Source organism: Cuculus canorus, chromosome 8 (assembly GCF_017976375.1).
Source record: "Cuculus canorus isolate bCucCan1 chromosome 8, bCucCan1.pri, whole genome shotgun sequence".
NCBI classification, from domain to species: Eukaryota; Metazoa; Chordata; class Aves; order Cuculiformes; family Cuculidae; genus Cuculus; species Cuculus canorus.
In genome coordinates this window covers 31,800,634-32,368,933 of record NC_071408.1, presented here as the reverse complement: position 1 = coordinate 32,368,933, position 568,300 = coordinate 31,800,634, and the positions used below count along the sequence as shown (strand labels likewise).

General features: G+C 44.5%; 19 protein-coding genes and 3 long non-coding RNA genes across 43 annotated transcripts in view; 16 read left to right on the top strand and 6 right to left on the bottom strand.

Annotated features, from left to right (window-relative positions):
* Window positions 1–31,681, top strand: part of DDAH1 (dimethylarginine dimethylaminohydrolase 1) — a 62,078-nt gene extending 30,397 nt beyond the window's left edge. Inside the window, exons 2-6 of the mRNA XM_054072450.1 lie at window positions 13,887–13,986; window positions 15,477–15,550; window positions 15,971–16,090; window positions 28,011–28,154; window positions 28,884–31,681. Of these exons, the coding sequence (XP_053928425.1) occupies window positions 13,887–13,986; window positions 15,477–15,550; window positions 15,971–16,090; window positions 28,011–28,154; window positions 28,884–29,000 (555 nt within the window). The 3' untranslated portion in view covers window positions 29,001–31,681. The remainder of the gene's footprint in view (window positions 1–13,886; window positions 13,987–15,476; window positions 15,551–15,970; window positions 16,091–28,010; window positions 28,155–28,883) is intronic.
* Window positions 31,682–37,921: 6,240 nt separating this feature from the next.
* Window positions 37,922–45,564, top strand: BCL10 (BCL10 immune signaling adaptor). Its single transcript, XM_054072451.1, has 3 exons — window positions 37,922–38,050; window positions 41,028–41,316; window positions 43,048–45,564. Exons 1-3 carry the CDS (start codon window positions 37,973–37,975, stop codon window positions 43,413–43,415), a joined length of 735 nt encoding a protein of 244 aa, XP_053928426.1. The 5' UTR covers window positions 37,922–37,972; the 3' UTR covers window positions 43,416–45,564.
* Window positions 45,565–47,193: 1,629 nt separating this feature from the next.
* Window positions 47,194–50,406, top strand: C8H1orf52 (chromosome 8 C1orf52 homolog). Its single transcript, XM_054072452.1, has 3 exons — window positions 47,194–47,492; window positions 48,656–48,863; window positions 49,591–50,406. The coding sequence occupies exons 1-3, from the start codon at window positions 47,214–47,216 to the stop codon at window positions 49,671–49,673; spliced, it is 570 nt and encodes a 189-aa protein (XP_053928427.1). The 5' UTR covers window positions 47,194–47,213; the 3' UTR covers window positions 49,674–50,406.
* Window positions 50,407–64,528: 14,122 nt separating this feature from the next.
* SYDE2 (synapse defective Rho GTPase homolog 2) lies at window positions 64,529–87,219 on the top strand. 2 transcript variants are annotated; one of them, XM_054072447.1, is made up of 8 exons: window positions 64,529–64,813; window positions 68,603–69,328; window positions 74,465–75,564; window positions 77,327–77,453; window positions 80,689–80,870; window positions 81,665–81,896; window positions 84,004–84,062; window positions 84,646–84,775. In XM_054072447.1, exons 1-7 carry the CDS (start codon window positions 64,699–64,701, stop codon window positions 84,012–84,014), a joined length of 2,493 nt encoding a protein of 830 aa, XP_053928422.1. In that variant the 5' UTR covers window positions 64,529–64,698; the 3' UTR covers window positions 84,015–84,062; window positions 84,646–84,775. The 2 variants fall into 2 exon arrangements, with proteins under 2 accessions (XP_053928422.1, XP_053928421.1); XM_054072446.1 differs by lacking the exon at window positions 84,004–84,062 and having other exon boundaries at window positions 64,530–64,813; window positions 84,646–87,219.
* Window positions 87,220–89,548: 2,329 nt separating this feature from the next.
* Window positions 89,549–102,757, top strand: LOC128852895 (uncharacterized). The gene is made up of 7 exons (XR_008451010.1): window positions 89,549–89,903; window positions 90,680–90,832; window positions 97,880–98,026; window positions 100,127–100,231; window positions 100,352–100,410; window positions 101,139–101,758; window positions 102,601–102,757. It is a non-coding gene; the product is annotated as an uncharacterized LOC128852895 (long non-coding RNA).
* On the bottom strand, window positions 93,976–116,091 carry DNAI3 (dynein axonemal intermediate chain 3). The gene is made up of 21 exons (XM_054073151.1): window positions 115,840–116,091; window positions 114,522–114,560; window positions 110,252–110,433; window positions 109,664–109,768; window positions 108,423–108,566; window positions 106,560–106,759; window positions 105,473–105,589; window positions 104,634–104,824; window positions 103,533–103,657; window positions 103,338–103,427; window positions 102,821–102,907; window positions 102,361–102,489; window positions 101,967–102,040; window positions 100,476–100,620; window positions 99,282–99,369; window positions 98,675–98,790; window positions 97,109–97,172; window positions 96,559–96,689; window positions 95,089–95,293; window positions 94,541–94,632; window positions 93,976–94,110 (listed from the first exon to the last, which is right to left on the bottom strand). Exons 1-21 carry the CDS (start codon window positions 116,024–116,026, stop codon window positions 93,976–93,978), a joined length of 2,646 nt encoding a protein of 881 aa, XP_053929126.1. The 5' UTR covers window positions 116,027–116,091.
* LOC128852894 (uncharacterized) lies at window positions 103,520–111,016 on the top strand. Of its 2 annotated transcripts, XR_008451009.1 has the most exons (5): window positions 103,520–104,409; window positions 105,804–106,170; window positions 108,557–108,620; window positions 109,951–110,056; window positions 110,933–111,016. It is a non-coding gene; the product is annotated as an uncharacterized LOC128852894 (long non-coding RNA). The 2 variants fall into 2 exon arrangements; XR_008451008.1 differs by lacking the exon at window positions 105,804–106,170.
* Window positions 114,828–142,251, top strand: MCOLN3 (mucolipin TRP cation channel 3). Of its 6 annotated transcripts, none has more exons than XM_054073147.1 (18): window positions 114,828–114,970; window positions 117,027–117,204; window positions 120,167–120,231; window positions 122,148–122,282; window positions 127,406–127,540; window positions 128,156–128,394; window positions 129,835–130,002; window positions 131,003–131,156; window positions 132,034–132,118; window positions 132,198–132,294; window positions 132,933–133,032; window positions 134,822–134,934; window positions 135,006–135,155; window positions 137,243–137,344; window positions 137,456–137,578; window positions 138,156–138,362; window positions 138,727–138,856; window positions 140,328–142,251. In XM_054073147.1, exons 4-18 carry the CDS (start codon window positions 122,201–122,203, stop codon window positions 140,345–140,347), a joined length of 1,905 nt encoding a protein of 634 aa, XP_053929122.1. In that variant the 5' UTR covers window positions 114,828–114,970; window positions 117,027–117,204; window positions 120,167–120,231; window positions 122,148–122,200; the 3' UTR covers window positions 140,348–142,251. The 6 variants fall into 6 exon arrangements, with proteins under 6 accessions (XP_053929122.1, XP_053929123.1, XP_053929121.1 ...); XM_054073148.1 differs by lacking the exon at window positions 114,828–114,970 and adding an exon at window positions 116,293–116,734; XM_054073146.1 differs by lacking the exons at window positions 114,828–114,970; window positions 117,027–117,204 and having other exon boundaries at window positions 120,172–120,311.
* A 3,513-nt stretch (window positions 142,252–145,764) lies between these two features.
* Window positions 145,765–170,720, top strand: MCOLN2 (mucolipin TRP cation channel 2). Its single transcript, XM_054073613.1, has 14 exons — window positions 145,765–145,861; window positions 149,501–149,660; window positions 153,810–153,983; window positions 157,690–157,834; window positions 158,773–158,860; window positions 159,011–159,107; window positions 159,745–159,844; window positions 160,420–160,535; window positions 161,862–162,011; window positions 163,581–163,682; window positions 163,795–163,917; window positions 166,322–166,528; window positions 167,985–168,100; window positions 169,495–170,720. The coding sequence occupies exons 1-14, from the start codon at window positions 145,800–145,802 to the stop codon at window positions 169,529–169,531; spliced, it is 1,677 nt and encodes a 558-aa protein (XP_053929588.1). The 5' UTR covers window positions 145,765–145,799; the 3' UTR covers window positions 169,532–170,720.
* A 1,654-nt stretch (window positions 170,721–172,374) lies between these two features.
* On the top strand, window positions 172,375–189,910 carry LPAR3 (lysophosphatidic acid receptor 3). Its single transcript, XM_054073792.1, has 4 exons — window positions 172,375–172,610; window positions 178,880–179,412; window positions 182,232–182,989; window positions 187,509–189,910. The coding sequence occupies exons 3-4, from the start codon at window positions 182,254–182,256 to the stop codon at window positions 187,856–187,858; spliced, it is 1,086 nt and encodes a 361-aa protein (XP_053929767.1). The 5' UTR covers window positions 172,375–172,610; window positions 178,880–179,412; window positions 182,232–182,253; the 3' UTR covers window positions 187,859–189,910.
* A 30,094-nt stretch (window positions 189,911–220,004) lies between these two features.
* Window positions 220,005–245,933, top strand: SSX2IP (SSX family member 2 interacting protein). Of its 3 annotated transcripts, none has more exons than XM_054073627.1 (17): window positions 220,005–220,096; window positions 220,204–220,309; window positions 227,088–227,130; window positions 228,150–228,186; window positions 229,181–229,314; window positions 230,164–230,330; window positions 230,561–230,761; window positions 232,453–232,563; window positions 233,509–233,644; window positions 235,330–235,405; window positions 235,483–235,654; window positions 238,669–238,819; window positions 240,652–240,788; window positions 242,006–242,179; window positions 243,577–243,628; window positions 244,543–244,663; window positions 245,077–245,933. In XM_054073627.1, the coding sequence occupies exons 5-17, from the start codon at window positions 229,272–229,274 to the stop codon at window positions 245,150–245,152; spliced, it is 1,617 nt and encodes a 538-aa protein (XP_053929602.1). In that variant the 5' UTR covers window positions 220,005–220,096; window positions 220,204–220,309; window positions 227,088–227,130; window positions 228,150–228,186; window positions 229,181–229,271; the 3' UTR covers window positions 245,153–245,933. The 3 variants fall into 3 exon arrangements, with proteins under 3 accessions (XP_053929602.1, XP_053929601.1, XP_009554600.2); XM_054073626.1 differs by having other exon boundaries at window positions 220,007–220,096; window positions 243,577–243,688; XM_009556305.2 differs by lacking the exon at window positions 220,005–220,096 and having other exon boundaries at window positions 220,105–220,309; window positions 243,577–243,688.
* A 4,052-nt stretch (window positions 245,934–249,985) lies between these two features.
* LOC104055205 (vitellogenin-2) lies at window positions 249,986–273,820 on the top strand. Its single transcript, XM_054073176.1, has 36 exons — window positions 249,986–250,055; window positions 250,170–250,190; window positions 250,296–250,447; window positions 251,761–252,012; window positions 252,540–252,701; window positions 252,823–252,971; window positions 253,842–253,992; window positions 254,115–254,272; window positions 254,365–254,530; window positions 255,401–255,526; window positions 256,226–256,444; window positions 257,370–257,587; window positions 257,722–257,819; window positions 258,101–258,225; window positions 258,336–258,437; window positions 259,405–259,524; window positions 259,605–259,791; window positions 260,741–260,834; window positions 260,945–261,130; window positions 261,633–261,777; window positions 261,899–262,121; window positions 262,212–262,387; window positions 262,759–262,990; window positions 263,111–263,571; window positions 264,049–264,099; window positions 265,096–265,185; window positions 266,201–266,413; window positions 266,779–266,921; window positions 267,304–267,442; window positions 267,971–268,106; window positions 268,553–268,739; window positions 269,601–269,692; window positions 270,437–270,534; window positions 271,039–271,198; window positions 272,496–272,657; window positions 273,603–273,820. Exons 1-36 carry the CDS (start codon window positions 249,986–249,988, stop codon window positions 273,719–273,721), a joined length of 5,583 nt encoding a protein of 1,860 aa, XP_053929151.1. The 3' UTR covers window positions 273,722–273,820.
* Window positions 273,821–277,439: 3,619 nt separating this feature from the next.
* On the top strand, window positions 277,440–302,161 carry LOC104055206 (vitellogenin-2). The gene is made up of 36 exons (XM_054073178.1): window positions 277,440–277,461; window positions 278,167–278,217; window positions 278,559–278,579; window positions 278,767–278,918; window positions 279,834–280,085; window positions 280,230–280,391; window positions 280,528–280,676; window positions 281,011–281,161; window positions 281,832–281,989; window positions 282,072–282,237; window positions 283,055–283,180; window positions 283,886–284,104; window positions 284,502–284,719; window positions 284,826–284,923; window positions 285,472–285,596; window positions 286,235–286,336; window positions 286,890–287,009; window positions 287,109–287,298; window positions 287,632–287,725; window positions 288,326–288,511; window positions 289,212–289,356; window positions 290,113–290,341; window positions 290,421–290,596; window positions 290,853–291,155; window positions 292,104–292,151; window positions 292,312–292,398; window positions 292,894–293,106; window positions 293,713–293,855; window positions 295,239–295,377; window positions 296,664–296,799; window positions 298,003–298,189; window positions 300,402–300,512; window positions 300,973–301,063; window positions 301,144–301,303; window positions 301,578–301,739; window positions 301,890–302,161. The coding sequence occupies exons 1-36, from the start codon at window positions 277,440–277,442 to the stop codon at window positions 302,003–302,005; spliced, it is 5,208 nt and encodes a 1,735-aa protein (XP_053929153.1). The 3' UTR covers window positions 302,006–302,161.
* Window positions 302,162–303,080: 919 nt separating this feature from the next.
* CTBS (chitobiase) lies at window positions 303,081–310,551 on the top strand. The gene is made up of 7 exons (XM_054073016.1): window positions 303,081–303,243; window positions 304,475–304,613; window positions 305,703–305,911; window positions 306,706–306,877; window positions 307,409–307,506; window positions 308,547–308,708; window positions 309,191–310,551. The coding sequence occupies exons 1-7, from the start codon at window positions 303,124–303,126 to the stop codon at window positions 309,374–309,376; spliced, it is 1,086 nt and encodes a 361-aa protein (XP_053928991.1). The 5' UTR covers window positions 303,081–303,123; the 3' UTR covers window positions 309,377–310,551.
* A 2,894-nt stretch (window positions 310,552–313,445) lies between these two features.
* On the top strand, window positions 313,446–317,880 carry GNG5 (G protein subunit gamma 5). 2 transcript variants are annotated; one of them, XM_054073020.1, is made up of 3 exons: window positions 313,446–313,582; window positions 315,357–315,512; window positions 317,642–317,880. In XM_054073020.1, the coding sequence occupies exons 1-2, from the start codon at window positions 313,505–313,507 to the stop codon at window positions 315,480–315,482; spliced, it is 204 nt and encodes a 67-aa protein (XP_053928995.1). In that variant the 5' UTR covers window positions 313,446–313,504; the 3' UTR covers window positions 315,483–315,512; window positions 317,642–317,880. The 2 variants fall into 2 exon arrangements, with proteins under 2 accessions (XP_053928995.1, XP_053928996.1); XM_054073021.1 differs by lacking the exon at window positions 317,642–317,880 and adding an exon at window positions 317,204–317,635.
* A 138-nt stretch (window positions 317,881–318,018) lies between these two features.
* Window positions 318,019–326,051, bottom strand: RPF1 (ribosome production factor 1 homolog). Of its 2 annotated transcripts, XM_054073018.1 has the most exons (9): window positions 325,809–326,051; window positions 324,690–324,746; window positions 322,840–322,920; window positions 322,328–322,423; window positions 321,449–321,602; window positions 320,794–320,876; window positions 320,363–320,544; window positions 320,115–320,241; window positions 318,019–319,272 (listed from the first exon to the last, which is right to left on the bottom strand). In XM_054073018.1, the coding sequence occupies exons 1-9, from the start codon at window positions 325,965–325,967 to the stop codon at window positions 319,231–319,233; spliced, it is 981 nt and encodes a 326-aa protein (XP_053928993.1). In that variant the 5' UTR covers window positions 325,968–326,051; the 3' UTR covers window positions 318,019–319,230. The 2 variants fall into 2 exon arrangements, with proteins under 2 accessions (XP_053928993.1, XP_053928994.1); XM_054073019.1 differs by lacking the exons at window positions 324,690–324,746; window positions 325,809–326,051 and adding an exon at window positions 323,081–324,239.
* Window positions 326,052–331,428: 5,377 nt separating this feature from the next.
* LOC128852845 (uncharacterized) lies at window positions 331,429–344,522 on the bottom strand. 4 transcript variants are annotated; one of them, XR_008450925.1, is made up of 4 exons: window positions 339,753–344,522; window positions 337,952–338,254; window positions 336,620–336,729; window positions 331,429–336,532 (listed from the first exon to the last, which is right to left on the bottom strand). It is a non-coding gene; the product is annotated as an uncharacterized LOC128852845 (long non-coding RNA). The 4 variants fall into 4 exon arrangements; XR_008450926.1 differs by lacking the exon at window positions 339,753–344,522 and having other exon boundaries at window positions 331,429–336,173; window positions 336,468–336,532; window positions 337,952–338,620; XR_008450923.1 differs by lacking the exon at window positions 339,753–344,522 and having other exon boundaries at window positions 337,952–338,620.
* On the top strand, window positions 338,752–367,950 carry LOC104055208 (uricase). The gene is made up of 8 exons (XM_009556309.2): window positions 338,752–338,879; window positions 359,000–359,218; window positions 360,284–360,400; window positions 360,530–360,608; window positions 364,081–364,267; window positions 364,746–364,869; window positions 365,236–365,319; window positions 366,329–367,950. Exons 1-8 carry the CDS (start codon window positions 338,865–338,867, stop codon window positions 366,464–366,466), a joined length of 963 nt encoding a protein of 320 aa, XP_009554604.2. The 5' UTR covers window positions 338,752–338,864; the 3' UTR covers window positions 366,467–367,950.
* On the bottom strand, window positions 346,477–364,060 carry DNASE2B (deoxyribonuclease 2 beta). 4 transcript variants are annotated; one of them, XM_009556308.2, is made up of 7 exons: window positions 362,406–364,060; window positions 357,644–357,796; window positions 353,504–353,681; window positions 350,912–350,993; window positions 349,171–349,332; window positions 347,138–347,335; window positions 346,477–346,911 (listed from the first exon to the last, which is right to left on the bottom strand). In XM_009556308.2, the coding sequence occupies exons 2-7, from the start codon at window positions 357,754–357,756 to the stop codon at window positions 346,559–346,561; spliced, it is 1,086 nt and encodes a 361-aa protein (XP_009554603.2). In that variant the 5' UTR covers window positions 357,757–357,796; window positions 362,406–364,060; the 3' UTR covers window positions 346,477–346,558. The 4 variants fall into 4 exon arrangements, with proteins under 4 accessions (XP_009554603.2, XP_053928545.1, XP_053928544.1 ...); XM_054072570.1 differs by lacking the exon at window positions 362,406–364,060 and adding an exon at window positions 358,156–358,291; XM_054072569.1 differs by lacking the exon at window positions 362,406–364,060 and adding an exon at window positions 358,018–358,279 and having other exon boundaries at window positions 350,912–351,013; window positions 353,581–353,681.
* A 4,570-nt stretch (window positions 367,951–372,520) lies between the features above and the next one.
* On the bottom strand, window positions 372,521–387,755 carry SAMD13 (sterile alpha motif domain containing 13). Of its 3 annotated transcripts, none has more exons than XM_054072573.1 (4): window positions 387,738–387,755; window positions 383,527–383,611; window positions 379,489–379,600; window positions 372,521–373,906 (listed from the first exon to the last, which is right to left on the bottom strand). In XM_054072573.1, the coding sequence occupies exons 2-4, from the start codon at window positions 383,577–383,579 to the stop codon at window positions 373,763–373,765; spliced, it is 309 nt and encodes a 102-aa protein (XP_053928548.1). In that variant the 5' UTR covers window positions 383,580–383,611; window positions 387,738–387,755; the 3' UTR covers window positions 372,521–373,762. The 3 variants fall into 3 exon arrangements, with proteins under 3 accessions (XP_053928548.1, XP_009554605.1, XP_053928546.1); XM_009556310.2 differs by lacking the exon at window positions 387,738–387,755 and adding an exon at window positions 385,423–385,526; XM_054072571.1 differs by lacking the exon at window positions 387,738–387,755 and adding an exon at window positions 385,423–385,466 and having other exon boundaries at window positions 383,527–383,635.
* A 7,751-nt stretch (window positions 387,756–395,506) lies between these two features.
* Window positions 395,507–463,944, bottom strand: PRKACB (protein kinase cAMP-activated catalytic subunit beta). Of its 3 annotated transcripts, none has more exons than XM_054072565.1 (10): window positions 463,719–463,944; window positions 413,840–413,901; window positions 412,790–412,918; window positions 410,014–410,112; window positions 409,029–409,111; window positions 408,381–408,507; window positions 405,625–405,720; window positions 404,592–404,714; window positions 402,400–402,564; window positions 395,507–398,416 (listed from the first exon to the last, which is right to left on the bottom strand). In XM_054072565.1, exons 1-10 carry the CDS (start codon window positions 463,762–463,764, stop codon window positions 398,291–398,293), a joined length of 1,056 nt encoding a protein of 351 aa, XP_053928540.1. In that variant the 5' UTR covers window positions 463,765–463,944; the 3' UTR covers window positions 395,507–398,290. The 3 variants fall into 3 exon arrangements, with proteins under 3 accessions (XP_053928540.1, XP_009554607.1, XP_053928542.1); XM_009556312.2 differs by lacking the exon at window positions 463,719–463,944 and adding an exon at window positions 432,557–432,759; XM_054072567.1 differs by lacking the exon at window positions 463,719–463,944 and adding an exon at window positions 427,734–428,058.
* Window positions 463,945–482,648: 18,704 nt separating this feature from the next.
* TTLL7 (tubulin tyrosine ligase like 7) lies at window positions 482,649–554,431 on the top strand. Its single transcript, XM_054072574.1, has 21 exons — window positions 482,649–482,781; window positions 506,283–506,455; window positions 506,609–506,743; window positions 507,825–507,946; window positions 508,696–508,763; window positions 512,259–512,417; window positions 513,883–514,099; window positions 517,065–517,229; window positions 518,063–518,221; window positions 522,862–522,956; window positions 523,673–523,820; window positions 523,902–523,975; window positions 527,429–527,564; window positions 528,358–528,444; window positions 533,068–533,263; window positions 534,286–534,566; window positions 538,382–538,516; window positions 540,488–540,568; window positions 546,116–546,276; window positions 548,066–548,239; window positions 551,639–554,431. The coding sequence occupies exons 2-21, from the start codon at window positions 506,431–506,433 to the stop codon at window positions 551,757–551,759; spliced, it is 2,739 nt and encodes a 912-aa protein (XP_053928549.1). The 5' UTR covers window positions 482,649–482,781; window positions 506,283–506,430; the 3' UTR covers window positions 551,760–554,431.
* Window positions 554,432–568,300: the final 13,869 nt, after the last annotated feature.

The following is a 568,300-nucleotide window of genomic DNA, read 5'->3' as shown; positions in this document are numbered from 1 at the left end:
TATCCCCCCCATCACCCATAACTCCTGATTTGGATATTTTGTCAGAGCTTCTTACTGAAGTTCTGTTCCTTTTGCAGTTCTTTGCAGACATGATTGAAGGCCTTTATAAACCTTTCTTTTATTAGCGAAACAGATTGAGCTCCATGCCTCCTGCTTTGATGGAGGTTTTGGAAATTATTCCTTGCTCCTGGCGGCTCCTCTCTGAGCCCTTTGTGACTGTTGGACATTCTCCATGTGGAGGATGCGGTACTAGATAGCAGCTGTGGCAATCGCTTGTGCCAGGATGGCGAATCTCTCTGCCCCTGTGTGGAGTCCCCCAGTTTGTCTGTCCGAGGCTCTCTGTGGTTGCAGGGTCGCGATCAGAGTCCATGTGCAGACGAGGATCGTCTGTGGTGCCTCGGTTTATGAAACTAAACAGATGGCCCATCCTCTGGCTGTGACTCGAGGTCCTCATGCCAGCCAAGCAGCCTTTGTGGTGGCCATATGGCAATGTGGGTTGGTCACTTGTACCTCCTGTGCCGTCCTCCCCGCCCGTGACCTGGTTTGCTCTGAGCAGTGATGATCGTCAGGCTCCGTGTGTGGAACCTGAGTGACTCTGCACGGATGGGTTTCTGTTTGAAGCACATCTATCCCGCAATGATTTCCATTCTTCTCAGCTCTAGAGATACGTGAGAGCATTCTGTTTGCTCACCAGCAGCAGTATCTGCGGGTGTATGTCTTAACCTGGTCCATCAGGGCCATCGCTGCTAGCGGCCGGAGTTACCATAGAATCATGGGATGGTTTGGGTTAGAAGGGTCTTAAAGCTCATCAAGCGCCACCCTCTGCCATGGGCAGGGACACCTCCCACTGGATCAGGGGCTCCAAGCCCCATCCAACCTGGCCTGGAACCCCTCCAGGGATGGGGCAGCCACCGCTGCTCTGGGCACCCTCGGCCAGGGCCTCCCCACCCTCGCAGCAAAACATTTCTTCCCAAGATCTCATCTCAATCTCCCCTCTTTCAGCTGAAAACCATTTCCCCTCATCCTCTCCCTGCACGCCCTGATCCAGAGCCCCTCCCCAGCTTTCCTGGAGCCCCTTTCAGCACTGGAAGCTGCTCTAAGGTCTCCCTGGAGCCTTCTCTTCTCCAGGCTGAACAACCCCAACTCTCTCAGCCAGCCCGTCCACACAGCAGAGGTGCTCCAGCCCTCGGATCTTCTCCGTGCCCTCTCATCCAAAGCCATGTCAAACCAGACAAGATTGACTTTTTGCAAACACATGCTGATTGGTATTAATTATTTTATCCTTTAATTCCTTATTACTCCCCCGTCAATCATTTTGCACGTGTCTGGCATCCCCGTGAGGCTGTGAAAGATTATGGACACCACAGAATTCCTCTTGGGTGGAAATCATCCTGACCTGCTGTTTTAAAGTGCTTTTTAATAGCTGCTGTTTAACGTCCTCCTGTGTTACAGTAGGGATGCAGTCGGAATATTTAACTGGCTTTTTTTCCCCATGAGGAGCAAAAATCTTTATTCGGTTCTTTTGCCTTTTTGGTGTTAATGATGAAGATTTCACCCTTTCCAGGTAGGAATGAATCAGCACTGCTGCTGCTATTCCTGTTGTTCCGAAGTAGGGGAGCAAAGGAGAGAAAAATAAGGCCCTCATGGATTCTGCTATCTAGAGATTTCCACAGCGTCCTTTTGCTTTGATAAGTTCTCTTAATTTCTGATACACTGCCCTCAAACTCACTTGTTTTGGCTTTTATATCTGATTTATTTTCTCCTCTACACCAATTAATGTAGCCATTATCTTTGATCCTTAATCTAGCGCCGCGTTCTTTCTCACGTGAGAGCTTTCTGGACACTTAATGACGTTTTCTTAAAACTGCTTGTGGGCATCACTTCATTTTAGGATGTGCAAAACAGCTCAACTATTTCAGTTTTGTGAACATAAGGCTTTTGCAAATTATTAATTCTTTGTGTTTATTGTGTGACTGCTTTTACTTACCAGGGCCATCCATTCTGTCTGTGAAATCTGTCACTTGCTTGGTGCATTTTAGCTTCACCACTTGCTCTGTAACTGGAAGAGCACGGAGTGTTGTCTGTACTCTGAACAAATTGTGCCTTTATAAATTGATGTCTGTGAACTGCGCGTTAGGTTTTTCAGGAAGATCATCTTTTTGGTTGTTTTAAGAAGTGGTCTTTGAAGGAGAAGCTGTGTTTCTGCCTTTAGAGCCAAGTATTGAAAAGAGATGGTGTGAGCAGTGGCTCAGGTGGCCAAGAAGGCCAATGGCATCCTGGCTTGGATCAGGAATGGTGTGGCCAGCAGGAGCAGGGAAGGGATTGTCCTTCTGTACTTGGTGCTGGTGAAGCTGCACCTCGAATCCTGGCTTCAGTTTTGGGTCCCTCACTATAAGAAAGACCTTGAGAGGCTGAAGCGTGGGAAAGATTTTGAGGGGCACGGAACTCCTCTGGACTCGCTCCAACAGCTCCATGTCCTTCCTGTGCTGAGCACTCCAGAACTGCACACAGGGCTCCAGGTGGGGTCTCACCAGAGCGGAGCAGAGGGGCAGAATCCCCTCCCTCTCTGCTGCTCCCACTTTGGATGCAGCCCAGGACACGGTTGGTTTCTGGGCTGCGAGCGCACGTTGCCGGCTCCTGTGGAGCTTCTCATCCCCATCACCCCAAGACCATCTCCTTAATCCATCAGTAACGTGCTCTCCTGTGGGGCAGGAGTCCCCAGCAGCCAAAACCTAAAACAGCTGCCAAGGAAACACACAGTTTAGCTCCTCAGTGGCAGGAGTGCATTCGGTGATTTCCATTTAACCTTTTCATGCCCGAGTGCCGCTCCAGCCCCAGGCTCACCTTTTGTTTGCAGCACATCTTGCAGGTACCCGCGGGCTCTGGCATCGCCTGTGTCTGGGAGCTCTGCAGTTACAAGCTGTCAGGTTCCTTCCACAGCTCTAAGGGTGTTGATAGCATCTCGTGAGGTAATAGTTTCCATTTAGTTATAATTTTATAAATGTCAGTGTTTCCCTTTGTTTCTGTATGGCAGTGAAGTTATGGAGTGGTGTGCAGAGAAAGGAAAAGCCATTAAGCTGCCTATAAAGGAATACCGGAGTCTGCTGTATCATCAGCCCTTGGCTGTTATTCCAGCAGACGTGCTCCCTATTCCCACGTGAGTCTGGGAATGGGCTGCTCTTGCTTTGTGTCCGTCACTTGTGCCGCAGCTGTTTGCTCTGTGCAGTGGTGGGTTTGGGCCAGGCTTCTGCGAGGAGGCATTGCACCAACCATGGGACCTGTTGGGACAATCGTGGAATCGCTTGGTTGGAAAAGACTTTTGAGATCATCGAGTCCAAACATACCTGTCCACTACTAAACCAGATCCCTGAGCACCTCATCCACCCATCTTTTAAATCCCTCCAGGGATGGGGACTCCACCGCCTCCCTGGGCAGCCATTCCGGTGCCTGAGAACCTTATCAGTGAAGACATTTTTCCTGATATTGAATCTAAACCTCTGCGGGCACAACTTGAGGCCATTTCCTCTCATCACCTATCGTTTGGGAGAAGAGACCAACACCCACCTCACTACAACCTCCTTTCAGGCAATGGTAGACAGTGATAAGATCTGTCCTCAATCTCCTTTTCCCCAGGTCCCTCAGCCACTCATTACCCTTGTTCTCCAGCCCCTTCACCAGCTTCATTGCCCTTCTCTGGATGTGCTCCACCCCCTCAATGTCTTTCTTGTAGTGAGGGACCCAGAAGTGAACCCAAATTCGAGTTGTGACCTGACTGATGCCAAGTCCAGGGGTAAAATCATTTCTCTGGTCCTGCTGGCCACACTGCTTCTGAAACAGGTCAAGATGCCATTGGTCTTCTTGGCCACTTGGGCTGCTGTTGGCTCACATTCATGGTTTCACTGTGTCCCTCAAAACCAGTGCCTGGTGCGAGTGGGGCTGGCGGTGTAGGCAGGAGAGCAGAGCTCGGGTGCTTCGGTGCGTAACCCCTTGGGAGCATCGCTGCTGCTCTGCAAAGAGCATCTGCTACCTCAGATACATGAGGCGTAATTAGGAAATGTAGGTCATCAAATTCAATTAGCCCAGTGGAGTGCAGCTGGGAAAAGTTCTTACTGAATTTACTCCCTCTTCAGAATAGTTCTTATTTAATAATACCTTAAGTGAAACCATGATATCTAAGATGTATTTAAAAGCCTTCAGAGAGGTATTTCTCTTCCCAAAGTAACTGTTTGCAAACCGAAGCAGTCAGATACTGAAGAAGCTGTGTCTCCACAGCAGTGCCCGGTGAGTGAAGTTGGTGAAGGGGAGGTGGCTCAGATTGCACAGGCACCCATCGCTGAAGGAGCACGATTCAGTTAGGAGCCTCACATCTACAGTGTCTTTCTGCAAGAAGAGCTTTCATTAAGGAGAATCTTTGACCGGTTCCTTTTTACATAGCTGATATGTTGCTTTTCTTCATTTGTCCCCCTAACCCTGTGCATTATTAGATCTTAGGAAGAAATCTTTTGCTGTGAGGGTGGGGAGCCCCTGGCCCAGGGTGCCCAGAGCAGTGGTGCTGCCCCATCCCTGGAGGGGTTCCAGGCCAGGTTGGATGGGGCTTGGAGCCCCTGATCCAGCAGGAGGTGTCCCTGCCCATGGCAGGAGGTGGAACTGGATGGGCTTGGAGGTCCCTTCCAACCCAAACCAGTCCATGATTCTATGTATTTTTGACTACTTAAAACTGTTGATGTGTCTTCAAGGATTTAATCCCATTTCATATATACCAGCAAACTTCCATGATCATAACTGGAATGCTACTTTTCTTACCCAGCAGTGGAAACCTTACTGGAACTAACTGGGAGACAGAAAATGGTCAGAATTTACATTTTCTGCGATGATTGTTGTTGTATGTGTCTAGACACCTCAGGGCGCTCTTGCAGGATGTGTTAGCGTAGCTAAAATAGGGCAGACAAGTCAACTTTTCTGAAAGCATGAATGAAACCTATTGTTAGAGGGGGAGAAAATGCTGGGTTAGTATAACCTCTGCCCGTGGGGCCCTTGTTATAAAATAACATGGGAGCAACCGGATGCTCCTCAGAGAAAGGCCAGTTATGGAGGGAATTCAATGCGAAGAAAAATATTCTCTGTGCTGCCTGTGATGATAGTTCTGGGCCCCTCGCTACAAGAAGGATGTTGAGGCTCTGGAGCGTGTCCAGAGAAGAGCAACGAAGCTGGTGAGGGGCTGGAGAACAAATCTTATGAGGAGCGGCTGAGAGAGCTGGGGTTGTTTAGCCTGGAGAAGAGGAGGCTGAGGGGAGACCTTATTGCTCTCTACAACTGCCTGAAAGGAGGTTGTGGAGAGGAGGGAGCTGGGCTCTTCTCCCAAGTGACAGAGGACAGGACAAGGGGGAATGGCCTCAAGCTGCGCCAGGGGAGAGGTCAGGCTGGACATCAGAAAAAAAATTTTCGCGGAAAAGGTCATGGGGCACTGTCAGAGGCTGCCCAGGGAGGTGGTGGAGTCCCCATCCTTGGAGGGATTTAAAAGACGGGTGGATGAGATGCTCAGGGGCATGGTTTAGTGGTTGGTAGGAATGGTTGGACTCGATGATCCTGGAGGTCTTTTCCAACCTTGTAATTCTGTGATGGTCGTTGCTCCTTGAGCTGGGCTGGCTCCAGGGGACTCTGGGCAGGTGCCTGCTGGAGAAATGGCTTCTCCTCCATGCCTGTCCACAGAATGTGGCGATGGAGACCTAGAGGTGATCTACTGGGTCTTGTCTGTGGTTTTCCAGCAGTTGGACTAGATGGGACCAGATCTTTCCAATTAAATGATCAAAAGGCTGGAGAACCCCTGTTCTGAGGACAGGCTAAGAGAGTTGGGGTTGTTCATCCTGGAGAAGTGAAGGCTCCAAGGAGACCTTAAAGCAAATTTCAGTACTGGAAGGGGCTTCAGGAAAGCTGGGGAGGAGCTTTTTACAAGGGCCTGGAGTGATAGGACAGGAGGGAATGGCTTTAAATTGGAAAGAGGAAGATTTAGACTAGACATTAGGAAGAAATTCTTCATGATGAGGGTGGGGAGACTCTGGCTCAAGGTGCCCAGAGAAGCTGTGGCTGCCCCATCCCTGGAGATGTTCAGGGCCAGGTTGGATGGGGCTTGGATGGGGCTTCCCTGATCCAGTGGGAGGTGTCCCTGCCCGTGCCAGGGGGCTTAACTGCAAGGAATCAAACAAAATCCATTTTAAGCCAAACTAACAGTCTCAAAGGGGTTTTACTCAGAGTTTTTAAATTTGTTTTGGTTGATAAACCTTAGATTTGCTGGAAGGAGGAGGAAATCACTTGGTCCAACTGCAAACTCAAAATGAAATTTCAGAGCAGGCCAAGGTTGACTGGACGGTGGGGAAACCCGGATGCGCACCGTGACGTTCAGGTTGCGAGCGCCCCATTCAAGAAGTTACAAAACCCCGAATATCCCTGTGAGTTGTAATTATTTTTCACTGCTTTAGCATAGATTTTCCTTTGAAAAGAGTTGCCTACCTTAAACTGAGCAGAGTATTATCCCTTGCCAAAGATCTTTCAGCCTCTTTAGAATAGGGCATTTAGACGAGCGGGGACAAAGTGAGCGTCTTGAATGCTCCGTGTCAAGGCACGAACAAACGGCACAGAAACAGGAGTACAGTACAGAGTGAAACCTGACAACTCGGCGTTAAAGGAAAGGAATGTTACTGTATGGCTTGATTGTGATCAACTTATCTTCAAGTGGGTTTATTAGCAATTTAATGGAATATTGGTTATTCAAGAGCCATAATAGCCCTGGTTGAAATGTCCCTTCGGCGCGGTTTTCCCATACCCCGTGGAATGAGCAGAATGTGACAGTCGAGCTTTCAACAGGCTTCATGAATTTTAAAGACTTTTCAGCTGTGAAATGGGGCACATGGCGTGTGGTCAAGGGGGGGACAAGGAGCTGGCAGCCGCTGGGGGTATTATGGGATATTGAGTGTCTGGGAGATAATAAATGCTTGGCTTATCCAGGTGCATTCTTGGCCCGCTGTGCATGTCCAAGCAGAATGGAATCCATTTCTCTGTCCAACGCTTAACAATTGATCATTTTGTGATTGTAAGCAGAAAGTATTTAGAACGTTACTTTCTCAGCATGCCTGCGCACCACTTAAATTTCACGTTGTCATCTTTATCCGGCAAAATCTTCACTGTTTTTCTGTAACAATGCATTCATGCTGCTAAAACTTTTCCACTAACCTGATTTTATGCTTCGTGGTTCTTGGTGAGCCTTTTCTTCCCAGTCTGTCTGTTTAAACATCCTTCTCTTAGGTGACTTTTTTTAATACCTCTTTTTCTGTGACTTTTTTTTTTATACTCAGTTGAAATTATTTCCACTTGCAGTGGATTCAGGTTTCAGCCCGACTTCTTTGTAGCCAGCGAGCAGGGTGCTGGATCCTGTTTTCTGGGAAGTGGCGTCCCTGCATTTAAAAGTGGTGGAGGAGAGGAATCTCAGGTGTGTTTGAGTGCTGGCGAGCCCTGTAGAATTGTTCTCATGTTCTTCGGTTCTTGCTTAGCAATTAAAACACAACATGCTCCAAGGACATCCAGATTAATTGTGTTTGTAACTACATGGACCTGGAAGAGGAGGTTGCTGCTTGACCTCCCAAGACCTACCAGGCTGGAGCTCCTCTCCTTCACAGCCAGGAAGCTTTTCTGGGACAGGAACCCCCTGTGGCCACCTGCTGCTTTCTGCTCCTCCTCTGTGTGCGAGTCCTTCTCTGGTCCAGCTCTTTCCATACTTCCCCTTTCCCATTAATCCCTGCTGGTGCTCTACTCACTCACCCTGATCTCAGATCTCTTTCTAGGGGTGATGGGCATTCGGCACCGGTTACATGAGCAGCTGAGGGAACTGGCGTTGTTTAGCCTGGAGGAGGCTGAGGGTAGACCTCATCGCTCCCTGCAGCTCCCTGAAAGGAGGTTGTGGTGAGGTGGGTGCTGAGCTCTTCTCCCAAGAAGCAAGTCCCCTGAGGAGGGACTTTTTACAAAGACATGGAGAAACAGGACAAGGGGCAATGGCTTTAAATTGGAGAGGGTCAGATTTAGACAAGACATAAGGAGGAATTTCTTCACACTGAGGGTGGGGAGGCCCTGGCCCAGGCTGCCCAGAGCAGTGGTGGCTGCCCCATCCCTGGAGGGGTTCCAGGCCAGGTTGGATGGGGCTTGGAGCCCCTGAGCCAGTGGGAGGTGTCCCTGCCCATGGCAGGGAGGCTGGAATTCTATGATCTTTGGGTCCCTTGCAACCCAAACCATTCTCTGATTCTCTGGCAAGGGCAGGAGTGGCAGGTACAGGGTGTCCTTACCAGGCTGTGCTGGCAGCTCTTCGTGAGGCAGAGCTGGCCTTCCTTGTTGTGCCCTTAACACACTCTTACATTGTCATCTGTGTCAGATAGCAGTGCTGGAGCATCTTGCTCTTTCACCACTTTCCTACTGGCTTCTCAAGAGCCAGGGCCCTTCCTGGTATCAACACTGGGAGAAAGAGTTGGAAGCTTTGCCACAACCAACACGCCATGAATTTCAGAGATCGCCACACAGAAGGGCACATATCGTTCTTCAAGAAAGAATCATAGAATGCTTTGGGTTGGAAGGGACCTTTACAGGTCATCCAGTCCAGCTCCCTCCCTGCAGGACCAGGGACACCTTCAACTTGATCGGGTTGCTCAGAGCCTCCTCCAACCTGACCTTGGGGATGAGGCCTCCACTACGTCCCTGGGCAACCTGGGCCAGTGCCTCACCACCCTCATTGTAGAAAAGTTCTTCCTTCTATCCAGGCTAAGAAAATAACCAGTAGTGGAATTTTCTTCTCAAAGCTGTTAGAGTGCTGCTTTATTTTCTTCGAAGCCCCTGCAAGCCCAGAAGGGCAATGCTTATCATCAAAAGATGACAGGCTTTCCTCTTCTCCGAACAGAGCAGATTCAGACAGGCAAGAACCTGGATCGTGACCAGCGCTGGTATCTGCTTTTGCAAAACTGGAGTCTACCCTTTCCTGGCCTCGGATTTGTCCATCTCTATTTATAGCCTGCACTGGAGCCTTGCTGAAAAATGCATTCTATATTGACAGTGGCACTTAGTGAGCCGAGAGCTAATGGCTCCAGAAATAGTCACCTCGGAGATATCATAGCTGAGCTTCTGCACACATTAAGTCTGACATTTGCTTCACACGGCCATAAATGTCTGTTTAAAACACAACGAAGTGGAGGCTGATCCTCAGTCACTGTGATTCACCGCGCTGGAGAAATCGGTGGTGGATGTAAAATTTCAGGATGCAGAGCAGTCGTGTGTCTGGGGCTGAGGGTCTGTAGGGCTGGGGTGCGCTCTCTGGAGAATCCTGGAAGGGTTTGGAATGGAAGGAGTCTCAAAGCCCATCCAGTTCCACCCCCTGCCATGGGCAGGGACACCTCCCACTGGATCAGGGGCTCCAAGCCCCATCCAACCTGGTCTGGAACCCCTCCAGGGATGGGGCAGCCACCACTGCTCTGGGCAACCTGGGCCAGGGCCTCCCCACCCTCACAGCAAAACATTTCTGCCTAAGACCTCATCTCAATCTCCCCTCTTTCAACTGAAAACCATTCCCTCTTGTCCTGTCCCTGCACTCCCTGATCCAGAGGCTCTCCCCAGCTTTCCTGGAGCCCCTTTCAGTCCTGGAAGCTGCTCAGAGCCTTCTCTTCTCCAGGCTGAACAAACCAACTCTCTCAGCCTGTCCTTATACAGGAGGTGCTCCAACCCTCACATCATCTCTGTGGCCTCGGGACTCGCTCCAACAGCTCCATGTCCTTCCTGTGCTGAGGATTCCAGAACTGGATCCAGGTGGAGTCTCACCAGAGCAGAGGGCAGAACCCCCTCCCTCGCCCTGCTGGTCCCACTGCTTTGGATGCAGCACAGGACACAGTTGGTTCCTGGGCTGTGAGCACACATCGCCGGCTCTTGTGGAGCTTCTCATCCCCCAGCACTCCAAGTCCAAATACCGAGCTGTTAGCACGTAGAGCTCTGCTGGTTTAGAAGCCTGATTTAACCTGGCTCATTGGATGGTCTTCTGCTCTCCGGATCTCTCTGTATCCTTCTTTCAAATCACGCATCTTCACCTTTTCACAGAGAGCTCAGAAGTGAAGGTGGTTGAGTAATTGCAGTCATTAGGAGATGCCTAGTTTGGTACCAGCCACCACTTCTGCTGAGCCCCAGCTGTGCCCCTGCATTGGGGCATTTGGGAGCCGTGGGGGCACCTTGCCCATGGCCCCACTGCCCAGCCCTTGCGCCAGGGGCGGGGGAGAAAGCTGCCCTCCTCTTGCGTGCTTCACAGGATCATTGCCTTGTTTACACTTATTTTTTGAGAAGATAATTCCCTTCTTACTGTCAATACCATAACTCCTGTAACATGGTTAGCACACAGAAGACCAGTAAGTAATTCAGGAAGCAGCCTTCCGTTTAGAATGTATCAAATACAGAAGGAAAAATCCCTGCACATCAGTTACAGTAATTGGTGGAAGGCACCAGTCCAGAGGGTAATGAGCTCCATTTTTAAAGCACGACGAAATTAGATTCTTATAAATGTCAAACGCAGTTATTGTCCTCCTTGCTTGAAACGGAGCTGAGCTGGCTGGAGCCCGTTGTCTCTCAATCAGCTTTGCTCTGGATTAGACACATCCCGCCTCACACCAGGAATGTGCTTATTGGAAAAAATATCCCTGCACAAAGCATACAAGCTTAACACTCAACCGATGTTCTAATGGGTACATGTACAATAAACCCCAAGATCGTGTTACAAACCTTACGCTGACCTGAGATAATTTGATACAGCAATCTTAAAGGACACAGATGAGTGGTTTCTTTGTGTGCTCCCATTCTGACTACCTGGGATTTTAGTTTTCACACAGAGGGAAGGTGACTTTTCCTCTTTGCTACTTATGAAAACAGCAAGCAGTAAGCTGTCTTTATAACGAATACCATAGAATCGCTTGGTTGGAAAAGACCTTTGAGATCACTGAGTCCAACTGTACCTGTCTACTGCTAAACCATCCTTGAGCACCTCGTCTACCCATCTTTTAAACCTCTCCAGGGATGGGGACTCCACCACCTCCCTGGGCAGCTGTTCGGTGCCCGAGAGCCCTTTTGGTGAAGGTTGACGTGCTGTGTTGGAGACCCAACTCAGCACTGCTGCAGGATGGGCTGTAAAGATGATGTGGTGGGGTTAATGCGGGTCTGTGCTATCCCCCATGCAGGAAACTCAGCTATAGGCAAACACAGATGGGCTACTCATTTTTGGGTTGTTTTTTCCTGTATTTACAAGTTCTTTATTTTATTTTTTAATAATGTCAAGCCTTCCCTTGTCAATCTTCTCCATCTCAGTTCATGCTCCTATTTTCATTTCTGCCTCTACTGAACGGAGTTCCTGGTGCTGCCCATAGAAGACAAACAGTAACGTGAGATTTCTCTTTTACACAAGCGATGGATATTGAAAGATATTCCCAGTGCATGTCACCAGACGTGTGAACAGCACTTTCCAATTAAAGCTCTAGGAATTTCTACCGGTTGCTTAAAACCCCTGCAAAACATTGAACCGTAGACTCGAGTGCATTAACACCCATCATGAAAACAGATCCAGCTATTTATATGGCAGTCATTTATTTATTTAAGTCTGGTTTCATAACCTAAAATGAGCTCAACTCTTGAGGGAGAACATCTTGAGCATCTTATAAATATCTTCAAAGCCTGGAACAATCGCGAAGCAAATTAAACTGGTTTTATTTGATTTAGGACAACTTTTACTTCTGTTAACTTTCCTTAATGTCTGTGCTACAGCTGCATCAACCCTTGTAAATTAAATAAAGGAACAATTCGAGGCATCTCTGCTATAGCCTGGTGGTTAAATGGTAATCAGCAGCTGGTGATTAAAACATACGTGTGACTCAAAGCACAAACTCAAAGTCAGCATTTACTTTCCGCTATTCTCATTAGCAAGGCAATTTACTTAATTGGTTCTCCAGTGCAAGTGTTATTAATTGGCCATCCTGGGGTAAAAGTGTGAAGTGCTGCTGCCTCCCTGCCTGCGTCTCCTCAGGAAGGTCTGTGGCACCTTTGCTGATGATGTTGGAGTTGCTTCTCAGCATTTTGCATGGGTGCAATGCTCCGATAAAATGTAGAGGGAACCCATGTCCAGCTTGGTGGTGGTTGCTGGGTTGTTCTGGTCATGGGCACAGCTTCTTGCGGGCAGGTTCTCTTTGGGTTCCTGTACCCCTACAACCTCCTGTATGTAGCCAAGATGCACGTAGCTTTTCTTCTCCCCTCAATAAGCTGCCTCCTGGCCGTTAACTTTATTAAGCCATTAATAGCCACCAGTTTTGCAGCCAGCATGCCTGGCTTGCTTGCGATGCTCATTGCATGGTTCCTGGCCCTGTTGACTCTGCAGGCTGCTCATTCTTTTCATAGAATGGTTTGGGTTGGAAGGGACCTCGAGGCCCATCCAGTTCTACCCCTCCTGCCACAGGCAGGGACACCTCCCATTAGACCAGGCTGCTCAAAGCCCCATCCAACCGTGAACACCTCCCGGAATGGGGAAGCCACACTTTCTCTTCTTTCACACCTCTTTACTCTCTCGGGAGTTCCTCTGTGGCCCAGAGAAGTTTTTTTCCTCTTCCCACAGAAACCAGCTAGGGTGGTCTTCTGCCACAGGAACATCTGATGTTCCATACTGGTGGGGACATGGTATCAGCGAGGAGGTTGGGTGTGAAACATGGAGCGAGTGCTCGGTGAGGGCAGCAGCTGCATTGGCTTCTCCTGCAAGCCCAGACAGCTCCTGCTGGGACCACCTGATAAGCAGCAGATTCCCCTGAAAGAGCTGTCTCTTCTTGGTGTTTTGGTTTTGGTGGTGGATTAACTGGAGATAGGTGGCCACGCAACAGAATGGATGATCCTGTTTTTCCCTGCGGTTTGGCCTTCTGCCTTAAATAACCCCGTCTGATGGGTATATTTATTTATTCCAGCTGCCTGCCGGTGGTGTGCTCGGGTGTCTCGGTTGTGAGTTTCCTTGTCTGCTTCATGTCAGCACAAATCAGTGAGTCTACGTGCTCTTGGATTTGGAACCTCCTTGTATAAACTGGAGCTCTAGAACTCCACATTGAGCAATTGTTTTCTCCTTTGGGGTTTTACACGCGTAGCGCCTGCACCGTAAAAACCACCGGGCTTTGCAGGCAAAAGAAATAGTTTGAATGTTACAAAATGTGACTGTATTTGTATGACGGTTTTCCGACATTAACTCAGTTGTTTCCCATTTATTTTTAAAATGTCACACGAGTTCAGTCTTCCTTATAAACCTAATTTTAAAGATCACTGGAGATGGAGCAGCATCCTAAAGAGGATGAAGCCTTACTGCTAAGCCTGGAGACCCTTGATTGCCGGCTTTCCGCCTGAAGTCATTTTTGCATCAAGTGAAAGGCAGAGGAGCACAAGGAAGTGTTAAGGATTGTGTGTGGTGTGCTGTGGGCTCCTCCAGTCCCTGTGCCAGAGCCTTAGATGGGATTGGCCTCCCTCCTTGGGCAGGGAGAACCCTCTTGGTCTCAGGTCTGCAAGAGAGGATATTGTTGTGCAGAGGGCCCAGAATTAACACATGTTTTGGACCCTTCATCTCTCCCTGGGATGCTGCGTGGTTCCTGGGCAAAGACAAAAGCCTCATCACTGCCCCCTGACACCTCATCCCCTCCAGACCACAAAGGCCTCTGGAGTGAGTTGGGGAGCTACAATGAGCAAGGGCGTAATGGACCCTACCATCCATCTTGCTAAAGGACTTTAAACTCTTATTAATGATAGGTAGCGTTTTAGAGTTTTTCAATGATAAAACATAGTCTAAACAACTTTCTTTTAAACAGGTTGAAGCCATGAAGAAAGTACTAGAAAGCCTCAACCTCAACATAGTAGAGATGGTAGATGAAAATGCAACCTTGGATGGTGGAGACGTCTTATTTACAGGTACAGTGGTAGTGAATTTGCTCTTTATGTATTCTGGCTGCCTCAAAGACCGCATTATCTATCCTCAGCATGCTAAAATGTCTGTGCCTTGTGTTAAAGCAGTTGTTCACTAAATGTCGTGAAGGTAGCTGAGATGAATTTTCAGTGCAGCCTTCGCTGTCCTGTCTAATACCTGAGTCAATGAAGTAGCGGCACGTGCTGTACAACGAGCAGCTCTGCGCATGCAAATGTTATTTTAGCTTGTGAAATGCCAAGAAGAAAAACTTTTTCAGTAGTCAACTGCCTGTGGTTATCCCATGTTCCTAATTACGAGCAGCTACGGTCACCAGGGTAATTGTCAAGGCTTGTGTGAAAGCTTGATGCACGTAATTGTCACTGGCTCAATGAAAGAGTTCAAACAGTTATGAAGGGAAACGGTTTCAAGCTGAAAAAGAGGAGATTTAGATGAGATATCGGGAAGAAATGTTTTCCTGTGAGGGTGGGGAGGCCCTGGCCCAGGGTGCCCAGAGCAGCGGTGGCTGCCCCATCCCTGGAGGGGTTCCAGGCCAGGTTGGATGGGGCTTGGAGCCCCTGATCCAATGGGAGGTGTCCCTGCCCATGGCAGGGGGTGGAACTGAATGGACTTAGAGGTGTTTTCCAACCCAAACCGTTCCATGCTTGTATGAGCATCTCATCCACGACTGACCTGCTCTCTGGTGGTTTCTCTTTCTCTACAGCACATCTTCCCTCTTCAGTCACTACAGATTCCATGAATCAAATGCAAAAAGTGTGTTTCTATTTTACGGAGAAAGCAGTGGAGTTGCCAGCCGGCTGTCTTGTGCCAGACAACTTATATGCGTGGTTGACTTCAAAGATGAAGACACTGGCTGTGTTTTTTATGTCATTAAACCCATTAGGCATTTTCTCACATCACCTGCACACACGCTTGCCTCCCTGCCTGTGCTGAATGAGCCTGTTTGTTTGGATCAGCGTCACAGCTGCTTTCCTTAGCTCGCTAAGGAGAAAGAGGGGTCTCAAAAGAGGCAAACAGGGAAGGAAAGCAGTGCAGATCCAGCCCTGATTTCCTCTGGAGCTGGAGGATGCCGGCAGCTGCCTTAAAGACCAGAGGAAATCTCAGAGGGAGGGAGAAATGGTCAATCAGCGGTACTAATGCAGCCCAGCTGTTCTTTTTCCTGACTCAATGACCATCGCAGAGCTTTAGAAGAGGAAGCTATTTATGATTCTGGTGAAACGTGTCTTCTGGAAAAAGATAATTGCTCGAAATTATCAGCTGACAATTGCAGGTTGCATTCTTGTAAGCTGAATTTCAGCTTTTACTATTCAACTTGAGCAAAGAAAGACAGAAAATGATATCCATAAAAGATTGCTGCAGCTAAAGCTTGCCTGATTTCAATCTGTACCCTGATGGAGAAGCTGATGTGTGGGGTTTGGGGATGGTTTAGATAAAAAAGAAGCTGTAACTGTTTTGCCCTTTGTTTTTTTCATTCCAGGCAGAGAATTTTTTGTGGGTCTTTCCAGACGGACAAATCAACGCGGTGCAGAAATTCTGGCTGACACGTTTAAGGTTTGTAGGTTCACTTGTGTCATGGGAAATACAAGCTATCATAGAATGGTTTAGGTTGGAAAGGACCTCAAAGCCCATCCAGACCCACACCATGCCATGGGCAGGGACACCTCCCACTGGATCAGGGGCTCCAAGCCCCATCCAACCTGGCCTTCAACATCGAGGTGAATGGGGCAGCCACCACTGCTCTGGGCACCCTGGTGTAAAGAATCTCTTCCTAATGTCTAACCTAAATCTTCCCCCTTCCAATTTAAAGCCATTCCCCTCGTCCTATCGTGTCATCTCATACTTAACGAGTTGACACAGTGCCCTGAGATACGTTGCTATTGTTAATTTGCACAGTAAAACAAATTATGGAATGTCTCAATATAATTACGGAACTAGGACAATTTATAGCAACCATTCCTTGCTCCCATACAGGATTACGCTGTCTCCACAGTTCCTGTTCATGATGCTTTGCATCTGAAGAGCTTTTGCAGCATGGCTGGACCAAACTTGATTGCCATCGGATCAAGTGAAGCTGCACAGAAAGCCCTCAAGGTAAAGCACACAAGAACATTATCTAAACTACAAACTTAGGGTTGGGGTTTTTTTTGTTTTAATCTCTGCTCAAGGTTGCTGGGATTTTAAAATAGATATAGATCAATGAAAGAGGCAATCAGGACATCTCAGGATCTCCTGTATGTGAAAACCATAAAGAATGTTTATATCAGGCGAAAGAACAGAGATGTTAATTTAGCTTTAGCTGTCTTCAGGGAATAAATCGATTATACAGGTTAAAATGGATTATGGAGGTTATTACTTACAGCTTTGTTGACTAAAAAGGTGGTAATTTGGTGATAAGAGGAAGGAGATATCAGAGGAGGAGGAGATGTTTACATCAACTGTTGCCATGAGGGAATGGGGCTTTTCAGATTGCCAGAAGGGAAGTAAAAGTTTTGGTGTGAAGGAGGAGGGAGGGGGGGATCTGGTCCCTGTTGCAAAGGTGACTTGTGTACGTGTTTTGATGTGTAGATTTTCTGGACAAAATCGGCACGTCCGGTTGCAGAGCGCAGGGCTCCCCATCCCTCCTGCCTCCACCACCTGGCTGTAAAGTCAAGTTCCTTCCTGGTCACACTTTTTCCTCTCTGGTCCCGTGAGGGTCTCGTAACAGTGTGGGTTCAGCACAAAGGAGGGAGAACACTCTCACTCCAGCCTTGCTGATGATTTCAGTCTCGGGACGTTTGCCTTTAAAGTAGGAGGTGTGGGTTTGAACCCTTGGGCTTAGGGGCCTCAAGAGTCTGTCTGCTTGCTGGCAGACCTAGAATGATGGAATCATAGAATGATTTGGGTTGGAAGAGACCTCAAAGCCCATCCAGTTCCACCCCTGCCATGGGCAGGGACACCTCCCACTGGATCAGGGGCTCCAAGCTCCATCCAACCTGGCCTGGAACCCCTCCAGGGATGGGGCAGCCACCGCTGCTCTGGGCACCCTGGGCCAGGGCCTCCCCACCCTCACAGCAAAACATTTCTTCCCAAGATCTCATCTCATTCTCCCCTCTTCCAGCTTCAAATCATTCCCTCTTGTCCTCTCCCTGCCCTCCCTGAGCCCCTCCCCAGCTTTCCTGGAGCCCCTTTCAGTCCTGGAAGCTGCTCTAAGGTCTCCCCACAGCCTTCTCTTCTTTAGGCCGAAGCCCAACTCTCTTCTGTGAAGCAGTAACCCATCACATAGCAGGTCAATGCTGGGCTACCACCGTCCTCCTCAATGGGTAATGTTTATTGCTTATGTGGTTTGCACTGGGCTCAGTGGCTTTCCTGCCCGCTGGGTGTGCTCAGAGCAAATCTACCAAATTACATTTTTTCGGAGATGTGGGCACAGAGACACCTGAGGCCATGAATTTCATTACAGACAGAGGCAAAGAGCCAGCTCACCTGGAAGATCAGCATCTCGGCTCTGGCACGGTAGCACAGCTGGAGGCATTGATACTTTGCAGCAGAAACTTTGGCCAGGGGAGGTCTAGATTGGATATCAGTAAAAATATCTTTTCTGACAGTGGTGGAGCTCTGGCGGAGGCTGCCCAGGGTAGTGGGGGAGTCTCCTTCCCTGGAGGGGTTCAAAAAACGTGTGGCTGTGGTGCTTCAGGACATGGTTTAGCAGGCATGGTGGGGCTGGGCTGACGGCTGGACTGGATGAGCTTGGAGGTCTTTTCCAACCTTAATGATTCCATGAAAGTATTACAGCTAAGTGTCTTGCGCGTTTTCCTCAGGACTTGCCTTCAAAGGTGAAACCAAAATCTGCTTTTCAGTGATGGCAACAAATCCTAAATCTTCAGGTTAGGATTATACCATTTCTTTTGCCGATAAATAAAAACCTGAGTGCAGGCTTTGCTCTTTGGCTTCGCAGAAGCCTCCTTGGTGCGGTGTGATCACTAATGCATGGAGGAAGCCGACTGTGCATCCCTTATAGTGAAGAAGCAGGGGTGGAGATGGCTCTGCTTTATGAGACAGCGCGATGAAATCCTCTCAATTTAAATGCAACGTGTGCAACCTGACTTGTATCTCTTGCCTTGATTCTGAAACATGAATTATTTTCAAGAACAGCACTGCCAGCAATGCCCAAGGCTGCTGATGTGAACCAGCGCCAGGCACAACGTTTACAGCAGAAATAGTGTCTAACTCTGAGATCAACATCCCTATCCCCCCAAGACCTTGGGAACCCATCCCGCATGTCTTGTACATCTTGGCTTCTCTAAGGTGGTGGTATTTATCATCTTAAAACATCCTTAAGTATTGGCAGGATGAAGACCTGAGAGACTTCTTGTGCTTTATGCCATGCTGTGATATATATCATTGCACGTTTGCTTTCCAAATCTTATACATTTTCCTCCTGGGCATAATTTTAAGACTTTTCGTTTCTCAGCAGCCTCGTTTTTATTCTCTGAGCTCAGCAGAGATTTGGTGGGGTATTTTTTTTCCCCTTTTTTATCTCGTGACAGTTAAAGATTTAAAATGTCTCAGTCCCTAGCTAAGATAAAACCAATATTTGAAACCTCGCAATCTCCCCTGCTGGACGTGGTTTGAGGTAAGGAGGCCAGGAACGTGCAGTTTTGGCTGGCTTAGGCTTGGAGCTTGGCAGCAATTAAGGGAATAGGAGAGCAGCCTAATTGCTCCGTGTGAGCTTAGAGGAGCTCTGAAACAAGAGGACGGTCCCTTGGCTTCCCACGTCGTTTGCCCATTCATTTGAACAAGTGACTCTTATTAGAAACCACTACGTGAAGCTCTGGGAGCACATTCCCGTGTCGTCTCCCCTGAGAAACTTATGACAAATGGCCTTGGTTGTAAAGGCCTGACGTCCTGACGCTGCCAGATTGATTTGGTCTGGGATGGAAAGAGCCCTGCCTCGTTCCCTGCGAATATGCACTATCCCAAATATTCCGGTTCAAACTCAAAATGCATCATGAGCAGCAGCCTGATGAAGTTTGCAGATATCCAGACAGCTCTGCACTTGGATAGAGTGTTTATAAACATGAGCAGAATTCATGTACAATAGTCATTGCTCGGAGCTGCAATTTGAACTTGAGCCAGGCCTAATCTGAGAACTCATCAGTTTGATTAAAGCCTTTTGCACAGCTCGGCTCATCACGTTGCAGGGCATCAATTTGGCTATTGTAGCCAAAAATGTTTCTTGGATAAGCTGATTAAATGTTGCTGATAACTATCAGTCAGGTAAATACCAGCGTTACCCAAGGTAGAGTAAAAAGCTGCGACGTTGAATCGCAGAATGGTTTGGGTTGGAAGGGACACTGAAGCCCATCCAGTCCCACCCCTGCCATGGGCAGGGACACCTCCCACTGGATCAGGGGCTCCAAGCCCCATCCAACCTGGCCTTGAACCCTTCCAGGGATGGGGCACCACCGCTGCTCTGGGCACCCTGGGCCAGGGCCTCCCCACCCTCACAGCAAAACATTTCTGCCCAAGATCTCACCTCAATCTCCCTTCTTTCAGTTTAAAACCATTCCCCTCGCTCTATCCCTGCAATCCCTGATCCAGAGCCCCTCCTCAGCTTTCTCATAGACTCCCTTTCAGTAGTGGAAGCTGCTGTTGGGTCTCCCTGGAGAGTGTTTTTTGCTCAGCATGTTGGATCCAAATCTACTCACATCCTGGGGGAACCTCAAGCTTCCCCTTCAGGATTCTAAATCTCTTCAGAGGAATAACTGGAAAACAAATGAGTAAAGCATCTGTCTTGGAAAGGAGGGAGCTGGCAGTGCCACTTTCTCTAGCGTTTGAGTTCTTGCTTTTTGACCTCAGTGATTTCTTTGTATTTGTTCCTTTGCCTCTGAAGACAAAAGTGCTCAGTGGTTAATCGTCTTGTAGTCGTGGAAATGCAGTTGCAGCAGGATCTCTGAGCCACTGGCTCGGAACGAAAGCTGCTCCCTGGACGTCACCAGCTGGGCTGAGCTGTAGCGGTGCCATCATCTGCTCCTCTTGTCACCCATCGCAGCGCCGTCCCCCGCGCTCCTGGCAGAGCCCCGCGTGCCGTGCCGCTCCTTTATTGTGCTGGCTCATTGTTTTCAACCTCTCCTTTGTTGTTGCCATTTTTCATGTCTGCTTTGCAAACACAATTAGGATGATGAAGCTGTCTTTAAGCATCTCTGGTAGCTGAGTTGTTTTCATTCTGCAGCGCCTCTTGTTAGGCAACAAGTGAACTGCGAGGCTGTGCTATGTTAACGTATGTTTAAAATAGGATTTATCTTCCTGCTAACAATCTTGTTTGACAGAGAGGTTTTTCTTGATTGTTCTTACTGCTGCAGCTCGCGGATCCCTACGATGCTTTAAAAATGGAAATAGAAACTGCGTCTGGTGCTCACGTATGGCAGAGCATGATCGATCCTGGGTTCAGTGTGTGTCACGTAAAACGCTGCACGTGAGCTGGGGAGCGAGTGTGCAGGGCTCAGGATTATGGGGCACGTGGTAGGAGCAGATAATAAATCCGAAGTGACGTTTTAACCATGCAATCCTGTTCAGGCTCTGGCAACTAAAGAATATTTGAGCTGCAGCTGGAAAGTGGCACTCGAGGAAATGGGGTGAAAGAGAGAGACAGATGAACTGCATCAGCTCCCAGTGCCTGTAGTGCCTCTCACATCTGAAACTTTTAAGTTCCCTCTGCTGTTTCGAGGATGTGTTTAATTCCTTCTTGTAGTTAAACCCATTCATAATTCCATACATGTTGTTAACTCCATAGTTGAATATTGGCTGTGACTGTTAAACCAGTAAAGCCTGGGATTATTTTGCTGTTCCCTCGGTGAAGCCAGGATTTCCTCCAAACCTGTCCCCTTTGGGCTCCGATCCTGCACCGTTTGAGTCGCTGACCTCTTCTGTGAACGAGGACTAATTCAGGCTGTGAATGGTGCAGGGAGGGGACAGGGCAGCACTCTGGGAGACGCTCTGCACCACTTATTCCACAAGGAATGGAATTTTGGATTCTGCTGGGACAGCAGAGGTGTTCAAGGCCGGATTGGATGAGGCTTGGAGCAACCTGATCCAGTGGGAGGTGTCCCTGCCCATGGCAGGGGGTTGGAACTGGATGGGCTTTGAGTTTCCTTCCAACTCAGACCATTCTGAGATTCTATGATTCCATGAAATGCAGCCCCATACACTCTTCTGACAGAAGCCAAGGCTTATCAAAACCACATCTTAAGGATGAAATAGAAAGGAGTCTCTTTTGGGCAATGAAGCCGTTGGTCTGTATCCAAAGCTGTGATCAGAGCAGTGCTTTTAAAGACTTGGGCATTGTTCTAGCTTTAGCGGTTGCCCCCATTCCTGAGATTAAATGCCTTTTGTTCTTTCTCCATTTGGTGTAACTGAAGGCTCTGGAGTGTGCCAGCTGGAAAAAGTACTGTTCTCCTGCAGGGGAGCAGGATTATACCTGCATAACAGCTAAGGGGTTCCCAGCTCTGCCACCGCAGCACCTCCAGAACAGGCACCTAAGGGAAAGCTTCATCTCTCCGGTGTTCTTAGAAAGCAGCCGGTGCTCCCAGGCAGCGTGAAAAAAGCTCAGCTAAATCAGCTCTTCCTATTGTCTGTGTAGTGTCTGGCTTTCCTAGCAATGCACAAACATTTATCTCTTCCTCCTTAAGAATTCATCATTTGTACCTCTGCGTATTCCCCGCATGAAGTCATAATCTTCTATTTACGATATCATAATGGGTTGCTGTGGAAATGATTGCTAATATTAATAACCCAGAGAGGATGACATCAGATGGGGAATTAGCGGAAAGCGCAGATGAATGCTGACTTCTCTGTCATGCAGCAGCAAAGAAAGGTTAGGGAAACCCAGAGAACAACTGACAACTTACCCCTAAAAATGAACAAAGGCGACTTTGCTGCTCTCTGAGTTATAGATAGGAAAATTAGTCAGTTCTGCGCACTTTAACTCCTATTTTCCATGGTTTTATGAATGAAAAGTGTACAGCATAGCAGAGGGGACAGATCTTGACTGAGCAGCAGGTGCCCCACTGCATTAAAAAGGCAATGGGCTGTGTTTTAATTTGAATTAACATTAGATGGTGTGATAAACTTACTGTGCTTAACTCAGCGTTAGTGCTGTTTATCATGGAACCATGGAACAGTTTGGATTGGAAGGGACCTCAAAGCCTATCCAGTTCCACCCCTGCCATGGGCAGGGACACCTCCCACTGGATCAGGGGCTCCAAGCCCCATCCAACCTGGCCTGGAACCCCTCCAGGGATGGGGCAGCCACCACTGCTCTGGGCACCCTGGGCCAGGGCCTCCCCACCCTCACAGCAAAACATTTCTTCCCGAGATCTCATCTCAATCTCCCCTCTTTCAACTGAAAACCATTCCCTTCGTCCTATCCCTGCACTCCCCGATCAAGAGCTTAGTTTGCATACATGCAGAAGGATCCGGTCCTTTGGAAGATACAGACTCAAAAGTATGTATTTATAGAACAGCGACTGTTGTATTAGGCTATTTAATTGAGTTTTTTTTATGGGGCGAGGAAAGCTTCACTTTCAATATGTATTTGTCATCACCAGCGAGGCCGTCAGCCACAGGAGCTGGGTCAGAGGCTGCTTGAGAAGATGTCATTTGACTTGCGTAAATGGGGACTCGTTCCTTTGTTTCTTTGTTTTCCTTTGACTATTCTCTCCCTGGGTTCCTGTTCCAGAAGACAGGATGTTCATTCTCTCCCTTTCTTGGATGAAAGCAGTAACACACGTAAGCTGCTTCCTTTTCCCCTCCTCAGGTGGTGGTTTCCCTTTGGGCAGAGCTGGCAGGCAGGTGACAACGTGACCATGAAGCGAGGTGGTTCAAGAGGAGCAGAGCGGCAGTGGTGGGCACGTGGTACCCATCGCATCTCCGGGGATGCAAAAGGTGTCCTCCACCAGGAAAAGCCAAGGAGCAAAGAGGGAGAGGTTGCTTAAAGAACTCTGTCTGCTGGAAAACATGACTGAGAGGGTGCAGCAGGGAGGAAGAGCCCAAAGCCCAGCTGCTGAGAGCGTAGGTGGAAATTAAAGTAACACTCTGGCTCTGTGTGGGCTGAGAAATCTGACATATGGACCAGAGCATTGCTGGTTTCCAGTAGATCTTGAATGCGGTTTGCATCCGTGAGGTCTACACTATGCTATCCTGTATCTCTAGCAGGATTTTTGGTAGCTGCCAAGAAGCTTTAGATCATTCTCCTTTGATTTACACTGCTCGAAGTGGCTGTTTTGTCCCCTTCCCACTGAGGCTGCCCTGTTGTTGTCTCTCTCGCCTGTCTGCATTTCAGCGGCGATGCTCCTGATAGAGCTTGACATTCAAGCAAGATCGCTGTCCCCTCCGGTCAGCTTGGCTGACTGTTCATGGATTCACAGAATCATTGAGGGTGGAAAAGACCTCCAAGCTCATCCAGTCCAACCATCAGCCCAACACCTCTGTGCATACTAAACCATGTCCCAAAGTGCCACATCTACTTGTGCCCAGGAGGGGTTCAAGAAACAAGTAGATGTGGCGTTTTGGGTTGACTTCATCACTTCTTGCTTGGGAGAAGAGACCAACACCCACCTCACCACAACCTCCTTTCAGGGGGCCATGATCACATGGTTGCTGTTGGCACTCCTGCGTTCCAAGGAGGCTCTGAGAAGCTGTTGAGCAGCGTGGTTTGTACAGCAGGCTGAGGCCCAGCACCTGCGCACGTAGCACCGTGGTGTAGCTCTCCAGCCCCATTCTGACCTGCATTTCCTTGTCTTGAGCCCTACGGCTGTTGCTTTTCTTCTCCAATGCCAATTGTTTCTCCAAATATGAAGAAGGCAAGGAAGGAGCTTAATAGACAGAGACAAGGCAATAAAACAATGCATGGAATTTGGTGTAGATAAGTGTGAAGCAGGGACAGAGAGAGTGACAGTGTGAATCATGGTAAGAAATGTTTTGCTGTGAGGGTGGGGAGGCCCTGGCCCAGGCTGCCCCGAGCAGCGGTGGCTGCCCCATCCCTGGAGGGGTTCCAGGCCAGGTTGGATGGGGCTTGGAGCCCCTGATCCAGTGGGAGGTGTCCCTGCCCATGGCAGTGGGACTGGATGGGCTTCGGTGTCCCTTCCAACCCAAACCATTCCATGATTCTGTGGTAAACCTGCTGTTGTTCCCAGACCAAGCGGTCCTTCCTCCAAGCAGAGGAGAAGCCGACTGTCCTCCACACTCCCAGCCAACATGAGGAGGTGTGACTGTGTGTTACTGAGTTGTTCTTCTCAGCAGTGATAGCTGCCCTGCACCACAGAAGACTTTATTGTCATCGTCACAGGGGAAGTCTTGATCTGGCTTAACCTTTCCTCAGAACTTTCAGTCTCTTGGATTCAAATCTTCCAGTTTTCTCCATGCTCCAGGATAAATGTCTGTAAAGCAGACCAGGCTGTAATGTGCTTGGAAAGAAAGAAAGAGATGGGATGGAAAAATATCTTACGTAGCTTTAAGTAAATAGTTGACTTTTAATGACACTGAGATTTGAAGGATTTAGGACAAGGTAGGTGAAATCAGTTGAGGGGATGATCCTGCCAGTGAAGGGTTTCCATGCATTTGATTTGGGCTTAAGTTTGGGTTTTCTTCTAAATATTATGGTCTGGAGGAGCAGGGACTGATTGTGCAGAAATCAGTCCCTGCAAATCTGCACGTTGGCGCCTCGGTTGACGTGACGCAGGCATTTTTCAGTGCGATGTTCATTGCCACGTCAGCGAGAGGAACATTCAGTTCGTGTTTGGTTTGCTCGTAGGGCGTTGGAGGCACGAAGGCGCAGTGCAGGTGCGGTGGGTTTGGTCGCTGTCTCTCCTATATGGGATATGAGGAGGTCCCAGATGCCGGCAGAGCTCACGGAGGGGAAAAATTCCTCACTAGGCTTGGCCTGTTTTAGAAGCGCTTGCAGTCATCTTGACCCTGTCAGCGATAACAGACCCTAAACACAGGCATTTTTCCCTCATGCATCATTCTGCTTCATTTTTAGGATTATTGAGCTTATCCATTACCTCAGTTGTCTGAGGACACACTATAGAAAAGGCATTTTAGGCTACGCGAATGACTTCAACGTAAGGAAAGCATGACTAAGGGCTGAGAGAATGCGCAATGAAAATTACCCTTTTCAGGACGAAGAAAATTCCCAGAAAAAAAACTAGGCATGTGGGAAATGCCTGGCTCTTAACGTAGCGGGTTGTACAGCGTTTGTGGGCAGGGAGCCAGCCCTCTGCAAACGCCTTGTGCAACCGCTATAGTCTTTGCAAACCCATTGCCAAAAAACATGTATTTCTGGGGTATATCTGGTAGAAAATACAATCAAATGAGCCTGCTTCCATCTTCCTCTGCCCTGGAGCCCTGTCTGGGTGGGAGGTCAATCTGCTCCTGGGTAGGCTCTACAGAGGGATCTGGACAGGCTGGATCCATGGGCCAAGGTCAGTTGTATGGGGTTCAACAAGGCCAAGCCTTGGGTTCTGCACTTGGGTCACAAAAACCTCGTGCAGCTTCAGGCTTGGGGAAGAGCGTCTGGGAAGCTGCCTGGTGGAAAAGGACCCGGGGGCTGCTGGGCGACAGCGGCTGAATGTGAGCCAGCAGTGGCCCAGGTGGCCAAGAAGGCCAACAGCATCCTGGCTTCTATCAGGAATGGGGCGGCCAGCAGGAGCAGGAAGGGATTGTCCCCCTGGACTCAGTGCTGGTGAGGCTGCAGCTCGAATCCTGGGTTCAGTTTTGGGTCCCTCGCTACAAGAAGGACATTGAGGGGCTGGGGCGCATCCAGAGGAAAGGAATGGAGCTGGGAAGGGGCTGGAGGACAGGGGTTCTGGGAATGGCTGAGGGAGCTGGGGCTGCACAGCCTGGAGAAGAGGAGGCTGAAGAGAGACCTCATCACTCTCTGTGGCTCCCTGAAAGGAGGTTGAAGCGAAGTGGGTGCTGGTCTCTTCTCCCAAGTGAAAAGGGATAGGATGAAAGGAAGAGGCCTCAAGTTGTGCCAGGGGAGGTTTAGAGTGGGTATTAGGAAAAATGTCTTTCCTGATAGAGTGGCGAAGCACGGGCAGAGGCTGCCCCGGGGCAGTGGGGGAGCCTCCACCCCTGGAGGGGGGCAGAAAGCATGTGGGTATGGCACATGGGCACGGTGGTGGTGTTGGGCTGATGGATGGATTGGATGAGCTTAAGAGATCTTTTCCAGCTTTAATGATTCTGTGTTTCTATGAGTGGAGAAAGCAAAACTGAGAACTGAGCAGATCCGGGCGTGGTGGCTTTTCCTCTCCTTACACGTGTATTTCAGTGCAGATTTAATCAATGTGTTGCCTTAATCCAGACGATGAAGATGATGTAGGGAAGAAAAGAGAAGCTGCCGGTAGAAGGACGAGTCTGCTGGCTCTCCTGAGCAGAGGTGCATTGGGTGCAAGCACGTCACCTGCTGCTCAGTGTCCGCAAGAGCAAGGAGAGCGTAATAAAATACATCCTTGCAACATTACGGAAACAAAACCATAAGTAGGAAAGTCGACAGTGGTGAGCACAGCAATAAAAATACATCCAGTGAAGTAAAGGTCTGAGGATTTTTCCCCAGAAAAACATATTGGCCTTTTAGGGAGGTGGAGGTGACCTTGGGAGCTCAGGAGGGTTTCATGGCTTCATAAGAAATCAGAAATGACAATCTGATAACGCTTCCTCAGGAATGCATGGAATTCTTCATTGTGAGCTCCGTGTCCTCCACGGGATGTGGGTGACTCAGGCGACAGCAGCAGAAACGTATCCAGACCTCTGAAGGGATTGTTTGGTGTAGGTGTGTGCGAGCGTGAGCTGCTTTGTTACTTCCCAGTGTGTTGTAGCTCCTTGTTATAATTCAGGTTTATAGAATAATTTTTTTTAATGAATGAGAAGTAATTACAAACGAATGACCTGGAAAATAACTTAATGATAAATTTAACTGTGCCTCAAATCAGCCTCTGCTCTCTGCGACACAATGTAACTCTGGGCTTTCCCTGAGAAGGGAATTGAGTCAAAAAACACTGTTAACGGAATATCAGTTTGCTGCATTGAAAGGGCCTGCCTTTTCTTTCTATTTACATCTTTCCAATCCACATGAGAGAAGGGGACTTGGAAAGAAGCTGAAACACTTGCTTAGGCTTTCAGTAGTCTTTGACTTTGAGCTTTGTTTGCTTCCGCGTTCTTCTCGGTCTCTGTCAGGGTGAAGCTGATGTAGAGCTGGAACGGCACAATTGGGAGCCGGGTGTGTTGTCTCCAGGCTTTTCCCGTCTTTATTAAAGGGCTGAGCCTGATCCAAAACTCAGGAGGTTCTGTCTGATGTGCTGAGAGGCTCTGTCTCTGAAATTCGAGCCAGGATCCAAATTTGTGTATGAGCCCAATATTTACATCCCAAACCTCTAAAACCCACCATCTCTGCTGTTCCAAGGAGGTTATTGTGTTGTCCCTTTGGGAATGCGGATTAGCGCAGACGTGCCTTCTTGCTCCCCAGCACAGGTGCTCAGTGAAAGAAGAACTGCTTGGAAAGCAGAAAGGTCCTTGAAAGGAATCAGGATTGGGCTGATATCCAGGCTGGGAACTGTTCCTGTCCTGTTTGTGTTAATCCACGCTGGGTTTAGAAATATTGAGTGATGGCTGCTTTTTCTGAAGGTGTTGAGCACCTCTAGTTCCCATCAATCAACGCAAGTGGGAGTTTTGCTTACTCAATGTGCGTTCCTTGAAGAAAAGACCTCATGGACAATGCTTACTGAGTACCCTGCTTAATCCTGCTGCTTGTAGGGAACTGTTTTACAAAGGTTTTCTGCTGCTCATTTCATTTAGGGTTGGTTGAGCCTTCCTTGAAGGGCAGAGATGAAAGATCTCCTTACTTGCTGCACAGCAAAATGTCTCTTGGCTGACTTGGCAATCGCAATGAGCTAATTTTTGAAGCTTCTGTTCTCCCATTTGTTTGGGGCTGCTGATGTCTTGGATCTCAATAGCTGCGCTTTGTGTCTCCCGGCAGACCATGCAACAGATGAGTGACCACCGCTACGACAAGCTGACGGTGCCAGACGATGCCGCCGCAAACTGCATCTACTTAAACATTCCCAGCAAAGGCCATGTCCTGCTGCACCGAGCACCCGAGGAGTACCCGGAGAGTGCGAAGGTGAGAGTCACGCTGAGGGCGCCTGGGAGACTCCCAGCATCCCAGTCTTGCCGGGACATGGGTGGAAATGGAAATTGGGTGCTTTCCAGAATGGGTTTTATTTACCAGAAGAGGGGTGAAGCATTGGAAGAGGCTGCCCAGGGAAGTGATGGACTCTCCGCCCCTGAAGGCGTTTCCAACCAAACGATTTTATGGTTCCGCTCACTGCAGAATTAATGTGTGTGAATCCCACAGCCAGAAGGCCAACGTAGACTGTAGATGTTAGTGTTGATTCCAAGTCATAGAGCGGTTTGGGTTGGAAGCCACCTTAAAGCCCAGCCAGTTCCAACCCCTCTGCCATGGGCAGGGACACCTCCCACTGGATCAGGTGGATCAAAGCTGCATCCAACCTGGCCTGGAACCCCTCCAGGGATGGGGCAGCCACCACTGCTCTGGGCAGCCTGGGCCAGAGCTTCACCACCCTCATCATGAAGATTTTCTTCCTAAGGTCTAATCTAAATCTTCTCCCTTCCAATTTAAAGCCATTCCCCCTCATCCTATCACTCCATGCCCCTGTAAAAGGTCTTGTAAAAGCTTTCTTGTAGCCCCTTTCAGGTACTGGAAGGCTGCTCTAAGGATGAGATGACCCAGCACTCACTGATAAATCCATGTCTGCTCATTCTAGAGAAAAGGGAAAATAAAGAGGCATGAAGTGTAGTCATTTCTGTTCCATTTTTCTTTCCTAAACAGGTATTTGAAAAACTGAAGGACCACATGCTGATCCCAATAGCCAACACAGAACTGGAGAAGGTGGACGGGTCGCTCACCTGCTGCTCTGTGCTCATTAACAAGAGTTCAGAATTATGAGTTTACAGAGTCCCTCCCTTGTACCTGGCAATAATGTTACACACAAGGTAGACGAGTCTGTATCCACACTTTTATTGGTTTGATTGACAATCTACTGTACCACTGTGCTACTAACCCTTGTTTACAGATTTTTTGCTTTCATGTATTTTTATGATGTCCTTGACGATGGTACTTAAGGTAGACGTGTGGTTTGTCGGGGGGCACATAATCCTGAAGTACGTTAGTCCCGTGGGCTAGCGGAAGACAATGATAATGGCTAACCCCTAGCTTTAGTGATTTAACATATCTGTGTGAAAATTTAATGAAAATTTAATGAAAACCAACTAATTCTCAGCATCTCAAGCACCTCTGTTGTCTTTACGCTGTTCCCTTCTCCTGAATTTTTTTATCTTGCTTCCTTGCTCTGCATCTTTTTCACCTTCCTCCATCTTTCATCTCTGTTTCTCTTTACTTTCAGCGATGCGAGGTATCAGGGGGGACTGATGAAAATCCAGTGGGCTCATGAACTTGGTGTTTTGTGTGGTGAGGAACCTTTCTGGAACAGTGGGCAATGCTCACTCTCTCAGCCATATCCTGTTGCTGTTGTGTCCGGAATCAATTTCCGACACCAAGTAGCAACTTTGGACAAAGCTTCCTCCTATGGAAGCATCCAAGGGAAGCATGAATGACAGCAAACGAGGTAGTAGCAGCGCAGCCACACGAAGTATATCCTGCAAGTTCAGGTCCCGGTTTGCTGCTAATGCCATGACTTCCAATTTTGTCAGAATGGAAGAGATCTTGAAAGGCCAGATCCCAGGGAGCACCCGGACCACAAAAATGAAAGGCCAAGATGCTTGTGGAAAGGTTAAACCTACAAAAGTAATCTAAAATGTGTATGTGGGATTAATTCCATTTATTTTTTTCTTATTTATTTCAGCCTCTCCTGTTTTTTTCCTCTTTTGGAGGTCACTTACTAGCAAAACTCAAAAGAATTTGGGTGATAGGAGTTGAAGGACAGCTATTCCTGGAGTCTGTGCATGAATAAGGGAAACGATTCTTTCCTGAAAGACTGGCATTTATACTTTATCTGCCCTTGGGGCGATTTTCCTTGGAACAATAACCATCTTATTTTTTTTAATTGCATGAATATTTACTGTGGCATTCGGTTAAAACAAATATATTTGTTGTAGCACATTCCACAACGCGCTTACCCACTGAGTCACGCTTTTTATTTCACCGCAGTAAGGCAAAGTGGACCCAATTGTATTCACATGCTTCTTGTTTAAACCATTTGTAAACTCCGGATGGAGAAACTCCCAAACAGAGGCAGTAGTGGGAACTCTCCAGAGACTGACGAATAGTCTGAACATGTTAGGAGCTTCCTAGACATCTCCTCTACCTTTCCTGGACAGCTTGTGGCATGTTGCTACGATGCAGAAGGAAGCGAGCAGGGGGGCTCAGGCAGTGTGGTCTGCAGGAAAGCAAACAGTGTTTTCTGAACACACACTTGGATATTGTTTGGAAACCCGCATGCTTTTTTTGTGCAGTTGTAAGGGAGGAAGCGTGAGTACTCCGTAGGTATTCCTCAGCGTAATTCTTCCCTCATCTCAGTGGCTAATGAGGAGGAAACCTCTTGGAAGAGACCAGAATCCAGCTGATGCTTTGTAGGCGCACGGTACACTGTGATGACACAAGGGAGAGAGCAGTGATGAGCAAAAATGTACGTGAAAAGAGAGTGTGTCCCAAAGAAGGTCTCGTTTCAAGTGCTGTTTTCTATGGCCGTGTGCTGTCCCGAAGGGATCTCTCCTTTGTCTCCTCCATCCCCAGGCACCATCGTTTCAGCCTGACCCTGGCTTGAAGGATGTAACCATTGCAGTGGGGCATTTTCCTACCTTCCTTTGGTGCTTTTATATGAGCTGATAAAGCATCTTGCATTTTAAAATGATATTAAACAAAAGGTTTGTGCCAAAAAAGTGGCCCTGTAGTATATAACTATGGCCTCCTGGAGGCAAGCTGTACTCTGTTAAAAACCTGTACAGCTGCAGGAGCTGTCGTACAAAGGCAGAACAGACACCTCCTGACCGCTCTGTGCATTCCCTGGGGTCTGGCCACCATCCATGGCCTTCAGTCCCTCTTCCAGAGCATCCAGCTACACTGGGGCAGCGTTATGCTGTGAGATTCCTATTCAGTTTATCTCTGAAACCTCTTGACGTGGTTTTTCCTTCCACTCTTTCTCACCTTTCTCCTGTCTTTCTCTTCCTCAGAATCTCATTTCTCGTTTAGACACGCTTTTCTCTTTCACCCCCGAGTGATTTTTCCTTCTGTTGCCTCAGTTCTCCTACTTCAGTCATCTTTTTCTGCACTCCTCCCTCTTTGGTGTTCACTCCAGAGCATCCCAACCCCCAGCTGACTGCCCTAAACCCCCTCCCTCCTTGAGTTAGGAACCGGGAGGGAGGAGAAATCGAGGGGTCTGCTTGGCTCCGAGCAACGTCTCTTGAGCTGGAAGGGTGACTGTCAGCAGGAGCTGTAGATCCAGAGTGACAGGAGTGACTCCTCCTCTTTAGGGTTACTCCAGAAGAGAGAAACATTCACAGTGGATATTGTTGGTATCTTGTGTCCCTGTGAACAATGGAATAGGTGACAAGGAATTCCCCTGTCTCCCCAAGGGAAGGAGCAGGGCAGTTGGGATCACAGAGCTGAGAAACGTCAACAGAGGTCTCTGTTGACGGCGAGGCCGGTCTTTCCCCTGTTGCCGTTTGCATTTCCTTCCTTCCAAGGCTGCATTTTGGGATAAGGACTGGCTGAAGGACTTGAATTCCTTCACGTGAGGATTCCGAGCTGTACTCAGACTAACTTCAGGCACAGAATTTAGGTGCTCGAAATCACACTTGCGCTCTCTCTGTTGATCCTCTGTAGGTGTCATAGTCTCCTAAAGCAGATGCTCTAAGTTACATCTTAGCCTGAATCCAAAAGTCACCCACACTCGTTAGCGCGATTGCCCTCGCTCCTCTGCTTTTAACGTTATTCTTTATTCCGGCATTTGAAAGCAAAAAACCACTAAGAGCACTTCAGTTTGTGCATTTGCAGTATGGTACTGAGAACTAAAATCATGCCAAACGCTTCTCATTCTTGGTGTTTGCTGGTTTTTTCTGTTGCCCAAAGGAAGAATTCAGTTGTGAGGACGTTTCTGCTGTGATACATGGGCATCTAACAGGCATCCTGTAGGTCTTGTCACCAGAACATTTCTCAGATGCCTGCTTTAAATCATCATCCTTACTTAATGCAAATAATAAAACAAAATCCCAAACCAAAAAAGGAGATGAGATACTGAACGCTAATAGCTGCCCACACGACACACTTGATAGCAACTGTTAGGCTGTAGGACATGGCAGGACCGTGCAGAAGATCTTGTGGTTAACAGCAATGGAGCTTGAATGACTCCTCAAAGGGTTTTTTTTCCCTTTCAGCAATCACTTTAGTTCAGTTTCAATGAAAGAGCTACACTGTGTGTTAGAGATCTGTCACAGACGTTACCTTTGCCAAGGGTTTAGGAAGAGCTGTGATCCGTGGCTTTCTTTCCTCACCAGAATGTGAATAACAGTGTCTCTCTCCGCAATGAAAATGTGAATGCGTACTGTACCTTATAAGATAAACTTGAATTCTTCCATTTCTGCATTTATTTTTTATCTTTTTCTATGCTAATACCTTCCTTTTCTGTCTTAAATAGATGCCACTGTATGAAGCTGCTCTCTGATGTTTTGGTGATTGCCGTGTGATAGGTACAGAACTCACAGGCAACACCGTGTCCACTTTGAAACACAGAAAGTCAGTGCACAGAATTTGCTGTTTGTTCACAGCAAATTGAGAGTGAAATCGGAATAAAAACCAAGCTATTGATTTCATTCTTATACATTACATCAATGAAGTCTGAGTCAAAATGCTTTGACAGAAAACATCAGTATTCGCATGGAACCATTTGGGGGAAAATAAGTTACTATTTAGGAGCCTATTTTTGGTTTTATCAATAAGGAAGCTGAAAAGATAAGAGTGCTTAAAGAATGGCATTCGTTAAGAGGTTGAGAGCAAAGTATCACTGGACCTCATGTGTTTTCAGAAGAGTTTTAACTGGATGGATGATGTAACTGGTACAGAGCTGTATGTGAATGTGTTAGTCACTGGTTTACATTGAATTGTTCTGCAGTGCACAAATACGACTACTGAACACAGAAGCGTCGCGTTTCATTACACTGAAAACCTCGTTGCAGTATATAGTTCCCCACTTTTTGTGCCAAAATCATCAATACATTCCATAATCTGTTCTAACAGGGGTTTGCACTTTGATTTTTATTTTTTTTTTTGTGATTCTTGCGGTTTCAATGCTATGTATCCCCATTGCGAAGGAATAAATTGTCAGTTGTACTGTGCACTGTGTAGTTTCTGCCTCTTGCTTGGAAACTGAAAGCGTATGCGTTTAATATTGTTCCATGCCATCTTTTTATTCAGAAGCTGGTTACGTGCCTAGAAATAAAGCAAATTATAGACACTGGTGCTCAAACTTTTAAGCCTTTTAGAAGAAATGTGGACTCCTTAAAAATAAGTCCTGATTTTAGACGCTGCATTTAAAAATAATGTATAGAGAGGAGATAAAGAAGCGTGACCAGCAGGGTGAGGGAGGGGATTCTGCCCCTCTGCTCTGCGCTGGTGAGACCTCACCTGGAGCCCTGTGTCCAGTTCTGGAGTCTCAGCACAGGAAGGACATGGAGCTGGTGGAGTGAGTCCAGAGGAGGCCACGGAGATGATCCAAAGGCTGGAGCACCTCTGTTGTGAGGACAGGCTTGGAGAGTTGGGGTTGTTCAACCTGGAGAAGAGAAGGTTCTGTCGAGACCTTAGAGCAGCTTCCAGTGCTGAGGGGGGCTCCAGGAAAGCTGGGGAGGGGCTCTGGATCAGGGAGTGCAGGGATTGGGTGAGGGGAATGGTTTTAAGCTGAAAGAGGGAAGATTTAGTTCAGATCTTAGGAAGAAATTGAGATGAGATCTTTTAGAGAAATGTTTTCCTGAATTTGTGGCTGCCCCATCCCTGGAAGGGTTCCAGGCCAGGTTGGATGGGGCTTGGAGCCCCTGATCCAGTGGGAGGTGTCCCTGCTCGTGGCAGGGGTGGGACTGGATGGGCTTTAAGGTCCCTTCCAACCCGAAGCACCATATGATTCTATGATATTGTCTCTGTGTTCTGGACACAATAGTTGTGACTAAATTTTATTACTCTCCAAGATAACTAAACAGATGTCACCGTAGTACAGTGTTTCCTCTGCAGCTCCTGTATCTACTGCAAGTTACAAAAGGTGAAACTACAAAGGCCTCGTGGCATTTTGTTCAATTATTCATGTGTCTTTTCTCCCCCAGGATGTCGAGAGAGGTGATGACATTTCAGGCATTGCTTTGTGGTAACATGACAGATGAGTGCATGTTTTATATCTAAATGCCATGTTTTATATATAATTATGGTGTTTTATATCTCAATACCACTTGTGTGCTCCAAACAGTGCATGTGAAGTTACTCCACTCATCCTCTTGTGCTCTAATATCATTTAGGTTATGATGTTGGGATTAAGGAACTCTCAGCAGACAATGCAGTTACTCCAAGCTCCATGGACTTGGAGGTAAGTGCTTGTGAGCCTTCAGTGCCACCTTGTGGGAATCCGAGATTCAGTTGTTCAAGGCCTCAATATTGTTGCTTCAACTTTTTAAGAAGCCCAACATAAATTAACAGTCCTGTAGCAAAAGAACTGCATCCTTTCCAAACTGTAGAGTTTTGGTAGTGATAGGACTTGGAATAAACCATAATCTAAATACTCTTCTTGTTGGAGAAACAGGTCATATTCCATGGGGCTGATGTAAAAAGAGCCTTCGTACTAATTTAACGACACTGGTTAAAAGTAGGATTTTTATACTACATACTATACAGTATTTAAATCAGTACTGCGTCTGATGTGGATATACTGAACTTGGTGCAATTAATAGATTAAACTGCATTGATGGGCATCTTTGTGTACCCAAATCATAGAATGGGTTGGGTTGGAAGAGGCCTCAAAGCCCATCCAATTTCACCCCCCTGCCATGGGCAGGGACACCTCCCACTGGATGAGGGGCTCCAAGCCCCATCCAACCTGGCCTGGAACCCCTCCAGGGATGGGGCAGCCACCACTGCTCTGGGCACCCTGGGCCAGGGCCTCCCGACCCTCACAGCAAAACATTTCTTCCCAAGATCTCCCCTCTTCCAGCAGAAAACAGTTTCCTCTCATCCCATCCTTGCACTCCCTGACAAAGAGCCCCTCCTCAGCTTTCCTGGAGGCCCTCTTATCTACAGGAGAGAGTTGATATCAATTTAGTCAAGTTTGTTTCCAAATGGCAATAGCTAAACCCAACAAAAGCTGCTACCGCTTGTCATATGAAGGAATTTCTCATAAAACATCAAGGCCTTCAAAATCAAAAGCATAATAATCATTTAAAAAGAAGTGCCCTTTGTAAAACCGAGCTGTAGAATATTTCTTCAGCGAGACCTCAGCACTTGGATGTGCAAATTCCCTCTCTGCTGTCAGGACATCCTGCCGAAAAAAGCAGGAGTCACAGCCCTCTGCATCGTAAACTCCAGAGATTCTGATGCTCTCAACAACATCACCCCCAAAAATTCACAAGCTCTTTGTTGATTGCTGTGGGTTCGGGCTTGAAAAGTTGCCATTGGTAGCTCCAGATATCCATTTGGTTTTGGCGAGGCTCTGGATCCGTACCAACCAAACTTTCTTTCCCTTCTCTCTGTCTAGCAGCTTTTCTCCTCCTCCTCCCTAGGGAGGTGTGGGTGTAGAGCCCTGCTGCTCTCACAGAGGTGCTGCCAGCTCCGTAAAGGGGGTGTCCTGGGGCAGGACCAGACTCCTGAGTAAGAACCAGGAGGCAGAATGATATGGGAGCACCCGAAGGTCCTTCCAGGGAAGCCCCTGCTGCTTGGAGAGGAGTCGATCAATGAGGACAGAGCGGGGAGAAAACCTGGAGCCAACGGACCTCTTCTGAGAAACTGCGACGGTGTTACATTTTCCGGGACCAATATTGTGAAAGATTTGAACAGTGCTGGGTTGTAAGAGGTTTCCAGAAATTCTTTGGCTCAGGAATTTTTTTTATGGATGTTTCAAATGTACATCCTCACACAACTGAAGCAGCATCCAAAACCTCCGCAGCTCCCTTGAAAGAAATGATCTCGACATCATTCCTCATTGAGGCTCATTTCTTACTATTGAACTGCTGCTAACCTCCTGCAGTGGATTTCATGCTGAGAATAGTCTTCTTCCAGCTGCCTGGACCATTAAATCCTGTTAGGGTTTATCGGCATTAAGTCTGCTAAAATATCTTCTATTCTTGTATTCTCATTTTTCCTGATTGCCGAAGTCAATTCATTTCAGTTTGTCTCATACACGGCTTGGGAATCCAGACATCACGTAGCTTTGAACTATGCCTCTCGCTGAGCAAGGTTATTAATGAGTTCTTTAAATCCAGAATGCATGGTAGCAATTTTTATCAGCAGTATTGGACAGAAGCAAAGCCTACGCTATAATTCACCTTGGAGAGGAGGAGCTGGGGACACCACTTGGGACCAGCAGCCAATGGAATCGGGCTCTGTCCACCACATCGCTCCGGGCTCAGCCATCCAGGCAGTTTTTCACCTTGGGAGGGTGTTGGGAGGTTGAAGAAGGTCGTGGCAGCTGCAGACACTGCCACTGCCTGGTGATGGAACCAGGGAAGGATAGGGACACCCTGAGTTTCAGATCCTCCTAAGGACACACCTGGAACAAAAGGCAAGAGAAAGATGCCTCGTGAATACATTTCCGCAACATGAGGACAGGCTGAGAGAGTTGGGGTTGTTCAGCCTGGAGAAGAGAAGGCTCCAGGGAGACCTTAGAGCAGCTTCCAGTGCTGAAAGGGGCTCCAGGAAAGCTGGGGAGGGGCTCTGGATCAGGGAGTGCAGGGACAGGATAAGGGGTAATGGTTTTCAGCTGAAAGAGGGGAGATTGAGATGAGATCTTGGGAAGAAATGTTTTGCTGTGAGGGTGGGGAGGCCCTGGCCCAGGGTGCCCAGAGCAGTGGTGGCTGCCCCATCCCTGGAGGGGTTCCAGGCCAGGTTGGATGGGGCTTGGAGCCCCTGATCCAGTGGGAGGTGTCCCTGCCCATGGCAGGGGTGGTGCTTGATGGGCTTTAAGATCCCTTCCAACCCAAACCATCCCATGATTCTGTGGTAACTCCAGCCGCTAGCAGCGATGGCCCTGATGGACCAGGTTAAGACATACACCAGCAGATACTGCTGCTGGTGAGCAAACAGAATGCTCTCACGTATCTCTAGAGCTGAGAAGAATGGAAATCATTGCTGGATAGATGTGCTTCAAACAGAAACCCATCCATGCAGAGTCACTCAGGTTCCACACACGGAGCCTGACGATCACCACTGCTCAGAGCAAACCACAACTGAAACGAAAGGCAAGAGAAAGGCGCCTCCTGGATACGTTTCCACAGCACGAGGACAGGCTGAGAGTTGGGGTGGTTCAGCCTGGAGAAGGTTCCAGCACTGAAAGGGGCTCCAGGGAAGCTGGGGAGGGGCCTTGGATCAGGGAGTGCAGGGATGGGACAGGGGAACAGCTTTAAGCTGAAAGAGGGCACATTGAGGTGAGACCTTGGGGAAAAACGTCCTCCTATGAGGGGCGGGGCGCTGGGGCGGTCCGCCCTTGTTAAAAGCCCGTAGGTGGGCGGGGCGACATCTTTGAAAGTCCATTGGTCGACGAGGGGGAGTGGGCGGAGCGTAGAGCGCGGGGGCGGGGTCTCCCTTGAGGGCAGCGCCTTAGTGGGCGGGGCACGCTTCCTGAAAGCCCATTGGTGGCGGGCCTGCGTGGGCGGTGCCTAGACCGGAAGCGTTTCTCCGAGCGGCTTCCGGTGGCGGCGGGTGGGTCGGTTCGGGCCATGGAAGGGCCGGGCCCGGGTTCGGGGTCTGTGGGGCGGCTGCTGACGGAGGACGAGATGGCCGAAGTGAAGAAGGACGTAAGTGGAGGGGACGGGACGAGGCGAGGCGAGAGACGGAGGGGGCGGAGCGGGGCCCGAGTGGGGAAGCGGAAGGCCGGTCAGAGCGGGCGGCGGGGGCGGGAGGGGCGCGGGCCGGGGCCTCACGGGGTGCCCCGCCTCCTCCCCGCGGCCCTGGGGCTCCCTCCTTCGTGGCACCGAAAATGCATCACATGGGATCATAGAATCATGGGATGGTTTGGGTTGGAAGAGTCCTTAAAGCCCATCCAGTCCCACCCCTGCCATGGGCAGGGACACCTCCCACTGGATCAGGGGCTCCAAGCCCCATCCAACCTGGCCTGGAACCCCTCCAGGGATGGGGCAGCCACCACTGCTCTGGGCACCCTGGGCCAGGGCCTCCCCACTCTCATTGTGAAGAATTTCTTCCTAATATCTAATCTAAATCTAACCCCTTTCAATTTAAAGCCATTCCCCTTGTCCTGTCACTCCATAGCCTTGTAAAAAGTCTCTCCCGGCTTTCCCGTAGCCCCTTTCAGCACTGGAAGCTGCTCTAAGGTCTCTGTGGAGCCTTCTCCTCTCCAGGGTGAAAAACCCCAACTCTCTCAGCCTGTCCTTATAGCAGAGTTGCTCCAGCCCTTGGATCATCTTTGTAACCCTTGTCCGGACCTGTTGGAACAGTTCCGTATCCTCCTTATGTTGGGGATTCTAGAAGAATGTTGGGGTCTTATGAGGGCAGAGTAGACAGGAAGAATCACGTCCCGTGACGTTGGGCTTTTATGTACTTTAAAGTGCAATAAAGAACATTTCGAGTTCAATTTTGGTTTCTTTCTAGCTTTATGGATACGTAATCTTCTTTAAATGCTTTGTCATAGTTTTACAAGGTGTGTTTTTGAAGTTATTACTTGTTTCTGTGGAGCCACAGGGTAGTACTGCAGTGGTTAGCGTCTGGTAGTCACACTAGAAGAAATAAGAACTGCTTAAATCAGACTGTATAGGTGATGTGTTCTGTTTCAGGGACTGAATTCTCCCGTGGTACAGCATCTCCCGTGGTAGTCAGAGGGCGTGATGGAAACTTCATCTGTAGAAAGAAATAATAGGAGTTTTATCATTGAAATACAATCCGCTAACTCTGACCTTGGAGCTCCTCTTAGGTTTTAAATGTAGTGGCTTCAGTGTAAACTCGCTTTACTCTTTCAAAGTTGGTTGAGTGACTTTGCTATAGGATCACTGCCAACAGAAGTGCCGCGTTCCCCAATGTCCTGACTAGAAGATGTGATGGGGTCACACAGAGAGCTGTCTCGCAGGGGTGACTCGGTATGGGTAAACTTGTCCCAAGGAAGAATTATACCATTTGGAATCTTAACATTCGAGAGATGGGAAGAATGCAGCGAGTCACAGAAAACCATCACTGTAGAGCAAAGTGTGTTTAAAGCTCCTCTTCTCCTGTGTTTACTCTTTCTGTCCCTCATAAACCATTAACCTGTGAGGAGGGGAATTCAGAAACGATACACTTCATACAGGGAAAGACTCATTACAGGAAGACGTTAGTCAGAGCACAATAATCTTTCTTTTCAATAACAACTGTCTTCTTCTGAGGTTGAAACTTCAGCTGACTGACGTTTCAGAGTTCGTTGATTGATCCTCCAGGTGGCAGGATGAGATTTCCATGAGAACTGAAGAAATTTGTATTGCCCACTCCATTTATCACCATTCAGGCATGGACTGGTTGCAGTTGGACACTGGAGATGTGTTCCAGAGCTGCCTAAACTGATAGAAGTGGTGCTGTTGCACTTCTCTGTTCTTGTAGTTGTTATGCCACCACCAATTAAACTGGATAAGGTAATTAATCTGGCTGGGGGAGGGTGGAAAAAAAGTCACCAAATCAGTTTCTTAACTGGATCTTCTCATCCACCAGTGCAAGGGTAAGGGTAGGAACACAGCTGCACCCTTACAGTTTTGGTTTTATGTTGTATTCTATCTCCTGGCAATAGTTCACTGCCAAAAGCCTCCCATGCATGCTCATCTGATGTGTTCTTTAACAGCTGTGTAACCACAGGCTGTTTATTGACAGTTGAGTGTTTGTTGGATCCTAAAGAGCAACGAGAAGAAGGCATTTATCTCTGCTGTCCCTCGTGCAGCAGTGCAGGGAGCTTTATCTTCAAGAGTTCTTGGTACTTTCCCTAGTGCCAGTGTGCCAGCCAGTATTTTGCTGTTTGAAATCATCTTAAAGTGCATCTTGATAGCCAGCTTTTCTTCTGCTTCTCTTTGCTGAGCCGGTAAATGGCTACAAGGCAAATTTCCAATCTTTATTTTTAAATGCTGCTGTTGTGAAATCCAATCTCTGCAAGCAGGAGGGTGTTTGAAAATGTTTTTCAGGAGTTTTTGTCATTTCCGTCTCTTTATATGTCTGGTATGTAAAGGTGATTTTCCTCCTGGGTCTCAAATCTTTTTTGTTTTTAATTATTATTTTGTATCCAGTGAGGCTGGGAGGGGTGTTAATTTTTTCATATCAGTAACATTCAGCTAGCAGGTATCTGACTCCTTGTGCAGTTCTGCAGAGTGAAAACACCGGTGGGGGAAACTGATTTTATAGTATTATATAAAACAAGAACTTGTTTTTCAAACACAGGGATGTCATTTGTGATTCTCATCTTACAAAGTAGTAGATACTGAAACCAGAGAGTCGTGAACACATGCATTAACTCTACTTTGATGTTGAGATCAAGCAGACTTGTTAATGTACAGATTGAAATAAGATGAGTATCATTTCCATACTGGTGCTTTTTGTGCTTATATGTGCCCTCTGAACAAGGTCGAGGAGTGCGGTTTGTCTTAATAAGTGTAGAAATAAACTACTCAGTAAGGGAGAGGATGCTTGATCTTCCAAGGAAATTAGAGTGGTGACATGGCAGTATTTAGTTCTGATGTTGCACCTCATGGGGTTCACACATAAATAAACGGAAAGATTGGCTACTGCTTGTTTGTTTTGTTTTTTCAGGCTTTAGAAAGGATGCGTCCTTACCTCTGTGATAAAATCATAGCTGAGAGACACTTCGATTACCTGCGCTCAAAGAAAATACTCACTAGAGAGGACACAGAAGAAATTTCTTCTCGATCTTCCAGCAGGAAAAAAACTGGGAAGCTATTGGACTACTTGGCAGAAAACCCGAAGGGACTGGATGCTTTGGTTGAATCCATCAGACGGGAGAGAACACAAAATTTCCTCTTACAAAAGATAACTGACGTAGTGCTGAAAGTCAAAAACGAGAAACTGGAAGCTCTCAAAGGTGAGAAGTTTATAATAATATTTTGTAAGACTTGTTTTATGTTGAGAGCCTGCAAAATTAAACTCCATCAATTCTTTAAGTCACGTTTCTTTGTACAGATTATTTTTTTATTCTTGCTTCCTCTGTGTTTGGGACAAAGTTCTTGGAATATCACCAGTTTGGGGTTAACATCTGAGTGCGTGTGTCCTGGCTTTGCCTTTTTACTATCTGGACACATCATAGAATCATTAAAGTTGGAAAAGACCTCTGAGATCATAACAATCATAAATAAAACATTGCAAAAAAACCTTATTGTTACGATGGATAACTCTGTCTTCCCATTCAGTTTTGCTTTCTATGCAGTTCTAACCCAAAACTCAGAATAGGTGGTTATCTTCCCTCTTGCAGTTCTCTTGAAGCTCTTTGCTGCGCAGCAGGATGCTCTGGTTTTGTTAAGCTTTGCACCTCAGCAGGAGATCAGCCAGCGAATGCAGTCCAAGAGGAATTCTGCCGTGTGCCTGCAATGCCAAAACTTCACATTAGGCACTGTAAATCTCTGCTCTGTGAGGCAACACAGACAGAGAGGTTTTGTTGGCACACAAAGCTTGAGGTGACTCTGTGCATTCATATTTTAAGGCAGGTAAAGGAAGTACAAGCCTTCTAAACCAGAAACCTTACTTCCCCTTCCACACCCATCAAAAGGGAAATAGAGGAGGAAGTAGAGCTTATTAACCCTAGGGGTGAAAAAAAGCCTGAAGTTTGCTCTGGCTTGAGGTAAAACAGCCTTCAAGTGCAGTCTGCTTTGGTGTAGAACTATGGAGCTCAAGTGTTTAAATGTTTCAAGAACACAGTGAGGAAAAGCTGTGAAGAAATAGGTCACAGGGCTGTAACAACTTCATAAAATGAAGCTTAAATTATGGTGCATCTTTGTCAAATAGCAGCTGACCAGAGAGAAATGATTCGCGTCAGCCTAGGTATCCTACCTGTATCCTTGAATTTGTCATGAATATTGGGATGTCACGGGTGAGATGAAGAGGTTTGTCTTCTGGGCTGCATCCAAAGCAGCGTGGCCAGCAGGGTGAGGGAGGGGTTTCTGCCCCTCTACTCTGCTCTCATGAGACCCCACTTGGAGTCCTGTGCCCAGTTCTGGAATCCCCAACATAGGAAGGAGATGGAACTGTTGGAACGGCTCCAGAGAAGAGCATGATCGGAGGGCTGAAGTGCCTCTGCTCTGAGGACAGGCTGAGGGAGTTGGGGTTGTTCAGCCTGGAGAAGAGAAGGCTCCGGGGTGACCTTAGAGCAGCTTCCAGGACTGAAAGGCCCTCCAGGAAAGTTGGGGAGGGGCTTTTTCCAAGGGCCTGGAGTGGCAGGACGAGGGGCAATGGCTTTAAATTGGAAGGGGGAAGATTTAGTTTAGACATTAGGAAGAAATTCTTCATGAGGAGGGTGGGGAGGCCCTGGCCCAGGTTGCCCAGAGCAGTGGTGGCTGCCCCATCCCTGGAGGGGTTCCAGGCCAGGTTGGATGGGTTTTGGAGCCCCTGATCCAGTGGGAATTGTCCTTGCCCATGGCGGGGGTGGAACTGGATGAGCTTTAAAGTTCCTTCCAACCTGAACCATTCCATGAGTCTGCAATTTGTCTGTTAAAAATACAGACAGCTGATCTGTGACAATCTTACTGATATTAAACCACAGCGGAGTTTAAAGAATACACCAGATTGGAATTAAATCCCGTCTCTGCTTTTTTTCTCCTAGGTCTGAGCTGCAGCGCCTGCATGACCTCACTGTATGTGGGAATGAACGATCTTTCCAGATCGTATTCTGATGAATCGAATTTTTTTGACAAAACCAAAGACACACAACCTACACAGATACACCACCCAGAAGAGGATTATAGCACCGCCCCCTTTGTGTCCGCTGTCTCTCTCCATTCCATGAATTTCCCAATTGCAGAGATGGGAAATGCTGAGAGTGCTGTTTTCTCAGGCACCCTCCCAGGTCCGGGAGACCCCGGCGCACCCCCTCTGCCCCCAGAGCTCCAGTCTGAGCAGCAGGAACCATGTTCGAGTTCGAGTGACAATTGCTTTTTGCCTTTAAGGTCACGTTCTCTTCAACTACAGTGAACACAGGGACTCATATCTGTTCATCCAACTGGTACTGAAACGTCGTGCGATGTCTTATAAAGGTTAAAACCAATGTTTTCAAAGTGCTAGCCAGCAAAATCGGAGGAAACAATCTGTGCTATTTACTGTTTTTAAGGAGCGGGTCTTTTTGTAATCGAATGACTCTGGACCTGCTTGATTTTATCTTCTTTAGGGAGCATTTTTTCACATGATCGTGGTATTAAACCAGCAGAGGTTTAGATTTTATACTATATTTAAGATTTCACATTTAGGAACAGGTACTTAAGTTGCGATTATGGAACAAGTAGTTTCTATAGGAAGAAAAAACTAACAAATCTTTTTCTTAATGTTTCTGTTATGAGTGAATTAGGAAAGATGGAGAGGAAAAGGATTGAGCATTGAAAACTGACTTCCTGAACTAAAAGCTTAAGCTCACCAAATTGAGCAGTTCTCTACAGGATAAATTCTACTTTCTGTATTTGTGCTCCATTTGCATAAGGAAAGAGAATCTATCCCAAACTGTTGCTATGCTTTTTTTTTTTTGCCAGAAGTGGCCTTACTGTCTGAACTTTGTTCTGTGTCCTACCAGGAAATCAAAAGGCACTTGGTGTGATGGTGATTTGAGCTAGCAAATAGACTTCCACAAGTCTTAGCATATTATTCTTGTATTAGCTCTTATTTAGTTATTATGTAGTTAGAAATTTCCAATTTGAGATGCACTTTAAATGTAAAGTCTCGTTAGTGCTGGAAACAGAATGTAAACTGCTGTAATGGCATCACGTGGGCTGTAAGAAAATGTTCTTGCGTGATGCTATTAAGGAGCAAAGTTTGCCTGTGTGGTCCCAGAAGATAAGCAGAGGAGGAGTCCTGTGGCAAGGAGGTATCTGGAACTGAAGGGCTCTTGGCAGTGTTGCACTCAGAACTCTTCAAAGCGGACAGGTTTACATTTCAAATCGTCTAGAGTCAAATGCATTTAAACTATTTCAGCATGGGAAGGTTCTCATTTCATGACACAACATAATGTGCGATATCCCGCTCATACTTTCAGTTGTAATCTACTTTTTTTAATGAAATTGGCCTATAATCCTTTTAAAATCAACAGGCAAAGACAAACTCTTACTTGGGAATGTGCTCTACACTGGAAAGCGATGGGATGCTTTTAGTATATCAAAGGGTAGGTTTGTATTTATGGTTTTCGATTATTTGGGCTCTCATACAGCACTATAACTGCAATTCCATTCAAATCCAAACCCAGGTTAGCACCCCTATGCTGCATTCTCTGTTTGTGGAGGCAGCCCATCTGTGGGACCTCAATATCATCTCTATTTTTTGTTTTTGTAATGTTTACTCTGGTTTTGGTAGGAGGTTAGAATAAATGGTGATGTTCCCCTGCATGCCGTAATGAACAGCTTACAGTCAACGGAGATGTGGGCTTCTGTTTAGTGGTTGTAAAGATCCTTGGTTTTCTTAGTCTGTGACCTTAGATGTAGATGTCAGGCCAGTGAAAATGGTTTTCAACAAAACCACTTAGTTCAGAAGCTGCTCTGGAAGTCACGTGCCTAAATCTGCAAGCAAAATTGTGCTCTCTAACATGAAATTAAGGGTAGGCTTAAACTCTCTCTTCCATTAACTTGAACGGTAGTTGCACATAGTCTAATGTCTCAAACTTGATGTCTAAGTGCCCACTTAAAGAGCTGTGCTCAGGTTTGGATTCTTGTAAATGGGGGAGAGCGAGGAAGCGTGGCGTTAACTGGAAAACAGCATCAGCTCAGGGCAAAGGCAGTCTTGCAGCTTGAAATCCAAACACGCGAGGGATGCTGCCTGCAGGAAACCTGCCTGTGCGGCACAGCCTGTTAACCTGAGACTTCAAATGAATGTATTCTCTTACCAAATGGTAATAACATGCCTTTTATTTTTAAATTTACAATGTTTTTATCACCTTTTGGAATAAATTCTTTTGTACGATTGCCTCTCTTCCTGTCTGCCTCTCTTTAGTCAATTGTATGGGTTGGAAGAGAAGTTCATGCCAATGTGTGGGTTTGGTTTTGTGTGTGTGGGAGGCTTTTGTTCTTATTCTCTTCTTAAAGAGAGATTTGGGTGGTGGAAAGACTGAGTGCACGTGAAACACTTGTGCCTGCAGGACTGCATTCGAGAGCTGTGTGTGGGGACAAGGTGCCAGTTCATGACTGGTATCGCTAACCTAACTCTTGCTTTTTACAAGACTCGGTTTCTGAAAGATGTGAGGAGTGTTCCTTCTAGCCACACAGGACTTGATTATTAAACTGAGTGTTGCTTCTAGCCATGCGTATATTGACTTAATTCTTAATTTAAGGCTTTTATTTTTATTAATAGCAGGGGAGAAATCAAACCTTTGAGTGCCCAAGAGCCTGACTCAAAATAGGGTTTGCAGATGTTGCAGGACCATGGAGGCTCACTTCCGTGGTTGTTTTCATACTTAGTGTAGGATTTCTTTTGGAACAATAATTATGAGAGATCAGCTGGACATGGTTTGGTATCATTAGATTAAAGGAAATCACCATGTTGTAGCCCAAACTCCTTCCCTAGCCCTTAGCCTGTCTCTATAGCAGTGTGACTAACTTAACAGGGCCAGCGCATATTTTAGCTGATGAGTAACAGAGATAAGGACCTGGTTGACAGTGGAAGTCTGGAACATGCTTCTTCCATCAGATTTAGGAAATTTTTAGGTGAAGACGACGCCCAGGCCTGCTGAGGCTGGACCTTGTATGGCAATGGTCACAGCTTTGTCTGCTCTGGCTTTGCCTCTAAGGTGAATGGCTCAGGTTGGGAGAAAACTCAGAACCCATCCAGGCCCACCCCTGCCATGGGCAGGGACACCTCCCACTGGCTCAGGGGCTCCAAGCCCCATCCAACCTGGCCTGGAACCCCTCCAGGGATGGGGCAGCCACCACTGCTCTGGGCAGCCTGGGCCAGGGCCTCACTGCCCTCACAGGAAAACATTTCTTCCTGAGATCTCATCTCAATCTCCACTCCTTCACCTTAAAACCATCCCCCCTCATCCTGTCCCTGCACTCCCTGATCCAGAGCCCCTCCCCAGCTTTCCTGCAGCCCCTTTCAGCACTGGAAGCTGCTCTAAGTTCTCCCAGAGCCTTCTCTTCTCCAGGTTGAACAACTCCAACTCTTTCAGCCTGTCCTCGTACAGGAGGTGCTCCAGCTCTCGCACCACCTCCATCTCCAGGCGGTTGCTCCTTCCCTCAGCCCCCCCATCCTGAGGCTCTTCCGTTCCCATCCCCGGCTCCCCTGTCCCCATCCCCCGTCCCTGTCCCCATCGCCGGCCTCTCCCATCCCTTGTCCCCATCCCCGGTCTCCCCCGTCCCCATTCCCACCCCCCTCTGTTCTCATCCCTGTCCCCACCCCTGGGCTCCCGTCTCCGTCCTTCCCTGTCCCCATCCCTGGCCTCCTCCTCCATCCCTGGACACTTCTGTCCCCATTCCCGTCCCCTCGCCCTCACCCCTGTCCCTGTCCCTATCCCTGGGCTCCCCTGTCCCCATCCTTGTCCCCATCCCCGTCCTTCCCTGTCCCCATCCCCGGGCTCCCCTGTCCCCGTCCCCATCCCCCCCGTCGGCATCCTCGTTCCCATCCCCATCCCCGTCCCACCCTGTCCTCACCCCCGTCCCCATCCCCGGGCTCCCCCTGTCCCCATCCCCCGGGCTCCCCCCGTCCCCATCCCCGGGTTCCCCCGTCCCCCCCCTCCCCGCCCATCGCCGGTCCCGCCCCGTCCCGCCCCGTTCCCGCGCGGGCGGTGCCGGCAGCGCCGCGATGGCCGCCGAGGGGCAGGACCCGCTGGGTTATTTCGCCGCTTACGGCAGCTCCAGCTCGGATTCGGAACCCGAGGAGGAGGAGGAGGAGGCGGCGGCGGCGGCGGCGGCGGCGGGGGAGGGCTCGGGGCAGCCCCGGGGGGGCGGCGCGGCCCCGGCGGTTCGGCTGCCGCCGCCCGAGGAGCTGTTCCGGCGCGTGTCGCAGCCGCCAGCCTTCCTGCACAGCCCGCTGCTGCGCCGCATCGACTGGGACAGCCGCGTGCTGCGCCCGCCCGACGAGGTGCGGCCCCGCTCCGCCCCACCGCGAGGGGTCCCCGCCAGCCCCCGTGCAGCCGGGATGGGTCCCCGCGCTCTTCTGCCCGGAGGGATGGGTCCCTGCTCTCTTCTGCCCGGAGGGATGGGTCCCTGCTCTCTTCTGCCCGGAGGAATGGGTCCCCGCTCTCTTCTGCCCGGAGGGATGGGTCTGTGCTCTCTTCTGCCCGGAGGGATGGGTCTCTGCTCTCTTCTGCTCGGAGGGATGGGTCCCTGCTCTCTTCTGCTCGGAGGGATGGGTCTCTGCTCTCTTCTGCTCGGAGGGATGGGTCCCTGCTCTCTTCTGCTCGGAGGGATGGGTCTCTGCTCTCTTCTGCCTGGAGGGATGGGTCCCTGCTCTCCCCTGTGCAGTCGTGATGGATCTCTGCTCTCTTCTGCTTGGTGGGACCATCCCTGCTCTGTACTGTTGGGTTGGAATGGGTCCCTGCTCCCATTGTCCAGTCATGATGGGTCCCTGCTTTCTTCTGCTTGGAGGGATGGGTCCCTGATTCCTTCTGCCAGTTGTGATGGGTCCCCACTGTCTCCCTGCTCAGTGGGACCGGTCCCTGCTTTCTTCTGATGGGCGTGATGGGTCCCTGCTCTCTCCTGCCCAGTTGGGATGGGTCCCTGCTTTCTTCTGTCCTGCGGGACCGGTCCCTCCTCCATCCCACCCGCTTGTGATAAGTCTCTCTGCTTTCTTCTGCCAGCTGAGATGGGTCCCCACTCTCCCCTGTCCAGTTATGATGGGTCCCCTCTGTCTCTTGCCCAGTGTGACCGGTCCCTGCTCTGTGGTAGCCGGTTGGGATGGGTCCCTGCACTCTCCGTCCCGATGGGACTGGTCCCTGCTTTCTTCTGCTGGTTTTGATGGGTCCCTCTTCTCCCCTGCCTGGTGGGGTTGGATCCTCGCTCTCTCGTGCCGGTTATGATTGGTCCCCGCTCTCTTCTTCTGGTTGCGATGGGTCCTTGCTCTCTTCTGCCTGGTGTGACCGGTCCCAGCTCCCTCCGGTGCGGTTGTGATGGGTCCCTGCTTGGTGGGATCGGTCCCTGCTCCATGGTATCCGGTTGGGATGAGTCCCTGCTTTCTTCTGCCTGGTGGGACTGATCCCCGTTCTGTCTCTGCCCAGTGGGACAAGTCTCTGCTCTCCCCCACAGCCCCCGAAGGAGTTCAAAGTGTGGAAAACCAACGCCGTGCCCCCGCCGGAGACCTACACCCAGCCCGAGAAGCCACCCCCGCAGCCTCCAGGCCTTGACATGGCCATAAAGTGGTCCAACATCTACGAGGACAATGGTGATGATGCGCCCCGACAGCCTAGCAAAGCCAAGTTCCTGCCGGATGAGGAAGAAGAACCTGTGGAATCAGGTGAGGGCCTGGTGTGGGGCCGCCGTGCTCCACATAGGCATGTGTGGTTCACAAGCGTGTGCATGGGGAGGTGAACTGGGTGGGTGGTTTGTGGCTGGAGACCGCCTTGCCCGGAACTCAAAGAAAGCTGCTAAGGAATAGCCAGTGATGACCAAGAGAACAAAGCCAGAAGAAGAAATTCTGGGCTTTCAGAACACACGATGATGTTTTGGTTCACCGGTATAGTTGTGGGCAAACCTCAAAAGGATGGATTTTTTGCTGTCTTTGTCCTTTTTTTGTTATGGATATTCCTTCCCTAGTGGCAGTTTTCCTGTCTCTGTCTTACTTCAGTTGTCCTGGAGGCTTATTCCTTCCCGTTCTCTTAGCCTTCATCCAAAGACCGAGAAGAGAAACTCTCCATTGACCAATGTCAATGTCCGAGATGTCATTTTCTCACTTTTTGTCTTACCTATTTAAGTAATGCTTTTTTTTAGAACAGGCACAGTAGCTTAACAAGCCCTCTTTTTAGTTATCCCCAATGGTCTTTGGTAGGAACACCAATTCATCATTCCTGTTCTGTCCACATGCTGTCCATAGTCCAAAAATGAGGATGTTGTCAGTCAATACGACTGCCTTTCTTCCAGGCATCTCAAATGTGCATCAGTCAGTTGTCCTGAGATAAAGATGGTGTTTTAAGACAAAGCTGCGAGCTTTGCTGATGTTGCTTAACTCTGTCTTTTATTTAAAGATGACGAAAAAGATGATGAACCAGGTTCTGCCAAGAAACGTAAACTGGACTCTGGGGAGCAGATGAAGAAGAAGAAGTTATAAGGATTCATCCTGGATTGAGCCACTTCAATGAACTTGCATTCCTCTGCCGGAATGGGAAACAACTACGTGTTCACTGAATTTCTCTCTCCTGTCGGGTAGGGAATTTTATTTCTGTAGTACACTTGCCTTTTGGAAAGCACAAAACGAAACGGACGTTGTCGTGATAGGAACTCATCTACTGAACAAAACCTGTTTATTTAAAAGAGGGATTTAGAAGCAGGATCCATCCTGATGGATGCTTGTGCTCATGGAGGTTACGGGGCTTCGTGATATTTTGTTTATCAAGAAACCTGGTGACGTGAGTTTTTCTGGACCGATTTCTCCATTGTGTCAAACCCTTTTATAAAGGAATATAAAGTCCTGTCCTGTGCTGTGTTTGCCTAACGGTGTTTTGAAATGTGTAAAGAGTGAAAATAGGTCACTGGAATAAAACTACGTTTGAAAGCCTCTGTGGTATAAACATTGCATTACGTGCTTGGTGAAGAGGAGGGATGAACCTGGTGCTGTATGCGTTTCTGTGATGTATTTGTTATGACACAACAGATTCCTCAGGGTTTTGTTTGTAATAAATAGAAAAATGCAAACAGTAAAACATGTGGACGTGGTAATGGAGTTTGATATGTGATATTTAGTTTTGATGTTATGTGGTCTGCATCAGCAAAATGTGAGATAAGCTGATGCCGGGACAATCGAATCTTCCTAAAACTGAAGATATTGTCTAGGTATTTATATGAAAAACAATTATGACAGAGCTGTGATAAGAGTCTTTACTGCCAAATTGTATTTAGCTCAGTACAAAGTGCTGGTAATTTTAAAGTGCCACTCAGTGTATGGTGCATTTGTGATCATAGAATGGTTTGAGTTGGAAGGGACCTTAAAGCCCACCCAGTCCCACCCTCTGCCATGGGCAGGGACACCTCCCACTGGATCAAGGGCTCCAAGCCCCATCCAGCCTGGCCTGGAACCCCTCCAGGGATGGGGCAGCCACCACTGCTCTGGGCAACCTGGGCCAGGGCCTCCCCACCCTCACAGCAAAACATTTCTTCCAAGATCTCATCTCAATCTCATCTCACCTCTTTCAGCTGAAAACCATTTCCCTTTGTCCTATCCCTGCACTCCCTGATCCAGAGCCCCTCCCCAGCTTCCCTGGAGCCCCTTTCAGTACTAGCAGCTGCTCTAAAGTCTCCCTGGAGTCTTCTCTTCTCCAGGCTGAACCACTCTAATTCTCTCAGCCTGTCCTTGTATGGGAGGTTCTCCAGCCCTGGGATCATCTCCATGGCCTCCTCTGGACTCGCTCCAACAGCTCCATGTCTTTCCTGTGCTGAGGACTCCAGAACTGAAGGCAGGACTCAGGTGAGGTCACGTCAGAGCAGAGCAGAGGGGCAAAATCCCCTCCCTCCATGTTACTGTCGGGGGAGGTTGTTCTTGCGGGAGGTTGTTCTCCTCCTTTGATCCAGTTCCATTACTGCCAAAGGCATTTTCTGGATGTGCTGACTAAGGTGAAGTTGAAAGAAGGATACAACCAGAGGCAGCGATGAGCTAGGCAGTCTGCAGCTCTCTCAAAATGCAAAGACTGAAACAAAACCAGGATTTCTGTAGTTTAAAACATCATCCAAGTATATAAAATTGCTGAAGCCCAGTGTTTTCATTGCACAGGACCCTTCCCATGGGACGTGCAAATCTCAGAATGATTCTGTTCTGAGAAAAACCCGTTGTTAGCAGTGGACTGCCTTCTCAAAGCTTGTAAGTCATACAATTAAGAACCAAGAAACGGTGAGAATGACAGTGGGACAGAGATCACAGTGAGCCAGTTCTTCCTGCGTAGAGTACCAGAGTGAAGGGAGCAATGTTGTTGTCTTCAGAAGAGTCCACAGAACTCGCGTCACTGACAGAAAAGTACAAAGATGTGGAAGGCAGAGTCACACCAGAGATTGGAATGGGTTTGTGCTGCTGGCTCCTTTGAACTATTTTCTTCAGGGCACTTCTGAAAAAAGCAGGAATTTTCAGGGCAGCCAGGACCTGTGGAGCTGGATTGACAGAAGAATGCAATGAATTCAATGAATGGAGATAAGCAGTTTGGGTCCTTATCAAATAATTTTATCAGTGCTCTTCATTTAGAAGATGAAGTGCTCTTCATCTTTCAAATACTTTTGTCTTGGTAGCTTCAAAAGACAAATCTCATCTTTGTTTTGCTGTAGGGTATGAGCAGCTACGCAAGGACTCTGTGTGCTGTCTTCTAACAAAGCAAGCTCACTCTATGGAGCACACATTGATTTCCCATGCCTTTGCTTAACTTCTCCCACCGTCTGTTTCTTGCTGTAGGTGGGACTGATGTGAAAACAAAAACAGGGTTAAAAATGAGGTAACCCCACTAAGGTGGAATGGGGAGTTAAACCCAAACCAGAGGACTTATCAGGAGAGGATTAATATGCTCTGTTCAACCCAGCACAAACAAACAAACAAACAAACAAAACACCCCCTGCAGCAGCAGGCTGTCAGCAAAAGTGATGGGGGAACCTTCCCGTTGGGAAGCAGAACATTAACAGTTTTGTTAAACAAGTATTTTCTCTGACCCAGGGTGGGAAGGGATGTCTTGAGAAACCAGACCGGGTAATGCGAGAGAATGATTTTACTTCTTTTTGCAGGAAGGATCGCAACTACTTGATAAAGACCCCCTAAAGACAAGTTTGACAAAACATCTCGAGGCTGAACAACCCCAGCTCTCAGCCTGCCCTCAGATGGGAGGTGCTCCAGCCCTCGGATCATCTCTGTAGCTTCCTCTGGACTCACTCTAACCAATCCATGTCCTTCCTGTGCTGAGGACTTCAGAACTGGATACAAGACTCTAGGTGAGGTCTTACGAGAGCAGAGTAGGGGGGCAGAATCTTCTCCCTCCCCCTGTTGGTCCCACTGCTTTGGATGCAGCCCAGGACATGGTTGGTTTCTGGGCTGCAAGAACACATTGCTGGCTCATGTTGAGCTTCTCATCCTCCAGCACCCCAAGCCCTTCTCCTCAGGGCTGCTCTCAACCTGTTCTCCACCCAGCCTGTATTTGTGCTTGGGATCACCCCAAGCCCAGTGCAGGACCTTGCACTTGGCCTTGGTGAACTCCATGGGGTTTGCACAGCCCCAACTCTCCAGCCTGTCCAGGTCCCTCTGGATGGCATCCCTTCCCTCCTGCTTGCTGACCGGTGAGTGGCCACACGTACTTCAGCAAGTCATTTGGCACAGTAAGAGAGCGCCTGTAATGCGAAGCAGTCCAAGTGTATTAAAGGCATTCCTGGAGTGCATCCTCTGGTCTGAGTCTCATCTGAAAGGAATCCAGCTGGTGCGCTCTGCAAACCCAAGCAGAGTCTGCCGGGCTGATAGGGAGAGTCCCTTCAAAAGCAGCCTCCTGATCCAAACCGCAATACCTCTGCAGGCACACCCTGCTGCGTGCGCAGAGCCTGAGCGGCTCTGGGACACGCCTGTGCGCCCAAATACACCCTGCTGGGAAGAACAACACCATTCAAGGTTTGTGCTATTGGTAGCGCGCCAATATCACCTTCTAGACTCAGCTTTATCCTCACCTTTGGTGTTTTTGCTATTAATGGATTCACTGGTTTTTATATTTAGTGCAAGAGGTGGTGGAGAATGAGAGTGGGAGCAAGTTGCAACGCTGATCATTGCTTTTCCATTCGCAGATGGGTAATATTTCTCGTTAGAGATGCTGCATTAATTGCTGCAAAAGTCATACGTGTGTATGGAGCTCAGCTGTGGTTGAATCCCCCTACAGACAGTGGAAAGTCTTGTGTTTGAAGCTAATCACACACATAAATTTCTGCTTCTAGAAGCCACAGCATGTGGCTCCTCATATGTGACAAGGGGTGAAGGCAACGCTCCAGGCTCGGGGAAGAGCAGCTGGAGAGCTGCCCAACAGAAAAGGACCTGGAGCTGCTGGGTCAATAGTGCCTGAACGTGAACCCAGTGGCCCAGGTGGCTAAGAAGGCCAACAGTGTCCTGGCTTGGGTCAGTCATGGTGAGGCCAGCAGGACCAGGGAAGGGATCATCCGCCTGGACTCAGCACTGGGGGCTGCGCCTCGAATCCTGGGTTCCATTTTAGGTCCCTCAGAACAAGGACATTGAGGGGCTGGAGTGCATCCAAGGGAGGGGAAAGGAGCTGAGGAAGGGGCTGGAGCCCAGGGGTTCTGGGAGCGGCTGAGGGACCTGGGGCTGTTTAGTGTGGAGACGAGGAGGCTGAGAGGAGACCTTGTCGCTCTCTGCAGCTCCCTGAAAGGAGGTTGTGGTGATGTGGGTGCTGGTCTCTTCTCCGAAGTAACAAGTGACAGGACAAGAGGAGATGGCCTCAAGTAGCACCAAGGGAGGTTTGGATTGGAGATTAGGAAAAGCATCTTTACTGAAAGAGTGCTGAAGCTCTGGCAGAGGCTGTCCGGGGCAGTGGTGGAGCCTCCGTGCCTGCAAGGGTTCAAAAAGTGTGTAGACACGACGCTTGGTGGCATGGTTTAGTTGGCACGGTGGGGCTGGGCTGATGGTGGGACTGGAAGAGCTTAGGCATCTCTTCCAACCTCAGTGATTCTGTGATTCTTGTCGTGCACCTAGCATAAGAATAAGGAAAGTGAGTTGTGTTTTTTTCAGTCCTAGAAAGAATGGATCCTATTCCCCTCCTTATGCTTTTTTCTCAGGGAGACTTAATGAGCATATGAATTCAGCATGCTTACAAAAGCATTTTTTCATTTCAATTCTTAGAAGATTGATTTGATTTCTCCCTGAGGACATTAGGGCAAGGGGGGGAGAGAGACTGATCATTTCCAGATGTTCTTTACTCAGAGGCAAAGGAAAATTCTGCTTAAGGGTAACATTTGTGATTATATTTAAATACAAATATATATTTTTATATGCAAATCTGACAGGGAGAGCGCAAGCCAGGGTAAGAGCCATCTTTAAAAGCACCTGAGATGCATAGATGTGCATTGTCATGACTGCATTAATAGTCAGGAATCACCCCTATTGACTTTGGAGCTTTCCTCTCTCTGTCTCCTGTGGACAAGCAGAGGAGATGGATGTGTTTTTGAGACAGATGCAGAGGCCATGTTGAGCGTGCTTCGCAGCAGACAACTGACTCACCAGTGCTTGCTGAATCAGACGTATAAAAATACATCATTCACCTTTTCTTCGATGCTTTGGGTTTGTTTCCTAATGGAATCCTAAACATTGCACAGGGACTGCTGGTAAGACATGGCACAGGGAATGACAAGTAGTTTGACTTCAGCACGGGAAGGACACAGATCTATTGGAGCAAGTCCAGAGGAGGCCACGGAGATGATCCCAGGGCGGGAGCACCTCCCACACAAAGGATGGGCTGAGAGGGTTGGGGTTGATCAGCCTGGAGAGAAGAAGGCTCCAGGGAGACCTTAGAGCAGCTTCCAGCACTGAAAGGGGCTCCAGAAAAGCTGGGAAGGGGCTCTGGATCAGGGAATGCAGAGATAGGTTGAAGGGGAATGGTTTTAAGCTGAGAACTAGGCACACAATCAGAACATGTTATTTGGGGATACATCATCCAAAGGGGTGCTATGCGGTTTAAAGCTGCTTCATTGTGTTTGGTTGGTTAAGCTTTATTTTGAGAAGGCTTTGGGATAATTTTAGTTCTTCAGAACTAAAAATTCAATCAAAATACTGGCAACTGTTCAAGGTAAATGAGCAACCTCGCAATAAAGGGGTTTCTGTCACCTTGGAAACACAGCTTCAAAAAACCAGTTGGAGTAATTTTAGTTTCAGACTTCCCTCAGCTCTTGTCCCTCCCATGCAAATTCTGTTTTTACAGTCAGCATATCCTGTTTAGCTGTGTTTCTTTTCTATAGAAACAACAAGGGAATTTGCTGGTCAAAAGTGGAAGAATGATAAAAATGACCTCACAGATGATGTTTCAGAGCAGAAACCGGTGTTTGGCAACACACAAAGTTAAACTCATCCAAAAATAGATCTAAAAAAACCTCAGCAATTTTAGATCTTAGAGCTCAATGTAATAAAATAGACATTTAACTATAAATCACAGGATGGTTTGGGTTGGAAGGGAACTCGAAGCCCATCCAGTTTGAAACCCCTGCCATGGGCAGGGACACGTCCCACTGGATCAGGTTGGTCAAAGCCCCATCCAACCTGGCTTTGAACACCTCCAGGGAGGGGGCAACCATGACTTCTTGGGCAACCTGGGCCAGGGCCTCTCCACCCTCGCTGGAGAACGTTCTTCCTCAGATCTCATCTCAATCTCCCCTCTTTCAGCTGTATTAAAGCGCTGAGGGCCATTGTTGTGGGTGTGACACAGATTATGCCATGGCACAACTGGAAACTCAAGTAATTTGAGATGAGATTAAGATAGAGAAGTGCTTCTGTCCACTAAAGAATGTAAATATTTTGAATGTTTTCAATAGCTCACACTTCTCAATAACATCTCACCTGAAGGGTGCCCTTATTGTGAGGGCCACTTTGTAGCCTTTCCCATCTACTTGAAGTCACTGAGATACATGGGCTTCCCAGTCCAACTCAGAAAATATTTCCAAGCATCAGAAACAAATGCTGTTTCTAATGGTAGACGTGGTGGAAAGGAAGTTTAAGAATGTGTATTCCCCTAAGAACACATTGATGAAATTCATCTGGAGCCCCGTGCTCAGCTCTGGAGTCCTCAGCCCAGGAAGGATGTGGATCTGTTGGAGCAAGTCTAGAAGCCACAGAGATGATGCTGGAGCACCACCCGTACAAGGACAGGCTGAGAAAGTTGAGGTTGTTCAGCCTGGAAAAGAGAAGGCTCCAGAGAGACCTTAGAGCAGTTTCCAGGACTGAAAGGGGCTCCAGGAAAGCTGGGGAGAGGCTCTGGATCAGGGAGTGCAGGGATGGGACGAGGGGGAACAGTTTTAAGCTGAAAGAGAAGAGATTGAGATGAGATCTTAGGAAGTTTAGATTAGATATTAGGAAAAATGTCTTCACTGAAAGAGTGGTGAAGCACTGGAACAGGCTGCTCAGGGCAGTGGTGGAGTTTCCTTCCCTGGAGGTTCTCAAAAAGTGTGTAGACTTGACACTTTGGGACATGGTTTAGTAGGCATGGTGGTGTTGGGCTGATTGCTGGCCTGGATGAGCTTAGAGATCTTTTTCCTTAATTATTCTGTAATTGATTGTATCATTTAATCTAAGTTTGAATTAGTAGCCAAGTACTGTAAGAGACTGAAGAACAGTGGAGACTTTGAAAGACTTGAGGCCAAGGAGAAAGACAGACTACGGGTAGACAAGGGTGAGAGCTCTGCTTCTGCCCTGCCCTCCTGGGACCACAAATGTGGTCCTGACCTAAAGAGATAGGACAAAATTGTCAGAGAAATGCTCATTCAGTGATTCCAGTTCCTTCACAGAGGACCTCCTAATGTTTTGAGCATAAACTTGTATCTGTTTTTCTTTTGCTTGAACTTACTGCACTCTTCAGTGGTGTTTACTTTCACTTCAACCAAGGTGGAATGTCACCAGTCTGCTGGGTTTGTCTCCATGTTAGGAGAAGATGATGGTGATGATGATCATGACACCGACTATTTTTACTGCATGGGTAATGCTCTGGCTTCTTCATATCCCAAGTACTTTGGTATTTTTAGCATCTCTTCAGTGAGACTGGCATCCTCCCGTAGCGCTGGCACGCTGCGAGATCGCAGCCCTGAGGTTCAATGAGATGTTTGAAAAAGCTCATGTTAGTTTGCATTCTTTAAAAAGCCAAATACCAACTTAAAAAAAATAAATGTGAGATACTAAAAAGCATGGATTACCATCTTCTTTCTGGTTAAACAAAGCACAGATGGCAGAGCCATGAAAGTTCCTGCTGCTTAACCTAGCTGATAGCTATGATGAGAAGTATTTCCATCACATTGCTTATCTGAAACTGGGCTAACCATACATGGTTATTAAAATCCTCTCCTGTTTAACCTTAATTACAGTTCAAGAGGACACGTAGACCATACCACAGGGCTCGGCATGTCACAGCCAGGGTAGCATCCATCCTGATGCTACATGTCAGATTGCCAGAGCCCAGGAGGCCCTTGCCACAGGAGACAGAGAGAAACTGGTGGTGGCAGTGGCTTCTCAGATGGCCATCACCTCTTTATGAGAAGGCATGAAGTTAGGACAGCCATGGCCAAGCAACAGCAATGCAAGTGTCATGCACTGGGTGTAAGCTCTCAACAACAATCTCTCTCTTAAGTGCCTCTTAAAGCCGTTTTGGATGAAGGAGATTTCTGGCAAGGATGCACTCTAGATGGGAGTCAGTGAATCGTAGAATCCTTAGGTTGGAAAAGACTTTGGAGATCATCAAGTCCAACCGTACCTGTCCACTACTAAATCATAACCCTAAGCACTTCATCTATTGGTCTTTTAAATCCCTCCAGTGGTCTGAGCCAAACACTTGGCTGCTCTTGGAGTCTCTAAAATTTGCTTTTAAAAAATACAACCCCAACTGCCGGTGGTTCCAGAGACCAGGGAGCAGATGGTGGAACATGAACACCTTCAGCTTTGTCCAGTCTAGCAACCTCCTCAGGTTTAGAATATAAATGGTTTATTCTCCCACTGGTTTGTCTTTCTCCGAAGATAACCATGATGACCATCTGGGATAATAATCTGGGGTGCTAAGGCTGGCCAGTTCAAAATGGGGTCTGGGCCGAACAAAGGTACGGATGACTGTGGTGGTGTCTGCATCTGAGAGAGATCAGGTGTTTGGCAGGCTGGGGATAATGCCCATTAACTGCCCGATAGGGTTTCACAGGACTCTTATTTCAGGCCATTTCCATGTCAGGAAGGCAGACACTTTCAATAAAAAGAGTTCTCATAGATTTTATTGGGGCATTCAAACGCTTCCAGTTCCCAGCTGTCAGCAGCTCCGCTTTAGTCGTGTAGTTGTCACTTTATCTCCCTGTCTGTGACAGGTCCTGAGAGAAGAGAGAGACTGATTTGCTGAGCTTTGATGAAAAGGAGACTTTCAGACACTTCCAGTTTTACTCATGCGAATGAATCCCACTGGAGTCAAATAATGTGTATCTTTACACAGTCACATCCTAAATTAATAAATTTAAATATTAAATATTGAACTAAGTGAGGGGAAGATACAGACTGGATATAAGGAAGAAGCTTTTATACTGAGGGTGATAAAACACTGGCCCAGGCTGCCCAGGGAGGTGGTGGAGGCGCCATCCCTAGAGGTGTTCAAGGCCAGGTTGGATGGAGCTCGGAGTGACCTGATTGAGTTAAAGATGTCCCTGCTCCTGCAGGGGGGGGGTTTGGACTGGATGATCTGTAAACGTCCCTTCCAGCCCAAACCATTCTATCATTCTATGAATATATAACTTCTATTTCAGGTAGAGGAGCAGCTCTTAGATGCTACGACGGATGGAATCTTCCAAAATCAGACCAGAGCCATTCAAAACCAGTCCCTAAGTTTGTACAGAAATGCAAGCCTGCTGACTTAGGAAAGCACAGATCCCTCTTAATATCTGCTGAGGCAGAGCTGACCTCTGGAACCGTCAGCAAGGCTGTAAAGATTATTTGTTAGTCATTCGTTCATTAGGAGCTATTAGGATTAGTTCATTAGGAACTATTTATCTGCATAATTCATCACTCAGGGCCCAAATTCATCAATTCACCAGGGCCCAAACGTTGCCACCCATGCATCAGCTTCTTCACTAGGGATATAGTCCTCATCAAGGCATTTTGTTTTCCAACTTAAGTTTGACTTTTTTGTTTGTGTAGTCATTTACAAACCTCACATCAAAAATATTCCAGAAGCTTTTGGCCAACACCCTCAGGCACATGGTACGGATGGTGGGGTTGTACTATGCAGGGACAGGAGTTGGACTCGATGATCCTTGTTGAGTCCCTTCCAACTCAGGACATTCCATGATTCTAAACCCAAAATGATTGGTCATATCTCTGTCTGCTAATGAAAAGAACTTCTAAATCATTTCTCTGTGTACCTTCAGAAGAATACTGCTCTCTATTTATTTAAACAGGTCCTAAACTTCTGTCCATCTCCTAGTAAGAAGCCTCTTCAGCCAATCCAAGCTCTGCTCCCGTTGTCTTGAAGTAGTTTTTACTCTATATTGAAGGCTGAGCGAAAGGACTCACGTTCAGGGCTTTGCAGCTCCTGCACAAACCAGGCTGAGCCGGAAACAAAAGCTCAGCTTTGACTCTTACCCCACTGGCTCAAGTGAGTTCCAGACGGGTCCTTAATGTTTTATCTGCAGATGTGGTTTTTTTGTGTGATCAATGCCAACTCTGTTGGGCAAATAGGGGATGCATAGGGATTTAAAATAAAAATCCAGCTGCCAAAAAGAAAAAGTGCTTTGTAACCAGGGTTTGGAATGGAAACAATTTTCTAAGATACAGATCAAACTGTGTTTATAGACCCAGCTATTGGCAGCTTTTCCCCGAGTTATTTCCTGTGTGCCTGTTACACGGAGCAATAATCTCAGTGCTTAAACTAACATAGAAAACCATACAGAACATGAAGAAAATACTGTGGGAAGTAGCACAGAAAACACAACGATGGCAAATTTGCTTTTGTTTCCATAGCTAATGCTCATGGGAGAAGGCAGGGCTATACAGCAAACGTCACTACTCCAGTTCTAGGCAGGATTTGCTCCTTACTCTGGCTGGTAGCTGCTTTCTACTGAAGTTTTAATTGCTAAAAAGAAATACCCAAATAACAAATACTTCCCTAAATGCCACCTAAATAAAAGGAACTGGCCAAAAGTTCCATGTAGTGACTTTAAGTACAATTTTTTTACGCTGACGGTGGTGAAACACTGGCCTAGGTTGCCCAGAGAGGTGGTGGAGGCTCCATCCCTGGAGACATTCAAGGCCAGGTTGGGGCTCTGAGTAATCTGATTAAGTTGAAGATGTTCCTACTTACTGCAGGAGGTTTGGATCTGGATGACCTTCATGGTCCCTTCCAACGCAAACCATTCTGTGATTAAGATCAGGTAGAGGAGGTGAGGTGGCAGTGGGCTTTTCCTTTACTTGGGCCCATAGGTCATGAAGAAAATGGAATTGTGAGATAATCTGCTAGAGATTCGTGCATTTGTTGTGCACAGCGAGTGTGCTCTCAGATACTTTTGTGTTTCTGCATTCCTTGTGTGTTACTTTGCCTGAGATGCTATTTCTAGTCCAGTTCAGGAGCGCTGTGGCTGTCCGAGGGGGCAGGATCTGACCCCTGTAGGGACAGAGGCCGGGCAGACACCTCAGGACACACAGCTCTTGAACCTTGGGACATCCAGCCACCCCCGGCCTCGTCTGGGATTTCTCCCAGACAGAGGCATTGTGGAACGGTTTTACATCTCACTCTGAAACTCGTAGACAGATATTTCCCAATACGTATATTTAAAGGAATGCAAATGGTTTCAAAAGACAGGATGGCAAAACCATATTTCGAGGTGTTGCAATGTGACACGTGATAACTATTTTTTACAATGAGGGTGGGGAGGCACTGGCACAGGTTGTCCAGAAAAGTCATGGATGCCCCATCCCTGAGGGTTTTCAAGGCCAGGTTTGATGAGGCTTTGAGCAACCTGGAAAACATTTCTTCCTACTATCTCATATAAATCTCCCCTTTCAGCTTAAAACTGTTGCTTCTCTTCTCCAGGCTGAACAACCCCAACTCTCTCAGTCTGTCCTTGCGTGGGAGCGGCTCCAGCTCTCCGATCATCTTTGTGGCCTCCTCTGGACTCGCTCCAACAGCTCCATGTCCTTCCTGTGCGGAGGACTCCAGAACTGCATCCAGGGCTCCAGGTGAGGTCTCACCAGAGAGGAGCAGAGGGCAGAATCCTCTCCCTCGCCCTGCTGGTCCCGCTGCTTTGGATGCATCCCAGGACACGGTTGGCTTTCTGGGCTGCAAGCGCACATTGCCAGCTCATGTTGAGCTTCTTACCCACCAACACCCTCAAGTCCTTTTCTTCAGGGCTACTCTCAATGCTGCCTTCTGCAGGGAAGCAATGTCCAACCTACCGCCAACAGGTAGGAGATGGTGATGGCTCCTCTGCTGTAACGCACCCCAAAACAAGTTTGTCACAGATAGTTTGTGAGATATGTCATATAAAGAACTCCAAAGCACATTCCTGAAGCTGTTTTTAATGAAACGAAGTGCAGGAGAATTAGAGCCACGTAGGTGTTAACCAATGAAACCTGTCTCAGTGCTTTATCTTGGCGAATAATCAATCGCATCCCATTTCCTAGGACAGAATTTGCTAATGGAACAAATGCATGATGTCGCTGAGCAACATGTACAATAAATCTAAATTTTTGCCTGCTTCAGCAGCCTCAGTTCATTATTTGCTCTGTCCTAATGCCGTTTGTCTTCTACCTATGCGGCATTTTGGCTGGAATAGTAAAGGCTACTGACACCAAGGTCAACTGCATCCCCACTTTGCTGGCGTTACCCCAGTGTGGAGCATGCACAGGCTTTTGAAGTGAGTGCGTTGCTGTTCCTACACAGCCAGAGCTGTCTAAAAACCTGCAAGAATTGCCACACTCACAGCCTGAGCCCAGAGGGGAAGAATAAGTGTGCAGCCTACGGATTCGTTTCTTTGGGAGGAAAACAAAGAACATCAAGGGGAAAGAAGAATTTAAAATATGCTATGAATCCTTTGGTCTTTGGCAAGGAACACTATGCACACGGCTGATGGAGAAGATGATACTGGGAGAAACATCAGGTACAGCTCGAGGTGGTGATTGGGTGCCTGCACCCGTGCAGGTCGGACCCTGGGGCCGAGCCGGGCCCTGTTACCTTAAGTCAATAACATAAACCCTCCTGGAACAAAGTATTTTGTTTAGACAGGAGACACTTAAGGTCCCTTCCAACCCAAAGTATACTATGATTCTACAAACTACTGAGTTCATCATTTTCTGAGGACTCAGTGTCTGCATCCCTGAGCAAAGGCCAAGATATTCATAGAAGATAGTAGTGGTTTTAAGCTAAAAGAGGAGAGATTGAGATGAGATCTGAGGAAGAAATGTTTTCCTGTTAGGGTGGGGATCTGCGCTGAACAGAGGTGTCTTTTTCTATGATCACCTCTGTTTGGAGCCTTTCCCTGTCTCAAAGGCAAGGTCAGACAGAGTGCTGGCTCCAAAGCTCCAAAGTAGCAAGTTTTGACTGTTCCGTTGCAAAGCTCATAATAACATTAAAATTAGACCTTGGAAAGTAATAGAATATGCATAAGATTTCTGGGAAAATATATACGCATGCATGTAAAAGGGAAATACATTTGGTAACCAGCTCTTGTCTGGCCGCACATGATTGATGGAGATCTATTCCCCCATGTTGCCCAGCCCTGATAAAGGCTGCTTGCTTTCTACAACTCCAAAACGAGTCTTAGAGAGTTTTATTTGCCAGCATTTTCAGCGTCAGCTGCACATGATCGATGGACATCACTCCCTCATGTTGTCCAGTCCTCAAGTTAAAGGAGGCTTGCTTTCCAAAGCTCCAAAAGGAGTCTTAGAGAGTTTTATTTGCTGGTATTTTTGTGATCAGTTGCACATGATTGGTGGAGATCTATCGCCTATGTTGCTGAGTCCTAAAATCAAAGGCTGCTTGCTTTCTAAAGCTCCAAAATGAGTCTTAGAAGTTTTATTTGCCCGCATTTTCAGTGTCAGTTGCGCATGAGTGATGGAGATCACTCCCTCATTTTGCCCAGTCCTGAAATGAAAGGCTGCTTGCTTTCCAAACCTCCAAAATGAGTCTTAAGAGAGTCTTATTTTCTGGCATTTTGGGGATCAGTTGCACATGAGTAATGGAGATCACTCCCTCACATTGCCCAGCCCTGAAATTAAATGCTGCTTGCTTTTTAAAACTTCAGAAACGCGTCTTGCAGAGTTTTATTTGCTGCCATTTTCAGTATCAGTTGTACATCAGTGATGGAGATCACTCCCTCACGTTGCCCAGTCCTAAAATTAAAGGCTGCTTGCTTTCCAAAGCTCCAAAAGGAGTCTTGGGGTGTTTTATTTGCTGGCATTTTGGGAACTAGTTGCCCATGAGTGATGGAGATCACCCCCTCACATTGCCCAGCGCTGAAATTAAAGGCTGCTTCCTTCCGAAACCTCCAAAACGACCCTTAGAGAGTTTTATTTTCTGGCATTTTGGGGATCAGTTGCACATGAGTGATGGGAGATCACTCCCTCACGTTGCCCAGCGCTGAAATTAAAGGCTGCTTGCTTTTTAAAACCTCCAAAACGAGCCTTAGGGAGTTTTATTTGCTGGTAATTTGGGGATCAGTCGCCCATGACTGAGAGACATCAGTCTCTTGTGTTGCCTATTTCTGCAATTAAAAGCCGCTTCCTTTCTAAAAGTCCAAAAACGAGCCTTAAGAGAGGCAAAACCCTCTTCCAGAGGTCTCTGCCGGCATTTTGGGGATCAGCCGCACACAACTGACGGAAATCAGTCCTGTGTGTTGCCCAGCCCTGGAATTACAGGCTGATGGCTTTCTAGAAGTCCAAACCCGACCCTTGAGGGGGTTTTCTTTGCTGGGTTTTTCACTATCCGTGGCACAGGATTGATGCACATCACTCGCCCACGTTGCCCGGCCCTGAGCTTAAAGCCTTCTTGCTTCCTAAACCTCCAAAACAATCCTTAGAGAGTTTTATTTGCGAGCATTTTCACCATCGCTGTAACACCACCCCTCAGCTATTCTCCCCCAGCGCCGTCTGACGAGGATTCGGGGTTGAGGCGAGGGGGGGAAGGCGCGTTCCCGCGCTCAGGCGGGGGCGGGGTCGAAGCGCGCGTTCCCGCGTTCTGAGGGGGGGGGGCGGGGGCGGCGGTGGTGTGCCGGCGCATGCGCAGTGCCCGCGCCCCTCTCGCCCCGCCGAGCTATGCGCGGTATGCGCGCGGCGGCGCGGGGCGCGCGGGGCCGCTCGGCCATGGGGCAGCGCGCCCCCCCCCCCGCCGCCGCCGCCGAGCACGGGAGCCGACGGGACCCCGCGGGGCAGCGCCCGCTGAGAGCCGAGCGGGACGGCAGGCATGGCTGAGCCGCTGCGCAGGACGCTCTCCAAGCTGCGGGGCAGGAGGTCCCAGCGAGGGGCGGCGGCGGCGGCGGGCGGCGGGCATCGCCACGGAGCGGGGTCCGCCTCGCACGGTGAGACGGGGACGGGCGGCTGCGGGCGGGGGGGGGGACCCGGGGCACGGGGGCTCCGTCTGTCCCGGGGGCTCCGGGGTGAGGGTTCTTCGGTGTCCGGGGGCTGCATCCTCCCGGGGGCTCCGTGTGCCCGGGGCTCCATCGCCCTCCCGGGGGCTCCGTATGCTCTGGAACTCTGGGGTATAGGGTCTTCGGTACCCGGGGTCTCGGTGTGCCCGGGGGCTCCATCGTCCTCCCGGGGTCTCGGTGTGCCCGGGGGCTCCATCACCCTCCTGGGGTCTCGGTGTGCCCGGGGGGGCTCCATCACCCTCCCGGGGTCTCGGTGTGCCCGGGGGCTCCATCACCCTCCCGGGGTCTCGGTGTGCCCGGGGGCTCCATCACCCTCCCGGGGTCTCGGTGTGCCCGGGGGCTCCATCACCCTCCCGGTATCTCGGTGTGCCCGGGGGCTGCATCTGCTCGGGCTCCGTCTGCACTGAGTCTTCGTTGCGCAGCGGCGGCGGGGTCTTGGGTACCCGGGGGCTCCGTGTGCACGGAGGGCTCCGGTGCGCAGGGTCTCGGTGTGCCCTGGGGGCTTCGAGGAGGGGGTCTCTATGTGCACGGGTTTCTCCACTGCCCTGAGGCTCCGGTGTGCACGGGTTTCTCCACTGCCCTGAGGCTCCGGTGTGCACGGGGAGCTCCGTCTGCACGGAGTCTCCGGTGTGCACGGGGGGCTCGGGGGTGCAGTGGCTCCGGTGTGCACGGGGAGGCTCCGGTGCACGGGTTTCTCGGTTGCACGGGGGGCTGCTTCTTCCCCAGGGGTCTCGGTGTGCGCGGGGACTCCAGGTACGTCTCGCTCTCCCTCTGTGCGGGGGTCCCCGGGCTCCCCGGCTCTGGTTGCCCACCCACCCATCCGTGTCTGCCCTACTGGGAGCACTGGTTTGGGCCGCTGGTTCCCTGCAGGGTGTTGGGTCCGAGAGAGCCATGGCCAGGGTGTAACAGGGACCTAGTGCTTTTCCCGTCCCTTTACTGCGCTTTTCCCATCGCTTTCCCGTGCCAAAACACCCGTTCCAATTCCAGATGGAAGCTCACCGACTCTCCTAAAGTCGGCAGAAGAGGCTGCGCGAGTCTGTGTGATGGTGCTTTGGAAGGCAGTTTTTCCTATTTCTGAAAGATCTGATCTCTGCAGGGTTGTTGGTTGCCCTTTATTATTATGTTTTAGTGGATGGAACGGAGTGGGTTGGGTTGGAATGCCGAAGGGAAAAGCGGCTGCTTCCCCACGTCTCACAGCATCCTCCAGCATCCCATCGCTGTGCTCACTCCTGCCTTCCCAGCTGGGGCAGGGAAAAGGCTCACTTTGCCTTGGGGTGTTTTAAGCCCGTCGTCCGTGTATAAAAGTTGTCTTTATTTTCCTTCTCATCTATTTTGTATCATTTATTTCATTTATATAAGTGCCAGCTTCTATGAAGTGTAAGTAAATGCAAACCAAGCCCTCGAAGTGATGGGGTTTGATGGAGCTGCCGGTCTGCAGCAGAATTAAACAGCGATTTAGTCCCATTAGGAAAAGTTTTGGTCTTTTTTCCAGCTCTTTTGTAACCTTCATGTTTGTTGTGAACAGCAATCGTGCACTTCGGCACATCTAAATTTAGGTCCTGGATCAATCATCAGCGGTAACATCCCCCGCATCCGTTCTTACTCTTCTTGATGTTAAATATTCCTCATTATAATAAGAGATTCTTGAATTTAGACCCCTACTTTGTGTGAATCCCTGCATTTTTTCTTATTGTTTGACTGTTTATCGTTCTTTGGCTTCCATTTGCTGCTTATTTTTGTAAATGGTGCACTTTAAAGCTTACGCATTTATTTTTAGTCTTGCCGTTGTTCTGTTTGAATACAGAATTATTATATTTTTTAGGAAATATGCGTTTCCTAGGAATATTTTCTTCTTATTAGGGAACTTAATGGGGAAAAAAAAATGTGTTTAAATAGTTACTACAGCCAGAAGAGACATGAATTGTTTTGATCCATATATGGAGAGACTGGAAAAAGTCGTTCCCCTCTTCTTTGCTATCTGAAAAGCGAGGCACGATATCATACTGAGATATTTTCTATGCCGACGTAATAAGCAGAATATAAAGTTTGACCTCAGCTGAGCTGAAACATTGAGGCTCTGATTTCTGAGCATACACGTATTGTTACCATAACATATTATATTTAAATAGTGATTTATTTAATTTCTATTTAAATCGAGTGGAAGGTGAAGTGGCCTTTTTTTTAACCAACATATTTATACCTGACTCTTCAATTCAAACCTTTTAGGAAGGAACCATTGTCTTGTTCTGTGTTGACGTGGCGGTTTAGTATATATTTTTAGACTATATGCGATATAGTTGGGTGCCAGTTGAGAGTAGATGACGTTCTTCTGTATGAACCATGCTCTAAACCCAAAAATATGTGCCTGACCTGTGTTTATCTCAAAAAGTTTTGTATTTATTTAAAAATGCCGTGTTTCTATAACAGCTACAACGTTGAAAACTCGCTCTGGGATAGTGAACCGTTGGCTGGGCAGATACTTGCATGTGAAACAGTTTGTTGCTAAAATAAACAGAGGCATAAGGGCTTTCAGGATTAGGGCCAAGTTCAAATAAAAGGGAAGCAGCAGTGCTTGCGAACGCCGCTGTCGCTTGCAAAAGCTGCACTTGGAAGCTTTACGTGGAAGCGTATCATTTGGATGAGATTCAGCGAACGTTCGCAATCCATGACCTCTGGCTGGTTTGGAGAGAGGAGAAGGGGTGGGATTGAATCTGGGTGATGGGTTGGTATGTCTCTGCAAGCAGCGGGGGCGTTCGAGGGTGCCGGAGGTACTCGGTTATTAACGTTTCTTCCATGAGCTTTCGCAGCTGGTTTGTTGTTGAGATAACAGGATGGATGCCAAAAACAAAGTTGGGTTTGCTCTGCATGTTTGCTGCCACTGGGGCTGGAGGCTGATTCCAGATGTGTCACTGGAGGTATATTTAGGCACACTGTACTCCTTCGGAGCCCGCTGTTCTGGGAATTGTAGGCTGTCCTAACCAGTCTTGTGTTTCTGCGGTGATGCAGGAAGCAGCAGATATTTTTGTTTGTGGAAATACAGTTCTCGGATGCTCCATCTATTTATGGCACCAGAGCTGGGACCGCTCCTTGGGCTGTCCATGCAGAAATGCACCGGGGAGGTTTAGATTAGATGTTAGAAAACCTTTCTTCACTGAAAGAGTGGGGAAGTGTTGGAACAAGCTGTCCAGGGAAGTGGTGGAGTGTCCATTCCTGGAGGTGTTCAGAAAGCACGTAGGTATGGCACTTGAGGACATGGTTTGGTAGGCACGGTGGAGTTGGGCTGAGGGTTGGACTGGATGAGCTTAGAGGTCTTTTCCAATTTGAGCTATAGGTTATACTAAAATCAGGGACTGTTTCTTCATTGGTGGAATTACTCCTTGGCAACTTTCCAAACCAGTTGTACCTGGACTCAGCTGAACAAAAAGCAGCCGTTTCTGTCTCAGTGTGCGTGCCCTTTCGGCAGGGCTATCTCACTGCCATTTATCTAAATTACATGGTGTTAAAAATACAGCCTAACAAGCCTGACTCTTTTTTAATTACGTCTGCACTCCGCTTTGACAGACCGAAATCTCATTTTATGATCACACCGACTTATCTTTTGCCCTTTTGGATGAGGTCCAGTGCAAATGACATATGACAGCTTGTGTGTTCATCTGTCAAAAGCAAAATGATATTCTAAATATTTTGTCTTTCTCTTTTTGCCCTTCTGTCTGGAAACAGATTTGATAGAAAATGTTTACATCGCTTCGAGAAGCAGGAAGGAGCCCAGGTCCCCCCAGGCCAGCGACATCCCTGAGCGCAGGCCGCAGATGACCAGCATCACCGTGTCGAAGAAACGCAGCTGGCTGCAGCAGAGCACGCACCGATGTCCTCCTCGTCCTCCAGAAGATGAAAACTCCTGTAAGGAAACGCAGGCGGCTGTTATCCCGGTACCCAAATCTCCCATCCCGCTGCCTGAACCCGCTGTGCCGTGGGCTCCTTCCACATCACCGGTGGAGTGGGAGCGCCCGCCGCGAAGCTGCGCTCCTGTAGGTGCCCTGCCAAGTCCTGCCACACCGAGGAGCGTTGCTTTGGACTTCGGTGAGGACAATGATGCAGATGATGAAGGAGAAATATGGTACAACCCGATCCCTGAAGATGACGAGCCCGACTTGCCTAGGGTCCGTCTTTGTGCTGTGAATAGCCTTGGTGCTGCAGGCCCCGCAGCAGTTCGGTACAAACCCCCTCCTGGGGGTGACTCAACGATGGTCACGAGTCCCCACAAGGGTCCTCCACGCTCCATGGATAGCGCAGGGGACGGTTGGACTGCTCAGCCCAGCGAAGGGAGTCAGGCCGATGCCGTGCATCCTGGGGAGCACGTGCAGCAGCACCGGCAGAGATTTGCCTGCAAGGCTCCCGCTGTGCCAGCAGCAGAGGACAGTCCTGCCTTGAAGTGCCCTTCAACAGGTAAGAGGATTTGGGAACGTAAGTGTCCTCTGTTCCTTTTTAGAGGAATAGTAAACTGTTCTTATAGAATCATAGAGTGGTTTGGGTTGAAAGGGACCAAAGAAAGTGCACCAACAGCAGAAGAAAAAACAGTTTTCTCTTCTGGGAGCTCACAGTTTGTTCTTTTTGTAGAAATGCTGCAGATATAAAGCATATTTTCAGTATCAAAGTGTATTAAAGTTATTCATAGGCTCACAGAATGGTTTGGGTTGGAAGGGACACTGAAGCCCATCCAGTTCCACCCCCTGCCGTGGGCAGGGACACCCTCCCTAGGTCACCTTGCTCAAAGCCCCATCCCGTTATTGGGCATTTGTGTAGAAATGACTCTCTTTATAGCTGCATTAAATACTTAGACCAGTTGTATTTGTCTGCAAGGTTGATGAAATACTGTGTTCTTAGGTGGGGTTTTGTCATCATCTGAGTTATTTGTGCTTTGGAGAGGTCAGTAAGTGTGGTTGTTATAGAAAGTCATGCGTGTGTGTCCCGCAAGCAGTTTGACCCCAGTTTAGGTGGTTAATCTCTAAATATTTAGGTGACTGCTCTTTTTACAAAAATAATCCCTTTATGTAAGAAGGAGAAAGTCCAAATGGAATCATAGAATCCCTCGGTTGGAAAAGACGTTTAAGATCATCAATTCCAACCGTACCTGTCCACTACTAAATCGTATCCCTGAGCACCTCATCTACCTGTCTTCTAAACACCTTGTTTTCATATTGAAGAAATATTTACTTCTGAAAGCAAAATTGCCCATTGAAAGTGTCTGCTGGAACCAGGAGAGAAGTGTTGTGGGTTTTCCCTCATTGGTTTGTTAAGTGTTGAGTTCGTTAAGGTACATCGAATGCAGCTCTCCCTTTGCATGTATTGAATAGTGATCACATTGAACAGATGAATTGATGATGAAGTGGCTCCCTGCTGCCCAGTAACTGGGTTTACTGTGGAGAAATAGCTTAGTTGTTCTTCTTAATCCAGTTAAAGTATTTACAGTTATTTTCAGTCAAACTTAAATTGACAGCTCATCCATGCAAAATTACTGCGTGAAGGGCAACATGGCCAATTTAACTTTATTTGTGTTAGGAATTTGAGTTATACAGCTGCAAGGAAATAGATGTCTGTGTTCCTAGAGGGCTAGGGACATGAAGCAGTAACTCCTGACAAATCAGCGATTACAGCTTTGGAGACAAGGCTGCTCACCTTTCTTATCGATATGATTTATACATGTCAGTATTGGTTAGTGTCACATTTTAAGAAGCAATGTGTCACATTTTAAGAAGCAATGACAGAAAAAAGTGGAGCACTATAAAAGCCAACGAAATAGGTAGTAGATCATTTTGTCATTTGCTGTTTTCTTCTATGGATAACAGGATCAATTTTACCTTTAAAACTTCAAACATTGCTGCCTGATTTGGATTTCCAACTTGGCAGAGAGAAAATGCTCATGGATTCTTTTATTTGTCGTATTTTTTTTTGAGAGAGTCTGTAGCCAAAAGACTAAGAAAAAATAAACGATAGAATTGAGTTATTGTGAGTCTTCCCAAACATAGCAGCATGTAGATATTGCCTGTAAATATTTTCCTGAGGGGGTGGGGGGGCCCTGGCCCAGGCTGCCCAGAGAAGTTGTGGATGCCCCATCCCTGGAGGTGTTCAAGGTTCAGCTTTGACGTGGATTCCGTTGTCCCTCTCAAGCTATTTTGGGTTTGTTTTTTTATTTGGTTTTTTTTTGTTGTTTTACTCATACTGCTAAAGCTTACGGAAAGCATAAGGTAAATGTAGGAAAGGTGTATAAGAGCTTAGGTTGGGAAGCACCTCAGAAGATCGTTTGGTCCATCCTTTGATGGGAAGTGGAGCCTAGATGAGATTACGTAGCACCCTGGCCAGTTGCATCTTGAAAACCTTCAGTGATGGGTACTCTACCATGTCCCTGGGGGTGTTGTTCCAGTGATTGGTTGATTGTTCTCACTGTAAAAAACCCAAATAAATCATATATATATTCATATATTTTTATATATATAGTCAAGTGCATCACATAGAATCATAGAATGGTTTGGGTTGGAAGGGACCTTAAAGCCCATCCAATTCCAACCGACCTTGTCATAGGCAGGGACACCTCCCGCTGGATCAGGGGCTCAAAGCCGCATCCAGTCTGGCCTTGAACCCCTCCAGGGATGGGGCAGCCACCACTGCTCTGGGCACCCTGGGCCAGGGCCTCCCCACCCTCATGGTGAAGCATTCCTCCACATCCCTTGCTGCTGTGGTAATGAGAGGTGCCTCTTGTGTTTCATGTTTCACTCCTACCATCCTTCCATGATGATATTTTTAAAGTCTAAGTGCTTGGATGGGATGTGCAGTGGCAGAGCGAGTGGGCACAGGGACGGCGAGGAATCTGTTTGCAGCACAGCCGTGTAACTTGGTCGAAGGAACAAGACACAACTCCGTTCCTCTAGCACCCTTGTGAGAAGGCTCTGTGGGATGGGTAGAATCACAGAATCACAGAATCACCAGGTTGGAAGGGACCCACTGGATCATCAAGTCCAACCATTCCTAACACTCCCTAAACCATGTCCAAGTAGGCTGCGAGGTGAGATGTTACCAGGCTGAGCTACGGCTCAGCTTGTACAGAGCTGTCGTGTCCGCTGTTTAAAATTGCGTGCATAGCTCGGCACATTGCTGGCTTTAGTGGGACAACATGTGGCTGGGTGCTGGTGGGAATTCCATCCTGCATAATACTCCGCTGTTAGGTTCCTCCCAGCCACATATTTCATTTTAACTCTTTGGGGCTGAACGCAGCAGAAGTTGGACTTAAAAATCAAAGGGTTGGGCTGACTCTTAGGTTTTAACGAGCTGAGGGGAAGTTTAATTGGCTGGCCTGCTTTTCCAAGCCCGTGCCAGAGGCTCTGGACAGGAAGGAAAGATGGATGTTAGCGAGCTGACGGCACAGCTCACTGCAGCACGCTCTGGGCCAGCCCAGCAGTTGGGACCGTGCGGCGATTTGCAGCACAAGGGAAGGCTTTGTCCATGTTTATCAAACACCACATTTCTAACTAGCTGCTTGCCAGAAAAGCACAGCGGGCGTGCTAGAAATAGCCCTTGCCCTGCAAGAGAACCACTGCCGTGGGATGCAGGGCTGCATGAATTTTCCTCTGTTGCTCTGGAAAACAGATTCTGTGCTTTTATTCTTCATAACTGGAACTTGCTTTTATAAAGATCTTCTTGAACAGCTGCAGAAGTTATTAAAGCCAAACTTCTGTTGGGGCTGGAGGGAATCTTCGTAGGGTTTTTTGGGGAGGGAGAAACCAAAACCACACAGACCAGATTGTCTGGTTTAACCATTTAAGCTAAGTAAAGAATCATGGAATGGTTTGGGTTGGAAGGGACCTCAAAGCCCATACAGTTCCACCCCTGCCATGAGCAGGGACACCTCCCACTGTAAAGTATAAAAGGTAAGATTATAGTTGAGTGGTGAAAATTAATTTGGGTGAACAGGGGACTCATAAAAATCACTTGCTGTATGGTAGTCGGGACTGGAGATGATGAGTTTAGAATTAAATCCTTTGAGAAATAGGTAAAAGAAAGCTCTATGAAGTATAACTTGCTGAGTATCTTGTGAAAACAATGCTGCTTGATCTCTTTTTACATGGTGTGAACCTGGGTTTGTGGCTTAGCAAGGAGTGGTGATGGATGGATGGATAAAGATGTTTGAGTCTCTCTGAGCTGCTCGGGGTAATCGTACCATGCAGGGTGCTTAGACGCTCCGTGGTACCCGAGCCTGTGCAGGCGAGGCTGCAGCCGTCCTCTTGGGAGCTGCTAAAATTTACACGGAGCCGGCAACGTGCGTGCGCTCTCAGCCCAGAAACCAGCCATGTCCTGGGCTGCATCCAAAGCAGCACGGCCAGCAGGGCGGGGATTCTGCCTCTATTCTGCTCTCATGAGACCTCACTGAAGTCTTGCATTCAGTTCTGGAGTCCTCAGCACAGGAAGAACATGGAACAGTTGGAGCAAGTCCAGAGGAGCCTACGGAGACGATTTGAGGGCTGTAGCTATGAGGACAGGCTGAAAGAGTTGGGGTTGTTCAGGCACTGGCCCGGGTTGCCCAGAGGAGTTGTGGCTGCCCCATCCCTGGAGGGGTTCAAGGCCAGGCTGGATAAGGCTTGGAACAACCTGATCCATTGGGAGGTGTCCCTGCCCATGGCAGGGGGATTGGAACTGGGTGATCGTTAAGGTCCCTTCCAACTCAAACCATTCTATGATTCATTGACAAAGGTGCATTTGTTGTATTCCAGTATTTTCCCATTTAAGACTGGTTTTGCAGCACCTGTGCCCCGGGAATGCAGCTGCTGGGAGGGGGGGTTACAGCACAAATAGATGGAGCTGAATGCAGTGAGTGAGATCGCTCGTTTGTGTATATGCAGTTTCTGGCCTTTTCATCTCCAGAAAGCAGAACAAATCTGGCTTTTGACTCTGAACTGCTAAATTTGGCTGAGCAAGTCAGCAGAGCCCAGCTTTGAGTGCTCCTGAACAGCTGACTGATGAATGAACGATGCTTGTCTGAATGGATTATGTTTATCGAGTTAGGACAAATCAACGTGGTTACCTCTTAGCTCAAGATTTATTTCTCCTTTGCTGCAAACTGCTGTTACTAAATGGTTTAAAAATGATTATTCCTTCGCTTTGCTCCTGAAGAAATGAGCACCATAATCTAGTGGGAGGTGTCCCTTCCCATGGCAGGGGTGGAACTGGATGGGCTTTAAGGTCCCTTCCAACCCAGACCATTCCATGATTTTATGATTGATCCTATGATGATAACCTCTCCTTTGCCTAAAACTTGTCATGCTGGCACCTGTCAGCTGGCATCTTATCTTTAAAACAGCATCTTATAGCTGGAATAATGGCGTATTCGTAACTATCTTGAAACCCTGGTTGCTGGTATCAAATATAATGTAAATTTTGTTTCTTCTCTAACTTGTTCTGTATTTGTTTCCTAAGCTTGCATAAAAAATAAGCACTAAATGATTCTGATTTAAACACGTTTCTGTCAATAAAACACTGCTCTGCACATTCACTGTTACGGAAAATGATTATTCCTTCTCTTTTCTCCTAAAGGGTCTGGAGTTGCACTTGCACACAAGGCTGATGTCCCCTCAACAGAGGTTTCTCCTCCGAGTCCCAGCCCTCTGAAGAAAAGTGGATCAATCAATTGGCCTTTCCCTGATAGGATCAAATCTCCCAGGACTGTGAGGAAGCTTTCCATGAAAATGAAGAAGCTGCCAGAGCTGAGCAGGAAGCTGAGTGTCAAGGGAACTTCTAGCCATACTAGTTCAGATAACCCTCCTTCCCTGCTGAAAGGCAGCTGCCGGGATACAAACCATATGGTTTCTTTGGCGTCCTCTGGAAGCTCAGCCACCACTGCTAGCAGGAATGTGATCAGTCGTTACCATCTGGACAGCAGCGTGTCGTCGCAACACACCTACAAAAAGAAAAGCTCGAGGAGCTCCAAATCCTTCAACAAAGGTGGTTACCTCAGTGACGGCGACTCTCCTGAACTTATAACAAAATCAGGTAAACTTGGGCAGGAAGGCAAGTGTGGGAAAGGAAAGGAGAGCCTGCCAAGTAACAGTGGTAAAACCGAAATAGATATTGATGCTTTCAGACACTATAACTTCTCTGACCAACCCAAGTGCTCTCAGTACATCTCTGGACTCATGAGCATTCACTTTTATGGCGCTGAAGACTTAAAACCACCAAGGATAGACTCAAAAGATGTCTTTTGTGCAATACAGGTTGACTCGGTAAACAAAGCAAGAACAGCCTTGCTTACGTGTAGGACAGCGTTCCTGGATATGGACCACACGTTCAACATCGAGATTGAAAATGCTCAGCACTTAAAGCTGGTGGTGTTCAGCTGGGAGCCCACCCCACGGAAAAATCGTGTGTGCTGTCACGGAACTGTGGCCCTTCCCACTCTCTTCCGAGTGACAAAAACACATCAGCTGGCTGTCAAGCTGGAACCGAGGGGACTTATTTATGTCAAGCTGTCGCTCATGGAGCAGTGGGAGAACTCTCTGGATGGTCTCAATGCAGATCGCGAGCCTGTCGTGTTCGGCGTAGAGGCTCGGAAAGTTGTGGAGAAGGAAAATGCTGGCTTGATGGTGCCACTTTTGATGCAGAAATGCATTCTGGAGATCGAAAAGAGAGGCTGTCAGGTACTGTGCATCTTTTAATCGGTTTTGTTCATGTTTCTGTGTTGGGACAGCTGTTGTTGCAGAGCGTGAGCAGAGAGGACGGGAAAAGGGAAATTAAAAGCACTTTTGTTGTCATATTTTGCTTTGCTGCTGCTGCTGCTTAGTGGGAACCATAACGGGACCATGTGAAGTCAGTGCTTCCAACTCGGCCTTTATGAAAAAGATTGTGTGCTTGCTTACAGTCATGCTTTAGGACTAGGGATGGTGAAAGGAACCCGCTGCCCCCAGCGTGCAGTCACCCTCCAAAGCAGAGCTGAGCTGAGAATCTGAAAATGCCTGAGTCCCAAGGCATGGATCCTCTGTAAGGGCGTATTGTGTCTGCCTCCAAAATCAGGGTATAATGTCCCCTACTACCCAAAGCCAGCTCATAGAATCATAGAATGCCCTGACTTGGAAGGGATCCACAAGGATCATCCGGTCCAACTCCTGTCCCAGTACAGGACACCCCAGCATGAGAAATGAGGTATGAAAACAAATCCCCAGTTATGGATGCGAGACAAGAAGTCTGTTGGGAAGAAGGATGCACAGCTGTAAGGTTAGATGTTCTCCTGGGCGATTAATTTGAACCTGGTGGGAGGACTCCTGCGTGCTGTTCCGCCTCGGTTTCCTTTATGCCTGTTGTTGCTCTGGTGAAATCGAGAAGTCATTTTACATCCCACTGTTGCTGCTTTAAGTTGCTGGCAGATTGGATGTCGTTCCAGGTGCTATGGGGTGAACTCCGCTGTTTATAACGTAGGTGGCAAAATACAGACAGAAATGGTATTTCTGTGCAATTGCTTTGCTAGAAGTCACTCCTGATCAAAACTGTGTGATTCTTATCGTGGGTGTTTCTGCTAACTTAGAATCATAAAATGGTTTGGGTGGGAAGGGACCTTAAAGCTCATCCAGTTCCACCCCCTGCCGTGGGCAGGGACACCTCCCACTGGATCAGGGGCTCCAAGTCCCATCCAACCTGGCCTTGAACACACACGATGGAAATCAGTGAAAAAGAGAAAATTTCTTCTTTCCATGGTTTCAGCATTTTAATTTGGGCTTATTAGCACCAAGTCATGCAAATGATAATGGGTAATCGAGGCAACAGTGGTAATGAAGCGAATGAGATCTGAATTGTCTGGATGTACCTGATGCTTTTGAGCATGAAATCTAATTTGCCTATTGGCACAGGGAGAGCCAAACCCCCAAAATATACTGTTAACTTCTTGGTTTGACCTTGTGCTTGTCTGACATCTTTGGCTTTCGTATAGTCTGTTGACTTCTGGTGTGGTACAGCATCTCCACCTGAACTTCAGACACGGTGTTAGACAACTTCAGAGTGAAAAGAAACTGGCTTAGGCAAATACTACATCATTTTTGGTCCTGGGAAAGAGGGAGTACAAATTCCATTGGGTAACATTCCATTTATTTAAATAGGAATTAATAAATGGCCAACAAGATACTCTCATTTGCAGTCTTAGTTTTGCATTGGCTAAGTCAGTACAGCCTGTGTTATGGCTTATTTGGGTATATTTTATGTCTTTTGAGTGAGTTTTGGACTCCCTGCTCAGTGCACCTGCCTGTAGAGTTCATTGAAATAAAGTAAAATTAATGTGGTGTTCACGGTTTGCACTCTTTGAGTTTCCTTAACATGCGTTTCCAAACGGTTGTTCTCTTTTTGCTTCCTGGATGAAACAAAGCATGCTGTCAGGTATTGGCACTGATGCGTGACCGTTGTTTCTGCTCCTAGGTGGTGGGTCTGTACCGGTTATGTGGCTCAGCGGCGGTTAAGAAGGAGCTTCGAGAGGCATTTGAGAGGGATAGCAAGGCTGTGACACTCTGTGAAAGCCAGTACCCAGACATTAATGTCATAACAGGTAACACATTCACTTGCTTTGCTTTTAGTACAGAATTGTGCTGCGTTCTTAACCTTCTAAAAGGTGAAGTTGTGCTCTGAGCTGGTTTCTGTTGTCATTTAACCTCCTGCTTTGTGTTGCTGAAGGTAAGGTAGGAATGAGTGCAGTAACCCTGTGGGGTGTAAATATGAAACAGGTTTGGAGGCAGGAGGGCATGGAAGGAGCCGCTTTCAGGATCTGCTTCGCCAGCCTCAAAGGGAACTGGACGTCTGAAAGGAGCCGAGGTCCCTGGGTTAAACCTCTGCTGTCGGTTTGAATTGGAGCCAATCTTGAAAGACTTCAGTTGTGACCGGACGCATCCACTGTGCTGGTGTTGCTGTACAACATGTGATCCAAGAGCCATCTCAGAGCAACCCCTTGTCCTCCCTTTACGTTAGCGAATGTGGGATTTTGGAAGCGGCCGTCCCATCATCTTGTGCAGACTGGTTAGAGCTGCAGGAAGATGCTGTCGTTGGATCATTTGCTTCGTTTAAACCATAACTAAGTAGCAGCTTTCTCCTGCTCACTGGAGTGGCCCTCCAGAAGCTGCTGGTGAAGGTGGGAAGGACTGGGACTGCAGGACTGGGAATTCTTAGGAAGCGCGTCTCTATCAGCTCCTTACATGAGCATTTACACAGGAGTTGCATGCACAACTGGAGCAAGTTGTTGTTGGGGGGGGGTTGTTTACTTAAAAGTGGAACAGTTTTATAACTATTGATACGTGTTATGTAAACCAAAGTGGAGCTCATTTCAGGCGTCACTGAGCAAACCAATTGCTCCAGGAAATTGGCAGGAGCATTCATTTCCTCCATATCCAGGGGTGGAAAATGCAATAAGGGTAGGCAGGGTTTGAATGTTCTTTGCCAAAGCCTTCTCTGTACCATCCGGCGTCCAGTACAGTACCGTTGCACGCTGTTTGGGGTTTATTTCATTTCAGCGTATTTTGTTAATTACACTTCATAATTACACAAAGTGGTAATAGACGATATTACGGGGTTGTTCATCCTGGAGAAGAGAAGGCTCCAGGGAGACCTTAGAGCAGCTTCCAGGACTGAAAGAGGCTCCAGGAACGCTGGGGAGGGGCTCTGGATCAGGGAATGCAGGGATGGGATGAGTAGAATGGTGTTAAGCTGAAAGAGGAGAGATTTAGATGAGATATCAGGAAGAAATGTTGTCCTGTGAGGATGGTGAGGCACAGGTTGCCCAGAGAAGTTGTGGCTGCTCCATCCCTGGAGGTGTTCGAGGCCGGGTTGGATGGGGCTTGGAGCAACCTGTTCCAGAGGGAGGTGTCCCTGCCCAATGGGAGGAGATTGGAACTGGATGGGCTTTGAGGTCCCTTCCAATCCGAACTGTTCCATGAGTCCATGGTCTGCACTGACAGACCTGAGGTACCCACCATGCTCAGTGCTAGCAAGTAAAGAGCCCACAGAACCTCACTCGCATGTGCTTGGGGAGAGGGAATGTCTTTCCTGATGTGTTACTGCTGTGTTTGCAGTGCTGAGGCTGATGTGCATGATTCATGCTTTTAGGAGCCAAAACATGTGTTCCATAAAATATGAATCCTCAGCATAAATCTTGGCTGATTTGAAGTGCTGCCTCGTGTCCTGTTTGAAATTTGAGTAGTGCTGCTTTTCCAAGAGATTAAAAAGATATTTTTTTTGACAGCTCTCCAGAGGCTAAAGAAGGAACATTTAATGATTAAACCTTGCCTGAGAAATGCTCTTGGGACTGGCACAGCCTTACACACAATTTAGTGTGCTCGTGGCCCAAAGTGAAGCATGCAGCCAGTTTTCGGATCTGACCTGTGGTCAGTGTTGTTGCCTCGTGTCTGTTCGCATCCACGTGAATTCATCTCTCTGTGTAAAGCATGCGATGCTTTTAACAGATCACTGGGTGCAGAAAATGAGGAATTAATGAAGTGGACAGGAGTTTCTGCTTGCTGCCTACATTTGCTGCGTGTGGTTTGGTCAAGGGGAATGTGTTTGTGGGCTGGCAGCAGCGGGAAGCGTAGATCTGTGGAGAAGAAAAATAACAGCAGCCTCTTGGAGGGCTAATTTAGCTGAGTGAGTAGCAAAAGGGTTTAGAAAGGTCAAGGGGCATTTGTGGCTCCCAAACTCTCCTGTTGTTCAGGGCTACAGAGGAGAAAGCTCTTTGGCAGGTGGTCGTCCTGTGACTGTGGATGCTATTACAGGAATTCTTCCTAAATGGTTATTAATAGACATTTGTGAGTGTTTTGGCTGGATAAGCTTGATGTGATTATGGAGCTGTGTTTCCTACTTGAAGGCGATTCCGATTTCAGCCTCCCCCTCCAAAAGAAAAAGCACAGCTGAAACAAAGGCCCTGGCCCAGGTTGCCCAGAGAAGTCATGAGTGCCTCATCCCTGGAGGTGTTGGAGGCCAGGTTGAGCAACCTGATCCGGTGGGAGGTGTTAAGATAAAAGTCAGCATCTCTTGCTAATATTTCGCTTAAGGAAAAAAGAAAATATCTCAATGTTCAATCGAAGCATGGTTTGGATTGGAAGGGGCATCAAAGCCCATCCAGTCCCACCCCCTGCCATGGGCAGGGACACCTCCCACTGGCTCAGGGGCTCCAAGCCCCATCCAACCTGGCCTGGAACCCCTCCAGGGATGGGGCAGCCCCCACTGCTCTGGGCACCCTGGGCCAGGGCCTCCCCACCCTCACAGCAAAATATTTCTTCCTCAGATCTCATTTCCATCTCTCCTGTTTCAGCCATTCTCTCTCATCCTATCCCTGCACCCCCTGATCCAGAGTCCCTCCTCAGCTTTCCTGGAGCCCCTTTCAGTCTTGGAAGTACTTCTCATCACAGTGTTTGAATTCAGTTGTGATTTAGCTAAAATGGGTGGATATTTGTGGCACGGAGTGCATGTTTTAAGGAAAATGAAAGCTACGGGGAGGTGGTCTTGTTTCCTTCAAAGATTTCTGTGTCAGTTGTACTGGCTATGACAGGGGTGCTGATGTCTCTCAGCCTTGTGGGGATGTTGCATAGATACCTCCTGCCTCTTAGCTGACTGTCTGGGGACTCCTCACGTACCCATGGTTTGCTGTGCCCCTTTGCTGTCATCCTCTCATCCCTTGCTCCCGAGTATACATTTTGTCACTGACACGGAGGGATTTCTCATGGGATGGGTGAAGATGTGCCTTCATGCTTCTAAAAACCACTGGAATTCAAGTCATCTGTTCTGTGTCTCTTGTGAAGGTGTCCTCAAGGACTATCTGCGAGAGCTCCCCTCTCCTTTGATAACCAAGCAGCTCTACGAAGCTGTTCTGGATGCCATGGTGAAGAATCCCTTGAAAATGACAGCAAATGGTTGTGAGAATGACCTGAGTGACTCTGAGCACACAGCAGCCCTTCTGGATTGCCTGCCGGATGTCGAGAAGGTGAGTGGTGATGGCAGGTCCAAAGTGATCGCATGCTTCAGAAGATAAAAGAACCTTCTCATACTGGGTATAAAATGTGTCAAATCTCTACACCTGTGTCCTGATTCAATGGTCCACTGCTCTGTGTGTCGTAATTCCATGGGGAAATGCATTCCTCTTTCCTAAGGATGTGCGGTAAAGCCTTAACTTAGAATCATGAAGGTTGGAAAAGACCTCTAGGTTCATTGAGTCCAACCATCAGCTCAACACTGCTGGGCTCATGTGCCACATCTACATGCTTTTTGAACCCCTCCAGGGATGGAGATTCAACTACCACCCTGGGCAGCCTCTGCCAGTGCTTCGACACTCTTGCCATAAAGAATTTTTTCCCTAATGTCTAGTCTAAACCTCCCCTGGTGCAACTTGAGTTCATTTCCTCTTGTCCTGTCACTCGTTACTTGGGAGAAGAGCCCAGCACCCACCTCCCTACAACCTCCTTTCAGGCAGTGGTAGACAGTGATGAGGTCTTCTCAGCCTCCTCTTCCTCAGGCTAAACAACCCCAGTTCCCTCAGCTGCTCCTCAAAAGACCTCTGCTCCAGACTCTTCCCCAGCTCTGTTCCCCTCCTCTGGACACACTCCAGCAGCTCAGTGTCTTTCTTCTAGTGAGAGGCCCAAAACTGCACCCAGGAGTTGAGGTGCAGCTTCACCAGCGCAGGAGAACAATCCCTTCCCTATTCCTGCTGACCAGGTGTTGAGGTGTCAGCACCACCTTCATCTTGTGTTCTGTTTCCTGAGCTGTATTTTGTTCTTTTAGGCTACCCTGAAGATGCTCTTGGATCACCTGAAGCTGGTGGCTTCTTACCACGAAGTGAATAAGATGACGTGCCAGAATTTGGCCGTGTGCTTTGGGCCTGTGTTACTGAGCCAGAGGCAGGAGACCACCAACCACAACAACAGAGTCTTCACAGACTCAGAAGAGCTTGCAAGTGCCCTGGACTTCAAAAAACACATAGAAGTCCTTCACTATTTACTCCAGCTGTGGCCAGGTACCTTTTCATTAATCTGATCAAGGGAAAATGCCAAACCTGGGTGTTTTGACTGTGTGACAGTTAATTCACAGGGGTGAATGAGCAGCATTAGAATTCCCAAAACACGAGGTGCTATGGCATCACCTCTTAAACCTGAAGAAATGATGCTGATTTTATAATCTACTCTTTGTGTCCAGTTGTTTCGTTTGATGAGAAGTTTGTTGTTCTAGTTGCTTCCATACCAGATGGCAGACTTTGGTGTAATGTGAGAGGGAGACCATTCGGTACAAGGAGAGATCGTTAGGCACAATGAAAAGGGAGACCAGGAGCTGTTTGGGCAGCTCATGCTATTCGTGAAACCTTGGGGGTGACTGCTGGCATGGCTGCTGTGGAGAGGAGAAGCAGGTGGGTGTAGCTCTGCCCTCAGGAGGCAGGAGAAGGGTAAGGAATCATAGAATGGGTTGGCTTAGAAGGGACTTTAAAGATCATCCAGTCCCACCCCTGCCATGGGCAGGGACACCTCCCACTGGCTCAGGGGCTCCAAGCCCCATCCAACCTGGCCTGGAACGCCTCCAGGGATGGGGCAGCCACCACTGCTCTGGGCAACCTGGGCCAGGGCCTCCCCACCTCATTGTGAAGAATTTCCTCCTAATGTGTAATCTAAATCTACCCCCTTCCAATTTTAAGCCATCCCCTCTCATCCTGTCACTCCAGGCCTTTGTGAAAAGCTCCTCCTCAGCTTTCCTGGAGCCCCTTTCAGCACTGGAAGCTGCTCTAAGGACTCCTTGGAGCCTTTTCTCAAGACTGAACAACCCCCACTCTCTCAGCCTGTCCTCCTATGGGAGTTGCTCCAGCCCTCGGATTATCCTTGTAGCCTCCTCTGGACCCATTCCAACATCTCCATATCCTCCTTATATTGAGTATTCCAGAACTGGGCATAATAATCCAGGTGGGGTCTTACGAGAGCAGAATAGAGGGGCAGAATCCCCTCCCTCGCCCTGCTGGCCACGCTGCTTTGGATGCAGCCCAGGACACAGTTGGTTTCTGGGCAGCAAGCTTGTATGGCCCATTCCTGTCGAGCTTCTTGTCAGTCAGCATCCCCAGTCCTTCTCCACAGGGCTGTGCTCAATCACATCATCCCCCACCTGGTTTGAAATGTGGATTGCCCTGAATAAGGTGTAGAACCTTGCACTTGGCCTTTTTGAGCCTCATAAGATTCACACAGGCCCACTCCTCCAGCTTATCCAGGAGAGTTTTCCTTCAGCTTGAAGGGAGAACTGAACGCTATCCCTCGCCTTGCAAGAATGTGGTGTTAAAAGGGAGGTAAAACACAAATGTAAGTAGGTGAACGCTGTGTGTGTTAGGCAGAGTGGCTGGACCCAGTGGAGTGATCGCTGGCTGGTCTGTTACTTCTAATCTCCTGTAGATTGAGACAGCTTGATAATCAACACGTTGTGCAATACTTTGATTTCCGTATTTTCCCAACCGGCAACAAATAGTCCTTGTTCAATTAAACCGGGTAATACTGGCAAGTTATTGTTAACCCATGCCCTTCATCTTAAGGGAGCAGAGTTGGAACAGAAGGGCTTTTGTTAGAGTGAGGAAGGGAAATAAAGCAGTGATGGTTCTTTGCAGTGAGGGTGGGGAGGCCCTGGCCCAGGTTGCCCAGGGAAGTTGTGGCTGCCCCATCCCTGGAGGTGTTCAAGGCCAGGTTGGATGGTCCTTGGAGCCCCTGATCCAGTGGGAGGTGTTGCTGCCCATGGCAGGGGGTGGATCTGAATGACCTTTAAGGTCCCTTCTAACCCAAACCATTCTATGGTTATTGCCTGTTACTGTGCAAGATGTAAATTAAGGCTAAAACCCCTGGAGAGAGCTGTAATGCAGCTCCAGGAGAAGCGTTGGGTTCAGGACTGAACCGTTGTGCTTGTGTGTGAGGAGTCTGAGAAGGAGAGGGTGAGATTCTGGGCTGCACAGGTTTGTGCGCGCCGTGTTTTCAACAGCAAACAGGAAGAGAAAGTCTCTGTTTTGAATCACAAGAGGTAACGGTCTGCATGAAACGAAAGTTTTGTAGCTCAGACGTTTAATAGGCACAGGTAAGTAAAAATATCTGTGCTGTTCACCGCAGGAAGCCAGTAGCGGTGGAGGAGGATGTTAGTAACTTGTGCGGGGTAATCGTGAGCTCAGGTAACGCTGCCATCAAACCTGTTTGAGTATGGCTGACATGGGGTTGTGGCTGCTTAGAAAATCCATGCAAATGAGCTTCTTTCGATAGCGCAGAGGGCGAAAAGAGAAGCTCAAAAGTTCAACGCTTGGTGCGTCTTCAGCTTCTTGAGGTGGTTCTCCGCAGTGGTATTTTTGTTCTGTTTTAACCTCCTTTGCCGTGCTTGCTTTCTGTTACCCCTTCAGCCTGGACAAAGTGTTGTGAGCTGAGCTGTTTGCTTTGCTTTGACCCAGAGCTGGATGGTGATGAATTCACACAGTGACTTGAAGCTGTGCTCTGGGAGGTTCTGCTACTGTGAAATGGGCTTTTCCGTTGCAATTTGAATCTGGCATGAATGCTCAAAACTGAGCTTTTACAGTGTTTTTTCTGATTATTTTATATCAAACAGTGGCAGAAAACGCAACGGTGGAATGTGTTGGCTGAAAGCTTGCATGTATTCATGCATGCTGTTAGCGTGTGACACCGAGAGAGGGTGGTGGGCATCTATGGTAGACTTGTCTTCTTGCGGCATGGGTTTAGTCCTGACTGGTTTAGCTTCTTTTCTAGTACATCCCTTGCCTGCCAAAGAACTGGCACATCTGAATGCATCTCCTGAGCACCCATCGTCCCTGAATTACCTGAGACCCAAGCGGCAGAGACCTCAGATGCTGAATCTGAGCTGTACCGAGATGTCTGGGGTGCTTAGACCAAAGCCAGCCGGTCTGGACAGCCCGTCGAGCAACCGCTACGCCGGAGACTGGAGCAGCTGTGGGGAAAACTACTTCTTGAACCCAAAAGACTCCCTGAGCGAAGCAGACTACGATGACGTCCCTTTGGAAGATACGGAGAGCGAGGATGACAGCAGCAAAGCCGAGGAGTCGGATGCCCCAGTGAGACACCCCCAGCCCGTCCCCAAGGAGCACACGTTTCGAAGCTATTTGACCATGCAAGCCATAGACTCAGCGGTGGATCACAGGGCAAACCTCAAGGACCTGCAGGAAAGCATTGATACTCTGATAGGAAACCTGGAAAGGGAGCTCAACAAAAACAAGCTAAATATGAGTTATTAAACCCTGTCCTGCATGACACCTCCTCCTACTGCCTTTGTGCCCATCACCGGGCTTCCCACAGCCATGTGAGGTGTGACGATGCCCTTAGATGCCTGTGGTAAGGACACGGGCCACCTTGCGTTGACAAATTAAGCCATTCTTATTCCATTTCTGCCTTTTTTTTGTTAGAAGAAGGTGTTGGCCTGGTTCTGGTGGTGGAGACAAGCTTAGAAAGCCTGAGGTGGTTCCACATAGTGGCGTTTCTCCCTACAAATTCTCTGCACTTAGGCAGTCTGGGCAATACCTGGCAGAAGATAAAGCAACATCACTGCTGTCAGCAGCAGCAGAAATCCTCATTCCTTAAATCCTGGCTACGGTACAGATGTTCCTCTTGGAAGACGATGAACGCTGCTTGGCCTGACTTTTGCAGCACAGACTTCAGATAGACTCATTTTACTATATATGCAATGGCTGCTATGAAAAATGCTTTATATATATATATAAAATATTTATATATAAAGTTTTAATTGTACAAATATTAATGTATTCCTTTATTAACACTTTTCAATAATTATTTAAACAAGCAAAAATTAAATATTTTTCTAACCTAGTTTGTATATATCTGTGTATAAATGTGCATGTGGCTGTAGCTGCCTTTGCAAAGGAGAAAGATCTCAGATTTACGAAACGTCCCTCTTCGTGGGAAGATGTGTCCAGTGAGGCCGCGATGGAGCTACCCCATGGGTAACGTGGCACTGGATTTATGCATGGAAACGTGGCCGGAGAGAAGGCAGGGTGAATGATTAATGTGAATGACCTTGTGTTGCAGGGCATCGGTTCGCAGGTGCTGTTATTTCTCTGTCTCACCCCCACCGTTCTTTCTCTCCTTTTTTTTCGTCTCTTTGGTTTTTTTCCTCCACGTTTTTTCATATATAAAGAAGGTCTGGAAGGTATTTACTTTTCAAAAACTTGTTTTCTTCTTGTAACCTGTTAAGTCACTCTTGATATTTCAATACTCTGTTTCTCCCTCCAGAGCTGGAGGTACCTTTGGGTGGCCTCTGGGAGGTGGATATGTCTGAGCCCTCTCTGGAGACGCAAGACTCAAAGTTCTGCTCAAAGGCAGTTAGATTTTTCCCCGAGTCTTTTAAATTCATCTCCCCAAATGGAAACCGGAGTTGTTCCACGAGGCTGAAGGGGTTGAGTGATGTCACTCTTGGGGAGTTTGGGTAGGATTGCAGCTCATCTGACCTTACGAGATGCAGCTGTCACCACTTTCTCTAATCATCTTTTATCTTTAGTCGTTTATGGTGAGGAATTAACATTTCATGTTAAGGAAACACGTTCTTGGTTTAATTGAAAATAGTTACCACACTGCATACAGATCATGGAATGATTTGGGTGGGAAGGGACCTCAAAGCCCATCCAGTCCCACCCCCTGCCATGGGCAGGGACACCTCCCACCGGATCAGGGGCTCCAAGCCCCATCCAACCTGGCCTGGAACCCCTCCAGGGATGGGGCAGCCACCACTGCTCTGGGCACCCTGGGCCAGGGCCTCCCCACCCTCACAGCAAAACATTTCTTCCTAAAGGAGACACGGTCACTCCTTGTCCTTCCCAGGTCTCCCCCGGTGAGGAAGGGGGGGATTCGGGCAGGAGAGGGTGATATGTTTTGAGAGGTCAAACACAGACTCACTGTTGGTCAGCAGGGTAGGACTTCATTGTCTTCATCTTTTGGCATGATGGTGGCATCTCACCATGGTTTCCGTTCACCCCATGGGTAAGTGCTGCTCTGCCAACTTGTACGTCCTCGTATTGCTTAATTGAAGAGTTATTTATTTACAGTAGTGAGGAATAAAGAATCGCTCTGGCCAACTTCGCCCCTGTTCTCTAAGGAATTCTCTTAGCATGATTCCAAATGGTTTATTCAATCCCATTAATTTATTTTTTAAGTGTTAAAAGATGCAAAACGATTATTGCGATATAATGATAATGTATGAAAATGTAAATTTAACCCGAGGCATTTATCAATAAATCAATGTATTTTTTTAAACTTTTATACCTACAGAATGTGCATCCTTTTTAAACTATAAATTTAAATTCTAAATAAAATTTGAATTAAAATCCAAGTTTGACCGAGCTGAGTTAGTGATCGTTTAAGCCTGTCTGAGCTGGTGCCGTACGTTTGTACCGGCTGCACGTGGGAGTTAATTCTATGAAGCCATTTAAATTCTCAGAAGATGATCTGTTCTATTGTCTTTTCTAGGTTTAACCCAGTGTTTCAGTTATATCATTGAAAAAAAGGACCCAAACGCTACTAAATATAAAGGAATAATACCGCAAGGAAGCTCGAACCAGTGTTGTGGCAGCGTTTTATTGCAGGATGCTGATGCTTTTGAACGCTGCACTGCGTGTGAGATGTCTACATTTAAAGTTATTTGATAAATGGAATATTAAGTTTTCATTGTTTATAACAACATAAATGATGCAAATTAGCACCTTTTGAGTACTTTTCTTCAGGCAAGTTCTGTCTCTTGGTGCAGCAGTGCCCTGCTCTGCCAGCTCTAATGTGTTAACAGGAAATCAATGACTTGATAAATGATATTAATGTGAATATTAGTTATTATCATAAAATCATAGAATAGTTTGGGTTGGAAGGGACCTTGAAGCGCATCCAGTTCCAGCCCCCATGCCATGGGCAGGGACACCTCCCACTGGATCAGGCTGCCCAAGGCCCATCCAGCCTGACCTTATTAATGTTAATATGTTAATTTGTTTTATGTTAATATGGTAATTTGTTAAGATATAGCAAAGTATTGGTATTATTCGAGTGAAACGTTTGCTGTTAATCATAGAGTCATAGGATGTTCTGAGTTGGAAGGGACCCATGAGGATGGTTGAGTTATAACTATTTGTGGAACACATTTTGTATCTTAGAAATCCTCCTTTAATGAGACATTTTTGTTACATGTTGTCCCTTATCTAAATTTTTAAAGATGTTATTATATTTTGTATAATTAATGATATAATCTGGTCAAGGTGCATCCTTCTTATGATTGTTTCAGGTTCTTAAGGAGCAGGATTAATGTGGGAAACACTACATGGGGAGACTAAACCAACCTGCTTCTACCCAACCAGTAATGAAGATTTTCTTGTATACAAGGGCATTGTTGGGCAGAGTTCCTGTTGAACCCTGTGGGCGCAGTCTGAAGCTTCTCTTGCTGCGCTACCCCACGTGTTGGGCTCCTGGGTGTCACTTTTTTGCCATCAGGAGCAGCTCCTGCCCTGCAGAAGCTTTTACGCTGCTACAAGAGGTTAAACGCAGAGGGCAGAGCCTGCTGGTGAAGACCTTGGAGGGTATGGGCTTCCTTCAGGTGTGACCTCCGTGCTCCCAGAAAGAAAACGGATGCTTTTACAGAAGCAGTTTCACAACTTGTACCAGAATCGTGTGTAAACAAACCCAAGGATAGGCTGGTTCGGTATTTTTAGGTCTGGTCAGTGATGTCCCATGCGCTGGGCTGGGTGGCAGCCAAGCGTCTTGGTTTGTTGTCCTTAGGGAAGAGAAGAAGTGCTTTGTAGGTTGGCGCAACTCTTGGCTGCAGAAGGATACCGTAGGTAGATGGGTTTGGGAATGGACTAAAGCCCATCTGTAGAGTTTTAACCTATTGCTGTGTGTTTAAACAGGATTGTGCCGATGCTGCTTGGGCTGCGTGGCCGATCCAGCTGACACTGAACTGCTTCTCCTCCCTTTTCAGCTTCCCAAAGTGGCTTTTTACAGGAGGGTGCAGGAGAAGGGGTAGAGATTGGCGTAGAGGAGGTGGCAGCACGACCTGGGGCCGCCTTAAACTGCTGGGGTCCTACATCAGAAACCAGATCTCTAGATGCATCGTTCCTAAATGTGTAACGGGTGTAGGTGGTTATTAACTCACCAGGCAAGAAATGCAGCTGCAGTTATTCGGATGTGCTCTAAAAATAGAGAGAAACATCCCCAGCAAAAGTAGATATTCAGGGTTTTTACGGAATAAATCTATAAATCTGATAAGCCAGAGGCACATCTGGTATCACTGCTGATCTTAACCCCTTCACCTTCCTCCCGAGGAACAGGGGGTTCTTCACAGTAAAAATGTCTTTGGAAATGAATCTTTATCTGGAGTTCTGGAGCTACCAACAGCTGGAGGATGGTTCTTTGGAGTGGGGGGAGGCCTTTGTGTTGTTGTGATGCCTTCATTTTAAAATGTCATCCTACACAAGGAGTTAATGTTTTCCACTATTTGATTTTTCAGAGACGTGTGGGAAACCTTCTAAGTTTGTAGGCAGAATTACCCTGTGGAGCAGCATGCCGGGAGGTAACGTAGAGCTGACCCTGCGGGTAGCTGAACATCCAGGGCTGGGTTAGAGAGGATAAAAGGCCCTGTTGGGGTGTGTAATCTCATGCCTCTGGTGTTACGTGGGAACCGAGATGAGGAGGAAAATGGGTCTCTGAAGGTTACTCCATTTCCACCAGGGGGTTCTTGCAGCTCCCCAGCCCGCTTTGCTCTGGGGAGGGAGCAGGGATGATCTGCAGAGGGCTGATCTGGTGCCTCATTGTCCTCACTGCTAGGAAAACCCAACTGAAATCTGGGAATCCTTTCTTAATCCAGTACTCCTCTGGAATACCTTCTGAATCAAGACTCTCAAAGGTGCATCTGCAGCAGGGAGTGAGGCTCACGTTGAGGCTGCTGCCTCTTCTAGGCTGTCTTTGGAGACCTTCAGTGGAGGGGGGACAGTTGGGCTTTCCAGGTAAGTCATGACCATGTGGTTGACTTGACTGTAAGCACAGTTTGCAGCCCTGTTTATCAAAACGCTGCGGAAGGTGATCTGAGGTGATGTTCTAACGAAATCCAGGCCTGATAACAGCGCCGAACGTTTTAAGTAGACGGCTGGGAGGTGTTTACACATCCGCATGGAGCAGGTTGTTGGTTAAATATTGATTTAGCAGAGGAGCTGTGTCCTCTTCCTGTTGAGCTCTGAGTGCAAACACCGTGCTAGAGGGGAGAGGGACATGCTTATTGGGTTTTCCTTGGGTTTAATTTAGAGATCATTTAATAGGAGGAACAGGGAACATTACTATGATATTTAAACTTAAAAAGACTTTTGCAAACCACGTCCTATCCAGTGGCACCAAACCTGTTTTAAATCTCACTAAAGTTCAGTCAAAGTGGTAAAACTCAACGCTGCGGAGATCTTGGCCCTAGAAGATGGAAAGGACGTGTTTTTAACGCTACCTAAACCTGATTTGCAATGTTTATTTTGGGACAGGGGAGGCTCACGCCGCTCCTGTTTCGTATTTGGTTACGCTTTGCTCTGACGAAGCAGGGCGCTGGGGCTGGCTATCGCTTGTCAGCAAAGATCCTCTTTGCAAATCCCCCGTGTGTGGGTCATCTTTTGTGCTTCCGTATCTGCTGTGCCCATACGGACATTGTGTTTGACAGGAGGCTGTGACCCTCCAACAGTTTGGTGAGTCATGGAAAGAGTGAACTCACCCGTATAGAGTTTAATCTGTCCTCCCCTGATAGGTTTAATTTCCGCTTGAGAGGCTCCGCTCGCTTACACGGGGTCTGACCCGGCTATTGAAACTGAGCAACCAGAAGAACACCTCTCTCCAAAGTGTCGTCTCTCTGGATGGAGGAGGAACGTGAATATTTATGAGCTGTTACTCATTTACACTGGTAAATATTAAAACTCCAGTATAACGCCATTCTATCTTGCTCATGAATAAGTGTCTTTGATAGAAAATGCAAAAGCTGTTTGTCTTAAATAATACCGATTTCTTGGAGGGAACAATATCTTTAGGTGACTTTGTGGTGGTGGTTTGTGAGCGTCTGCCGAGCTTAAATAAGAATTGTTTTCTAATCTGATGATGGCAGATAGGAGTGGTTCAGCCTGCAGAGACAGAAGGGTTTGTGGATAACTGTGCTCAGCCCCACGCTTCTGGGTCAGCAGCCCCCGGAATGTGTTTAGGGACGCAAAGGTGATCTGAGGGTTGGAGCACCTCCCGTAGGAGGACAGGCTGAGGGAGTTGGGGCTGTTCAGCCTGGAGAAGAGAAGGCTGTGGGAGACCTTAGAGCAGCTTCCAGTGCTGAAAGAGGCTCCAGGGAAGCTGGGGAGGGGCTCTGGATCAGGGAGGGCAGTGACAGGATAAGGGGGAATGTTTTTCAGCTGAAAGAGGGGAGATTAAGATGAGATTTTAGGCAGAAATGTTTTGCTGTGAGGGTGGTGAGGCCCTGGCCCAGGGTGCCCAGAGCAGTGGTGGCTGCCCCATCCCTGGAGGGGTTCCAGGCCAGGTTGGATGGGGCTTGGAGCCCCTGATCCAGTGGGAGGTGTCCCTGCCCATGGCAGGGGGTGGGACTGGATGGGCTTTGAGACCCCTTCCAACACAACCCAACCTTTTCCGTGACTGTATGATCATTTCTCTGGTTGTCCCGTAGTGTCCCAATGTTTGGATTCAGAGATGCAATGGGCTCCCTTCTCATTTAGGTGTAGTGAGTAATAAATAGGAGATTTTATAGCATGGTGAATACTTGTGGCTGTGTTTAAGGGACCAGAACCAGGTCACTGTTGTCGAGGAAGCACTGACTGTTCCCTGCATACGCAGCAGCATTATGTGATGCCTTCTGAGCGTTGCGGCAATCCGCTTGGGACAGATCCTCTCGTAGCAGTGTTGGCCACCTCTTTCCCTGCTGTAATCCAAATGACTGCATATGCGATTTGAGGAAACAACTGCTTGTGGAAATGGCCATGGGCAGAGTGAAGCCAGCGAGTGAGGAAATCATCTTTAGTGTAGGAAATACCTTTGTTCCTGTGCTTCATGAGCCGCAATCGCTCATTGATTTATAAAAGCCATTCACAGTCTGGTTTTGATCTTTAAATCCCTTAGGTGAGAGTGAAGCCTTTGCATAAAGAATTGTTCTTTCTGTGTCTGGTGTTACTGTGATTGTTGTGATCATCTGAAGTTGTGGAGAGGTGGGTGTTGGTGTCTTTTCCCAACTGGTAGGTAATAGGATGACAGAAAATGGCTTCAAGTTGCACCAGGGCAGGTTCAGTTTAGACATCAGGAAAAATTTTGGTAAACAGCTCTCGGGCCCTGGCAGAGGCTGCCCAGGGAGGTGGTGGACTCCCAATCCCTGGAGGGATTTAAAACACAAGTAGATGAGGTGCTCGGGGATCTGGTTGGACAGGTACAGTTGGACTTGATGATCTCAGGGGTCTTTTCCAGCCAAGCGATTCTATGTAGACTGGAAGGATCGCGTGTTGGTTTGACCTGTTAAGTTGTGTTCAAGATTTTTTACAGTCTGTTCCCGACAGACACAAAACTTTGAAAACTATTGTGTGAACAGAATATTCATTATAACTGTATTAATGAAAGATAGTGGAGAAAATGTGCCCAAAACAGCCGTGAGTAACCACATGGTGAGTAAACAAATGGATACGGTCAATGAAACAATAATCTCTAACTGCAAGATGATTTATTTCTGAAGCTAAACATGTTAGGCTGAAATAAAGAGGTCCTGAAATAAAAAGCTCTGATGGGCTTTAGGTGTTTGATAAAGAAAGTATTTCTTGTTTCTTTACTACTCCTAAATTTGTTGGTATCTGCTTCTGCAGGTCAAGAAACAGTGTAGTCTGCATTTTCTTGCTTCTCCATCTTTTCTTGTGTTCTGCAGAGCAGTCACACCCTGAAGGAAAAACACATACCAGGCAATAAGTCACCATTAAACTTTGAAACCTGTATTGCGCCCCTGTTGCTTTGCAGAGGACGCTATTGGTGCTATCACAAACTAATGAAAATAGGCATCACTTTGGGCTACGTTAACCGAGTTGTTGTTTCCTTGGCTGGTTAGTTGGTATTATTAAACCATTTAGCAAAGAATGGATAAGCAAAATCCCTATGTGAATAAAGCATAGAAGGCTGGAGTCTGTCCTTGCTTGAAGGAGCAACGTTCTTAGGGAAGCTGCCCAAAAGAAGAGCAACAAAGCTGGTGAAGGGGCTGGAGAACAAGTCTTATGAGCAGTGGCTGAGGGATCTGGGGTTGTTTGGCCTGGAGAAAAGGAGGCTGAGAGGAGACCTTATCACTGTCTACAACTGCCTGAAAGGAGGTTGTAGAGAGGTGGGTATTGGTCTCTTCGCCCAGGTTGCAGGTGATATGATGAGAGGGAATGGACTTAAACTCTGCCAGGGCAGGTTCAGACTGGACATCAGGAAAAACTTCACTGAAAGGGTTCTCAAGAACTGGCAGAGGCTGCCCAGGGAGGTGGTGGAGTCACCATCCCTGAAGGTGTTTAAAAGATGGATAGCTGAATTGCTTAGGGATATGATGGTGGACAGGTGTGGTAGGACTTCATGATGTCAAAGGTCTTTTCTAACCTAGGGATTCTATGATTCTATGAAAATATACCTTTTTGAAAGAGCGACTGCTGTAAAAAGAAAAGCAAATTCATAATTGTTAAATGTCCACAGGCTCTAATGCTCATGGTCAAGTGAAACTCCTACAAGAACTGAACTTGTGTGAACTCGGACCATCTGTTCCACTCCTCCAAGTTGTAAATATGAAATAAGGAGCTGCTAAGGCATTCTCATTATATCCATCCTGATATTTGAAAATACTGTGTGAAATTCTGCCGAGCAAAGCAGGAGCCTCGTAAAGATCCAAAGAAACAAAGCGAGTTTTCTTAGAATCATAGAATGTTTTGGGTTGGAAGGGACCTTATAGATCATCCATTTCCAACCCCCTGCCATGGGCAGGGACACCTCCCACTGGATCAGGCAGCTCAACGCCCATCCAACCTGGCCTTGAAATTCAAGTGTAACTTACTATTTTCTGTCTTTGTGCTTCCAGCTCCATTTCAGTTCTGTTTTGGCTTGCAAGTCTTGATATTCTTGAAACTCTTGTTCCCAGTTTTTCAGATATTTGGCTTCTCTTTCAAAATACTCCAGGACGTCAGCTTCCTGTTAACACAATCACAAAAAAGGTGCACTACAAGAATTATTGCTGGTGGCCTGGACGGTATTATTAGTTTATCTGTATTTGGACTATAAATATTTGCAGTAAAGCAATATAAAGATTAAATGAGTTGATTTTTGGATCCAAATATGCATGCAGTTATATAATTTTAATTACACTGCAGCAAAAAATGCTGAACTTTTTACTGTGTTTTCATGTAGCCACAGTGGAATTTTGGCAACTGTCACCCAGGTTTCCTTTCGGGGCCCCCTGTCGGAGCGAAGCCAGCTTTGCTACAGGTGCTTTTAGGAGAACATGGCCATACAGAGCTCCAATCAATTCCATTTAAAAGCAAGTTTTTCCAGGCAAGTCTCTTTCTTCATTGGAGTTTTCAGGATGAAGTGTCACAGGGATAAATAAAAATCCTTTACCAACCTCATTCTGCAAAGGCTCCCTTAGAGTTTGACCGATTTCCAGAACATGCAGTACTCCTAAATCGTCAGATACGGCTAAAAAGTGCTGCTTTGCTGAAAGATATTTGACAAAAACCATATAAACAATCTAAAGTCCAACAGTAACACGTGCCTCCACCCAAACACGAGCTACAGAGGGTTCAGTTTTGTTAAGGCCTTGGTTTAACTGCAGTGAAAAGGCAGCCTTTTTGCTCTCTCATGTTCTTTAAAAATGAAATTACCTTTAAATATATAACGTTTAATACCGTATAAAAATCTTAATTAATACATATCAATGCTTTGTCAGGCTCTTTTTAAACATTACGTGTTTTCAGTTGTTTTATGCCACGCTATCACACTTGGAATCTGATGTATGTGGCGTTGTGTATACGGTGTAGTATTAAATTAGTAGAAGTATGTACTTATCTGTTATATAAGATAATAGATAAGCAACAGGATTAGGGTGCCTTGGAGTCATGGGCCATGTTACAAACAGGTTGGCACAGTAAAGTGTGACTACAATTAACGTACGTGAGGCAATGGAGAGGCTGATGAATGTGAGCATTGCTTCAGAGATGTTCTGGAACTTAGATGGCTCATAAGTTTTCTTGAGTAAGTCCCAAATATCGATATTTCCATCATCTCTGCCAATGAAGAAAACTCCTGGTCTGGTTAAGGACCACTGTCCCGCAGTGTATCTTCCAGCAGAGCAGCTTGACTGAAGGATCGGTCCATTCTTCATGAGATTTTGAAAACAAATGAAAGATAGAGCCAATAAATAAACAGAACTATCCATTCGCTACTTCAACTCCTGTCATTTGAGAACAGTTACTATTTAAACAATCCTATTACAAAAATTTTATCAATGGCAAAACTGATATCACCTTCTGCAGATAAAGAGAGTTATGGAGAAGTAAAAACCCTGATATCTCACTTCCAGTAGAGTGATGTGTGTGTCTGCTATTAAAGTCTCTGGTCTTGAGGTTTCGCCGGGTCCCGCTAACTTGGATTCCGAGGTGAGAGGAACTGTAAAACCCCCCAAGTATCTTTATCTTCAGATGATGAAAACACAGCACCATAAGTAGTTCTTGAGACTTGGTTATCCCACGTTGCCTTTAACTACTCAGTTTTCCCAGCAGCAGAAATAACTTTTTGAGAAGGTTTTACAAGCTTAGAATTAAAGGAGGTCATTTCATTTCATAGAATCATGAAATGATTGGGTTGGGTTAGAAGGGACCTCAAAGCCCATCCAGTTCCACCCTCTGCCACAGGCAGGGACACCTCCCACTGGATGAGGGGCTCCAAGCCCCATCCAACCTGGCCTGGAACCCCTCCAGGGATGGGGCAGCCACCACTGCTCTGGGCATCCCGCACAGGAAAACATTCATTCCTAAGATCTCATCTAAATTTCCCCCCTTCCAATTTAAAGCCATTCCCCCTCATCCTCTCCCTGCACTCCCTGATCCAGAGCTCCTCCCCAGCTTTCCTGGAGCCCCTTTCAGCACTGGAAGCTGCTCTAAGGTCTCCATAGAGCCTTCTCCTCTCCAGACTGAACAACCCCACCTCTCTCAGCCTGTCCTCATAGCAGAGGTTCTCCAGCCCTCAGAAAATCTCCGTGGCCTCCTCTGGACCCATTCCAACAGTTCCATCTCCTTCTTATGTTGGGAATTCCAGAACTGGAAACAGGACTTCAGGTGGGGGTCTCACGAGAGAGGAGCAGAGGGGGACAATGCCCTCCCTTGCTCTGCTGATGTGAAGAAAAAGGAAAAGCTTTTTTTTATACCAAATTTATTTCTAAACTGTGAAGCTTCCCATCCCTGGAGGTGTTTAAGGGATGGGTGGATGAGGTGCTGAGGGGCATGGTCTAGGGATTGTTAGGAATGGTTGGAGTCAATGATCCAGTGGGTCCTTTCCAACCTAGTGATTCGATGACCCTGACGCTATCATAGTTATCTCCTATAAAACTACCCATTCTGTGAGAGCTGCGTTAAAACAACTTACTGTAACGTCTTCCTTCCAAATGGCAAAATTCCGGCCTCCAATGCTTAGAATGACGTCTTTAAAAAACGGAGATCTCTGGAGCGTGTGGACGCTTTTATTGTGGATGGTGTATTTCTGAGCATGCTTCTTGCCTAAGGGAACGAAAAAGGCAGTTGCTTGTAACGAGTGCTTTAGCGATCATCTTCACAATGAGAGTTGCGCAGGGAGAAACAGGAGTGCAGGATCCGGCACAGCCTTCAAAGATAGTAGCCTCAATTTTTTTTTGGTTCACAAGGCACAGGAATTGGAATTCCTGCAAATCCAGTTACTGTGAGGCATGACTTGAATGATTTGTGCCAATAGGTATATAGCAACGCGCCAGTGATACTGGAGAGAGCTTTCCATAGCCAAGCCGTTACGCTTTTGAGGCTGCCCTGCTGGATCCTGGTGCCATCAGTGAGACAGACTGTTAGGGCAGGTGAACAAGAGCCTTAAAAAGACGGAGTATAGGTGCCGATAGTTTAAAGTTAGGGATATATGTTTAAACAGGTATTGAGAAACTTGTACTCACTAACTGGTTTTGCCAAGTCACCATCAATTTCCATTTTCAAGTCAGAATAAATAATCTTGCCATCCTGTGATGCCAGAAAAATCAAGGAAATGCATTTAACATTAAATATATTCTCAGTAAAATGAAAATTTGCAGCCAATGACTGTTCCAGTATTTCAGGAAAAGGTGACCAGAAGCAGAAAGAGGCCAAATTTTCATTTCCATGTGAACTCAAAACAGGGAAAGATTTCGGATGTAGGGTAGATACTGGGACTTCCTAGAGTAGAAATAACTTGCGGGAGAAATTGTGGTGTAAATATTGTTACCTGATACTCAACAGCAAAAATGTATTACTAATCTTATGTATTCTGGAATAAGGAAATATTGTTTGGTTCCCTAAAGCAGGTAGTTAAGTTTAACGTGTCTTCAGAGAATCATGGCAGGGTTTGTGTGGGAAGGGACCTCAAAGCCCACCCAGTCCCACCCCTGCCATGGGCAGGGACACCTCCCACTGGATCAGGGGCTCCAAGCCCCATCCAACCTGGCCTGGAACCCCTCCAGGGATGGGGCAGCCACCACTGCTCTGGGCAACCTGGGCCAGGGCCTCCCCACCCGCACAGCAAAACATTTCTTCCTCACATCTCATGTCAATCTCCTCTCTTTCAGCTGAAAACCGTTTCCCCTCATCCTCTCCCTGCCCTCCCTGATCCAGAGCCCCTCCCCAGCTTTCCTGGAGCCCCTTCAGGTCCTGGAAGCTGCTCTAAGGTCTCCTCACAGCTGTCTCTTCTCCAGGCTGAACAACCCCATCTCTCTCAGCCTGTCCTGGGATGGGAGGTTCTCCAGCCCTTGCATTGTCTCCATGGCCTCCTCTGGAGTCGCTCCAACAGCTCCATGTCCTTCCTGTGCTGAGGACTCCAGAACTGGACGCAGGACTTACAGGTGGGATTCTACGATTCTTTGTTCTCACGAGAGCAGAGCAGAGGGGCAGAATCCCCTCCCTCGCCCTGCTGGTCCCACTGCTTTGGATGCAGCTCCGGTTGGTTTTCTGAGCTGCAACTGCACGTTGCATTTTGGAAATATCTTCTAATTCTGCTCTTTGAGTAACGGTTCATATTCTACCAAATATTGGGGGGTTACTATTATTTTAAGTACGTTCTAAATGCATTAAAGTGGGAATACAGAATCACAGAATCCCCAGGTTGGAAAGGACCCACTGGATCATCGAGTCCAACCATTCCGAACACTCCCTAAACCATGTCCCTCAGCACTTCATCCACCCGTTCCTTAAACCCCTCCAGGGAAGGTGACTCGACCACCTCCCTGGGCAGCTGTTCCAGTGCCCCATGACTTTCTGTGAAGAATTTTTTTCTGATATCCAACCTGACCCTCCCCTGGCGGAGCTTCAGGCCATTCCCTCTTGTCCTGTCCCCTGTAATACAGTGTGGCACATCCAGAAAGATCTGTTTAGTTAACACCAGAATAAAACAGGCAAGTCCATATATTTGTGAAAACCCTACTATTTAATTGTTCTGTCTTTAAGATAGCTTGGAATAACCTTTTAATTAGTAATCTATTATTTTAACTTACTTCAGTTCCAATAAAAAGGCTGGTGGAGATATTCTCCAGTGTTTTCTGGTTTTTGCTTCGAGTATAGAGGCTGTCTTTGGCGAGTGCTTCTGGGATGTTTCGAGCTCGTCTCCTGTCTGGGAAACATTTATCTGACGTTTATTAGACCAAGCACATGTTTTGTCTTATAAAGGTAGTTAATGGATAAAGGGGAATTTCAAGAGGAGAGATGAAGAAAGACTGTAAAGGAGCAGTTTTGCAGGTTAAATGTTTCCAACTGGAATCTCCCCATTAGTGCAGTTGCTCTCAAGTGTTTCCCACAGTGGGGTAGGACCGTTCTGTTCATGTTTTACTCGGCATCAGTGTCTGTAGGAACTACCTTTATGCAACCCCTCTTGGCTGCTGCAGCCTGGCAGAGTTACTGTGGATATGGAACTGCTCTTTTTGTATTCAGTACATGTACACATCCTGCACATGTCATGCTTTGAATAACTGTATATTTAAGAAACCATTTCCCCCCGATGCATTAGGCTCTACAACGTTTTCTTGCTCAGTTTTCATTATGTATACGCTGGAATATAAGCTTGATAAAAACATTCTCCTCAATAAGGTGTAATAAAAAAATTACCTGAAGTTTTGTAACGATAACGTAGTTCTCTTAAACTAATTCTGATGGGAATGCAGTCTGTGTCGGTATCGCTTTCGCATAGGTTTATCTGTTCAGAAAAAAATGCATTTGCTAACTTATTTGGTCAGAACTTTGAGGTATGAGACAAAACGACTTTCTACTGTAATCATAGAATCACTTGGCTGGAAAAGACCTTTGAGATCATGAGGTCCAATTGGACCTGTCCACTACTAAACCAGATCCCTGAGCACCTCATCTCCCCATCTTTTAAACCCCTCCAGGGATGGGGACTCCGCCACCTCCCTGGGCAGCCGTTCCAGGGCCTGAGAACCCTTTTGGGGAAGAAATTTTTCCTGATGTCCAATCTGACCCTCCCCTGGTGCAACTTGAGGCCATTCCCTCTTGTCCCATTGCCTGTCACTTGGGAGAAAAGACCAACCCCCACCTCACTTCAACCTCTTTTCAGGGAGCTGTAGAGAGTGAGAAGGTCTCCCCTCAGCCTCCTTTTCTCCAGGTCTTCTCAGTTTGTAATGTTGTCACGGGTTAGCCCCAGCCCGGCCAATTTTAGCAGCTAAAACCAAGCAGTTAATGTTCAGAAAATAAAGTTACTTAGACGAGATTTAGCTAAAATCAGAAAACTGGTTTTACAAAATACAAACGTGTGGCTTCTCCGGTTTTATCCTTTCCCTGTAAGGATTTTGCCATGTTTCAAGAAAAAACCCAGCTCCATTGGTCATGCTTGTTCAGCAACTGTACCAGCTGCAGCACAGATCAACGGGTTTTTTACCTAATAGATTATTTTCATCCTCATTTTTTTCCCCAAACTGCTATGACCATTTCATCAGACTGACTGCTGGGGTGCCAGAAATTACGGTTCTGTTGAGCGCGACCACGTTTCACGGTTTGGAACCCACCGAGATGGACAACACAGCACTTGAAAAGGCTCACAGGTACTTAACTTAAACTATAGTTTCTAAGATGCAATCGTACTATTTCTTGTGAGCTCCCTTTTCAAAATGCATTTTAGGGAAATTTCAGAGGAACATTGAAGCGTCTCTTTTAATAATCAGGAGGAAAATCACAAGGAAGTCACAAATTGCTGGAAAAATTGGAGTTGGAAAGCAAAAGGGTACGTTCCTATGGAGTTCTGGCCATATCTACTTGATCCTTCTGTTCTATATTTGTGGGCAGTACCTTTACGACAGGTTTCCAGCAGAAATCGAGATGTTTAGAAGTATCTGAAACGTCAGGGCGTTTAGAAAAAATGTCCTCTGCTACCTTCTCAGATAAAGGTTGTTCGGTTAGGTTGGTGGCTGGAATATCCCAAAATAGTATTGAGCTGCAAAATGATTGTATAATATTATTACCTATTTTTTTTGTTTCAAAGTCAGATGCAGTTTTCCATGCATTTTAAAGTTGCTTTTTCAGCCTTTTATCTTTAAACCCGGATAGCAATAGACTTTGAGAAGCAAATTTCAAACACTTAATTGCTTCTTTTGTAAATGAGGGTATGTATTCCTTTATTCACTGTTTCATCAGTTGTGATCTATACCAGAACAGCCCGATAACATTGGTACATTTTGCTTATGGGAATTACCTCCTGGAGACTCATAGAACTGGAGAAGAATTCAGCAGGTAATCAAGTAATCCAAATCAAACCTCATTCCCAGCTCTCACGTGTACCAATTTATTTGCTGACATTCAAGACGAATGGTCCCACTCCCTCGAATCTGTCATCTCACTGGAGTTTTCAGCCCTCTGATAGTTCCTGTTGCTTTGCTCTGGACACTGTCGCAGATTTGATACAGACAATGATCATTTTCCTCCTTGCTGACACCTTTTTCCCTTTTCTAACAGGATTTCCTTGGAGCCCGCGCTGGATGACATTATAGAGAATCCCCTGCTCTTATTTTGGGTGAATACTTGTAAATTGGAGCCCAGGTGTGTGTGAGTACTTTAAATTGTTTCTTCCATGTGCCTTCCTTGCGTTACACTGCAAAGATATTAACAATGGTATTTGCAATCTTTCTTCTAACTTAATTCTTCAAAGTCTTCTCTGTTTCTGATTAGGAAAAATACCTTTATATCATTAACAAACTTTGCTGCCTCAGACCCGCCTTTTGATGTAATTGGAAATAAGTGATGGAGCTCAGCCACGCAGCCGTGAGGCCTTAAGCCTTTTGCTGTCAAGAAAGCTACACATTTATTTCCACTCCTTGCATTGTGCCTCCTCGCCAACCTTTCACACTGGATCCCATTTACTCAGAAGCATCAGGACTATTTGGTCCCCAAAAGAGAAGATTCACGCAGAATAATTTTGCCAGCTAAGCCTCCAAGTTTAAATACAGTTTAGAGTATTTCTTTGGCCTCAAAATCATTAATAGCTTTTTATGCAATCAATCAAAGTGTGGTGATAGAGCTCTTCAGGCCGATGCACGTGTGACTAAAGTGCTGCTTAAGAATATAAACATATACAGGTGAGGTTTTTCAGTTAATGAACCCTTAATGCCATTACTGTAAAGGGCTTAAATGGTGAAGAACTTGATGTGCTTGTCTTCTGCATACAGAATTTCTGCTATGCAGGATAGGCTGATAGGAGTCCAGAAGCGTGCTGGTTAAATCACGTTCTATAAAGCTTTCCAAAGGAAACTCAAAGGCATCTCCTTGGGTATGTGTTGTACATACCAGTCAGGGGAGCAGGTGACAAGCTGCACACAGGTTTCAGCTCTGTTTTCAGAAGTAGCACCCATTTGTTTGTCCTAAAAATACAATAATAATGATTATGGGGGAGAAGAGGATGACAGACAACAATTCCACTTTTCTAAGTCAGGTTTTCAACACAGAAAATGGGCTTCTAGAAATGAAACCATGGTTTCTGCTTGGGTAATGCTTGAGAATCAGGACTTACTAACCTGTAAGTTATAAAGTCGAGACGTTGTACAAATGTACTTCAGGTGAACCAGTGTCAGTTTTGCCTGCTAAAAACCCTAAATGAAGTTATCTGGATAAATCCTGGCTGGTACCATTGCAAGTCAGGCTCTTCTTAGGTTGAAGAAGAAAAGTGGGTTTTGAAACTTACCTCAAAATAAGCTGGCAGCCAATGTAGATCTGTTACTTGTTTTTTATGACTATCCTCTAAGGAAGAGACTATGCAGTGCCTCACGAGAGGTGGCTCTGTGCTACTCTGCTGGGCTTCAAGAAGTGAAGGCTAGAAATGTTTTAAAGAGGGAGATTTTTAGTACATTTCCAAAATACAATAGACCTGTCAAAGAAAACCGGGGTTATTTACACACTGTTAATGCTTCTTTATGTATTTCAGATCAGTTTCTAGAACTTCCCAGGGGTCTAATAACTTCCCTTCGGGGAAAAAAAGCATCAAAACAGGCCTTCGGACCTGAAGCTCCAAAAGACTTCCAACAGGCCCACACACATCTATTCATGTGTATTCTCTGCTCTTAGGTCTCTAGTTTGTTCATCCCACCCTTTCTTCACCCCAGACATAGGGTGTACTGCAATATATTTAGAAGGGAACCATTCACCGTGTTAACGTCTGTCATCTTGTCATCATCAACAGGTTTTTCATTTTGCAGCTTTTCTTCATGTTGAGAAATATCCCACAGTACAACCTATAAGAAAAAACAAGTCTATTACGAATTATTTAATCCCTTACGTTAATATGCTTTGTTTTCAAATAGAGTTCATGGGGATTTGGGGCAAAAGAAGCAATTCACTTCTGAAATCTTGAAAGTATTTCCTCTTCAGTCTGATGCAATCAATTGAAAGACTGCACTTGTCTCAACCAAAGAAAAGAGTTTTTACAGCTTGACCTATTTATCAGGACTGCTGCTGCGAAGAAGCATCGTACAGTGATGCCTCAACCATGGAATAACCAGGTGCGACGTCAGTACAGAATCTGAGAATTCCTGAGACTGATATCTGCCTTGTGACACAATGTGTTATTATGGATGTTGAGTACATTTCTTCACCCTTATTTTTATACCATAAGAAAATACAGAAATATCTGATTTCTGTTATTTTATAACAGAAAATTCACACCTGTCCATTGATGCAGCCACCAGCGATGAGATTTGGATCACTTGGACTAAACTGAAAACAGTCAATGTCTTCAGGGCACTCCAAAATTAACTAAAAAGAAGGAAGGAAACAAAATAGTTGAGAACACAATCACACGGATTGTTTGTTCTCTTGTTATTTAAACACTTGGCATATTTAAAAGTCCAGATTAAATACCTGAGGGTGGGTAGGGTCAAAAAAACTCCAGAAAAGTATTACTGATTTCTGCAGCAAAGATTTATCACAGAGGTTAACTTCTTCTTCATCAGAAAGGCGCCGTCTTGCTGATACTGCTATCATCCCTGATTGAGGGAGAAAATGAATGGTGTCTGAAGAGACAATCCAAGTTTCGACATGCTGTTAATTATTCTAAGTGACTTATAATTATACTTTCTGATTACAGTGCAAGAAACACTGCAAAATGTACAGATGTTTTCCTTTTTAGAGATCAACTTTGAAGACATTATTTTTGTTACTTCACCTTAATTAACAATGAGTCGTGGCACCTAAACATCAGGATAAAATTCCACTTTTTTGCTAATGCCTCCTTAAAGCTGTGATACCTGAAATGATGTGACACATCTACGCCACCCATCATGAAATCAAGACTTTTGTAGCTGAATTAATTCTCTACGCAGACTGCAGTGTTGGCTGTGGGTTAGTGGTGGGCAGATACAGTTGGACTCAAGGAGCTCAAAGATCTTTTCCAACCAAGCGATTCTATGATTCCATGATTCTATTCATATGCTGTGCAGCTGGATGTTGATATAGAACTTAATTGTGCCTTTAAGCCTGGCTGTGTAGAGCAATAATCCATCGCACAGAGCACGAGGAGATATTTGAGTGCCTCGTGATGCTCTCCGGTACTCAGCAGAGTCGCGTCCTGTTGCGGCTCTAACATTCCTCCACAAGTATTAGGCATGCGACAAGAACCAGGCGTGGGGAGAACAACGATGGTATCCAGAGCCACCAGAAGGACCTGGCACAGTTGCAGCCCCGCTTAAACGAGCCGCGTAAGGGAGAAATCTCCCTTTCCTGTGATCTCTGCTTATAGGTCAGTGTGATGGACTTTGCATGGCTGCTCTGAACTCTACAAAGAATTTGTCTGTCTGATTTTCCCCTTCGTCTCAAATCAGCAATTCAGACGTTCTAAATTATTTGGGTTTGTGTATTTTTTTTGTAATGTAAAGGCTGATAATTTTATGAAAGATGGCTATTTTACAGCTGTCATATAATATGTGTCATTCAAGTCTCCAACGGGTACTTTAACGGCGTTACCATCAATGGTTGGATGCCAGCAAACGCAGCGAATCGTGCTGTCCTTGAGGTAGCGCAGATCTCTAAACGATTGGTACGCTTCGAGCAAAACAGCTGGCTTGCCACCAGCACTGCTTTCATCTTCTCCTAAGGCCTTCCAGTCATCAAAAAAAGCATTCATGATTTCATTTTGCTGCAACGCAATTTCCACTCTGTTTTGTGAAAAGAAGAGTTACCACTTTGAAGAATCCGGGTCAAACTACTCAGTAGTCAAACCACAACTAATTCTGTAGAGAAACAGCTGCGGTTCTACATAGCAGTATGACCACAGGAGTAAAAAAAATTCTTAATTCCTTAACGACGCATCGCTGTAAGGAAACCCTCTTCCATTTAAATCTAAATAACTAATTGTACAAAGAATTTAACTCTAGTTTTGTGTAATTGTCTTGAGTCTTATGCAAAGAGCACCAGCAGGTGGGACTTGTGGAGCGACTGAGGGCTGTAAGACAGCGCCTTTGCTCTTCTGCAGGAGCTTCTGCCGGAATGAGCAGCGTTTGAAAGATCAGTTTTGCAGCTTGTTTGAAAAGATGCGTCACTATCAACTTTAACAGCTCTAATATCGATTTAAACCAACGTTTATCTATGGCATAGGATTGGTGTTAATTTCCAGAAACAAATAGTAAGTAAATATTTGTTAATATTAAAATAACAAGCAAGAGAAAAACAAAACCAAAACCATATATACAAACAAAAAAAAAGCAGTATTTGACCAGAGCAGTGGTTCAATCGGACGAGAGTTCTTGCTTGTATTCTGTACTATTTCAGGTAGCTTTTAATGTGTGTTGCTGCAATGATTTTACCTTAAACGTGCTGATGTAAGAAAGTTTTTCAGTTTCTCGGATGACAGAATCTCTTCTTTCTCTTCGTCTGACAACCGTCTGGGGAAATACTGCGTAGCTGTATTTTTCGGATAGGTCCTAAGCAATTGGAATAAATTTGAACGTGAGTAAGCACAGAAACAATTTCAAAGACAGAAACCCAGGTAATTTGTAAAACTAGAAGCTAAGGCTATTCAGTTTTTCTAGAAGATCGTAGTGGTTTGGGCTAAAGTAGAATCAGTCTTCTCCCTTCAGCTCAGTCTCATCTGAGTAATTCCATTTTCTGAAAGTGAACTGCGTGTTTTTCCGACAGGGTTTCTGTCTAGCAGTGATCACACAGGGCACTGGGATGCAGAAAGGCCACTGCTTGCACTGATTCCTAGAGGAACCTAAGGCCAACCTGGAGCTGGTGGAGCCCTAAGTCAAAGAGGCAACAAAGCCCTCTCCTGCAGGAGGGGCAGACAGGAGAGGTGACCCCAAACTGACCAACAGAGCATTCCATCGCACGGATGTCATACGTGGTATAAAATAGAGAGGTCACGAGAGTCTCATGGTCATCTTTGATGGGCAGTGTCCAGGGAGGACCTCATCTGTCTGGTTGCTCCTGATCCTAGACTCATGCGTTCCTGAATTTGGTTTCTGAGCCCAGCTCCCTTCCAGCCTCCAGCACTCATAGAGAGGTGGGGGCGCAATTTCATGTATTTGTATACATTTTACTTTTTTTCTATTATTATTATTATTATTATTATTGTTATTATCATCATCATTATTATTATTATTTAAAGCTGTAGTTTTAGTTTCCAACCTGCAAGACTTTTCCTCTCATTTCCCTTTCCCTGGAGCTAAGGGAAAGGGAACTGGGAGCCCAGCTGCTCAATTTTAGCTGCCAAAATTGTGACAAAGATCTTTGGGAAAGAGTGAAAGAAGAAAGATGCAAATGGGGCATCCAGCTCTGTTCTCTTAATCAGTTTGTACCCAAGTAACTCCAGAAGAGTTGAGCTAATTGACATAACTTTAGTTGAGATCAGAAGCATAATAAATAAGCTGATAAATATTTTCTCACGCTTACCAGTTTGTCTGAGTACCAGCTTCTCTGACTTTTGGAACCATCTGTATGCCCACATCTTTTTCAAGCACTTTAATACTGAAAGCATTGTCTTGATAGGATGTGCATTCAATGTAACTGTCTTTTACCTCTGAAGCGTTCTTATCAGTAAATGTAATCGGTGCACCAAACATCCTGCGTACTCGAGAAACCATATATTTAACCTGGAAAAGAGATATTTCTGTAGTTAGCAGAGGAGACAAGTTTTTGGCAAGTTTGTTCTGTGAAATGGCAGCATTCGTATAATTGTAGAACTAATTTTGTCTGTGATTTCTGTGCTGCCTTTACTCATTTATCTGTATTTTGAAAGTCTGAAGCGCTCTTGTAAATAGCCTACATAAATAGTAGAAGAACATGTTTGTATTTCTAAAACAAGAAGTAATATTTTAGGTTGCTGCCTGCAAGATAAGAGAATTACATTTTCTAATACATGCGATATCAAAACCGCACCTTTTAATTAAAGGATTGCTTCGCAGGAGGTCTTACGTAACACCGCATTGGGCTTCCAAGACCCAACTTTTCATCCCTTCCCTCCTAGTGCAATTCTCAATCTCGGGTGAGGTATTTCAGCTTCGCTTGCAGGGATTATGGAGAGAAAAGTACCCTGAAGCGGATCCACAGAAATTTGAGTGAGGATGTTTCTTACAGTGAGAACTAGGAAGGAAGAAGGGATCTGGCTTGGCATCTACCCACAAAGAGAGGCGGGCACTTGATTTTAGGCAGTGGAGAGGTATTCCTTGTCAGCTACTTTTTACCAGCAGAACTGGAGAGGAATATCACAGAATCACAAGGTTGGAAAGGACCCACTGGATCATCGAGTCCAACCATTCCTAACACTCCCTAAACCATGTCCCTCAGCACTTCATCCACCCGTTCCTTAAACCCCTCCAGGGCAGGCAACTCGACCCCCTCCCTGGGCAGCTGTTCCAGTGCCCAATGACTCTTACTGTGAAGAATTTTTTTCTGATATCCAACCTGAACCTCCCCTGACGGAGCTTCAGGCCATTCCCTCTTGTCCTGTCCCCTGTCAATATGGGCTGAGAATACTTCAAGCAAGGCGGAATAACAGCTACTTAAAATGTGAACATGGGTTAAATTTAGTGACGGTGAATTAGCTTTAGAATAATCAGACATCTTTTGAATTATAAGCAAAACGTCCAGTTGCTGAGACCTATCAATAGTTACCCAATCACCCCTGAACAGGGACTTAGGTATTGACTATAGACAGTTAAACGCCCTCCACGTCACAAGTTAGGTGACAGCTGTTAGTGGAGCTACTTTTCTCGGTACAATCTGTAGGTGTAATTAATGAAATCGGTCCTTCTGTGCAGTCAGCTTGTAATAACTGTAGTTGGTAACATCTATTCTGAGGTGAGAGCCCTTACAAGTCTTAAATGCCATCCATACAATGAAGCAGAGTTTGTGGGGCTCTGTGGAAACACAACTGGGTTCTTAGAATATGATTACAATGAGTCAACTTGTAATCTGGCCAGATAGTAAACAGAGCAAGAAGTGGCAGAGATGCTAATGACCAGACGATCAGGACTTTTGAAGTTCCAGTTTAAGTTGTCAGTACATCCAACGCCGCCTTATGTCCCTTATTTGCAGCATTTAAAGAGAACAGAGTTGATAACCAGAAAAAAACCAACTTTCTGCAGCACTTGTAGTTTGTGAAATGTTGAGCTAATTCCCTCGCTTTTCTTATTGAAAGATGCCAAGAAAAACCAGAATTGCAATTTTCAATTTTCTGACTATTTTTAAAGAAACTTAAACTAAATTTGGGGTTTATGATATTTATTTGATTGAGTAATGTGTGTTGATTCTGACCTTTGTAACGGTCTCTTTAACGGATTCTTCTTCAACTTCCTTTTCGCTGCCAAGAGAAACCCAGGGTTTAGACACAGGAGGTTTATAAGGTTGGATGTCCAGAGTTCCATCTTCTTCTTCTTTTTCTTCTGCAGTTTCTGGAGGCTGTGCCATCAAACAGAGCAAAATAGTGCTTCTGCAAAACTTCAGTGCTGAAATGTAAGTACGAACTAGAAACCCAGTTTTCAGTCTTTATTCACGCATTTTTTACTGTCGTCTCAATGCAGGAAGCCTGGCTATGCCGCGCCCCTTCATTCCTTTGGATGTTAGTATTTTCCAATAAACCTTACGTATTTAATATTTAACTACTAAAGAGAAACCGCTGTCTTGAAAGAATTGATAATGATTTTCTATATTACGCCCTCCTGCCTGGAATTGCACTTTGCTTCTCAATTAATTGTTACTCCTGATTATTATTATATAATATTATTATTATATAATATATAAGCTGCCCGTAAACCTTCTTTGGTGATGCAATGCACAAGGGGAAATCTATGTATCTTGATTTGGAATTTAAGAACATTTTAGAGTACGATTTGAATAATATATACATATGTATCGTGACAAATAAGTGTAATATTTCTTTAAAGATGCCCGATATATTTTAGGCTTTTAATTTTGAGTCTGGGTTCTAGAATCATAGGATTGCTAGGTTGGAGAAGACCTTTGAGATCATCGAGTCCAACCGTACCTGTTCACTACTAAATCATATCCGTGAGCACTTCATCTACCTGCCTTTTAAATCCTACGAGGTATGGGGACTCCATCACCTCCCTGGGTCTTGGTAGAGGAAATTAAAGCTTACGATAAAAATCATGGAATCATAGAATGGGTTGCGTTGGAAGGGACTTTAAAGCATATGCAGTTCCACCCCCTCTCATGGGGAGGGACACCTCCCACTGGATCAGGGGCTCCAAGCCCCATCCAACCTGGCCTGGAACCCCTCCATGAAGCCATGGTGGTTATACTGGCCCTCAGAAGTAAAATACAAACATGTAGTTCAGTCTTTCTCAGTATAAATGATGTTTTTACAGTGATACACATATTTTTCCATTATCAGATTAACGTTTAAAGAAACATTCTAGCATGCCAGGCACGTCAGATGCTTATGAATACAATACCATTCCTGACGTATATGTTTGAGACAAGATTCTGAAATATTCATAGGTAGAAAATGGTGTAGTACATTTGGATTTTCTCACCTTCAGAAGGTTTTCCTTGGCTTCCTCTGAAGCAACAAGGTAAAAGTTCTGGCCGTACTGGAACTCTGCATCAAAAACTACCAAAAGTTCTTCCCCCGGGTATTCCTATTTTAATTAAAACAATTAGTAGAAAACTGAAAGCAAATAACATCCCAAACTGATAGAAGCCTGTGACTGGCAAAGCTACCATCAGCGTAAATTCAGTTTCTTTGGTTAATCTTGTGGTTTTAAGAGGGCATTTTGTGCACTAACTGAAAAGAACAGATGGATTTTATCTTTTCGTACAGAGAATTAAACAGAAAAGAAACTGTTTTAATGATTCTCAATAAGGAGGCCATGAATTAGAAGAAGCCAAAATACATGAAGCTCTGCCAGTTCACAGAATCAAAGCCGGTAACTTTTATGTTACTTTTCACATAGTTTTCAGTAAAAAAAAGGTGGATGATGAGCCATGAGAAACTTTGAGCTGACAGTGGTCCATGGATATTACAGCAGTTGTGTATTTGCACAGTCAAACAAGGACAGACCTTATCATTAAAAGAATATCTACTGTGAGACCCTGAAGTGAGAATGAAATGTGCTACATACGAGGACAGTTTTTTTGACAGGGTGGAAGTCAGAAATGGCAGCTCTTGTTTTCAGGTCCTGAATGATGTCCTCCTTTTTAATAAGTTTGAAACGGTTTTGTTCTGTGACCTCTTCATTAACTCGGCAATTAAAAATTTCTTGGGTCTGCGTAGTCAAAACTAAAGGGAAGATTTCTGGGTGACCTATGAAAGAAAGCAAAATTGCATGATAGAAATGGGATTTTTATGTACGGAAACGAGCTGGCTTTTGTGATAACAGCTGATACCTTCCATCTGCTTTGTTTCATTCTATTTTCTTAGTTTGAGTTATTTAATATTTTATGTTAATTCCCAGAACCTGTGGTACTTTTCTCCTTGCGCGTGGCTTAAATTGAAGTTCATCGAATCAGGGAATGGATTGAGTTGGAAGGGACCTTAAAGCCCACCCAGTTCCAAGCCCTGCCCTAGGCAGGGACACTCCCCACTGGGTCTGGTTGCTGAGTTGATATATCTAAAATGATGGTGTCGACCAGCTGACTCAGCATATTTCGAGGAGCCGTCTCTAACCTAAGCCAACGAGGACTGACAAAACAATAAATCCTTCTTAATCTCTTATCATCCGGGAAGCTAAATCTCTACGTAAGCCTATCGCATAATACATAATGTTCGATGCATCTGACATTTATCCTTTAAAATCTCTCAGTGCTGCTCCTCCGCTGCACCCGCTCTGCTGCAGTCATCACTAAAACTAATGACAGCTACGATGCTTCTGGCAACCAGGTATGGGTTAGGATTTACTTGGCATTCACCACTTATTTTGCAGCACACACTTGTAGCGTGCACAGCCCATTAGTTCACTTTCTTTACAGATTGTAGTCAATACTGCACGACTTTCTCTTGCGACGCCTCAGAGGTTTTAGGGATATCTGTGTGGAGGTTTCAAAAAACTACAAAATTAGATGGATGTTGATTGGGAAAGACCTCTGGAAGTCATTTGGTCCAAACTCACAGCTGGTAACACCAGTCCAAGCCAGGACTTATCTTCTGGAGTCCCCGTGCTTGCCTTTTGACATCTACTCCCTGTATCTAATGAGGCCAAGACCTAGAGCCTTCGTTTGCTTTGAGACCTGGCTCAGAAAAAGTGTGTATGCCAGGGTGATTTGAAACATTTAATCCTTTTAAGGCACTGCAAAAGTTGATCTGAAGGGCTTCCAGGTCACTCTAGCCAAGGGCGTGAGGCCTCATTAGGGATGTCCTTCAGAAGCAAGACTCCGACCGCAGTTCCAATTGCAGGACAGATAGAATTTACGTGTTGATATATTTAAGCAAAAAAAATTATTGCACGTCCTTTTGCAAATTAAACTTTGTAGGATAGAAACCTAGAGCTGCGCACCGAACCAGAACGCAATTTCTAACCTCTCGTCATGCACGGCTGCCTTGCAGGGCAGCATGGACAGGAGAGCAAAGGAACAAAAACTGTCTGCATCTCACAGTCCGCAGAGCTGGTTTGTGGCTGGGACAACTGAGAGGGCTAGAACCTAAAGACAAGTTATAAACGTGATTTCCTTGTTCTTATGGGATTTTTTTCAGAAGATTATCCCCGTGGCTCAAAGAAATTTAATTAAAACCTAACAATTAGGTGACTTTTTGCTATATTAAAACCCCTATACAAGAATAACTGTTGTTGATTGAAGAAGCTCATATGATGTTATTTTTTAAACACCGAATCATGCGAATCACGCACCTTGAATACTGTGTTCAGTTCTGGACCCTTCACCACAAGAAGGATGTTGAGGCTCTGGAGCGTGTCCAGAGAAGAGCAACGAAGCTGGTGAGGGGCTGGAGAACAAGTCTGACGAGGAGCGGCTGAGAGAGCTGGGGTTGTTTAGCCTGGAGAAGAGGAGGCTGAGGGGAGACCTTATTGCTCTCTACAACTACCTGAAAGGAGGTTGTGGAGAGGAGGGAGCTGGGCTCTTCTCCCAAGTGACAGGGGACAGGACAAGAGGGAATGGCCTGAAGCTCCGCCAGGGGAGGTTCAGGTTGGATATCAGAAAAAAATTCTTCACAGTAAGAGTCATCGGGCACTGGAACAGCTGCCCAGGGAGGGGGTCGAGTCGCCTTCCCTGGAGGTGTTTAAGGAACGGGTGGATGAAGTGCTGAGGGACATGGTTTAGGGAGTGCTAGGAATGGTTGGACTCGATGATCCAATGGGTCCTTTCCAACCTGGTGATTCTGTGATTCTGTATGGCCTTGTCCACAAATGCTAAAGAAAAGTTTTCAGAGAGATGTAGGCTTCCATGTCAAATGAAACCACCCAAGCATACATTAAAGTTAGCCAAAATACAATAGACTTCACTAAGAGAGGGAGCAGAGTAGGACAGTTTGTCTGTTTTCTTCATGTCTCTACTGCTCTAAGTCCAAGTTAAAAACAAAGCAATGATGAGAACTAAATGACTTACATCTTTTAGCCTAAAGGAATAATATTTGATATTATAAAATCCTATGTTATAACAGATTCTCTACTATAGGATCTATATTATAGATTCAATATTGTAATTTAAAGAGCCTGTTTTGGAATTCTTACTATTATGAACAATTTTATTGCCTGCTTTCCAATAGAATCATAGAATTAATATGTTGGAAAAGACTTTGAGATCATAAATTCCAACTGTACGTGTCCGCTGCTCAATCATGTCCCCAAGCACCTGAGCTACCTGCCTTTTGCACCCCTCCAGGCATGGGGACTCCACCACCTCCCGGGGCAGCTGTTCCAGTGCTTGAGAACCCTTTCTGTGAACAAATTTTTCCTAAAGTCCGATCTAAATTTCTTCTGTTGCAGCTTAAGGCCATTCCCTCTTGTCCTATCGCCTGTCACTTGGGGGAAGAGACCAACACCCACCTCCCTACAACCTCCTTTCAGGTAGTTGTAGACAGCGATAAAGTCTCCCCTCAACCTCCTCTTCTCCAGGCTAAGAAGTAGGTAGCATCTAATTAGAGGCTATTGCATTTTGTTTAGTAAATTGGTTTTTTAATAGCAAATTGTACCCACATCATTTCTAACAGTCCATAGCTCCTAACGTAAAAAAGAACTTCACAAAGGACCAAAAAGCACTAAGAGGAGTAAAGAACCCCTGCAGGTCGTATGCTAAGGATATCCCATGTGTACAGTTTAGATCCTGCACAGGATCTGCACGTAGTAGCATTTTTTCCAGCTTCTAGCGATAGTTTGGCTATTATGGTTTCTAACCTTGTTTGCCTCTAGGTGGAGGTAAAATTCTCTCAAAACTAAGTATCTCCAGGAAGACTATAATACAATTTTAAAAGGAACACTTTCACCATCCGAGGGATCACTTAGTGCCCATTTTCATTAATTGCAGTTTACCCATTTCAGTGCAGTTAATCCAAGTGCAATTTTTGCTTCCTCCCATGTGCTCGCAGGATTATGTAACAAGACAAGTGATTTATGATTTCTTTAAAAATTACCTGGTTTGCATATTTGTCACATTATGTTTTAGCTTTTATCACTAAAAGCTGTACTGTTAAAAGCTAATTAAGAAGGTGACCTTTTGGACTGTTCCTGTAAACGCTAGATAAAAGTTTACACTGACAGCAATTTAAATTATATCCAAATATATAACCTGCACAAATCAGGTCAGAAGGAAAACCTAACTAGAAATGTGGAAAAAAACCCCCCACACTTAAATTATTTGATGGTTATGATACAAGATTATATTTAAACTCACATAATTACATCTTTTAGCTCATAACCATGGTCACACTTAAAACCGCAGAAAACTTCATTTTTCTTGCTCATAAGTAGAAGTGCTTCATATCTTGTGACGTTTAAATGGCATTTTTTCTACTACAAAGCAAATGACATCTATCAAGGTCTGTTGATGTCTATGATTAAAACCACAAGAGATCTGCTAAAATCATCTTACCAGATTCAGTGATTTGGCAAAGATCAAAGCTTTCTTTAAAAGAATAAAAAGTTTTCCTTTCAATGGCTTAACTATTACTAAATGCAAACATTTTGCACCCTATAATTCTGTTGCAATGATCTTTATTTCCTCTGATCTCAGTTCTTCTCAACCCGAGATAAAAACATCACCTACAAACCCATACCCATTCCTGCCTGCTGCTCACAGTGGTACCATAACCCCTACTGGAATAGCTCCATTTCTTCATAGTTTCTACTCTTTCCTTCTCATTCCCTGGCATTAGCGACATTAAAGCTGCAAAATGTTTAAAATCTTCCAAAACAATTAATTTAAAGCCATCATAGCACTTACCTATAGCAGCCATAGAAAGATCGACTTCATCTTTTTCACCTGAAATATGATGATATGATGTTATCAGTGATTTTTCTTCCTAACAAAGTAACTATAAATATGCAGTCCTGTCCTTCTTAGGGCAATGCTTAAAATCTCTAAATTTAAAACTAAACTGTGAACAGGAAACAATAAATCATTTCTACTCCGTTCAAATTTAACGCCAGAAATGAGTGAAGCCTTCTGAAACAGGTCTGTATCTTAAGGAGATGTTGGCATGTTTTGAAACTATGGGGATTTAAGACGCATTTTCTTTTTGAGCAGGTGGTCTGCGTAAGAGACAAGCCAGGAGAAATCTGTCCTCTTGTGGCGCGCCCTGCAGCTTCCATGGTTAAAACTGTGCTGACTGCTACCTGATAGCACCCGCCTGGGGCATTTCCCATGGAAATCAGGTCATGCAGAAATAAAAGGTGAGACTCTGTCAAAGACTGTTCTTGTACCTTTGCAGTGTGACCCTGAGCACCTGAACTCCTCCTTCTGGGAGCACCTCTCTCTGTCTGTTGCTCTCTCCCTGGGCTGTTAGCTTTTGTCAATCTGCCCACTTAATAGCGAATCATGAAATGGGTTGGGTTGGAAGGGATCTCAAAGCCCATCCAGTTCCACCCCCTGCCATGGGCAGGGACACCTCCCACTGGATCAGGGGCTCCAAGCCCCATCCAACCTGGCCTGGAACCCCTCCAGGGATGGGGCAGCCACCACTGCTCTGGGCACCCTGGGCCAGGGCCTCCCCACCCTCATCACGAAGATTTTCTTCCTAAATCTTCCCCTTTCCAATTTAAAGCCATTCCCCCTCATCCTATCACTCCAGGCCCTTGTTAAAAGTCCCTCCCCAGCTTTCTTGTAGCCTCTTTCAAGTACTGGAATGTCCCTATAAGATCCAAATTTCCATTCAATACTGTTATTGTAACACCACAAACTATTAAATCTAAACTACCAAGATGGAGCGTAAGTATCGCCATGTAGCTTTGTTACGTTCCATATATTGGTTACGAAACTGTAATCATTATTTGTAGATCTCTTATTTATATAAAACAACATATTCTAACATATCTCATGCTTAAATGCGTGAGCCCAAAATTGTTAAGGTAGCTGTCATAGAATCACAGAATGCCAGGTTGGAAGAGACCTCAGGAATCGTCTGGTGCAATGTTCTAGGTGATCGAGAGTTTAAATGAGATGGCCCAGAGCACTCTGTCAAGCTGAGCCTTAAAAGCATCTGGTGTAGAGGACATGCGAGACCAGATGACTGTTCGTTTCATTGCTTCTGTACCTTACGTACCAGACTGCATTCGTTTTCCTTTTGAGGATCCCTTCGCTTTGTTTCGAGCTTTCTGTTGCTTTGCCGAGGTTTTTGAGCCTTTCGAGGAGGTCTTGCCAGATGCGACATTTCTTGACATGTTTTGAGATTTCTCTAGATAAAGATACGTACCATCAATAAACTTTAAGCAGACAACGGAACGCACCATCTAGGAGTGAAAATTTGATCCATGACTTAATGTAGTTTATTGTTACAGAAATATTTTCATACGCACCCAAAGGTACGTTACATATTTTTAAATAATAGACTGTATTATGATATGATATAGACTCATGGAATGGTTTGGGTTGGAAGGGACCTCAAAGCCCACCCAGCTCCATTCCCCCTGCTATGGGCAGGGACACACTGGCTCAGGGGCTCCATCCAACCTGGCCTTGAACCCCTCCAGGGATGGGGCAGCCACAACTCCCCTGGGCAACCTGGGCCAGGGCCTCCCCACCCTCCTTGTGAAGAATTTCCTCCTAATGTCCAGTCTAAATCTTCCCCTTTCCAATTTAAAGCCACTCCCCCTTGTCTTATCCCTCCATGCCATTGTAAAAAGTCCTTCCCCAGCTTGTCCTCATAGCAGAGGTGCTCCAGCCCTCGAATCATCTTTGTGGCCTCCTCCAGACCTATTCCAATAGTTCCATATCCTTCTTATTTTGAGGACTCCAGAACTGCACACAGGACTTCAGGTGAGAGCGCTACGATATGAGATTATGATGATGTGATGTGATATGTAGTATATGGAATTATGTCTTCTGTTCAGGTTGATTAAGTTTGGAAACTGATTATCCCGAACAGTGACCGGGTCAATGAAGATGAGGGTTTCCCTTACAGAAAGCTGAGGACCTGAGATACAGTGGGAAGAGCACAGGTGAAAATGACCCAGTTTTAAATATTTCATGGGATCATAGAATCGCTAGGCTGGAAGACCTTTGAGATCATCAGGTCCAACCATACCTGTCCACTACTAAATCATATCCCTAAGCATTTGTCCCACTGTCCTTCAGTGTAAATCATTGCTCAGCTGCACAAAGCATCACTCCGCTTTTCTATTTTCAGTTCCTTTTTCAGTGTAGCTCTGTGGATGTTGTATGTATAATTACATATAGGAGATGACACTGTATAGAAGCTACTCTTGTTTCCTTTACTCTCCTTCTTCCCAGAATCCAGAACAAGGATGGGAGCAGCAGCTCAGGAAAGGCTCCTTTCCATGAGAAAGCAGGAATGCAGTACAGCCTGAGCACTGTACAGCCCGGCCAGCGTGCCACCACGAACCAGCAGCCCCATCGTGTGGAAGGCACACACAGTGGAAGAGCTGCACAGGGATGGTCCACACGCTGGTAAGAGAGGTGGTGAAAATGGTTTGATGTTGTTATTGAACACCTAGAGGCATTCAGCCAGGATAAGGGCAAGGGGACTCTCCATTTGTTTGTGTCCCCCTCTTCCACATTCCCACTCTTTTAAGACTGGAAACTGGCTGGGGGAGGAACCAGTCAACAAGGCACCTACAGTAGAATCATAGAGTAGTTTGGGTTGGAAGGGGCTTTAAAGATCATCTGGTTTCACCCCCCTGCCATGGGCAGGGACACCTCCCACTGAATCAGTCTGCTCAAGCCCCATCCAACCTGGCCTGGAACCCCTCCAGGGATGGGGCAGCCACCACTGCTCTGGGCAACCTGGGCCAGTGTCTCACCACTCTCATCGTGAAGAAATTCCTTCTTATGTCTAATCTAAATCTGCCCCTCTCCAGTTTATAGCCATTGCCCCTCGTGCTATCACTACAAGGCTTTGTAAAATATTTGGATGCTACTATGATTTTAACACTAACAAGAGGAACGCAGATGCACTTCTAGGAAAGAAAGAGCTGGCACCTTCCAGTGCCACGAGACAGCTATTTCTGATGAGCATTTCCAGGAGCCACAGCCCCTCTGCCTGCGCATGTGAGCAGCCCAGTTACTGTCGTGATGCTCAAGGTGAAATAGGGAGTTAGAAAGTAAGTGTTCTAGCTTGAGGCTTTCCCACTGGAAGGTCTAAAACAGTGTGAACCTTAAAGCAAACATACTGTGGCTTCTGTGTTTGCAATGTTAGTGGCCAACCTGGCTTTGGGATGGCCTTTCATTCCCAGACTGAGGAACAGTGTGTTTCTGTTTGGTAACGCAGTTCTGGAATGCTCCAGGAGCCAGCAATATTTCAGCTTCCAAGCTGAAGTTTAGGTTGGAGATGGCCGTTAATGGCAAGATAGAGGTCATGGATTACAGCCTGGCTTTTGGGATCTATGTTAACTTCCCATGAATGCAAGGTAAATTTTGCTGTTGACTTTAATGGGAGCAGAGTCTGACACTCCTATTACAGTTACGCATTTTTCTCATTCACTGCAACCAAAACAGAAAAATACGATCTAAGTCCTCAAGCTCTTTTCTCTGTCACCCTGGATCTTGCAGATCACAGGTGATGAGCTCCATCCGTGGGCTATCAGTGCATTTCTCTGACTCTTATGGCAAAACCCAGCCCCCATTAGTAATCCACCTGAAGAATTGTAGCAATTTAATCTGCTTTTTCCAAAAAGACTTGGGAATACCAATGCAAAACAGGTTAATGCTTCAGAATTCTGAAACTTCTGCCTTGCAAGAGATGTTTTCTGAAGAGTAAAAAACCCTTCAAGTCAGGTATAATGAAAGTAAGGAGAAAGGAGTGTTTTCTGGCCTCATTCTTACAGTCCTTTGGTCAAATACAGGACTACAATCATAGACAATATGTTTGTGTCTAACATCCAATATATTTTCCCAGCTGTAATCTTTCAAAGAAGCCTCTACACTGAACAATATCCTTTATTTATAGTTCTGAAACACTTAGGGCTAAATAACTTCAAGTACGGGTCAATTCAGATGGTTAAAAGAGGCTAATCGTCCCTTATTTAAAAAAAGGGAAAGGCACAAAGCTATTTCTTATCCATTTCTTTGTATATTTTACAGCAAAAATAAAATTGTGACCTGTTTTATAATTGGATTCTGTGACTACTCTAATTTGAAGCCAACCTGGATAAAAGAGAAAGCCCTCCAGGACAGGAGGAGAGGCCAGCTGGTTTAGAAATGAGTTGAAGGACAATACAAACCTTCTCATATATGTTACAGTCACGTTGCCTTACTTCACCATTTGCTAATTTTAAGCTGAAACAAAGCCAACTTGGAAATTTTGAGTGCTTTCTCCTAAGTCACCTAAACTCTAAGTCACATGAATAGAGGAAACACTGACAGGGCTGAGATAATCACATGCCTATGTTTAGTACAATAACTTGCCAGTAAAAACATCCCTTTTCCTTCAGCTGACTTCCAGTATATCATGCCTACAAAAACAGCTAAAGCTTTTGAAAATTGTATCCCAGTAACACAGTTCCTCCTCCTTTATGGAAAGAATCGAGTGCAGAGGAACACACAGCACTGTACCGATGCAGGTGAAGGCAGTGTTGGTGAGTGAGTGTATCTCTATGCGTGATTCATAGAATCATAGAATGGTTTGGGTTGGAAGGGACCTTCAAGACCACAGGCAGGGACACCTCCCACTGGATCAGGGGCTCCAAGCCCCATCCAACCTGGCCTGGAACCCCTCCAGGGATGGGGCAGCCACCACAGCTCTGGGCACCCTGGGCCAGGGCCTCCCCACCCTCATCCTGAAGAATTTCTTCTTTAGGTCTAATCTAAATATTCCTCCTTCCAATTTAAAGCCATTGTCCCTTGTCCTGTCACTCCAGGCCTTTTGAAAAAGCCCCTCTTCAGCTTTCCTGGAGCCCCTTTCCAGAATGGAAGCTGCTCCAAGTTCTCCACGGAGCCTTCTCTTCTCCAGGCTGAACAACCCCAACTCTCTCAGCCTGTGCTCATAGCAGAGGTTCTCCAGCCCTCGCATCATCTTTGTAGCCTCCTCTGGACTCGTTCCAAAAGTTCAATCTCCTTCTTATGTTGGAGATTCCAGAACTGGACACAAGACTCCAAGTTAATAATACAAAAAGTTTCCCTGCTGAAGGGTTGCAGATGAATACAGCAACCAGTAGGACTGTTCATGGTTCCACCTGGCATGCACAGAACCTCCCCAGCTGGAGAGCAGACAGGAAAGTACAAATTAATTATCTCCTTTTACCATACCCATAACACCCTATCACCTCTGCCCATTTGTCATCCTGTGGGCACATGGCTGTCAGCGGTACGAGAACGTAGAAGGCCTCCAAAGGCAGAACTTAACGACTTTTCTGGAAGCAGAATTAAGCCCACGGCTATTTACAAAGCATGCAAATTTGGATTTTTTCCACACGATGATGTTACCAACCCTTAGATGCTCCCTGCAGGAAAACAACGTGCTCCGAGAACTTTCTAACAGGTACTGAAGGGCACCCCTCCTTTTCCAAAAAAGAAATAAGAATCAAAAATCCTAATGGTTCTTCATGTGGAAGAGAAAAGGTAATATTTTCAGAAGTTGTCTCTTTCTTCAGGGATCTGGGGTTTGGTTTTTTTTTTAGTCTCTAGTTTTTTAAACAAATTACCATATCCTTTCGAGAAAAGCATGAAAAAAAAGGTGTCTGTTTTAGAGGATTGTCTGAAAATATGACAACTAAAGATAATTCCTTTGATTTGTTGGTAGTTCCTACCATCTTAAGGATATTTCTATATTGCTTGTTTAGAATTGACTTCAATGTGCTTATTCATCCAGAAATATCCAATCATAGAATGGTTTGGGTTGGAAGGGACCTCAAAGCCCATCCAGTCCCACCAGTGCCATGGGCAGGGACACCTCCCACTGGATCAGGGGCTCCAAGCCCCATCCAACCTGGCCTGGAACCCCTCCAGGGATGGGGCAGCCCCCACTGCTCTGGACAACCTGTTCCAGGGTCTCACCACTCTCATGGTGAAGAAATTCTTCCTAATGTCCGGTCTAAATCTGCCCCTCTCCAGTTTATACCCTTCCCCCTCGTCCTGTCACTGCAATCCTTTGTGAACAGCCCCTCCCCAGCTTTCCTGGAGCCCCTTTCAGCCCTGGAAGCTGCTCTAAGGTCTCCCCAGAGCCTTCTCTTCTCCAGGCTGAAGGACCCCAACTCTCTCTGCCGGTCAATGCAATGTATTATGCCTTTCCATTAATGCTTATCTAAATTAATGATTCTATACTTGAGGTTGGAAACAACATTTAAATCAACCTAAATTAAAAGATTTCAGAGCACAAAACCTACAAAAAGGAACAGCTCTGGGAAATCAATTGTTATAAACATTGCCATGCGTTTTATTTTTAAAAACCAGGCGATGCATTTCATTAAAACTTCATCACAAATGCTCAGTCTCGTTTTTCAGCAGTTTTCCAGCAGAACACAGTTTTACATTGGTTAATTGGCGGAGCCTAAGTAAATATTTGACAACTCTGCCGTTTTGGAGCCTGGATTATTGGTAATATTTTGAACATTAGGCTTGGGAGAGAAAATAAGATCTGAGTGTTCTCCTAATTATTTAATGTACTGAAACATTTACAGTTATCAAGCAAATCCGTGGAGTTTCCAGGTACTGCAAAAGGAGAAAGGTAACGAGCTATCAGTACTACAAACGATGCTGTCTGAATTGAGGACACAGAATGATTTATTGGTTGCCCAATTGAATGATTTAAGGTCAAGCTTGTGTGCATTACTAATTTAGCACAGTAATTTACTATGGTGTGGAATGACAGAAGAATTGAGTGCACTCCCAGTTAAGAAAAGCGCTACCAGGAAATTATAAACAACGTGTTGCTTTTTTTGTTGTTGCCACTATCAAACTAAAAAAATCACATTTCTGTCTGTATAATATTTAGGAACCTGTTAAAAATACCATCTTGAGAAGGACCTCATCGCTCAAAAAAATTCATATATCATTCCCTTTAATTAAATTTATTCTACTTTACAGAGAATAATATAAACTCCTAAAATTTGTATTATTGATAATGCTTGTGCATATCTGGACACAACTTCATTGTCTAAGTTGTAGGGAGTAAAGCTGATATTTTAGCAACTGCCAAATGATTTTTGCAAATGATTGGTTCTAATATATATCTAATATATATCTAATAAATACCTGATTTCAGACGTACTTTTCATTAAATTAACTTGAACCAGACGTAGGTTTTGATATTTGATAGAAATCAGCAGAGGTAGACACAGGCTCTGGGATGAGAATGGAAAATTAGGTTAAAAATTAATAAAAGGCATAGAGATCAAAATAGAAAACTCCATTAAAACACTAGAAATCATTGTATTTTGTTTCTCCTTTTTCTTCCAGTCAGAGAAATACAATGGGAAAAGGGATAACATGGACGGCTGAAGATATGGAACATGTTTTGTACCAGGAATAAACAACAATTCTTTTTAGCCCAGACTGAAGAGGATATGATGGAAGGCAATGAAATCATGAGAGGTATGGAGAAAGTGATTGTTCCTGGTCTTTCGTAATACAAGGTCTGGCTGGCATCGTGTGAGCTCGCCAAAGGACAGACTGGAGACAAAAAGGAGCAGAGACTTTTTTCGTTGTGCAATAGGCTGAATTCCGGAGCGTGCTGCCTCGGGGCTGCTGAAGGGGCACCATCTCAAACAGTAACAGGGCAAACCGACAGGCAAAAAATTGATACCTCTGGCTACGGAGTGCTCAGCAGCACGCTCCAGGGATGGGGACTCCACCACCTCCCTGGGCAGCAGTTCCAGTGCCTGAGAACCCTTTTGGTGAAAAAATTTATCCTGATATCCCGTCTAAACCTCCCCTGGTGCAACTTGAGGACATTTCCTCTCATCCTATCACTTGTTACCTGGGAAAAGAGACCAACACCCACCTCGCTACAACCTCCTTTTGGCAGTTGCAGACAGTGATGAGGTCTCCCCTCACCCTCCTCCAGACCAAACAGCTCCATCTCCCTCAGCTGCTCTGAGTACCCCTGTTCTCCAGCCCCTTCCCAGCTCCATTCCCCTTCTCCAGATGCGCTCCATCCCCTCAATGTCCTTCTTGTAGTGAAGGGCCCAAAACTGAACCCAGGATTTGAGGTGCAGCTTCACCAGCACCGAGCACAGAGGGACAATCCCTTCCCTGCTCCTGCTGGCCACCCCATGGCTGATCCAAGCCAAGATGCCATTGGCCTTCTTGGCCACCTGGGCCACTGCTGGCTCACGTTCAGCTGCTGTTGCCCAGCACCCCCAGGTCCCTTTCTGCTGGGCAGCTTTCCACCCCAAGCCTGGAGCTGCACAGGGTTGTTGTGACCAAAGTGCAGGACCTGGCACTTGGCCTTGTTGAAGGGACCTGGACACATTGGTCCCATTGGTCACAGCCCATGGATCCAGGTCCCTCCGCAGAGCATCCCTGCCCTCCAGCCCATGGATCCAGGTCCCTCCGCAGGGCATCCCTGCCCTCCAGCTCATGGATCCAGGTCCCTCCGCAGGGCATCCCTGCCCTCCAGCCCATGGATCCAGGTCCCTCCGCAGAGCATCCCTGCCCTCCAGCCCATGGATCCAGGTCCCTCTGCAGAGCATCCCTGCCCTCCAGCCCATGGATCCAGGTCCCTCTGCAGGGCATCCCTGCCCTCCAGCCCATGGATCCAGGTCCCTCTGCAGAGCATCCCTGCCCTCCAGCCCATGGATCCAGGTCCCTCCGCAGGGCATCCCTGCCCTCCAGCTCATGGATCCAGGTCCCTCCGCAGGGCATCCCTGCCCTCCAGCCTATGGATCCCCCCGTACCTGCCTGGCGTCCGGTTGTCAGGGCAACGACGTGCCGGGATTGACGCTGCCGGCAGCCAATCAGCGCCCGCTTTTCCCACCCGCCCCCGCGCCATTGGTGGGTTCCCCTCAGGCGGGCGGCAGTGCTGATTGGAAACTACAAATCCCAGCATGCTGTGCGCGGGAGGGCGCCAGGCACCCCTGCACGTGTGGAGCAAAGCATGCTGGGGGCTGTAGGCGGCGGCAGGCGAGAGCCACCCCTCGTGCCCTCCCACCCCGGCACCTCCTCGCCATGAGCTGCCAGGCGGCGCTGGGGGCTGTGGCAGCGGGGCAGGAGGGTTGTGTGATTCCATGCGATTTGGCAATAGGAAGATCTGTATTCCACATCTGTCATGTTTTTGGCTGCGTCCAAAGCAGTGGGACCAGAAGGTCGAGCGAGGGTTGCTGCCGCTCTGCTCAGCTCTCCCCTGGAGCCCCGTGTCCAGCATGGAGTGCTCAGCACAGGGGGGACGTGGAGCTGTGGGGCGAGTCCAGAGGAGGCTGCAAAGATGGTCTGAGGGCTGGAGCACCTCTGCTGTGAGGACAGGCTGAGAGAGTTGGGGTTGTTCAGCCTGGAGAAGAGAAGGCTCCAGGGAGACCTTAGAGCAGCTTCCAGGACTGAGAGGGGCACCAGGAAAGCGGCTCTGGATCAGGGAGAGGACAAAGGGAATGGTTTTCAGCTGAAAGAGGGGAGATTGAGATGAGCTCTTAAGAAGAAACATTTCCCTGTGAGGGTGGGGAGGCCCTGGCCCAGATTGCCCAGAGCAGTGGTGGCTGCCCCATCCCTGGAGGGGTTCCAGGCCACATTGGATGGGGCTTGGAGCAACCTCATCCAGTGGAATCATCTAAATATTCAGGTTGGAAAAGACCTCTAAGATCATCAAGTCCAACTGTCAGCCCAACACAACAGTGCCTACTAAACAGTGCCCTGATATGCCGTGGCAGGGGGCTGAAACTGGGTGGGCTTTAGTGTCCCTTTCAACTCAAACCATTCCATGATCCTTTGAGGTCTAGTTAATAACTTTAATAGCAACTCAGTGCAATAATTGAAGCATGTCCATCATTCCACTCAGTTCATTCCACCACTGGCTGCCTTTCATAACCACAACTCTGTGACCAGAAAGGCTTTGTTCATTGTGGATGAGGGAGAGGTCATTATAACACACACATCACCTTTTCATCTCCCGATGCAGAAGCTTAAGTTAATAAACCTGGGCCCAGCACTGCTCTATAGGAAGTGTGTGTAGAGTAGGGAGGTTTGGGAGCAGGAGGGAAATGGGATCCCCCCCCAGCCCTGCCCCTCCTGGAGCCCCTCCCCAGCCCTGCTCCTGGCCAAGCCATCCCCCAGCTCTGTCCCTTTGGAGCTCCCCCAGACCCACCCTCACCCCCATTCTCTCAGCTCTGCTCCTTCCCCAGCTCTGCCCCCCCAGCCCTGCCCTCTCCGGAGTGCCCCCCAGGTCTGTTCGTCACCCCCTTCCCCAGCCCTCTGCGGAACTCCCCCACTCCAGTTCCGCCCCCCCCGCCCTGCCCCCCCCCCCGAACTCTCCCCTTCCCAGCATTGCCCCCTCCTCCCCCCCAGCCCTGTCCTCGCTGGAGCCCCCCCCCCCCAATCTCTTCCCTCTCATCTCTTCCCCCACCCCATCTCTTCGCCCCATCCCTTCCCTCCCTATCTCTCCCCTCCTCCCATCTCTCCCCTCCTCCCCATCTCTTCCCCCCTCCCCATCTCTTCCTCCATCTCTCTCCCCACCTGTCCCCCTCCCCACCTCTCCCCCTTCCCCATCTCTCTCCCCCGCTCACGATCCCTTCCCCTCCCTCCCCATCTCTCCCCCCATCTCTTCCCCCCGATCTCTCCCCCATCCCCCCCCCCGCCCTGCCCCTCCCTCCAGGGACCGCTCCGGGAGGTGTCGGCGCCGCCCCGGGAGCGGCAGGAGCTGCGGCGGCGGTGCCGGTGTCAGGTACGCTGGGAGGGGGGTGTGAAGCCTTGGGGAGGCTGGAAGGGGGCTGACACCGCCTGGGAACTCAGCCTGCTGCTGGGTTTGCCTGGAGCATCTTCTCGGGTCCATAATGCGAGATCCCGAGTGTTTAGTTTTGTTTAGATCGAGCACTTCCTTTGGCAGGAAATTTGCAGGTTCAGAGCAGGGCTTTTCATCTACTCAAACCCCCAAGACCTTCTCGGCAGGGCTGCTCTCCACGCATCGTCCCCCAGCCTGTATCGATCTCTGGATCGCATCGTCCCCCAACCTGTATCGATCTCTGGATCGCATCGTCCCCCCAGCCTGTATCGATCTCTGGATCGCATCGTCCCCCCAGCCTGTATCGATCTCTGGATCGCATCGTCCCCCCAGCCTGTATCAGTCTCTCTATCATCATCCCCTAGTCTGTATCGATCTCTCGATTATATAGTCCCCCAGCCTATATTGTTCTGTCAATCACAACATCCCCTAGTCTGTATTGGCCTCTTGATCGCATCACCCCTGAGCGTGTATTGATCTCTCAATCACATCATCCCCCAGCCTGTATTAATCTCTCGATCACATCATCCCCCAGCCTGTACTGATCTCTCAATCACATTGTCCCCCAGCCTGTATTAGTACCCAGGAACTGATACGTACTTCTCTCCCTGGGTTTGCCTTGTCCTTATTTCACCTTCTCTTTTCCTACCGGTGCTCACTCACAGCACAAATTAAGCAACTGGTGAGGGGGTGCAGTTATCACAACCTGGGCTTTACCCTGGGCGTTCCTTCCCATCAGGCAGGATGGTCGATCACCTGTAGGAAATGGTTTATCACCTGAAGGAAGGGAGTGGAAATCCGGATAGTGCATCCCACAGGACAGTGGAGACCTGGTAAAACGGGAGCTGGGTTATTTTTTAAAGCATATTTATGGGCCTGTTCTTAGAGTTAAACAGCTGAGTCAAAACTTTTATTGTCCTCTGAGCTGAAGAAATCGTACATATCTAAGATTTCAAGGTATCTTGACATATCAAGGTATCAAGGAATGGCAGGAAGATGAGCCAGGGGAGGGTTAGGTTGGACATTAGGAAAAGGTTCTTCGCCCAGAGGTTGTTAGAGCACTGGAACAGCTCCCAGGGAAGCAGTCACGGTCCCAAGCCTGACAATATTCCAGAAGCATTTGGCCAAGGCCCTCAGATACACGGTGTAAATGTTGAGGTGTCCTGTGCAGGGCCAGGAGTTGGACTGGATGGTCCTTGTGGGTCCCTTCCAACTCAGGACATTCTATGATTCTATGATCTTGAATCATATCTGGAAACAGACTTGTGTTCTGGCGTGTGCAACGGCTGCTTGAGAAGCATGGATATGATCTGTGTGTTTTTAATCTTGGTGATGATTTCTTGTTTGCGTTCTATAAGAAACTTTTCTTGTGCAAATTAAATTCATTTGTCTCTTATGGCTCATCTTTAACTTTATTCACAACCTCAGCTGTCTCCTCTGGTATTAATGTTAATCTTTTATCCGAAATAAATACTCTTGGCTACCTCTTAAGTACTTCCTAAACTGTGTTTGGGAGTCAGTGAAGTTAGTAACAGGTTAACTTGTTCAATACTATGGAGAGTAGCGTCTCAAACTGTGTTTAGAAGGTTCACTTCTAATCTTTCCCCTCATTCTCGTCTCAAATGTGAGCCTTTTTGGCTCAGTATGACGCCTGAATACAATTGCCTGTGGTCTTTTTATCTCCTTCATGATCACCGCTGCTTTGCATTCAGTCTTTATGGCTGAGGAAATAGATATAATCTTACTAAATGACACCTTAATGCGCTCAGGTGATTTATCTGAATTGCAGTTTGGCAATGCTGTGTCTCCATTTCCAAGAGCAAACGATGCGAATACTCATGTCTAAGAAAAATGCTGTCTGTCTTGAAAATTCCCTTTCTTTCAGGGACTGGGCAGCAGGGAAAACTACTGGCTACAGAAGTAGGTAAGTTTTCCAGAAGGGTGAACACTCATGAGAGGCTTTTGGTGCTCTTCTGGATGCAGAAGGAAATGAGTCAGGGTGTCTTGCAAATATGATGTTGTTGGCAAGTGAGAGAGGAAGAAGTTTTCAGCAAGTGACTCCATAATTCCAAAGGGACAGAAATTCCACTATTACAGAAATGTCCTGACAGCCTATCTGCAGGTTTAAGAGCTCATTCAACTGTTTCTTTGGGTCCTGCAGAACATGTGTGATATTTTAAGGGCCTCAGGTTGTGCCAGGGGAGGTTTAGATTGGATATTGGGGACAAATGTCTTTACTGAGAGTGATGAAGCCCTGGCAGAGGCTGCCCAGGGCAGTGGGGGAGTCTCCATCCCTGGAGGAGTTCAAAAAATGTGTGGATGTGGCACTTGGAGACAGGATTTAGTAGGCATGGTGGAGTTGTGTTGGACTGGGTTATCTTAGAGGTCTTTTCTAACCTTTATGAGTCTATGATTGGGAAGGTCTTAAATTCAGTATAATGTGCAAGTGCCTTTCACAGAAGACAAACATTGTTGAGAGCCCAGGTTGTCAGCACAGGCTGATCTGACGCTACTGTATTCATGCTTGCGTGTTTTCCAGCTGACTTCATTACAGAAATGGAAAATCCTGAAGTGGCCGTGAGCAGCTGCAGCGCTCCTGATGATGAAAATCTTTACTGCTACAAACGACGCCTGTCACAGCAGGGACTTTTGGAAGACCAGCTTCGAAGGAAGTTAAAGTTCTTCTTTATGAACCCATGTGAGAAATTCTGGGCCCGAGGCAGGAAACCTTGGAAACTTGGGATTCAGCTACTCAAAATAGCAATGGTTACTGTTCAGGTGAGTAACTGGGGAAGGAGGGACTCTTCTTAGCTTGTGCAAATTCAAAGGAGTGTGGGTGACAAATGATATTCTTGGCATGGTGCAGGGACAGGGAGATGATAGGCTGCAAAACTATCTTAGTTGCATAGATGTAGCTTAGAGCTCAGATGGTATAATTTTCTCCTACTGAAGGATACCTTTCATAGGATCATGGAGTGGTTTGGATTGGAAGGGACGTCAAAGCCCATCCAGTTCCATCCCCTGCCATGGGAAACCCTTTGTCTCAAAGTTCTGTGGTTAAGGAGGAAGAAGTTCTTCCATAAAATCTTACTGATGCCTCAGATGATGATCCTTCAGAGTTGCCCACATGTGATTTACATTTATGGTGATGTCTTGACAATACAAGTATGAAGAATGTTTTCTGTGTTTGCATGAACGATGGGACAAAGTGCAGGACTAGCCATTCCTTTGTTATACATCTGGCAGGATGTTTATATCCCTTACTTGCCGCTTTAGTTTGAAATGTTCTCCTCCAATTATCATTTGATGCTGGAAGAACCTAGACGTTAGCTTTTTCAGAGAAAATCTACCACTAGGTAATTCAGTCTTAGCCCCGTTGATGTGCTGGTGTGTTCCTGTGTGCCCAGCGTGCAAAGCTTGCCCACAGAGCATTTTGGTGTCTCTGGAACTGAGTTATCCTTACCAAAACCTACTCATCCCGTTTGCATTGCGGCCATAAACCTAATCTGTAGACTACTGGTTCAGTCTTATCTCTGATGAGTTCCTTCACGACAATCCTGACATTAGATTTGGAACAATAGTCAGTGAAGAGAATTGTGAGCTCCCACAAACAATCCATCCCATTCTCCTAGAAACCTTTTCCAGCCTGGAGAGCAGCAGAGTTTTATGCTGACTTTTCATGAACAACTGCAATATATTTTCGAACAGGTTATCCCGTTCCAAGCACGGTTTTGATCAGTTATTCTCAAAGCACCTTTCACTCAAATCTGAAGGAGAGATGTTTGTGTTTTTCTGAGTTGTCCTCAATTTGCCATTTCTGCACTGGGGAAAGGACTTGAAAGTGGGGTCAAGTTAAGTCCTGTTCTGCCTTTTTGGCTGAGGTACACTGATATTCCCCAAGGCAGGTCACAGTAACGTCAGGCTGAGCTACCAAAGCATGTGTAACTGTAGATGGGTAGCCTGAACTTGAGATGGTATCCTTTTCTTAGTGAACATGCAAGTCCTTGGCCAAGACACTGGTAAACATGTTAAAAGAACATTCTTAAAATCTATTGTTTCCCAAAGTCAAACTTACTTTTGACCAGTTGTGGAGTACCCTCCACGTAAGTAACGTGTCTACCAGTGTGATGAAATACTAGTTGTTGGCAGGGCAGGATTCTCATGTTAATTCAAAAGCCAACTTTGTCTTTGAACAGGAAATATAAATGTCTTTTTCAGCTGGTGGTTTTTGGATTGAGCAATCAAATGGTGGTTGCCTTCAAAGAAGAGAACACTGTGGCCTTCAAACATCTCTTCTTGAAAGGGTACATGGACAGAATGGATGATACTTATGCTGTGTACACACAAACAGATGTCTATGACCAGATTTTCTATGTAATAAACCAGGTAAGGATTGTTGCTGCCATGTATACAATACAGATGCTCTTTAGCTGGGTCCCTTTTCTTCTTTCACCTTCCCTGATGGAAATCTTGACTATTTCAGGTTTTCTGCCATTGCCAGAGCGCTGTAATTCAGGCAACATCCTTAAAGCTAATCAATATGCTAATTCTGCACTAAATGCAGGCCTTGGCTTTGAGCCAGAGTGGTTTGCAAATAACAAATTTGGCTTTCTAATAAGGATTGTAAAGAGAAAAAATACTGTACTGTAAAGGTATTCAGATACAGGTAAATGCCAAAAAGGTATTTAGATACAAACCCTGTATTTTGTCAAATATCTTAGAATCATAGAATGGTTTGGTTTGGATTAGAGGGGACCTTAAAGGCCACCCAGTTCCAACCCCCTGCCATGGGCAGGGACACCTCCTATGGGATCAGGGGCTCCAAGCCCCATCCAACCTGGCCTGGAACCCCTCCAGGGATGGGGCAGCCACCACTGCTCTGGGCAACCTGTTCCAGGGCCTCCCCACCCTCACAGGAAAAAGTTTCTTCCTAAGATCTCATCTAAATCTTCCCTCTTTCAGCTTAAAACTGTTCCCCTTCATCCTATCCCTGTACTCCCTGATCCAGAGCCCCTCCCCAGCTTTCCTGGAGCCCCTTTCAGCACTGGAAGCTGCTCTAAGGTCTCCCCGGAGCCTTCTCTTCTCCAGGCTGAACAACCCCAACTCTCAGCCTGTCCTTGTACAGGAGGTGCTCCAGCCTTGGACCATCTTTTTTGGCCTCCTTTGGAATTGCTCCAACAGCTCCACGTCCTTTCTGTGCTGAGGACTCCAGAACTGAACGAAGCATTTGACAACTCAGCTGTAGTGTGATGTAGGTTTACGGGATCTTTAGGTGACCTTTTAAAGAAAAAAGATGGGGTTTGACACAGATCCAAACACTTCTGGCTTTGTTCTTAACAGCTTTGATGCCAACTAAGTTGGTTTGTCTGTTTGTTCTGAACTTTAGTACTTACAGCTGCCCAACATTTCTGTTGGAAACCACGCTTATGAGAAGAGGGGAGCAGAAGAGACAGCTCTGGCTGTGTGTCAGCAGTTCTACAAGCACGGAACCATCAGTCCTGGAAATGACACCTTTGATATAGACCCAGAGATTGTGACTGGTAATGACCCTGATCTATTGTATCAGTTCTTTGGGACCCTACATTTATACTTATAAACATCTAGTCTTCTATTGTCCTAGCAAATGATCTGTATTGAACTTAATACCAGCCAAAACTAGCAAGTAGATGACTGTGTAACTAAAGCTCTAGCCCTCACCTCCAAGGTAACAGTCCTTTATGTCTACTGCCACAGAAGAAATGTAGAGGCGTCTGCGCAGATGACAATGTAATGGGCTGATTTCAGGAGCTTTCCCGATGAATTCACGATGAATAACTTTACCGGGTCAGGGAAAGCAATGTATTTGTCAGCTGACTTCCCAAACGGCTCCTCGCTTAAGCGTGCTATCTCACTTGGTGTAGTCAACAGCTCTTTTTGTCCACAGGAGTGGGAAAGGCAGATTACAGTTAAAAGAGTGTGATGACCTGTGAGAAGCTGGTGAGGGGCTGGAGAACAAGTCTTACGAGGAGCAGCTGGGGGAGCTGGGGTTGTTTAGCCTGGAGAAGAGGAGGCTGAGGGGAGACCTTATCGCTGTCTACAACTGCCTGAAGGGAGGTTGTAGAGAGGTGGGTGTTGGTCTCTTCGCCCAGGTGTTAGGTGATAGGATGAGAGGGAATGACCTCAAGCTGCACCAGGGGAGGTTCAGATTGGGCATCAGGAAAAACTTCTTCACTGAAAGGGTTATCAAGCGCTCACAGAGGCCGCCCAGGGAGGTGATGGAGTCACCGTTCCTGGAGGCATTTAAAAAACAGGTAGATGAAATGCTTAGGGATATGATTTAGTAGTCGACAGGTACAGTTGAAGTTGGTGATCTCAAAGGTCTTTTCCACTCTAGAGATTCTATGTTTCTATATTATTGTGAGTACTTATCTGTTGCAGACTGCTTGTATGTTGAGCCAATGTTGCCATCAGACAACACGACAGTGGGAAAGCACAATTTGAATTTCACTCTGGATTTCCACAGGTGAGGAGGAGTTAACACCTCCTTATTGGGATAGTCATGCATTTTCCCTTTGAAAGGCTAATACAAAGCTTTATTGCAGACTGGTGGCGGTGCAGCTTATGTTCAACCTGAAGGCAATCAACCTCCAGACTGTTCGTCACCACGAGCTCCCTGACTGTTATGATTTCACCCTGACGGTACGTGGAAGAAACGAGAAATCGTTCTTGCTGGTCTATCAGTGCAGGTGTTTTCTGAAGAGGGCTGAGCATCATGGATTGATGACAGAATTATAGAATGGTTTGAGCTGGAAGGGACCTTGAAGCCCGTCCAGTTCCAACCCCCCTGCCCTGGGGAGGGACATCTTCCACTGCACCCCAGTAGTGTCTGGATTACTCTGTTATGGCTTAGTTTGCCCTGTAAATAACCACCGGTTGTGACTGTGGGAGGTGAGGCTTTGAGTGCTTGTGATGTGGTCCTGAAGCACTTGCTTGGCTTGTGCTCTAATCCGTCTCAATGTAACAAAAGCGTAAACCTCTTCTTTTTTTGAAAGACACTTCTAGGAAAGGTTATTTTCAGATCAGGTGAATGAGGCTGTAGGTTAAAAGAATTTCACCTAATATGTAGCTGATCAATCTGTGGCAAATACATGGTTCACCAGATTTGTCTTTCAATTTGACAGCATTTATTTGAATAAACTGGAATTACCTTAAGCTTAAACAAGTTTTCCCTTGGGAGATTTGTTCTGAATCATTAGCTTAGCAATACAGGGTGCTACTTATGCGATGCTTTAACTTTAAAAAGACATGCCCTTCTTTTTTTGTTGTTGTTAATACAGATAGTGTTTGATAACAAAGCACATAGTGGAAGAATTAAAATAAGGCTAGACAACGACATAGCGATCAGGGAGTGTAAAGACTGGCATGTTTCTGGATCAAGTAAGTGATATGAATGTGTTCAAATTTTCATGCTAAACTTTTGCCGCACTGGCACAACTTTTGTTAACTTTTATTAAAAGATGAGGCATTATGGTACACTATAAATTCTCATTTTCTGAGGACTTGATGTTCTTCAACTCCTGATCTGAAATCCTGGGACGCACCCTTACTTTCCTTAGCCGTGTTCAAGCCTTACACCATTGATAGTGTTCAACCAAAACTTTTCCCCACCTCACTGTGCATCTTTCTAGCTTCAGCCCTGAACTTACACTGCTCGATGCTTAAGGCAAGGCTGTGAACCATTTTTCTTGCACCAGGCAACAGAAGGACACAGGATAGTGGTGGAAAGTTGAACCTGATTTACTCTAATTTCAGGACCAGGAAAGATAAGGAGGCACTGTTGCTAAGGCTTGCTAGAGTGGAATGGCTGGGGACATCTCTTAATGTCGCTTAAATATTGTTTAGCGTGTGTTTAGGTGTAACTGAGATGCACGGTATGGTTAAATATCTATCTTAAACAGTTACTCACAAGAGCACCCTTTGTTGGCAGCTGTTAGATCTGATCAGAACATTGTCTGAGACCTTTTTTGATTAGAGCAGAGAATCTCTTTGTAAGTCAGAAGCTTTCCACGACTCTACATTCCATGTATTTTTTATTTTTTTTTCTGAAGGAAGCAATAAGGTGACCCAGGTCCATTTTTCCACTTTGCCCCCCTCCTGTGCCTGCGTTACGTAGTGAAGAGATGGTAGTGAGAAAAAAAAAGGTGTTTGTTTTTTTTTAAGATTCAGATTGGAATTAATTTTGGGGAATTTAATGAAATGCATCACAGAGCACAAAAGACACCACTTATGCAAATGCATACTCCAGTAAACACTCCTTAGCAACTGCTTTTGCTGCTGCCGTGCTGCAAATGCACAGCAGATGGCAGGCTGCCCTCAGCAGAGGGCAGGTGCAGCAGCACAGGCTGGATACCAGGCTGCTCTGATGATCATAGAATCAGAGAATGGTTTGAGTTGGAAGGGACCTCAAAGCCCATCCAGTCCCATTGGACTCCTCCCACTGGATCAAATTGCTCCAAGCCCCATCCAACCTGGCCTGGAACCCCTCCAGGGATGGGGCAGCCACCACTGCTCTGGGCAACATTTCTTCCTCATCTCAATCTCCCCTCTTTCAGCTTAAAACCGTTCCCCCTTATCCTCTCCCTGCACTCCCTGATAAAGTTCTCCTCCCAAGCTTTCTTGTAGGCTTTCCCTAGCTTTTCTTGTGTTGATCAAGAATGAGAGTTTTAGTAACATAAGAGATGGAGAACTCACAGGTAGCTCCGTGTTGGTGTTGGCTGGGTGAGCAGCAAGGGAAATTATCTGCACTGCTGTAGGACAGAGACCTATCTGATAGCCAAATACTGGTCTGGAAGAAAAAATAGGTACTGCAAAGTTCCTGGGATTTCTTTTATTTTTGACAAATTGGGTCACTCAAAGTCCATTCCAGGGCTTGTAAAACGAACAATTCCTACCTCTGGTTCTTCAGGGCTGTAAGAAGCATTCGCGCTCTGGTATGTTTTTGGTGTAGTATCAACCTTCCTAAATTAACCAGGGTGGTATTTGTGCAGATGAACTTGTGTCTCTCACTAAGATGTCACATAAACTTTTCTGGGAAAAATGCTAAGATTTTTCTTAATTCAGTTGTATAAACATAGTTAGCATCAAAACTTGATTCTTACATCAGTGCACAAGATGGTCAGCAAGATGAAATATGTCTGATTATAAACACACATTTTTGTTCTTGCAGTACAGAAGAACACTCATTACATGATGATCTTCGATGCTTTTGTTATATTGACTTGTGTGGCCTCATTGATCCTTTGCACACGATCAGTGGTTAAAGGAATTCAGCTCCAAAGGGTGGGTATAAATTTTCATGGAAAGCCTTCATGTCTTGTGTGAATCTGATTAACTTTTTTCTTTTCCCCTAGGAATTTGTAAGCTTTTCCCTATATTATTACAAGAAAGAAGTATCGTTCAGTGATCAAATGGAATTTGTTAATGGATGGTACATCCTCATTATGGTTAGCGATGTCTTGTCTATTGTTGGATCAACCCTAAAGATGGAGATACAAGCCAAGGTAAGCTTTTTGCCATGATAGGTGGAAGAAAGCAGGTTGTTTCTATCTGGGTTTAAACCTCTTGGAGGACTTTGGGGTGGCCGTACTTGATTCTGAGTGGCATGGAATGTTAAAACTTTGTCTTCTCCTCTGGAATTATAACTGAGATGTGTTGTTTCCAGTTACAAGATTTAAAAACTCCAGGTATCACTAGATATTAGAATTCTAATTATCTTTAGAGTCATAGAATTGTTAAGGTTGGAAAAGACCTCGAAGCTCATCTAGTCAGCCCAACCACACCGTGCCTGCTAAACCATGTCTTGAAGTGCCACATGTATGCATTTTTTTTTACGCCTCCAGGGATGGTGTTCATCTCTTTGCTCTTTTGAGACTGCAAAGAATAAAATGAACTCAAGCTCTGAAAGTTCGAGATTGTTGACTTCTTCTCTTCCCTGTTTAGGACCACTTATATTTGGTTATTTAATGAGTTTTAAAAAACTTAGCATTTAACTTTCTGTTCCCCATTTAACAAGTGTTTAACTAGTACAGACACTCTCTCCTTAAACATCACTTTGCTGCTTTCCCAGCTCCTGGTTTCCAGCATGTACATGACAGTCAGCCACAGCTGGGTTCTAAGCCTCCTATTTCTAAAATAACTTGATACAGAAAATAAACCCCTTTTTTAAAGCATATTATGCACAGCTAGAATTAGGGAAGAAAAATTATTACAAGATGCTCTCCTGAAGCACTTTAATATTCAGATGATGTTGTTCACCAAATCTGTAGCAGACTTTGTGTGACATTGCAACACAACAAACTTCGGATAGCAGGGATGAAAGGGTGGGTCTGAAATCCACGTGGTGACAGTTTGCCTATCATAAAGGCCCTGTACAAATTACCATATCTTACCTAAGGAACTATAAATTCAGCTATTAGGAGTAGAAAGAAGCTATGAGGAAGCTGGCTAAGATAAGAGATAACTCCGTCCTGCTTTGGGAGAAGCGAAGATGAGAACAAGATTGGAGTGAATACAGCATCTGGGATTCCAGTACCTTATATATATATGTATTTATAAACATACACATATTTATATACTTTTTTTCCCTAAGAGTATTTTACTAAAAACTCTCACTACAGGTCCACTTCACTGAATTTTGCAAGCCTCATGGACCGTAACAACAAGATCTTGTTCCATGTTACTGTGTGAAGGTTAATGGCCAAATAACAAGTTTGCATAAAGTAGCCTAAATGTGTATTTTTGTCCAGCTGTAAATGAATTTTGCTAATATAAAAGATCAGCCAATTATTAGAGGAATAAAACCAGAAAATAGTGAACATTTCTTACTCAAGTCAGCTTTCGTGATCCATTTCAGAGCAGAGCTGCAGGTCAGGAAGTAAGGTCTATGCTAATGTGGATGAAAACAGGCCAGTGAGTAGAGGTGGAAAAAAACAGTCAAGTGCCAATAAAATATAAATGAAGTTCCGGTTAGAATAAATTAGAAGCTAATTAGTCTTCTCCTTGATAACTTTCTACGCCTCACAGTTCCCAGTTACCAAACAAGATCCTCCTTAGTATTTATCGGAGCTCTGCTGACAGGCTGTGCTGTGTTTTAAAATGGGCTTTGCCTGCATATTGGAAGAACCTTCTTTCCTCTGTGATTGTAAAGTCACATCCACACTGTCTGTTGGGATGCAGTTGAGAGATTCCCAAGCCACTCCGGGGGAACTGTCACTGCAGAATTCCAGAAGCAGTTGCCACGGGTCTGGCAGCAGCATAAATGTGTTTGGTGTGCCGCTCTGCGGGTCAGAGTGCAGAGGGGGCTTCCCTGCAGTCCTGGCGTTGCAAACGCAGCTTCTCATGTCAGAATCTGTTTTACAAACAGCTGTATGGAAAAGCATGTAAAATTGGTTCCGTATGAAAGTGCCCTTACTCTTTGGTAAGACTTCTGCTCTGTAATGCAAACTCATTTTTAACGGGAGAGATTGCCAAGGAAAACAACATTTCTTAACAGATCTTTGTAGTAATGAGAGCTGCAATTTAAAACCTGTCAATTGTTGTAAAACTTCATTTTTAATTTCATTCTTTCTTTTCCCTTCTTTTTGCTTAGAGCCTGACAAGTTATGATGTCTGTAGCATACTCCTCGGAACATCCACTATGCTCGTGTGGCTCGGAGTTATCCGCTACCTAGGCTTCTTTCAGAAGTATAATGTAAGGATCTCCTGGGATCTTTGTACTGTTGGTATTTATTCCGTTTGTTGCTATAAGGCGAATGGAAGAAACAGCTGGTTGCATTCTAACTGTTGGCGTTGCTCTGTGCAGCTTCTCATCCTAACGCTGCGAGCAGCGTTACCCAACGTGATGAGGTTCTGCTGTTGCGCTGCTATGATCTACCTGGGCTACTGTTTCTGTGGCTGGATTGTGCTGGGCCCATACCATGTGAAGGTAAGATAACTTAAAGTGGAAAAAAGACAACTTGAATAATAGAATGGCTTCCAACCAAAAGAGGGATCACTACTGTTGACTTCTAAGTTCCCATGTCAAGGCTTTCCTTACTATAAAAATAGTGCATCTTCACCATGATGCTGCTCTGTTTGAGGAGGTCTGACTGCTATGACTCAATCAGACTTTCCTTGAGTTATGAAAGCTGTGAGTCAGAAGTGGAAGCTGCCGTGACTCCCTCTCACATGCTGGTATTTTGAGAAATGATTTTCGTCTTGCAGAACATTGGTGTTGGAATAAAACTTTGGAGACTTTCTCCTTATCCCTTTTAAACATTAAATTGGCTTCCCTGCTCCAGCAGGAGTTTACAGGTGAATGAACTGAATGTGTTTGTGTACAGGAGGTGACAAGCTTTCCTTGTACCTCAAATGCTTTACTGTGTGCGTCTTTTCATACTCTGGGCATCCAAAGAGATCCAAGGCAGCCAGTCGTCATCTGCGTATCTTCTTCATGTCACACACAGTCTTCAAATCCAAATAAAGCTGTGACGGATGTCCTTGGCTTCTCCCCTTCTCTCTAGTTTCGCTCTCTGAACATGGTTTCCGAATGTCTTTTTTCATTGATCAATGGAGATGACATGTTTGCCACCTTTGCAAAAATGCAGCAGAAAAGTTACTTGGTTTGGCTCTTCAGTAGGATCTACCTCTACTCCTTCATCAGTCTGTTCATCTACATGGTGCTGAGTCTCTTCATTGCACTCATTACAGACACGTATGAAACTGTCAAGGTAAGCATGTACCCTTCCTTTGGAATAAAAGTGCAAGACTGGGGCTGTCAAGACTCTCATCCCCCTCGTTATTTTGATTTACAGTGCATGCCAAATTACTGAATAAATATAACGGCTACTTTTGAGGGTGCAGAGATATGATAAGAAGTTTTAAGTCCTTCCCTGTTTCAGTTTTTCTTACAAGCCTATCTGATTTCCTGCCCCAGAGGAAGCTAAATGTCTACTAAAAAGCAATAATTGCATATGCGGTTCTCTGAATCCTCTAAATTTGGGCTTAAGCAGTGTCTGAAAAGTGGTCTGGGGATGATTTGGGTTATTGTGTGGCTATGTTCTGCTGAAGGTTTAACTAAATATCAATTTTTAGCACTACCAGCAGGATGGCTTTCCGGAGACAGAGCTTCGGAGATTTATATCGCAGTGCAAAGACTCGCCAAACTCTGGCAGGTATCGGTTAGAGGAGGAGAGCTCTGTATCTCTCTTCTGTTGCTGTAAGGGTACGTACCTACATTAAAACCATACATTAACACCTCCTGTACTAATTGCAATAGTCAGGACTCACTGAACTCATTCAGCATCATCTTTTTAATGATACCTTGTGTGGGAAGGAGTCCTAACTTAAATGGTAGCAGGCATGAAACTTGGGGAGAAAGTCAGCTTGCCAAGGTAGTAAGGTAGCATGCAGTTTAAGAAATCATGGAACCATTAAGGTTGGAAAAGACCTTTAAGTTCATCCAGTCCAACCATCAGCCCGATACCACCGTGCCCACTAAATTATGTCCCAAAACACCATGTCTACATGTTTCTTGAATGCTTCCACATTATCACAGCGCTTGGGAAAGGATTGCCTAACTTCCACTATGGAGACCTTAATGCTTCAGTTATTTGAAGTTTTGTTTCTTCAGGTTTATGTTTAACCTGCCTGGCAGCAACTCTGCTCCGTGCTTGCTGAAGGGTCCCTTCAGTGGAGGTGCCTTAAGATATTTGCAGCTTGATTAAAAAGATCAAAAGCATGTGCAGCTCCTTGGTCTTGGGCTTTTCTGGTTTGCTCTACTCTTGTGTGCCAGACAGAATGTATTTCTGAGGGGTAAGGAAAGGGGGCATTTTGGGGAGCAGGGAGAGAACGGAGCCTGCAGTCAGACAGTCCAGAGCGGAGAGCTGCTGTTCAGACCAGGTGCCTTTTTTGAAAACATGGGATGGAGCGGAGCATGGCATCTTGCTGCTGGGCAAAGGGCAATGCAAGGTTAATATTTCCTTTTCTGCACACACCTCCTAGTTTAACCAGGCGAGAAACCCAACATGAGGCAGGAAGGGGTGGGGATGTAATACTTAGAGGCAGGGAATCAGGACTCCAGAAGAGCACTTGGAAAACTTAGTACCTCTCCAGCAATTTGTTCGTCAGGAGCACTGGGCAGCCAGCAGTGCCCTGGACTCAACCAGCTGTAGCCATTCAAGTACCTGGTTTCAGAGCCTTGTTTCCTGAAGTGATTACCTACTCTTTAATTATATTCTATTGGTTCAAAATGCCTTCATCCACATGCTGTGCCTGTTAGTGTTCCAAACTGGAAACGGTGTGTTTCTTTCTCTGGAAGCCAGAGCAAGGGCTGACTTTGCAGTTGCCTGCAAGCACTGGACATTGCTCCTTTGGCTCAGGACAGTGCCCTTCTGGTTTTACTTTGAAACTCATGATCTGGAGGAATAAATATGCATCTTGAGTGGGATGCTGAGTTATCAGTTCTATGGCTTCTGCTCTTGAAACAGTCCTGTGGCCCTGCAGGACACACACAAGGCTTCTCTTAATCCTTTCACACTTTCAGAATGTTTCATAGTGGTTCATAGCAGTTTCTTACCTATGTATGTCAATTAATAATTAAATAGCTTGGATGCCTTTTTAAGGTTCCTTGTACAATGAAACTATTATTTTGATGCCCACGCCTCACAACTTCCCCCCCTTCCTTTCCTGTACAGGTCCTAGTGGACATCATTAACAGATTGTGGGAGTGTATCATGGAGGATTTAAAGCAGCACACATTGAAGAACCTGACAGTAGAATCGGTGGGAAACCTTATAGCTAAAGCCTGAATTTGCTTTTCTCAAAAACCGATGTAGGCCTTGTGGCAGAAGCTTCTGATAAATGTACAGCCTTTCGGAATAGGCCCTCTCACTGCTCGCTCAGGGGCTTGGGGTTTATTAGATTTGTTCTAGTGGTTTCCTCACTTGAATTGCGTTAGAATGCAAAGGGCATTAAAAAGCTGTCTGTGTTCAGAGACTTGGCCGTTGTATGAGTAGACTAGAATTGGCAGTAACTTTCGATGATAAGTGGAAGCAGTGCTGGACAACTGCAACTTTGAATGCCAACCGGGCCCTTGGTACTGCTAGTATTATCCAGCTAGGGCTGACGTGGCACTGCGTGAATGAGAGCTCACCCTGGAGCCCTCTGCATTTTGTGTTTATCTACACTCATACTAAAAAGAAACTAAACTATGACATTTATCGTAACTTTTTTTTTCTGGAGGCATCACAGTGAGTCGATGCACAAGCCATTCAAATACAGCTGAGAGCATAAACTAAAAACCATAGAATGACAGAATGGTTTGGGTTGGAAGGGAACTTAAAGCCTATCCAGTTCCACCCCCTGCCATGGGCAGGGACACCTCCCACTGGGATCAGGGGCTCCAAGCCCCATCCAGCCTGGCCTTGAACCCCTCCAGGGATGGGGCAGCCACAACTTCCCTGGGCAACCTGGGCCAGGGCCTCATTGTGAAGAATTTCTTCCTAATGTCTGATCTAAATCTTCTCCCTTCCAATTTAAAGCCATTCCCCCTCATGCTATCACTTCATGTCCTTGCAAAAGTCCCTCCCAGCTTTCTTGTAGCCTGCTTCAGCACTGGAAGCTGCTCTAAGGTCTCCTTGGAGCCTTCCTTCTCCAGGCTGAACAACCTCAACTCTCTCAGCCTGTCCTCATAGCACAGGTGCTCCAGCGCTTGGATTGTCTCAGTGGCCTCCTCTGTGGACCTGTTCCAAAAGTTCCATCTCCTTCTTATGTTGGGCATTCCAGAACTGGACATAGGGCTCCAGGTGGAGTCTCACAAGAGAGGAGTGGAGTGGCAGAATCTCCTCCCTTGATCTGCTGGCCAAGCTGCTTTGGATGCAGCCCAGGATAAGGGTTATTATGGGTTAAATGCTGCATATTTCTATAAATATAATAAACTAAATACTTATATATTCAGAAGCACCACTTAATGTTAAGTGATGGTCTCTGCTCAGAGAGGTCAGGGATGTGCCAGGTCAGAACTGGGGTCTGAGGCAGGAGCTGAGTGGAGAAATGCAGATGTTCTCCTGTATCCAGCCTGGGTCGGATCAGTTATAGTCTTCACATTTGCAGTGAGCTGATCTTGGGTTTTTAAAGGAAGTCCGATGAAAGCACTTTCAAAATATCTGGGGTTTTTTTATTTGAAACCTTCCACTGGTACACAAGTAAACCTGAAGTCTAAGTTAAATACAGATATGCTTAATAGCTGTGTCTCTGAGAGTTGTTCTCTTTCCATGCTTTGGAAACTGGATGTTTCCTACTGACCCAATAACATGGTACTTTCAGTGGCTGTTTGAAACATTAGATCTTATACAAGTTCAGCTTTGACAACTGACTCTGTATTCTTTGTTGACTGTGATATTGTTTAATGGATGCCTTATTTACTATATATATTCTACTCAGTCTTTGAGCAGAATAGAAAACCAAAGGGGAGCCTTAGCGTGGATAATTTGCATTTGTGAGCCACAATCCTGTAGGTATGTGCGACAATGCATAACGCTGTGCACAAAGGTGGAGGACACTAAACATGTTCTGTCTGAATGTTTACACATTGTAAATGCGCTACAATAAACACTTCCAGCTGCAGTAACAACTGGGTGTGTTGGTATTCATCTTAAGAGTACATTTGTGGCCAGGTTAATCATAGAATGGTTTGGGTTGGAAGGGACCTCAAAGCCCATCCAGTCCCACCCCTGCCATGGGCAGGGACACCTCACACTGGATCAGGGGCTCCAAGCCCCATCCAACCTGGCCTGGAACCCCTCCAGGGATGGGGCAGCCACCACTGCTCTGGGCAACCTGGGCCACTTTTTACTTTACTTTTTATCCCCCCAAAGGATGGCATCCTTACACGTCCATTCCACCAATGCCTTCTTCACTCTGCATGTATTTGTCTTTGAGTGACAGAACAATTGCTTCTCTTTCAGTATCTCAGTGGTAAGAACTGACATCGGTAGCTTTTTCCCGATCTGTGCTCGTGTCTCGTGTACAGAATGCAAACTCTTGTATTGAAAAACCAGAAACTTCCCCACTCTTCCTCTCACCCCGCCTTGCACCACAGATTTCATCTGCACATTGATCTGCCTAAAACGCAACCCTTTGTCTCAACGTTCTGTGGTTAAGGAGGAAGAAGGTCTTCCATAAAATCTTTCTGATGCCTCAGATGATGATCCTTCAGAGTTGGCCACATGTGATTCTATGATTCATCTGCCTGAGAACTGGGTCCACCTGAGAAGAAGCCAGTGAGTGCTGTGTTTTTGAGCCTACTGCCTGCATTGAGATGAAGCGCAGCTCTGCCAGGAGATCTGCCCGTGGAGGCGGTTGAACTGGATGGTCTTTAAGGTCACCGCCAACCCAAACCATTCTATTATCTGTGGCTCCTGCTGTTGCATGTGTGGTGGGGCTTCATAATCTTATTTTGTGTCGCTATCTGAAGCGCTGGTTATGGCCTTGCAGAGCCTCGAGGTGTCACAATGACCTTATTCTAAAGAAACCCTCGTGACTCCAACAGTATCAGGGATCTCAACATCAGCAATGGCAGTACCATGTGTAAAGCCGCGTCCTGGAGACATCTCTATCTTTATGCTGATACAATCAAGCAGGCCCAGATAAAACTGTAAAATGCAAGTAGGCAGAGCAAAGAAGCAGATAAAGCTTCACACAAACTCGTTATGCTTAAAAGTGCCATCCTAAGGAAAACGAGGATTTCAGTTCTGTCCAAGATGGTGTGAAGGGGTGAGAGAGTTCCTTTGTTCTCACTGCCTGAAAAATAATGATGGTCCGTATTTCCTCCTGAAAGTAAGTTAGAATCATAGACTCATTAGAAAAGACCTTTGAGATCATCGAGTCAAACCGTACCTGCCCACTACTAAATCATATCCTTAAGCACCTCATCCACCCGCCTTTTGAGGACCTTCAGGGATGGGGACTCCACCACCTCGCTGGGCAGCCTCTGCCGGTGCTTGAGAACCCTTGCAGTGAAGAATTTTTTCCTGATGTCCAATCTGCACTTCCCCCTGTCGCAGGGAGCTAAACCAGGGTCACAGCTGATTTCATACCAAGGTTCATGTCAACACCAATATTTTGCCTATGTGCGGGTGGTGGGAAATTCACGTTTTCAGCAGAACAGAGTGAAGTTAGACTGAGGGGAAGGGAGAGGTGAGGGCCATCCTTGACTCTAAGAACCAGTTACCGGGTTGGATAGAAGCACATCCTCCAGTAAAGAGTGAGCAAGCGAAACAGGGAGAAATAATCCAGATGTGCTCATACCTTTCTGTCAGGGGCATCTTTCTGCCCGAGGTGGTAGCTCACACCAGATGCTGCAGAAGACATCATAAGAACACTTTTGTGCATGAGCTGACATGATGCTCGGGCAGCTGATTTTGAGCAACTGCACACAGAGGTCTGGGCTTTTGTTCCTTCTCCCTTAAACAGTGTGACTGTAACCAAACACAGCATCAGCGTGGGGAGGGGCTCTTTATCAGGGAGTGCAGGGATAGGGTGAGGGGGAACGGTTTGAAGCTGAAGGAGGGGAAATTGAGATGAGATCTTACGAAGAAATGTTTTGCTGTGAGGGTGGGGAGGCCCTGGCCCAGGTTGCCCAGAGCAGTGGTGGCTGCCCCATCCCTGGAGGGGTTCCAGGCCAGGTTGGATCGGGCTTGGAGCCCCTGATCCAGTGGAATCATAGAATCATTAAGGTTGGAAAAGACTTCAAAGCTCATCCCGTCCAACCATCAGCCCATCACCACCGTGCCTACCAAACCATGTCCTGAAGTGCCATGGCCACACGCTTTTTGAACACCTCCAGGGATGAAGGTGTTCAAAACCACTGCCACCACTGCCCTTGGCAGCATTTTCCAGTGCTTCACCACTCTTTTGATAAAGACATTTTTACTAATATCCAATCTAAACCTCTTCTTGCAAATTGAGGCCATTTCTTTTCATCCTATCACTTGTTTCTTGAGAGGTGTCCCTTTCCGTGGCACGGGGTGGAACTGAATGGACTTTAAGATCCCTTCCTACCCAAACCATTCTATGATCTTATGATGGTGTCAGGGTCCTGCGCTGCCCGTCCGCACCGTGAATGAAGCCTGCGGCGTTTCGCACACTCTAGTTTGGAGTAACCACATCAAACCACATCCTCAGAGGAACCCTTACCTTCTCTGCTCCAAAGCGACCAGCTCCGCGAGCCCCAATCTCCCCTGGGGTCACCCACCCAGCCCGGACCAGAGCCTGAGCTCAGGGGCCTCTGCAGCGGAGGAGAAGGTGCTGGAGGACCGGGAGCTCCACTGCCTGGGCTACCAGCACGGACGACTTGGCTACTGTCATAGGGCTTGGCTATTGGAAGGCTTGGCTACCAGCACCGGGCTTGGCTACCGGTGGGGGCGACTGGGCTACCGCCGGGGGTGGGCTTGGCTACCGGCGGGGGGGCTGAGCTACCGGCGGGGGAGAGCTGGGCTACCGGCGGGGGGGGGCTTGGCTACCGGCACAGGGCTTGACTACCGAGCAGTGGGGTTTGGCTACCGGCACGGGTCTGGGCTACCGTGAGGCTTGGCTGCCGGCACGGGGGACTGGGCTACCAGGGGACTCGGCTGCAGGACGCGCGGTGCCGGGCTACCAAGCGCGGGACTTGGCTACCGGAGGGGTTTGGCTACCGGCACAGGAGTGGGCTGGGCTACTGGCCTGGGGGGCTTGGCTACCGGCACGGGGCTGGGCTACTGCGAAGGGGGGCTTGGCTACCGGCACGGGGCTTGTCTGCCGGGCGGGGGCTGCTGCCGGCACGGGGCTTGACTACTGAGAAGGAGGGCTTGGCTACCAGCACGGGGCTTGTCTGCCGGGGGGGGGGGGGGGAAGCTGGCTGCGGGCACCGGGGGCTGGGCTCCGGGCGGGGGGGCTTGGCTACCGGCATAGGGCCGGGCTACTGGGCGGGGGGTTTGGCTCCGGGCGGGGGGTTTGTCTGCCGGCACAGGGCTGGGCTGCCGGGCGGGGGGGGGGGGTTTGGCTCTCAGCACAGGGCCGGGCTGCCGGGCAGGGGGTTTGGCTCCGGGCGGGGGGTTTGGCTCCCGGCACAGGGCCGGGCTGCCGGGCGGGGGGTTTGTCCCCCGGTCCGTACCGCCGCCGCTGAGGCGATGGAGCTGTGCCTGCAGGCGCTGCCCGGGGCCGCCCCCCCGCGGCGGGTCTCCCGCCAGAGGTGAGTGCTCCTCGTCCCGCGGCTCTCCGCGCGGCGGCTCTGGGAGCGGAGCGGCCCTTCCTCCCCGCGGCCCTTCCCCGAGGACGGCGGTTTTTTCTCGGTTTCTTAAGAATTTGGGTTTTTTTTCTCAGAGGTGATGCCCTGGGAGATGGTGGGATCCTGGGAATGCCGAGTGGTTTGGGTTGGAAGGGCCCTTCGAGCAGAAGCGGGGACACCTGTAACTCCTCCGGGTGCTCAAAGCCCCCTCATAGACGGGTAGAATCACCAGGTTGGAAAAGACCTCCTAAATCGAGTCCGACCGTTCCTATCTGCCCCTAAACCGTGTCCTTGTTGGATGGTTGTCCCATCCAACCTGAGCTTGAATGTCTCCAGGGATGGAGCAGCCGCTCCTGGGCCAGAGCCCCACCAACCACAGCGTAAAGAGTGTCTTCTTTACATCCAGTCTGAATCTCCCCTTTACTCCTTATCCCGTCACAGCTAAAAAGTCCCTCCCAGCTTTCCTTGGAGCCCCTTTCAGTCCCAGGAGCTGCTCTAAGTTCTCTCCAAAACCTCCTCTGAAACTCTCGTCAAGGTGAGGCTGCGCTTGCCTGGTCTGATGTCTATAAATCAACAGAGAGATACTGAGGAGACCCTGATCCAGGGCTGGAAGGTGTCCCTGCCTGTGACACTGGATCATCTTTAAGGTCTCTTCCAACCCAAACCATTCTATAATATATTCTTTTTCTCTTCCCCGCCCGACACCACCTCAATCTCATTCATACCTCTTCATAGAGCTCAAGTAGATTCAGGCTCTTGATGTGGAGCTCTGATGGACTCTTAGCGTTGCTCTTGAAGTGAATTACTCTATTTTGAAGTGGATCTGTTCAGTGGCGCTTTTGCAGGTGGGTGAAGAGCTACGTATATACCAGGGGAGGTTCAGGTTGGATATCAGAAAAAAATCCTTCACAGAAAGAGTCATCGGGCACTGGAACAGCTGCCCAGGGAGGGGGTCGAGTCACCTTCCCTGGAGGTGTTTAAGGAACGGGTGGATGAAGTGCTGAGGGACATGGTTTAGGGAGTGTTAGGAATGGTTGGACTCGATGATCCAGTGGGTCCTTTCCAACCTGGTGATTCTGTGATAAAAAGTGTATTTGATAAGTAAGCACCTGTAAATTGTAGTCGTTTCTGCTGGAAGCTCTTTCCTCAATAGAATACTGAGCTTTAAAGTGCCTCGCTGCAAAATATTATCCAAGCAACAGGTTGTCCTAACGGATACAGCATTGCACTGGTGGCTGGGGTAATGCAGCTTTTGGAATGGAATTGTTAACTACGCTTATTTGTGACACACAACACTTAATGACGCTTTACTATGCATGTTTAAAGATATTTGAATTAGTCTTCATTAACAAAACTTGCTTGTATCAGTGCTTTGCAAAACGTATTACAGAAGCCTATGGAGAGGTGTTAATTACAATACCGTGTCTGAATTGAATGGTTCTATTGCACTGTCTTGAGCAGGTGCTTTATTTGGATTATTTTTAGATTATTAGGCTAATAAGCATTTGGTAGAACTCGCTGGTTTGTTTTAAAGACTTTTAAGTTGCTGTTAAACACTTGGAGCTTTAATGCTTTGGTTGAAGGTTCTGGTTCTGCAGATTTAATGAAGTTTATTTGCGTGTTTGAATCTGTCCTAGAAACGAATTAGAAAACAATTGGCATATTTTACTTCTTGTTTCTTAAATACTGCACCAGAGAATGCTGGTTCTTTATTGGAAGACAAAGCCAAACGGTGATACAGGCTTGAATCTTGTCTCTTAAAGTGAAAAACTACATTGCTTTCCTTGGCTGATTTTCCTGCTCTTGATTTCTACAGCTTATTAATATGAGAAACAAAACGCATCAGTGAGAATAATCCCTCACCAGTGGAGTTAAGTGAGGGGTAGTGTAAAAGCGAAAGTATTGGTATTAGTCAGCATCAAGATTTTAGCATAGCTGTAAGGGCTTGAAAGACACGATGTCTTCTGTGGTTGTGTATTTAAATATCAAAGGAAACAGTATTGTTATAAAATTTGCTGTTTGATTTTTAAGATCTGTCGCTTCTGATGCACTTTTACTGGAAGCTTAGGGGAGGATTTTGCTGAGTTCTTGGGGAGCTGCTTAGGTCACAGCTTCATGCCTGAAATCTCATCCAGATCCAGCTTCAACCTGCTCTTCTTTTTCGCACCTTCCCTTGTGACTTTTACTTTGGATCAGGTCTTGTTCATCCTGTACCCACGATGATGCTCGCTCCCGAGAAGCTGGTGCCGGAGCAGCGATGTCTTTGGGTGTCAGTGCAGGACTGAAGGGTGCACGTACCTATTTCCTTAAACAATACTCACGGCTCTAATTATCACATAATTTTCTGTCAGATGTGTTTAATTTTTCAAAGCTTTTATACTTCAAACGTCATTAAAACTAGTCCAGCATGTTTTTATTCTGACTTTAAATAGGGATGAACTCCACCGTTTCTTTTTCTTAAACACTTTCCTGTGGTTTTCCTGTCTTAAAACCAAACCCAGTATCTCACATCATCTCCATGAACGACTGATTTCAGGCTGTGTAATAAATATAACCTTTCAGCTTCTAAGGTTAAAATAGATATTTTTTGTTTGGGTTTTTTTTTCACTTCCTCTCATGGGGAGACACCACAGTGTTGACTCTGCTGGGGTTTTTAACTCTTGTTTCTCCTCTTGTGAGATAACTGGTTCTGGCAAATCAAATGTGTTTTGCAGTCTGCAGTTTAGGCTTAAATACCTGACACTTCAGACAGATGAGGACAAAAGAGTGTATCTGAAAGCTTGGAATTGATGCTTTTGGTTTTAACTTAGAGGGAAAGTGTTATCCTTTATAAAACTCGGAACACAGGGAGTAAGTTTCTAGGTGGTTAATGGTGCTGATAATCGGTATATGAAGGCAGCTTAAGATGCGATCGCTTGAACTTAACACATGGAGGGAGGAAAAACATGACAAATTTGGTTCTGATTTTTGTGTGAAGTAGGAAAGCTCTGACAATTACAGTAAGGGAAAACAGGATTAAAAAGGTTAGGAGAAGGGGAAAGTTTCAATGTCCGAGTCTGTTAAGAGGGAGAAAGTTGGAGTGATTTAAGACACCTAAAACAACAGTCCTCTATGCTTGGTCCTCTGATTTTTACATGCCCAGGTATTTGAGTAAATAAATGCCTACGAGTTTCACCCTTACGGCTGTGTGTTCGTAACAGAAGCGTGCTGTGAAGCCTGCTTTGCTTGTTTAGTCTTTAAGACACCTTTTTCTGGCGGTAGAATGTGGGTTATTCAGAGAGACGTGTTCACAGTGGCCTCTCTATTTCACATATTTAGGAAGGGAGAAGCGAAGACTCGCCATTACTCGTATAGATCCTCTTATTAGATGCCTATTTCCTGAGAAATAGTTGTGTAAACATTGTGTTTTGATGATCTAATGTGGTTGAATGATTTTTAATGATGTGATCGTAGCGAAATACTTCTCGCATTTTGCTGTAAAACAAACAGAAAACTGTTAGAGAGCTTTTCTGTCCTGTGGGGCTCTGAGGCGATGCTGCAAGCTGAGGAAGTTCTCTGCCAAAGCGTTCTGTTGGTTTCTAATTAAGGTGTTATTTGTGGCAGGAATAGGATGGCTCAGTCCGATTTGGATCTAAAAGAGACGGCTCTGAAAGAAGATTTGAAGTTTTACTTCATGAACCCATGTGAAAAATACAGAGCAAGACGTCAGATACCGTGGAAACTGGCTTTGCAGATTCTGAAGATACTGATGGTTACTACACAGGTAATCCTTCCTCTGGTTTTATTTTAAAGCGAGTCAGTGATGTACGGGAGAAGCAGGGCTGTGGTTCTGGGCCGTTGCCACCCCTGGGCATTTGTTATTGACTTGAACACCCTGCTTCAGCCCAGAAACGTCGAAGGGTGTATGGAGGGGGCAGGAGAACTTAAACTCGAGGACAAAGGCTTCCTGGAGATTTTGCAGCAATATTTGACCAAGTATTTTGCTGGTTTTAAGATAACTATTTCAAGCAAATTGCCCGTTGCACTGAATCCAGTGCTGTCTTTTGGCTTGCTGTCACAGTCCTGCTCTGTTCTGCTTCCTTTTGCCTTCGTGGTTTGTAGTTTCAGAAGTGATATTCAAAAGTGGTATTTCAGAATGTGATATTTCAAAAGTGATATTTCTTGGAATCTAGTGAGTAACTCGAAATGTAGACATTCAATGTGAAAATGGTATAGTTTCTGGTGACGATGGGGATGTCTGGGCTGCAGGAATCAGATGTGCCCCTTGCTTCTGTCATCAGATGCTGCATTTCAAACAGTCGGGTACCTAGATGAGTTGAGGCAAAAAGGGTTGTTTTTAAACTGCTCTGGTCCAGAGAAGGCTATGGAGATGATCCAGGGGCTGGAGCACCTCCTATACAAGAATAGGCTGAGAGTTGGGGTTCTTCAGCCTGGAGAAGGCACCAGGGAGACCTTAGAGTAGCTTCCAGAGCTGAAAGGGGCTCCAGGAAAGCTGGGGAGGGGCTCTGGATCAGGCAGTGCAGGAATAGGATGAGGGAAAACGGCTTTCAGCTGAAAGGTGAGATTGAGATGAGATCTTGGGAAGAAATGTTTCCCTGTGAGGGTGGGGAGGCCCTGGCCCAGGGTGCCCAGAGCAGCGGTGGCTGCCCCATCCCTGGAGGGGTTCCAGGCCAGGTTGGATGGGGCTTGGAGCCCCTGATCCAGTGGGAGGTGTCCCTGTCCATGGCAGGGGTGGAACTGGATGGGCTTTGAGATCCCTTCCGACCCAAACCATTCCATGATCCTGTGATCACAATGTAGCTGATGAATTTCCACTGCACTAAGAAATGGTGACTGGAAGTTGTGGGAAGTGAAACAGGACATGTGTATGAATAGAACGCATTTTGTGGACCTTTGAAATGCCACACTCTGACATCTGACACTTTGCACCTACCGCTAAATACACAGCTCCTAAAAGCGTGCTGAGTTGCAGGATTCCAAGGTTGTGTTTGACTTGCCCGTTTGCATGAAGCGTAACCCTGGCTTACGTCTCCCGTGTTTTATTGATCACTCATGCCCTTCATCTTCTCACTGGAATGATGCAGTGGGTTCTCTGGCCCCGCTGCTGCCATGCGCTGTTGGGAGTCCTCGTGGAACTCTGTCGGCAGGCGGGAGCGGGGTGCAGCAGCTGGTCTGTCTGGGCAAGACTCGCCAAAATAGGCTGTTTTCACTAGTCCTGGGACAATTGCTACCTGATAAGAACGCAGAGCGTATTAAAGCATTGGGGGGAGGAAGAGAAGGTGAGTGGTGTGAGCACAGTGTAAGCAGAGAGGATGTGTTGCCCCATCTTTACTGGCAGCTGCACCTCAGATGTGGGTTATCACATCGAAGCACTCGCTTCGAAGGCAGGGCAGTAACCTTTGCCTGTAAGCAAGGAGCCAAAACACAGCTTCACATGGCTCTGGGAAGGTTCAGCGCCTTCAGTCTGTCCTAACCTACTGACTTAAATTCCTGGGGCATTCACTGAAGGTGTAGTTTTTCCTGTGTGCTGTCCCAGTCTCCTGCTGTCCTTCATGAGCAGAGGAGGTGCTCTGCTGCTTGGCTTTCATAGGCCACCAGATTTTCTGGCTTTCTGCTTGAGATTTTTCTTGTCAGCCTTGGTTCTTGCTCGGATGCCAGGCGGGTCGTTGGCAAGGAAAGGAAAACAGAGTTTCTGAAGGAAAATAAATTGCTTCTCAGTGGAGAAGTCTCAAATGTGAGCTGATAGTAAATGGGCAAGTTCAACAAGCGTTTCTCTATTTCAGAGTGAGGGCAAGACCCTTGAAGGACAACTGAGGAATAAGTTAAGCCTCCTCCCAGCTGCTTCTGCCTGGTACCAGCCTCTTAGTCACGGCACTTGTGGCTGTTTCAGAGTTTTGCAGCAGCTGGGGTGTCTGTGCCTGACTGAAAAACAAGAAGAGGTTTCTGTCCCAGCATGGGGAGTAAGTTTTTAGTCCAACACTGTGCCAAAATCCCCATGGGAGGCCCCTGAGGAAACCCTGCTGTGTTTTATTTCTCTATACAGCAGCTGGGAGATCCCTGATTTTTTTAGAGTCACTAACTAGAGTGATCAGCCAAAGATCAGGCTGAGAGAGCTGGGGTGTCCAGTCTGGAGAACAGAAGGCTGCAGGGAGACTTTAGAGCAGCTTCCAGTGCTGAAAGGGTTCCGTGAAAGCTGCGGACAGACCTTTAGCAAGGCTTGCTGTGACAGGATGAAGAGTAATGGTTTTAAACTAAGGGAAGGGAGGTTTAGACTGAGTATAAGGAAGAAATTCTTTATGCTGAGGGTGGTAAGGCACTGGCCCAGGTTGCCCGGGAAGGTAGTGGAGACCCTATCTCTGGAAACATTCAAGGCCAGATTGGATGGGGCTCTGAGCAACCTGATTGAGTTAAAGATGGCCTTACTCCTGTACAGGAGTTGAACTGGATAGGCTTTAAGGTCCCTTCCAACCCAAAGCGTTCTGTGATTCTAGTTGATTTAAAACTTGGCTGAAAGTATGAAGATGCAGTTCTTGATCTGATGACTGGACATACCTGACAGAGCAGACATCCCCGTTTCTCTGTCCTGGCTGTTTCTTTGATGTACAACCAAACAGCCTCACACTAAATAGCCTTGCTGAATGCATTCTTTTGCCCTGGCCTGGAGCTGAGCAATTACTGTCCAGGACAAAAGATAATGTATTCCACTGAAGGGGAAAAAAATAGGTGTGCTTTCCAGTGTGACATTGTTCTTAATGATAGAATTTGGATATTAGTGGAGCCTGCATGTTTGTTTAGGGGGATTTCTAAGTTCACAGTTCTTTTGCTTGCAGTTTCTCTTTCTTACTCCTGCAAGTTTCTGTGGGGCTTGGAAACTTGATGCGGTAATGAGACAGTTTCACATTTGCTGTCAGTAAGCAGTTTAAACCTTGGATGAAGAGTTAGGTGTTTGGGGCTTGGGTAGCCTCCTGCTGCACTGCCTGTGAAGGAACTCTTGTTGCTTGATTTTTTCAGTTTCTAGACTCTGTTTATGTGTTTTTCTTGGTGGTGGTGGGAATGGGAGCAACAATATGGTAGGACAACACAAATCATAGAGTCACTAAGGTTGGAAAAGACCTCTAAGCTCTCATCCAGTCCAACCGTCAGCCCAACACCACTGTGCTGGCTAAACCACATCCCCAAGTGCCACCTCTACACGCTTTTTGGATGCTTCCAGGGAGATTCCACCACTGCCTGGTCCAATGTTTCACTACTCTTTCAGTGGCTCCTTTTCCAACATCCAATCAAAACCATCCCTGACACAGCTTGGGGCTGTTTCCTCTTGTTCTATCACTTGTTACTTGGGAGAAGAGACCAGCACACCCACTCCGCTCTCTGCTGCTGCTTCTTATCACCTCTTTAACCAGCACCTGGGTTCGGTAGATGATGCTTTTTGTTGCTCTGGCGTCCCATATGGGTTTACTCTAATCCCATGCCATGCCAGAGGGAGGAAGATGACTCAGGATCTTGTCCTGTAGCAAAGCAGGGCATTTCTAGGGTAGCAGGCTGTGCTTGTAGGTTAGCTCTTCTGCCGTTTGCATCCTCAGCACGAGTTTTGGCAAATTCAAGTCTGAGTTGTTGGTCCGGGGTGTGTGAGCGGTGATAGCGATCCAATTGTCCGTTTAGTTGCTCCACTGCAAGTTTTAAAATCGATGGAAGACTTTGATTTCTGTTTCTCCTACTCTGCCTGTGGTACCCTTGACCCTAGTAGTCTTATGGCATGAGTTCACAGATTCTTTGCTTCTCTTGTAGCAGGGTTACAGCAACAGGCACCTTTCTGATCTTTATTTATTCTATTCAAAACTGTGTCCAAAATGTTGCTGCTTGACCAGTGTTTACAATCCAAATTTGGTTTTTTTTTCCCTTCTCTTGACAGCTTATTTTTTTTGGGTTGAGTAACCAGTTGGTGGTCTCATTCAAAGAGGAAAACACCATTGCTTTTAAACACCTATTCCTGAAAGGCTATTCTGGAGTTGATGAAGATGACTACAGCTGCAGTATATACACACAACAGGATGCTTATGATAGCATTTTTTATGTTATTAATCAGGTAAGTGTGTGTGTGTTTATAATGAACAGTGTTGACACTGAAGCTTTAACTTCTGTGAAGCTTTAAACTTAACATCTACTTAAGCTTTAAGCTTTAACTTCTACTTAAGTTTTAAACTTCTACTAAAGGTCTGGTTTTCTGTCACCATTCTTATATTTTCGTTCTGATATTTCAGCAAATCAGCCTAGGTGGGATATCCTGTATTTTGTGTGCAGATGACTGCATTTTTTTCTGCTGGAAATGAGTCTAAATACAATACTTTACGTAGTGCATAGTACAGAAATCCAGAAAGCTTGAAAATCGGTCATCTTGCATGAACTGGAACCTTTGTTTAAGGTCTTTCTTTGAAGAGCTACGGGCCTGAATATACCTATGCGTGGTATTCAAAATATTTGTGCTTATGGCTATGCTGAATCGCAGCTTTGTAGTGAGTCCAGAGGCCTGGAAATGGGGAATATGGTACTTCCAGGAATGTAGGGGTACTCATCCTTGTTAGGGGTAATATTTTAAAGAATAGTCTCTTTACAATCCTGGGAGGAATAAATCTAGGATGAAAATTCAGTAAATATATTTCCATTTAATATTAATACATTTAGGAATCATGAGATGAAAGAGTCTGTGCGGAAGATGAAACATCTCTTGTGTTTGGGGATAACTGAACCCGAAACAATTCACATGGGATGAATGGAAAGTGGTTTTAAACCTCCTTTCATTTTTTCTGACCTTGGGATGTGAGCTCTGGCACTCGGTTTAAAGCGATTTTGCTGCTCCTCTCCGTTATGCCCAGCAGTCACAGGGGTGCAAAGGCCGCACCTCCTTTTCCAACTTGGGTAGCGGCTTGATGCTTCTTGGCCACTTCCTTTAAGCTACAGCAGAGCCAGCAACAGATAAAGGTGCTCCCTCTGCTGTGCTGGACGAGGCCAAGGCTTTCACTCCTGGTATGTTAAATGAGTTTGGAAGCAGTTTTCTCAGTCTTCCTTTGAACTTTCAATATTGCCACTATTTCTGCTATAAACTGTGCTGCTTTTTTTTTTTTTTTCCTTCCTTGCTTGCTTTGTCTCCCTTTCCTTCTCTTGTAGGCACTAAGGCTGAGGTGAAATCCAGATAGAAGACAGTAGAGAAATAATAGCTTTATATCCTCAAGAATGAGCCAATGTGTGATACAGGCATCAGAAAAAGGTCACTTCATGTCTGTGTTTTATAAATGTAGATATAGCCTTTAAGGAGATTTTAACCTTGTGTAAGCGGGTTCTTTAGTGTTCTGTGGTGTTCCTCCGGTGATTTTTACTGTGTGTAAGCCTTAAAGTGTGCCTCCAGGCGAATATTATGCCTAGTGCTGTTTGTTTGGGTATTTTTTTGGAGGGGGATGCATGTTTGGTTTTGAAGGATGCCTTCTAGGAAGAGACAAGCCAGCTGGCTCCTAAGCTTTGCTTTTTTGTTTTAAGATGGGCACCTAGAAGCCATAGCTTTTGCTGGGGGTGGGTGGGAGGTTGTATTTTGGAATGTGTGGTTGGGGGTTGCAGGAATGGGGCAAGCAGAAGGGTGTGACATTACAGAAGATGGTAATAGCGCACAGCAAAACTGGAGTTACAACAGTAGAATTTTAGGCCACGTATAATGGGCTACTGTGATATTTTCACTTTGTTTTCACTTTTTTTCTTTCACATTTTCCTTACTCCCTTCCTGGGTCTAATTTGGAAGCTTCTGTTATGAAGAAGCCGTGCAGAGTTGTTATGCTTGTGCCTTGTCTGCAGCAGAGCCTGGAGGACCAGGATTTTCTTCTGGCTGCTGGGTCTGAGGCCACTTAGAAAAGTGTAAATGGGAATTTTGCTTTTCCTCTTCCGTAGTGTTGTTTGAAAGTGGTATGTGAGCAACCCGGAGCCACATGTTAGGCTGTCAGGAGGGCAGAGCCTGAAAGCACACGTGGGCAGAGCACCAGCTGTCAGATGCAGTGGTCTGGAGATGTCCTCAGAGGGATGTGGAGTTGTGACTAACTACTGTTTCCACTCACTTCACAGAATCACATAATCACAGAATCACAAGGTTGGAAAGGACCCATTGGATCATCGAGTCCAACCGTTCCTAACACTCCCTAAACCATGTCCCTAAGTACTTCATCCACCCGTTCCTTAAACACCTCCAGGGAAGGCGACTCGACCACCTCCCTGGGCAGCCTGTTCCAGTACCCAATGACTCTTACTGTGAAGAATTTTTTTCTGATATCCAACCTGAACCTCCCCTGACGGAGCTTCAGGCCATTCCCTCTAGTCCTGTCCCCTGTCACTTGGAAGAAGAGGCCAGCTCCCTCCTCTCCACAACCTCCTTTCAGGTAGTTGTAGAGAGTAATAAGGTCTCCCCTCAGCCTCCTCTTCTCACTTGACCTGCCTTAGTCAGACTTGACTTCCTTACTTCATTTAAAGACAGCGCTCTGACAGGGCGCGGCGGCCGTGCTTTTCTCCCAGGCTGTCAAACCTGTTGCTAGCTCAGCTGTGAGGAGTCGAAGCAGCACTGTGAGGCAGAGCTTTGGGTGGAAACGTGGTGGTTCCTGCTACAGTTTTTGGATGTGGAGCATGTGGTTGCTACCGACCACTCATACAATCATAATGTCCCGAGTCAGAAGGAACCCACAAGGATTATCAAGTCCAACTCCTGTCCCTGCTCAGAACAACCCCAGCATTCACGCCATTTCTGAGGGCACTGGCCAAATGCTTCTGGAATATAGTCAGGTTTGGTGTTGTGACTGCTTCCCTGGGGAGCGGTTCCAGTGCTCCACCACCCCCTGGGTGAAGAACCTTTTCCTAATGTCTATCCTAACCCTCCCCCTGCGCATCTTCCTGCCATTCCTTCAGGTTCTATCATTGTTGCTGAGGATGTGTGGAAGGCAATTCAGGGGACTTATTTGGCGGTGTCAGGGCTGATCCATGTGTGGACAGTGCTTGGTTTAGCATAGTTTTATTCACTTCCAATTCTAGTCCTTGTTTGCAATTATATTGTAACGTATGAACCGTAGAATGGGTTGGGTTGGAAGGGACCTTAAAGCCCATCCACTTCCACCCCCTGCCATGAAGAAGGTGACTTGTGCTGTGTTTAGAGTAAGTGAAGAAGAAATTGCCTTCCTCGCAGGCATGTTTTCAGTTGTTCCTGTGCTTGTGTAAAGCAGGCGGATTGGTTTTGGCAGTTGCCCAAGCCCTGTGGGCATTCTTTGGTTGCTGGTTGTGTAGCGAACGCGTGGCTTCGCTCTTCTGCAGTCACACAGGAAGCAGCTTTCGTTTTACTCTTGGGGTGGATTTGGTAGATAAGTCTCAGATTGTATGCAGAGTAATAAAGTGGTGTGGAAACTAACACCTTCAAGAGATAAATCCCTAAGATATCCCTGGAGTGGGGGTGATTAATAGCAATGCTGCCAGGCAGCTAATTAAAACCTGTGCTGGCTTCCTGTCTGGCACGTGGGTAAGCATAGCCAGAAGGGACAGGGCTCCCAGTCACCGTGCCACTGGGATGCCAGTCACTACTAATTAGTGGCCAGCAGCAATCTTAGCTTCCCATGAGAGATCTGCTCTCCATTTACAGGCTTTATGTGAATGTAGAAATTGTTTTTTAGTGTAAAAAGCTGCATTGATACACAACTTTGAGGGTGCAATTGTTACTATCCAATGTAAATAAGACAACTCTCTCTAACTTTGCTTCTGTTTTGTTTTTAAACTAGTACAAGCAATTAAAGAACATATCTCTGGGGACGCTCGGTTATGACCATGAAGGATCAGGTTTAAAAATCTGTAAACAACAGTACAAGAAAGGCACAATGCTTCCTGCCAACGATACGCTGAACATAGATGTTTCTACTGAAACAGGTATGGTGGTGGTGTAGTAAAAACATTTTGCTGTGGAGTGTTTGCATTCTAATGCCGAATCAGTAAAGTTTAAAACCAATGGCTTTTTGTGTGGTGATCATAGGAGTGTTAACGTGCTTCTGAGAGAGTTGGGGTCCTTCAGCCTGGAGAAGAGAAGGCTCTATGGAGACCTTAGAGCAGCTTCCAGTGCTGAAAGGGCCTCCAGGAAAGCTGGGGAGGGGCTCTGGATCAGGGAGTGCAGGGATAGGACAAGGGAGAATGGGTTTCAGCTGAAAGAGGGGAGATTGAGGTGAGATCTTAGGAAGAAATGTTTTGCTATGAGGGTGGGGAGACCCTGGCCCAGGTTGCCCAGAGCAGTGGTGGCTGCCCCATCCCTGGAGGGGTTCCAGGCCAGGTTGGATGGGGCTTGGAGCCCCTGATCCAGTGGGAGGTGTCCCTGCCCATGGCAGGGGGTGGGACTGGATGGGCTTTGAGGTCCCTTCCAATCCAACCTGTTCTATGATTCTGTTTCCCTCTTGGTTTTTAGTGCCGGAAATGGCAACGGTGCAGCCTATGGGAAGCTTGTTTCAACTGCTGTCATTAGTGGGCTGTGTGTTTGTGGTTTGGGTTTTTTTTTTGAGGGGTATGGGGCTTTTTTGCTGTCTGTGCGCCCCTCGCAGGAAGTTCAAACAGAGAATTCTGGATGGTGTTCAGTCTGTACCTTCAGTGGGTGGATGTCCTTACCACCTCGCAGAGCTGGCTCCTTGCTGGTAGCCTCTGAAGATTTACTACATGAACCTACTTCTGATCCCACTAGCTGGGGCTCTCTATGATTACATTTGCTCAAAACTAACCTTGTGCTTATTTAGGAATTGCCGTTCAGGCTGATTATCGCTTTTTTTTATGTTGCTTTCTATATGAAATTTTTAAGATTACAGCTTTTCCTCTTCTCCTTCCAGAATGTATCTTTTTTAAGCCGCAGGAGCTAGCTGGTAAGAAGGCTGAACTGAAGCTGAACTCGTCTTTTTTCAATCTTGAATTTTACAGGTAAAGCAGTGGGAAGAGGGGATTTTTTTTGTTTTTAACTTGTCCTTTCATGACTGTGGTGTTTTCAGAGTGGTGCAGTTTCCTTGCTTTGTGTATGTGTATTTTTGTGTGCTTTTATACATGTATTTATACACTTTTTAAAACCTTCAGACTTATACAGGTTGAAATCTCCTTCAAGCTGAAAGGCATCGCTCTCCAGACAATCCATGCCCGTGAACTGCCTGACTGCTATGCGTTTCAAAATACTGTGAGTACGGGATATGGCACTCCCAACGCTGTATGTGGAACTAGAGCTTCAGCTAAGGGCTGGTCATCATCCTTATATTTAGGTTGCCAGAAGAAAGCAGTCAAACATGTTCTGGGCCTTACCCCTCCTTCCCAAGGTTGCTGAAATAGGGATGATGATATTTTATATCATTTTCCAGCTGGTAACTTCATATCTGAGAAGATCAGTAATTGCTATTGTTCTAAAGGTGAAATTTGAAGTCTGGCTTCTTGGAATACTGCTCTTTATGCTGTACGTGAAGTTTAGGAAGAAATTTTTAAGGATGAAGGTGGGGAGGCCCTGGCCCAGGTTGCCCAGAGCAGTGGTGGCTGTCCCATCCCTGGTGGTGTTCAAGGCCAGGTTGGATGGGGCTTGGAGCAATTTGATCCAGTGGGAGGTATCCCTGCCCATGGCAGGGGGTGAAACTCGATGGGCTTTAATCCAACTATTCTGTGATTCCCAAATTACGTCTACACCGACACTTATGGTGACATTTTTCTTAAAGCTCACCTGACCAACAAATATTAATTCATGTTATGTCAAAGCATTGACTAAGGGTTTTTCCTTTATGGAAGGAAATTTCTTTAGTCTTATTTATGATCTACTCCTCTGTTTCCAGATAACTTTCAACAATAGAGCCCATAGTGGAAAAATCAAAATCTATTTTGATAGTGACACTGATATTCAAGAATGTAAAGACTGGCACGTATTTGGCTCTGGTGAGTATGATGCCCATGTGTTTGCATGATGGCAGTATTACACATCTCCTCCTGTCACTCCCCTGCTCTGTAGCACTCTGTCCAGCAAGACATTCCCCATTCCTCTTCATATGTTGATGCATAAGCCAAGGAAAATATCTGATTTGGGTTCACATCATGGCTTGTAAACCTGTAGATGAAAAGAACACACTACCGAAAGTCACGCAAGTTTCTGATTGCAGGTTGTGGAATGAGAAATCAGGTGGGATTTTTTGTTTGGTTTTAACTTAATGAAGTTGGTATGGGATAAAGTGCATTTGTTTTTTACAGTGGTTACTTGTCACACTGTTGGAAGTACAAATGGACCCATGAACTTGGTGCAAAAAGGGGACTCCTGTATTAGCATGCCCATTTTTGGTTTTGTTTTTAAGAACTGGAACGTGCTTTTCACTCTTTTGGCCTAATCTCCATAGCTGCAGAAAGAATATTTCTTGTAACCGTTCTCTTTATGGTTTGAGAGATTTTAAATGCAAATATGACATGTGCTGAGAGATATGAAAGGACTGACTGCTCTGCCTTTCTTTGACTCTTCACAGTTCTTCAGAAAAACACTCAGTACATTCTAGTCTTTGATGGATTCGTCATTTTAAGTTGTGTGGCTTCTCTCATCCTCTGCACACGATCCATTGTTCTTGCCTTGAGACTACAAAAAGTAAGTGCAGTGCTCACAATCCCAATGCTTATTTTGTCTTTGTCTTGTTAAATGATTTATTCTGAAATATCGGGTAGTGTTTCTGTTGCAGAATGTTGCGCTCTTCCTATATCTTTGTCTCTAGAAAGGACGTGTTGGTGTCTGAACAGTTGCTATCTGACTTACTTTTTACTTCTGTTTGTGCACTGCTGTAATAAAAAGTATGTTGTTGTATCTCTCAAGGGCAAAAGGAGACTTTTTTCCTGGATTTTATGCAAAACAAACCCCTTCTTAGTCTTTGTGCTGCTAGCAGCCAACACATCCTGCACCTTCAAAGCACGAATTCTTTCTTCCCTGGCTTCAGAGTAGAATTCCCATAGAAGTCTTGTCACAAATTAATGCTTTAATAAACCTCTCTCAAAGACAGTTGTATGCAAATGCAAAGCATAGCATGTAACTCTGGCTGAGTTTTTTGGTCTTTCTGGAGCTGGAACTGCCCCTTTTTCAGTTCTTTCCTCCTCATCCCTCTGCGATTCCTGATCATGATCTGCTGTCACCTTCTTCCCCACTAACCTTCCTTTGCAGGCTGAGACCAGTTGTGTCTGACTTCATCTTAAGCTGCTTGCAGAGCTTCGTGTAAGCAGACTTGGCTCTTCTGGTCCGAATACTAATGTGGAAATGCAAGCTGGGTCCTGAGATGTGCCATCATAACCATTAATTGATGCAAACTTTGCAAGCTTATGGGAGTTGGGAGAAGAGTTCAGGATAGGCAGGATATGAAAGCACAGATGCTTGTTTTATCTTGTTCGGTGTATCCTTCTTGTAGCTTGTAAGCAAGAGAAGGGTGAAGAGGACACAATTCAGCAAAGGTGCTGTCAAACTGCTGTCAGAAATAGGGGCATCAACGTTTAGTCATAAGGAAAAAGGGCAAGTGAAAGCAGATAGGCAGTGTTAGTTGTGGGAAATGATATTGTTTGCTCTATTGAAAATGGCAGCTCTTCCCTTATAGTTGTATTTGAGTTGTTAATTCTCTTTTTTCAGTCTTAGTTGCGTGGCCTTGCTCTGTTGGAGATGAATCGAAACCTTTGTGAGAGGATAACGAGCCATGGTTAGGCTAGTGGGAATTGGTTATGAAGTCAGAATGGAAAGTTGTTTTTTGCTGGCCTAAACCAATGTTAATGTTTTTCCTATCTATTTCTGTTGCTATACAGAATGAGTTTTAAGCTTTATTCCAGCAAATACTTTAGGAAGAGGGGATAGGTGAAGCTTGAGCATTGCTTTACTACTGAGGCATCTGTTTTTCATCTGAGGTGACCTGTAACTAAATCTCTAAATGCTTGCCAATAGAGATTTGTGAACTTCTTCTTGGAGAAATATAAGCGTCGCGTCTGTCATGCTGATCGCCTGGAGTTCATAAATGGATGGTATGTCCTGGTAATCATCAGTGATGTGATGACAATCATTGGGTCAATCCTGAAAATGGAAATAAAAGCCAAGGTGAGAGTTTCATACTTCAGATAAAACACTGGTCTTTTTACAACCACATGTTTTAACTTAGGGACAAAGGAAAGTGAGCTTTCATCCTCAATTATTGTCTTGTTTGCTTTTGCTAGTTCTTATTTCTTAATTTCCTAGTGCTTGTTTGATAACTGGTTTCAGCCCCTTTCCCTGCAGTCTTTCAGTGAGACCACGTAAGCCATTTAAACACCATATTTCCACAGTACTAAGTCCCCTAATTCCTGGGATAGGACCTGTGAGCAGGCAGTTTCTAACAAAAAGAAACCAACTTAGGTTGTGCTATTTCTGCATGAAGTAGTAGTATATATGGTACAGGAAAACCAAGGCTTATCCCCTGGATAAAGCAGAGGTCCCAGTGGCTTGTGAGACTGGAAATGTGGCTGTTACAGCTTGCTTTCGTGGTCTTTCCAAACTGCAGGCACAATGTTACCCACTAGTCCTTGACTTCCCAGTCTGGGCTTGCTGAAATCAATGTGTTTTGTCCAGTTGGCAGCTCTTCAGAGTTTTTTTGGTGGTGTTTTCCTTTGGTTGTTTGTTTTTTTCTTCAGTAGATCTGTATGTCAACAATTCATGTGTTCACAAAACTTTGTATTCTGGGAAAAACAAAGTAGATAAGCGGGTTGCTCCTGCTTTGTGTGTACTAAGGCTCAAAGGGCAGATGCCCAGAGTGGCCTTCAGAGGGGAAGCACTTGAGAACCTCCAGCTGCATGGTGAGGAGGGGGATCAGGGTGGGAGATCTGAAGCTAGATAGGCAGCTCGTGCTTAATGCAACCAGCTCCAGCTTTAGAATCGTTAAGGTTGGAAAAGAATTCTAAGATCATCAAGTCCAACCATCAATACAATACCAACATGCCCACTAAACCATGTCCTGAAGTGCCACATCTGCACATTTTGTGAACCTCTCCAGGGTTGGAGACCCCACCACCGCCCTGGGCAGCCTCTGCCACAGCTTCACCACTCTTTCGGTAAAGGTATTTTTCCTAATATCCACTTTAAACCTGCCCTGGTGCAACTTGAGGTCATTTCCTCTCATCCTCCTAAAGTAAAATAAAAATAGAATTGGTTATAAACCTCACTGGTAGTGAAAATGATGTTCAGGCTCCAAATAGCTTACAGTCTGTTCAGAAATGTAAATGTGCATTATGTGGAAAGGGCTCACTTTTCATTTAAATTATGGCTTGTGTTTTACTAAAAAGCAAATGAGAGGGGGTTTGCCCAGCAATAGTATATATTTACCTTTTTTTAAACAAAATCTTGGAGATATCCAATCTAATAGTTAAACGGCATCATAAACAAGGTAAAGGCTTTTCTTCTTCATGCAAAGCTACAATATCAATGCAGCTATGTATTCATTTGCAACGCTGTTGCATTAGGGTGATCTCACTAAATAACTGCGGTTCACTCCGGTCTGGTTTTTGTGATGTAGCAACAGCCTTTCAGTATTGGACTGCTCTGCTTGGTTTGTTTGAACTGCTGGCACTTGAATAGCTGTCAAGCTGATATACCGACTGCTTTAACTTGAACGTCTGCTCTGTTTGAATCCCTCAGAACCTCACGAGTTATGATGTCTGCAGCATTTTACTTGGAACATCAACTTTGTTTGTCTGGGTCGGAGTCATCAGATACCTGGGATATTTTCAAACCTACAACGTAAGACAGGAATCAGATATTCAATGATTAAAACATATATTTGTCACTTTTACTCAGCTATCTCTAACTTGTGACTTTTTCCCCTTCTTCTTTCTTCTACCCTGACACACAGGTGCTCATTTTAACTATGCAGGCATCATTGCCCAAAGTGCTGAGGTTTTGCTGTTGTGCTGGGATGATTTATCTTGGCTATACTTTCTGTGGTTGGATTGTCCTGGGACCTTATCATGAAAAGGTACATGCTCCTTTTCCGGTCTAATGATATGCGTGTGTCTGTGTGTGTATGGTTCCTAGTTAGAATAGAAATAAGTCTTCATGTTTGTGTTGAAAAGCTTTGACATGAATCACAGAATCATAGAATGGGTTGGGTTGGAAGGGACCTCAAAGCCCACCCAGTTCCACCCCCTGCCATGGGCAGGGACACCTCCCACTGGATCAGGGGGCTCCAAGTCCCATCCAACCTGGCCTTGAACACCTCTAGGGATTACATCTCTGGACACCCTGGGCCAGGGCCTCCCCACCCTCACAGGAAAATATTTCTGCCTAAGATCTCATCTCAATTTCTCCTTTTTCAGCTGAAAACTGTTCCCTCTTCTCCCATCCTGCACCCTCTTGCCCAGGCTGAACAACCCCAACTCTCTCAACCCGTCCTTGGATGATAGGTGCACCAGCCCTCTGATCACCTTTGTGGAACACAGGAATGTTTCTCCTTCCATCTGTACCTCCTGCCGCCTCCTCTGTTTAACAAAATAACTGTATTTTTGCTTTCACTGGGTGTTTGACCTCAATGTGGTTTCAGACACAGAGCTGTGTTTGGGATGAGCTCATCCAGGCAACGTCTGCCCGGGGACCAGAGGGGCATTGGTCTATGGCCTCTTTCGCCCTCTTCTGGCAATCCCTGTTCGTTTGGGTTGAAGAGGCACTAGTTCACCGTTAGCTCTTCATAGAATCATAGAATCGTTGAGCTTGGAAAAGACCTCTAAGATCACCCAGTCCAGCTGTCAGCCCAACACCCCCATGCCTACTAAACCATGTTGCAGAGTGCCCCATCTACACACTTGTTGAACCTCTCCAGCGATGGAGACTCCACCACAGCCCTGGGCAGCCTGTGCTTGACCGCTCTTTCAGTGAAGAAATTTTTTCTAATGTCCTATTTCTGGGAATCTTCTTAACTCTGGCTTTGATTTTTCCAAGTCTTTCCTGTGCCTCGTGACTTCAGCTCCTAAATCTTGACTCATAAAGGCATGGATGAATGCTTGTCTTATTTACTTTGCTTCCTGTGTGTGGGTGTATTGTGGGGTTGTTCTTGTTTGTTTTGTTTGTGTGTGGTTTCTTAAGGCTGTGTCTTGTCTGAAACCTGGGTACAGCAGGAAGGCTTTGTATATTCCAAAACACAGGAAAAAAAAGCCTGTAAATCTTGTTTCGTTTTTTTTCTTGGCAGATGCTTCATGTGACAGCTTGAAAAAAGGCACATTCCTGTTGTGATAAATTCTAGATGTCCATTAATCAGTAACAAATTCTCAATTTTTGGTTGCACACAGTACCTGTTGTAACAGAGACATATGCTGCAGTGTTTGCTTCATCATCTTGTACCCCCAGAGCTCAGATTCCTCCAGTATAACATAATTCCCTTGTTTAAGAAATGCAGATATTCAATCTGGAAGTATTTGAAGTTGATGATGACACATTTCTCCGTAGGATGCTGTGGGATCCACAGTCATACTAGTGGCTCAATTGTTTATAACAGGCACAACATGAACGTTGTTGTAGCTTCCCTGCAGCAAATACATGAATTATCCAAGCAAAAGGAGTTGTAGTCGTTAATGTGCTTATCTATGAAGATGTTGCCTCTCGCTAAATATCGCAGACCAACGTCTGGGCAAGCAGCTGCAGTTGGGTGGAGGTTTCCTATTCCTGACACTGGAAGGCAGTGTGACACTACACAGCACAGGCAGAGCCCAGGACTGGCTTTGTGAGGTTTTTCCAGCTTCCTTTGCTGTCCCTGGCAAGAAAGCCTTAGCTTAGAAACATGGAAATACATATGGTTTTGTTTTCTGTCCACTCCCTCTCTCTGGCTGTCGTAGGAATCCTGCATTTTGTGGGATGCCAGGCCAGGGTCTTATAGGTGAGGTTTCTCCCTGTACCCATGCATCAAAACTTGCAGGTTTCTCAAGAATTATCCGTGCTGTGCACCCCTTCTCATATAATGTGCTGCTGGGTCTTGTATTAGCTTTAAAAATAAATAAAAATGATAAAAATATAAGCCATAGGTAAGACTAGACCAGCAGTTCCTGTACAACAGTATGTTCTTACAAATTGGAACTGGATGGACAGTCCCCTCCAAACCAAACCGTTCTGGGATTTCTTGACAATAAATCTTCTCATCTGTGATGTCAATTTATTATGCTTAACCAAGATTATATTTCTACACGATTTTATTAGTGACAGGTATGCTTTGTTCTCGACGTACAGGAAAATGCAATAGGTTTTGATTGACTGGGTTAGTTTTTTCTTCTGTTATAAGTAAAAATTACTTATGGTTTCATAAGAGTTTTCACTTTCCCCGGCTGATTGGGAAACCATTTGCTGGATGTTTGACCTTCATATTCTAATAATATCCTGTACTCATTATTTTCTAGTTTGAAGATCTGAACACGGTGGCTGAGTGTCTGTTTTCTTTGGTCAACGGTGACGATATGTTCGCAACATTTGCTCAAATCCAGCAGAAGAGCACGCTGGTGTGGGTGTTCAGCCGGTTGTATCTGTACTCCTTCATTAGTCTGTTTATATACATGATCCTCAGCCTTTTTATTGCCCTCATTACTGACTCCTATGACACAATAAAGGTAAAATGTTTTTTTCTCCCATCACACTCCTAATCTGTTTTGTATTCATCCCTGTGAATCACTCAACACCATCATTGGTTATGATGACTGATGAGACTATTGAAACCTTTTAGCTTAAGCTGTGGTGCGAGTGGGTGGGTGGCTGGGTAGTCATCCAAGTGACTGAGCAATAATTGGTTTAGAAAGTCATCCTTGGCATGTATCCCTTTTTTGTATTTTCTGCTGCTTCACCTGCCTTTAAAGAGTTAACAGTGAATTGAAGGAATCATAGAATAGTTAGGGTTGGAAGGGACCTTAAAGTCTAGTTCCAACCCCCCTGCCATAGGTAGGGACATCCCACTAAGTCAGGCTGCCCAAGGCCCATCCAACCTGGCCTTGAAGAGAAGTGGAAGGATAAATAGGAAGAGAAAGGACAAATGGGAAGACTCAACTTTTAAGTATAGTTACAGAGCCAGATAAGTCTTGTTTGGAGAGAATATTTCTTGCAGGACCAGAAGCCGAGGTCAGGAAGGGTTTGCTGACATCTCAGAGAGCATTCTCTTGGCAGGAGAGTGGCGAGGGCCAAGCACGTAACTCTCAACTCATTTAGGTGTCCAGGCTTCCTTAATGTGCTGCTTGGAAATGTGTGGTTGAAAGGAAATGTCTTCTGAAAGACCCATTGCTTCTCGTTTGAGTTCAAACTGCACTATACATTTCCAGTATGAACTGGCTGAACGTGAAATGAAGTTTTCAGTAATTACCTTCTTGTTCTTCTCCTCTGGTGCTGTCTCACCTTCACGCTCCCAGTAGCCGCAGTAGCCAGTGGGAAGGCACTGAGGATCATGCTTTTTAGCTCTCATCCCTTTCTTGTCTTAGCATCAGGCCGCAGAATAAGGCTGGTCTGACATGTACCGTAACTCTTTCTTCCAGACTGAGCAAGAGCTCCACTTTTGAAGCAGCTCAAAATACTACCTAACTAACTGTGCTTCTGAGTTTATTGGTGGTTTCACCTAGTGCTTTACTGTTCCTCTTCACTCTGAGCACTTCATGTGGCACTTCCCGTGGGCTGAGCCAGTGTTTTGTGGAGCATTTCTTCAGCATGGCAATGCTGAATATCCACATTAGGGCCCTTCAAATGCTGCGTTGGCGTTCCTGGGGAAAATGAGCCCAGAGCACGTCCAGCAAACACAGCAGCTGATGTGAACGAGGGAGAATCCATCCCTTGAGATCACTTGCTTTGGGGAAAAAAAAATGCAAGAGAATCTGTAAGCAATATGAATTTTATGTCACATGCAGTTGGAACAAAGCAATCTATTTGGTGTTTCTAAGATGGAGTTGTATTTTTTGCTTCCTACAGCGATACTGTACAAATGAACCAAATAGTCTTGTTTTGGCTATCGTGCTCTAGAGGAAGTTTAAGAACACTTCATGCCCAGTAACTTCTCACGGGTTGTAAATGAAATACTTTCCTTTTCAGAAATACCAACAAGGTGGATTTCCAGTAACAGATCTACATGAATTCCTAAAAGACCATGGCAGTATTGGTTACAGAAAAGAACGGACTTCCATGCCATTCATCTGCTGCTGTCAGAGGTCAGTTGGGTGGTTTTTAATGAGTTGTGTTTCTCGGAACTACACCAGTCAGCTTCTCACTGCAAAGGGCTTTTTCACAAGAGCTGGAACATCCAGAATTCAGCCTGTGGAGCATTTGGACTCAGTTCCTCTTGTGCTTTCTTTGGTGTTAGATCTTTAGTCTGCTGGTGGTGCAGAGGTGGCAGTTCTGGGCTTAAGTGCATTCTGGTCGACATCAGCTGAACATGAGCCAGCAGTGGCCCAGGTGGCCAAGGCAGCCAGCAGCATCCTGGCTTGGATCAGCCATGGTGTGGCCAGCAGGAAGCGATTGTCCTCCTGTACTTGGCACTGGTGGGGCTGCAACTTGAATTCTGGGTTCAGTTTTGGGTTCCTTAGTACAGGAAAGACATGGACTGGATGGATTCAGGAGCACATGAAGTCTCTGCTTCTTGGGGTTTCGCATCTAAAGCTTCTCCTCTAGGCTGGAAGTACTAGCAGAAAGAAAGAGTGTGATTCAGCCGGGGACAAGTGCTTCATCCCAGAGCTAGGTTGGGCCTGTGAGGCAAGATGGATCAGATGGTAATCTGTCAGGATATTGAAAACACGCTTGCAAATGTCTGGTTGCCACCAAACTTAAGCCTTTGGAGGTCTTACCAGTGGCCCTTTCTAAGCTGGTGTTGGTCAGAGATTATCATCTCGCTTGGTGCTTGCTGGTCTGGGAGTCTATTCTTTGAATTCTGTTTGTGGGGAAACCTAACACACCTGAATTTGTCAAGAGAGGGGAGGGATCTCACCACTGTCCCTAGAGAGTCGGGGAGAATGGTCGTGGGCACCATGCAAGGAAGACAGGCTATGGGAGAAGGAATAGAGCTGAATGCGAACACTTCTTTAATCCTAACTGGTGTAACAAATCTTATTTCAGCAGTTTAATATTGTCTACTTATATACTGAGGCTTTTGTGCAATGCAACTTTAGACTTTTGATGTAGTTTGGCAGAGGGAAACCTCGTAGCCAAGAAGGAGCACATGAGATGGTGATGGGCAGCCATCCCAGCAGTTGATGTAGACACTTGAAAGCCAACTAGTTAATAAGAACTCCAGCCAGGTACAGCTTCAGGTTTCACGTCCAAGTCATTGTGCAGGATAAGAGGTTTTTGTCGGCTGAGCATAATAAATATGCTTTACTGTAATGCGCTGCAGGGTATTGAGGGCACAAGCCCTGTGGCTGGAGTGCAAATCTAGAGCTTTTGCTACTATAGCAGTTTCTGCTTGATTGTCCCAGCACAGGTGTCGGAGCTGTGTGCTGAAATGGGAGAGCACAGAGCAGAAGGATCAAAACTCAGCTTGGTTTTGTGTGGGGAGAAGCTTCCTACTGCATTTCCTGCTGAATGAAAAAGTGAATTTTTTCTTTTGCAGACAAGAGAGTGATGACAACTTGATTCTTATCAATTGATGACACACGTTGAAATCTGCCACTAATATATGCAAGGAAAGCGTAGTTGAATGGAGAAGAAGAATTCTCCACGTCGCAATGAAGCCCACTTTCTGGACCTGCCGCGCTGTGAACAGAGTGATCTTGCCTAATTAAAGTGTTGTAGGAGGAGGAGCTGCTAATGTGACATCAGCTGGCTGACCAAGAGGACAGCCCAGAAGCTGCGTCTGGAGGGATGGCTGAGAAGAACTCTGTATTCTTGCCACAAGCTCCGGTCCTGGAGCAGTGTCCACGGGAGCTCTGTTTGCAAATCACTTCTAGGAGGAAAAAAAGTGGCCCTGAGCCAACAGTTGTTATTAATAAGAAAAAGATATCCATGACAATAATGTTTTAAAATAATTCCTTGTTAAAAAGTATTAAAACATATTCGAGGAGAAAGGAAGGAACTTTTCACTTGAAGTGATGCATCCAGCATTGGGACTGTAATTTCTACTTGGCACAATTTGTTCCTTTGAAATAAATTAATGTAAACCCCAGTGCTGCACAGAAGTGCAAATTAATTGCTGTTATCCCTCTTGTATATCATTTTAACACAAAGCATTTATAGATCACAATCTTCTCTTTACCAGCTTTGCCAAAACCAAAAGTGGTTTGTTGGTTTTTTGGGCTTTCAGTCTTTTATATCCCCAATATTTGATGTGTATTGTGTCTAAATTAAACTCATGCTTCCTTTTGCATGGTTGGGGATCTAGGTAGCAAGCAGCATGCGATGGATGATGGAAAGATGATTGCTTTTTTTTTAAGTATTGCACTGTTGTGTTGCCATAACCTAGAGGACAAATTCAGGCATTAATGATGCCCTCTTCTGAGGTCTGGTGCCTCACTTCCCTAAAGCAGGTGAGGTCCATCGCGTTCCTTTGGCCCAGTGACCCACGGTGCAGGAGCCCCTAAGCTCTGACTCAAAGCTTCTTTCCAGTTTAGTAGGACATTGAGTGTGAACTAGTAAAGCCACTGATCGATTGATAAATCATTGATAAATACCTGTTTGTGAGAGAATCCTCAACGAATGAGGGAAAGTGTTATCAACCAAAGGAATGTAGAAAATACTGATAATTTGTACTGATTTTGTGACTTCATTTTTATAATAGAACCACAAAGCTTTCTTGCCTAGTATTGATTTTTGGTTTTAAATCATACGTGCTTCTTGCTCGCTAGGCTACTGCTTCAGCCCCACCTCATTAGAGCAGGTCACTAATGTATTCTAGAAACCCATTTGTGTCTTCACCATCTGTTTGGTGTTTTTTTTCTCTTAGAAAAAAGGCGAGAGCCAGTTGTTGGAGCTCCTCATTGGCTCTCTGTTCCACGGAAGTTAACCTTAGCAGTAAGTCTGGCATATGTTGACTTTTAATTCTGAGCATTAATAGAGATTTGAGTGCAGTTGCTGACTGATAGGTGGTCCCACCCCAACTGCTAAGGAAGCGATGGACAGTAATGGAAGCAGAACTGGAGCATAAGCTTTTGCAATCTGAAAACAAGCTGTTACTTCTGCTTGTCTTGTTCCCTGGGAACATGAAGCTTTTGCTAATTGCTTAGAGAACTTAAAAGGAGGAAAGAAACAGCTGGAAAGGCACTAAAAGGGTTGCATTAGAAAGAAACAGGCAGGAAGGAGAAAAAGTTCCTGAGCCATCTTCAAGGTGAGCATTCAAGTGAGTGGGACACGGTGGGTACAAGTTGGGCTCTTATTTTGAGGCTTTCCATTGATGGATAAAATGGGAAAAAGCTGCTGGAGGGTGGTTGGCATTTTGTATATAATGCCGATGTACAAGGCGCTACCTGATTCACGCTGTTGAGGTTTCATGCTGTAATCTTTATCAGGATTTCCAAGAAGTGGAGCAGGGACTTTCTGCTGAAATTCTTCCCCGTTTTCTCCAGTTCTGAGCAGACCCGTGAGTAGCTCTGCACGCCCTGGATGTATGACTGTTCTCAGGGATTCAGGTAGGAGGTGGACGAGCTCGCGGTCCTTGGATAAATTTGCTCTTTTACCACATTCTACGTTTGAGTTCAGCTCGTCCTTCGTGGCACAGCTGTGCGTGCTCCATCCTGCCCTTTGGAGCTGGCGGCAGCCTCCGGGGTGCTGCGTCACTGCTGGGTGTGAGGTGCTCCTTAATTGCTTTTTTAGACCAAGTTTAAAAGGGGTGTGATGCTGGAAGGACGTGGCACGAAGCTGGAGAAGAGCTTGGAGAACGAGGGTTATGAGAAGGGACCTGGAGAAGAGGCTGGAGAACGAGGGTTATGAGGAGGGACCTGGAGAAGAGGCTGGAGAACGAGGGTTATGAGGAGAGACCTGGAGAAGAAGCTGGAGAACGAGGGTTATGAGGAGGGACCTGGAGCAGAAGCTGGAGAACGAGGGTTATGAGGAGGGACCTGGAGAAGAAGCTGGAGAACGAGGGTTATGAGGAGGGACCTGGAGAAGAGGCTGGAGAACGAGGGTTATGAGGAGGGACCTGGAGAAGAGGCTGGAGAAGAGGCTGGAGAACGAGGGTTATGAGGAGGGACCTGGAGGAGCCTGAGGGGGGGAGACCTCACGGCTCTTCACAGGCGGTGAGGCGGGCTCTGGGCTCTTCTCCCAGGCGATGGGACACGAGGGCATCGCCTCGTTCTACAGCCCCTTCCCCAGCTCCGTGGCTGTGTTCTGGGTGTCCCCCAGGGCTGCTGGAAGCTCTGTCCCTCGGAGGAGACGATGGCGCAGCCCTGAGGCAGCCTTTGCCGGCGGCGCGGGAGGGGTTAACGCGGGGCGGGCAGCGGGCGGGGCCGCGGAGCATGGCGGGGCTCTGCGGGCACGGGGGGAGCTCCTGGCGGGGGGACGGGGGGGGTGTTCGGGAACCCCAGCGCTGCCGGCGGCTCCCCCGCTGCTGCCGGGGCACAGCTCCATGTGCTTCGTGCCGGGGGGCTGCGGCGGGGGGCAGCTCTGCCGCCCTCCACCGCCGAGGCTCAGTTGTGCCTTCTATCCCTCCTCCCTCCATCATCCTACGGATGCGGCTCTGTCAGTCCCACACTGGGCTCACCCCCCTCGGGCTCTGTGCTCCTACCCCGTCCTGCCGTGAGTATACACACTGCTGCCTGACGCTTTTAATCTCTCTTAATACAATTCTATTTCGCGTTATATCTCTCTATTATTTAGTTTCCATCAGGAGGAAAACCGCACTTTTATTCCTTTGTGCTCCCGCGGGTCGTGTGGGGTAAATCTGTTCCTTCTGCCTGAAATATACTCTCTAGAAATAAGAGTTTATTGTGGTACGAGTCTGGGAAAAGGCATTTCTTCCTACGGATCGGCAAGGTGCGGTGCTGGAAATTTGTTCTTTTTTATGAATATGAACTTATATGAACTTTTTTTGGATAAGGTGTGTGGCTGTCGCTTTGCTCTTTAAGCAAATCGGACGATGTACTTTCTTACATTGTTCTTACGGTCTTCTAAGAGGTGCTCAAACCCGGTTGTATGGTGAAAAATCTGATTTTGCACTCAGTGTACTGAAAATGAAGTGAAATGAGAGAAAAACGAATTAGTGCAATCGGTAAAGCAGCATCAGCTCTTCCCAGCAAGTAAAGCTGGGAGATGTATTTAGCCTGGCATTCTGCAAAAAGCCATAGTTTCAGATAAATTGAAACTTATCAACTTATCCCTTGTAATGTAAGTATTCCCAAGTTCAGATAATTGACCGGACTCAAATTAAGCACAGACAAACAGCATTATCCCATTATCTCGGTCTTCTACTCCTTTTAGAATAAGGAGAGCGGAACGCTGCATCCATTTCCACTCCAAGCCCGTTTCATCTATATAATATTAACTTATCCTCCTGTACCACTGTGACAGTTAACCATTTTGGAAGGTCCTCCAGCGCGGTCTTTATGGTGGCAGATGATGAAATCCAGTCTCTAAAGTGTAAGGTTTGAGATCACAGAGAAGATATTCCTCTTGGGTGTTAGTCTTCAACGTTCACATAGGTGGATTTGGCTTCTAAGCCACAAAGTTCACTTCCATGCGTGTAGCAAAGATTTCTTGGAGCCCAGAGCTCTGTACGTGTTAAGGAATCTGATACAGGCAGGTGACTGGTTTTAATTGGGGTCCTCATCAGCTATGGGCTGAGAAGAAACAGTTAACGTTCACTTGGTTGTGACTGCGCCGGAATAGCCTGTAATTCACATTCTGAAGGCTCTGTGAAACAAAGCTGATTTGTTGAGCTGTAAAAAGGAGCTGATGGTGATTGATGAGCAGACCTGGAAGTTGTGCAGAAATGGCAAACTCGGTTTAGAAGCAGAACAGGTATTTTCTTCCAGGCTTGTTTCACCGTGTACAGGCTGTTTGAATGGCTTTGAAAGACTTTAAATGCCATGTCTGTTTCCGCATTATAGGATGACCTGCCAGCTCCTTCCAGAGCCACACTTAAAGGAGACTAAATGAAGGCTTTGCAGTGAAGTTTTTAGTTTGAACTCCATATATAGATTTAGTAAGCCATAATTTCAGAAAGTCTTAAATTACCAAAGTCTGAAGTCGAAAGTTGTGGGAACGAGCGAGTTAGTTGGTATCCATCCCTAACAACTTTTTGTAGTGGATCAAAGCTTTAAAAAGCAGTTTAGTGCGGTGGAGTAGCTCTGTGCTAAAGGGGTTTCAGGACTCGGAGAGTGAGCTTTAACACCTTGGTGGAGGTGCCTTGGTATCTCTGAGCTTCACAGCTCAACAGCCGGTGCCAGTCTCCAGCGATTGTGCACAAGGTGATGCTTGTGTGCCCTGGCAGTGATTTTTCAGCCTCTTATCAGTCTGTGCAGAGCGCTGTGGTCCGTGGCTGGTGGTGCCACTTCCTCTCTCTGCAACTTAAATGTTTAGTCTTGAGGTTCTACATTTTTGGGGAGGTTTACTATTTTCCTTAGGACTCTTTGTGTATCTTGCAGACAATACCAAGGCTGTGAGATAAATAATAAAACCTTAGATGTTTCCACTACTGATATGCGTAAGGAAGAATTCGTAGACATAAGGAAGAATTTCACTCTATGACAGTGGAGAGGCCCTGGCCCAGGGTGCCCAGGGAAGTTGTGGCTGCCCCATCCCTGGAGGGGTTCAAGGCCAGGTTGGATGGGCTTTGGGCAGCCTGAGCCAGTGGGAGGTGTCCCTGCCCATCACAGGATTGGAACTGGATGATCTTTAAGGTCCCTTCCAACCCAAACTATTCTATCATTCTATGCGAGAGCTGTCAAAGGTAGCAGTAGTTCAAGGACAAATGATTGATGCTTCTCAAAAGTAGCATGCGTACAGAATTATCTTGATTCCATTCACCCCCTCCCTTCCTTTTTCAACCCAAGCAATGATGCCATTAAAACTCTTACTGGAAATGCCCAGAACTGTGGTGGAAATCTGAGTCTTACTGTACTTTCCATCAAGTTAACATTATATAGATGAAACGGGCTTGGAGTGGAAATGGATGCAGCATTCTGCTCTCCTTATTCTAAAAGGAGCAGAAGACCGAGATAATGGGATAATGCTGCTTGTGCGTGCTTAATTTGAGTCCGGTCAATTATCTGAACTTGGGAATACTTACATTACAAAGAAAAAGAGTAGACAAACGCAGCCAGAAGTAGTTTCCCTTGCTCATGTAGATCTTCTCTGGATTAAAAACTTACTCATAGAGACTTACAGATTTTTAACTGTAAGTAGAATTTAAAATATGGCTTTAAAAATTTACATTTTCCAGTGTTTAAACGGGACTGTGTAGGATGCTGTTTCCAGTACAGGCAGTGCCCACAGAATTCCTTTAATAAATACAATGTAAAACAGTTACTTCTAAGACAAATTGTCTCTGTTAAATGAATATTAGCTTCTGTTACATCCTGTAATGGTACCAGATAAAAAAGTTTTAGTTCAGATTGAGATATTTGGGCATAATTTTGTGTTCTTTATGCCCAAAAGACTTCTTTTTGGTCTGTTTCTCTAAATTGACTTTGTTTTTTTTTTAATACTATCAATTAACTACTAAAGACAATTAAAAGCAAACCAGAGTACTTACCTCACAGAACTCCTTACAGTTATATATTAACATTTTTGGCCTCTGCTGTGTTACACACCCTTTTCTGTGCTGGTATTTCTAGGCTGAGGTAACCTGAATGGGTTTCTTGGGTTACTGTGCAAGCATTTGGCTGTGTTTTCCTCTGTGGCCATACATGTTCACTGGGTGTGGAGGGGAACGAGGAACTGATCCCCTTTCTGAACTGGAACTGCTTGTGTGTATAGTGTGGCTGCCCGGCGCCCCGGCTTCTCTGCTGCGTGCGCCGTGCTCTTGGCTGTGAGGTGAGACAGCGCTTTCCAGAAACAAGGACAAGAGAAGGAGAACCGGTGGCTTCTCCTTCAGCAAAGGAAGGACATGGATCTGTTAGAACGAGTCCAGAGGAGGGCATGGAGATGATTTGAAGGCTGGAGCTCCCATCGGAGGACAGGCTGAGAGAGTTGGGGTTGTTCAGCCTGGAGAAGAGAAGGCTGCGTGGAGACCTTAGAGCAGCTTCCAGTGCTGAAAGGGCCTCCAGGAAAGCTAGGCAGGGGCTCTGGATCAGGGAGTGCAGGGATAGGATGAGGGAAATGGTTTTAAGCTGAAAGAGGGGAGATTGAGATGAGATCTTAGGAAGAAATGTGTTGTTGTGAGGGTGGGGAGGCCCTGGCCCAGGGTGCCCAGAGCAGTGGTGCTGCCCCATCCCTGGGGGGGTTCCAGGCCAGGTTGGATGGGGCTTGGAGCCCCTGAGCCAGTGGGAGGTGTCCCTGATCATGGCGGGGGTGGAACTGAGTGGCCTTGAGGTCTCTTCCAACCCAAACCATTCTATGATTCTATAATCCAGAAGAGGAAGGGACAGAGGGTGTTGGTGTCTGCCCGTGGCACAGGGCGCGGGCAAGCGGGAGCGTTGCTGCCAGGAGTCCGTGCTGAGGGCCATGTAGTCTGCACGCCCCCAGATACTCCTCTTGTAGTACTGTTTTGAAGGCCATTGCCTGCTTCTAGAATAAGTTCAAAAGCCTAAGCGATGCGTGCAGATGGGCATTTGCTGCTGCTTAATATTTCTTAACAGTTTGAATGCAAAGAGAGTACTTCGAGTGAGTCACCTCCCTGCTCCACCCGTGATGCCTGGGATCAGTCAGCAGGATCCACACTGCTTTCTGGAGAGTAACTTCTGGAATAAGTTTCGGAGTATCTTAAAGCTCTGTATTGGATGTCACCTCTTTGGGTTTGGACATGGGGAGGCAGGAGGTGAAGCGCTCCGGCAGAGGCTGGCAGCCTGCCTGCTCTGCAGGCTCAGCCTGGGTGCAGCTTGCTCCTCTGGGCAGTCCCACGGACCTGCCCGGACTGTACCGGCTTCACCGTCTCTCCCTCTGTTCCAGAGTGTATTGCTTTGGATGCTGAACCACTCTGAGTTTCTGCACAGAAAGCCCCGTGCCAGCTCGGGGAAGCCAGCACTGAACCGGGCTGGGGCTCTGCTGGGGCAAACCTCTGTCCTCTCCCACCCAAGTCAAATTTCACTCCTGCTCTAGGGCTTCACTGCTGTAGGTTCCAACCTGCTAGACCTTTCGGCTTGAACCCTCCCCCAGGAGCTCCCTGTCCCAACCTCTGCTTGCCCGTTCCCTCCCTGTTGCGTTTACACAGGAGCAGAAACCATCAAAGTCCTCCAAATCACTTTTCACTAAGGCTGTGGCAATCATATTGATACAACTTGGTTTGTAATGGATCGGAAGGAGGCAGAGACCCAGTGGGGTGTGCCATGAATCACATTATGGCTTGCACACTAAATTTTATAATGACCTTCTCGTTAAAATCTCCCACTAAAATACCCTTTGAGATTCCCTTCAGAACTGTGTGCATTGAGAACAAGTAACTCCACTTGGAGCTGATTTACAGCCTGATTTCAATTTGGAATCAGTGCCTTAAGGGGTGATGTTAATCAGTTTGAATCAGAAAACCCTTGATTTAAACAACCGATATTAAATTTCATTATAAATATATATGTATTTAGTGACTTTCTTGCAGCAAAAACTTGTTTCTAATTGGATAACAACAATTAAAGCGTGTTAACTGGCAACAAGCTGAAGCTTCTGTCCAAAATTTGTCACACGGCTGATATATTATTTCACTACCTCTTTATTTAAGTAGCCAGTGTAATGTATTCCTGTAAACTCAAGGCAAATTCTTGATTTCCATTTTAAGAATGATGAGGAACATATTCTGACTTGATCCAAATTTCACTTGCATAGAGGAATTTCAAATCAATTCAAACATACCGGATGTCTTTAAGTCAAACAGAGTTTGGGATGCGCTGAGTAGGGAAGAATTCTTAATGCATGCTTTTGCATTTGAAAGCGGTTCAACTGAACCAAATCCTTTGAGATTTTTTGGAACAGATGATTTCCCCCACTCAAAGCTTGCGTTTACTCAGAGTGATACAGGAAAACATGCTTCATAATCCATCAGTTTCTGATATTTGTAGCCGCTATTGGTTGAACTGAAGTAATTAAATGGCTTGAAATGAGGGAAAGAACCTTTGAGGCATGGGTATACTTTGGGCACTTGTGAAGTTTTGATGTATTTGCTTGCAAACGACTTGTGGCAAGCTAATAGCTCAACCCATCTGTAGAATGTACAGTGCAGTCACTGCCATCGAACTTTCAGAGGTCTGTATGGAAGCGTCTGTATAAAATGACAAGCGGCACAGAGGAAGGGAATGGAGGTTCCCCATTAAAAATGAGAATTATCAAGCTTGTGAGAGCCACTTGAAACAAGAGAAGGCAATTAGAATCATAGAATGGATTTGGTTGGAAAAGACCTTTAGAATCATTGAGTCCAACCATTGATCCAGCCCTGCTAAGCCCACCATTAGACCATGTCTCCAAGTACGACATCTGATCGTCTTTTAAACTCCTCCAGAGATAGGGACTCCACCAACCTCCCTGGGCAGCCTGATCCAATGCTTGACAACTCTTTCAGTAAAGAAATTCCTCCTCATATCCAACCTAAATCTCCCCTGGTGCATCTTGAGGCCATTTCCCCTGGTCCTGTCACTGGCCACCAGGGACAAGAGACCAGCACCCACCTCACTACAACCTCCTTTCATGGAGCTGGAGAGAGCGATAAGTTGTCTTCTTCATGTAATGAGCAGTAGAACTGGGCAGCTCTCTGCTGCAGGCTGGAGAAGACTCTATCATCTTTATAAGACTGGATTGACCAGTTTAGCTGTTTTTCTATTAGTGTTTCTATTATTTTGAAAGCTTTGACAAAAAAAAATTGCTTGAATCTTAAAAAAATCTGAACTATCCAAGAGTGATCTTTTATTTTTCTCTCTTTTAAGTTCAAACGTGCACGGATTGAGGTAAACATCTCTGATTTGGCTGCAGAAGAGAAGACCTCAAGAGCAAAGCCCTGCAATGTGTTGAACTGTGACATGCAAGGAAATATGGGATATCCTGTTGGACATGTCTTGTGTGTGGTGTGGACTGGGACAGGAGCCCTGAGGATACAGCTGCAGTGCTCTGCCACCGCTGCACGGCTCCCCTGAGGCCGGGCTGGTTCTGCTGGGAGGACTTCAAATAAAATGAAGGTGTGAAATAAACCAGTGTCTGGAAGGACCTTGGTGTGACAAGTGTTTTTTGTACCTAGGCTGGTACAGCCAGCCAAGCGCTACATCTCCACTCTGAAGGACTAGGATGCAAACTAGTCCAGTTCAGGTACCGCTTTGATGCTGCTTCCACTTGGACATCTCCAGAGCCTGCCCCATGACCTTGGGACCTCGGCTGGATGCTTTTCTTCTCCCTCCCGCCTTATCTCAGCACCTCAGGACACCTCTTTTAAAGTCATTTGTCATTTCAGCTCTGCTGCGTGAGTGTAAGTGTTTACAGTGGGATTATCTTGGTGGAGAATTACGGATGTGCCATTTTTATTTTGGTTTTGGGTACTACTTCAAATAAGGATGGAATTTCAATCAGCTGAAGTATTTAGAATGACTTCATAGTTGATGCTTTGGATTTCTGAAAGCCTGACCTGCAGGTGAGATGCAAAAAGCATCTGCAGGTTCCTTTGGTCTTTAGTTAAGAGAGATTTGTCTGAGCTGATTGCACAGTAGGAGACAACATGTTCAGAAAACCTTCCCTATAACTTTCACAGATTGTTTTCTGCCGTTCTTCCCCAAAATGCTGCTTCTATTTACATGAATTTGGGCTGTTCTGTAAGAGCTTGATGTCAAGCTCAGCAAGTCCTTGATGGTGACACCGTCTTGGCGGGGCAGACAGGGATCTCAGCACTCAGCTGCTAGAATAGCGGTTGTCCGCAGCTCCTTAGGGACTTCTAGACACTTACAGACTTAATTTGATGTCTGAGAGATTTCTAGGTGAGAATGGGGAGCTTACCGACTGCTCAGCTCTACCATGTCATCCTCAACAGGGAGGGGCAGGCACTGAGCTCCACTTGACTCCTTATGGTGGATCTGAGTTGTTGAAGCTTTTCTGGTTTTAGACGAAGGGACGGAATATTTTGGCACAGGGGATGATTTTCTCGTTTCCTTCCATTTCTTGTCCTTAAGTAATTGTTCTTAATTCTGAATATATATTTGAATTTCATAGAATCACTAAGATTGGAAAAGAGCTCTGAGATCATCCAGTCCAACCGTCAGCCCAACCCCACCGTGCCCCCTAAACCGTGTCCCCAAGTGCCGTGTCTGTGTGGTTTTTTAACCCCTGCAGGGAAGGAGAGTCCTCCGCTTCCCTGGCATGCTTTAAATAATGTATTCTTTTAGTAAAGAATTGACCCAAGTTACTTGAGGGTAATGAAATGGATGGCAATGTCAAGTGGCCTGCTTTCATGTTGACTACTTGTTGCAGGGTGGGAACCAACAAAAAAAAAAGACCAAGGAGCCAGTTCAGAAAAATGAAATATTAAAAAACCCCGAAATATTAAAAATTTGAAATATTAAAAATATGAAATTATTCATATTTTCTACCTTCTAGTAGCAGGTGTCTCTGCCCATGGCGGGGAGGTTGGAACTGGGTGATCCTTGAGGTTACTTCCAACCCAAACTATTCCATGAATAGCGCGATTAGAATTAAAACTATATAATACAAATATTGCATGAGAGAAATAAAGCAAGTAGCATAAGTTAAATGACAGAAGAGGAACATTTTTACTTTAACACTCAGAAGGAGCCTTTAAAATAAATGTGGATTATTATCCAGCCTGCTGGGGATTGCTTAATTCTCTTTCCAGTTCCCAGAGAGATGAGATATAACTATTAAGTAACCTCAGGGCAGTAATAGAGTAAGCGAACCTGATCTTTATCTGATCAATTTTAGCTGCAGGGGTGAAAAGCTTGTGCCTTTTTGTGTCTTTGTGCCTGTGACCACTTCTTCTAGCTGTTTTTTTTTTTTATTTCAGGAGGTTTCATTTGACAAGGAGGTTTACTAAAGTTATTAGTGTTGCTGCCTCTCCCGCAGCACTTGTATCACAATACCTTCCTTTTTCCGTCCTCAGTGTCAGGTTTGCCGCTCTATAGAATATCTGCCGTGATTAGGATCTCGTGCCATGGTTGGGTTCCTAGTTTTTTTTTTTTGCCAAAACTATACAATATCTCTTAATGAAGTCATTGTTAAAAACCTGATTCAGACACTGACAGGGAATGTGAGGGCTAACGATGATCAGCCACCAACCCTTCCTGCCAGGCTCTGAGAGCCTTCACGGGGTTTGGTCACCACGAGTAATTCTGTCAGAGCTGCCTGGGTCAATGAGTTGGAGTTCCATTCGGTTCGTAAGGAAGGCAATACCATTGCCAAGCCAGCTGACATTGACCTCACCGGAGTGGCTCAAACGTGATGGAATCTGGAATGCAGACTCCCCCTTCCGTGGTGTTCAATCACCCCTTGTCCAAAATATGGGTACAAAGAAAGAAACCCAGCACTGTTGCTGTTGCTCAGGCTTCCTTCGTGCCGTGTTTGGCTAAGGAGCTGCAGTTTGGGTTTGAATACAATTATAGGGGTTGGGGTGCTCCCAGGACTCTGGGTTGACAGCCTAATAGTGTAGTCAAATATGTAGACTATTTATATACAAAAATATGTATTTTTTCCCTTTTCATCACATCAACGCCATAGCAGTAAATAACAGGCACGTGCTCTGAATGTATATGGCTTTAGCATCTTGTATGCCTGTTATTACATTTATTAATTATACAATTGGAAAGCCAATAAGTATTTTTCCAGTAATACGCTCTTATTGCTTAGTCAGTAAAATGGGAGAACTCTGATTTATGCTTCACTGTCCTGATTGGACGCAATGAAAAATGAAAATAATGATGGGGCTGTGGCTCAAACAGGGATTTCACAGCAAGAACGGCTTGGCTGTTGCTCAGTTTTGTTTTGTGACCTCTAGAAAGTCACTTTTAACCTCTTCGTTTCCACTTGGTTGCCTGTACGGTGCAACTGTTAGTGGTAAGTCTCTTAAATTCTTGATTCATCAAAGCATCATGCACAGCAGTCCTCCCATGGGTTTACTATCTTCGACTGTATTAACTCTGTACAACAGTAATTTTTACTCCAAATGCATTCCCTCCCGTGTTCCTGACCCATCTCCTTCCCCCCAGAAAAAGACGTTAGGTATGGAAGGAGCAATAGTTGATGTTTAATCCTTCTTTCTTTTTTTCCCCCTTCCACCCTTCCTAGGATGCAGGGGCTTTAATCCAGGATGAATGAATGCTACTATGATAAGCGCATGGACTTCTTTTATAACAAGACAAACACTGACACAGTAGATGAGTGGACAGGGCCAAAGCTTATTGTTGTTCTGTGTTTTGGGACATTTTTCTGCCTCTTCATCTTCATTTCCAATTCGTTGGTCATTGCGGCTGTGGTCAAGAACAAGAGGTTTCATTTTCCCTTTTACTATCTCCTGGCCAACTTAGCTGCCGCAGACTTTTTTGCTGGAATTGCCTATGTCTTCTTGATGTTCAACACTGGCCCAGTGTCTAAGACATTAACCGTTAACCGCTGGTTTTTGCGTCAGGGTCTTCTGGACACCAGCCTGACAGCTTCCTTGGTGAATCTCCTCGTCATAGCTGTTGAGCGGCACATGTCAATAATGCGGATGAAGATCCACAGTAATCTCACGAAGAAGAGAGTCACCTTTTTAATTATATCAATTTGGGCCATTGCTATTTTCATGGGTGCTGTTCCTACCCTGGGTTGGAACTGCCTCTGCAACATTACTGCCTGCTCATCCCTGGCACCTCTTTACAGTAGGAGTTACTTGGTGTTCTGGAGTGTCTTAAACCTCGTTGTCTTCTTCATTATGGTGGTGGTTTACATAAGAATCTACATGTACGTCCAGAGGAAAACTAACGTCCTGTCATCGCACACGAGCGGATCCATTAGCCGTAGGAGAACCCCTGTGAAGCTTATGAAGACTGTCATGACTGTCTTAGGTAAGAGACTACAAATCATGGTGTGCGAGGCCGGCAGTCTCAACCAGTGCATTTGTTGCGGTTTGATTTGTTGTTTTGTTGTTTTCAGACAAAACTACTGGAGTCTTTTAGCCTTCTGTCTGCTTTAGATAGTGAGATAAGGATTGCACCAATCAGAAATGCAAATTAGAGGACCAGTCAATGCAAGGAAGATAAGTGTGTCTCTTTGGTAGGCAGCTTGTTACAGATTAGGGTGGTGGTCCCTTCTATCCCAAACCATTCCATGATTCTATGATCAGGATAGGAGCAACTGAACCGGTTTTCCCTTTGACATGCTAAACCATAGGAAGTTACCTTGTTGAAACGGGAAGATTGGAAACCTGGCAAAAGGGGCTAAAATCCTCTTAGACCAACCTTGTGGCACAGCCCAAGCCAAGGTCTGAAGAGATGTGGCTGCAGGTGTGCGAGTACTTGCCTTTCAGGTGGTGTGTATGCAGCAGCTCATCAGAACTTGGCAGCGAGATTCCTGCTGAAATAGCCACTTTGTGGTGGATGATTTTCAGTTTTAGTGAATTTATAGTTTAATTGGTAGCTTGCTGTTTTAACTCAGGCACACGTGTGGCAAAGGCAACTGGAAGCTACTGCACTTCTATTCCTTAACGTTGACATGCTCAGAGACAGCTTTCTCGTGCAGAGTTTTATGACGCGATGCTGCCAAAGCGTCAGCAGTGCTTCAAGGAATACAGGATTTAATTTTCAAACAGAGATGATGGAATCTCCAAGAAAATCCGTGTTTAAATCTACTGCAAAATCCTCAAACTGACCTTGACGCATTGTGGTACTTGATGTCCCGTGGACAGGTGAGAAGACTCAGAGCTATTCTTCTGATTCATGTTGGAGCCAGGATGTGGTTCATGTCACTTCTGTGAATTTTAGGGAGTCTCTCAAATTCAGTTCTTTTTGGAGTGTGGCACTTTGTCAGGGAGAGGAGATCCTGTGGGATAAAAGGTCTGCAAACAGAGAATTGCCCAAGACAAAGGTATATATTTATGTTTAACTATGGTTCCATCTGAAAGCTCCGTTATAAAAATAGCAAAATCTGAGTAAGGCTGTGAGTCTGAGCTGTGCTTTGCTTTCATCTCTGTGGTGAAAAGAGCAGAGTGTGAATTGCTCGTCTTGTCTACATACTGAGCAAAATGTATTTTTGATGGAGTCAAAGCAACAGCCCCATGAAAGCATCTCCCAGTACCACTGGCACTCTCTCTGCATTGCCCTTGTCCCTGTCTTCAGTTGTGGGGCAGGGCAGATGTGCAGAGAGATCATGGGATTGGAGAATGCTTTAGGTTAGAAGGGACCTTTACAGGTCATCCGGTCCAACTGCCCCACCACGGGCAAGGACACATCCCACTGGATCAGGTGTCTCAGAGCCCCATCCAACCTGACCCTGAATGTCTCCAGAGACAGGGACTCCGCTGCCTCTTTGGGCAACCCGGGCCAGTGCCTCCCCACCCTCAGCGTAAAAACGTTCTTCCTTAAATCCAGACTAAATCTCCCCTCCCTTAGTTTGAAACCATTGTTCCTTGATGGAATGGGATGTCTGCAGATGCCTCTTATCTTCCATTATGTTTCCCACGGAAACCTTTTAGCGTTTTGCCTGTATAGGTAGGCAGGGATGTATCTCCAGAGTTCATGACTTAATCCTGTCTGAGACATTGGCGTGTTTGAAAGAGAGATTTCTCTCTTTTCTTAAATGTCTTTGGGGTCTCTTTCCTCCTCCTCCACAAAGACAGGGTTGCAAATTTTGTGGTCAAAATGCCTTCTCTGCTTGTTCTAAGGAGGGTTGTTACCATCTTAATTTCTGCCTGGAGTTGGTGTGTTGGTGACCGTGCTGGTGACCCTCCGTGGCTGGTGAAAACTCTCCGTCCAAGTACTTACCGAGACACTCAGCTAGGCAAAGTAATGTCGTCTGGGTGGTCTGGTTCCGGTGCTTGTTAAAACAGATGGGATTTGCTTGTGAACCCCAGGGCAATAAATCCATGCGATGTTTTCTCCCTTGTAGACTGGAAGAGTGAATTGGTGTCACAACTGCTTGCTCAGCACATGGGAGCCAAACCAACGTGTTGTGTAGAGACTGACCAGCGAAAACAAGTGTTGTGGTAGCAACTTGCAGCTCCTGATGCCAGTGGGCAATGGAGGAATGTCACTGATGTTAACCAGTATCTCAAAACTAACACCATGAAATTAGTACTTAGCATTGCAAAAATCCTGGTACAGCAGAGCAGAAAAGGCAGTTTCTAGGTCGTGGTGGGCTTTTGCCTTCCTGATCTGCACAACATTGCCCAGAACATAGTAAATCAGTTGGCTGAATTTTGTTGTGAGTCCAGGAGTATCGATTTGCAGCAAGATCTGTGGGATCTTGTCCTACGTTTTTCAGCAGTCTTAATGCTCACTAAACCACCTAAATTCACGCTCTGTACCATCGTGGGCTGCCCATCAGGTGGGCACAGTGTTCATTCAGATCCTCCACGGGGAGAGGCATCCAGTGGGGCTGAAACCAGCCCGTGCTGAGGTGCTTGAGGTGCTGCCGAGTCCTGGCTCTGCTGCTCCATCACGCAGACTGCTCTCCCACTGTTCTCTCGCTCAGCTCAGATATGGGAAAACCCAGTAGCTTTATGAAAATGAGCTGGACTCACTTTTCCTACTGAAATTGTTGAAAGGACACCAACACCCATCGAACGTACCCCAACACTATCATCAACGTTCTTGATTTGTTTGATTATTTTTTCTAAGCTGAAAAGGGGGAAACTCTGCTGTTATGATTGGAATTTCCTCAGTGCGTTGTTCAAACGGCGGCTCTTGTGCAGAGTTGTAATTTTCTATTTCTGGATGTCAGACAGCAATTGTGGCTTGCTAAGTTGGTATTATCATGCGTATGGCTGCTCCTTCCTTGGCCTCGAGGCGAGGCATGACAGCCTGAGGGATGCAGGAGGGCAGATGGGGCACTTCAGGGCCCCTCCCAAGCTTGTGGCTGAGGGCCACGAGCTGTCATGACATTCCCCACTCTCTACACCTCTGCCTTTATGGTGGGGATGAGCTATGACATGGAAAGATGCAGACGCAATATTGAACTTCCTTCTAAGCTGTGGTTTCTGAGCTTTCGTCATCTTAAGGAAGGACATTGATCTGTTGGAGCGAGACCAGAGGAGACGATGAAGATGATCATAGAATGTCCTGAGTTGGAAGGGACCCACAAGGATCATGGAGTCCATGATCAAAGGGCCGGAACACCTCTGCTATGAGGACAGGCTGAGGGAGTTGAAGATGTTCAGCCTGGAGAAGAGAAGGCTCCGGGGAGACCTGAGAGCAGCTTCCAGTGCTGAAAGGGACTCCAGAAAACCAGGGGAGGGCTCTTGATCAGGGATTGCAGGGATAGGATGAGGGGGAATGACTTTAATCTGAAAGAGGAGAGATTGAGATGAGATTTTAGGAAGAAAGGTTTTCCTGTGAGAGTGGTGAGGCCCTGGCCCAGGGTGCCCAGAGCAGTGGTGGCTACCCCATCCCTGGAGGGGTTCCAGGCCAGGTTGGATGGGGCTTGGAGCACCCTTCTTCCTCACAGGGGCTGTTGTCATTCCTGTCTCCCAGCTGAAATGCAAGGAAAACCCTGCTCCTCCTGAGGCTGTCCTGCAGTTTCTTGCTATCTTCTGAGGAAATGCCTCTCTTACAGAGCATTCTTGTGGCCCCATCACAGCTCTTAAACTTCCTCATCCTTTTCTTCCTTTTGCTTTTTGCTTTTCATTCTGTTCTTTGCTAGATCTTGGGTTCATCTTTGCCAGCCCATGTATTTCTTTCTCTCTTTTCATTTGCAACTGAATTTGATTCCTGTGTTTGAGTTGTTTGGTCTCAGGTACCTGACACGCACAGCTGGGGCAGGAGCCGAGCAGGGATGGGCCGCTGCCCCGGTTGGGGAGCCAGCGCTGCTGGGATGTCACACACGACGATGTGCATCCTGCAGCAGCTGCGAGGTTTCCAGCCAGGAGCTGTTTGAATTGCGTGATTTATGTTTTATGGCTTGGGCAGGATGCCCAGAGTCAGCTGCAGTGTGACCCAAGACACGTCTTTTCTTTGGATCATCTTGCAGCAGTGGTGGAAGCGGTCCACCTGGTATCTTCTCCTCCAGCATATGAGAGAGAGAGACGGAGAGGAAGTCCAAGTTCCTTGCGCCGATTCTCTGCTTGTTAATGCTCCAGACTTCTTGTTTATTTGTCAGCAGGAATGAATCACTGTTGTGATGACCTTTCCTACTAGTGTTTGAGCTGATGCTGGATCCTTGCTCCTTGCAGACTTCTGAGAGCTGCTCGGCCTCGTGCTCAGGGCTTGCCAGAGAAGCTGTAGCAGATATAATTTTGTTGTCCTTAGAATTTTTTCTACTCCATTTTTCATAATTTTATGTAGAATTTGAACCAAATAATTTCATAATATGTAAAGAAACTCCAAAGGCCTAGGAATTTAAAGTCTTTTGGTTTGTCTCCTTTATTTCTAGGTGCTTTTGTTGTCTGCTGGACCCCTGGCCTGGTTGTCTTGCTGCTCGATGGTCTGAACTGCACCTACTGTGGGATCCAGAATGTTAAAAGGTGGTTTCTTCTCCTGGCCCTGATGAACTCTGTCATGAATCCAATAATTTATTCCTACAAAGATGATGAGATGTGGGCTACCATGAAAAGGATGATCTGCTGTTCCTCTGAGGATAAGAGCCAAGACAGGCGCTCCTCACGGATCCCCTCGACAGTTCTGTGCAAGAGCACAGATACCTCAGGGAACTACATTGAAGATGGCATTATTCAAGGGACAATTTGTGGAAAAGGAGATCTTGGTGACAAAGGAAACTCCTGAGCTGTTCAAGGGACTGACTTGGCTGCAAAAGGAGAGGGGGAAGGGAAAGGTTTTGTAAGAGAAGATTGACTGGCAAAGCTAGTAAACAATATATCCACTTCGTTCCAGAGCCTAAACTCCAGTGTTAACAAAAGTTCTTATAAATAATTGCCTGATGGAAAACCACTTTGTGATGAAGAAAACTTTCTGTGCTGCAGTCTTTCTCTTTTTTTTCTTTTAAGTACATGAAATTGGGGTGGTTTTTGTTTTTGGGTTTTTTTTTTGTATGAATGGAATAAATACATCTCAGAGGCTTTTTGTGCATGGAAACAAAATGTAAGCAACACCGTGAGACCCTCCTTAAGCTCCTCCAGAGAGAACAGATGTGCCTTACTGTGCAGGCTTGGCATTCATTGACTATTTATGCTTTGACGAGTTTCTGTGCATCTTTAGGAGGTGTTCCTGCCCATGGTAGAAGGGCTGGAACTTGGGTGGTCTTTAAAGTCCCTTCCAACTTAAACCGTTGTGTGGTTCTATGATTGTAGGCTTGGTTGGACAGAATTGTGACCTGTTCTGTTGGGTTACGAAGTTGATGAAATAGTTCCTTCTTACCTTCTCCTTCTCTTGCTTTCAAAATAGGTAGTTTGATGGTTTGTTAAAGCTCTGCCAGAAATCTGGCTGTGATGGGAAGCCCAAACCAGGTACCGGTTGCACATGAGTACATCCAATCATGGATTGTCAGGTTCTGAGAGTAGAAAAAGCACAAAAGCCATTATTCCTTCCAGAGAGGGTGAATGCTGCAAGAAGCGTTGCACTCCCTGCTGCTGTTGTGCAGGCAGACGTTTGGGGAGGATGAACAGAAGAGCAGTGTGGCTGTGTTCACTTCTTCCTTCCCCAGATAACATCAGAGGGGTGTGCTCACCCGCTTTTATCTGCTGTGCCACTGAGAGGAATGCAATCCAAACCTCTGTTTTATGACAGCAAACTTCTAAGTGAAGTTTAAATATGCCTATAGACAGCTTCAATCGAGTTATTTAAAATTGAAATGAATTTATAGGAAAAAAAAGGCTCAAACCAGCCTAAGCCCCTCCGTGACTCCAGTGTGCATCAATTGTCTGATGGCATCTGGAGCACATTTCACCTCTAATATACAAGCAGATCTTCCTGGAAGGTACTTGAGGAAGAGGCCATGAAATGACAAGAGATGAAGGACTTTTAACATTGTGACTGATCAAGTCTAGTGTCGATGTAGCCACAGACCAAAAAGCTGAAGTTTCGACTTTTTGCTAGTGGAGCATCCAGAAATTTAAACCTCAAAAGTGAAGCTTTTGACATTTAAACTTCGAAATTAAAAATGGGAACATAGATTTCTAGAAGCTCCTAAAAGCCTGTCTCCTTCTGTCTGGTTGGAACAGCAGTGAGCTCACTGTTACCTGTCTTGATTTCAAGAGGAGTTAGCTGTGTTGTCCCAGAGAAAGTCTGATCCCTGGTCTTAAAGTAGGTGACCATGACCAGAGGAACTGGAAATTCTTCCAATCCTCTTCCATTTTGGAAAATTTTGGAGATTTTGACCATTTGGAATTGTCGGAGAACACATTGTATGAGACTGAAAGAGCAAGATCAGCCGTGGTTTGGGCAAATTCTTCCTTGGGTGCAACTGGCATTTGGATTGCGGTGTGATCAAAGCAGAATAAGCCCTTGGCTCAAAGGCCGAGCTGCAGCTTTGTAGAAGGCACTGAGGGATTTCCTAGCGGGCCTTGGCTTACAAACACAACAAGCCCCTTTCACGCATCTCTCCCACACCATGAGTTACCTTGTAGGGATATGGCCTAACGTGTCAAGGTAGATGCTGTATTTGAGTAACGCTAAAAAGGTTTACATGTTTTTTTTTGCCATTATAATGCAACGTTCTTGTGCAAATACTACTTCATTAGTTTGGTGTTTTGAAAAGTATGTAAAGTGGTGCTTTCTAGAGCCAGCGGCATTGCGAAGGCATAGTCTGCGAGTGTTCCTGTCCCTGCTGCTACCTGCACTGCACGGTTTGTGTTAACTAGGCTGAAGCTCCATATACAAAGCTACCAGAAAATAAAATGCTTCTTGAAAAGAGAATACTTGGGTTTGTTTCCTGTTTGGATGGTGATTGAACATTACCTTGTGTTGCAGGGAGTGCTAAATGGATGCTCTTCCTTGGTTCCACGGATCCATCCAAGCTAAAACTGATCGAACTGCAGATAAGAATGAAGACAGGGAAGCTTTGTTTCATGTTATCACGGAGGATGTGTGTGCATGTATGTCGTACAAATACAATTCTCATGTTTACTAGTGATACTAGGCAGTGCAGTAATTGGTTGAATCAGGCCCGGAAAAGAGCTTGGATGAAGATCTGAATGCCAGCGATGGAGAAAACACGAGGTCTGGCCGGCAGAGCCTGGGATTTGGGCTGCGAAATAACCGCACGTGGATGATTTCTGCAGGTAAGCAGGAAAAGGTGACTCCTGGAAAGGCAAAGGGCTGCATTGTTTGTAGAGCACCTCATCCACTGGTGTCCTGGTCTGGATTAGAGGGCTCATAAATTACTCTGCTATAAAGAAGTGGGAGGTTTTGAGGTCCACGCTTTCTCTTGTCTCATTTGAAAAACAAAGAAACAAAACACCCCCCCAAAACAACCAACCAAAAACCCTGCAAACTGGTGCCGTGTGAATATTATTTGCAGTGTCGTGCAAAATAGAGGTATTTCAGCACGATGCTTCCCTCGGAGCTGCTGTCTCATTGTCTACTCCTATAAATTACGGTGTGACACAACTGGAACAGGAAAGAGATCCTGCATCAAACTTTCCTACTAAGTGCTACAGCAGGGACTGTGTAATGTTCCCCAGATCAAACTGTCTAAACATCCAGCTACTCGGGTAGCAGGGAATTCTTTTTAACTCCATAAATATTTCTCAGAATAGTTTGTCTCAAGGAAAACACTGAAGCAGTATTTGTACAATGACAAAAAAGCAAAGGGCAGCTGGTGAGGGCAGGTTCTAGGGGGGTTCCTGCTGCCTTTTTCTCTCACGCCCCAGAGGGACAGTATTGGTCTCTGTTGGCTTTACTTTGTGCCCACTCCTAATTACATGTGCCAGTGTGCTGATCAGAGAATGGGTTGGATTGGAAGGGACCTTAAAGCCCATCCAGTCCCACCCCCTGCCATGGGCAGGGACACCTCCCACTGGATCAGGGGCTCCAAGCCCCATCCAACCTGGCCTGGAACCCCTCCAGGGATGGGGCACCACCACTGCTCTGGGCACCCTGGGCCAGGGCCTCCCCACCCTCACAGGACAGCGTTGCTTGCTAAGATCTCATCTCAGTCTCCTCTCTTTCAGCTGAAAACCATTTCCCCTCATCCCACCCCTGCCCTCCCTCATCCAGAGCCCCTCCCCAGCTTTCCTGGAGCCCCTTTCAGTGCTGGAAGCTGCTCTAAGGTCTCCCTGGAGCCTTCTCTTCTCCAGGCTGAACAACCCCAACTCTCTCAGCCTGTCCTTATACAGGAGGTTCTCCAGCCCTCGGATCATCTTTGTGGCCTCCTCTGGACTCACTCCAACAGCTCCACGTGTCCTTCCTCTGCTGAGGACTCCGGAACTGAACACAGGACTCCAGGTGAGGTCTCTCGAGAGTGGAGTAGAGGAAGGCTTTAGGCTGAACACCCACCGAAACCCAAGGATGTGAATTTTTAGGAGGCAGAGGAAGACAAGGATAGAGTTACTGTTAAGTTGGATAGTTATAAGGTTTTGCTTGTTCCTGGTGATGCTGGAAGCCCTTCTGAGTCTTGGGAGAGGCTTGAGAGCTGCTGTATGGCATTAAGTAGGCCAGGTTTGATGGGACCTTGGGCAGCCTGATCCAGTGGGAGGTGTCCCTGCCCATGGCAGGGGGTTGGAAATGGATGATCTTTAAGGTCCCTTCCAACCCAAACTATTCTATGATTCTATGAAATAACAAGCGGATATTTCTCATACAACATCTTTACAGCAATTATAGAATCACAGAATCATTAAGGTTGGAAAAGACCTCTAAGAACATCAAGTCCAACCACCAGCCCAACATTATGGTTCCAAAACCTTTGCGATAGTGTCCTCGTTTTCTCCTCTCTAGCTGCTTGTCTTCCACACCAAAATTGCTCTGCCAGTTGATCAATGGTTCCAGGAAGAAACAGTCCATGACTTTTCCCAGGGCAGAGCTGTGTGCTCTGTCCCCCATGGCTGGCTCTCTCATAAACCCTGTGTGGTCACGATCGCTAGAGATACTTTTTAGAGAATTATGATTAAAAACCAGGAACAATGGCGTTTTATTTTACGCGATAAATCTCTTTAATCTTTCTGGGTAAGCAACCAGACTGATCTTTGTCTAACAACTGTGCGTGGGAGAGGAGTTTCCCTGGTGTCAGTGCTGTTGGTTTGACCTGGGTGGTGTGGGTGATGAGTCCCTCTGGGAGAGCAGCCAAATTGCTTCAGCCTCAGTGGCTCTGAAGCCTGGTTTCTCCAATCCTTTGGGGCTGCTCTACAGTAACTGCTTTTCCTCAGTGTAGGTGTTTTGTTTGTTTTTAGTAATTACTGCAGACCGGTGAAAGACAGCTGTATCTGTGCCTGTGACAGCTTCTGAACTGCAATAATTACTGCACCGGTGTGACAGGACGGTGCCTTTCTCTCATCAGATCTGTATTTATATATATTTATACATCTGGTTTAGCGGGAGGTGTCCCTGCCATGGCACGGGGGGTTAGAACTGGGTGGGCTTCAAGGTCCCTTCCAGCCCAAACCACTCTGTTTGTTTGATTTTTCTTTCTTTTCAACTTAAAACTCTCGTCCATGTAGCTGCTCCCTATAGAGGCAATACTTATATTATGATTCTTTTGCAGTTTTAATGAACTCTGCATGATGATTTCTCAGCTGCTGGTTACTGGAAGCTGATGGAGAATAGGTCATTTTAAGGCTGTTGTATTTCTTATGCCCTTTTCCTGCAGTCCTGGCCGTATCCTAGCAGATGCAGGGGGGGTTAAGCTTTGGGCTGGCCTGAAGCAACTGCTGTTTGCAAGAGTAGAGCTGAGAAATGAAAAAGAGACGTAAAATATTGAAAAGAAAGCAGGGAAGTTTTGTTATTTACCCTGGCCTATATTTCTAACGCGTGTTTTGAATCCCTTGAAAGAAGTGATCCCACTTTCCCCCTTTCTTCCCTCCTTGTGCTGCTGTAGCTGTTTGGGAGATCACACTGAATGGCAGTGGCTCGGAACAATAACCCTGGGTGGTAGATGTTGCTAATAATTAGAGAAGATTTTCCCACTTCTACTGCATTGGCAGCTGCATTATTTCCTTGGTTTGTGATATAGAGTCACACAGATAACTTGTTTTCTAGGAATCTTTTTGTCCAGCGCTACCAGAACGCTACCCTTTGCAGCAACTTGACACGCTTCTGTAAGGGAGAAAAGGGGAAAAAAAATCCATTTGGAAACAAGGAATTAGGTCATCATAGTCTTCTCTCCTCAAGGTCTTTTGGAAGATAAGGAATTTCGACAGCTTTATGCTCTGAGCCATTCTTCAAAGCATCCTGCTTATCTTTCAAGTAGTAATTGGTCCCGGCACTTCTTTTATACATCTTTTTGTAATATTGAGGGTGCTTTTTCACTGCAGAAGGCAGAAGCATCTGTTTTCTTCCAGCCTACTTAGAAGCGCTATTTTGCAGGCCGTAGGTACGCTATTTTGAATTGTCTTGTATACGGATTCAAGCATCTCTTCCTCTTTGTGTGGAAATACATTAACCACGTAGGAACAGCTTTTCCTTCTGAATTGGCCTTCAGTGGTGTCTCCAATGGTGCCTTTACGGCCCCGCTGCGCAGAACGTCAATGTGCAGAGTAAGAAAGGCACAAATCACTTATCAATCTGTCCTTACTCATAGCTGTATTTTAACTTAAATGTTCACTTCATACATAAATATATTCCATATAACCATAGGTATGGTCTAATTTCCCTAAAAACCCAAACCAAACAAAGATTCCAGTTAAAAAACCCATGACAAACCAAAAAAAAAAGCCCCAACCCCAATTCTGCACAGCTGTAGGTGAGGAGTAAGTAAGCAGACTTGTCTTCCCTTACCTCTAGTCTACCTGACTTGCTCTGATACATTGAAAATAAGAAAGTTGTGTTTCGAGAACGCATAATTGCTTGAGGTTTTGGTCGGTAGTCTCATGGGGATATGCTTCTCATCTAGAGAAGTTCTTCAGCTTTCCTCCGAAAGCTACTCTAGAAGGAGTTTGGGGTTTAATTAGTTTTCTATTAGGAATATGTTCAGTTACTAATGGATGTCAAAATGCGTAGGAGTGAAAAGGTTGGACCTCCAGAGATGGAAATGTTATTAATGCTTAAATGATTCTATTCAAATCCCAGTTAACGCATCAGTTGTTATGAATGTCAGAGTATTTGTTTGTGCAGTGCGCTCTGCGATCCTGGGCTGGGATTTTCCCACAGGTATAAATGAGTTAATTTAATTAGAAATAGAAGGGTTTGTGCCTATAGGGATGTGCCAGTAGACTGTGAACTCGGAATTACTCACCCACATGCTCGGCTTTAACTTTCTGCACAGTTGCTCTGCTTTCAGTAGATCCTTTTCTATGAAAGGAGTCCTGGGTGTGTTGGCATTTGTGAGAGTGGGGCTCTGTGAACCTCCTGGTGTCCACCAAGGCCACGTGCAAGGTCCTGCACCTGGGTAAGGGCAATCCCAAGCACAAACACAGGTTGGGAGGAGAATGGGTTGAGAGCAGCCCTGAAGAAAAGATCTTGGGGTGTTGGTGGATGAGAAGCTTGCCTTGAGCTGGCAATGTGTGATTGCAACCCAGAAAGCCAACTGTGTCCTGGGCTGCATCAGAAGAAGTGTGACCAGCAGGGTGAGGGATGGGATTCTCCCACTCTGTTCTGCTCTGGTAGACCCCACCCAGAGCCCTGCATTCAGTTCTGGAGTCACCAGCACAGGAAGGGCATGGAACTGTTGGATTGAATCCAGAGGAGGCCACAGAGATGGTCCATGGGCTGGAGTGTCTTCTATATGAGACAGGCTGAGAGAGTTGGGGTCATTCAGCCTGAAGAAGAGAAGGCTCCAGGGAGACCTTAGAGCAGCTTCCAGGACTGAAAGGGGCTTCCAGAAAGCTGGGGAGGGGCTCTGGATCAGGGAGGGCAGGGGTGGGATGAGGGGAAATGGTTTTCAGCTGAAAGAGGGAAGACTGAGATGAGATCTTAGGAAGCAACGCTGTCCTGTGCGGGTGAGGAGGCCCTGGCCCAGGTTGCCCAGAGCAGTGGTGGCTGCCCCATCCCTGGAGGGGTTCCAGGCCAGGTTGGATGGGGCTTTGATCCACCTGATCCAGTGGGAGGTGTCCCTGCCCATGGCAGGGGGTGGGACTGGATGGGCTTTAAGATCCCTCCCAACCCAAACCATTCAATGAATTAATGTCGTGTTTCACATTCTTAAGTTTCTGCTGTACATATCTCCAAAGTTTGACCTATGATGTTTTGTCCCATTTTCTCCCTTATAATTTCTTTGCACAGCCCATGTAATTTTTTTGGTGTTCTACTTTGTTCTTCAAAGCATGGATTAAACCCACACTTTTCTCTGAACTGATAAATTCCAGCAGTATTGGGTCCCAGCGCAACCCTCCAATTCCACAGACCAGAAAAGCCACAAAAAGAAACAAATATGCTCAAGAGTTTTGGGTTTTTTTTCTAAATGGGAATGGGCCATTCCAGTGGTGCTGTGGTTGTTCACAGCCTCAACTTCCATGTGCAGGGACAGCAGGACCGGGTACCAGCATTCAGCGCCCAGACATAAGAGTAGGAAGCTTGAGGGAATAGTAAGAGACAATGCTTAATATCTCAAGAGCTTTAAGCCCAAAGGACTTGCTGAGGGTTGCCAGACAGGAGCCTCTGATGGAGGACAATTCTCTTTTCTTGCCCTCTATCCCTTCTCACCCTTTGCAGCAGTAGCATGAGCTTCGGAGTTGAAGTGCAAAGAGCTCTCAAGGAGTAAAGCCAACTGTTGATTAGAAGACGTGCCAGGGATGAGATAACACTTGGATTTGGCAGGAGCAGTTTGTCCTTCCCTGCGGCAGTCACACTGAGTATTTTGACTTGCTACAATAATTTCCCGTGGGCTGATGCCCACTGATTTGATAGAAACCGTAGCAACAGGCTCCATCAGGAGCTGCCCTGAAGCATTGTTTATTCATTTAGTCCCACAATGAAGGCTGAGCGAGCTGTTACTTCAAAAGGCATCTGGATCCAGCGCGTATTTGTATCAACACCCCAAAGATGACACAACCAGTGCCTCCCCCAGCCCAGCAAAATGGGTTTTGCTGATGCTTTATTTGGTCTCCGTCTTTGGCACGGAGAAAATTAATGCTCTCATGATGCATTATCTTTATGAACAGTAAACTAAAAACATTCTCTGTGAGGAGGTGGCACTGCTGTGTTAGAATCATAGAATAGTTTGGGTTGGAAGGGACCTTAAAGATGATGTAGTTCCAACCCCCCTGCAATGGGCAGGGAACCCCTCTGCGATGTGTTCTGCTCATTTGACTTCTGTGCACCTTTCTTCTGCAGAAACTGAAGATGTTGCTGTGAGGACAAAGACCTTGGGCTTCCCGATATGCTCCAGTGACTGTGACCGCCTGTGCATCAAACACAGCTGGAAGCTTCTGACGAACCCCGCCACAGTTTGGAAGTGAAGAGGAGAGCTGGTAGGTGGCCTCTCTGATGGAATCCTGGTGGTCTTGGTCAGTCAGTCCACGCGCAGCGTGGCTGGTGCTCACATGCATGGGGGTCTTTGCAGGTTCTGCACCACCCTGGAGAGCCCACAAGCTCTAATCCATCTTTCCAAGCATGGACTTTAAATTTGTGTCCCTTTAGTTTATAACGAACATTTTTGACACTGTCAAAATTGAAGCAGCTGGTGCATTCTTTGATCCAGAAGCAAGTTTGACTCAGCTCTGCTTTGCCCAGTTTTATTTAAAGACCATGACTACCACTTCTGAAATGTTCCTTGCGGATGCTATATTATTACATTATCTTCTTTTCCATCTGTTAAATGCCATGGTTCCAGCAGCAAAAATACCACTGTCTGACAGTAGCAGCTGTCAAAGGTCTTATTTAGGCTTCTTCAGAAAGCAGTAAAACCTGATACTACTAAAGATAAGCCAAGCTTTGTTACAATAAAATTTGCTTTGGATGTGATTTTAGGAATGCTACTATTTTTAGCACTTCTGGATTTTCACTGTTGCATAGGATGGAGGTAGTACACATCTAATTTCAAGTACAATTATTTGCTTATTTCTGATTTAAAGAATGTTACATTACTGTTTATAACCCATGTACAAATATAGAACTCTATGTGTAAAGTTGAGGTCGTTGAGCTTGGAGAAGGCTCTGAGGAGATTTATTGTGGCCTTTCATTACTCAAAGGGGGCTACTGAGAAAGATGGGGGAAACCTTTTCAGCAGGGCCTGTAGCAATAGGAGTAGGGGTAATGGTTTTGAACTAAAAGTGAGGTTTAGACTGGATGTTAGAAATTTTTTACAGTGGCCCAGGTTGCCCAGAGAGGTGGTGGAGGCCCCATCCATGGAAACATCCAAGGTCAGGTTGGATGGGGCTCTGAGCAACCTGATCAAGTTGAAAATGTTCCTGCCCACCGCAGGAGGGTTAGAACTGGATGACCTTCATGGTCCCTTCCAACCCAACCCTTTCCATGATTTTATCTTATGATTCTGTGTGGTTGTTCCCACCGTGGGACACAGCACCTGTGGCCAGGCTGCTTGACACCGGATAAAAAGGATTGTTTGGCCAACCCCATATTCTGTGTAAATTCAACAGCTTAATGACAAATCAAAAGCCAAATTATAAGCAAAGCTTGTGAAGCAGGAGATGCCCAGACCCAAGTTCTGTGGATCACTTAGAAGTGAACATTACAATCCAGTAGTGGAAAGTGGCCTTAAAGGTGAGTGATAATTGGGACAACAAATTAAATGAAGCATTGTTTATATTCATTGAGTAGTTTCGAAGACTTCTTGAAGTCAGGTGTCCCATTAAGAAGCATCAACTAATTGACTGTATTTCCTCAGGGAGCCTCGAAGCCGTGCTCCGGTGCTGGGAAGCAACCAAAGAGGTTCTGCAGTGCTGTGGCTCAGCGGTACTACACACAGACAAGCTGTGGGAGGCTTGGGCATCCAATCCCTGCTCCTGGCTGCTCTTATACCTCTGTACCCATGGGCTGAGCACCCACTGATCCTTCAGCCCACCTGGAAAAACACTGAAGAGCACAGTTCTCCCAAGCACAGCCCAGCGGAGATGGGGGCAATGCTGTGATGGCCACCAGCTGATCTTGGAGTTGGGTTGGCATGTGCGGAGACACAGAGGTGAGCGGTGCCCCACGGCAGCTCCCAGTCCATGACAGCTGGTAGACACAGAATGGCTGGTGGCACTGGTGGCTCTGTAGGCATTGCATGAGCACTCTCTGCTCAAAGCCAGGGATGTGTAAACACTGCATTGGAGAAATGCATGTTTTAGGGCTAAAACCAGAAGCGGGAGGGGGTTGTGCTGGGCCTGGGCTCTCCTTGGTGGTTAAGAGCTGCCATCTGTGTTGGGTAAGGCATATTTTTGGTGTGGGTTTTGGGTTTTTTTTTGGTTTTTTTTCCCTCTTTTCCCCCAGTAGCACTCTGGGAGGTGGCATGGCACATTCCCTGCACGGTACACGGCGCTCCTGTGGCCCCCCCTCTCCCAGGGTTGCCGGGACGAGCCAGCACCTCGGCAGCATCATTGTTGGTTGCCCGCTGGCTGTGTGCCACCCCGAGGGCTCCGTTGCCACCCTGGGGGCTTCTGTCTGCAGCACAGATCCTGCCTGGCTCCTCCAAACCCCTCCCCAAGGGCTGAGCAGGGATTGACCGGGTGGGTAAGGGAGGACGGCAGGCAGAGGAGTGGGAAGATGGGGATAAGGTTCCAACCACCAAACCAGTCTCCAACCGTGTGATTTGGCACAGTGCAGGGAGCTGTAGCTAACAACACAAAAGATGAATAATTGCAGGTCGTGGCATTCATTCTCCCGATTTAAAACCGATTGAGGTGTTGGCGAGGGCAGGCAGCTGCAGGTTTGGGCTGCCTTCATCCTCCCACCAATGGTTAATGCAGCGCTGACGTCCGGTGGGATGGTGTGGCCGCAATGGCAAGTGGGCACCTCTCCTCCTCCAGCAGCACCCTCTGCCCCAGCCGTTTCCAGGGGGAATCTGTGCATGACACAAATTCCAAAGGTCCCACTTCTTCTGCTGCACATTTCTCTGCCTGACTCAGCAGAGAGGATGAACGTAAAGCTGCGACGCGGGGTAAGTTACACACACCCACCTCTGGGAGATGGGAATGAAGGGGGCAGGAAGGGTGAAGATCAAACAGCTGCTCAAAAGAGGCACATCCAGCCCAATTCACTGATGCGCTCCTGCCTCGAGTCACTTTCCAAGCCATGGGGTGGAGCTTTAAAGGGGTTTTATTAGAACAGCTGAGAAAGTTGGGGTTCTTCAGCCTGGAGAAGAGATTCTCCGGGAGGACAGTATAGTGGCCTCTCTGTACCTGAAGGAGCTCCAGGAAAGCTGGAGAGGGGCTTTTTCTAAGGGCATGGAGTGATAGGATGAGGGGGAATGGCTATAAATTGGAAAGGGAAAGATTTAGATGAGACATTAGGAAGGAATTCTTCACAATGAGGGTGGGGAGGCCCTGGCCCAGGGTGCCCAGGGGAGCTGTGGCTGCCCCATCCCTGGAGGGGTTCCAGGCCAGGTTGGATGGGGCTTGGATCACTCTGATCCAGTGGGAGGTGTCCCTGCCCATGGCAGGGGGGTGGAACTGGACGGGCTTTGAGGTCCCTTCCAACCCAAACTGTCCAATGATTCTCTGATTCGCGGGCTAATTGCCCTGGCTAAATCGACTTTAGTTCTGTATTTGAAAATAGCAGATGAGTTCAACTAAAATGAAATAGCTTATGGCTGCAAGCATGGAGGGTTTTGTAATGACAGGGAAGGGGAAAGTAGAAATAAAAGGGCTGGTTTCCAATTAGAAAATGGCAACCTACATAAAAATATATCTTATCAGGTTTGCCTTATCTAACGTTACGTTTTCCTTCAGTGCTTGTGAGGTACCACATGAGCCGATAAGGGAGTGTGTCCTTGAAAAGGAAACAGTAGCTGCTGGGAGTCACAGCAGAGGGCTGGGAATGAATAGGAAATCCAGAGGACACTGATAGAAAGGGTGGAAATGCTGACTTTGGGACTGCTGCTGTGTGTTTTAAGCTAAGGGCACATGGAGCTGTGTTGACCCGTAGCAATGCGTTGGTACGGTTCATGTGGCACACCAAAGCCTGACTTCTACAAGCAAGAGGTCGAAGCTAAAACGAGAGGGAATCAAAACACCTGTGTTTGATAAATGCTCCTTTCCTCTGACTGCTGTAGGTCTTTTAGTCCCTTCTGTGTTGGAGTCTAAATGCCTGCTGGTTCCTCTCAGAGTTGCAGCACTGCTGGCCTTGGAAAATTCTTCTTTTCCTCTTGTTTTCCAATTTTTCCCATTGCAATCCTTTTCTAACCCTCTCACTGGCTGTTTCTAATGTGTCTTTGTTGCAAAGCCTGCAGAGATGTTTCTCTGGGTAATCCTTTACAAGTGATGTTGTGTAGACCTTCAGCTCCGGGAATCTGGGAGTAGAGGTGAAGTCCGGGGTGGTGAGCAAGGCAAAGGATAGCTAAACATAGGAGAGAAAATGCTGCCTGATGGAGCAGCAGTTGCAAGGCAAGGGTGAAAGAAGTGCATTAAAGCAGATTTGGGAAAGACTGGTGTTTATCTGTTGCTTCCTTTATCTGCATGCAGGAGGAGATGTGAGGGATGCATCAACCAGCAATGTCAGAGCAAGGCTACCCGGTGCATAGGACCCTCAAAGGCTGCATAAACTACCCAGGCAGGCACATTCCCCACCATGAAGAGCAACTCTACATTGTCCTTTAGCGGAGAAGTCGAAGTAGTGCTTGGAGGGGCTGTCCACAGCCAAAAAGCAGCTTCAAGCTTCATGGCTTGGAGCCACCTGATGCAGTGGGAGGTGTCCCTGCCCATGGCAGGGGCATGGAACTGGGTGGGCTTTAAGGTCCCTTCTGACCCAAACCATTCCACGATTCTGTAAAACATCAATGTTAAGCTGTTGCAAGCAGAGAGAAGAAAGGCAAGTCTTGTTCTGAGACATATTAATGGGATGATTGCACCAGCAGCATGGGGGGCAGGTATTTTACTTTGGTTGACAGTGGGAAGCCACATCCAGGACACTGGGTTGACCTTTCTGGACGAACAGGAAGGTGTCCAGAGGACAGCATCCTGGTGGTTGTAGAAAATGTATGACCACCAAGGAACAGCTGAAGAAATTGAGCTGGGCACTAGACCTGTCTCATTTGGGAGGACAAACATCATTAGTGGGTGTATTAAAAAGAGAGGAGATAAGTGTGAACGTGGGAGCCTCCAGGAATGGGTAGGTAGGTTGATTTAGGTAGGATGATCTCGGGTTTCTTCCCGTGCCATGTTCTGGGGTTTTCCTGGCTGGGGCTGTAATACTTTCACCCTTCTTGTTCTGCAGGAGATGGGAGGAAGGCAGCTGGAAGCCCCAGCACGAGGTCTCACAACCAGTGCTCCCTAAGTTCACTTCTGGTTCTGCTGCCAGTGCTGCTGAGTGTTATCTGCAGGAAATAAGGTAATGATTTCTCTCCTTCTTGAAAAGGTTAACAGCTAAACTCTCTTTCCTGAAGCAGGCTGAGGTCTCTGTGTAAGTGAACATCTCTAAGTCACGTTACATTGCTGTGAAGAAGGCATGAGAGATAAACTATCCTGGCTAACATGTAAATATTTGCAGTTACAAACGGAAGCAACAGTAACCAGAGGGAAAAAGCAAAGGACTCACCAAGTTTGCTTCCCAGGCATGAAATATGTTTTAAATCATAGAATCACCAGGTTGGAAAGGACCCACTGGATCATTGAGTCCAACTATTCCTAACACTCCCTTAAACCATGTCCCTAAGCAATAATAATAATAATAATCATAATCATAATAATCATAATAAAATAATCCTACAGCAACCACAGCACAATAAACCCCGTATCCTCTACAACTCAGATCCTTCACCTGCACCGAAACCCAAGCTGGTCACTGAGTCTGGATGGCTGCTGGATTTTGAGCCAAAGCTCAAGTCTGCAGGAGCAGGACCTGCCTCTTTCTTTGCCTAAGTTTAAAAACAAAAACCAACCCAAATAAAATAGAAGATATTATGGAAGTGAATAGCAGGCAGTTACAGCAGAGAAGATACAGAACTTACCTGTTTTATTATTAAAAGATAGCTCTGAGCATCCAACGAGTGCTGAAGCCACTCATCAATTAAAAATCACTTCAGGACCATAAAGCAAGGTGTGTGCTGCACACTGCTATGTCAGGCAGAGCAATTATAGAAAACGGCTTAGAACAGCTGCTAAAAATAGCAGACATCTGGTTAATAACCATCAGGCTTGGGGACATTAGGAAATAAGAGGTTTACCAATTATTTGCAGGTTTTTTGGCATGAAGAAATGATATCGATTACAAACCTCTTCTCTTTGGGGCTGAGAGCGCAGCTGGTGTAAGGCTGTGCTGGAAATTCTGCAGGGATTCCTGGCTGCCAGTGGCATAGGAGGACAGGCTAAGAGAGTTGGGGTTGTTCAGCCTGGAGAAGAGGAAGGCTCTGGGGAGACCTTAGAGCAGCTTACAGTGCTGAAAGGGGCTCCAGGAAAGCTGGGGAGGGGCTCTGGATCAGGGAGTGCAGGGATGGGACAAAGGGAATGGTTTTCAGCTGAAAGATAGGAGATGGAGATGAGATCTTAGGAAGGAATGTTTTCTTGTGAGGGTGGGGAGGCCCTGGCACGCGTTGCCTGGAGAAGCCGTGGCTGCCCCATCCCTGGAGGGGTTCCAGGCCAGCTTGGATGGGGCTTTGATCCACCTGATCCAGTGGGAGGTGTCCCTGCCCATGGCAGAGGGTGGAACTGGATGGGCTTTGAGATCCCTCCCAACCCAAACCATTCCATGAATCAGAGGACAGTCTGTGCAATAAGATGAAAATCACTTTTCAGGGTAAGAATGATGGCATGTGCTAGAGCTGCTGTGGGAATGTTGCCTGGCTTTGGATAACTAGTTTTTGTTTGATAATGTGGGAAATGATCATGATGCACTTTTAGATTTCAGTATGGAATAAGACAGACACTCTTGACAGAACCATAGAATAGCTTGGGTTGGAAGGGACCTTAAAGACCATCCAGCTCTGTCACACAGCTGTTGATGTCAGTAGGAAATGAGCCTATTTATGTTGGACAGGCTTTGGGCATGGCAAACCCGAACATCCATATGCTGCACAGCACTGTGCCACCTTCTCTGTGTACTTTCCCAGTTGGTTCCGTACCACTCAATCTGCTCAAAGCAGGGTGGGCTGTGCTGAGCTTCTGGTGCTTTTGGAAGCAGAAAATCCTGTTAGGAGCATAAAGCTGCTTCACTCATTGATTGCTTGTTGCGTGCTCAGCACCATCAATGATCACTGGGCTGCAGCAGCTGGGGAGGGGGCAAGAGTGCCAGGACCGTTTTGGCAAAGAGCGGTGCCGCCAGGGCTCACGGGCGCAGTTAGGAGGGAGGTTACTGCGGTGGTGAAACCACAGCCCCCAGGCCACCACATTGCTCACACCGTGGCCAAAGATCTCCATGGGAGATGTGGCTGAAGGGCATGCACAACTCCACCTCAGCCACCAGGTCTTACAGCCTGGGGTGGGAACCCAGACCTTGAAGGGTTTCCGCTTGGGTTGATATGCAGGATTGGGAGCTATAGCAGCTGTTCAGCTGTCGGGGAAGGGACAGGGAACCCGCTGCAGCAGCCACATCCAGCTGCTGGAGCCGCTGGAACCAGTGTGGGTACCTTCAGAGGGCTGTCCTGACTCTTTCATTAGTTGAACACCTATGAATCTTCCAGAGGTTTGAGCATTTTTCTCCTACAAACTTTATCAAAAGTGATCAGTTTGGGGCCCCTAAGTACAAGAAGGACATTGAGGGGCTTGAGTGTGTCCAGAGAAGGGCAATGAAGCTGGTGAAAGGTATTACAAGGAGCGTCTGAGGCAACTGGGATTGTTTAGCCTGGAGAAAAGGAAGCTGAGGGGAGACCTCATCACTGTCTACAACTGCTTTAAAGGATGTTGTAGAGAGGTGAGTGCGGGGCTCTTCTCCCAAGTGACAGGCGATAGGATAAGAGGGAATGGCCTCAACTTGTGCCAGGGGAGGTTCAGATTGGACATCAGGAAAAATTTCCTCACCAGAAGGCTTCTCAGGCCCTGGAATGGCTGCCCAGGGAGGTGGGGGAGTCCCCATCCTAGGAGGGGTTTAAAAGATGGGCAGATGAGGGCCTCAGGGATCTCGTTTAGTAGTTCATAGGTATGGTTGGCCTGAACGATCTCAAAGGACTTTTCCAACTGAACAATTCTATAATTCTACAAATTGAATAAATTCTTCCTCAGATCATCTGCCCCACCACATCCTCAGACTATCCAAAATGCGGTCAGTCACCACATCCCAGAGTATAAACGTGGCTGAACCATAGTGCACCTTGCACTGTGTGTGCAGTGTTACATGGGCTGTCACCAGCTGCCAAAAGCTGGGAGCAGGTCAGAGCTGAGGGAAAAGGGAGAAAGCACTTAATCTAAAAAAATAAAGTAGAATAAAATAAATGAAAATAGAATAAAATAAAATGAAGTTTCTTTCTGTAAAGGCTTCAAAATCAAAACACAGGTACTGGAATTTCCTAATCAAGAAACATTCCTTAAAAAGATTTGTTTTATGAAATCTTTAAAAAGAGAAAATGTACAACAAAAAGCCCTACAGCCCATTAATATCATATTTATTTCTCTGTCTCATTTAGCTAAAAGCACTGCAGTGGGGACCAGTCCCTAAAAATGTGCGGATTGCCACTGTTAGATTGTCATCGGCCATGCTCGGCACAGGAACCGAACATCACAGTCTTCTGACAACTTTGTGGATGGCTCTATCTCCCGTTGCCATGGAAACAGATTGGAGCTCACTGGAAGCTGGGTAACGGGTCTAAAATCATCACTCCTTATATTGAAAAAAGTGCTGTGGTGACATGAGGTAGTAGTAGTAATAATAATGATGGTGATGATGTCAGAGCTTGTGGAATATAGTCTTTGTTGGTTTTATAGAAACATAGAATCCCTACGTTAGAAAAGACCTTTGAGATCATCAAGTCCAACTGTATCTGTCCATTACTAAATCATATTCCTAAGCGCTTCATCTATCTGCCCTTTAAACACCTCCAAGGATGGGGACTCAACCACCTCCCTGGGCAGCTGTTACAGCGCTTGAGAAGCCTTTCTGTGAATTTTTCCTGATGTCCAAACTGAACCTCTCCTGGTGCAACTTGAGGCCGTTCCCTCTCATCTTATCACCTGTCACTTGGGAGAAGAGCCCAGCACCCACCTCCCTACAACCTCCTTTCAGGTAATTGTAGACAGCGATAAGGTCTCCCCTCAACCTCCTCCAGGCTAAACAACTCCAGTTCCTTCAGCTGCTCCTCGTAAGACTTGTTCTTCGGCCCCTTCACCAGCTTCGTTGCTCTTCTCTGGACACGCTCCAGAGCCTCAATGTCTTTCTTGTAGCGAGGGGCCCCAAACCAAACATAGTATTTGAGATGCATCCTCACCAGTGCTGAGTACAAGGGCAGAATGACTCTCCTGGTCCTGCTGGCCACGCCGTTTCTGATATAAGCCAAGATGCTATTGGCCTTCTTGGCCGCCTGGGTACACTGCTGGCTCATGTTGAGTTGGCTGTCAACCAACACCCCCAGGTCTTTCTCTGCCAGGCAATCTTGTGTTATCTTGTGCTATGTTCATGTTTGAATGATCTGGTTAAATATAACCCTCCCATTTGTGCTGGCGTTATTGACCACAGTGCTGCAGGCTTAGATCCAGCAACAGGGAGACCATCACTAAGAAAATGGATTAACGAGGAGGATTGTTTGCTTTGACTAACCAGGCGTATGGACACAACCGAATGTTTCTTTTCTCATGGCTGTCCTGTTGCACAATCGCTTTCCATTAGTCCAGAAATGTTTGCTTGACCCATTGTTAATACAATGCATGATCAAGTCCAATATAATTGCATCCCACATTAACGCCCTTTCATTTCGCTGTGTTCAGCAATCTCTGGCTCTGCCCTAGTTTCGCAGGGTTCTCGGTTGTGCTGAAAATGTTTGCCTCTAGCATCATTGTAACATCTTGCTCATCAAACAACGCTGGCAAGGAAAACCACGCTCTGCAGAGAAACCTGCCTGTGAGAATTTAAACTGTAAAAAAAATCAAAAACTATAAGGGAAAAACTGTGGCTGTACTCACTGGGTGAACAGCAGAGCTGCAAACAAAGAAAATAAGAGTTAAGAGTCATCTTCTCAGCCTAAGGTTTTGGGGAAAAATCTACGCTTACCAAGAGTCCTGTGGAAAAAAAAGTGCTCAAATACCAATCTTAACCCTGGGAAGTTTGAATATGTTGGTCTTAAATTATTTAACTTTATTGAATTAGTAAAAGAGTAATTTTTTTACTCTAATATCAGCTCTTGAGAAGCGCTATTGTGCACCAGAAACTATTGGGGGTTTTATTACTGCAGCATATTAAGATATGACCTTGAAAAGCTTTTGGATGTGAGCAGCGAGTTTACCAATATATTATAGCAAAGTGAGAGAGGTGCTTTTAAATCCTGGAAAAATCTGTCCCCTTCAAGAGGACTTGCAAACATCTCATACTGTAATAACACTGAAATTAACTGCGTAGGTACTCTTCTACTTAAATTTGTATGCTCATGGTGTGCTTATTTTCATTTACTGATCAGCTGATTTGCGGGCAGATAAAAGGGATTTGAGGCTAAGTGCTTTCCACACATGCTTCCTCAGTGCTCCGTCCAGTTGAAGACAAAATTCTGACACTAATTTAATCCATTTCCCCAAATCTAATTCCCCTCCCTATGGTGCCTATCAGCATTACCTGGAATTATTCTGAAGCCTACACAGAGAGTTCCTGCTATATTTCTTTAAAAAGATGCCTCAACTTTTCCCCTTATATATGTAGAAGGCAGAGATGGGGTTTGCACATTCGGGGGGGTGCGGGCAGTGAAAGAAGTTGGAGCTTCTATAGTAAAAGCCATCAGGCATGCAGCCAAATCCAGATCTTACAGTCCTTCTCCAGGCCATGCTTGTGAGACTTTGTTATTTCAATTAAATCATTTCTTTCAAGTACATTTTATAGGAAGAGGATTGCACCATTTTCCTTCAGTGACTGCTTTTCTTCAGTCTTGGAGGACAAGAAAAGTATCTCTGATGGTTAATTAATTTCTGCAGAATCTTCTCACACTCATTTTTCTATGAGGTTTTGTATTGTAGAGTCAGGATTATGATTTAAAGAGCTGAGCTGGTGCAGGCTACCACTTGCAGAAGGGACTCGGAGCGACCCTGAAGAGAAGGACTTGGGGTGCTGAGGGATGAGAGGCTCAACATGAGCTGGCAACGTGCGCTCACAGCCCAGAAAGCCAACCAGGTCCTGGGCTGCAACCAAAGCAGTGGGACCAGCAGCGGTAAGCATGATCTCCAGAAGGGACAGGCAGTACAAAGGTGTAGGACGAGACTCTCACAAGACTCTCTGTCTTTCTGGCTGATCTGAAGCTTGCAGCCCCTCTTCCTCATGTCAGCTTCCAGTTTCAGTTCAAATTCAACCCATCTCCCACTGAATTAAAAGCAGCAAAGTTTTGGTATTTAGAGGAAAACCGCTGCAAAGAATAACAATGCAATATAAACACTTCTGTTATAAATGCAGAATGTAAATAACGCTCTTTTATAGCATTTATTTAAATCTCCAGGCACTGGTGGAAAATAGGTCTCCAAATAACCTAAATAGTTTGGCACATTAAACTCCCAGCCTTTACAAATATTGCTAGTGTTTCAAAGAATGCATTTTTAAGTGAGCAGTAAAAAGCAATTAGGCATGTAATTGTTGTTTTAGAGTTCTAATCCAATTCCCACTGCAGGCAGCGGGAGTCTTTACATTCCCTTCCATGGGGACTGAGTTGGGACATTACACGTATGATGAGAAGGAGGGAAAAAGAAGTGGGGGAATGCCAAACCCGTACAAAATTAGAGCTGGGAATTTCATAAGTCTACATAAAACACACACAACATTTGAGACAGCAGACAAGGAAAAAAGCATTTCCTAACCACAATAGAATTTTCCTCCCTTCCACACCTTTCCAATGACCCTTCTGTCATTCAAAAGCCAGTTCAGGAATCCCCAGCATAAGAAGGAGATGGAACTGTTGGAATGGCTGTAGAGGAGACCACAGAGATGATCTGAGGGCTGGAGCACCTCTGCTACGAGGACAGGCTGAGAGAGTTGTTCAACCTGGAGAAGAGAAGGTTGCGGGGAGACCTTAGAGCAGCTTCCAGGACTGAAAGGGGCTCCGGGAAAGCTGGGGAGGGACTTTTTCCAAGGGCATGGGGTGACACGATGAGGGGGAACGGCTTAGAACTGGAAGAGGGAAGATTTAGGTTAGACATTAAGAAGAAATTCTTCATGATGAGGGTGGGGAGGCCCTGGCCCAGGTTGCCCAGGGAAGTCATGGCTGCCCCATCCCTGGAAGTGTTGAATAAGGTTTTGATCCACCTGATGCAGCGGGAGGTGTCCATGCCTATGTCAGGGAGGTGGAACTGGATGGGCTTTAGGTTCCCTCCTGACCCAAACCATTCTGTGGTTCTATGATAATTAAATTAAAGGGTAGTGAAGCTTTCTGGGCTTCCCAAAGAAATTCTCTGTTTCTCTTTGTCAGATGTCACAACACGTAATTTTAATTTATTGCCTTTCTGTATTTTACAAGTAGTGCAAATGTTGTCATTAAGCCAATATATAAACCTATAACAGGCTACACCCTATAGAACTTATATTTAACTTCTATTTGGGCCAGACATGAATGCTATCAAAACAGGCAGATGGAAAGCTTTGATATATATTTTATGATGTTACTTGGATTGAAAAAATTATTTAGTTTTTCAGGCGGAAATCAGAAAGAGAGAATACGTGGAGCATTCACCACGGTGAGACTCATGCACGGTGTATCAATATCTGCTCTGCAGAGATCTGAGTCAAGGACCGTGAGAATTTAGTTTTTCCCCTTGGTTGATGTGCAAATATATCACAACTGTGAAGATGTACAACTCAAAACCAAACACCGTAGATGAATCTTTGAAGTTCTAAGTTGTCAGGACTGTATCTGAAGGAGAAAATATTATGTTTGTAACTTTGATTGTAAAATTCATGCTTGTAAAACAAATTTTAGTGTAAGTTTATTGCATTTTTTTTTTCCTGAGGTATTGCAGCATCTCACAGCATTTTATTTCCTGCAGAAATAAGGCTGCAGCAGATACTTTTGTCACTACCAAATCACAGTTAGGTTCATTGCTTTGCCTGAAATCCAAATGGAATAGAAGAAGATGGATGTAAATGAGCGACTCAGGCCTGGTGGAGTAAACACTCCTTTTCTTTTTGGTGCATGAGGAGAAGTGGTGAATATTAAGGTGATCAGCCTGGTGTGAATGGAAGTTCTCCATCCACAAATGAAAGGGGAGACTCTAAAACCAAATATGACAAATCATATTCTCGTCTTAAAACTTATATTCAGTCTAGGAAGAAATGTTATAAAGCTACACAAAGCGATGATAGTGTCGTAACATAAATAACAGCGAGTAAGGAGACATGGTGCAACTCACTTCAGTGACGTGGCAAAAATGAGTTTGCAAGGATTTATAGCAACCGAAGAATTACTTCTGGTGATTTATAAAGCCATACACAGATCTTCCACTAGAGAATCAGAGGAACCAAACAGAACATAGCTGCAATGATGTATTACTACTTGTTTGACCTTGTTCATCACAAGAACAGAGCCTTTAGATCAAACACGTTTGCACCAAGGCTGACTCTGTCCTCCCTACTAATTCTTGCCAACTGTATTAGGGCCCCAGAGAATTAACTTTTTAATGATTGGACTTCAGAAAATGTGTTTTACTTCGTTCACTGAGGTGCAAATGCACCCCATTTTCAAGAAGTATTATTTCCCACCCACCCCAAAGAAAGCAACGCAGGACAGTCTATGAGGTGCCCTAGCAGACCACAATATCCAGCAAAACACTAGGGAAGAAGTATATTGAATTTTGCTGACTGACCACTGGATGCCACTATTGTTCCACTGAAATAAAATGTAGTGTTCTCTTCTGACTGGCTTAGTGCCCCTGAAGAGGGGAGTTTATATTGCACTGGTATGCAGAAAATTAGCGGATAGCTTTGAAATTATTAATGGCTTTTACCGTGCTTCGACGTTTGACTTTTCTCCTTGCTCAGAGCCTCTTCTCACCAGGAATCGCAGCAGCAGTCCTTTCCTTCAAAGGCCCTGGCAGGATACCCCCATATTTTGACTCGAGAAATGCGATTTCAAATCCACCTTCTGGTCACTCAGAATATTTTAGACTAACGGTCTACAGGAAAGCTGAGGAGAAGCTCTTGATCAGGGAGTGCACGAAGAGGACGAGAGGGAGCACTCTTAAGCTGCAAGAGGGGAGATTGAGATGAGACCTTAGGAAGAAACGTTTACCTGTGAGGGTGGGGAGGCCCTGGCCCAGGGTGCCCAGAGCAGTGGTGGCTGCCCCATCCCTGGAGGGGTTCCAGGCCAGGTTGGATGGGGCTTGGAGCCCCTGAGCCAGTGGGAGGTGTCCCTGCCCATGGCAGGGGGTGGAACTGGGTGGGATTAATGCCCCTTCCAACCCAAACCATTCTATGATTCTACGATCCCATGATACCAGATTTGTGTACTATTTCACGCTGGTGCTTTCCATGATTAAATTCCCACTTGGGGGCTGGCACTGAGCCCTGCTCTGGTGATAGAAAGCATGAGCAATGATGCTGCTTGTGAGCCCCGCTGCTCCCGGCTTTTTTTCAGGCATTCTTCTGTGTCAGCTCTGTACACACCAACACCGTCCATCCCTCACTGTCTGTGCTGTGCAGCCATCCCATGTTTTTTCCCTTTCTGGGAGACAACCCTCCTAATGGTGATGTCAGAAAGGAATAGATGTTCCCCTCTTAGCTGCTCTAGTTGCTATTCCAGAGGCAGTCACCTTCAGCAAGAGGTGAAGATGACGACTGCAGGTAGCAATGTCTTAAATCCTCTACTCTAAAACTTTGCACTAAATCAAACAATTATTTTACATGCTGACATCCAACTGGAGCACTAGAAAGATATATTCTCTTTCCTGCAGGTAGGATAAGGGGGAAATACAGGCGCTTTTTTCCTTACGAAACACACATGTATTCCCTTCATTGGCAATTCCACTCACACATGAAATACTGGATGTTTGGAATTAAAATCAAGATTGCTTTATCCTGGCTGAGGGATCCCTAACCTCACTTTATGACTGCCTTTTAAAATCCAGCAAGTGTACTTCAGTCACGAGGGAAAGGTAACTGTCCTCTCTGTGGATATGGAGACAAAAATGCCAGTATAATTTATGATCAAGCCCGAAAGAAATCTTCTCCGTGGCTCGTATTTTTCCTTTTGCAATTTTCAGCAGTTAAGGCGATGTCAATACGATAACCAACCTTTTCGACTATGCTTCCTGATGCTATTTGTTTTCCACCCCAGCTGTTTAAAAAGATGTCTTTGGCTTCATTTCAAAACAAGGCTATTCCACTTCTTGTAAATCCAAGCGTACAGTGTGAAGTACCAGTTTTCATTTAAAAGGGATCTGTTTAAGTGTCCTAGGAGGTTATCTCACCTCCTGGACAGCGACTGAAGAGGTGTGTACACAGTTGTTATCCTGCCCACAGCATTCAACATAAGATGATGTTCTTCTAGACATTCAAAGAAAGAACCTAAGCTTACAGAGTGGGATGTTCAAGTGTTTGGAATGAAACCTCTGATAACAATTTTTACAAACATTATTTCACTTAAGGACATTTTTAAAGATCCATTTGTTGGCCTCAATCTGTATTTAAAGCAGCTTGCTTTATTTCTTCAAATAACAGGAAAACTTCCTGAAACTATTACCCTACAGAGCAGTAAGAACAAGTAACTCATTGCTGTCTTTCCAGCTCTGGACAGAGAGCTATTATGTATTTGTCATGTTTAAACCACGGGTGTGAGTGAGCGAGGAGTTTCTTCGTGTAGGTTTCAGATGAAGAACTAAGGAGAAAATAACTTACATTAATAAGACTTTCTCACCATCTTTAAAAATTTCGATTTTAAAATATTTCCTCCTTGTTTTGGTTTTGTCTTTGCTTTCCTGCTGCAGGCGCAGTGTGCAGGAGGCATGCCAGCTATCTGCAGAGGCAGCGCGTCTTGGCAGGGCTGAGAGATGCTCACTGCCATAGTGTCGCCCATAAAATTGATTTTAAACAGTAAGTACTTGATTTGATTGGTAAGATATTAATTTGAAGACTGCATTTTTGCAAAATGGTTTCCTTTCGGCTGGTGACCTGTCTTGACATTGACTTTTTTCCCCTTCGTGGTACTCATCCATATGAAGTTTAAGTTACACGTAGGCACTCATGCCCTCTGCACCACAATGCAGAATCACAGTTGTTCCCTTATGCTTTTGCCGAGCTTATCACAGAATGGTTTTGGTTAGAAAAGTCCTTTAAGATCATGGAGCGCAACTGTTGATCCAGCCCTGCTAAGTCCACCACCAGACCATGTCCCTAAGTGCTACATTTGCTTGCCTTTTAAACCCCTCCAGGGACGGTCGCTCCACCGCCACCCTGGGCAGCTGTACCAGTGTTTGACAACCTTTTCAGTAAAGAAATTCCTCCTAATATCCAACCTAAATCTCCCCTGGTATATCCTAGGCCACTTCCTCTTGTCCTGTCACTGGCTACCAGGGAGAAGAGACCAACTCCCACTTCACTACAACCTCCTTTCATGGAGTTGATGAGGTCTCCCCTCTTTTTATGGCTTTTTATGCCTGCTTTTCTCCAAGCTAAACAACTCCAGGTCCCTCAGCCGCTCCTCATAAGGCTTGTGTGCTAAACCTAAACCAAACAAAAAAATAATTCTAAAATAAAACAAAGAAAACCCAGTGAAAAACCTAAACCTAAAATAAAAAAAAAAGAAAGGATTTCAATATAAGTCCCTTTAAACAGCAAACTCACCTTAGCTCAGACTACGCTCTCGTGGCGTGACATGAAGCACCTCCCTTGGGAGAGGCATTGTTTGAAACTAGCTGCAGCTGAGGATGCTTAAAACCCCGAGTACCAGCTGTGTTCACTGTGGATAACTGTAATTTAATTGCTCTGCAAGCTAATCACAGACCAGCTAAAGAGGAAGGATTGAAATCTTTAGGTCGTGTTGCTTTTCTGACAGTGTTAGTTTGTGGAGTTCAGGCTGAAAGGACTTTCCTATGGTAAGATATGATTCTAGAAACTTTATTTTCCCAAATATTTTACTGTATGGTTGATAGTGGAACTGCGTGAAGCTTTAATTATTCGCTTCTGACGCTTGTATATTTCTTTTTTACAGTCAATAAATGATGCTGCTGTAAATGTTTTCACGGAAGGCAAACATTTCTACTTGTGTGAGCATCACTCTTGGTGGCTCCTAGGTCCACGAATGGCAAACTCGTCCCAGGGTGCCAGCAGCGTATTTCTATGGAAATTTAATGTCCTAACAATCTGAAGGTGGGTGTCAGGATATAAAGGACAGTCCTTGGTTGTGGAATGGACTTTCCTGAAAACACACTTAATACTTCGGTGCCTCAGTTCTCATGTGTTTAGAACACCATTCCTGCTCCTTTTTATCTGGTAACTCTTCAGTTTGGGGATCTCTGTGTTATTTTGGGGTGCTGAACAGCGACACAGTCATGTTTATTTGCCGACAATGAAAAAACATCTTGTTTTCCTGACTGAGGAGAGGCCAGATAAACCAGAGAGTGTTTCTGCAGACACAACACAGTCTTCATTTATAGCCTTCCCCTGAAATGCTATCCTGCTGCTTTCCAAAAGCTGTGGGAGCTTTTCTTTGTCTCCTTGATGCTACTTTTTGCTCTTCTTCCTTTACGAACACATTACAACAATTTCAAACACTTCTGAGTGCCTTAGTGTTCGGTAATGACATCTGTCCAACTGTCTCAGCAGCTGTCTGAATGGAGAGCAGTTTAATGCAGGTGATCCCATGATGTTTAGCCCTGCCTATACTGATATTTCATGAGTGTGAGATGTTGGACAAATATTTATGAAGCTTTTTGAGGCGGAGATTGAAACAGATGTGCAAAATATTGTTCATGTTCTCTGGAGATGGCCTATGTGTAGCATAGGACAGGGTGGGAAGAAGAACTCTTTCATGGCACGAGTTGCTATAGCTACTAAGATCAAAATTTTCCATGAAGCATCTGCATTACTGAAACCCTTCAACACAGTTGAATTAAATGTCATTGTCTGCACTGCTCCTTCTCTCATGGAAGTAGTCCCTTGAGCTAGAAATAGTCTGAAAGGTTTCAGAAGTGAACCTGAGTCACTGGAGGCATTGTAGCCATCTGGGAGCTTATCCTCCCTCAAAAGGACTTGGGAATAAATCCAGTAAAAGCTCACCCAGTCCCTGCCTCCCGGAATGGAAAGGACAATTTGGGTGCCTATGGTGCCTGTATCATGTGCACAGGTAGTTAAATGAGGGAAAGGTCTGCTCCCATCTTTAACCAGAAATAAGGTTGCAGAGACAGAAATGTGAGGGTGTAGCTCCATGAAAGGGATGAGTGATCTAACGCCTCATTTACACTACAATCCAGAAGTCCCATCATTCCTTCTTTTCCCTCTCCACTCCCCTGGATTATCTTGCACTGGCTTTGGCATATGTGGAACCTTCTGTGAGCCAATTCATTTGCTAAACTGTTGGAGCACTAGCCCAGCAAAAAAGAACCAAGCAGAATTATTGAGCTGAACTGACTCAGATGAGGTTGCAATAAAAAATAAGGCCAGTGCAAAAGCACAACAGCGTAGACAAGCTGGAGGAGGAGGAGTGAAACAGTGACAGCACATGATTTAGCTGGCACTTTGTCACTCCCCCTGAGGCACTGTGTTGTTCAAAAGTTTTGCCTGCGGTTTCTTTGCTGCTGAGTCAGCATCCTTCTTGTGTTGCTTCACCTTGGATCCCTGATGCTCAGCGTGCTTTCTGTGGCACTGCTTCAGCTCAAAGGCTTGGGCTGGGGGATACTCTGACCGGGCAGCAGCAGCATCTTATCCCAAGGGTTTCATCCATTCACCGAACGGTGAGTGTTGGTGTACTCGGTCGGCCCCTGGAGAAGGACAGGCATCTGCTTTTCTTCTTTTTGTAATCTAACAGGGATTAGCGTGAAACATTCACCTCATTTAATGCCTTTTAGACACTGAGCCAAGAGACTTCACATAGTGGGGCAGAGGTAGAGAGGAGTTACTGGGTCACTCAGGTGGATTTATGTATGCAAAGTCCACCTAAATGCTGCCATAGGTCTCTGCATCTTTGGGGTCTCCAATGGGTTCTGCAAAAGCAGAGATACCCATTAAGATAGAGGTATCTGTCGAGATAGAGGTATCTGTGAGATAGAGTTATCTGTTCAGCTCACAGCATGACTGGAGCTTCTCCTGTGTGAGCGGGAACCAAGAACAGACCTTAAAGCGCTTACCAGTGCACGGCACGACCCGCAGACGGGCTTTTGAGGTTATTTTTGTGCATCGCCACAAAGAGACGTGAAAGCCCTGTGAGCTGGGCTTTGTCGAGACGCGGTTCTTCCATCGAGAGACAATAAAGGAGTCACAGGCTGCCACTGGCCTATTGCATAACAGGATCAGACATTTTAATGAGCTTCTGGTAGCCCACGGTTCATCAGCCCTGGTGATTTGTAACGAAGCAGGACACTGCTATAGAAACCACTCCAGCAAACAGCATTTTTGAATGTACTTAAGAAGATTTGAATTGAAATGCAAACAAACTGCGGACCAGTCCGTCTCTTTCTGAACTGTAGCAGCCTGTTTGACCTCCTAGCCACGTTACAGTTCAATCCAGCTTGTATTTAAGTTTTTAGAAGCATTTAGTATATTTAATTTCCCAAAATATAAGCCTTTGTCTGGTTCTTCAATATTCTTCCTGTTATAATTCTTAATTCCACTTTTTACCAAAGGATTACAAAGAAGAAAGGATAAATACCTCTCCAAAATGTATCTAATAATTTATTCTATAAACTGTCTGTAGAAGAAATGAGGCTAAAATTAGTTTTAAGGATAACGGTCTATATCACAGAGAGGAAGGGCTATGAAATAACAAGTTTTTTTTTCTGAACTGCTGAATTATAAAGCAAAATAAAGTGAGTCACCAGATAATTCTATCGATTAGATTCAAATAAATCCACGTAAAGAAGGAAAAAACTGTGGTTACTGCCAGAGACCTGACATCCACTGCAAGATATTTATGATGTTACTGAAGAGAGCACAAGAAATAGTTGATCTTAACCCCTACTGTATCCCTTAGGAACCAAACCCTCCAATGCCACTGCCCTTTCCCTACACCCAAATCCTGCCTATATACCACTTTATCAAACATTTGAGGAAGGTTTTACTTCTCATGGCTGTTTGTGACAACAAATGTTCTAACACACTGGTGCGTTATCAAAGAAGAATTGCGTTGTGCTGCAGTTTTTCCACAAGGTAAAATTTCCTCTGACTCTCCTGCCTGAAAGCATCTCCTTTCCCGACCAGCCCTGTTAAAAAAACCATAAACCACAGCAACCCATGACGCTCAGCCAAGTGCTCGGGGAGTTTGCTTTTGAATAGCATCAACTTCAGGAACAGCTGCTAAGATCAAACGAGCAAAGGGAATTGGGCACCACCCACCCTTCTATTATCTTTTAAAGCTCCAGGAGCTTAATCCTGTCCATGAACAAAGTCTGTTGTCCCACTTGCCAGTCCTGCTAATGTATTCTGTGCAAGTCTGCTTCCTCCTAAGAGTGCACCTGCAGCAAAGATACTGTATAAAGGTCCAAAGTGTCTGCAGTTAACCCGAGTCATAAACGAAATGTTTCTTTGCACGGCGAGGAATGATTTCCTATGACCTAAATAATGTATTGTGATTAAAAATACTTATTACTGTTATTGCAAAGGGACTAAAAGCCAAATCAATAATCAGTATTTCTGCAAGCTTCCTACACGGCAAGAACTGGGCGGTTTACTAGCCCTATATAATTTTTTTTTCATCTGGAGAAGTAATTATGGTTTGCCCACAAATAAAAAAAAAAGGAAAAATAGCTTTACTTCCAGTCTTGATGACAGGAATGTATTTCATTGCTGGGAGTTGAATTTTGGTGAGAATTTTGAAAGGCCGATTGTGACCTTATTCAGCATTTTTCCATTTGCAGGCTGCCCTTTAAAAAAAACAGAATTGCTGAATGAAAAAGAATCAGAGCAAGAAGAGTGTAAGAGGCGTAAGGAGGTTTCTCACAGCTATGTTTGTAGTAGAAAAGTAAAAAATTGCCAACTTGACTGAATAATTTAACTTACAAAAGGAAAATAAATATATAATCTATTGAAAATAAATCTTCGATGTCCTAATTGCTGCATTCTCTGGAATGGTAGCTTTCCAGTTATAACAGTCTACTGCATTTTAAGTCTCTTTCTATCATCTCGACCTGGACTCTAACACCAAATTAGCATTTGACAAATTGACACAAATAACCCTCAGCCTCTTCACTTTTCTCATGTTTAGACATCTGTGATTATTTGGACTAAATTTTCCAATGGGACACTCTTAGCAAAGCTAAACGTAACGAGAATAATGGAATACTGAAAATTATTATTAATTAAGCTTGAAAGAAATTAGGATGAAAATTTCAAATCGTGGAAGGCAACATAAAACCTGACCTCTTGTCCTGTACCAAAAGAAAAGAACAGGCAGAAGTGAGATGTCAACAAACTTACAACAACATGCAGGACTGAGAATTAAGACTTGCAATAATTAAATTGCAAGAATACAGATGTATGGTCGCAGAATTTGATGCATTTGGTTATGAAGGCTTTAGGCATGGAGAAAAAGCAAAGGGGATGTCAAAGAGTTGGTGAAGGCTGCAGTCTTGCAAACCCCAATAATGAAAGTAATCCAATCCTACGGAATGTGATTACTTAACTGCTAAGCTCTATTGGGTAATTTTAATAAAAGCCTCATAGGATTAATGAGGAAAAGGAGCTGATGAAAAGACTGGAGCACAGGGGTTAAGAGGAGTGGCTGAGGGTACTGGTGGTGTTATCCCAGAGAAGAGGACGCTGAGGGGAGACCTCATCTCTCTCAATTGTGTGAAAGGAGGTTGTAGCAAGGTGGGCGCTGGTCTCTTCCCCCCAAGTAACGAGTGATAGGACAAGAGGAAATGGCTTTAAGTTGTACCAGGGGAGGTTGAGACTGGATATTAGGAAAAACTTCTCTGTGAGAAGGGTCATCTAGAAAGCTGCCCAGGGAAATGGTAGATTTGCCATCCCTGTAAGTATTTAAAGGATGTGTGGATGTAATGCTTAGGGACATAGTTTAGTGGTGGAGGACTTGGCAGTGTAAGGTTTATCATAGGACGGTTTGGGTTGGAAGGGACTTCAAAGCTCAACCAGTTCCATGGGCAAGGACATCTCCAACTAGATCAGGCTGCTAAAGGCTCCATCCAACCTGGCCTGGAACCCCTCCAGGGATGGGGCAGCCACCGCTGCTCTGGGCACCCTGGGCCAGGGCCTCCCCATCCTCACAGCAAAACATTTCTTCCTAAAATCTCATCTCGATCTCCCCCCTTTCAGCTGAAAACCATTCCCCCTCATTCTGTTGCTGCACTCCCTGATCCAGAGCCCCTCCCCAGCTTTCCTGGAGCCCCTTTCAGCACTGGAAGCTGCTCTAAGGTCTCTTCAGAGCCTTCTCTTCTCCAGGCTGAACAACCCCAACTCTCCCCACCTGTCCTTGTGCAAGAGGTGCTCCAGCCTCATTGCCTTCTCTGGACTTGTTCCAACAGCTCCATGTCCTCCCTGTGCTGAGGACTCCAGAACTGGACACAGGGCTCCAGGCTGGGTCTCACAGAGCGGAGCAGAGGGACAGAATGCCCTCCCTGGCCCTGCAGCTCCCACTGCTTTGCACGCAGCCCAGGACATGGTTGGCTTTCTGGTCTGTGAGTGTTCCAGCTCACATTGAGGTTCTCATCCCCCAGCACCCCAAGTCCTTCTCTCTAGGGCTGCTCCCACTCCATTCTCCACGCAGCCTTTGTTTGTGCTTGGGATTGCCCCAACTAAGGTGCGATGATTGGATTTGATGATCTTAAAGGTACTTTCCAACCTAAACGACTCGGATTCTGTACCGCTCGCCCATTTCACTGATGCTCTCCGGCCAACAAGGCGTGCGCCGCACGGAGTGCCTTGGTGCTTCTCCATCACCACAGAGGGGACTGTCCCCCTTAAGGAGCCATTCTCATCATGTCTGTGCAGAACTGGCTCCCAGGCCTTAGGGGGTCTTCACGAACTCAAACTATCAGTCCCAGGGGTGCTGCTAACAGGACCAACCCGGAGCCTCGCAGGGTGAGGGCATCCCAGGGCCTACTGCACTCATCTGCCCTCCTCCAGGCTGCGGGGGGCGGGCTATAGCCGAGGGCGTCTCCTAGCAACCGCTTAGCCAATGGGAGCGCGGTTCTCCGTGATTGACAGGCGGAGGGGGCGGGCTCTAGCGGAGGGCGTATCCTAGCAACCGCTTAGCCAATGGAAGCGCGGCTCTCCGTGATTGACAAGCGGAGGGGGCGGGCTCTAGCGGAGGGCGTATCCTAGCAACCGCTTAGCCAATGGAAGCGCGGCTCTCCGTGATTGACAAGCGGAGGGGCGGGCTCTAGCGGAGGGCGTCTCTTAGCAACCGCTCAGCCAATGGGAGCGCGTCCCGCCGTGATTGGCAGGCGGAGGGGTAGATGCTGCGGGGCCCCGCGCGGGGTTGCAGCTGCGGGGTGGGAGCTGCGTCCTTTCTCCTCCTCCTTTCCCCTCGCTGCAGCAGGTGGAGGCTCCTCCTTCTCCTCCCCCTCACCGGCGGGGCTGGGGAGGGTTCCTGCGGGCAGCGGCCGGTGAGGAGCTGAGGCAGCGGGGTTGCAATGGGGAGGGCTCAGCGTGCACCGGGGGAGCCTCTCTGGCTGCCGAGCTGGGGATGCTGACTTGTGCTCCTTCTTGCCAGGCTCAGGAGGATCCTTGGGGACACGGGAGAGCTTGGCTTTGCTGGTTCCCACCCCCTCCTTGCTGCAAGGCTCAGCGTCTGGTTGGTGTCTGTGGAGCTGCAAGAGGTGAGAGGTGCAAAAGCTTTCTCCGCACTCAGGGAATTGCTCGTGGAATCATGGAGTGGTTTGGACTGGAAGGGACCTCAAAGCCCACTTCGTTGCAACCCCCTCCCCCTGGCTCAGGTTGCTCCAAGCCCCATCCTACCTGGCCTTGAACACCTCCAGGGATGGGACTTGCTGCAGCCTCTGCAAACAACCTGTGCCGGTGCCTCCCCACCCTCACAGTGGGACATTTCTTCCTCACTTCTTACCAAAATCCCCCTTCTTCCAGCGTAGAACTGCCCTATCCCTGCACTCCCTGGTAGGGGAGCCCCTCCCCAGCCTCTCCCTGCTCGTGTTCAGCTGGTGGCTCCACGTGATGGGAGAGGGGAGAGAGAGAGAGGGTCCTTTGCAAAATTCAGCTTATTATTGCATGATTTCAAAATATTTTCCCTTGATTTGCAGCAGAGCCCGTGTCAGTTCAAAGCTCAAAGACGCGTTGCGAGCTTGGTTTGTCATCATTGCTGTGTGCCCTGTTTGTGTAGAACGCTGCCATCGATGAAGTCGTTCCATGGGGCTCCGTAGGCTGCGAAGGTTTAGTAGGAATTTTGGGGGCAATGGCTTAAAACAGGAGCCACGCGGAGCAAGATGTGAATGTGTTAGGTGAATTTTAGTAGTAAACTTAGAAGGGAGACTTGGAGAAATGATTTGATACCCTTCACGTGGATTTGGGATTGGAAGTATTCAGAGAGAGAAACGTTCTTTCTCGGTTGGTTGGTTTTTTAGGGTTATGGGACCAATATCAGCCATCATTTGGGCTGAAGAGAGCATAGGAGAGGGTAATTCCAGGCTCATAGTAGGTGATAGCTTGCTCCGAAGGGGGCTGGCAAGCAGGTGCTAAGGGAAAAGATCCTGAGTATAGGTTGTCCGTACAGCGATGCTTTCATCCGTGTATCCTCCCATTACGCTGCAGTCTGGAGCTGAAGGATTTGCAAGCAGAGGTTGTATCTCTCTCTTTACATTTAATAGCTGCTGATGGATAGGGATTTTTTGGGGTTTTTTTTTTTTAATGAATTGGAGCCAGGTTGTATATTTAGCGTTCACAGCACCTCACAGCGATGCGAGTCTACAGTTTAGTTGTGTTTTATATGGAATAAATGCTCTTATTTCCCAGCTCTTCTGCTGAATGTTTCATTTCATTCTGCATGACTGTTCTGTTAAAACAAGCAATGAATAATTATCTGTTGCCTCTCGTAGCTGAAAAGCTGTAGCTTATTAGCTTTTTGTAGGAAAGCACCGGTTGGTCTTCTCACACCGCTTTCAGATCTCTTCTTTTCCACAGGCAGGGTTGTACCTGCACGTGATATTTAAGCAGGGGATGTTCATACAGGGGCTTTATGATGGTCTCTCGTCTGCCTTCTGCTCCGGTGTTGTGTTAACTGCCTGCGATCAGCTGTTATTTTCAGCGGACTGATCCCAGTGGCTCTGGGATCTCTTCTTGCATGCTAATACCGAACTGGAGGCTGTTGGTTTGAGTACATAGCGGAGTTTTCTTTTTCATTCTGTTGGTTTGCATTTACGAACGTGGAATTTCAGCTGCTGATTTTTGTCATCCATTTGCTCAGTGTGAGCACCTTCTGCAGTGCCTCCTCAGTCTGGGTGTTTATTTTTCCCGAATAACTCTGTATAGAACATGAGCTTTCTCACTTAACCGCTTGCCACCTATTTAAATGGAATTGAACAGCAGAGGTGTCCGCACGGGTCCCTTTGGGGTTCTTTGGGTCACAAAAATAGTGCTGTTGTTTAGGAATAGGGAGATGCTGATGTGAAGCTCTATGCTGTTAGTTCAAAATGGGGCAGGAATTTGGGAGCCAGGTGCAACATTTCCCTGTGTTTCAGGTTTTTTCAGTGATTGCATTTTTTTTCTCTTTGGGTCTTGCACGTGATATGCTATCATTAACTTACTTCCTACACTTTGCCCCTTTCCTATCTCTAATCAGTCATTAATAAATCCAGTGACATCTTAGTTTAAGAGCTATTGGTAGAAAACATGGTGAAGTGATGCTTTTTGGAGATGCAATTATGCTGTCTTGCTGGGCTGTGTTGGCTTATTCCTTCTTCCAGAGCACCGCAGTGGTGGTGGTCCTTCAAAGGAAACTACGCTGACATTTCACCAGTCCTATTTCTTTGCAACTACAAAGTTTGTTCTCTGACACTTGCTTTGCTCCATAGAAACCTAGAATTTACGGGCAAACCATTCCTTGAATTCCCTGGCGATCTTTAGAGCAATTTAGAGTTATCGTCTTCCATTCCATGCCCGATTTAACGTAGAGGTTATGTGCTAAAGAAATAGTTTTTCTTCCTTTCTGAGATCTAGAATGCCGGTTCTGGAGCTGCCCAGTAAATATTCCCAACTTTAGGAATTAGTCAGGGTGGGTGGGGTTTGGTATTTTTCCAATCTATAAAGTTTGGCTCAAGTTGATTGGAAAAGGAGGAGGAGGAGGAACTGCAGAAGACAGTTACTGACGTTTTCCTCTTTGGGTATCTGTGACATGGAGAGGTTTGGTAGTGAAATGTTCCACTCCAGCTGTGTGGAATAAGTGGTTTGGGAATGCAAACAGAGGAATGCAGGTCAGAAGATTAACAAAGACAGTGCTGTTGTTTAGGAATAGGGAAATGCTAATGTCAAGCTCTGTGGTGGTCAAAATAGGGTAGGAATTTGGGAGCCAGAGGAAGCATTTCCATGTGTTTGGTTTTTTCAGTGATTGCATTAACAGAATTTCAGTCATTTGTGTATGTAAAAAGGTAAAGTTGAATCTTGAAGTAGTGGATCAGATTCTGTTCCTTGTAACCTGAGTGTTTGAGGTGAAGGCCATGACAGAACAGTCACCAAGCATTGAATTTTATCAGATGTGAGCGTTTGTGGCTGTATGTGTTGAAGATGAAATAAATATTTATTTTCTTAAAACTTGATTTTTTAAAAAAGAATAATTTATTTTTTAAGTAAAAATGAACAGAGAAATGTAGTTGGGATCTCCTGATGGTGGTACGCTCAGAATGGAGACATAAACACACAGGCTGCGGGGGTTGATTTGCCTTTTCACACTACTTTTAACACTCCTGAGAAGTTTAGCTGGAAATTTGGCATTAACATTCCCACAGAATGTGGATAAGTGTAGGGATTCCGCCACCCCCATTTTGCAATAATAGAATAATGATTAAATTGCCACAATCTTGTAAGTTTGGGCTGAAAGATCCGGGGTCTGCTTTGATTGCAAGACCCGACATTAAAATTACGATATCAAATAAAGGTGAGTAAAACTGAATTTTAGAGGAAGGAATTCTTTCAATTGTGTCGATGTCGCTGGATATTATGTGTGTATTTTAGTGCTAACTGTGAACTGTTATTAAAACAGCTGTAGAGAGAGAATAACTGCTGAAACTCTAGGGAGGAAACACAAGGGCTTTTGTGGTTATGTGAAATAAAACAAGTACAGGTGTTATGACTTCATCAGGGGTGTGTTTGTAAACCTGCAATGTCATGACTGGTGTATACCCTCAATTTACATAGTGACAATGTCTTTGTTTTATCCGGATGAGAGCCATCTGTGTGGCATCTGTGGATTACTGGACAAATGTAAAAGCTTTAAGTAGGTTCACGGCTTCTTTTGGGGTGTAATTTAGTAGAAGGAAGCGTATTGCCTTTAAGAAAATGCGAACTAAGCATTTGAAAGGTAACTAAGTTGAAATGTATACATGTCACAACTTGCAGTAGTATTTGAAAGACACAGAGAAGGGAGCACAGAATGGTTTGGGTTGGAAGGGACCTTAAAGCCCATCCAGTTCCACCATCCATGGGCAGGGACACCTCCTATGGGATTAGGGGCTCCAAGCCCCATCCAACCTGGCCTGGAACCCCTCCAGGGATGGGGCAGCCACCGCTGCTCTGGGCAACCTGGGCCAGGGCCTCTCCACCCTCATGATATTTCTTCCTAATGTCTAACCTAAGTCTCCCCCCTTCCAATTTAAAGCCATTCCCCCTCATCCTACCACTCTGTGCCCTTGTTAAGTCCCTCCCCAGCTTTCCTGGAGCCCCTTTCAGTCTTAGAAGCTGCTCTGAAGTCTCCCTGAAACCTTCTCTTCTTCAGGTTCAACCCTCCCCACTCTCTCAGCCTGTCCTTACAGCAGAGGATGTTTTGACAATTTCTGGTTGATGCTGGCTTTAAATTTTTTTTTTTTCTAAGCCCTTGCGGTATTCGGGGCAGGTAGAAACCACCTCTTCAAAAATTACTTTTCCCTGTCCTCCGTGTCACGGTGGGGGCGGAAAGCTTTCTGGGTTACCAGATCATGCGTTTCCCACTTGTGTCACACCCTGTGTCGGTTAGCGCTGACCAGATGGTGTAACACGATCGCAGCGCAGTGCTCTTCTCTTCTGATTGCCTGAATGAGTTTTACAAACCCAGTTACAGCTCCTCTGCAAGTTTAAGCATGATACGAAGAAATCTCAAGTATGCTGCGCTGTGTGAAGTTTGTAATCCAACTGCTTACTGCTAATGACCTTGGAGGTGTGATACAGTCTGAACTCAAGCTTGCTTAATCAGATTTCTGTCTTGAATCTCAGCATCTTCATTATCAATCCATCCCTGTCCCCCCAAAACAATAATTTTAAGAACAGCTCCTTTCAGCTTTCTGGGTTTGTGAAATGTACCTCTTTTTTTTGAAGTTTAGGTTAAACTTGTGTTTTAAAAGAAACGTGTGTTTATTAATGAATTTTGTTGCAGAAATTTTCCTGATGCGCACTCCAAACCACTCCTGCCCAACCTGGGGCTATTCCTTCTCATCCTATCACCTGTCACTTGGGAGGAGAGTCCAGGACCCACCTTAATACAACCTCCTTTCAGGCAGTGATGAGGTCTCCCCTCAGCCTTCCTTTCTTCAGGCTAAACCACCTCAGTTCCCTCAGCCGCCTTTCGCTTGTTTGTTGGGTTTTACATTTCTTTGTAGGAAACGACTGCTGTTCAGTTCGCGCCTTCGAAATTGAGTCCCAGGCGCTCTTTTTCTGACAATCCACCTACATCTTCTCCACTCCAGGAATTTCTTGCTTGGAACAGGAAGAGACGTTGCCATTGGGCAGAATAATATCTGGCGAACACTGGGTTGTTACAGGTTTTGGAGCCAAGTCATCAAATCTGTGGGTGAAGTAACTGTGACAAATCCCCGTGTGCAGAGAATGGGCGCAGAAGGGAAATCATTGAGTAGGTAACTGCAGTTTGGGTTTTCAGCAATTCTTTTCTCTCCCACTCGCAGTCAGTCAGCTTTTTGACATCAGTAGGAGATGCTCGGAGGCACCAAAACTTGATATTATTTTTTTTTGCGTTTTTCCATGTGCTTTCCCAACCGGCGTTTGATGAGGGAGTTAAAAAATAGACCCAAACCAAAACACTAAACCTTCTCACTACGTCTGTGTTACCTTCCTGTGTTGCCTAGGGAGATCCCTAAAGTGCTTTTCTACCTTATGTATTTTATTCTTCCCCGATTACACAAAATAGTGCTTCAGAGTTATCCGTTTTCTTCCTCTTCATGAGTACATTCCCTCCGTGTTACGGTGGTGAAGCGAGCGCTTCAGCTACTGAGGGTGAAGAGCCCCTTCTGAATAGAGAGGATCTAAATTAACTTTGCATCCACATGGTCTTCATCAGGAATGCTCATCATTAGCTCTTGCATACTTCAACGAGGCTATTTTGAGCGGTGCTGCTCCAGAGGAACTGCTTAGACTGGGAAGGAAATGTATCTGCGGGATCTTAATCACTAAATAGCTTTAGAGTTCACGACTGAGGTCCTGAACCGGCAGTGGAAGCCACGTGGAACTGATGAGATGATCTTAGCATGAGACTAAAGGCTTGCAGCATTCCCTCCTGCAGCTGACACGGGATTGTCTCGTCCTGCATAACTGGGTTTAATTCTAAATACAGTCTGCAGAGATGATTCAAGTACAAACTGCTGACGACTCTGCAATGATTACTGCTTCAAAGCCACTGCACTTGTTTGCCACATAACAATTTAAGATACTTTTGGCTTAATAGCTGAAGGAATTTTCTGAGTCTGAAATTGAAATTACTGAGGGCCGATTTTAATCGGATATATTAAATAGTGCGACTGCAGGTGGTCTTTTCAAGACAAAAGGCTCTGGAGCCTTCAAGGTTGATTAGTTTGAGAACATAGTTGCGTATTCTGGACTTTATTGTATGGCCCATGTGTTCTTCCTTTCTCTTTGTGAGACATCGTTCTGAGCCTGAGTTTGTGCCTTGATTTTCTTTATGTCCTCTTCTCAGTGTCCCTAGAAACAGCGTGTCGCTGCTTTAGTCTTCATAAAGCATCTCCACTGAGTGAATCTGTGTGCAGATCGCAGGGCTACAATTTAGACAATCATTACCTTCCTGCACCTGGACCAGTCCTGATCTGCTTCCAGTTAAACATTGTTTGGGGTGATGGATGTGGTGTCAGGATGGCATTGTCGCTGCGGAGAGACCAGTGGGGTGGAACGACTGCACGTTGTGGGAATTTGGGTGATAAGATCTCGCGGTGGGTATGCAGCCTCTTAAAGAATAAAAGCTGGTTTGTTTGAAGGTAACAGCATATCTGAAATGTGAGGAGTATTTTTGTGTGCTTTCCACAATCCTTAATGGAATTTGTGTATCTTGTGTCTCCTAACCTTTTGAAATACCTTTTTAGACAGCAGCACTGCCAGCCCAGTCGAGAATAAACCTGTAGCTTAATTTACCTTCTTTTTCCCTTACGTTTGCAGGCTTCTCCATCTGATGGATCCAACAGAAACAAAGCTCTAACGTGTAAGAAGTTTCTCTTCCTAATCTGCAGTTTGACTCGGAATTCCATGTTTAAAAGCACGGTTGTTTTGGATGAGTGGGGAAAAAAAAGGAGAGATTGCCTTGCAGATTTCTGCTATTGAAGTCAGCTCCTGTCTTTAATATCTGAACCTTTGTTCATTTCTGGACATCTCGGTTTATCAGGAGGGGCAAATTGAAAAATATGTATAAATAATATGGACAGAGAGAGCAGAAAACGCACTTTAAGCAAGAAGAGCCCCATGGTTGTTGTAGTGTTTTCTTGCTGCCTTATGTGTGCTTTCTGATATGTAACTTAGTAGTTTGTGCAAGCTTTCAGCTCATCTGAGGAATAGCTGTTTACCTCCCAGGTTCCTAAATTTCCTTGGAAAAAGAAATATTCCTTCAGCTGGGTGTTTTGTTTTCTAGTGCTGAGCATTCTGTACCGTGGCTGCGCACCAGTGTGAGCTCTTAAAAACCTGATCTTGCTGTAAGCACTGTGCTGTGCTTTGAAATCTCGGGAAGGAATCTCACTCTGTGTTCTCAAGAGATCTTTTTCATAACAGAGCACATTCCCCGCTTCTATTTCCTTTTTTTTTTTTTTACCAAATGATAGCTTTTTCCACAGTAATGAAAATCTAAAGTTTTTTGACACTAAAACTTTTAAGTTATTTATCCAGGGAGTGTTTATTGGAAGATTAGTGGGGAGGGAGTTAGGGGAAAACCTCCCAGTGCTCTGAAACTCTACAAACAGACTGGAGGTTTTGTTCCAAAGTGTTAAATGATGGGGGGGAAAATTGGGCCACCTTTCCCATCAGGTGGAACGGTTGTTTCCCTTAAGTATCATTGCTCGCGTAAGAGGTGATGGGTTACGCTCTCCGATCTAAAGCATCCGAGCTGGTTTAAGTTCCCAGCGGTGTGGTAGCTCTCATGCTAGTCTTTGCCTTCTTTCTGGGTGGTGGAGGTACGAAGGGACGATAGGTTTGTTCTTTCTTACAAGTGTGTGACTTCTCTTTGGTTTCCAGAGGGCCTGTGCTGTTCCTGAGTGGCTGTGCCAACCAGGTGAGGCTTCTCCTCTTGGTGCTCCTCAACAATTTTAGAGCTTCTGCAACAAAGCAAACAACTGGCCTGGGAAAGACGATGTAACTCATGTATAGGTTAAGTTAAATTGAATGGTTAAATATTAACCAGAAGTTCATTTACACAGAATCACAGAATCACAAGGTTGGAAAGGACCCACTGGATCATCGAGTCCAACCGTTCCTAACACTCCCTAAACCATGTCCCTCAGCACTTCATCCATCCATTCCTTAAACACCTCCAGGGAAGGCGACTCGACCACCTCCCTGGGCAGCTGTTCCAGTACCCAATGACTCTTTCTGTGAAGAATTTTTTTCTGATATCCAACCTGAACCTCCCCTGGCAGAGCTTGAGGCCATTCCTCTTGTCCTGTCCCCTGTCACTTGGGAGAAGAGCCCAGCACCCTCCTCTCCACAACCTCCTTTCAGGCAGTTGTAGAGAGTAATAAGGTCTCCCCTCAGCCTCCTCTTCTCCAGGCTAAGAAAAATTTGCCCTCTCTTTGCTGGTCTGTCTTCTCTAGAGCCCTCATTATCCTTATTTTTGAGTAATAATCCCACTCTTATGGGATTATATTTTAATAATCCCAGTCTTATGTTAAAACTTTGCTTACATTGGTCGTACTAAAATAGTTATGTGGCAGGAAAATATCTAATATTTGGCTTGCTGTGTTTTCTCTGGTGTGTATCAACAGGAACAGTTGGGTTACCTACACGGTCTTTATTATTTTCATTTGCACGTGGCATTTTAGCTTTAGTTAATGGTTTACAAGACTTAGTTAAGTTTAAGCCTAGCTAAATACATAGATGTATTGTTTTTACAGTGTGGTACTTGCTACGTTTAACGTGTTCCAAATGCTCTGTAAGGAAGTAGAAAAGTTTCACGTGGCTCAAGTCCAATAGTCGCTCTTCTGTGCCCGCTTTAATCTTCCAACTGTATTGGCTGCTATTGTTAATCTAAAATGCTGGTGCTATTTTAGGAGATGCCTACGTAACACACGTTGCCAGCGATTTTACTCAATATTTCACTGCTGAACCAGTTGCTCAGGTACTCTGCCTGTCTGTGTTGCTATGGGAGACTGGAAGACTGTTACTGTGCCAGTGCTGCCATCAGGTAAACCGGTAATATTGTGATTTTTTTTTTTGGTGGATTTTCTAACTTTATTGGTGATGTTATAGCTGGTGAAGAGAGAGAGTGGATTTTCATGCATCGTCTACTTGACTAGTTAAGAAGAATTTTAAATATGTAGTATACAGTGTTTTGTTTTGGATTGAGTCCTTACAGAAACGCTGCTCTAAATTACTTATTTTCATATATATATATATGTGTGTGTACATATCTATATATATGTGTATATATATCTATATATGTGTGTACACACATATACACATATAAAGATTCTAAGACTTCTCAATCACACTTCTCTTTTTTTTTCAATCTTCTGTTTCAGGCTAATTTGCATTTTCAGGGACTTTTTTCCTCGTTTGATGTTCTTTTGCCTCATAAATTGATTACAAATTTATTAAAGGAGTAAATATTTTCTTCCCTGCTTCTCGGTAGTGGAAGAGTAAATTATAGTGTATGCTTAATATGAATAAGAATATCAGACATTCTGTAACAATTCTCACTAAGTGCACGGCGTTTGTACCTGTGTAGCGAAAAAACCCCAAATTGTGTGTTTGTGGGGCAGTTGGGAGGAAAGGTTGGGTAGTTTTTTCTAGGTGGACAAGTAAAATCTAAAAGATAATACCTTAATGTTACTGAATCTTTACATTTTCAGTGGACGCTTATCCATGTTTTATTGTGAATTGCTTAGTGTGTTATTCTAGAGAAAATTCTAACCTCTAGAGCTGTAGATTTCTGTAAATAATTTGAATAGTTAGGGATTTGGTGTTTTTTTTTGTAGGTTGTGTGCCCTAAACTATTAGCCCTGACTTATTTCTTCATGATTTTGACTTTTAGATGGCAAAAATATTTTTCAATATACCTCGGAAAGAAGGATCTCTTCCCCAGGCATGAACTCTCAAGTGCTGCGCTTGCCACTGCCTTCATCCAAAAGCATGCACACCTTTTTCAGTGCCTTCTGCACGGAGGAGAATATTGAGCAGAGCCTGTCCTATCTCGACAGGGTAAGCCGGGTGTTCTTGTTTATTGGAGCTTTTATGAAGCTGACATTAAATCAATTGTGATGCTAAAGATTCAATGGATTAAGAAGGCTTCTTAGTGCTCAGAGGCCAAAGTTGGTGAGGAATAGGGTTTACTTTTTTGTCGTATCGGCTTTAACCTTGTGTTGTTTCTCTCTCTCTGGAGAATCGAGAGATCAATCCAGTTATTTATTCCCTGCCTTGTCTTTTACCAGGAATTGACAACATTGGGATTTCCTTCTATTTTTGCGGAGCCCAGAGGAAGAGAGTTAAATTTAATATCTGTCATAAATTGCATGAATGAATTGCTTGTACTGCAGCACAAGAACCTTCGAGCTCAGGAAGAAGTCGAAATGCAGCATCTGAAACTGGGTAGCGATATGGATCACTTGCAGAACTGCTATGCTAAACTAAAGGTAGAGAACAAGATAATTCCACCCGTATTATGTAGCACTTATGTTTAACAGATTGCATATTCATAAGTGAGTGCTTTTCTGTTTTCTCCCCGGTACTAGTCTGCAATTGTATTTTTATGTGGTTTTTTGGGGTGTTCTTTAAGGTTTGTTTTTCCATTTGAAATCTCCTTAAAGTTAACAAAACACGAATTCATGAGAGAGCTGAAAAAATATTAAGAATTATGGTCCCTTTAATCAAGGAATAGGGAAGACCTCAGATTGGAAGAGTTAATGCATGCGGTGGCTGAGAATGTTAAACACTTCGCATTGTTCAGCATCGCAGAAAAGGATGTGCCGAGCTCTAGAAGATAAATTACCAATATAATTGTACCCAGTAAGAGTGTAGGTAGCGTTTCTAGTGTGGTCAGACGGTTGTTACCAGTCCGTATCAGTAGCTTTGCCCTTGTGGGTTTTTTTGTGGCCGGATTCCTTGGATAGCTGACTACAATGTCTCTTTGTGAGAACTTCTCAGAAACTGTTGGCAAAACTGAAGTTACTAAAGCTGCGTTTGTCACAGGATAAATACATGCACAAGGCTTTTCTCTGGGGTAGCTGATGTATCGGGAGCTCATAGCCTGTAGTACTTCATGGGTGCTTGTATGCGCAGTCCTGTTCTTACTGCCTTTCCCCTTGATTCTGTCAAGAAAATAAGTTTCTTTCAAGAAAATAAGCCCTGATTTAGGGTGTTCAAGGTATGTTTTTCACTAGGGCTGCCCAGAATGCATTCCTTGACAAATATTGCTGCTGAGATTGGTCATCCATGTAGAAGCATTTTGATGTGACATTAAAAAAATCATGTGTAACAGCCCTCATTTTTATACAAACACTATAATGTTAAGTTCCGGAATACTGTTTACTTCCCTTAGACAGATGGCTCTCAGATGAGGTGGGATGGTGATGGAAATACTTCAATTCCAGGGCATTTAGCTTACCTGTCAGCTCTTAACATTTCTCATGTAAATTTTCAGGTACCGTGCAGCAATCCTCTTGACTTCCACTATTTTCTAACTTATATTGAGGTTTGATTTGCTTGGACGTTCTTGTTGCTTGAACATCTTTACTCATTTGTAGCTCCCTACACATAGGAAGGAAAAGGGCTTATTTGTAGTGTTGGGCTCTGTCATTTAGGTTGGCAGTTCCAGGTTTGAGTCTCCCGTTTGTGGAAAAAGATTTCTAAAATACTAGTTTATGCATGATTTGTTAGAATTAAATCATCTGCCTGTAGTTACTCTCTATGGCAGTGAAGTGTCCTACTTGCTTTGCTGTGGTCACAGTTTGCAGATCTGTTGGGTGAACAGTCCAGTAAAGCTATAGTCCCAAATTCACACACGTTGCTTAGTATCCTTCTCACTCGCAAAGCACACATATACTTACAGAATCTTGACTGTGAAAGTGATAACTTTTAAATACCAAACTAAGGCTCTGTTTTCTTGTAAATGGAGATTACATTTCTTGTCCTGGAGAGTCATACTTGCACCAGAAAATACAAGTAACTTGTCACTGAGAACGCAAGATCATCCCCAAACCATCTGAGATCAAATGTATAGACAAACTTGCCTCAAGTTAGGTTGTCTGACAGTTTTGGGGTTTTTTTGTTTTGTTTTTGTAATCCTTTCTATTAATCCTTACTGAACTATCAACGCTTTTTCTAGGAGCAGTTGGAACTTTCTAAAAGGGAAATAGTTGGACTTCAGGAAAGAGACAGACAACTGCAAACCAAGAACAGGAATTTGCACCAGTTACTTAAAAATGAAAAGGATGAAGTGAGTTGCTTTTACATTCTCTTACATCGTTACGTAGATGTTGGGTATCGTGATGATTTTATGGATAAATAGGTTCTGTAAGGGATAGGTCCAAATTACAGTGATGGTAGAGAGTAAATACTGCAGAGAGGCACGTGTGCAGTTTTTCTGAGACTTCCTATAATTTAAAGTATAGCCATTATCTTAAATGTTTAAGAATATAAAGAAGTAGGAAGAGGCAACAGGATTCAGCCACTCTCAGACCTACATGCGTAGGAGCTTCTTTTGTGATGATGTTTTAGAGGACCACAAAAGACCAGTAAGAAGGGTGGGGTACTCCTTGTATATTGGAGCATCTAAATTTCCAGCAGAAAAACTGCTTACACGCATACAACATACTAAATATTTTAAGGTTAAAATATGGTTTATTGGTTTAAAAGATGGTTTAAAAAAAATTATTGACAATACAGGCTAAGAATGTGCTCTATATGTTTTAATGTTCTTTTAGAATGAATAGAATAGTCTGCCTTCCAGCATCCTGCTCACCAAAAGAAGAGTTTATTTTTTAGTGTAGACCGTACAAGTATCCTTTAGAGTTACAGTAAAACCGTATCCTGAGTTAGTTGTTGAAGCCAAAGAGATGTCTTTCTCTGCTCTATTAGTTTAAGGCATTCAAGAAGGCTGTGTGAATTGCCAGAACGTGAGTTCAGTTGTATTTCAGATGAGCTGTAATACTCTAAGCATGTTGCTTAGCGTTGGTTTCTGCAGAAAAACTGAATTCCTCGAGAAATTTGAGGTCGGAATCTGTGGGTTTGTGCGAGTTCAGATTCTTTTTGTCACTTCCTTTCACCAGAAATGCGGTTTGATAGAAGTGTCATTTCCTTTGCTTTATTTGTTTTGTTTTCTGAAGAACTGTTATGTGTTTATGCTTTGGTTAAAAACAATGCAACAAAAAAATTTCTTCAGGTACAGAAGCTACAGAATATAATTTCAAGTAGAGCTACACAGTACAATCATGATATGAAGAGGAAAGAAAGAGAATACAACAAATTGAAAGAACGCTTGCATCAATTAGTCATGAACAAAAAGGACAAAAAGATAGGTGAGTAGCTCTGAATTTCACTGGAGCGAAATAGCGTGTTCTGTATGTTAAAAATGTTTAAGTTTGGTTCTGGGTAAAGTCAGTATGGCCCTCCTCTTGTAGATTTTTTTTTTTAATTAATATATTACATAAAAGATGTAATATTTCACGTCAGCTGACTGTGTAAGGCAAATTTTTTCTTGTGTTTCATAAAATAGTTTATCGAGCACAAAGCAAGACTGAGTTCTTTACAAAATAAGGGGGGTTGTCCTGAGCAGTAGTGGAGTCCCATCCCTGGAGGGATTTAAAAGATGAGTAGATGTGATCAGAGATATGATTTAGTGTTCGACAGGTATGGTTGGAGGCGATGCCAAAGGTCTGTTCCGTACAAATGACTCTGATTTCTGCTAGGGAGAACTACTTGGAATCAATTCCTAAGCTGGAGCTCTCTCTCTTTTACTTTCTTGCTGCTGCTGCCATCACAAGGGCTGTGGGTAATGTCATAAACACTGTGTTATGCCCTGTTACAATGGGAAAGGAACACTGTGAGTGCTTTTCCCCTTGAGAGGTCCCACAGTCTGCTTGTGTTCGCAATGAGATGAGAAGTTTTAGAGAGGAAGGAACGCAAGATAGGCAGAACATCTAGCGCTATGGAGAAATCTCCGTTATGATGTGAATACTCATGTTCTACTGCACCCCACAACTTGTGTTCAACACATTAATTAGTGCTGTTTGGCACGAGTGTAGTTTTTTTGTGGCGTTTCAATAAAAATAGCTTTTAGTGCTATGTAATTGAAAGAAATACTGTGATTTTTGGTTCATCTCTCTGGCCTTAGAGTAGTTTTTCCGCCCTGTGGAAGGGAAGTCCTGCTCTTCCCCTCTTATCTTTCACGCCCCCTCAAAACACTGAGCGATTTGTCACCTGTAGTGGATGCTGTGAGCTGGTTTAGGGAACCAAACCTGAAGAAAACTATTCACGTTCTTGAAACCGCTTGTGAGCGAGCCTAACCAGGTTAGGACACTGTAGTAGGAACACTGACTTTGGCTGCAGGTCTTGAGGTGTCAGCTTGGTAATCCCTAGAACCCTGAGGTCAGCAAAATGGGTGCGATGGTTTAGCACGCTCTTGCCTCCAGTTGGTTAACACTAGCTCAAGTATCAGTGAGGTCAAAATAACAGGGTTTTAGAGCTGGTTCCTGTTTGCCTGATCGCTGATCGTTCAGTTCAGCTAGAACTGAACTTGGCAGCTAAGCTGTGGTGATAGTGTTTTGCTTATTTTCCATTGTTCATTTGTAAAAGCAGACAGAGAAGCTACTTTGTTCCAAAGAACACCATGTGAAACACCTAACATTGCTTACTGTAAACTGGAGATACAACTGGCATTATTGCCGGAAGAGAGGTTAGAGTTGATACCCGAGTGTTTAAAAAAAAGCTGAAATAGGGATGAAGGGGCCGTTAAAAAACGTATAAAAAAAGATGAAACGGGATTAGAATATATCCTTCCATGAGTATTCAAACACAAGTTTACTTTCCTTCACTATCTTCCTTCATTAAGCAGAGCCGTGTGGTGTCATGTGGGTCTGAAGGTTGAGAGGGATGTTTGGGTAATGTGTTCTCTTGATAATAACTACGTGTAAATGCAGTGTCATCTGGATTTTTATATACTTGCATGTTGTTTCACGCTTTGAAATATCCTTTTCATTTGTAGCTATGGAAGTTCTAAATTATGTTGGTAGAGCTGATGGGAAGAGAGGTGCATGGAGGACTGATAAGACAGAAGCCAGGTAGTTGTTTTAGAACAACATTAATTGAAGCGGACGTTGCTGCTGTCTCGTTCTTACTGTAAGATTTCCGCTTCCAGAAATGAAGAGGAAATGTACAAAGTTCTGTTAAGTGATTTCGAACAACGCCAAAAACAGCTTTTAGTGGAAAATGCCGAGCTGAAAAAAGTTCTGCAGCAAATGAAGAAAGAGATTATTTCACTTCTCCCACCCCAGAAACAGAAACCTAAAGAAAGGTCTGAAGATGGGCCAGTGAGTATTCTTCAGATCAAATGAAATCTGTGGGGATGTTCGGCACAGTGCTGGAGTGACTTAATTATCGGGGGGGGGAAAAAAAGACTTCTTGCAATGCCTGTAGTGGATTGCACATCCAGCGCTGTGCTTGAAAGCTCTCGGTGGTTAAATGTTCTGCTGTCTGTAAGCAATACCCAGTGTGTACTTCCCAGATGGTCAATGAGAACGTACTTAGAATTTCAAATGCAATAGGTGTGTAATTCTGTATAACAATGCACTTTGGATTTTTGTCTGCCTTCCATACCAAGATGTTAAGCTCGCTTCCAAGGTGCTAAAGCATGGAAACCAAGCTGGAGAATCCCTGGGGGTGGAGGACATGTAGTTAGGGTCCACTGCTATAGTCCAAGGATTAGAGTAGTTGGCAGTTCCTTACGCAGAGCTGCTCAAGGAAAATGTTTGATTTCCAACTAAAAAGGTCTGGTTTGTTAGTTTGTTTCCAGGTTCCAAGTATTTCTTAGCTCACACAGGATATTTTATTTCGATGTGACAACGTGCTGTACCTTCACTATCGGGTTTATTCCTTTTGCTGATTCCCTGCTAGAAGTTGCAGTTCTGTTTTGACGTCGGAGTGAAGTAGGGAATAATCTAGAATGTTAACTGAGCTTTCTCTTAACAGTAAGTGTCCCTGGGTGTAAGGAAGAGTTGAATACAGACAACCTGCGTGAAAGCTAGGTTCTAGGAATCATGCAAGGTGGATGGTGTATTTGCAATAGACTATTAAGAAAATATGGATACTCTACAGAATAGATGTTACTGTTTAGCTGTGGCCCCGCTAATTTCAGCTGCTAAAACTGAGCACTTGGGCAACCAATTCCCTTCTTCCTCACCTCCAGGGAAAGGGAAATGAGAAGAAAAAAGGCTTGCAGGTTGGAAACTAAAACTACAGTTTTAATGAAATAATCATGATGAAAATAAGAAGAAAGTAATAAAATATGTACAAATGGGAGAGTGCACCCCCACCCCACCCCTCGATAACCATAGGTCACTATAAATGCTGCAGAGAAGACCTGAGGGAGAGGGTCCAAGGTTAGGAGGGAGCTGAGCTCAGGAATTGGATTCAGGAATGCATGGATTTGTGGGCAGACAGATGAGGTCCTCACTGGACATCAAGCATTGAAGAAATGTGAGAGACCCTCGTGATCTGTTTTATACACAGTATGATGTGTATGGGGTGGAACACTGTTGGTCAGTTTGGGGTCACCTCTCCTGTCGGCCCTTCTCTGCAGGTGCAACCTTTTTTTGCCTCTTTGACTTACAGCTCCACCAGCTCCGGGATGGCCTTGGATTGTATAAGAATTGTACAGGCAGTGGCCTTTCTGCATCCCAGTGCCCCGTGTGATCACTGCTAGAGAGAACCACTCTGAAAAACATGCGTTAAACTTTCAGAAAGTGAAATTACTTAGACGAGACGGAGTTAAAGTCAGAAAACTGTTTCTGCTTTAGCTCAAACCACAACAATGTATTATGAAGTATATTCTGTTCCAGTAAATAGCATGCGTTGGGATGTAAGAATACATGTAGATGGAGCCTGACACGGTGCTGTTTTGGTGGAATCCCGTACTTGCTATTTCAGAAGGTCCCGTGTCCTGCTCAAGTTGCTGTACCTTCAGTCTGTATTTCTGAGCCATCTTGGAAGCATTTGCTGAGCCCCAGAATGGTTCTGACAGCTCAGCAGCTTGATCTTCAGTAATGGGTGTTGGGTATCATTTATAGTATAAAGCATCATTGGGTACCGGTTCTGTAAATGGCCCTTCTGCTTTTAGAATTCCAGTGAGGTCGGGAGGGTTTGGCACAAACTTGACCACACTGGTGAAAATCCAGCTGTGGGAGCGGGTTCTCCATGGACTTTTGTGCTGAAGCAAACTTAAGGGAAAACTGGGACTTAGAGCTCTGCAATTCACTGTTCTTGGGTGATCAGACAAGTATTTATGAACTCTTCTTGCATTAAGAATTAAGAAAAAAATTAAAAGCCTGCTCTGAAACTTTTGATTAATCCTCTTGTCAGAGTACTAATTAACCAAATGAAGCAGAACAGCTATGAACTAGACAATAGTAATTCCTGGTAGTAGAATAATAATAGAAGTGCTTACTAGGTGCAAGTCCCAAGTGGAGTTATTTCAGAAGGGTTTAGGGTGGTGTGGGGATTTTTGGTTTGTTTTTTGTTGCTGTTGTTTTAGAACCATAGAATGGTTTGAATTGGAAGGGACCTTCAAAGCCCAACCAGTTCCAACCCCTGTGCCATGGGCAAATAGCCTCCTCTGGACCTGTTCCAACAGTTCCATCTCTTTCTTATCTTGGGGATTCCAGAACTGGACACAGGACTCCAGGTGGGGTCTTATGAGAGCAGAGCAAAGGGGCAGAATCCCTTCCCTGGCCCTGCTGGCCGTGCTGCTTTGGATGCAGCCCAGAACACGATTGGCTTTTTGGGCTGTGAGCGCGCGTTGCTGGCTCATGTCGAGCTTCTCATTGATCAGCACCACAAGTCCTTCTCCTCAGGGCTGTATCGAAACAGTGGGTTGCCCCAACCTGAGCGTAGGACCTTGCACTTGGCCTTGTTGAACCTCATGAAGTTTTAGTTTGTGTATTTTCTCCTTCATTCTATTTCATGCCTTCTAGTTTCATGCTGCTCTTGATTTGGGAAGGTTTCTGTCACGATAGGGACATTCATTAGGTTTTCTAGGTTTGTCTCATGAATGTGAACAGGAGAAGTGTTGCAGAAGTAAATTATGTATTATAGGCATAGTCTATCCCACAGCTTGTATTTTAGGTGAATCAGGTTTTTGTGCTTAGAAGTACTGGTTTGCTTTGTGAATGTCTGTAAAAATATCAGTCTCTGAGTGGAAAAGTCTTGGCTGTGTTATAAGGATTTTCCTTCTCTTCAGTAGCCTAAATCCATTTACATATTTTAATGAACAAATACATTCAATTGGAGTGGTGGGGTGGTTTGCAGCTTCTTATTTCTACTTCTACAGGTGCTGTCAGACCTGGAGGAAGATATTGGAGAGTTAAATAAAGAGAATATGTGGGAACTATCCTGTGAAACTGTGCGAGAGCAGCTTACCAACAGCATCAGAAAACAATGGAGAATGTTGAAAAACCACGTTGAAAAACTGGATAACCAAGGTGATGTTTATGATACGTACATACAAAAGGCTACTGATAATTCCATTTGGTGTCACGGAATGGTTTGGGTTGGAAGGGACCTCACAGCCCATCCAGTTCTGCCCCCTTCCACCTCCCCCTGGATCCAGTTGCTCCAAACCCCGTCCAACCTGGCCTGGAACCCCTCCAGGGATGGGGCAGCCACCACTGCTCTGGGCAGCCTGAGCCAGGGCCCCCCACCCTCACAGTACCAAATTTCTTCCCAATACCTAAATTTGCCCTCTTTCATGCTCTTAGGATTTATTTACTGACTATCCGAGTTACAAGGAAGCTACAATGGGAGGAATTGTGACCTGGTAGACTTCCAGAAAGTCAGATTGGCTCCTGATTTTTCTGTATGAGTTTTAACTGCAAATGCACACCATGGGAAAGGACCCGATTATAGTCTGACAAAACAGCAACGTCCTGAAGAAATAATTACTCCTCTTTTAAAGTGTGTGCCCTGTCCCCACCTTTTTGAGATGTTCAAGTAACGCAGATGTAACAGTTTGAAATAAATGGATTCAAAACATGCGAGTCCTTCTCAAGAGCCTGGGCTTGTAACATCCGTGCCTCTCATGGCATTCTAGAGCTGACAGGATGGTGCTGGACTCTCCTCATTTCCAGCTGCTAAACAGCATTAAAAGACAGCTAAAAATATATAAAATTCTTTCCTAGTATTATTTACCCACACGAGCAAATGCTGCGGGGATGTCTGCTGTCAAGAATAAGACGTGTGTGGTTGCACATAAAAGAGCAGTTGGTCTCTATGTTTATACCATGGAAAGGATTTTAGGAACACTTTTTCTGAGTAATACTTTATTTGGTGTAACTGACTGGAAAAATAGTTGTAGGCACCAAGGTAAGTTTCAGGTATTTGCTGTTTTCTTCGGTTACTTTTTCATTTATAGAGATGACCGCAGTCTGGTCCTTTAGGATTCAATTAATGTTGAAGTGCTGGTATGGAGGGATCAAAACTTGGCTCGTTATAGCCACTGTGATAGAATCACAGAATGGTTTGGGTTGGGAGGGACCTCAAAGCCCATCCAGTCCCACCCCTGCCATGGGCAGGGACACCTCCCACTGGATCAGGGGCTCCAAGCCCCATCCAACCTGGCCTGGAACCCCTCCAGGGATGGGGCAGCCACCACTGCTCTGGGCACCCTGGGCCAGGGGCTCCCCACCCTCACTGGGAAGAATTTCTTCCTAATATGTGATATAAATCTTCCCCCTTCCCACATAAAGTGGTTTTCCTTCAATACATGAGATTAAAGCAGTATGTAATTATACAAAACACGTCCTATTCCTCTCCAGTTCATTCCCTTGCTGGGATGCATATATGCACACGCTGTTTGTTAGCTCCATTTTTCCTTCGCAGTTCTTGAAAGAAAAGGCTTTCTTTTTATATCTGTGATAAATATAGTTACTGTCATATTTTTATGAACACATGAGCCCTTGGAAAAAGGGCTCAGGAGAACAGGCTGAGAACATGTGATTGAAAAGAAGCTTTTGGTTGTCTTTTTTTTTTTCCTTTTGAATCACTGTTGAAATAAGTGGGGTTTTCTGTGATATTTTTATTGCAGTGCAGATGATTGGTTTACCCTGGGGAATGTGAAGCAGCTATGTTTTCATTACCATTTTTTCTGAACAGGATTTTGTGCTTTATACATGTAGAGCACCAATTCTGGATCTCCTGTCTCTAATTGAAGTGCTTTTTGCTTACACTGTGTCTCTTTCAGAATGAACAGTCTCAATCCTTTTGCTCTTGCTGTGAGAGATTTTGTTTGTTAAATAGCTTTTCTTCTTCCCCTTAGTGTCACGTGTACATTCAGGAGCTTTGAATGACAAAGATGTCATCTCAAGAGAGGACCACGAGCTGGAAACTGAAAAGCTGGAGTTGGAGATTCAGCAATGTAAAGAAATGATCAAAACTCAGCAACAGCTTTTGCAGGTAGTAAACTTTAATTTGTATTTTCCTTAACCGAATCTAAGCTCTTCTTGTTTTTTAATGCGCCACTTTTCTCAATTTGGAGCCTTTCTCTGTTTTTTGATAATGTTTTTTAAGCAAAATACCTTCATGGTTGGAGTGAGTGCAGGTGTGCTGCTGGGTTGGTTGGTAATATAATGAGTTTATAATCCTGGTAGGAATAACTTCTTGGGGATAAACAAGGATGAGGAAGGCTGAGGTCAGCTTGCTGTCTGAGACTCTGCCTCCATCAACTTGATAGTTACTACATTGTTTTCATATTAAACTTCATCTATTTTTCTGATAAAACTGAGCCCTTGGAAGTACTGCACCTCATAGAAAACCTCGTGTCTTTCTGTGATGGGGAGACCACATCAGTGGACACAAGAAAAGCAATGGATGTCATCTGTCTGGACTTCTGTAAAGCCTTTGACACAGTCCTCCCTCTCTCTAAATTGGAGAGGTGTGGGTGTGATGGATGGACTGTTTGATGGATGAGGAGTTGGTTGGATGGTTGCGTTCAGAGAGTAGTGATCAACAGCTCAAAGTCCAGATGGAGATCTATGGCAAGTGGTGTCCCTCAGAGGTCCGTACTGGGACCAATGCTGTTTAATACTTTCATTGATGATACAGACAGCAAGATCGAGTGCACCTGGAGTCCAGTGTCCCGTTCTGGGATCCTCAACATAAGGATATGGAACTGTTGGAAAGGCACAGAGAAGGCCACCAAGGTGATCCAAGGGCTGGAGCACCTCCTGTATGAGAGAGAGAGTTGGGGTTGTTCAGCCTGGAGAAGAGAAGGCTGCAGGGAGACCTTAGAGCAGCTTCCAGTGCTGAGAGGGGCTCCAGGAAAGCTGGGGAGGGGCTCTGGATCAGGGAGTGCAGGGATAGGATGAGGGAGGATGGCTTTAAATTGGAAGGGGGAAAATTGAGATGAGACATTAGGAAGAAATTGTCCATGCTGAGGGTGGGGAGGCCCTGGCCCAGGGTGCCGAAGAAGTCGTGACTGCCCCATCCCTGGAGGTATTCAAGGCCAGGTTGGATGGGGCTTGGAGCAACCTAATCCAGTGGGAGGTGTCAGTGGCCGGGGCCGGGGGTTGGAACTGGATGGGCTTTAAGGTCCCTTCCATTCCAAACAGTTCTATGATTCTGTTTAAGTCAGTCCCAAATTAACGTTTGCGTCTGTTGCTTTGTGTCTGCAGCAGCAGCTTATGTCTCCGTGCGATGATGACACCACGCTGTTACTACAGGACTGCTATTTGTTGGAAGAAAAGGAGCGTCTTCAGGAAGAATGGAGGCTATTCCGAGAACAAAAAAAGAATTTTGAGAAGGAACGAAGAAGTTTTACAGAAGCTGCTATTAGATTAGGACTTGAGGTATTAGAAAAGTGGAAAGGTATTGGAGATAGGAACTCCTGTGCAAGATGAGTTATGATTAAGTGGATTTACTATTGCACACAAACATGCAGCCATCCAAAAATATCTTTTTGCTGGCGTCTACAGAGAAAGATCATTCCAGTGCTTTATAAAACATGTCTTTGGTCGTTTTATGAGATCACTTAGTTGGCACTTTTATAGATCCAGCTTTGTGTGTATCAGAAAATATAGTTGCTGTAATTGGAACAGCCTAAGTGCTCCTAAAAATCAGTCCACTTATTCACAGAATGCTTTATTAAATGCTGCTGAAACTTGGTTTCCTGTGAAAGGAAGGCCTGTGTGGATTGTGGTCAGGTTTGACTGCAGGGTTGAATTCTCAAAGGTACCAAATTCCTGAACTTCTGTGAAAACCACTAACTCTTGCAGAAACACAAATAACTGCTGCCTTCGTAGGGCACCACAACAGTGGTTCACGTGGTAACACCAACTCAGGCCACAACACATAGACATTCTTCAGCTTTTTCATTTAGTTTCATTGGTATTTTCGTGAGTTCATGCATTTCGTGTCGGATCTTAAATTCAGTTTTAAAAGTCTTGAGTGATAATAAATCAGAATTGCTTGTCCAGAAATATTCAGGACCACGTTGCAACATAGGAATAACTACCACGCTTCTGCTTGTTAAAATGTTTAAGTATAGAAAGAGAAGCAATGCTGTGAGCTTTGTAGGCGTTTAAAGTTTGCGTTGGAGTTCATCTTGCTCTATTTTCTACTGACATAGTAGGAATAACTTTATATAATGGGGATGTCCTATTTCCCTGATGGTTTCTGGAGAGGAAATAGCTTGTTGCTTGACTCCAGAGCCATCGGATCTTCTAGAGATTGTCTTCTAGCCATTATTTTCCTTTTCTATGCTCAGAGTGATTGGAAAATGAAACAACCTCTTTCTTTCTGTGCCACTTTTGGATGGAAGTAATCAGTGCTGTTTTCAGTGTCGTTGTTATCTGTTTAGGAGAAGATTCTGGGCTGAAGTTTAAGCAGTAATCCTTAATGGCACCTGCCTAGAAATGAGGGCTACGCCCAAGAGGAGGTGTTGCACTGAGGGGAAGGGGAGCATAGGAGGCAGCGATAGTCACTGAAGCGCAGAAGAGTAAAATGAAGGGGTTAGACCTCTGTGAGACAAACCATGGGGTTTGGCTTGTAAATAAATACCTCCTCAGCTAATCCTTGTTGGATTCAAAAGCTTGCTCACATGACTAATTCTGTGTTAAACTGCTGGCTCTCCTTAATTACATGGGCATGTCCCAACTTTTGCTTTCTTGAATGGAATAGCATCAATTTAACGTGGACTGTGCTCGTTCCTGTGGTTGTAAGTGTCAACTGGTCTTTCTGTTCCTAGAGAAAAGCATTTGAAGAAGATAGAGGAGCGTGGCTGAAGCAACAGTTCTTAAGTATGTCTACTGATTACAAGCACTCTGAAAGCGTGACAACCCCAAGTGCCTTCTTAGGAAGCAAGTATTGGTTCAAATTATGTTACTGTAGTGTCTTTTCCCCTCTGTTACCAAGATAATGCAAATATGAACAGAATTATTAAACCCAACCAAACAAAAGAAACAGAACTTACCTAATTGGAGGCCAGTCACGAGTGGTGTCCCCAGGGCTCAGCGTTGGGTTCAGTTCTATTCAGTATGTTTATCAGTGATCTGTATGAAGGGGTTGGTTGTACCCTTAGTAAGTTTGCGGATGACACTAAGCTGGGCAGGAGTGTTGACCTTCTTGAAGGTAGGGATGCTCTACCTGGGATCTGAACAAGCTGGATTGATGTGCTGTGACCAACAGTACAAGGTTCAGCAAGGCCAAGTGCAGAGTTCCTGTACTTGGGGCATAACAACCCTGTGCAGCACTCCAGGCTTGGGGAAGAGTTGGCTGGAAAGCTGCCTGGTGGAAAAGGGCCTGGGGGTGTTGGCTGACAGTGGCTGAATATGAGCCAGCAGTGGCCAAGAAGGCCAGTGGCATCCTGACCTGTATCAGAAACAGTGTGGCCAGCAGGACCAGAGAAGCGATTGTGCCCCTGTACTCGGTGTTGGTGAGGCCACACCTTGAATCCAGGGTTCAGTATAAGCCCCTCACTGCAAGAAGAACAGTGCTGGAGCAGGTCCAGAGGAGGAGAATGGAGCTGGGAACGGGGCTGAAGAACAAGCGTTATGAGAGGCAGCTTGAGGGACCTAGGGTTGTGTAGCCTGGAGAAAAGGAGGCTGAGAGGAGACCTTATTACGGTCTACAACTCCCTGAGAGAAGGCTGTAGTGAGGTGGGGGTTGTTTTCAGTTGCATTGTAGTTTAACTAATGATATGTATCTCTCTCAGGTCCTGACCAAGACAATCGGTTAGCAAAATCTGCATCTCGGCAAAGAAAACCTCACTGTCTGAGTAGTCCTCTTTCAGCAGAATCTTGGCAGCAGACACCTCAGTCTATTACAAATAACAGGTATCTGAAATGATGTTGCGAATGGTTATTTTTAGAATCATGGAATGGTTTGGGTGGGAAGGGACCTTAAAGCCCATCCAGTCCCACCCCCTGCCATGGGCAGGGACCCCTCCCACTGGATCAGGGGCTCCAAGCCCCATCCAACCTGGCCTGGAACCCCTCCAGGGATGGGGCAGCCACCACTGCTCTGGGCAGATGCTAAACTCTTTATAGAGCACAGAAATAACTTACAGAAAGCCTAACGGGAGGCTTATGATTGAGATAAGCCATACTGAATATTATAACATAAAAGCAGAATTGTGATTCTATCTATTCTATTCCATCATTTTTAAGGGAATGTGTAGTTATTTGTGTTGTAACGTTGTCTTTTTTTCTTTCCTGTAACGTTGTCTTTTTTTCTTTCCTGGTTCCAGTGCTGCTTCTACACCCCCTGCTAGAGACAGCAAACCAAATCAGTGGGAGGAGAGTGAGGGAGAAGAGACGGAGTAGTGCCCAAAGTCCTGGGAAGACTCTGGAGGTGGCACCCTATGTAGAAACTTGCACACAGAACAACTGCCTTAGACTTCCTGGGGTCGCCTACTGGGTTTTCTGTTAGAGATTTGTTCATAAACCCATCAAGTGAAACAGAATGCTGTGAGTGCGACTGTTCTTCTAGAGGGTTATGTGATGATCCGAGTTGTGGTGTGTGTGTATGTGTGTGCACAGGGCTTTTATTTTTTAGATGATTTTTTTTTTGCCTCCTTTTCTTGCAACTCTTGAAAGAAGATAATTTAAAAATAGATAAAAGCTTTGATATTTTTCTAGTAACAGAAACTCGGATTCTTTGAACGAGGCAATGGTCTGAAACTTTGATAGCAATGAAATACTAGGTCCTGATGTTGCTTTTCATCACAGACAGAGAGAGCACTTTTAGAAATGAGTTGATTATTGGAAGCATTCATGTATGTCTCAAGTGTAGCTGGCATTAAAACTTCTTTTGCCTCAACTTGAATGTACAGTGTACTGTAGATTTTTAACAGAACAGGTTCTATATTTATTGTGCGATTTGAAAATACCTCTTTGATATTTCAGATTAAAGTGCAAAGTCTTTATATATTTGTAAATAGACAAAGTGGTTATGCTATTAAGAAACCGTGAAATTAAACACATGCGTACATAGTACTATTTTACATGGCATTTTTAATTGTTTTATAGTGATATTCAGTTTACAGATGCATTAGGACTTTGAGTGGTTCAGTCAGGAACCAAATTAATTCAAATGTGAACAATAAACGTGTAAGTCTATTCTAAGAAACCCTGGTTCTGTGGTTTTTTGTGCACTAAACTTAAACTACCGTGGTTGTAAGGCCAAGGTTTACTGGGTCAACAGATCCAGTGCTGGTTTTGTATTTTAATAGTTTTTTATTTTAAAGGACTCGAATCTTTTTTTGGTGCAGCCTTTGGGAAAGCTGTTTTATTTATAGTGTAATAAAAATAGCCAAGTAAAGGTAGGAAGTTTCAAAGTTTCCTTCACCTGAATCAAAGCGCATGCTTTTTCTTGCCCATTAATAGTCTTATCTCTTGTTGTGTCTTCACAGAGCCCTTGGGCAGCTTTTTGCCACAGAGGTTGTCAGGATCCTTGCTTTCAAACTAGTGGGTTACTCTGGATGAGTAAACTTGTAGTTGAGGCAGTAGTTGTGAGCCACTAGGGGCTGCTGCTGCTCTGAAGTGACTGCACTGTGCTCCCTGCTGCTTTATCAGGACACTTAAAATACCCAGGATGAATGTGTTTAGTTGGGCGTGTTATTGAGACAGTTTTTCTTCATTTTCAGTCATTTTTAGGATAACAATGCCTTTGGAGAACTAAATTTACTTATTCAATCTTTTATGCCCATTGAATGATTAACAATTAATAAATATTCGGTACTCATTTTTTTGCTTTAACATTGTCATCCATATTAGAGACATGAAAATTCATTTCGATGCCTTCGTAGAAGAACCAGCTGTGCCAGAAGTGTGTGTAGTTGAGTCCTGAGCAGACCTCTCAAATTTGTGGGAGTTTGAGGTATAGACTCAATTCTGCCCCTGGAGAGAAAGAAAACGTGCAGAGAGGTCTTGGATTGCTCTGTATGTGGTGATGAAGATGATTTTATATGTTGAAGCTACTGGTAATGATGGTGTGAGTGCTGCTGTATGGTGACCTGCTGATACTCGCCTGTGCTGGAAACATCTTCGGGATCTTTCTTACTCTGGGACTGCTGAAGAACAAAGGTGGGGTGCTGCTGGCAGGAATGTCCTGCAGGTGTCACACAAGTTGAGTGAGTTGCCTGCTTAAGCAGGAACAAGGAGCACTGCTGTGCTCTGGTGAGACCTCATCTGGAGTCCTGTGTCCAGCTCTGGAATCCCCAACATAAGAAGGGCATGGATCTGTTGGGACAGGTCCAGAGGAGGCCACGGAGATGATGCGAGGGCTGGAGCACCTCTGCTGTGAGCACAGGCTGAGAGAGTTGGGGTTGTTCAGCCTGGAGAAGAGAAGGCTCTGGGGAGACCTTAGAGCAGCTTCCAGTACTGAAAGGGGCTCCAGGAAAGCTGGGGAGGGGCTCTGGATTGGGAAGTGCAGGGATGGGACTAAGGGGAATGGTTTTCAGCTGAAAAAGGGGAAACTGAGATGAGATCTTGGGAAGAAGTGTTTTGCTGTGAGGGTGGGGAGGCCCTGGCCCAGGGTGCCCAGAGCAGTGGTGGCTGCCCCATCCCTGGAGGGGTTCCAGGCCAGGTTGGATGGAGCTTGGAGCCCCTGAGCCAGTGGGAGGTGTCCCTGCCCGTGTCAGGGAGGTGAAATTGGATGGGCTTTGAGGTCTCTTCCAACAAGAACCATTCCATGATTCTGTGACTGCTAGTGACTGAATAACCCACAGTTATTGTTAGCTACCTCAGCGTCATATTGAGAAGGTGAGTAGCTCTCTTAAAAGGTCGTGCTTTATTCCACAAGATCTTTCCATACAGTCTGCATTGCTTCTTTTTCAATTCACATGGTGGCAGGGCTTTTACCATAAATATCAGCCTGATTAGATATGAGAACTTGCTCTCCAGGGTTAGATTACAGCTGTTAGGTTTTTCTTTCCGCTTTCGTCCCCAGTGCTTCAGGACGATACGATCTGGCTTTTGCAAAACAGACTGTAGAGACAGAAATTAATAAGTGAAAACTTTGCTTAAGAAAACTTTCTTCCTACAAACCAGCCCTCTTAAGCGGTAGAACTGCTTCCACCACCTTCTGCAGTCTTGCTCCACTTCAGTTGCAGCAGGACAAAAGTATTCCCATGTGTATGGAAAGAATTGGACTGTATCCTACCTCTGTCTAGGGGATTCTTCTAGGTGCACTTCAACTGAGCCAAGGGAACTATTTCATAAACCAATAATATCAATTTAAACAGGTTATTCTTGAAAGGAAAATAAGTATTGACGGGGTAATGTCAATGCTGTGTATGTTGAATTAGCTCAGCTCCTCCTTGGTGCCGTTCTTTACCACCTTTTTGTTTAAGTTACTGCAAAGCTTTTGTGCGTGAAAACATACAAAACCTCTTTCTTTTACCTTTTTCCCCCTTCCACTCCCATCTAAAGCAGATGACAAAATATGAAAGGCTTATATAGCTGGATCCAAAAGCTGATCCCAAAATAAAGGTTCCAATTATGATTTATTTGTTGCTTTCAGGCAAGACATATGACCTCCAGCAATGCTGCACTCTAATTAATAAAAATAGAGAAATAATTAAAAAAGCAATTTCCGTTGTATGCGTTGTTGTGGTTTTTACACTGGCTTGTGTTCCTTCATGCGTGTTTTGAGTTATACAAGACCTACAATTACCTGGAATGCATAACAGGTAAGTTTGTTTTGAGAAATGTTCAATGATAGTCATTGCAATTATATGGAAGAGTTTGCCAACATCATAGTGAGGAGTTGGTCACCTCAGGCGCAAAACATGCTTGTTCTCTTGAACACAGTAGTTTGGTAATCATGAAAAAGGAGACATTTAGTCAAGCATTGGAACAGGCTGCCCAGGGCCTCCATCCCTGGAGGGGGTTCAAAAACATGTGGATGTGGCGCTTGGGGACGTGGTTTAGTCAGCACGGTGGGGATGGGCTGGAGGTTGGACTGGATGAGCTTAGAAGTCTTTTCTAACCTTAATGACTCTGTGATTCTACGTTTTTCCCCCCCTTTCTCCCCAAAAGTAGTCTTCTGCAGTGAGCTGGATGGCAGCTCCTGAAGCAGAGGCTGCTCAACCCCAGGTGGATTCACAGCCCAGATGAAACCTGTCTGAAAAAGTCGAGACCTGTGGTCCTGACGACCCAGGAAGAGCCAGGGGGAGACTTTAGAAATTTGAGAGGACTGACCAGAACTCATTTGTCCCTCTTTGTGATTCTCAGTCTATTACCAGGCTCAAAACACCAAGTATCTTTTGTGCATCACCGCTGGCCTGCACGCCTCCAAAGTTTCTAGAACAGACGCCTCGCGTGAATGCTCCTGGACTCAGTGTGAATTGGAGATGGAGCAGGCTGGCAGCTTACATCAGTTCAGGTACTTGGCTGCATACTTGGCCTCTTGGGAAATGCAAAAGTTCTAGCTGACCTGCACTCCCGTTCCCCTTGTTTGGCTGCTAAGAGCCTCTGCGGGTTTTTTAATTGTTCACATTTAGCCGTAATTTACCTTGGAAGATAAAATATTTACAGATTGCTTATGAAATCTTTGCTCATTTAAAAAGTATTCCTGGTCAGTGTGACCGGAGCTGACAGGACACGCTGATCCTCTAGTTATTTATATAAATATATATATTCCATCTTCAGCAAGATGTTAAACGTGCTTTGGTGATATTCTGAATGTGAGAATAGCGAGGATTTATCTGTCCTGATCTCCTCTCTGCTGAGGAAAGAGAAAGAACACTGTTAACACTTGTGACGCTGAGTCTGCTTTGTTAATTGAGCCACTATCAGTTAGGTAACAGTTTGGGTCGGATGCCAGGTCAGCCTAACCTGGGCAAAAACAACTTGGTCTGTGGCAGGACCGAATACCAGCAGTAACACAGTCTAGGGAATTAGCTAACGATCTTATTGTGAATATATCATAAACAGCCAAGTAAAAATGTTTTAATGTGATAAGAAGCAACTTTTGAGCGTTCTAGTAAACCGCAAATCAGCGGGATACCACGGGATGACTTGATTTCCTTTATCCCACCTGGGGCGAAAGTAGGATTGCAAAAAGGGAAGTGTTTACACAAACTGATAACAAACTTGAGAATTCAGCAGAACGCGGCCACGTGCTCCTGAGCTTTCTTCCATAAAAGTCTCACCATGTCCGGCCGAGCCCCATTCGCCTTCACTATGAGGGGAATCATACTGGCACTAGCGCTCGCCCTTGTAGGTAAGCCTGTGGATCCCTTCTTCGTCTCTTTCCCCCCAAATTTCCTTAAGTTCAGCGGGAACAATTGGATCTGAACTGGAAGTTATTCATCAGGTTTTCCATCTCTTTTCGCAGGTAGCCAGAAGCTTGACATCGGTAAGTGAATTTCCTTCTATAACCTCCTTGCGTTGACTTTGCTGTGATGCTTATTGTATTAGAACGTACTCATCGTATCATGAAAACCGCTGTTCTTCCCCACAGACCCCGGATTCAGTAGCAAGAGGAGCCACTTGTACAGCTATGAAGGCTGGGTGTTGAATGGCCTTCAAGAAAAGAGTTTAGCCAAAGCTGGTGTGCGCTTGAGCAGCAAAGTAGAGATCAGTGGGCTGTCAGACAACGTTTATGTCCTCAAGGTACTGTGTCTTCTTCCAAGCATACAATAGGGTAATGAGCTATAAATCACAGTCATGTAATTGAATTTGGTTAATTTGTGGTTTAGGGAAGCTATAAGGGAAAAAAAACCCCGGAGACTCAGTGCTGGAGATGTCAGAGAATGATCTGCAAGCAGATGTTTCTGAAGTGATGAGTGATTTGGCATCCAGTCACTTAGTCTGTGGTAGAAAGTGTTCATAGCAGATGTTCCTCCAGAATTTGTACCAGAAATAAGATGCCAAAAGCAGGGGTTCTGTTAGAAAGGGTTTATTTCTAACTCAAGGCAGTCAAGCTTGATCTGATTTTAAGATTTGATTTGATTCTCAAGGCAGTTTAGAAATGCTTGTTACGGGGACATTGAGATGAGGTCTTGGAAAGAAATATTTTCCTGTGAGGGTGAAGAGGAACGGGTTGCCCAGAGAAGCTGTGTGTGCCCCATCCCTGGAGGTGTTCAAGGCTGGGTCGGATGGGATTTGGATCACCTTGATCCAGTGGGAGGTGTCCCTGCCCGTGGGGATTAATTATAAATCAGAGCTTCTTGCTGGCCACAGTTCAGTGACAGAGCTCTCACCAGCTGTAATTGAGCATCTTTCATTGACGAGGGCAAGATTATTGGCTAGGGATTGCATTTCTCACCCTTGTCTTCATCCTGAAGTTCTTACCTGGTGTGTACCAGGCTGTGCCTTGAGGCACCTACGCTGGCAGTAACTTTGCGACGTTTGCTGGACTTTCTTCTGATCTATGTTGCGTCTCAGTATGGGGGGGAAAAAGGTTTATAAGTAAGGTTTGATTTTAGCTATTCACAAATATGGATCAAATATAGCAACTAGTTTAGGTAAAAAAAAAACATTGGAAGGGGACCAATTGAAATGAAATATTCTAAATGAGTATTTTTTGACATTTAGTGCAATACAAACTTTTAAAATGCTAAATTTCACCTGAAGCAGAATATTTATTTTAAGGGCGAAAATACAAGGAGAATTTTATTGGATTTCTTTTTAAGTTAATTTTTGAGTTAGCCTTTCTCCCGATGTTTAAAATGTCCCTGGGAGATAACAACAATACCCTAACAGCTTCTGTAAGATAAAATAGCACTGCTGAGCCCAGAGGGTTTACACTCGTTTTACAACAGTGTAAAGAAGAGAAAAAAGAATGAACTGCTCTATGAAATTCTAAGCCTACGTTTGGAAGGAAAGCCTATCAAAGAAGTAATTTATTTACTTCTTCTGTGCTTGTATATTTAGCACCAAACTAATTTCATTCACGTAAGAATCTTTCCTTCCTTTCCCCCCAGATCCGCTCTCCACAAGTCGAGGAATACAATGGCATTTGGCCCCGGGACCCGTTTACCCGATCTTCCAAAATCACCCAGATGGTTTCTTCGTGTTTTAGCCGTCCCTTCAAGTTTGAATACAGTAGTGGACGGGTTGGAAACATCTATGGCCCAGAAGACTGCCCTGAGATGTGCGTTAACATAGTGAGAGGGATCCTGAACATGGTGCAGATCACCATTAAGAAGGCACAGAATGTGTATGAATTGCAAGAGGTTTGTTCTTTCCACTCGAAAACTACTTGACCAAAAGGATGGGTCCTCTTTAGGTGCCCCTTCTTCCATTTTCTGTTTGTTTGCATCTACTTTCACCATTACAAAAAGCCAATTTCCATTCATATAGAAGAAAGCATCTCCGTGTGTCTTGAACAAACGGATTCTGTTGGATTGTTTAAAGATCTTTGTCTTTAAGATTTTAAATGCAATCCTTTAAAGAAAAAAAATTAGTATCTATGAATGTATTAATTCTTGATCCATTCTGTTTGTTCATTAACATCAATTCGTTGTTTGCCTTTTAAATTCTAAGCTCCATCCCCTGACCAATTATTGCTCACGTGTCTATTTTATTGTTCAGTAGGTTTAGTTGTGACTAACAGTAACAGGTTTCAAAACTTAATTAAGACTGTTCTGTAGGTCCTTGCCCTCCTACTGCTCTTAAAGGATCTTTATTCAGTAAAAATTCTTCTTATGCAGTGAAATCCTTATATAATTGAGAAGTCTCATTATCTCTGTTGATCTGCCAGGCGGGAATTGGAGGTGTTTGTCATACAAGGTACATCATCCAGGAAGACAGGAAGAACAGCCGAGTCTCTGTTACCAAAACTGTAGACCAGAATAATTGCCAGGAAAAGGTGAAGAAGAGTGTTGGAATGGCATACATCTATCCTTGTCCCGTTGACATGATGGTACGTGAGATGTGGAAAGATCTCCCTAAAGAAGACCTTCCACTGAAAGATCTTTCTTTCTGCCAGAAAGCGTGCCCATTCTGTTTCAAATCACTCTTTGGGTCTCTCTGTCCTCCTCCAGAAAGAAAGGCTCATAAAAGGAACCGCAGCTTTCTCCTACAAACTGAAGCAATCCGACAGTGGTACCCTGATCACCGAAGTGGTGTCGCAGCAGGTCTATCAGATCTCACCTTTCAGTGAGCCTACTGGTGTTGCCATCATGGAAGCAAGGTAGGTGGGACATGGGATTGCTTCACAAAGTGAGAATAATTATAGATTCTGGCAGTCACTTTCAGCCCCGGACAAAGTGAAATGAGAATTGAACTCCACAGCAGCTCAGTAAAGCTGCAAGGACTCATACTTGGGGTTTCCACACTTCTAAAAATTCCATGAACCATTCTTTATTTATACCCTGCTGAACCTGATACTACAATTACACGGAAGAACAGGAGAAAAGCTCTTTTGCTCATTTACACCATAAAAATGCAACTCTAGTACTCTGAATACTACTCAGAGAAGTGGCGGACGCCCCGTCCCTGGACGGATGAGGTGTTGAGCAACCTGATCCACCTGAGAGGTGTCCCTGCCCGCGGCAAGGGGGTTGGAACTGGATGATCTTTAAGGTCCCTTCCAACCCAAACCGTTCTATGATTCTATGAATATCCTGAAATAGGGAAAATTTATAGTGTTACGAGGAAGTTGGTGCGCATCGACATAAAATCATTGATCACACTGAGTTGGTAGCTCTCATTCAGGAGAGAGCGGGTTAGCTCTTCTTCAGGAATTATTTTCTTATAGATAACTCCAATGCTATTTTGTTCCAATTAAAAGGTTTTATCTGTTAGCAAACTGTAAACTTTTACTGTGATAAGAAAAATGATTAAATTGTAAAAGTGAAACCTTCACCATATCACTGACCCGACAAACAGTCACAGAATCATAGAATGGTTTGGGTTCGAAGGGACCTTAAAACCCATCCAGTTCCAACCCCCTGCCACCGGCAGGGACACCTCCCACTGGATCAGGTTGCTCAAAGCCCCATCCAGCCTGGCCAGTCAATGGAACCAATTCATTCCTTCTGTGATTCTTATCTCTTGACAGGCAACAACTCGCATTGCTGGAAGTGCGAAGCGAACGGGGGAGCGTCCCGGACATCTCCATGCAGAGCTACGGAAGCCTTCGTTACCAGTTCCCGTTGGTATCGTCACAGATGCCACTGCAGCTCATCAAGATGAAAAATCCTGAGCAACGGGTATAGTGTTTTTAGGTCTTCAAATTGCATTCCTAATCAAAAAAAATTAGGAAAAGAGCGATGATCATCAATTCTGAAGGATTTAGTTATGTGTGCTCTCTCTTTCTTGTGTTTTGTAACAGATAGTAGAAACCCTGCAACACATCATCCTGAACAACCAACAAGATTTCCACGATGACGTTCCATACAGATTCGTGGAGCTTGTCCAGCTCTGCCGGATAGCGAGTGCCGATACCCTTGAGTCCATCTGGAGGCAATTTTCAGATAAACCCCGCTACAGGTATTTGATTGCATCAACTTAAAACAAACATCTCATTTTTTTGAGAGCTGAAAGCTAAAATTAAGGATTTTTTTTCCCCCACCTGCTTGCAGGCGATGGCTGCTGAGTGCAGTTTCAGCAGCTGGCACTACAGAAGCACTGAAATTCATTAAGACCAGAATTCGCAACGATGACCTTAACTATATTCAGACTCTTCTAAGTGTTTCTTTTGCTCTCCATTTAATGAAAGCTGATGAACACGCTGTTCCAATAGCAGCGGTGAGTAAACCCATGTGACTCTTTCGTGTCTGATAACAAAAGGAATGATAATTGATGGCAACCTTTGATTATTAAGACCATTAGAGACTGGATTCTCCTCTCACGTGCACCAATTTTGTGCAAATATTGAATCATGAATTTATTCTGGCATTGCATATATGAGAGGAGAGTTCAGCCCTGTGTCTTCACGTTGCTACGTGGATATAAAAGCCATAAAATCGGCCAAAACGGCTTCTAAGGATAATTTCCATTTGAGTCTGCCGGTATCACATCGAGATTTCTACAGACAAAACTTTGTTCTCTTTAATCTCTTCCTTCTGAAGCAAATGGTGACATGTGTGTTAGGTCGTTTGAATAGCTCTCTTAATTGCAAACTATTCCTGTGAACTGGATGATGCTGCAAGTGAAAGCATTAGTGTGAACATTGAATATTTCGACACTATTATGGATCATTTATTCTGAATAGGATCTTTTCCCATCTCTAGCCAATATTCTTCTTAAATAGGAAAAAAAGCAGACGATGTGAGAATGCGTCATCGATAGAATTGAGTAGCACATTGTTCTAAGGTTATTCTATTTATAGATTGCTGTTTACCCATAATCTTTGTATTTTCAGTGTTATGCTCAGCCAAGGAAAATCAAAATGGAGCTATATAAGCTTATAAATACTGAAACTAATGGGGAATCGAGCTCCTCAGTGAAGCTTGCAAATAAAATACCTACGAGCTGATTTAATTTGTTTGGATGTGAACAATAATCATTCTAAATTTGCTCCCCTCGGATAGACTTTGAGGATTTTCCTGCTCTGAGAGCTACGTAAAGCACTGTATTAAATACGGAATTATTTTCTCCCTCTTCTTTCCCCCACAGGAATTAATGGCCAGTGCTCGTATACAGAAAAATCCCATGCTTCATCAAGCTGCCTGCTTGGGATACAGTTCTGTGGTCAATAGATACTGTTCTCAGACCTCAGCTTGTCCTAAAGAAGCTCTTCAGGTGGGCAGTTTTTTGTTAGGTTGTTCTTAATAGCTTAATAATCTTAAGCATGGAATCATAGAATGGTTTGGATTGGAAAGGACCGCAAAGATCATCCAGTTCCAAACCCTCACTAGACCAGGCTGCTCAGTGCCCCATCGAACCGGAGATGGGACAGCCACAACTTCCCTGAGCAACATGTGCCAGGGCCTCATCACTCTCATCGTGAAGAATTTCTTCCTAATGTCTAATCTAAATCTTCTCCTTTCAAATTCAAAGCCATTCCCCCTCATCCTATCAGTACAGTCCCTTGAATAAAGCCCCTCCCCAGCTTTCCTGGAGCCCCTTTCAGCACTGGAAGCTGCTCTAAGGTCTCCTCGCAGCCTTCTCCAGGCTGAACAACCTCAACTGTCTCAGCCTGTCCTCATAGCAGAAGTGCTCCAGCCCTCAGATCATCTGAGTGTTTATTACATTAGCTTAACTCTTCTAAAATACAGTATAAAAATGGCAATTGGACTTATATCTGCTTTTAAGTAACGTAGATATTTGCTTCATCCTTGAAAACAGTTTTCACATCGTGAGGTAAAATCTTGAGAGAAGCCATCACTGAGTGATATTATTAAAACCAGTTTATTGTGATAGACTTTTCAGTGGGTGAGGGGAATACTATGGACAACCGAGACACTAGGAAGAAAAAACTGACCCACGCTTTATCTGTAGCCCATCCACGACCTGGCAGATGAAGCTGTCAGCAGGGGCCGTGAAGACAAAATGAAGTTAGCCCTGAAGTGCATTGGTAACATAGGAGAACCAGCCAGCATCAAGCGCATCCTGAAGTTCCTCCCCATCGCTTCACCCAGTGCTTCTGATATCCCCATCCACATTCAGATCGATGCCATAATGGCCTTGAGAAAAATAGCCTGGAAGGACCCCAAAACAGTAAGTAGGATCCATCAGGGATTTCTTCACTTGGTGAATTAGAGAATATACAATGTGATGGTAATTAATTAAATGGGATTGTGTGTGGATTCTACAGCTTTTGAGGAAAAAAGTTTCAGAACAACACACCGCATTTTGTTAATTTGGTTGACGTTTTCTGCTAAGCTTATAATGACTAGTCAGTAGGAAGCTTCTGGAAGGATATCAGCAGTGGTTTTTTAGATGCCTGCCTTGATCACTTAAGTGCTATGCTAGTTACATATGGTGGAAATTCAGCCGCCTAAAAGTCAGGCATATAATTTAACCTGGCTCAGTAGTCAAGAGGAGAGAGAGATGCACTTTCTATTGACCTTCTGGTGAAATGTCAACACTGCTCTGCCTCTTTTAGACCCTTCCTTAACCGTTAAGGTTGGATGAGTCACCGCTGACCTCCCGCTGAGGTGACCATAGGCAAGGTTCCTGCCTTTCAGATGGTTTAGATGTAGGAGCTATTGAGACAGCGTCTGCTCAGACTGTCTTTGGTGAGCTGCTGGATCTCTCTTGGTCAAAACCAGTGAAGCATGCTCACTGAGGCAGTGGTTACTCCAAAGAATGAACCTGTATATTATCTATTGGTGTTTCTTCTGAAGATATTCACCGATCTTTGAATGTCAGTAATGCAAAAAGTTATGCTGATGTCTTTTCAATTGTGATGAGTTGACCCAGTACATTGATGTGTGGTCATTTATTTCGTATTCGGGGACAACTCTTCTCCATGGGAACTGTTCCTTCACGGCCCCTTTGGTTGTTCTGGAATTATGCAGTAAAAAGATCAGGAAACCTTTCCTCAGGGATAATGACCCCTTCTTCCATATTTCTTGTGAGTTACGTGTAGACAAAAGTCTCCTTGATTGGTCATTCCAGACGCTGTGTTTTCTTTGTGCAGGTGCAGGGATATCTCATCCAGATCCTTGCAGAGCAGTCGCTTCCCTCCGAAGTGCGAATGATGGCTTGTGCCGTTATCTTTGAGACAAGGCCTGCCCTTCCTTTAATAACGACCATAGCTAACGTGGTGATGAAGGAGAGCAATTTGCAGGTGGCCAGTTTTGTTTATTCCCACATGAAGGCTTTGGCAAAAAGCAGGTTGCCGTTCACATACAACATGTAAGTAGGGACAGGAATGAAGTGGGGGGCTCTTCTGTTATCAACACGGTGTGTGTTGCCAAGCTGAATTCAGTTTATATTCTGACGGGGCACAGCTTATTTCTGTACGTTGTTACCTTTCTCATTTTGTTCAGCTCTTCAGCTTGCAATATTGCCCTGAAGCTGCTGGCCCCCAAACTGGACCGGTTGAGCTATCGGTACAGCAAGGTCATGCGTGTTGCTGGTTACTTTGGTGAGTAAAACCATTTCAGTGATCGGGAAACTTTCCCTTCAGAAATCCATTCTTAAGAGATGTTAAGTCCTTTGAAGAAATAGGGCATCTGCATAAGAAATGGAATTAAATGTGACAGTCACATACTTAGAAGTGTATAAGTGCACCGTTTATTACCTTGGGCCCAAACAGTTAAAATCAATGTAATGATGTATTTTTAGTAATGGAAAGGTGTGCAGAAATATGATCTTGAAGTAGAATGGTTAGAAACAAGACTTATCTCATGTTTACTTCTGCCACAGATAACTACAAAGTTGGTGCTGCTGGAGATGTCTTTGTTATGAACAGCCCAGGAACGATGTTCCCGTCAGCAATCATTTCCAAGCTGATGGCATATTCTGCAGGGGCAGTGGCTGATTTGGTGGAGGTAAACATTCATCTACATCAATACTAAAGCTAATTCAAATGAAAATTGTCCACAAAGTTTCCTCTCCGTAAGTATAATTCAAACTGCCTCTTCTTGGGCTCTTTTGGTAGGTTGGTGTCCGCGTGGAAGGCCTCACTGATGTCATCATGAAACGAAATATCCCATTTGCCGAATATCCCACGTACAAAAAGATCAAGGAGATTGGAAAAGCTGTAGGTATTTCCAGTAAGGCAGTGCATGGGTTACATAGAGGGGTATTAGTGAAGCTTCTCATACTAGTTAAGCCCTGATTCAGAATGTAACCTGCCTGCCTAGCACTCGGCTTGAGTGTTCCTGTGAGAGAGAGATCCGCAGGGTTCATCATGCCTGTTATGGATTCTGCAGATCCCCTACCTCCTCTCCCCTACGGCTGGAGAAGGAGCGTGGGAGAGAGGGCAGAGCATCGCGGCACGGTGTGTGTCTCACGCCTGGCAGGCTTCTTCCTCCCTTCACCCACCTCACTTAGTTTACAAGAATATGCCTTTGTCTTCAAGAGAAAAGGTGATTTGTGGCTGTGCTTTCAAGCTGGGTTTAGTGGTGCTGATGGCCCAGACCTTCCGTGTAAATGTTATTGCATCAGAATACCAAACATGGGGACAGGCTGAGAGAGTTGGGGTTCCTCAGCCTGGAGAAGAGAAGGCTCTGGGAGACCTTAGAGCGACCTTCCAGTGCTGAAAGGGGCTCCAGGAAAGCTGGGGAGGGGCTCTGGATCGGGGAGTGCAGGGAGAGGATGAAGAGGAACAGTTTTATGCTGAAAGAGGGGAGATTGAGATGAGATCTGAGGAATAAATGTTTTGCTGTGTGGGTGGGGAGGCCCTGGCCCAGGGTGCCCAGAGCAGTGGTGGCTGCCCCATCCCTGGAGGGGTTCCAGGCCAGGTTGGATGGGGCTCGGAGCCCCTGATCCAGTGGGAGGTGTCCCTGCCTGTGGCAGGGGTGGGACTGGATGGGCTTTGAGGTCCCCTCCAACCCAAACGACTCTACGATTCTGTGACAGGGAGGAAATCTGAATTAGCGATGCTGCTATTTACAAAGCAGCAATGGAAGGTTGCAGCATGGTCGGTGGTGGGATTGATCACCTTACTGAATTACTATTTGCAAAGGGATACACTAAGGAACTTTGCTTGTTTATCTGTTTCCCAGCTGCTGGGATGGAAGGAGCTGCCAACAGAAACCCCCTTGGCATCAGCCTACGTGAAATTATTTGGCCAAGAGCTGGCCTACGCCAACATCAATAAGGAAGTCCTGCATCAGGCTATGAAGGTACCAAAGGCCCTTTCTTTGCAAGATTTGACACTTTGTACTTTTCTATCCTGAACTCTTGGATCTTTGGTTTACTACAGGCTGTGCTGGAACCTGCTGACAAGAACACAGTGAAGAAAATCGCCAGTCAAATCCGCAACGGCATTGCAGGACAATGGACCCAGCCGGTGTGGCTGGGAGAGCTGCGATACATCGTTCCTACCTCCACGGGTTTGCCGCTGGAGTATGGGTCGTACACGACTGCTGTGGCACGCGCAGCAGTCAATGGTGAGTTGGGAAGCGTGAGATGAGCTGTGTGAGCTCTGAGGTGAAGAGGGGCCATAGAAAGAAGTAGAGAAACATGAAGGTAGAAAAAGAACTAATTTTTAGAGGTAGTGAAGATGTTTGAAGGAAAGCTGGACACAGCAGATTGCTGCCTCACCTTTGAATGGAGTGAAGGCAGAGGAGGTGAGTTGAGAGACTGAGATACCCAGGAGAAAAAAGTCACAGCATTCAAGGCCAGAATAAACAGGACCTAGATGGGGAGCTGACTGCAGACCTGGGCGGAGGAGGTGGCTCCGGAGAGATACACACACGAACCAGGCAGGATTCAGTAGCAATTTAAAAAGAGAAGAAACTAGAAGACAATCAAAAGAGAGGTACCAGTAGCATTCGAGAAGGCAGGAAGAGAAAAAAAGAGACAGGGAGTTCTGCTTTGAAAGAATAAAGATGCAAGTATGAACAGTTATCAAGAAGTTAATTCAGTGATCATAGTGTTTGTTGTGCAGCAGACTTTTAGTGTGGGCAAAACTGACTCTTCTTCTTTTTGCCAACACCTTGTAAATAATGAAGAGTGAACTACATGAACTTGTGCTCTTCACACCAGTCTAATATGTGCCCAATCTTTGCAACTCCTGTTTTTTGGCTTGTTTTAATAACATCTTTGAAGCCCTGTACCTTGTTTTATGGGAGCTTTTAATCTGTTTTTTTTGTTTGTTTGTTTTAAATAACATCATTGTAGCCAAGCTGGGGAGGTGAGGGTGGGATGGATGGGCTACAAAGTGAGTGAACATTGTCTGGACTGCTGATCTCCAAGAGTAGTTATCAGACAACGGTCTAGTTGGTGGCTTATTATGAGCAGTGTTCCTCCATTGTTAGCAGTTGTTCATTATCTCTATTTGCAATCTGAATTTTGGAAAACACTGCATGTTTTTAAATCTTGTTCTGTGCTTTGCAGTTGATGGAAAGATGACTCCTCCTATAACTGCAGAATTTAGACCTTCACAGTTGCTTGAATCCACCATGCAGGTTCGGGCTGACATAACCCCGAGGTATGGCGGGTTTCTAAGGCTTTAGGTACAACGGAGGTCCTTTACACAAAGGTAGACGTGTGTTAGAAAGAAGCCCCTTTCTCACAACTGGTCACTTCACTCTGTTTCAGCTTGTACATGCACACAGTCGCAACGATGGGTATCAACACTGAATACTTTCAGCACGCTGTTGAAATTCAAGGCAAGGTCCTGACCAGAGTGCCGATGAAGTTTGATGCCAAGATAGACATGAAGGAGAAAAATATCAAGATCGAAACAAATCCATGTCGTGAGGAAACTGAGATAGTGGTTGGAAGGTACAGTAGCGTTACTTCACAATGATTTATGTTGATGAAAGCTTGCGAAGTTCACCATCGCTGACTTCTGATGGAGTCTAGATAGGCAAGGTGGCTTTTCAGTGTGTAGCAGGAGACAATATTTTAATTTTAAATGAATGTCTTTCCTGCTTTTGGACATTGAGGGAAGTGGTGGATTCCTCTGCACCAGACACTTTTAATGCTCAGTTTGACAGGGTGCTGGGCCATCTCACTTAAACTATCAATCATCTAAAAAGGTTGGATCAGATGACCCTTCAGATCTCTTTCAACCTGGAATTCTATGATTCTGTGGTCCAGAGTGTGAAATCTTCCCATGACTTAAAGAGGTGATGTTGGTCCTGAACTCTTACTCATCTAGTCGTGTATACGATCTCTATGTTCAAACATGTGCTGGCACATGATGCTGACAGGGACATATTTCGTGTACTCTGAAGATCAGGAGCTGGAATAATGGACCATTTTTTTGTGCGTATCTCAACAGGCATAAGGCTTTTGCAGTATCAAGAAATATAGGAGAACTAGGTATTGAAAAGAGAACCTCGATTCTCCCAGAAGATGCTTCATCAAATATTGTGGAAGAACCTTTCAAACCATCAGAGAGATCTTCCAGTGAAGGTTTTGCAAAGGTAACCTATTTCTTTTTGCTGATATAGTAATACTTACCCTCTCTGTGCTGCACACGTCTGCAGTTTCAGTTTTGCCTATGCTGCGCTCCCAGTGGTACTCACACAGTCCTCTCCAACGCAGCAAGGAGCTGACGAAGCACCAAGCAAAGATGCTCATAGCTCTCAAGAGGATCTTCACCACGGCACAGGAACAAAAACTCACGAACGAGACATTTGCATCAAACTGCATCATCTCCATTGTCAGCTCTGCTTTTCCAGAAGGACACGAGATGCCAGTTTCCTAAAAAATACTTATTTGCACAGATTAATTGGAGAACATGAAGCTAAAATAGTCTTGATGCCAGGTACGATACTGAGCACTAGCTTAGTTATCTTAGGATTGTTGGTGCTGTTTGAAGCAGTAGAACCTTCTAACGTGTGCGATTGGTGTGTAGTTCAAACAGATGCTGAAGTGGACAAAATTGAGCTGGAAATTCAGGCAGGATCCAAAGCGGCTTCCAAAATAATTCGTGTGGTGAACTCGGAGTCTGAGGAAGAGGGTGAGTCCTCTCCATATGAGGACATTCAAGCTAAACTGAAGAAGATCCTGGGCATTGAAAATGTGTTCAAGGTAAGAGACTTTAAGCATGGGAAGGGGGAATATTTTCCAATAAAGGAAACCAGAGTTTGAAGTTCAGGGTGGAAAGCACGCGTAGGGAAACAAGGATGGAGCCAGTTTGAAAGGTGCCAGTGCCACATCTGGAGGGACTGATCCTACAGGGTGCATCCAGCTAGGGCTGCTCCTCCACGCCGGAGTAGACTTGAGCTGGGCAGAGTGGATCTAAGGGATGCTGCAGCTCCTGCAGTGAGTGAGGCAGGGAAGGTTTTGTTCCTTGAAAAGCCACTGTGAGCAGCTTCTCTGACAGCCAGACAAGTCTTACTTTGTAAATATAGAACCAGGTGCATCCCCTCTCTTGCGCTTCTCTTTGCACTGATTTGCAGGTTGCAAATAAAACGCGACACCAGAAGAAGCAACCTTCTAAGAAAGGAACCACTAAGCTAGCGGAGCTCGGGGCAGAGCCCAACGCAAACAAACTCTCCAGCTCATCTTCTGCCTCCTCTGCTTCCTCATCGTCATCTGCTGCTTCTCCTGATCCTAAACAGGCTGTGGATGGAGATGAGAGGGGTCAAGAAAAGCAAGCGGGAAAAAAAGATGTGAGCAGCAGCAGCAGTAGTGGCAGAAGCAGCAAAGGCAGCAGCAGCAGCAGCAAAAGCAACAGCAGCAGCAAAGGCAGCAGCAGCAGCAAGAGCAGCAAGAGTAGCAGCAGCAAGAGTAGCAGCAGCAGCAGCAAAGGCAGCAGCAGCAAGAGTAGTAGCAGAAGTAGCAGCAGCAGCAGCAAAGGCAGCAGCAGAAGCAGCAGTAGCAGCAGCAGCAGCAGCAGCAGAAGCAGCAGCAGCAGTAGCAGAAGTAGCAGCAGCAGTAGCAGAAGTAGCAGCAGCAGCAGCAGAAGCAGCAGAAGTAGCAGCAGCAGCAGCAGAAGCAGCAGAAGTAGCAGCAGCAGCAGAAGTAGCAGCAGCAGTAGCAGAAGTAGCAGCAACAGCAGCAGCAAAGGCAGCAGTAGTAGGAGCAGTAGCAGCAGCAGCAGGAAGTCATCGCATCACCATAGCCATGGGCATCACTCAAGCCACCTGAATGACAGCAGTAGCAGCAGCAGCAGCAAGTCATCAGGTCACCATAGCCACAGGCATCATTCAAGACATCTGGAAGGTGACAGCAGCAGCAGCAGCAGCAGCAGCGCGTATTCCAAAATATGGGTAACTTTGTCTGTAAACTTGCTAATGGTTGTAAATCACCTTCCTGATGGCAGACGGCTTCGCATCGTCAATCAGGAAATTATGAGTCGACGCAGTCAATTTTAGCAATGCAAACCTGTGACATTTATTCTGCGAGCACACCTGCAGTCGCTGGCTGCGATGGCTGCTTCAAAGCACCTCAAAAGTTTTGATGAGTTTTTTGAAACTTTTGTTATAGGCAGGGAGCATTTTTTTTTTTGCCAATTTACTGCTTTCTATCAATATACATTGCATGCTCCTGTCTTAATTTTGTGGTAGGAACATTATATAAACTACTTTAAGTCTTACATTCTGTGATTGTGACCAAACATACAGAACTATGCATGAATGATAATTAGTAAAATCCTTATTTAATTCCCTGTGCTCAGATTTCAATGTAACCGCAGCATTTCTGTTCTTGTGAGGCTTTTAATCTTCTTGTTTTTATCCTTTTCAAAGGATGAACATGAGATTTATCAGTATCGCTTTAGATCAGCGCATAGACAAGAGGTGAGTTGTTCTTTTCTCAGTGGATTAAGTATGGAATCTGTCATGAGCCAAACGGAAACCTTGAAGGCATCTTGTTATCTCTGTTGAGAAAAATTACAGCCCCGATAACATTTAGAGCACCAAGTCAACCATGGTGGTTCTGTAAAGACAGACCTTTTGTTGTTCACACACAAAGTTCCTTTGTGTTGTGCTTACGATGCCATTTGTGGCTCAGCAAAGTAGGTGCAAAGCTCTACCAAAGCAGTGCAAGGGACTAGAGATGCACACTTTGGAGAAGCAAAGATCCAACCATCAAGAGCCTGCTCCGTTTGACCGGCTTTGATCACTTGGTTTCTTGGGTTGGAATCAGTGTTTCAGCTGTGGGTGTCCATTGGGTTGATCCTTTCCATTCAGCTGGTCCATTCAGCATGTCCTCCAGCTGATCAGGCCCTTCCAGAAGTAAAATGGATCTGTTCTGGTTTTTCATACTGTGTCAAGAGACTGGTTCAATTTGAATTGCTCTGGTCCATTGTTTTTTCACACAGGGAATCCTCATCTAGAAATGTTCCTTATTTGACTCTTCTGAGGGATTGGATATATTTGAGTAAACAAGATTTTTTCAGAGCTAGATCACATGGGATAAGAAGAAATGACCTCAAGTTGAGCCAGGGGAGGTTTAGAGTGGATGTTAGGAAAAGCTTCTTTATGAAAAGGGTGGTGAAGCACTGGACCAGGCTGCCCATGGAAGTGGTGGAGTCTCCATCCCTGGTGGAATTTAAAAGATGAGGCACTTTGGGACATGCTTTAGTAGGCAAGGTGGTGTTACGCTGATGGTTGGATTGGATGATCTTAGAGGTCTTCTCCAATCTTAACAATTCTATCATTCTGTACGGTAGGCAGGACAAAGCGTATTTCAAGTCCTTGAGCTGCTCAGGGTTGGAAGGCAAGGTTACCAACAATTTCTTCAAGTATGCTTTTTAGTTACTGCCCTGAGCATGACGTGTTTTCTTCTTGCAGTTCCCAAGAAGGAAAGCACCAGCTGACCAACTTACGGGCACATCCTCCTCTACCAGATCCAGTCATGCCTCCTCTCAAGCTGCTTCCCGGGTTAGTTGAGTCATTTTTAGGGGGTTTTGATGGTTTGGAAGAATGGCAGAGTGGCCGTGTGCCTGCGGTAGTTGTATAGTAATGGGAAGAGAGAAATACCAACCTCTCGGGTCTCAGATATCAATCGAGAGTGAGACACACACCATAGTCCTCACACACACTTTCCACTGCAGTGAGGTGAGGATGTTTTTAACTTGCACCATGACCCTTTGCTCGTGGCAATTCCACCCAACAGATGCTTTTGGAGTTTGATCTCATGACCTCTGCAACCAAGAGGGAAGCTGAGGATATAGGTGTTGGGGGCCAAGGTTAAGAGGAGCCTCAGCAGGCAAGCATGCTTCAGAGGTGACGCGTAGCACGTTGGCTCCTCGCCACGGCCCAGTCTAATGTGTGCAGGCTCGCTCTCTGTGGCAGTGACAGTGAAGTTTAGTGATGGAGTGAAGGAACTGCAGGTCATAGTGAGCTTAAGGCCCTGCTGTCAAAAGGAGAGGTTCATGATGTTGAGGACAACATCCTGGGTCATATTCTGTGTTAAGGTGCTGTGCAAACACTGAACCTGCCCAGGCCACAGAGCTCATAGCTGAGGAGAAAAGTAAAAGCCAGTAGAGCAACCAGACACACAAACAGGAGGACACGAGCTGGGGGATGTTCTTGGTGTGAGGAGGAGTGATGAGTACAACAGACAGCTGATGTCAAATTGAGCCACTTCACAGGCAAATACACAGGTGTTAACAATGAAGCCCAGAGCATAAAGTCACTATTGTGTCCTAATGAATGTGAATATTTCCACGGTATCAGCTGTAGCTCAGGAAATGGCACAAATTTTCACTTATTTCAAACACAGTGATAAAATCCATCTGTGCATGCAGAGGCACACGTGTAGTCCATATGCTGGTATATATTTACAGTATAGTTGCTTATTTCCCATTCATCCATTGAGATCTTGCATCTAGAACGTTCCGTGGTAACTCTTTCATAACAATATTCTTTGCATACTTCCCCCCTTTCTTCTTAGCTTAAGTTTTTGGGAGATGTTAAACCACCAGTATTGGCTGCTTTTCTTCACGGCATTCGTAATGATAAGAAGATAGGAGGCCTCCAGCTCGTGGTGTATGCTGATATCGATTCCATCAAGCCCCGGGTGCAAGTATTTGTGTCAAACCTCACAGATTCAAGCAAGTGGAAGCTCTGTGCTGATGCTTCAGTCCTCAATGCTCACAAGGCAGCGGTAAGGTTCACAAATCATAGAATCATAGAATAGTTTGGGTTGGAAGGGACCTTGAAGATCACCTAAATCCAATCCCCCTGCCATGGGCAGGGACACCTCCCACTGGATCAGGGGCTCCAAGCCCCATCCAACCTGGCCTTGAACACCTCCACCTCCCCATCCAACCTGGCCTTGAACACCTCCACCACTGCTCTGGGCAACCTGGGCCAGGGCCTCCCCACCCTCATTGTGAAGAATTTCCTCCTTATGTCTACTCCGAAGCTGTCCCTGTCCAATAGTTAATAGTTAAATAGTTAGATATAGCTGTACACATCACAGGAAAACCATGCGTGTCTAAAGATGCACCATTTCTGTCTCTGTTATAGGCTTACCTGAAATGGGGCCGGAATTGCCAGGACTACAAGATTTCGAGCGAGCTGGTGACCGGGCGGTTTGCTGGCCACCCTGCCGTACAAGTGAAACTGGAGTGGCCTAAACTTCCTTCGCATGTCAGATCCATAGTAGACTGGTGAGGGTTTAGTCTTTAGTGACGCTTGTTCATGATGTCTGTCAACTGAGTAAGATCAGCATCCACCCATGAGGTTCTGGTGGTTAAAGTACCAGCTATTATTGCATGCTCTGCTCTGTCTGAGCGCTGCCTTTGGACACTAAAGCTGAGTGGGAGATTATAGCCATCCTATTGTTATGTGCTATAGTTGTTTATACTTGCTGACAACTGAGGAACCGATCCTTCCTTTCACTGAACACTTGATCAGCAAAGCAGAGTGGTCATGGGGACTCACCCAGTGGCCCTGAAGACTCTATGCTACTTACACACTGATGTGAGAAAACCTAGTTGGGTTTGCTTTTTGCTTCTCTTCAGCAGACCTTTCTGATTTGTATTTTTGAAGGTTTTACAAGTTAGTCCCTGGGGCTGCGTTTATGCTGGGGTTCTCCGAAAAAACAGACAAGAACCCTTCTCAACAAGCCAAGGTGATAGTGGCTCTAACTTCTCCAAGGACATGTGATGTTGTTATCAAGCTTCCTGATGTAAGTATGAAATATTATCAGTCTCTTATTGTCTTTGTAGTAGAAAAGCGAGGCTTTTTTTAATTACAGTGCATCGATTCCGAGAAAGAAAAATTAAGTAAGCATCAATTTAGGTGCAAATGATGAAAAAAAGGTTTTACTTCTTTTCAATCTTTTTATATTATATCCCAGAATATTCATAGAGTAATTTTGTTCATGGAAGGAGAGAGTGATGTGGGTACTCATAATGGCATGAGTTTCCATCTGTAGTAGCACCATAAGTGTTCACCTAACAACGTGTGAAGGGGAGTAATTAGTTCTCCCAAGTAATATCTGAACGATGGCCCACACCACAAAAGAAAACTGTAAGCAGAAGCAAAAAGCCCATGGACAGTGAGCCGCGTGAGTTGTGTTCGTGTAAAGTCTTTATCCACCAGACAAGAAGAGATTGAAATCAAATTCCAAACTGAAGAAAAAGCTGATCTCGGCCGTTTGCTGGGAATACCTGCCACAAATGCATTTTGAATTTGCATTCGAATTCCTTTTCAGATGATCCTCTATGAAAAAGCCATGAGGCTTCCAGTGTCCCTCCCTGTAGGTCCGAGGATTCCGGCTTCAGAGCTGCAGCCTCCCATCTGGAACGTCTTTGCTGAAGCCCCCTCTGCGGTGCTTGAGAACCTGAAAGGTCAGAATTTCATTGGGTTCAGCAGCACAACATCCTCGGGCTCCCAAATTACTGGAGCCCCTTCTGAGTTTTTGCGGGATTATTTATCTCCAGTTAATTAGCAAGTGTGCTGTAGTAATGTGAGGATGCTTCAATGGGAGAGAACATTGTGAGTATAGTACAATAATCATCAGCATTTCAGGGATAAAGATACCAATTATCTGAACTGATAAGATTAAAACGTTCTGGCAATTATTTTTTGCTATAGAGGAGAATATTTTCCGTGCTTTTTTCAGAATTTATGGGTGCTTAGTAGCCAAAATCCCCCACAATCCATACAAAAATATCACATAGTGGAAAAAAAAAATATATAAAGCTAAAACAGCACAGCACTAAAAATAAAATATGTCATTTAATATCATTCTTTTATGGAAAAGCAAATGCTCACTGGCTTTTTATTTCACCAGCTTCCTGCTCAGTTTCCCACGACAGGATCACAACCTTTAATGAAGTTAAGTTTAACTACACGATGCCGGCAAACTGCTACCACATCTTAGCTCAGGATTGCAGCCCTGAGCTGAAGTTCCTGGTGATGATGCGTAGTGCTGATGAAGCTACGGACCTGAAAGCAATCAACATCAAACTGGGCAGGCAGTAAGTAACCCCTGATGGATGCTGGGAGTATAGAATCATGGCATGGTTTGGGTTGGAAGGGACTTTAAAGCCCATCCAGTCCCACCCCTGCCATGGGCAGGGACACCTCCCACTGGCTCAGGGGCTCCAAGCCCCATCCAACCTGGCCTGGAACCCCTCCAGGGATGGGGCAGCCACCGCTGCTCTGGGCACCCTGGGCCAGGGCCTCCCCACCCGCACAACAAAACATTTCTCCCCAAGATCTCATCTCAATCTCCCCTCTTTCAGCTTAAAACCGTTCCCCCTTATGTTGTCCCTGCACTCCCTGATCCAGAGCCCTTCCCCAGCTTTCCTGGAGTCCCCTTTGGCACTGGAAGCTGCTCTAAGGTCTCCCCGCAGCCTTCTCTTCTCCAGGCTGAACAACCCCAACTCTCTCAGCCTGTCTTCATAGTAGAGGTGCTCCAGCCCTCGGATCATCTCCGTGGCCTCCCCTGGACTCGCTCCAACAGCTCCATGTCCTTCATATGCTGAGGACTCTGGAACTGAACACAGCGTTCCATGAGGACTCCACGAGTCCTCACTGCATGAGGGACTATATTATCCACGTTTAAGGGGAGAGGAGCTTAGATGTGAGCTTTACCGCAACGCTCAGCAGCCCATGGGATATCAGCATTTCCCTTATTTACTTCCCGCGCATATTGAATGGGATGCTGATGATGCTGTGCTGCATCTTAGCTGACAAGAATACCCCTGATGTAATTTAAGTAGTTGCGATGAGCTTATCCTGCGATCAGTGATATTTAGTGAGCTGGAAAATGCTTTTGTCACTGTCTGTGTGTGAATGGGATATGAACAGGGTGTGACCACTCTTCTCCTTAACAGTGAAATCGATATGCACCCTGCAAACGGACAGGTGAAGCTGCTCGTAGATGGGGCTGAAAGTCCCTCGACGAACGTTTCGTACATGTCTGATGGTAAGTGATGCAGCATCTGTTTTTTTTTCCTTTTCATGTATGTTTTTTGAGAAAGAAAGAACAAACATACGTGTATTTTACTCACTTGCACAGGAACATTTAGAAAGACTGTTTAACGTGTGCAGCTCTTGCAGACTAAGCAAGATATAACTAACGTGAAGATCCCTCCTTTTCCCACATTGCCGCAGCTCCCACTGGAGTTCCCGATTGGAGCAGTGTTTCAGTTCTACCATGACATCTCGCTTGATGACAACTTTCTGAAGTAGAGCTTTTCTAAAATTCACCACACATATATTGCCGTTTGTCTCAATTTGATTTCTAGGTATAAATCTGGCTGGCATTCTGAAATCCTCTACGCGACAGTCGCGGTGTTCTTTGTATATTCTTACTCCATTATAGAGTAGTCAGGGGCTTGTAGAGCTGTACAACTACACAGGTATTATAGGCAGCTCTGTAATGATTTCTAGAGATAAAAAGGAATGTTAATAACCCAAATTAAAATAACCCAGAGAAAAAAATAAAATCCGAGATTGCTAAAATTGGTTTTGACCTTTATGCAAGCATCTCTTTTCTCTATATACATATTTCTATGTTGTTTCACTGTACATTTTGTTTCTCACGTGGAACAATTAAGGAATTTCAAGGAAAAAGACCGTTTTAGAGATATGACACTTGCTTTTTTTTCTTTCTTTAAGAAGATAGCAAAGCCAAAACACACACAAACTATCTTTTGTTTTGTTCTAGGTGCTGCTCTGTGGATCCACAGTGAAAAGCAAGGGCTTGTACTTGTTGCTCCAGCCTACGGCATTGACAAATTGTACTTTGATGGATACACGTTCAGGGTATCATTCTTCCTCTTCATAAGCTTGAGTGTTGAAAGATTTTAATAGGATTCATAGAATATTTAGGGTCAGAAGGGACCTTAAAGCCCATCCAGTTCCAACCCCCTGCTGTGGGTAGGGACACCTCCCACTGGATCAAGCTGCTCCAAGCCCCATCCAACCTGGGCCAGGACCTCCCCACCCTCAGAGGAAAACATTTCTGCCTAAGATCTCATCTCAATCTCCCCTCTTTCAGCTTTAAAACATCCATCTGACAAAAGCTTCAGCATATTCATAGTGTAGACTATTAATAACTGAACGTCCTTGACAGACACAGTAGGTTTCAAAGGCTGTGACAGTTAAAGACGCTGCAGCAGCACAGGAGCTTGGAATCCTCACCAAAGAGACCGTAAATATTTGTGCATTAAGTTACACCAGAAGGGACCCACAGAGCAAAATCTGTTCCACGGGTATCACTTTTTATAACTTGAAATGATTTTGGTGGTTTTTTTTTCCCCCTCAAAGATTCAAGTCGCTTTATGGATGTCAGGGAAAACGTGTGGAATATGCGGAAAATATGATGCAGAATGTGAACAGGAATATCGGATGCCCAACGGATACCTGGCTAAAGATTCAAGGAGCTTTGGGCATTCTTGGCTTTTGGAAGAAAAGCCTTGTAGAGGAGGTACACTATCTCTAAATCTAATGTATTCTTGCTGTGGTTGTTTGGAAAATGTAGAAAGTGTTCAGAATATTTTAAATCCATAAGCATTTTGGGGGAAAGAATAGCATTTATTATAAAGGATTTATTACTAATGAAATGACAAGTTAAACAAGCAAGCCAAAATGAGCAAGTCAATTAAAATTAAATAGCCACGCTGAAACAAAATCTTTGTTTGAAGTGTTTTAGAAGAAGATCAGAAAAAAGAAAGGGAATAAACTCACACAGACGCTTTGATATAAGCACAACAGCATTTTCCAGACCTCAATTTCCATCCAAGAAGCAGATGGAGATTATATTTATTACCGTGGCTGACCACCTGGTTTCTGAACCTGTGCAACCGGTCAAGCAAAGCATTTGAGCCCATGAGAAGTTCCAGGGGCTTAATTATACGGTTGAAATAAAAAAGCTGTGTTGTGAGTGTTTTGGTCGATTAGGATCTTGCAGCGTGCTCGGTGCTCTCAGCTGAGTTATGATGCAACAGAGAAGAGGAACATTGCCTTTGGGGAAAGAATTGTCCTGGTAGGAAGGACTTCCTTGGTCCCTGGAGATGGCTTCTACATGTTTAGCCATGTCTTTGTAAAAGATGTGGGCATCAAGCTTCCTGTAGGTGGTTATGGAGTCCGCTTGCACGTATACAATAATATTCACATGGTTGGTAGTCATCACATATTGTATTTTCATTTAACGTGATGGAAATGGCTGGAATTTTAGTAAATAAAGCTTAGTTAGGAATAAATTGTGGTCCATTTAGTTGCACACACACTTATAACTACTTGTCCTGGGAAATTTAAAACAAGGTTGCTATTGTTGGCCAAAGTAATGACTTTTGGTCTCTCTCTGCAGCAATTTTGAGTCCGAATGACAGAGTAATAGTGTAATTTTTCAGTGCTTGTTATTATTTGTTCAGAAATCCTCTCTTTCTCCCCCCCTGCTGCATACTTAAAGCTTCCAAATGTGGGTTTTCAGCTCTTCCGTGAGCCAGTTTACTTTGCAAATGTTTATTACAAAATCCATCCGGCTATGTTTCTACGTGTTAATGTAGAAACAAACAGGTTAGATTTGTAATTAACTTTCCGTAGCTCCACACCTAATTAGCTGATTTGAGAAGCTTATCAGTCAAGGATGCTGGTTTACTTGTGATCAAGATACAGCTTTCATAGAGGAAAGTTGTTTGCAAATTGGCAGATGAGTCAGTCTGGAGAGACCTGGAGTTTTTGTCCATGAGGACCTAAACCATCAACAACGGTTGTTTTTACAGCTTGCAAACTGCGGCGCTCGTTTGTGAAGCTTGAGAAGACAGTGCAGCTCGCAGGCGTAGAGTCCAAGTGCTATTCTACGGAGCCCGTGCTGCGCTGTATGAAAGGATGCTCCGCCACCAAGACTACTCCAGTCACTGTTGGTTTCCACTGCCTCCCAGCGGGTAAGCAAACACAAATCCTACTGAGCAGGAACTACACAAAAGCCAAAATAGATTGTGCCTTGACTCACTTATTCCACTTGAAATGCATGAATAATCTGACGTTCAGGTAGAAATGGACTGACTGTGTGAGTGAAGATCTTTCCCTGTTTTCATTAATATGTAAATATTTCTTTAGCACGAGAGGTGGTTTTCTGTTGTCACATTACTATGATTTTCATTCACTGGAATTTAAAATCCAGGCTGAACTCCCCCTCGTGGCACTTCAAGCTGGCAGGGTAACGGCACAGTCAACATTGTGATTCAGCTGAAAAGCTGATTTCTTGCAGCCCATGAGGATTCAGTCCCATCTGATGAGGGGCAGCACCCTAAAACAGGGATCCCCCCGCGTTGTATGGTGTTATCTATCGCTGCATGGGGCGTCATCCAGTTTCCTCGAGCTGATTTAGGCAGTAGAAGGGTAGATATGGATGGGATCCCTGCCCACAGGTGCACTGATATAGGAGGATGTCTTTTCTATAGGTGTATTCTAGATTATAACAGATTAGGCAAAATAGATGTAGATTATATAGTGGAAAGTGTCCCAGCCCTTAACAGGGGGTTGGTTCTGGATGGACTTCAAGGTCCCTTCCAACCCAACCCTTTCTATGATACAGATGATAAATTCGTGTCTGTTTTCCAAGTTGGTGTTTCCTTAAAGACCACAATATCCTTTCCTAAGTCCATTATTAATAAAATTCTACATGGAAGTAGTAGTTTTCAAGGTAGAACTGGCTTATCAAGAGGCTTTTCTGGAACATCTCTGTGACTTGGACAAATATAACTACATAAGCCATTGAGGGGAAGCCAAGCCTGCTGTAATTAATGCCCGGTGCTTGGTAGATGCTGTACTTGGTAAAACCGCTCCCGAAACCTGCTGTTTACTTTTCATTTCCTGTTCCCCATCAGACTCAGCTACCAGCCTGACCGACAAACAGACAAAGTTCGACCAGAAGTCAGAGGACATGCAGGACACTGTTGATGCACACATAGCATGTTCCTGTGAGAACGAAGACTGCAGTGCATGAAGCTGTACATTGCAGGAGAAAACAGAAACACTTTAATGTTTTTATTGTGTGGTGTAAGAAAACTCATCCTAAGGAATAATAGACATGCTAAATTAAGTGTTTAAGGACGTGTGGAAGCTTCCCAAGTAATATAAAGTATTAAACTTTATTATTGTAGAAACTGTTATGATTGTCCATAAATATCTGATTTCTTAATAAATCCATGCATGGAATAATTGATGAAGCCTTCCTTATTTCACTGGTTATGGAAATCCCACAGCCTGATCTAATGGGATATCCCTGCCCACAGCAGGGGGGTTGGAAGTAGATGATATTTAAGGTCCCTTCCAACCCTAACTACTCTATGAGTCTGTGAAAAAGAGGTCTTTGTTGCTTCTCATCCCAATTTCGTAGACTTCTTCAGTCTGAGTCTTTTGTGCCCCAGACGCGTGTCTATATTGGGGCCCATCAGGGAAGCACAGTTCTTAGGAGGAGCAACTGAGGAAACTGGGGTTGTTTAGCCTAGAGAAGAGAAGGCTGAGGAGAGATCTTATCACTGTCTACAACTCCCTGAAATGAGGTTGTGGAGAGGTGGGTGTCACTTGGTGGCCCAAGTGACAGGCGATAGGATGAGAGCGAATGGCCTCAAGCTGCACCAGAGGAGGTTCAGATTGGACTTTAGGAAAATCTTCTCCACTGAAAGGGTTCTCAAGCACTGGAACAGCTGCTCAGGGAGGTGGTGGAGACTCCATCCCTGAAGGTATTTAAAAGATGGGTAGATGAAGTGCTTAGAGATATGATTTAGTAGTGGACAGGTATGGTTGGACTGGATAATCTCCAAGGTCTTTTCCAATCTAGAGATTCTATGATTCTATAACATGAGTTGGGAAGCTGTGCTATCAGCTCCTGCTTTTTTCTCCGAGGGTTTTCTTCCCTGTTGCCAGGATCCTGTGGCCCAGCACAGGAACTGCTCTCCTCTCTGGGATGCAGCACCCTGCACAGCAGCAACGTAGCCAAGGTGCTCCTTAACAACTCCGCTATGTACCAGTGCTGCCGTAGGGAATAGCGAAATCAAGGAATGAGCCTGAATCTCCAGTGGGTTAAAGCTGCTTTGAGGGAGTCAAGAACACACTATGTTCCTGCTGCACCTCATGGAGAAGCCTGTGTGAATCAGGGGTCTTTGGACAGGTCGCGGTTGAGTTAGTCCGATACTCCACCTGCCAAAGGGTTGGAAGCAGAGCCCGACTTCCACTCTGGGTAAGATGCCCCAGCCTCCATGCCCAGCATGAGCCATCATCAGCAGGTGGGCTTTGTCTCCTGTGACCCACTACCGGTCTGCGTGGGCACAGCAAGGGATGGGCTCGTCTGCCGTCAGTGCTGGAGCCCAAAGGATTCCAGCAGATTGAGAAGATGTTTTCTGCTTGCCTCTAAGGCTGTGCTTGCAGGTTGAGTATTGCCTTAGGAGATGGTGTAGACACAACCATCAACGTCAAGGAGATTGTTGGCAGCTGAAGTCATCAGTAATTTTGCACAAAGTTCAATAGAAATGGTACTGTACTTGAAGTTCATCTGCCTTCGCTCACCAGTGTTCTCCCGAGCAATACACTCGCTCAGCCATTTCTGTTACCGGCTGAGCACAAATTCACTTCTGATGTTGAAGTTTGTTGATGCAAAGCAAAATGTGACCCTACCGAACTGTTAAAAACTGAGTAAATTCAGTAAATTAGTTAAAAGAGAAGCAAGTTACTTGGCTCTTAAAATGAGTAGAAGCAATGGAAGTAAAATGGCCTTTACCTACGACCCTACAGGGTGGAGAGGCCATCACAGGCTGGTTTTTGAAAACACTTGAGAACACTCTGTAAAAATCTCGTTTTGCATTCTCTAGCACTTTGGTACCTAGAATGGAAGAACACTTGTGAATTTTATTGCTTGGGTGTGAGTATTTTAGTTTGTAAAAGTGATGTCCTTACTACCGAAAGGACTATGTTTGAAAGGCAGGCATCACTAAGCAGTTACACGCAGTTTAGATGCTGTCGTAGTTCCTTGCAGCGCAAAGCAGTGGGGAGCTGAGGGCAGGCAGGGTTTGGGATGTGGCAGCAGCAGTAAGTGGGGAGCTGCTGGGGTTGCTGCTTGCCTGCGAGTCCCACGGAGCAGTGCTGGGAAGCACAGACTTGTGCGCAACACCTGAGGCTGAAGCTGGGGTGTTGCATGACCCCTGGAGCTCAAAACCCCATTTTGAGGAGTGTTATGGTTTGTGGTGTCACTGTTATAGAGTGGTGTCTTACCAATATCATAGAATCACAGAATGGTTTGGATTATAAGGGAACTCAAAGCCCACCCAGTCCCACCCCTGCCATGGGCAGGGACACCTCCCACTGGCTCAGGGGCTCCGAGCCCCATCCAACCTGGCCTGGAACCCCTCCAGGAATGGGGCACCACCACTGCTCTGGGCACCCTGGGCCAGGGCCTCCCCACCCTCACAGCAAAACATTTCTTCCTAAGATCTCATCTCAATCTCTCCTCTTTCAGCTGAAAAACGTTCCCCTTCATCCTCTCCCTGCACTTGCTGATCCAGAGCCCCTCCCCAGCTTTCCTGGAGCCCCTTTCAGCACTGGAAGCTGCTCTAAGGTCTCCCCGGAGCCTTCTCTTCTCCAGGCTGAACAACCCCAACTCTCTCAGCCTGTCCTTGTATGGGAGGTTCTCCAGCCCTCAGATCATCTCCGTGGCCTCCTCTGGGCTCGCTCCAACAGCTCCATGTCCTTCGTGTGCTGAGTACTCCAGAACCGAATGTAGGACTCCACGTGGGGTCTCACCAGCGCGGAGCAGAGGGGCAGAATCCCCTCCGTCGCCCTGCTGGTGCCGCTGCTTTGGATGCAGCCCAGGATTTTGAGACACTGAACAGGAACCTTGCTGCGTCTAATCAGCCATCACAGCAATGCTCTTCTTCCTGCACAGCCACTGACCTCCCCTCATCTCTGCTTGTAGCTACATGTAGTTATGCCATAATATATTGGCTTTTGAGCATCAATTACAGCCACCAGCAGCTCTATACTCAAATCCTGTAGCTATGTTTACCACTTACCCAATCTCCAAAGATGTGACACAACCCACTGGTGAATGGCTTGGCTTTTCTATTGTGTGCCATCAGCTTTACAAGGGAAGGGGTTAAAACAAATGGGACGGTGCTGGTAAAAACATGTTGAAATATTTGCTATGCTTTAAAATTATTATTTTTTTTAACCCTACAGATGCAATCTTTGATCCAGGAAAAAAAATCCACAGTTTATCAGACTTCATAAATAATATTCAAGCTGCTAATTATAAAAAAACATCAGTTAAAGAACATTATAAAAGCTAAGCTGTCTTGGATACGAGCCACTGATTTGTTGATGAGATACAGAATCCAGTCCCTTCCCACAGGAAGCCGGGCAGGACCTTCAGTTCCCCACAAATGGAGGAGAAGGTTACTGAGCGTGGTGGCTGCACGGTGCCAACGTGTAACCCCTCAGTCCTGGGACTGCCGTAACCCTCACTGTGCAGGCTCCTGATGGAGGTAGTGCTCCATCTGCTCTGGTCAAGCCCAGCTGCAGAGGATCCAGGGACCTGGCCAAACCATGGCACCAAGAGCATCCTGAAGGACCTGTGAGGCTGCACCAAAGGGACAGGGAAAATGCCTGCTGATGGGGGAAGGAGACCCCGCTGTGGGGTGAAGAGTTTGCCTCTTGCTGCTTGATGTCAAATGAGTTTGGGTAAATCCCCCTGTCGATGCCTTTGTAAACCAAGTGGTTTGTGTCTGTCAGACCCATCAGCCTCATCTATTCCACCTCACAGGTAAAATCCTCACCGACACCCACCTATGAGTAATCGCATCCATGAAAGGGGTTGACACATTCGCCCCAGAAGAGAAGGTAAGTGAGGGAAGCGTAAGTGTCAGTGAGGCTCATCCTTGGCCTTCGTGACGATGATGGGAGGCTGGTGGTACTGGGTGACGTTCCTGTCCCCAGAGAGCAGTAACACGGGTGACGGCCCGTCCTGCTCGCAGTATCGGTGTGGTGTCCCAGGAGTGCTGCCTGGGGATTTTGCACAATCCCGCTGGGGCACTATCAGTTAGATAAGCTGTGCCGGATGGTCAGGTCAGGATAACCTGGACAAAGTCAGCAAAGACTGCAATAACACCAGGCATTTCTAGTGAATGAGGATAATTAGTAGTTTTTCTTACACAATAAATATTTTGGCTTTAACTACAATTTAGTGCTTTTAAGCTCTTGCTCCCAAAGGTACTTTCAGTGCATTCAGTTGGTGAAATAAGAACAAAAGTGCTCGTGATGGTTTTGGCGTCCAACACCTTGCCCCGACCCCTTCTCCCTCAAAGGGAGGTTGATAAAAAGTTAATAACTCAACAAAATTCACTGTGCCTGTTAATAATTCTTCTATAAAAGCTGCACATTTTCCCCTGCAGCCTTCAGTCGCTTTGGGCATGAAGGGACTCATCCTGGCCCTGGTGCTCGCCCTTGTGGGTAAGTTGAAGCTTTAGCAGCATTGATGAACTGTGATGGCCACTGTGGTCCTAAGAAAACTGCATCTCCTCGGGGCATTTCAGGGGTGTGCACAGCTTAGTTTGCTGAAGCCTTTTATAACTTCAGCTGTAAACTCTTAGATGTCTGTGCCTAAGCTTAGCAGCAGGGGGAAAGCCAAGCGAGCAGCAGCTAGCGAGCAGGGGTGGTGTGGGCTTGGTGTCCCTTGGTGCACCTCGGAAGCCCGTTACTGGTGTTTGCCAACCATCAGTAAATGAATAGTAAATGAAAGGACCCACAGAGATAAGGGGTTCTCATGCATCCTTCTCTTTCCTCCCTCACAGGGGGCCAGAAGCAAGACCTCGGTAAGTGCGTTCCCACCACCAACCAGCAGCTCCCATGCCGCCCTCCCCTATGACCGTGCCTTACCCACTGCTTGCATCTATTTTTCAGCAGTAGCACGCTCACCCTTCTTTGCTGGGATGGTTCTTGTGAGTAACATCACAAGAGTCACAGCGAAGGAGGTGTTTCTGTTATTTTTTTTTTCAATAGAACCTGTCTTTCATACTGGCAAGACCTACTTGTATGGCTACGAGAGCTTCATCCTTCATGGGCTGCCTGGCAAAGGCCTGGCGACGGCAGGGGTGAAGCTGACCTGCAAGCTGGAGATCAGCCGTGTGTCTCAGAGCGACCACCTTCTCCAGGTAAATCACCATGGAGGTGGGACTGCATCATGGGGCTACACACTTTCACACTTGCAGGCTGGTAAAGTAAATGACAAGAAGATACAGAGCTCACACAAAAGCTTGGCGCCCTCCCGGGTGCCAAGATCATAGAATCATAGAATGGTTTGGATAATTTGAGACAAGAGGCAAAACACCCTTGCGGAATTGATTATAAATGCCTAAAGTGAAACAAAGCACAAGATCCAGAGTTTCCACCTTTTCACTTCTATGTCCAAGGGTGGGAGGTGCGGATGTACGTGTTTTAGATATGGATGTGCACGTAGGCACACATCTCCCACTAGGTAGCAGTCAAGGACTTGTGTGCACACTTTGCAGCTTGATAAGCTCCAAGTGATGACAACCACTTCCAAAGACAGAGACATCAGCTCCCACAGGACCCTTTTCCATGGGAGGTCTCGCAGTCACCTCCGCCTCCCCATCAGCTGTGCCAAGGCTTTGGCACTCCAGCATGTGCTGTAGCCGGAGCAGCAGCTGAAATTGTTCCCACGTGTTTGGGCAGCAGCTCTACTGATGGCTTGGCTGCCTTGTAGACTGAAGGAAGATCTCACTTGGACATCTGGGGAAAACAGGCAAGTATCCTTTCCATACCGACTGCTGGCAGCCTGTGTTTCACTCACCCAGCTTCACCACACTCGGTGAAGTTTAGAACGCTGCTTGCACGATCTTATTTTTCTGGCAGAAATCCTTCTTGGAAACTGTGTTTTCAAGGACTCTTTCTAGGCCAGCACAAGACTCGGAGGAGAAAATGCTTCCTGCAGTGTTGGACAAGTGGCCTGTGTGCAGCCACGGACTAGAAGTGTCATATTTCTCTCTTATTGCACTATTTCAAACTGCTGGTGAACAAGCTGAACATTCTCCCCGTGTTTTTCACAGATTCGGTCACCAAAGCTGGAAGAATACAACGGCTTCTGGCCCACTGACCCCTTCACCCCGTCTCCAAGGCTCACCAAGACCATTGCTGCGTGTTTAACCCAAGCCTTTAAGTTTGAATACACGGAGGGAAGGGTTGGAAATATTTTCGCCCCTGAGGACTGCCCCATCCTGTGCACTAACCTAGTGAGGGGCATTCTGAACATGATGCAGATAACCATCAAAAAGTCACAAAATGTGTATGAACTACAGGAGGTTTGTTTTTTTCCATTCTGATTTTCCTTTTCTTCTCATTTTACTCTTTTATAGCAACTTCCCCGTACGTACAATTCCCAGCCAATTTTCTTTCTGTTGCTGTTTCAAGTGGAAAGTTCAGTGTGTTCAAATCGATATTCACAGGCTGGGATTGAAGGCATCTGCCAAACCAGATACGTTATCCAGGATGACAGCAAGAATAGCCGTGCCACTATTTCCAAAAGCAAGGACCTGACGGACTGCCAGGACAAAGCTGTGATGGACATGGGAACGGCGTACCTCCGCCCCTGTCCCACCTGCCCCCTGGTACGAGCAGCACAGAGTCCTGCTGCCACCCTGGGGCAAAAACCAAGCATTCATGCATGACATTGATGCTACCAGGGATGTTGACTCTGTGCTACCAAACATTCGTATTTCTGAGTAGATCTCTTTGCACTTCTAGAAAGTCAGAAACATCAAGGGCACGGTGATGTTCACTTACAAGATGAAGTATGACAACAGCAGGACCTTGATGACGTCTGCTACATCCGAGCAGGTGTACCTGATCTCTCCCTTCAACGAACCCAACGGGGTAGCAGTCATGGAGGCAAGGTAGGCACTTTTAGCTGTGATCACCAGAGCCAGGAGATGCTTAAAACGTATTTACTCTTCATTTGTTAGTTAGCAAGAGGTATCTGGCTTGTGGGCTGCAAAGGGCTGAGGCACCGTACCTCCCTCGGGATGCCCAGCCACATTCTGTGCCCTGCAAACTCTAATGAAATCTCTCACCAGTCCTATGACATTCCGAGAAAATCCTGAGAGGTGCACGATCCGTTGTGGTCAGCGCAATGGTCCTGCTGGGTACCCCTCTCCAACCGCTGTACGCGTCCTCTGAGCACACCATGCAGTTAAAGGCTACCGACGCATTTCCTTCTCTCCCTTCAAGGCAAGAATTGTCTTTGGTCGGCATTAAAAGAGCTTCCGCCAGCGTACCAAAAGCTCGGCTGCAAAACCAAGGGAGTCTGCGTTATCACTTCTCAGGAGAGGTACTCCAGATGCCCATTCCTCTACTAAGGATTAAAAATCCAGATTTACAGGTATTAGAGGCTTACTTGTCACACTCTTTCATTATTTATAAGGTTAATAGGTGGTGGGATATTTTTTTATAATTAGCAGGGCATGCAGTGATGAGAGGGAACAGTTTTGAGCTGAAAGAGGGCAGATTTAGGTTAGATATTAGGAAGAAACGTAGATGTTACTGCATTGTAAATGTAAATTTTATTGTACCAGAATACAACCCCCCTAGACAGGAGGCTATTCATGGGGACAGGCTGAGGGAGTTGGGGTTGTTCAGCCTGGAGAAGAGAAGGCTGTGGGGAGACCTTAGAGCAGCTTCCAGTGCTGAAAGGGGCTCCAGGAAAGCTGGGGAGGGGCTCTGGATCAGGGAGTGCAGGGATGGGACAAGGGGGATGGTTTTCGGCTGAAAGAGGGGAGATTGAGATGAGGTTTTAGCAAGCAATGTTTTGCTGTTCAGGTGGGGAGGCCCTGGCCCAGGGTGCCCAGAGCAGCGGTGGCTGCCCCATCCCTGGAGGGGTTCCAGGCCAGGTTGGATGGGGCTTGGAGCCCCTGATCCAGTGGGAGGTGTCCCTGCCCATGGCAGGAGGTGGGACTGGATGGGCTTTGAAATCAATTCCAATCCAAACCATTCCATGATTCTATGATTTTAGACACTGATCCTTCCAACTGTCTGGTTTTTTTCCGCCACAGATATCAGAAACACTGCGGCAATTAGGGCAGAAGGATGAGGAGGAAGCCGCTAAAGAAGCTTCAGTCAGGTTCTTGGAAATGGTCCAGCTTTTTCGTATAGTGACCCTCGATCGAATTGAGTCTTTGTGGGTGCAGTTTGCCAGCAACCCTCCCTACAGGTAACCGCACTGCCTTCAGCCCTGACTTCCAGTCAGAGATGTGCTGGGCAATAGGAATAAAGAATCCTTGTTTCCCTGGCAGGCCCTGGTTCCTGAGTGCCATCTGTGCTGCTGGAGCGACCGACACATTCCGATTCCTGAAGCAAGAAATTCACGATGGGAAGCTGAACACCTGGGAAGCAGCCATGGCTCTCCCTCTCGCCTTCCATTTCGTTACACCCAACAAGGAAACCCTGCAAGTTGCTTCGGTGAGCGCAGCTCGTTCTTCTTTCCGTTTCCCTCTCCTGTCTTTTAAAAGGTGGATTCACAGGATTATAAGTGAAAGATGCAACAGATTCAGGGGCTACAAGGAAGCTGGGGAGGGACTGTTTACAAAGATGTGGAGCGATAGGATGAGGGGCAATGGGTGTAAACTGGAGAGGGGCAGATTTAGACTGGACATAAGAAGGAATTTCTTCACAATGAGAGAGGAGAGGCACTGGAACAGGTTGTCCAGGGAAGCTGTTGCTGCCCCGTCCCTGGAGGTGTTCAAGGCCAGGTTGGATGGGGCTTTGAGCAACCTGATCCAGAGAAACGTGTCCCTGCCCACGGCGGGGGAGTTGGAACTGGATGATCTTTAAGGTCCCTTCCAACCCAAACCATTCCATGTTTCTATGATTTACTTCTAAATGTGTAAAATGCAAGGCATTATCAAAAATGCAGAATGCTTTAAAGAAAGGCTTCCAAACACTCGTGACCAAAATTTGATAATGGCTTTGATATTTTATGTTAAAACCCACCAATCCTAGGAAAATTGTGATTGATTTCTTTTTGCTGAAATAATCTTTTTTTAAATAGAAAAAAAACCCCAAGAAAATAGTATCAGACAACCAATATCTAAAGTACATTCAGTGTAAGTGGAGCAAGTGTATTTACTTTTACCTTAGCTGAATGACTAGCATTTGATGTAACTTCTGAAAATATACAGGAAAAATCCAAACCAATTTTATTCTCTAATCTAGTTTTCACAAAACACCGGCTTTAATTACTCGAAACATTAACAAATGCTGCTTCTTTCTTCTGTAGACTTTTCTGACTTGTCCTCAAATCCAGAAAGCACCGATGCTTCGAACACTTGTTCACCTGGGATATGGTAGCATGGTAAATAAATACTGTGAGCAGTCTTCACTTTGTCCAGCTGAACTTCTTCAGGTGGGTGACCTTCATTTCTTAAGAGGTGAAGAGATGTTTTAAACGCCTCTAATTTTGCTCTCACAATGCAGGCAGTAAGGTAACTGGCTGCTTACATGCCTCGCTCCTAGCTGTGTTTGCCTGCAAAATTGCAAAGAAAGAAGGAAACAATGAGGTGATGCTCTTAAACTTGCAACAGATGCTTTGGTGCAGGCATCCACCCAGGAGCATCTCCTGTACTCAAGCATAATTTAAAATCAAGTAATAGAATCATGGAGTCATAGAATTGTTTGGTTGGAAAAGACTTTTGAGATCATTGAGTCCAACCTTACCTGTCCACTGCTAAACCGGATCCCTAAGCGCCTCATCTACCCATCTTTTAAATCCCTCCATGGATGGGGACTCCACGACTTCTCTGGGGAACCTCTGCCAATGTCTGATAACCCTTTCAGTAAAGATATTTTCCCTAATATCTGATCTGAACTTTCGCTGGCACAGCTTGAGGTCATAGTAACAACACTGTGCAAGAAGAAAACCAAGTTTGCTTGCCTGACTTTCCACATCTGGTATCCTGACAAAGTGGTGAGATATTTCCTGCACGACGAATCTGAACAGCTTTACCCAGGGGTCTGCACCGATGTTTTGTTTGCCACGGCAATGCTTATTTTTATGCATTATGACAAGTTTGTTACCTGATAAGATTAACACAGCCTGCTCTGTTTTCAGCCACTCCATGACCTTGCTACCGAAGCCACCAGCAAAGGTGATGCCAAAGACATGGCTTTGGCCCTGAAAGCCATAGGCAACGCAGGGCAACTGGCCAGCATCAAACGCATCCTGAAGTTTTTGCCAACATTTTCACCTGCTGCAGCCTCATTACCGAGCAGAATCCACACTGATGCTGTGCTGGCCTTGAGGAAAATTGCCAGAAAAGACCCTATAAAAGTAAGTGAATTTTATTATTCAGTGTCTTAGAGGGTATGGTTTGAATTGATTAAGTGATGCGGGGATAATAAAGCCATCAGCTAATGTTCACAACTCTGGGCAGATGACTCAGTTACTAAGAAAATTGTCTTCTTTCCCATACTGCAGATTCCTGACATCACCCCATCCTTGCTGATCGCTTGGGTTGCTTTAGGCATGGTAACACTGGGCCCATCGCTGACGGCTGTTTCTTCCAGCCCTGCTCACTGTTCCCCCAGCAGTATCTCCCTTTTCAGTGGCAGGTTCCATGCTCAAGTCTCTCTTCAGGGTTGTGTTCACCATTCACTGCATATCACTTAAGAAACACTTCTCACCGTCAAGTTTTGAGGTGCTCACATGTTCTATCTTCCCCCTACAGGTAAGGGAGATCTCCCTCCAGGTCTTTATGGACAACACCCTTGCTCCTAAAGTCCGGATGGTGGCTTGTGTTGTCCTCTTTGAAACCAAGCCCGCTCTTCCAACTGTAACAGCTCTGGCCAGTGCGGTGTTGACGGAGCCCAGCTTGCAAGTAGCCAGTTTCACATATTCACACATGAAGGCTCTGGCAGTCAGTAGGGTCCCACAGCTCTATCATCTGTGAGTAGTGGAAGAAGTACATTTTTTAGGTTGCAAATGGTGATGTATATTAAGACTTTGGTCACAGGTGACTGTCTTCACGTGACTTTAACTCTTTATTACTTAGATCTGCTGCTTGCAACATTGCCATCAAACTACTGAGCCCACGATTCGACAGACTGAGCTATCGTTACAGCAAGGTCATTCACGTCGGTGGTTACTCCTGTGAGTACCAGCTGCCCTTTTCCAAGCTTTGGCTTCTGTATCCAAATGCCTCTGTTGCGTTCTGTGGTGGTCTAGTGCTCACATGGTGTGATGGTGTTGGTGACATAGTAGTCTAGCGGTGGACTTAACAGGGCTGGATTGATACTTGGACTCAATCTTAAAGGTCTTTTCCAACAGAAATCACTCTGTGATTCTGTAATCTTCATCTAAAATCCTATCACAGGCTGTGAGTTTAGTGCATTGTTGAAGCAGAAAATGCACAAGAGCCTCCTAACAAGCAACAACACGCAAGGATGTCCTGCAACTCTCTGGGTGTCTACTGATGAAAGCGGTGCCTGCTCGTGGACTTGGGGCTCCTCCTTCAGTCACCGTAGATGTGTTTACTCTGTCCTACAACAACTTTCTGCTCTCAAGGGTGGCAGCTTGAGGACCTGTGGGACTGCGTCCTTGCAGAACCCCTTGTGCCCTACTACAGCAGGTACCTTATGTGCACCAGACACCTTGGAGACCCTAACAAAAATCTCTGCTGCTTTTTATTCCCATGACAGCTGAATATCAGGCTGGTGCCATTTGGAGGGTCTATCTAATGAACAGTCCCAGCACCGTGTTTCCATCCGATGTAATCACAAAAGTAAGAGGATATTATGCAAATACTGCAACAGATATTATCGAGGTAAGTGTTCCATAAAAATAGCAAGCCAGCCGCAGGCAGGATTACTTGCTAAGCCATTTGGACCTTGATGTAGTGTTTAACTCCATCTCTGGCTGTGAGGGTGCATGTGGAAAAGAAAAAGTAGGTAATTATTATGATTCTACTTAGGCTTTTTTTATTCGGGCCTCTTCACACATACACTTGTCAACGAACACATTCAGTACAGGCATGGAAATTTAGGAAAACAGGAAAGCTTATCAAGCAGAATATTCATCTGCATAAGTATTTTGCATGCATAAGGGTGTTTTGCATAAGTACAGGGATGCTGTTGTATCTGAAATTAAATTTCAGCCAGCAGTGCAGCCCAAGCAGCGCGAAGCTCCGTGTAGCAGCATGCAGGCATTTCCTCAGCTTCTTGGGCAAGCTTTGCAGCCTGTGTTGCCCTAAAATTATCCCCGCTGACTAATTCAAAGCTGGCTCAGCATGTCTTTGGCATCTGCAGCCATAGCCTGCAGTCATCTGCCAGGGAGACAGAGCCTTTTAAGTGCAAAGCCTTTATGAAGCATGTCCTTAGAGAGGAACCCGTGAGCCTAATACTAGGTACAAAGGTTTTCTCTGGGTCTCTTTTGGGCTGTGACATCTGACTGTGTTTCCTACAGGTGGCTCTCCGGTCACAAAGTCTAACCGAGCTTATCAGGAAGCAGAACATTCCTTTTGCTGAGTACGATACGTACAAAACACTGGAGGAACTCGGTAAAACAGTATGTCTCTACGCACCGTTCTGCTCTCTTTGCAATACAGTTGCATCATCAACCCAACAAGCTGCCTCTTTGATGTTCCAGTGAGAAAAGAGTCAGTCATCCTGTTTGGTCATGGAAAGATGCTCTTACATTGTATTTATGCTGTCAACAAATGCCATCTTTTCACTCAACAAGTGTCAGCCCTTAATATCCAGTACAAAAGAATATAGTGATGCCGGTAGAAAAATTTATGTGTTTCAAGTGTCAGTAAGTGGTTGCTCTTCTCTTTTAAAATGATTATTGAATAAGATTTTTGTCCATGAGAACTTGGATGTCGCCCACTCCTTACAGCAGCAAAAATTACCAAGTCCTTACCTCATCATTATGTGGGGAAACTCCTCCTGAAGTCAGTTATGCAACATCAGAAGGGCCACATTGATTCAGACCAGCAAGATGTCTTAGTTTTTTGGCTAAGGGACCATAGGTAGCACTCTTCACACCCTGCTGAACTGCTGTATTTTGAGTGACATTATCTGCTTCTTTCATTTCTCCACATCTCTCCTTAACACCACAGCTTCTGGGATGGAAAGAACTACCTACTGAAGACCCTCTGGTGTCCACTTACATCAAAGTATTGGGCCAAGAGATAGCTTTTGTTGACATTGATAAAGATGTCATCCAGCAGACCATGACGGTACTGACAAAACTGTTGTCTCTTTTGTCTGCGATGTTGAATAATTTTCCTTCCCTGTCTCTTCTCACCTACTTTCCTAACCTATTTCTTTGCTTTCAGAGTATAAAGAGATCATCATACTGGGAGCAGGTAGTCAAAAAAGTGGTGGAAGAGGTCCAGCAAGGCATTTCAGGCCGATGGACCCTGCCGGCGATGGTGGGCGATCTGCGTCAGGTTGTCCCCACAGTGGTTGGCGTGCCACTAGAGCTCAGTCTGTACAGCGTCGCCCTGGCCCAGGCTGCAGCTGATGGTGAGCTTGAGATGCCAAACTGAGCAGTTTCCCCACCATAACTATAGTTCTAATCCCTCTGTTGAAACAAGATCCCTCTATAATCTTGAAAAATACTCTTGTAACATGGAAACCTTAGCGTTCAGCTACTTCCAAAAGGTCTGAGAAGTAATTAGCTCACTTCACTGAGGATATATTTGTATAACTCTGGTTTGGAGTAGCAATCTTTAAATAATAAACAATTTCAAGCCCTAAAAGCACTGCCTGTGTGTTAACTACTCTTCTTATTGCAAGCATTGTATCTCCGGCATTTATTGTTTCTCTGCTCATATCATTTCGGTCTGTCTTCTGCAGTGGACATACGGATATCACCACCATTATCGGACAACTTTAGACCCTCACAGTTGTTGGAAAGCAACATAGATGTTTATGCTGACATCAAGCCAAGGTAAAGCGAACACATTTTCACATACACCCACACAAGTATTGATACTTATATCTAAAATAGATATGGGATCGCATGTTGGTGTACTGGAGCCTTACTTGTCCCAGGTTTGGGAGGCTGAGCTAGTCCAGAGCAGTGAAGCTGTGAGAAAGCAATTATGTGCTGCTTTACTGCTGCAATTAACTTTATCTGATTCAATTAACTGATGCTTTATGACCCTGCAAACATAGCAACGTGCACTGAATCCCACAGGATGCTCTGCCATTCTGCTGTTGCTAAAAAACACTCACATCCATACCTGCTCAGTGACTAAAGATGCTAAGCTGTAAAGATATATTTGCTTACGTACGGATTGCCCTCAAGCGATGTGTTAGTGAAAAAGCAGAGAGAGGGTCTCTGTTAGCTTTGTTTGTCAGATAATTCCCTTCCCTTTCTCCAGTGGCACTTCAGCTCTTTTTATATCCTGTTATGACACATCCCTTCACCCACCAGTAGTGGCTCTCACAAGAAACAGAACACTGTGAAAATGCAATTTTGCACTTCAAAGTTAAATGTGTGCTTATTAATCTGTGATTCCGCGTGGTCTTATTCCCATTTCTTCAGGGCATATTTTCATATGATCGCAACAATGGGGATTAACACCCAATACTTTCAGAGTGGTCTTGAATTTCACGCAGAGTTCACTGCCAACACTACAATGAAATTTGACATGAGGATAAATATGAAAGAGAAAAATTTGAAGCTTGAAACCCCTCCCTGCCATCAGGAGGCTGAGCTCGCAGCTGTGAGGTATAGAAGAGCTCGTTGCATTTTGGTTCTTAGGTGTTGTTGATTGTGAGCTCCCTGTTGTAAATATTGAAAGTACAACTCCTTGTTTGCCTCTGTCATACTCTCTGGGGAGACCTTAGAGCAGCTTCCAGTGCTGAAAGGGCCTCCAGGAAAGCTGAGGAGGGGCTCTTGATCAGGGAATGCAGGGATAGGACGAGGGAGAAGGGTTTTCAGCTGAAAGAGGGGAGATTGGGATGAGATCTTGGGAAGAAATGTTTTGCTGTGAGGGTGGGGAGGCCCTGGCCCAGGGTGCCCAGAGCAGCGGTGGCTGCCCCATCCCTGGAGGGGTTTAAGGTTGGAAGGGGCTTTGAGCAACCTGATGCCATGGGAGGTGTCCCTGCCCATGGCAGGGGCTGGAACTGTATGGGCTCTAAGGTCCGTACCAACCCAAACCATTCCATGATTCTTTTTTGCACTGGCAAAGACTTTTGAAAAAAATAAAATTAAAAAAAATCGAAAACTCTAACAGTACCGGTGACCTCCGTGTCTCTGACGCACTTGAGAAGGACTTGAGTCAGCTGATGAGATCATTACTGTGTTAGAGGCTTAATGCTCATTAACATACAGAAAAGTACAGAATTGCCCACATGTCTCCGGTATTAAAGACACCGGGGGTAAGAAAAATCCGATGTTACTTGTGTGCCATTTATCACCTCCACAGGAGTGAAGTTTATGCTGTTTCAAGGAACATGGAAGAAGTAGATTCTGAAAAGAGATCCCATATTGTTCCCCAAGGAGAAGTACCAAGTATCGCTGACCAGCCATTTCAACCACCTGAAGGATCTTCAGGAGCTGAAAGCTGGAAGGTAAGGAGGCCTCTTCCCACGTGTATGGCAGGCAGGTAGAGATCCGACTGCTCCTTGGTGGGGTTGAACACCCCCAAGGCAGCAGCTGGGCTCGCACCAGGTCACAAACACAGAAACCTAGGGATTCAACAGGAGTATCCCAAACCAAACCCAAGTCCCAGTGGATTCAAGACACTCCCTTTCGTGGTCTGCTCACTCTTATCATCTCACGCAGATTGTGTTGCTGTGACAGCATTCCTCCCTAGCCTTTACAGTCATAAGGAGGGTGGGTGAAATTCACATCCTTTGAACAATATCCCCTCTTTTCTGAGCCAGAGCAATGTGGAGAAGATGGCTTTTGGACAGGATATACATTTTCTCCCCAAATCCTGAGGGAGTCCCTGCAGTGGATGGCAGAAGCCCATTCTCTTTCGTGCTTTTCAGCTTTGGAGACTGGCAGGGGAAGGATGTATTAAATTGCAACAGGAGGGGTAATAGCAGAGAAATAGCTTCTCCAAAGAGCCCTGCAGGTTCTCATTAAGAAGTTTGTTTGTTAAACACTGCCTGGGAAAGCCTGGGCAGGAGATCTGTCCCCTTGCATAGGAATTTGAAAGGAAATCCACTGCTTCCAGCACTTGGGTCTCTAATTTAACTTAGTGCTTCCTTACTTAGGCAAGACTGTCATCATTCTCTTCACTAATAGGAAAGATTTTGGGAGCTGTGACAATTCTTCTTTGTGAAAAATGTCTTTATTTGCCATATTTTTCTTTCATGCAGCAAAGAAATATTCCAAGTGTGATATCCAAAGGATACCAGCAAGGTTCAGAAGAGGCACCGCACCACAGCGTAGGAGGAAGATCTTACACGCAAAACATCTGTGCAAAAGTGGAGAGTTTGGGATGCTCTGCTTGTCTCAGCCTAAAGTCACGAAATTCTGCTTCCTTAAGAAATACCTACCTGCATAAATTAGTTGGAGAACTTAAAGCCAAAATAGTTTTGAAGCCAGGTACAGTCCTGACAGCAAGCTTTTCTGTCAATCTCTGTGCACGCTGCTCAAGCATGGCATGTAAGTATCTTGACTTCAGTTCATACAGATGCTGATATTGAAAAAATCCAGCTGGAAATTCAGGCAGGATCGAAAGCAGCTTCCAAAATAATCGATGTAGCAAGCTCGGGGGCTAAGGAAGAGGATAAGACATCTCCATTTGAGGACATTAAAGCTAAACTGAAGAAGATTCTAGGCATTGAAAATGTATTCAAGGTAAGAGACTGAGCAGGGGAGGGGGGAATATTTTGCCAGATATGAAGCCAAGGGTTTCCAGTTGGAAAACTGGCACAGGAAAGCAAGGATGGGGCTGGGAGGAATGAGTCAAGGTGAGTTCCGGCACAGCTTCTCCAGTGTGCGGAGCTGGGAATTTGCATTTCCTTGAAAGCCTGTGGTAAGCAGTTTGTGTGACACTCAGAGCAAGGTCACAGAACAAGCTGTCAATCAATAACCCTTTGAACTGTTTTTGGAGGTCTCAAATAAAACACTTAAGAGACGAATTCACAGAACACACGAGGCTGCAGCTACAGACCCCTGGGCATGGCCCAGTGCAGCCCAGCTCTCCGATTCATCCTTTTCTTCCACTGCCTCCTCTGCTGATGAGAAAGAACCTGGAAATGACGACAAGAAACATGAAATACAGAAATCTAGGAAGAAGCGTGGCAGCAGCAGCAGGAGTGTTAGCTCTGCTAGCAGTAAAACCTGCAGTAGCAGTGGAGAAGACCACTCTGGGGACAGGCACTGCAGTGGGGACGGTGAATATTCCAACCAACAGGTAACTCACCCAGGCTGGACTTTTCTTATGTTTCTTGTGTTTCCTTACATCAGGAAAATAGAGGAGGGACCAAAGAAGGAGAAAACAGACCACAGAGGGTAGCTGTTGGCTGCAGGATGGGACCTGGGGGTGCTGGTGGATGAGGAGATCAGTACAAGCCAGCAATCTGCGCTCACAGCCCTGAAAGCCAGCCGTGTCCTGCATCCAAAGCAGCGGGACCAGCATGGGGAGGGAGAGGGTTCTGCCCCTCTGCTCGGGTCTATTGGGTTCCCGTGTCCAGTTCTGGAGTCCTCAGCACAGGAAGGACATGGAGCTGTTTGAGCGAGTCCAGAGGAGGACAGGGGAATGATTCAAGGGCTGGAGCACCTCTGTTATGAGGACAGGCTGAGAGAGTTGGTGTTGTTCAGCCTGGAGAAGAGAAGGCTCAGCAGAGACCTTAGAGCAGCTTCCAGTGCTGAAAGGGGCTCCAGGAAAGCTCGGGAGGGGCTCCTGATCATGGAGGGCAGGGAGAGGATGCGAGGAATGGTTTTAGGCTGCAAGAGGGGAGATTGAGATGACATCTTATGGAGAAATGTTTTCCTGAAGTCGTGGCTGCCCCATCCCTGGAGGGGTTCCAGGCCAGGTTGGATGGGGCTTGGAGCCCCTGAGCCAGTGGGAGGTGTCCCAAGTTTGAACTGGATGGCCTTTAAAGTCTCTTCCAACTCACCCCATTCTGTGATTCTATAACCATCTAGCAAAGGTTTCTCAACTTTCTCATCACTCTGGATCTCTGAAGTGTTTCAGTTCAGAAGTTGCGCGTTTCAGAAGATTTCAGTTTAAAATATGTAAAAAAAAATAATTTTGTTTTGCCTTATTTTCCATAGTCAGTACTGGACTTCTAAATACATTTGCCAAAAGTCAATTCTTTGTCTTCTCTTAGATGTTCTTACATATTATTTGTTTCCACAGGCAAGTCTCCCTATTTACCATGTTTTGTTCAAGCCCACGGATGAACAGGTACATTTACTGCACACACTGCGAGAAGGGCCTACAGCTGCTCTCACTGTTTTTGCAGCAACGAGATCTTAGCTCTCTGAGAATAAAAATATGAAAAATTCATTCTGCAACAACTCCCAGTGGGAAACAACTTGCTTCAAGGCCATTCTATTTTTTTCAGGACCCAGGAAGAGAAGCCCTGAACAGCAGCATCAGCTCCTCCTCTTCTTCAGCCAGTGACGGAGGCACCTCTAGAGCCGTATCCCAGGTGAGTGTGTTAAAGTCAGAAATAAACTGTGCCCAGAAAGCCAACCATGTCCTGGACTGCATCCAAAACAGTGGGACCAAACCTCTCCTGGTACAACTTGGGGCCATTTTCCCTCGTCCCATTTCTTGTTACTTGGGAGCAGAGACCAACACCCACCTTGCTACAACCTCATTTCAGAGAGTAGAGAGGGACAAGGTCACCCCTTAACTTCCTTTTGTTATAATGAAGCTACTTTATAAAATGATTCCTGAAACTGTTGGTCTACTGACATAGGTTGAGACAGGTTTTCCTTGAAAAACTGTGTCAAAACTACATACAAACTGAATAGATGGAGCAATGATCTATGATGCTGTCCCATACATTACATAAAACGACTTCTTGAATGAAACTTTACCTTTACTTTTTCCTTTTCCTTTTTATCTCTATGGTTTTAATGTGGTATTTTTCATGCTTTATTTACACCTTTGGTCTCTATTTCCTCTCTACTGGCTTAAGCCTAAATTCTTGGGAGACAACAAGCCACCAGTGCTGGCTGTGATCCTTCGTGCCCTCCACAGAAACGAGCAGCCAACAGGATTACAGCTCGTGCTGTACACCGATACACAACCCACGAGATTGAGCATGCAGGGGTTTGTTTCAAGCATCACGGGACCAAGCAGATGGAAACTCTGTGCGGATGCTTCCCTAATAAATTCCCATAAAGTACTGGTGAGTTTAACGTCATGATGAGCCCTCATCTGGAGTATAGTGTCCAGTTCTGGAATCTTCAACATAAGAAGGGTATGGAGCTGTTGGAATAGGTCCAGAGGAGGGCTGCAAAGATGATCCGCGGGCTGGAGCACCTCCTATATGAGGATAGGCTGAGAGAGTTGGGGTTGTTCAGCCTGGAGAAGAGAAGGTGCCAAGGAAACCTTATAGCGACCTTCCAGTGCCTGAAGGGGCTATAAGAAAGCTGGAGAGGGACTGTTTACAAAGGGTTGTAGTGATAGGACTAGGGGGAATGTCTGTAAATTGGAGAAGGGCAGATTTAGACTAGACTTTAGGAGGAAATTCTTCACTATAAGAGTGGTGAGACCCTGGCCCAGGTTGCCCAGGGAAGTTGTGGCTGCCCCATCCCTGGAGGTGTTCAAGGCCAGGTTGGATGGGCCTTGGGCAGCCCTATCTAGTGGGAGGTGTTGGCAGGGGGGGTGGAACTGGATGGGCTTTAAGGTCCCTTCCAAACCAAAGTATTCTACGATTCTATGTTTGGTAAATGAAATATAATGATCTTACTAGGTTTCATATGAAATATATATATATATTCTTCTCTACTAGGGTTCTCTTAAATGGGGTAAAGATTGCCAGGACTATCAGATTGCTGCTCGGATCACAACAGGGCAATTTGCTGCGTATCCAGCTACGCAGATGAAGCTGGAGTGGCCAAGAGTACCTTCAATAGTCAAAAGAACTGCAAGATGGTGAGATTTTATCCTGAGTTCTTGAAAAATTCCCATGTCAATGCTCGAGATAATTACGGACATAGTATTGCAATTTCTGAGCTGTAAAATTTCCCTTAATCAGTAGGATATTATAAAATCAGATTACATGTATCTGTTTGTTCTATGTATTCATTCCCCTCAAAGTGAATTTTAGAATCATAGAATCATTAACGTTGGTCAAGACCTTTAAGATCATTAAATCCAACCATCAGCCCAACACCACTGTGCCTGCAGGAAAACCACTTGACACCAAGGGGGTGATGGGATTCACCTAATCTATCATAGGCTTTTAAGGCGCCTGAATTTGGAAATTGGTCTCCTGATGCTTCTTAATTGATGACAACTCAGAGGAGAAGCCTAACCTTGGCTCTCTGGTGGTGTCCATCTACTACTGACTGTACAGAGAGACTAATTTCCTAACGCAGCCACCTCACCCTGGCTTCAGAAAAAGGTGACACAAATACTTCCCATAAGTTTTGTTGCACACTAAAGTGCAAACGTTGTGTGATGGTTAGCATAAGAAAATTGTCCTGCTGGATTCAGTTCACATACATATTTACCACTCTACATTTAATATCTACTGTATGAATTCATTCATTTTATTCACACATGCACTTGCCTGCAATAACACAGACGCTCACATCAAAGCCTCATCTTTTGTCTGAGTGCTATCAAAATACAGGCACATACACCAATTCTGTTATCTAAATATGCATGCGAGACAAGCTTTCACATGAAAAGCATGCAGGATATTTGTTAATAAATGCCTACTGAAGAGGATAATTTTTTATATCAGATTGAATTTTTTATATTAGATTGAAGTGCTGTGATCTGCCCTTATTAGAGGGGATGAATCCATCAAGTTGGCTATCCTGGAGCACAGCCACAGAACTCAGCTTTTTTTTCTGCTCTTTTTTAAAGCAATATTGTCTCTATTTCTCTGAGTCCCTGTGAGGGAACCCAATCACAGAGATCCCTCTGTCAACTCATTGACCATTTTAGTGGTAGAAGGATCCTTGCTAAAAGCTACCACTGCAGGACTGACACATTGCTACGAGGTCATCTACCTTTTAGCATGTTAGTATTTTAGGTTTTATATAATTGGTGCCTATTTTTAACTCTGAATGTGTTTGAAACAAGGTGGCTACACTTTTTTTCTCATATCACTCTGCCATCCAGTCTCCTGAAGATTGTTTAACCCCGTTAAAACCTGCCTGCCCGCCCCTCCTCCCATACACAGTACCACGTATTACCAAACCCTGATACAAAGCATGTCTCACACTAATGCACGTTACTTTATGTTTGAACAAATAATAACCTATCCTTCCAAAACCAGCTAATTTTAATCATTTCCTTTTCCAGGTTCTACTCATTTCTTCCAGGAGCTGCATATCTGCTTGGGTATTCCCAAAGGCAACAGCATGGTCCGTCTCACCAGGCAACCTTGGTTATTGCTCTGACATCTCCAAGAACCTGTGACGTGGTCCTCAAGCTACCTGAGGTAACTATTTCTGCTATCTTGCTCACAGCCCAGAAAGCCAACAGTATCCTGGGCTGCATCACAAGAAGAGTGGCCAGCAGGTGGGGATTCTGCCTCTCTGCTCCGCTCTGGTGAGACCTCACTTGGGGGAGACCTGCATTCTGTTCTGGAGTCTTCAGAACAGGAAGGACATGGATCTGTTGGAGTGAATCCAGAGGAGGCCACGGAGATGATCCGAGGGCTGGAGAACCTCCCATATGGAGACAGGCTCAGAGAGTTGGGGTTGTTCACCATGGAGAAGAAAAGGCTCTGTGGAGACCTTACAGCAGCCTCCAGGACTGAAAGGGGCTACAGAAAATCTGGGGACAGACTTTTTAGCAAGGTCTGTTGTGACAGGACACGGAGGGATGGTTTTAAGTTGAAAGAGGGGAGATTTAGACTGGATATAAGGAAGAAGTTTTTACATTTAGGGTGGCCCACACTGCCCAGGGAGGTGGTGGAGACCCCATTCCTAGAAGCATTCAAGGTCAGGTTGAATGGGGCTAAGAGCAACCTGATCCAGTGGAAGGGGTCCCTGCCCAGGGAGGGGAGTTGGACTGGATGGCCTGTAAAGGTCCATTCCTACCTAAAGCACTCTGTGATTTTATGATTCTTTTATCCTGAGGCATTCACGCGGTTGGTTCCATGATGAAAATATCTCACAACACATTTCTCTTTCTCACACAGCATGCAAACACATCAAATAAGAAACAGGTTGCAGAACAATCATCATGATTGATAGCACATGAAGAATAACTTATTGAAAAGACTTCTCCTCCCCAAATCTTCAGGAAGATGACAGATTTCCTGTGTCTTGGCAGGGGGGTTGGAACTAGATGATCTTTAAGGTCCCTTCCAACTCAAACCATTCTATGATACTATAACAAACCCAGGCTGTAGGGAAGCATGATGGCCAAATAGCAGCCCTCAAGGTGTAGGCAAGGAGAAGGTGTGCATCTCAGGCACACCAAGAAAATTATTGGGACTGTGAGCAAATGTGATGTACAAGTCCCAAAAAGCTGCAAGCAAATGTATATGAAACTTCATTTGTAGCACTGCTACTCCGTATGTTGCAGATATGTCAAACTGCTCAGATATTTTGTGTTATAGACAGAGGACTCGATTTCTTTTTAGGTGTGACCTAAGTCTAGATTCTAATTGAGATCTCAGTCATTACAGACCTCTTTGAACACAACAGGAAAACGCTATCTCATCTCTACGCTGTATTTTGCATTTACATTCATGTTTGTTTTCTGACTGCTTTTCAGCTCACAATTTACGACAGAGCCATCAGGCTTCCCCTGCCATTCCCTTCGAGTCCCAATACTCCGATTTCAACACCGCCATCCCCTGACCAGAGCATCTTGTCCCAAGCAGCATTTTCAATCCTTGACAACCTCAAAGGTCAGCAATTAACTGTCTGCACAAGCACTGATTGACTTGGCTAATTTTGTAGATGTGATTTATACTTTTGACGTGACTTGAAACCATTTTACATTCACTTATAAGAAACAGTTCGTCTTCAGAAATAAACGTATCTGTATGAAATTCCGTGAGGCTGCAAAGACAAGGAAATTTATATTAATAAGATAAAATATTCAGCTGTATGTCAAACATTGATCCCAAAAGCATCCATTCCCAAATGCACCCATTCCAGCCTCACCACAGAGATTGCTCATGAAGAACAAAACATTGCAAACTTCATGAGAGGGATATCCATGTGACCTCAAATTTGGGGTGCTTTGCTTGATGACAGCTGTTACATAGAAGCTAAAACAGCTTTAAAATTACCTACCCCTTAATTTGACTTCTTGGACTTGATTTTGAAGGGATTATTGTTTCATTCATGCTGTATTAAGAGCTAATCACATTATACTTAGGGTAAATTTTTAACGGAAAAGCTTTCTGTAATCCTGAGATAAGGAGTCACATTTCGGTTGAAATCGGTGGGCTAATATCATAGGTATGCATAATTCTTTGGCAAACACCAAAACTAGTCCATATGAATTAAAATTGCTGTAAAAGAATTTCTAATCAGAGCTGGTAGGATTTCCAACAAGATATCACTACAGTAAAAAAGGGAGACGTTTATAACATTTACTCTCCCTTTTTTTCCTCCTCATCTTCTCAACCTGATCGAGTTGAAGATGTCCCTGTGCACCTCCATGGTCCTTTCCAACCCAAACCATTGAATAATTCTATGATTGTTACTAACCCTGGGTATGACTCAATAAAGGCAGTGGCATTTTAGTGACTTCCCTCTAGAGTTAATGGTATGTGAATTGTAACAGCATTTGAGAAATTCTTTTAATGACAACAAAGCTATAAAAGCCAAAAGGCCACAAAGACAGAGTTGCACCACCTGTGAGCAGAAATTACCTCACACGATGACTGACTCATGAGTGGGCTGTGCTGCTCTCTGGGGACTGGCAAAGTTTTGCTTTCCTATTACTACAAACCCAATATTTCAACTGTAGGAATCATTTTGCTTTTACGTGGGAAGGGAGAAAACTAGAAAATTGTCTTCTTTAAAGAAATTACAAGTCTTAAAATAGAATAACTCACACGAAGTACAAAGGCCTTGATTTTGACTGATTTTTTTTTCAGCTCGTTGTTCAGTTTTCCAAAACACCATCACAACCTTCAATGGAGTTGAATTTAACTACTCAATGCCTGCAAATTGCTACCATGTCTTGGTGCAGGACTGTAGTCCACAACTAAAATTCCTGGTGACGATGAAAAGACTCAAAGAATCTGCAGACCTTACAGCAATAAATGTCAGACTCGCCAGCCAGTAAGTAATTGCAATCTTAATGACAAATAGATGTTGAGATGAGCACGCTATAAATGTGAAGAGGAGATTGAACTCTTGGGAGGGGTCCAGAGGAGGCTACAAAGATGATCCAAGAGCTGGAGCACCTCTACTATGAGGACAGTCTGAAAGAGCCGGGGATGTTCAGCCTGGAGAAGGCTCTGAGGAGATCTTAGAGCAGCTTCCAGTACCTGAAGAGGATCCAGGAAAGCTGGGGAGGGGTCTTTTTACAAGGTCATGGAGTGATAGGATGAGGGGGATCTCGCTTTCAATTGGATGGGGGAAGATTTAGATTAGACATTATGAAGAAATTCTTCATGCTGAGGGTGGGGAGGCCCTGGCCCAGGCTGCCCAGAGCAGTGGTGGCTGCCCCATCCCTGGAGGGGTTCAAGGCCAGGTTGGATGGGGCTTGGAGCCCCTGATCCAGTGGGAGGTGTCCCTGCCCATGGCAGGGGGCGTGGAACTGGATGGGCTTTAAGGTCCCTTCCAGCCCAAACCATTCTATAATTGTTAGGGCAGACTGGTGCTAGCGTAAGACTCACGCAAAACTTACTGATGTCAATGGAAAGATTTCTAGGAGTGTCACTGGGATTTGAAACTTCATCTTGCAAAAATGCTTTTGAAATATAGCCGAGGTTCCCAGGAACCTGAAATCTTTCCTGCTTAAAATTCTTCATTAATTTGTTAGCATGTAACCATTTCATTTCAGTTCTTAGTAATTAGGTAGACACATAAACTGTAAATCCAAAAGGGAATTTTGTAGTCATTTAGCCTGGTCTCACACACTAAGCTAATAATTAGAACTAATTAGCATCCACAATCATGTCAGCAGAGATGCTGAGAAGTGGACATAGTTAAAGAGGGAATTACTTATCCCAGATTAGAGGTACTCCTTTAGGTCATCCTTTGGAGCACAATGTTCTAATCTATTTGAAATTAACTTAAGACACGCTTGGTTTCACCTTGGAGCAGTCACCTCTGCCATCGTAGGTCCTTCTTCAAAAGTGTAGTCTGATACTCCAAGCTGTATGGGATTATGCATAGCAAAATCATTGTGGGGAGTATTCTTCAAAGGGCACAAACTGGCTTTGATCTGTAAGGTTTCATTACAAGTAATTATTTATTTTTGAAAATCGTTTCATAATGTTGGAGAAATAGAGAGAAACTGGTATTCCCTGCACCTGTTTCATGGAAGAACAGAAGGATGCTTGTTTTATAGACTGTGTCTTTAGAGATAAAGACATTCCTCGTCACTGCATCATTCCTGGTTCTTTCATACAATGGATGGACTTTTGATGTGCTTGAGCTTCCTATTTCTTCATTAGAACAAATATTGCTCTGAGGAAAATACTACAATACACAGACTATTCAGGCCATGAGAGAACCACAGCAGGGAATCCGATCTTCCTTTGAAACGTAAAGTATCTTCAGTCTACGTGAACGCAATAGCAATTATATTGTCCGGCAGCAAGGGTCCTCTGGCCTGGTATCTTCCTACCTGAACCATGACCACAACCAGACATTCGGAGAGGAGTAAAGCCAGGGAGAAGTGTCTTGTGAGCACTCCTCCTGGCACGCTTTCCTGAGCTCTCTCAATCCTCCTCTCAAAGGGCAGCAGGTGATTCATGCCAGAATGATACGAGCATGGAATTGGTCCAGAGGAGGCTACAAAGATGATCAGAGGGATGGAGCACCTCCCATACAAAGACAGGCTGAGAGAGTTGGGGTTGTTCAGCCTGGAGAAGAGAAGGTTCTGAGGAGACCCTATAGCAACCTCCCAGTACCTGAAGGGAGCCTACAAGAAAGCTGGGGGGCGACAAGCGGCTTGTAGTGATAGGATGAGAGGCAACGGGTATAAACTGGAGAGGGGCACATTTGGACTAGACATAAGGAGGAATTTCTTCACTATGATAGTGGTGAGGCCCTGGGACAGGTTGCTCAAGAAAGTTGTGGCTGTGCCACCCCTGGAGGTGTTCAAGGCCAGGTTGGATGGGGCTTGGGCAGCCAGATCTAGTGGGAGGCATCTCTACCCATCATAGGGGGGTTGGAACTAGATGATCTTCAAGGTCCCTTCCAACCCAAACTATTCTATGATTCTATGATCCTGCAGTGTTTGTTCTACCAGGACTAGAAATTTTGAGCTGAGTAGGGTGAAGAAGAAACATTTCTTTATGCTCATTTCCTTTACTTAAAGTGAGGTCGACATGTATGTTTCTGATGGACTCATCCAGCTGAAGGTTAATGGTGTTCAAGCCCCGACAGATGTTCCGTACACATCTAATCCTGGTAAGAGCCTCAGCTTTATGTTTCGTTTGATCTTTTCTGATCTTTTGAAGAAGAGAGGACATGATCCTGCAAACACTTCTCAAGATAAAGATCGCCCTAATTTGAGAAACAATTAGGTGATTTTAGCATACCTTCAAGCTGTCTTCAGGAGCTGGACTTGATGATCCTTGTGGGTCCCTTCCAACTCAGGTCATTATTTGATTCTATGATTCCAGCTTTCACAGCGGGTGGCAAGAAAGTTGAGCAAAGAAAGAGATGCTGATCCTGTGTATCTTTACACAAATCAAATGATGCCACCACTGTCATAAGGCTTCGGCTTGTTATAGAGCGCAGTATGCTCTTTCTCATTCCCCCCATCTCTTTCAAGATACATTAAAACCACATAAAATCCTCAAGAATTTAACAAGTGGTTCAGGTTGGACCTCAACACAACTCCTTTTAAAAGAAATCCCTTTTTACTCCTTCATTGCAGATGCAAGCATGGTGATCAGCAGCGAAAAGGACGGCCTGTCGCTAAAAGCCACGGATTATGGCTTAGATAAACTCTATTATGATGGGCATAGGCTGGAGGTATTTTTTTGAATCATTTTCGGTGCTTTTACTTTCTGAAGAAAAAGATGTAAGTACATCTCTTTGTTATTTCCACAAAGATTCAGGTTGCTTTCTGGATGGCTGGAAAAACATGTGGTATTTGTGGAAAATATGATGCTGAGAAGGAAAGGGAATATCAAACGCCCAGTGGATATTTAGCTAAAGATGCAATGAGTTTTGGTCAGTCCTGGATCATCCCAGAAGACCCTTGTGCTGGAGGTACTAAGATTTTAATGTATATTAATGTCATTGTCTTTGACTCATTAATTAGTCACATGATTTATATTAATTGTAGTACAATCATGTTGTTTTCTTATTATTTTTCACTAATTTTGAAATGAGTTCCACCACCTCCCTGGGCAGCCTGTTCCAGTGCTTCACCATTCTTTCAGTCAAGAATTTTCTCCCGATATCCTTTTAATTCTACAAATTAAGTCCAAAAAGTTATTTATATATATTCTGTAGGTGCTTTAAGAGAATTCATCTTTTACAGCTTGTAAGCTGCAGCGCAAGTTTGTCAAAATTGAGAAGCCAGTTGCATTTGAGAAGGTGGCAGCAAAATGCTTCTCAGTGGAGCCAGTTCTACGCTGTGCAGAAGGTTGTTCAGCAACCAGGACTGTTTCCGTCTCCGTCGGCTTCCACTGCGTACCTGCTGGTGAGTCTGCAGCATGGGTCCTTGTGCACAACACAACCAGAATGTCCAGCTGTGATTCCATGAAGAACCGTGAAGAACCGTGAAGAACCGTAGCTCGATGTATAAAACCCACCTCACATGATCTCTTTTTTTCTCTTTTCTCACTTACAGACTCCACTTTCAACCTGGAAGGACAGATTCGGTTAGATCAGAAGTCTGAGGACATTGTAAGCACTGTTTCTGCTCACATGGCGTGTTCCTGTCAACAACAGTCGTGCCCGGCATGACCCCCACTTCACATGCCAGGTGTCCATCAGCTTGGACAGCCTGTGACCCTGTGGACACAGCTGGTTTGGACAGAGACGATAAAGCCCTGTTCCCTTCAGGAGCTCTGTTTTTCTTCAGTTATTTTGAGATGTTGAAAATAATTCTGGACACCCTTCACCGAGTTTGATGGTTTAATAAACTGTTGCTTTGGGAATGTGGTCAGTCAAGGTAATACTTCTCCGAACAAGCTGATCTGCTCGAGGCCAGGGATGCCCTGCAGAGGGATCTGGACAGGTGGGATCCATGGACAGGGGTAAATTGTATGAGATTCAACAAGGGCAAGTGGTGGGTTTTGCACTTTGGTCACAACAACCCGGTGCAGCTCCAGGCTTGGGGTGGAAAGCTGCCTGGTGGAAAAGGACCTGTGGGTGCTGGGCAACAGTGACTGAATATGAGCCAGCAGTGGCCCAGGTGGCCAAGAAGGCCAATGGCATCCTGGCTTGGATCAGGAATGGGGTGGCCAGCAGGAGCAGGGAAGGGATTGTCCTTCTGGTGAAGTTGCAGCTCGAATCCTGGGTTCAGTTTTGGGTCCCTCACTCCAAGAAGGACATTGAGGGGCTGGAGCGTGTCCAGAGAAGGGAACAGAGCTGGGAAGGGGCTGGAGAACAGGGGTTCTGGGAGCGGCTGAGGGAGCTGGGGCTGCACAGCCTGGAGACTAAGAAGCTGAGAGGAGACCTCGTGCGGCTCCCTGACAGGAGTTTGTGGGGAGGTGGTGCTGCTCTCTTCTCCCAAGTGACAAGTGGCAGGATGAGAGCAAATGGGCTCAAGTTTCACCAGGGGAGGTTTACACTGAATGTTCGGAAAACCACCTTTGCTGACAGAGTGGTGCAGCCCTGGCAGAGGCTGCCCGGGGCACTGCGGGAGCCTCCATGCCTGGAGGGGGGGGGGGGGCAGAAAGCGCGTGGATGTGGCACTTGGGGACGGGATTTGTTGGTCACGGTGGGGCCGCGCTGCGCGGCGCAACGCAGGAGCTCAGAGACCTCTTTCTCGGGGACCGGGTGCCTCCCCGGGTGCCTCCCCCGGCCCGGGCGGGGCTGCGGGGCGGAAGCGGCGGCGGCCGCAGGTGTGGCTGCTCGCCATGGCGCCGTGGCAGGGTGTGCTGGTGGCGGTGCTGGCGCTGCTGGGCGGCCCCGCCGCTGCCTGCCCCTGCCGAGACCCGCGGCTCTGCCGGCACGTCGCGGCCACCGCCGGCCCCCAGGTGCGACAGCCCCGCTCCGGCCCGGCGGCTCTGGGATCCTTCTTGCAGCCCAGCCCGGCGGCTCCGGGAGCCCCGTTCCAGCCCAGCCCGGCGGCTCCGGACCCTCCAACCCAGACCAGTGGCTCCGGGACCCATATTCCAGCCCAGCCCGGCGGCTCTTGGACCTCCAACCTAACCCAGTGGCTTTGGGACCTCTGTTCCAGCCCAGCCCGGCGGCTCTTGGACCTCCAACCTAACCCAGTGGCTTTGGGACCTCTGTTCCAGCCCAGCCCAGCGGCTCTGGGATCCCCATTCCAACCCAACCCGGCAGCTCTGGACCCTCCAGCCCAGCGGCTCTGGGACCCCCATTCCAACCCAACCCGGCAGCTCTGGACCCTCCAGCCCAGCGGCTCTGGGACCCCCATTCCAACCCAACCCGGCAGCTCTGGACCCTCCAGCCCAGCGGCTCTGGGACCCCCATTCCAACCCAGCCTGGCGGCTCCAGCCTCCCAGCCCAGCAATTCTGGGATCCTCACTCCAACCCAGCCCGGCAGCTCTGGACCCTCCAGCCCAGCCCAGCGGCTCTGGGACCCCCATTCCAGCGCAGCCCAGCAGTTCAGGACCCCTATTCCAACCCAGCCCAGCAGCTCTGGACCCTCCAATCCAGCCCAGTGGCTTTGGGACCCATATTCCAGCCCAGCCCAGCAGCTCTAGACCCCCCCAACCCAGACCAGCAGCTCTGGGACTCCCATTCCAGCCCAGCCTGGCAGCTCCAGGACCCCTATTCCAAACCAGCCCGGTAGCTCTGGACCTTCCAGCCCAGTGCAGTGGCTCTTCAACCCCCATTCCAGCACAGCCCAGCAGCTCCAGGACCCCCATTTCAGCCCAGCCCACTGGCTCCACTGGTCCCCCAGCTCAGCAGCTCTGGGACCCCCATTCCAGCACAGCCCAGCGGCTCTGAGACCCCCAGCCCAGCCCAGGAGAGCACTCAGTCCGCACACCCTGCATCGTTGCCTTCTTTGTTTTATGATCTAACAGGTTAATGACAAATAGGTGCATGTCGATGGTTCACTGGGGAGATCCTGGGGGAGGCTGCAGTGAAGCGGGGGAGCCAGCCCCTGTACCCCACAATCCTTCCCAGCTCAGGGAAGGAGCAAGCGGGCTCGCTGCTTCCCACAGGTCGTGTGGAAAAGCACTTCTCCTGCTGAGAAGCATTTGGAGCTAATGAAGGTGCTCTTCACTCCTTTTCCAGGTCTTTGTGTTCGATGTGGGAAAGGAAAGCTGGAAATACTACGACTGGTCAAAGATTACAACTGTGGCAGCTTTTGGGAAGTACGATCCCGAGCTCCTGTGCTACGCGCACTCCAAGGGCGCCAGGGTGGTGCTGAAAGGTTGGTGAGCTTGTGGACACGTGGATGTTGATGTGATACAGGAATAAGGACATAATGCACAGCACTTCACACTTCTTGTATGCGTAGTATAAAAAGTCAATAAGGATTAATTACTGAAAGGGACTCCAGGAAAGCTGGAGAGAGGCTCTGGATCAGGGAGTGCAGGGATGGGATGAGAGGAATGGTTTTAAGCTGAAAGAGGGGGGATTGAGATGAGATCTTGGGAAGAAATGTTTTGCTGTGAGGGTGGGGAGGCCCTGGCCCAGGGTGCCCAGAGCAGTGGGGGCTGCCCCATCCCGGGAGAGGTTCCAGGCCAGGTTGGATGGGGCTTGGAGCCCCTGAGCCAGTGGGAGGTGTCCAGGTCCATGTGTCCCTGCCCATGGCAGGGGTTTGGAACTGGATGGGCTTTAAGGTCCCTTCTAACCCAAACCATTCAATGATTTGATGACTCTATGTCACAGTACCCAGAAGACAGGGTAAGGGAAGGGACTGAAGTAATTTTTGGTATTTCTCACTTAAATCAATTCCTCTCTATTAGGAAGTGGTTGGGTTTTAAAACACAAATACTTGAGAACTCTGTGTGAGTACAAATGCTGATTAGAAGGACAAAGTCCATCTCGTTGATCTGTGCTTACATGCTGTAATCAAGCTTTGGCTTTGCTGAGGCAAGAACATAATCAGGACCCAAGAACGTGAAAACCAACAAAGGTTAAATGTAAAACCATGTTTATCAAACAATAAGGCACAATCCTGGAAACACTGGAAGTAAATTGATTTCAAGAAAGAAAGTTTGCAGGGGCTAAAAAAAATACTGAACAGAAGCAAGGAGGTTAAAACGATAGGGGGGAAAAAAGCAAAATGAACTTCAAAATTTTAAAGACTGCTGTCTCAAATAAGCTTGTTAAGCTCATCTGGTGTAGGTTCTCAAAATTATGGTTGGGGGAAAAAAGTTAACTCCTTCACATTTTACCAGTATGGGAGTGTGTGTTATTCTGTGGTTATGTTAGTTGGTTTAATAAAGACAAACCTTTCCTTCTTGCTCTTCCTGTGGTGCAGATACATGTTAACTCTTGAAGGCCTCTTGTCTAGGTGATGTGCCTCTGAAGGAAGTTGTTGATCCTGCTAAAAGAGCAGCGTGGATATCCCAGCAGGTGGACCTTGCAAAAAGACAATATATGGATGGAATTAACATAGATATAGAGCAAGAAGTTAATGAAACCTCCCCTGAGTATTACGCATTAACAGCACTCGTTAAAGAAACTACAGATGCTTTTCACAGAGAAATTCCAGGATCACAGGTACATAATGTTCTTTATACAAATATTACATTTAACTTTATAAACACAAGGAGTTTTGAGAATTATGTTTAGTAAATGGATATGAAAAAATTATACATATTTAAAGCATGATAGTCTCATGAGTGGCTAATTATGAATGTTAGTTACAATATGACATGGAGAAGAGAAGGCTCCAAGGAGACCTTACAGCGACCTTCCAGTACTGAAAGGGGCTCCAGGAAAGCTGTGGAGGGGCTCTTTACAAAGGCCTGGAGTGACAGGATGAAGGCGGGGATGGCTTTCAATTGGAAGGGGGAAGATTTAGATTAAACATTAGGAAGCAATCTTCACACTGAGGGAGGAGAGGCCCTCGCCCAGGCTGCCCAGAGCGGTGGTGGCTCCCCCAACCCTGGAGGGGTTCAAGGCCAGGTTGGATGGGGCTTGGAGTCCCTGATCCAGTGGGAGGTGTCCCTGCCCATGGCAGGGGGTGGGACTGGATGGGCTTTGAGGTCCTTTCCAACCCAAACCATTCAATTATTTGCATTATGCTTCATGTTTTTTCACCAGATGGTTTTCATGTTGTGTTTTAATTTCCTTGGTATTTTGAATTCACTAATTTGGGCACTCACTGTTCATTATCTAATGTTTATCAGCTGAGCAGTTCTGTAGTTCACTACCATCAGTGTGTGTTAAAACGCTCCAACCTAACACTGCAACATTTGGGAGATACTGTCTTCAGAAGTTGCAGTGGTTTTTAAAAGAGAAAATCAGAGCGCCCAAGTGCTGTACGTGATACTTGTGCATTTTTCCTTCAGGTAACATTTGATGTGGCTTGGTCTCCTACCTGCATAGATAAAAGGTGCTACAACTACACTGGGATTGCAGATGCCTGTGATTTCTTATTTGTGATGTCGTATGACGAACAGAGCCAGATCTGGACTGACTGTATTGCAAAAGCCAATGCTCCTTACCTGCAGACTTTAGTTGGTGAGGACGAAATGCCTCCCCAGGGGGCAGAACATTTCCATTTGCTCACATGAATAGATAGAAAAGGTTGCCGTTTCTTAGACAAGTTTTTTCGGTTGTATTAAGGCTTTCGAGTGTGCTCAACTACGTGTTGTCCTAATGAGTATCTCAAGTCCTTCTGACACTATGGATAGACTTCTGGCAGTTGTGCATTGTTAATTGGAAGGGAATTGTCTTCACAGTTGTGAAAAACACTTTTAGAACGACAAAGAGCAGCCAAAGCAATGGTGTCTGCCTGGGCTTGCAAAGAACCTGAAACGTGTGTCTCGTCCTCGTGAACTGCTGCTACGGGCAGTTGGTTTTCAGTGTGAGCAACTGGAGCGGTTCCTAGGATCTGAGTGGGGAAAGGGTAGGACAGGTGGGAGGTGAAGAAGACCTTGCATCTTAGCCTCTGGAGATCATACAGCGTATTGGTTCTGGCTCTAAAGCTAAGAATAAAAAGCTTGGGAAAATGCACTAATGCATCTTAATTTTTATGTCCCTCAAAACTAGGCTACGAAGAGTACATTTCTATGGGCATTGATCCACAGAAGCTTGTGATGGGCGTCCCCTGGTATGGCTATGACTATGTCTGCCAGAACCTATCTGAGGTAAGACAAAGAGTAGTCATTTGCAATCATACTGTTATTTTTTTGCCTTGGGAAGAGCTAGCTAGGTTTTGGTGAGCATGTTTTTGGTTTCGGAAATACTGTGTGATCTGAAAGATAAGAGCATAGAATCATAGGATCATTAGGTTGGGAAGGACCTTTGAGTTCATCAAGCCAAACCGTACCTGTCCAGCACAAAGTTGGGATTCAACACATGGCTGATAACAGATGAGCAGTGAGTTACAAGGCATTTTATCTCTCCCTGTACAACCCAAACCCCATGGTACCCAAGTACCATGTTTGACTAAGGAGCTATAGATGCTACCTGCACAAGAGATGGTGTTCAAAGGTTACAACACTTGTGTCTGCCTTCTCAACAGAGTCACCAAGCTCACTGCTTAAAGCCTAGGTGCAACAAACCAGAGCAAACCTAGGTTAACTGTTAAAGTAGAGCAGTTGATGGGTAAATCATGGCATCTCTAGATTTAGACAAGACATTAGGGAAGAAATTCTTCACAAGGAGGGTGGTGAGGCACTGGAATATGTTGCAGATTGAAGTTGTGGCTGCCCCATCCCTGGAGGTGTTCAGGGCCAGGTTGGATGGGGCCTTGAGCAGCCTGATCTATTGGGAGGTGTCCCTGTCCATGGCAGGGGGCTAGAATTAGGTGATCTTTAAGGTCCCTTCCAATTCAAACAATTCTATGATTCTATGATCTCAAACAAATGTTATAAAAAAGACCATGAAACAACATGAAAATATGGAAAATGTAAGAGTGAATTAAAAGTGGAAAAGATAAGAGAACTGTACAAGTTGAGTGATGTCCATACAGTTGAATGATGTCCGTGCAGTCCTGTTTTATACACAGTAAACACAATATAACTGTTTTAATTCACTTCTGTCTATAAGTAGTCTGGCACAGATATTGAAGACTGAATTTTTGAGCCCCAGTGCCTTTTGTGGCTTTGTTCTTGGCTGTGCTGCTATTTTTCAGTTCAATAAATGGATGTAACATGAAACTTGGGCCTTCTGCTTTATTTTTCAGGATCATATCTGTTACCTTTCCAAAGTACCTTTCCGTGGGGCTCCTTGCAGTGATGCTGCAGGGCGTCAGGTTCCCTACAGAGCAATCATGAAGCAGGTGAACAGTTCTCTTTCAGGACTGCTCTGGGATGATGTACAGAAGTCTCCATTTTATGAATACAAGGTAAGTGTCTCTTTATAAGACACCATGTTGTGGATTCATGAACCATAGTATAAAGTTTTTGGGGTTAGATTCTACCATTGGTGGTTTCTGCATTTTTTTTTCTTTGCTGAAGAACCCCAGCTCTCAGCCTGTCCTGTAGATGATTAAAAGCTGTTTTAAGCAATGACCAGATCAAATGACCAGATAACTTTGACTAAATTTTATAACCTCTCTAAACCTGTTTCTTGCTGAAAAAAACATTTCATCTTTATCTAAATTCACTTGTTTGGTTAGATAGTGTATCTGAGATTTTAAAATAGAAATTAGCTAAGTCTTTTTATCTAACTTCAGTTAAAATGGGTCAGTGTTTTATATCTTAGATTCTAAGTTTTTAATTGTACTTCCCACCGTATTGGACAGAAAATGTAGTCAAAACTCAATGAACTTTAATGTGTTGTGTTTATATAGATAGATAGTGACCATAGTGTTCGATGTTTTCCTAGGATTCCCGTGGCCGCTTCCACCAGGTGTGGTTTGATGACCCTCACAGCATCTCTCTAAAAGCAGAGTATGTGAAGAAGCGAGGTTTGAGGGGCATTGGCATGTGGAATGGGAATTGTCTAGACTATTCCAGGGAAGCTCTAGCAAAACAACAAACTGAAGCCATGTGGCAAGCCCTGACACCGTAAGAACCACTTGAACCCTTGATTTATAATAGAATGATGAAAACTGGGAAAATTTTTTACTATGGCTTATACAATTGTAGATTTTGACTTCATACATGATTACAAAAACTTTGTGAACTCACCAAATTCATCTTTTTATTTTGCATGCGAAGCCATAATTTCATTCTTCAGAAAGTTCCAGTGTTGCTTTAGCAGCATTTTTTCAAAAGACTGCTCATCCTTTTCATTTTTCTCAACTACCGTAAGTTAAATCTTGAATCCAGTGTGTATCTGGTAACAAGTAAGACCAAGAGGTGGGTTTGCAGGTGCAATCCCATAAGGAACCTTTGCCAAGGCTGCCTGGTGCAGCCAGTGTTCATTCCGGGGTTGCATGGTGCAGCCTCAGCTCTCTGACTTCCCACCCCAACCAATATTTTAGCCAGGTCGCTCTTGAATCAGATTAAACCCAGAATACTGGAGGGACGGATTGGTGCTTACATGCAGCTTGGTGAAACTTGTACTTGATTACTCTTGTAGAGATTAAAAGATTTAATAGAGCGAAGAAATTAGGTAACATGAAATAGTTGCCGTTAAGATTTTTATCAGACTTGTTGTTAGAAAGGAATATTCAATAAACCCCAGTTTCACCATGGTTATTTATCCTGTAAACTCCTTAGTTTCAAAAGCTTGAAATCCTGGACCTTATCTTGAATAGGGATCATTAACATGGAGAGGACTCAGGTGATGTTTTCTTCCATTTCAAACTTCCTGAAAACTAGAAGTCAGAGTTTTATTTAATGAACTGCATAGGTATTTTTCCACACACTTTAAGGTTCATTCAGCAGCCTGTTGTTTGGTTTTATGTGGTGCTGTCTCTGAGACAATACGAGGTTTAATTTTCTTTCTAGTTCATATTTTTTCATAAAACAATTTGCCCAAAGAAATTGTGGAACTTTTTATAATTGCATACATTTTTAAAATATCTGAAGCGATGGAAAGAGTGGCTGGTATTTACAGGATGCTTTTTTGTTAAATAAAACACTGTCTTCACTTGGGTTGGTAAACAATGTTGTCTGTTTATGCTTTACTTGTTCTACAGTTTACAGCCCACACTGCTGCTTCTGAGAGCTGTTTCATAATCAGATTAAAGTGCATCTGTGCCTTAAGTGTCTTTGTTAATTAAACAATTTATTTAATTAGATATATGTGGTCAGTTGTGTGTTGGGGGGTTGCTTGGTTTGGTTTTTTTACCTTTCTGAATAGTTACTGGGAAAATTCCACAGAATATCAAGACTTCATACAGGTGTCTGACTCTTAGCACTATGGGTGATGGAAAGCAGAAGGTGAAGCCTCCTGCTCTCACATAAAGAAACAAACTCCCTTGGGAAATCAGAGGGCTTTTCACTAGAACTCTGGTCTGTAGGTTTGAGGAGAAACTGATACATTTATTTGACATAAAGAGACTTCCGAATTTGTATTACTGTTTATATTGATGCCCTAAAATACTCTGAGAGATTTGTAAAACTGAGGTATCTTCTGGAGCAAATGACCTGACCTACAAAATCCTAACTGAAGGGCAGATGACTTTATTCTAAACCTCTCTTTCCTGTAGCAGTCAAGAATCCTGAGTTGATTCAGATTTTCCAGTAGTTGGTTGCCTGCTCTTGTGTTTTATATAAGACACAATTCAGAAATACAGATGTATGACTCAATTGTGAATACAGCAAAAGTGGTTGGAGTTTTAATAATTAGTTTAATACTTCAGCACCAAAATCTTTGTTAAATCCTATCTTCAAGACAATAACTTGGATAATGGGCGGTTTGACTCAAGACATTTGGAGAGTTGCATAATTTTCTTATTGTATTCCTGATTTCCCATGAGTGTTTCACTTCCAGTAATAAATCTAGCCTTCTCAGCTTTTTAGCTGACGTTAACTCCTAGGCTTTTATTGTTCTGTTCAAGTTAATAGCATCTGGTACTGCAAGAAGGGAAACAGGAGAGCTAGGAGAAGATTACTATCAGGAAGAGGTTTCTGATTACTCTTTCGGAGAATCATTATCTAAGCACATGTATGAGCTTGAACTTAAAGAAAAACAGAGTATGCAATGCTGTGAGCTGGACTAGGATCGTCATTAGCAATTGTCCAAGACAAAGCTCCTCTCTTCCACTAACGAGGGAAGAAGTTTCATGTCCATGTGACTTTCCTAATAAAAGAGGTAACGAAGCCAGCTAGAGCTGACATAGGGGAGATTATCTGAGATATTGTTCATAATAGTATGATGACACAGTGGTAATTTATAGATAGACACGCTTATAATGACAAAAACGTAGACTTATGGAATGGTTTGGGTTGGAAGGGACCTCAACTCAATGGAGTTTCATTTTCATTTGAAGACACAGGTAAGAAGGGTACAGCTCTTAGCACTGCTTACATTGCTACTGTTGTGAAACAGAAGAGTAAGGGGTAAAAAAACAATTCAACAAATATTTGATCATGGAGATGTAATTCAATGAGGTTAACATGACCCTAAACAACAAATAAACCAGTTAGTTGGTTTATTTTTCTTTACACTTTGCTATAAAGTTAAACAACTTTATAGCAGGAATGAAATCTGTTTACATTATTAAGTAGAAAAGGACCAAAGAAAAAAGTTATCAACTTACCACTGCTAGTTTTTTCCCCAATGTATTTTAAAAACTTGATTTTATCTGCACCTGCAACTCCGCTCAGGTCCTCTCCAAGCTTCTCCCATAGCATTCTTAATGGGATGTGAGGAGAGATGCTAGAATGTTTTTATTCATTAATACATCTGTAAGATCAAATAGAATCACAGAATCCCTAGGTTAGAAAAGATCTTTGAGGTCATTAAACCCAGCCTTACCTGTCTACTACTAAACCATATCCCTAAGCACTTCATCTACCTGTCTTTAAACCCCTCCAGGCATGGGGACTCCACCACCTCCTCGGGCAGCCGTTCCAGTGCTTGAGAACCCTTTCTGTGAAGGAGTTTTTCCTAATGTCCAATCTGAACCTGCCCTGGCGCAGCTTGCCCATGCTTAAAGCAGTTGTTAGCCTTAATGTCATTTATTTCAAATGAATAAAGAAATATGTGAAAGATGGATTAATAATTCAGTACACATCCTTCCAAGGTCTTATGTGAGAACAGAGATGATCAGGAATTCTGATATCTCTGGGCTCCATCAAAAGCAGCGTGGCCAGCAGGGTAAGGGAGGGGATTCTGCCCCTCTACTCTGGCAAAACCCCACCTGGAGTCTTGTGTCCAGCTTTGGGAATCTCAGCACAGGAAAGACATGGACTTCTTGGAGGGGGTCCAGAGACCAGTGCCAGCCCCATAGCCCAGCTCTCGGTGCCGATGCCAGTACCAGTGCCAGCCCCACCGCCCAGTGCCCTGGTACTGGTACCAGTGCCGGCCCCGTAGCCCAGCTCTCGGTGCCGATGCCAGTACCAGTACCAGCGCCCACCTCTCGGTGCCGGTGCCAGCTCCACCGCCCAGTGCCTCAGTGCTGGTGGCTGCGTCCGTGCCAACCCCTCGGTGCCAGCATCAGTACCGGTGCCAGCCCCGCTGCCCATCTCCTCAGTGCCAGTTCCGGTGCCCACCCCTCAGTGCTGGTACCGGTCCCGGTGTCGCTGCCAGTGCCAATCTCTCGCTGCCAGTACTGGTACCAGTACCAGTGCCCGCTGCTCAGGGCCGATGGCAGTACCGGTGCCAGACCCACCACCCACCCCCTCGGTGCCAGTACCGGTGTCAGACTCACCGCCCCGCTCCCCAGTCCCCGTCCTGGTGCCCATCCCTCCGTGCTGGTACCGGCACCAGTGCCAGCCCCATTGCCCACCTCCCGGTACCGGTACCAGCCCCACCGCCCATTCCCTCGGAGCTGGTGTCAGCGTTGCTTCCAGCCCCTCGGTACCGGTCCCAGTCCCATTGCCCAGCCCCTCGGTACCGGTGCCGGTCCCAGGCCCATTGCCCAGCCCCTCGGTACCGGTGCCGGTCCCAGGCCCATTGCCCAGCCCCTCGGTACCGGTGCCGGTCCCAGGCCCATTGCCCAGCCCCTCGGTGCCGGTCCCGCCCCCGGTGCCCGCCCCGCGCAGGCGCCCCGTTGGCGGCGGGCCGGGCGTTCCCCGCTCCACCATGTCGGGCTCCAGCGTGGCGGCCATGAAGAAGGTGGTGCAGCAGCTGCGCCTGGAGGCGAGTGTGACCCGCGTGAAGGTAACGGCGGCACCGGGACGGGACGGGGGTTCCACTTCAGCGCCCGCAGCGCTGGGACCGGGACGGAGAGGGAGGGGGGGTCTGCGAATGCAGACTGAGATCGTGGGGTGGTTTGGGTGGGAAGGGACCTCAAACCATCCAGTCCCACCCCTGCCACGGGCAGGGACACCTCCCACTGGATCAGGGGCTCCAAGCCCCATCCAACCTGGCCTGGAACCCCTCCAGGGATGGGGCAGCCACCACTGCTCTGGGCAGCCTGGGCCGGGGCCTCCCCACCCTCTCAGGAGAACATTTCTGCCTAAGATCTCATCTCAGTATTACCCCTTCCAATTTAAAGACATCCCCCCTCATCCTCTCCCTGCACTCCCTGATCCAGAGCTCCTCCCCAGCTTTCCTGGAGCCCCTTTCAGCCCTGGAAGCTGCTCTAAGGTCTCCCACAGCCTTCTCTTCTCCAGAGTGAACAACCCCATCTCTCTCAGCCCGTCTCGTACAGGAGCTGCTCCAGCTCACTGATCATGTCCGTGGCCTCCTCTGGCCTCGCTCCAATAGCTCCATGTCCTTCCTGTGAAAGGGGCTCCAGGAAAGCTGAGGAGGGGCTCTGGATCAGGGAGTGCAGGGATGGGACGAGGGGAAACGGTTTTCAGCTGAAAGGGGAGATTGAGATGAGATCTTAGGGAGAAATGTTTTCCTGTGAGGGTGGGGAGGCCCTGGCCCAGGTTGCCCAGAGCAGTGGTGGCTGCCCCATCCCTGGAGGGGTTCCAGGCCAGATTGGATGGAGTTTTGATCACCCTTATCCAGCAGGAGGTGTCCCTGCCCATGGCACAGGGTTTGGAACTGGATGGGCTTTAAGGTCCCTTCCAACCCAAACCACTCTAAGATTCAGCTCCAGGGCTCCCGCACAGCTGCGTCCCCTCCTGCCACTCCCTGTGCCCGCTCGCTTCCTGCAGCCGCACAGGGCGAAGTGGGGTGACGCGCCCTGCACTCCCCTTTCTTTATTCTGAGGAAAGGCTCCTTCTACCAGACCATGGCAACGAGGGCAGATGGAGGCAGGGTTTGCCACAGGTGCTGTGCCTGGCCCAGCCCTGGCACTAAAATGGAGCTGCAGGACAGCCTAAGTGCACTGAGCTGGCGCGTTTGGGGTGAGGCCCAGAGCCTTGTGGGCTCAAGGAAATTGAAACTGCGAATACAGGATGCCAGCGAGGATGCTGCTTCCTGAAACTGCAATCGTTCAGCAATCTGATCGAGTTGAAGATGTCTCTGCGCACTGCACAGGGGTTGGAACTGGATGACCTTCATGGTCCCTTCCAACCCAAACCTTTCTGTGACTTTTTTTGTGCGTTCAGAGTTACAGCAAAGAAAAGCAGGACAAAGCAATTTATCACTGTTCTGTGTTTAGGTAGGTACAGCCTACCAGACACCTATAGACTGTGCCATCGTGAGGATGGCTTCCTCAGGGAAGAAAAAACGCCAGTGCAGTCGAGTGTCTTAAACTACACACTGCATCTTTAAATGACTTATGCTAGAACAAAGGTCTTCATCTATTCAACAAAGCCTTAGAAGGCTTAGAAGTTTAACATGGATCTTTTCCGAATTAATTCTAATATTGCACAACTTCCTGTCTTTAAAAACCAAAAAACTTACAGTGAAACTGCTGTGTAAAACCTTCTTAAGCTGTATTGCAAAACTACGTGGCAGTGTTTATACTTTTTGATGTAGTTACCTGCTCAGTTGAGAGTGCTCGGTGAGTTCTAACGCCAGCTTTTATCACTTGTAGGTTTCTCAGGCTGCAGCGGACTTGAAGCAGTTCTGCCTGCAGAATGCACAACATGATCCCTTACTGACAGGAGTATCGTCAAGTACAAATCCCTTCAGACCCCAGAAAGTCTGCTCATTTTTGTAATTATGTGAACTACTTCGGTATCTTTCAATGGTGAGTTTGTGAATTATGATTCATATTGTTCTCTCGTTAAAAATAGCTGAGATTTAAATGAGATTGCCTGTGATAAAAGTATTCAGAAAGGACATCTGACTTCTACAGCTGGTGTTGGTCTGGATCCCTGCTTTGGGCCCCTCCTCCCCTGTTCTGCGGGCAGCTCCGTACTGGGCAGATGCTGTTCCCGAGTACAATGAGTAGCATTTAGCTGCTGCAGAGCTTCCACGAGTTTCTGTTCTGCAGCAAAGCAGTAGTGGAGCCAGTGGCTACCAAGCTGTTATTTGGATTAACCTGGTTGTACAGTAATTCTACTGTATCTTCTGCATAAGGGTATTATTTCCCTTTTCTCACTCAGGATTGCTCGCCTGACAGCATATGCGGTGAATCCTGTTAGTGGCAGATAAAGCAGACTTTAATTCTTAAACTTGTAACGAGCACTTCCAAAGATAGGTCAGTGGTAGTCTCCAAGAAAGCACTGTCCCCGATAGGAAGTGCCCTCTAAATCAAAAGGAAGCAGTCCAGGAATTGTACCAAGGCCCATACTCCACTTAAACAACTACAAACAACTGAATACTCATTCAGATTTTAATTCCAAGACTTTTATAGGTTCATTAGCACTACTGCTGTCACAGTGATGACAACTAATCTGGCATTCTTTGAAAAATCTGCTTATTTTAGACTAACTTATTTAGATTTTAGACTAACCTGTTTAGAAAGGTGAGGTTTGGATCCACAGTAGCCTCACTAAGACTCTGAGTCACAATAATTTGATATTTTGCCCACAGTAATAATAATTTTACCATGTTCCTCTTCTCCTTTGCCCCTTGACTTAGATCTCTTGAGGCTTAAAGCATATATCATACATTATTTCTAAGTTAACCATAGTTCACAATCCTTAAAAATAGCAAGTCTTAACCTTGAAGAATCTGGGCTTTGTAGCTGACTTATGTCATCTAAGGAAGTGTAGTTTGTTAGATTTAAGTTGTGTTACTTAGGCAGCCTTAAAGTTGAGCAGTCAGACCAAGTTGTTAAGAGTCGTTCATTAAAATTGTTCTCCCCTCAAGCAGACTGTAGAAAGTTCCCAAAAAGTCTTGTGTATGAACAAGGTGGTTGATACAAAAAAAAAGACCAGAGTAGTAACAGTGGAGAGGTTGATGCTTAACTAACAAATGAAACTAAAAGCACTTTCCTCATTGTTTTGAGCAGTCAGTTACAGCAGTGTAACTGAAATGTGCTTCTGAAGTGATTTCTGTTTTGAATTTTATCACCTATTTTCATTTAAAAGATGATATTCTTGGACACTGACGTGTTCACACTCTTGTAGCTTCAGCTTTAATCAGTAATTCAAGAAATCAGATCATATGTAAGCATTATAGACCGATAACCTATACAAAACCAAATAAACTGTACTTTAGTCAGTGACACACACAGTTCCCCACAGACCTTTGCCAAGGTCTAGTAATGCCGGGGTGGGGATGTCTGGAAATAATGTTTCCTCTGTCTCACACACGTGTGCACACAAAGGGCATAAAAGGCTTAATGTTTTCTTTCTCAATTACAGCCCTTTTCTTCCCCCTTTGAGTTTGGAACAGAGCACTTATTTCTACTGTTGTTAGAACAGCGGTTTTAGTTACACCCACTGATATGGAAAATTCCTTCCTCTCACTGTATCCCTTCCTCAAAAATAGGCAATTTCTTAGCTGTGAAGCTGGTGTTTTCACGATGAGCCAGTCGAGCTGCTGTTTGCAGAGCCAGCGCCACCTCTGCAGGGTGAAGAGGAAACGTGATGTTACACAGACTTCCCCTGCTCCTCAAAGCCACAGGAGGTGCCTGGCATTTCTGCAGGCACCAAGCGACTGGCAACAAGTTTTTCTGTCCTTCCGCTTCGCAGCTGCAGGAAATACTAAGCTTCAGTTCTTTTCTAACAGCTTTGATTATCTTCTTCTACTCTTTGGGATGGGTTTAAAGTTTATTTTATAACAGGTCTATAAAACAGCTGTTGAAAAAGAGATGTTTTCATTCTAAATAGCTGTCCCTGCCTAACTCTGAAGGTACCTTAGACATAGAGTTGCTTCATTTAGCATTGATGATACTCTTCTAACTACATTTTGTTGTTGTTTTTCCAGATCTTTTAGCATCTCCTCCTAGCTGCAGATGTGTGTGTGGGCAAAGTGCCTCGGGGAGTGACCTGGTTTAAAGTCTGTACAAAAGCTTAGCTCTAACGTGCCAAATCTAACAACTGTAAAACTGCTACTCTCGTCAAACTTCTTACCACCTACCTCTCCAAATGAACTGTATGCTAGTTCCAATACTTCTGTTTCATACGAGAATCGGTTTTATACACCAAGCAAAAAAAAAAATAAAAGTGTCTTGACTTAATCTTGTTTGGAAATTACTGTAACAAGTTGTTTAACTTCTGGATATGTTGACACCCAACCAGTTGCTGCATCACTGCCGCAGCTGCAGAGCATGTACAGGGGTCTTAAGTATTCCACACTGCTACAAGTTTGCTTGGTTGCCTCACAGAACTTGGGGCTTCATCACTGTACTCGGAAGTGTAATAGGAGGACAGAAAAACCTTTTTTTGGCCATTGTAGTTCAATTATACCGCTGTCTCATATCAGACATTAAGAAAAGACAGAGTAACTTCATTCTTTATCTTGAAGAGTAATTCTTCCTTAGTATATGATTTACTATGACCCATCTTCAGTGCTTTTTCACATTTACCTAAATATGATTATAGCTGCCCGTGAAAGGAAAGTAATTCAAGGAAAACTTTGCTTTTTAGCTGCCAGTGAATGTGCAAACTTCAGGCAGAACAGTACCTTATTCTGCAGGTAACACCAACCCGAGTACAGCGCTGAAGCTGAAGAAGCATTTTGAAGATTTTAATAGGAAAAACCCTGCCCGGTGACCTCACATGTTCAACTGAGCAGCATTTTTTGATGAAACGAGCTTAGGGACTTCCTGAAAGCCAGCCTTACAAATTCCTTCCCATTGGCCCTTAATTCTTTTTCTATACAAGACTACCAACTGCTTTGGGTATAGTCTCTTCTAAAAATGACATTTAAAGAAGAGATGCTTATAGGGAGCGAAACATCTAATCTTTGTACCTTCAGCAATATTGCTACTTTATGCAAGATGTTGATGAAATAAAACACCACAGACTTCCTGCATTGCACGCAGCCTACTTGGTGTTCAAGAAATGGTCTCAAAAAACTATCACCATAATGTCAGGGAACAGCGTACTGGAAGTTGGAGGCTTAAAATACTTAGCTCTTACCTGATTAATGGAAGAGGTCTGGGTTTAGCTGCTTAACAGAAAAAATAAAGCTGTATAACTAGAAATACTTTATTTTTAAAATAACTTCAGCCAAAATATTTAATGTCTTTGATGTTGAAAAGTATATTTTAACCCTACAGCAGAGCAGCAGCCATGGCAGATCTTGAGTGATAACTAAATTACAGCCTGCTCCGATATTGCCATGGTTTTTTTCTGTTAAACGGGAAAGTCACTGTCCTTTTCATGCTGGATTTAGGTACTTAGGAAGACAGATGGTGCTTGATCTGCTCCTGTAGAAGTTTTAATGTTTGCAGTTTCTTTTTCTGCAGACAGATACTGTTTGTATCATTATCATTAGGCAAGAGTCTGAGATAATCCATAGTTCAAAGCAGTTGCATTTCTGGTCAGCAGCCACTGGCAGGGAGCTGTCCCTTATAAGTGAAATTTTCTCCTGTTCATGTCCATTTCTCGGCGCTGAAATTCAAAAGAAAAGTAATTAACCAATAAATTCATGCAACAGGATACAGATAAGAATGACCAGTCCAGTTTACAGTAGGATAAGCAGTGAAATGGGTCACAGTTAGTGAGGTTGAGCCTTTATAGTCAGCTTTAGAAGACTAACAAGGGAGAATTAGATCAGTGATTTAGAACTACAGAACATGTAGCAGTTCTCTGTTCACTGACAGCAGACAAAGTGTCTTTGAAACAAACAAAATCCATTTAATGGACTACACCATGAGTATTAGAATTTCCTTGCTGGTATATATTTTGGATACTTGCTTCTAAGTTTTGCCAATTAACTGCAATTCCATGGTAACAATGACTGGAAAAGTAGTTTATCATTTCCTGTAGTAGTACTACCATTTCACTTTATGTGCAGAGGTCAGTGCTCCTTTCCATTCACTATTAAGAAGTGATACTACTGTAAACAGCTTAATCATTTCTACATTATCATTCTTGCCCTCAGCTTGCATAAAACCAGTCAAGTTTATGAGAGTTCTAATAACAGCTTACACCAGGGGAGCATTTTTCACATTTATTTGTCCGTATATGCTAAAGAAGCGGCATTCTGCAAATAAGTAGTCATAGTATATTGATACTCCTCATGCTTGCTATTTTTATTTTTAACTTACAGTATCGCAGAATGCGTCTACTTTGTGTGTTTCTCAAAATAATACCTCTAAATATTTCAGTTAAATGCTTCCATATTGAGAACCGCATTTATACCACTTTTTTAGGCTAAGATTTGTGGTTACATTTCATGACGGTCAGATTTAGTCTCCTTTTGCAAGCAGGACTGTTATCGTTAGCCATACCTTATGAATCCATTCATATTCTCCAAACTTGGAATCAAAGGTTCCTTTCTGAAGAGACCTCAGCTTTAATGTAAAACGTGGCCCAAGTTCTTGAATTCCCACTTTCTTTTCACTCTTAAAGATGTATCTTGGGGAAGAAAAAAGTAAAAATCAGGAAGCAAGTTACAAAACCATTCTCTCTTGTAAAAATTAGGAAGCAAGTTACAAAAACATTCTCTCTTCTTCGTGAGTTTTGTGGAAAACGTCACCTGTGGAATCTGAAAAAGATGTAGTCTCTCTGGTTGTGAAATGTTGCCACTTGTCTTCCAATGAACTGAGGATCGTGTGGGAAGAGCGAAGCAAACATGCGACCAACAGAATGGCCAAGGCGCGTTGTAAAATTGTTCAGGATGACTTCAGGTACGTGTTCCGTGGGCTCCTTCCCCTTTCGCTGAAATGAAAATAACAGATGAGAATTCAAAGAACAGTCAGAAGGGACCTTAAAACCCATCCAGTTCCAACGCCAGCACCCTGGGAAGGGACACCTCCCACATACAAGTCGCTGCCCTCCCCATTAGCTTATGAAAAACACCTTTAAAAGACCAGTTAATTCACACAGAAGTGCAACCAATTTTGGCAGTTCAAGTAGAGTGAACATATTCATCATGAAACTCACTTTTTCATTTTGTTGGAATCTCACCTTAATTTCTTTACGCAAACGGACGCTACTCATCCTAAAATGAGCGGTTGGGCCATCAGGCAGGTGACTTAGAACAAGACCATCTGTTCACTGAGTTAAAGAAAGGGCTGGTAAAACTCAATTTACAGAGGAACATTTGCTGCCAAGCGAATATTCTATTAGAGTATTACATCCTTATCTACACCTGATTTACAAGGTTTCATTACATTTGTGAAAATACATTCATAAAGTAGTAAACTAGTGTTCTGAAGGACGTCCATTAATTTTCGTTTCAATAGCTCAACAGAGTTATCTTCTAGCACTTTCTCATTTAATGATGTTTTATCTAGTCAGCAAAACTAAATGGGAATCCTTGGTCAGAAAAACTTGTTAATCAAACTGTTAAATTTACTGAAACAATGCTGCTTATCCATCCATGCATTACAAACGGAAAAAAAAGGCAATACACTTCAATAATTACAATTTCGTTACCCGTCAGATATTCATGTTGGCACTGGGACTTTTAACTCTAGTTTTGCTGTAAGCTGCATGGTGAAGAGAAAAAATCCAGGCTGAAGAAGATCTTTGATTCACACTACAAAACTATTCTCTTTAGTTTAGTCCCTAACACACCCAGAGCCAATGTATCTGTTTTAATAAATACTCCAAAGGATACTTGGTATTTTGCGATCTTCATTAATGACTATTAAATCTGTAAAGTCCCTTGCAATGCACTGTGGAATAATTCTTTTCAGAGCCAGTCCTCGTCGGTAGTAGACGTGCGAGTTTGGTATCACTGTAGACAGCTGTTCACAGAACCTCACCGTTCTCTGCAAAACAGGTGTGGAGAGTTGCAAGGAGGTTGCAAGGAGGTAAATACGGCACCAAATTCAAACATCACAGGAATGAAGGGTTGCTCATTCCAGCTGCCCTCCCTGACGATACATTTCTTCCCATATCTCTATAAATATCTGAAGACAAGCAATTAAATTTCTTGGTTCATTCAGTGGAAGAACACTTAATTTGCCCTTTATTTGCACACTGGGACTTTTTTTTTTTTAAAGGACTCTTTTTGTTCCCTCAATCATGGAAAGGCAGGAAAATTCCTAAAGCATCACCTCCAAACTCATTTATTTACAAACGTTGGTTTACAGTACGTTCGTAACACTTCAAAATACAACATAACTGTTAATTCAGGTACTCACATCCAACTTTCCAGATAAACTGCTGGAGGTGTGCTTTATCCTGGTTTTAAAGCTACTCTGTTTATGTTTCTCTCAAAATGTCAGTAATCTCCTCAATTAGGTAATACAGATCATTTGCATACAAGAACATACCCATGAGGTTGTTTTTTGTTGAGAGGGGGACACAGTACCAGAGAAACTAACAGATTACACCACAGACAAGGTTATTGATAGTCACCAAACAAAACAGCAGAAGAAAAATCCATGTGAGAGCTATTGTTTTTAGCTTTAATCTACCAATCATAGTACAAAATCCTTGTTATCTTATAAGCAGCTGACTGCTCAGAAGTCTCCAAGTACAACATACGTACCCCACGAGGTCTGTCTGACGTTGTAATAAGAATCTTGGGAACTGTCTGTCTGTTGAAGTATGGTGCAAACTCATCAGTTGCTTCATCAAAAGCAACCTGGAAGAACAGAAGTCCTGTTAATCCACTGTATATGAAATAATTGAAGAACAATTGTCCAATCTGACCTAAATTCTGATGAAACTAAGTATAGTACTTGTAATAATTTCAATTCACAAGACCTATCCTATAATTAATCATCACAAGGCCTTTGGTTTTTACATTTTTAAGACTCTAGTGTGATGAACACTGGCAAGTTTTACTATCAATACCAGTAATGCAAAAGGCAATTATCTAGTATAGATAATGAAAAAATGACATCACCTCTTAGCAAACCCACCACGTGTAAAAAGTAAATCACCAACACCTTAACAGGAGAGGTTAACAGGAAATGCCAAGTTTCATCAATCTATTTTATGTCCTTTCTTGGAAAAAAACGGTTAACTTAATCCCATATGCAGAAATTAAGCAGTTACCTCTTCATCGTTGGGATCTACAGTTGTTTCGTCATACACTCTCTGGTTTTCAATAGTCTTTGGTACAGCTTTTGGAGGCGCCTAAAATAAATAAGTTTATTAACACAACACGTACTTACACACATAATTTAAGTGTATTGTGGAAACCACATCCATTCTACCATGACATTGCGTATACTTCTACACAGAACTAGAAGGATTATTTATTTCATACAAGCTATTAAAAAGGAAGTTACATCACCTGGATTAAAAAATGCACATGTATTGGGAGCATCACATGGAGCAGAAGCATCACTAGAACAGTGACACTGCTTAATTTCAGTCTGAGAAACAGAGTTCTAAAACAAAACAAAAGAAAACCAGGGGAAGTTTCTATCCATTTCTCTTCTGTAGAAGGAAAAAAGCTCTACTTTCAACACACATTTAAGCTGGACATCTATAAATTAACAACAATTAGCCTAGAATGTTTACCATTTCCTTATCCAACTCTTATGCTATTATACTAACACAGGAACTCACAGCCGAGTGTTTTAACTACCAATACGCTTTTGAAGCACTTCAGGAAAAGGAGCAAACCCCTGGTTCATGGCAAGGCTTGGAAACAAGCAGCCACCAGGCCTGGACAGGGTTTGGTCAAATCTGATTGTTTTAATTTATACAGAAATTACTTACTAGAGCATAATTCCTAATAACACCAACACAAAGCCACAGCAATTACACTGGGCAGAGAAGGCTTTTCAGGGAGGGCCTGCACTTACACCGTTATTAGCTCATGGCTCACTCTACCTGATTAAGGCATCACTAAACTTGTTTTACTCAGCCCTTTTCCCTCAAGTTGGCTGTTCGATATCCGCACTACATAGCGTGGTGCCCCCAGAGGAGCCATAGAATGGTTTGGGTTGTACAGGACCTCAAAGACTATCCAGTTCCAGCCGCTGCCATGGGCAGGGACACCTCCCACTGGCTCAGGGGCTCCAAGCCCCATCCAACCTGGCCTGGAACCCCTCCAGGGATGGGGCAGCCACCACTGCTCTGGGCAACCTGGGCCAGGGCCTCACTGCCCTCATAGGAAAGCATTTCTTCCCAAGATCTCATCTCAGTCTCCCCTCTTTCAACTTCAAACCGTTTCCCTTCATCCTATCCCTGCATTCCCTGATCAAAAGCCCTCCCCAGCTTTCCTGGAGTCCCCCTCAATACTGGAAGGTCGCTATAAGGTCTCCTTGGAGCCTTCTCTTCTCCAGGCTGAACAACCCCAACTCTCTCAGTCTGTTCTCTGGACTTGCTCCAAGTCTTTCCTGTGCTGAGGACTACAGAACTGAACGCAGGGCTTCAGGTGAGGTCTCACCAGAGCAGAGGGGCAGAATTCTCTCCCTTGCCCTGCTGGCCATCCATCCTTTGGATGCAGCCCAGGACACGGTTGGTTTCTGGGCTGCGAGTGCAGCTCATGTCATGCTTCTCATCAGTCAGCATCCCAGTCCTCCTCCTCCTCAGGGCTGCTCTCAATGACATCGTCCCACCCCCCCCCGCGGACAGATTGCTCCAACTCAGGCGTAGGACCATGCCCTTGGCCTTGTTGAACCTCATGAGGTTCACACAGACCCACTTCTCCAGAGTGTCCACGTCCCTCTGGATGACATCCCATCCTTCAGGTACAACTGCACCACTTAGCTTGGTGTCATCTGCAGACTGGCTGAGGAGGCACTCATTGTCCAGATCATCAATGAAAATATTAAAGAGAGCAGTTTCAGCTCCCTGTGTTCTCAGAAACCCCTCACTCTCAGCCCCCCACACTTGGTGAGGCTGCAGCCACCACCCAGGGGAGGTCCAACCAATCTCCCTGCAGCTCTCACCTTGTCTCCCAGGGCTTCCCGCTCCTTTTTCCGCTTCTTCCTGGCTGCCAGTTTCTCCTAAGGAGAAAGGGAGAACACCCCATTAGCCACAACCGTTACCGGTCCCACTGCCCAAGTCTTACAGCCTTTGGTCTCTCTATGATCTTGCAGAGAAAGGCAATAGATGCAGTTCAGACATTTGGCTACGGTCACAGTCACCAGTGTCGTCTTCTTCACTTACAGGTGGAACATAAGGAAAAAAACACTGTAAATTTCCCTCTCAGCAGGGGACTTTGAATTTGCCCTTTCAGATGAACAAACTCCACTGTGATGCAGACTGGCATTACCTCTTGAGTGCTCACTGCCTGCAGTATTGCCTGGGTGTATCAGAGCACAGACACAGGCTTTGCCAGCCTAAACCCGCAAAGTAGAAACATAGAAGCATGGAAAGGATTGCGTTGGAAGAGACTTCAAAGCCCCTCAACCCTTACAGCAAAACATTTTCTTTTTTTTTCCTAAGATTTCACCTCAATTTTCCCTGTTTCAGCTTAAAACCATTAACGTCATCTATAAACATCCTGGCCTTTGCTCAAGGATGCAGGCACTGAGAGTTAAGAAAATGATGAACTCAAATCATAGAATGGTTTGGGCCAGAAGAGACCTCAAAGCCCATCCAGTCCCACCCCCTGCCATGGGCAGGGACACCTCCCACTGGATCAGGTTGCTCCAAGCCCCATCCAATCTGGCCTGGAACCCCTCCAGGGATGGGGCAGCCACCACTGCTCTGGGCAACCTGGGCCAGGGGCTCCCCACCCTCATTGTGAAGAATTTCTCCCACTTCCAATTTAAAGCCATTGCCTCTCGACCCATCACTCCATGCCTTTGGAGAAAGCCACACCCCCCACTCCCCCCAGCTTTCCTGGAGCCCCTTTCAGCACTGGAAGCTGCTCTAAGGTCTCCTTGGAGCCTTCTCTTCTCTGGGCTGAACAACCCCAACTCCCTCAGCCTGTCCTTGCACAGGAGGTGCTTCAGGCCTCGGATCATCTTTGTGGTCTCCTCTGGACTCGCTCCACCAGCTCCCTGCCGCTGCAGCAGGCCCCTCTTGAACCCCCTGCCCAGGGCAGCCCGGCCCCCCCGCACCTTGCGCTGCTGCTGCTTCCAGCGCACGAACATGAAGTGCCTCCGCTGCTTGTTCTTGATCTCGGACACGCTGAACGTGGGCGGGAACAGCACGCGCTGCGGGGCGGGCGACTGCCCCGCATCCTCGCCCTCCGCGGGGGCGCTGCCGCGGCCGGCCATGCTGCCCCGGGGCCGGAGCTCACCCCTCACCTTCCACCCCTCACCCCGACTCGTCCGCCGCCATCGCGGCCGCTACGCATGCCGGGGGGCAGAGGCGGAAGGCTCGCCGCGCATGCGCAGTGGGGATCACGGAGTAGGCGCGCAGCGCGGGGCGCATGCACACAGAGGGACAGGCAGTGTCATGGGACCCTGCGCATGCGCACTAGGGGACCGGGAGGCGGTGGGGCAGGCGCTGCGCATGCGCAAAAGGTTTCAGGAGTCGTCTGGACGAGCTGCGCATGGGCACAGGGAGGGCGAGAGAATAGAGGGCCGGTGGCGCGCTCGCCGGGCATGTGCACCGAGGGCGGGAGGCAGTGCGCTCCGCGCATGCGCATGGAAGGAGAGGCTGGGTGCCCATGGGGCGGGTGGGAGGTGGAGTTCGCGCCGCGCATGCGCACAGTGGGTGGGGCGAGCAGGGGCGAGGCGTGCGGGGGAGACGGGAGGTGGTGACGCGCATGCGCGCAGAGGGGGAGCGGGAGGTGGGGAGAGCGGGGACGCAGGGAGGGCGTCGCGCATGCGCGCTGGGAGCGAGGGAGGCAGCAGTGTTGCTAAGCAGGCTGGAGCATCAGCCCCTGTCAGAGCGCGTCTGCGCCCCCAAGTACAAAGGCACAGCTGGACACGTGTATTGGAAACATCCCTTAAAGTGCATTAAATATGACCAATCTGGTTGCATTTAAAAATATTCTTTCCTGAAAGGGTTATCGGTCAGTGTAAGGAGCTGGCCCAGGGAGCCGTGGGGTCACCAGGCCGTAGATTCCTGCGGGTGGGAAGACTCTACCCTGTTCTGTAGAGATGGAATGCTCAGGGATTTGTGAGATGGGCTAAAGTAGAGCCTTTCTTAATTTCGAGCTGAAAGATCCTGAGCAGAGGGACTGATTATTTCTGTTTGTCCCAAAGGTTGTCTCAAAGCTTGGAGTATGCCTCCTGATTTTATACACAAATATGGCTTTGCGTTACTATGTTTACTAGAAAAGTGAAAAAGAAGTCTGTTAAGGTGAACACATGAAGATAATGGAAAAGGATCTAGAAATAACCTCAACTACACAGTGTCCCAAACCTGCTTCTGTCCTATAAACAAATTTAACAGTGTCCCTCAGCGTGCTTTGCTGAGGTTATTTCTACTTGACACAGATGTAAGTGAAAGATCAAAGGCCTCATTATGCACAATCCTATATTCTTATGAGCCTCACTCCCATTTTTGTCAAGAGACAACTATTTCAGCTGTCCTTAGTGCCTCGAGGATAAGTAGTTTCCATGGTAATTAAGATCTGGTGGATTTAATTGCAAATATGCTCACCAAAGACTTTCTGTAACTTTATCTTGCCAGCTGATTGCCAGAGATTGCAGCAGTATCTCTAGAAATCATTTCATTTCTGCTGTTAGCAGAGCTAATAGGGAATTCTGAGTTATTTGTAGTTCCAGTTTCCGAAGCTGTTTCTGTTGGGATCATTGCAAACCGATGTGCAGTGTAGTTGTGTGAAGCTCGCTGCTTATGCATGGAAAAAACCACATTATCTCTCTCCCAGCAAGCGGGGGACAACCTCCTAATATTGTTCGAAGGCTTTCCTTCTGCATGCCAGTGTCCAGCTTGAAAGCTCATTAGGATTTAAAGAAAATACTTCTCAGCTGCTTTATGGATGGATGTCGGCACAATCATAAACATATAGCTCTAACTGACATTACAGGAATTTCTTCCCACAGGTGCTATCAAGATGGCATAGCCGGCCATTATCCTGATCTGGGCCCATCCACCTGCTGAATGCTGGGCGTTTGATTTCCTACCGAGTCTGTCAGCACTTCTAGTTATCTGGTAGATTGAACCAATTAGATAATACATTAATTGTATGCAAGGCAAAACAACGCAGAAGATAAAGGAGTTTGCTGGAGCTTCAAGTGCCTCAGGCAGAAAACTGAAATGCTTCCCCAAATAGAAATCTTATAAACATGGTAATTGTAATCTGATATACTTAAGGCTTTTTGAGGAGTTTAACCAACAGCTGCCCGTGGCAAAGGGACTGAAAAAGCATCTGCTGTTTCCACCCTGGTGTTTTGCTGCACTCGTTTTGCTGCTTCAGGAAAGCTGAGGAGGGGCTTTTCCTAAGGGCGTGAAGTGATAGGACAAGGGGCAATGGCTTTAAATTGGAAGAGGGAAGATTTAGGTTAGAAATTAGGAAGAAATTATTCACGATGAGGGTGGAGAGGCCCTGGCCCAGGTTGCCCAGAGCAGTGGGGGCTGCCCCATCCCTGGAGGGGTTCAAGGCCAGGTTGGATGGGGCTTTGATCCACCTGATCCAGTGGGAGGTGTCCCTGCCCATGGCAGGGGGTGGAACTGGCTGATCTTTAAGGTCCCTTCCAACTCAAACCATTCTATCATTCTATAGTGAAGTGTATGCTAATATTTCTAGGGAAGACACACATCAGTTCTCTGATGGAGAACTGCATTATGAACAGTTGCGACACAGAAACGCAATTAACAGCGCACAGAAATGCTATCCTTGTGGATAAATCTGAGGAGCACACTATCGCAATAGGAATTTCATTGGTGGAGCAATGTGTCTTGGCCTGATACTGAGAAAAAAATGAGAAGCTGGTTATGCAGAACAATATGGTTGATTTGGGATCTAGAAACTCTTCTTACCGAAAAGACTTAAAAAGCCTAATCTCTTTAGCCCATTCGTGAATCACCTAAGAGCTAACTCACCTGGAATTACCTAAATCGGGAATAATTGTAATCATAGAAATCTTCAGTTTATCAGACAAATCATTTAAAGGATGATGTCTTTGGAAGCTGAACCGGGAGACATTTCTTGATTTAAGAAAAATGAAACCCAAACCAAACAACCCAAACCTTTAGATGAGCTAAGCCTTGGGGGGAAAATTAAATAGATAGGCCTGTGAATTATTCCTTGTCCCCCAAAAATCTTGAAATCAAGAAAGTGTTTTGTTTTTTTTTTTTTAAAGGATCCATTCTAGCTCCACTACAAATTACATAGATATCAGTTGATCTAATTGTCACCTGTGCTGTGCAAAAGGTCAGGCTGGAGAATCACACAGAATCACTAGGTTGGAAGAGACCTCAAATCATGGTGCTTCCTTCTGGCCAGAAAACCTGTGATGCCGTGAGATATCAAAATGAAGCCAAAAATACTCTTTAAAAAATGTTTATAGGAATTTTACAATATCATCCATAATCATCAAATGGTTTGAGTTGGAAGGGATCTTAAAACCCTCCAGTTCCACTCACTGCCATGGGTAGGGACACTCCCCTCTGGATCAGGGGCTCCAAGCCCCATCCAACCTGGCCTGGAACACTTCCAAGATGGGGCAGCCACCGCTGCTCTGGGCAACCAAAATCTCAGGGAGACCAATGGGATAATTCAGAGATTTACCAGGAGTGTTTTGCAGAATCAATGGGATTCTCAAAATCCCATGTTTTGGGGTTTTTTTCGAGGTTTTTTTTTCTCTTTTTTTTTTCTGTTTTTGTCTCGTTCTTCCCAGAGAGGTGCCTGTAAAACTGTCAAAGCAGACCTTTCCCTGACGCAGGAAGATACCGGGCTATTTGGGGGGGGGGGGAGGGAGGGGGAAGTGTCTGAGCCCGTATCCCATTCCTGTGATCGAGGGGGAGGCTTAAGCAAATCAGATAAATCGTGTTCTGTTCTGGTGTCTGGTGAATTTTATTTATTCTAGTGCATCCTTGCTCAATACTGCTTGTCACGCAACACCACCTCAGTTTACCTTTAAATTGTTATTTTCCTGCTCAAGGGTGAGTACCATAGGGTCCTGCGGCGGCAAAATCCCACTGTCCCTTTGCCAGTCCAGATGGTTTTGGAGGGTGAAAAACACTTCATTACACTTTCCCTCTGTTTAAAAACAACATTAGTTGCAAAACGGTACTGCAATCCTCTTCTTACTCATTGAGCCTCCGGCTCCCCTGGCCAATTCCTTCCAGTGCTGTAATATGCATCCTAACGGGCTTGCCTGAGGAAATTCTTGCTCGGTTTTGCCCCCATTATATTACCTTCCAACTCTACCTTTCTTCAACTTCCACAAACCATTTTTACACTTACAAATGTCCTGTCTCTAAGTTCTCAGGGACATCCCACAAGACTAGCAACAACAACAATTCTCATCTACAGATTACAGACACTCAGGACAATAGAGTGATCCCAACCTAGCTGAACAGCACAATAAAACTTTATGATAGTCCCAACACCAAATCTGATCCATTCCCACAGCCTGCAGAATTCTGGCCCCCCTGTCTACGCAAACCTTTTGCTTTTACACTTTCAAATTATTCTTTTCTGTCAGACAGAACACTTAACTCACATTCCGGGAGGGGAAGGGTTAAGTCACACACACAGCACCTAACTCATAATTGGTATACCGGGAAGGGGGGAAAAGGAGGGGCACTCTCAGACACTATTCGGCTTCTCCCATTTTTCTCCTTTTTTTTTTTTTCTTTTCTCCTTCTATGCTAGGTATTTTAAAATTTCATCCTTTGCAGCCTTCCATTCCAAAGGTCTGATGTAAATATACCCATTTGCCGGCTCAATGGACGTTTGGAATTAAAAGGCTTCGTAGGTGCATTCCTAGGATCAAGACAAACAGGGCTTCTAAACAATTTGCAAGTCTTTCAACGTTTTGAGCTCAGTCCACCTCTGGCTCCTGTCTATGGAGGAAGAACGTCCCCTGGTAAGCTGTCTCTCTCAGTTCCGCGGGTACTCTGTTATACATCGAACAATTCACAGAGTATACTTATGACATAAAACACACAATGTATAGCAGTGATCACTCGCTTCGTTCGTCTCTGGCTGCTTCCTTTGCAGGAGAGCAGAACTGCAGATAGGAACTCCGCACTCGCTTCGTGCTCAATTGCAGGTCTCACGCAACCACGCACTCACATACAAACACTCCACAACATATAAGAAATTTAAAATGAGCTCTTAACAATGTCAAAATATAGACGGTACCGATACTGAAGATTTGCAACAGGTGTAGAAGATGAAAGCTATCTCATATGCAGCACTCTTGCTTCCTCAGCAAGGAGTACCCAATTCATAATAATATTATATACTATAATATTATCTTATCTGTAATACCATATATAATACCATAATCCCTCACCCTGCATTTCCCACCTTACGAGAATCTTGGGATTATACCATAATCCCTCACTCTCCGTCTAACGAGAATCTTGGGATTATATTTTACCTGGTGCTTTGCTGTCACAGCAGGGAGCACCCATACCAGACCACAGCAGCGAATTCGCTATTTGACCCAGGGGCGGGCAGTGCCGCCTCCTCACCCGGTGCAAGTAGGGGATTCATATCCCACCTCGTGGCCTTACGGGATCTCAGCAAAGTGACCCTAACCCTTTGTCATCACGCGAGGCGTCCCATCCACGATTCACAGACTTGTCCCCTCCTACCCTGCAGGTAAATCCAAATTATCCTACCATGTCATCCATAAATCACATACCTGGTCCGCCCGCTGATGAGCCGTCTCTCTCCCCACAGCGATCGGGTAGAGATGGGGGATTCTCTGGAGGAATAGCTTACCAGGGTGCCCTTAGAATGTCCCGCTCCCCACCAATCCTGCAGCCGGGCAGAGACGGTGTCCCGTCTAGGGTGCCAAATTGTTTTGCGGAATCAAACCCTGTAACACAAAGTGAGTTGTAAAGCAGGTATGTTTATTTCCAGCGCTGGGGTGCAGGGGGTTCTCCTCCTCACTTGCTTACCATACAACTTAACAAGCAGCTACTTATGGTGTAAAGACATACATGGGTATAAGCGCCTACTACATATTCATACCCTTTCCCCGCTTCGTATTATAATTAGTTCTGGAAAGTTCACTCCAGACTTGCACCTGCGTTGTGCCTCCTGATGGTCTTGGGCCGGGGTCTTAGGGATGAAGTAGGAAGTCTTCCTTGGGATGAATATTTTTCTTCTTGAACTTTGTGCAGACGCACTCTCCTCTGGCAGTTTTCAAACTCCTGAGCCAAATGCAGCAGCTTTCTACCTTCCAGTTCCCACTTATCAGTAAACTTCTGCTAGCTGGCTCCTTTGTTATTAACTTCCAAGGTCTTCAGGGCAAACAATGCCAAGCTCTAACGAACACTCCCACCCCCCCCTTGTCTGCTTTTGCTCATCAGGAGGTTTCCTTCTCTTTTGCATTATAAACCTTCCGTGGCAGAACTTTTTTCCTTCTGTGTTGGTGAGATGTGAACGTGCTGAGGACATTTATAAGTGCTAATCACAAAATGACAAAGTGAATGAACATTGTCAGAGAGTCAGCTGGCAACCTGTAATAATCCCAGTGTCAGATAAACTCTTTTTCCCAGTATGCATATGTAGCACTTATTAATGAAACTCAAGCTGCACCTAATTAGTAGTAACAGAAAATCCCTGGCATTTACCTCCCACGTACAGAGCCACACCTTGCCCTCCAGGAAGTCCAGAGAGCTTCCCAAGAACTGTCCTAGCTCTGGCCTAGATTTCAGCCTCGGTTATAGCATCTTACAGGAGAAGCTTATCAGAGCCAGTCCTGTCTGGTGCACAGGGTTTGACCGAACGAAGAAGTGAAACTCATTGTGAAATGTGGTCTAAAGTTAGGCGTTTTAGTATAGTATCTCTTTTGCTTGGTCTACAAGGTGCAGAAGGTTTGTTGCTCTACCCAACACAAATCAACGCTGAAGGCTGTCTCTGTTCCTTACAGTAGGAAACTGAGGACAGAATCAAGAGCAGCATTTCAGTGAAAGCTACTGTACAAGACGACAAGGAAGAATTAACTAAGATAATATTTTCTTTTGTCTGTATTTCCAATTTGGTCTTATTTTCCTCCTACCTGGGAAAATATTTTATTTCCTAAGTTTGTGTAGCATTATTTATCAAATAGAATGTGTGGCACTGGCAGGAGGCAGCTAGGTGAAATAGTTCCAGCCCTATTCTTTTATTTCACCAGGAGAGTTTTAAATGCATCTGAAAAGAAATGCTAGCATTTAGTCTGATAATGGGATTCTATCCATCAGCTGATGACGTATCTGGTCATGGCCTCTGCAATTCAACTTCAAATGTAAATGTGCAGTACTGTTGCCAGTATGGGATTCAGAAGACCTGTCCTGTCATCAGCTTCCTCCTTCGCAGATACTTCACGGTACCCTCTGACAAGCCCCCTTATGCCTTATTCTTCTACAATATTAGTATGAAAACATTTCTGCCTTATACGGGTAAATAAGCATAACATATATTCTCGAAAGAAGAACAAGGGCCAAGCCCATCTCCTAGGAAGTTCTCTCCTGGCAAGCAGTGTCAACTGAAAAGGAGTTGGAGGCTGATCACCACTGCTGCTTCTCTAACATGGTGACTAGAATAGGGAATCCACCTCTTGATTGCCCAAGCAAGGAAATACTGAGCAAGAATAGAAAGGTTTATACTTCTCTGATGCAAGGCAAGTTGGAATGTTGTGTGTGGCGTCCTAAATTCAAAAAGAGTGATGAAAAATTAGAGGGATTTCATAGAATAGACATGAGACATGATTAAAGGGCAAGGATACTCTCTTCCAATTCTGGGGCTCAAGGAGTTCCACCTATTTAGCTTATCAAAGAGAAGGTTAATGGGGGCCCTTTATGAACATTCCTATGTAGTAAATATCCATTTAAATATACATGGCTTGGCAGACAAAGGTCCAAGACCTGCAATCATAATTTATAGTTACCCATAATGAACCATTGAGAGGGTTGCCAGGAATTATGGTAGCTTTTTCTGTTGATACTTATATCAAGATGTGATGTTTCCCCCTTTAAATGATACAAACTAGCTCAGGGAAATCTACTCTCCATTATACACTGGGAGATCACAGAGGTCATTTCACGCTTTCTAATTTGTTAATTGAACAGTTTATAGAACTTCAGTATAATTGGTTCTATGATTGTTAATGAAGAGGTTTTTTAATGTTTCATGTTTGACTGCAGCCTCACCTAATCTCAATTATTTCATACTGTAGGTGGATGGTGGGGCTTTATCATCCTACCAGCGCCTCCACCTTCATCCCTGAGGGCTGCATCATTATCTTGTTACACAACCTGCAGGGTTGATATTGTTGATACAACACCAACCACAGAAGCACTGGGAGATGGAGGAATGGAGTTGCTGGAGATCCTGAAAACCTACCCTAGAAGCTGCGCACCATAAGACTAAGTTCTGCCATACTACTTGAAAACTTAACTATAACGTACTACTCCGATGACTGCAGGCTCTGTTGAGGTTTTTTAGCATGTTATTCTAGATATTTTTTACCACTAAATGTATAATTTTCCAAGCTTTTATCCAGGCTGAGGTTGATATTTAGAATTTTGTTCTCACTTGTTCATTCAGCTCTGTTTTGCTTAGAAGTCCTGGGAACAGGACTCACAAGGATGAACATCACCACATCCATGCTGTGGTTTCTCAGGGCACCCCTCCAACTTTGCGTGGAGAGCAGCCTGACCTTAGCACCATCTCATGGGGAAGCAGTCCACCGTTTGGGGGACACAATGACTGGCTTTCCTATGAACTCATTTCTTTCATTCCATTATGCCTGTCTGAAGAAATGGAACAAAGTGATTTTGGTATTTCAGGCAAGACGTTAATCTGGTACCCTCAGTGACTGCCTGTATTTGTAGGTATCATCCTGCTTTAGAAAGAGGCAGGCGCTCCACAACTCTCCACAGTTTTACACTCTTTGAAAAGTGCCATCCTCTTCATGTTTGCATTTATAACTAGTTTCCATTTTTCTCATTTCAAAAAGCAAGTTGTAGCAGGCACCCCTCTTCAGTTCTTTATTTAGCCCATATTTTGGTGCCAGTTAATCTCCTTTTAGCTTCCTAAACCATGTGGCCTTTAAATACTTCTTGTATTTCCAACAATGTTTAACAGTTGCTACCTGAAACATTAATGCTACTGGATGTTCCAGTCTGTTCTGGAAGAGTGGGACTTTGGGCAACCTGATCCAGTGGGAGGTGTCCCTGCCTGTGGCAGGGGGGTTGAAACTGGATGGGCTTTGAGGTCCCTTCCACACCAAACCATTCTATGATTCTATGATTCTATGATTCTATGATTCTATTCTATGATTCTATGATTCTCAAACCATGCTTCCACCTGCTGTGACTTGGAAAAGGCATTATATATGTACAGTGCCAGCAGAGGACTGTGTGGCAGGAGCCAAGCTATGTACGTAGCATTTCAACAGGTTTTCATAAAGGCTTTGTTACCAGCTAAAGGCTTAGCATGAAGCCAGGATAATCTCTTGACTAATAATATATTAAACTCAGAAAAATCGTTCAGGAGCAGAACTTGACACGTTGTACTGGAAGGGAACCCGGAGAAGGAAGGAAATGAACGGTTTCAGTGTTTTAATAGTAAATACTCTTTATCCCTCCACCCACAGGCATACATCCTACTTGTACCACTACTACCTATCCTAGAGCAAGTGTAAGAACCGTAACACTCCAGGGAGATAAACATAAAAACTGTCATGATGGAATTAGGTTCTGGGATGGCACTGGCTAATGAGCAATAAATAATACCAGAAGACTATACTTTTAATAAAAAGGATTGAAAACCAGCAAAAACTGTCCGTTACCTGAAAAGCTGTAGATTTTTTACATAGAACTAAGGATGGTTCAGCTGTAAAGGACTGTCATACCCAGGCCAAATCAAAGCTGCACAGGCAAACGTAGTTCTATATTTCCTCATTTTCTAACACTTTACAGTATTACAGCTCATGATTTTAAGCTGAAAGAGGGGAGATTGAGATGACATCTTAGGGACAAATGTTTTCCTGTGAGGGTGGGGAGGCCCTGGCCCAGGTTGCCCAGAGCAGTGGGGGCTGCCCCATCCCTGGAGGGGTTCCAGGCCAGGTTGGATGGGGCTTGGAGCCCCCGATCCAGTGGGAGGTGTCCATGCCCATGGCAGGGGTGGAATTGGATGGGCTTTGAGGTCCCTTCCAACCCAAAACATTCCATGATTCTGTGATTCTATGTTCATACATCCATATACAAGACTTACTGGAATCCTTTTCAGTATTAAGTCATCTGGGACACAGTGTTATGGGAGTTTGGAGTAAAAGGAATCCAAGTATCTGTTTTAGTAGAAGTGCTTTCTTTTCAGTCAAAGAGTTGCTTTAATAAGCCTAAAGAAGAAAAACAAACAGGAACTGGAGTTGCAGTGAAGTCAGCTGGGGCATCTGATACCTGTCATCGAGGGACATGGCTGAGCTGCACAGAAAGCCAATCCTTTGGCTGAGTCTGGGGCATCTGCAGTAACAACCTCTTTCTGGGAGTTAAAACAGAAAATTCAAAGCAGTAACAGATACAAATCTGTATCAGCAGTGAAATAAATGGGTTTTATTCTTCAAGAACAAAAATAATGAGCTCTAACTGAGAATATTGGCAAAAAGTGTCTGTGAAATATTGTAAAGGCTTACAGCTTTGAATGCATTAGGTCCCATTTCCAAAGCTGTTGAGAATTTTCCAGTTGCATCATTTTCAGCTGTAATTATGAGAGATTACTGTCAGAAATGCTGACTTCCATTTTTGAAGCCAAATCTTGAGAAAATACTGGAAAACCAGGACTCACCCTTAGTATTTCTGATCATCCTTTAACAATTTCTTCTGATGGAGTAATACCAGTAGCGTAAGAGCTTTGCTAGAGAGCTTTGGGAAACTGGTCTCTCAAGCTTAGAAAATCTGTGTGAAGAAAGTAATAGTTATCATTCAAACTTGACGCCAGACTCTAATTATTACTTCAAACACAACAAGAACACAGCATCATCAGGATTTTTTTTTAATCTGCACTGCAGTGGCCACACCTACATCCTCTTAGAAGAAACATATTTCTCCTCTCCTGACTACTTTGCACAAATATATATTAATTTGTGCAGCGCATTCATCAATTTGCCTGGAGTTTAGTTCTTCTATTTTTTAACTCAGTTGATCTTATGGTCATGCTTCACACAGTATTGCATTGAAATTACCCTGGTTGTACTTTAGATGCTGTTAGTCCTTGACATTCCCCTTGTGGAGGGAAGATGCGATGCTTATGGTATGCATGGTAAGGGTCACGAAGCTGCTTGGTTTCACTTTGCCTTTACCACATTGTTTAACTGATGTAATCAAGTTAGTCGTGCTTAATAGCATTAGGTTTAAGAGTGTCACTTGATCCCTTTGAGTGCTGGGCTCATAAACCCAGAGAAGACCATGATATAAAGACCAGTTTCTTATGTGCTATACTGCAATTTCACCTTTATTGCGCTCTCTCCCTAGCTGTCAGTCAGTTTAGTCCGACTATCAAGATCACAAACTCAAACAGCGTTGTGATGTGATTTTCAAAGCAGAAAAGCCATGTGCTTCATGCCTTGTTTCTTCGCCTGGTTTTAGAGACGCTGGTTGTTAAAAATGAGGGCACTGGAACACTGCGGAATTCAGCATTAAAGAAATCATAGAATGGTTTGGGTTGGAAGGGACCTTCAAGATCACACAGTTCCACCGCTTTGTCATGGGCAGGGACACCTCCCACTGGATCAGGTTGCTCGAAGCCCCATCCAACCTGGCCCTGAACACCTCCGGGGATGGGGCAGTCACAACTTCTCTGGGAAATACTGCATTTCAGTGAAAAAAAATACTGAAACTATTGTGTGTTTGTGGGGCAGATGAACTCACCCATCAAGAGTGTAACGACCTCTCGAGGTTGAACATTAAGCACGTTATCACACAGTGACTCGATACTTACTGTGTCTTATGCAGTACTGGGACTGGAAGAAGAATAAGGAGTTCTCCAAAGGAAAGGACGGGAAACTAATTCTGCTGTTAGAATGTACCTCTCTTCTTTGAATTTCTATTTTGCTCTGCGGTGCAAGAAACAAGGTGCGAACAAGACCTGTAGAGAATGAATGGGAATGATTTCTCTCACCTTGGCTTTCCCATGTTGTTTTTTTGACAGCGTTTAGCAGACAGAGTGCTCCCAGGATGTGCTCTTAGTCCTCGGTGGGGTTATTGAATCTCCCTGGAGAAGAAAAGATTCTATCCACACCGCTCATCTTCCTCAGTGCTAACAATGCAAGGTACGATGGAGAAGATACAGATTTCAGTCTTCATTCTGCTAGAGAGAGAAAAAAAATTCAAAGAGAGTCTTTGAAAGAATCTCTTAAATTACTGAGATGTAAAAAAAAATTACCTCTAAAAGTGGGGATATTACTTCTCGCTGACTTGGGCCCTGAAAGTAAAACCAGAGAGACAGTGTTCACCCAGAGGAGGTTGATCTTTGCTCAGCTCCTGCATGGTCCTGCCTCAGAGAGGTTTTTCTGTCAAAGAAACTGCCCGTGCACATCGCCTTCCTGACGTCCACCCTAATGGACACTGTGCCAGCATCAGGGACAAGGAGATGGCTAAGGCAAGGATGTGAAATTCCTGTTGGGGATGTTTGCACCGTGTCTGGAAACACTGTCCTCTAAACATGCTTTGTGTCATAGACCACGAAAGGTTCAGATTTCATCTTTCGTGTTTATGGGTGATTCCTGTGTCTTTGAAGTTCTGCCCCCACTAAAGATGAAGGCAAATTCCGATCAATATTAATCTATCTATTTGTGCTGTTGTCTCCTTTGTTGCAGTAGACTTATTCCTTTATTAAAGCTTTTGCCTGGAGGAGAAAAGAAAAGCCACATTACTAAATAAATTATGAAATATTTACATTTGTGAAGCCAACCCCTTACGCCTGGCTCCTCCTCTGATATTGAGATGACACTTTTTATAGAGCTACAGCTTCTACACTGCCATTATTCCTCTGTGGGATTCACGACTGGGAGGCGACAAACCAGCAGGCCACCATGAGCCAAGTGACAGTAAGTAATTCCTAGGAATGCTTGCTGATTTTGACTCGGGGAGAAACAACTGTATTAGACCCGTGGTGCTTTCTTTACTGCTGAAAAGCAAAGTAGAACCAGAGATGAAACCAAAGCAGATATAAAACTGGGAAGGTTTCTGAACTAAGCTTGATTTTTATTAACAGCCATTTGTTGTAGAGATACCTGTAATGAGATTCCCAAGAGCAAAGGGTTAAAGGCATCAGATTGTTGTCAATATCTATATTCTCTTTATGTTCTTTTGTATTTGTATTTACTTTTGCTGCCTGCAGTTCTCTCAGTGCCACAAGAATGAATGAAGTATCACAATCCGTAACAAAATGATCTGCAGTTACACTTGTGAATGTTCTGCATCTCGTTTTCATTGTGGTTTTTCTTTTTTATTTGCTTTAAACCTTAATAATAGCTTCCATCTTTAAATAAAAATGGTCTAGCATGTTGTTCACGTATGTGTAGTTCAAACTGTTCAGCTTATGAATTTCTCCCTCCTACTTTTCCATATTTAATGCTTTTGACTTCGCCTCACCCCACCTTTTATGGGTTTTGCAACAGACAGTAGCGACTTTCTCTCTGGGTGTTGGTTTGTTAGGGCTTCTTTTAATACTTGGCTAAGTCACTTCAGGTTTTGCCTCTCATTTATATCTCTTTGTGGCGTAGCCTATGGAGGCTGTAAGCGTAACATGGATAAATGCTAAGTAACTATCATAGCAAATGAAACACTCTGTCCACTGGAGTTCTGCACAGTTAACTCCAAATGGTTCTGTGTCACCAAACTCACGGCCTCTGACCTCCCTGGCGTCACCCATCCTGTTGTTACTTCTGCTTTTCCCTTGCTTTTTGTCTCTTGCTTACCTTCAGTTGTCTTGTTCTGTCTTCTGAGTTTTCTTCTCCATTTCTCCTGCGAGCTCTCCTTGCTCCCGTTTCTCTGGTTCTTCGCATCTTCTGGCAGTAACGAGAAGGGCAGGTTGGTGGGCAGCTGGGAACACAACTGTATTAATTGTCCCTGTTTGCTCGGCAGCATTTCTTCCATGGTCTTTCCTTGCAAAATGTCTCCATCAAAATTGTCCGTTCTCCCATTCCCACCTTGGCTTTCATGAAGTTTGGAGTAGTTAGAAAGCAAGAGAATCAGAGGTGCAGATTCCCTTTTCGCAATGCCTAGGATTTCCAGGGTCAATGTTTGACCTGGAGCAGCTTCCGGAGCAGGGAAGGAAGCGGATTCTGAAATGTGTACTGAGCTGGGCTTTTTTAATCCTGAACACGAAGTGGTGGACAGTGGTCCTGAACCTACTCATGAGTGCAAAAATACATTTCTCAAACTGCATGATAGCAAGAGAAAAACTGATTTTTGGCTGGCAGGATCTTAGCACAGAAGGGAAACCTGGAAAAAGCCAGGCACAAAAAACCCTTGGAGCTAAATACTCTCACATTTTAGAAAGTCAGAAGTAAGGAACAAAAAGAAAACATTTGATGATAAGGCTTTTCGTGAGCTTTTGGAATAGAATGGGGAAAGCGTGTACTGCTGTAATGGGACATGCCTGTTAGTGGGCATTAATACATGTGAAGACAGATTTTGGGATTATTGTCTTATGATTCACAACTGTGTGGCTAATTTGCATGTAAAATTTCCATGATTAATAAATTAGGCAATACCGGTACAAGTGCAGTAGAGTGAACCACTGTGGCGATCGCCAGCGCTCTGGCAGGCAACGTGAAACACTGCGCTCTGCTCCAGGAAAGCTTTGGGTTTGGAATATCAGTTTGCAGTTTCCAAGCTGTAAAGTGATCAAAGGAGGGGAAGAACCTGCCTGACTTTTATCCCTCTTAGAGGAGAATCAGGATAGTCACCCTGTGTAGAAATGTCAAACAACTGAATAAGATACAACATCAAAGAGGATTTACTAAAATCACTTGAGTCAAAGTGTAACACAGCTGTTCATAAAAAGCAAGATACATTTTTCAAAGTCCTAATGTTTGGTATTTAACAGTTTGAGTAAAATGAATGTATCAAATATGCATAGAATAGCATACTCTTAATACCGGGAAAAATCAATGAAAGACTATAAAGATAAGTATACAACAGGTCTGCATTAAAATATTCGATGATGAGCCAGCTCCTGTCCGTGGCCAAGATCTGAAGGTGCTACAGCTGATTTCTGAGCTCATATGCAGCAAATTTTACTGCACTCATACCAAGTTCATAAGGATTATGAGAAAATTCAGCAGATGAGGCCTCTAATCTGGTACCTCTGATCTAAGAGAACAGTGTCAGGTATGGCTAAGCAACTCAGCATATCTAGAAAACACTGATATTGATATCCTACCATGAACTTTTAGATCAGGCTCTCCACCTTGGACTACAGAGAATTTGTTCCCTGCTACAACAGGGTTTTCCTCACACTTTGCCCTACATGAATTTCTATTGATCTCCATTCTCCTTTTTAAATCCCTGTCTTTTTAAGAACTCTGTTGTGAAATTGAAGAGGCGCATCCTGTTCTTGCATCACATTCTGAGCACGGTTAGGGTTTGGCTTCCACCAAGCTTTCAGAAGACACTGCCAGCACCACTCTGTCTCCCCAACATTTCACCCAGGGCATAGGCAGCTCACGCCTTCTGAAACAAGTACTGAACTAAGTGCCCGGTGATGTATCTTTCCCAGAGACCCAAAATAAGGTATAAAAGAGATCCACACAATAATTTATGGGCGTTAACATATGAGTGTAAGTTTCTCCGGGGATAATTATGTGACTGTGCTAATAAAGCCAAGGATGCTTTGATACATTAAAATGAATTCTCCCAACAATGTCCTTGAGCACTGAGTCAAGATCATATATATTTAAATAGGAGAGAGGGATGAGAGAAGCCCATGGAGTGAAGGACATGGATCTATTAGAGCAAGTCCAGAGGAGGCCACAAATATGATCCAAGGGCTGGAGCACTTCACATCCAAGGACAGACTGAGAAAATTGGGGTTGTTCTCTTCAGAGAAGAGGAGGCTGCAGGGAGACCTTAGAGCAGCTTCCAGTGCAGAAAGGGGCTCCAGGAAAGCTGGGGAGGGGCTGTTGATCAGGGAGGGCAGGGAGAGGACAAGGGTAACAGTTTTAAACTGAATGAGGGGAGATTGAGATGAGATCCACGGGCAGGGACACCTCCCACTGGCTCAGGGGCTCCAAGCCCCATCCAACCTGGCCTGGAACCCCTCCAGGGATGGGGCAGCCACCGCTGCTCTGGGCACCCTGGGCCAGGGCCTCCCCACCCTCACAGCAAAACATTTCTCCCTAAGATCTCATCTCAGTCTCCCCTCTTCCAGTATTCTAATTGCCCAGCTGGAATTAAACTTTAGACAGTTTAAGTTTTTATGCATTCAGTTGTAACTTTTCTTCTAGTGAGGCCGATGTCTGCTCCTTCAACCTCTTGCATTAAGTCTGTGTGAAACTGCACTTTTCCCCCACACTACAACCCCCTATGTTAGCGATTCCCTGTTACTAGGGTTATGGAAGCATCCTCATTGAAACATGGGTTTATAGGAAAATCTCGGGGGAGGAGGGTTTGGAGCAGTGACAAAGAGACCGAGTTCTGCCCTTGCTCCTGGTGGGCAGTCACCACGTTGAGCGTAGGAGCCATCCTGGTGGGTGAGTGAGCGGCAGGCGTGTGTTTTGAGAGGCTGTGTTTGCATTTCCTGCCCCTCGTGAGCTCTTCAGGCGTGCCGGGACCGAGTCTCGGCTTGTGGAAATGATTACAGGGCAATATATATACCAAACAATGATCCCTACTGTCGTGTTTGTTACAAATTTGGCTGCGGGAAAGTGACGTTTAGTGGAATGATCATGTCAGCTTTTGGCCTCTCCTACTCCCTCGGCAAACAATTTTCATGTATAATAAATGTTCTCACTTAATCTAACTAGAACAGAGCCCAAGGGTCAGAATAGCCATACCTGCACGCCGAGGAGAGGGCACTCTGGGTTTCCAGACGAGACACCTTTCCGTGCCAAGGTCCAAGACTTCAGACCTCTCGCAGGATCAGCTTTGCTGGGCACGTCCCCTTCCACAGTCAAAGTGGTCACAGTGGGCAGCGAAGGCAGCACAGAGTCACCAGGAGAGGCAGATACTGTTTGAGTGTTTGGCATTTTGAAAAGGAATAGCACATTTCAAAATGGAAAACTTGTAAGAAAAAAAAATATATACAATATAGAAAAATAAGTATTTCACAGCGATGATTGATCACAGCGCGTGTTGTGGGGGCGCATGAGATTGAGTGAGCGGTGTATGGTCTTGCCTTTGTAGAGGAAGCCTGGGAGTTACAAACCCTTCAAAAAATCCGTAGGGTTTATCTTGTTGATTATCAAGCTCTTTCGGGAAATAAAGAGCCAGCCCACATTTCATAATGTGTGTACTAGAAGTACCAAGATATGCAAACGTGGAAGTTACTCAATGAAAGCAAAACTGAATTAAAGGTGTTTACAGTCAAAAAATGAGAGAACCAGAACTGCAGCCTTTTTATTGCTCCATCACTGAAATGAGTGTGTACAACCTGGCTATTTAGGTGCTTGTAATGTTGTACGGGACAACTGCTTCCATCTTCCCACTGCTGTTGGTGCCGCCTCACTAACAGCTCAAACCGAGGTTACCAGTCTTGGGGATAATGAAAGAGGAACACTGTAAGTAGTCTTGTGAAGCTTTATGACAGCTATCAATTGATCAAATAATTAAGAATAGCAATCAGCACTTAAAATCAAGTAATGGACTGTTGACTTTTAGCCTGGGGAGCAGGGCTGTGGCAACGCTGTTGTGACGGTTGGCGGATGGAGACTCGCTGTTGAAAACTCTGTGACTCAAGTGCTGTGGCTGAGTACCTACCCTAAGAACACAGGTTGTGTCACCAGTCCAGGTGCCCTCAGACGCTCCATGATGAACCTCACCAGCACTATCTCATAGAATCATAGAATGGGTTGGGTTGGAAGGGATCTCAAAGCCCATCCAGTCCCACCCCCTGCCATGGGGAGAGACACTCCCACTGGATCAGGGGCTCCAAGCCCCATCCAACCTGGCCTGGAACCCCTCCAGGGATGGGGCAGCCACCGCTGCTCTGGGCACCCTGGGCCAGGGCCTCCCCACCCTCACAGCAAAACATTTCTGCCTAAGATCTCATCTCAATCTCCCCTCATTCACCTTAAAACCATTCCCCTCATCCTATCCCTGCACTCCCTGATCCAGAGCCCCTCCCCAGCTTTCCTGGAGCCCCTTTCAGCACTGGCAGCTGCTCTAAGGTCTCCTCAAAGCCTTCTCTCCTCCAGGCTGAACAAGTGAAGGATTTCTCGCTGGTCCTGCACACTGAGGTCATGTGTATGCAAAGTTGTGGGCAAGAGAAAAGATTTCAGACAGGTTGGTTGTGTTAGTGTCTGCAGACCAGAGAAATGATTTTATCTTGGCTCATCAGAGTGATGCTCTGCCATCCCACCGCTCAGCATTCCACGTCAATGGCAATTTTCACTGCCACAAATAGGTGTTGCCAGACCACAGCTAGTAAAAGAACAAAAAATATACGTGTAAAACAACTTGACAGGCATCTGAGAAAAAAAACATGATCAAGCTAATTCTTTATCAAATGGACACAGATAGGGAAAAGGAGACCAATTTCGCACTGAGTATCTAAACTATGAACATTATTTTCACAAAGCAGTCAGACCCGGGTTTGGTTTTGAGCCAGATTGACTAAATATGAAATCTATTCCTGCACGATTCTCCTCATTAAACAGATCCATCCTTTTTATGTCTTTAAGAAGCCATAAATGTTTTCAGTTCCTGAAGCACAAATGTTTTCAGCTCCTGAGCCATCCTGGCCGCGTAGATATCTGTGGAATAACATAGAGTGTGGGAAATCAGTCTTTCATGTTCCTTTCAATCTGATTTGTTTGGTACCTTGTACTCTTTGTTGTTTGGTTGATTTTTCAGGTTGAAAAGGGAAGGAAATCGTCAACATCTTCTTGTGGCTGTGGGGTATTTCATAGGATCATAGATATTTCTTCACTTCTACTTCCTTTTAAGACACTGTTGTGGAGAATCAGTGGTGTGGACTATGAACACAGCAAAGCAGGAACATAGCGGGACAGCCAGCCCTTCCGACTTCAGTTTATATTAGCAATTCAGGAGAAAAAAAGCCAAGTGAGCTGGAAACCAATGAATGTATTTAAAACATATGAAATACAGATACACTTTTGAAATCTGAACCCACGAGTGGATCGGGATTTTGCAAATTACCTCCATCGCAATTCCCTGCAAATTTCAGGTCGTGAGCCTGAGACTGGAAGTATCAAAAATTAACATTCAGAGTTGTTGTAGTGTGAAAATGGAGGTGAAATAACATAGAATCATAGAATGGTTTGGGTTGGAAGGGGCCTCAAAGCCCATCCAGTCCCACCCCTGCCACGGGCAGGGACACCTCCCACTGGATCAGGGACTCCAAGCCCCATCCAACCTGGCCTGGAATACTTCAAACATTTTCTTCTCTTTTCTTTCTAATGTTTTTCCCTAATGGTCTCCATTTCTCCTTGGGCAGCTATAAAACATCATAACCAAGCACAAATAACTATAAAGCTGCAAGAGGGAGACTGTAAACAGGCCATTTTCATTCCTAATTTATTTTGCTTATTGACATTTCGGACATGTTTATTTGTTTATAAGACTGCAGTACATGAATAAAAGCACCAGAAATGCTCCCCAGCTATTGGTTACAAATGATTTAAACCTCATTGCTTCTCTAAAAATGAATCATGTAAAAATTAAGCCTTCCTACCCACAGACCTACTGGTCTCCCTGTCCCAATTATGTCAGCGCTTGAAGAGATTCAGCCCAGAGTAGAAATGTTGGGATTGATCCCAGTAGCACCAGAACACGGGGTGATTGGGAAGCATTTTGAGGCACTGTTCTCTCGCAAACTGACAACATAGATAATGAGACAGGTTTCTTTTCCTCTCATTTCGTATCCAGCATCACTCACAAGTCCCCCCAGGGAGACGCGTGCCCGGCTGCCCACAGCAATGTGTTTTGGGGCAGCCTTTGTGCAGCAGCTTCACATCCTGGCACTGATGGCAAGAGGAGCCGGGGAGAGCAGAGCACAGCTCAGCACACGCAGAGCCTGCTGGTCCAGCAGCCAGAGGAAAACAGCTGTAATTTATAGAATCATAGAATCAGAATAGCTTGGTTGGAAGGGACCTTAAGGATCATCCAGTTCCAACCCCCCTGCCATAGGCAGGGACACCTCCCACTGGATCAGGCTGCCCAAGGCCCATCCAACCTGGCCTGGAACCCCTCCAGGGATGGGGCAGCCGCAGCTTCCCTGGGCAACCTGGGCCAGGGCCTCACCACTCTCATCATGAAGAAATTCCTCCTTATGTCTAATCTAAATCTGCCCCTCTCCAGTCTATACCCATTGCCCCTCATCCTATCCCCACAAACCTTTGTGAACAGCCCCTCCCCAGCTTTCTTGTAGCCCCTTCAGGTACTCGAAGGTCGCTATAAGGTTGTATAATTTACCTCTTATAGCGAACAAGGTGAAGGTCTAACACATCTGGCAACTCACAGAGTGAAAATATAGTTTAAGGGAGACATTTCCTATACCTTCTACGTAATGAGGGGCTGGGCTGTCTGAGAGGAATGTTTGTTATATCCATGTGGAAGCGTCAGTGCAGCTTTCGTAGTGGATTATCAAATGCCTGAAGGCTTTATAGATGTGTTCGTTCTGTGTACAGACAAACCCACCACTTCTCCAAGCTTGCTCAGCAGCACGGTTTAAGTCTCCAACACAGGTCCACTGACCGTATTTCATTGAAACAGCCCATTTGGAATGATCATTAATGGAATAAAAGGTGGAATTCAATGGCATCCCTATTAGGTTTATGTTGTAGACGTGGTAGTCGAGAGAGCAATTAGAGGGAAGTTTTTGGCCGGAATGCTGCCAGGATTCAGCCAACAAATCGGTCTTCAACTCCTGAGCCATCCAGGCTGCGTAGATATCTGTGGAATAGCACAGGGTGTTGGAAATTAAGTCTTTCACATTCCTTCATTTAAGAGGGGACTGAAGAGTATTACCTAACCTGGGCTCGTTTCGTTCCAATGCCAAAAGTGAGCCACAGCGGACTTTGTCCCCTCGTCTTATATCAGATTATATGAATTGCTTATTTCTTGAGATTATATTAATTGCTTGAGAATGTTGGACAGACAGAACAACAGGTTTTCTTACCATCTATGAACAAGTGTGACTTGGCAAAGTGCAGGAAGGTTTCCCCCTGAGCTGACTGGAGCTTGGAGAGGTGGCGCAAGGGGGCCGAGGGCAGCCTGGAGCCTGCACAGAGCTTCTGCAGGTTTGGGAGGTCAGCTTGGAAGCCGTCAGGGATGGAACAGCTGTAGACTCCTGGATTATAACTCAGCATCTGTTGGTCTGAGGAAAAAACCCAAAGAAAGGAACACGCGGAGAATTAAAATGGGTTAAAACAAAGCAATCGAGAATAAAGTTCTGCCTTGGAAAGGAAACCTAAATCCTTTTTAATCTTCACACTCTTCTCCTGGAGGAGTTCAGTGCTGAAGTATCTTATTTTAACAACCAAAACCGTGTTTAACTGCTTTATACTCTGGCTGGCCCTATGGCACGTAGGCTGGCTGGGAGCGCACACTCACAGTTTTCTACCTACACCTCATTATTTGTACGGAACTATTAACCGGTGGTCTTGGTCCACTGCCATTTCCACCCATGCTCATCCTCAAGCCTCTCAGCAGCCACACGGTGCTCGGAAGGCGTGTGTAAATCCAAACCTGGCTGTATTTACAGCAGCAGTTGCCAGGGAGTTGCAATTGCCAAGCCAAATGCAAACAGCAAAGCTGCCAATGGATCTAGTTTGGTTTTAGGGAGAACAGAGCTTGACTTTCAGAATCTGGACTCAATTTGCAGAAGAAATGTACTTTTCTGTACAGTGAGCAGCTCAATGGTGGAAGTCCTTGCCATGGATACCATAAAGAGCAAAGGAACAAATGGGATCATTAGATGAGTTCATGGAAGACCAGTCCATCAGGAACTTTCCAGTCTTTCCAGCTCAGGAAATCCCTGAACCACAGATTACCAGAAGCTGGGAGGACAGAAGAGGAAAAGCAATAGTAGATGCACGTCATTTTCTGTCCTCTTTCCCTAAACACATGCATAGATGCGCTTCCACAAACAGGAATCTGGTTTAGATAGCACTAGGGAGCGGCCAGCCTGGCTGTTTGCACAGCGTCTGTGTTTCATTAACACCACTTGAGGTTTGTAACTGAGAAAAGAGTGGAAAACAACGTGAAAAGCATTAAAGAGCACGCCAGTATGACTTCCTGCAATGCCTTTTGATAGTCCCTTTTCAGGATTCCCATACTGGATTTCACTGATAGATTATTACAGGTATAGACTTAGGGTTTTTTATTTTTAGTATTGGCATTTTATGTGGAAAAAAATACCCGGGGAAATTCTGGGTCACCTTTATTCCATACTTCATATTTCTGACAGTCAAGGCAGCCTTCCAGTACCTGAAGGGGGGCTACAAGAAAGCTAGGGAGGGATTTTTAACAAGAGCCTGTAGTGATAGGACAAGGGGAATGGCTTTAAATTGGAAGGCGGAAGATTTAGATTAGACGTTAGGAAGAAGTTCTTCACAACGAGGGTGGGGAGGCCCTGGCCCAGGGTGCCCAGAGCAGTGGTGGTTGCCCCATCCCTGGAGGGGTTCCAGGCCAGGTTGGATGGGGCTTGGAGCCCCTGAGCCAGTGGGAGGTGTCCCTGACCAGGGCAGGGGGTGGGACTGGATGATCTTTAAGGTCCCTTCCAACCCAACCTAACCCATTCTATGATTCTACACTACTCCAGCTCGAGCAGCCTTACGTGCTTAGAACTGCAGATGATTGCAGCTGGATGAGCCATTACTGTTAAAAATGACCGATTGTCCTACTTTAGTCTTCTAAAGCATTTTGAATACGTGGACTGAGTCTACCCTCAATGTGTACTCGTGACTATTATTATCCCAATTGTCCCCACAGGGAGATGGAGGCAGAGTAGTAGAGCACATTTCCCACATTCACACAGGAAAACATTGGATAAACATAACTGAAGCTAAGAGCAACGATTCCAAGCCCCACTTGGTTTCCCAATCTGACAACCAAAGACAAGAACTAGGAAGTTTTGAGGCAAAGCCTCAAGGAAAGGAGACAAAGAGGTGTGACAGGGGAAAGGCTTTCCCAGGGAGAAGCTTTTCATACCTATTTCTGTGAACTGGTCGTATGTGAAGGTTATGCAGATAGCCGTCTGTCCGTAGGACTCCCCAGTAGCTGGATACCCATAACCGTCCTCAGGGATGGGAGGGAACAGGGGCACGCTGTGAATCACCCAGAAGCCTTGGGATTTGTCCAAGAGCAGAAAACCTGTCAAAAGGAAAAAAAAAAAGTTATTGCAAATGAATTAAGGAGGGAAAAGCCCTGAGATGATAAAGCTGTGCCCTACTTTGGATTTGCTGCTGCAGACACCGCACTTCAATGTGTTAATGTCTACACTAAACTGGCTCTGGAGGAGATTAATGGGTTATACGAGACACTAATATTGTATTAAAATTGCATTCTCTCCTGCATAGCCTCAATCTAACTCCAGGTTTCTTTTGCAAAAGGACATCTTTATGAAACCTTTCTTTTTCTCTGCTCAGATTTTGTCTTCAAAACTCATAGAATCATGGAATGGTTTGGGTGGGAAGGGACCTGAAACCCATCCAGTTCCACCCCTGCCATGGGTAGGGACACCTCCCACTGGATCAGGGGCTCCAAGCCCCATCCAACCCGGCCTTGAACCCCTCCAGGGATGGGGCAGCCACCACTGCTCTGGGCACCCTGGGCCAGGGCCTCCCCACCCTCAGCGTGAAGAATTTCTTCCTAATATTTAAGCAAAATCTTCCCCCTTTCACTTTAAAGCCATTCCCCTCACCGTGTCACTCCAGGCCCTTGTAAAAATCCCCTCCCCAGCTTTCCTGGAGCCCCTTTCAGCACTGGAAGCTGCTCTAAGGTCTCCGTGGAGCCTTCTCTTCTCTGGGCTGAACAACCCCAACTCTCTCAGCCTCTCCTTGTACAGGAGATGCTCCAGCCCTCGGATCATCTTTGTGGTCTCCTCTGGACTCATTTTAACAGTTCCATCTCCTTCTTATGTTGGGGATTCCAAAACTGGACACAAGACTCCAGGTGGGGTCTCATGAGAGCAGGTGGAGGGGGCGAATCACCTCCCTCACCCTGCTGGCCATGCAGATGATTTAGTGACTGTGACCCTCTGTCCACTGCTCATTTTCCTTCTCTTCATATATTTTCTGTTGGGGGGAAAATAGACTCTGGCAACCTCGTGTCTTCTTGCCCAGACCAAATCCTCCTCCATGGGGAAGCAGCGGAGAGATGGGCTGTGCCTGTGCAGCAGCAGGATGCTCCGGGGAGGAGCACAGCTGAAAATACAGCCCTGCAAGATGTGTTCATCCCCGCGTCGGGCTGGGCAAACCCCGTCTGCTTTCTCAAGGGAACGTTTGGACCTCCACCGAAGTTTATGTGTATTTAAAGTCTTGCTTTACTTTAACTGCATTCTTTAGCACTTCCAGGATCTTGGGAGCAGTTTCTTGCCCCAGAAAGAGAAAGTTTGGAGGGGTTTATGGTTAAGGTACCTTTCCCTTCACATCTTGTACTGCTCTTGCTGTTGGGCTCAGGACAACCTGAGCTCACTGAAAGGAATGATGTGAGATTCAGCTCTTGAAAGAAAAGGATCCAGAAGCCCTGGGAGTTCTTCAACCCAGCACAGGCACAGCAAAACCAAAACAGAAGCTGCAGCTCTTCAACTACACAACAAACCACAAGTCATGCAAATCATTCTCCAGTTTTGCTTTAGGCAGGAATTTGAGATGTGCAGATAGACAAACAGCCTATTGGATCCTATTAGCTTCAGAAAAGAGAAAATAGCAGCTTGGGATTTCCCCTGTACCTTTGGTATGTCCTCTTTTCCACCCGCTGGAGCCTGACTTGGGGACTTCATCGTTGTATATCGCGTATGCAATGCTGTTCTTCTGCAGGAAAACACACATCTCTGAAACAGGACATTCAGTAAAAGGAAGGCATTTAAGCGAACATCTGCTGCTGGGAACAGAAGGAAGAATTCAGGACTTCTCTGTGGGAGCATCTGAAGCTTCTTTCAATTCAGCTGACATAGTCTCCACAGAAGTTACAGAAAAATAAACCAGAGGACTCAGCATTTGAGTCCCTGTTAATACAAATCAGAATCACAGAATGCTTTGGGTTGGAAGGGACCTCAAAGCCCATCCACTTCCAACCCCCTGCCATGGGAAGGGACACCTCCCACTGGCTCAGGGGCTCCAAGCCCCATCCAACCTGGCCTGGAACCCCTCCAGGGATGGGGCAGCCACCACTGCTCTGGGCACCCTGGGCCAGGGCCTCCCCACCCTCTTTTTGAAGCATTTCTTCCTAATGTCTAGTCTAAATCTTCCGCCTTCCAATTTAAAAGCCCTCATCCTATCTCTCCATGCCCTTGTTAAAAGCCCCTCCTCAGCTTTCCTGGAGCTCCTTTCAGCACTGGAAGCTGCTCTAAGGTCTCTCTGCAGCCTTCTCTTCTCCAGGCTGAACAACCCCAACTCTCTCAGCGTGTGCTCACAGCAGAGGTGCTCCAGCCCTCAGATCATCTTCGTGGCCTCTTCTGGACCCGTTCCAATAGTTCCGTATTCTTCTTGTGTTGCAGACTCCAGAACTGGACATGGGGCTCCAGAGGGGTTCTCATGAGAGCAGAGCAGAGGGGCAGAATCCCTTCCCTGCTGGCCACGCTGCTTTGGATGCAGCCCGGGACACAGGTGGCCTTGTGGACTACAGGCACACATTGCTGGCTCACATCAAGCTTCTCATCAATCAGCATCCCTAGAGAGCAGTTCTTTTGATCATTACAGCACTCTTTGGGTCCTCACTCTTTTTTTTTGTGCCTCTCTCTGATTTAGTAGCCAGATCCAGCGGAAATGTTTGCTGGGGAAAAATAGACGTGGCAAGAGTTCTTATGAAGGACAAACAATTGATGCAAACTATTTGCGTACAGCCACACCTTATTCCCCCTGAATAGAGGACTTCAAAGGAGTCGGTCCACGCTTCCCTTCCTGATGTGCTGTGAGTTTATAAACAGTTTATTACAATTACAGCGAGACCTGGAATAGGAGAGCTGAGCTGATTGCCAGTATTTGAGTGACCCCTGGGAATCTCCTCTACATATAAATTAATGACACCTTCCCACGAACCCACAGCAGGAATGCAAAGACACACCCAGCATCCCAAGACTACTATGTAGATGGTAAAAAAATAACCATAGGCAGATCTTGTGGTAAAATAAATGAGGTTCTAACTTGGGTTGGGGGGGAAATGCCTCGCAAGCAGCATACGTCAGGGGCAGTGCAGATAGGGCATCAGGAGAAGGTTCCTCTCTCAGAAGGTGGGCAGAACAGGCTCTGCAGGGCAGCTGTCACAGCCCCAGGCCTGTCAGAGCTCAAGGAGCATCTGGAAAATGCTCTTAGTCATGCAGTTTACTTTCAGGTAGTCCTGTGAGGAGCCTCGATGAGCCTTATGGGTCCCTTCCAACTTGAGATCTCCTGTGGTTCCATGATTCTATGTCACTGCTGAAGCAATGAATCACAGGGATCCAGGGAGAAGAGCAAACCCCAGATTTCATAGAATCATGGAATGGTTTGGGTTGGAAGGGACCTTAAAGCCCATCCAGTCCCACCCCTACCATGGGCAGGGACACCTCCCGCTGGCTCAGGGGCTCCAAGCCCCATCCAACCTGGCCTGGAACCCCTCCAGGGATGGGGCAGCCACCACTGCTCTGGGCACCCTGAGCCTCACAGCAAAACATTTCTTACTAAAATCTCATCTCAATCTCCTCTCCTTCAGTTGAAAAACATTCCCCTCGTCCCATCCCCGCACTCCCTGATCCAGAGCCCCTCCCCAGCTTTCCTGGAGCCCCTTTCAGTGCTGGAAGCTGCTCTAAGGTCTCCTCAGGGCCTTCTCTTCTCCAGGCTGAACAACCCTGAGTGTCTCAGCCTGTCCTCTATGGGAGGTGCTCCAGCCCTTGGATCATCTCTGTGGCCTCCTCTGGACCCGCTCTAACAAATCCTTCCTGTGCTGATTTGAGATTTGATTTGAGACAGTGTGAAACCCACGCACACTGGAAGGCTTGGGACAAGCTTCTCTAATGGCCACCACTGGCCATGGCCTGAGTTCACAGCCAGCTCACAGCTTCAGACATTGCTCAACATGAATTGCAGAGAAGAAGCCAAAGGGACTCGGTACCAACACTCTTTTTTTTTTTCATATGTGAAATTAGAAGTTAGAGGATAATTTCTAATTGTAGCCAAAACTGCAAATAATCTTCTTGGCTGTCAAGACGCTCCTCTTGACATGTTTGAGTGGATCTAGTTGGTCAGGTCTGGCCATACCTCTATGTGATAATTTGGGCTGGTTTCATTTCATTTGCAAGTAAGATCAAGTAAGCACACTAACAAAATGCTAATTAAATGTCACTTGCCTCAGATTCAAACGTCTCATAGAGCTGCTCCAGTGTTTGTCCCAGAGCACCCTGTGTCATGTTGATGAGGTATTTACCGAGCTGCCACGTCGGAGCCAGGGCATCCATGTACATGTATTCCAGCCCCAGCATGGGAATCTCTCCTTTGGTGTGTTTTGGCAACTTGTAAAGCGCAAACCTGTAAGAGTGAAGAGCAATTGGTTTTATACGACTGTTCTGTTTGAATATGAAAACCAGTAACTCCCTCTCACCTGAAAATTTAAGAGAATGGTGACTCTGGGGATGCCCACACCGGGGGTGGATCAGTACTGCCAGGGTGCGGCGTGGATGTCTCAGCCTCGAGGAGGTGACCTGTTTCTCAGCAAGCAACGGAGGCTGATTTGGCCCCAAACCCCTGTTGCTGTGGCCAAATTACTCTTGGCACCCCAAGAGAGTCCTGTTTAGCCATCAAATCCCTATCGCTCCCAGTTCTGGTAGAGAACTTCTGGTCACAAACTCACTACAGGCATTCTCATGGTCAACCTGGATATCTCTTACCAATACATTTTGAAATTATACATTTTGAAGATATATATATTATATATATAACTTTATATGAAATTGATACAATTATGTATTAAATTATAAAAATCATAGAATCACAGAATGGTTTGGGTTGGAAAGGACCTTAAAGATCATCTGGTTCCAGCCCACCTGCCATGGGCAGGGACATCTCCCGCTGGCTCAGGGGCTCCAAGCCCCATCCAACCTGGCCTGGAACACCTCCAGGGATAGGACAGCCACCACTGCTTTGGGCACCCTGGGCCAGGGCCTCCCCACCCTCACAGGAAAATATTTCTTCCTGAGATCTCATCAATCTCCCCTCTTTCAGCTTAAAACCATTTCCCCTTGTCCTCTCCCTGCACTCCCTGATCCAGAGCCCCTCCCCAGCTTTCCTGGAGCCCCTTTCGGTCCTGGAAGCTGCTCTAGGGTCTCCCTACAGCCTTCTCTTCTCCAGGCTGAACAATCCCAACTCTCTCAGCCTGTCCTCAGATGGAAGGTGCTCCAGCCCTCACATCATCTTTGTGGCGTATCAAAACCACAAAATAATTACAAAGCCATGTGATAATGCTGTTCCGATCCTACTTTGTATAACAAACTTGCACTTGGCTGAACAGTTGCAGACTGGATATTTGCAAACCATCAGCCAGAAACACGTCTTTCCAAAACCACAAAGTCCTCAATCTTGTCAGTAAATGGCTCAGTTCATATTAACATCCCTGATGAAATAAACAGGTTTCCCCAGTGCACAAGTCCATGGGATTAATTGCAATATAATTAATTGAGCCACTTTCTTTGAGTGCTGCACTTCAGTGATTTGTTATTTATGTCAATAGTTGGTCAAAAAAAAGGCTTCTCCAAAAGCAGGTGAGAAGCAGCAGGGAAGTGTTTTGTGAGAGGAATATTTAGTCTGTGGGAAATGTCCATGTACAGGCAGCAGAGAAACACATGCTGATGATCCCAGTAATCCACCTGCATCACCACCAACTTAAATCCCTCAGGAGAAGGTGCTGGTGATGACACATCGCAGAGTGGAGAAGGAAGTGATTTTGATAGCAAAGCTGGGGAGATCTGTCCCTGCACAGAGAGCCACGATCCCTTCACTTCAAATGAAGATGAGGAATAGCAGTAGTTACAGTTGGAGCAGCTGATCCAGGAATCGGTGTACAAAGACTTTCCAAACTGCTTTGAAATGTATGGGAAGATTGATGCTCTCAGGGCGTTCACAGCCTCACATTGGACAGTTCTGGTTAGGAGGAATGCTTACAGCGACGCCGGCAGCTGAGCTGGCAGCACATTGCTTGCCAATTCCCAGCGGACACTTGCTTTAGCCTTTTGCAGAAAGCCAGTTGAGCATATTAGCAATTCGAGCTGTAGAAAAGCCCTCACTGCTCTCTGTGCATAGGAAGCTTCTCAAGCGCTTGGGCGTTTGTGGGAGCAGACTGAAAGTTATTTACCTGAGAACGAAGGAGAAGCAAATCCGCTTCTTCCCGATTAGCATCGTCACATCGCTTGCGACTGAACACAAACTTAATATAAATAATCGCTTCTTCATCACATCTTCGCTTCTCCTTCCTGCCCCATGAAAACCCCAAACAATGGGCATCTGTGGCTACAGTCCTTGACTCAGTGCTTCAAGAAAGCAGAGTTTTTGCTTCCATTTGCATGAAAAGCTTCCCACAGACTACAATGACTTTGGCTAAATAATGAAGAGACTTTCTGCTCTCCTTAGCGAGCCGATCCGACAGGCAGTGGCTCTGGTGGGCCTAAGGTGGCAAGACAAGCTCCCGAGTGGAATGAAGATGTGGCCCGGGGACCCGTGCGAGCCCAGGCACCGCATGGGGCGAGGAACTGCAGGCAGGGGATCGGGTCAGGTGAGGCGAGTGATCCCTCCAGTTTAGTGGCAAATGAAAGAGCGTGTGAGGATTAATAACGAGTCATTACAGAATGCTGCAGGATGAAACCACTGAGTAGGAGCTCACATAAAGCTCTTGCTGACTGAATATAAAACCTGCAGTGTTGTGTTTCTTTGAAAGGGCATTGACATCTTTTGCTTAAGAGAAAGCTTTTCTCAGCGGTTTCAGTTCTGCTTCTCCTATCAGCTTCACTGCAACCAAATCCAGAATCAGGCAAAAGTTGACAATTTCTATTCAATAAACCAGGATGACCCCTGCAGACAGGCAAGTTGTTCCTTCATTTGATCATGGAACATTGGAAAGGAAACCCTCCATGTCCTCCCTGCTGAGCTTGGCAGAAGAGAACACGATTTTACCTGTGCAGACCCCCAGCTCCCACTGGGAATTGGTCCCACATCGCTGATGTTCCCATGTGTGGCAGCACGGGTGAATTACTCCTTTCAAAGAGTTTCTCGGAGAATTTGGATCAAAAAATTGTGTTCATTTAAGAAATGGGTGGTAAATGTTTTTGTTCTGCTTTTTTGTTCCTTTGGGGTTTGCCGCCACTGTTTAAGAAGGAATTAGGAATTATTGCAGCGTGCTGAGAAATGAAATTTCTCATAGCTGCACCAACTAAGAGTCTGAGTCCTGAAAAAATCACTTTATCCAGAAGGGCCTTGGCAAGGGTGACAAGTCACAGGGATGGACTGGACCCTCCTATGTTTGATGCTGTGCCAATAGGGAACAAATGCAGCTTTCTGCCCCTACTCGAGTAGCCTGCGGCGAGGAGCCCCTGCCTCGCCTGCAGTTACTTCTGTGGGACGTGCAAGAATAGCACCCACTACTTTATTGCTTGTATGCAAACTAATCATTGTTCCGTGAGAAAGATGCTTTTCTTTTTTAATCCATTGATGTTTATCTCTGAGAGGCTTCCGTGTTCTTTTTTAAGAGCCCTCGTTTCACTTTTTAAACCTGGGTTGGATGTCATTATACTCCGCGTCTTTCATCTTCAAAGCACATTAATCCAATTAATCATTTAATACCCGAACTCGGGCTCGCTGCTGGCAGTGGGATGGTGCCAGCTCTAACGCGTCGGCAGCTCGGGTGGCAGGGATCGACCTCTGCTCCGCAGTTAGGAGGGCGGAAGGTGCTTTCCCACACTGCTGCCCTCGCCCTGTGCCTTTCCCACGTCCCTCCCAGGATGGCTCAGCCTCCGCTCCCCCTCGCTCACAGCAGCAAGGGCTATAGTCCCACCACGCTCCTGTTTGGGTATGAAAGATGAGGCTAAGGGTGAGCTGTGGATGTTTTCCATGCTCGGCTCAGTTCCCTCAGCCAGATGAGCCGTGTGCTGGAGCCCTGGCCCGGGCCAAGCACCTCTGGGGCTGCCGCCGGCGAGCACAGCCTTGGCACCCAAACACAGGTTACGTTCCCTTTGATGATGAGACAAGAACGCTGTGTAAACCAGTGATTATTTTGCAGTTAGTCATAACGCAGCAGAGCGGTTGGTCCAGTGAAATGAGATCCCATTTCAGTAACGTATCCGTGGCTTTCCAAATGCAAAAATTCAGCTACTACTCACAAACAGGATTTACGCAGTGATCGCTATGCATTACTTCCCAGTCATCCACCTACTCCACGCGGTTTAATCTCAAGCCTTATTTACTCACCAGGCATTTTTCCCACCCCCCGTGCGGTGTTTACTTACCAATCGACTGTCTCCCCGTCTTCATTCCTACAGGAAATCTCAGCTGCCCACAGAGGCGCAGAGGAGAGAAGGAAAAGCAAAGCAGGCGGACACCAGGCAGATCCCGCAGGCATTTTGGTTTCTCGGCTGCACAGGGCGAGCACTGAGTAGGCTCTAAAAGGAGAAGTTGCGTTGCAGGAGCTGTGGGCTCGTGCTGTGCGATGCAGGGAGCACAGCCCGGGCGGCTGCCCAGCATGGCACGGTCGGCCCAGGACGTTGGGCTCCTGTCGGCAGCGGGGCCAGGGCTCCCAGCAGCCACTGGAAACCGCTCAGGAGTTCTTTGAGCAATTAAATGGCAAAATGAGTCATCGAGTTATGTTTTGGAGAACACAAACCTTTGCATTTTAGGAGGCAGCATTTGAACTATTTAAAATATTCAAGGCATGCTGCTGTAAACAAAAGCTGCCGATCCCAAACCTCTTTTGGTTTCGTTTTAGTGCTGCGTGACTGAAGTATGAATTTTTTACAACTACCTGAAAAGAACCTCAGTGCTCAGGCAAGCAAAACAATATCATTTCCATCTCTCTGCTTCTGCATCCAGCCCTTGCAGTGCAGCCTTTGCACCGCTCCTGCAGGGAGGGCTGCTGGGGAAGCGCTGAGCCAGCCCCGTCCTGCCTTGGCCTTCCTTTGTCCACAGGGGTTGAGCCACTGGGACAGAGAAAACACCCTGATCTCTGAGCCACAGGAATTTACTTACAGTTAGTTCATTTTTATTTTAAATTCTTAGTTTTCTTTAATTTTTAATTCTTAATTAAAGCAGAGGAGGGGCTCTTTCTCAGAGAGCGAAGGGATAGGATGAGGGGGAATGGTTTTCAGCTGAAAAGGGGGAAATTCAGATGAGATCTTGAGAAGAAATGTTTTGCTGTGAGGGTGGGGAGGCCCTGGCCCAGGGTGCCCAGAGCGGTGGTGGCTGTCCCATCCCTGGAGGGGTTCCAGGCCAGGTTGGATGGGGCTTGGAGCAACCTGTGGGAACTGTGCCTGCCCATGGCAGGGACTGGACCTCGGTGGGCTTTATAGTCCCTTCCAACCCAAATCATTCCATGACTTTATGTCTATACAATCAGGACTAATCCAAAGAGGACAAAACCAGAGAGGCTACTTCACTGTTCCTCATGTTAAATGATCTGCTTCCCATAACATTTTAAAATCCCATCTTAGCTGCTCCAAATGTACTAACATCCTCCTAACGCATTTTTTCTTCCCATCAGGACTTTCTGATTTATAACAGAAATATTTTCATCACAGGTAACCACAAAAATAAAGGCCATAAACATTGTTTATGTTTCATTGATAACTCGGCATGTATTTTCTTTGCAGATCAAGGATGTCGAAGTCCTCAACTGTGAATACGGCAAGAACACAATTAAGTTCCTTCGCCTTCATAAAGAAGGAAAGAAGCACTTCGTTAAGGAAGTGGAAGTGTGCACGCATCTCCGGCTGATTTCTGCTCAGGAGTACCTGGAGGGAAACAACTCTCTTGTGATACCTACCGACACCATGAAGAATATTGTCCTTGTGTTGGCCAAAAAAAATGGGGTATTTTTAATTTTTTAACTAGACTTGCTGTTTCTTATTGTCTCCAACTCCCTAAACGGAAATTGTAGCAAGGTAGGAGTTGGTCTCTTCTCCCTGGTAGCCAGTGACAGAAGCAGGGAAATGGCCTTCAAGAGGTACCAAGGGAGGATTAGGTTGGATATTAGGAGGAATCTATTTACTGAAAGGGTTGTCAAGCATTGGAACAGCTGCTCAGGGCAGCAGTTGAGTCACTATCCCTGGAGGGGTTTAAAAGACAAGTAGACGTACTTGGGGACACAGTCTAATGGCAGACTTAGCAGGGTTGGGTCGATTGCTGGACTTAATGATCTTAAAGTTCCTTTCCAGCAAAAAACAGTCTGTGATTCTTTTGACTTCGTTTCGAAGTGTTTGTTAAACTTCATATTTTCAAACTGCATCAAAAGAATCTCTCCCCTCATTGGCACTAAGGTCACCTTCAGTGATTTGGGAGAGAATTTCTCCTCCTTATTCTGCATACTCCTCTTTAGTTTTACAAAGCCTTTTTTTCTCACTGAGCTAGCAGTATTTTTTGTAGCTTTGTTGTATAAGATCCATCTTTTAAATAATTTAATAGCCCATATTACTGCATTATTCAATACAGCACTTTTAAACAGAAGGTCCCAAACTATGTGAGACTCCTTTTAATTCTGTTAACTGTGCTCTTACCTCCCTCGATTGCGTCTATCATAATGACAATCTGTAATGCAGACTACCGTCTCAGTAATGAAATCCCATCTTTAGCCAGAATATCGCTATGATTATTTCCGCACTATATCCTCAAAGCGTAAGGTTGCTGTAGCTGTTTCTCTCAGTCCAAGGACTGCAGCTCGCTGTACCACCGAACAGGAGATATTTTACGTGACTGTAGCTGCCGTTCGTAGCGATTGCTGCAAGCTGATCAAATGACACAGCGTGCAAAACCAGAACTGAGTGAAATCTATATTTTTAACAACACTGATCCTAACCAAATATTTACAACTATCAGAATTATCTACTTTTGTACACAAAGTAATTGCTTCTTTCTAATAATACTATTTGCTGTCTTAGATCCCAACTATAGAACAATTTGCTATAGACATCTGCAAACACTTTATGACAACATTTGGCCAAGTGGCGTACGTCAAAACCTACGTTCAAGAAGTCCCGTGGCAACGTCTACACGAGGTATCTCAAATATTAACAAACACATTGAGTTTGTTTATGCCAGAGGCATTTGTCACACTCTTAGTTCTTGTTCTCAAATTATGGTGTGATTTACTGCACTTTTACTTACACGTCTGCTCTAAATTGCAGAATGGCATTCCCCACATCCACTCCTTTATATGTGTTCCTGATGGGATTCGCTTTTGTGAAGCCGAGCAGTGCCGAAATGGTGAGAAGAGAATTTGCAGCTTCCCCTACTTCTCTATAAAGTATTTCCAATGATGAGAGATGAAGATGGCTTTAGAGACAGCTAAAGGTGTTACAGGGCTTATAGCACCACCAAAACAAAGAATACCTGTATGCTCTAATTTTGCAGTCATAGAATCATAGAATAGTTTGGGTTGGAAGGGACCTTAAAGATCACCCAGTTCCAACCCCTCTGCCATGGGCAGGGACACCTCCCACTGGCTCAGGCTGTCCAAGCCCCATCCAGCCTGGCCTTCAACACCTCCAGGGATGGGGCAGCCACAGCTTCTCTGGGCACCCTGTGCCAGGGCCTCACCACTCTCATAGTGAAGAAATTCTTCCTAATGTCATTCTAAATCTGCCCCTCTCCAGTTTATAGACATTGCCCCTTGTCCTATCACTCCAAGCCTTTGTAAACAGCCCCTCCCCAGCTTTCTTGTACCCCCTTCAGGTACCGGAAGGTCGCTATGAGATCTCCTTGGAGCCTTCTCTTCTTCAGGCTTAACAACCCCAACTTGCTCAGCCTGTCCTCATATGGGAGGTGCTCCAGCCCTTGCATCATCCTTGTAGCCTCCTCTGGACCCGTTCTAACAGCTTCATCTCCTTCTTATGTTGAGGGTTCGAGAACTGGACACAATACTCCAGATGAGGTCTCACAAGAGAGGAATAGAGGGGCAGAATCCCCTCCCTCGCCCTGCTGGCCGCGCTGCTTTGGATGCAGCCCAGGACACAGTTGGCCTTCTGGGCTGCGAGCGCACATTGCCAGCTCATGTCGAGCTTCTCATCAACCAGCACCCCCAAATCCTTCTCTGCAGGGCAAAGCCTCGTCAACCTGCCTTGCTTTTATTTCTAAGAAAGACGCAATTTTATTGCTGCAAGTCTGGCTTGAACTTCATAAGCACTCAAATCTACATGCAAATAATTTTTCTGCTGAAAATACTTCGGAGTGTGCTGACTATTTTCGCACGTCATGCATACACAAAGCATCATTTGGCTTCACTACAAGTTTTGTGATACTTAAAAGGCATGGGCTTTCAAACTCAACTCTCTGTCTGTAAATTGGCATTCCAAAGGGAGAATAAAACAACCAGTTTCACTTGCAGACAGGACACAGGCTCTGAAAGGCTCGTTTGAGCATTGTCCCTGCTGAAAGAAAAGAGAGAACCCATACAAGTCTCCAGTGCCTCTCTGCCTAATCTTTTTTAGTGCTCATAGTAATGTTAAACTATTACTGTATTTTTGGCAGCCTCGGTAGTATTGATGTTGGTGTCTGCTCTTAATGTACAGGATGAATCTAAATTTTTCATCATTTTGAAAATTCAGTCTGAAACTCTGTGATTTCAGGTTCTACCCAAACAAAAAGCCCTTAAGGCTTACTGAAGAAACTGCCTTTCCTTCTTAGCCTTCCCTTCATGAAGCCCTTTAGCTGTTTCTTTAGAATTCCCTGCCCAGGTGAGCAATAACAGAAGATTTTCAAATCCCTTTTATTTTTCTTATAACAGAACCTTCTCTATCTTTAGCATCCTCCTATGCACCTATCAGCCATTTTTATTTCTCAGTTAATCCTATCCTTTAACACTTTTCTCATCATTAAAGGAAATCTAGTGAAGCTTAATAGAATTATAGGCTTATTTTCCCATTATATCGGCTGATAAAAGGCTCAGACTCTTTTGGAAACTGAAAATATCGTAAGTAACTTAACAGAGGCAGCATCTGGCAACTGAAAAGACAGCACAAAACATATTGAAAGCACAAAACTTACTGAAAGCATGAAACATACCGGAAATAGAAAACATACTGGAAGAACAGCACAGGCCGTTCAGCCCACAGACTTTGCCTCAGTGTTACATCCTTCAGCCTGAGTTTCAGGTCAATCCCTGCAGTCACCCAGCCAGTGTTTCAGTAAATCATTCCTTGCAAGGAGCTCTTTCGAACATGGCTCTGCATTTGAATAGGACATAAATTTATCGCCAGGTTCACTGATAGCATCTGTGCTACGTTAATACATGTGTAGTACAATCTTATATCCAAGCAATGAATTCCTCAAGATCAACACACACCAGGATATCCTGTCCAAGGACAGCCTCCTCTTTAGCTTTTGTTTAAAGCTTTAGTAAATAACAGGAGGATGTAGCCAATGTTATAGACGCACTCTCTCAAATCTATTGAAAATCAGTAATGAATGTAAACAAGAGAAAAGAAAAAAAAAGATAAAATGCAGTTTTAATGAGTTCCAGTGACAGAGCAGTCAAAAAGAAAGCAAACAACCCTCTAAGCAACCATGTCATTTGGGAATATCCGTCACTGTGGAATTATTTCCCGTATAAATTCCTGCAACGATGCAGTTGAAAGACCAAGCCTGTCAGTCTCCCCAGTCAAAGGCAGGATTACTATGCGCCAGGCGTATTCAGGGATTAATTTTGAGCTCTCTGGTGTGAGCACCAAGAGCAGCGTGGGATTCAGCCACTGATTGTGTGTCCAGGCTCTGGATAAGCCTATCTGCCATGAGGTTTCTCTTTACCAAATCTACTTTTCTGGCAGCTCTGGTCAGTGAAATTTTCACTTACCAGTTTCAAGTGCTCTAAATGACTGCTTGAGATTTTCAGCCAGCACCTGAAAGGTTTGCTAGAAGAAAAAGCTCAGGACACAACTGTTTGGTCTTTAGAAAATGAGAATTCACCCATGCAACAGTGATCTACAACACCTTATTTCGTAAACAGTGGCTGAGAGCAAAACCACTGTCAGTTTGAACCTGTGGGTGGCATCTGTATCAGTGCCAGTTCCTGCTCGTTAGCTGAACTATAGGGATTTGCATTGGATCCTTGCCCTCTCGCTCTTACAGCTACAAAACTCACAACAAGATGGGTATGTAAAACGAATTTCTGACTGAGGCTCCGAGTCGTTGCACAGGGAGTTTCTACGCTTGTCTAGGTTGTTACAAAAGACTCCCCTCACCTCTCCTGTACCCCACAGCACTAGGAGCCTGCTTCATTCCCCTTAGAGCAATAAGTAGTCCCAGAATGGACATCAGCAAGAGCCAACCCAACCCAGCTCCAAGAAGGTGAGATAGTGGCCTCAGCTGTCCTTGACTGCAGGTCACTTGATGGGATTCTCTGTTTTCTAGATCGAGCTCTGACTTCAGTAGTTTTGCCTTGTTTCTTACCTTTCTGCTAGCACGGCTGTGCAGACAATGTTTTAAAGCAGCTAGGCTTGCAACAGAAGCCCATGACTGAGTCCTGGGGAGACTGCTTCGTGCAAGGCCAGGTTGGATGAGGCTTTGATCCCGTGGGAGGTGTCCCTGCCCATGGCAGGGGTTGGAACTGGATGGGCTTTGAGGTCCCTTCCAACCCATTCTATGACCCTATGGCTCAGCTGTTACTGCAAGGACGACCCCAGAGGTTGCTTTCTCTCTGCCTGAAAAGGAGCTCATACTGTCTCATATTTTTGGATCACAGGTCCTCTGGTTGTTTTTGCTGGCATTAAAGATCTGAAACTCATGAAGACAACACAGTCTGGATTCGAAGGCTTCTATAAGAACGAACACACCACGCTTCCTGAAAGACACGACAGGATTTTATGCGGAGAGCTCTTCTGCAAATGGTCTTACGGCGAATGCAGAGATTTTGACTTTGATTGCATATGGTATATGTCAAATCAAATAATATCTATTACCTAATCTATGATCCCAAAGTCCCTCTATAGGGTACAGCAGGTGTAAGGGCCTGATCTGCAGTCGCTGTGCAGCAGCCACTCTCACAGTGCTCAGTGGCAGCACGAAGCACTGGTTACGAGGGGCGAGAGGCAGGTCTTGGGGCCTCTCCTCTCTCTGATGGTATCTCAGTGGACAGAATTTCAAAGGACAGCTCAGTGTTCAGTACAGGACACTTTAGGAGAATAAACTAACAGCTAATGTGTTAGATTCTTTTAGCAAAACACACAACAAAAAAAGCACTGGGGGGGAATTCAGAGCTGAAAGGACAAAGAAATTGTTCTTCCATGAAAACTCACGTGCAATGTATTTGCCAGAAAAGACAACATTAAAAAACTACACGGTAAAACAATACAGATCGTGACAGAGGCAGCTGATATAAGGTTTTCTAAGAACCCATGTTACCCCTAGGAACAAAATCCGTGAATGTATCCTTGAAGCCTTTTCTGGGCCACCCGACTGTGGGGAGTATTCACCCTCTTATCAGAAGACTGTCAACTCTATCCAGATGAACGTCCTTTCCAAAGTGTCCCAGGTATCTTCTTTCTTCCTGTCGATGTTTTACTTAACCAGTGGGGAATGTTAATCAGACCACAGAGAAGATGAAAATGAGCCTAGTGTTTCCTCTGGTCTGAAAAAACCAGGCACACACTGAGAACTTCATATGCTGCTCCCCATCTGTGAAGATAATGGGGGAGAGCAGCACTCTGTGCTTGGCAGGACGTGAGTAAAGGTGTTCCAGCATCATCTACGTGTTCAATCAACTGCATCTCACTAACTGTACATACGGGGAGGAGGGAGGGACATGCATTGCTTTTCTTTACAGTGAGTGAAAAGATTGTCAGGCTGTTGGCTGTGAAGGTGCCCTCGTTCATCGTCTCCTCTGTTTCCATGGTTCCAGGTACAGGTCATTGAAGCCATCTTGAACAACACCTTTTATAATGTCGTAGACATGAAGAATCTAGGTGTGACCAATGACAAAGAAGTAAGTAGATGCCCCAAACACAGCTTGCCTGGACTCTCTAGAAATACTTATCCTTTTGAAAAATGGATTCATACTGATTACAGAAAAAGGATAATTGCTTTCTTGTGTTGTTGATTAAAGCTAAAGCAGCACAGTGGAGATCAAAGGGATGGGTATCAGGCTACTTCAGAAGAGTCATTCCTGTTTTCTCCACTGAATTTGACTTTCGGGGTAATGTCAACCCGTTCAGTTTTAACCAAGCAGAATATGCCATGGCATTGTTTCACATAGCCAGGTAGTGTGAAAAGCTAGACTTGTTTCTTTGGCCTTGGCAGCACCCCTGAGGCCAGGGATCATCCTTGGCGCAACGGAGTTCCAAGCAGGTCAGTGAGGCCACAGGCTAACTCGAGGTGACAGAAGACCAGCACTCTAAGGGAGCAGTGAGGGGATGTTTCTGAAGTCATTAGGAGCCAAAGCAGACTGGTCCAACAGTGGACAAGGTACAAGCCTGGGATCAGGCAGAGGGTGAGAAATGTAGGGGATGCAGGATATTTGCTCCTCCCTCCACAGCTGCTGTAGATGACTGCAAGGTCCAGCTGAAAGCCTGTATCCTCATGTGGCAGAGAAACTGGATTATTTCATTTGGCATTAAGTCTGTTTATATTGTGGTCTCCTTCTCCCACCCCAAGTCTTGTGATTCTGCTGCCATCCTATCCTACCCTGGCACACCTTTCAGGTGGACATTATAGATCTGCTTTCACTTGAGATAAAAGCAACATCTACCAGTGAAGTTCATAAGAGAAGGAAAGGGCCTGGGTGTGATTCTGAGAAGAGGTGAAAAGCTGGGGTTTCTGCTGTGACAGTGCTGGCACGTCTCTTGTCTCAAAAATCATAGAATCCCTAGGTTGGTAAAGACCTTTGAGATCATCAAGCCCAACCCTACCTGTCCGCTACTAAATCATATCCCTAAGCTTCATATTTGGTCTCATATTGGTCTTCTAAATGGTCTGTTTGTGCTCATCCCCTGCAGGTTCTGGTTCCAGTGGAAACTCCCTATGGCTCCTGTGCTTGCACACTTGGCAGGAAGAAGTTCTTAGAAGCACAAAGCCACATGCTAAAGGAGGAAAGGCAAAGCCAGTGTGGGCCAGCAGCTGCTCAGGGAAACTAAACCTGTTGGCTACACTTGCACCTTCCTGATAAACTTAACACTATGGCTTTCCTATCAATGTATACTGCTTATTAGCCTCTTCTATTGCTGACTACTTTTCCCTCTATGAACTCCTGAGGTTGGGATTTCTGAAGGACCCTCGGGAATTCAGAAATCACAGGCCGTCCCTGAATCTCAGTGTGATTTGCAGACTGAAATCCCTTATGCTTTTTTGAAAATCCCAGCTGGAAACATTGTAGTTAATTTAAACCAGCTATTCCCAGACGTCTTAACAAAACAATGAACTCCATAGTGTCTGTAACACGCTTTAGCCACGTAAAATCATCAACTCTGTATATTCTATTTATTAATGTTCCTTCAGAAAAATGAATATACAGGCACGAGACCAGATGCTTCATTGACACAACCTGTCATGACCCCTTAATGCAACACTGATCTACAGAGCTGAGGTTCTGACCCAGGAACTAAGCAGGGAATCAATCAGACACTGATTTCTTTGGGAAGGAAATTCGATCTCCTTTGTGGTGTGAAAATTTACAGCTGCTGACTAATTTCTCTGCCTGTATTCTGACTGCATGGCTGCTGCTACTCGTCAGACTACACAGTTACTATATAATTACTTTCATATTAATCACTGAGGTGTTTGAGGTTTGGGGCTATCTCTGTTAATTTAATGAAATAGGGTTTTTTCAGTCTAATACTCTCATCACAACTTCTGGGCAGGCAGGAGTCATCCTAAGTAACCCTATGAGTTTTGGGAGGGGCAGGGAGAAAGCAAAGCAGACAAACAAGGCATATCTTACTTTAGGGACCCAAGGCAAGAGCTTTGAACCTAGAGATAAAACTATACAGCCAACAATTCTCATTGCTCAAACTGCGGTTACCACATTTGCAACACAAGTGCTGCTCAACTTCACAACTTCTAACCACTGCTCTCAGTTTCTCCGGGCGTTGTTTTCACAGACTCCATGTGACAGAGCGCAAATCCAAAGGGAAGTGCCCAGAGGTACTTCCAAAAACTGTGATTTGGTTGCCTTTGTGCCTTCCCAATTTAGGCAGACCTGCAGCATTCCTCTGGGTACAATCATTACATTCATAAGCACTGAAACGGAGGAACATATCCTGCACTGTCTGATATTTTTAGGTGTTTGGCTAGAATAGGAACCTGCCTTGGAGAGTAGGATGTAACAGATGCGAAAGGAAGACGCTGTGCACAAGCCTGAGATACCTCCTGGAACACAACAGGACAAATGATACCGCAGGGTCGATCTGTTCCAGATATGCTGTTTTCTGGTCACTACCCAATTCTGAAAGTCTTACTTGCAACACTTTTAGCTTTTGCCAGCGTTATTCTCTCTTACCTCATTAAATTGTGTTGTATTGTAGTTGTGGGCTGACATCTTGCTATTTCTGCTATTTTTAGGTGCTTGTAATTTATTAATGTATCTTTTAAGGGTAAATAAAGAGCAACATCAAAAACCAAACTAGTATTTGACTGTTTACCAAATAAGAAATGAAACCATTTTCTACATATGTATAATTGCAAACATTGGAAGGGACCCACAAGGATCATTGAGTCCAACTGCTGTCCCTGCACAGGACAACTCAACATCCACACCATGGGTCTGAGGGTGTTGCCAAATGCTTCTGGAATGTAGTCAGGCTTGGTGCTGTGACTGCTTCCCTGAGAGCTGTTCCAGTGCTCCACCACCCTCCGGCTGAAGAACTTTTCCTAATGTCCAACCTAACCCTCCCCTGGCGCATCTTCCTGCCATTCCCTCAGGGCCTATCATTGTTCACCAGAGTTTCTAAGCAAAGTAGATGTTCACAACCCACTTCCTTTCTACCTTATGAGAAATTCATTGCATTAGATGGAAGGTTTCCTATTGTTGCTACTTGCACTTTATTCCCAGGCTGGTGAGGCAGAGGATGAACCTTCATGGCAGAGTGAGGACACAAAGCAGCAACCAGTTGTTCAAGCACACATGTGCACTCATGCGATGTGGTTTCTATAAACCTCCAGACATGCGGAAAGTCTTTAAAGGCATCTCAGCACAGCACTGCAAACCTCAGTCACTTACAGACTGCTTCTAAAGAAAGTACTTGGGCAATCGGAAGAAACATTGCCATTTTCCATATGGCAATTAGATTTAGAAAAAAATGGCATAAATTATTGTTGAAAATGGTACATAGTCAATCTTATGTGGGCCTGAAACCTGACCAAACTCCCACTGGCTTCATTAGATTCAGTCTCCACACTGGGTTTGCCTTTGATTGAGGGAGATTTCTTTTTCAGTTCCTGTCCTGAGGAGCTATTCGAGTTACTCACTGTGTTTCACTCAGAGGCAGCTGTGATGCTTTGCTGACAAAATCACACTTGATGAAAAGGAGCAGCAGGTAGCAGATAGTAAAATCACCATTTAAAATACCCCTTCCCGCTGATAACACGGACCTTGCTGGTCCTGGGCTACATCCCTGGGGTTTATAGGGCCTGGAGCTTCCTAACAAGAAACAGCGTATTTCAAGTACACAAATATCTTACTATGATTTTAGCGTCCGGTTCTTTCACATCCTGTTTCTGCTCAATTCTGATAGGGGCCCAGGACAGTTCCGCTGCAATCCTCCCAGCTGCTGATCATGCTCCACGCGCAACCAACATCACATAGATAAAATGCAGTAGCTGAATTCCTAAGCCAATATCTAAAACAGAGATGAAATGCCACGTTCAGGGTCAGTACAAGTGATCTTTCATCACTGCCTGTATTATTCTATAGATAATGAGGCTACCTGCTTTCCAACACACATTTAAACCTGTCAGTTCTTATTAACGATTATAATCACTTTTTTTTCTTCTTCAAAGCTGTCTTTTCTTTTTTTTTTTCTTTTAACATTGCTTTTATCAGGAGTACAGAACCCTGATTCTAAGTTGAACAGAGCTGACAAAGTGACAAAGAAAAAAAAACCTTTCTGGCTTGAAATCTCTATATAAATACGCTTGAAGTTAGAATCCACCTGTTTGTAGCCCAGGTCCTGATGAATGGAGGGGCACGGGGGGCTGCCAGGAGCTGGAACATAAGCAAACGGTGGCAAGAGCTACCAGAAGATAAGCGGGAAAGACAGGGGTGACGAAACACAGTGATAGTATAAAATGTCAGACAAATCAAAGAAGGGAGACAATAGAAAATAAAATCAGTGAGAAGTATCTCTCCTATTTGGCTTCTTCAGAGCTGAAAACACAACTCCAAACCAAACAATATGGGAGGGACCCGAAACAAGAAAAAGAAGGGAGTAGAGAAATGCTTCGTGCGGAGGGAAACATAACAGCAGAAACCTGACTGACCAAGTACCGAGAGGGCCTTCTGCCACCTCTCAAGAGTGGCCTTAGGCATGAATTCCCACAGTAACGTCTACATCAGATTGGAAGAGACAAGGGCTCAAGTTTTAGTGGCCTCGTACTCCTGCAATGTTTCCAAGTCTTCCAGATTACACCTATTTCCAGGGAGAGGAGCCCAGGCAAACTCGCATGTGGCATTTATAGAGAAGGGAGGAGGGAGTAGAGGAGGAGCATCATTGTCGAACAGAGTTGTTACACCCAGGCAGACACCCACTTCCACACATCTCCCTGTGGTTTGACCACCAGCTGGGAGAACAAACTCAGCTACAGCTTCCTTATTCTGTACTTCCTTTATCCTGCTGCAATCCACCAGTAGAAGACAAAGCAGTATTACCCTCAAATCAGAGCCTGGTGCAAATGGTGAGCCTTCCCTCCCTGTTCTGGCATGATTTAGCTGCTACAAAGTCACAGGCATCCTCAACACAGCAAGTACTCCAGAGTCTTTATAGAGGGGCAGCTGGATTACAGCAATCATCTGAAAAGGGGAAGAGAACACCTTGAGATGAGTGCAAGGCTGCCAATGCCAAGACATTTGTTGTTGCCTTATCAGCAGACCAACTGATGATACAGCAGCTCTAGCTGCTGACAGTTCCTTTAACAAAGAAGCTCATGAGCGCAGCAGATAAATACAACAGTACTCACCAGCAGCTTCAACAGCACTGAAACTCTCACGTGGAAACCAGGAACCACTTACAGCCTTCATCGTTCTCCTCTTGGGCTCTCCAGGTGTTTGAGGTTACAGCCACGTTCCCCAAATTTACAGCATCTACCAGCTAATGTTATTCTGTGAGCAAGATGAATACACACCTGGATCCAAAGGAACATCACTAAATCAAACAAGAGGCTAAGCAAAACAGAATTTATTGACCTTGCTTTATTATCATATTAAACGGAATTAAACGAATGGGTTGGGTTGGAAGGGACCTTAAAGATGATCTGGATCCAAGCCCCCTGCTGTGGCTGCCCCATCCCTGGAGGTGTTCAAGCCCAGGCTGGATGGGGCTTGGAGCAACCTGATCCAGTGGGAGCTGTCCCTGCCCACAGCAGAGCATTTGGAACTGGATGGGTTTTCAGGTCCCTTCCAATCCAAACTGTTCTATGAGTCCATGAAAGCAAGGAAACCTGCAGCACTGAGACCATCGTCACTCTCACACCCAGCTGAGCAGCTGGACACCTGGCAGCTTCATCATCACGCAAAGCACAGGCAGTGCATTTACAGAAGAGGGATTCTCATAGCTCCAGTCACCTTACAGGCATGTTATAAACTGAAGTCCTGCATAGCTCTGTGACTCTCAGAACCACAGTATTGACATGGTATCCAGTAAGGCCCATCAGTCGCTTCCTCATCTCAACAGCAGCTGTGTTTTCTACAAGAGGAATGGTAGCTAAAAATAATCTGGCTTTGACTTCCTCTTTCAAACCCTCCAGTTTCTTTTAAAAAGACTTTTTTGTTCTCCTAGAAACAGCAAGGAGAACATAACAGACAAAACCACAACGGTCACCTGCACAAAGAGAACAGCAGCATTCAAAAGCTCAGAGAACAGTAGGAGACTATAAAAAAGATCAAGGACAGTAAAAAAATTGTTACATATCTGAGCACCATTCTCCAAATTCCCTGTCACACTTGCAGCGAGCTTTCTGTTCGGCCTCTCCTCGTACAAACCAGTTAGCGGCACTTATCTGAAGGGGAGTACAAACTGGATGCATCTGAATGCAATTAATTTGCCCATTAAAACATATTAAAAGAAAGAACAATGCTCAGTAACCACCAAATGCACTTTCATGGCTGCACAGCAGATTTTTACTCCCTCGTGCAATGTTTTACTTTTAACTCTGTGCCATCCATAGGTCTAGAAAGTGTGTCAATCCTACCCTAACCATGCTAATGGGGAAAAAGAGAGTATTCAATTCATACTTTCTGCTCAAATCTAGTCTTCCAGATCCCTCTGTCACCTCTGGACATTACCCCACTATAAATAAAAACATACGCAGAACTCAGGACTGTGGCTTACAAACCTGCTGCTAACAGACCGATCCCTGAAGTGAGCACAGAACAAAGGACAGAAAGAGAAGTGAATACATCCTCATCTCCTACCACGTATCTCAAATTCCAAATAAAGACCTACACTGTAAAGCTTAGAAACTATCCAAGAAAACAGGCTGCTGTATGTAGTTTATTATAGCATACACTGTGAGCTTTACCTACAGCACAGCTGTCAACGTGGTTTTATGCCCTCACAGATCTCAACTCCATACACAACTCTCCTAGCACTGTAGTGTCAACAGCCACCTCGCATTTGGCCAAATCATAAGGGAAGGCAGGAGGCTACAGGAGCTTCTCCCTCCTCTCCCTGAATCCTGGCCCTGCTCAGCAGAAAGCACCCCTCTCTCTTACCTTCTCTTTTCTGAGCTGCACCTCCTCACCATTTCCAGTGTCACCGCACTCTCCTTGTTACTCCCTACTTCCCAGTCCTTTCACTCAGTCCCACTGATGCATCCCAACATCCCAATTTCAGGGCTCATCACAAAGCTCTCTGGGCCAGAGAAGACCCAGACCATGCTGAGTGGCACCTGTACAATCTGTGCCAGGCATTCTGGGGTAAATCACCCTGCTGTTCCTGGGCCAGCACCGTGCCTCTGCGCCACTAGCAGCTCTAGAAAGGGATAACAGAAGCACAGATGTTATTGGTGAACTGTGACCAGGGCTTCTCCTTCTGCAGAATGTAACACTAGATAAGAAAAAACAAAGACAATTAAGTCTTTAAATATCTCAGCAGGTGGGGTTAAAAGCAATCGCATAGAATATTAAGTAGGTTTTGGTACCTTTTTAATTGGGAAAAGGGAGAGAAACGAGAGCTCCAATACACCACGACAAAGAAACAGAGAAAGGAAAAGATCTGTAAAGTAAACTGAATCAAAACATAAGCAATGCTTTATTGGGATACAGCAAGCAACCTATCAAATAGGGAACTGGTACAAAGAGATTGAACAAGACTCTCTTTTAACAGAGATGTATGGTGACGAGACAGCTTCTTTCAGTTTTTAAAACAAGAGTTCAAACCGTTAAGTAAAGCATTTAAAAAGAAAATCAACCACTACAACAGCAATAACAGACAATATTAAAAATGTGCAGAGTTTTACTCTTTTTACAAATTTCTGCATAACGTTAGAAAACAAGTTATCATAAATTAAAAAAGGAATAAAATGAAGCTTGTTTTGTTTTGCAAAGCAACACAGATGTTTAAAAACCAACTATACTTTACAGAGAACTATTAAAACCAGGTGAAAACAAGCTGAAAGTTTAAAGGACAGCAAAAAATACACAACCCAGTTTCACCTGTTGGCAATGCCTTCTGTTATCGAAGGGGTTATGGTAGTTGTATGTACAGCTTTAAACATTGCAGCATACCACAAGTAAACCTTAATAAGGTCAAAATAGGACCCTCTGCAAAAAAGGGTGAGTTGGCAAGCGTCAGTCCCATCCTAAAATTATAAGTAGTAAGAATTTTAGTAGGCCTTTAATGTAAACGAAAACCTACTTTAATTGATTTCTCTCTGTAAACTTTATTCGGGGGGGGTTTTGGTATTTTAATTCATGACACTAAGAATATGTCTGGCTTGAAAATGAGAATGACATACCTCCCCTTTGTTCTGGATACAGTGATCTCAACATGCCCACTGACAATTCCTAAAAGAGAAAATCATTATGTACTATGTAAAAAATACACCCCGCCTCTCTCAGTTCAGGCTCAGTATACTGCCAACTCTATCCAATAGGATATATATTGTCATTTGGTTTAAATTCTTAATAGATATATTCTCTCTTTACAAAGTTCCATCACATGAAACCAAATTGCTTATTTATTGTTTGAGGCACAACAGGGCCCCAATCAGACAGTTCGCTATAAAGAGTTGTTCTTTAGATGTTGTGTCTGTAGAGGTTTTACGTGATATTCATAGATTTTCAGCGCAGGCCCCAGTTTTAATGACAGTCCAGTCAGTACATCATTTCTTGTCATCAACAGTAATGATTTGCCATCAATTTCCTATAAGAAGAATTAAAGAGTTGATAAAGACAAATGTACAAATCTAACAGGCGAGAACAGTCATGCATCAAATGGAAGACCACTACAGAGGGGCAAGGAGGAAAGAAGCCGTAGCTTTCATTTTCCTGCAACTGTGTTTAGAGCTGCTCAATTCTGCTGCCTGCTTTTCAAGTGCACACCTGTGCTGACTGAAGCATAAATAACGATTTAGCCAAGCGTAAAACCCCAAATGAGCCTCATTTCTAAAGTCCCTCCTCGTAAATCTGTTTCAAATTAATGGGTACATGTGCAGATTGCCCAACCCGCAGCCATTAAGGAAAGGATGCTCTTAAGAAGGCAGCTTATGAAGTGCATTTCAGAATTACCATTGGCAGCCGTATGCAAGTTTGGACTAGTAAGTATGGACTCATAACGCCTGGTGCCTCCTTTAAGAGGGGAACCTTCCCATGCTTCCTGCAAAAGGCTCCTGCAATCAAGAATTTTAGAAGGGCCTAACTGCTGAGCTCAACACTCAGAGGGATCTTCTCTTCCTCTGTTTACAACGCAAGAGGCTAAAAGCAGCAACTTCCCAGCTTAGGTCTCAACAACCTTGCTTCTGCTTAAAATTCCTGCTTTTAAATCAATGACTTTTTTTTTTTCCTGTCAAACTTTAGCTTTCTGACCAATTTAGATTAGAAAACCTGCGTGCTTTGGGGTTTTTTCCACCTCACATCCATGTATGTTTGACAACTACCTGTAAATTTTTCAAAAGTCAAAAAGGAAGAAAAAGAATCCACATCTCTCAACTCCCATCTCCATTTTAGGCACGGGACCATCCTTATTTCCACATTCCTACAGTTCAGTTACTACATTACTCAGGAAGCAGGAGCTACACCTACACACCAATGCATTAACTGGAGCCTCACAACACAGCCACACCTCCCAAGGTCCTCACAGCTCAAAGTATGCAGCCTTTTGGCATTCTCCTGCACTGGACTTCCCTCTGCTGTCACACTCTTTTTTACTTTTAAGAAATAAAACACTACTAAATGTTGAATTTGTCATCAACAGCCAACAACCACTTCAAATGCTTGCATATATCATTGTTGTCCATGATAATATACCGCCAAAACTTTGCATTTTTATAAATATTATAAACACCACAACATCAATTTATCCCACTGCAGCATCTTCCTTACAAATATTAAATGCTGTCTTGGCAATGACAGAGACCTCGTCCTTGGTAACATCCCAACGTGAAAAAGAGTTCAGCATGAATTTTTCTAGACTGATCTCTCTTATTAATACAAAATACACGGACAAAACACGACACAGTTAAAGATTGGCTGAAAGTTGGATTTCTTTAACATCTCCCCAGCAGACATCATTGCTATCCCTCAGGTTTTACCCAATTATAGCAGGTGCCTCTTTCTAGTTACTGTTGAGAGCATTAATGGTTAAAACCAGTTTCTATTTTCTCTTTTCCATTTGTCACAATTCCTTCTGTGGGAGTTTTGACACCAGTTTTTGCTCAGTGCTTTGACAGCTCTGAAGCTGCCTTTTCTGCTGCTGTTCAATGATGCTATGGAGGAAGAACAGCCTCCAGCTTGGCAGGATCGGAATGAAGTAAAGCCAGTACCTGGAACAGGAGAAACTCCAAGAACAGCAAAAGAGCATCTAGTTCTTTCCCTTCTTCCACAGGCTTCCTCGTGGATTCTAGAAAAGTTGGTAACTACTAAGGCTTTCATTGAATAGAAAACTGATTCTCTAAACATATCTGGGTAGAAATGACTTATTACGTATTAAGACTTCAAGTGTTTTATATCTTTGCATCTATTGTAATCTTTATCTCTTTAATTTCTTCTTAGTTTTCCGCTTAAACTTGCTCCTGTGGATTTGTCATAGTTATTCTGGAGTTTTGGCACCAAGTAAGATTCTGTATGCTTTGAGGACTTCTGTGCATTTTCCTCTCCTGATACTTCTCTGTTTTCTGGATATTTTTCAGGACACAACTTCAATGCCAGCTTTTGATCCATCTTTTTAATGTCACCTGCAGAAGCACCCCTCTGCACAGCTAGAGCTAACAGTAATTCCCCACTATCCCAGGATGATCACAGCAGCAATAGCGTGTTGTCTTCAGCAAACAGCCAAAGGACCAGTTAAGCTTCAAGTCCTCCCAACACTTTCTACTCTCTCTCCAGGTGACAGAGAACAACAAGATTTTACAGAACAGCTAAGAGAAAAGCACAGCAGCCGGCATGCCCATGTACTCCTTCATGCCATCGCTCTGCTAGGAAACAGCAGTGGACATAAGCCAGCATTAAACCTGTATCCCTTCTGGTCAGGTATTGCAGTGAGGCCAGCAAACGACCACTGGATTACCTGAGTTTATCTGGATATTGAAATAATAATGATTAAGACGCCACATAGGTAATAATGAGGGTCAGGCACAGCGCTAACATGTCTCAAGACATGGCAAACAGCTTCAGTCTTCAAGTCAGCCACAGCCTTGTGTGCTCCCAGGGCTCCTATGGAAAGCTCAGCCATGTATTGGCAGGCAGCAGTTCTCCGAAGCTGTTCACACCATCATCCTGCATCTGCTGTGCCTCTCACTTCAGTTATCCTGTGCCCGCGGTTTCTGGGCTTCGCTTGCTGATGTTATGGGGTTTTGTTACTGGGTACCATCTTTCAGCTGAATCTGTTTTCATCAGAGAGCTCTTTTGACTTGCTGACATCTGTGGAACTTCAAGAAGGAATACTGTACAATCATCACACAATCATCCCTTCTTACCAGCACTTACAATATTGTTTTAATAAAACATTCTGCAGTCCTTAAAATGTCTTCTCTTTTTCCTTAAAGTGTTGTGAGAAAAAAAATCAGGTCTTAAAACTTGAGTCACTTGCTTTGGGTGAGCCCAGGCGAGTTCAGAGTCATCAAAAGAAAGCATGGACTCACTGTTGTGTAAAAGCTGGATGTAAGAATAGATCTCATGAGTACATTCTGGGCTATGGATGCTTTGTAACGAAACCATTGTGCTACCCCTACTGAAGCAGTTCAGTGGAAAACTATTTCCCAGTGTTGCAGGTGAAACGGAATACTTCCCTTTTCCATTTATAACCTCACTCCCCTTCCAGTATAAACTCAGGGCAGTGGCAGATCAAATGAATTTAGGTTTCTGGGGCCCAGGCAAGCTGCAGTACAACTGGCAGAGGAAAGTGGAGATGGCCACAGCTTCAGCTGCACAGCTGGTCACTCTATGGACACAGGATGGCTAAGGGTTCAAAGTCAACCTGACTGCACTGCCCGTACCTGGAAGGCATGGGAGATCCTGGTAACAAACTCATAAGTACATAGAGTTAAAGTTAGTGGCATGTGAACAGCACAGAGGAAGCAGATCACCACCGCTGGTAGAGGGTAGGGACAGGGTTGTTCCTGGTGCTGCCAGAGGTGGCCGGGAGAACCAGGAGCTTGCTGCTCCTCACGCTGCTAAGGGAATGGAGGGGAAGGAAGTGGCAATGTCTGTCCCACATCTCCTGGCTGGATCTTGGTGGCAGCTGTCAGCCCCCCTCTCCAAGGCTTTGTCATAAAGCGAAGTTGGCAGCACAAGTTCCCAGCCACATTTCTGACCACAGCTATCCCAGCAAAGCCCTAGCAACACAGTGCTAAAAAGCAGCTTACTTCAGCTCTCCTCCTGAAGCCACTTGCCCTCACTGCAGAATACTAATAAAACCTTTACACTCTGCTTCTATGCTGCTTTCCATCAGGCTGTTGCAAATTGCTTTGCCAAAACTCATGAGTTGGCCTCACCTAGGTGCTGCAAGATCAGTAGTAATTACTGCAGTATTATTGACAAGCCAGCCGAGGGGCAGAGAGGTTAAGATATTTGACGAAAATCAGAGGTACCTGTCAGTATAAGGAAAAAGACCCAGAGGCCGCAATTACTCTACCTTTGAGGTTTTTTAAGGCACACTTTCAGGACTGTTGAGGAGATATGGATGGTGACATTAAGGAATGGATCCACTTAAGACAATTTCTTTTGCCTGTTTACTCATCTTCAAATTCCGAAAAATTAGTAGAGCTGCAGAAAGAGCCTTTCTCTGCACCCTGCCAGAGAATTACCATCCACCAGGCTTTTCACCCCCAGGAACAAAGAGCTAAATTTAGATGCTGTGTTGTACTCATCAATTACAATCCGATGAGATTTCGCTGTGCTGGTGCCGGAGGTCAGCAAGATTAACCTGACCAACAGTAACAATATTTCACATTAGATGCACGGTTTCCCTGCAAAGCTGCCGGTAACCTGGGGTAGCTCAGTGCCTTGGGAAGCCAAGCCACCTATTTTCAAACTAAAAACAAGCGTCGGTAACTAATTTCCTAGTAGTCCCAGGCAAACCTATAGATGTATCAGGGAAGATGATCAGATGATGAGAGGACTGGGAAACCTACCATACAAAGTAGGGCTGAGACAACGGGGTTTGTTCAGCCTTGAGAGGAGAAGGCTTAGGGGAGCCCTTATTCCCATGTATCAGTACATAAAGAGTGTCTGTCAAAAGGATGGAGACTCCCTTTTCATGAGAAATCACATGGAAAAGACAAGGGGTAACAGGGATCAGTTGCTCCAGGGGAGGTTCCAATTGGATTCCAGAAGAAAATAGTTCACCATGAGAACAGTGAAATATTGGAATCGTCTTCCCAGAGAAGTGGTAGACGCCTCTACGCCGGACACTTTTAAGGCTCAGCTCGACAGGGTGCTGGGCCACCTAATTTAAACTACCAATCACTTAAAAAGGTTGGACCAGATGACCCCCGAGGTCCGTTCCAAGCTGGCATTCCAGGATTTTATTTTAAGGGGCTGAACTGACAATCTGAAAATGCAAATTCTTTCGCTACAGAACAGGGGGGCTGTATGCCAAGTAAGCCAACCTGCCCCACCAACACACCTTACCAGCGTGCTGAGTTACAAGGCGTTGTATGACTGTTAAACTCTTTGCTAATCAAAACGACCAAAAGCAGTCATCCATGAGCATCAGCAGTTACAAGACCCAGAAATGAAGACTGAACTTTCTCAGAACGAGTCCTACAAGCAAGCTGCTCCCGTGCCTGAAAAGATTCTTCTCCTTTATTGCCAGCTTGCCCTTTCCCTGCTCCCTTGCGTTGCCAAGTTCAATGCAACACAGCAGCCTCTTTTTCACCCCAGGTTTCAAAAGCAGCTTGCTCCTTAGGAGCCCCAGATTTATAAATACCCATGAGCGTATTTGCACAATACACTAAGGAAGAAAGGAATTACCATTCGCATTTTAAATAACAAGAGAGTGAAAGTGAGCAGGTTGTGTGAGGCGACTGAGCCCAGGCCAGAAAATTTGTTTAGATTCTTCATCTTTCAGACAACTGAAACAAAGTCCAACCCATTTTCAACACCTTGCAGAACAATATTATTACTCAAAGATCATAGTTTCATGGATCTTCACCCAGAAACAGACTCAAATCCCCTCATTAATGTGGGATTTTCATTCCTGTTAAACAGCAAATAACCAGGTTCATGGCAAAAATGTGCAATGTGAGAAACTGGTAGTGGTCAAAAGGTGCTTCCTAACAGATTTACCTGTTCTTGAAAAGCATTGGCTTGTTCTTCAAATCCAGCTGTTCTGAAGTAATTCACAACATCAATAACAGCCCAGTCAGCAGGATCCGGAGGTCTCCCGTTCTCTACTGAACTGCAAAGTGCAAATCCAGACAAGTAATCACTAAATGTGTGCAGAGCATCTGCTGCCTCTTTGTGCACACCCCACATACACCCCCTCCTTCCTTGTTCCTCCAGGAAAATTATCCTCTGACACACCTCCCCCTGCTCTGATACAGAGCATTCACTCCTGTTCTCTTCCACTTCAAAGACCTGATGTTGGGGACAACTGAGGTACCTCTCCCTTCACAAAAGAAGAAAGCGTATGAATCTTTACATCAGCCAAAGGTAATCAGTCAGGATCTTGGCCTGCAAGTGAGCTGCCTTGGCAGTTAGAGAACAAAGACTGCCATGACTGAGGTACCAATCCATGTCTTTCAAGACTGCAGTTTGTTTTCAGCTATCCAGTACTTATAAAGAATTGCAGTATCTGGATTATTCTTTTCCCAGATGAGACTGCGCTTCCTTGTAGCATGGGCAGAAACTACTGGAAAAATCTCTTTACCTTGCAAAACTAAAAAAAATAAGAGAGGCACCAATGATTGCAGTAATTGCTCAATATAGAAAGTTTCCCAAAAGTGCTTTTGGCCTCATCTATGGACAAATAGCTATGAATCTGAGAAAACATCTGTGAAACACAATCAGAATTAATTCCTTCTGCGACTGACCTCAGGCAATTGCTTTCCACAGCAGCAAAACCAATCATTCATATTACTTGCACTTCTTATGCTCAACCTGCCTCCCCCTGTATCAGATAACCTTGCAGTAATTGCAAATTCTTAGTAAAAAGGACACACAGTGAGCTTGATTGCCTTTCCTATAGCTTTTAGGAGGTGCAAGACAGCAAAAGAAAGAATTTCTTTAACACATTTCTGCAACTATAAGTCCCAAAGTTCATGCCAGACGTTTTCCACTGTTCTGCATGCTTAACCATGACGCTAACGAAGAAATATCAAAAATGTACAGATCGGGTCAGATGTCAAAATCCTGTCCATTTCAGGTCTTGAAGCTTAGAGGCAGGGCTTTGATTTTCAACAGCACCAGCTGGAAAAGAAACACAGATTATACTCTCCTGACAGCATTTTTGTCCAGTCCTTCAGATTTTTTCATTCCAACCACCTCTGTCTTGCCTAGACTTGTAGGTCTTCCAGTAAAATAGCTGAGTGAAACAAGGGCTAATTGTCTTCCAACCAGCCATGAAGAGAAGAGAACAGAATCACACGTAGTGCCTCTCATCGCTGTTTCTACAGCATCTCAATTTCCCGAACCAGCTGAGCCCTGAAGAGGAGGACTCGTGAACACAATTTTTGCCTCTCCCCTAATTCTTGGAGTGTACCTGTCCACACGATGACAAAATTCTGGCCCTAGAGACTCACACTGCAGCCTCGATATCTCACTTTAAGCTGCACTTGGACTTCTAAAAGCAGCTGATTTCACTTATCACATGGAATACACGCATATTTTGGAGCAAAGGGGCCAGAGTTTCTTATTTTTATTCATCAAGTAATGACTTTCCTCACTAATTGCTTCAATGGTTGTGACTACATAGAAAGGAAACACTCAGCAAAACTGAAAATGAAGGCCTAAGTGGTCTTCTCAGAGCTGCGCTTTATTTTTAAGTCAAAGAATGCCTCTCAATTAAGATTTTTGGTATTGTGCACATTCTGAGGCTGAGAAGTAAAATGTGAAAAGCACCACACAAAACCTATATGTATTTGTAAAAGCACCATTTGAAGGATTATTTGTAAATCTTTACATTTACCCTAACACATAGACCACTGCTTTCAGTGATTCATCTTCTACTTAAAATTAAAACCAAACAAAGCCCCAAATCTTCAGTGTTTCAATAAAAACATAATAAATCCTAAAAGATACAGAATTTAATTCTTCCTAAACATCAAATAAAAGATTGAACAAGTAAAAATACCTGCTAACTGGATTTTGCTTATTTCACAAAACACTTTAATTTCAAACTAAATATGGTCCCAAACCCTGCATCCCATAGTTCTGTATTTCAGCCCAGGCGCATTAGTTCTTCATGTAGCTGCTCTTCTACTGCTCGGGAGCTACAGCTCAGTCCAGCCCCACCCCAGGTCCAACTGTAATGATTTCAAAGGCTCTACCTCAGTCATTAACTAATCCCAGGAAATAATTGCAAGGTTCTGCCGCAAGGAATAGCATCATGCAGGACCTCAAGGGGAGCCAATTTCCACAGCTACAGCTGCAGGAGACTCAAAGGCATGCGGCAGACTGTTGGAGGCTGGCTGGATTTTAACTCATCTACCCACACAGATGCTCATTTGGCTTCTAGACTTTAACAGCATCCTCCTTGCCCTGCTGCTGCACATAGTTCCATCCTTTGGACAAGAAAATGGAATATGTACCGAGTACCAGTTTATGTCAGATATCCTGGATGTTGTAAAATCTTAGGACTGGCAATTTAGGCTTTGTAACACGATACTAGATGCACTGATAATGAATAAAGACTAGGCTTGTCTGTTTTTCACCACTGTTCCTGTGCTTCTATTGCCATCATGTGGCAGAAGTGGCAAAATCAGAAAGGATACAGCCGTGAGCCAAGCTATTTATAACCACTCGAGGAAAGTGCCAAATACTTGCTCTGTAGATAGGCACATACATACTGTATACGTTCATTTAGAGACCACGGCTCCTGATCAGTTGAATTACAATTCCCATCAGTTTTAAAAAGCCACCTCCACAATTAGGAGTTGAGCCTTTATCACGTAAGCCTCAGGGGAAAAATGATTAAATGCAAACTACCCTTGCTTTGACTGCCTCCCTCCTCTCCCCCACCGCGGAGCCCTCGGTGTAGAAGCGAGACTGCCAGCGGAAGGCAGCTTCTGAGGGACACACACAGTATAATCTATTCATAGTCCCTGAACGGGGAAATGCATTTTATTTTGGTGTGGTGTAACCAACGTCTCAAGAGAAGGGGGAGCACGCTGATTTTAATGGCTGCCATCAGATCTTTTAATGCTGTGTCATAATTAGGGGTTTCATCAGCATCCTGAAGTGACCATTATTATTATTTATGTTACTCTAGTGCCTGGGAAACATATGCATTCTCAAGATTTCTTGGAAAACAGATACAAAGGAGAACAAGATGCAAAAGTGTTGCAGTCTGAGAGGACAGACTAAGTACTCTCTAGCACTTTCTTTTTTTTTTATATCTATAGATGTATGTGTCTATCTCAGCACGGCTTCTATAACCTTAAAACAGCAAGGCTAAGTTTTCCACACAGAACTCCACCTCTCAGATCATAACTTCACTCAGAACTGCTAGTCCTAATCTAAGGATTGCTGACCTTTAAGGATACAGAAATGCCTCCAAAACAGTTCCTATCCTGCAGCCTGCAGTCTACCACACTAAAGAAGAGTGTAAAGTCGTGCACACCATGTCTATGTCTTAGTCCCACCCTAGGTCTGAAGTAAAAATCCAGCAGCATTAAGGCTTCTCCTGCAAACAGCTTAAAATACCTATTCAAGAAGAGAACTGACACCAAAGACATGTGCTGCTGCTGCTACTTCTCAGCTCTAGACAAGTGGACAATCAGCAGAGAAGGGTATATGTCTCACTGAAAAGGGCAAAGACTTCCACGCAGGACACAGGCACCAGATCTGCAAAAGCCACTACACTTGCTTTAGTCTCTGGTTGAGAGGAAAAAGCAACGGAGAAAGGCATACCCCACACTTTGAGTTACTAGCTTCTGCATCTCTCCAGTGCTATACAATCCTCCCACATATCACTATTAATCAATTCCATGCCTGAGACTCTTCTATTTCAAAGCTGAAATACAATAAAAGTAATTGAAAATGAGGAAGATTTGAAATGAGCAAAGATGGAGGTGCCCACCCTAGCCACCTGCATAAAATCAAAGGAAAACTACAACTGAAATCCACGTGCTGTTTACATAAACTGAACATTAAGGATTCACTTACTTTTTGACATCCAGAGAGCCATTTTCCTTGTTTTCCATGTCAACCATTAGCATGGGGAGGATAGAGGTTTCTTTTACTCCAGCAACTGATCAATAGGGGGGAAAAAAAGCTGTGTTCAATTATTAGTAGTATGAAAAGAGCAACATAATGTTACCAGAAACAAACATCTTATGGGGACACAATCACATTTCCACCTGAGAGCAACAGTGCTGCCAAAGACCACTTCCCTCAGAAGCCTTGCCAAGCTGATAATAGTTAGCAAACCAGGGAAAGGTGACCTGTGCTTCAAACACAAGAGGTGTTTCATGTCTGGAAACCAAAATATTTCATGCCTGAAGATCAAGATATTTCATGCCTGAAAATCAAGATATTTGATGCCTGAAGACTGAGATATTTCATGTCCAAAAATCAAGGTATTTCATGCCTGAAGATCAACAAGGCAATGTTAGATTTGATCTTTTTTGAGACTAGTATCATTTTGCTCGAATCATATATTTACTGGAAGAGGGATTGACCTGCACTATACAGCCAGATATCAATTGGGCTTATTATGCCTTGCGTCACCCTGCTACACAGAGGAGCCAAACAGAGGCATGATCTTATCCCTAGCGAGGTTTGGAAATTCGCAGCCTTGTTTCCCTTTCCCCTTGTTCAAATGGGGAATCTGGGATACAGATGAGCACACAGTGACTTATACCCAAGTCACATAAAGCTGATAAGCCGAGTTACTAATTGTGCACCAAACTCTGAAGGCCTAAAGTATCTTATCCGTAAGACCACCCTTCCTGTGCTCGCACAGCTGCTTCCATAGGTATGAACTCCAGAAAAGAAAGGAGCAGATGAAGGACACCAGAGAAAATCCAGTTTGTTTCCCTGCTTGCAGCGTGCTGGAATGCTTTCACCGCACAGCTTCACAGAGCACACAGGGATGGCTCGAGCCTCTTCTTTCCGCTCTCCGGTGAGCCATTGCTGTTTGGGAGAGCACCAAGGAACCGGCCAAGGGCTCGGGATGTTCTTGCTGTAGCGTTAATGGATGCCAGTGGAATGTCACAGGCCGCTGGGAAGTAGGGAATTGGGAGAGCACGCTCTTCAGCTAAAACTTTAGATGGAGGGTGGCAGGGAGCGAGAGAGGGTGGCAAAGAGCGTGAGAGAGGATGGCAAAGAGTGTGAGAGAGAGAGTGGCAAAGAGTGTGAGAGAGAATGGCAAAGAGAGCGAGAGGATGGCAAAGAGCGAGAGAGAGGGTGGCAAAGAGCGAGAGAGGATGGCAAAGAGAGCCAGAGAGGGTGGCAAAGAGCAAGAGAGAGGGTGGCAAAGAGAGCCAGAGAGGGTGGCAAAGAGCAAGAGAGAGGATGGCAAAGAGAGCCAGAGAGGGTGGCAAAGAGAGCGCAAGAGAGGGTGGCAAAGAGAGCGCAAGAGAGGGTGGCAAAGAGAGCGCAAGAGAGGGTGGCAAAGAGCGCGAGAGAGGGTGGCAAAGAGAGCAAGAGAGGATGGCAAAGAGCGAGAGAGGGTGGCAAGGAGAGCCACAGAGGATGGCAATTAGTAGTGGGGTTAAAAACACCCACCCGAACGTCTCTGATGCTCATCATCATCTGATGCTCAGTACCAAACTCCGGGGGAAAACTCTCCCTCCTGCCCCAGTGACCCGGTACCTCCCGGCACCCCCCGGCTCGCCCGCGGTGGCTGCAAGTCTCCAGCCCCCTCGAAAGCCCCCCACACACCTCCCACCCCCGGGGAGGGCTCCCGGACCGATTTTTCCCTCTGTGTGACACGCGTTCAGCATCTCCCGAGCCTCTCCGAGCCCGGCAGCGCCGCATCGCGCTGTCACCTCGTCCTGGGAGACATGGGGAAGGATGGAAAGACATGAGGGGGGGTGGAATGAAGGTATAAACACCCACCTAGGAGCAACTAGAGCGAAGCATCGCTGCGGGGAGCGCCCCGGCTCCCGCCCCGGGGGCGGCTCGGTGTGACAGCGGCCCCGCCCGGCTCCCGGCGCCGTGACGCGCCCGCCGCGCTCATGGCCGATTTAAAGGCGCAGGGGCGGGGGGGGCTCGGCCTGCGGGGAGCGGGGCAGGCCCGCCCGGGGGCCGCCTCAGGCACCTTGGGTGGGTGAGCGGGGCCGGGGGAGCCTCGGGAGGCTCAGCGAGGAGAAATAGAGCCGTGTTGGGGCAGTCCCCGCCTGCAGTGCAGGGTGAGGGGTGATCATAGAATCATAGAATCACCAGGTTGGAAGGGACCCGCTGGATCATCAACCATTCCTAACACTCCCTTAAACCATGTCCCTCAGCACTTCATCCACCCGTTCCTTAAACACCTCCAGGGAAGGCGACTCGACCCCCTCCCTGGGCAGCTGTTCCAGTGCCCCATGACTCTTTCTGTGAAGAATTCTTTACTGATATCCAGCCTGAACCTCCCCTGGCACAGCTCGAGGCCATTCCCTCTTGTCCTGTCCTCTGTCACTTGGGAGAAGAGGCCAGCTCCCTCCTCTCCACAACCTCCTTTCAGGCAGTTGTAGAGAGCAATAAGGTCTCCCCTCAGCCTCCTCTTCTCCAGGCTAAACAACCCCAGCTCTCTCAGCCGCTCCTCGTCAGACGTTCTCCAGCCCCTCACCAGCTTCGTTGCTCTTCTCTGGACACGCTCCAGAGCCTCAACATCCTTCTTGTGGTGAGGGGCCCAGAACTGAACACAGTACTCAAGGTGCGGTCTCACCAGTGCTGAGTACAGAGGGAGAATCCCCTCTCTGGACCTGCTGGTGACCCCATTTCTGATACAAGCCAAGATGCCATTGACCTTCTTGGCCCCCTGGGCCACTGCTGCCTCATGTTCAGTCGGCTGTCAACCAACACCCCCAGGTCCTTCTCCTCCGTGCAGCTCTCCAGCCACTCTTCCCCCAGTCTGTAGCACTGCATAGGGTTGTTGTGCCCCAAGTGCAGGACCCGGCATGTGGCCTTGTTGAACCTCATGCCATTGGCCTCAGCCCAGTGGTCCAGCCTGTCCAGATCCCTTTGCAGAGCCCTTTTTGATGTGATGGAGAGCAGCCCTAAGGAGAAGAGCTTGGGGTGCTGGGGAGGAGGAGCACCGCATGCAGCCCAGAAACCAACCGTGTCCTGGGCTGCATCCAGAGCAGCGTGGCCAGCAGGGCAAGGGAGCAGATTGTTCCCCTCTGTTCCTCTCTTGTGAGACCTCATCTGGAATACTGTGTCCAGTTCTGGAATCCTCAACTGTTGGAACAGGTCCAGAGGAGGCTACAAAGATGATCGGAGGGCTGGAGCACCTTCCCTATGAGGACAGGCTGAGAGAGTTGGGGTTGTTCAGCCTGGAGAAGAGAAGGCTCCGAGGAGATCTTATAGTGACCTTCCAGTACCTGAAGGGGCTACAGGAAAGCTGGAGAGGAGCTGTTCACAAAGGCTTGTGGGGATATGACGAGGGGCAATGGGTATAAACTGGAGAGGGGCAGAGTTAGACTGGACATTAGGAAGAATTTCTTCACCGTGAGAATGGGGAGGCACTGGAACAGGTTGCGCAGAGCAGTGGTGGCTGCCCCATCCCTGGAGGTGTTCCAGGCCAGGTTGGATGGACCTTGGGCAGCCTGATTCAGTGGGATGTCCCTGCCCATGGCAGGGAGGTTGGAACTGGATGATCCTTAATGTCCCTTCCAACCCAAACTATTCTATGATTCTGTGACCTGGATGAAGGCATTGAGTGCACCCTTAGCAAATTTGCAGATAACACTAAGCTGGGAGGAAGTGTGGATCTCCTAAAATCACAGGAAAAGAGCACTTTGGTGTAAAGGACTGCGGACATGGCTTCCCCAATCATCTCATTCTGCCTGACTAATGTGCTGCCAAATAAATAACAAAAGCTTACAAAACCAGTGCAAATAGTGGGAGTCAAGTATTGATAGAAGTGTTGAGATCGAAAAGCAGCGGTAGTCCTTACTGCTCTGGATTTTAAGTAAAGGCAGATAAAAAAGTTAAATAGAGTATTAAACATGCTGCACCCTAAAGAAAACCCTCTTTATTTCACATCCCAAAGCATACTTTAAAATGTGACACATTTGTGTTGGACAAGTAAGAGGAGCAATTCTTTTCTGTCTCTCAAGAAATAAGCACTCTAAATGAGGCCATAATGAGTTTTCTGCATCAGCTAGTTTCTAACTTCGCTAATGAACTGACATTTGAGGATACAAATATAAACCAGCTATTTTACTCACACTCTCCTTTCCATCATGTTCTTCAATGAATCCTTGGAGTATTTGAAGTGAGGCTCACACAGCACATGCATTCCGTCTAAAAGACCTCGAATAACAGAGAGGAATTTTAGGAAAACGGGCTGTGGAAAAATTCATTGTGGAATATGATCTGCAGTTTGTATTTTCATTCATTGAGGTAAGGTAATTTAATCAAAACGAGATTATGACTGGAGGGAGAAAAAGCAGAAAAGTGAATTAGACTTTTGCTGGACTATTTGTATCTGGCTTCCGGCAAAAAAAGGTTCCCAGGGCACAGAGAGATTCAGGTTGGTAGATCCACATGAAGGGTTCAGCCCTGCCTGTTTCTGAACTTCATAAAATCATAGAATGAGCAGGGTTGGAAGGGACCTCAAAGCCCATCCAGTCTCACCCCCTGCATGGGCAGGGACACCTCCCACGGGTGGTAGGCTCCAAGCCCCTCCAAGCCCCATCCAACCTGGCCTGGAACCCCTCCAGGGATGGGGCAGCCACCACTGCTCTGGGCAACCTGGGCCAGGGCCTCCCCACTCTTACAGGGAAACATTTGTTTCTGACATCTCATCTCATCTTCCCTCTTCCAGCTTTAAATGGTTCCCTCTCATTCTATCCCTGCACTTCTTGATAAAGAGCCTCCCTGCACATTCCTGTAGCCCCCCCTTTAAGTACTGAGTCCAAATGTCTTTAGCAGCCAAATATCAGCTCCTGTTAATGCCAGGGGCATCGGAGAGGGGACACAGACTGGGTTTAAGTCATTTTTGTTCACGAATGTGGAGTAACACACATTTAAGATGACTGCTTGCCATCCAAATGACATTCATTTATAATTTCCATAATTCATAACACTACTCTAAAAATCCCTTTTGCATCATTTCCTTCCCAGCAGTACAGGATTCCAAGAACCCTCCAGGCCATGGATCTGGTGTCCGGCCACTGCAGGCAGAGCTTCACAGAACCACATGTGCATCTAGCGCTGGGTTTGAGCTGGTAAGAAGCCTCACCCCACTTTGCTGATCGGAAATCCTGTGCCAAGCTCCCCTTTACTGGTGGTTAAGAACTTTTAACTTACGACTTGAGAAATACACAAACGGTTTATACCTATTTGTTCCTGTAGTAATATTGCCTAGTTTAATAGCTGAGAGCTCTGTTTCTCTGGTATTTACCTGCTTGTTTAGACTCAGCTGTCTGAATAACCGTAGTCCTTTTAGGCTTTCTCTGTGATAAGCTCTGCATTTTACAAGCTTGTTCCCCTTTCCTCCTTGTGTCCATTTGCCTTCCAGGAGCAGACATTTGGAGCTGCACCCTGGGGTGCAGTAGGGTCTCAGCAGACCCTTTTACCTTCCCTGTCTGCTCTGAAAAGCCCCTAACTCCACACTACACTTACGGAGGTCTTGATCACACCTGTATGGCATGGATTATTTTAGTCTTCCTAGACCTCAGGGTCTTTTCCGCAGTCCCTGGCAGTTTCTGTACACCCAGAAAGAGGTAAAATCTAGGTCGCACCTTTCCAACGCTCTTATAAATGCTCAGAAAACTGTCTTTCCTCAGTTAAGGTCTTTTCTACTTCAGTCCATATTCTTTCTGTTTGAGTAGATGGAATTTTGCCGCTTACCTTGCTCCACAGCATCAACAGCTTAACACCCATCATCCTGCTCTCCCTTCCCTACTCCAGCATTGCATAGAGGAGTGCGGAACAGTTCCCAGCAAGGTATTCCAGTATGCCCACGGAGTCCAGCAATGAAGCTCCACTCTTTGATTCCTTCCTTGGGCAGGAAGACCATCCAAAAGCTCTAGCATGTCTTCTTCACAGTCACCTTCTGACCTGCCAGGGGTTTCTGCATGGCTGAGCTTTGCCATGTTGCTCTGAAGTTCCGCATAAAGCCTAGACAAAAGACCAAAGATAGCATTGGTGTAAAGCAGGTGCGGAGGGAAGGAAGGCAGAAAACCCATGGCAAGAATACAGCTGAGACCTGTACCAACCTGGTACAGGCAATTTCTAAGGAAATTAAGGCAATTTCTAAGGCAATTAAGTTGAAGTGCGTGTTTAAGTACTAGGTCGGAGCATAAGAACCAGTCAGCCTTGATTTATATTCCATGCATTTACCTGGGTACCGTCTTATAAGGTAAAAAACAGGGTCCACAGATGTGCAAAAAAGTTTTGTCAAAGCGCTGTCTTTCAGGATCGACGCATGGGTTAAGAGCTTTGCAGGTGCATGGTGCCAAATCGGCAGCGCGGCTGCAAGCCTGGAGGGGAGGAGACTGCTCAGATACACTGACAAGGCAGAAATGAACAGGATGGCAGAGCCCCTCTGCTTCCTGTGGTGGGGCCTCCCTTAATTTTTTGCTTTACTATGCTAAAGTCCTTTTATCCACCCTTTTTTCAATCATATGAATCCCCAATAAGAGGAGGAGAGTTGCAGCCTCTTCACACCAGGCTGAAAATGAGGGTGTGCAGCAGCTGACTGCAGTGCAAGGCCAGCGGTACCTTTGTGCTTTTGCTTCCTCTGCTTTCCAAGACTAAATTGCTTGAATAAATCTTCCTGCACGTGCTTTATATCCACTTCACTGAGAATTTCCTGCCCTACTTACTTTGTTGTGCTCCTCCTTATTCTGGTTGTCGCTCATATTTAATAGTGCTGCTGTCCAGACTTAACACTTGCATTTTTAGAGCTTATCATGGAATGGTGTGGGTTGGAGGAGACCTTAAATATCATCCAGTTCCAACCCCTCTGCCATGGGCAGGGACACCTCCCACAGGCTCAGGGGCTCCAAGCCCCACCCAATCTGGCCTGGAACCCCTCCAGGGATGAGGCAGCCACCGCTGCTCTGGGCAACCTGGGCCAGGGCCTCCCCACTCTCACAGAAAACCCTTTCTTCCTAATGTCTAATCTAAATCTTCCCCCTTTCAATTTAAAAGCCATTCCCCTCATCCTCCCCCTGCCCTCCAAGATCCAGAGCGTCTCCTCAGCTTTCCTGCAGCCCCTTTCAGCACTGGAAGCTGCTCTAAGGTCTCTCTGCAGCCTTCTCTTCTCCAGGCTGAACCACCCCAACTCTCTCAGCCTGTCCTCATATGGGAGGTGCTCCAGCCCTCGCATCATCTCCGTGGCCTCCTCTGGACCCGTTCCAACAGTTCCATCTCCTTCTTATGTTGGGGATTCCAGAACTGGAAACAAGACTCCAGGTGGGGTCTCACGAGACTGGAATAGAGGGGCAGAATCCCTTCCTTCACCCTGCTGGTCATGCTGCTTTTGATGCAGCCCAGGATATGGTTGGCCTTCTGGACTGTGAGTGCACTTATATGAAGAAAAAGCATTTAAACCACGACTCATCCTGCCCACGCAGCAACAGAACCTGCCATGCATTTGCATGGCTTGTGACAACAGAGCAAGAAGCTTATAAAACGTACTCATATGAAATATCAACATTGTAAAACACAATCCAGCCTAATAACATTATTTTATAGAAGTATGGTTCAGCCATCACGGTGAAATTGCTGTTCAGTCTCTGGGAAATCTAAAAGGCAGCGCTTTGGTGATACGAAGTGAAGCAAAGGAAAAAAATGCATCACGCTGATGTGCACAGCAAAGGAAAAACAGACAGAGAAATGTCAATAAAACACAAGCAGAAATCTCACTTGTATTTCAAACACTACATTAAGAAATAAGTGCTATTTTTTTCCCCACTCTGCTGAGAAGCTTTTTTCCCTGGGAGGGAAGAACCTGTCCATCACTGGAAAACCATAAAAAACCTGATTTCGACGCTTCTGGCCCAGAGCCCCACTTGGTCCCCAGTGGTGACAGGGCCATTCCCAGGTGCTTTTGCTGCAGGGCAGGCAGGAACCCGACTGCTGCTGCACAGCTTCCCCCTGCAGTGGTCTCAGGGCTGGTGCTGTACATTCCTGCTCCTCCTCATTCTCCGGTTTATAGGGATGAGGCTGACGTCTCCTTAATAACAAGACAGTCCTAGCCCTAAAGTTGATTTGTGATATCTTGCTAGACTCCTGTATGAGCTTTTCCTTCCCTAAACGCTGTGTCTGGGAATGGGGTAATACAGATCCCTGTGAAAATCAACATCCTATGAGGATTTAAAGGCAAAAATCCACTAAAACGTAAAGAACAAGTACCACCGGTCGGTATGGCATATATTACCTGACATATTATCTGACTGGTACAGCCCAAGTTTGTCATTCCCTTAATGACAATTTAATTATGCTTATTTGATGCTCTAAAACATCCTCCAAGCCCCTTGTCCTCACTGCATCCTGCAGCTGACATTTCTTGCACAGGATGTTTGGCTCCATATCGACGTGCCATCTACTGGCAAGTGGGTGCAATGAGAGCCTTTTGTTTTAGAGAAGGTGGAATCTCGATCACTTTTAGCGCACAGCTTTTTGTAGTAAACTGGAACACAAAGTTGAAGAGAAGCGCGAGTTGTTTTGTTTGTCAACAAGCAGTCGCAAAATTAAGATTGCTTTAATAACTTTACACATAACAGCATCACTTTACGCTGTACAAATCCCAAGTAAAAAAGCATTGGTGTTGATATTTCAGCTTTCGCTCAGTGGCTTTAAAAACCAGACCAAATAATTTATGAGACTTTAGGGAGTTATTTTTCCTCCCAGCATTCACTCCAATGCCTCTCCTGGCAAGAAACGTACCTTGCAGCTGACCCCGTCCCAGTCTGAAATTCCCCTTCAGAATGAACGAGCTGCGGGTGCTTTGGCTCTGGAGGTGTCTCCGATGCGGACGTCCTCCTGGAGCCACGGAGCGGATAATTCTACAGAAGCAAAACCACGTTCCTGACATGAACTAAGGTGCTAACAGCTGCGAGCTACATCACTACACATCATATCATGAGCCCTTGGACTGATTCTGCCCCCATGATTTTGTTTCTGGTACAACATCATGTTTTCACGAAGGCTGCCTGCTGAGCTCCTCTCTTGGTTCTTTCCATCAGAAAGTAAGCCTGCCAGATGCAAAATTCCCAATATTTATATGGCAAGAGAATGAAGGGAAATAGTGTACTTCCTGGGAATACACACTATAATCTTTTTTTTTAAGGAGGCAGTTGAAAGAGATTTATTTTACAAACTCCTTGAATTTATTAAATAACTACATATTGATTGCTTAACTTCAATGAAGATACCTGTTAGGTTAATTATACTTTACTCATCTAAAGTGTTACCTATCATTAATGGAATCCTGCTGCCTAGATCCCCACTTTCTGCCAACATAATTATGGTAAAGATAGAAGAAACTGAAAAGACGGCCCAACCAATCACTCATGATGATCACTTAGGTGTAGAAATCCAAAGTAGCAATGCAGACACACAGTAAAGAACAGTACTTCCAGAAGACAGTTCTTGTGATTTTGTTGTGTATTGATACACCACTAAAGGTAAATAAGGTGGTGTTGGATTTTTTTTCTTTTACTTAATTAAATTATCTTGCTGGTGGGAGAATTTCAGTGTTAATCAAACCATTCTAGCGCTCCCATTTTCGCTGTATTGCGGTAATCACCAGTATTTCTTTCTGGACGCGCTCAGAACGTACTGCTGCTGAGACTTTGCTCCATTTGAGCCAACATACCTACAGCTGCGTCCTTCCCAATCTTCCACAGCACCTTGGAAGCAAAGATAAAGGAAGAAGTCTGACCTCTGCCTCCCAGCAAAGCAAAACACGTTACTATGGTTGTGTATGGAAACAAATCACTGACCTCTGTCCTCAGACTCCATCCAAACCGAACCTTTTCATCCTAAAGAGCTTTTGGACTGCAAGCATGTCCATGAGTTGGGCAAAGTGTTTTTTTCCATCTCATCCTTAGCAATTCCAATGCCTCGTCCTCAAACAAGCTGCTTCTCGAAGAGCAGAATCTGCAGTCAGAGACACGACTGCTACTGTGTGACCCAACATCTGAACCTTGTCAGCCGAGCAGTAGAAAATGTATGTTTGCCACTGGGTTTTTCTTACCCACTTCACTGACCACGAGCTAATGCAAATGAACATCACAAATACGTTGCTTTTAAATTCTAAAGCAAAAAGCCACATAAACACAAATTTAAGAAATATATTTGTGAATAAACACTTATATTTGACCCTCTGAGAGAGAACAGGACAACCTGCAATGACTCCAAAGGAAATTTTAACAGCTTTGAAACAGACTTAGGAATTCATCCCAATGACTTCATGGAAACCCCAGGCTGCTGTTACCTCATTGAACTTTTTGTAGTAGTGAGTTATAAGAATAAACTACATTTTTGATATATACATATTTCGTTCAGGCAGGCATTCCTTTTTGCAGCATTATAAATAAAACCCAACAAAAAGTAAAGTGACTGATCCCAGATTCATTTCAAACTTTTACTCATTATCAAATGGAAAAGCTCAGAAGGGAAGCTATCTTAAGATCCTATATCCTATCTTGCCTCAAAATACCCATCTTATCCTTCTAAAAACGCCAACACTTCACATCATTCCCGTGTAAGATGACAAATATTTACTCTCAGGGAAGCGGTTGAGTCCCCATCCCTGGTGTTGAAAAGTTGGGTAGAAGAGGTGCTCAGGGATGGTTTAGTAGTGGGCAAGGACAGTCGGACTTGATGTCATCTCAGAGGTCTTTTCCAATCAAACAATTCTGATTCTACTATCTATAATAAACACTGTTTTGGAGCTCGACACCTTGGACTAGAAGTGATCCCTGCCCAGCCTGGCGTTAGACACTCACACTTCATGCCTTCTGTCAGAGGCCTCAAATCAGTCGATTCCTCAAGCTGCCAATTAAAAGTGTGCAAGACCCGTTCTCGTAAAACCATGTGGTTACACAACTTTGTCAAACACATCCAGATCAGCCATACACACCCAAGCTGGGGAACGGAAACCTCTTTTTACTAGTTTCTTACGGAATGGCTCTCCAATTCCTACCTGGGCTAAGCCCTCCTTCTGCGCGGCAAACGAGAACAATAGAGTTGAACGACTTTTTGCAGTTTCTTAGCTCAGCTTTAGAAACAGCACAAATGGAATGCAGCATCTGTACGATGAAACCAAGAACACAAAGCCACAGCCGGCAGGCATAGAGCAGCAGAAGCCAGGCCAACGCTCCGCTCCCAAAGCGGCAGAGGCGGAGCTGCCATCCGGAGAGCAGGACCAGCGCCTCTCCCAACACCGCTTACAGAAAAAGCCTCACGACAGACAATGCCAAGACCATGAACAGTCTTTACTTCTATCAGTTGTTTCACAGCACAACGCAACACAGCACAAAGTTTGTACAGCGGGATCTGCAGACAGTTTAAAAACAGGCAGTTCTCTTTCATAAAAAGCATTGAGTCTGAAGGTGGAAATATGAAGACAAACGATACTGCAGCTAATGATCACCTTGCTTGCCTCTGATTGTCTAAGAGGTCCAACTCGCTGACTTCATAGCGCCTTTAATGTTCTCCGCGCCACCTTCTCCAACCACCCTACTTAGTGGAAAGCTTAATGGGTCCCAACTAATATGTGCGGTACGGTTCAAAACCTTCTCCTCTCGCTTTCAAACCCCATTTGCAGTCTGGGGAGATGCAGCGACTCTCATCACACAACATTCCGATTCACAAAGAAGCAGCACGAGTGTTGTACATAATTTAATTCGCACTTCTGTATATAAATGTTTACTATATTGCACACTATCGCAGCACTTAAAAACATCTAAGTATTTGCAAAAATTAGTAAAATACTTTAAAGGATTTAAAAATAAGGGTTTTAATGCAACTGACAAGATAATAAAAAAGCAATTTACTTCATGAGATACAATCCTTTATGTTGGAAATGAAAGTTACATACAACTAGAGTACAATTAAAATATACCATATAGTTCAACACTTAATTCCTCAAATGTGTAAAATTAACAAGCTTCTACTGTCATAGATATACAATTTTTTTCCATATTGTGAAAAGGATTTTTCAAATTAAATACAGGTAACATAATATTCTGCAGTTCTATTTCATGATGAGAGGGTTGTATAATACTCACATTGTCAAACGGACTCGCTAATGCCTTGGAGATTGCACACTTCCCCTCCTTTTCCAAAATAGAATCTCATTTCCATACTGAAGTCTATTATGCCATATTGGAAAAGTATTTGACTTTCTAACAGGATTTTAATAAAATTAAAAAAACAGCATAATATCACGGCATTAAGATGACTTTTCCACTTATGCCCACGTAGCTTTTAATCTGGGGATCAGCCAGACGTGTCAGAACCAATTTCCTAGACTTTTGTCTTACTGTACACGCAAGATGAATGATTACAGTATTTTACAAAACAGAAACATCTCTGAGCCTCGCTAGAATTGTAAATGCAGTGATTAAAAATTAAAATAACAGAATCCAATTGTGATCTCCAACATTTATTAAAATCTTTTAAAGTTCATAAACGACAACAAAGTTACTGTAGAATTTATCGCATACAGCTAGCGTACAGCAGCATGTCCTTGGTCTAAATGAAATACAAAAGATTTGAACATTTTCATACAAAGGATTTCTTTAAATTTATTCATGTGACGATATATCTTTGTTACATAAAATTTGCTACAGCAAAGTATCTTATACTTTTCTTGCACGTATGGTAAATATGGGTGGACAAAGACTGCGTTGGGTGTCAGCCTCCTAATGACGTTGTGCAAAAATGCTCAACAACCTAAACATACAGAACGTCGGATGGTACGGTTCGTACTTTCTTGTAAAACGTCTACAAAGGCTTTTCTTAAAGGAGTGCCGTACAGATTAAAAGGAGGGAATGCCAGCGGTTTGTTTGCACCGGCATTCAAACAAATACAATGGCTGCGGATCTCGATAGAGCGCCTTTTCTAAAAACAATTCAACCTTGTATGCATGTAAATCGATCAGGAAACATGAGTCTAGTTGAAACTGTTTAGACGTGCTGTTTTAAGACAGGTCACTGAGACAGCCAGAATCAAGTGTACAAATAAAACTACTATGAATAAGTTTAAAAGCAACCCCCAAAAAAGTGCTGAGCCACTGATTATTAACATTGAAATAAAACGTGTCAAAGTGCCCCAAGCTAGCACGTGGTAGCAGTATCTTTTAAGTCAGTTGGTGAGAGTATACAAAACATGATTAAGCCCAAATACTTCTATCTGTGTGACCATACATTCTGTTCGATTGAAAGAAAGTCAGTTAGAAATGAAGACACAACGCAACTAAAACAAACCCAGCTGTTGCAGTTTTGAAACTTTTGTCTCTATTCTTCGCGAATGAAGTGCTGTGATTACAGAGAACACAATTGTAGCAGTACTCCATCCTCAGGTTACTAATATAGTATACCAGAATAAAAACTTGGCAATAACCTCTTATTCTTAACAGCTAACAAAAAAATAACTGTGTTCATCCAGCGATGCATCTAGAACATGACTTCGCATTTGCTAAACCTTTTGTTTTTCACAGCTAATGGCAGAGCGCATTTCGCTTTTTTGTGGTGGGGTTTATTTCAATGGATGCCTTTTTTCATCAAAAAAGGCTCAAACCAAGGAACAATTTGGGAGCCCAAACATTGGCTTTCTTTTAAAACTAAAACAACACAAAAACGTGAATCAAAATGAATCGTATTCTCTACAATACTGACCAAAACTTCCTTTAAAGAGTTTAGGGTTCGTGTTCTTAAAAAAGCCATTTCATACCTGCCAACTGAAATGCTGGTTGAGTCGACTCGCTTAAATATGGTCCAAACTCCAGACCAGGTGGAATTACTCCCTCTCACGAGCCTGTAAGCTTTCCGTGGTACAGCCTGGTTATGGCAATTCACCTACTGCCGAGGTGGGAAATACAAAGGAAGGAGGCAGTGATGAAAACCGCAGGGGTGTAGAAAACCAAGGCACGGGGTCTACCTACTATCCCCTACCTAAGCCATCCGATTGATTCTACTCAAGTTTGGTCAGTCTCCAGGAAGAAATGTTTTTAAGTTAATTTAGCAGACATTTCTATGGCGATAAATACTACCTTCAAAAATGCTAAAATGTTGGCTAGGTTTTAGTCTGAGCTACTAAAAAAAAAAAAAAATATTATAAATTGTAGCGTCAGACACAAGACAGACAAGAATTATTGGCTGGCACAGACTAGAAGCAACATTTATCTTTCACTTCAGTCTAAATCACACTAGCCGCAACACCTTCCATTTCACTCACACAAATAATACATTATTGAAAATAAAATGGAGCATTCTTGGGTAAAAAACTACTTCATTTTAAAGGGGGGAAAATGAACAATACACAGAAACGAAGAACGACAGAAACCGAAGTTAAGTAGGAAAGTGGTCTATTATTCTGTGTTACTGCACAAACAGTGCTTGCTTAATTGTGCCTAGTTAGAAGGGTTGGTGCAAACCGCACACATGGAAGATGGCAATAAAGACCTCAGTCAGCTTTGTGGAATGAAGTAACTAGGTAACTGTTTTGACATATGATGGTCTCAGCTCCACCTCATCTGTTAACAGAGTGCAAAGATCCCAATGTGAGCCCTGATGTCATCTTGTCCTCTTACTCCTACTAAAAATCAGCAAATTCTTTTGCACATTTTTCTGTTAGAGACGCACGAATATCTTCTTCCTCATAGTCATCAAAGTTGCTGGTATCTCCAGGGCCTCTGCACTTTGGTATGAACGGAGCTTCTACCTATAGTGGGGGAAAAAATAAAGCATATTAAATGTTTTTGGCGTAATACCTTCAGATTTGACTCTGTGATAATGAACACAACAAAACAAAGTTCTGTTCTCTTCTTGCAGAAGAGACTCTGCTCAGCTCATCCGCTGTGACGCAGCTCCAGCACAGCGAGGGCTGCATCCAACAGGGCAGAAGAGCCTGATCACCATAAATGCTACTCCAAAATCTCAGGGCTATTAGCTCCTAAGTAGGAGGATGGAGTTTTTCCAATCCTCTATTCCAAATAAAAACTAACTTAATACAAGTTCAAACAATTTGTTCTGCACCTCCTGCCTACAAAGTTTCTCCTAATGTCCACCTGTGAGAAATGAGAACCTTCCCAAAACCAGGCCACACTGAGAAACAAGCAATGATTTGAAGTGGTCACTAAAATATCGTACAGAAAGCCAGTCCAGCTCTAATTAATTATGCAAAACCCGTTCTGGTAAAGGGGTTCCGCACATCCTCTCAAATCCACACATCTCCTCCATTAGCCTTGAGATTCAGAGCATCTGTTTGGTCATAAGTCATCCACACGTGGTTACTGGAACCAGCCGTTCTCCAGGATCCTCTCCACTGCTGCTTCTCAAAGGTGAGGGAACCTGAAACGTTTTGAGGTTGACCTTCAAAATAAAGTCCTTTCTACAGCCTCACAGTCTATCCTTCTGTCTGAATTAGTGCACTTCAGCCTCTACTCATCTTGGAAGTTAAAGTAAAGATGGCCTTAAATGAAGACAGAGGTCCACGCAGGGCCATATCTGCATTTTTCCAGTTACGCTGTCCCACCACAGTTGGGGGCTGAGGGAAATAAAGTTGTTCCCAACTTGCAGACACTGAAATGCAATTTTAGGGAACAGATGCCTAAATTCCACCTTCACTCAGCTAATATTAATTCAAATCCTAATCCTCCTAGCCTATCACACCTCACAAAGTTCCACATTAGGCTTAATTACTTTTAAAAATAACCTAAATTTTAGAGTCATGCTGAGACATGGAGTAAGCAGGGTTTGGGGTTGATGGGAGGCAACGAAGAAGAATGGGCGGCAAGGAAGAGACCAGAGAAAATGGAATACCAGGGAGAAGGAGAGCTACTCCACTGGAACTGGGTTGGGACAAACTGGAGTTGGAGGCGTGATCATCAGTATCGCATTTTTCTTTCTTATTTGACAGATGCTGATCTTCATCTTTACCGTAAGCCAAATCACAGCGGTGATGCAAATTTAAAGCTGGATATGAAAGCAGAGAAGTCTCTCCCTGGGACATCCCAAGGAGCACACGTGCCAGGGGCAGCACGGTGGGGAGGGAGGCAAGCAGGACACACTCCTGAATTCTGCCTCTCTCTCTTCTCAAACTGATTTTCAATTACTTTCTCCCAACAAAACTCGGAGCACAAGGAATACCTGCTTTACTGCAACACGTTCAAATGAGATGCTTCAGACTTTTCCTTACGATCTTCACTAAGGAAGTTTGCAGAAGATAACGCTATTTCACAGCAGAAATACCTATTTGGCCCTCTGTACAACCACATTATCAGGCAGCATTTTAACAAACAGCTACACAAATACATGAAGACAACAAGACTTGATCTTAGATGAAACATTAGCTCGTTGACTGGTTCACTTATGACTGTATGAAACAAATCATTCTCATTACTTTGGCTGCCAAGGAACGCTACGTTTATTCAGGAAAATACACGCTGTGGTAACAGCTACTGTGAAAAGCTGGTATAAACACAAGGTTTATTGCTGTATTTCTACGGCTGCTTAAATGATACTATGATCCTTCCTGTTGTTTCAGACCCTTATTTATTCCTTATAATTAGAAGCTCCAAACTTATTCAGCGTCAGTTTTTACACCGCTTTACAGCCAGTAATAGCTATTCTGGCTGTACTGCTAATTCATGCTTTAAAATAGTCCCTGTTTCCGTGGAAGTAATCCTCTACACTAGCAATGCTAAGAATATTTAGCACACTATTAAAACTTCTGATGGAATATTAAGGGGCCTGGGTGTCCACAGACGGCATTACTGGGGAATGAAAGCCAGTGCGCAGAAACCTGCCCTGTAAACAGGCATGAAGAAAGCAAAGAACAAATAATTCTGCAGTGGGGAATCTTTTCTTAAAACACCTATACTTAATCAAGAGAATACAAGATGTGTTAATTGTACCCTGTCTTCCAGTAATTAATATATTAGCGAACACTATGAAAACTGCACTGTCAGTTTGTGTAGCCAAACAAGCAGGTTCTTTTTAGCAACTACTATTAGTGTTTTAAGTTCGGCCTTTAAAATAACTGCTGTTTGAGCAGCAAATTCAGGCCTCTGCAATCAAGGCTGTAAGCGTTTCAACAATGCAAACCAAGTCCTTGCAATGTTATCGCTTGACTACAACCTTTGTACCAATATCGAGACACAAAATTATTTCCCCACCTGAGCCTCCTGGGACAACACCAATGAAGTTATTTTAGTCTTTTATTGTTTTCTATTGAAAAACCAAGAATTCAGAAGAGAACAAATAATTTCTTAGGAATCTGTTTTTAGCAACTCACTCGTCTACAGATATTTGACTTTGACTCTGGCTTAAAGCAGGGAGAGAGTTGAGAATCATAAAATGGTCTGGGTTGGAAGGGACCTTAAAGCCCATCTAGTTCTGACCCCTGCCATGGGCAGGGACACCGCCCACCGGATCAGGGTGATCATTATGAAGAATTTCTTCCTAATGTCTAATCTAAATCGCCGCTCTTTCAGCTTAAAACCATTCCCCCCCCATCCTATCACTACCTTCCCTCACAGAGAGTCCCTTCCCAGCTTTCTTCGGGTACTGGAATCTGCTCTAAGGTCTCCTCGGAGCCTTCTCTCCTCCAGGCTGAATAACCCCAACTCCCTCAGCCTGTCGTCATATGGGAGGTGCTCCAGCCCTCTGACCATCTTCATGGTCTCCTCTGGGCCCGTTCCAACAGTTCCATCACCTTCTTATGTTGGGGACTCCAGAACCAGACACAGGACTCCAGGTAGGGACTCACGAGAGTGGAATAAAGGAGCAGAATCTCCTCCCTCACCCTGCTGGCCACGCTGCTTTTGATGCAGCCCAGGGAATGGTTGGCCTTTGGAGCTACTGGAAGATGGACCTACACTGAATTGTTGTCATCCTCATCCTTTTCCCCTGTTTCCTTTCCCAGCTCAAAATGACATGTTAACAGTTGCTCATGCTCTGAAAATATTCTCAGTTGTCTGTAGTGCTTTCATTCCCACACAAGGCTGAAGTTCATAGTCCAAACCGGGCATGGACTTCCTAAAACCCACACTGCAAGTCATGTTGGGCAGGGAGGCCAAGAAGACTGTTCTGAAAAATCCCAGGAGCCCCAGCATTCAGCAGGGCTCCCTCCAGCACTGCAGCTTACGGAACTGCAGTGGATTAAAGCATGGTGTCAGAATGCAAAACCTCCTCGCTAGACACTGAGGACACTCTCTGCAACTGATCCTGTCCCAGATAAAGCAGAGCAAGAAGGAGGGAGCGCAGTTCTTTAGCAGAAAAAGAAAAGCTCCAGCTTTGGCTAGAGCTCCTCCACACCAAAGCACAGTCTGACTGCTAAGAACCAGCTGGAAAGAGATTCCTCGCTGCTGTGGAGGAGAATTTATAGATGCCACTATAGGAGCGGTTGAATAGAAAGTGCGAGAGGCAGGAGATGGCTCATTCCGAGATATTCCAGAAATAGACCAAAAAAAAAAAACCCAACAGTGCTAAGAGAACATGAATGTGCACAGAGGTGCAGCATAAAATACCAACAAGAAACAAGCATAATTCAATCAATATAACTCTGAAGAGTGTTAAAGATTAAACTGCTTTCATCTTTCCTGAGTTTTACTAAAAGGCACAGATTTAGAAAAGCAAAATATTTAGAAATCTTATTTCAACCGCTTAAAGACCTGTGATAATTTTGATCGGGAAGGGTCTTACCTTTCTCTGATAAATGGCAATCCAATCCGTAGTTGCAAACCACTTGTGATTCTTTATGTCGTTTACCCCGTTCTTGAGATTTCCATATCGTTTGGTCAAATCTACCTGGAGTAAATTTCTTAGAAGATCCTTTAGGTCTGAACTGAAGTGTGACGGGAACCTTACCTAAAAATATACATCCACAACGTTAAAAACAATATACAAATTGGATTCTTTTCCCCTGTGAAATAAAACAATGTTTGCACAAAAGGAAACACTGGGGCCATTGTCCGTTTTTCCTCTAAAAAAACCGGATCAAGTAGGAATACGTGAAAAGCGAGATGATTATTGTTGCACACGCACTTCTGTTTCACCGAGCCTCTCTCAATCGCACTGCCTTGCACATCGATCATTTTAGGTATGATTTCAGTTGAGGAAAAGTACTAATTTAAGGTAATAATGATAAAAAAGCCAAACGTAACTTGGTCCCTCACAGTACATCATCATCTCAAGGCAATTCCACCTATTTTCTAGGAACAAATATTTAGATTACATAGAGATACAGGACATCACCTACACAGCATATAAATATAGAGATATGCTCTGAAACATTCAGTAACTGTATAAGAAAATCCAGCGTGGAGCTTCATGTTATGCTGTATTTCTGATAATTAAATACACCAACGTCAAAAGTCCTACACAAATAACTCTATTTCAAGGCAGCACACAAGTGACTCGCCAACACTCGCAAATTCATTCAAACGTGGCTAAGAAATATTTGAAGATGATATATGGGATGTAATTACAGAAGGTTTTACTGGCACCAGATATCCTGGCATCATTTATCATGGAAGAGAGAAGACGGGGGGAAAAGAACAGGCAGAAAGTTGTATTTGTCATGCTCATAGTCTGAGTATTTGACACTCCCTACATTCAGTTGAATTCAGTTGATCGATTATGAGGTAAATGCAGAACGTGGAATTACTTAACATAAAACCATTGTGAAATCAAGTGGGTCTGATAATTAAGGATGCTGCTTTAGTTTACCTGTCAATATAGTGCTATTGTACTACATGAAAATTCATATTTTAATGACTATAATACCTGGAGAGCTGAGAAGTAAGGAAATTTTAACTCCATTTTTTGAAGCAGAGTACTAAGTTGCAGAAGTGTGTCCAGAGGAGGGCAACGAAGCTGGTGAAGGGTCTGGAGAAGAAGACTTATGAGGAGTGGTTGAGGGAACAGGGGCTGTTCAGCCTGGAGAAAAAGAGGCTCAGGGGAGGCCTCATCGCTCTCTGACTCTCAGGAAGGAGGTTGTGGTGAGGTGGATGCTCGCCTGTTCTCCCGGGTAACAGGGGACAGGAAAAGAGCAAATGGCCTCAAGATGCATCAGGGAGGTTTAGATTGGATATTAGAAAAAGCTTCTTCACTGGAAGAGAGATGAAGGCCTGGCAGACGCTGCCCAGGGCAGTGGGGGTCTCCTTCCCTGGAGGGGTTCAAAAAACCTGTGGACATGGCACTTTGGGACAGGGTTTATTGGGCACGGTGGGGCTGGACTGATGGTGGGACTGGAGGAGCTTAGTGGGCTTCTATGATTCTTCACGATTCTATGATTCTAAGTGCATGAGGTAGATTAAATGAAAGACTTAAGCCTATAAAGGAAACATGTGGCTAGCTGAGAACTGAATGTTAGTGTCCAGAGTTCAGAGTCCAGTGCTACAACCACCCACCCATGGAGGTAGATGACCAACAGCACAAACGTCTAGCAAACTGGATACTACTGCAAAAAATGCCCAAGTTTTTTTAGTTTAGATAAATATTTCTTTAACAGATTATCTTCCTAAATTGATTTCCATATATTAGAGACACCTGAATGGTCTCAGTATTGCAGTCTTTCCAACAGCAATCACCTTTTTGTTTTCAATGAGGTGCTAGACAGGAATTAGTCTCATTGCAGTGCACCACAGGGTCTACCGGGGCACGTCCCTTGATTGGCCAAAGTGAAAAAGATTTGACTTTTGGATGAACTTTGACTTTTAATATTACTGTGACAATGGCTGCATTCAAATAGTAAACATTACAAAATTCTCCCATATTCCTTTCAGATTGCTCGCTGCCTTGGAGCCTGTGAATTCTGCATCCACTCCACACAAAATACAGGTTCTGCAAGACAAACAGCTGCAGTTGTGACAATCCACAGCGCCTTTGCTCACCTTGCCAGACACAATCTTCTCATAAATCTGGATGGGCTGATCTGCAAAGAACGGGGGATATCCAGCTGCCATTTCATAGATTAACACTCCTAGCGCCCACCAATCCACTGCCTTGTTGTAACCCTGGATAAAATGAGAAATACCATTGTTCGTGTCATTTCTAACAGAGATCCAGAGTTTCAACACAGCTCTATAGAACACAAAGAAAACAAATACATGATTGCTCGTTTAATACAGAACTTCCAGCCAAGTTCAACCACAAGCTCACAGATTCCAACAACAAGGTACCCAAAACCTAATACAGTGATGACAGTGAAACGCTGAGAAAAGTGAAACGTTTTACATACTCTCCTGTGCTTAATTTCAGTGTCATTATCCCAATGTGATAAGACTCCATGATCACTTGGAGCCCCTGATCCAGTGGGAGGTGTCCCTGCCCATGGCAGAGGTTGGGACCAGATGGGCTTTGAGGTCCCTTCCAACCCAAGCCCCATCCAACCTGGCCTGGAACCCCTCCAGGGATGGGGCAGCCACCACTGCTCTGGGCACCCTGGGCCAGGGCCTTCCCACCCTCACAGCAAAACATTTCTTCCTAAGATCTCATCTATAACTCCCCTCTAAACCTGAAATACTCTGCAATTAGTTATTTAGTGACAATTGATCCATCCAATAAGCGGTTCTTGTCACCTCTGGAGCTCCTGTTCCCCTCTGTTAACGCTTCAGCACGCTATCACTCAAATGTGCTGTTCTGAGCAGGATCCCAGTTAAATAACCCCATAACACATTCTATAAATCTTCTTTTCCCTAAAAGTTACACAGCAAGTTCTGCAGCATTATGTGACAAGCCCTGCTTTGGAGTGAGTTTTACTACACTAAATAAAAACATTTAGAACGCACCAATTGCATTTAGTGCAATTCAAAGACCTGAGAAATCAAGATTTGATTTTGAGGAAGATTGGCAGTTGCTTATTCCTCACAGTTTGATAGCCTCACAGCAAGTTTTAACCACATCTTGAATAACAAGACAAAGTACCTTGCTGAGAATGATTTCAGGCGCCAGGTATTCTGGAGTCCCACATAACGTCCAAGTTCTTCCTTTTACTCTTTTTGCAAAGCCGAAGTCCGTGACCTGTCATCAGAAGAAAAGAATTGCCTGTCAGTACATTTCTACAATGAAATCTCTAATTAAGTAGTTCTAAAATCGCTTTCCAGAATATTTCACACTGAGGAAACGTATCTCAGACCCCATGGTATCACATAGGCACATGTACCTTTAGTAGCCAGCTCTTCTGATACTTCTAATTCAGATAGTGAGAAAATTAATAAATACCAGAAAATAGCTATTTCCCTCTCACAAAAGCTTCTATTTATAACGTCAAAACTCAGCAGGAACTTTGGCTCACTGATCTCCCCCATGTACTGCAATCACATTAATGATTTCTCTTCTACTTCTCACAGCTGACTGTTTATACTGCTGAAAGTTTAAAGAACTGAATATGAACACAATATTTATCTTTTCCTTTAGTTAACAAATAAATGAATCACAAAATGGGTCAAGACATCCGCCAGGCTTGGAAATTTAGAAGTTTATTGCCTAACTGCATAAAGGTTATATGTAAAATTAGTGTGGGAATAAGACAACAGAAGAGGTCATCTGGTAACTTCTGATTCTGTCTATCTTTGAAAGCATCGGAATTGTTTATCTGAGGGCTGGGAAGTTACTGCAGCAACAACTGTGTTCACAAACGGGAAGTTCTCGGCCTTTACAAATTTTTCATTCCACTTGCCATGTTTTCTGCATTAAGTTTGCAGAGCTCTGTGTGCGATACCACCCTGGCTGGGATTTTTCCTGGACCATATACATGGAAGCCAGGGAGTTCCATGTGAAATTCTGGGACGGGTTTCAAGCTATCAAGTCTGTGGTTGTTCAGGGACCTGTTTCTTTTGCTTCCTCCCTCTTGGTATGATTTCAAGCCACTCCCCAAGCAGACACACTGTATCACAATTATAACCCTTGTTAATTATACAATACGTTGTGCTTTTCTGTTACACTAGCACAGTCCCACAAGCCAAACTCCAAACTAGGAAGGCAGTTTTGGCTTCATTTTTGGTAGGAACAGCAGCAATCACAGCTGCAATTGAGCAGAGGACGTTGAGGTGCTGACCTGCTCCAGTCAGCACAGAATCATTTTGGTGTTTGTGAACACACATCAGTTGGTTTAAGAAGAACACATTGCAGGCATGAGGCAAATGGTAATGGCTCTACAATTCGAAGAGAAAATGAACGGAGGCTCTAAACAAAATCCAGCTCAACCTGCAGTATCGATATATGAACTCAAACGTCCCTCTCCGTTCAGAAGCAGAAGTGACCCAACCTCACGTTATCATTTGCAGTTTCCTCGCTGCCACATGCAAACTGTTACATGTAGAGTCACCAACTGTGGAGCGAGCTGTTCACAGCTTCAGAGTAATGGTGCCCCCCGACCCCATTAACAGAACGTGCACTTCTTTTCTCCCTAGTTTGATTTCATTCTTCATGCAAAATTATTTTACAGTTATAAAAAATGTAAGATAGAAATCCTTTCCTCTTCTCTCAAACATTTTTATTATGTATTTTCCTGCTAGATTCTGTTCTGGAGTCCTCAGCAGAGCAAGGACATGGAGCTGTTGGAGCGAGTCCAGAGGAGGCCACACAGATGATCCGAGGGTTGGAGCACCTCCCATATGAGGACAAGCTGAGAGAGTTGGGGTTGTTCAGCCTGGAGAAGAGAAGGCTCTGGGAGTCCTTAGAGCAGCTTCCAGTGCTGAAAGGGGCTGTTGGAAAGCTGGGGAGGGGCTCTGGATCAGGGAGTGCAGGGAGAGTACAACGGGAACAGTTTTATGCTGAAAGAGGGGAGACTGAAATGAGATCTTAGGGAGAAATATTTTCCTGTGAGGCTGGGGAGGCCCTGGCCCAGGCTGCCCAGAGCAGTGGTGGCTGCCCCATCCCTGGAGGGGTTCCAGGCCAGGTTGGATGGGGCTCGGAGCCCCTGATCCAGTGGGAGGTGTCCCTGCCCATGGCAGGGGGTGGGACTGGATGGGCTTTGAGATCTCTTCCAACCCAAACCATTCCATGATTCTGCTATGGCAAAAGGTGAGACAACAAGGAAAGACAAGTTTCTGTAGCTCAAGGAGTACACAGCATTGCAGAGTGACTGGTGCTGCAAATCACCTTCCCATTCGCCATTTAGGTCAGAAACATATGAGCTAGGAGGAAGGAGAGAAGGTGAGAGGCTGTTGTAAAACCAAAGCCATGATTTGCAGCACTGCAATTCTGATCTCAACTCAGCTCATACTCCAGATGTGCTGAGAAGATGAGGACTGTCCAAGGGTGGGATTCATCTGACTGTAATTAAGTACTATTCTGTCAATGTTGACATCTAAGCTGGTTATGCTAAATTGTTTATACAGACAGTGCAGAGAAGCAGACGTTTTGGAGCACCTGTCACCTTGTTCTAGGGCAGATGTATAAAATGGGTCAGATGAACAGAGCCATGTAATCACCTCCTTCTCACCGCAGACCCCCAGGGAAATCTCGATAGCTCCATCTCGTATACTTGATTTTAGTCAGAGGGAGTGCAATCAGTGGTTTAACCATTTCTAAGCAGCAGGGCATTTTAGTGCTCCCCAAACACGTGCTTATACACCGACCACCTTCAGACCACTTATTCTAAACACATTTGATAGAATTACCTAACCCTACACTGTAAGACAAGACTCCACTCCCTAAATAGATGAAGAATATCATACCTGGATATATCCTTGCTGATCAATTAAAAGATTTTCAGGCTTTAGATCTCTGTAGATGAGGTCTAATGAATGGAGGTACTCAAATGTTAGCACTATCTGAGCTGCATAAAACCGTGCATGTGGTTCACTGTGAAGAATTAAAACAATATTAGGTACCTCAATGCTATGCTAGGATACCGAAAAAACCACGTACCCGCAGGGGATAGATAAATTAAGACTCTTTTAACTGGTTCTCTTAGTGCGTAACAAGAAAATAAAGCAAACAGCACACATTTTTTAACTGATAAATTAAATTTAGGGAATGAGTGTAAATCTTGTAGTTCAAATACACATGCAAATCAAGAGGAACGTATCCCACAGCACAGAGCTTGGACTTTAAATTTTACTTTTAGAGACTATCATCAATTTTGGTGACAATATGCATACGATTTCCAAGATTCTATCGTGCCTGCATTAACTCACTGAAAAATAAGAAACAATAATAAGTTTTTCATTGCCTGACTGACTCCAGCCCACTGAAAAAGGGATAAATTAAACACACTTACTCCTTCAGTATTTTTTCTTCAATAGTAACAAGGCTTATGAAACCCTCTTCCCAAAAGAGCAACAGAAGCCTTTTGAGAGGAATAATGTCACTAATACTCTTACCTGAACCTTCCGATTCTTCTTAGATGTGAAAACATTTCACCACCAGGAACATACTCCATTACCATGTATAAATTAGAATTGTCCTAAGGAAGGAAGTAAACACACACAAATCCATGTGAGGCAGGAATTCTTCAATACAGAATAATTAATAAAGAATGAAAAAGGAAAATTGCAGCCATCCAATGACCTTAATAAAGCAACATGGGTAGAAATTATCAAAAAAGTGTAGACGCATGAAAAAAGGAGCACCATATAACTCAAGAATGTACTTTAATTAGTGAGTTCCTGACATAAAATGGTCTCTAAGTGACCTGAAAGAAGAGAGGGGGGCGCCTACTGCAAGACAAGAACTTGTACTTCAGAATTGACACCCGAGGTATCCGCGTCCCCAAGAGCTACAGTCCCAAACCTCAAAACTGTAAAGATTAAGGTCTGTTTGTTTTAAATGGTATTAAAAAGCTAAAAAAAAAAGGAAATACATAGAGGACACCTATCGCACAATAAATTAGGAAAAAACTCAATTTCCCCGCAGACTGACTAGAACACACTGTCCTGAAATTAGCAGCTCATCTCAGAGTTCTTTCCTTCATGGTTAAAACTGTTACTAATTCCTGCCTCGGATACAAATCTTAAGCGAAAACTCTGCAAACAATTACAAATTTACCATTTAATATATTGGCACAGAAATACATCCATTGGTTTACCTCAAACACGGAATGATGCCCAAAAGCTCCCTGCTGTACAAAAGCCAGTTTCCCTCCAAACCAAAGGAAATCTGACTTTTATTTCATTTAATTTTTATTTATTTACTTGGCGCTATCTTTTCAATCACCATCAGGGTGTGTGCAAGTGTGCACACCAGAGCAAGAACTGTTCAAGACCTGGCGACAGCACCAAGACAAAAATACCTAAACGATTGTACTGTAAGAGTTAAAAGTTTTACTACTGAAGTTTTTAACCCTACTACTTTCAAAATAATGATTACCTTAAAAGAATACTCCAGTTTTACAAGGAAAGGAAAGTTCACTGCTTGTAATATTCTCTTCTCGTTCAATGTGTGTTCTATTTGCTTCAGTTTGACGACCTAGGAGAGACAAAACAATCTCCCAGTTAAGAATGACATTTCATTTAGTTGTTGATGATTTTTTCAGTGTTAAACAAATAGTTGAAAGCAAACTTTCGAGAAAATGAAAACCCTTACGGATTATTGGTACAGAGAAAGCAGTAAAACATCAAACAACGTTTTAAAGAGTAATAATGCTATACGGTTTGCAGATAATTCATAGAGTCATGGAATGGTTTGGGTTGGAAGGGACCTCAAAGCCCATCCAGTTCCAACACCCTGCCATGGGCAGGGACACTTCCCACTAGATCAGGTTGCTGAAAGCCTCTAATTCTCGAAACAGCATTTCTTTTAACACTCGGAGTATAAGAATGCTCAAGGAAACATCTCTGCATTTCCTTAAGAACTCCCTGTGTCTGCAATGGAGATGCTTCTGCAGCAAGATAACAGTTCAACAAAATCCATTTGATCTTTGGGCCTTGGCCAAGAAAGGCAGGAAACACAGTCAGACGTGTGAACAGGAGTAAATGGACTTAAGATAGTCTTCTCCTTATTAATGTGTAATCTGAGGAGAATACAAATTCAGATTTTCCATTCTTATATACAACTGTTACTTCTGCCAGACCTTCCCATGGGTTTTGCTCTTCTGCTTAGCAAACCTCGTAGCAAAAGTTTTTAAACAATTAAATGCTGCCTTCTTAGCATCTATTATAAGATTAACCTGCTACCAAGGCAGCCAGTGGCCTATTTCCGATCATTGTTTTCTCACTAATTAACAACTGGTTTTCTTGTGTTAAACTTCAACATTGCATAATCAATTATCCCTATTTTATTTAATTCCTGAAGCATAATTTAGCTGTATCTTATTTTGAGAATGGCAGGATTTGCAAGTAAAGTTACTTTTTGTTGTTGTTGTTGCATAGGAAACAAAGAGAAAAGGTACGAGAGTGATCAAAACGAGTCTGGTTTTACAGGTTTTGAAATAAAATTTAAATGCTGTAGATGACAGATAAGAGAGAGATTCAAAACAGAAGAGAAGGCTCCAGGGAGACCTTAGCGCAGCTTCCAGTGCTGAAAGGGGCTCCAGAAAAGCTGGGGAGGGGCTCTGGATCAGGGAGTGCAGGGATGGGGCGAGGGGGAACGGTTTTCAGCTGAAAGAGGAGAGATTGAGATGAGATCTTAGGAAGAAATGTTTTGCTGTGAGGGTGGGGAGGCCCTGGCCCAGGGTGCCCAGAGCAGTGGTGGCTGCCCCATCCCTGGAGGGGTTCCAGGCCAGGTTGGATGGGGCTTGGAGCCCCTGAGCCAGTGGGACGTGTCCCTGCCCATGGCAGGGGTGGAACTAGATAGGCTTTAAGGTCCCTTCCAACCCAAAGTATTCTATGATTCAATGTAAACCTGACTGAAACTGTGTTTAAATTTAACTTTTTAGATGCAAAGGCAGTACCTATAAAAGGCCACTACTATTCTGAGGCAAACGTGCAAAAGAAACCGCGAGTTAAAAACATTAAATGTCTTTTGAATCACAGATCTTCAGGGACCAAATACAAATTTTGCTCAAATCCGCTCATTCGTGAGAAGCGTCCCCCTTAACCTGAAGAAGCTACGGAACTGGCATTATCTTGGCCATCAAAGCAAGCGAGCCAAGGTTTTAGTTTGATCTTGCGAAGTGTTCAGCTGCAACGCAAGATAAGACCTCACCACCCTTTCTGCTGGTGAGACACCGGATGGTGATGGCAGCAATGCCACAGGCTGAAGCTGCTCTTTTAACACTTCACAATATCAAATGGAAGCCTCAGATATCGCAGCTTTGCTCCCAGCTCAGGGCATGGCCCCTGACAGCCTCCTGGGATCAAGCGATACCTGGTCAGGGCAGGTTCTCTGAAAGTGTGCTCGTGTAGGAGCTTTTGTTAACATTTTCTTTCCGAAACCAATTACATAATTCCTTTCATCATTTGCTGACTGTTCTCTTTGCCAGATTAATATTTCCTTAATATGATTTCTATTACATAGAAGTAAAGTTACATACAGTGCCTTACGAAGTCCGAAGAGCTCTTATGCCGAGGACCTTAAAAACTACTAATCTAAATAATGTACTTCTGAAAAACCTGTCAAAACTATTAAAAATATTGATAAATATCTTAAAAATAGAGAGAAATTACTGTTCTCTATGCAATTACTATAGGTACAACAGGATAATCACATAATTATGCATACAAAAAGTAATACAGCATGGGATCAAGAATGGGAAAGAAAGGATTTGTGCAAACAGTTTATTAAATTATGGGTCACAAATGAAAATTTTGAGAATTTCTGACCCAAGACTCTTCCAAAATGTTGAGCTACCCTGCAAGTGTGTTGATTTCGTTAATCTCCAGCAGCACGTTTTGCTTTTGCCACAGAATACATAGGCCCCCTTACAAAAACGAGCAAAGATATCAACTGATTACGTTTTATTAACAACTTGGATACTGCTCAAAGCCCCTTTCACCTGCCATTCATGCTATTGGCCCCTGTAAGAATCCTACACGATCTCAACAACTGAACCTGCTGGCTGAGAAAGAAACTGTTTGAAGGATCACCAGTATACAAGCACGATAAACAAAAGCACAGTAAGTGCAGCACAGTTCAGCGCCAGTCAGCGGATCTTTGTCTGCACCAAACTCTCCCATATCACAAAAACACGACAAAAGACACTCACCTTCTGTTTGTCCAGTATCTTCATAGCATAATACTGTTCTGTGGCTTTATGTTTCACCATCATAACTCTCCCAAATGATCCTGTCCCGAGGGTTTTTTGCCTCTCAAAATCATCTAGGCCAGCAGTATTCTACACAGACAAGGATATAATAATGTTATTTACAATCTATTACCCAAAGACAATTTTATCTGTATGAATGGAAGTCATTTATGAAAGAAAATGCAGTAAAATCATGTTTATCAACAACTATAACCGACTATAGTGTTGTAATAATTTCATGCCTGTCAGATTTTAGTAAGAGATTTTACATCCTACTCATTAAATCAGAAAGACTTAAGCAAATTGTATCAACACTTCTGCAATTTGTCCACATGTGCTCAGTAAGAAACGCTGAGCACTAAAAAGAACATGAATTTAACATGCAGATAAATAACCCCCTCCTATATCACTAGCAAAAGTATTTGAACCTGCAAACACCTCCAACTCTAGAGAGAGTTCTGTGTGAAAGCTGTCCAGAGAGCGCATGGCTGAGCGGTTTTTCCTCAGAAATTGATCACCACAACATTTCAAATGCTGCCTTAACAACAAAGACCCTTCCCCAAACCACTCAGTTCAACTTTTAAAACATTTCTCTCCTTAAGCTGCCCCCAAGCCCCATGCAGCAGACTTAATGCCCTTAATTCCCCTTAACACCACGGTGCAAATTATTACAGGGTAAATAACAGCTGTGCCAACACTTCATGTTATAAAAAGCCACCTAGAACGTGCCAAAAGATTTTTGAGTCTTGTCATGTTGATGGTGGACATCATTCTCAGTAAGAGAAAGCTGTTGTTCAGCATAAACATTTCATGAGCTCAGAGCTGGAGAACACTCGAGAGGCTTTGCCGATGAACTTCAATGACAAAATTGTTATTAACAATGGAAACTCCTTTAAAAACTGCATCAAACTTTTTTTTTTCTGTGCTGCTCGTTACAGCCTGATAACACACTGATAACATCATCCAAAGCATACAATAGAGAAAATAATTGAATATTTAAATGACTGATACCTGAGGGGGGCTCTCCCATTTTCTTAAAAAGTCTTCTTTGGCTTTGGCTAGGAACTCTTTCACTGAAAACATACAGAAAAAGAATATTTTAATTAACGACATTCCTCATGGATGCCATGGAGATGCTTCGTTAACAAAATACGTAAACTTTCTTAACTTTCTTCAGTTCGTATTTTCACCATGTATGAAAGCAAGCACCAATGCCTCTAACTTCTACAGTATCTCCAGGCGACCTCTAAGCTTTCTGGAGTAACTATGTCGTTCTACACAAATTAAACTACACCAGCTCTAATAACTCACAATACCATAGAGGCAAGCAGGCTTTAAGGTGATGTAAGATGTTTTTAAGTCAGCTGGGCAAAAAAAACCCACAAACACCTGACATTCATAAATAGCCATTCCACAAAGACAGACTTTTAATCTATTTTTATGAAATAAAAGCTATGTTTTCTTTCAACTGATTGAGCACAACGTCAATCTCGTTGCTTTTTTCCCCCCCATCACCTTTAGGTAAAGGCTGTTTGCAAGCTCAAGTACCAAATGGACAGCATTACTGCAAGCAAAGACAAAGCACAGGGCGACAACGACACTGCACATTAGGCGTGCCCACAGTCAGAGAATGTGTGGTTTTAATACTGATTTTCCATTGAAATGGAAGGAATTGAATGACAGCAAAATTCTGGATGACTATTTAAAATGTGCACCAACGTTTTTTTGTTCAGCACTTTCAGCTGCTCTGGTTTGAATATCAATTATCAGCCAGATCAATGCTGATCACTTAATGCACAGCCATAAACGAGAGCTGGTTCAGACACTGTTGGGGTTCTGGAAGAGTCACAGAATCGAGAAGAAAATATCAGACTGTTTTTGTGTTCTCTGAATCATTTCACGTAACATAACATTAGTATTGGTGGATTTTCTGCACTGTGACGTTCCCCCACGAGCAGTTTCTAAAAATACTTAGCCGTGTGCCAAAATTATTCTGGTCAATATCTAGAAATACGTGTTTTACCAACTGGATTTTACCTTCCGGTAGTCACAAAGAATTAAGATTTATAAAGGGTTATAAACAATTGTCTGATGAATGAGAAGGTTTTTGTACTTTTCAGAGAATACTGGTGTCTACACAGAGAACTTCTTAAAGTTCTCTTTTCACTCTTCAGCTACCAGAATAGTTACACCAGCAGGAAAAGCCGAGACAGCCCGGGAGAAGGCTTGGCCTGAATCTTTTTGCTTTAGTTTGCCCTCCCTCTCAAGTGAGCTGTGGGATCCGATACTCAAAGGGAGGTTTATGACTCTGATGAAGCAGCATCCACATAATGGAATTGCAGAACAATCATCCAAAGTTCTGGCTGACCTCAAGGTTTGAAAAGTATTTAAAGCATGATATCCACTTTATTTTAAGAGAAACAAGTAATACCAATGAGGAGGAACATATTTACTGCCTAAACTTATCGTTAAGTCGAGTAAAATAAACATAGTTTATATTAGAGGAACTATTTTAAATTGGCATTAAAAGTTACTGAGAGGTAAAAATATTTTAGTGGGTAACCAGTAAAATATTAGACATATTTATCTTGGGGGGGGGAATATTCCCATTGTGTTTAGATTATGGGGGTTACTCATGTAATGATTTTTAATGATCTCAATTTGAGAAAAGGCCGGGATTTCCTGTGGCATCAAATAATTTCTCAACACAAAAAAGGGTCCCTAACAATATCCAAATTCATGCCTGATGATCCTTCTTCCATTAGGAGAACAGAGATGACGTGATAAAGTGATAAAGTGATAACTACTGATAGCTTTTAAAACATCGATTTATGTCAAAGTAGCACAAACGTTACTTTCTCTTAATGAAAAGAAAAAAATCTAAGCTGATCATTAAGATCGCTAAAAAACTGAGCCTTCAAACTTGAGTCACAGCAGCTTAGAAATGACCGTTAACTCTAACACTACATGGCAAAACCAAACCATGAAGTCTCATTTTTATGTTATTACAGTATCTATGTCTTAAATATCCCTCACAGAATCATGGAATGAGTTGGCTTGGAAGGGACCTTAAAGCCCACCCAGTTCCAACCTCCTGCCATGGGCTAGGACACCTTCCACTGGATCAAGATGCTCAAAGCCTTGTTCATATAAATAAAATATTTTAAGTTTCCACATAATTTGCACTGAAATATAATTATTCAGTACTGATAAAAGCATACAATGACATTTACATGGAGTCATCTTCTGTTCTCCTTATGGAATAAAGAATGCTGTTTATGAGAAAAAATGCAATCCAGCTGGAAATATTCAAATTGTGGAAGCACGAGAAAAATCTCTCATTTCTAGAATACCAATAAGCCACAAGCTCTCTAACAAAACTGCTATCTTATTCTACTTGACTTCCATTCTCTTTTCTTGGAGAGCAGCACTGAGCGTGTGTTTTCAAAACAAAGCTACCGAATAGCGCTCGTTTATCTCAAAAATCACTACTTATGTATATTCTGTGGTGGTTTTTTATTAGCATTATATTTTCTTCCTAATAAGAAAATAGGTCAAATCGTGCCTGAGTCTCATTTTCAGAGGTCACCTGGGCTCCTACCCCACAATACAGTCCAGCAGGTGGCTTCAAAGTGAATTTAGGCAACTTAAGTGCATACACTTCAGCCGCTTCTGAAAGCAGGACTTTGAATTTGAAGTAGGACAGGTACTTTTGCAAATCATATCTCGATCTCAAAATGACAGCGCTTGCTACAGAAGAACACGTTCCATTTCTACTTTTCAAGCGCTGACTCAAAGTTTCCGCCAACTGGATAGTGGTCATTGGAATTATTGTGTTGGTGCAAATAAATAAGTTTATTAGATGACGGCTTAGAAGTTTTCCTCAAGTGCACATTTTTAGCCACTTTACATTGTTACGATGTGACACTTGTTTGCTTATTTTTAGCATTTAAACAGTTCCTAGCATCTGTGACTTTGGGCACTAATGAAGGAATGAGCATACCAAAAGTCTCTATAGGTTCCCCAAGGGTTTGCAGGAACATTCACCCACACAGATGAGATGATGAAGAGAGGAAAGAAAGAGAAGAAAAAAATAAATAGTTTTATGCATTTCCACAACAAACACAGAAAACACAAATACATTCCACCCTTCCCCTCCCCGCTCAAGAACGGACCCACTAATAAACCAGCCCTTTCCCACACAGACAGAGTGACTCATGCTAAATCACAGAATGTTGGAGCAAAGAAAAGAGGGAAAAAAAAACCCAAAGGCAGCTAAATTCAGTACGAAAAGAAGATGATGCATCACAGAAATGAGCACAGCTTACAAAACTACAGGAGATCCAAGTTGGCATCTTTAATAATTAATCTATTCTAAGACACGCACATCCAAGGAGCTGTTGCTAACAAAATTGTATCTATCTTCATCTGGATCACAATAAAACCTGTATCTGGGTGAGCTTCCCACCACTTAGCACTCAAAGACAGCATGTGTGAATTGCACAGCACGTGGTGGAGAGCACAGAACTGGCACTCCAGTCCTGTTCCCCAACAACAGGAACAGAACTCCTTGAGAAGTCTGAACTGCACAGTACGCAAACCGGAACGCAGATGGGAATCCTGTACCGTCACCATAAAGCGTGGCTTTTAATTACTTAAGACTCTAAAAAACAAAGAACACAGGAAAGAGATGTTGGTCTAGAGGTTCCCATAAGCACTTGAAGAGCAAGGAGTGCTCGTAGACGGCTGAGCAATGTCAAGATGAGGATACAGGGATGCAGCAAATGGATCCTATTCAGACTGGCTTCACTGGTACAGCAGAAACTGGAGTGAAGGAGGCTGAAACAAAAAGGGCTGATGCTCAAGGAAGGTGCTGGAAGGAGAGGGCAAAGCACAAATAACGGCACTGACACAGTGAGGGCCACGGAAACCATCAAAACAATTGGAAGCGTCAGGCAGGACACCAGCTGGAATTGGAGGGGGTGCACAAGCAGTCCAGAGGTCAGGTAAGCACAACCACACAGCATAAGCTTAGCTCTTCACAACCAGCACGAGCAATCATTGGCAGGAGAAGCAAGTTATGTGCAATGCAAATACCCCAGGGGCACAGTAGGAAATCGGGAAGATTCCTAGAAAGGCAGTAAGAAATGGAGCAATAGCCGAGGAGTCACAATTGAAGGAACTGAAGCAGTTTGATAACTTCTGCCTGCTTTGGTTCAAACCCTGGTCAGAAAATATGTTCCAGGTGCATATATAGTGAGAGAAGCCATCCCATCGGGTATCATGGGTGGCACAAGGTGGAGAGGTCTGGGAGGTGATAAGTCTGCTGGACGAGATTGCTGTGGACAGTGGAACTCGGGATCAAGAGGCTCCCGGGTAACACCGGCATAGGAGGAGGTATTTACAAAAACCAAACAAGTGAAACAACCCTACCACATAGAACCCCCAAACCCACCAAAAAGCAGATTTGTTATGTAACGGTACACTCACACTACAAGCAACATTTTTATGAACACCAGAAGGACAGGATGTTATCCAGAGGGACTTGGACAGGCTGGAGAAGTGGGGCTGTGTGAACCTCATGAGGTTCAACAAAGCCAAGTGCAAGGTCCTACATCTGGGTGAGGGGCAATCCCTGATTTCAATACAGGATGAGGGATGATGTGATGGAGAGCAGCCCTGCTGAGAAGGACTTGGGGTGCTGGGGAGGAGAAGCACCACATGCAGCCCAGAAACCAACTGTGTCCTGGGCTGCATTCAAAGCAGTGTGGCCAGCAGGGTGAGGGAGCGGATTCTGCCTCTCTATTCCTCTCTTGTGATACCTCACCTGGAATACTGTGTCCAGTTCTGGAATCCTTAACATAAGAAGGAGATGGAGCTGTTGAAATGGGTCCAGAGGAGGCTACAAAGATGATCCAAGGCCTGGAGCACATTCCCTATGAGGACTGGCTGAGAGAGTTGGGGTTGTTAAGTCCAGAGAAGAGAAGGCTCTGGGAAGATCTTATAGTGACCTCCCAGTACCTGAAGGGGGTACAGGAAAGCTGAGGAGGGGCTGTTCACAAAGGCTTGGAGTGACAGGATGAGGGGCAATGAGTATAAACTGGAGAGGGGCAGATTTAGATAAGACATAAGGAGGAATTTCTTCACCAAGAGAGTGGTGAGACACAGGCCCAGGGTGCCCAGAGCAGTGGTGGCTGCCCCATCCCCGGAGGGGTTCCAGGCCAGGTTGGATGGGCCTTGGAGCCCCTGATCCAGTGGGAGGTGTCCCTGCCCATGGCAGGGATGGAACTGGATGGGCTTTGAGGTCCCTTCCAACTCGAGCTATTCTTTGATTCTGTGATCTGGGGATGGAGCCATCCTGGAGAGTTACCATGGATTGCTCTGCCTCTCTCCCACCTCCCACGTGCGCTGGATTTGCTGTTCTCAATCCCATCTCTCACAAGAGCCAGCAAATTTCTTTTCTGGGGGGGGAGAGGGGGGGGAGTGGGTACAGGATTCATGGCAAGAAAGCAAGGACTAAAGTGATTACAACTAAACACCGGGCACCACTACAATCCCCCATCTGCTGCATTAAATGCCAATCTCTGCCTGGTATTTAAAACGCCCTTTATCAGAATACAATTCAATTTCTGTTCCAAAACTGTAATATAATCACTCAAAGTCTGGAATTAAATGGGCTATTCAGTTAAATTTCCAAGTTTCATTTAGTGGGAAAAAAATATTTATGAAGAGATTTGGGCAAATGTATGTGTGTATTTCCTTTTTATAACAATATTTATAGCCTTAAACATTATTGCGATGTACATACGTGCCTCAGTGAATCCTGTGATTATGGCACCATGTTTCAGAAGTGAGAAGGATACAATGCCATTTCTAAGTCCCACTCTTACCTATGGTCTTCAATATCTTTAAATTTGTCTTTTGATCAGTAGAAAAATATCACAAGGCTTACAGCGAGATACTTCTACCCTGGCATTTCTTGAAAATAAAACACTACATAGTGTTAACACACTCCAAGGAATTAGTGTGAGCAACAGTTAATGTTTTAATAGTTGAGAAACTCTTCAAAACACAAAAGGTATCTTTGAAATAGAGCAATAACAACAAGGGGGTTGGAACTGGATGATCTTCAAGGTCCCTTCCAACCCAAACCATTCTGTGATTCTATGAACAAAACACTTTCGTGTCTTTCAATATGAAAATGGTGGGGAAAAAAGTTCTGGTAGAGGGCAAGGGAATATCTTCCGACACTGTGGTGAGACACACACATGGGCTCTCTGGTGAGAAACCAACTAGCCAACATTGTCATCTTTCTGCTCTAAGAGATGCAAAGTCATCAAGGCTAGATTAGTAAGTCTTGCATCAATTTAATATCTAATTAATCTAATTTTTTACTTTGAGAGCAAGGTTTTGATCTTATATTTCTGTTTAATTATGTTCAAAACTGATGCTGCAGAGCAAACCAACTCACCCAGCTGCACTAGGAAAGGACCTTCAGTTTTAAAAACCCCAAACATGTGGAGCACTTCGGAAAGGGCTCGTTTGCTGGAATACAAAACCTAAAAACTCTTAGAAAATGAAGAATCGAGTAAGAATTATTAACTGCTTCCAAGTTTGCTATTAAAAATTCTATTAATTAATCTAACTGCACACTGTATTCACCTCTGTTGAACCCTGGAAGGTCTGGTAAGAGAAGGGCATGGAAAAAAACACGGAGAAAAAGGGAGAGGAACGGAATAAACAGTAAATTAAAAGTAATTACAGCTGCAGTGCCTAAAGGCCAGAAGAGACCCCAAGGATCTGATTTTGGGGACAGTACATTCAGGAATTAATTTACAACATAAAATACAAATTGGACTTTGAGGTCCCTTCAAACCCAAACCATTCTATGACTCTATAAACTCAAAGAACTCAAAAGCTCAAGTCATTTAAAATGTGAATCGCTGACATTTTATTTAAAGAAACCCAAGCATATAGTGAAAATCAGTAAATTCATTCAGTCACAATCAAGTCTTGTACTCACTCTACTCAGCCGTTGTACACACCTATATACCCCAATTCAAGCATTTTCCACAAAAAAAAATTAGCTAAAACTTCTGCTTTCTTCATCTAAAAGAGAATCCAGACCAAATGCTCAGAGTTTATAAATTAGTATACTTAATTAAAAAGTGACTCCTTCAAGACATAAGACAAATGCTACATTTTCCAGTTACATCTCTCCGTCAAACCCCTGAAACAGCCAAGCAAAACCTATGAACCCGCTGGAATTTATAATTCAAATACTAAATTACTGATCAGATGCAAGACTTCCTCAGTGCAGACAAGCAGAAAAGCTTCATCTGAACACCCAAGTACGGGCTGTGACCTAAAGTGTCTTGTAGATCCCTAGTGGGTGAGAGCTGCTCCATTCCTTGGGGTCTTTTGGTCCTTCAGAGTGGCACCTTTCTCTCTTATCCCAGCTTTCCTTGCAAATTAAAGCATTTTAGCAGCCTTTGGCTGAGTGATGAGAGTTGATGTTTTGTTCCATTCTCTAAAATGACCAGTTAGAACTGAAATATGTTAAAATTAAGCTTTGACCTAGGGAAAGAAGCGTCTCTCATACCTTCTTCCTGCCCGGGAAGTGTTCATCCCAGACTGCAGGAGAAGACACGTTGGTAAATCTGCTTCCTCTCTTGCAACAATCCACATGCTTTGAGGCTCAGAAGTCCAAGAAACAGCAGTTTGGTTTGTTAGGCTGCAGCTCAGTGTTCAGGGCGGGCTCGTATAAACACAACAAACCCCAGCCTTCCCCTTCCACAGCCACCACCTCTCTCACGACCTTCCTTGAAAGAGCAAAAGCATCCTTGTGGTTCACTGCCAAGCCAGGTCAGGGAATTCAGCTGGATTAAAAAGTAAGGGACAGAAGCGAGGAGAGGACAAGGAAAGCCCATTTTAATCCAAAGCAGCTCCCAGTTCTTTTCAATACACGAATGCTCCTCCTGGGGTGAGGATGAAAATGGGCAAATATGTGCGGCAGATAGAATTGTTCTTTTCCCAAAGGAATGTCAGCTTGTGCTAGCGTAACGTGACCATGGTAGCACAGCACCAGGCTACTGAAAAGGCTTCTGAGCAATAATTCTAATTTTAAGTTATTAATCTTCTATTATTCTATTAGATAATTTAATTCTATTAAATCAAAATTTTAAATTAATACTTACAAGTTCAATACAATTACTTCCAAACACAGTACTTGACACTCCCTCCGTATAAAATTAGTTCATACATGAAAGATAACGTGAAGAAGTGTTAACACATAAAATCCTCAATTATCATACCCCGATGTACTTTGCGAGCAATTAGGAATTAAGCTTCATCTGTGCGGTACCTCCCTCTGTAGTTACAGCTCAACTTAATCCAGCAAGTAACCTAAAATGTTGCAACTCTCGCAGGATCTATAGGGTAAAAGATCCCTTTCCTGTGTGAAATGTGTTACTTCACACAGAAAACTGAAAACTGCAAAAATTGTGAAAATTCAAGGACTTTGGTTTCCGCAGTGCATGCATTTCCATGGTTACCATGGGGGAAAAAAAAAAGAATACATTTTAAGAATGAGTTCCAAGAACAAAATTTTCTAGGGCGCTGGCATAAAATATCTTGTAAATGTATCATATCATTGAGGTTGGAAAAGACCTCTGAGCTCATCCAGTCCAACCCTCAGAGCCCAGCCCCACCGTGCCTACCAAACCATCTCCCCAGGTGTCACCTCTACAAGCCTTTTGAACCCTTCCAGGGAAGGAGCTCCACCACTGCCCTGGGCAGCCTCTGCCAGGGCTTAACCACTCTTTCAATAAAGACAGTTTCCTTAATCTCCAGTCTAAACCTCCCCTGGAGCAACCTGAGGCCATTTCCTCTTGTGCCCTAGTCACTTGTTACTTGGGAGAAGAGACCAGCACCAACCTCACCACAACCTCCTTTTAGGAGCTGCAGAGAGCAACAAGGTCTCCCCTCAGCCTCCTCTTCTCCAGACCTAACACCCCCAGGTCCCTCAGCCTCTCCCAGAACCCCTGTTCTCCAGCCCCTTCCCCAGCTCTGTTCCCTTCTCTGGACGCCCTCCAGCCCCTCAATGTCCTTCTTGGAGTGAGGGGCCCAAAACTGAACTCGGGATTCGAGGTGCAGCCTCACCAGCACCAAGCACAGACAATCCCTTCCCTGCTCCTGCTGGCCACACCACTGCCGATCCAAGCCAGGACATTGTTGGCCTAGATTCCTGGCCACCGGGGCCACTGCTGGCTCGTGTTCCGCTGCTGCGGACCAGCACATTCTTGAGTAAAGGTTATTGGGGAATTCTATTAGTTAAATATAAACAAACAAAACAATCAGATTTACTTCTTACAGTGAAAACCACACACCAAGCAAAACGTTTCTTTAAGGTGTCTACCGCAGTTTTCCTCCCTCTACACCGTAAGATACTGGGTACCCAAGTTTTACTGAACTTATTTCTTCTTTATACTGCAAAGTCAACAACTGCAGGGGCTGCTCACTGTGTGAATGCATTTTACAGCCTACACAAAAAGGGCAGCTCTGGTGCTGGTTTTTTCTTTTTTTTTTTTTTTTTTTTTCTCAAGTGTTTCATGCAAGTCATCAAAATACAGGTCATCCAGAGAATCATGGAATGGTTTAGGTTGGAAGGGACCTCAAAGCCCATCCAGTTCCACCCCCTGCCACAGGCAGGGACACCTCCCACTGGATCAGGGGCTCCAAGCCCCATCCAACCTGGCCTGGAACCCCTCCAGGGATGGGGCAGCCACCACTGCTCTGGGCAGCCTGGGCCAGGGCCTCCCCACCCTCATTGCGAAGAATTTCTTCCCAATGTCTAATCTAAATCTTCTCCTCTCCAATTTAAAGCCATTCCTCCTCAGCCTACCACTCCATACCCTTGTAAAAAGTCCCTCCTCAGCTTTCTTCTAGGGCCGATTCATGGATGAAGAAGTGGTGGCTGCCCCACCCCTGAAGTGTTCCAGGCCAGGTTGGATGGGGCTGTGAGCGGCCTGGGTCAGTGGGAGGTGTCCTTGGCCATGGCAGGGGGTGGAACGGGATGGGCTCTAAGGTCCCTTCCAACCCAAACCATTCCAAGATTCTATGTCTAATTTCCCTTCCCAGAAGGCTTTGTCCCAGCCGTCTCATTAACAAGACCACACCAATTCTCATACACACGCCCATCTTCACAGGCTAACTCAGCAAAATAGCTCTTCATCTCCTGCAAGATCTGAGGTTCTGACACGCCGCTCCACTGACAGCTCCTGCAGAACACACTTTCGGTATTTACAGGAAAAGGCTGCCTGCAGTAACCAGCCAAGCAGGAGAAGTTCATTTATAACCTTAAATAGCACAGAGCCTGACTTCCTGCATAAGGAAGTCTTATGTAAATAAACACATTTCACAATTCAACACTTCTAGCGAACAAGATTTTGTTTGCCTTGTGATTAGGGCAGGCAGAAAGTAGGTAAGAGTGTTTACCATCCATTCTGATAAAGAATGGGCCTGTAGAGTGAGGCTGATTCAAGTCGGCGCATATTTGGATAACGGGCAGGCAGAAAAACTTGCACAGAATTGAGCTGCAAACCCTGCAATAAGATTTAAATGAAAAAACCTAAGCCACATGAATTCTTAATAGGCCGGAGTATCTGTCAGCAACTGGAAAGGATAAAGGAAAATGCCAAAACCATTATGTTAGTTACAAAACTGCCTGTAAGACCCTCAATTATTAAAGCTGGGAAGCTCCTGGTGTGAACTTTGGGCTGCAGTAACAGCTCTGAGAGGAACCAGCAGCAAGTAAGTACATAAACCATCTGAGATGTAAACTGAAAACCAAGAGACGAAACTTTCTTGCAACAAAACATACATAAGGTATGTAACAACACGGACTGGAGTAAGACATGGTTTGAGAGATGCAAGATCACAATACACCAAACACTGTGAATGAAGGGACCCCTTCCCTTTGAAAGGAACCTCAATTTTATTACCCTGATTTTTCACTCTCATCCCAAAATCGAGCGCCCTCAGGGACTGCTCACGGTATGGATGTGTTTTAAGAACTGTATCAACACAGCAGCTCTTGTGTTGCCTTTTTTTCCTTCAAATAATTCAAAGAAGAATCAAAACAAAACACAAATCCAGGTGAACATCTCAGAAACCCTTCCAGTCCACTGTCAGAAGGTACTGGGTAACACTGGGGGGGTTCCAAAAGGAAGGAACCCCGAGTGCCACGAGACTCATATAGGAAGAAGTATAATTGTGGCACCTGGAAACTCCATGGCACCCTTCCATTTTCTATAGACTTTTCAGCAGTGGGAATAATTAATTGCTACTTTTTGTCCCTTGCCCTTAACAGATGTTCCCAATGCACATAACTAAGAGATTGACATCACCTCTCTTCACGTTCCGCCTTGAAACGCTCCTCACACACAGCTGGACATTCACTCAGCACTCTATTAGCCTCTTTCCTCACATTGCTCCATCTGTCTCCACATTTGGTAACTACAATCTTACAAATGGAAATGTACCGCAATTACCTCTCTTTGTGGTATCTGAAAGCACGAGCCCTATCGTACAGTTGGTGACACTTGGGAGTGTTCAGCCTATTCTTCTGTCACACAGAAGATCAGGCAGAGCAGAACCTTTCAGAACTGGGTGCTGAGGCTATTCAAGTTACTTGTATTCCCCACGGTTTCATCTGTTCAAGAATATTCTGCCATTCAAAACACAAACCTTAAACCAAACAAATAGAAAAAGCCTTTTTCCTTCTTTCAACTCCTTCCGGGGGAAAAAACCCCAACCACACAGAATCATAGAATGAGTTGGATTGGAAGGGCCATTAAAGCCCATCCAGTCCCACCCCCTGCCATGAGCATGGACACCTTCCACTGGACTGGATCAGGGGCTCCAAGCCCCATCCAACCTGGCCTGGAACCCCTCCAGGGATGGGGCAGCCACCGCTGGCAACCTGGGCCAGGGCCTCCCCACCTTCCCTGTAAAACACTTCTTCCCAAGATCTCAACTGAATCTTCTCTCTTTCAGCTTCAAACCATTCCCCCTCGTCTTATCCCTGCACTCCTCGATCAAGAGCCCCTCCCCAGCTTTCCTGGAGCACCTTTCAGTCCTGGAATGCTGCTATAATGTCTCCCTGGCAAAGAAAAATATAAATACATAGATTAATATACATAATAACTGGAATACATATATATTTATGAATAGATAGATACATATACATATAGATAAAACTAGAGCTCTCCTGACAAAAGGGAATAGTAAGCCAATTGTACTTGCAACTGAGGAAAATATATCACTTTTTCATCAAGGTTTCACTCGCATCTTGGCAGTCTTCCACAAGGAGAGTACCTTATTTTACACTCTGCCAGAGTGTAAGGTAGCAGTGCTGCAGCGAGGACAGGCACAAAGGTGCATTGGAAAGCAGAAACGGTTTATATGGGGAAACAGTGAAGACTTAGAGTGAATGGGTTTACAGTGAAGACATAACCTAAACCTGGCTTGATGGAGCCGGAGACGGTCGCCTTTCCTTAGTCAAAATTAGACTTCTGATTACAGAACCTTGTGACTGGGAAATGACTCTTGGTAAAAGTTGCAGCTATTTATCTCTATTTTTAACGGAACCAGGAGCCTGGATGTCCAGATGAATGAAACTTATGGATGCCAAGTGCAGAACAAAGCCCAAAGGCGAAGAAAACAAAACCACCACCCCAAAACACCCAGAACCAACCAACCAAACATTATAATACACCTGTAACCTAGCTTAGAAGACATTTATTCCCTTAAAACGAAAGGACACCGAGGCAATGGCAGCCACGGCGCTGGTTCCAGGGAAGCTGACCTCAACACGCTGGTAGGAGCCAGGTACGGAGGAGCTGATCTGAAAGCAGACAGTGGGGTGGCTCCTCCCACTCTGTATCTCACGCCACGTACAAAAGTGAAACCTTGCTAAAAATGGTCCTTCGAAATTGCAGGATAAAGCAAAACCACACACAGAGACACACAGAGCCCAGATACGTGATTAACTGGGTTTTTTCTTTTCAAGCAATCTCTAAGCCTCTTAAGTAGTTTTCCACAGCTTCCGACTATCTACTTGAAACAAAAAGGCATCATTTTAGAAACCAATATATTTAGGCTTCATGCAAACAATTTTCCAAGGAAATCTGTTTCTAAGGAAATAAATGCCCAGGGTTTGTATAATTAGACACAACTTCCAATAACATTCCAAGGAAGAATAAAGCACTTAATAATTCCATTAAAATCAAAGTACATTATAATAAGCAGTCACAGTGCTTGCAGAAAGCAAATACCTGCCTGATGTAATCGATCTTGTAAACTTAATATCTCATTTCAAATGAGATTCCCCTCCTTCCATAAATGACCTCAACTACTCTGCTCTCCCATCATTTAGGAAGAATAAAAACCACAGAAGGATAAGCCGGTTTGGGTGAAAAACAACAAAAGCCAGTACAGATTTTTTTAGGTGATGATTAAAATAATTTCAAAAGGCCTCTCTGGTTTTATAAATTCAGCTAAAATAATTTATTATGAGTGGCACAGAATATTAAGTGAACTGAGAGAATTCAATCATATATTTTTCCAAAGCTGATCCTGTGCCCTATTTAATGATGTGAAATGATTATTTTTAAATGAAAGCTTCAAAATAAAATTTCAAACACCAAATACCAATTATGTAAAGCAAAAGGTTTGATAAAATTGCAAATCTTTAAGAGCAGTGATGTTTCAGAGAAGCCCAGGAGCCCATTACAAAAACAAAGGGCTCTGTAGCCAATGCAGCTATGCAGACAAGAAAGGGAAACCTTCCGACTGTGAAGATAGAACAAAAAAAGCGGTGTCAGAGGTAATAGAAAAGACTTACCGTTCATGCTGAAAAGCCAATTTGCAGAAACATATTGCTCCTAATATTAATCCAACAGTGGAAGAAGTCTGTTAATCTCTACAAAATCAGTGCTTCAATCTCTAAACACACTTATAGACGGAGTGGAAATAGAGCACACAGAATCCAGAGCTGCTCTTCCTCACACGCTCCTTGCGATGCAAAAAACCATGAAGCACAAGATACCAATAGTAAACCGAAAAATCAATATTCAGGACACAGCTACTCGGTTTTGCTCATTAACTACTTCTGTTCTGACCAGTGCTACCTATTCATGCCTAAAGCAACTCAAAATGGCAGGGGGAGAAAAGCATGCAAACACCAGGAGGTTTTAAGATGTTCTCAATTATATCAAGCACTGGCTGTTTCCATGGCAACCTTAGACCAGAATTATCTGTTGACTTATACCCAACTAGTAGTTATTCTAAGGCTTTAACCAATTCACACAATATGCTCTGTACATTATTTCCTATTTCACACGTATTTTTCTCTATACATCTGTGTATCTAGTGATTATTCAGCTAATTCTCTTTACAACACTCAAAGAATCGTCAAATGGTTTGGGTTGGAAGGGACCTCAAAGCCCATCCAGTTCCACCCCTGCCATGGGCAGGGACACCTCCCACTGGATCAGGGGCTCTGAGTCCCATCCAACCTGGCCTTGAACACCTCCAGGGTTGGGGCAGCCACCACTGCTCTGGGCGACCAACCAGACACTGTTCTAGTGTCTCACCACCCTCACCATGAATAATTCCTTCATTATGTCTAATGTAAATCTTCCCCCTTCCAATTTAAAGCCATTTGCCCTCGTCATATCTCTCCAGGCCCTCATAAAGCCCCTCCTCAGCTTTCCTGGAGCCCCTTTCAGCACTGGAAACTGCTCTAAGGTCTCTCCGCAGCCTTCTCTTCTCCAGGCTGAACAACACCAACTCTCTCAACCTGTGCACGGTATCTGAATGTATATTAATGCTATTTTGAATCAGTCAGTGACGAAATAATATTCCTTTTAGTATCCATCACCCATCCATTTGCAATACAGAGAGCATGAAGATGACAGAAAGGTGCAATAGTGGCGATTCTTCTGACTATTTGAGCTGTTAATGTGTTCTTTCATTATGCAGATTTCTAAAATGTCAGTTCCAGAACAGAGGATCCACACAGATTTCCTGTCTCTACATTCAAAACCAAGCAGCCTCATTCTCCTTTCCTTCCCCATTTCAATCTAAGAGCAAAACACAACTATGAAAACGAAACACAAATCGAAATCTAGGTTCCATGTAGTTGCAAGTGGTCGCAGTTGAAACATACACGTAAGCTCAGAATGGAATGCATTGGTCTGATGATACCATCCCTCCTTCCTTTTGTCCTTCGGCTGTGCCACACAACTGACTCAGTTACCCCAGTTCAGGCTCTACAACCCCATGTGCGCTCAGTCTGCCTTTCAGAACACCTTCCAAGGCCTGCGGTGCCCTCATTTGCTCTGCTGGGTTCTGCGCATTCTACAAAACACACTCGTCTCGTGCATCAATCAAGAATCCAAGGCATGGTAGAAACCAAACTGCATGTTTTACACATCCAACTAACAAAGGAAAGCGGTAAAATTTCAAAACTGACTACTGAACACCCCCCCAGGGCCACAGGCCACCTGGCAAATGACTCCAACTCACAACGCCAGATGGTGGACAATGCAAAGTCCATCATCCAACAAGTGGCAGCTCCTTCCCCTTCAGCAAACCCACGGCTTCGGCAGCAATTGCTGGTAAAAGGACACAAACACAAACAGGCCTGTTAAAGTATTTCAGAAGGCATAAATACATTGAATTTCTTTTTAATGGATTCTACTCCAAACCTAAACCAACAAAAAAATCCAAGAAGTCACTATCAAAAGTTTTTTCAAGAATTAAAGAGTGCTTTTGCCTTGGACTTCCAAACTAATTCCTGCTGTCCACTCTGGAGCTTCACCTAGAACTTGACATTACGTTTCATCAGTTGCAAAACAGTTGAGAATATTCAAATATCCTTACAAGACAAAGGCCAGTCTGTTTCTAAACCACTGCTGATTAATTATAAATAAACTCGCTGCGGAGTTCATCCATGACCCAAATTCAGTAACAATTGCAGAGAAGGGCAAGGAAGCTGCTGAAGGGACTGGAGAACAAGCCTTATGAGGTACAGCTGAGGAACTGGGATCCTTTAGCCTGAAGAAAAGGAGGCTGGGGGAGACCCCATCGCTTTCTACAGCTCTCTGAAAGGACATTGTAGAGAGGTGGGTATTGGTCTCTTCTCCCAAGTGACAGGCGATAGGATGAGAGGAAATGGCCTCAATGCCACCACGGCAGGTTCAGATTAGGCATAAGGAAAAACTTGTTCACCAAAAGGGTTCTCAGACACTGGAACAGCTGCCCAGGGAAGTGGTGGAGTCCCCAAACCTGGAGGTGTTTTAAGACAGGTAGACGAGGTGGTTGGGGATATGGTTTAGTAGTGGACAGGTACAGTTGGACTCGATCTCAAAAATCTCTTCCAACCAAGTGATTCTATGACTCTATGTAATTATATGACATTGAACTCGCAGGTAAAAAAACAAACAAAACCCCTAATAACCAAAAAAAAACATTTTCGCTTTCATTTTAACAAAGAATTTTCCTAGATTATGCATTTTCTAAAGATCTAGTTAGGACTCACGAGAGACAGAAACAGTCCCTCCGCTGTTCTCCTGATCTTCTCCATCACTCCTTTGGCTACAGGAGTAGTGAAATGAGACTCCTAAAATGAAGACTCAGTCCATGTGTACCTACAGTAGTTTTATTTATTATTCTTTAAAAGTAATCTACAAATTGAGAGTAAAGGTTCAGGATAAAGATTCAGAATTTCACCAAAGCTATGTAATCAGCGACCAGCTCGGTAACTCTTCCTCTGAAGAATCGCATGCAACCACTGTGCTTAATTATGACTTAAAATAGCATTCGCGGAACAGCCATTTTCACTGTGTTTATCACCAAGAGACACGACAGTCCATTTCCTCATCGAGTGTGTCAGGCAAGGAAACCTGCCTTAAATAGAGGGGGGGAAAACAGCAGCGACTTGTACACAAATAAGTCACAACTCCCAAGGGTCAGCAGGTCAATATTGTTTTTTTTTCTTTGTGTTATATAAAGAAAAATACTTCAGGGTTATCACTTCAAATAGTTGTTTGCATAAAAACATATTGAAGGAGATGGAATTGTTAGAACGGGATCAGAGAAGGCCACAAAGGTGATCTGAGGGCTGGAGAACCTCTGCTATGAGGACAGGCTGAGAGAGTTGGGGTTGTTCAACCTGGAGAAGAGAAGGCTCCAGGGAGACTTTAGAGCAGCTTCCAGTGCTGAAAGGGGCTCCAGGAAAGCTGGGGAGGGACTTTTTTACAAGGACGTGGAGTGGCAGGACAAGGGGAATGGTTTTAAATCGGAAGGGGGGAGATTTAGATTAGACAAGAGAAAGAAATTCTTCACAATAAGAGTGGGAGGCCCTGGAACAGGGTGCCCAAGGAAGCAGTGGGTACTCCATCCCTGGAGGTGTTCAAGGCCAGGTTGGATGGAGCTTGGAGCAACCTGATGTAGTGGGAGGTATCCCTGCCCATGGCATGGGGTGGAACTGGATGATCTTTAAGATCCCTTCCAATCCAAATCATCCGATGATTCTAAACACATGCGTGCCTCAATTTTAACTGAGCTGAAAATAATTTAGAGAAGTGGAAGCTCAGAATTTATGCGCTTTCATCATTCATCTGCCTAACGAAACCAGTCAATCCTTTCCCATCTCATTTGGAAGACCTAGATTTAATCTATTTTAGGTCGATGCATTAACACCTCTTTGTTCCCATGTTTACTGCTCATCCTCTGATAACAGATTCACTCCCTACTCGTATAATATTTTAAATTGCAAGCAGGGAGATTCATAAACACTGCTTTTTTTCCTGGTAACGCTGTGATACCAAGCATTTCCAATAAGGCCTATTTTCAACAAAATAATTGCGCTATCTCAAATCCATCAATGAATCTGAAATCTGGAACAAAATTATCATCAATTACCATATTGTAACATTTTTAAATGACTATTCAACCACAGAGCTAATAATTGCTTTGCAAAACAAGGCATGGCTTTAGAAGGAAAAAGAACCAAAAATCAAACGTCAATTTACTTAGATTGTGATGTTTTTTAAAATCCTTCACTTTTATCACCCAAAATGCAATCATGAAAACTTTAAATCCATGCAAATAATAAACCATTCAATAATTAAGAGAATGAAGCTAATGATAGTCAGCAGTGTCACAGTAAATTACTACTGAATAGTTAAAACCAAACACAATTTCATAGTTTACCACTGTATAGAGCATTCTGATGTATAAAAGAATGAATATTAAAAAGCCTTGTAATTAGAAGTTCAATCTGTTTAGCAATGTCTGCCTATTCCAAAGTTTAAACATCAAAATCTTTAACGAGTTGTCTATTTTGCTGAAGCGTCCGACTTAATTTGAGGATAAAGGAAGCAATTTAGAAGTAAAACTTGGGGTGGGTGCTTGCCAGAAGCAGTCAATTGCACTGTAGAGGGAAGAAGGGTGGAGAGATCAATTCTCCTGCTGGCTACCAGTCCCTGGAGCTGCCCTCCATCTGTCCTGCGTGACATGAGGTTTTATTCCTCAAATTAAGACCTTCAGATCGTGAATTGTAAAATCACCCCCGGAACGCGTCGCAGGTTACAAACATCTTCACCTCCCAGGCAAACCAAAGAGCGAATCTCTCTAAATCAGCCAAAGTCCCCTACTTACTCGATCTATCCCATAGAACAGCAAGTTCTGAGCAGTGCTGACTCTCATTTTCCAGAGAGGCTCTCTGTTCATGCGCGCTGCTCTTGGAATGCCTATGGAACAGGCGGTTAGCGAACCCTTCCAGCCTTTGGAGCGCGGTGGCCGTCCCTGTGCACTGGTTACAAGGTCCCTCCTTCGGAGCTGCCATCTACGCGCGGTGGCTACTTCACAAAAGCAAAAGAGAAAATACCGGAAGGGAGCAGGACAACCCAGAGCCAAAAGCGCTGCAAGTGTCAGGCTTCCTGTGTGCACTGTTCTCTAACCGCTGCTCTCTTCTGCTTCCTGTCAAGAAACGCTCTGTAACACCCTGGTTTACACTGCTAAAAGTCTGTTTTTATCCCAATCAAAGTCTTTGTTAGTGTTTTTTTTAAATAAGCAATAATTGCTTCAGCATTATTTTTTTCAGCTTTTTAATGTATCACATATTTTATATTTAAATAGACATTTTATGTTAAAACACTAGAAACAACTTGGTCCGAAGGAAAGATTAGAAGGCAGATATATTTTTCTAATTTACCACAACCATTTACGAAAAAAAAAGTGGCAACTGCAGCTCTTCCCCTGCTATCGAGATGGGGTACAACCATCAGCTCAAAAAGCACGACCTGCTACAGGTTTAATTATTACTAAACCTCACGTTTTCAACATAACAGCTTTCTAAGCAAGGGGGTTACTTGCAAGAACTACTGAAGAAATGAATATTTTATTATTGGGAAGGAGTACTATTTTCCTCCTTTTGAGAAAAATCACTCTGAAGTTGAATCTGAGGGTGGTGAAGCACTGGCACAGGTTGCCCCATCCCTGGAGGGGTTCCAGGCCAGGTTGGTTGGGGCTTGGACTAACCTGATCCAGTGGGAGGTGTCCCTGCCCATGGCAGGGAGGTGGAACTGGATGGGCTTTGAGTTCCCTTCCAACCCAAACCATTCTAGGATTCTAATTCTAACATACATACAAACATAACCCCGATACACTTATCCAAACTGAGTTCTGCTTAGTCTGACACTGAACCAAATCTAACATCTTCAGGAATGAAGTACCAGAAGGCCCAGCACTGGCAGAGGCTTATCCAGCAGCACGCTTTCGCACCCAGCTCCAAAGGCAGCTGGAGGGAGAGTCCCAACATCGGGGGCACCAGCTCCTGACATTGCTTATGCAAAAGCTTTACACACAGATCTCTGGCACTGCATACGAAATCTTTTTCATCCACAAGAAATTTGAGTATTTTCAGCCGTAGAATAATAAAATATCATTTTTAACGGCACAAAAATTTCTTCACTGAAAGTGTTCTCAGGCACTGAACAGCTGCCCAGGGAGGCGGTTGAGTCCCCTACCCTGGGGGGTGTTTAAAGGATGGGTGGATGAGGTACTTGGGGATGGTTTAGTAGTGGACAGGTACAGTAGGACTTGATGATCTCAAAGGTCTTTTCCAACCAAGCAATTCTAAGATTCTAAAATACAGGGAAAATAAATAGAAAGCTGCATTTACTAATAGAGGATATTAATTTACGAACTGTGTAACTTTGCTTGCTTACAATGGGTACGCAAAATATTGACACAGGTTTCCCAGTGCATCCTCTGCAGCTTCTTAAAAATTTAGGCTATCCTTAAGAAAGACTGAAATAACTTCTCCCCAATCTGTCTCCTGTCTTACAGTCAATGTGCGTTAAAGCCACACCTCTCGTTTTTCCCCACCATAATTCTTACCAAACAGTTTTCCAACCTCAGCAGATCTCCATCCTTGGACATTATGCAACTATTTCATAACAGCTCTGTGCTTCGGAAAAACTCCATGATGACAAACTGCCTGTGATCATGATCAAACAATAAAATGCCAAGGGACTTGACTTTACTCCTTACATTCCTCCTAACGGGCACTTCCAGAGTTTTTCTCACAGGCCTCTGCCAAGACAAGAGTTTACATTTCTAGAGTCTACTCAAAACACAGAAATGCCCTTTGTTTTCAGGCTCCAGATATACTCTAGAAACATGATTTCTTTCTCCATCATCTGCTTAAATTCTGCAACCAAGTGTCTAAGCATTTACATTTTACATACCCATCTGCAATCCTGGATGAGCACCTGCTCTCTTGTTGGTGACCTGGTAGGGTCAAGTGCTACAACCCTGTCTGGATCCCACTCCAGGTCCTTTTCCAACTTACTCCTTCCAGACTTTTACTGGCTTTGTCGCAGGATCAGTGCTGACTTCTGTGACGCTTTGTCAGTTCAAGGTTGTTCCCAGAAACAGGAGATAGTAAAGGCCACATCTCTTCTTTACACTTCAGTTATTTCAACAACTAGGTCTAACTTTAGTACTTATTATTTATTGGAAGAGGAGCAAGCAATTATTTGATATAAAGTGTTAGCGAGGATTCCTTCATCTTTAAAAGCCTGAGGACCTCACTGAATTCAGGTCTCTGTTGACCAATGAAATATTAATAAGTTGAAAGATGTAGCCAGCACCTATAAAGATATTAATTTGTCTAACTTGAACTTAGAAAATACAGATGTTGATAAGCATTAAGTAACTTTAAAATCTGTTAAATATCACATATTTAACAACCTACAGTGTTCTGTGCTATAAGGCTGTGGAAATACGATATTTCTCTGTTGTTATATAAAGCTTGAGAGAAAAAGACATAAGCCACAGTACACTGATAGCCAGTTCATAACTGATAAAGAAAAGAACATTTTCATCAGGAATTATGTAATTACACACATTTTTGAGCCTTGCCAGGCATGCATAGTGCAGAAAGAATTATGGGTAGAAACAGAGGCAGAAAAAGGCTCCCTGAAGAAGCAGATGTGTTTTGTTTTTCACTATATGTCCAGCACCACGCCACCAGCTTGCATCTCTTTTTACCCACACAGAAGGAAGAGCAGCATTTGCTGATTTCTTACTCCTTTAATGGCTTTCCATTGTGAAACAAAGATTTTCCTAAATGTATATAAACAAAATAAACACAACCAATAAGTTTACTGTTTAACACAACACAAAAAAAAGCAAACCCAGGCAGTCTTAGTGTAGCTTTCTGTGTATATTTTCTCCAGATAGGTTACCCCTTAGGAGAGAGCCCTCGGAGAGCAGCGCTAAGGCTGGGACTGCAGCACTTCTATAAATAGGACTGCCAAGAGGAAGTTGTTGCTATGGAAATGCTGGTCATGTTTCTATTTTGACTCAGTAGACCTCTACTGGCATCTACTGTACACGAGCTTAATTGCAGTAGACAGCTAATTCCTTCACCTCTCATCAGGAAGCATTAATTACGGCTCACGTGGTCAAACAGCATTGTTTATTCTTTCTCTGTAATGATACAAAAGCAATAAAAAAAACCCAAACTAACAACTTAGGGATGGGGGAGGAGGGGAGGGTGGTCGAAAGCAGTGTGGCCAGCAGGTTGAGGGAGGTGATTTCTATCCCTCTACTCTGCTCTCATGAGACCTCACTGGGAGTCCTGTCTCCAGTTCTGGAATCCCCAATATAAAAAGGCTATGGAACTGTTGGAAGAGGTTCAGAGGAGACCACTGAGATGATCCCAGGGCTGGAGCACCTCCCATATGAGGACAGGCTGAGAGAGTTGGGGTTGTTCAGCCTGGAGAAGAGAAGGCTCCGGGGAGACCTTAGAGCAGCTTCCAGCACTGAAAGGGGCTCCAGGAAAGCGGAGAAGGGACTTTTTACAAGGGTGTGGAGTGATTAAGACAAGGGGGAATGGCTTTAAATTGGAAGGGAAAAGATTTAGACTAGACATTATAAAGAAATTCTTCATGAGGAGGGTGGGGAGGCCCTGGCTCAGGTTGCCCAGAGCAGTGGTGGCTGCCCCATCCCTGGAGGGGTTCCAGGCCAGGTTGGATGGGGCTTGGAGCCCCTGAGCCAGTGGGAGGTGTCCCTGCCCATGGCAGGGGTGGGACTGGATGGGCATTAAGGTCCCTTGCAACCCAGACCATTGTATGATTCATGAAAAATTCTTTGCCACATTAGTAGTCACACTCTCATATCAGATTCTGTACTGTATGGTAAAAGACCAGAATTATCAATACTAGAGTAACTAGAACCGTTTTAGTACCTCTTCTAGGAAGCCTGCCTGCATCTTAAATCACCAGCACACTCCCTAGAGGTAAAAAAAAAAAAAAAAAAACAAAAACAAAGCCAATCCAACTGACTCCATTTGGAGCTAACCAATTCAAATTATTGCTTTTCTTTCCTCCAAATCTGGAGTGCTACTCAATTACATGACATTTACGTTCAATTAGGAAAATGTACAAATGAGAAAGAAAGCAAAACCCAAAGTTACTTCATCAGAAGGGACAGTGCTTTTTGGTAGAAGGAAAAAGAACAGAGTGCAAATTAGGACACAGTAGGGGCTTTCATAAAGTATGGTCTGAGTACAAAACAGTTGTGTGAAAATGTGCGCCTCTTCTTGGTTTAGGAACAGATTGTGTATTTCTGCATCTTACTGCTAGACTACAGACTGCCCTGGAGTGTCCTGGTCCCTCCACTCCTACCAGCCTGCTCAGCTTCAGGTATTCTACAAAACAGGGGAAAGACTGAATTAGTAGAGATCTGGCACTATCCCTTGCAGCATCTAGGGTGGAAAACGGCCATTAAACCCCTGGAAAGCTGAGGAGATGCTGCTGGCCCCACCAGAGGCTGTGGATGTGTAAGAGGGTGTTCCAGATGTTTGTGAAACGCTCCTCATACACGTTGTGCTAATTCAGCAGTATCCAAGCTCCAGGAACTTGCGTTAACACAGAGGCATCAGAAGTACAGCTCGGAGAGCAGGATTTCTCCGTATGCTTATTTCTCCGAAGTTAATTACAGGGGGTTGACAGAATTTATGAGTCTTCCACTTAAACGGAATAACATTTGCTGGTTTTAAGACCAAACAAAGTGCAAGCTACAAAAATTTTAAGTACTTTTAAAACTCACTGTTCAGTATCAGCCGTTCATCTGTAACATACTGTATAAACACAACTAAATGCCTCAGATTTTATAGAGGGGAAATAATTCAGACACCAACTTTCTCATCACTGGCTGCTTTCTTAGTAGAAAGTGCAAGGATATGCTTTCCTCCCCCTGTGGTGGGTTTTTATTTATCAATTATAATTGTTCATTTCACCTAAGGTGAATTTATTTACTAGCAGTCTGGAGAGATTCTTTAATAGTATTTGCATTTGGATATAACAGAAATTATTTATCAAGTCAAAAAAAGAACCAATTTAAAATGAAATTTTTCTCTTCTACTTATGAAGGGTTTTTCCAGCACTTGACTTCTGAGCCCATGGTATCCTTCGGTATGCCTAAGCAATACTTTACAATAAAGGCCAAAGCACCTCAAGCTCCGCCGGGTCTCTTGGAATTCAGAGAACTTCTTACTGCCAGATCCAATTGCCAGTAGGCAGAACATGAGGCGATTTGTGTTCCTCTCTTACACTTACAGAGAAATAGATGACTACAAATACATTTAATTTATTCTAAACCTCATTTAAACCTTCTCTTCTCCAGGCTGAACCACCCCAACTCTCAGCCTGTCCTCAGACAGCACGTGCTCCAGCTCTCGGGTCATCTTCATGGCCTCCTCTGGACTCGTGTCATGTCAATACATCCAAACCTTTAACTCCATCCTCACCTCATCTCAAAAGCCAAGAGATTGACCGGATTCGGGAACAGCTGCCACAGAGCCAGGAATGAACACCTCCCAGGCAAAGAGCTTTCAGAGCCCTGCTCTGAAGATTAATTATAAATTGCTTAGGCTTATTACGCGATCCCTGAACTTACGGAAGAAGGCCAAGAGAAATAAGTTGACTGTTCAACGACAGGTTTTCTGTTTGTTTATAAGACACCGCTGGTATCACTTTTTATTTATCCTGATGAGCAGAACTCTCACAATGAAAACCTCCCCAAACTGCATGCAGGAAACCTACGCCAGTCGGAATTTGGGAACTGTGACGTATGACAAACATCCAAATATTTTCGTCCTTAAATGAGAGATCTGTGCCAAAAAGCCTGGAGCGGCAGAAACGTGCGTGTGCGAAACAACCAACAGCTCCACCACACACCTCTGCACACTCAGGGAGAACAGGATTTGACTAGACAAATTATGGAGGATTCCTGCTAGTAACTGGGAATTATGGGCATTATATTTGTGATTACAACTACAAAAGTCTACCTCACATGATTGCATTGTGTGAGCCCTTCCAATTTCTGGAAAGCAGAAACCCCTCTAACTTGGCAGAGCTGGAAGAGAGTCTTCCTTGAATTTATTATCCAAATTTACTTGAAACATGCTTAACATTTTCTAAGTACTAGAGGCTTCTTTTCTTCCTCCCGGAGGAACAAAGATGTTTTGCTCAGAGCTGCACCCAGATGCTCATAACTTTTCCTAACCACCCCAATACAGAGTCGTTATTTCTGGGAGTCACATGGCACGTGGGAAGACTCTGGTTTTATTCCAATTCCTTTTAAGTTAAACTCTATCCAAGTAAACTGCCAAAATGAGGTATCGGTTGCAATACATTGGGTGAATTTTTAAACTGATTTCCACTATAAGATCCACCTTCTTCCACTCTTGAGGGGGGTGGGTGGGAGGAAACACATGGCATCCCATTTCAATGAAATATCAAAATAATGAACTTCATAACGGCATTTGCTGAGCCCTCTCCTCACCCTTTATATGTAACAGGAAAAAAACAACACAAATTACACGGAATGAAAGCCTAAACGAACACTGACCTGAAGTGAAAAGGACTGCTGATGTATTACTAGGTAACCTTCTTTGATTTCCATTCCTTTACCTCTGTAAAGATAACGCTTTCAGAGGAAAATATCGACTGATTTATCAGCCAAATAAGGCAAATGATACATTATTGTAATTTAAAAAATGCTGCTGGTACCTCATTTTGCTCTAAAGTTGTGCAAATATAACAACACAAACACGCTGTGTAATGGAATATGTGGTCCCCAGAGTGTTTGATAGACATTCAGCACATCAAACATGGCCAAGAACTGGATGATTTTAAAGGTCCCTTCCAACCCAAACTATTTTATGAACTATGCTAAGTTCTGGCTTTTCAGACTCCCCACTGAATTCAATTTTAAGTTCAACTTGGTTTGAAATCTACATTTGTTTTACCTTTCCAGGTATATCTGTGCAAACCTATTACATCCACCAAAGTAAAATGCTACTTGGGCACACTCAATATAGTTTCTTACAGAACTTTTAAGAGCGCAGAATTAATAGACTGGTCCTGAAAAACACATCAGAATGGGAATACATTACTTCAGTCCTTAATGATCCAATTCTGAGTCTTATAAATTGCTAAGGATGTTGCGGGGCTAAAACATAGATAGGGAAAGATGAGTAGAAAGAGAAAGGAAGAAACGGGCAGGAAGTGATCATGAAGGAAATTACTTGAACTAACTCAAATTGTGCTGCTCTTTCCTTGGTTAAGACAAAAGCAGCACTAGAGGATTCATTACTCAGCTGGATTTTGCTAACGGTTTAAAACCTGTTCACTTCTTGTTCTTTCTAGAGATTCAGTTATCACAATAACTGGATTAACTACATTTCTGTACCCTCCTTATTCTCTTCAGGTACGTGTTCATTAAGACCTCTACCCACGAGCTAATTAAGAGCAGATTAAATACAACAGGAGTCCATACCCCATTAGTGATGACTACTTCAATACCTCTAAATTATATCCACCAGCGACTGGACCGATCTATGTGGTGTGCCAGCCCCTATGGAGACCGATATTTCAACAGTAAAAACACACCATACAGATGTCAAGCTCTGAAGGTATCTTATCTCCTCCTCTTGTGTAAGAGAACTCAACTTACCAAGCCTAGGAATGGAGCAGCAGACTCTCCTCTCATAACTGAAAATATACATATTGCTTGTTCAGGTTTAAGAACAGTCCTTAATTAAAGTACCTGATTAATGTTCATCACCACCCTCCACCAAGACTGTAGCACTTAAAATTGTACATAGTTCACCAATCTGTTTTTTCACACAATTAACAAAGCAGACTTGGCTCACTGTCCAAAAGCAAATGTCTCCACCTTCTCCCATGCTTGCTCCACACGCACTCACTTGGCTGTAGCCGAGTTCCTTCCTAACACCCTGCCCAGCCTACACGGAAAAGATTTATTAATCTAACCTAACCTAAAAATCAGCTGCTTACTCCTTAATTACAAAACTTCAGCTAGGAGGTCAAAGCCTTATACTTTGCTGGAACGCTTACAGTCTCAGCCATTCATGTTGAGACAAAATTTCTCTTCCTTCCTCCCTCTAAGGAAAAACCGGTATGGATATACCCACTCTAAGAGGAAAGACTGCCGATACCCCGGGTACCGATTTTGTTCTACTGAAAGCAGCCGGCTCAAGGAATACAGATAGGAAAAGCACACTTACGGCAGAACTCCAAACAAATCCGTATCTAACCACCCCGATAATAAAATGCTGGCACTCACCTAGAATAGATATGAGAATGTAGGTTAACAAACTCAGCCTGAACCCTTCTGTCTTCTCCTCGTCTACAAATTCTTCTCAATGCTATAAAAAAACTGTAACCCATTCTTGGTAAATATCTTAATCCTGAACATCACATATGAGCACCATTATGTGAATATGTGTTATGCAGTGTTTTAAATAACCAGAACCTCTCTCCCTTCCTCTCATTTGGACAGTTTTGACTGAAATGATTTATTTCACACCCTGAAAGAGACAAATTGCAGTTTAGGGACACTCGATAGGGCACAGCCACCTGGAGGACGAGAGGCCACACATTCACATCCTGTACAGTGGGGCCAAGCTCAGGTGTCCTCTCTATCTGTCTTCAAAGCATCCTTTTGCGCCCTTGCTTTTGCAACCAAATAGCTCTTTGGTATCATTTTATCCCACAGATTACACATTCAAATATGAAGTACATTCCATCTGTTTCCATTACCTTATGCGTAGTTTAAAAATAATCGGTAGCCTGAAACTTAATCTAAAACATCTAAATATGGAAATAATTTCAAACAAAATTGACTGCTTTTCGTTTAAATTACAAAAAAAGATTTATTTTAGTGTTTCACGCGCTTAAATTGGCACCCTCAAGTTCAAATGGGTTTTTTTATTGCATCAGCCAAGAAAATGGATAAATATCAGCCTTCTGATATTTACTGATAAGTAACCAATTTAAACTGGCTGACATAGTACAAATTAAGAGAATAAAACACTTATGGGAAAAAAAAGCCACATTTAATGTCTGATTTTCGTCTTAAGTCAAATAAAAATCAAGTTACAGTCTCTTATGAAAATAATGTTGATTCAAAGAGTGAAACAGATCTTTTAAAGGTGCAACAGTAATATTTACACCAGACATCTTGAGATTAAGCACTGATGTAACAGGTTGAAATACAGAAGATAAAGGAAACTACGCTTTCTGCTTTGCTTACAAATAATTAGCAAGCTGTTAATACACAGCTTAAAAGATAAACATCTTCCTTTTCTGCCACTATGTGTCAACTCCAGGCACTACTATGACACAAACATGGGGAAAACACGATATTGGAATTCAACAGAATGTCTCTGACACTCAAAAATAAAACTTTTGCAACAGAACTGGGGGAAAAGCAAAAAGGAAAGAAAAAACAAAGCAGAGGACAGGCTACAAGGCAGGGAATAGAGTCCTGACGCAAGGCTGCGTTAGGGAGCCGACGTGGGACAGAGGTAAAACTGAAACACAGAGCTAAGGAAGGGCAGGATGTGGCTCTGCATCTGCAATAACTACTGTGAGTGGAGGCAAAACCCGAGTTTCAGCGTAAGTTATTGAGTAAGAACAGGCATCTCCACCATTTTTTTCCTCAATCTATTACGACAGTTTTATTCTAGGTTAAAAAAAAAAAAGTCTGGTGCCAACCACAGGTCATTAAAGAAACAGAATCAGGCAAAAGAATGAGGGATGTCGTACAGCGCGAGTCCCAAGGAGCGTAGGCAAAATTTCTTCAGATGAGCAGAGGTTTGCCCTGTCACTGTTCATGGAGAAGCAGAAAAAAGCCTAACCCTTCCCTGTCTTCATTTTTAAGCCTTTTAAACTGAAAGGACAATGCTCCATGTCTTAATACGATTCCACCCTCCATTCTGTTTTAGAATTCATTTTAGATGGTCAAAGGCCAAAACCTGATTCAACCCAATCTCTTTATCTCAACTCTCTTCAAGAAAACTGAATTTACTTACTGACTGCCAACTGTGTGTAAAGGAAAGACATACACCCACTTCTTTAATACTCTTCAATAATGTTCCAACTCCTGACTCAGCAATAACTAACCTGCGATATCAATAACAAACTACAGATACGCTTTGGGCATGCTGAGAAAAGAGAATGTCTCCAACACTGGTGTTTGTTCAATCTTGCTCCCTAATGTTGCTACGGATACCGACTGACATGTTTAAATTGTAGAACTTCATGGCTGCAGCATCACTACCGCGTTGCTGTCTTCACATGAAATAATAAAAACCCAAATCTGACCCTGTTGTGGCACCTCTTCACCCAGAGATGAGGAAGAGGCACGAGGCATGACTTTGGAACCCACCCAGCACCACTGGTGCCTGGCTCACATGCTCCGCAAAGGAAACATCCGCAGGCTACTGGGGACTGCGTTTGTCACCTAAGGGCACTCCCTGGCTTCCCAAATTATGATGCAGTTCAGACGGCAAAGGTAATTAACGTTCCTTTATGATGTTTTGTTAAATACGGATATCATCTCCACGGTGCTCTGGGTTGTTGGTAGTTTTGTCTTTCCGACTGTACAACAGAAAGACTTCAAACAGCAATTACACATACTTATGCTCAAAAGCCAGACTTCAATTAACACATAACATAACATACTCGGAAGCAACTGTGGCACCAACCAGCTCGGTAACATTGCATCTGCTCTTCGATTTATCTGCCTTATTTTACAGCTGCCTCCAACCTAGAAAATATTAAAATCCATTCCTGCACTGTAGATTCTCTCTTGCTTTATTCATTTTCATGGCCATGATAATTCGGTGAGGTGAGATCCTACTAGAAAAGTCCCAACATGGACCACAAGTGGTGGAGATAAAAAGATTCCAACTGACCTTACAAAGGAAGCAGTCACTTAAACATAACTTTTGGGCCTTGAGCCCATGATTATAGAGTAAGAAAGGTAAAAAACTGATTGCTTTTACATTAGTTAATATATTTTTAATAACAGCATCTAATACGCTATGCTTTGAAAAGTTTATACCATACACACAGGGAAACAACATTTCTTTCTTTTGTGTTGAATATAAGTTCATGGAGAAAATGCTTACAAAACACACCACCATAATAGAGTTCTGAGCTCGTGACTTACAGCACACACCTCATTTTCCTTTGCAATATCAGAATGCTTTCAGGACTGAAATGAAGAAAATGAGAGTCTCCCCAGTTTGCTCATTTTGAAAAAGGACCTACACAATTCACCTGAGTTTGAATTATGTTTTCTTTTTATTTTTTTTTTTTAGATTAATAAACACAAAAGCCTTGAAACACGGCCAGAAAGACCAATGGATCACACAGGACCCTAGCAGGAGGCACTCTACCCAGAAATATATGAGAAACCTGCCCTGCGAGAGAAGCCAAAAGTTTGCAAAGTACTTTCCCAGAGTCCATTTAGTTAAAAATAGATAAGTAGTATTATGATACAGCAGTCACATGTGGTACATTTGATCTATTTTGAGCTAAAATTAATAAGCACTTTGAGAACGTGAAGTAAATTGATATACTAATTGCCATAAAGTATAGTTTTCTCTCTGTAACAGACTGGCCAATTTAAATGCACGACTGGTGAAAAACGAAGACGCACATGAATTTAAGTTACTCGAAGTGTTACTATCTGCTTCCAGTTATTAGAAGTCACCTCACTGTATTGCTGCATGCCTAAGTCCCTCAAAAGTTAATAGTTTAATAAATACTTGCAGTTAGTTGCCAGCTTTTCAGATGAAAGACTTGGAAGTGCCAAGCAATTTTAAAAAGCCAATTATTCTCTTAAAAGCTGTACTTCTCCCAAGAGCAATTCAGAAATGGTTAAAAGCAATCGGACTGTTAAGCTTGATTGCATTGCCTCTGCCTTGTTTTTCTGGAACATCGTGACGGAGAAGGAAGGATTTAGACAATCATATGACTCCCAAGTTTAACAGCCCAGATTTTCAGTGCATCAAACCTAAGTAGGAAGGTCAACAAATACTGTGGTTTGACCTCAGATAAGAGCCAAATCATATCTACAAACCGTTTGCAGACTGTGACGCCATAGCCTGATACAGTTCTGTCATTATTACAAGGTGGGCTTTTGATGGGGGTTTCGGGGCACTTCAGAGTGTAGCAAAATAAATTCCCAGCAGTTGCAGCAAGAAAAGGCTTCTCACCAGGATCTACTCCCTTATTCCCTTCTCACAATCCCAAGTGTTCTTTTTTAAACTTCAGGCAATATCTATAAAAATCGATGTCTTCTCAAAATTAATAAATTCCTCCAACTTGAGCATAAAAATAGACAAGCCACTGGAAAAGCTTCTGTATTACCCCTTAGCTTTGTTGTATGATCAAAAAATAGTAAGCAGAAATTTAACCGGCAGCGAGTAAAGTGAACTAATCCACTACCAACCTACTGTCAGACTAATTATGGATATTCATGAATAAAGACAATAATTGACTAGTAGAAGTTATTGCCTTTTTTAGGAAGACATTAACAAGTTGAACTGTATAAACAAGTACTTGTCTGTCTAACTTATTTCAAACAGAAAACTGTAAGAAAACACCATTTCTCATTTTGCTATTCAAAAGCATTAAAAAAAGAGTTGGCTTTAGCATCATTTCAGTACCCTCAGCAAGGCCATCTTTTACATAGGCTTTGTGACAACGGCTCCAGCAATGTATCCATTTTTCCATGGACTGACACCTCCTACAGCCCAAGCGCACTGAGCTGCCCTGGCAGTTGGTCAGGATTAGGCAGTGAAGGAAATGTATCTGGGATCCCTTGAATAGGGTGGAAAGATCTACACAACCCTGCGAAGCAGCAGGACACGCTGATGATGAAGGCTACTGGATGCCATCCTTGAAATGTAGATGCTATCCCTGCAACCAGTTCCTTCTACCCCGCTACTCCCAGCTCCATGTACCAGTGCTTTGCTGTTCCCCAGGATGAACAAATAGTATTTGGGTGCCTGTTTCACAAAGTAGAAAGAATCGTAACTGCCACAGAAATCTATATAAACAGCACCCAAATACTTCAGAGGACTCTGCGTATCACGCACCCCAAGAAACAAAGCCTTTATTAAATCAAACAGGGCTCCCTGAAACAAAGGGAAACATTTCATCTTCATCTCTGCATGCCTTAGTTCCCTATTTTTGAAGTGGGAATAAGAAAATCTCTGCATTTAGCAGGGTTTTGTAAAAGTGAATTCAATGTTTGCTGAAGAGTTCTATAATAAGGCAATTATTCCTGTAATGATGTGCAGCAAATAAGGTAGTCAGACACGCACTGAAAATAAAGTAAATACAAATAAAACATGCTTAATGAGTACGGCTTTGTGTCCTGTGCACCGAGAGCAGCAAGATCCCTTGGGGTGGGAGAAAGGAGCAGCACATAATCACACAGTTTTCACCAACAACACATACCTGCAAGGGAGCTCAAATACAGCCACCCAGGTAATTTTAATTCTGCATTTCCCATCTTTTAAAATTTAATTTTGCAACATCACTATTTTTCCTTTCCTTCTTTCTCATTTAGATTACAAAAACTTCAAGGTTTTTAAAACAATAACCTAAGAGCCAAGTATAGCCTTGTGGCATCATCGAGATTAAGAGGCGGTTCACAGTGGACCCTCTCAGAAACCTCTGTCACATCACCTATGACAATCTCTCTCCCAGAAGTTGCCAAACAAAAGAATGGTAAATTTGGAAAACACTGTGTTTCTTTCCTCTTTCTGATGACAAATAGTTCTGTTATCTCTTTGCCTTCTTTTCAATTTCCTTCCTAATCCCTACATTTACTTTACGGACACCGTGGTTCTGAATCCTACCCACTGCCTCTTTACAGTCACAGACAGAATCTTGCTATTTCCTAACTCACAATATAGGAATCAAACAAGTTGTAGCATCCCAGCTTAAAAACCCTATAACGTCAGAACTGCTAAGATTTCAAGTCTACTTGAACATTACCCCTTATAACAGAATGGAGAAAGTTGGTCCAATACCGCACAGAAGAATTATTTTTTGTTCCATCAAGTGATTAGAATGGTAAGAACATAAGCATGGATGAAACTATGGTTTCACTTTATTCTCTATACATTATATTGCTAAACATTGGGTAATGTATCAAATCCAATAGGTTTCACAACGAACTTAAACAGAAAATAGTTTGAAGTGATGTATGCGTGTTACTGTATAAGCTCCAATTGGAACAAAGCCATAATGGAGACATAAAATTGACCTGTCCAAATCAGACCTGGATAGAAAGGCAGCTTGAACTTTAAAGGTACAACAAAAAGAGAGGGAGTAGAGGTGTATCCTCATTAGATCTGAAAGAAGAATCATAAGGATATATAGAAATAAGAGAAACTAGTTCAACTCCTTAATGAAAACCTTAACCCCCTCCCCATGACACTGATTTGAATTTGCCCAATCAAGGAATCCTCTTATCAGAGTTCTGACCATAAAAGTTCCTTTTAAGCCGACTCTTTATTCACAGACAATAGCAGTCTGATAAAACTAGAAGAGTTGCACCAGGGATTTTTTTAAGCTTATACATTTATGTAAGAATTGCAAGCTTTCCTAGCAGCAATAAAGCAGCACTTTTGCAAAATAAACTGGCACACTGCATATATGGTGTGGTCATAGTCTGAGAGAAGCCATTTCTATAGAGAAAGTGTATATCACTATTTAACGACCCAGGAAAGGGAACTGATGTATCAGTTAAAATTAATGTTCTAGCTTGTTTATATAACTAATCAAGCAAAAATCAAATGCAAAGAAATACGACTATGTGGTACAGCAAAATAATCTTCAGGAGAGCACATCTAATTAAAGCTGTAAAGCAGTCAAAGAGAAAAACCACACTGCTAACACAAACCCAGACTGCTGCCTCCTTGATCTGGGCTGGTTACCCATTTCCATCATCCACATACTGGCTGGAGTAGAAATAGGTGAGCTGCTGCTCACCTGTAGGTTATCTTGATTCTATCTGAGGTGATTTTGAACAATCCTATGCTTATCAGGCAAAGTAAGATATCAGAAATCATACTGAATTAAACAAATCTTTAAGCAAAACCAGTTTTAACTAATATCCAGCAGATAAAAATACTAAAATTCGAAGTTTTTCTTCTGAAACAGACACCAGCGCTCACTATTTAAAACATCTCTGTTACCCTGAAGTGCATGATAAAAATACCTTCAGGAAATACAATGAGTTAAAAAGTACCCCATGACATCCTGTTTCAACACGATGCACACATCCATGTTTTAAAAGGGGAAATGTCTTCCCATTTACCTCAATAGGTGCAGGATTTGAGGAGTAAAGTTTAGTAAAGAATCACACTCTTGACAGCCTGTGGTAATTTCTACACCAGATTTCAGAGGACGGAACAGTAAGATGCAAAACACATGGTATCTAAACTCCTGTTGGCAGTAAAGATACATCCTAAATTCAACATATTTTCTTTTAGTGAGACTACTAAGAGTGCTTGTGATTAAAATCACTGAATGGAAAGAACTTCACAGAAAATCCTCTTCAATAAAGAAGATACTCACATTTTTTGTTGCTACATGTACTAAAATAGAAACACTCAATTAAGAAAAACTGTCCTGATGCTCATAAAATAATGTCCCTAAACCAGACTATCTTGGTTAATAAATCACCAATATTGCATCATGCAACTCGAATTAACAAATGTTGTGCTTGCATTATCTAACAGAATACCAGAATATCTGATTTCATTGTGAAAAGTCTTTCAGTTCTTAGAGTGAAAGTTACTTCTTAAAAATCCTTTTGATAAGAAGTTAAGAAATGCACTGAGGTAAGAAAAAAAATTAATTGTACCACACTAGTATGAATTTTCAACAGAAGAAAAGCAAACTCTTACCCATTAATTAAGTCATTTAACAAATCAACTTGGAATATAAATGCCCAATTTTTTCCTACCCTTAACCAGACACCCAAATTGGAAAATATAACTGTCCGTGCCACCGGACTGCCCACAACTTACAGGGAGGTTACACATCTACTGTTATCTTTTGATCTCTGCAATAGTTTTTATCACCCATACAGTGAGAGATTAATATAAAAACATATCAAGTTACTAGGCCAGCATAAATATTCCAAATACACGTTATTTCCTTATATATAAATGAATAAAACCTGATTAACCACCCAATTAAAAAAAAAGTAACCTAATTAAGATGTTAATGGAATGATAACCAGCCACCATTTCCATCCTTTTGTGCTTTTACTAGAAAGAAGGTAAACTGATCTCCAGTTTCCTCACAGAATATCAATGTATATTACCGAATTTTAAACTGCTAAAGCATGAATGCTTCGAGCTGGAGCTGTCATCAACTACCACCTCCTCCCATTTTCTCACCAAACCAATACTGCATTTGTCAAAGCACAATAAAGTGTTTACAAACAGCGATCTTGCCTAGAGTATAATTATCTTTCTTGTAATGAAACTGTTATCCTTCTCTTCACTTTCTCTAACTTCAAAAATCAAAAGGGCGAGAAGGATTTCCTCTTGCCCTTGCTCACAGATTTTTCCTTCAGTTTAGTGAATTCCATACAGTATCGCACACTACAAAGAATATTGGGCTGCTGTTATGACTACATTTTTGCCTTCTTAAACGGTAACAGCTTGAAGGACCAGATTTATATCTGCTTGTAGGTCACCTTTCAAACCTGTTCCAATTTTGCTGTCCCTTCAATGCTATAACTGCTGAGGAAGTACTTGAGAACAATTAGCTGGAAGCACTTTCTAAACAGCAACAACGTCTAATTCTACACACAATATTTCAGTCCGCAAAGTTCAGTTCTGCATTATCCAAGGCTGTGACAAGTAAGCTGTGTTTAGACCACAAAACCACACCAGTAAGAGCAGACATCTATAAGAATGAAGTATTGTTTTCCTTTGTCATTCCACATTGTCTCCTGTCAAACGACACTGCAAAGTTGCTGCTGCAGCAGCAGCAGAAACATAACTGCGACTTGGGTAACGCTCCTTCAAACACACACGGAATCAGGAATCTCCCAAACAGTAACAGATGTCAGCAGCATCTGCAATTTAATCTGTCGTCAGAGAATATGCTCTGCCATGTGATGAAACACCAGAGAAAACTTAATGCTACCTTCTATTCACTAGTTCTTGACGTAACTGCAAATGCAGAGATTCACCGTTTCATCACAGTCTTGGAGCACAGGTCCACATCCAGTGCCCTCTTGTCAGTGAGGACAGGGTCCCGAAGAAGAGGAACATTAAGAGATTTGTGTAACAGAGGACAGATTATCACCTCTTTTTTTCTACCACATCAAGACGTTAATACTCCCTAATTATCAATAATGAAAAACTGGAGTTTTATGTGTGTTAGCAGGTTTTTGGAGGCGTTTGATTTGGTTGAAGGTTTTTTGTGGGTGTGGTTTGTTTTTAACATAACATTACTGAACTGCTGTATGTTGGAAGAGGAAAAGTATTCCTCACTCTATCATGCTCTTCTGGTATCTATATCTTTAGGAAATGCTTAATAGGGACCAAGAATACTATTTCTTCATTTTCTTGCATCTTCCTTCTTCCGTATTTACAACTACTTTGACTCTCAAAAAACTGCCAATATTGTGTCTTATACCCATAACACTGAATATATTCCATCTTTTGCAACTGCAGCACACATTTCCCCTAACTAACTAAATGTCTTTTCCCATGATTAAATGTACATTCAATAGAAAAGCAGTTTTGATTGCCATACTTCCAATAGTTTTGATTTTCCATAACCCTTGCCCTCCTTAGGCTATCCAAACATCACCACACCATATGAAAGCAATCCCAACTTCTCATCGATGTACCCAACCTCTACTTTCTCCTCCTCTACCTGCAGTCACTGTCTCTAAATCCCTCTCAGGTGCCGCAGAAGTAATAAGCGATCTCAAGCTCAACGGACTTGCTTTGCTATTCAAGTTCTCCGTAATGCAACTGAAAGGGACTGCGTGGGAAAGGCTTCCATTTATGCTTTCCATACTGAACATCTACTACTCTGTTTTCCAGCCACTGCATTTTGGGCTAGTCCTAACCATATAACTGGCAGTGGAATAAATAAGTTTGTCTGTATTAGTGGAAATGAATGATTCAATTTAGTTGGTGGAGAAAATTACAATGTTCTGAACAGAACTCTGGAAAAGCCGCCAACCACTATTTTCTGCTTGGGATTATTTTCACACACAGAAAAGCCATGAGTTACCTTTCAAAAGAAAGGGCAGCAAAGCTACAAACTTTATTTTCACTTTAATGAATGAAATGAAAAGGATCTACTCCAGATAATCGAGATCTTCACCATTAAATGAAAACCCAGCTGAAACACAGAAAAGGTAGTTGTAGCTGTAACAGACTCTGGCACAGGTTACCAGGGAAGTTGTAGATGCCGCAGAAAAGGTAAATGCAAGAGATGCCTTCATTTTTCTTGCCAAAGACCATACTAGATTTGCAGTGTTTATACCTCTGGCCTTACTGTACCATTCAGGTCAGCTTTGATATCAGGTTCTTTCACACCTTTCACTGTGCCACAGCACAGACCTACCTGTGTCTTCTTCCTCCTGTTACTCTCTACTCACGCGTAGCATCTAAAATGAGCGTGTATGTACTAATCAGCTTCCATTTTTATTTGTCCTCATAAATAATTCAGTACATTCTGAAGTAATTACAAACACAAAAAGGGAGGCTAGTGATCCTTTTGATACCTTTGTCAAAACGACTTTTGCTCCCAACACCATGAGGGCAATCCCATCGAACAAGACTACACTGTTACAAACACTCTTTTAGTCCCAACAGTAAGCAAAAACAGGACAATATTTGCTGGTAATGTTTGAGACTAGCACATTGAATCATATCATTGCAAAAGTCAGCCAGCAGCAGCTCTGGCTGAAGGAAAGGCTCCGAAGAGCCCCTCAAATTAACAACCATCTTGGTTAACTATCTAAAAGCTTAGATCACCACTGTGCAACACTAGCAGTTTCTCCTTCTCGTCAGTGAAAAGCTTAGGACCTTCTCTTCAGTGGCAAAACCCACGTAAAACAAGTCACACCCTGGATTCCGCACCCCCCCCTTTATATCGATCCAACAAAAGGTGGGGCCATACTTCATGGCTATGTCTTAAAATAAAGGGGTTAAAAACCAGCAAAGGTAAGCATTTTGATGATACTTCGGAGTATTCCTTGCACAGCTCTAGCGGCACAGGAGAAGCAAACTATAGCTGCAAGCAGAGCAGCAGGGGGAGGAATTTTTCAAGTTAGATTTACTGCCAAAGAAAATCAGTCCTGTAATTACTCCGTGAGCAGCAAGCTGAAGAAAGTTTCATCATTATAAGCCTCAAAACTCAAGCTGGAGACAATACAACCACGTTTTGAGTTTGGGTTTTTTAATTCCAAAACCCATCATGCCAGCACGTATCAGTTTCTGCTCTGAAAACATAGCTCTTGCTCAGCAGAAACAATAAAATTGCTCCTAGAAAAGGTTCTAAAAAAACCATTCTAAGTAATACCACCAAGTGACTGTGGCTATAACTGATTCTGGCCTAGGTTGCCCAGGGAAGTTGTGGCTGTCCCATCCCTGGAAGCACTCGAGGCCAGGATGGATGGGGCTTTGAGCACCCTGATCCAGTGGGAGGTGTCCCTGCGCATGGCAGGAGGTTGAACTAGATGAGCCTTAAGGTCCCAACCCAAACCATTCTAGAATTCTATGATCACACAACACTGTCCTATGGTTGAAAAGCATATCAGTTATTTGGGCTAATTCTGTTCTATATTCTCACTGCCAATTACTTAGCAAATGCTTTTCTTCAATAAATGGCGTAGTTACAAGCATCTGCTTAAAGAACAAACAAACCAGAACCCACCACCACCAAATAACCCCAACTCTTCTGAAGGGAAAAACTTCAGAATATCAGTTTAGGTCCTGAAAACAGCAAACTCTGATGAGACACCACCTCTAAAAAAAAAAAAAAAAGCCTGCTTGAAGGTATACAAGTAACACCTACAATTATAGTGATAAAAAGATCAGACAGAACATATCGCTTTGGTACAGAAAACAATGGCCTTCTTCGGTGCAATGAAGAACTGTCTTACGTCAAACTACAGGAAGACACAGGCAAGGACTGACAGGAACACAGTTAAGCACACAGAGATCAGGGCTGGAGGTAAATAAGGGACTCACAGTAACAGGTATCAAAGGAAAATGCTAACGATGGCTGAAACAATACAACACACCAACTATACCTGGTCTGTGTGGCAGAACCAAAATATGAAATGTGGCTTTGGGTATCTGGCACAAAGCCAGTCACCACGGTGCCCTGACCACAACTACACTACCTGCTGCTTCCACTGACAGTGTAACTCCTGGTTATAGGACAGAGGGATCTGTAACACCAGCAGATGATCACTGCCTGTGTGATATGTACAGGCCTCCTCACACACATTATTTCAGTAGGCTTCACGACATAGAATCATGGAATGGTTTGGGTTGGAAGGGACCTTAAAACCCATCCAGTTCCACACCTACCATGAGCAGGGACACCTCCCACTCGATTAGGTTACTCAAAGCCCCATCCAGCCTGGCCCTGAACACCTCCAGGCATGGGGCAGCCACCAGCTCATCTTTACACCCTGTACTGGAAAATTCTGCTATGCACTCATCCTCCAGTTCCTCACCTTTTGCCCTGCCCACACAGCAGGAGACAGAAGTTCTTAAGATGCCAGGCGAACCTGCTTGTACTCTGGGCTAAATCCAGAAAGAACCCAGTCAGGAAAAATACTTTCAAGAGATGGGCACATCCATACTGCTGTTCACGGAATCTCAAGAGTTCAGATCCCTCTAGGATAAGGTGGAGCACATGCATGTGCCACAGCCTAAGTGGGACAAGTGGCAATCCTTCTTCCAGGTTCTCCAAAACCTGTTATTAAGATGCTCTTCTCTCATCTATAGTTTTACACACTTTCCCTCTAAGGCTCTATGTGATGCAGGTTCTTTTCATTAACTCCAGAGCCTCTGTCCAAGCTGCAATTATGAGGAAGCTTCACAGGACAACCAACACCTGTGATATCTACTGCCACATCTTCAGGCGCAGCATCTGTGGCCAGTGTTCCTCAGCTCCCTCCTCCAGGATGGGAGAACGTGGACACAACACAGACCATACTCTGTTTAGTGCTCCCTTCAGCTCTGTTTTTACGTTTCTTGACACACGCTTCTCCTTCTATCAGATGTTGTCTGCATTCTCTTTTCCTGTAGCTCCTCATTCTCAAGGAGGGCCCTCGTGTTCGATAACGATGTAGGTAGAACCAAAAGAGCAATCTTCTGGCAGAAAGTGTGTCATAACAGTAGAAAAAATTTTGATAGAAATTACTATTCTTGGGTATCAAAGCAATCTGAATGAAAAACTGCAGCAAACTTTCTTTTAATGTCAGTTTTGCATCTCACTGTTTATCCTTAAGAAATCCAAAGAAGAAAAAAAAAATATCTGCTGATTTGTGAAAGAACCAGCAGACACCACAGGAACCATTGCAAAGCACCAGGCACCCAGGATCTCCCAGGCGATTCCATGTCCCAGGAAGCCGCTGTAGACCTAGACTGCAGAACAAACAGGTTCTGCAATGAGTGTGATATCCATATAGGCCATTAGGTTAAGCTACTCTATTTAGTACCTTATTTCACGATGAAGTTCAGTTCACATCAAGTACCACTAAAATGTAGATTATTTTTTTTTAAGCCCACGGAGACAATAAGCTTGACCACAGGACACTTTGTTATCATCTACTGCTCTAGGATGTTTAACCTGTAATTCCCAAAGCTAAGTACCAGCCCTGGGATGCACAGTGCATGCACGGTCCTGGATTTCAATGAGAACTCCCCTTCTCACTGCACCCGTTTTCACAAGGATCAAATGTCTCACTGAAACACTGAATTTTTAGAAACTGATATAAAATAGTCCTCAACAAGTCAATAAAAACATTGTCTCCTTTCATCGTAATGGCACTTGTTAGAAGGAAATACCATGGTCTTTCAAATTGGCTTGGCATGACTTTAGTTATGTAACACTTTCTCTCCCTCTCTCACCCCCTACCCGGTTTTCCAATGAGAAACCCCGATTAAAACCTCCAGGCTTCACGTTTATCCATGATTAATAAACTGCTTGGATACAGCTAACTTGCATTAAAAACTTTACCTTAATGATACACTTTAGAGGAGCTAGATCACATTTTTGCCCTCTGCAAAGTAAGGCCACATTATTATACGCTTAACAATTAGAATTCTAATATACAAAGCTATCACTGTTACCTGCTACAAGACAAAGAACTTCAAACTGTCTGTCTAATATCACAGTAATCAAAACTAACCTTAATTGCTATAACAATGCACCTGCTGCTGTCTCAGAGTACATACACCTCTAATTATGTTAGTTCACGAGAGGGAAGAACAAACAGATTCTGGGCACAAGTAAAATAACAATCTTTTCTATCTTTAAAGTTTCCTTCTCTGTGCCAGAAATGCAGTTTCCTTTGTTTTACTTTCTTGAAGCTCCCTGCAGCTGTGGGAGTCTCTGGGTTTACAGAGGAGTGCTAACAGCAAGTGCAGCGGGGTAACAATTACATACATGCTGGAAGCAGCTTAACTTGAGTGGAATAAACAAAGCATTCCTGATGGCTTCTTTTTAAGCAGTACAGGATGGTAACAGAAGGGTAAAAGTTAAGGAGAGGCAGGCGGATATCAAAACTAACACTTACCTATACAAATCACCCATTAGATTAGATAGCCATTCATTTAATCATGTGTTGAAGGAGGATTTTCTACATTTCTTGCTTTAACACCACCAGTAAGATATTTGTTGTTTCAGCGTCAGCCTATAACACATACATCTCATGTCTCATGTTTCAGCCCAAAAAGCTCATCAGGCTCTCTCTGGTAGAGAACAGCTATGTCACAGTAAAACTTTTGGCTTTTTCAGAGTCCGGAGGCCCATCTGTCTCCAACGTGCAGAGTGTATTTATAGACCTCCACAATTTTCTACAAGATTGGCCAAAGTCCTCAAACCTACGGCTTAAGAACTATAGACAGAGGATATCCAAATGTAAAGAGACACTAAAAACAAACTGGTTATTTAGTCTAAAGGCATAAAAACTGTGGCTTTAAAAAAAAAAAACAAAAACAAAACAACCCAAAACAAAAACTAAAACAACAAGGTGTTTCCACACCTTTACTACAGGGTAAAATGTCAAGCAACCCACGCAGTTTGCCTCACCCGTACTACGCGTGTATCTAGGAATAAACACTAGGACTCCTATTGCAGGCTGGCAAGCCCTCTCCGATTACAGATGAACACCTCTGGGCAGAGAAAAACAAAGAATTTAATGAATGAGAAAATGAATGAATGACATCAATGCTTTGGTACGTTTCTTAGTTTGAATATCAAATTGGCAAAAAGGGACCTGAAACTAAACACAAAAGGCAAAAACCTAAACAAAAACCTCTAAGATATTACTGTCTGAAGGATCCATGTGGTAGGCGTGGAGTTGGAAAGAAGCAATGTTTTGCTATATTTTTCTTTATCTTCACATAACTCTAAAAGCTTGAAAAAGCAAAGTCCAACTGCTGGGTGCTAATGTCTCACAGAAAACAAGCCTTAAAGTAATTCATTAAATTGGAAAGGGGTAGTTTGGCGTAATCATTTTTCCAAGAAGTTAGCAGGGTGAGGAAACTGTTGATTTAACCTAAGAGCTGAGTGCTAAGAAAAGACACTCCTTTTTCTTGCCACCTCACCATTTCATTGCCAGCAGTGCTCCTCTCGCTTCCCTTGAATCCATCTCCCACCATCTGACACCTCAATGGATTGATTTGGCACGCAAAATAATTACAGATAACCCAAAAGGATAAAACACATAGTTTTGTGCCTATGTAAAACAGCTTATCAATGGAATGGAAAAACACTAGAATTGTGACCCACAAAGGGTCTAGGAGTAAAAACTTACTTTTCAACAGTACAAGCCACCAGATGGGCTCAGCTGTTCCGTGCAACCTTGCTGTTAGCGGACGTTACTCTGCTATGAGGTCGAAGAAACAGCCAGCAGGATGCCAGAGAGACAGGCAACCGATCACCAGAGAGACTGCTGTCTACCAGTGCTGATCCCAAAACACCACAGGCAGGGCTGCTCTAGGATCGTCCTTCCAGCTCCCTGCGCAGCAACGTCTACAGACGTACCCTCTAATTGATTTATCCCAGTTCTCCTGCGACACAAACCAATAGTCTCGTTTTCATCTTGTATTTCTGATCTGCCTGTACTTGCCTTATTAACCAAAACAGAACACGCAAGCTTTGGAAAATAAACTGGTTTGTGTTTGTACAAACAAAATGGGGTTCTGATTCACTACTAGTCCTGCTCAATACTAGGATAACGCCAACAAATAAAATTACAGAGGAACATTAACAATCCCTTCCCAGCCACACCAAGGAGGAAAAAAAAGGAAAAGTAGGACCGTGATTTTATCTTTTAGCGTTGCATTTCCTAAGACAACACATTTCTCACTTCACTTACCTCCTCACAGCTCTACCACTGCTTTGTCGTCTCCCCCATTCCCCAAGAAGCACTTCTACCTCATGGAGTAGGAACTGTGTACAACACGAAGAGACTTGCAGTACAGCCGGAGATCACAGCTCTCCCTCTGGCCACAGCAGGAGGTCAAGCAGCCCCCGTTTCGTGCCTGCTATCCAGTCCCACCTCTGTGTCCTACCCCACCTGCACGGGTACTACTGTCAGCACTGCCGCAGCAAACTGGATCAGGAAGCTGATCTAGGTTAACTAAAGTCTCTTCTGCATTCCCTTTTCTGTAGGGTTATTTTTAACCTAGATCAATCTCAAATTCAGTTCACCTTGTCTCATAAATAGTTGCTCCAGCACACTTGAGGGCACACAGGCAGCGGAAAAAAAAGCAGCAGGGGACAGAAAAGCAGAACTGCAACAGAAAGAAATGCTTACAGAATAACATCTTGCACCTCTAACACCGACAATGCTTGAAAGCAGCACTGCAGGGCAGACTCTGCCAAGTTCTAGCCCTAAGTTCCACAAATTTGAGAAAAATCCCCACTGACTCGAGGTTCCCAACACTGAAAACTCTGCAAGCTTAAATGACCCGAAGCACTGATTAAAAAACTGCTTGGATCCGATCCAGAACCCACCTGCTGCCCACAAACACAATATCCTTTATTAAACCAACTGCTGTACTTTAAAACCAGAAAAAAAAAAAAAGCTTCCGGGCAAATGAGTCCTTCATGATGCCTACAGCAAGGATGCAAAACACACACGATCCGACAACCATCCAAAGGCTTTTCCACAGCTCTGTCCGAGGGTAAGATGTATAGGTAATGGAAGGACTTAAATGGAAAAGACTCCCCGAGAACCTCATGCGCGGTGGGGAGCACAGTGGCCCACAGCACCGTAACTCACAGTGTTGTGTCCATACAGTTTTTACACTCACTTCTCTGTCCGCATTCTGCTCCCTCTTCCAACAAGATGGTTCATATTTGCAGCACAGACAGAGCCTTAATCACACCAAGGAACAATGTGGCCATTGCCAAAAATATGAGAAATTTGAGTATTTTTCAAGATATTACTTTTGATTGTGTCATTTCTATGAATGTGGATCTATAGGTGAATGAACGAACACTAAAGAAATCCAAAACCAAGGGAATGTCACGTAATTTAAAATATTCCACCTTTAAAACAGTCTGAACCTGTAATAAAGGCATGACAACAGCTAAATACATAAACTAATTTATCACTTGGGGGTCCTTCTGACCTTTTGTTATCGTACCAGGCGGCTATTATTTACTAAGCGATAGCCTCTCTCTCTGCTTGTCCAAGCTGTGAATAAGCATTTTGGTTTTAATTAAGGCAGAATTTTCAGGTGGTACACACCAGTAGCCTTGCACTGGTGATTACAGCAAAGGGATTTTTAGGTATTTCTTCAGTAATTACAACTACTTCCAATTTTCAGATGTTTGAGTTCCATATTAATCAATAACTGATCAACAGTGAGACAATATAAGCACAAAAATATAAGAAAAGATGCTTTAAATACTTTGTTTAGAGATGTTATCCATACAGTCTATTCCAGCAGCATTGGAATACATATTAATTACTCTTTATACAACACACACTACGTCTGATGGTCTAAAATGTGTAAACAAGGCTCCAAGAGCCATCCATTGCAAAATCAGAGAGCATAAACACAATGAGCAGAAGGGAAAAAAAAAGACAACGGCTCTTGAACAAAGATCCCTCAGATCAAAAGTAAGGGTCTCTGGAAAAGTGACAGGAAGTCAGCAAGCTCCGAACTGTAATGGACACACAGCTTCTCACCTCTACTTCAGTGATTTTAATCTAATCAAGGTCAGCAGTGACAGAGCTTTGCCTCATCCAGTCTTTACAAGGAAGAAATTTGCGGTCTCTCGTGGTCCTCAGGGAGTCAATACAGCACTGAATGCACATGAAGAACAAGACAACAATCTCAGTGCTAAGAAATGCCCCCTGAGAAGGTTAAAATCTCCCAGCAAAGGAAAATTAAGAAGGCTGCATCTTCCTGTCAAGCACATTTCAAAGGAGCAGTACTTACAAAATAATTAGAAGAGTTAAAAAGGGAAGAGTTGACTATAATAGGAGTTCTGTCATACTGAAGATTCTGTAGTGGGAACACACTTGAGGAGGAGGAGTGAATGAACATAAAACTCACATGCAGAATATACATCACAAATGCTGTACGTGGCTATTTAAAGACCACAGAAGACAAAGTTAGTAATGTCATGTTAGATTAATAAATTCCTCCTGCACTGGAAGCTGGAGATCTGGCTACCAGGTAAGAAGATGTGTGTGCAGAATTACACTTCAAAAATCACATACAGTCTAACTTTACACAGACATTTTAAGATCAATTTACTATTACATACTGGTACAATAAAAACAGCCAGGATTGTTTGAATCCTGCCTAACACAGCTCTGTAGACAAATCCTTGTAGCTTCAAGATCTCTTGGAAGAAGAGAAAGTACACAAATCCTCCGTTCTAATCACCTGGCCTCTAATCCAGGTTGGTGATTAAAAAGAAATAAGTAGGAAAAAAACCCAACAACTATTAATTTCTAAGCAAATTCCTTCCTGTCATACACAAAATCACCTTGCGTATCTGAAGAGGCAAATAATTCAGAGCCATACACAGTAATTACTTTAAAAAAAATCTCTATTATCGAGTTATCTGAAAAAAAACACCCAAGACTTACAACGAGCTTTAGAGTTCGCAGGGCTGACATTCGTTCCTGTTTAGAAAATGGTCCCAGCAACGCTAAAACATTCCTGATTCATATAAAAACAGTAACTACCTTGAAAGTAACAGATACTTGATTGAAAAAATACTACTTGATCTTTTTTAAACACAGATCTGTCGTAGTTATGTTTCTTTTGCGTTATGTGCTACTTTAACAAACGATTCCGAGATTATTAATAAAGATAATATTTTCCTACATTAATTGTGACAAGTTAAGGTGGATTCCCTGCAGTCCTTTTTTAAATGTAATTTACCACATGTTGACAATTTTAACTCACAGGTTGCCGAAGAAGTTCTCTCAACCATTGTAAATGCTGAAAAAAAAGCCCCAAACAATGAAGAGAATAATTAAAAGAATATTAGGATGAGAGATCAAACTTAGAGAAACTTTTGAGGCAACTGACAATTGAGTCTCCTCAGATTTGAAATGAAAAATACTTATCTTACTATACTAAAAGACCTTCAGAGTTCACGGGTTGCTCCCATGGAAAACCATGACCCTATCTGAAACAGGTACAGAGTTTAAAACGGGCGCAGAACCCTTAAGCTGCTCTTTGTAAAGGATCACTTAATTTTGGTCCTCCAAATTAAAATCCACTGTATCTTAGGAGAACTTGGAACAGAAGGGTATAGAAAGACAATCCTAACAGACGACACTGAAGCTCTTCATCTTCTGTTAGGACACTTATCTGCCCCCGCTGCCACCCAAGCCTGATTCACTTATTTTGGTGGCTAAGCTCAAGAAACTTAACCTTAATTCGGACTGCATTCACCAGCAACTTCTGCCTAGAAATACTCCAAAATATTTGCTCCACTCTACAACTGGTATTCACATAAAACTGATTTTATTCCTCTTGATAGCCTGAGTGAAGGAACAAGGACTGAAGATATTTGAATATACATGAAAAGCTAAAATAAACAAGAGGAACAGAAGGGCCCGGGTAGGTGAACAGCATTTACTGTGCTGACCACAGACAGTGAAAGAGGTCTCAAATTACACGTCATGAACTTGTAAGTACAGTTATCAGTGGAAGCTGCGTTACCCTTCATTGTTCTTTCAGGGACCTTAGCATGTCCTTGATCCACATAATACCATATGCTCCACGCATGGATCAAGGGCATGACAGCACTTTTACAAGTCAAACCTGGATATTTTTCTGTCAACACTTGAAACAACTTCATTTTCACAGTGTCCTGAGGTGTGGAATACACGCTAAGGACACTTAACACACAAAACAGGAAAACCGGCTCAACAACGCGAATGCACATCAGAAATATTAAAGCTCCACCATGTTATATTTCTTTAGGTGCCATGTATCGTATGATTAGATTACACATCAAATTCTTCTGCCAGTAAAACACTTTATTATGTGTATAGTATTCATAGACTATTGATCCTCCCTAGTAAGTGAATCCTGGTCTTTCCCAGCAGGATGTCAATGATGATCAATTCTTTCTTCTAGTTACACAAGCTGCATCATTACAGAGCTTTTTCCTGTTAAATATAGAGTAACTGAACATTTGAGCTTGACGGCTCCATCAGCAATTAATTTTTAAACTCTAAAGAACGGAGAGAGAAGAGTTCTGAAGTAAACTCCTTCTGCAACTTAAATGTCACCATACTTGCTAAAGCGAGAAAAGAATTAATTAAAATGGAAGTAAACACTGCGTGGTGTGGTGTTATTTAACTGCACAGACTAATAGCAATACAGCTACTATGAAGTGCACGAGCGCGGAGTTTTGTCATCTGAAGTTCTTCAAACAATCCACCCTCTCTCTCTTCACACATATGTTTATAGGTAGACTAAAATACTACTTATCAAAAACGAATGCACTCAGCTAAACACATAAAAAATAAAACCACTAAACAAGAATGGCCAAATCCTCATAAAACATTCGGATTGTGAAATCTGTAATAATAACAAGGAGATAAGACGCAAGAACCGAAAGGCAAACCCAGGCAGCATTAGTGGGTAGGTCAAGCAGAGGCCCTGGCCCCCCAGCTGGAGACACGCCTGCAGATCCCGGCGAAGCCAGGGAATGCTGTGTGGGCAGGCACCAGCTTATGCCAATGCCCCGTTCTACCCCACACTTCCATAGTAAACACACAAAAAGTAAACAAATAGAAAGGAAAAAAAAAAACCAACCACCAAGAACTAACTTCGATGTTTAAACTTCTTCCCGTTCTAATAACGCCTATGGAATTCTCAGTAACAAAGGGTATTGTTGTAGGAGCACTGAGCTCGCACAACTGGCTGCTCCCTACGTCTTCTCTTATCCATCACAAACACAGCTGAAGCTTTCCGTTAGAAGCGAAGCAAGTTCACTTACTAAAAATAAACTCCGAGGGTTTTTGGTTTTTTTTTTCCACAAGCAATTGAATCGGCTTTGTCTTATTTAAAGATTATTCTGAAATACTTAAGGGGAGAAAAAAATAATCAGCAAAAAGAGCCCCCAGCGCGGGCAAGCTCGGCTCAAGGCTTTTGTCTTCCATTTTACCCCGGGCTCAGCAGAGGATGGTTCGTCCCCAGGGATGTAAACACGCCGCTGGGCCGGGGCCGTGCCCGGGGGTCTCCGGGGCCGCCTTTCCCGTTCCTGACCTACATTCCCGCAGCGGGAGGAAAAGCGGCCGAGAGCGGGTGTGTTCGGGGGTGGGGAAACCGGCCGGGGAGGGGGGGGCGGGAGGCTGCCGGGCACCGACACCTGCTGCGGGGCAGCCGGGCTGCGACCGGCGACGCGGCCCCAAGGGCCACCCGAGGCCGCGAGCCCCGCGGGGCGACACCGGCGCTGGTCTCGGTGAGACCAGACCCCGCCGTCCCCGCAGGGCGAGACCGGGGCTGGGACCGGCCCCCCCCCCCCGCAAGCCAAAGCGGGGCTGCGGCCGCGCTGCCCGCCTTCCCCGCTCCCCCCAGACCGACCCTGGGGCCGCGCTGGGGCCAGATCCGCAGCTCCCGCGGGGACCGAGACCGAACCTGGGGCCGCTCTGAGACCGGACCCCGCGGTGCCCATAAGCCAAACACGGGCTGGGGCCGCGCTCCCCCCGGGCCGGACCCGCAGCTCCCCGTAAGCCAAAGCCGAGGCTGCGGCCGCCCTGCGACCGGACCCCGCTCCCCATAAGCCAAACCGGGGCTGGACCCGTAGGTCCCGCAGGGACCGAGGCCGAACCTGGGGCCGGACCCCGCGCTCCCCATAAGCCAAAGCGGGGCTGGGGCCGCGCTGCCCGCGCTCCTCGTTGCCCCCAGGCCGAACCCGGGGCCGGAGCCGCAGCTCCCGCGGGGACCGAGGCCGCGTCCCCCCAAAGCCGAGGCCGAACGCGGGGCCGGAGCCGCTGCTCCCCACAAGCCACGCCGGGCCGGGGCCGCGCCCCTCGCCTCCCTCATTCCGCCCCCTCCCCGCCGCGGCCGCGCTCCCCCGCCGCCCCGGGCCTGCGCGCTGCGGCCCGGTCGCTCCCCGCAGGCCGCGGGGCCTGGGAGCGGAGCGGAGCGGGGCGAGGCGGCGGCGCGTTCCCCGTTCCCCGCCGCGCTCACCGCTCTCGATCTCGTTGCCCTTCTTGGCGGTGGCGGCGTTCCCCATGGCGGGCGGCGGCGCTGGGCTCGGCGCGGCCCCGCGCTCGGTGTCTCTGTGTCTCCGGCCGCCGCGGAGGAGGAGGAGAGCGCTCTGCTCCCCTCCCCCAGCTCGGATCACGGCGGAAATGACGGCCGGGGCGGTGCCTCCTCCGCCGCGCCCCGAAACGCGCCGGGCACCGCGGGGCGAGAGCCGGCACGGCAGCGGTCGCCACCGCCTGGGGGTGGGCACGGGGAGCCCCGGCCGCCGCCTCAGGGGGAGACCTTTCGCTGCCACCCTTGATGCCGCCCTAATCGCCACCTCAGGGGCAGTGGGGGTCGCTGCCAGTGGGCGGGGGGGGGGCACAGGGATGACCTGGCCGCCACCTCGGTGGGGGGGGGCACCCTTGATGCCACCCTAGTCGCCACCTCAGGGGCAGTGGGGGATGTTGGCAGTGGGCTGGGGGAGGGCGTCATCTCGGGGTGGGGGAGAAGGTGCGAAGCCCCAGCCGCCACCTGGATTGGGGGGGCACCCTTGATGCCACCCTGGTTGCCACCCTAGTCACCACCTCAGGGGCAATAGGGGTCGCTGCCCGTGGGCTGAAGGCGGGGGGGGGCGATAAGGAGGACCTGGTGGCCGCCTTGGGGAGGGGGAAGGTGCGAGGCCCAGGTCACCGTCTCAATGGAGGGGGCACACATGACCCTGGTTGCCACCTCAGGGGCGATGGGCACTGCCAATGGCTGGGGGGGGGGGGGCGGGGCGACAAGAGGGACCTGGTGGCCACCTCGGGGTGTGTGTGGGGAAGCTGCGAAGCCCCCGTGGCCACCTCAACGAGGGGGGTGCCACCCTTGGTGCCAACTTGGTCACCAGCTCAGGGCTCAGGGGCGATTGGGGGCGCTGCCAATAGGCTGAGGAGCGGGCTACAAGAAGGGCCTGGTGGCCACCTTAGTTGAGGGGGGAGGGCACCACCCTTGTCACCACGTCAAGACTTGGAGGCAATGGGGAGTGCTGCCAATGGGCTGAGAGGCAGCAAGGGTGAGCTGGTGGCTGCCTGGGGGAAGGAGGGCATCACCTCGGGGGGCGGATGTGGGAAGCCCCAGTCCCCACATCAGTGGGGGGATAAGGGGGTGCTGCCCGTATCACCTTGGGTAAGGGGGGGGGGGGACCCCCAGCCTGGGGGGCTGAAAGTATGGGGAGGGGGGCTCCTCCGTGGCCACCACTTCAAGGGGGAAGCGCTGCCCACGGCCAAGGTGACCCCTCATCTCAGCTGCTCCCCCAGCATCACCCGGGGACACCTGCACCCCATGGCCAACACCAGAACACGCGCCCGCTGCCTGCTCCCAAATGTATTTATGTGACCCAAATGTATTTACATTTCCCACTGTGGAAAGCAAGCGCTGCCAGGAAGGGTTTTCTTTCCTCTCCCCCGTTTTGCTGCCACTCATGGCATAAATAGTTACAGCTCCGCCGTTTTCCAACGGTATTGTGACTTTCAAGTTGATGGTGGCTCGTTTTAAATATGTATATTTACCGCGTGAAACGCTTGGAGTGGTTTAGCTTTGGAGGAAATGCTTATTCAAAAAAGAAGGCTCATTTTATATGCCTTGAAGTGGCGCGAATGGAGAACAGAAGTGCTAATCCTACAGATCACAAACTGCGTATATCCTGTCAGGAGCATTTAGGCGATGCCCCCTCCCTGGAAACCTTCAAGGCCAGGTCGCCCAGGTGGTTTTATCTACAATCACCTAGATTTAGATTTGACATTAGGAAGAAATGTTTTCCTGTGAGGACAGTGAGGCCCTGGCCCAGGTTGCCCAGAGCAGTGGTGGCTGCCCCATCCCTGGAGGGGTTCCAGGCCAGGTTGGATGGGGTTTGAGCAACCTGATCCAGTGGGAGGCTGATCCAGGGGGTGGGACTGGATGGACTTTGAGGTCCCTTCCAACCCAAACCATTGTATGATACCCAGCCTCTTGTGGTAGCGTTCTTTCCCCAAGGCAGCAGGCTGCAGGAGTTGTTCCAGCGGCAACCCTCCTGGCTACCAGCCTTCACAGGGGCTACCAAAATCCTCTGTCACCCTGGGCTGCCTGCAGGTGCAGAACACGCTGTCGTGACCTAGCGTTGAATTACCTTACTCTCTGTAAGACAGGGTTTTATCCATATACACTAATGAGCTCCAAAGTAGATACCTTTGGGAAATTTCCAGTGTGCTGATGCTCTGCAGTGGAGCACACGGCATGCAGACGCTGGGCAGAGCTAGCCTGTGTGTGGCTCCAGCTTCACAGTGTTACAAGCAGTGTGGATTATCATAGAATCATGGGATAGTTTGCGTTGGAAGGGACATCTTTAACTCAATCAGGTTGCTCAGAGCCCCATCCAACCTGACCTTGAACACCTCCATGGATGAAGCATCCACCACCTCTCTGGGCAACCTGGGCCAGTGTTTCACCTGCCTCAGCATTAAAAATTTCTTTCTAATGTCTAGTTTAATCCTCTCCTTTTTTAGTTTAAAACAATTACACCTTGTCCTATTGCTACAGGCCTTGCTAAATTTTTTTTCCCCGTCATTCTTAGTAGCTCCCTTTAAGTATTGGAAGGCCACAATAAGGTCTCCTCCAAGCCTTCTCTTCCAGCTGAGTAACCCAAACTCTCTCATTATCCAGTAGCAAAGTTTTGGGAACATTTATTGGTGTTATCTTGATGTTTTATAGGTTGAAGTTCTACCAATGGACACTTCAGTTGAGGGACTTTCTCTTGATTTTCACCTTTTTGTTTGCTTTATCCTGACCTGTGGGATTCTACTTGCTTCAGAGGAGTACCCATGTGTTTCTGATTAAAGAAGCAGTCCCTGGGGAAGGCAGGTCTTTATTACTTTGAAGATCAGAAACAAGACTTAGACCTGGCAAGGATATAACCTGCAAACCCCTGGGGACGGTGAAGCTGCTGCTGTTGAAGAGGGCTGTATCATTTTGCCAAAGCTGGAGTTTCTGCATTCTTTACACAGAGGTTCAGTGCATTATCACTCTGCCAGGGAGGGGCACGTGGATTGTCATGGCCACATCTGCACCAGGAGAAGTTAAGCTTGGGAAAAGAAAAGGGTACTTTTGCCGTAGACTATCTTGATCACTTAGTGACCAAAAAAAAAAAGAAACCTGGGATGCTGTAGTATTTAAATAGATGTCTGAAGATGCTGTCACAGCTAGGTAAGGATATTACACTGGTTTCAAATATTTTCTCTGTTCCAGCCATCATAATTTTCATTTAGGCCAGATTGAATCTGAGTCAGCTGATTTTCATCCAGGTGCTGACAGGCATTTTGATATCCTTGAGCAGACAGCAGCAGCATCCCTAACAAATGCTGCAGCATCTTTAGCATATTCTTGGCATTACAGCTCATCCCTTCACTAGAAAATTATGCTGCGTAGGCTCCATATATGAGGATCCACCAAGTTCCAATAGCCATTACTGCCCTTTGGGGTTTATTGGACAAGGATCAGCACGTACTCCAGCAAAATCCTATGTGTACACACAGAGCGCAGCATATGGATGTGCAGTGATGCATGGCACTGGTTCTCAAATAAGCGCGTGCTCTGAATACAGATGTGGTACTGATGTATTTCCATAAATGCTTATGCCCAAACACTCTCATAATCAAAACCATAAAGGATGTAAGTCCACAGTGCTGTGAAATGAATGAACCACTTCCATGATCCTAGCGTTAACACATCTAAGTGAAGACAACAGAAACAAAGATTAGGACTAGGCATTTGCATTCTCGTTTGTAAAATCATAGAATCGTTGGTTGGAAAAGACCTTTGAGGTCATCAAGCTCAACTGTACCTGTCCACTACTAAATCATATCCCTAAGCACTTCATCTATCCGTCTTTTAAATCCCTCCAGGGATGGTGACTCCACCACCACCCTGGGCAGCCTCTGCCAGTGCCCGTGAGCCCTTTCAGTGAAGAAATTTTTCTTGATATCTAATCTGACCCTCCCCTGGTACAATTTGAGGCCATTCCCTCTCGTCCTATTGCCTGTCACTTGGGAGAAGAGACCAACTTCCACCTTGCTACAGCCTCCTTTCAGGGAGTTGTAGAGAGCGATGAGGACTCCCCTCGGCCTCCTTTTCTCCAGGCTGAACAACCCCAGTTCCCTCAGCTGCTCCTCAGTGTTCACACAACTTATACAACTTAAGGAATCACAGAATGGTTTTGATGGGAAAAGACCTTTAAGATCATGAGTCCAACCATCAATTGGATACAAAGTCTACCATTTGACCATGTTGCCAAGTGCAATATCTACTCATCTTTTAGCACCTCCAGGGGTGGTCACTCAACCACCTCCCTGGGCAGCCGTTCCAGTGCTTGAGAACCCTGTCAGGCTATGCTATGTTAACAAGTTCATATTCATTAATTAATTGCAGAACATGCAAACAAATCTAGTATAGATTATATATTATGTATATGCGTTTATTTAGCATTCAGAGCATCAACTCTTATTCTAACCCCGGTCATCAGTTTGCCTTAATTTTCTTATATAAAATGCTTTGGTTTTCTTATGTAAATTCCTTTGATGCTGAGTGGCCTCATATCACTGCTGCTATAAAAGCAGTTTGTCTTCTTCCTTTCAACACTATTGGTTAAAAAATGAAATCATGCAAATAGGAAAAATTGTTCTGTTTGGATGCGTTAGAATATTTCAGTAATGGCACAATCTAAAATTCAGATTTCATTTCTTTTGCTGATCCATGTGAGATTTTAAAAAAATAGCTATACTCTAAGAAAGTCAGCTCAGCAGTTTTAGAACTATACACACATAATGATGTAGTTCCAGTGACTCATGGTGGGTTTTAATCCATTTTTCTGCATATTTTCAGGAACCATTGATCAGAAATATCCTAGCGAGACCAATCTTTTTCTCTGATAAACCCCAGAGCTCTGTAGGGGATGGATAGTTCCCTGATGAAGCTTGCATACTCCACTCCGCATAAACTCAGAACTGAAAATAAGAGGGTCATTTCAGGACAGAAAAGATAAATTTCTGTCAGATCAAAGGCATTCACGTGCTTTTAGTACAAATCACTTTTTTCGTACGGTAATTACTTCTGGAGCTACATATCATTTCGCTCCAGAATCATTCCAATTTCTAGACAAGATAGCGGCATTTCTGTCGTTGTTTCCAATATGCATTTGAAACGAGGCACTAAATTAAAATCGTTAAGTATCTTAATTTTCTCCTCCCGCGTTTAAGGTGTGCCTGCACTGCAAGGCATTGGCAGATAGAGATGGATGGCTTTGCCCATCCGTAGTGGTAATTCTTACCCTGAGGATGTAGGTCCTGCTCTGGTTAGGAACACGTACCTGCCTTAGCTGTAATTCTCTTTACGTGGCCAGCCTGCCTTGCCACTGCAGCAGCGCCTGCCAACTGCAGGCTTTGAATACCAGATTCGACTGCCTGTTCCTCAAATCCCACATTCCTGCATATCTGAATACCCCTGGCAGCCTCCTTCTCTTCTCCTAAACAGGCTGATATATTTGGCACTTAACTCTTTGTTTTCCTTTCAGGTTGTTCCAGACTACTGGCATGTTTCCTGCTCTCAGCTAACCCCTGCTCTGCCAGCGTGGGATGTTTTTCTAGCAGGTTGCTAGCGTGCCAAGAAGCATATGTGTCTCTTGGTGAATATGGAAGTTATTTTCCAGATTTTACAGCTTCTGACCCAGAAACAGGAATATTCATCGCTGCAACATATTTTCAGACCTGCCAAGAATATATCAATTATGTCATGTAGATGTGCCAAGGGAAAGGATAAAAGCTGGAGCATGGCAATTCCCCTGCACTAGCTGCACGGAGAGCCAGGAAGCACATCCTTGTGCAGGTGAGGCCAAACCCACGATGCCCAGTTCATTCCTGTTGAGAACCCATCATTACAGAGAGGAGTGAAAGGTGTTTTCACCATACCTGAGATTACCAGCACCTGGATTTACAGCGAAACCAGAACGACTTGGCCAACAACTTGCTCTTCCAGATCTCCTGCAAAATGTTTTTTTTGATGTCCTCCAGCTGTGAATCCAGAAGGAATCTAGAGCCTCAGGAAAGCGTGCTGCACACTGTGACACAATTTTGAGGGATGTCTCAGTTCAAAGAGGGAGTGATTCTTAATTGAAAGTAACTCGGGCTTCCTTCAGTGTGAGTAGGTACACTTAACTCCAAAAGAAGTTTACCCTTCAGCCAATGCTTCGCCACTGCCACCCTTCCCTTCTTGGCATTAGATGCTTCCCAAAATAGCCACCGGTCAAAGAAAACACATAAACACAGAAGCAAAGGGTTTATATATAATCCCTTATTGATTTTTAACTACAATTATTTCACCACAAACCTCTCAAGAGCCATAAAGTTGCAAGGTGGCTTTTTTTCTGATGTTTTAAACATAATTTATATAAACAGGTACATCTGGGCTTTTGCCTGCCATCAGTATTGCCCCTTGACAAGAGAGTGTTTCACAAATTTTCTATAGCTAGGGGCTCTAAGTTTATTTGTAGGAGGTGGCAGGTGTCCTGTTGTGATCAGTGTCCTACTGAGGAGACACGTCTTTTTGCAGAGATAAACTACAGACTTCTTTAAAGGCCAAGTCCAGCTGCTCGGTTCTTGGCCTTTATCACCTTCGACCTCTCAGGAGAGAAAGTGTAGTCCCCTGCTATCAGCCAAACGGCACTTTTTTTCAGTTGCTTACAATTGCTCTGCAGATTATTCCATATTTGTAGAAGATACCGCCTGCAAATTTGTGACTCAGAAGTAATTGCTGTTGTAATTACTGCCACGGAAAATCCTCACTGACTTGCTCTGTAACTGACTTTGTGATCCTTTTGTGGGTATCTGGCTGCCATCAGGCTAATTTTAAAAGTTGCCTTATCCGCATCAAGAGAAGCTTTTCACTTTTCTACACAGGTTTTCCAATTTTATTATTTTTTTAATCCATGACAGATGGCTCAGCCTAAGAAAAGCAAGATATTTTATCATAGAATCATAGAATGGTTTGGGTTGGCCCCTTCCAACTCAAACCATGCATTCTACGATTGTATGAAAATGCTTTAAAACCTTCAGGTTCAAAACATTTATCTTTCAAATATTTCATTTTTTTTTTATTTAGAATGCAATACTCAGTATTTTTGTAACAGCTTCATGAATATCCTCCTTTTCTTGGACTGCTGAAAACTGTTAAACACGCCAAGTGCATCAGCACTTGCTATTTTCAGAAGGAAAACCTCCTTCTGGTTGACTTGCTTTTAAATAACACTTAACTGCTTCCATGGCAAATACCGAGCCCTGATTTTTTGCACCTTGGGTAAACAGCGATACCGCAGACAGGTTGCCCAGCTTGCTCTTAGATTTCTCAGCTGGCCTCTAAAGACCAAGCAACTGAAACTTTTGCTGCATGTTTCCTTTTATTTTTCCTCTGCTCTTTAGATTACAGTAGTAACAGAACTAGAATAATTGTGTAAAGCTGCATCTTATGGAATTCTTAGTAACTGTCACATTGCCGGCAGGGCATACGACAGTCTTTGCTCACGGGGCTTACCAGGCAATTCAGAAAGGTATCTTTTAGTTCACCAGTCTTGTGACCCTCACAGTTTCTAAGCTGTGCACTAGTCCTATAATATTTGAGAACGTCAGCGTGCTGATGAGAGGCCTCTCAAAGGCAACCAGCTGACTGGCATATTGAATCAGATAATCATAGTCATAGAATCATTAAGGTTGGAAAAGACCTTGAAGCTCATCCAGTCCAACTGTCAGCCTAACCACACCATGTCTACTAAACCCTGTCCTCGAGTGCCACGTCTATACACTTTTTGAGCACCCCTAGAGATGGAGATTCCACCACTTCCCTGGGCAGCCTTTTCCAATGCTTCACTACTCTTTTGGTAACGAATTTTTTTCTAATATCCAATCTAAGCCTCCCTTGGAGCAACTTGAGGCCTTTTCTTCTCATCCTATCGGTTGTTACTTGGGAGAAGAGCCCAGCACCCACCTCTCTACAACTTCCTTTCAGGTAGTTGTAGACAGTGATGAGGTCTCCCCTCAGCCTCCTCTTCTCTCTCAGCCACTCCTCACAAGAATTATGCTCCAGACCCTTCTCCAGCTCTGTTCCCTTCCTCTGGACACGCTCCAGCAACTTGATGTCCTTCTTGTGGTGAGGGCCCCAAATGTGAATGCAGGATTCAAGGTGTGGCCTCACCAGCACCGAGTACAATGTGCATTTCTGTCACAAAGCATTGACAGCACTGAAGTGTTCTTACCTTCTCTTCTGCAAGTTTCTAGTACTTGCAGAGTTCGAGCCTTTAAATGCTCCATTTTCTTCTTGCTTCTTTCTTTGATTTCTTTTTATTGCTAATGCCGTGAATGAGGAGTCATTCCAGGCTCAGAGCATTACAGTAGATGTGCTTTAATCATGTGTATTTGCAGTTCCTCACACTTACAAGCCAGAACGCTAAACCTCTAAAAGAACATTTACACCAGTAACCGTCCATCATGAGAAATAATAAGCAAAGAAAATAATAGCATTATAGTCATAGATGTGAATCTATTGGGGAAAAACACCTCACTATGTAAGAGAAAACCAGTAAAAGCCATTTCGCACGTGAAAGAAAAGCAGCCAAGAAACCAACTTAGAAAGTTTATTTAATATTTGTAGATCTATCTTTCGGGTTGTGTTCAACTGATGAAGCTAGAAGGAAAAATATCTATGGTGCTAGCCAAGAAGAATGTATTAATCCTCTGCAACACAAAGACAAAGTGGCTGTTTCAAGTGGTTGTAATGCAAATGTCAATGAATAAGCTTTTTCCTCTTAGCTCTACAATCTGAGAAGCCATTGGCACAATGAACTCTGATATCGGTAGATGTTCTGCATCTTTGATAGGTGTGTGACTGATCCACCAAGAAAGAGGAATTGAATGTTTTCAAACAGTTTTTAAATCTTTGACTTCCACTTGTGTTCAGAACAAGCCAGAGAGTCTTTAAACTCAGTTTCACATCTGAAATGCTGAGCTCATTTTCTAAAAATAGTTGAAATAAATATAGTGCTTCCAGTGAAACTCTTCATTTTTTTAATCCATGTTAAAAGATGGTAACCATGGGAAATGCTGTTTTTTTCAAAGGAACATATAACACTGGGCTTTTTAATTGGTATTAGGTATTACCATTTTATTCATCACATTTACATGAAAGCACCCCATTCACTCAATTTTGTTCAAGGGGCAGATAGTTCCTGAGCAATATATCAACCAATAAATGTCCACATATAAAACCTATTTTCAATCATTTTTCATTTCCATTGCTGTACTTCATAGAATGGTTTGGGTTGGAAGGGACCGCAAAGCCCATCCAGTCCCACTCCCTGCCATGTGCAGGGACACCTCCCACTGGATCAGGGGCTCCAAGCCCCATCCAACCTGGCCTGGAACCCCTCCAGGGATGGGGCAGCCACCACTGCTCTGGGCACCCTGGGCCAGGGCCTCCCCACCCTCACAGTAAATTCTTTCCACATAATTTCTGGTATAATCAATCCAGGTCTCTACTAGAGAACATATAAATACACAGAAGGTAGCTCCGTTAGGGATAATATCTGCACTTCTTTATGCTGTGTCCAGGTGCAACATTTTAGCTCAGAGTTGATAGGATTTTATGTGCAGACCACTAGAGACAACTTTTATTTTGTCCTTTGATATCTCTTCTCAGAAATCTTCCCTTCTGTCTATTTTATTTTTATCACAATAAAAATTACCCTCTGATTTAAGAATAATTTCCTTTTGTTCCCCCTAGTTTTACTTCTTTATATTGCTAAAAATAAAAAGCAATTCACAAAGCTAATGAAATGCAGGAGCAGATTTTGTGGGGTTTAGCATCTTTTACTTCATCCAAAGAATTGGAACATTAGATCTTATTTTCCACTCATGAGGTTGAACGTAAAGATGTGGGCTTATCTAAATGAGCTGGGACCCTACCTGGTCATTGCTGCGAAGACAAACCACGGTTGAGTTTTCTAATCCCCTGAGCACACAAAAACTCAGGGGCAAAGGCTGTAAAAGCCATTGCTGAGGAGAAAAGTATTTTTGGGAAGTCTTGAATGTTATCCTGCTTTCTTCATACTCGAATAAAGTGTCGCCATCAGTGGCATCAGGGTGTTGTCTGGGTTGTTTTTCTGTTATTTCTCAGAAACTGTCTTAAAGAAAGTACTTTGTTTACATGCTCTCTCTCATTTCTGCCATAACATTCCATCAATTTATTGAAGAGACAGGAGTATAATTAGCCAGACCCTTTCCCTCAGGGTTAGTGTAGGATGGTACACTGAATGGGCAAAAAATACATGCTAGAAATGCTTCTCCTGGGTAAATGATTAATTCCTATAATTTCTTCGGAATGATAAATACAGGTTACATTGCTCTCCTTCTGTTAAGCGCTCTTTCCCTTTGGGTGATAGAGGAGGGATATTTCCTTTCTATCCACTACCTGTTTGAAGGGGGAGTGAAATAGTTTGTATAGTGATGTATGAGATTCTGTATGAGATTCAACAAGGCCAAGTGTCAGGTCCTGCACTTGGGTTGCAACAACCCCAGGCAGCTCCAGGCTTGGGGAAGAGTGGCTGGAAAGCTGCCTGGTGGAAAAGGACCTGCGGGTGCTGGGCGACAGCAGCTGAACGTGAGCCAGCAGTGGCCCAGGTGGCCAAGAAGGCCAATGGCATCCTGGCTTGGATCAGCCATGGGGTGGCCAGCAGGAGCAGGGAAGGAATCATCCCTCTATACTTGTGAGGCCGCACCTCAAATTTTGGGTCCCTCACTACAAGAAAGACATTGAGGGGCTGGAGCGCATCCAGAGAAGGGAATGGAGCTGGGAAGGGGCTGGAGAACAGGGGTTCTGGGAGCAGCTGAGGGACATGGTCTTGTTCAGGCTGGAGCAGAGGAGGCTGAAGGGAGACCTCACCACTCTCTGCAGCTCCTGGAAAGAAGGTTGTGGCGAGGTGGGCGCTGGTCTCTTCTCCCAAGTAACAACTGATAGGACAAGAGGAAATGGGCTCAAGTTGCACCAGGGGAGGGTTAGAGTGGATATTAGAAAAAAAATTCTTTACTGAAAGAGTGGTGGAGCTCTGGCAGAGGCTGCCCGGGGCAGTGCTGGAGTCTCCTTCCCTGGAGGGGTTCAAAAAGCGTGTGGCCGTAACACTTTAGGACATGGTTTAGTAGTCACGGTGGGTTTGGGCTGATGGTTGGACTGGATGGGCTTCAAGGTCTTCTCCAATCTTAACAATTCTATGATTCTATGGAATTCAAATAAGAATGAAAATATTAGCCTTTGCAATATGAGTTGCCAATTAGACATCATAAATAGAGGGGTTAACTATTCGCTAGCTGATCAGTATTTCAAAGCTTGTTCTTACTGATATGAAACAGCAGATTCTTTTTTATACACAATTCTGAAGAATTAAAACCCCGGCTATCCGGCACTTCTGTGTCCCTGATATTACAGAACTCAAATTTTATTTCAGATAATGTTTTAGAAATGAGATTAAAAGTCCATTTAGTTTGTCTTCTCTCCTGGCAGTGTTTCATTACAATGAGTTGCTTCAGAAAATCATTACTATTACGGCTATATATGTTATTATGTGACTACTTTTCCAGATCTAAAGCATGCTATTCTTCCTATACATCCCTCCCTTTCAAAATGCACCTTTTAAACTTTAGTTATGGAAAACTCACAGCATGATATCATCTTGTTTCATGTAAAAAAACTGTCTTTTGTGATTAAATGATGAAAAAAACTGAATCAGTAAGTTTATTAGGCTAAATGAGTCTCACAAATTAATTATAAGGTTATTTATAACTTTTAGTTGAATCTTGTGAATGTCACTTCATTTTTCTGTGAGAGAAAAAGGAATTTAAAAAAAAATTCTTGTATATGCGACCCAAATTCGTATAAAATTAAGTCTTATGTAGTCTTCCAAATGAGATCAAAGTAACCAAAAATACAACTGACTCAAAACAGGGAAAAGTGCCGACCACTTAAATTGAATGTGAATTGAAATCCTGTGTAATGGTGGATGGAAGCGTGAATGGTAGAATCTCATCAAGTCTTTATTGACCTGCTGATTCTGTCACATTTTATAAGAAACATGAGATTGTACTCGGTGATTTCTCTTCTACCAACTTCATTGCAACAATCTTTTAGTCCAGGGTAGGAGTAGCGCGATATTCAGAGAATAGCGAACCCATCATCTGCCACTGGATCATCAGCTAAAACACTCTTATTTTTAAACAGAACCCCAGTTTTTAAAATAATGTAGGATTATTATTATGCTACCCTTTATACATCTGCATCCTACTCATTACCTTAAAGCAGGATAAAACCACTTTCACAATGCGGGCTATTTTCTGCATGGAATTCCACTTTAAACTCCATGCGGTTATTTCATAGTGTCCTAGCGCACAAGGAGTCACTCCACACATTTCGGTTTATTTTGTAGTCTCCATTAATAGCAACCAAATTCCTGTTGGTGAATGCTCCACAATAAAGACAAATTTTCAATCTCTTAAAAAAAATCAGAGCAGAAGAGCAAATGGAAGTTTTTCAGCCTGTAGAAAATATTACCTATGCAATGGGTCTCCTGGAAGTTAACCTCTGTATTGTTTATCTTTTCTAGAACTAGAAATTCCTGTTGTAAATAGCAAACAGGAGTTGATTGAAATTGTTAGGTAAACAAAACTCCATTGCTGAACTGGGATGTTCCTTCTATGGTCTAAATTAAACTTCACATACCTATCCAGACAAACATTGATTAAGTTTATAGAAGACATAGATTACAAAAAACTTTTCTATAAGATAAACATGAAATGAAAAAAAGAATCCTATAATTCATACTGCAGAATTTCAAAGGAAAAAAACCCAAACAAGTCCATCGTTCCCCAAGTCCTGTTATATCGGGACACTATCAAGCCTTAATGGCCCTGAGCAGCCTCACCTGGAGCATTCTCCACACCTGTTGGATCAGCAGCTCTATTTAAGTTCAGCCCTGAGATTTCAGCTATGGTGGTGTTCGCGGTCTTCTGTGTGGTTTTGCTCTGTTGGTTCTCAGTCTATGGGATGGCTTCATCGCTATGGTCCTACCCAGTGATTGCTGGACCTTGTTCTTGCCTTTAGAGTGACTTCCTGGCATGACCTTAGCTCTCCCTCCTCGCTGTGATACCGTCTCGTGATACGGGCTCTTGGTTGGATCTGTCCCCCATCTTCAGGTGTGTTGTACTTGCCTTGCTTGGGTTCTGTGGGGCTGGTCCTGGTGGCTGTGGTCTCGCTGCAACAGGCCAAACTAAGGATCTGCTTTTGACTTGTTTCAATAAACCCATAGGAAACAATTTTTTGTTATGCTTAGTGAGATGTGATTGAATAGATGCTGAGAAAGGCTGTAGCATGAAAGAACACATCAACTATAAGAGAAACTGCACAACTTCACTGGGGCAGAAGTCTCTCTCATTCCCACTTCTCTTCTTGGTTATTCCTGACCATATTGCTTAAATAATGGTTGAATTCCGATGCAGAGGCGGAGCTGCTCACACAGCTCTATTTAAGCCTGCAGGTCAGCAAAAGCGTAGGTAGCCTTTAGTCATGCTGTATGACCTTACCCCTATTTATAAATATTAAAGCTGTATTTATTTTCTGGATAACCACACTTGCTGACTTTTTTTGTTTCCTGGCCTGATGGCTGCTCAACAAAAAGAAGGGCCTCTCCAAACTACTGAAGTTCTGGGACTCTTTTCTTACCCAGGAGCAGACAACAGATGGGAACTTGAAGAGATTATTTGAAAAAGAACCTCCAAGCTTTGATTACTTAACAGATAAAGACGCCCTGAAATGATATTTTTGTGTGGTTAAAAATAGACGAGCTCATGCCTTAAAGCTGCTCAAAACCATGCCTGAACCAAAGGGGTCCCATTAACTGTAATGGGCTGTGGTCTACGGATGCCCTCGGTGTTAACGGTATCTTCTTACATCAGTGCTGAATTTCACCCAGTGTTTGGAGCAATGAGGCCTATAAAAAGTTATTGTATGTGAAATGCTACGCTATGTCAATACCCTCCTGCTACAGCTTGTAAATTCACATCGATCCGTATAATACAAGATGTTTACAGCAGCAATGAACTCAATCGAGCTCATGTTTGCCGATATATCAAAAAATAACGAGCCATCTTCCTGGGGCATTTGATTTCCAGGAGATAATCCCAGACAGTACTCTGAAGATTAGAGAGATAGGAGATAAGAAGCTGCGACAGGCTGGCAATATCTGCCTGAAACGCCATCCCCTGTTAGCAGGTGTTGGTGCTGCTGGGAAGCTGCTGCCTGGATTCTGCTAACGCGCCGAGCAGATGGCTTATTATAAAAGAAATGGGTGCTGCTCTTTGAAGCAAAAAAATACAGTCGGGGTGAGAAGTCTTGTAGGGAGGATCCTTAGGGAATGGAAGCTGAAGCTTGTTTCTTCATGGGTGATGTTTTCTAGGCCATGGCTGGGAAAGGGGATTTTTTTTCATTGAATGTGGTTTTACAGCAAAGGGGGAAAATACACCTGTTCAGAAAAACATAATTAACTACTTTGTAAATCTCTTCCAAGATGCGTGTAGTGCAAACAGAAGGAAACACACTTGGAATAAGAACATGGAGCTGTTGGAATGGGTCCAGAGGAGGCTACAAGGGTGATGGGAGGGCTGGAGCACCTCCTGTGTGAGAACAGGCCAAGAGGTGGGGGTTTTCAGCCTGGAGAACAGAAGGCTCTGAGGAGACCTTATAGCGACCTTCCAGAACCTGAAGGGGCTACAAGAGAGCTGGGGAGAGGCTTTTTACAGGGGCCTGGAGCAATAGACGGGGGGCAATGACTCTAAACTGGAGAGGGGAAGATTTAGACTAGACAGGAGGAATTTCTTCACAGTGAGAGCGATGAGACACCAGCCCAGGGTGCCCAGAGCAGCGGTGGCTGCCCCATCCCTGGAGGGGTTCCAGGCCAGGTTGGATGGGGCTTGGAGCCCCTGATCCAGTGGGAGGTGTCCCTGCCCATGGCAGGGGTGGGACTGGATGGGCTTTGAGGTCCCTTCCAACCCAACCCATTCTATAATGCTATGAATAGCCAAGTTTCATAGTGTGTGGCTACACACAGGCCCTGTTTCAAAGCCTTTGAACTTCCTGATCATTACTCGTAATGTTTCCACACTCTTTTTGGCATTCCCAGACACAAACAGCTGCTTGAAGAAACAACCTGTTTCAAACACAGAGGCCAAATGTAACTTTGAGCTGTCTGGACCACATCAGAGCGTGTGTCCAACAGCAGCTCTGTGAGCCGATGGCTGAGTGGGCAGGAGAAATAGGTTAGCATTTCAAAGCCTATTTGTGACTTTGTTCAAAGACCACTGTTACTTAGAGAATTTAATTATCTGCTGCTTAATTGGAAGAAATTATATTTGCTGGCTTGGAGATGGATTACATATATGCAACATTACAGTACCTGTAATTATTCAGGGAGTATGTTAGTAACAGCAGGAAAAGTAAAATATAAATGCTCAATATTAAGATAAAAGCTCAAATAAGCCATCAATGTTCCTCTGAAAGCTAGGATTGATCCGATTGCCCCTATAGTTCTTCTGTTATAACAACTAAATGCCATAAAGCTACCCCAGGTGCCCGGATGGAAAACCAAGAAAAAAACTAAGGAAATACATACAAATATGTAGACTCCCGAGAAAGGACATTCTTCCTCATCCTCAGTTTTCTTTTGCCTAAGTTTGTTTGTAAAATTAATAAGACAATATTCATACCCTAAAGGGTATTTTTATTGCTAGTTCTATTTACAAGAGTTATCTAGGCACATCTGTTCTCTCAAGTGCATCAATAGTCAATATTTAAACGAGCTCAATATTAAAAATAAAACTCTATTTAATGATCCTAATCAAGCATCTGTGCGTTTAATACCCTGTTGTGGTTTGTTACTATATTTTGTTTAGCTCTAATGTTTCAATGTGGACGTAGCGAGTCCCATCTATGTTCAGAGCGATTCAAAATGCAGATCACATTAAAAAGAATAAATCTGATCTGCTTCTGGGAAACAACAACTAAAAGCACATTCTGGAAGAGATTAATGCCTCCTGCCTCCCAGGAAGGGAGATGAGAGCAAGCATTTGCGCTGTCAGGCTGGGTCATAGGTTGTGATTTCCCAGCGGAGTGTCTGTTTGTACCAGCCCTCCTGGAAAGGGGAAGAATTAGTAGCACCTTGGAAGCCAAAGCCTCCCAGGAGGAGGGCACAGTTGGATTCCCAAGCTCCAGGTTTGCCTGTGAAGTATAAAGCAACAGCTGGGTTCAGTCTCTTAGCATAATCTCTCATGTGTAATTTGCTGCTCTTCCCTCTATGTGACATAATTCCCTCTGCGGAGAGGTGCACCTCAGCCTTTGGGGTGTGGAGACCTGATTCAGGGCTTTGATCCAGAGATAACGTGCAACACATGTGACCCCTGGAAATGGTTTCATCTGCAGTCAGTGGCAGTGTTCCAAATGCCTAATGGAAAGAAAATCAAACCTTTCCCTACGAGCACCCTGTAAAGCGGCCTTCTCGCAGCTGTAAGAAAAATGAAGCAAACTGGGGGGGCAAACTGGGATCCCGTTATCTCTGCAACGGGATTTCTTTCATTAAAATTTAGATCTGTTGCTACAAACGCTCACCTACACAGACTATTTCCATGTTTGTGGGCAGAAATCATACCTCTACTGCTTTTTTTTTTGACAAGCCTAACACAGGTTTAAGTGGTAAATAAATGATAATTTCTGTGTCCCAGTAAAAACCACAGCTGTCATCAAAACCAATGAAAAATACCACGTCTGTAAAAGTAAGAAATTCTTCGACTTTGCAAGCTACAAATCCATACTACACATGAGAGAACAGTCTGATATCTTTCTAGGATTCCCTAAAGGATTTTTCATATGCCTTTCTGTCCTTAGCAATCATCCTACTATTTGCAAAAAGCCCACAATGTGTTCCTACGGAATAGCAGCTTACTTTGCAAGATGTTGAAGTAGAACAGAAAATGCCATGTTGATTAAGTTACAGTTAAATTCTCAACCAGCTTGCTTCACGTCGTTTAACATAGTCAGCTTTCATGGAATCATAGAATGGTTTGGGTCGGAAGGGACCTCAAAGCCCATCCAGTTCCACCCCCTGCCATGGGCAGGAACACCTCCCACTGGATCAGGGGCTCCAAGCCCCATCCAACCTGGCCTGGAACCCCTCCAGGGATGGGGCAGCCACCACTGTCTCTGTTCCAGTCCTTTCTGACCAGGAAAAAGAAAGCTTTACGCCTACTGAATATATCTATGTTAAACTACCTTAGAAAAGGAGCAGTTGAGGTTCTCATGGAAGGCCTTTTTTTTTTCAGCCAAGAGATCATGCAGGAAAGGTTAGAATGAAAAGATTTTAAAGGTATGAGAGTGAGAAACGTGCAGTGTAAGTACAAATAAAGTAAGGTAATTGATAAAAGAGAAGAAATCCCCGACGTCAGCAACCAGAATAAGTCAGTATTAAGATCATGCCTAGTTCCACAGCAAACATAAATCACCCTAAATCCAATGCCATGTGATTTCCGTTGCTTGTGAATCTGGCTCCTAACCTTAATAAACAAAGAGGATCCTGTGTAATCTATTGAGATAATAGATTACATTCCAGTTGGGCTTTTATTCATTCTCTTCAAAAAAGACTTTTTTTTTTTTCCTAGAAGTTTTTTATTCTTCTGAGAATGTTCTTTAAAACCTTTATTTGACAACTATTTCTCAGAGTTTGGTTTTTTTAAATACATTTATCTGATCATTTTATGTGCCCTGTGGATGCGAAGGATGCCAGGGAAGGACTGAAATGCCTTATGCTGGGATGTGAAGTATTCCAAGGAAAGGATGAAATGCCTTATGCTGGGATGTGAAGTATTCCAAGGAAAGGATGAACTACCCTATGCTGGGATGCAAAGGATGCCAGGGAAGGACTAGGATGCAAAGTATTCCAGGGATGTAAAATATTCCAGGGAAAGGATGAAATGCTTTGTGCTGGGTTGTGAAGGATGCCAAGGAAGGATGGAAATGCATTATGCTGCGATGCAAAGAACTCCAGGGAAGGACTGTGATGCCTTATGTTGGGATGTGAAGGATTCCAGGGAAGGACTGTGATGCCTTATGTTGGGATGTGAAGGATTCCAGGGAAGAACTGAAATGTCTTATGGTGGGATGCAAAGGATGCCAGGGAAGGACTGAGATGTAAAGTATTCCAGGGAAAGGGTGAAATGCCTCATGCTGGGATGAGAAGGATGCCAGGGGAGGACTGAAATGCCTTATAGTGGGATCCAAAGGATACCAGAAAAGGACTGAAATGCCTCTTTCACAGAGGGGAGCAGCAGGAGGACAACAACTGCTTCTAAATCCAAACGGGAAGAGGAAAAATACGGTTTGCAAAGGCGTATAAACCGCCTCAGCCTCCAGATTGCAGCAGGGGCCGCAGGGAGCGGTGTGTCCCCGCACGGACACGGGAAGGGGGGTGCTGTGGGAAGGGGATGCCCCGGGAAGGGGGGCCGCGGGGGGTGCTGTGGGAAGGGGATGCCCCGGGAAGGACAGCCGCGGAGCTGCCCCGGACGCTGCGGGCGCTGAGCCGTTGCCAGGTCCGAGGGCGGCCGCTCCCACTGCCAGCGGCGCGCGGGGGGGGGGCGACAACATGGGAGCGCCCGCTCTCCCCGCCGCGCTCCCCCGGCACCGGCGGCCTCTCCACAGAACCCCCCCTTCCCGCATAGCTGTGTGGGCGGGTCCGTCCCCGCCCGCCCCGCCTGGCGCGGCCTTAGGCCCCCCCCCCTCGTCCCGCCCCCCCCCCGGTCGGGGAATGGTTTCTCCCAGCCGTACCCTCCCGCTCCTCCTCCCGCGCGGCTCGGATGCTGCAGCGGGACCCGCTCCGCGCTCCGGCCGGGGGAACCGCCGCTGCCGGAGGCTCCCCCCGCGCCGACAGGTAATGGCGAAAGGGCCGCGGGGCCGCTCCCCGTCCCCGGTAGCGCTGGCGGGGGTTCAAGTGGCCGCGGAGAGGCGGCGAGGCGGCTGCCCGGCGTGATTCAGCATCGCCGAGGCGGCGGGGAAGGGCAGGGCAGGGCAGCCCGGGGGAGCGGGGCGAGCCGGGCCCGAGCGGGGCAGGCGCTGCGGGGTGTGCGGAGCTCGGCCCGGCCCCGCGGGCTGCGGAGAAGCGGTGTCCGCAGAGCTCAGCCCCGGGCCGCGGGGAATCGGTGCCTGCGGAGCTCAGCCCCCGTCCCGCAGCTGCGGGGAAGCGGTGTTGGTGGAGAAGCGGTGCCCGCAGAGCTCAGCCCTGAGGCTGCGGAGCAGAAGGGTGTCCACAAAGCTCAACCCCGGTCCCGCGGCTGCGGTGTCCGTAGAGCCCGTCCCGCTCCCCCGGGCCGCGGAGGATCCGCGGAGCTCATCGCTGGTCCCGCGGGGTGCGGAGGAGCAGCGTCTGCACATCCAGAGCCGGAGCTGCGCTGCTCGCAGGGCCAACCCCGCTCCTCTGCTCCCGCGGACAATCGGTGCCTGAGCAGCTCGGACCCGCGGCCGCGGTGTCCGTAGAGCCCGTCCCGCTCACCCGGGCCGCGGAGATCGGTGTCCGCGAAGCTCGGCCCCGCTCCCGCGGAGAAGCGGCGCTTGCAGCGGCAATCCTGGTCCCGCAGCTGCGGAGCATCGGTGTCCGCGGAGCTCAGCCCCCGTCCCGCGGGATGCGGAGAATAGGAGCCCGCGGGGCATCGGAGCCCACGGAGCTCATCCCCGGTCCTGCGGGATGCGGAGAACAGGAGCCTGCGGAGCATCGGAGCTCGCGGAGCTCAGCCCCAGTCCCGTGGGATGCGGAGAAGCGGTACCCTCGGAGCTCAGCCCCGGTCCCGCGGGTGCGGTGCCCTTAGAGCCAGTCCTGGGCTGCGGAGGAGCGGGGTCTGCAGATCCAGCCCCGGTCTCGCGGGTGCGGTGTTCTTAGAGCCACCCCCGCGCTGCCGGGCTGCGGAGAATCGGTGCACGCGGAGCTCAGCCCCGGTCCCGCGGCTGCGGAGAAGCGCGGTGCGTGGGGAAGCGGTACCCGCGGAGCTCCTCCTGGTCCCGCAGCTGCGGAGCGTCGTTGCCCGCGGAGCTCCTCGCGGTCCCGCGGGTGCGCAGCGGCCGCTCGCGGGGTCGGGTGTCTGCAGCGGGCAGCCGCTCGGAGGGGAGGGAGGACCACGGGCTGGGGGCCGAGCAGGGCCTCAAGTTGCGCCGGGAGAGGCTTAGACTGGATATTAGGGAATATTACATCACCTAAGGGGTTGTCCAGCCTTGGCACAGGTGGCCCCGGGGAAGCGGTGGAGTCGCCATCCCTGGAGATGCTCGGAGGATGTGGTGCTTTGGGACGTGGTTTGGCGCTGGACTTGGCAGCGTGGGGTTTACGGTTGGACTGGATGCTCTTAAAGGTCTTCTCCAACCTGAAGGATTCTGTGCCTGGCACAGTGTGAGAAATAAGGAATGAGGAGGCATCGCAGGATTAAATGTGTTGGTTTGCTTTCCCACCCCCAAGTTTGCATGTGAAGTCCATCATCAGCGCGAATCGCGTTGCAGTACGGTGTCGGTTGAGGTTAAAATGGGATTGTCTGGCAGTGGCGGTACCCGACAGAGGCTGAAATGTAGAGCAAGTTAAATCTCTGGAGATGTAAGTCAAATATCTTCCTGCGCTTAGTCAAAAGTCCGTAATCTGTGGGATCTTTTTGGATTTCTGCTATTGCAGCCACGCGTCATCGTAAGCAAAAGGAATGGATGCTGGAATTTGAACTTAATGCGAAACTCTTTGAAACTCTTTTAAGGCGTCAGCATCGATTGCTTCTGTGCCTTTCTTATGTATTTGCAGTTTGAGGACCAAAAGTAGATTTTATTCCTTCTCAAACCCCCCCCCCCTCCAAAACCAATCAAGCAAACCCCACCTGGTTCAGGTTTTCTACCTAAATGCTTCATTAATGTCACGTGCCAGGGTGTTATCTGAATAGTACCTGGAGAAACTCTGCTGGTTGCTTTCATGCTTGGAAAATTAGAAGCACTTTTTGGGGTGGGAGGTGGTTGTCCCCCAAATACTACAGAGTATCTCAAGATATACAGTGACTGGGCATCAGTAGAAACTTTTGCTCCTGCTCCAAGCAGTAGGATGCGTTTTTTAATAGAAATAGGATGCATGTCAATGCTACTTCAAATAAAAAATGACGGAAGCATTTATTGTGCCACGGGTTTTCCTACATGATGAGTAAATATAGAGTCTACACTGACGTACAGAAGCCTTATTTTTGAAGCTGGATTCTCTGAAGACAAATGTTACAGAAACTGAGCTATTTCATACAGAAGATGGAATTTCTTTTATACGGAAAGCATGTGGTTTTACGTGTAGGTATTGGCGATGTTATGCAAGAAAGTATGGAACAGTGGTTGTCAGTGACCCCTTTCTAAATTTCTGATGGTTTGGATACATTCCATGTACTTCCAAAGGGATCTACCCACCAATTTGGAACTGGTAGAAGAGGCTGGGAGATCAATCTTGCCGGCAGTTATTAGCTAATTATTCGGGTAACCCAGCAATCATTTAGTAACGAGGTTCAAGTTTGCAATCAGATAAAGTTTTTTTTCCCATGCTCATCCGAAGCTGGCGGCGTTAAATAGGCAGCGTAGGTTGAGTTGTGGACAAGTCTGGGAGATGAATTGGTCAACAAGCAGTTGGACACTAAACCACCTTGGAATCTTTTGTAATGTTAGGATTTCTAAGAGCATTACAATACTGGATGTTGATAATGAAAGCCATAAATGTGCTTTTGAATGTGAAATGTGGCAGACGAAGGCAGCCTGAATTGTCAGCAACAGGAAAGACTGAAATAGGATTTCTTGATTTGAATATCCATCTGTGGAAATTTATTATAAGTTCTAAAGATCTCTGTAGGGTACATATGGCAAATGAGTCATTTCTGGATCTTCCACATTTCCTAATGTTCTGGGTTTTTTTCTTTCTTCTTTATGTTTATGTAGTTTTTAGTTTAAGGCATACTTGCCGATGTCACGCATGAATGAGAACACATTATTAATTTAAGGATGGAAATCCTTAGAAAGTCGAGGAAACGGAAGTGACACCTTACCACCTGAAATAATAGAGAAATTGGTAACATATCTCAAGCTGCCTTGCATCTACTTTTTAAAGCTTCTGTCTGTCTTAAAAAATAAGCATGATGACATGCTGCAAGATAATTTTTTTGATATGATTCACTAAGTTTTTTGGTTTTATGCTATAATTTTATGAGCATAAAGACAGCTTATTTGAAACCATCAGTGCTTGTTTCTCACGTCTATAAGTTTCTGCAAACATTGAGAAAATGCAAGTGTTATTACTGCCTTGGAGCGTTGTCATTTTTGGGCCAATCCTAAATTGTAAGGACACTAAATTGTACTGATAGGCTTTGTATCAGTCCCTGAAGAAAAAGGTGAATGCTTGTCAGCCTTGATGGGTTATCTCCATCATCCGGAGTTGACACAGTGACTCTGTAATGATATGAAGGGGGAGGGAATAGTCGTATTCTCCTTTGAAAGTTTAAGGCGGCAATGGGAGCTTTTCCAGCAATGCTGAATCAGACTTTCACTGTTAGTCTTTCAAAACGTGTGCATAATTTCTTTTGGATGAAGCTTTTATAACTTGGTATCATGTACCAGGCCATTTTGTTATCACAGTGTTGACGAGAAACAGAGAGAGAGAGATGAAGGAGGCCACAAAGATGATCCGAGGGCTGAAGAACCTCCTGTACGAGGAAAGGCTGAGGGAGTTGGGGTTGTTCAGCCTGGAGAAGAGAAGGCTCCAGGGAGACCTTAGAGAAGATTCCAGGACTGAGAGGGGCTCCAGGAAAGCTGGGGAGGGGCTCTGGATCAGGGAGTGCAGGGAGAGGATTAGGGGAATGGTTTTCAGCTGAAAGAGGGGAGATTGACATGAGATCTTGGGCAGAAATATTTTGCTGTGAGGGTGGGGAGGCCCTGGCCCAGGGTGCCCAGAGCAGTGGTGGCTGCCCCATCCCTGGAGGGGTTCCAGGCCAGGTTGGATGGGGCTTGGAGCCCCTCAGCCAGTGGGAGGTGTCCCTGCCCGTGGCAGGGGGGCTTTAAGAAGGACTCTTCCAACTCAAATCATTCTATGACTCAAGAGTCTGTATGAAGAGAATGCGAATTCATTGCAAGTACCACAACAGAGGTATTGGAGGATATCGGCTGCATTTTGGTTTTCCCTTGTGAACTTTAGCCACGCATTGACTTTTCTTTTCTTTCTACTGAGCGCGTTAATTGGGGCCATTTGACTTCCAGCAGTAGGATTCAGCTGGCCCTTGTCAAGCGCTAGAGCTCCATCAGTGCTTCCTTAAAACCCTGCCAGAATGGTACTTTGCAGCTACTCCTTTTGCAGACAAGCAAAGGGAGTACAAGCTTCCTCTAAAGTTTACTGGAACCAATCAGCCTTTTTAACATTAATATTTAAAATCCTAATGCGTTTGAAATGTAGAATGGAATTTGTTGGTGTATCCTATGCTGATGGGTAAGAGAATCATCTAAGAGAATGGACACTAGAGAAAATTGTTGTGAGGTACTGAAGCAGTCAGCCTTTGAATCTGCTGGGTGTTAGAGCAAATCCTGTTCCACAGCAGCACCCTCTTGGAGCCAGAACCTTTTCCAGACCAGGAGGTTCCATAGTGCTTTGGTCTACTGCTCTTCTTTGTGGTGGTGGATGCAGGAACTTAACGGCTTCTGTAGGGGTTAAAGTCTTAGCTTTTTGCTTGTTCCCAATGTTCTTCTTTCCCTTCTCTCTTAAATGTTCATATAGCTGTACAAAATAGTTTTTAAATACTACCACATTAATTTATACTCATTTATCGACATTTTTGCTTTTGTCTTGAATTCCCCACACCAGAAAACAGGCTCTGACATAGTAGAACGAATTTCTGGGTTTGTGTTTTAAAGGACTAAATAAAGCAGTGTTAATCCCAATACAGATCTCCAAAATGAAGACCAATATATATAGGTATAATATTCTTTTCCTAATGTCAAAAATATAAGTTCAGATAGCTCAGAATGTTAAAAATATAGTTGTTCACTTAAAAAAACCCCTTTGCTTCAAAGGCGATATTTAAGAATATAATCACATGTTTTTTTGAAGAGTGTTCATCTCCAGGAGCAGAAACAGTACTGCTTTATGGAGAGCCCAAAATAACACCAGTGATGAAAGAAATACAAAAGAAAACAACGTTCTGATTCACAACTCGCTTTTCACTTTCTTTTCTCTGGACTCAGTGGTACGTCAGTTCCCACTTACACTTGTATTTGGTTTTGGAAGGATTCCAGGTTGAAGTCTAATATGCACCACTGCTCGGATGCACCTTAGATGGGTGCATTACTGTTAATTGTTAGAAACAAGGCTGCCTAAAAGGAAGGAAGTGCTTTCACTGTGGTTCATATGGCCCTTCTGGTCAGCAGCAATAACAGAGTACCAACAGTCACTCTGAAGAAGAAAGAGAGACTAAATCCACTTTTCGTATATAACAAATGCTGCAGAAAGAATTGAGCGGAGCGTGGGCTTCACAGTTAGACACAGAGATGTGTTGACAAGTTTATTTTCATCCTTGCTTAGTAGCAAAATGCTAAATATATTCTTCTTTGGTTACATTAAAGTATGTTTCCTTCCAACTTTGTCCTTGAGTTGACATGTGTTTGTTTTATTTTTAGCGCTTGAAAACCAGTGCAGTAATATCCCTACAGGGTGCAGTGGAAGCACTGGAGAATGAGAAAATGAAATCAAGATTGCCTCTTCTCCTGCATTAATTTGGTATTAAGCAAAGATCTTCTGTTTGTGAACACTCACAAAAAAAGAATGGTCTGATAGCGCAGAAGGTTGTGAGATTTGGTGGGTGAATTGCTCTTATTTGCTTGCTCAGAATGGTCTTTGCTTGAAAAATATAGAATAGAGCTTGATGGAATCTGCATTTTCTTTGCTTTTGTGGGTGGTTGTCGTGTGTTTAGTGGTCACTGAAAGTGAAATTCCTTTAAATTTGTTATGTTCTTTCATGCTTCCAAGCTTACCTTGGTGGAGTAGGGGGTGGGAGAAATGTGCTTAAACACTTCATATGAATTATTGATGGAAGAGATCTGGAAGATATGCAATTTATTCACCCAGGAATACCCACTCTATTTTATTACCTTTTATTTCATGTGGCATTTTAGAGCTATCCTAAATTTTTGTCTTTATGTCAAACTGAAGTCTTTGAAAGACAGTGAATTACTAGAGAGCTTTAACTATTAGGCATTAATTTGAATAAAAGATTCTTTGCTTAAAAATGAACAAGAGTGATGTGAGAACATGGCTTTGGTACATTTTGTACCATTTTAAAAATGGAAGCGTTTGCTGAAAAGAATGTTTTTGAGGATAGAGAGGATATATTCAGTAAGTAAAATAAAGCGTGACAAGATGGGAATCAGTGCTGTTTTGGACTGTTAGGTCTTCAGTAGAGTTGGGAATCTTGTAGGATATTGACCCAGAGTAGCATCCTCATGTGAAGAAATTGAAGAGAAGAAAGGCAACAACACAGAGTTAGATTGGAAATTCTGGAGACCGCTTGAGAAATGGTGAGTTAATGACCCCAAGAAGGTGCTTAAAAAAGCCGGTGTATTACTTTCCCCAGGTGCCTCTAGGTAGGAAGGGAAAATTAAAGGACATTGTGGCCTTTTTGCCAAAAGCAACACTCAGGAATACAAACAGATATCAGAAGCAAGCCCTTGATATTTTTGGAGAAAATGAAATAAAACTCATGAGAAATGAAAATAAAAAAAGATGGGTTCTTGTGAGTAGGTGTTTGGGAATTTCTGGTGGAGGCAGTCAGCACACCGTTGAGTTTCATTGCTAAAGAAGTGCCTCTTAGTCAGTCATGGGCCACGCGTGGATGGTTCTGTTCCAGCCGTTTGAGGATGGTAGATTAACGGTCCAGTCGAGACCAACTCTCTGCAACAACTGGATGTAAGAAAATTGGAACCAAGACAGTATGAGGAGCCATGGAGAAAAGTCATCTGTGGGAAGAGGCTTCCGGAACAACGTCTGGATTTCAGTGCCAGTTCTGTGCTTCCACAGGAAATTGTGTCTCAGCTGGGTACACCGAGTTTCCTCTTCTCATTTCCTAGTGTTTCAAAGTCCTTGAATTAATCTCTTCTTCAGTTTTGGAACATGTACTTGTCCAACCAAGTAGAGGCCTTAATCGTTGGTGGGTCGGTTTCTTGTTTGTTTGTTTGGTCATTTTTTGTTTTGAATTTTCGAGCTGATCAACTTGGATGGGGTTCGTCTCACCAATGTTGATACATCTACACTCCAGATACCTGCAGCTGCCTACGCTGACCGTATGTAGGCTGGCTGGGGAAAGGCAGTCTGGAGAAAGCAGCTCAAAATCTACGTTGTAGGGATCTGCATTTATACAGATTAATCCATCCTTGTGTCTCAATATATTAGGAATAAACATGATTGCAGTGTCATGTGTGGGATTTCTTTGTAGTGCTTTTCCCTACTGGCTTGTATGGAAGGGAGAACCCTATTTGTCATAAACTGGGGAAACTGGCAACGAACTGGTAGAGCAATGGAATTTTCAGAGCCTTTTTTCTCTGTAATTGCAGTACAAATACGCACACTTGTTTGATTTTCTACTACACTTGAACAGGCGAGCAAGAGAGATGTTCTCTGTGGTTCAGGGAGAACATCTGCTCCTACAATTCCTAAACTAAGAGGGGAGGAAGTAAGAGGATATGTCTTTTACGTATGTTGTAGCCGTTGCGTGTTTGACTCCCAGCTTCATTCTACCCATCTGTGATTACAGAAGGATGGCACTACAGTCAGTAGAAATTCAACCACTTTATGTGAATATGCCCTTCTCCATCTCACTAACATCTGGCTCTCCACAGCGCTTAGTGTGAAGTGCGGTCGGTCTTGCCTGGTTGCCGTAAAATGGATGAAAAGGAACAAAGTGTAGGCTGAGGGAGTTGAGGACGTTCAGCCTGGAGAAGAGAAGGCTCCAGGGAGACCTTCGAGCAGCTTTTAGTACGGAAAGGGGCTCCGGGAAAGCTGGGGAGGGGTTCATGAGCAGGGAGTGCAGGGATAGGATGAGGGAGAATGGTTTTAAGCTGGAAGAAGGGAGACTGAAATGAGATTTTTAGGAAGAAATGTTTTGCTGTGAGGGTGGGGAGGCCCTGGCCCAGGTTGCCCAGAGAAGTATTGGCTGTCCCATCCCTGGAGGGATTCCAGGCCAGGTTGGATGGGGCTTGGAGCCCCTGAGCCAGTGGGAGGTGTCCCTGCTCATGGCAGGGGGTGGAACTGGATGGGCTTTAAGATCCCTACTTTAAGGACCCAAACCATTCGGTGGTTTTATGATTTCTCCAGCGTTTTCTTCTTTTTTTTTTTTGATGAGGAGAAATAACCCACTTGAACAAAAGAGTTTTCCAAACCTTTTATTGCCAGATGGCCGCTGTGGTCAAGTCGACCCCTGTTAAAATGTACTGATCTGTCAGATCAGACCAGGCTTTTCGTAATGAAAATAATATGACAAAGAAAAGGCATTTTGTGAAATGTCAGAAAACAATTTCTCATTAATATAAATGGACTTTGTTTAAACTTGGTTGTTTTCTTTTACAATGTGAATCATTTCAGAATAGCACAGAAGGAGTTATCTGAGGAAAGGAAGTAACATTTTTCTTTCCATCACTTCACTTATGATTTCATTTGGTTTAAAAATTGCTGTATAAAATTGTAATCCTGGCCTTGGTGAAACCGATTAGGTTTGATTTCAAAACCCAAATCTCATTGGTCTAAGGCTGGAAGAGAATCATAACCATTTTTCTTATACCAATTCATGAACTGTTCATCTTCTTTAGCTTACCTCTCCGCTGCTATTTTATCTTATTGTGGTCTTGACCTCTTAATTCTACATTTGGAGACATCATTGTTCTGGTTACAGCACATCCTCTCTCTGGTGTAACTGTTTCCCAGGCACTGAGTCATTTTCTGTTTTTAGATTTTTCTTCTCTTTACCTTATTGTTATGACTAAATCCTACTGCTTTTCTTCCCACGGCTCTCGCCACACTCTAAAGTGGGAAATAACACTTTCTTTTCTTGTAACATGCCTTATGCCTTTTACTTTTCACCCCAAATATATGGAGAAAATACCTAGAAAGGGTTAAAAAAGAGCGAGCTCTAAACAGTGCTAGGGATAGGCTGTATGGGAAGGAGCTGCTGCTGCAGCATCTTTCCCTGGTGTACCAGCCTGCCTGAAACTGTATCAGCTGTCAATTATTGATGGAAAAATCTGTTTGCAGAGGGCTGACTCTTCAGAGAGTTTCAGCAATGCAACACTGACGGTAAGTGAGTTTGTTTCCCTGCTGCAGAATTATTTTAAATCTCTTTCCATAACAGTGGGAGGTCCTGGTGAGACTGTTTATTCTGCGGTATGTAATCTTGTCAGTTAAACCCATGATAAATAGGCTTTTTGCACTCTTGTCAGTAATTTGTGTGCAGAAGAATTCAGTATATCATCCCGCCACATGCTGCGGGATACACATAAGTTGTTTTTACTTCTTTTCTCACAATTGCTCTCCATTGCAGATTATGCTAATTGAAATGCATTACCTTCAGTTTGAATGCTTATGCGTTCTGTCCATCACTCATATTTTGGAATGAGTTATTTTTCCAGGATTCTTGTGCCTTATCTCCTTTTTAATGCTCTTTCTCATCCGTCTTTGAACTCACAGTTGATCGTTCTTTATAATAGAGAACAAGATCCAGGAGCATCTTCTGAATGGGGTAAATCTTGATCCATTAGTGAGACAAAATGTGCTTCTGCAGAAGAACACAAAGCTTTTTTTTTTGGCAATATAGTTACATATCACCTGCGTGGTTATCCCTGTTCCTGAATCTGTGAATTCCCCGTGAGCTGTGAAATATGAAGCACTGCCTCTGGACAGCCAAGCAGTTTCGAAAGTGATCCTTCAGGCTTGAGGTCTTTGTCAAAAAAAAAAAAAGAGAGAAATTCAGAGGCGACTCACTTATTTTTAGCTGTAATTTTTACTGTGAGGAAGGTTTGATTTAAAAGGATTGTAGCTCAGACCTGCATGAGACATGGGTTGGTCTTGTTATCAAACGGATCTCTCTCTTAATTATATTCCTGAGTTGTGCTACCAGCAGGGCTGTTCTGGAACTGAAACACCATGAGATGAAGTCCACACAAGGCAGTAGAAATGTCTATATTTACTTCACTGGGCTACAGAGAAGATCCTGCGTTCTGCGGCTTGATCTCATTTACGATATCAGCTTGAGGCAAATTTTGTAGTCTGGGTATATTTCTTCCAAATGATGGAACTGGGAAGTTCCCTGGAGAAAAGCTCTTTCTTCCTTTCAGCAACCAAAAATTTGGAAGAAGTTTCATATTTATGAAATATTTGGAAGGCTCGGTCAATAACCGACTCTGAATCCCAGTTTACTCTCCATTGCTTTCTGTTTGCGTTATCAGTGGTCGTCTTCATTCTCATTTACTGAAACTTCGCTTTAAACATCTACTGAAAGATTTATTCTTCTGCTTCATAGGTCTGTTGTAACTTTTCTATACCTTTGTATTTATAAATGCATTTGTCTTTTGGATTCTATGATTCTCTGATTGGCTTTTGGTTCTTTTTTTGGTGCATTTCTTTTTTCTCTCTGTGTGGTTATTGGGTAAATACAATACCTCCCCAGCTACAAAACATCCTTCTGCAGTTTGAAGGGTGTGCTAAGTCTGAGAGAATCAGAGGCACAAAACAACAAACATCAGAATTTTCAGCCTAATATGATATGATAGAAAAAGTCTGTGAATTTGTTCTCAATAGTGTTTTGGTTTGGTTGGTGGTATGTGTTGCTATAACGTGATAAGAAATTAATGTATTTTTTCCTTTTCAATATTGGGAAGCCAGTTCGCTTTGCAGTCAGCGTGTATGCAACTGTGTAAGTTTATGCCTTTCTGCTTCATTAAGAATACACCTTTAAAAATAAGATTAAAGCAATGAAAAATCCAATGGAGCCCTACAAAAAGAATATCCTGCTGCTATAGCCTCTGCCTATGGACTTCTTTTTCAGTGCATTTCTCTAGCGTAGCTCCTAACCAGCACACAATGACTTTATATTCTTAAAGAAAAGCAAATACGCACCCCAGAGCCAATTGCTTTGAAGTGTTGCTTTTTGGGAGTTGCCTGAGATGGATGAGGGGAGGACTGACTGTGATATTGTTCCAAACTTGGCACTGTGCTGCTGCTGTGATTAAAGTCGTGGAGGCGAATAGGCATGCTTAGGGCAGTTATCTCCTTGGGTCTGGGAGTTAGCTTTTAATGCAGTTTAAACTACGATGCCATTGTCACGATGGTCTCTGTGCCTCAGAGGTAATGTACGATTACTCAATAAATAAACTTCTCAATATTTCAGGGTTGTATCGCTAATCCTGTAGTTATCATGTATGTTATTCTGATCCTATGAGTTGAAGTATATCCCAGAAAATTACTTTTGGGTAAGCTATTCTTATGCTTGGTTCTTTTAAGCAAAAATTAAAGCTGATGTGTATGAAGTCTGATGCCCTTTATTTTTCTTTCATGTTTTGGATGTTCAAAGTATTCAGTTCCAGGTTGATATTTAAGGCATGTTATCTTTCTTGGCTTTCTGACTGCGTGCTGTATTTCTCTAAGAGTGAGCAGCCTATACACAAACTATTCGTCTAGCAGGATGCTGGAGTCCTCTCACTACTGACGAGGATAGTGACTCTATTTAGATCCCCTATAAAGGATAAAAATAGCGTGACACAGGGTTTGGAGCCAATCCAGCCTTTGAAAGGCATTTTTATAAATCGGGTCAATTCCAGTTAGAAAAGCTCCCAAGGCCTGTCATCCTTTGGAAACTGCTGTTTGTCTCTTGTTTTCATTTGGAAAACTCTTTTTCAGATGGGTGGTACCCCATCGAGCCCCCAGTGCTAAGCTGTGCGGAGGAAAGCATGGTTCTGCTGAAATATTTTGTAGCTGCTGGAGTTTCTGTCTGACTTGATCAGCTCTTTGTAAAATATTACTAGTACCGAGTCTTGGTTGACTCAGCCTTAGTGATACTGTAGGTCAGCTGTGAATATTTCTGACTGTCATTTCTTCTATACAGAGTAAAAGTATGTGGCGCAGTCGTTAACATACTGGAGGTCTACCAACCCTCATACAAGCAGGACAAGAGGGAATGGCCTGAAGCTCCGTCAGGGGAGGTTCAGGTTGGATATCAGAAAAAAATTCTTCACAGTAAGAGTCATCGGGTACTGGAACAGCTGCCCAGGGAGGGGGTCGAGTCGCCTTCCCTGGAGGTGTTAATGAACGGGTGGATGAAGTGCTGAGGGACATGGTCTAGGGAGTGTTAGGAATGGTTGGACTTGATGATCCAATGGGTCCTTTCTAACCTTGTGATTCTGTGAGTATTCCCAGTGGAGCTGAGCGAATTGATCTGTGGTTGGAAGTGTCAGTATGATGTGATAAACCAATGGGTGATCATGAAAGAGCACCTTTCGTAGGATCATAGAAAAAGAATGGTTTGGGTTGGAAGGGACCTTAAAGCCCATTCAGTCCCACACCCTGCCATGGGCAGGGACACCTCCCACTGGATCAGGGGCTCCAAGCCCCATCCAACCTGGCCTGGAACCCCTCCAGGATGGGGCAGCCACCGCTGCTCTGGGCAACCTGGGCCAGGGCCTCCCCACCCTCACAGCAGAACATTTCTCCCTACAATCTCATCTCAATCTCCCGTCTTTCTTGTACTTTTTTGGTCAAGAAGACTTTGAAGAGATGTTTCTTGTGAGTGCACTTGGTAGCATTCCCCTCACTGCAAGAAGGACATTGAGGTCCTGGAGCTTGCCCAGAGAAGGGCAATGAAGCTCGTGAAGGGACTGAAGAACAAGCCTTAGGAGAGGCGGCTGAGGGAACCAGGATTGTTTAATCTGGAGAAAAGGAGGGAGACCTTATCACTGTCTACCAGAAAGGAGAATGTAGCAAGCTGGGTGCTGGCCTTTTCTCCCAAGTGGTAGGTGATAGGACAAGAGAGAATGGCCTCAAGTTGTGCCAGGGCAGGTTCAGATTAGACGCTGGGAAAAATTTCTTCACTGGAAGGGTTATTGATCACTGGAATGGCTGTCCGAGGAGGTGATGGAGTACTCATCGCTGGAAGGGTTTAGAAGGTGGGTAGATGAAGTGCTTAGGGATCTGGTTTAGAAGTGGACAGGTATAGTTGGAATCAATCTCAAAGGCCTTTTCCAACCAAGCGATTCTATGATTCTTATTCAAGGCCTGATTTTTATTTAACATTTATATGTTGGGTGTTGAAGCCGCAGGCTAATGTCTGCCTGTTTATATTTTAGACTGTTGGGGGAGTGTCGTTGTTGCTAAACTAGGGAACATTGTTATGTGGCAGCACATGGACCAGGATGGTTTATTCCTCAGCGGGAGTCGTCGTGGGCCATGTGTGATGGCTGCAGCCCCCGTCGAGAGATGCTGAAATAGATCTGTGAGTCGCACGGCTGTAAAATAGGAGATGAGACGGGGCAGAGTACACGTGGGGCTGAGATGGAACTCCTGCAACACACAGAGGCCTGAAGAAATGATTTTAATCATATTGGTTTTCTTGTGTTGCTGAACATGGGGCTATTTTCACACTAAGCCAATGTCACGAACTTGGAGCACGGGAGAGAGAATTTCTCGTGTGAGGCGGAGCCTTCTAAAGATATTCTTTTTTTTTTTTTCTTTCCCCTTCTCCAAGATCCTTAATAAATCTCCCCCTAAGGGCTATTTATGATACAATGAATCATGGCAAGTAGATCAGCTTCATTAAAGGGTTAGTGTTGTTTCTGTTACACTAAGATAACTGCTGATAGATGTAAAATGGTAACTTATCTGATCTCGTAGATCCTCAAGATCTGCAGCATTTGCAAGAGAAATATATCTTTTGAGAAGTGAATGATAAGAAAAGAAAGGACTAGTTTAATTCCAGCAATGAAGAGCGTGGGGAGCACGCAGATCAAAGCACCGTGCGATACATGTTGGTGTGCGTTGCCGTGCTGTAATGAAGAGTATGGATGGGGAACTGCAAAGCCAAAAGCAAGCAGAGATGTTTCCACCAGTGTCACAGCTCAATTAATCTCCTATCTCTCTCTTGTTTATGTTTTCCTTTACCCAAACCACGCTGTTAGTGTCAGACTTCGATATTACTGTTACACATAGTCAGTATTGCCCATGATCGGATTCTTTCCTTAGCGGCTGTGGCTGTTTCACCACGAAGAGCGCTGGCCCTCAGTGTGCGGCAGTCTGGCAGTCAGCACGGCATCCTGCACTCGTAGTCCCCAAGACAAATCAAACAAGGGTCCTTCAGCTGTTTATTTAAAGGGAATTGTTCATTTGAGGTGAGAGGGCTCCAGCCCTCCTGTGGACAGTGGGTATCGTGCCGCTTGGCTGTCGCTGGCAGAGCTGTTGTGATCAAAGCATTCTAACACAGCATATGTTTCTAGGCTGGAAATGCCTACATCACTCCAAGGCCATTTTAAATGAAATTAGAATGATTGTTGGTGTTGCTGAGGTAGGTGGTTAAAATACATAGAGATAGAATAGAATGATAGAAACAGAATGGTTTGGGTTGGAAGAGACCTTAAAGCCCATTCAGTTCCAATCCCGTGCTGTGGGCAGGGACACCTCCCACTGGATCAGGGGCTCCAAGCCCCATCCAACCTGGCCTTGAACCCCTCCAGGGATGGGGCAGCCACCACTGCTCTGGGCAGCCTGGGCCAGGGCCTCCCCACCATGGTTTTCCATGTTTTTCCACTCAACACCGTTCAGTGGAACTTATTGTGATTGAGGCTAGGAAGACTTCCTGTTCTAGAGTTCATGAAATGCTTGTCTGCGTGACAGATTCATGGTGTTATCAACACTCACTGATGTGGTGAACAGTAGTACAGAAGCTATGCATTGTCTCTGTGTTTTGCTGACAGATTGAAGAACATCAAAGTTGATTTTATTTTTAACAGCAAGTGATGCAGGTGTATGTTTTCTGAAGTTAAGCTTTTTACTGCATGAAAAAATAGTTACACTTCGGGTTATTGGGGCTGGTTTTGTCGATATTTTTCTTGCCATTATGAGTGCAAATGATGTTTATTAAAAGTTCAGTGCATTTTATTAATGAAGTATTGATTTGTACATCATGCAGGTTCTTTTACTTGTGAATTAATGTATTTCCTGTGTTTTGCTGAAAAGGTTCAGGCATTGTCCTTTTTATTGTGATCTTCTAATTCTGACTTCGTTACTTTGGTGACTGTGTAGTTGAATATTAAGAACATAACTATGAAATGCTATAGTTCTTAATTTGCTAACAGGCTGAAATGTGTTGTCACATTAGAAAGGGCTTTTGAAGGGTGAGAATGAGCCAACAGATAGTCACATTGTTTGCTCTGCTATGAAAGACACTTTAGAGGTCATTTATAAAAGAGAAAATCAATCTTCAGCTTTGAAAGCTTTGACATCGATTTAAATTTGGCCAAGGGTTTGAAGTTTTCTTTTGGAAAATGGATGAATTGAAAAAGAAGCAGTATTGCTTCAAGACAACACTGAAAAGAAAAAAAATTGTTTCTGTGCCTAATTCTGATCTCTGTGAGTAGGAAATGATTAATTCCTGCTAATTTCTTATGTTGTGACACTTCCATCATGTTAACGGCTCCTAATACGTCTCTGGTTTTCTGAATTAGGGATGTATACGTATAATTTCATAGACATTTTGTGATAATAAACAATGAAAAAACGCAGCCCAAAGCTGTGGAGTGCAAAGTCAGGAAAGACCAAAAGAAAATGTCCTGTGAACTGAGACTGCAAAGCTCCCGAGATTTTGCCAACGTGCGTGGCTGAGCCTCAGAGCTGGCACTGAAGGGTCATCTTCTGACCAGGCTCCAACCATATAAGATAACATATCTTTTATGTTCTCTGGCAAGATAGACAGGTTCCCAACTGTGGCACGGACTCAGTTTTGCATTGTTTTGAAACTGGAAGGGTCAGGGTGGTTTATGCTTTCAGTTTTACTAAATAGACATCATAAAAGTCTGTTAATTACATAAGCTGTGTTGCAGAGTCATGGAATGGTTTGAGTTGGAAGGGACCACCCATCCAACCTGGCCTGGAACCCCTCCAGGGATGGGGCACCACCACTGCTCTGGGCACCCTGGGCCAGGGCCTCCCCACCCTTACAGGAAAACATTTCTTTCTGAGATCTCATCTCAATCTCCCCTCTTTTATATTAAAACCATTCCCCCTCATCCTCTCCCTGCACTCCCTGATCCAGAACCCCTCTCCAGCTTTTCTGGACCCCTTTCATTACTGGAAGCTGCTCTAAGGTCTCCCAGAGCCTTCTCTTCTCCAGGCTGAACAACCCCAACTCTCTCAGCCTGTCCTTGTACAGGCGGTGCTCCAGCCCTTGGATCATCTTTGTGGCCTCCTCTGGACTCGCTCTAACCGATCCATGTCCTTCATGTGCAGAGGACTCCAGAACTGAATGCAGGACTGTGTGTGGGGTCACAATTCTTTGGATGCAGCCTTGGACATGGTTGGTTTCTGGGCTGCCAGAGCCCGTTGCTGGCTCGTGTTGAGCTTCTCATCCACCAGCATCCCAAGCCCTTCTCCTTGGGGCTGCTCCCAACCCATTCTCCACCCAGCCTGTGTTTGTGCTTGGCATTGCCCCAACCCCAGTGCAGGACCTTGCATTTGGCCTTGTCGAACTTGGTGAAGTTTGCATATGTCCACCTCTCCAGGTCCCTCTAGACGGCATCCCTTCCCTCCAGCATGTCGACCGTGCCACGCGGAAGACCGAGACTTGACTCCAGGGTCTTTACTGATTGGGATTTTGAATGGCAGTTGTAGGGTTAAACTCGCACTAAAGTAACAGTAACTTATGAATTCAGTGCAGAATGCTGTTACCATAGCTTAGTTTGGTCATTTTGGAGCTTGTGTGGTAGCTCAGAGTAATTTTTGGAAGTTTTAGAGTCTCTGGACATTTGGATAAACTGCTTAAGAGGATTGGTTTACAAAACTACGCAATTCAAAAAGGCTTTATGATGTGGAAATCATGCTGTTCGTATTCTGGTTTAGCAACTCCTGAGAACTCTGTCCATTCACTTTATCTGGATGAGTTGCTGAATAAACATCTCGTCTCATTTGATGGTGAGAGCGAAGGGTTGAAATTAATAGATTTCATTTTACTTGAGGACATTTTGAACCGAACCCTAACGTGTATGCATTTTTAAGCCAGCTGAAAGATAGCCTTTTAAAAACAAGCTTATCACTTTGACACATTGAGACTCAAAATGAGCGTTGCTTTTTGCATTTAGAATTTCTCTGTCGGAGTCAGAACTTGCCACCAAATTGTTCTTTTAGCGTGTTACAAGGAAAACTGCTTGGCTATGCTTACAGGAACACTTCAACATACATTTTGTTAAGACACATTAAAAAACATTGTGAAAAGATATGAGGCTCTTAATTCTGCACTTTAATTACTGCAAGTTGTTATTATCTTGCTGTTCGAGGGTGGTACTAAAAAAGGCTTTTTTTATTATATTTTCTGATAATGTCTTAATCTAAGGTTGAATTGACATTTTGTAGCTTAATTCCAGACCAACCAATTATAGCTTTGTGTAACTATAACAAATAGCAGCATCCTCACTGCTGCACATCAAGGCTTTCACGCTCTAAGATCTAAGGGAGTAAAAAACTTAATTATTTAGGTTAGATTGAAAAAAACAGAACTCAGATGTTTGCTAGGTCAACGCTCCGAGGACTGTTTTCATTTCTTTCCTTTTCATGTTTCCATTAAATTTTAGTCATGTTAATTTTTCAGGTACCGGAGGAGCGGGGATGGCAGCGCTGTGATGTTGTCCTCCCCTCCCTGTGGTCATCTGCCAAGTTCTGTAACGGTATCTTCAGTGTGTCTCCATTTCAGAGTGAAAGCTCCTTATGTCAGGAGCTGTGTGGGTTTCTTCCCAGCTACTGTGCCTTTCCAGACGCTTTTGACAGCGCTGAGTAAATTGCAGTAATGGGCTCAGAGGAAAGCAGTCTGCTGGTTTTAAAATCTATTCTAAAATATTCCACCGTTAGGAAGTGATTACATGTCTGTACACAAAGAATGCAGGAAATTACAATAAAATGGGCAAGCTAGCTTTTGTAGTGTTTCACCCAGGTAAACTGGAAGATGCTTAGGGAATGTTAGTTTTCTTCCTCGAATCAGAGAATGGTTTGGGTCGGAAAGGACCTTGAAGACCATCCATGGGTTATGCATGTGCTTAACTTTACATACATGAACTGAAAACGCTACTTCAGATCTTAAGCCCCAGCAAATATGACATGACCTCTCTAAGACAGGAGATTGAGATGAGATCTTGGGAAGAAATGTTTTGCTGTGAGGGTGGGGAGGCCCTGGCCCAGGTTGCCCAGAGCAGTGGTGGCTGCCCCATCCCTGGAGGGGTTCCAGACCAGGTTGGATGGGGCTTGGAGCAACCTGAGCCAGTGGGAGGTGTTGGAACTGGATGGTCTTTAAGGTCTTTTCCATCCCAAACCACTCTAGGAATTAATTAAAAAATCCTTCTACATCATCTAGGCCAGAACAATGTTTTTCAGGGAACGTAGTAACTACTTACAATACACTTTGTGTGTAAGCGCAAAAATACTCTTAATTTTCTGCAACATATTGCAACTCGCTATCAAGGAAACATGGATCATTCCATTAACTAAGAAACCATTTCTTCCCACTGTCCCATGCTCTTCACTATGTACCTTGCGCAGACTGTTCGCTTAGATAGACCCAAGCATCTGTTCTGGTCCCTGTCTACGTGCAACCCTTCCCTCTCCAGCAGCAGTACCTTTCCTCTGCTTTCCCTGGAGGAAAAGAGCTCCTTTATTTTTTTTTTCTTTTTTTTTTCTTCTGCTTTTCTTTTCTAGGACAGGATTGTGTGCAGTGTATCTCTTGGTGGCACTCTCTCACACCTTTGCCAGGCAACGGTAAAGATAACATCTCATCTTTTTTTTTTTTTTGCTAGGACACTTGGAATAAAAGTGCTTGTTTGTATAAGAATGTGCTAACCTGATGAAGACGCATTCATTTCTTCACAAGTCTTTCTCCATTTATAGGTTAACCATTGTTGTTCAGCCACCTTGAATCATTATGGGTGAGAACAAACCTTCACCGATTTGTGTGGATCACGATTTGGGGAGGAAAATGATCTACACAGCTGAAACTGTGAACCTTTTTCTGCCTGAATGTGAATTCAGAGATTCCTGATAGCCGACTTCCCAAGGTTAAGCAAGCTCTTATCAGACCCAGTTTGGAAACAGAATACTTGTTTTTCATGTTATTAAAACCGATCTTTTAGAAACGGGTCTTTCAGGTAGGTTACTAGAGAGATAGACTAGAGAGATACGTGGTTGTAGCTGACTGCGGGTGGTAGGTTTTGCTTATTTTATAAGTAAAAGCCCGTCTCGGTTATAAGAACTGACTCCAAAGTTGATGTAATCGTAACCCGACAATGCTGCTGCTGTGCTGGGTGCACGATGCCAGAGGCCCCGCGGTAAGCTTTCTCTCTAACTGGCAGGTCTTGTGCTGCACGTCCTTTTCCTTCAGGGCGCCTGACTTGGGAGTAGGGCTGGTGATGATAATGAGCCAAGAGATGTGAGCTAGGGAAAGGTGCCTGGGTCGGAGAACGAAGTAACTCTGTGGTCATCTCTGCTCTATAGAAGTCAAAAAGAGGAAAGATGTGTGGGAGCTCATGGCTGCCAGGGCTTGTGGCATCTCCGTGCTCTGTCAGTGTGTGCCCCTCTTCTTCCAGCCCCTTTCCTTCAGCAACAGCCCATCACGAATTGCTCTCAGAGATGGATTCCTGGCATTCCCAAGTGACCCATTCCACCAGTTAGAGAACTGCTCATCTAAAGTGTTGTCTGAGGAGCAGCTGCAGTTTAGCTATGAGGATTGCAGCTACCCCCGTAGCTTGGTCCTAATTTTTCTCGCTGCATAATTGGATCTTCTCATGGTACTGCACATGGACACACAATGTGTGGAGGTCCAAGCAGGAACGAGTCTGCTTCTCCCATGGCTTAGCCTGCAACTCACAGCTGATGCTTGTGGTAATGTGTTCCCCCAGAGGAGGTGTTGAACCTCTCCTCTCTCATTTGACACTGTGGGAAGATGAGCTCAGACTGTCCAATTTCATCGGACCTGTACTGGTCAATTGGAAAGGAGGTGATTCCAGTAAAAACAAAGGAAAGAACTGCATCCAATGTATAATATTTTGGAAACCTACTAATTTAGAACTGCCGGTGTTTTGGTATTCAGGGAAATGGTTGATTGGAGATAGGCGACTTAAGAGAAGTGAAGCAATTGTAAAACAATTCTGAGTTATTATACACAAGCTTAAGGCAGAATGCAGTTTAAATTCATTGGTACAGGATGGTGCTTGTGGAAAGCCAAAAATCTAGAGTGAGTTGGAATACAGAGTACGTTGTCTTGTCATTGAAGAAAATTCAGTTTCAATTGGGATTTGACAAATAGACTGCATGTGTCTCTGTAACAAGATTTGACATCATTACAGGAGCGTATGCTTCGACTGTGATGATGAAAATTGTTTTCCATAACCTCATCAAGAAAAGAGTTGCTTCCATGATCTGTTTCCAGAGATTTAGTCAGTCCAATTACTTTGTTTTCCGTATGACCAAGCTACTGGTGACCATAAATCTTTCCCACCAACTCATATGCATGCTACAAAGTTGATTGGCTGAAAGTCAGCCTTGAGTGTTGGTGCTTTTCGTAATATTTAAACTCTAGGAAGTGTTCTACTCAGGGGAGGAGAATAGTCTCTATACAAAGGAAAGGAGTAATTCAACAACATACTGTAGTTTGGAGTTTTGTGGTCCACCTTCAGAATGACAGAAGCCTTGGGAAGATGTTTTTCTGTGATTACAAGCAGAATGAAAGCTCTACGAGCTGCTTGGGTTTTATTATCATATCATAGCATGTAAATCATTGTGTTAGCAAGGGCTGGTGTTTCTCACAGGGAAATATTAGTTGTCTTGATGTTCTTCCAAATTTGTTAGAAGTTTTCAGCCAGTATAACGGAGGAACAACTGCTTGGTGTTGGGGCATGTGCATACAAGTCCTTAATTGGCTTTGGAGTTCTTCCCAGGAACTAAATGTGTCTTGTCTTCTGGTGGTATTCTTAGCTTGAGAAACAGATAACGTGCAATATTCTGTGAGTCATTGTGCCTAGCACTGCTTTTCCTTTGCAGTGGTTTTAGTGAAGATGAACGCTTTGCTTTCCCATCGTGGTGTCTAATTTTAGTAGGGCAGTGGGCAGGAGGACTTTGAGGCCACCTTCTCAGATGATGGCATCCAAACCACTAGAACTTCAAAATGACTTAACAGTTTTAGTCCAGTCTGGGGGAGGCTTTCTTAGCGAGTTCTGGTTTAGCAAAGCGTGATGGAAGTGGGAATCGCTGAGAGTTGACATTGTGCTGTTGAACATTGGATCTGTGTACAAAACATCTCCTGTTCTTACTTTCTGGATAAACACGCAGGCTCGCAGCTTATTGTTAATATGTGATACTCCACTAAATGTATATCAGAGAGATTTGGTTGCCTTATTACAAAGCAGAATTTTGCCCTTAGTCATAGGAGAACCACAATCTGTTCTTTTTATCTTTTTGTGTTAATGGACTTTTTAGGGTAAATGTCTGTCTTGAAAGTAAACGAGATCTTTCAGCTCAAGGGATCTGATTTTATATTTTCTTACCAAGAGGGTGACTTGTTCAGGATATAATTATAGAATCATAGATCGTTATGGTTGGCAAAGACCTATAAGATCATCAAGTCCAACAATCAACACATTACCACCGTGCTTACAACACCATGTCCTGAAATGCTACGTGTTTTTTGAACCCCTCCAGGGATGGAGACTCCCCCACTGCCCCGAGCAGCCTCTGCCACGGCTTCACCGCTCTGTCAGTAAAGACGTTTTTCCTAATATCCGTTCTGAACCTCCCCTTGTGCAACTTAAGGCCATTAATTGTATCTCTTTCCTTCTCTCTCTGACGCGAGTCTGTACGCACGCACACAAATAAAAATTGAGGATTTGTAAGTGATATTTTGGCCATCTTGCTAATGCCCATCCTGCCCGATCTTATGATCAAATATGTTTTGCCTCCTAAGCCATAGCTGAACTTCACGTAACTGTAATTTTTTTGCTATTTATAGCAGAAATACCTCGTGCTCTCTGTAAAGCTATTCAAAATCAGTTTTGCAGTCACCAGAAGTGGCAATGTAAACTACTCTAAAGCTAGCATAAGACCTTTTTTCTGCAATTATATGCGTGGCAAGAAATGAAAGCATTTAAAAATCAGTGACTTATATTGAATATGTTTCGAAAACTCATGGATTTCTTTGAGGCAGGCTGCCAACGCCAGCATTTTCTTGCTGAATGTGCTGCAACAGTGCTGCATGCCTGGAGTCAGTGTTTTATTCCTAGGATTTTTTTCCCCAGTCTTTCAGGCCATTGCTCTTACATCCTTAAGCTGAATTTAAACATTTTAATATGTGGGATTGTCACATGTGGTAGTGTGTTCAGTAAGGAAAAAATAAAGAAGTGAAACTTTGCATCAATGTAGCCATGAAAAATAGCGTTTTATGCAAATTGTAGAATGGTTTGGGTCCTCAAAGCCCATCCAGTTCCACTCCTGCCATGGGTGGGGACACCTCCCACTGGATCAGGGGCTCCAAGCACTGTCCCTGCGCTCCCTGACCAAGAGCCCCTCCCCAGCTTTCCTGCAGCCCCTTTCTATGGGCAAAGCGTCTTTGAAGTTGTCAGTTGTGTCATGAGGTGATCATGAGATGCAGCTGTGGGTTACCGAGAGATTATCGCACACTTGCTTGAAAATATATTGAGAAGTGAAAAACTGGGGAAAAGATTATTAAGGTCACTTCAGTTATTTCCCGTTTGGTACCTGAAAATGCATAATACCGTGTGTCTGATTTAAATTTTTTAATTAAAATATAGTTTAAAATTACTACAAATTCAGTGAGCCCTGTGGAGATACCAGTTTGCAGTACTGATTTAATTATCCAAAATCTCCCATACACAAATGAAAATGAGGTAATATAACCTCATTTTGAAAACTAATACTGCAAAATGATTTCTCCTAGAAATAAACCAATTGAATTGTAATGAACAAAGTTTGGTATTTACAATAACTTGATAAACCTTTTAAAATAAGCATTACTTTTGACTCATTAAAAGCATTTCCATGTTTAGTTTGTGCTGTTTATGTTTTTCTAGGATTGCTTTATAACAAAATCTCTCTTGTATTTTTTTACACAGATATCTGTCTATCCCAGAACGAATAGTTGCTGTAATCAGAGACTGAAATGGTATGACTGGAGTTAATCATTTGGCTTTGGCGGCTCCATTGTTTTCTGAGAACTTGGAACAGAATTTGGACTCTCCTTCTGTCCTCTCCTAGGTTATAATGCCATCCTTGCCCAATGACGGAGGTACGTTGTTCTTGGATTTTTAATATAGCCTCTTAATTATTCAGTATGCTTGTACCCCTAAGTTGCAACAACACAAATGTTTGTATTTTTAGTTCATTTGTAGACCTTATTCCAGATAGAAAGATGTTGATAGTTACATTTATTTTCTCAAAGATAACCATGGAACTGCTTCTCTGACTCTGAGCTCGGAACTGCCCTATCAAAGCACAATTAAAAGAAAAGTCAGGAAGAAGAAGAAGAAGAATGGAGTCATCACTGCAAATGTCGCTGGCACAAAATATGAAATTGGTAGGAAGCTACATATTTTATTTTCATCCTGGTAGTCACTGACACAAGTGAGTTACTAATGGAGTGAATTAATAGACTTTGCAGCCAGCTGACAGCGAGACAATTCCAAAGGTTTTTCTTTTGTGAGACATCTTTGCTCTTTTTGTAACATTGAGTTAATAGCTTTGAACACTATTTGTTACTCAGCAAAGGGCCTCAAAATGCAAATAAATTAGGTTATTAAGAAGGCTGTTGAAAAACTCCCTAATTATGAGTTATGTGTATATTTGAAAGTTTACTTGAAAGCCTTGAAAAGATGAACAGTGTAAATTTGATGTTAAATACACTAATGATTATAGAATCAAAGAATAGAATCATAGAATAGTTTGGGTTGGAAGGGACCTTAGAGCCCATCTAGATCCAACCCCTATGCCATGGGCAGGGACACCTCCCACTGGATGAGGTTGCTCCAAGCCCCATCCAACCTGGCCTGGAACCCCTCCAGGGATGGGGCAGCCCCCACTGCTCTGGGCACCCTGGGCCAGGGCCTCCCCACCCTCACAGGAAAACATTATACAGAGGTTTCTCAATAAAATATACAAATGTGTTGTATTTTGATGCTTGGGGCTAGTGCGGAAAAATCTTTTCTCGTACAACCTGAGTTATGCCTGGCACACATCAGTCTTTTCTCTCTTTTTTTTTTTTAATATTAAATTAGTGTATGCATTTGCTTTTGTAACTACTGTACCCTGACTAAAGAGGCATGATTGTGACACACACAATCATCATATGTCATAGCCAGGATTAAGTCTAAAAGCGGTGCAAGTGGACTTTCACAATATGACTGTGGAATGCCATGATGCTCTTCATAGTTCCCATCGGTGATTCCAACCTCAATACAAGGTGCTTTAATGTTGTAATGATGGGTTTGCAGTAGCCTGATGGAAATGCTGCAAGATAAATAATAACTTGCATGCTAACATTGGTCTTGGACAAAGGATTTGAATATTGGAAGTGTTTAAAATCGTAATTTTTTGAAATTTTGGAAATGAATTTGTTTTAGAGAGTCAAACCGTTCTTTACATATGCGATTTCTCTGTAGTACGTATAGTCATACGAGAAATGGGATTTGTGAAAACGCGTGATGAAGACGAGACAGCTAATCTCATATGGAGTGATTCTGCTGTGCAACAAGAAAAGATTGCTGAGCTTCGGAACTATCAGGTAAGGGGATAGCTGAGATTTCTGATGTGTTTCAGTAAACTGCTTCACTCTGAAACATTCAGTAATCCCTCACTTCTGGTCGGTTCTATCCATGGGCAGACCCAAGCGAAACACCACCAGCAAGCTGAAGTAAGGCTATGCCACTATGTATTTTAAAATCCTGTTATCTTTTTCAGAGTTATCTGTTCGCACCGCTTAGAATCTGGTGTTTAAATATTTGGGGCTGTTCTTTCATGCTTTTGTCTGCCACTTGGGTGTTGTGAATGATCGGGGTTTGAAAGAAGGTGCAAAGCATCATTTAGAAGTTTTTCATAAGCTTTTAAGCAGGAAGTTAATGAGCAGAGCTCTATTCCCAGTTTCTGTGGATAAATAATTGCTTTTTTTTGCCATTACTTTGTGGTAGTGTTCTTTGTTCCTAGTTAGTGTTGTGAGTAAGAGTAGGGTAGCCTCAATGGATGTAGTCGTGTCAGTGGAAGACAATGCTACTTACTTATCTTTAGTATGGCTAAGAATACATAGTAGAATATAAATACTAATTATCTATTAGTATCTAAATAGATATCTAAATATCTATTATTATACTAATATTAATAATTATCTATTATTAATAGAATAAATATTATCTTCATTAGTGTTTCATATAAATTATTTATGTTTGCCTGATCATGCAGTTAAATATTTTTACTGAATGTTTTAGGTTTGCCAGGAGAAGTACTAACTACCTTTCCTTTTTTTTTCTCCTTCCTCAGAGAATCAACCATTTTCCAGGAATGGGAGAGATCTGCAGAAAGGATTTTCTAGCAAGAAACATGACTAAGTAATCTTTCTTTCGATATTAAGAAGTTTTTCAACCATAGTATTTAATGCAGCACAATACTGAATTATTGCAGGGTTTGTTTGTTTTTACGAAGAGGCTATGAGAGGACCAAGAGTAATTTCCGAAGTTCCTTATTAACTTTGGCTTTGGTAGCTTTAGAGTGGCTGCTGTATCTGTCCAATGGATTTGGGTGGAAAACGATGTGGGTTCATCTCTCTCCGCGCATTGCAGAATGTGGGAGAGTTAAATTATTGCATAATACACTTAATATATCCAGGCATATATCACATAATGTTAGAACAGAAAAAAACCCTACTATATAGATAGATATAGTTTGTTTAAAATAATTAATGATTGTATTTCTGTGTTGAATTTTAAACATGTGAAACACCTTACTGTTTGTTTAAGAAATAACCAGAGAGGGTCATTTGTCTCAGTTATGAATTCTTCTCACTCTAATGGAATAACTGTGTTCTCAGGAATTATCCTAGCTGAGAGCCTGTGAGCAAGACCTGAAAGAAAACAATACTAAATAATCATTCAACAGCCTGGTAATAAGGAACAGTTTAGGGAGAAGTGTGTGTAAATACTTTGATTCTTCTAATCTAAATTAATTTAAAGAGCAGTTATTAATAGAGTTAATCTTTTGGCACCCATTGTTACCCACAGTGTACTTTCTGTTATCAGTATTTGATTTGATATATTAGTGTAATTAATGTGATACCTCCTCTCTCTTTATTTCCCTTCCTGTTTTGTACCTACAACGCATAGTATATAGAATGCATACAACTATTATGGTGCAAATATGAGCATTGCTTTGCTGTTTGTGTCCTATGTGAGGGGCAGAGGATCTTGAAACCCAGGCAGTGGAACTTGTGTTGTTAGACTGACAAGTCATGTCTTCAGTAACCTATTTTGCACAGAATTCTTCTGCTCAGAAAGCGCTCTGAGAAACAAGAGCGTAATCCAACCGCTTCTGTGGGCTAAAATAGCACTCAGAAAGACAATAGCCAGCTGTTTAATTCTCAGCCCTCCTGGTAAGGATGGAGCGAGCAGCACAGGGAGGAATTGGTTATCCACAGTACTGGCTAGCAGATGTGCTGGAAAATAGGTAATTGTAATGGAATAGGTCTTGATTCCACAAGCTACTTGATGATGGTCTTAATTCATCTGTGAATAGAGCCAAGCAGGGGAAGAACAGAGCTGAGTTCTTTTCTTGAAAGTTTTAGTGAGCACCAGAACTTGTATTCTGCTTCATTTTATTGTTTGTAGTCAGTTCTGCGTAAGAGAGAAAAAGGCACACAGAACTGATGAACTCGAGTCACAAAATAACATTAATATATCTAGAGTAAGTGAAATGGGATGTAGGTATCGTGTAGCTCTTCAGGAGATACAGGATAAATAACTTGGAGGTGGATGGAAGCTAACACAGAACTTGCTTTTTGCCTAAAAGTAGGATAACTTCTGCCTAGGTGAGCTATTCAGTTAGCAAGGTAATAATGTTAGTAAATATGTAGCAGATGGAGAGTATTTTAAAAGCACACTTTTAAATCATGAATTATAATCTGTTATCATGAGTTATTATATCTATTTGTTTTTAAGAACTTTTCCTGACTCTTTGGTGGCTTTCAACAACTCAGATTTGGGGGGTGGGACTGGATGATGCCTCCTAACCCCTATCGTTCTGTGATTCTGTAAAAATAGCAGTTACAATGAAGCTGCAGAAGCGCTGAACCTCATGCAGTACTTCGAGACTAGGATAGCTGTTGTGGTTTCTGCAGAGTGTTTGTTGGGCAGTTGGCTAAACACTCTGGTGACAGTGCATCTATTATACCAGCAGGGCTTGGCTGCAGTCCTGCCCTTACAGATGTGCTTGGCAGCTTTTTTATTTTTCCATTAATATTTGAGACATTTAAAGAAAAAGTGTCTTATGTTTTATCAGGACTGTTCCATAGTCTCACAGGAGAAATGAAAAATCAAAATGATATTGTGAATCTCTTTTGCATTTAACTTATCCTGATGCTATTCATTTCCATTACAAAAACAGAAGTGTACTTAAGTCCTGTAGTTAATTAAAAGGCATTAAAATTCATCACAGAGTCATTTCCTTAAAAATCAAAGTTGGGGAACTTCTTAGTTACTTTCTGTTGGTTTGTGGATATTTGTACTTTGGATGTGTCCACCCCATGGTACAGAATAGTTTTGAGTTACCCAAACTAATTTCATATGAGATTATGTATGAAGTTTCAGGTATTCAGAGTACCCAAAATAAGTATTTAACTGGGCAGAGACTAAATTTATTGTGCTGGCATTGAGTCTGCATAGTACCAGCAAGTCGATATTGCTCCTATAACTTAACCAGTATTAAAGCGATGTTGTTTAAAGCTAACCCCTATGTCTGTAGCCCATACTGCCGGTCTGGTAGGGGTAGATGTTTCCTGTCTGCCAGACACACAGCTTTGAGTGATGGAAACTTCTACTGAGTTCTCTACCATTTTTCCTCTTCTATTTGTCTTTTCTGCATTGAGACAACAGAGCTATAAAATGAGATACGCTCACTACCACAGCTATTAAAGCAGGAAGATTGGGACTTTGCTGCATCCTTTAACCAGATTCAGTTTCAGAGGTTGTTCCCTATGTCTTAACCTTATTTTGGTTTTAGTTCTTCTAATGACACACACACAATGTCGTCGTCCTCCCCTGCCTTGTCTCATTTTGTGTTTCTTTGCTCTCCTTTGGTTAAGTAAGATGCTCAGGGGATCTCAGTCACACCGTGCTGCTACCAAATACAAATCCAAGCTTCTGTGTTTTGCCCTGTATTGGAGGTGCATGAGCAGTTGCTTGTGTCAAAGTCTATTTACTACAATTACTCACTTTTGGAATTCCTTCAATAGACTAGGAAAAAATCCCTAAAACCTCTTCTTAAATATCTTCCATTTTAATTTTAAATTCAGTTCTTGTTACTTATACTTTTTGTGCCAATGAAGCAACTCCATATATCCCCAGGTGCTTTGTTTTTGTGTGTTGATACCCGTACATCCTCCAATATGTACCAATTTGAAACTTGCCAAATATCCCCAACCCTCCCAAGGGAAAACCATAATTAAAAATAAGAGGAATCCAGGAGTCTGTCAGGTAGGAAAAGCCCTATGATCACGCGGTCTATGGTAACTTCAATATTTCTAAGAATAGAAATAGCATTAAATCATCTGAGTTACTGAACAAAAACTATAACAGGAATGAGATGGATGTCAGTACCCTACTAAGCAAATACAATATGATAATAGGCAAAAATGCACAGGATAGTTTGCTTTTGTTCTTCAAGTATGCATATGAATGTTATAGAGCTGTGTTATTAAACAGCTGCAGAAGTTTGCTTTCCTATTACATCATTTTGCTAAGCGAGTTTCCTTGTCAAATTATTGTAACTGCTTTTCACTCCTGATGATACATCGAAGGAGTTAAAAGATTTTAACGCAATTCCACTTTGTGCAGAATGATCAAGAGTCAGCCGCAGGAGTACAGTTTTATTCCTCGAACATGGATCTTCCCTGCAGAATACACGCAGTTTCAGAACTACGTGAAAGAACTGAAGAAGAAACGGAGACAGAAAACTTTCATAGTCAAACCAGCCAATGGTGCGATGGGACATGGGTAAGCTGCGTGTTGACTTCAGTCTTCTCACCCGTTACAGGCGAAGCTGTGTATTAGTAAGAAGTTTGTAGTTAAAGTTGTATGATCAGTATAAGAAAGTTCAAGTATTGGATGAAAGCTTAACAAGCAGAAACAGCTAAAACATAAACCTAAACCAAAGTGGTGTCTTGGTGTTGTTCTCATATTTAGATATACTAATTAATCTGTCATGCTTAGCCGTAGAGTGAGGTTGTATTGAGCGTAAATGGCAGGGGTTTGGTGGTTGAGAGTGGCAGGGGTGTCATATCCTCAGGATGAGGATCTTCTACAGCTCTGAAACCCACCCAGACACCCCACTGCACACCAAAACTGCAACCAGTCAGAGGAGCACAAACGCATTTAAGAGTAGCAGCGATGAGATACAGGAGAAACAGAGGTGAAGCTGTTGGGGCTGGGGGCGTACTCTTGGCAGATGATACCTATGTTGGAGGAGGAACACCTCTGATGAGGCTGCAACCTGCAGTTGGGTTGGAACGGTTTTACCTGTGACAGGGCTGCTCAGTGGAAAAAAAAAAAAAAGAGAGAAATGTTGCAATTTCATTCTTAACTCTGTTCTTGTTTGTGGATATTTCAGTTTTAGATTTATTGCTTTTAGTATCAGTGTGGATTATAAAGTATAGTAAAGCTCTTAGTTATTAAAAATACATCAGTCTTAGCGTAAAAGTAAAGCACCCAAACTTTTCCATTTCTTTATTTTTCAGTGCTCTTTATAAGGGCAAAGATAAGCTGCATCCCTTTCAGCAGGATTCTGAAATGTATCATAAATAATAGAGAGCAAGACTAAGGCAACAGAGCTATGGGAATTCAGAGTTGATACACTGAAAAATATTAGCTACTACAGTTATTTAAAAGGCTGTGTAGTTAAGGATTGCCAGTTTATAGTCTGTATATAAACCATTTTTCATTCTGACATGGGGCAATTGGAATATAGAAATACTGAGCTTCATCTCTGCCTGCCTTAGTTGTACCTATCAGCGTCCTGCTTTAAATCCACCCCTGAGTCAGTTTAGCACTGCAAGTTCTTTGCAACCTGTCCCTCCAGCAGAAGTTGTGACAAAGACAAGCTGGAAACCTATTTTTAGAGCTGCTTGGAGAAGAATAATCACGAAAGCTGGAGACTGGTGGTTCTGCCAAACGATTTCTAAGTGTAGAGGGAACCCATTATTACAAGCTGTCGAATCAAAGAGAGCAGAAAGTTATTTTGAAGTGGCTCATTGCCTTTCTTTTCATCCAGTGAAGCTCCAGAAAGGACAGGAAACAAAAAGCCATGTAAGCAAATGGCTCTTTGCCTCTGTTCTACAAATAAGATACGTAAGGCTCTTTCTTCAGGTAGGCTTTAGTCTGGCTGCCTGGCTGGGTCACCATAAAACCCTGTTTCAAAGAGTAATATAAAAAAAGTTTTTTAAATAATTTTTGTTTTTACCAGGATCTCTTTAATAAGAAATGGAGAAAAGTTACAAGCTCAGGATCACTTGATTGTTCAAGAATATCTTGACAAACCATTTCTTATGGAAGGCTACAAGTTTGATTTACGCGTGTATATTCTTGTAACCTCCTGTGATCCATTAAAAGTATTTTTATATCATGATGGACTGGTGAGAATGGGCACAGAAAAGTATCATCCCCCCAGTGACTCAAATTTGGTAAGTTGGAGTTCATTCCAATTTATTGCATGTAGAATTTTACCTGTGCAGTGTTTGGAGGAGGTAACATAAAGTAAGTTGTGAAATGAGATTTAATTTGGTATTTATCTGGCTGAATTTTTGCATTGTCACTGAAGAAGAAAAAAACTAAAATGAAAAATATTTAACTATATATATATATTTAACTACATATATATATTTTCTATCAAAATCACAAGTGCAGCCTTACTTATGTAGAAAAATTTTATATGACTTTGTATGTAAATAAGTTAGAGTTCAAATAGTTAGTAAAAGAAAGCGAAAGATGTCAATTATTGACATTCAGCCTAGAAAAGTGAAGTAAAGAAAACAACTTCAAGAGCAGTTACATTGGTTTTATATCTGCTTTTTTATATATTGCTTTTATATACATTGCTTTTTGATATATTTATATTTCAGTTTGGGAGAGGTTAGGAGTGAGAATAAGGTTTATTTCCTGCTAGATCATATGGGAACAGGCTGAGAGAGTTGGGGTTGTTCAGCCTGGAGAAGAGAAGGCTCCAGGGAGACTTTAGAGCAGCTTCCAGTGCTGGAGGGGCTCCAGGAAAGCTGAGGAGGGGCTCTGGATCAGAGAGTGCAGGGAGAGGAAGAGGGGGAACCATTTAAATCTGAAAGAGGAGAGATTGAGATGAGATCTTAGGAAGAAATTTATTACTGTGCGGGTGGGGAGGCCCTGGCCCAGGGTGCCCAGAGCAGTGGTGGCTGCCCCATCCCTGGAGGGGTTCCAGGCCAGGTTGGATGGGGCTTTGATCCACCTGATACAGTGGGAGGTGTCCCTGCCCATGGCAGGGGTTTGGAACTGGATGGGCTTTGAGGTCCCTTCCAACCCAAAGCGTTCCAGGTTATCATTCTGTGATATGATGGATTATATGAAATTTAGAGCTTCTGCAGAGGATCCTTCAATGTTTCAGCCATTGCGTTGGGAGCCTATGTAGAATCCAGTAAAACAGCGACAGAGACACCAGTGCAGGAGAATGGTCACTGTGATCCCTGAACGTGAGGGCATCTGCTGCCGGTGCCGTTTGTCAGCGACTGCTTCAGCAGGGAGAAGAGCACGGACTTGACAGCTTTGGGGTGATACACCGGAGCTGCCTATAAACTTGCAAAGAACCGGGAGATGGTAGAGGACGCTCTAGTTTGTGGACACTAAATGCTGTTCGCTGTAGAGCATCTTCCCCTGCTGAGGGGTGTCACCCCTGTCTCCTGACACAGACCCAAATGGAGGTCTTTGTTAAGGCAGAAGTAGATCTGAAGCATTGAGAGATATCAATAAAATGGAGATTCTTACACCTCACTCTCTATTTCCTGTTCCATACCATGTATTTTTAGAGCCACGTCAGTATAATTATGCGATAGACCACATGGAGAGGCTTTTTCCTTACTCATCACTTAAAAGTGTGACTGTCTCTTAGTGCTCCTTTGGAGAACACGGGTATCATTTGGAGCTCAGTGCAAATGGCATATTTGGAAGAGTTTCAATATTCTATTTGGGATAGTTTGCTTTTAATATCTTTTATTGTTACTAATCTCAGCATTAGCAGCGCTGATATATGCTCTGGGCGGATCAACAGAACAGGGAATTGTTTCTGTGTTCTCACAACTGTTTGAATTGTAGTTTCTGTTGTATGAAATGACCTGGCTTATCACCGATGACGTTGTTCCACACAGCTTCAGACTAAAGATTAATCTTTTGTTCAGGTGCTTAACAAGTGTTCTAAAAAGACATTAATTTTCTGGTAGTCTGAGAAATCATTGTTTTTGTATGAAATAATTTGAATTCTATGGAAAGATGACATCTATGATTGAAAAGCAATAGGTTTCAAATGATTCTCAAAGCAGTGAGTGGAAGCTCTGGGAGAAATTAATTACTTGTAATATAATAAATTGTTAACTAGCCTGCAATTAAGTTGATTGGTTTTGTTAATTTCATAAAGTTTTTTTAAAACATTGAATCATAGCGTGGTTTGGGCTGGAAGGGACCTTAAAGATCATTCAATTCCAACACCTCCGTCATGCACAGGGACACCTCCCACTGGCTCAGGGGCTCCAAGCCCCATCCAACCTGGCCTGGAACCCCTCCAGGGATGGGGCAGCCACCACTGCTCTGGGCACCCTGGGCCAGGGCCTCCCCAGAGCATAAAGTGTGTTGAGGGAGATGACAGCAGAAAGTCTGTATTATCTCTTGGCTATTGTATCAAAAAGGATTTGGAATGGAAGGCTTATGGTTAGCGTAGAACTTCAGCTGCACTCAAGTAAAGAATCAGATGTGACAGACAACTGTCAGCGTGATGAGGACAGTCATCATGGTAGTGTAGATGGAAAACTGCATCGATATCTGTACTGGGAGGTGGGGTAAACATATAAATAATGATTTATAAATTGGCCTTGGAAAGGTAACATTGTTTTTATTGAGTGCGACTGATACCATGAAATCTATTGCTGGTGACATGTGGCTCCGCGAAGGAGCTCCAGCACTCACTTGTATGTGTAACGTATATCTTGACTTGTAACTCCCTCGGAATGGCCCCCAGCCGGGCAAAACACAGCAATTTTGGCAGGTATGGCAGATGAGTTTGTAAATAAAAAATATTTTAAATTATTACTGTGATGAGTACCTACTTTTTTAGGTAGTTGTTTATATGGCAGGTCTATTATGTTGCCTAACCAGATGTTGAGTCCATCAGTTGCCTGCAACTCACTTAAACGTGGGCAATTTTTCTTAGAAGAAAGCTAGAACATTCAGTAGATGAAATCTCAAAGAATCGGAAACACTAAAACCACACAGAGTGTGTTTGCAGATATGAACTGTTTGTGTCGTTATGAATTTAATGTTTGTTTCTTTGGAATGTATTTTGAATTGACTGTTCTGGAATTGTATTTAAGGCATTTTTTTTCTTTTCTCCCTTTTTTTTTTTTTTTTTTTTAGAGTCAATTGTATATGCATCTGACAAACTATTCTGTTAATAAACATAATGAACACTTTGAAAGGGATGAAACAGAAGACAAAGGAAGCAAACGCTCCATAAAATGGTTTACTGAATTTTTAGAAACAAATAATCTTGATGTCTCAAAATTCTGGAGTGATATTTCAGTAAGATTAAACTCATGTGCTTTTCTCTGTTGTTTATGTATATTCTTAGTAAATTAATTGCTTCTGCCATTGGATTTACTGGAATCCAGAAGGATTTTTGAGAATTTATTAATCCAAATTATGAGCAATGCATGCCGCAAAAGACATACTATATATGACTATTGTGTTTTAGAATTTGATGATAAATTTAAAATTGAACTTCTTCAGAGGGACAAAAGCCCTTCCGATTATTCACATAAGTAACGCAACACAAAAGAACCGTCCCATTGAAATTCTTAGAGACTTTCCTAGGGTATAAAGTGAATTTTGTGCATGAATATTTACTGAATTTTAGTGTTGCACATATCTGAGTACTTGAACCTGTGCCATTGATGTTTGTGGTTATCTTACACACTGCTTTAGGTGAGGAATAGGCCTAAGACTGTTAGAGATCATCTCCACATATGACTGTGAGGATATTCATTGACAATTATATTGAAAAACCAAACAGGTTAAGATTGCCTATAGTATAATTTGGTCCAAATATGTATTCAGTATTTATCATATATCTGAAAGTACTTATGTACTATGGAAAGTATAACAATGTACTCTAGAGCTATATAAAATACATATATATATATCTATCTATTTGACAGATATAGATATATTTAAATATATATATTAATATATATATAGATATATTTAAATATATCTATTTATTTGGTATTTTAAATCTTTTTTTTTTTAACTAGATATCTTAATGAAATTTATAAGATTAAAGCATGAATCACATTAGTTCAGTATATACTGGTGTCTTCTCACCTGATGAGTTTTTCTGACACAACCCCCTGCAGGAGTTAGTAGTGAAGACTCTCATCGTTGCAGAGCCGCACGTTCTTCATGCTTATCGCATGTGCAGACCAGGACAAGCGCCGGGAAGCGACAGCGTCTGCTTTGAAGTCCTGGGATTTGATATTCTGCTGGACAGAAAACTAAAACCATGGCTCCTAGAGGTAAACTTCTTTAAACAAGTGTCAAGTATAGTTTTTTAAGAGTCAAGTTAACTGAACCCCAGCTGAGCCCATATCTATGTAAGAGAACTTCCAAATCCGTGCGTTGGTGTTGAGTCTGTAGATGGTGGTTTTTTTCTGCAGAATCCATATGGAAACACTGCTTTGTGGTGATTTTTGGAGTCTTGGGTCAAGATAATTGTCTTCCTGAAGGGACGTTGCACTTCAGGTGCTTTTGGAAGTTTTGATGGGAAATGTGATGCTAGGTCAGTTGCTATTGTAGCTGAAGGACCTTGTTTATAGCAGTTGGGCACTACATAGATTTCTTCCATGAGTTTGGCCCTGTGTGTGTCTCTGGCAGCTTTTGTGAACGTATGGTTTTAATTTTTTTTCTTTTTGGGGGGTGATCTGTGTTCTTTTCCTCTCCTGTGGCTTTTAAAAGTGCCTGCAGAAACAGAGGAAACATGAAATGCTGTCAAACAATTGGCATGAATGGACTGGAAGAAACATTTCTCCTCTAATGTGTTACTGGCACGGTTAAGCTTAAGTATTACTTGAACACGTTTTCAACCAGGAATGTTTGAGGTTTGCCTGTTGTGTCTCTTCCATTACACTATTAATAACGTATACATGGAGTTGTCTGTTTTTCAAATTGTCTTATATCACTGTGTTAACTGGTTGGGAGACTGTACAGCTGGGGGAAAAAAGCAAAATGTATTAGAAATCTGTCTGTTGTCAATAAACCACAAATATGATTTGGCTACTGATGAGCAAATGAATTCACTGAATTATAACCTTGTTCTCAGGTCATTAATAATGCCGACAATTGTTTTGTCGTGCTTATTTCTCCAGGTTTTCGGTATAATTTTAATTAGAAAAATATAAATTCCTTCCCTATTGCCATGCAGACACAGGTGTATTTGCTGGCTTTGATGTGCTGGCCAAAAGCAGCACGTGACATGGACATGGTACGACGTTGACACCTCTTTGTATTGCGCAAACTCTGCTATTCCTTTGATTTAGCTCCACACTTCTAGGTTATCATCTCTTGGTTGCCCGTAGCTTGTGTGTAAGTGTGCGCGGTTATTTAAGTGCAGGCTGAGGTTGGTCTGCATTTCATCCAGCTTTGGAGCAAATGGTGACCGACCACTTCGATGAGAGATGGTGAACCAAACTGTAGAGTGAATCCGCTCTGAAGGATGCCCTTCTAGCTCCTCTGATATTTACATGCACTGTGGAGATTTTAGGAGGTTTGATTTACCTTTTGACTTGGAGTTGTGTATCTAATCCTTCTCTGCTTTTGATGATACAAGTATCCTTCCACTTGTTTTGCCAGGCATTGACCTAAACTAAGAGAAATTTGAAGCTTTGATACTTAGTAATTCAGTTTCTGTAACCATCCCTTGATTTGTACTGGGCTTGCTTGTGGTTTTTGCAGTGCTCTCAAAACAAACACACAGAATAAATACAGTGTGCATATATAGGTAGTGTAGTAAAGATAAATATACAGCGTATATATGCACACTGTACGTAATATCTGTACTCTGTGTGTATATATACATCTATCTATATTTATTTTTCCTAAATCAGCTCTGGCTTCTTCCCCAGCTTTCCACTCTTTATCTTTTTTTCCAGCATTCCTCTCTTGCCAAACCCCCTTAGGGGAGTGAATCATTCTTTCTAACAGTGGTAACAAGTACTAATCGCACGGACCCAAATGTTCCCAGTGTTATGGGAAAATTGCCAAAATAGGATTAGGATGGTAAATCTAGTTTCATGTTTCCGTAGCTCATGTAGCTTTTCTGTTATAAAAATAGCTTAATAAACTATTATGAGAAACAAATTGTGCAATATTTTAATGACAGTGCTTTCCTGAGATGACTTTTGTTTATATTGCCCTGATGTGATGTAGCTTTCCTGCTTCTTGATGCTACTGAACTTCCGGAACCTTCTACCAAAGTGAGGGCTGTTGGAAATGTGTGATTGCCATCTTGTGGCTCCAAGTGTTTCTGGCAGCATCTGTGCAGTCCCAGCAGCCTCCATCCTTTCTGAGTAAAAACAACTTCCTGCATCTCTCTTATGTTCCGAGAAAATCCAGTTGTACTCTTTTTGGCTGAGATTTCCAAGTTAGTTTTTCTGACATACATAGGATGATCATACAGTTGAAGTTCTTGGATGGACTCCAGCCTCGTTCAGCCTCTTTGTATCCAGTTGGGATCACAAAGTTGTGGTAATTGCAGGAAAAAACATGCACATTTTAATAACTACCACAATTGCAGGGTGTACTCAACTTTGCTTGTGATTTGTGGGGGTGAGAGAATATCACCTTACGTACAGATCCACACATTTATTATTTAGTGTAGCTGAACTAGGAAAATCTGATCAAAACTTTGTTATCCATGCAGCATGAAAGGACTTCAGATATCTTTAGCTGCTTGTTGTGTCAGCATCCCACGGAGTACGTGTGGATAAAAGCTATAAAAGCTTAGTTGCCTTTTGGCCCAAGAATTCAGCAATACTTAGGAACTTTTCAGTTACCATTGGTTCAATCATTCTTTTAAATTTTATTTATTTTTAAAAAAGAAGACTTCAGCCATTTTTTGTGCCCAGGCAACCTTTCCCTCTGTTGCCTTGAAGAGACATTTTTGGGGGTCGTTCTCTTGCCGTCAGCTGGTTTTTCTTGTCTCTGGTGGTCATACACAGGTTCTCTTTGCTCTCAATCAGTAGCAGTGAATCTGCTAAGCACACATGGCTTTAACTGGCTCAGTATTTGCCTTCGGTAGCAACTGCTGCCCTTCCCGCTTTTCTAGTGAATAAAGAGTGAGGAAGACTGCAGTTTGGACTAACGGATTACATAGTGTTAGTGTAGGCAGTTGCCCAAAGAGCTCCTGTAGCAACTTGCCTCTGCCTGTCGGTCGTGTCTATTGGAGGGGTGGTTTCTGGTTGCTGTTTGGATGAACGCCTCATTTACTGTTCCAAGCAAACCATCATTTCACACTAAACCAGCCTGCAGAGCTTTCTCACACAAGAGCTTCCCAGTGCTGGATCTGGGGCAGGGAAGCAACGTGCTCCCTGCCCCCTTCCCAGGGATGGCACTGGAGTTTGTAGGATTCCTTCTGGAGATAATGAAAGGCTGATGAAAAATAACTTTTGGTGAGTTCAGCCTTCGTGTGGATCATTTGGATCAGCTCCCTCACCCTCTGTGAACCTCAGGGCCAAGACAATGAAGTAGGCAGAGTGTGACAGTTGGGTTTGTGTTAGTTTAAACTGCCATGGAAAAGCCTTCTGCTTCAGCTAAAAGGGGGTTTGCACTCACGGTTTGTGAAGTTTACAGATGAGTTATTAGAATGAACTTCATGATCGTCTCTAATCAAAGATCTGTTCAGTGACAGCCACCACCAACATCCTCTGTAATGGGATTTTTATGGCTTATAAAACTCTTTGGCTTTTTGAATTCTATTGTTAGCCATCTCCATCACTTTAATAAAGAGTGAGATGCCTTCCATAACATTCCTGCTGTCCTACAGATTGAGCAGAGCTTAAATCCCTGTCATAGAAAGGATGTAATATTTTATTGAGTTTATTTTAGGTTTATAAAGTCATTCATGTAATCTCACTTTATATTTGGAAGGTTTTTTTCAGTAGGGATGTGTGACAAATACTGGAAAATTTCTTTTCCTACTCCACCCTAATAGGTTGCAGCAGTGGGAGGTGAGGATGTGCTCTTGGACTGTTTTGGTAAAGAGATAAAATGACAGGCTGAAATTTATCCCGTGTCTTGATGGAGAAGAAAATGATGTATCTTACACATTTGCATTGCTTAATTTTTGTAAAATTGGAATCTTTGCAAATGATGAAGGGAGACTTCACAGGAGGTGCCGCAGCTTATGCTGCTTAATTTAAGCATTATATCTACGAGGTCCTCTGCTGACGAGTGTGTAATTATGAAATACACTGAGCTGCACGACTGCTGTGCTTACAAATAGCGTGATCAATTGTACGTGCTATATCCAGTGGAATTTTAATTATGAAACCAATGTTGAAGATTTCAGTTGGAGGAATTCAACTGGAACAATTCAATTCTATAGCTGTTTAAAAGTCATAGGAAGCAAAGAAGCTGAAGTATCATTAACAGTCAAGCAGATATTTTGGGAGATAAAAACTGTGATGTAAAAATAATGTATAGACTCATAGAACCATAGAATCGCTTGGTTGGGGAAAGACTTGAGATCGTCGAGTCCAACTGTAGGATCCAACCTTGAGAAACATTATGTCCAAGAGTGTGTATAAAGGAACACTGTGTTTGTTTATTAAGCAGCTTTTGTTTTGTTTGCATTGCTGTATACAGCAGATTAGAGGATTCGTAGTTTTGAAGATAGTTTATTCAAAGAAACCCAATGCATGAAACTGCCCCGGCTCCAGAAGTAGAGTGAGACAACCCGTCATGAGGAGATTCAACCAGATAGCTGCGAGTTAAGAGTGGTGCTGATTGTGGAAGGTGTTCAGCTAGATCAAGCATGATTTTCTCAACATATATTCTCTTAATCGCTGCTATATTTGAAAGAATGGTTTCTCCAAAGCTTATTACAGTCATTGTGTTCCCAGTGAGGCTGAAATCTTCTCTATTTTGTGGTTTTTTTCAGATTAATCGTGCCCCGAGCTTTGGAACCGATCAAAAAATAGACTATGATGTAAAAAAAGGTGTTCTGCTAAATGCATTAAAGCTTCTCAACATACGGTAAGCTTGTCCTCTTTTCTTTAGTCTAGGTCTTTCTTTTGCATTGATTTTTCTTTCTTTGCTTATTTATTTTAACTTGTATAGGACTAGGAGAAAATTAAGACCTGTTTTCCTACCGTAATGTTTTCAAAATGTAACTGTTTCCCTCGCTGTCAGTTTTACTATTGAAATTAACCCATTTTTTTTTTCTTCTCACTCATGTGCTTGTGAAAATGAACACTAATAGTAATTTTCATACTCCTGTTTTGTAATGGTGTTTCAAACAGGTCTCAGAGTGGGGATGTGAGTGCAGTCATGGGTGTGGGGCCACACGGGGAATTTGCTTTGGTGATCTGTTCATAGAATCATCGAACGGTTTGGGCTGGAAGGGACCTTAAAGCCCATCCATTTCCAACCCTTTGCCATGGGCAGGGATACCTCCCATTGGATCAGGCTGCTTCTCTACAAGAAAAACTCCATACTTCAGGAAAACAAAGACAATCACGTTCGTACATTAAATTATAGTACAGAGTCATTACAGTCCACCTGAAGGTGGGAAACTATTCTAGTCGTACAAGTTAATATTCTAAAAATGTCTTAATGAGTGTTTCAATTCTAATTTTATGTCATAAACTGGACATGACTGACTGGAAAAGACAAATGATATCCTTAAGATGAAAGGGCATCTCATCTCGGCTGCATTGTATTGACATATCTTAATATCATCTGTGTTTCAGGACAAGTGATAAAAGGAGAAATTTAGCTCAACAGAAGGCGGAGGCTCAGAAGAGACTGTACGGTCAAGGTTCAATGAAAAAACTACTGCCAGGTTCCTCAGAGTGGGAGAAGCAGCGCCACACACTGGAAAGGAGAAAAGAAGAACTGGTAGGGAGGGAAAAATGTGCTGTTTCTTGCCCGTGGCTTGTGCTGTCTTTATTTTAATCTCCTTATTCTCTTGTTTTGCAGAAGGAAAGACTTGCACAAGTGCGCAAACAGATATCCAAAGAGGAACATGAAAATAGACACATGGGGAATTACAGGTAACTATTTTTTCTGCATGACTAGGTGCATTCCTTAGGAATAATGGAAACAAGTATTTGTGGTACATGTGTGTAGGCATTTATAGAAAAAATATATACATGTGCTCTAGACAGTAATGTGTTTTGTTTTATTTTCAGATAGTACTGAAGAGGGGGCAGTATAGGGGTGTGAATGTTCCCCTATAAAAAAATCAAATTCGAGTAATCCCCTATAAAAGAAAAATAATCTGGATGTTATGAGGCTTGCTAGAAGTTCAGAAACTTTCTTCATGCTTCCATTTGTTTTGTTAACATGAAGTTGAAATGCTGTATTCATTTTGCTGTGCTTTGGTTTTTTTAAGTAGGCTTAAGCATAAGTGTCTTCAGATTCCTTAGTAAAATACATTCAAAAGGAATCTTTGACTTGATTATAATAGGCGTTGGCCGGAAAACAAGTATTCTGTTTTAGGATATTGTGACCTTATAGTAGCCTTCCAGTACCTGAAGGGGCTACGAGAAGGTTGGGGAATGACTTACTAGAAGGGCATGGAGTGAAGGACAAGGGGGTATAGCTTTATATTGGAAGGGGGAAGATTTAGATTAGGCATTAGGAAGAAATTCTTCACAATAAGAGTGGGGAAGCCCTGGCCCAGGCTGCCCAGAGCAGTGGGGGCTGCCCCATCCCTGGAGGGGTTCCAGGCCAGGTTGGATGGGGCTTGGAGCCCCTGATCCAGTGGGAGGTGTCCCTGCCCATGGCAGGGGGTTGGAATTGGATGGGCTTTAAGATCCCTTCCAACCTAAACCATTCTATTATTCTGTTCATATTTCTTGCTATTTGCTTCAGTGAGTAGTGAAAGCAAAGTCTATGATTGCGTGGTGAAAAGGAGCAGAGTACGGGTAGGAAGAGATGATGAGCGTGTTTGCCAGCTCTTTGTAACATTCACCCAGGACGTGGGAGATCTGAGTTCACATCTTTTACTCTGAATTAGTCAGGATGCCTTTACTGCTGTTCTTCATCTCTGCTTTCTCGAGCAGATGTTCTGTAATGCCCAGTGAAGATCTCGTTGAAACAGATAGCTGCTTCTGTGAAATTTTAATTTTTGATGAATTCACATTTTCTTTCTTTGTAACATTCCCCATTTTAATTACATCCTTTTTCAACATATATGGAACTGAACAAGTACATCAAAAAGGCGCTTATAATGAAGGGCTTATTTCCATGCTGCTTAGACTATAAGAAAGAGAAAGATCATGATGCTTTAATACATTTTGCTTTTCCAATAAATTTAAAGTCTAACCTTTTAACTGATCACATTTTAGGTTGTTTGTTCTGTTCTTGACTGAAAATAAACCAAATATTCTCTTTATTTAGCTTTTTGGTTAATGTAAATCAATAAAACTACAAAATATCTTTTTTCGTCAGGGAAAAGGGAAGTATCATTCCATGAGGAATGTGCACATGGGAAAGCTTTGTGTTTCCTTGTTACCATATGTTAGCAAAAAAGCTGAAGGATCAACAGAGCCTGAGGAATCTTGGATCAACAGGCTAGAGGAATCTTGGCTAGAGATGCAGAGAACTTTTAGCTGAGCATTATGCAGTATTTTCTCCTTTTGGTGTTCTCCTGCAGAGCTCCTGCCAGGCATTGCCATAGAATCATGGAAATTTTGAGTACTAGTGTTGCTGCATGGATAATATTGCTTTCCAAATAAAAATCCAAAGAAACATCAATCAATCTCAGCAGGCTCGGATTTAACCTATGGATGTCGGTTCAGCAGTTGGCTTAGTCAAGTGTGTGTCTGCAAGCCCAACCAGCCCACTGATTTCAGGAGGAGTAGGAGTAGTAAGAGCCATGCTTTCAAGCACGCGTGAATTAATGAGGAAGTAAAAAGTCTCAAATTGTGCCAGGGAGGTTTAGATTGGATATTAGCAAATATTTCTTTACTGGAAGAGTGGTGAAGCCCTGGCAGAGGCTGCCCAGGGCGGTGATGGAGTCTCTTTCCCTGGAGGGGTTCAAAAGGTGTGTAGCCATGGCACTTCAGGACAGGGTTTTGTAAGTAGAGTGGGGTTGAGCTGAGGATTGGACTGGATGATCTTAGAGCTCTTATCCAACCTTAATGATTCTATGCATAGGACTTTGAGATGGCCTTTAGCTGCAGTGTATGTCTATATATATTAAAATGAATATCCCTTCTTTAAAGGCATTTTTTCAGCAAAAGAAGCAACATCATTAAAAAGTCTTGACTGCATCGAGAATAGAGCTCTTACAGGTGTTCTATGCAAACTGGAACCATCTCCTCTTAACCCACCCTGAGTCTAATGAGATGATAACCATCCTTTTTTTGTTGTAACACAATAATAGTATCATATAATAAACATAGAACAGTTTGGGTTGGAAGGGATCTTAAAGCCCATCCAGTTCCACGGGCAGGGACACCTCCCACTGGATCAGGGGCTCCAAGCCCCATCCAACCTGGCCTGGAACCCCTCCAGGGATGGGGCAGCCACAGCTTCTCTGGGCAACCTGGGCCAGGGCCTCGTCGCTTTTTCAAGGAGAAAAAAAGATTGAAAAGGAAAAGGAGGAAAGAACCTTGTAAAAAGTTCACAAACGATCCACAGAAGTATAACAGTCACATAATGCCAGTCAGCAGTGCCATCAGAATTAACTTATGGATTACTCCATGCAATAAATTAGAAATTAGTCTCCCACCTTCATTGTTTCTGGCTGTGTTTCAGGCATCCATGACAAATGGATTGGAGTGTTTTTCTTCAGAGCTCATTGTTGCTTGATGAGCATGAACAAATCATCAAGTTCTGCTTCTGATGTTGTCATAGTCTCCTACCTGTGATTTTAGACAATAATGGCATAGGTGCTTTAACAAAAAGTCAGAATTGACCTGTACATCTGTGTACCAGAAAGATTTTTTGTTTGTTTTTTGGTTTTTTATTGTATCTACTTCTTCCTATTCCTTATTTTGGAGGATTCATCATTCAAGCGCAGGACATATTCAGTCTTCCATTTACATCATGGCCATTAACTCCAAGCAATTATTCAGATTTTCACTGATTTGTGTCCTTTTATTGCCACTACAGATTATTTTATGGCTCTGAGTTTGACACGCAATATTTTGTTGGTATTTCATGAATCATTCCCACCTGCATGCATCATTCCCACCCACTGCGATTTCGGAGTACTGCGAACCTGAGATTTGCTATATCTCTGGAATGACCTGCCTGGTGGTTCTTTTGACTGGCTAATTGCTGGTTTAAACAGGAGTGTGTTCACTGAGTTAAAATTAGATTTGGAGAACAATGTTCTGAGTCTATGTTTTATGATATGATATTAAATAGTTATTACAGATGGGATGCGCATGCAGTTTTTAGAAGAGACTGTGAATTAGCTGCCTTGCACTTGTTTCTGGTGTGATAATTAGCTCAACTTTTATCTTCTACTCATTTTTCCCCCTCTATTTTAGGCGAATTTACCCTCCTGATGATAAAACGTTGCTTGAAAAGTATGAGAGCTTATTAGCCACTGCTTTCCAGACCTTTCTTGCTGGGAGAGCAGCTTCACTTCAACGGGAAATGAATAACCCTTTGAAAAGAATGAAGGTACTGAAGCACGAGAAGTATTGGCTGTAGGAGTTATTTATCTTGGATATCATGACCTTGTGGATTAGTTTCATGGTGATTGTGTGTGATGGCTAATGAATAGCATTTGATAATGTTTCCATCGTTTTATTGTTATTCTTTGTTCAGCTTGTGGGCCAGATCCTTGAATCTGGATGAAGTGCAGTGGACCCGGGGTGGAGACAGGCTAGATGGCTTTAAGCTACTTTACCAGTTCGCTGATCCTCGGCCTTACCCCTGGCCAAACCAGAGGTTGGCAGAAATTGCTTTTGAGCTGGTAATTGCCTCCTCCTTCCTCCAGTAATGTCCCCAACCTATTCATCCACATGTATGGACTGGAATGAGAGATACCATAAAACCAGCTCCACTAGCATAAGGCATCCGTAAACTCTGCCTGATTGCTGATGTAGTCAGAGAGAAACAACAGGAAAATGACTACATTTAAAATGAACAACTAATGTGATTTAATTGGAAATTTGAGACATAATTTCCCATCTTTTAGTTGGCATCGTCCAGCAGTTTGAGGAATCTTTGTTCAGCCGTTTCTTTGGACTTTGCGTTAAGACTCGATTTTAACTTTCAATGTCACTTTGATTGCAAGCAGAGATGCAAGTACCAGAAGAAATACTTTCATATCCTCCTGTGGAAGGATTCATTCTTATTTCAGGAATTGGCAGTCAAAATAACTTCCAATTCCTAACAGTTGGTGCTTGAGCTTTGGAAGTAGAGGATCTGTCCTTTCCCAAATTAACTATACCACAATTCCCATTTCTAGGAGGAGGACATTCTGGATCTTCTGGAGCAGTGCGAAATAGATGACGAAAAACTAATGGGAAAATGCAGCAGGCAGCGAGGACCGAAGGTATTTGACTTTTAGATCCCTATTTTTTATTTCACTCTCTAGGAAGTAATCTGAGAATTTTAAATGGGGCATTTAGCCGAACCTGTTGGGAATTTTCTCTGTCAGGCTGCCATTAGTGGTGTTTTTTTTTTTTTTTTAAGTATAAAGAGAAGCATAACGATTATTTGTCCAACTAAATCCCATTAAAATTTTAACTGGATAGAAGATCCTTCTTTTCTTCTCTAAGCTATTTTGAGGAATTGTCGTGCATGGCAACAAATGCTGTACAAGAGATTGCTTGATTTCTGTGTGTGAAATGATTTTTATATCCATCGCCTATCTCAAAAGGATGCTTTCATCTTTAATCGATTGGTGCCACTAAGGACTTGTGAGATCATGGGATAACGGGCACTATTGAAGCTCAAAGGATTAATTATGATTATGATGTATCTGTAGCTTGGTTACTTGCTATAAGGGTCACATAGGGTATCTTACAGCCTGTTTCATATCCGAAATCTGCTTTTAAACTAAATATATATTATTTTTAGCTAAATGCTTCCTGATAGTGTGTTCATGCAAGTCTTTGCCTTAAATACACTGTATATCTCTGTAAGGTAGTGCGGATAAATAGTTTGGGCTTGGCTAAAATAAGTGTGCTTCTTATATCCTATAGACATTTCAGGTCAAGTCTGCTTAGAAGAGCCGACATTTATGTTTCTGAGCTCTAATGGATTTGTTTATGGATGCACGTACATGTTTTTCACAGCATTTTATATTTCTGATGACATGGTGTACAAATCTGGGATCTCTGTAGAAAATGAAAGCTGAAAATTGTCCTGAGCTTGCAGGGGCTCTTTATATGTGTCCAAGAATCCAGAGAGCTACATCTTATTGCGGGTGTGCGTACTGGAAAGAGGATCTGCATACCCAATCCGGTATTAAGATAGATTTGCAGGAACCTCATTACAAATATAGGGATTTTGTGAGCTGGGGCTTGAAGAGTGGGGGATTCATTTAAAGAAGAGGAAGAAAAAATAATCCGGTCCACTCTGGCAATACCCTCAACTGAGATGCTTCAAGGTCTCTTTGCCTCGTGGTTTGTTTTTGACCTTTAACATAGGGTCACTTAATTCAAGTTCAACATCTCGGTCAAATGTTTCCTTTTCCCAGCAGCCTGTCTTTTCCCAGCAGCCCTCCAAGAGCATCTCTCTGGCTGATTGTGTGCACACAGACTCATTCTATCCTGTCTCTACACTGGTTGCACAGAAGCCATTCACGAGCTGGAGGCCATAAATGTTTAACAGGGTACTGAGCCTGAGTCCAGAAACCTCTCGTAATTAGTTTTAAGATGACATTTGATCAATTTGTTAGTGAGACTGTATGACACGGCCTTAGAATCATAGAATGGTTTGGGTTGGAAGAGACTTCAAAGTAGTTTCAACCCCACTGGCATGTCTTCTTTCCAGCAGCGATTTAGATTCTGCGGCTTACAAACCTCCCTACCAGGACAATATTGTTTGCACTTACAGGAGAAAGAAACAATTGCGTATGACCAAAATTCCCACTTTTTTTTTTTTGCATATAATTGATGATATCAAAAGGGAAAGCAATTAGCTTGATTCAAGGAGATGGTTTTTTTTTCCTTGCAATGCGCACACTTCATGCTGTACAGGATCTCTATTCCTGCATATTTTTTTAGGGTCCAGATATACTTCTCAATCCTATAAACCATGCATGCAGCGAAGCCTTGGGGCTGGAGACTTCCCTGGTTGCGTAATATTCTCCCTTTGAAATACAGATGTCCATTGTAGATGGTTCTTGTATCTGGTACTCAAAGAGCGTCACGTCTTTCCTGTAAGGGGAAAGGTGTAGATGGTTAAAACTACGTACCTGATTGACCACCTCTTTGTAAAGGGTATTCTCTGAGAGATGTAGTGTCTAAATTGATATCCGTGTAGAGATTTGGTGACCGAGGTAGGCAGTAGAACTCCCTGTTGAGAGAATAATCCAGCTGTAAAACTCGTCTGCTTCTAATCACAAAATTGGACAAAAAAAAGATTCATTAGCCTATGAAAAAAGTAACGTATGCAAGATCTGATAGACAAAACAAACCGGAAGGAACGGTTTTATTCATGCTGTGTTACCCAACACGACGTGTTCTTTCAGAAGGTCATAAAGTCCTGCCCTCCCTTAAAAGTCAGTGGCTAACCTGCTGGCAGTTTAGGAAGTCGGATGCTCTGCTCTGGACACATTCTCTTCCTTGGAAAAAGGAGCAGTCAGGACTGGGGAAACTATGCAAAACAGCTGGAATCATTAGGATAGAGAGGTGTTTTCCTCCTGATCCTCCTCCATACATAGAAACATACGTACATATACATGTATCTGAGCACTAGAGGAGCACTGTGTGCATGATTAAGGCTTTGCACGCAACAACTCTTCCGTATCGAACGTCATTAGGAGCTTGGAGTAGAAAACAAGTCAAAAATTCTCCAGGATGAAGGCATTTTTTTGCCTGCAATTAAAATGTTACTATATTCTACTCAGAGAAACACATTCTGGATGTGTCTGGTTTATTTGTAGCCTCTAGAGGGCACCTTATCCTTACACACCGTCAGGTTTATTCACATTCATTGCATTACACTTGTTTGGGGGGGGGGGGGAAAGAACTAAGGACATAAAATAACAGCTATCTTAGAGGAAATGAGCAATTGCTTTTATTTTTATTCTTCTGATACGAAATCAGATGAGTTTAATCAAGGAAAAATCAGGTTAGGATAAGAGGAAAATCAAGGTGATTAGAATTGCTAAGCTATCAAATATTTTAAGAGGTCAGTTTAAACCCAGATCTAACTATTATTTGTCATTATTGCTTTTTGTAATTTCTTTTTTTTAATTTCTTTTTTTTTGTAATTTCTTTTTTTTGTAATTTCTTTTTTTTGTAATTTCTTTTTTTTGTAATTTCTTTTTTTTGTAATTTCTTTTTTTTGTAATTTCTTTTTTTTGTAATTTCTTTTTTTTGTAATTTCTTTTTTTTGTAATTTCTTTTTTTTTGTAATTTCTTTTTTTTTGTAATTTCTTTTTTTTTGTAATTTCTTTTTTTTTGTAATTTCTTTTTTTTTGTAATTTCTTTTTTTTTGTAATTTCTTTTTTTTTGTAATTTCTTTTTTTTTGTAATTTCTTTTCATTCTTCTTGGTTAATTGATGTGGAGTCTTGCTCAGGATACTCTCGTTGTTTAGGGTAGAACTTGTGGAACGTGTGCATCCTGTGGGAATGAGATCTGCCTTAAAGGCCCTGCGAATTTGGATTGAGAATACTTATACTTTCTATAACTCATCAGGAATATCTGATCAATGTATCTCCTGATACACAATGTTTCATAGGACAGATATTTTTGAGAAAGCAATGTGTGCTGAGACACCTTAATTTGTCCTTTTAGCAGACAGACAGATAGCAAAAGAGTCTTTGTGTGATCCGAGCAATTGGCAGGGCTCTCCTCAATGGAATGTACTTCTTCAGCTCTTAGCTGCTCTGACAGCTTGGGCTTGTATGAACGTGCTGTCACTTTTAGGTTAGTGGTAGAAATCTCTTTCCTTCCTTGGCTGGAGCAGAAGTTCAGGTAAAATAAGTTAGCTTATGCTACAAGTGTATCACGCGGGAACAGTAGATTGGAGGCGTTGTGCACAGTAAGTCTTGGTGCATTACATTATGCTAAGATAATAGGGCAATTTAAATTCATCCCGAGAGTTCTCTTTCACTGTGACCCAAAATACGTTCAGGAATAGTGATACTAATATTTTTAAATCTGAGTTTAATTGCAATCCAGTAGATGCCTATGAAGATGAGGCCATCACTGTAGCTTCCTATAAACTAAGAGCAACTGGAAAGAAAATGTGACCACGGGAGCCGTCTTGGGATAACACATATGATGGAGGATGTTACGTTTTTCTTATCTGCCTAAAGTAAAAAATTCATTTGTACTTTCTGTTCTTGCATCAGTTTCTCCGACTCCTACTTTTTGCTTTTTGTCTTGATATCCTTGGTAATAGCAGAGGATTAATTACCCGATGACACTGGATCCCGAGTGCGTGTGTGACACCGAACACACCCAGCTAATTTGAAATACATCTTGCTATATTCTTTCAGTTCCTGCGATCTGCAGGATGTGGATTAATCTCTTTCTCTTTCAGCAGTGGATCAGCCAAAGTCCCCTGGTGCATTTCTTTACATTGATTGTTGTTAAACTGTAGCTTCACTTATAGCAGATACCAGCGAGGGCCTGAAATGGATTGTCAGTGTAATGTGCATCACTGATTTATGATTTCAAACTATAATTCATTATGTCTGGTAATGTAAGTCATACTTCAAATAAAATATTTGGTTTTCCTCTTTTCTATATTATGCTGTTCCTCATGTGAGAGAGATTAGCATTTCTGGGTAGTGAATTTAGTGAAATATTTAAGCATTTATTTTAAAATCAAGGACAAACTTCCGATCTAATTTGGGAGGGTTTAAATATATACAAAGGAACCTGCCTGAATCAGGAACCTGGTGTGATAGTGAAGTGTTCTTTTGGGATTATGAATGGATTTCATCTCTTGAGTGTTATTTTTTTTTTAGTTATTTGGTTTTTTATTTGTTGTCAGCCCTTGTGTTCGATGCCAGAATGTGCCCAGCCCCTAAGAAGGCTGAAGAACTACACTAGTGATAGTAGCTGTGATAGCGGTAGCAGCGTGTCAGAGTCGGGAGAAGAGACTGAAAAGGAGGATCGCAATGAAAAAAAAGAGAAGAAAGTTTCATACGATCTTGAAGAGAATAAATGCAAATCTTTGGAACGATCAAGTAAGTAAAATGATCGCTTTCCCCAGCAAGTCTGACAGTCACCATGGTTTACACAAAATGCTTCAGTATTTTAGAATGTATCATCGTTTGTAACTCGGGGTCTAACTCTGGTTCCCTTGTTGATTCTTCTGTGAAATCTTGTCTAAAGGAATGAAAGTGAGTTTTTAAAAACAAGGAAAAAATGAATATTCTTCTGCCAAGAATTCTAAATAGAAAAATACACCTGGGCTACCACCAGGGCTACACTTGGAAATGGTGTGATTGTTCCTCTTGGATTGGTTTTTAGCAGGTTGCCCTTTTCTTTTTCCTTTAAAAGGTCTTTTTAAGCTTGAATTTGCTGCAATATAGAAAAGATAAAGAAACGTATCTGGACACTCAGTGAAGATTGTATATTCCAGATGAGGTCCTTTCACAGATCTCAGAGCATTGTTGTGAGCACACTCTATTGAACATCGTAGATAGAGCATGTTATTTTCTGTTTTAGCAGTTTATTGTCCCAAAGAATTTCATTATGTAATTCAACGCATATAACGCTGCTTCTCAAATTTTATTTTTCATAGCAGTGTCCTTTATTTAGCAGAAAAATGAACTGTAAAAGCTGTACAGCTATGCAGGGGCAGATGAGGGTGACCGGATCTGCAACTGCGGGATCCATCAAGCAGATTTTCTCTCCTGCTTCCATATTCTTACAGTCAGGAAGCCACGCATCGTGATCACATACTTTTGTGACCTTTAGGGCCTATGCACTCTCTCATAAATCTGGTGGATGTTGTGGAGGACTGGAGTCAACCTGATCAAAACGGACTGTGAGGAAGGAATAAATGTTCTTATAGAGTATGTAAAGTATGTATTATTAGGGGATCCAACATGACTGACTGCTTCACGTATAGTTGTTCGTTAGCGTACATCATGGTAAAACAAATGTGCGCATGTGTTGGTTGTATGTTGTTAGTTACAAAGACTGGAAAATGCGTGTTAAAAGAGTAATAAATAATTGCATCGTCCATTTAATTTGTCTGCAGGTAGAGTGAGCTGGAAACCGTCAGTTAAAAATACAAAATCTCCATCATCTTCATCCCCCACCTCATCCGCAGGCCCAATAAGGCGTTCTGTAAGCTGCCCTCGTTCGATATCAATATTGACTATGCAGTCACAGGCGGCTGAGCCACGGTCCTTTTCAGCCAAAGCATCTCTCCAAATGCAGCATACATCCTCAGGCAATAGGTCTCATTCTTTAAATCGCAGCCCATCTTCGGCCAGAGGCTCTCAGGCACCCACCTTGGGAACTATGAACTCTTCAGGGGTGAGTTAACACAGCAGTTACATTCAAAATGTGTTCCATTTCTCTAAAACTCAGTAAATACGTTACTAATTTTTACAGTGCGGTACTATAGTCAGTGCTGTTTTGTAGAAATTCAGGAATATAATATCTTTAGACCTGCGTGTGACTTACAGCAAGTGCTAGCTGCGGTGTTTTGGTGTCCCTGGTGCAGCAGTACAGACGTCATGTTTTGTGAGAATGGAAATCTTAGAGGTTTTGTCACTGGGAAAGCTGCCCTCCTAAATAGTTTTTTGAAGACAAAAAGAGATTTTACCTCTCTTTAGAAAGTTTCTCTGATTTGTTTGGGGACTGCTTCTTCTGAAATAAGGATGTACTTGTCTTCAAAATCTTCACAGTAACAAAAAATCATAGAATCATGGAATGGTTTGAGTTGGAAGGGACCTTAAAGCCCAACCCTTTCCATCCCCCTGCTACGGGCAGGGACACCTCCCGCTGGATCAGGTTGCTCAAAGGCGCATCCAACCACGCCTTGAACATTTCCAGGGATGGGGCAGCCATGATTTCCTTTGGCAACCTGTTCTAGTGCCTCATCACCCGCATGGTGAAGAATTTCTTTCTACTGTCAAATCTAAATCTTCCCCCTGCCCTTCTAAAAGGTCTCTCCTCAACTTTCCTGTAGCCACTTTGAGCACTGGAAGCTGCTCTAAGGTCTCCCTGGATCCTTGTCTTCTCGGGGCTGAACAACCCCAACTCTCTCAGCCTGCTCTCATAGCAGAGGTGCTCCAGCCAATCAATATTTCAAAGCCAGTGTATACTCTACATTGTACAAAGATAAAAATGTCAGTAAGACTTTGTATGGAGTGTCCATTGGAGGAGAAGGTGTAATTAGTTTTCTTCCTCCTGTACCTAATCCACGTACACTATACCACTGCAGAAGAGCTCTACTTCCAAAGGGCATAATTTATTTATTGGTAATTCTTGGTGGTGTTAGGATCTGCCACTACAGTAACTGTCTCAGAAGTCATCTTTTTTTTGTTTTAATTGAAGATGAAACTTCTTTCATTTTTGAAAACGAAAGAAGTCCCTGAGGCAGACAAGCGTTTAGACTCTCAGATGGTAAAACAATTCATAGAATAAATAGATCAGATTAAACACTCTTGGCTGCTTAGAAATGGTCAAGCATTGGAGCAAGCTGCCTAGCGAAGTGGTGGAGTCTCCATCCCTGGAGGTGTTCAGAAAAGCATGTAGACAAGGCACTTGGGGACATGTTTTAGCAGGCATGGTGGTTTTGGGCTGACAGTTGGACTGGATGAGCTTAGAGGTCTTTTCCAACCTCAGCAATTCTATGATTCTATGATTCTAAATTTGTGTGGTTAGTTGTAATTTCACGATGTACTTCTGAACCGTTATTTTTTTCCTTTTGTGGCTAGACTGTCTTCCTCTTTTGGTATCTCCTTCACAACCCAGGCATTCCTTCTTTTGTCTTTGCATGGTTGAGCACACATCCGCTTATCCCTAGGCAGCATTTGCTGGAATCAGTCCCCCCGCCTCATTCAGTATTGTATTGAGTGCTGGTGCCAGTGTGTTTCCATTCATGCTTTGGTGCCTGACCTGTGTAGTTCATCCCCCAAATAATTCCATCTGGAGGTGGGGCAAGACCATATTCACAGCCTTTCTCTGTTGTGGTGAGCTTTGATTGTGAGAAATCCTTCTGTGATGCTAATGAACTCACTTCATAGTATTTACCGTCTCTAATCATCATTTTTATCTGGTAGTACACTCATTATCTGTTTTGCCTGTGAGGCTTTGTCTAAATGATGAAAAAGGATGCTCTTAAAATTGTGTCCCGACAGCTTGTGAAATACTCCTTAACATGGTTTTCCATCTTTAAAGTCAGCCAATAGAATTGGAAAGTCATTAGGATTGTGTCTTCACCACAATGTGTTAAAGGTATTTTTTATCACATTAGCTATCTAAAGTTTAAAAAGTGCCCTTTTTATCATCAAGATATACTCCGAGAGTTTAATGAGACGGGGCTAATATAGATTTTTCTATTCACATCAACTCTATATCAAATACAAATTACTAAAAGATTAAAAACAGTACCTTACCATCTGACATTAAAAATGGGCTACTCACTTAAATTAACATTAGGAAGAAACCGTATTCTGTTTTTCATTGAGGAAGCTCCTCAATATGAGCTGCAGAACAATTATGTTGGGTGACAGAGCTTAGGTCATGCTTCTTAAAGTAATGTGAATAAAATTACTTACAGAATGGATGAGAACTACCCGTAATTTAGCACTGTATTGTGGAGGGAGCTCTGTTCGTAATTATTTTTGCAACTAAGAATAATATACTATATATTACTGCTAGAATAAAATTTAAATTTATAAACTGAAATCATTTGTGCAAGATAAAGTATTAGTTTATCTATCCTTTGGGAAAGAAAAGAGCAGTTTATTGTCATATTTGGAGGCTGGTAAGATGCAAATGTACGGAAGGTAAAGAAACTAAGTTTTTAGATTAAGTAATTTATAGTTAGGAATCATTGATGTATTATTATAGCACTCATAAACAAAGGTGGATTTGCTATCTGATTGTTTCTGCCACGCTATTATGTATCATATAGCAAAATATTTTGTTAGACTTGAAAAATATTCATTTCTTACTTTAGTGAAAATATACTAAAGTATTGTAGGTCTTACAAAATACTGAAGTTTAGAAATGCCTAAAAAAGGGCATACAAAAGTATGCGAAAGTGTGCTGTTGGAACATGTCCAGAGGAGGCTACAAAGATGATGTGAGGGCTGGAGCACCTCCGTATGAGGACAGGCTGAGAGGGTTGAGGTTGTTCAGCCTGGAGAAGAGAAGGCTCCAGGGAGACCTTAGAGCAGCTTCCAGTGCTGGAGGGGCTCCAGGAGAGCTGGGGAGGGGCTGTTCACAAAGGCTCGTGGCGATAGGATGAGGAGCAATGGGTGTAAACGGGAGAGGGGCAGATTGAGACTGGACATGAGGAAGAATTTCTTCACCATGCCAATGGAGAGGCCCTGGCCCAGGTTGCCCAGGGAAGCTGTGGCTGCCCCATCCCTGGAGGTGTTGAAGGCCAGGCTGGATGGGCCTTGGGCAGCCTGAGCCAGTGGGAGGTGTCCCTGCCCATGGCAGGGGGGTTGGAACTGGATGATCTTTAAGGTCCCTTCCAACCCAGACTATTCTATGATTCCATGAAAAGTCAAGAAAAAGGATCAAAAATACTTCTACCTTGTGTATAAGATGTAAAGAGAACCCCTAAATGCTCCTGAGAATGCACTTTAAGGGTTCAGGTGGTGTTGGTGTAAAAAGCACTGATATTTTAAACAAGGGCACTGTCAGAACCCTTACTGACCAGAGTAGGAGCAAAGGGTCTTCACGTTTTAAAGCTTCTTGAAATCTTGGCACAGTGACCTAGAAGTGGCAGTTTCTATTCAATTGTTGCAGTGCAGAGCTGAAAGGAAGGTCTTGCGAGGAATAATTTATTTTCATTATGTTGAATTTAAATTCACACTGTTATTTAAATTTCAAATTTATATTTCAAATAGTGGGCATCATAAATATAAAATATATATTTGTTTATTCTGTTGCAAACAAACTTTCATGCAAACTGCTTTTCTTTGAGTTCTTGACAACTGTAAGTAGTGGCGATGCATTAGTGTACGTGTGTGTATTAGTTATGTATTAGGTATTATGTCAGTAGGCTTAGTATATTTTGCATCACCCTATTTAGAATTGATTTTTATCAAGGAAACATCTTTGTAGTGTGATCTAATGACGCTCCTCTGCTTCGTGTTGGCTTTTAGAGTGAGTCTTTGCTGCAACAGAAAACAAAAGAGCAAGAAGCTGCTTTGACAAAAGAGACTCTTCTCATTATCAATGACATGAGAATGAAGTTCCCAGGAAAAACAGATGAAGAATCAGAATTAATTATAGCAGATGTAAGTACCTATAAATACAAAAGAAGAATTACGAGCGAGACTCTTACTGTTTAGGCCACTAAAATGAAGGAAAGTAGAGAGCTTAATTTATGATTCATGAGCTCCTGTGGCCTTAAAGCTTCCATAACTCAGGATAATTCAAAAGATTTCAAAAGCTTGGAGCTTTGCATGCTTTCTGACCTTGAAAAAGCAGCACTGAAAACATTCCTATGTCTTCATAAAATATATGAAAAACAATCAGGAAGGTTAGAAAAAAATCAGTTTTCATTGTGGAGAAAGTTCAAACTTTTAAGTAAGCTGAAAAGAATGTTACAATTCATTAACAGTTTATATTTCATCTGATATTGTTAGTGCACATCCTGACACATTTAACTTGCTGTTGAATACTCAGAATGGGGTGCTGCAAGGCAAACTGGAAGTTTGCTGGTCATAAAGAACACCAGTCACACTCTTTTTGGCTCTTCTGGTCTGCCAGCTTACTCTCTCTTACATCCAACGCTGTCCTGAGCCACCTCATTTGGTATCAAGGACATGTGAAACAACGCCTGATCTAAAGGGCAATTGAAAAGCAGCACCGAATATGTGATTGGACAAGGGGGGATGGATTTCAGCTGAAAGAGGGGAGTTTTGGGTGAGATCTTAGGAAGAAATGTTTTCCTGTGAAGGTGGGGAGGCCCTGGCCCAGGGTGCCCAGAGCAGTGGGGGCTGCCCCATCCCTGGAGAGGTTCCAGGCCAGGTTGGATGGGGCTCGAAGCCCCTGAGCCAGTGGGAGGTGTCCCTGCCCGTGGCAGGGGTGGGACTGGATGGGCTTTGAGGTTCTTTCCATCCCAAACCATTCTGTGATTCTGTTCTATGAATATTCAGACATATAGGCAGAAAATACATGGTGTTGAAATCCCTTCTAAGTCTGGTGCACAGAAACTAACATTGGCTTGGAAAAAAAAAACAGTGAAAGTAGAAGTTCTTTTCTCGGTTTAGTAGAGATGTAGAGTGATCTAGTAATTTATATTAACACCTATATTCTGGTGTCATAAGCACAGTCCACAGTGTGTTAAAATTAATCTAATTCACTGTCCGATTGGAAATGTCCTTTGCCCCATGAACTTTAAAAATGTTGGTTAGATCTCTAGTGATCTGTGCAGCTACATCACAGTGGAGAGGAATTATTCTGTGGTGATGGTTGATTTGGGTGATTCTAGAAGATAGTATTCATAACTAGCATATAGTTTTTGTCATCTTAGGGGCAGAAATAAAATGCTTCTTTACATTTTCTTCTTCAGACGTTTTTGTGTTTGTGTGTCTGCACTCCATCTAGTGGTGCTTTCTCATACAACCTCAGCATGGTTGTAAAAGCACTTTCTTGTTGCAGAATTCTTTGGTATATTCGTCTGGCCTTAACTATTTTCTAATGAGAAATAATACTTCATCCTGGATGCAACGTGTGATGGTATATTAGTTGTCAGAGGAGCAGAACTTGTCATAGGTCTGGAATACAATAGAAAGATAAAATAAGAACAGGATAACAAAAATGTGCATTCACAGCTGTCGCTATTTTGGTAGCGCTCAGATATCACAAAAGGAAAGCATTGCAGATCATTTATAGAAAGGATGTTTATCAAGGTTTCTCTAATGCAACAAATATCGCCGTTTGAACAGATTAACCTTTAGGCATTAGTGAACTTGTTGCTGTGTTCAAGGAATGCCGGTTAAATTAGTGAAGACAAGTTTCTGTTTGCTTTGTAGTGTACAGCTGTCAAAAATCAGGTGGAAAAGAGGGTAGAATTCAACTGAAAGATTGAGCATGTCTTTGCAAACGTTTCCTCACATAAATTTTGAAATATTTTTCTGTTTCTTTTAGAGTATAGCTCTTTTCACAGAGGTCTTTTAGATGCTTTAGGAATGCCCAGGAATGAAATGCAAGATTTCAATTGTTTTTATGTGTATTTCTTTTGTGTTTTGCAATGACTACAGATTATGGATAATTGGAAGTATCATAAAACAAAAGTTGCATCCTATTGGTTGATAAAACTGGATTCTGTAAAGCAACGAAAAGTAAGTACACGGGTTTCATTTTTTGAAGATCATCTGAAAGCGGACACATAACAAAGTTTCTGCTGGTGTTTAGCAGTAGCTGGGAGTGACCTGAGCTGCTAAAATACCGGCTATTAACGCTAACTTATATATATCATTTAATTCCATTGCTGGAAATGATGTTGCTCTATATTTAGACAAACGTAATTATCCTGGGGTATAATTTCAAAAACAATATCTTAAAAAATCGGTCTGCTGAAAGCAAAGCAAACAAATAAATGATTGTGCTTACATACTTAATTTTTAGCAAACGTTCTTACAAATGTATTAATTCAACAGGTTTGATTGATAAGGGATAAACCAGTCAGCAGTTTCAGACCGTGTTAAAACTCCATTAGAGTTAGAGATATCACACTTGGTTATTTGACTCTTTGTCCAACGGTATTACAACAGATTTTGTTGAATAAAAAACAGACCTGCCAAGCGAAGATTATAATAGTCTACTCACTGGTTTAGTCTTGCAAAGGACTAGTTATATTTGTTTATCATTCTGTCTTCACTCATCTGCTATTAAAGAATTTTTAATCTGTTCAAAATCTGACGTGTTAATTATGTGTCTTAGTCATATCTGTATGTCATATGTCAGTCAAAATCATCTTCCTGTGTAATATTTATTTTCCTTAATGTAGCAGAAATTATATCTATTATTAATACTCTGGTGTCCCTCAAGCAGTATTTTGGCTCTTTCTCTGCCTCAGGCACTGACACATTAGGTGGATTAGCATATCAGTTCCAGGCATTTAGTCTCGTGTGTGTCTCAGTTTCACAATCTAGTTTTATAGACCATAAAAGAAAGTAACTTAATCAAAATGCTGCATACATGATAAATATTATAATTGGAAAAGGTTGGTAGATCGTTACAGAAGAATGGAAGAACGATTTTGGATCCTCATCTCAAAGTACTTTTTATAAAATCAGCAGTGTAATCCTTACTCTTTCAAATTGTATTTTATTGAATACTGCGTTAAATGCTTGTATTTTCATACTGGACAGAGAAAACATGTCCGTTTAATGTGATGCCATGTGATATAAAAGTATTTGACTATTCAAGTGAAGTTCAGATATTAAATGGAGTGTGTGTCCACACAGCTTTCTCAAACTAAATTAGACATGACAAACTGAAGAAGAAATTGGAAATGTAGGAGGCTGTAATTTAATCAAAATTCTTTTTAAACCATGTCAAGTGGTAGGACAGACCTATAATTTAGCAGAATTATTTCTTATGCCGTTGACTAGAATCAGTAGAGCAACCAACTTCATTGTGTCATTTTTCATTTGATATCTGCAGCTGTTCTGCTGGATGGTCCTGTGCTTAAAATGGTATCTGAGTGCTTTTTAGTTCCAGGAAAGAGTACTGTAATCCAAATATACGCACACGGAGGTCTTTTCTGTTGTGTGCGCATGGCAGTTGTAGCTTTCAGTACAAAACCAGGGTCTTATTAGGGGCTTGTAGAGAATGTTGACATGGAGGAAGAGCTGCTAGAAGGGAGCGGGGGAATATATAGATGCATACACAGATAACAGGGCCCAAAATTCACACCGCAGCAATGGAGATCTCATTTTCTCAGCAGGAATCTTTGGAACAGTTGGAACTGGTGGGTATGTCTCACTAGAATTGCTTTCTTTAATCTACGATGCCACAAGTGGAAAGCAGTCACCAGATTGGGCCCCTTGTGGCGACTGAGATACAGGGCTTTCACAGAAGAATGGTTAAGGTGTCTCTTTCAACCCTTCTCCACCAAAATTAGAGGAAAGACTTGCCACAGGGAGACTGATAAATCTGCCCTTTGAGGGACTGAGAGTACTGAAAGGGGCTCCAGGAAAGCTGGGGAGGGGCTCTTGATCGGAGAGTGTAGGGATAGGACAACGAGGAGTGTTTTTTAGCTGAAAAAGGGGAGATTGAGATGAGATCTTGGGAAGAAATGTTTTGCTGTGCGGGTGGGGAGGCCCTGGCCCAGGGTGCCCAGAGCAGTGGTGGCTGCCCCATCCCTGGAGGGGTTCCAGGCCAGGTTGGATGGGGCTTGGAGCCCCTGATCCAGTGGGATGGGCTTTAAGATCCCTTCCAACCCAAACCATTCTATGATTCTTCACTTGCCCTTCCTAAGCTCCTTTGCCATCTGTCTCAATTCACCTGTGTCTTTTTCAATCTAGTCAGAATTGTCTCCTTTAAGCGTTATTTCAGACAGCCTAAAATTTTGTCCTTTATTTGACTGCATGATAAAGCCAAGGGCACGTGTACAAAGTCGGGATGATGCAGGTTGATCTGCCAGGTCGTTATTAGCAAAACCTGCACAATCAGAAATAGGGATTTCTTTACTCTTCTTTTGAGGAGATCTTTTTACAACTTAAGGACACTTATAATTCCTCAAGCACTATAGGGCCCTTCATCTTTGCTTGCACTAGAAATGATTTGCCTTTTTTTGTTAAACTGCTTTTAACCTCAATCCCTTCAAGCAATCAGATAGTTATTCTTAGAAGGGTAGTTTATAAAAACGGATTAACTTTGACAATGACATTGCAGCCGAGGACTGCCAAATGTGTAAGCTTTTGTTGATTTGAAAGAAGTATGTTTTATATTCCAGTGGGGTGGGTAAAGCAGAAGTGAGCTCAAGGTGGAGAATATTTATGCAAGTAAGGAATCTGTCTCAAAGGTACCTTCTGCAACTTTGTGAAATACAAACCAGAAACTCAGTCCCCTTTACCGTTCTTACTGGGAAGCTCTAAAACATGGGAAGAAAAATACCTGGGCAATGTTCTAGATTTCATGATGTTCATCTCTGACAGGTATATTTTCTTAAGAATTATTCAATATCATGTAGAAAAATTAAAGTTCTACTCATATTCTTAGTGTTTAATATTCTGGCATTTCAGCAGAGGTACAGCAGACATTGAGAAACGAGTTTAGAGTAAGCGAAGGAAGTCGATACATGCTAAAATGAGATTTAGTCTGCCAAGACTTTTAGGAAAAAGAGCCTTTTCTGTGGGTGGAGTTGGGACTGCTTTTTCTTACATCACTTTACACAATTGCTTTAAATGCGTTTGATGGTTACCAGAGGGTCTGTACGTCTTGTTTTGAAAACATTCTTTCATAACATCTTGTTCTGTTGCACCTGGGTAATTGGTTATGTTAAGGTAAATGATGTAAACTAAAATAAACAGAAAGATGAAGGCAAACAAGGAAAATTAACTTAGAAAAATGGAGATGTAGGTTTCGTGCAGTTCCAGCTCTTGTGCAATGCCTTGTCTCTTTTCTTAAGTGGATGATTGAGGCCATGTTTGCAAACTAAGAACGATTAACTGGGACGTTTTCCCCTCTGGCATAGTGGCAATATCAACACAGTAAAAACAGCAAGGACTTTTTTTTTTCCAGAATACCTGGCAGTCTGCAGCTTGGTAGAAGATGTGAGGTTCGGTCCTTAGGTTTTTTTCTACTCCGGGTGCTAAAGTAAAAGAAAATGCTACATATTGACATCATAGTTCTTAGTACGCATCTGTTGGACTAGTGAGAACATCTTTGGTGAAGCACTGGAAGAGGCTGCCCAAGGAAGTGGTGGAGTCTCCATCCCTGGAGGTCTTCAAAAAGTGTGCAGACGCAGCATTTCAAGGACATGGTTTAGTTAGCATGGGGGTATTGGGCTGATGGTGAACTGGATGATCTTAGAGGACTTTTCCAACCCCAATGATTCTATGATTCTACGTTCTGTACAAGGTGGAATTTTTCTATTTTGCAGACATGATAAATAATAGTCAGTATAACGTTGCGAAGAAATGTATAGTTGACCCTTTATGTTATTTAGCTCAAATGGATTCATTCAACCCCAGCTACCAGCCATTTGTTTGGAAAAGCCTTATCAAGCAAGACACAAGGGAAAGGCTGCCTGAGAAGCGGTAGGCTCATGCTGCTAAGGGAATATCTGAAGATCTTGACCCATTCCTTAAGCGTGGGGCTGCCCAAAAATTGGGTTTAGTTCCTGCAGTCACTAAACGAGATCACCACTCTTCATTTACTACTCTTTTAAATGTCACTCTTCAGGAGGAAGAGACCTCAAGTGTGGTTTCAGTGATTCCTAACAGGGAGGACAGCATTGTATTCACATATGTGTGCATATGTGCATGGAATTAGCACAAGACCTACACATGCGGACTAATCCTAGGTCTTCAGAAAAGATCTTAAATAACATGTGAATTAGCGATTTCATTGAGGTTGTCATTATTCGGCATCTGTGTATTTTGTGCCTGTTAATCATTTCTCTTTAATGCACAGCTCCATTGTGCTATTGCAAACATTTGGTTTATTTATGCTTTTTCTCTTTCATCGTGTCTAATCAGTCTATTTACAAACAACGCTTTGTAAGGACCAAAAAATGGAAGCTCTACACCATGTTTCCATACGTTAATGTTTTACTAAATCCATTTAACCCTTTGCGAGTCAGATGTTTAACTGTGTAAATGGGTTTCTCGTGCACAACTGAAAGTGTCCTGGGCAAGTATTGTCGCTTCTAAATTTTAGAATTTGCAACATCTTATACTAAGTAGGTGAATTCCGCCATTGGTTTACCACCCACTTGAGTCTGACTGTTTTGTGGAAGAGGCTGTTTTGCAAAAGAGGCAGTAAGGATGTCTACTTTACAGGAAATCCTAAAATCGTAGAAAGGTTTGAGTCAGAAGGAGCCTTAACGATCATCCAGTTCCACCCCTGCCATGGGCAGGGACACCTCCCACTGGATCAGGAGCTCCAAGCTTCATCCAACCTGGCCTTGAACACCTCCAGGGATGGGGCAGCCACCACTGCTCTGGGCAACCTTCTATTTTTACTAATAGGTTACCTGAACCATAGGCTTTTGTTTAGGACAGATTTTATTGTCTTGCTTTTAAATATAGTCTGTATATAATAAATCCTTTGCATTTCTATAACTGTTGCTGTTTTAAATACCTTACTGGTTATTTTCTTCCTGATTTCACCACGCTGTTTCCTGTGTGAAAGGTAAGCTAAAATGGTTTGATCTAGGGTAGTACTGAGATTCGACAGACATTACACCAAAAGCAGTCTGTAGCTTTTCCGGACATTTAAGTTCTTTATAAAATAGATGATATTTAAAAGGGAGGGGGAAAAGAAGAGATAATCTTCAAGTATGTAATATTTGGGTTGTTAATTATGTTGCTTCTAGTCTGTAATTGTGTCCGTTTTATTTCTTTTTAGACTCCTATCGTCATTCAAATGAACTAGTGTTGAACAGGCTGACAAAAGCAGAAATGAACTTTTCTGTCGTAAAAATGAAATATTTTGATTGAGGTTTGCAAAATGTTATTGACAGAAAAAGTGTAGCATAAAAGTTTGCTGATGAATGCACAAAAATGAAACACAGACATCTGTGGGAATTCATAGCTCTGCAGTCATCTCCGCGTGTGTGTGTGTTTGTGTGTGCGCACACAGGCAATGAGCGAACAGTTGGGTTTGGGTTTTGCAATATGCCTTTGCTTTGATTTCCTTGGAATATTCTTCCCTAGGTTTTGGATATAGTCAGGACAAGCGTTCGCACAGTTCTACAGCGTCTCTGGAAGGCTCCAGACATTGAAAACTTACATCTGTACCGTCTCTTTAACCGTGTATTTAATCGCTTGCTTTGGAGCCATGGTCAGGGCCTGTGGAACTGTTTCTGTAATTCAGGGTAAGCCTATTTTTCTTATCTTGGTAGTCATCATAACTTCCCAATTACAATCAATGCTGGCGTATTTTATTTCTCATTTTCAGTCAACAGAACGCTGTGATACATTGGATTTGTTCTAAACCCACCTGAAGATATAGAATAATTAGAAATTAATAATCTAGGGCTAACCGTTTCAGTAATGGATTTAAACATGTAAAAATCCAAGGAAAAAAATATCTAATTTTCAAAATGTCTGAGCTTTAGGTCGACTCTTTCATTGGATGGTGTCAGTTCTGAGGCCACATCACTGTAAGTGCCAAATCATTGCCGTATCTATTGGAGCTCATGACTTACAAAGGAAGAATTGAGTCACAAGTGTAGCTGACACCTCACGCCAAAGGCAATGCCAGTGCTCATTTTTTGGTGTCATAAAATATAGTAATTATATTCCCTTTAAATAATGCTGTTATTGTTTTGAGTTTTATATTAATATGCAAATCTAATATGAATGAAAATGTTCATTTTTGGCTTTTTTTTTCCTCTACAAAGAATGGTTTTGGTTCAAAATCTTTGAACAATTCTGTTGCTTGCTTGGCTCGGGAGAAGAGTCTTGGAGGCAGCAGAAGAGTTCAACAAAGAGTAGAATTTCTTATCTAGCAAAAATTTAATTCATGCAGAACAAGACTTTGCTGACTCCCAAGTGGAGTTAAATTCTTTGACTCCTTGTAAGAGGAGTTTCTGTGTGAAAGAGTCTAACAAGACTGTAAAAGTAATACACAAATATCCGGTATGTGTAGAGATCACTCTGTATGTTGCATACTTAATACAGAAATCACAGAAGAAAACAGAAGGGCTGTTTGTACCTTCCCAGGATGTTTTTTTGTTCAGTTACAAGCGTCCTTCTTGCTATGAAACGCACAACAGCACCTTTGTAGGAGAGAGGACAACTTCTCAGCATTCTTCTTTTGGGTTCGTTCTGCAACTTTAAAGAACAGATTGCAGTAAACGGGCTGTAATCTGGTCAGATTTTGCACCAAACACGTGTCGAGGTGTATGCAGAGAACTGTTGCCATCTTCTGTGGTAAAACGTACCTGTTTTACGTGGGTTTCCTCAGGTTTGCTGTTTTGTATGGAAAGAGAAATGGCTTTTTAAGAACACAAAAGCCTGATAGTCTGCATTCTGCTGCTGTTGTAGATAAACTTTGTAAGTTCAACTTCATTGTAGATGACCAGATAGAATAAGTAGTATTTGAATGACTACACTGAGCAACTCTCCCTGTGATTATTTGCATAAGGAAGCAGAGCACGTGCTAATCCCCTGTAAATTAATTTCATATTGCTTTCGTAGTATCATGTACTTAAACTGGAAGATCATTATTTTGCTGTGTAGGCGTTTAGGAATAATGTATATTTGTATTAATTCCTTTGCTATCCCATCACATTGGCATTCAGGTGGTAGCCTGTTAAAAATAATCAGCGTTTCTTGTTATTCCTGTTGTAGGACACATATGCAGTTATTTGACAGTAAATCTTTATGTGCTAAACCTAAGTAATGGCCCTATAAACACTTTAGAGAACAAACCAAATGAAAAATGGCTGTGGACATTTCACATATGAAGATTAACTTTGTAATTTGTTTTTTTGGACTCGGCATCTGCATTTGTGTTAAATAGTATAGAACTTCCCTGTAAGCAGGCAAGGTCATGCTTTTTCTCTTGTTCCTCTATTTTTAAATGTGTGATAAAGCAGTAAAGCTCTCGGATTGCAGTTTGTGACAGAAAACAAGAAGTCGTGTCTTTTTCCATAACAGGAGCTCCTGGGAGACAATATTCTGTAAAAGCACAGAGGTGGTGACTCCTGAGCAACTCCAGTGTTGCCAACGAATAGTAGAGCTTTGTAAACACTGCCTGCTGGTGGTTTACAAATATTCATCGGATTCAAGAGGATCCCCAACGGGGTTTAGCACCCACTGGGACAATACAAGGTATACATTTCAATATTTTCTTCCTAAGTATAAATATTAGAACAGGTTTTAGTCTGTGACGCTATCGCTACACTTCTCTTTAAGCCTAGGTCACTATGTATTAAAAAAAAGGCAAAACTCCCAACGTTCCCCTTGGTCCTGAGTTTCTGTTGTTCTAAACTCTCTAGCCCGCTCATGAAGTGCCACTGAAAGAAGATTAGGGATATACGTTCTGTGTGAAACTGCATTCAAGTCTTGGTTGCTTACTGCCCAAGTAGGTGCAACAAAGGCTGTCCATAAAGTGAACTGAAAATTTCCTTTCTTCCCCTTCTCAGATCCCTCAAAGTCACTGATTCCAGATTTGCATTCCTAGAGGTATCTTAACATGTAGGATACTTCTGGCTTCACATTCGCAGTGGGATGCTATAGGGGCACAGCTCCAGCCAAGGGTCAGGTAAGTGCCATCTGATTTACTGTATTGCACAGTTTTGCAAAGTTGATTTCCAAAACCTACACATGGAAAGCTTTATTATTTCGTCTTACAGAGAACAAATACATTTTCAAACCTTGCAAAACAGCATCATATAGTAAAAAAAATATTTGGCACTTACCCGATTCTCCATTAGCTGGTTCAGTTCTCCAACCCGATACAAGAGGGGTTATAATATCGTCAGTAGAGGGATGACTAAAAGTGCCCAACTGTGGGAGTCAATGATCCACCATGAAAATAAGTCCTGGGTGGAGAATTAAATGTAAGATTTAAATTACTTAGGTTCCAAATTCTATCCATAATGGTCATTTGAAGTATTATGTATATAAACTTACAAATGCTCTGTTTATATAAAACATCTTACAGACATCATTTCTTAGGAGGGCTTTGAGTTAAACGTCACGTGGAAAGCGAACCTTTGATATATTATCTGTTACACTTATTTTATGACCTAATTGTTTACTTGCTGTTATCTCAGAGTGGTTCTTTGGCACACCAACCCCGTTTATTATTGTCATAGGGCTCTTCAGGTCCTCCAACATAATGTAAAACCAACCAGAAACTAGATTTGTTTGGTCACAGCACAAGTAGATGAATATTAGCCACAAACCAAATTAAATTCAATATTAACATCTACTGATGTATGGTAAAGTCATTTTGATTAGCTAAGACTAGAAAAATCGTCAACCTTGAAGTTTTTATTGCTTTTGATGTTAATATTGCAGATTTTTTTTCATCATGACTAATGACAAACTATTTAAACTGATGGGATTGCTCTAATGTGCTGCAGCTAAAGAGCTTGCGTTTGGAAGGCAGGGAAAGGGATGGTCCCTTTGAAGTAGAACTTCCTCATCTCCAGTTTCTGTGTTTCTTTGGAGGCTAAATGGAAGTTTATTCATAAATTTCACAGACTAGAGGAGTTTAAACCTTCAATATCCTAAATTTCAGTACATGTGCAGCAACAGAGCATCACAACAGCTCCAACTGATTAAAGTTACAGGTTTTTATATTAATGTCCACAAATGTATCCACCTGTACTGTGGATACGGCAATATGCCGGTTAACTGTGATATTCTGGATTTGTGAAGTGAAAAATATGTGTGGAAAGAAACACTTTTCCGTATTGTGGCCAAGAACTGCAACGTAATGAACTGTTTTTTGAGAAAGGGGGGAAAAAACACAATATTATTTCACTTTTCATCTAGGTTTCTGTAATAATCTTCTTGAATCTCTGTACAGTTGTGTGCAGTGAAAGAAGAGATCGGAGTATAATTTAATAAGTAGAAAAGAAGTAAATTTTGCAAGACTTTATAAATCTAATTTGAAGAACTTTGTTTTTTCTGAGCACAAACCAATTTTTTGTTGTTTGTGTTTATAAAACAAATCTTTGAAACTGAAGCTTTCAAAGATTACAAATAGATACCTCTTTCGCTGAGAAAATTGATTTGTACACGGGGTAGAGGAAAAAAATAATGAAAGAAGCCACAGAGTCCTTTTTTCACTTTTAAAATTCCTATCCAACCCCATCTCCTAGCTGTAAATTCTTCATATGTCATGAAGAGAATGAATAGGAGTATTAATTAATGTAAATGTGTATTAATGCCATTTTTTCTCACAAAATTATAAGTGTAAAGAAAACAATAGGAGAGCTCAAAAACTGTACCAAAATCTCTTTAAAATAATAGCCAAAATCAACCTGTTTAAAAATGCAGACTGTTCATATTTTGAGAAATTCGCTGGTGTTAGAAAATGGAAAAATAATCTACTGCGCGATCTTTACAGTTTGCTAAAGAATCTTATCTCTTATACGTCACATACTCCGGGAAGCACTGGAGTTTATTACTGTATTGTCAGGCAGTGGTAGGGCTCAGCCTGGAGATGTAATGATCAAGCTTACCACCAACCCACACCAAATCAGACTTTATTTTTTTGTAAATTGTTTAATAATTATATATCGATGATGATATTTTTCTAATAATAGCTTTTCTCAAAGCTTAAGCAAACCGACTGCATGTGCTTACTTCGATAGATTGTCTCCCGTTGACAGTGCGATGCTCTTTCTATCTCAGATTTGTAGGATCAGTCTTTTAATCATCATTAATCAATCTGATTCACTAGAATGATACAAAAAGTTCTAAGCGATACTTCATACAGTGCGTTGTGTTAATCCATCCTAACATCGACGCAATTCACGATGAAGTTCTGATTTAGTGTGGATGGAGTTTGTGCACCCTTACCATGCTCATCTAATGACTTCTGCAATTAACTATTAGGACATGATAACATGACGAGATTTAAGAATAAATAGGCATAAGATAAATTATTGCTTGCAGTATTACATAAAATACAGGCTCTATAGTTGCCTGAATTTAAAAGGTAAATAGCTGCTGACTTACTAGGTTGTAGCCTCATTGTTTATTGCTTTAGTAGAGCAGTGATGATGGCGTGTCTGTTTATAGAAAATCAGAATTGGAAACCAAAACTGAACATTTCTGGTTTTTTCCTAGTTAGCTGTTTTTTACAAATTTCCTTTTAAAAGCTGGGTAACATCAATTTCATTTTTTACCCAGTTTAAATTGAATAAATAGTGTTGTAATAACAGAGAGCAATGGATGAAGTACTAATTTTTGGTGGTAGCGTTACGTGGGGCACCATTGTTTTATTTATCTCCTTGCTTTAAACATAGAGAACTGGAAAGATGTTTGATCCTACTACAACATCTTGAAATTTTGGTAAGAGTTTTTCTGAGTTCAGATCTGTTTCCTAAGTTCGCTACTGCCCAACGCCTTGGATATTTTATAAATAGGATTCATTGTATGTAATTTCTTGCCTACAACCATTTTAAGGTATGGCGCGTGAAAAATTAATTCTTTTGTTCTTGAATGTCACTTTGCCTGTAAATTCTGCTAAATTTGTTATATTCTTTCTAGGTATTTATTGCCAGGACCTTCACTGTTCATCATGAGACCATCCTCATCCAACCTTAGCTGCGGTTCCTCTGGAACGCCTCGCCCTAACGTTCTGTTCACACACAGATACAGTCACTTGTGAAGCAAGAGAAAAGCTGCTGCTCTTTATAAATAATGGCACTCCATTCTTTTTTTTAATTGAAATTTGTGATGGAGCTAATTATAAGCACTGTTATATATTTACTACGGTATTATGATAACATTTAGCTGAAAACCTACTGTAAAAGCATAGTTTTTCTGGAAACATAATAAACCTTGTTAAGTTGTTTACACACACACGTGAATGGGTAGATCCTGCTAGGTTTATAAGTAATTCCTTCTGACTAGAAATGTTATTTTTGCGGCAGAATATATAAAACAGAATTGATTTTGAAGATTCTATTACAGTGTTACATTATATTTAAGTACAATACTTTGAGTATTATTTATTGTAAAGCATACTATTTATTGGTTCCAATGTTATTGATCCTTTAACGAGGAATATGATTAAAAATCTGTAGTAGAAGAGTAAAACTGCAACAGACATTGAAAAGAATCTCATCATTTCTTGGAAGTGTTTAAAATAATCCCTAAAAACTCTCTAAGCCCAACCTAAAGCAGACATCTCTTTATTTCTCCTCGGAAATGACGAGATCGGTTAATGCTGCTATTGTTAAAGGATGTGGTATAATATCTTTTAGCCAAAGTGAAGACATCCAGTACACAATCAACAGCAATATCAGTTTGGGCATTCATTTTTTAATTGGATTCTTGTAATCACACGGGTGCCAATGCTTGTTATCAGATTTTCATTCACATTCCCACTGTCCTGTGCCTTTAGGTTTCCTTTGGGATCAAGCAGCCATCTCCAACTCGCACAAGCTTGCGTAGTGCAATGGTTTTTACTGCACAAGCGCTAAAACAGCTGTTTTTGGGAAATACTGCAGCTATAAAGTATTAATTCAACCTTAAACTAATTGGTTTGTTGTAGTTTTTAGTGTACAATCCAGCATCTGCTGTAGAATGTATCCTTGCAATGGACAGTATTTTCTAGATTGATGACACCTTTAAATATCGGAAAGGTAATTAATTAGAAAGCTCATTCCGATTCAGCTGAAGGGCACAAAGAGAGAATGAGCCAAAGCAGGAACCTACTTTTAACAGGACTTGGAACCTGAAAATATCATTCAGGTTTTGCTATTTAAACTCATCCATCCAATTCAGCATTGTGCTATGTGAGCCTTATTCATTAAAGAAATAGTTATTTAAGAAGTCATTTAATCTAGAGCTACAAATTAAGTTTTCTAACTGAGTAACAGAGTAGTTATTATTTACCAAAGACTTGTTTACTTACCAATCTTAACCCTGAAACGTGTTTGTAAAGTATCAATGTATTTCAGGTATACTTAAAAAAAATAATTCGGGGGCTAATTATCCTCAGGAGCAAGAACATATTAGAGGGGTTTGATATCCAGAGATTTAAGAAAAATTTAAGACACTTAAGAGATTTGAGACTGAAGTTGTCTGGAAATGATTTTTTTGTTTAGATTTTATTCATAGTATATGTAAAACTGGGCGTTTGGGTGAGATTTTTTGGATGCCTGTGCTGTAGCGCCTGAGCTCGAGAACTGCAGGATGTGCGATAGCAAGACTTTGTAAAGTTAAAAACACCTCTTGAGATTAGCCAGGTAGCAGCAGCCTTCCGCTCTGGAGCAAGTAGTTTTTATTTTTTGTGGTAATACTAGTGTAGTAATATAGTATATTCACATGAATTGTAAATCTTTTTGATCCATAGAGTGGCTGCTGCTAAAGCATACCCTGGTTATCTGTTAAACCTAATAAAAGCTGTAAATTCTCTATTCTTGGAGCAGGCTTCCATAGTGTTCTGCTTTTGGCCATAAGGATAAAACCAAATTGCAGCTTCGCTTGCCAGACTCAAACAGAGCCTTATGATCGTAGCTTCACATGCCTTTTTTTTTTTTTTTAATTCCCCTTTTTTTTGTCTTCTAAACTCTATTATGATCTTTGTTTTCAGCAGCCGGTGCCAGGAAAGGTCAGGTGGATAAGAATGCCAGCAGAACGAGGGCTACTAACCATAACTATGCGTTGTGGATACATCTAGGGGAAAAAGTACCTTTAGCGTGTAGAGAAGCACACCAGATGATTGGTTTATGTCTGATGTTACTTAGTATATTCACATTTCCGATAACCTTTCCGAAAGTGCTACTGTGTTCCTAATAATATGTGAATCAATACTTGCAATAAATGTGATGCTACGCTTCCCCGCCAGCCCCTCTGAACAAGTGCGTGTGGATGGTCTGTGGGTGAATTATGGGCTGCACCTACCGTCGGACTCCAGATAGTGCCGTAGGTGAAAGCGTTTACTCTTTTCCTTCTGTGAAACAGCAGCATTTCCTTCGTGATCAGATAAGTGGTCCTAGAAAATGAGTCAGTAACTGGTAATTAGTCGTGGCCTTGGGCTCTTGCTGCTGAACCTTCAGCCTGATGACCAGCAGATCTGCTGCTCTCTCCTCTTAACCCCATGAAACCTTTACTCTGGAGGCAACTAATTAATCAAACATGGAAGTGACACCAACCTGCTCGATGTCTTTCCCGGCACAGTAGGGTCACAAGTGTATTTCCAAGTTGTATGAGAATTCTAATTGGAAGGGAAAGAACATTGATAATTGTTTGAAGCTGAAAGAGGGGAGACTTAGATGAGATCTTAGGAAGAAATGTGCGGGTGGGGAGGCCCTGGCCCAGGGTGCCCAGAGCAGCGGTGGCTGCCCCATCCCTGGAGGGGTTCCAGGCCAGGTTGGATGGGGCTTGGAGCCCCTGATCCAGTGGGAGGTGTCCCTGCCCGTGGCAGGGGGTGGGACTGGATGGGCTTTGAGGTCCCTTAACCAAATCATTCTGTGATTCTATCGTAGTTTTACTCTCGGTTGACCCCCTTATAAGACATTAATAAAATAATGCATTTTGTAACGGTGTATGAGAAGTGTTAGCAACTTAAAGAATCTCCCTGAAACAGAAATAAGATGCTCAGTACCTGCAGGGTAGGAACTGTGTATTTTTAGACTAAGAGAAGCCTGTGGGTGCCTCCTGGGGCATCGCTGGGGAAAGGGGACAGGAGCAGGAGTGTGCTAGGAGCGTGGTGGGTCCTCCCCGGTGGACTCAGCAGCCACAGAGGCGTGAGGTGCTGGTGAGGAGAGTTGGACAGTGGTGAGGTGAGGTTATAATAGGGTGGCCAGGAGGCAGCAGCAGCATGAGGCGCCTGAGGAGGGACAGATCCGCTCTGCTCTGCTGGTGTGGAGGCAACTTCTGAGCACAGCTCCCTGGAAAACGTAAGATGCAGGGCTACGGGCAACTGTAATTGCCGTAAAAAATACCTGTGCTCCATGTCTGCTGTCTTGAAATCAACTCATGCTGATAACAGCCTATTTATGGGAAGCTCACGTGCGAGAAGGTGTTCAGAAGGAACCTGCTCTGGCGTGACTGTTGCAATGTGGATGCTGGTTCACTACTCCGTGCCGTGGTTCTCCTCCTGTTCTGGTGTGAGGGCAGGAGGAGCAGCTGCAGGGCTGGGCTCAGAAATGCTGGTTAGGAAACCTTACAGAGACTTCATGCTTTGTTTGTGGTGTGAAACAGCTCTTTCCCTGCGAGAGCGTGGCTTGGCGGCATCTGCTCTTTTTACTGGAGGAAAACACCTCCTCAAATCTGCAGGAGTTGTGTTCCTCGGGGTTGGGAAATGGGCTTCCAGGGCTGACCAGAAAGGGAGCTGCTTTCCACAGCAGGATGCTGTGCTCCAAATCCACACCTTGCCTGTACTCTCAACACGGCTGGACCTGTTCTGTGCCCGAGGAGGTGAAATTTTCTGCTAAGTGAAAGTGTATATTAAGCTGCTTCCTTAGGTCTTGGTAACAAGTTTGTGATTCCAAATGCAAAGTCTAGAGTGCAAGGGAAATATAGTTTCAAAAGCATTGCTTTGCCAAATTTATGTTAAAGGGAACGTGACTCAAAGTGCCTCGTAAAGATACCTTTTTGGTAGCCCTTGGCCTTGTGGTAGTGCCCTGCCCTGAAAGGAATGTTTTGTTCTCATTATGGGAAAATTGGTCTCTAGTTGTTGATTGTCTGTACAGGAAAGTAAACAAATTTATCAGCTTTTAAAACTGCAGTTGAATGGTTCTATAGCTGCGCTGGGAGTTCTACAACAAATTCTCTTTTAAATATAAAACCATGAGTTTATGACTTTTGACTTCCTCTGTACACTGAAGGGAAAAGACTGAATTGCCCTGACAGTTGCAACATCTAATTTGGGTGATAGCAAATGAGAGTGTTTACAAGTTAGCTTTGTGTGCAGTGTTAAAATGGTTAACTTGAAGCTGTTGCATTTATTCCCACTTTCCGGAGGAAATAATTTGCTGTTAAATGGCAAACTCATTGGAAAATCTTCCACTCCAGCATTTGCTAAAAACATCAGTGATTTTTTTCTGTATGTGGTAAAATTCCCGTGCATTAGTTGTTATTCTGCATCGGTGTTCTTTGCTCTCTGCCACCCACCTCTGTGCAGTTCCCAATGGTGTTGAAATCGTTGAGTCTGTCTTGGTGGGAAATGATGCTCTGTTGTGTGTCCAGAGAAGGGCAACAAAGCTGGTGAAGGGTCTGGAGCACAAGTTGCACGAGGAGCAGAACTGAGGGCCCTGGGGTTGTTTAGCCTGGAGAAAAGGAGGCTGAGGGGAGACCTTATCGCTGTCTACAATCCCTGAAAGGAGGTCGTAGCAAGGTGGGTGCGGGGCTCTTCTCCCAATTAATAAATGACAGGATGAGAGGAAATGGCCTCATGTTGCGCCAGGGGAGGTTTAGACTGGATGTCACCAAAAGGGTTCTCAAGCACTGGAACCGCTGCCCCGGGAGGTGGTCGAGTCCCTCTCCTTGGAGATGTTTAAAAGCCGGGCAGATGAGGTGCTCAGGGATCTGGTTTAGTAGTGGACAGGGATGATCAGACTCGGTGATCTCAAAGGTCTTCTCCCACCAAATGATGCTATGAAATACCCGTAGCACTAAATACTTGGTTTTCCCCCTGTGCCCTGACCAGCCCACGCAGTTCTGCTGAGCATCGCCACGCAGTGCGTTGCTGCCCTGGGGTTTGACAGCGCTGGCTTTGAGGGCTGAGGGCAGCAGCTGTGAAGCAGAGTGGTGCCCAGAAAGGCTATGAGGAGTCAGGAAATCTGATGAGACAATGCATTATCCTGGAGTAAGTTTGACATTAAAGGTTTCCCTTCTGCCTGTCTTTGTGGAAATGCTTAGCTGTGTTGCAGCAGAACAAAAGACTTTTTCCTTTAATGCCGTGTATGGTTTTTAACTGAGTGGCATCTGACCATCTGTAGCATTATACCCGCTCAGTTTTTCCTGCCACAGCTCCCAACAAGCCACTGTCTCTCTTAGAAGCTTCTCCGAAGGACACAGAGGACCTTATTTTCTAAATAGAAGATTCCAATTTCAGGATAAATAATGCGTCATGGAATACCTGCATTGCAAATGCAATGTAGTGCACAGATTTCTTGATCTGACTCGGGTATCGGAGCAGTCTGGTTGTCATTGTGCAAGAGGGCAGGGATTACTTTACCTTGAGAAGAGAAATCATCTCCAATTGACACAGCGGTGGACTCGGCAATACTCAGCAATGGTCCATCTGGCACAAGAATAGGCAGAGGTGAGAAGTCAGTGCGTGTTTCCACCTGCGCCCCGAGCAGCCCGTGCGCTTCTGCTGAGCAGCCTCAGCTCTTGCTGAAGTTGCAGCCCTGACATTGCTCGCTCTGCCCGAGTCTTGTGTGCCACAGCCAACTGCAGGTTTTTTTTAGTACAACTGTTTGTTTGGTGCAAAGATCTGTGTTTTCTCTGGTGCCAAATGAATTAGGGGGCATCACGCAGTGTAAACATATTTTTAGTAACCAACCGTGTTGGGAAATGGTCAATGAGCTTGGAGATACGTCAGGTTTGGAAGAGATGGACCTTCCTCCCAGCACAGCTACTCTTTCCCCTCCAGCCCTGTGTGGTGGTTGCAGGTGTTCTGCCGGGTGAGGTCACGGGGCACACGGCTTCTCCCCTCCCTGGGCAGAGTTTGTCCTCGTCATGAGAGCGAACCCTTCTTTCTCTCAACCATGTAGGATTGAAGCCATCTGATTTCTTTTATCCGGATTCAGAGAATGAATAAAGCAGCTGCATCCAAATGATGTCGTAGCAGATAAATGTGCTGCAGGGCGGTTTAAATTTAGTCACATTGTTGTTGGGTCCTTTGGTGTTTAATGTATTGTGGGACCAGAGGCGATTGAGAAAGCTTCCTGGCAGGGTGAAAAATAAGTTCCTCTGGCACTTAAAATAATTTCTACCAGCTTTGCTAAGCTGGATGTGACACCACCTTTCCAATCTTTAATTTCCTTAATTTGTGGAGTGATTTGCCAGATTAATCAGCATGATTGCCTACAGCTGTGGGGATGGGTTGTACTCGGGGCGCTCTACACTTCACTGAGTCACACGTCAAGCACAGAGTCTGTGCTCGCCTTTGTTCTTGTCTGCGGTGGTTTCAGAGCCCGTGTTCCTCTCCTGTTGCCACATTGTAGAATCATAGAATGGTTTGGGTTGGAAGGGACCTGAAAGACCATCCAGTTCCACCCCACCTCCCACTGGCTCAGGGGCTCCAAGCCCCATCCAACCTGGCCTGGAACCCCTCCAGGGATGGGGCAGCCACCAGTGCTCTGGGCACCCTGGGCCAGGGCCTCCCCACCCTCACAGCAAAACATTTCTTCCTAAGATCTCATCTCAATCTCCCGTCTTGCAGCTGAAAACTCTTCTCCCTTGTCCTTCTCCCTGCACTCCCTGATCCGGAGCCCCTCCCCAGCTTTCCTGGAGCTCCTTTCAGTCCTGGAAACTGCTCTAAGTTCTCCCTGCAGCCTTCTCTTCTCCAGGCCGAACAACCCCAACTCTCTCAGCCTGTCCTCGTATGGAGGTGTTCCAGCCCTCGGATCATTTCTGTGGCCTCCTCTGGACTCACTCCAACAGATCCATGTTCTGGTGCTGAGGACTCCAGAATTAAGTGCTGGGCTGCAGGTGAGATCTTGTGAGAGCAGAGCAGAAGGGCAGAATCCCGTGACTGCTTCCCGTTTTTCTTCCTTTCCTTCCCAGCACCCCAGCCTGCTCGGCTAAGGAAACATTAAGCATTGTACATCTTATAACTTCCAAATGTTAACAGATCTGGGTTTGAGGAAAAAGCTTTAATAGCGAAAGGAATGATGAGCTCACAGTGAATCCAGTGTTCAAACTATTCCAGCCCATGGTATTAATTGTATTTGAATGCAAATATTCTGATAGAGAATATGTTTGCCTAAACTTTATCCACATAATGTTCCTTGTACATCTCCGCCTGTGATGTATCTTCTTTCAAGTACAAAACTACATGTATTATTAGTGGTAAGAGAAAACCTACTTAGGGTTAGAAAGCTGAAGGGATTGAATGGCTGCTCTTACTTGAGGAACACCCATGCCTGGAAGAAGCTCGGCTCTCAGATGAGCTTTTGGAATGATGGGATCTATTTCACAGTGTATTGTTTTTCTCCTGCACAGACTGCAACACCACGGGGACAGCTTTCCTGGCTAATTACAGTCAAGTCAAATACAGTTGGTACACACTTTTGTTTTAGCTGGCTGCTCTATAACCTGTGCTGCAGTTCTAGGAGGACAATTGTGTATCTTTTTTTTTTGTCTCGGCGATGCTAACGACACCCAGTAACGCGAATATGCATATTGTCACATCAGCATTTTTGTTATTTAGGAATTTATATTTCACCTGAGTTGCAGTTCCGCTCGCAGAATCTCAGCAGGAAGTGTAGCACTGGACTGTAATTATTTAATCGACAATAAATTATACTTTACTGTGTTATTCCATTGTGCGTTGCTCTTTATAAAGAAAACGTTATGTCTTTCAGAAGCAACTTTTCTTTCATTGCGAGCTTACGGGCGAACCATCACTCTTCAATCCAGCGTGGCAGCCGGAGTCTGGCAACGCTCCCTTCTCCCGTCATATCCCTATACAACTAAATATCACGTTTTGCTATCCTGTGGGGGTAAATGCTTCCATAGGTTGGTTGTGTTGCTCATTAGTGAGTGTTGACGTGGTGTTTAATTCTGGGGAGGGTATATGGACATCTGGCAGTGACTGAGCCATCCCACAAAGCGCCAACGTACTGCAGGTTGTGCGCACTCATCCTGCCAATCTCCACACCTCCGCAGAGGTCAGGAATGTCACCCCTTGCTGACAGCGGGGTGAGTTTGTCATCTGCAGGAAAGCCTCCATCTCTCACGCCTTGAACACTGGGCTTTGCTTCTGTTTTGGTTCTGTAATTCTGCATGTGCAAGCTTCTAAAAACCAATCCTCCTTTCTGAGGAAAAGAGGGCTGTCTCAGCCTGCAGGAGATGCTTTTTCAAAACACCAACAAAATAATCCATTTCCAGCCTCAAGCCCTACAGCACAAAGGGCTGAGGTTTCGTGGTGCCATGGCAATAAAGAAATTGCTTCAGCGCTACTGATGATGATTTTTTTTTTTTAAACTATTATTACTGTTTTCTGCAAAATCTCTGGGGAAGGGAGGGAGGTTTTTCCAAACTTAACTTTTTCTTGTTGCCAAGGTCAAGTGAAAGAGTAGTCTAGATGCAATTATCCCAGCCTCTTTTTATTTATTTATTACTGGGAAATATTTCTTCTGGAAGCTTTAATTCCTGTGGGCAATCTTTCCTTTTCATCGAACAGTGTAAACAACCCTACCTCTACTTAACTGAGGAACAGTTATTAAGATATTTTTAGGAATTCTTCAGTTTTAGCAATTTTTAAGATAGAGGACAGTAGTTTTCTACAAATTAATATCAGTAAGAATCTCTATTTTTTAAAATCTTACATTATTTTTTTGATGGAATCATAGAATGGTTTGGGTTGGAAGGGATCTTAAAGCCCACCTGGTTCCAACCCCTGCTATGGGCAGGGACACCTCCCACTGGATCAGGGGCTCCAAGCCCCATCCAACCTGGCCTGGAACCCCTCCAGGGATGGGGCAGCCACCACTGCTCTGGGCACCCTGGGCCAGGGCCTCCCCACCCTCACAGCAAAACATTTCTTCCTAAAATCTCATCTCAATCTCCCCTCTTTCAGCTGAAAATCATTCCTCCTCTTCCTATCTCTGCACTGCCTGGTAAAGTGCGGGTGGAATGTAAGGGCCAACAGCGTTTGTGCCATCGGTAATGAGACAGGAGTTTGGGAAGTGCTCATCTACAGGAACTGCGAGAAAAGTAGGCACTCACAAAACCCTTCAGGGTGTGTAAAATCATAGAATCATTAGGTTGGAAAAGATATTAGAGATCATCTTTGCCCTCACAGGTAACCAAAAGCAAATCCAGTCCCATTGTCCCTGCCTAGGAGCTCCAGGAGAGCTGTGATCGGTCAAGCTGCTGAGGAGATGGGCCTGAGCACCAGGAAGGTATTAGGTTCTCATATCGGTTTCTGGTTGCCCAGAGCAGTGGTGGCTGCCCCATCCCTGGAGGGGTTCCAGGCCAGGTTGGATGGGGCTTGGAGCCCCTGATCCAGTGGGAGGTGTCCCTGCCCATGGCAGGAGGGTTGGAATTAGATGATCTTTAAAGTCCCTTCCAACTCAAACCATTCTATGCTTCTAAACTCCACGCTTTGAATGAAGTTCAGCCAGGCTCACGGGGTTCTAATATTTCTCAGTCTGCGCAGTTGTTAACGTGAGGCTCTGTTTTCGAAGCACAGTGAGTGACGTGTAGTAAAAAGTACTTTCAGGACCAAGTTTATAATGGTCATGCACAGAAATATAAATCAAAAGTGGCATCCTTAAGTTTATTCATCCTTAAAAGCAGTTTGCTTTTCCTACATGTTTTGAGTTGTGTGGTATCACACGAAAATTACATTTTTAGTATCTTTTTATCATGCAACATAAAATATTAGCGTTACTAAGGAGTCCAAGTACCACTTGCGTGTAACTTTGATGAACTATATATGTCACAGGTAACTTGAGGATTAACTTGCAAACCTAATTCATATAATCTTAGCAATATGGGAAACTTGTGGTTCTTTGGAAGAGAAAAAAGCAGATTATCAGAGGTATAGAAAAGCCAAGTATGTTCTAATTACTGCTCTAGTTAAGGGACTAAAATCCAAACTCTTCTCAAGCTCTCCCCAAAGGAGTTCTCTGGTTTAAACCAGTAATTGCAATTAAGAACATCAAGAAAAAGAATTATATAATGCCACACCATTTTGCTATTAAAAGCTTAAACTTTTTCTCTGTTAAAATTGAAAGGGGGAGGGGGCAAAATCCAAACAGGATTTAATTAACTAGTAAACTTGAGTGTTTATCAACTGTAAAAATGATTTTTTTCTGTAGCAGTAGGATAGAAGTCAACTTGCAGATTTTAAAGATCAAAGTTAAAATAATTACAAAAAAAGTGATTGACTATTTATTTATTTATATTTTTAATTGAATTTCTGAAGCTCAGTGTTTTAGGATATTTTTTTCCGCACTTACTATGTGTTATTGGGATTTGGTATTTAACCTTGCATTTATTCTGTAAGCCGTAAATTAAAAGACTAAATAATCAGAGTGACCCATAATAAAACCTTGGTGGTAGAAAGTTGCTCTGAGATAAATCAGCTGTGTCAGGGGACTGTCACCAGCAACTTTCTGCCTCCTGGTCGTGTTGGGGCTCAGTTGGAACTGAAATTGTTTTGCTTAAGGTGTGCTGCAGACCAGCATGAGTGACTTAGCGGTCAGAACTGTGAAGGGTCATGGATGGAACAGGCTGTATCCTGCCAGGTGTAGCGAGCTCCAACCTGAAACGATGAATAGAGTCTTAATTTTCCCTTCTCCCTGGTCTCCAGGCTGTGTGGCAGCTTTTCACCCACTGTCTCGAGCTGGCTCACAGGGTGGCAGAAATGGAAGAAGGATGGGATGCTGAGCTGTATGGGGTGCTCCTTCCGGGGGTTCAACAAACGATACTGTTGAGAGGAAAACTGAAAATTTGCTGCTCCAGAGGTGTGGGGCCATTTATAAATTACTCAGTTTGTGTTTTCACCGTTCATGACTTTGGCAGAATTGTTTAACTGAAGTATGGCTCCATTAATCTCTTCTCACTGTTTATATGTAATAATTAGTTTAAAATTTCACTCATCAGGATAGCTGTATTAAGTATAATGTCTGGTTACTCCTGGGGCAGCAGCTGTACTGGGAATACTAATCAAATGGCACGATCACCATTCTCCTGCTCTGTATAGGGATGCAGAATTTAGCTACACAATTTCCTTCACAGATTTTTATGGAATCTTTAAAGATGCTCAGAAACTTGTGCCTGATTTAACTCTCTCGTCTCCTGGCGTGATTTCTATTGATTTAGAGATTAAGTGGGTACATCTGGGTTGCGTATCATAGGCAGCTTTTTGAAAGACAGTAAAATATGAGATTTTTCATAGAATGGTTTGGTCAGAAGGGACGTCAAAGCCCATCCAGTTCCAACCCTGTGCCATGGGCAAGGACACCTCCCACTGGATCAGGCAATCTTTCCTTTTCATCAAACAGTGTAAACAACCCTGCCTCTACTTAACTGAGGAACAGTTATTAAGGTATTTTTAGGAATTCTTCAGTTTTAGCAATTTTTAAGATAGAGGACAGTAGTTTTCTACAAATTAATATCAGTAAGAATCTCTATTTTTTTTAAATCTTACATTATTTTTTGATGGAATCATAGAATGGTTTGGGTTGGAAGGGATCTTAAAGCCCACCCGGTTCCAACCCTTGGTATGGGCAGGGACACCTCCCAATGGATGAGGGGCTCCAAGCCCCATCCAACCTGGCCTGGAACCCCTCCAGGGATGGGGCACCACCACTGCTCTGGGCACCCTGGGCCAGGGCCTCCTGTTGCTGCCCACTTTAAAAGAAAGTAAGTTCTTTTTCCCGGCACGGTGCCCGAGTAATTCAAAATCACTTGGAGATAGAGATGTACACTATATCTTTTACTTAATAAAATGTATGCCCTTAAAACACTGGATCTGAACGATTACACTGAATTCAATTGACCGCACTGGATTCAAACCATCAAACAACCCACACGGAGCAGAGCAGAGAGAAGAAGAGCCACAGCCACAAAAGTGACCGAAACAGCCCATCAGTGGCAACACTTTGCAGCTCTGTAACAACTTAACTGAGCCCAAACCAGCACTGAGAGCCCCAGTGTTGCCTGGAGTCACATCTGAAATCAAACCCGAACCACTCACTATGCCTGCTGCAGCTGCACGCGTTGTAACGAGAAAAGCAGAAAAGATAGGAAAGGATAACAGAGTTATAAGAGGCAAATAGTTCCAAGAGATGGGAGATAGTCACTGCATTAGCAGCTCCACACGGAACAGCACGTGTTTCTTTGCTCCGTGGGTCCGGAAGATGGTGGGTGTCCACACACAAACACAAGACAAACAGAGAGGGGCAAATAACAGAGAGACAAACAAAACAGACAACAGAGGAAACAGAGAGGGACAAACAGATGAGACAGAGAGAGGTTGTAGGCCTTCACGGGGGGTTTTAATCTCTCTGTCCCCATCCCTCACCTGGTCAGGTGTGGGGGCAGGTAGCAGGCTCAGGGATGCCCCTCTCCGTAGACAAGTCTGGACACCCTCTCCAGCGCTCCCAGCTTTGCCACTGGGGCAACACCTGCTTTAAGCATCCAACTCCCACCAGGCCAGAACCACACACCTCCCCACCCTCACAGGAAAACATCTCTTCCTAAGATCTCATCTCAATCTCCCCTCTTTCAGCTGAAAACCATTCCCCTCATCCTCTCCCTGCCCTCCCTGATCAAGAGCCCCTCCCCAGCTTTCCTGCAGGCTTCACGTCGGATGTTTTCCACCTATCCAGAAGTTTTTTAGTAGCTACTTTTTTAGTATGATTATGCAAAATCTTTTTTTTTTTTCTCTATTTGTTCCTCACAGAAGAAGAAGGATAAAAATTTAAAGCTGTGGTGGCTAAAATGATCTGCCAAAACCATATTAATATATTGCAGTAAAAGAGAAAGGATTTAAAGGTGCAAAGCATTTCATTCTACACCACTGAAATAGAAGAGAACTGTAAGTGTTCTTCTATATTAATACGGAATAATATTTTTACACATGTCATTTGAATGTTTTATTTTCAGTGCTTATTTTAAGAAGCCTGTCCTCTGTTTATTAAACTTATTCGCAAAAATAAATGGAGAAAAAGTATTTGCCCTCCTTTGGTACCTGTAAGCCCATGTGTACCCTAAGGATTAATCTCTTTAAATTTAGATTATTTGCCCTGAATGAGAAATGAAGGTTCCTTGGCCCTCCATAAGTACCACATGAAACTGGTTATAAACACTGTTACCGCAGTTCTGCGCAACGCAGGTGGAAAGGACAGGGATTATTATTAAACATTTTTATAGCACAACAGATGTACAAGCAAACGGTCTAACACAGAGGCAGCAAAACAGGCCAACGGCTGATGAAAATAAAGATACGGAGATATAACAGGTGAGGAGGTGTCAGGTAAGGAGGAATTTAAACCAGGTGGTTTGTGAGGGTGGGATGCAGGAGGGCGTGCTGAGTGGAAAGGGCTGGTAGATGCTCTGCGAGGTCCCTTCTGTGTGAACAAGGATGAGGTTCTCTCACCACTCCAGAGCATGAAGTGAGTGGATCAGTTTGTTCTAATTCTTATATCCTTTTGATTCTGCCTCTATGCCCAAATAATGTATTTACACTGAAGTCTTTGGTGAATGCCTTACTGTTTGCTGGGTCTTGCTCTCTTCCTGCCTGAACCTCAGGAGCAGTAAATTCAGCTGCCGTTGCCGTAGGAAAGGACAAACCCAAATTTTCATAATCGTTTATCTAAAAATTATGCTTCCTTTTCAATATTTGATTAATATTTTTGTGCATGCTGATATGGTACCCATCGCTTTGGTAAAGGAGCTGCAGCATACAAGGCTCGAGCCTGCAGAAGGAGGTAGGACAAAACCAGCTCATGTTTCCTATCATCATGTAGGAGATTTTCCAACTATTCAGAAGTTTTTCAGTAGCTACTTTTTTTTTTTGTAGGTTATGCAAAATCTATTTCTTTCTTTATTTGTTTCTCACAGAGGAAGAATAAAAGTTTAAAGCTGCAGTGGCTAAAATTATCTGCCAAAACCATATTAAACCATATACATTAAACCATATACGTCACAGTAAAAGAGAAGGATTCAAAGGTGCAAAATGCAAGAGAACTGCAAGTGTTCTCCTATGTTAACAAGGAATAATTCTCATCTATTTTTACACGTGTGGGTTTGAATGCTTTATTTTCAGTGCTTATTTTAAAAAGATTTAACTGAGATGATGAAAAAAAACCTATCAGCTTTAAAAAAGTATTTAAAATCCAAAGTTAAGGGTTATTTGGTTTGGAATTAAAGTAGAATAGGTATTTTCTAATGGTTGCACAGGGAAATTTGTGTCAGTACTGCGTATTGACCAAAAGAGAGCAACAGAGGAACACGGTACGCGTTCAGGCAAAGGGCCATTTTACCCTGTGAGCAGGAACAGTGTCTCCTCCAGAGCCTGTGTTTCACCTGCCTCTGGAAGTGATGGATGTGGTGCAATTATTAGTTAGGTTTCTGGCTATTGGTGATGTATGTTTTATGGATCATATTTTTGTCTTTCAGATGTTTATGTACAATATGTTTCCTCATCCATTCTGACTGCATTTAGGATACATGTTTAGACATTTGCAGAAACGCTGCTGTTTCTTTTTCCTGTTAGAAACTTTTTTTCAACAGCATTGATAAATTTTCTTTGGCTAAAGTCATTAAAATGTACTTAACATTTTTAGTTTTATTAAATGCTTTGGCATAATATCAGCTATATGTTTTGCCTGACTTGGAAAAAAAAATCTTCCAAGCCTAGAAATGTGCTTTTTACGGTATTAATGGTTGTCGCCATCTCAAGTATGTAGAGACTGTTTTTATTTTACATTTAATTTAACTCTGCTGAATAATCCTTTTAGCCCAGAGCTAATAAATGCTCTCGTATATGTAAGGATACTTATTTAGGCAAGCATGTGGAAGTTCCTTGAAGTCTCTTTCCTAAAATATTATGTCCATCTTAAGTTAGTATGTGTGAATTTTGTAAAGCAAAACTTGAGATAAGTGATCCTCAGAGTAAAAGCACAAGGGATATGTCATTCACGAAGTCGTTTTCGGACGAGTGCTTACCTGCAGCGTCCAAACCCAACCTGTCTCGTTTCTCATAACTTGGATTTGGGATTGCAGGTTGGGCGTTTACAGTCTGTATGTTATATTGTCTGTATGAGACTGTACCTTGTGATCCTTAGCTGGCATAAAGGCGTTGGGGGTACGGTGTTGTGACTTTTGTTTAGAGCAGTGCTAGATCCCGTCCTAAGATCTCTGCAGGCTGGAACAAGGGTGGCTCTTACCGCAGCAGGCAAGGGGATGGGGGACATGAGCAACAAAGGCTGTCCCATGCCAGCCTGAAAAGGGTGGGTTTCTCCTCCCTCTTGTATGCAGGAGAGAATGAATAGTTTGACTCCTTTCTGCTTGTTTCACTTCTTGTGTAGTCCAGAGCTTGAAATTAAACAGATCCAAGTTTGTGGCAGCTAATTTTTTCCTCAGCCAGTCCAAATTAATTGCTGTCAACTTTCCAGTCGCTTCCACTGTCCCAATAATAGACATTTCCTCACTGCGGTAACACCGACTGCACACAGTAGAGCTGTTGAGGAGGACACAGTGTGAACGGGGGCCCTCGGGTGGTGGTGGTGCCGGAGGTCTGATGCACAGCTTGTGCCAGTGCCCGCGCACAACCCAACGGCACGGATGCCCTGGGGCGAGTCCTGAACTCTGCAAACTCTTGAAAAGATCCTGTCGTCCAAATGGCTTTACTAGGATTTGCTTAAGGGAATCCAACAAAATGTCAGCTGAATGACATCTTCGGGCCCCTGCAAGGATGGAGGGGGTCAGAGAGCAGGAAAACTGGAAAAATGGGGACGCTGAAGAATTGCTGTAGCATCCCATCATGTTTATTAGGGAAATGGATGATGCATAGTAACAGAAATGAAACATGAGATGTATGCAAAATAGGAGTGAGTTTGAATCTAACCGTGGCCAGAGGCAACACAAATGATAGTATGTTTTTAATAGCTGGAAACCTCACTTGAAAGGCTTGCCGGAGCCAGGGAGCGCTAGGTGTGCGGGTCACTGGAAAGAAAATGACGTTCTTCTCTAGCCTGGATTTTTGAATGTATGTGCCCCTATTTCCTTCTATTTAAAAACAGAAAATAGTTAATATCAGAGTTCGGTATGCTGTGAAAGTTCCCTGCAAAGAACAAAAGGTAGCGCCGATAGATGCTTGGTGTGGGAGCGAGAGTGCGCCGGGCTCTGGAGAGCTGAGCGAAGATACAGCAGGATTTGGCTGTGCCTGAGGCTTTGAGCCTGTGTTTGTTTGTTGTGGTGTGTCTGTTGGAAGAAGGAGCTCTTAATCTGAGACCTCCGTGCACAGAGAGTGACCCTGTGTGTGCCAGGCAGCCTCTGCCCCTGAAG

Bases quoted from the DNA above. Each gene is read 5' to 3' on its own strand.
- BCL10 (XM_054072451.1), top strand. From the start codon at position 37,973: ATGGAAGGGCCGGGCCCGGGTTCGGGGTCTGTGGGGCGGCTGCTGACG. The intron at 38,051-41,027 runs GTAAGTGGAGGG...TTGTTTTTTCAG, and splicing joins TGGCCGAAGTGAAGAAGGAC to GCTTTAGAAAGGATGCGTCC. The intron at 41,317-43,047 runs GTGAGAAGTTTA...TTTTTCTCCTAG, and splicing joins GAAACTGGAAGCTCTCAAAG to GTCTGAGCTGCAGCGCCTGC.
- C8H1orf52 (XM_054072452.1), top strand. From the start codon at position 47,214: ATGGCCGCCGAGGGGCAGGACCCGCTGGGTTATTTCGCCGCTTACGGC. The intron at 47,493-48,655 runs GTGCGGCCCCGC...TCTCCCCCACAG, and splicing joins TGCTGCGCCCGCCCGACGAG to CCCCCGAAGGAGTTCAAAGT. The intron at 48,864-49,590 runs GTGAGGGCCTGG...TTTTATTTAAAG, and splicing joins AGAAGAACCTGTGGAATCAG to ATGACGAAAAAGATGATGAA.
- SYDE2 (XM_054072446.1), top strand. From the start codon at position 64,699: ATGGCTGAGCCGCTGCGCAGGACGCTCTCCAAGCTGCGGGGCAGGAGG. The intron at 80,871-81,664 runs GTGAGTGGTGAT...TTGTTCTTTTAG, and splicing joins GCCTGCCGGATGTCGAGAAG to GCTACCCTGAAGATGCTCTT. The intron at 81,897-84,645 runs GTACCTTTTCAT...CTTCTTTTCTAG, and splicing joins TTTACTCCAGCTGTGGCCAG to TACATCCCTTGCCTGCCAAA.
- DNAI3 (XM_054073151.1), bottom strand. From the start codon at position 116,026: ATGGTGCGTTCCGTTGTCTGCTTAAAGTTTATTGATGGTACGTATCTT. The intron at 108,567-109,663 runs GTGAGAAAATCC...TTGATGGCACAG, and splicing joins CCAAGGAAAACCTTCTGAAG to CCTCCAGAAACTGCAGAAGA. The intron at 94,111-94,540 runs GTTGGTAAAGGA...TTGTGTTAACAG, and splicing joins GGGAGCCTTTGCAGAATGAG to GAAGCTGACGTCCTGGAGTA.
- MCOLN3 (XM_054073147.1), top strand. From the start codon at position 122,201: ATGTTTTGTACCAGGAATAAACAACAATTCTTTTTAGCCCAGACTGAA. The intron at 130,003-131,002 runs GTAAGGATTGTT...TCTGAACTTTAG, and splicing joins TTTTCTATGTAATAAACCAG to TACTTACAGCTGCCCAACAT. The intron at 133,033-134,821 runs GTAAGTGATATG...TTGTTCTTGCAG, and splicing joins CTGGCATGTTTCTGGATCAA to TACAGAAGAACACTCATTAC.
- MCOLN2 (XM_054073613.1), top strand. From the start codon at position 145,800: ATGGAGCTGTGCCTGCAGGCGCTGCCCGGGGCCGCCCCCCCGCGGCGG. The intron at 149,661-153,809 runs GTAATCCTTCCT...TTCTCTTGACAG, and splicing joins TACTGATGGTTACTACACAG to CTTATTTTTTTTGGGTTGAG. The intron at 153,984-157,689 runs GTAAGTGTGTGT...TTTTTAAACTAG, and splicing joins TTTTTTATGTTATTAATCAG to TACAAGCAATTAAAGAACAT.
- LPAR3 (XM_054073792.1), top strand. From the start codon at position 182,254: ATGAATGAATGCTACTATGATAAGCGCATGGACTTCTTTTATAACAAG. The intron at 182,990-187,508 runs GTAAGAGACTAC...CTTTATTTCTAG, and splicing joins GACTGTCATGACTGTCTTAG to GTGCTTTTGTTGTCTGCTGG.
- SSX2IP (XM_054073626.1), top strand. From the start codon at position 229,272: ATGGGAGACTGGAAGACTGTTACTGTGCCAGTGCTGCCATCAG. The intron at 230,762-232,452 runs GTAGAGAACAAG...CGCTTTTTCTAG, and splicing joins ACTGCTATGCTAAACTAAAG to GAGCAGTTGGAACTTTCTAA. The intron at 244,664-245,076 runs GTATCTGAAATG...TCCTGGTTCCAG, and splicing joins CAGTCTATTACAAATAACAG to TGCTGCTTCTACACCCCCTG.
- LOC104055205 (XM_054073176.1), top strand. From the start codon at position 249,986: ATGTCCGGCCGAGCCCCATTCGCCTTCACTATGAGGGGAATCATACTG. The intron at 258,438-259,404 runs GTAGGTATTTCC...TCTGTTTCCCAG, and splicing joins TCAAGGAGATTGGAAAAGCT to CTGCTGGGATGGAAGGAGCT. The intron at 263,572-264,048 runs GTAACTTTGTCT...TCCTTTTCAAAG, and splicing joins GCGCGTATTCCAAAATATGG to GATGAACATGAGATTTATCA.
- LOC104055206 (XM_054073178.1), top strand. From the start codon at position 277,440: ATGAGTTTGGGTAAATCCCCCT. The intron at 284,720-284,825 runs GTGAGTAGTGGA...TTTATTACTTAG, and splicing joins GTCCCACAGCTCTATCATCT to ATCTGCTGCTTGCAACATTG. The intron at 288,512-289,211 runs GTATAGAAGAGC...TCACCTCCACAG, and splicing joins GCTGAGCTCGCAGCTGTGAG to GAGTGAAGTTTATGCTGTTT.
- CTBS (XM_054073016.1), top strand. From the start codon at position 303,124: ATGGCGCCGTGGCAGGGTGTGCTGGTGGCGGTGCTGGCGCTGCTGGGC. The intron at 304,614-305,702 runs GTTGGTGAGCTT...CCTCTTGTCTAG, and splicing joins CGCCAGGGTGGTGCTGAAAG to GTGATGTGCCTCTGAAGGAA. The intron at 307,507-308,546 runs GTAAGACAAAGA...TTTATTTTTCAG, and splicing joins TCTGCCAGAACCTATCTGAG to GATCATATCTGTTACCTTTC.
- GNG5 (XM_054073020.1), top strand. From the start codon at position 313,505: ATGTCGGGCTCCAGCGTGGCGGCCATGAAGAAGGTGGTGCAGCAGCTG. The intron at 313,583-315,356 runs GTAACGGCGGCA...TATCACTTGTAG, and splicing joins CGAGTGTGACCCGCGTGAAG to GTTTCTCAGGCTGCAGCGGA.
- RPF1 (XM_054073018.1), bottom strand. From the start codon at position 325,967: ATGGCCGGCCGCGGCAGCGCCCCCGCGGAGGGCGAGGATGCGGGGCAG. The intron at 322,921-324,689 runs GTGAGAGCTGCA...TATTTATTTTAG, and splicing joins GGGAAGCCCTGGGAGACAAG to GCGCCTCCAAAAGCTGTACC. The intron at 321,603-322,327 runs GTACGTATGTTG...CCTGTTTTGCAG, and splicing joins CGTCAGACAGACCTCGTGGG to AGAACGGTGAGGTTCTGTGA.
- LOC104055208 (XM_009556309.2), top strand. The intron at 364,268-364,745 runs GTATATGTCAAA...TGTTACCCCTAG, and splicing joins TTTGACTTTGATTGCATATG to GAACAAAATCCGTGAATGTA. The intron at 365,320-366,328 runs GTAAGTAGATGC...CATCCCCTGCAG, and splicing joins GTGTGACCAATGACAAAGAA to GTTCTGGTTCCAGTGGAAAC.
- DNASE2B (XM_054072568.1), bottom strand. From the start codon at position 358,040: ATGCTGCCTCCTAAAATGCAAAG. The intron at 353,682-357,643 runs GTAAGTAAACAC...TCACTCTTACAG, and splicing joins GACGGGGAGACAGTCGATTG to GTTTGCGCTTTACAAGTTGC. The intron at 349,333-350,911 runs GTACAGGGGAAA...TCCTTTTGACAG, and splicing joins GAAAAGAGGACATACCAAAG to GTTTTCTGCTCTTGGACAAA.
- SAMD13 (XM_054072573.1), bottom strand. From the start codon at position 383,579: ATGCTAATGGTTGACATGGAAAACAAGGAAAATGGCTCTCTGGATGTC. The intron at 379,601-383,526 runs GTAAGTGAATCC...TGCACTTTGCAG, and splicing joins GGCTCTCTGGATGTCAAAAA to TTCAGTAGAGAACGGGAGAC. The intron at 373,907-379,488 runs GTAAATCTGTTA...TTCTTCTTATAG, and splicing joins CCAATGCTTTTCAAGAACAG to GAAATTGATGGCAAATCATT.
- PRKACB (XM_009556312.2), bottom strand. From the start codon at position 432,743: ATGGCAGCTCCGAAGGAGGGACCTTGTAACCAGTGCACAGGGACGGCC. The intron at 409,112-410,013 runs GTAATCATTATT...TTCCTTCCTTAG, and splicing joins AACTGGAGTATTCTTTTAAG to GACAATTCTAATTTATACAT. The intron at 404,715-405,624 runs GTACTTTGTCTT...CATTTTATCCAG, and splicing joins CTGAAATCATTCTCAGCAAG to GGTTACAACAAGGCAGTGGA.
- TTLL7 (XM_054072574.1), top strand. From the start codon at position 506,431: ATGCCATCCTTGCCCAATGACGGAG. The intron at 523,976-527,428 runs GTAACTATTTTT...CCTCTATTTTAG, and splicing joins AGACACATGGGGAATTACAG to GCGAATTTACCCTCCTGATG. The intron at 546,277-548,065 runs GTAAGCCTATTT...TTTCCATAACAG, and splicing joins AACTGTTTCTGTAATTCAGG to GAGCTCCTGGGAGACAATAT.